A 576,716-nucleotide genomic window follows, 5' to 3' on the forward strand; every position below is an offset into this window, starting at 1 on the left:
ATCGATTACACGAATATCGCACTAGACTAATTTGGAAGTTCTCTGTTGAATGACTCTGTAAAATTCCGTTTGAAATTCGTTTTCTTCACAGCAGGGAACAAAGCAATGCTTCCCACCGACAGTGGGTGTCGCATTACGGATACGATTAGCAGTATTTTTTTGTGCCAACTTTGGATACAAATTGCAAAAACCAAGTTGAAAATATATACCAGAACACCTGATAAAGAGCGTTTTTAGCCCTTAAGAGGGGCAAACTGTATCTCTGATCACTGTGGTAGTGTTAGCATTTGTTTCTTAAATGAGGAAGAGGTTAGTGGTCTATCAGAGGTCAATGACCTTGGTGGAGACATACGGTTACTATTGAGTGTGAATGAACTTTTATAATTTATACCAGTTTTTCGATGCCATGCGTAAGTTATAGGAACTAGTCAGTTTTGAAGTTCCGCATGCATTTAACCACTATAGGAAAATGAGAGAAGAGTACCCTGTTGTAAGATTGCCAAATTGTGATGTAAGAATTACAGAAAGAGAAGTGGTGAAGACAATAAATAAATCCCATTACAAAATCAGGGAGATGCAACTTCTCTTTGCCATAAAACAAGAAGACTGTACTCTTAATTGAACATCTTTTAGTGGCAAGAATAAACGGAAAGACAGTACGCAGGAGTACTCTACCTTAAGTTCCTATACAATCCACAAATGACTAGAGGATATTCTCTTAATGGGATGAATGACATATGTATTACACATCTGATCTCACGTGTTACTTCGCTGACACAGATAGTTTAGCGGTGAGAGGTGTTAATAAGTAAGTCTGTGTGGTGCACTTCGCTCTGCTGGAGTACTGGCTACTCTTCACGTTTTAACGGCCCTGCTACTACATACCGATTAAACGGAAATCGCACTAGACTTATTTTATTTAGGTCCGCTCTATTTAATAACCATGTAAAACTCCGCTTTAAAGTAATTTTATTCGGAATGGGAAGTAAACGGACGCTTTCCGTCGAATCTAGTCATTGCATGAAAGACGTGATCAGCAGTATTTGTTTGGTATGAGACCAGCTGCAAATTGAAAAAAACGAAATTACTAGTATCGACCGAAACACCAAAGAAAATGCACCTGACGACTCTTAAGAGGGACAGCCTGTATTTATGATACCTACAATACTTGGAGCAATATGGAACGTAAACAACAAAAGCCATCTTCCTTAAAGGAAAATTCAGTTCCTGGAGTCAAATGCAGTTGTTTAAGGCAAGTGAGTTTCATAGACAAAACTGTCTCCATGAAAGGTGATGCAACGATAAAAATACCATTTTTCCTACACGCAAAGGTCTGTGTGACAGCGAGGGGGCTACTGAGAAGCACTGGAAAACAATTCTAGAACATATAAAAGCCTATCACAGCCGAAAAAGAATCTGTATGTGTCCATGCAATAAAAAAGATGAGACAGAAGTGATAGTTGTAAAATGAAAGGTTGTGCTTCAAGTGCTACCGATTGTACTGCGTTTAAACAAAGTGTAGTTATCCTCTTTGTGTACACGCACACGATAAGAAGAGAATGCGATTGTGTACACGGTGTGGCAAAGAACACATTGTGATTAACTTGCCATCAAAAAATAATGAGCGATCCCTGCTGATGGGAAAAGTACATGTAACCCCAGAGATGATGACATGTGAGAATCCTCCTCACATGTTTTGTTCCTTTCAAATGAAGTGTGTTACTCTTCCAATCCATTCCTACTACTATACATACCAGTGATCTATGTTTGAGGCTGCAACAGTGATCTATACAGTTTCAAACTTGAGGTAGTTGTAATTTCAGTTTTTTTTTCCAGTCCCTTGCTCTACTAACAGTGAAGTTATACTGCGTCGTCGACCATTGTTCTTAACACACACAAAGGTAAGTTTTTTTTATAATGAAACGTACCTACATAGATAGACTTGGTACACGGCAAGACCGCATTGGTTAAAATAATGCGTTATGTACTTGTTAAACATGAAACCATGGGATATCTGTGTAATTTGTATACAGCAAGAATCTATGATGGTCAGTTGTGTTTTTACAGACATTCTAATTTACACTACATTTAGTTTGCTAATGTCAAGAGGCGTTATTAGATCTAAAAGAGTTATGATACTAGGTGAGCAGTTAAGAGCACAAGGGTCATAAAGTAGTTTCTAAACAGACATGGGAAATCTGTGAACTATATAGGCTGCACCCATATCCCCAGCTGGTAGGATAACGCTTCTTTGAATATCCCACCATTTATACCTCACTCAACTGGACTAGTGACGAAGGGGAGGGGGGGGGGGGGAAGGAGCGTTATGGGAGGAAGGAGGCAGTGACCTTGAATGCGATGTGTACTGTTTACATAAGGAGACCTGGCATCAATGGAGACTGTGTTCGAACTTCCCCTGCCCCACTACCGACGTGAATACGTTACATGGTGTCATTGTGGTCAATAACTGTACACATGAACGTCGTCTACACATAAAATATACTTCCAGGTTTTGTCCTGTTTAGTTGCGCGTGTGATGTAATAGTGAGAAATAGCTAGAAACGTAGGAAAAAACTGTGTCTATTAAGAGCAAAGTAGAATGATAGTGCATCTTACCAGAGAATTAGTGATGCCTCAGAGACGAAATCTTTCTCACAGGTCGTCACTTACTGAGTGCACTCGTTACAGAAGTATACGTATTGAGAGGAAGAAGAAGCTCATACACCCGGAAACTAGGGCCAGTGGGTGTAGGTCGAGTGTCAGCCGTATAAATGAAGGCGTCTTCGCGCCGCCGCCAGTCTGCCGCAAGAATAATTTGCGTGCTGGAGAACAAGTTGTTGAACTGCGGCCAGGAGACGTCTGGCCTCACGGCCATCTCACACACGTCTACAGCTGTCGCGCTGTAAGAAAGCCTCTTCTGCGCCTCAGTTCCACCTGAACATTCGTCCAAAGTGTTTTGTATCACACTCACGTTGAACTCTATAAGAAAATATTTGAACCGACTTCTTCTATCAGTTAGCGTAAATTAATGCGTATTTGCTTTCGACACACAACAGATCCCCACATGTCAAAATAACAGAAGTCTGAGAAAGAGAGGAAAATAAGATTACTTATTAAACTACCGTCGTTTTAGAAGTAGTTAGAGATGGAGTACAAGCCCGAATTCAAAATAGATGAACAAGAAAATCGACCGTGGCCTTTTTGAGCGAAACTTCAGAACACCTAAATGAAGCTGTCCGGAAGATATTTGAACCCAACCCGCTTCCGAGCCCAAGTCTTAACGACAATTCCATCCTGCTCGACAAAAGTTAAAATAGTTTGTACATATCGACCGATTAGGTTAAGTATCGAGCTGGTTGCCCATTCGCGACTCATACCCTCGGACTTTAAACTGTTAAGAATATGAGCATACACCAGGTACTACGCAATACATGGACAAGAGGCGCATATCATCTCTTTCAAAGACAGCACCAAGTGATACAGTGGCAGCAGGATGAATATGAAGCGTCATCTGGCCACAGTAACAAATGAACTTATGCACTGGCAGTGTCCATCTCCGGAACCAATACCCAACAGCCTACGTATGATCCAGCCTTCAGCTGAAGCAATTTTTGCTCTACATGCTTACACTGTTAGAACACTATATCAATTTAGCTGTATCTTTATAATTATATTGCAAAAATTTGTACCATGATCCCTTCGTGATAGAAAACTTTCCGTAGGAAATTCTTTGAGAGGAGAGTCACCTTAAATTGCATAATGATGTCAATCAAGTCGAATGTGATGAGTGCTAGGTAGGGATACAAGACGTGGAGGGAGTCCGTAACGTCTCTCTCTCATCCACACTAATAACAAAAACATAACGCGCGCACATCACAACCAACCGCACTGAACAGATAAATTTCAGATCCCTGACTTGTAAGCCACCAAATCAGAAATGGCTTGCATAAGCTCGTGAGTCACACCGTTTCACAATTATCATTCAATGCTGCCGTCATAATACCGCTGCAAAGAAATATCCTTACTGACCTTTAGATTGAAGTAAATTTTCGTTTCTGCTCTCATTATTTTCCAAAAAAAGGCTCTGAGCACTATGGGACTTAACATCTGAGGTCATCAGTCCCCTAGAACTTAGAACTACTTAAACCTAACTAACCTAAGGACATCACACAAATCCATGTCCGAGGCAAGATTCGAATCTGCGACCGTAGCGGTCGCGCGGTTCCAGACTGTAGCGCCTAGAACCGCTCGGCCACCCAGGCCGGCCATTATTTTTCCATCTTTTATCGTAGTTTACATTGCTCCGTCCTTAGGTATATTTGCGGGGATTAGAATTAAGTAGCCAACAGAAAAGCCTACAACTTTGACTTGAAAATATGTTGTCTATCCCACATGCAATTCTTTTGTGAAACTGTTCGCGATGTATACTCAATACTGAGACAACTAACATGAGTCAAACACACACGGTTTTCAACATAGGAATCACACAGCCAACCGGTTGCAAGTAATTGTTTGTTACATTGACCTAGGTTTCGACACCTCTAAGGATGTCTTCACAAACTGAAATTTTAAGAAACCGTAAAGCTTAATTTTTGACTTGAGCACACCTGCTCGAAATTTTGACCATTGCCTTCTCGCCTTCTAACTTTACGGTTTCTTAAAATGTCATTCTGATGAAGACATCCTTAGAGGTGTCGAAACCTAGCTCACTGTACCAAACAGCCGGTTATCTGTGTGTTTCCTACGTAGAAACGTATACGCGGTTACAGAGAGACAGCCATGTTTAAAACTGTAACAAACGGTTTTTTTCTCCGTTTTGTGTTCACTTTGCAAATGCAAGATTTCCCGGCTTATTAAATTGTGTCATGCGTGAGGCTCGGTAATTAACAAAATATATAGCGCGAGAAGCAAGCTTTTGGACCAAAAGCAAATTTCGTGTCAGAAGCGAGTTGCTCCAAAACATTAGCCAGTATGATATCAAGGATTAAAGGTACAGAAAGCACACCAAATTATGCATATCAAGGTAAACAAGAGTGAAGCTGACTTTAAAGATACATTAAAATTTTGTAGCAGATTCGGAATACGTGTCTGCCATGAAAACTTCCTGCCCGTCATCAGTACCAGAAATGGGACGACTTTCTCTTCACTCGCTATGGTACCATTCAAATTGAGTATAATTTCATTGCTAACAGAGCTAAATACGCACAACACTACTTTCTGTTTGTGCGATTGGCAATACTGATTCTTAGCTGTAAACGAGAAACGGATCTGCCTTAGTACATTATTTATGTGTCCATATCCGGCCACAGCTGTCGAGTACAATCTGTTGTACTACACTGTTGTACAGATGAAACTTCCTACTAGGAAATTTCAGCTCCCCTGCAGAGTGAAAATTCATTTTGGATTATTGTGTAGGGTGATCAGCTGTTAACGCGTAAAATTTCTGGAACCCTCTAAGACACCATCGTTTTCATCCAGATGAAGTGTAATAAAGTCTTCGCCACACTGTGTATAGTCTCATGTCATAGCTATATCAATTACGGAGATACTTCCGCTTTTGGAAACGGAACTGTCGTAAACTGATCACCTAGATTCATACACCAAGTGATCAAAAGTATCCCAACAACTGGCTAAAAATGACTTACAAGTTCGTGGCGTCCTCCATCGGTAATGCTGGAATTCAGTATGGTATTGGCCCACCCTTAGCCCTGATCGCAGCATCCACTTTCGCAAGCATACGTTCAATTAGGTGCTGGAAGGTTTCTTAGGGGATGGCAGCCCACTGTTCACGGAATGCTGCACTGAGGAGAGGTATCGATGTCGGTCGCTGGGCCTGGCACTAAGTCGGGGTTCCAAAACATTCCAAAGGTGTTCTATAGGATTCATGTCATGACTCTGTGCAGGGCAGTCCATTACAGGAAGGTAGAACCCAAGGTTTATCTGTTCTGAACATCAAATCGTTTTTTGTCTTAGGCGAAAATTAGTGTTTTGATGCGGTATTGGTGGTTCCTACTTATGGGACGCTCCCGCCTTAAACAGATAAGAGAGTCTGTTTACAAATTCAACACTAAATTACTAAACCGTCCTAAAAATTATGATTGCAGTAGGCACTAATTTGCTGCTCCCGTCAATCTGGTATTGTCAGTATAGGGTGTAAGACAGGCTATTTTGTACGTATTTTTTGTGTGGCATACCACTGAAGACCTTATAATTGTAATTAACTAGTGCATAAACCTTAAATTATGACACAGTTTGAATAAAATATGGAGTAGAAAAATTTACGATAGCTTAGTAACAGTCTAACATTTCCCCCCTTCCATGTCCTAGCATTAATAACGGTACTAACCATACTTGCCTACTGTTGTTAGACTGGCAGAACAATTACAAGACAAGGAAGAGGTTTCTAAGGATGATTCAGCAGCTAATTCTGGTGATAGTTGCACCCATGTTTTTTCCAGGGCCTCTAAACGAAGACGAATGTTACATATTGAATCGATTTGTGAAACAGGATAATGATGTGTACAGGTTTTAAATAACTACTTGGCTTGAAGAAAGAAAATTGACATAGTTTCATCGGATAAGCAAAGTTGCTAACCGTAATCTCTGTAATTAAAACACCTATGGCAAGAGATTTTACGTCGTTTGCATTTCATCTGGATGTGATTATAATTTAGGCATATCAAATAAAAATTTCTTAAAGTAAAAAACTTTTAATGCTTGGACCGTAATTTTCCTATTAAAATAACTAGTTTCGATTAGTATCTGCAGATATCTTCAGAACTTTCCCACTTGACCTTAAAAAATTTTATCAGTCGACTTTTCGTCCATTTGTTTATAGATCTGCAGATGGCTGCACATAGCAACCGCAACTAGTTATCGTACTTTAATTGTAATAGGAAAATTTTGGCATAGTCATTTTTACTTTAACAAAATTTTTATTTAATGAACCACATTAAGACCGTCGTCTTCTCCCTGACAATGTCAGGCTGCACTAATAATCAAAATCTCCAAACGGTTCCGGAATTATTTGAAATGACCAACGTAGCTGAATAACTTCGTTTATTAGGAGCACAAGTACTGTGAGTGTAGAGCGTTCAAGCTTCCAACAAAGAAAGAACAGACAAAACGCAACTGAGAATGTGAAGGCAACCCTCCGATCGACAACGTTCACAGAGAGTTCGACTTGATTTTACAAATTAAAGTATGACTGAAATGAAGCTGATACTGACGCTGATGTGCTTACCAAACTGTGCATCATTTTCGTCGGCATTTAGATAGAGAATAAGCGGATGGTAACCAAAAGAGGAGAACACCCGGAGAACATTTCCTTTCTAGGTAGATAAAGTCGCGAATAATGTACGCAAAGGTGACTGGTGCACAATTGACGAAGCGGCTACAAACTGCTTTAGAATGGGATGAAACGGAATATGTTAGCGCATAGAACAGTGAAACCGAGAGCGGGCGGTGGGGTGATAATGTAAATGGGAAGCAGTAATGAGAAACCAGGTTCAAAGTGCTGGGAGCTAACCGCTGCTACTGGTTTTGTGCCGCGGAGCCCGCAGCGTGCAATATGGCCGCCCTGTCCTCGTGTTTGCTTCAGGAGTCGGTACAGTTTCTTGTGGCAGCAAACTTTCACGTTACTTCGCAGCTGCTTACAGACACTAAATTGGGCTTCTCCTCTTTCGCGGTATTAGTCCCTCAATGGCATACGATCCACCACCTGCTACTTTCCGTATATCAACTTCGTTTATTTCCGAATGATAACTTTTACTCTGCTCTCTGTCTTTAGATCAAATGATTCTCAGTCACGTACAAGCACAAGTCATGAGAATGTCTATACCTGGATCAAAGTCCACGAACTCTTCAGTTCACATAAGTAGTAATTATTAGGGATTTGCCGCATTATGCTAGTTCACAGTCAGATACGTGATCACGTGTCTACTCAGTTGAGTAGTATTGTAGCCTGGTATTTATAATTTATTTCTCTAGTTTGACGCAGAATTATATTCGAGTGAGCTTTCGGGACGGAAGCAGTGGCAGGCTACATCTACCACTAACCCACCGTACAGGGTATGGCAGAAGGTACTTCTGTCCTATTCCGTTCGCTCATTGAACGAGGGAAAAATTCTTCTCCACGTGTCTAACCTCTAGTATCCTACCCCGTGACCCCTGCGCGATATATACCGTCGTTGCAGCGGAATGGTCGTGTTCTTCGTCGAAATAATTTGAAAAGACGGTGTTATATTGGTTTTGAGAAGATTAATAAATAAAGACTCTTCAGCTTGGCTGTGAAATGTACTCTTCGAAGTTTACAGTATGAAGAGAAATGGTGGAGCTACAACTAATCCCCACCGCTAACACACGACAGACTACTGTTTACTAAAATTTTATCCATTATGGATATTAAACACTGCGACTGTGAAGAATAAAGATTTTAGAAATGACTGCTACCAGTCGCCTTTAGCGAAGGCAGATTTTTTTATTTTCCCTTTATCGATTTTAAGCGGCTTTGCAACTCGTCATCAGATGGTGCAGGTCTTAGTACACATATTGCTTTTCGAGGGCGAGCCACCAACATCCACGACGGAGGCCTTTGTTTGATGTGAAGCATAAGGAATTTATAAACCAGTGCCTCACATATAATGCTCATTAAAAATTTCCTATCTCCTGAAACATCAAATTTCGACCATTGTTTCTCTATCTAAAAAGTATCCCTGTCATGGCCTGGGTGCAATCGCTTTCTTATCTGCCCCCGTCCCGAGTTATTAGTTCCAAACGATGAACAAGAATGATATATTGAAAAGGTTTGTTGAATGATGGGATAAGGCAACAAATGGTGAAAACTCATTTATTAATTGTTTTTGGACAATCTGTTACACTTGAAGCGGGGCTGAGCTGTCACTCAGACGCACGCTCCAGGGAAGGTAGCACGTGGACAAAAGATGCGTAAGCGGTCGGAGCGAGGAACAATGAGCCAGACAGCACTGCAGATCCTGTTACCCCACGAAAATAAATTTTGATTTTAACTGTGTACACGCCATTTTTTGTTCTGAATTCCTTCCTGACTGACGTACTATTTTGCTTGCGCCACGCCAGAATTATTGCCGTTAACACTGAATGATTTCATTTAAGAGCCAGCCATCGATGATATATTACAAGGCACAGTGACTGTTTACGTTTTTTACGGAATGTATGCAGCAGAAAATATTCAGCATTTCACCGTTTTTCTTTTACATACTGAGACAATATATGTGACTATCTGACATTTATTTTCAGTTGAGTGTAGTGCTGATTTCCCTTTTACTTTATTTAGTAACTGCGACATGCAGTGGGGAGAATTGTTTACTCTAAAAACTCGTGCAGAGTACATCATCTGCATCAGCATCAAAACTCGGCAAGCCACTTGACGGCGTGTGACGGAGGCTACTGCTGGTACTACTAACTGATCTCCCCTTCCCTGTTTCACTCGCGAATGCCGCGTGGGAAAAATTATTGTCGGTAAGCCTCTGTATTAGCTTTAATTTCTCGAATTTTCTCATCCTGGTCATTTCGCGAGATGTATGTGGGAGGAATTAATATGTTGTCCGACTGCTCCCCGAATTTCAATCGTAAATGGCTCTGAGCACTATGGGACTTAACTTCTGAGGCCATCAGTCCCCTAGAACTTAGAACTACTCAAACCTAACTAACCTAAGGACATCGCGCGGTTCCAGACTGTAGCGCCTAGAACCGTTCAATCGTAAATGTTCTAATGACAAAACGCGCCGCTCTTCATTGCATCGTCTCTACCTCTTCCATCAGTCCCATATGGTAAGGGTCCCAGATTAATAAACAATACTCAAGAATTTTTCGCACAAGCGCCTTGTAAGCCAGTTGTTTCGTGTCTGATCTACATTTCCTTAAGATTAATCTCAGTCTGACGTCTGCTTTTCATACTATTTCTTTTATGTGGTCATTCCACTTAACTTCACTCTTGATACATACACGTAAATATTTTGCAGCAGATATTGTTTATAGCGATCGGCCTTGCCGCAGTGGTAGCACCGGTTCCAGTCATATCACCGAGATTAAGCGCTGCCGGGCTGGGCTAGCGCTTGAATGCATGACCATCCGGTCTACCGAGCGCTGTTGGCAAGCGGGGTCCACTCAGCTCTAGCGAGGCAAACTGAGGAGCTACTTGACTGAGAAGTAGCGGCTCCGGTCTCGTAAACTGACTTACGGCCAAGAAAGCGGTGTGCTAACCACATGCCCCTACATAGCCTCAGCCAGCGACGCCTATGGGCTGAGGATGACACGGCGTCCGGTCGGTACGGTTGGGCCTTCCAAGGCCTGTTCAGACGGAGTTTAGTTTAGATATTGTTTTTAGCAGTTTGCCATCAATAGTGTAGTTGTACAGTAGTAGATTACTTTTTCTACGTATGCGCAATACGTTACATTTATTTACGTTAAGTGTTAATTTCCAGAGCTTGCAGCATTCATCAACACTCTGTAGGTAATTTTGCAAATCGATACTGACTTACATGGCGTTGCTACTTTCTTATACACAACTGTCTTAAAGAGTTTCCGATGCTTCCTACTAGATCATTTACTACATTGTAAACAGTAACGATCTTACCACACTTCCTTTGGGTACTCTCGAAATTACTTTTACGTTTGTCGACTTCATTCCGTTAAGAGTGACGTGTTGAGGAGGAGGAGGAGATTAGAGTTTAACGTCCCGTACACAACGAGGTCATTAGAGACGAGACACAAGCTCGGATTACGGGAGGATGGGAAAGGAAATCGACCGTTCCCTTTCAAAGGAACTATCCCGGCAGACGCGACGTATTGATTTCTGTCTATAAGGAAGTCATTAATCCAGTCGCATATCTGATTCAAATGGCTCTGAGCACTATGGGACTTAACATCTGAGGTCATCAGTCCCCTAGAACTTAGAACTACTTAAACCTAACTAACCTAAGGACATCACACACATCCATGAACGAGGCAGGATTCGAACCTGCGACCGTAGCGGTCGCGCGGTTCTGGACTGAAGCGCCTAGAACTGCTCGGCCACAGCGGCCGGCGACATATCTGGTCCGATACTCGGTACGCTCGTAGTTTTTTCACTAAACGGCAGCACGAGATGGTATCAATTGCCTTCCTGAAGTCAAGGAAAACAGCACAGACCTGAGGGCCGTTTACTACTGTGCTATGGTTCTGATGGAGGAACAGAGCGAGCAGGGTTTCGGAAGATCTCTGTTCGCGGAATTCATGTTGATTATTATAGAGGAGATTTTTGTTCTCCAAAGACTTCATAATTCTGGAGCAAAAACAATGTTCCATAATTTTACGACTGACCGAAGTCTACGACATAGGCCTATAATTGCGTGCATCCGTCCCACGACCATTCTTTTTTCCAGTCGTTAGGTCCCCTTCGCTACACCAGCGAACTACGATAAACTGCTGCTAGAAGGGGAGCAAGTTCTTTCGCATAACCTTTCTAGAACCTTTCAGGTACCACACTTGGTCCTCATACCCTTCCATTGTTAAGCGATTTTAGTTGCTTTTCTATTCCGCGAGTGGTTATGTCGATACTTACTATTTCGACGGTCGTACGATGGTTGGAAGTGGGGACCGTGTTTCAACCTTTCGCGGTGAAACTATACTGGAAGACTGAGTTCAGTACTTCGGCCTTGTCTCTGTTGTCTTCCGTTTCGATGTCTTTATGATCACTGAGTGATTGAATTAATTATTCTCTACCGCTTACTGATTTTACGTAAGACCAAAACTTCTTATGGTTTTTAATCAGATGGGTTCACAAAATTTTGCTTTAAAACTTATTGAACACTTCTCTCATTGCTCTCCTTGACCTTATTTTCACTTCGCTCAGCTTTTATGTCTCAGCTAGGTTTTCACTTATCCTGAATCTGTGGTAAAGCTCTCTTTGTTTACGTATGAGTTCTCTAACACGGCTATTAAACAACAACGGGTCTTCCCCATCCATTAAGACCTTGCTCCGAACATAATTTTCTAAGGCATATTGAACGATGCTTTTGTATTTTCCATTTCTGCTCCATATCTTCGGCCTCAGCATTAAATGTTTGATGTTGCTAAGGGATAAAATTTTACTACTTTTCATAACGTTCCTTGTAATACTCGTAATCATAGTTGCTATCACAGCCTTATGATCACTGAACTTTCCTCTACGATAACTAATTCAGTAAAGTCATGTCTGTTTATTGATAGGAGGTCTAAGACGTAACCTCCTTGAGTTGATTCCCTGATTATCGCCGGCCGCGTTGGCCGTGCGGTTCTAGGCGCTTCAGTCCGGAACCGTGTGACTGGTGCGGGCGCAGGTTCGAATCCTGCCTCGGGCATGGATGTGTGTGGTGTCCTTAGGTTAGTTAGGTTTAAGTAGTTCTAAGTTCTAGGGGACTAATGACCTGAGAAGTTGAGTCCCATAGTGCTCAGAACCATTTGAACCATTTGCCAACCTGATTATCATCGGACAGGCCATCCAGAATGTCACGCGAATTCCTGCTTGTGGTGCATGTTTTGATAGCTTGACTCCCCCAATCTAAGCCTCGGAAGTGGAAATCATCCCCTATTACAATGGTATGATCAGGGAAATTACTTACGATATTATGCAAGCTTGTTTAAAGCGATCTACCACTACAGTACCTGACAGTGTGTCTATAAAACCATCCGATTATTGTTTTTGACCGACCTTTAATGCTTAAATTCACCCAAATTACCTAAAACTCGTAATCCGTGGTAACTTCGCTAGACAGAATCGAGTTCCTTACTATAATAAATACGCCTATCCTTACGATAAATTCCTATCTAAAATTAGGATTCCATGGGTATTCATTTCCGGTTTCCGGAGGAGGGAGGAGGAGCGAAGGGGGTATTCCTCTTTGCTTTATTAGACAGACGGAGCAGCAAAACTTAATTCTCGTAAGAAGCTGAACCATTAAAACGCAGTCAGATAGCATATATTAGCGCCCAGTATGACTTTTGTACTAGAACACTAGTGATATCAGGGGATTTTTGCATTAAGCCACCCGAAAAAAATACACTTTTACACACTTTTAAATTATTTTACGATACATTCGGGAACTGGTGGTTGGAGCTCTTGCAGTTTTACCCAGTCATTCACTATAATAGTAGACTTACCACATCCTCTGCCATCGGTACAATTGTGACCCTGTACTTTACTTGCACAAAGACATAGACATTTTAAACAACTGATAAATAATTGTCATTTCAAGGACTAAGGCATCATGGCACAACGTGTTCGCCACAGACAGGGCACCTGAAGGATTATGTCATGATGCAGTATACGATGAAGGCCACTGTTTGACGAGCTAAAATGTAACAGCATAGCGTCTTAGCCCAGTGGTATAGAGCCTCACAGAAAGAATAGAGGATCAACTGTGTAGGCTATGAGAAAATCATTTCCTTCATAATACGCCAGTTTCTTCGAAATCAATGATTTCGCGTTATGGAAGAGTAAAGAGTGAACGGCTTGGAATGAAGGAAGGTCAGGAGGAAGATTAGAGTTTACCGTCCTGTCGACGATGAGGCTAACAGAGACGAGGCGGAACCTCAGCTTAAGGAAGAGTGGAGAAGAAAATTGGCCTTGTCCTTTTCAAAGGAGCCATCCTGGAATTTGTCAAAGGGTATTTGGAAAATCCATAGAAAACGTAAATGTGGATGGCGGGCGAAGATTTGAATTGCCGTTCTCCCGAATGCGAGTCCATTGCCTTACCATTGCGCTAATTGGCTTGTTTTAAGTTCTTGGATGAAATAATAAAGCATGATGTCGTGCAGTGAAGTAGTTTTTCGGAAGTCAGCTTCCTAAATATGAAATTACTGTTTGAAAGTGACAAAAAATAACTTATCCCTGCAAATAAGGAGTAGAGGAACATTTGTCGAATCGATATAAAGGTACATGAATGATTCGCTGCGAGGTCCGTTTTTGCAATGTACATTTACTCAGTTGTGTTGCGTTTATGGGGTTGAGTGCTATTATTGGCGCTTCATAATTAGCCCTGAGATTGGAGGTCTGTTTACAGCACAATTCTGCGAATCGCGCACATTTTATCGGTGTGTTTTAACAATTTGTGTGCTGTGTATTTGAGGCGAGGTAGCTTAACTAGCCCGGCATTTGCCTGAATGGGTGTGCGAAGCTGGTTAAGAGACACACTAAAGCTTGCCAGCCTGTTAGGTCAACAGTCGTTAATCCGGCGTACGGATTAGACCCAGGTCTGGCTCATCTCTCTCTCTCTCTCTCTCTCTCTCTCTCTCTCTCTCTCTCTCTCTCGTGAACTAGGGCGCTACGTGATACTCGAGTCAGTTAGCTAAATCTAGTTTAAACTAACCAAACTACATCGGCTATCAGAGAACCGGGCAATTTCAATCAATCCCTGCTTCACTCTGTGCCTAAGGCGTCACTGGAAGCCAGTATTAGAGACGCGTGTGATTAGCACATTGGTCTCGCCGCCGTTAATATCGGAACCGCTAGCTCTCATTTACATCTACACTTGGGCGAGTTTGAGTTGACCCCTTTCCATTAAGCTTTCCGAGCATAAAATAATAAAACCATTGATAACACTGAGGTTTGAACACTTGTCCGCATTGTGGTACAATGGCTGCCCACTCACCAAAGACGCTAAACGATAATAGAGTTCAGACTTTAAATTTCGGAAATATTGTGTATAGACCAACATTTTTCGACAACAGTGCACAGACATTCGGTTGCCTTGCTTCATGGTTAATGTTCGCATGTTTATTTTAATCAGCCACCAAGCGAGGAAACGCAGTGGTTACGACAGTGGATTGCATTCGAGAGGGCCGCAGTTGAAAACTCCATCCAACCATGATGATTTAGGTTTCCTGTGGTTATTCCGAATTGTTTACAACAAATATCGGGATAGTTTCATCGAGAAGGGCACGACCGATTTCTTCTCTTTTCCTTCCCCAATGTGTGTACTGAGTCTCAAATGATGTCGTCGCCGACGGGAGGTAAAACTCTGATCTTACTTGCTCGTTTCCTCTCTATTCGTAGAAGCGCTGGTAGAATTACATTTTTTATTAGATTTGTGTGCTTTATTTAGCTACATTCGACAGTTCGTGAAAACAGAAATGCAGTGGTTTACATGTCACTGTTCGCAGAAGCACATTTAGAAAAAAAAAACTCCTCTCTACGTTCGAATAGGCTTCGAAAGGCTCAACGGTACCGACCGACCGCCGTGCTGATAGGCGTCACGGGATGCGGATATGGACTTGCATGGGGTCACCACAACGGTCTTCCGGCCGTCGTCAGTTCTCGTGCCCGGAGCCGCTACTTCTCAGACAAGTTGCTCCTCAATTGGCCTCATAATGGATGATTGCACTCTGCTTGGCAACAGCGCTCGGTGCAGCCGATCGGTCACCCATCCAAGCTTAACTTTGGTGATATCACCAAACGGGAACGGGTTTTACCAGTGTGGGAAGGCCGTTGTCTTAGAAAAAAATAGGCGAATATTAAACTTGAGCCGAACGAAAATCGGAACAGCGAAGTTTCTCCCTGGTTAGGCTATACTTATGACTGTATGAAGGTGATAACTCGTTGTTTCAGCAGACCTCAGCTTCGCAGTTAACACATTTCTCGACTATCTCACGGAAAGTTTCGCGACAAAGATCAACGGATGCCACATTATAGTTAATAAAGGTAAAACGTTAAAAATAAACGAACATATTCGTGAAACAAATTCCCAACCTGAAAACGTTAAGAGTATGGAGTTTTAGAGAATTCTTTCAGGATAAAATGATTGCCCCTTTACGTACTATCAATCGGCAAAAACATCGTTTAGATGTATTAAACAGTTCGTGAAATATTGGGAGATCAGCTTTCGTATCAAATGTAAACTGACAAAAGCAATATAATTAGCTGAAGAGCATTGGCACTGAGTAATTTTAGAAATTATACTGCGATGTATCGACTATTGAGATCTGGGGTTGCGAGGCTAAGTGCCAAAGGTTTTCATTAACATGTCTCTTCTTCGCCGATACATACTAACTCAGCTTACTAAGTTCATATCCATGGCCCATAAGTTAGTCGGAGCCATTCTGTGACCTCATTGTCGTGCGTGTTCGGTATTAAAGGACCTCGCTTTTGACCAGAGGATACACCCTTTTCGTACACGTTCGTGTGAATGGGCTCGAAACGGCTTTCTAGCACACTTACCTCTTTATCCCCGTAAATTACAGTTATGACGTCGTCCCGTATTGATTACTGGCATACAGTAATGAAATATTCTCCTCGATAAAACGCAGAACTTGACATGAAGTGGATATGACGATAGATTCTTCAACTAACTTTTTGAAAACAATATTCGTATTCAAACTTTCTCGGAGTTTCCAGTGAAGACCACGGTTTGCATTTACACTGCTTTGTTGACTGAAACACTATTGGTACCCAAGTAACTCTCCTCAATCGCCTCAAGCATCACTTCAGCAGCACTGGGCTGCTATCGACCTTATTCTGTCACGTACTTTCTCGATGCAAAAGAAACCAGACTGTAATCGCTACCTAGCAACTGTTTGTCGTGTAGTATTGGTGCGCGGCTATATTTCGACTTTGAATTGTTTCATTGCCCTGTAACACGTTTCATAAAAATCTGTCAGCTGAGTGCTGGTGGTAGAGCAGTTTACTGCCCACGTGTTCTTTGCACTCCGCCGGAAGCAAAAACGCAGCAGCAAATGCTGTGTACGATGTCCGACACTAAGTTATCGAGACTGAATCAGAAAATCTGTGCAATTATCAGATGTGCTTGATTAGTAACGCAGACTTCGAAAACTTCGTGGCATTACACCTCGATATACAGATGATGTGCGTGCTCCGATGTTTACAACGAATGTAATGTCCAGATACTCTTCCGCTCATTGTCGTATTTATAGGTTATACCAAGTTGTATCTGTTGCATTTCTCAGCACGTATAGAAATAATAAATGTAGTGCATCAGATAGTATTGTTATCTAAGAACATGCACTCTTATACCATCCATTTTGCTTTAGATTTTCCGTAGTTTCCCTAAATTACTTCAAATGCCAGATGGTTCCTGCCATAAGGCCACGGTTGACCTCTTGTCCTATCCTTGCCAAACTAGACCTGTAAGTATGCAACTGCTTGTATATAGGACATTATTTTTTATTTTAAACTATGATACCACTACATGTCTAATATGTTTGCGAAAGTGTTCAGCTACTATTGCTGCTATTACTAGCTACTACTTTCCCGTTGACAACTGCAACGACAGCGAATACTTGGAGAGTACTGTTAAGTTACATTGACAAGTCATCTACGTGTACTAGGGCTATCAGCGCCTCTTACACACTTCCTCGGGGCGTATCACACCTTACACCATACATTCGTTTCTGTTGATCATTTACCGGGTAGTATACAGGGCACGACGCTTAAATCCGGACAGCCGGCCGCGGTGGCCGTGCGGTTCTAGGCATTTCAGTCCGGAACCGCGTAACTACTACGGTCGCAGGTTCGAATCCTGCCTCGGGCATGGATGTGTGTGATGTGCTTATGTTAGATAGGTTTAAGTAGGTCTAGGTCTAGGGGACTGATGATCACAGATGTTGAGTCCCATAGTGCTCAGAGCCATTTGAACCATTTTTTTTTTAAATCCGGACAAATATCAATTTGAATTTCCCGCCATATCAAAGTTCCACCGGAGATCGCGACTGGCGTTCTTGAAAGCCATAAGCATCGAGTTAACAGGCCGCCTGCTTAGCTGGGTGGTAACGTGCTCGCCTCCCATGCAAGCGGGCCCGGGTTCGATTCCCTGCCGAGTTGGAAATTTTCTCTGCTCGGGGACTGAGTGTTGTGCTGTCCTCATCATTTAATCCTCATCATCGGCGCGCAAGTCGCCCATGTGGTGTCGTCTGAAATAAGACTTGTACTTGGCGGTCGAAATTCCCCGCATGGGGTCACCCGGCCGAAGATGCCATACGCTAACTTCCATCTAGTTAACAGCCAGAACCTCAAAATAGCTGAGATGTTACGGACAAGTGCGGAGTACAACCGAAGAGCGGAAATTATCGAAAGTCTTCGCGCTGGGCGTTCGCCCTCTGAAACACTTCGATTCTTCAGGCACCCGAGATCAACTATTTACGATATTGCGTCCAAGTATAATGCTTCGGAGAAGTCTGAAGAAGGTTCCGCTAACCTGGCGAGGAAATCCTATTCGACGAAACGCGTATCACGGCCCCAAATTAGCCCGGATTTGAACCCCGTCGATTACTATGTTTGGAGCGTAGTCAAAGAGTTACCAATAAGACGAGGCACCCTAATGTCGCAACTCTACGCACCACTATAGAACCAGCATTCGTAAATATGGACAGCACTGTTTTAAAGAGTGCGCGCGATCGCTCAGGACAAGAGTGGAGGCGGTCATTGCGCCAGACAGGGGTTACATCGACTAATGTTACCCTTGAAAGATACCACTACTTACATGCAAAATGATTTCATTTTTATTTTTAGTTTGTTTTAATAAATTTACTTTTAAAGAAAAGCTTCATTTGTCCGGATTTAAGCGCTGCACCCTGTAATACACTGCATTCTGTCCGTCAAAAATTCTTGGAGTCAGTCACGTATTTGAGAAAATATCCTGTATGGCAGTATATTTAACGGTCGACAGTATGTTTCACTATCGAAGAACCTTTATAGTTTTCCGTATTCTCCTGTGACTGCTATACGGAAGAAGTGTTCGCTGTTTTCCACATGTTTTTACATTTTATGAACGCGTACTGCTTCTGTGAGAGAAGCTCTTTTTTCTCTGGAATTTCAATAGTCCGTAGCTTAAAATATCCTTCAGCGTTCTGCAACAGACAGACGCTAGGAATATTGGTTTGTAAGTTTCCTAATTCGTATGCTTGGGTGTATCAATACGACGGTCATGTCCGTAATATCTATGCAATAAAATTTGAAATCAGTCGATGATAAATACATTTTAACACTTAATTACCCTCGGAATATCCTTTTTTTTTTTTTTTTGTCATCAGTCTACTGACTGGTTTGATGCGGCCCGCCACGAATTCCTTTCCTGTGCTAACCTCTTCATCTCAGAGTAGCATGACCGAGCGAGGTGGCGCAGTGGTTAGACACTGATTCGGGAGGACGACGGTTCAATCCCGCGTCCGGCCATCCTGATTTAGGTTTTCCGTGATTTCCCTAAATCACTCCAGGCAAAATGCCGGGATGGTTCCTTTAAAAGGGCACGGCCGACTTCCTTCCCCGTCCTTCCCCAATCCAATGAGACCGATAACCTCGCTGTCTGATCTCCTCCCTCCAAACCAACCAACCAATCAGAGTAGCACTTGCAACCTACGTCCTCAATTATTTGCTTGACGTATTCCAATCTCTGTCTTCCTCTACAGTTTTTGCCCTCTACAGCTCCCTCTAGTGCCATGGAAGTCATTCTCTCATGTCTTAGCAGATGTCCTATCATCCTGTCCCTTCTCCTTATCAGTGTTTTCCACGTATTCCTTTCCTCTCCGATTCTGCGTAGAACCTCCTCATTCCTTACCTTATCAGTCCACCTAATTTTCAACATTCGTCTATAGCACCACATCTCAAATGCTTCGATTCTCTTCTGTTCTGGTTTTCCCACAGTCCATGTTTCACTACCATACAATGCTGTACTCCAGACGTACATCCTCAGAAATTTCTTCCTCAAATTAAGGCCGGTATTTGATATTAGTAGACTTCTCTTGGCCAGAAATGCCTTTTTTGCCATAGCGAGTCTGCTTTTGATGTCCTCCTTGCTCCGTCCGTCATTGGTTATTTTACTGCCTAGGTAGCAGAATTCCTTAACTTCATTGACTTCGTGACCATCAATCCTGATGTTAAGTTTCTCGCTGTTCTCATTTCTACCACTTCTCATTACCTTCGTCTTTCTCCGATTTACTCTCAAACCATACTGTGTGTTCATTAGACTGTTCATTCCGTTCAGCAGATCATTTAACTCTTCTTCACTTTCACTCAGGATAGCAATGTCATCAGCGAATCGTATTATTGATATCCTTTGACCTTGTATTTTAATTCCACTCCTGAACCTTTCTTTTATTTCTATCATTGCTTCCTCGATGTAGAGATTGAAGAGTAGGGGCGAAAGGCTACAGCCTTGTCTTACACCCTTCTTAATACGAGCACTTCGTTCTTGATCGTCCACTCTTATTATTTCCTCTTGGTTGTTGTAAATATTGTATATGACCCGTCTCTCCCTATAGCTTACCCCTACTTTTTCAGAATCTCTAACAGCTTGCACCATTTTATATTGTCGAACGCTTTTTCCAGGTCGACAAATCCTATGAAAGTGTCTTGATTTTTCTTTAGCCTTGCTTCCATTATTAGCCGTAACGTCAGAATTGCCTCTCTCGTCCCTTTACTTTTCCTAAAGCCGAACTGATCGTCACCTAGTGCATTCTCAATTTTCTTTTCCATTCTTCTGTATATTATTCTTGTAAGCAGCTTCGATGCATGAGCTGTTAAGCTGATTGTGCGATAATTCTCGCACTTGTCAGCTCTTGCCGTCTTCTGAATTGTGTGGATGATGCTTTTCCGAAAGTCAGATGGTATATCGCCAGACTCATATTCTACCCACCAACGTGAATAGTCGTTTTGATGCCACTTCCCCCAATGATTTTAGAAATTCTGATGGAATGTTATCTATCCCTTCTGCCTTATTTGACCGTAAGTCCTCCAAAGTTCTTTTAAATTCCGATTCTAATACTGGATCCCCTATCTCTTCTAAATCGACTCCTGTTTCTACTTCTATCACATCAGACAAATCTTCACACTCATAGAGGCTTTCAATGTATTCTTTCCACCTATCTGCTCTCTCCTCTGCATTTAACAGTGGAATTCCCGTTGCACTCTTAATGTTACCACCGTTGCTTTTAATGTCACCAAAGGTTGTTTTGACTTTCCTGTATGCGTAGTCTGTCCTCCCGACAATCATATATTTCTCGATGTCTTCACATTTTTCCTGCAGCCATTTCGTCTTAGCTTCCCTGCACTTCCTATTTATTTCATTCCTCAGCGACTTTTATTTCTGTATTCCTGATTTTCCCGGAACATGTTTGTACTTCCTCCTTTCATCAATCAACTGAAGTATTTCTTCTGTTACCCATGGTTTCTTCGCAGCTACATTCTTTGTACCTATGTTTTCCTTCCCAACTTCTGTGATGGCCCTTTTTAGAGATGTCCATTCCTCTTCAACTGTACTGCCTACTGCGCTATTCCTTATTGGTGTATCTATAGCGTTAGAGAACTTCAAACTTATCTCGTCATTCCGTAGTACTTCCGTATCCAACTTCTTTGCGTATTGATTCTTTCTGACTAATGTCTTGAACTTCAGCCTACTCTTCATCACTACTATATTGTGATCTGAGTCTATATCTGCTCCTGGGTACGCCTTACAATCCAGTATCTGATTTCGGAATCTCTGTCTGACCATGATGTAATCTAATTGAAATCTTCCCGTATCTCCCGGCCTTTTCCAAGTATACCTCCTCCTCTTGTGATTCTTGAACAGGGTATTCGCTATTACTAGCTGAAACTTGTTACAGAACTCAATTAGTCTTTCTCCTCTTTCATTCCTTGTCCCAAGCTCATATTCCCCTGTAACCTTTTCTTCTACTCCTTCCCCTACAACTGCATTCCAGTCGCCCATGACTGTTAGATTTTCGTCCCCCTTTACATACTGCATTACCCTTTCAATATCCTCATACACTTTCTCTATCTGTTCATCTTCAGCTTGCGACGTCGGCATGTATACCTGAACTATGGTTGTCGGTGTTGGTCTGCTGTCGATTCTGATTAGAACAACCCGCTCACTGAACTGTTCACAGTAACATACCTTCTGCCCTACCTTCCTATTCATAACGAATCCTACACCTGTTATACCATTTTCTGCTGCTGTTGATATTACCCGATAGTCATCTGACCAGAAATCCTTGTCTTCCTTCCACTTCACTTCACTGACCCCTACTATATCTAGATTGAGCCTTTGCATTTCCCTTTTCAGATTTTCTAGTTTCCCTACCACGTTTAAGCTTCTGACATTCCACGCCCCGACTCGTAGAACGTTATCCTTTCGTTGATTATTCATCTTTTTCTCATGGTAACCTCCCCCTTGGCAGTCCCCTCCCGGAGATCCGAATGGGGAACTATTCCGGAATCTTTTGCCAATGGAGATATCATCATGACACTTCTTCAATTACAGGCCACATGTCCCGTGGATACACGTTACGTGTCTTTAATTCAGTGGTTTCCATTGCCTTCTGCATCCTCATATCGTTGATCATTACTGATTCTTCCGCCTTTAGGGGCAATTTCCCACCCGTAGGACAAGAGAGTGCCCTGAACCTCTATCCGCTCCTCCGCCCTCTTTGACAAGGCCGTTGGCAGAATGAGGCTGACTTCTTATGCCGGAAGTCTTCGGCCGCCAATGCTGATTATTTGTCAAAATTTAGGAATTAGCGGGGATCGAACCCGGGACCGAAGACGTTTTGATTATGAATCACAGACGCTACACCTAGACCACGGAATATCCTATAAAGCATTCGTTTCCGCGTAAAACACTAACGCAATCACTGAAAAATTTTGCTCATGCCTTCATCCACTGAGTGTCAAATTATGATAGACAGGAAAAATTTCCGTAGAGCTGCACAACGCTGGTAACCAAACTGAAATAGCTGACAATGTGAAACAAGGAATGATACTACACTCTGAAACAGTATTTGTTGCCAAAAGATTTATCTCGGGCTTTCAGGTCGACCACTCAGAGTTGATGAACACTTGCACTGGGATGCTTTGCTGAGATAAATAGTGGAACATTTGCTCGATGAATTAGGGAGGTCTGCATTTGGTAGATTGGTAGGCTGTGAATAACAGGTCACTACTGAAAAGTGACTCATTGTTGCAGTTAGCTTTCAATGCACTGTGGGTTTTGCATTGGAGACCGATCGCGTGGAATGTTTTCAATTCGTGTCTGGTACGTGCGTCTGAGTGTTCCAGGAAAGGTGCGCCCCATCAAATCAGTTGAGTGGTGCCCCTCATCGGTGGAATAATCATAATAAAAAGGATCTTTTACACTGGGCCAGCTGCGTTGTGAACACTATTTAAAGCAGTACAGTCCATTACAGTCAAACACAAACATAAAACTTTTAGTGGTTAAGACGGTTTCAACACTAAGTAACGGTCTTCGCCGAAGGGTGTGCCACAATATGTCGACAGTTGCCATGAAGCGGTAAAAATACCCTTCCTTAGTCTCTTTCACATAGTGCCTTACTAATCGCGATACCAGTCATACAAAATGAATATGTTACTTCAACCGCTTGCTGATGCTGAGTCACACGAACAAGTGAGGAGTCATTGATGCCTATCCCGTGTAGGTGACTGGGAAAGTTTCTGTGGTGGAAGCGAATGCTTATGGTACACATTAACTGCCCTCTACTGCATGTACCGAGGGAGGTGGTGGAGCGGTAAAACACTGGATTATTATTCGGGAGGGCACTACTTCAAATCCCCGTCCAGCCACTCTGTCGTAAGTACTCTGTGATTCCCGAACCATCTTTAACGTAAATGCCAGAATGATTCCTTTGAAAGGGGCACCAGCGACTTCTTTCGCCATCCTCTCCTCGGTGTGGGACTGTTCTCCAGCTGTTAACATAACGTATGCTGAGAGGTACACAGGAGAGCTCGTTTCAAAGGCACGCGCTTGTCAGAGGGGTGGTGATAGTCCAGCTCTACGTATGGAGCTTACGCACGGATCCTGTCTAGATGCGAGAGGCACTGAAGACGCCCTGATTTACCTGTTGCAAAAATACAGGGATTGGACGAAAGTATGGAAATGCCAAAAACACTCAACATCACCGAGGCTAATACGGTGTAGGAAACCCACTGTCATTCAAAACAGCAGGTCTTTTATGGTTTTCAAGGGCATCTTACACCACTCTTCCTGCAAAACAGTGGCAAGATTAGGTAACGATGATGGAGGCGGATAGCTATCACGCACCCTTCTCACCAAAACAGACCACAAAGATTCCATTATATTGGAATCTCGTAACTGTGATTGCCATGGGTGATGCGAGATCCTTGTTATGCACAAAAAAACAGTCCTTGAAGATTCGAGCTGTGTAAACAGGGGCCATATCGTCTTGGAACACAGATTCAGCACTGAGGAACAAACATTTTACCATGAGAGGGACCTGAGCAGCCAAAATTGTCACATAATCCTTGGCAGTAATCAGGCTTAGCTGAGTAACCTTGGGTGTTACGGAATACCACGATATGGCGGCCCAAATCATCACCTCAATACGTAGGAGTCGAGATCATATGTTATAGCCAATGGCGTCCCAAACTGTTTGCAGTTGACGTTTGTTCGCTATACCTCTCAACCACGCAGGCTGCCCCAATAATTAGCCGACACAATGGCATGTGTACCTCCAGTCCAGGCCCAAATAGAGAGCATCGGGCCGTCGACGAAAATGTGTCCACACCGGGTGCCATGTTCCAGCGTCGAGTCGAGTACTGTGAACGAAGTTGTTCAGACGGTTACCGCCATGTGAACAAGATGGTGGTCATCGCGTGCTGTGGTCACATTGCGTGGTCAGGTATCCATTCGAACTCAATCAAATGCTGATACAGAGCCCTTTGACGTCGACGAGGCATATCAGCACTTGTTTGCATGTTTCAACTTCGTTTGAAGAATCTGAACTTACTGTATGTGGCGTAAAACTGACCTGTCCGGTCACATAAAAGAGAGGTGTCCTGAGCCTATGTGCACACTGTCTCTCTTTATTCTTAATCACCAATTATTGACCCACTGTTCCACACAGCCTCCGATTTTGGAGTGATTCAGAGCATTCCACCTAGGTTTTGAAGCTCTTACAAACAGTGCTGTATAAACAGAACGAAATGGTAGATATAGAATGATGGGCACTGCTTCTGTGGCAAACACTAATATTTTCTGGTGGAGATATTTCAGGATTTATACACATCTGCTCACGGGTGGATTAACGATATTTAGGATCAAAAAGGTGATCTCACGTTACTATAGATGCATATTTATACCTTTTATCGAAATTCTGTAAACGTCTATAGAAATATAGAGCATGAATTCATTAATTAGCCAAATGGAAACCCACAGAAAGTCGCAAGAAAAATATGACACGGGTTTAGAAGCCTTACAACAGACATAAACAAGCCGCCGGGAAAAACAAATATGTGTACTGCTGTAAACATCAAGGTCCAAGAAATCTGTAGCCAGATTCCCAATCCCATAACATATTTATTTTTATTATAGTTGAAGGAAAAGTAGATAATGGTGTTCAGAGTGATGCTGTGTTCCTTTACTGATGTACGGCATTCCGAAGAGTTCCCCACTGTCTCCTAACAAACAAAATTCGAGATTACGGAGTGTGAGACTAGCTTTGTGACTGGCTTCAGGATTTCTCACCGGAGCGAAACACTCAGATGCAAAGATCAATCACGGTTACCCCAAGAGAGTGCTATAGAACCACCACTATTTACGAGTGGACTCCGTGAGGCAGAAAGTGCATGATATAGAAGAGTCAAAACGCCAGATAACTTTTGCGAAATCCTCGACTCATAGCTGACCCTCAGTATCAATAAATGCAAAATATAAACAGTTGGAAAGATCGATTACACTATTGCCTCTGCCAGGCACTTAAATGTGATTTGCAGAGTATCCATGTAGATGTAGATGTAGACGATGAAACACTAGAAACGTTCTGAATGAGTAAACTGGAACGATCGCACAGAACTAGTTGCAGGAAAGACATATACCAGACTGAAATTCAGAGAAAGCAATCTACGGAAATAGTTTACAAAACATTCATCTAGCGATTCTTTAGTGGCCAGCCGAAGTGGTCATGCGGTTCTAGGCACTGCAGTCTGGAACCACGAGACCGCTACGGTCGCAGGTTCGAATCCTGCCTCGGGTATGGATGTGTGTGATGTCCTTAGGTTAGTTAGGTTTAACTAGTTCTAAGTTCTAGGGGGACTAATGACCTCAGCAGTTGAGTCCCATAGTGCTCAGAGCCATTTGATTCTTTAGTGTCACTTGTTATTCTGGGAGCCGTAGTAGATATGATTAATAGAAACAATAGACGATCCAAATAAGGACGGCGAATTTCGTCACAGGTCTTTTAGTAGGTGCGAAAGCGTCATACAGATATCATTCCATTTTCAGAGGCAGACGCTACAAGACGGGTCTTGTGTGACAAGAACAGGCTTACTGTTGGAATTCTGTGGTGTACGTTCCATAAGCAGTCAGGCAACAAATAACTTCTTCCCACGTATGTCTTACGGAAAGACGATTGCGGGAAAATCACAGGAATTAGAGGTCATAGGCAATCTTACCGACGGTACTTCTTCTTTCACACCATTCACGAATGCAGTTCGAATGGAGGGACATTGTAGTGGTCCTAAAACTATTCTCCCTCATACACAGAAAAACTCGTCGTGAAGTATAGATTTAGATACAAATGCATATCAAGATCATAGCCCTTAATGTTGTTTCATCGTTTCACACGGCCTTAGGGTTGATCACTAAACAAATCACTAGTTTTTAATGCACTCAGAACATCCTGAGTAATTCTGCACTGATCCTGTGATACCTAATGAAGAATGACATCTTCAGCTTTTATGAAATAATTCTTTGTGCGTCAACTATACTTAGCTATTTTCATATAACGTTTCGTCGTAATTTACCGCCCGTAACATATGGCTGGTGCCAATGATCGGTAAAAGCCTGTATAGTTCCATAATTACAGTCACCACAACAAATTATGTCATCTACGCTAGAGATACGACCAGACATGTCTACATATGACAGCCTTGTCTTCACGATATCTGACTTCACATCGGTAGCTGCTGCTGTCACGGGATGAGCTAGCACCGAAGCTTGTTGCATCCTCGTTCCAGGTCTGCGGTCGAGGTCAGCGGATATTTTTGGAAGCTGCTGTTTGCGGTGGGCCATGTCGTACAGTAATGACGCTACGTCGTAGAACCTTGGAGTGTTTGTTCCGCAAGTTCTTGCAGCAAAATTAAACTCGGTAAAATTAAACTCTCAAGCAGAGTCCTACAGAGGGAAAAACGAAATCTTTAATTATTCGAAACACGCTAATAGCGACCACTTTGGTCCTACAGCTATCCAAAGTACTTTAGTAATTATTACTCCTCTTTTTAATTCATCAACGCCCAAGAGAATTACGTTACTCGACCTGAGCGTACAGAACTGAATATATTTAGCTCAGTTCACTTACTCCAAAACTGATTTTCATCTTCTCCATTCTGATGAAAACTTCCGCTGGCCAGACATGAAATCGTATATGATGAACGTCACTGTTTTGATTTGCTTATAGCGCAGTAAATATATTTCTAACATCCCAGGACTCAGTTTTGATAGAACTATACGTAAATTTTCTATTCCCTAGCTTTTAAAATGTCGCCACAAATTAGTGACATATTTTTAGACGGACCACAGCTGCGCTGCAGTTGTGTTGCATAAATAAACAAATGACACAGAAAGACGAGAATGTAGAGACTGAAGCGGCTCGTGTAAGCATAAAACATATATTATATTGATAACAGATATTTCTTTAACAAAAATTATGCAAACTTGAAGGGAATTGTAATCAACAGACCTCTCTTTATTAATAAAAATTAAATTTTTTTAACTTTAAGCTATTAGCAACAGCATTTCCTAATACAAAAATTATTTCGGTCATAAACTCCGCTTCGATGTTTGCAGACATCAGATACGATTAAATTCTTAGCACTATTAGTTTTTCTACGATTATATCCCTATCTTGTAACTTTCTCGAGTTCATATGCGTAAACATTGGCCACTTGAATGATTTTCCGACTGTGTACTGGCTTAGTTAATGAATAAATGTTGTAAACACATAACTTAAACTTATTTTCATTCTAGTTTGACACGGAAACAAACTGCCTTGTATCGCAGTATATTAATTTCTTCGTAGTGTTTTAAGCCCTTTTCTTAATAAATTGGTTTTCCAGTTTAATTTTAATAGTTTATTTTCGTATTTAATTGGGGTTGCGTGACAGAAAGGAACGTAATTGCTCCACGGGCAAAATGGCTATGTCGATTACTATATGCACGAACAAACTCCTAAAAGACAATTTGTCTACAAAAACAAGCAACTTTTAATACTTCAGTTAGACCCCTCCTGGTACAGCCTTCGTATCATAATCTTGTTTTTCCTGTCGTGTCTATTGGCTCACGTCGATTATACGTAGTGAAGCATCTTCTAATTAATCAAGTGAATGATAGATCTCAAAACATATTATTGACATAACTCAGAGAGCTAGAATTTCTTTCTATGACCAGCATGAAATATATGTTTACTGCGTCCACTTACGTTTTTCTTAGGACACAGTATTTGTTATTCAGGATCGTTCGGTTATTTCAGATCCAAAAAATGCTAGTGTCACGAATACTGAACCTATTGGGCTGCCGCTGCCTTTGACAGATGAAAATGTCTTAACACATTCTGTTTATAATGCCACTCTAGTGCCTGAGAAGATAATAGATAATACGTTCAATAAAATTATCGTAGAATCCTTACAGGTCAGATGTGGAAAACTTTTTTACGAAAAAAACCAAAATTATCATTACTCATTAAAGTAACAACCGAAAACTGAAATCGGGGATTACAAACGCGACTCTCCCGAATACGAGCGCACTGACTTCACTGCTCCACCTCACTCTGTCAACTTAGGAAAAATATGACGTTCCGTATCTAACAGTTTGTTCTGAAAAAAAGTACTATGCCCATGTGTATCAAAATATAAACCTGTAGCTCCAACGCTCACGATTCAACGATATAGCAGCAATTAATCGTTAAAAAGCCATATGGTTGTCATATATAGCCACAGTCTATATTTGAATTTCATTTTTCGCAAAAATTGTGATTCAAAATGTGAGTCTCGTTGCAGTTACATTCGCAAATTTGCATGAACGCTTCCAGTAGGGACTACGTGAGAAACAAATCATTTACCACAATTACTGGTCTGTGGTTTGAAGGCTAACTACGAAGTAATAGACGGTTACTCATAGCCGATATTTCGAAATCGTTCCTTCGTGAAGTTGTGCGCAAATTCACAATAAATGAACAGATAGGAAAGGCATTTATTTCATGTACACCTTTTGTGATATCACCTAACGGTTTTGCTTTATGCAAAATTCAGAAGAGATTAAAAATTGTTTGTTATAATTTTCCAACTTCCATATATCATGTTCTTGCGTGTCTGTTACTAGCGAGAAATCCTTGCGATAATGCACTGAAGAGCCAAAGAAACTAGTACACCTGGCTAAAATAGTGTAGGGCCCCCATGAGCCCGCGGAGGTGTCGCAACACGACGTGGCATGGACTCGACTAATGTCTGAAGTAGTGCTAGAGGAAGCTGACAACATGAATCTTACAGCGCTGTCCATGAATCCGTAAGAGTACGATGGGGTGGAGATCTTTTCTGAACAGCAAGCTACAAGGCATCGCAGATATTGACATTAATGTTCATCTCAGGGGAGTTTGGTGGCCAGCGGAAGTCTTTAAACTCAGAAGAGTGTTCCTGGAGCCACTCTGTAGCAATTCAGGAGGTGTGGGGTGCCGCATTGTCCTGTTGGAATTGCCTATGTCCGTAGAAATGCACAGTGGACATGAATAGAAGAAGGTGATCAGACAGGATAATTAAGAATGTGTCACCTGTCAGAGTCGTATCTAGACATATCAGGCGTCCCATACCACACCAACTGCAGACGCTACACACCATTACAGAGCCTCCAACAGCTTGAACAGTCCCCTGCTGACATGCAGGGTCCATGGATTCATGAGCTTGTCTCCGTATCCGTACACGTCCATTCGCTCGATACAATCTGAAACGAGAATCGTCCGACCAGGCAACATGTTTCCAGTCATCAACAGTCCATTGTCGGTGTTGACGGGCCCATGCGAGGCGTAAAGCTTTGTGTCGCACAGTCATCAAGGGTACACGAGTGGGGCTTCGACTCCGAAAACCCATATAGATGATGTTTCGTAGAATTGTTCGCACGCATCATTGAAATCTGCAGCAATTTTCGGAAGGGTTGCACTTTTATCACGTTGAACGATTCTCTTCAGACGTCGTTGGTTCCGATCTTACAGAATCTGTTTCCGGCCGCAGTGATGCCGGTGATCTGATGTTTTACTGGATTCGCGATATTCACGATACACTAGTGAAATGGTCGTACGGAAAAATCCCCACTTCATCGCTACGTCGGAGATGCTGTGTCCTGTTGCTCGTGCAACGTTCAAACTCACTTGAATCTTGATAACCTGCCATTGTAGCAGCAGTAACCGATCTAACGACTGCGTCAAACACTTGTTGTATTATATAGCCGTTGCTGAGCGCAACGCCCTATTCTGCCTGTTTACATATTCCCTGTATTTGAATACGCACGCATACACCAGTTTGGCTCAAATGGCTCTGAGCACTATGGGACTTAACTTCTGTGGTCATTAGTCCCCTAGAACTTAGAACTACTTAAACCTAACTAACCTAAGGACATCACACACATCAATGCCCGAGGCAGGATTCGAACCTGCGACCGTAGCGGTCGCGCGGTTCCAGACTGAAGCGCCTAGAACCGCTCGGCCACATCGGCCGGCCATACACCAGTTTCTTTGGCGCTTTAGTGTAAGATATAACGGATAATACGCGTGCTTCACACGCACACCAGTGAAGTCCACTGGGGTAGCGGAACGTGTATGTAAAATAAAAAATCTTGGAAGTGCGTTCCGGTTAATAATTATCTCCAGTAGTGAAATATCTAAAAAAAAATACCTTGCCTTTCTCGCAACTTGTCGAAGATTAAGGTCTAGTAAAATATCACGTGGCGTAGATTTATTTGTCAAGGATTGTAAGTAAAATAGTCGGTAGGCGTTCTCCACAAAAATACGAAATTATCACTCCTGTTTTCTGGAATATAAAAGGTAACCAAAGGTGGTATACTGTTTTTATTTTGACGAGTGACGAAAAATGTTTCTTCTCTTAATATGCCGGTTATGGATGACCATCACATGTATGGTAACGCTCGGTGGCTTCTTAAAGCCCGATTGAATTTAGAGTCTAGCAACTGCTCCATTGTTTATCTAAAGCTACAAATAAGCTCGCCAGCTTTTTTTGAATATACTACTGTAATGCTGAAAGTGTTGAATTGTTGATGAGTTTGATGACTGAAACACTTGTATCCCTTTCTATCTAAAACTGATTAAATTCATTTTTGAGTCATGACAAAATTTCTTCTTAATCTTGGCATTAGTAAGCAAGAAAAGTCATTTTAGAGTCATCACATAATAATTAAGTAACACATTAGTTGTTATCGAAATACGTATTCCGCGTTTCTTCGAAACTTTCATTTCATTCTTAAATACGCTAACGATGGCTGATTTCATACGTTAATTTCTAAAAGAAAATACCTAAATCACAAGGACTTCTCATTAATACATTACATATGTAATTACTGGATCGATATAACACAAGTACGTCGTATTGATAGCTACCTGCTGTACACATGTCACAAATAAATCGTAAGTTAGAGCTGAAGCATCGGTGTAGACGCATGAGGTGGCTGTCAGCGCTGTAGACGAGAGTATCCGAGAGCAGCGAGGCTGGAAACGGAATAAGTAATTCGTCTGGAAGGTGGAAAGTAATTGGCCGCCGGTTCCATTAAGATGTCATCTTGGCAGTGCTCTAACTCGATCTGAGGAAGATGAACAACGTTAATGAGACAGGTCTGGCTCTTGCAAACGGAGGTCCCGCAGAACACGTCTCTCGTAACGTTCCTCACCCTAGCAAAGCAATAATTACGACCAAGAGGGGTCTACGTCGCGGGTTCACGAGATGGTCCCTCTGGCACCCTAGCGCGCTCACTGGGGCGTGGCGCTGTATTTCAGGCATAAATTCCGTTCGTGTGGCTTTACTTCCGGGGGTTCGGTGCGGGAAGGAAAAATAAAGGAAGTTAACGTATAGCTTAATCCCTCGTCGGCAACAAGGTCGTTACAGATGATGCATTAGTTTAGTAGAAACGAAGCGGTCAGAGCCGCTCCTACAGTGATTTAAGGAAACTACTGAAATTTTGTTTGCTGGGTAGGAGATTTCAGCGGCGCATCTGGAGGGTACAAGTCTAATGTGTAATACACTTCGGCACCACGCTCAGTCGCAGGAAAGACAAGACATCAGAACGAGTAATTTGAAAAATATGTCAGATAATCCGACGACAAAAAGTTGCATATCTCAATAAGCCACGAGAAGGTAATTAGAGGGATACAGCTTTATTTCATTATAAATATTTGTCGTTATTATTTCAAACACGATACTATGTAGGCTCTCCCGGTTTAAACACTCACTGTATTATCCTTCGAGTTGACATCGTATCCTGCATTCAGCCAGGTACGTTTAATTCAGTGCTTCGTTGTCTGAAGAATTTCCGTCCATGGTTCAATTTGCTGGTGAGTAGCTAAGAACACAGCACTCGTTCATAAAACATTACCCGAGTCTTAACTATGTATACCGTTACGAAATAATTTAACAGAATAGCTACGACCAGTTCACATTTATACATTTAGTATACTTAGCTTTATGAGCTTTCCTGCACTCGGCCGTTTAACAACATAAATGTGCTCTGTTGTATTTCCAGCTTACATTCTTTCGGTGGAATGTTTCTAAATGACTCTTGTCACAGAATTTCTTGCATAAAATGGCATGTTCCTTTCCATTACTAGAGCCACGGATATTTTAAACACAAGGAATTCGTTATTGTTTTAATACCTCCGGTATGCGTTTCCTATACCTGTACTACTCTGAGCATCTTGCCATAATTTTTGGATATTAGTTTTTGTGGAAAACATTGAATTTCACATTTTCAATAGCAGCCAACACTGAAACATTTATTTCAAAAAGGGGCTCTGAGCACTATGGGACTCAACTGCTGTGGTCATAAGTCCCCTAGAACTTAGAACTACTTAAACCTAACTAACCTATGGGCATCACACACATCCATGCCCGAGGCAGGATTCGAACCTGCGACCGTAGTGGTGGGACGGTTCCAGACTGTAGCGCCTTTAACCGCTCGGCCACTCCGGCCGGCCAAACATTTATTTCAGTAAATGTAATATAACAGGTTAATAAAAGGAAAGAACCACTGAATGTGACACATTAGTACCGAAATGCATTTGCAACTAAAAAAAAAAGAAAGAGCTGTAAAATTCAATGGCGTTTTCATTTATTTTTGGCTGCATTAGTATTATTTCCTCATTTGTAGGTCAAGAAAGGATATGAATCTGACATATAAATGGAAGAGGTCGCTGAGAGTGAATTAAAGTTAAATGTATTCCCTTTATAACTATGCCTCCGAGGAGAGCACACAGAAAATACACATTACTGGATACATACAGACCCAACTGTATTATGAAATGATAATTACTCGACAGCAAAATATTCGAAGTTTAAGGCACGTATCCAGACAAAATTATAGTAATATTAAAACACGGCGGAAACCAATACAGAATGCTAGTGGCAACTCCATCACAGATCTTATTCAGGGTAAAAATCGATGAGGCAATCAGCATAAGAAACTGGTTGTAGCGCACTGGTAACTATTGTAGTTGCAAACAAACTATTCTGCGCGAGTGTAATTCGCAAAGTAATACAGGCAGACAAAAAGCGCATCCCGAATGTAAATAATGTCGGAGCAAGTTGTCATGTTGCTTATGTGTGACAAACAAATTTAAATTATTTAGCTGACTACCGTGTTAGTACATTGTGGAAATACATTGTCGTTAATAGCACTACTGGTCACAACTTCAGAGTAACCCCCGCGTCACTGACACTCAAACGTGAAAGTTTGTCTACTTTTTTTAAATGTTAAAACTGAGCCGTCGCATCGCCTGTCGATTCCACAGAAAATTGGAAATTTGTGGTAAGTTCTATGGGACCAAACTGCGGGGGTCATTGGTCCCTAGGCTTACACTCTACTTAACCTAACTTACGCTAAGGCCAGCCGTTGTGGCCGTGCGGTTCTAGGCGCTTCAGTCTGGAACCGCGTAGCCGCTACGGTCGCAGGTTCGAATCCTGCCTCGGGCATGGATGTGTGTGATGTCCTTAGGTTAGTTAGGTTTAATTAGTTCTAAGTTCTAGGCGACTGATGACCTCATAAATTAAGTTGCATAGTGCTCAGAGCCATTTAACTTACGCTAAGGACAACACACTCACTCACACACACACACACACACACACACACACACACACACATGCCCAAGGGAGGATTCGAACCGTGGCAAGGCACCCTAGACCGCACCGCTATCCCGCGCGGCGATTCCAGAGAGATCTGTGCGCAACACTAGCTGTAACTAGGAGCCTCTGGACCCACAAAACATCTTCAGCAACGCCCACTAGCTGTAACTAGGAGCCTCTGGACCCACAAAACATCTTCAGCAACGCTCACAAGAGAGACTAGAGAGCCCACGGGAGAGACAGAGAGAACGCAAGTGTCCGAAGAATAGAAGGAAAGTAGCCACCGAAGTGAGAGGAAGTAAGCAACGCGGTTCCCACCAAAGTAGCAGCGAGTTTGCATGGCTTGCGGCACGCTGTTCAAGTTTCCCCTGGTTGAGGCGACGCCTGTAGACCAAGGCGGGCGCGGCTGTGGCTGCGGCGTGTTGCCTTCCGTTGCATCCGTTAATAAGTGTGGACAGAATCGAGGAGGAAGATTACGCACGCTAGGTGGTTGGTTGGTTGGTTTGGGGGAAGGGACGAAACAGCGAGGTCATCGGTCCTACCGGATTACCGGATTAGGGAAGGATGGGTAAGGAAGTCGACCGTGCCCTGTCAAAGGAACCATCCCCGCATTTGCCTGAAGCGATTTAGGGAAATCCCGGAAAACCTAAAAGAGGATGGCCGGACGCGGGTTTGAACCGTCGTCCTCCTGATCGCGAATGTAGTGTGCTAACCTCTGCGCCACCTCACGCGGTAGGTAGCTAGTAGACAGTGGCGAATTTCGCTAGTGAGAATCCGATGCCCGCCGAATCGGCGGCTGTCTGAAGTCTCAAACCGATAAGGGTGTTTTGTTGCAGTGGTGCACTGAGCGACGATGGGACACGTTGCACAGCGTTGCAGTGCGTATTGAATCTAAGACACCGTATTTAAGGTTGTTTTGTTGGGGAAAGGCACTGAGTAGTGATGCCACATCTCGGACGGTGTTATAGTGCGTAATCAGTCTGTTCAAAACAACGTGTTCAAATGGTTCAAATGGCTCTGAGCACTATGGGACTTAACCTCTGAGGTCATCAGTCCCCTAGAACTTAGAACTACTTGAACCCAACTAACCTAAGGACATCACACACGCCCATGCCCGAGGCTGAATTCGAACCTGCGACCGTAGCGGTAGCGCGGTTCCAGACTGTAGCGCCTAGAACCGCTCGGCCACCCCGGCCGGCCAAAACAACGTGTTTAAGGGTGTTTTGTTGTAGCAAGGCACCGAACGATGATGATACATGTAAGACGGCGTTGCACTGAATTAGTCAATCTGGTTAAGCCAACGTGTCTGACGTTGCTATAAGTCTGAATTGCTTCCTAACAGACACTTGTACAGACAGTTTTGTTCTTGAAGGTCACCGTGTCGAATTCCTTCTCTAGAGATACTAGTTGAGCTTAAGATAATTCTGTTTAGTTGTCATGCATGACAAGTTCTGCCCTGCTGGATGTAGCTCACTACTGTGAACCTATCCTGGGGTACATTAAGATGATGGGATTCTTACGTATTTCTGGTTATCATGTGTAACAGGTTCTACTGTGCTGGACGAAGTAAATTATTTTTCAACTGTTCTATGGCACATTAACATTAAGAGATAACTTCGTATTTATTACTGTCATGCGTAACAGGTTCTGATCTGTCCGTAGTAGTAACTTACTGTAAGGCTGTTGAGTGGCACATTTAGAGCTAAGCCTTACAGTAAGAGATTTTTGTTATTTCAGAATTATGATAACTGTTGGGTGAACAATAGCTGAACAGAACTAGCCACATATTGTAACTATTTGAATGCTGTTATTATTATATGTTAATGTTACGTCTCATGGCTGTTGGGTTGGGTTAACAAAGCAAAAAAAAGGTCAGAACAAAATGCAACTGTGGCTCACTTCATTAAGGAAAACATTTTGTTGTTGTTGAGTCACGTTACTGGTGTACTTCTGTAACGATTCATCTTATGTACTCTGCAGGCAGGTTAAGAGATTCAGATTTGATTAACTGAACTGAAATTCTGTTGTGAAAATGGTTAACTATATGCCCGGGTTAATGAGCGACTGTTTCTTAAAAAGCTCTACGGGAGGGAAGCATAATTCACTACTGTTTAATACAGATACTTGTTAACTGAGCTGATTAAGAGTGCAGTTGGGAAAGATAAATTGATATCTATTTTGGATAATCTACTCAAACACAGTTGTTTAACGTTTAACATTATTAAGTTAACTGTTAGGCATTCACCAAAAATTAAAATTTGACACTTCATAGTTGACAAGTCTCATAATTAGAAAAAAATTTCAGTCGTTCACTCAAGAGAAACGTCTTCCAGAAACAGTTCTTTACGTGGACAGTCTTCAAATTTGAAAAATTTGTACGCCTACGGCTGAGCTGACATTCCAAGATGCTGACACAATCGTTACTTACCAATATCATACAAAATAGGAATAGACTCGTGTGTTAAACACTTATTAATGCACACCAATCCGTCACGCCATGGGTTTAAGGTTCAAGAGACGCATAGGGGCTGTGCAGTGCAATGTAAACAAATTGCTTGGGTACTTTGTTTACTTTTTGTCTGTTCCGTCCACAGGTGTCTTATTTTGGGACAACTCTTTGCATTTGCGAAGCATTTTATTTGGTGATACATGGGATATCGGAACTATCAGCGTCATCAGTCTGGCATCTTCATACAGGCTGACATCCAAGTGTCAGTTTTAACGGTGTCCTCTCGGTGGCAATATTCCTCTGTGATTTTATTAACAGCAATGTGGAGTTATTCATATGCTACTTCCAAGTTAATTCTGTGAAGACTAGACATAAACAGGATTTATGAATGAATAAAACATACGTAACCATTTTACAATACGCATACTATTCTGCTAACGCTGGTTTCGAAAATATATCATCAGAGACAAATAATGTGAGCAATATACCACATTCTGAATTTAAGGTTAGAAAGCTTATACGTTGTGTGCTCCTTTCATTCTGCACAGAATTCCTTGCAGTAGTTTAGGGTTTGCAACAAAAATGCACACTAACGGCTGTAAAACAGAAACATCCAAAACGAATGCCCCGAATAAACCCACATTCGAAGGGCAGCCTACCATCAACAAGTGATGAAGATTTGCAGAGAAGTAAATCCAGAGGTGAAGTCAATTTTCTTTTGGGCGAAAGGTTAGAGTGAAGTCGAGCTCAGCAAAAGAAGAGCCGTCGAAGTGGAAACGTTTGAAACGGGAAAGCAAGTGCTAGTACGCTCGCCGCGTCAAATGAAACAGGGTTAGCATGAAAATGAGTTAGAACGAATCACAGTGATCTGTCACATCGAAATGTGTTTTTCATACGATGCCAAATCTGTTCGTGCAGGACAGGCAATTATGAGATTGAGGAGCGACTATAATCAGTCGGTAGAGTAGTGTTTACGGGCCTTCAATGCGGCCACAGCGCAGGTCGTGTTCCATTTACGCTCGTAGTACACCACCGTAACGGATCCTCCATCTACATTCCCAGTGTAGGCTCGACGCTGGCGCAGTGCCACGGATGGGACCTGTTTTCGACACCGTCTGTTATCCGCTGGACTGGTCGTTCGCGTGCTATTTCTTTTCTTTATTTTTATTAGCTTTGCTCTTTACAATCATGCAGTCGTCTCCAATACACGAAAAATTGTTCATATTTACTCACATACTGACTGTATCACCAAGAGAGGTGGAGCAGGGGTTAGCACACTGGACTCGCATTCGGGACGACGACGGTTCAAATTCGCTTCCCGCCATACAAACTTAAGTTTTCCGTGATTTCCCTAAATCACTCCTGGCAAATGCCGGGATGGCTTCTTTGAAACGGCACGGTCGATTTCCTTCCCTATCCTTGAAACATTCCGCAATCCGAACTTGTGCTCCGTCTCTAATGCACCCGATGCCGACACGATTTTAATCCATAATCTTATTTGCTTCCTTGTCCATACTCACTGTATCACATGTTCATGTCACACACGTCACTCCATTCAAAAACCGGCACGGCAAGTTTGCATGACATACAAACACGACAAAACAAACAAACTGCAAATGCGTTGACTATCATTGTATAACAGCTAGACATTCCGGCTCTGACGAAGCATTCAGTGCCGACCGGCCGCCGTGTCACCATTTGACATTGGCGTTATTCGGCTGCGGTATGTAGGGTGTGGGATCAGCACCTTGCTCTCTCGGCCGTTTGTCTACTCCCCAGACCTTGGAGCTGCGGGTTATTATACCAGTACTTCCCCAATTCGCTTTATAACAACTTAAATTGGAACAATAATCACACGGAAAACATTGTGGAGAAGGTAAACAAAAGACTGCGGAAATTGTCTAAAAGTGGTTCTATGAAACCTATGCCAAACACTTGAGCTTGAATTGCAGATCATTCACGTAGATGCAGAGGTTGATCATTTTTGTAACACCTAAAACGAGAACATAATAATATTTGACAGTTCTCACAGTTAATGAATTTGTGAGCGAATAAATATATGCTCTGCGTATCTCGTGGAGTTATGAGCGGGATTTCAATAACACCAGGACAAATTTTCCGTAGACGGACTACCTTGTCGAGACCAAAAGACTACGTCTACGTGACACTGTGATTTTCATTACGTGCGAGAAGGATTGGTATCGATTCTGGACGAGTAACGTTAAAAAATTTGTGATGAACTTTTGTCCTTGGATTTTATGTTTACATTGTGTAACGTGCTGAACCGAAGTTTGGATCTATTTAGTTTGCTTTGGCGTTGCGAATGTACTGTGTAGACTGACGAATGCTGATTACCTAGAAATGTGTTTGATGGTGGTTCTGTACACAGTGTATAATACAATTACGTATACATATTTGTAGAGTTATTAGAGGAGGTAGAAAGAAACATGTATACGAATTTGTAGAGTTACGAGAGGAGGTAAAAAATTCTGTCTTTATCTGGCATAAATGACACAGGTACACCGTTTCCCCGCTTGGGTTTGACGATACACTTCCCTTGGGTCAGTGTACACAGTTGTTACATTATTCCTGTTCATGTTATGTTTTGTTTGCATGAAAAGTCGTACTGATGTTTACGGTTTCTTTACGGCTGATTACACACTAATCGAGTTTGCTGACATGTATCTCAAAAATGGTTCAAATGGCTCTAAGCACTATGGGACTTAACATCTCAGGTCATCAGTCCCCTAGACTTAGTACTACTTAAACCTAACTAACCTAAGGGCATCACACACATCCATGCCCGAGACAGGATTCGAACCTGTGACCATAGCAGCAGCGCGGTTCCGGACTGAAGAGCACGGAACCACTCGGCTACAGCGGCCGGCTGACATGTATCTCATTTATGGAGAAGCACGATGCAACAGTCGAGCAGCAAAACAATTTCTATGGGGGAAGTCACCAGCTCAAGTCATATTTCAAGGACTTGATGACTGTCTTCGTGTAATAGATTCCCTTAGACCAGACCGATGGGAAACCGCTGTGTTACAGCGAACTGATGGAGGCCTCAGCACCAACACACACGGTCCACAGCCAAGGAACTACCCTGAAGAGCCAAAAAAAAAAAAGTGGTACACCTGCCTAATATTGTGTAGAGCCCCCGCGAGCACGCAGAAGTGCCGCAACATGACGTGGCATGGACTCGATTAATGTGTGAAGTAGTAATGCAGAGAATGAAGACCATAAATCCTGCAGGGCTGTCCATAAATGCGTAAGGTACGAGTGGATGGAGATCTCTTCTGGAGAGCACGGGCGGCGAAGAGCTGCCGCCCGGTTTGAGGCGCCATGTCACGGAATGCGAGGCCTCTCCCGCCGGTGGTTCGAGTCCTCCCTCAGGCATGGGAGTGTTGTTCTTAGCGTAAGTTCGTTTAAGTAGTGCGTAAGTCTAGGGACCGATGACCTCAGCAGTTTGGTATCTTAGAAATTCACACATATTTAAATATTTTATGAACAGCACGTTGCAAGGCATCACAGTTATGTTCAATAATGTCCATGTCTGGGGGGTTTGGTGGCCAGCGGAAGTGTTTTGTCAGAAGAGTGTTCCTAGAGCCACTCTGTAGCAATTCTGGACCTGTGGGATGTCGCACTGCCCTGCTGGAATTGTCGAAGTCCGTCGGAATCCACACTGGACATGAATAAATAGAGGTGATCAGACAGGATACTTACGTACGTGTCACCTGTCAGAGTCGCATCTAGACATATCAGGGATCCCATACCACTCCAACTGCCTACGCTTCACACCATTAAAGAGCCACCACCAGCTTGAACAGTCCCCTGCTGACATGCAGGGTCCATGGATTCATGAGGTTGTCTCCATATCCGTTCACGTTCATCCGCTCGACAAAATTTGAAACGAGACTCGTCCGACCACGCAACATGTTTCCAGTCATCAACAGTCCAATGTCGCTGTTGACAGGCCAAGGCGAGAAGAAAGCTTTGTGTCGTGCAGTCATCAAGGGCACACGAGTGAGCCTTCGGTTCCGAAAGCCCATATCGATGATGTTTCGTTGAATGGTTCGAACGCTGACACTTGTTGATGGCCCAGCATTGGAATCTGCAGAAATTTGCGGAAGCGTTGCACTTCTGTCACGTCGAACGAGTCTCTTCAGTCGTCGTTGGCCCCGTTCTTGCCGGGTCTTTATCCGGCCGCAGCGATGTCGGAGATCTAATGTTTTACTGGATTCCTGATATTCACCGTACACTCGTGAAATGGTCATACGGGAAAATCCACACTTCATCGCTACCTCGGAGATGCTTTGTTCCATCGCTCATGCGCCGACTATAACACCACGTTCAAACTCACCTAAATCTTGATAACCTGCCACTGTAGCAGCAGTAACTGATCTAACAACTGCGCCAGATACTTGTCTTATATAACCATTGCCGACCGCAGCGCCGCATTCTGCCTGTTTACGCATCTCTGTATTTTAACAGGCATGCCTATACCTGTTTCTTTGGCGCTTAAGTGTAAATGCCTCCAGCACCAATATGTGGAACGTTCTGGAAGAGATGAGCATACGTCCTTAGAGTATCAGAATGTACAAGACCTATCAGGTGATGAAATTCTGACAATGGTATCCACACCAAAAGGTAAACACCCCTAACTTCCAAACGTTTGTTTTGTTCACTGGCGAGAGTGATTTCTCGATGGAAGGAACATTCAGCAGCCACAATAGCCATGTCTGGGAATTTAAAAATCCTAAGGCAACTCATCCGTTGCGCATCAACAGAGGAGAATGTCCCTTTAGCAGTCAGGCAACGATTATGTTGAAACTTCCTGGCAAATTAAAACTGTGTGCTGGACCGAGACTCGAACTCGGGACCTTTGCCTTTCGCGGGCAAGTGCTCTACCATCTGAGCTACCCAAGCACGACTCTCGCCCCGTCCTCACAGCTTTACTTCCGCCAGTACCTCGTCTCCTACGATTATGTTTCCAGTATGACGGAGCTTCATCAAACTATGCCGTTGATGTCACAGAACAGTAAGTAATGTTGTACACAATTGCTGGACTGGCAGAGGGACTCCCGACTTCACTCCTCTGGATCTTTTTGTGGACGAAGATGAAGGGTTTGGTGTATGAGACACCGACAGACACTCCATAAGAGCTGATTGCCCGTTTGGCTAAAGCTTCAGCCATTATTCGTGAGATACCTGATTGTTTTGATCGTGTTATAATGCGTTAAAGTAAATGGAAATTTTCAGCAACATCTCTAAATCAGTATTCATCACGCTGCAGCTTGACAATCGCCTCTGAACATCACTTGTCTCAAAACCTTTATAGAGTGCTATTGAAGAAGGGTAGACATGTGACGTTCTCGTCACATGGAAAGTATTTCTTTTTAACTTCTCTAAACATTCTAAACTTTTGTATACATAGTTTTTATACAAACTGCATGCTTTGAATGCATAATTGCACGTCTTGTTAGCAATGAACCAGGGGAAAAAAACTTGTTGATTGGTATTAGAAAAATGTAAGTATGGTTCCTCTAACAGGGTTTTGCAAACGATAAACTGGTTAACTCTTAAGCATTTCTCTTTTAGTTGAACTAAGAACAGTGAACAATGAGAAAAACTCTACTCTGTTCTATAAATTATCTCTTCAGCGAACATGTAGGTGCACACTAGATAATCATAGATTGAAATTGTTGTACACATTCAAGTACTTCGCCATACATTTTTATATTGAGACTGAATTATTCGAGCAACCAATTAACATTTTATTCATTCTTCTAATTGCATCTGAACTTTAACGGAGACTTTCTTTAGTTATGAAGTAAATGCCGGAACTGAAAAACCTCTCCCAAAAACTCCCAATTAAAAATACTCTGCCATAGACCGCTGGAATTTGCCTGAAAAGACTCGAGAGTTTTACAGAAGCTGGTCCTGTCTACCTAGGTACGGAATTAAATATGCAGCAACGACTAAATAATGACGATACGCGTTGTAGCTGAGCTCTGTGTTGCACATGCTAGCAATGATAATGGGAAGGTAGAGGATGAAACGCTTTGTCTGTTAAACATTTCCTCGTATTGGACAGCACTGCAAAGGTCGCTGCGGTTAGTATTGTCATCCGACGCACAGGTCAACAGCGTCGTGTGTTTTCACTACAGTAGACACTGGAGAGAAATTTAATACCGGCACACAGTCTGGTGACAAGCCATATTCCTTCCTTTAAATACGCTGAGAGGAATTTCATTTACTACCAATATCCAAAACAGGGACATCAAGTTCGAGAGCCATAGAGCTGGTGTGAGCATTGTCCTCGGCTACGGAACAGGTTCTGGAAGTTCAATATGAACGTCAGTGGAAGCTTTGCTGTTACGCGGACAGTGCTGGTTTCCTAGTGATTCGAATGGCTCTTTCTTACTGGGTGCTGCACCTGACCCTTCCACGGAAACTGTGACACGTTTTACGATTTTACCAAAATTCTTCGATGGAAAAGACCTTAGGGGCATACCAATTTCCACATAAAGCGATATATTTATTACCTGTTTTAACTTCTATCTTAAGCCCGTTTTCTTTTCCGTAGATACAGCAATTTCGCCATTTATGCTGTACATATATCATTTAATTGCCCTTGACGACCGAAAGCATTCAGCTACAAAATGGAATTGGGGCTCGACCATATTTTAGTTCATTCGAATGTGTTGTACCAAAGGAACACTGTCCTATGGCTTATTATTCGCTATAAATGATGGAATATTTCAAGTGATCAAAAAATTTCTCACGCATTCCCCATTTTCATATTGTCACAACTTTTACAGTGGTCTATACGCCGCTCGTAATCTTCCGCAAATTTTGAGAACCCGGTGATCAGCCTGGAGAGGTTAAATACTAATATGTGCCTGCCTTTTGATTGATATAACTAGCATTGTTACTAATGACCTCAAAAGAAGCATTTATACCTAACCTGTGTCTCTGCCGTGACACAAAATACTGCAGAGTTTGAGAGGTTTTCACTGATTTCACATTTTCAGGAAGGTGAAATAAAAACGAATGTCCTACGTCTTTTAGCGGCGCGAGGTAGTCGCGCGACTCTCCCGGTCGGAGGTTCGAGTCCTCCCTGGTGCATGGGTGTGTGTGTTGTCTTTAGTGTAAGTTAGTTTAAGTTAGATTAAGTAGTGTGTACGTTTGGGGACCGATGACCTCACCAGTTTGGTCCTATAAGATCTTACCACAATTTACCAATAATTCTACGTCTTTTACCAATCTAGGAATGCAGTGACGAAAAACATTTATCAGCTCAGATTTTCTTTGTTGCCGATAGCTGCTATCATCATCTTGTCGAATTTCGGAATCTCTGTTTTCGTATTTTTTTCTGAGTATGCGAAAAACTTATGGTTTGTGTTCTCTCTCTTCTGTAAAACACAAAGTGTTTTTGCCCGCAGCTCGTGGTCGTGCGGTAGCGTTCTCGCTTCCTACGCCCGGGTTCCCGGGTTCGATTCCCGGCGGGGTCAGGGATTTTCTCTGCCTCGTGATGGCTGGGTGTTGTGTTATGTCCTTAGGTTAGTTAGGTTTAAGTAGTTCTAAGTTCTAGGGGACTGATGACCATAGATGTTACGTCCCATAGTGCTCAGAGCCATTTGAACCATTTTTGAACAAAGTGTTTTTATTTTGTTTTTTACGGATACATATTTCACCAAAGTATGACCCATCGTGATTTTGGGCGCCGGAAATTAACCTGTTGAGACCCACGATACGGAAAACAAAACTAAAAAGGTAAGAGGTTTAGAGGTGAGACAGACAGATTGGACACTACCAGAATATTTAGACTCAACTGACAGGGACACACTTCAATGTTGGAACCACCGGTGTCAGCTCGGAGAGAGATGTAGAGGGGAGTCGGTGTTTAGGAAAACCAAGAACACGCTGAATTGGCATTATGAAGACAACAATGCAGCAGGAGGAAGAACACTGAGCAAGGCCAGTACCAACAAGAGCTATCTTGATAGGAAGATATGGAGGATGATTCTACACAGCACCAGGGGTGTTGGAGCTGATAAATGATGATGTTTCAACACAAATGTGACATTATTATAGACACTATTTTGGGAAAAAATGTTTACAGATTTTCCGGTTTTTATTGTAAGACTACAATCTAATATGTAAGTCTCTATATGATACGCTTGCTCTTCTTGGAGTGAATCATTTAAGATATAGATCTAACAAAGTGGCTACAGTGCATCTTATGACCTGACAGCATGTCATCTGTATAGATGCTCACAAATAATTACTTCTGTACTTTGTAAAATGAAGGAACCGCAGATCAGTTTGCTGAATCAACAATATTTTATTGTATCAAGACCGGTTTCGGAACACTTAAAGATCATTTGGCGTAAACTGTGATAATGTATCATAATATTTTAATTATTACAGTTTACACCAGATGATGAAGCTTCATGTGTTTCGAAACCGGCCATGTATGGAATAAAAGAATGTTGATTCAGCAACTGTTGTGCTGTTTCTTAATTTTATAAAGTGGACTTCTACCGTTGCGGCTACCCAGATAGAAGAGTCCTTACTGCATTTTGTTTTGTATTGGTGATGACCAGTAGTAATGCTAGTGGATACGCGGAAACTTTTTTTCCGTACAGTTTATCCTTTCTGTGTACCTGATGTAGTTTGTCACTTCACTCTTTCATCGTTTCATCAATTTCCAGTGACAAAATCAGTGAATCACAACAGGTTACACACACACACACACACACACACACACACACACACACACACACACACACAGGGAAATGCTGTGTCACTGCTGCTGTTTTCTTACCAGTGTGACGTTAAATGTAAACCATAAAATATAACAGACTACTTTGCTTTACACAACTTGCTGTATTACTAAAATCATTCACTCTATGTAGAACAATCACTTCAGACGCCTATATCGGGTGGTTAAAATTAAAGTGCAGCTATTCTCGGAAGTCTCATGTGGGCTGTAATTATCGTATGCCACCGAAACGTGGTAGATAGTCTAATGCGTTAATGCGGGATCGATTTGTGCAGGAAAACAAATTAGCGCTAATTGTGGCCACCAGGTGCAAATCTGGCGCTGTACACTGTTTGTAGTATGGTATGACATCCAGGCCGTTATTTGACTACCTATAACGTGAGTAAACAGTTTGCCTATCGAGAAGACACACCGTGCCCTCTTTACATTGAAAGAGTATAACTATCTGGAAGGTCTGAGGACAGGCTCAATGTCACCAAATAGTTTCAAGAAGTTAATGAAATTCGACAACTCGGGTGAGCTAGGTGTGGCAAGGTGCCCTCTCCCCGTGGAAATTACTGACAAAGTTGCTGTTGCTGTAACTGACTATGCAGCACGTGCTCTGGTTGGTGCTAGTGCTCATGCAGTCTCACACTGACTGGCCATCCCATAGCCAACAGTACGGAAAGTTTTGCGGTTCGTCCTTTTTACACTGGTACCTGGTAGCTACTGAGGCCGTGCAGCAACTGAAACTTCATGATCCACAGCGACGTTCTGAGTTTGCACTGCGGCTTCCAGCACGGATCAAGGTTGATGACATGTGGTCAGGCAGTATTGTATGGAGCCACGAGGCACATTTTACGCTACAGGGTGCAGTAAATACACAGAATTACCGAATTTGGGGTACTGTTAAACCGCTTGTTGTGCACGAAGATCTGTTGCATAAACTATCGAGACCTCCCTGAACAGAAAGTGATTCCTGCTTTGGAAGAGCACAGCTATGTGGAAATAACTGTTTTCATGCAATATGGGGCAACTTCCCATGTCACTCGCCATGTGAAAGATCTTCCACAAACGTATTACCGCTAGAGGTTTCCCAGATGCATGGCCTGCAAGAACACCTGATCCGAACCCATGTGACTTTTGGCTCTGGGGATACGCGTTGACCAGGGACAGGTTAGCTCTCTACCTGATCTGAAGGCCAGTACACAGGAACACACTGCTAAGATTCCACCGGAACTGCTGCGAGCAACTGTTGATCACATCGTTCACGGATGCCGCATCTCTTCGATGTATCTGGTGCTCATATCGAAAAAACGTGCAAGCAACGGTTAATAATAAAGTCAACTGTATGCTTTTCTCATTTGTGTAACCTTATCTGCCCACGTTCGTTTCTAATCCATTACATATGGGTATATTTCTATACATACGAGGGATATTCGGAAAGTAAGTTCCGATCGGTCAAGAATTGGAAACTACTGTGAAAATCTAATAAAGCTTTTCACATATGTGTTCGAAAGTGTCTTAGTATCCCTGTCGATTGCGTCACTTCGCTCTTTTGAGTTCAGAGCGCATGGTGAATGCATAAAGATGCGTAGAAAGTAGTGTCTTCCGCCAAGTATGAGCTCCTGCTGAGAGATTTCGCCTGATGTTATGCAGCCCACATTACAGAATTGTCATACGGTTCCTACTTCGTGACAGTTCTTGGTCGCAATCTGCAGGGGCAATGAAAATGCTCCTGCAGCGTTTTCGGTGGGAAGTGTTTGATCACCCGCACAACAGCCGGTAATTGGCTCCCTCTGCGTTTCATCTCTGCTCACATTAACTACTCGCTATGAAGACAGCATTTTCGCACAGACAACGAGCTATTGATGAGCGTAGAGAATTGGCGGGAAGCACGGGCGGCTGCCTTCTATGACGAGGGTATTGGAAAGTTCGTATAACGGCGCGACAGATCTCCTAGCTGGAGTGGCGACTATGTAGGGAAAGAGCTGGAAGGTGGAGCCAACTGTCGCAAATAAAACGTTTCTTATTTTCAACGTAGCTTCCATTTCGCGACTGATCGGAACTTACTTTCTGGACAAGCCTTGTATTTCTTGCATTCACTGTGCCAGATTTGCACTTGGTGGCAAAAATAGGAACTAATTTTTTTTTTTTACAACTTAAATCGGTTCCTCATTAACGCATTAGAATATCTACCAAATTTCGCTGGCGTAATGGACCTCTGTGAGGGGCTGCACTTTATTTATACGCACCCAGTACTAGAAGTTCTTCCAATGGCTCTAAGCATTATGGGACTTAACTTCTGAGGTCATCGGTCGCCTGAACTTAGAACTACTTAAACCTAACTAACCTAAGGACATCACACATATCCATGCTCGAGGAAGGATTCGAACCTACGACCGTAGCAGCAGCGCGGTTCCGGACTGAAGCCCCTAGAACCGCTCTGCCACAGCGGCCAGCCTAGAAATTTTTGTATACGTTAGTGGCTAACTAGGTAAGTGCTTAGCTACTAATACAAAGATCAACCATCGGTCACCTCTACCATTTTTTTCTGACACTTATCTTTTCTTTCAACGCAGGGAATGATTTGACAATATGAAAATGCGAAGCTGCGCTGAGAGTCCAAGTTAAACTGTAGGTCTCACTATCAGTGGCTGAGGAAATCAGTTCAAATATCTGAGGGAGGCTAGAGCATAAGAATGATGTGGGTATGTCTAGTAAAGAACTATCCTCTTCCGATCAACCTTAGGGTTAAGAACAGTTTTATTCCATTTTAGGCCTGAAGTAACATAGGAAACGTAGGAAATCGAGTGAGGTGGTGCAGTGTTAACAGACTAGACTCGTATTCGGGAAGAGTAAGGTTAAAATCGCAGTCGAGCACTCGGTGTGAATGTTTACCGTAGTTTCCATGAACCGCTTGAGACTTCAAGAAAAGACGGGATCGATGTCCTTTCCCAAATAGCTTGTGATTCGTCTTTAATGAGCTCATCGTCGACGGAACGCTAAACCATAAACATTCTTTCTTTTACTAACGTATAAAAACCAATCAAACTTTCTAAAGGCCAAATACAAAAGCCATATTTTCGCTATCGTTTTAGCTCACAGTCAAAATCTATGGTCAGACTGAAGAGACCACATCTTCTAAGACAAGTCGCTTCGAATATTCATATAGTCGGCGTGACAGACCGCCAGGTACAACCGCACAGAAATTTCATTAAAAAGAGCAAAAAATTACGCAGTCGCGTAATTATGGAAAATAGTCTTTCATAATGGAGCGAGCATGTGTCTCAAAGGAAAGGAAGGCGTGGGAAAGTAGGTCGACGGTGGACGAGGAAAAGAGGCGAAGGTGCGCGTGTCGCCGTGGTCATCGATCCAGCAGCGCAGCGTGGCGCACGCAGCACGGCTGGCCGCACGCGGAAGCGCCTGCCGCCTGCCGCCTGCCGCCTGCGCCTGTCGCACTAGCACGGATTTTTCCCGCGCCGCGCGCCGCTTACCGCACACCCCCGACGCCAGCGCAACTGTTGCGCAGCGATCACTCCGACGCTTGCGCTGTGACACCACAAAACGCTCTACGAAACGGGCTCGCGACCCTTCTGAGGCAACTGACACAGCGTGTCGAAACCAGAAAATTACGCAAATTTCGTATTTTTGTTTATTTGTATCCAAAAATAGTTGATTTTCAACTGCAAAAATATATTTTATATTTAACTTTGTTCTAAGTATTTAACTTATTTTCCAAATATATTTTGAAATAGATTTTGGGCAACTTGTTCTCCCAAAAAAATCTCTCATTAAAATTTTTGAGGTAATTCCATGTCGCTGTTGTGGTCTTCTTTTCGAAGACTGGTTTGACACAGCTCTCCGCGCTACTCCATTCTGTGCAGGCCTCTTCATCTCCGAACAACTCCTGTAGTAGAAAGGCTGTGAGACTGAAGCGACACAAAATGACTTGAATGCAGTCATTAAACTTCAAGATGATCACGTGAACATCCATGACGTCAGCATACCTCTATCCCCTCTCCCTTTTCCCTAGCGATTCTAGGCGCTTCAGTCCGGAACCGCGCTGCTGCTACGGTCGCAGGTTCAAATCCTGCCTCGGGCATGGATGTGTGCGATCTCCTTAGGTTAATTAGGTTTAAGTAGTTCTAAGTGTAGGGGACTGATGACCTCAGATTTTAAGTCCCATAGTGCTCAGAGCCATTTGAACCTTTTCGCCTCCCCCTCAACTCCCTCACCCACCCTTCCAGCGAATCACAGTGTACTATTAAATTGATACAACCAATCAGAATCCAAGATGGCGTAACTAGCCCAGTTGTACTACTGGCGAAATTAAAAAAAAGACACCCCTTTTTCACCCTTCCCTCCCTCTTTCCAGCCACACACACAAATGTTTACATTAAATACTTTAGCCTCGTCAGAAAATTTCTTTGCTCTTATGATTTACCCTTTCATGAAAGTCTTGAAGTTAGTTCAAGTGTTTTGGGAAGATCATCATCGTAATGTGTCACATTTAATGGTCAGCATTCTACTAAACTGAAGGAACTTTCACATGAAATAAATAAAATTCATATGTTATAGGTTTTTTCATACATTAAATTAGTCATCACCTACACACTAGTCAAACATATGCAATGAAACCGACAACCACCACAATCAAACGTAACGCGTCACTACCTCGGGTGCGGAAGGCCCTGAGTTCGATTCCCGACACCTCTTCAGATTAATCAGAGGTAGGGAGTCTCGAAAGTAGTTGAGTCAACCTCACAATAAAATCAGTCGTCATCATTTTTCAGATCATAGTTATGCCATGCCACCAAATTTTACTTCCGGGAAGTGTCGAAAATTTATCGTCTTGTGCAGATAAGTTCATGCTGTCTAATAGTAGAAACAACATGTTGCTCAGATTGTTCAGCACAGTACTTCACAGTTTCGAATCCAGAACACTACTGGTTCTTCTATAGTATTCTAACACCAGATGCATGTAAGCCACTGGATACTAAATCTTATTGTATCACCAGAATCTGACAGTGGGTGCTAGCGACTGGCTTTTAAGCTAAAACTTTAAATATGAAGCAAATTGATTGAGAAATAGCTTAAAAATTTTCGAATAACTACCTACTTGTAGACTATAATCACAACACTCATACATATTGTTTGATACTCTAATACATTCCGATTATGCTTTCATCGAGCAGGTTCTAAGTCGCTGATACACTGAAGAACTAAAGAAACTTGTACACCTGACTAATATCGTGTAGCATCCCCGCGAGCACGCAGAAGCGCCGCAACACGACGTGGCATTGACTCGACTAATATTTGAAGTCGTGCTGGGAGTTTGGTGGCCAATGTAAGTGTGTTAACTGAGGAGTGTGTTGCTGGAGCCACTCTGTAGCAATCCTGGACGTGTGGGATGTCGCGTTATCCTGCTGGAATTACCCATGTCCGTCGGAATTCTCAATAGACATGAATGTATGCAGGTGATCAGAGAGGATGCTTACGTACGTATCACGTGTCAGAGACGTATCTAGATGTATCAGGGGTACTATATCACTCCAACTGCACACGCTCCACACCATTACAGAGCCTCCACCAGCTTGAACAGTCCTCTACTGGCATGCAGTGTCCATGGATTCACGACGTTTTTTCCATACCCGTACACGACCATTCTCTCTATACAACTGGGACCGAGACTCGTCCGACCAGGCAACATGTTTCCAATGATCAACAGTCCGATGGCGGTGGTGGTGGTAAGTTCCTATGGGACCAAACTGTCATCGGTAACTAGGCTTACACACTACGTAACACACACATCCATGCCCGAGGAAAGAATCGAACGTCCGACGGGAGGAGCCGCGCGAACCGTGGCAAGACGTCCAAGACTGCGCGGCTGCACCGAGCGGCTACCACGCGCGGTCCAATGTCAGTGTTGACGGTCCGAGGCGAGGTGTAAAGCTTTATGTGGTGCAGTCGTCAAGGGTAAAAGAGTGGTTCTTCGGCTCCGAAAGCCCATATCGATTATGTTTCGCTGAATTGTTCGCATGCAGACGCTTTCTGATGGCCCAGCACTGAAATCTGCAGCAGTTTGCGGAAGGGATGCACTTCTGTCACGTTGAACGATTCTCTTCAGGCGTCGTTGATCTTGTTCTTGCACGATCTTTTTTCGGTTTCAGCGATGTCGGAGATTTGATGTTTTACCGGATTCCTGATATTCACGGTACACTCGTGAAATGGTCGTACGGTAAAATTACCACTTCATTGCTACCTCAGAGATGCTATGTTCCATCGCTCGTGGGCCGACTATAACACCATGTTCAAACTCCCCTAAATCTTGATAACATCCATTGTAGCAGCAGTAACTGATCGCACAACTGTGCCAGACACTTGTTGACTAATATAGGCATTGCCGACCGCAGCGCCGTATTCTGCCCGCTGATGTTAACTGATAGTGGACATGAGCGGAATTCTTTGATTTATCACTGCTGAATTAAGTATTATATGGTTCAAATGGCTCTGAGCACTATGTGACTTAACTTCTGAGGTCATCTATCCCCTAGGACTTAGATCTGCTTAAACCTAACTAACCTAAGGACATCACACACATCCATGCCCGAGGTAGGATTCGAAACTGCGATCGTAGCGGTCACACGGTTCCAGAATGTAGGGCTAGAACCGCTCGGCCACTCCGGCCGGCCCCCTTTTACGTATCTCTATTTGAATACGCATGCCTGTACCAGTTTCTTTGGCGCGTCAGTTTAGTTTGTATATGCTCTACCATTTCAAATCTAGGTTAAGTTACATACCGACGACACTGGCGGCTTTCGAACAACTGTGAGCAGCTTTTGCTAACTGGAATTAGTATAGGTACATACATATCAAATATTAGATAGAATTACAGTTACGCATTGGTATTTATCCATGTTTGTTGTTGTAGTTTTCAGTCCAGTGACTGGTTTGATGCAGCTCTCCATGCTGCTCTACCCTGTGCAAAGTTCATCACCCAGTAGCTACTGCGACCTACATCCTTCTGAATCTCTTTAGTGTATTCATCTCTAGGTCTCCCTCTACAATTTTTACCCTCCACGCTGCCCTCTAATACTAAATTGGTGATCCCTTGATGCCTCAGACTATGTCCTACCAAGCGATCCCTTCTTCTAGTCAAGTTGTGCCACAAATTTCTCTTCTCTCCAATTCTATTCAATACCTCCTCATTAGTTATGTGATCTACCCATCTAATCTTCAGCATTCTTCTGTAGCACCACATTTCGAAAGCTTCTATTCTCTTCTTGTCTAAACTATTTATCGTCCACGTTTCACTTCCATACATGGCTACACTCCATACAAATACTTTCAGAAACGATTTCCTGACACTTAAATCTATACTCGATGTTAACAAATTTCCCTTCTTCAGAAACGCTTTCCTTGCCATTGCCAGTCTACATTTTATATCCTCTCTACTTCGACCATCATCAGTTATTTTGCTCCCCAAACAGCAAAACTCATTTACTACTTTTAGCGGTATTTATCCATATACACTACAAATAATATCACATACGTTTGGTAACACCTCAGTTCAAAAATATCAGCTCAACAACCCAGTGCCAACCATTCCCTCTCGCTTCCACAGAGTCTAATTTACTTATCGATCGAAAATTCTCACATAATTATTGCAGCTTGTCTTTGATATTCAGACTATGCCTTATTTAGTCAAAAAATTATGTACTACATCGCAGAACACGTAAGTTACGTAGCATGTCTGTGCAGTATGTGTTGTGCTCTGTATTACTTGAGAAATCTGCTGATAGCTGTCCCTTTAAAGCCTAGTGACAGCCCGTGTCATCTGCTGAGACGTGGCAATTTAAAAACACAACGGTCTGGTGACGGTGTTTCCAGCTTGTCATTCATATTCAGATTACCTTCATTAAGCAAATGACCATTTATTTCTCACTCATGGTTAGTTGAGAAAGTGATACAAATACTATCCATCTTACTAGATTTTATTCATGATATAAAATACATTTTCGAGATTACTTTCACTTTCACATACTAGAAAGATATTTCGCAATGCATTGACGGCAAAATCTATTGATATGGAGACTTTACAATACAATAAAGTCTAGCACAACAACCCAAAATCTCTCTTTTGTTATCTTTGCGTTTATCTCGTCAAAGTTTTATGTCCCTATAACGATCTGCATAAATTAGTGAACGATCTGTTGGATGTTCTAATAAGACTGCATTGTGCTCGATGTTTCTATGAACCTCTTCTTTGCGATTGAGTCACGGTAGTACGAAACACACAGACGTCAACCGGCGGCGGAAACCCTGGGCTCCCTGGAGGGGTGTTTCACACGCTCCATCTTGTCTGGAACTTGTCAGGTCGGTTACACGTGAAGTTTGTGCATTGGAAATCCCAGAACTCTTCAAACTTAAATTCATGACATTTGTTTTCTTTGTATTCAATGTCATTTTATTGTATGTTGACCAATCATAAACTTTTTTGACGGTTTAATTGGCTTTCTCTGCAAGGAGTCCATTTGTTTTCTTAGTGACTATCATAATGCTGTTGTCAGCAAACAGAATTTTTTCCTCTTGGCTAACGCTGATGGGAAAGTCATTAATGTATTTCCGAAACTGTATTGGCCCTAATACGTTACCCTGAAGAACCCCTCTATTTAGGTATTTTGGTTCTGGTAAGTGTTTTAGTAAAAGTTTAGACTTACGTCGGGATGCGTTTCTCTATGTACGCTATCTGCTAGGTATGAATGGAAATAGTAATTAGCTACGCCTTTTATTTCTAATGCTTTTAACTTTTCTAGCAGAATCTTACGGTCATCAGCATGAAATGTTTAGAAAGATCTAAAAATATGTATGTTACACACTCATCTTTGTCAAGAGCATCAGCTATCACTTTTTTTAAAATTCTATAATGGCTGATTCTATACTTCAACCACTTTGGAAAGCAACCCGTGATTCACTTAAAAGGTTGTCTTTATTCAAGTAATTCATTAATCTCCCATTCATAAGCGATTGTATTATTTTTGGAAAGGTGAAAACAGGGAAATAGGCCGGTATGTCATCTGCACTGCTTTTCTTTAGCAAAGGTACAACTGTTGCTTGTTTGAAATACTCAGGAAACCTGTGAATGATTAATACATTATGATAGTTAATAGAACTTGTACACCCTGTACGTATTATTCCAATATGTTATTCAATCATCTGAGCCTACTGAATTTTTGTTTTTTAGATTTTCTACAGTTCTACTGATTTCGTGCTCTGTGGATGTAGATTATTATTTACAGATGGTATATTGGCGTTTGGGACTTTTTTGCTCTAAAGTCTTTGCAATATTCAAAAAAATGTTCATTCACATAGTTCGCTAAATGGTGTGGATCATTTATTACTTCATCCCAGTCCCCTATCGAAATGTTATTATGCCTTTCTTTGTGTCTCTATGTTTTCTTTTATTCTCAGCATTGTATATTATTTGGTTATTAAAGGCATTTTTGCTGCTATCAACACTTTCTAATAAATATTTTTGTACCTATGAGAGGAATTTAAGAACCGTGGCTCATAAAGAGTGTTTTCATGGAATTCAGGTATTTAAGGGTTTGGGAGGACTTCATAACACCTGGTGTTATCCATCTGTTTTTGTCGGATATTGATACTGATTTAGAAACTTTTCGAAATATCTTTCAGAGTCAAATAATGTTGAAGATTTCGAAAATGTCTTACTACACTGATTCCTATATGTGCTTCATCGCAACTTTGGTTTACTACTTCTCTTGAAAAGTGTTTGTATTTTCATATCTGATAAATGTCTTTCGTAGGCATGCAGTTTAGAAGTTTCCTCCTTGCTCGTTTTTTGTTTTATTATTTAACAGAAATGATCTGACAGTCCGAGATCTTTTATAGCTACAACATCCTTTCCCTTTCAACATTTGTAGCCACACGGTCGATTACTGATGTAATAACTGTAGTAACCAATGTTGCACCACTGACCAATAATGATATACCAGAACCTTTAAGGATATTAATATAGGTGCTACTAGTTACATTTGATATTTGTGATTATGTATACCCATTAAATTCTGTTGACTTTTGTGCATGAAGCTTTATCTAGAACTTCTGTTACTTCATTGAAAAAAGTTTCCGCATTACCGCTGGCTGGTCGCTAAAAATACGAAATCATTGAGTCTTTGTTTTGCCAAGCTGTGTTAATTTAGTAGCTGATGTTTCAAAGTGTTTACCTTCACCTACTGTACTGAGTTCATGCCTAGATTTAAACGGTGTCCCTTTTCTTATGTAAATGTATGATCGTCCGCCCTTTGAAGTAGTAAGAGTCCGTCAGTTCACACAATGATAATATTACATATTGGATTTCTGTATCTCTATCCCAGTGTTCAGTGACACAAAATACTGTGCAGTTCAAACACTGGAGCTCAACTTCAAATTGCTGTATTTTATTTTTCATTGATTGGATACATTGATAAGCCAAAACATTATGACCACTGCTCACCGCGAAGTTGTATGCTGCATGTTGACACTGAGGGCACGTGACGGGATAAGAAAGGTATATGAGCGGAGCAGAGACCAACGGGGAATCATTCTAGCAACGATAAGTGGCGCAACTGCCGAAATCCACGACGTAAGCAACTTTTCCAAAAATCAGTTTGTTGTGGCCCAGTGCCTGGGAGCTAGCATCTCGGAAACGGCGAAGCTGGTCGGCTGTTATCGTGCTGCTGTCGTGAGCATCTGTGGAAAGTCGTTGAAGAATGCTGAAACCAGGAGCAGGCGACAAGAAACTGGACGTCCATACATCATCACAGAACATAGGGATCGGAGGCTTGCCCGCTCTTTGAAGCAGGATAGGCGGCAATTTGGGGCATATCCGGCGATAGAGTACAGTGCTGGCGCAAGCACAAGTTTAGCAAACCGTTCAGCGCACAGTGGTGAACATGGTGTTCTGCAGCAGAGGACCCCTACGTGTTCCCATGTTGACCCTACAACATCGTGAATTATGATAACAGTGGGCACGGATAATCGAGATTGGACCGCGGATTAATGGAATCGTGTCACCTGGTCGGATGATTATTGTTAAACCAGGTCGGTGCTCGTGTCCAGATACGCCATCATCCAGGCGAACAGCTGCTCAAAACATGCAGCGCACCACGGACGCAGGCCGGTTGGAGCAATATTATGTTACGGGGGACATTCACCTGGGCTGCCATGGGACCCGCTGTAGAATGCGTGAACGTTGTTAGGACCACCTGTAACCTCTTACGCTTTGTCTTCCTCAACAGCGATGCCATCTTCCATCAGGATAACTGTCGATGACACAAGGCCAAAATCGTGCTGCGGTAGTTTGAGAAGCCTGATAATGAACTCACGTTGATGTCTCGGCCGTTAGATTCAGCTCATCTGAATCCGATGAACCCCAACTGGGACGCTATCGGTCGGCAGCTCTGCGCCCACCAACCAACAACCCGTAAATTACGTGAAGTGTGTGATCTGTGCGTAGGTATCTTGTGCTACAAACCTCTGGAAAACTATGAAGTACTTGTAGAATCCATGACACGAAGACTCACTGCTGAATTGCGTCCCAGAAGTGGACCAACATGTTTTTAAGTAGATGGTCATAACGTTTCTGCTCATCAGTGTTTTTCGATGAATAATTGTTGAGTCTGTGAAATGTACCGTGTTACTTTTGGAATAGTTTATTTTTATATGACTTGTAGTATGAGTGTCATTTGGTATCTTAGACTCTATCATGAGACTGATTATTCCAAATCCCTTAACAAAATCAGATATTATCCCACACTTCCACCAAATTTGGAACCTAGTTAAACTTTAGATTGGAAAAAATTAACGATTATATTTTTAAAGTAAGGAATGATAAATAATAGGTCGGACCATTATGGAATACAGGGTAGCTCACAATTGGTTCACCTCTTACTTTAACAACAGACAACAAAAGGTCGTTATTCACAGCGTTGAAAATGGCTGAGATTTGGCGTCTGTGTGGGGCATGGTCAAAGGGGGGCTGCCCCAGGGATTAGTGCTGAGACCAGTCCTATTCCTTATTTATATAAATGATATGCTCGCCAGTATGATTAAAACTAAAACTAAACTCCATCCGAACAAGCCATAAAGGCCCAATGATACCGACCGGCCGCCGTTTCATGCTCAGCCCACAGGCGTCACTGCATGCGGATATGTAGGGGCATGAGGTCGGCACACCGCTCACCGCCCGTATGTCAGTTTACGAAACCGGAGCCGCTGCTTCTCAGTCAAGTATCTCATCTGTTTAACTCACAAGGGCTGAGTGCACTCCGCTTGCCAACAGCGCTTGGTAGACCTGATGGTCACCCATCCACGTGCTAGCTCAGCCTGACAGCGCTTAACTTCGGTGATCAGACGGGAACCGCTGTTACGAGTAAGGCGATACTGTTGGCCCTCTAGTATTACAGTAATTCTAAAATATTTCTGTTTTCTGATAACACTAGCTTGGTAGTAAAGGATGTTGTGTGCAGCATTGGCTCTGTTTCAAATAGTGCAAATCGTGACATACGTTAACGGGTTGCAGAAAATAATCTAACGCAAAAAAACCTGTAAGACTCAGTTTTTACAGTTTCTAACACACAGTTCAACAAACTCCGACGTTCTAATTTCACAGAATGGGCATATGATTAGTGAAACCGAACAGTTCAAGTTTCTATATGTTGAGATAGTAAACTGTCGTGGAAAGTCCCCGTTTAGGATCTTTTTGAAAGACTTAATGATGCCATCTTTACAATTCGAACAGTATCTGAAGTAAGTGATAGTTCGACACGAAAAGCGTTTTTTCATTCGCTTATGTCGTATGGTATTATACTGTGGGGTAACTCTTCCCATTCTCAAAGGATATTTTTGGCTCAGGAACGGGCAGTTGGCGAACCTCTTGTCGACCCCTGATCACTAGAATGGGCCTCTCAACATATAAATCCTTTACTGTCGTTTATAATACACCGCCATAGGTGGTGTATTATCTGTTTTATTACTATTTTCCTTCTACCCACGACAGTATCGACAGATAATCATTCTACTGAAAGCAATACGTTAAGGCGTAAATGCTTCGATCAGCACCCTCGTCAATACAAAGATATGGTGCTGAGCAGAGCTATGAACCTTTAACGTATTGATATAAGGCACTACAGAAGCTGTCTGACACACCTTTATGTACCATCACTCCTACGGCAAACGATACCACGGGAAAATACTTCTAGAACCATTCTCAGAAATCTGCTACGCAGTGTGCACTGTTGTGGTAAGAGGTGCCATCAGAATTGAAATTATGAAGCCGGCTTCCTGGATGCTCGGTCGGTAAGACCACTATACGCTAAAGGGAAAGATGTGGTTGCGACAGTTTTCATATGTTGAGAAATCTCAGTGACTAGAATTTGTCGCAGCCGTCAAATGCTTCTACAGATGACCGTATATGGTGATTTAAATCCGAATAAGTACGGCTCTCTAGCTGCGAGGAAGTCAGATATTTAACAGATATATCTGAAGACTTCTTCAGCATTTTAGGTCGTCCACGGAGGAGGTGGGATATACTCTTCTCGTCGGTAACGATTCTTGGGTACTCTTTGTCAATCTGGGAACCTTACAAACAGTCTGTTGCAAGAAAAATCGAAAGCAAGATTCGAGTTTCTCCCGTTAACGAGTTACTTGGAGACGCAGCACAAACTGTAATTAATTAAAGATAGGAATCGGCCGTGTTTATCAAAGGAACCACCCCGGAATTTGCTTTACGCGATTTGGAGGAATAACAGGAACCGAACATTTGGGTGACCAGGGGGGGGGGGGGGGGGGGGATATAAGCCCTCGCCGTCCCCAACGCCAGTCCAGTGTCTTACCACTGCACCACACCGCGAGTTTTAAGTTTGTTATAGTCAACATGGAGAGCACACATAATGTATCTGATGGGTAAGTGTTTAAGCCGACCAAACAGCAAAAATCCATCAGTGTATGTCACTGTACGGTTTCGTGAAGATGGCGTACATATTTTCCTTAATTATTTATTTTTTAGACATCTGGTTTCATAGGACCAAAATGAGGCGCATACGTCTATGGTCATCGAACGACTCAGTACATGAAATTAACAGAAGAGAAGTGAATAATAAATAAAGTGAATTTTACACAAATTCCATGGAGACGCAAGCTGATTATATATTAGCATAATCAAAAATATAGCAAAGGAATTTGCTTAAATTTTTCCAGGAACTCCCCAACATAATAGAAGGCGTGAACTATAAGGAAATTTTCAGTTTGGATATGGAAGTGCAAGGATAGTTGCTAAGACTTATTGTGGTAGCTTATTAAAAATGGATGCAGTAGAATACTGTACGCAGTTGTGCACAAGACAAGGATGTGCGATCCAAAAGCAGGGGGGATTTTTGCCCCATGTTAACTGACTGAAAACTGCTTATTGTTTGGAATAAGCTCATACTCTCACCCAAAAACGACATTAACGCAGATATATATTGAAGGGTTGGTATCAGAATTCCCAGACTCTTAAACAGTGGTGGTCGACTTGCGGTTAGCAAACTTAAGCCACTTAATGCTCTAACTGTGCCTTCCTGAGCCGGAAATACCCTTTGTAAGTGCGGAGAGTTATCCCAGAATATAATGGGTTATGTCATAAGCGAATGAAAATGAGCGAAGTGGACTAGTTTTCGTGTTGGACCATCACTTAATGCAGACACTGTTCTGACGGTAAAGACAGCAGCATTTAGTTTTTGAACAGGATCCTGAACATGGATTTCCATGACAGTTTACCACGTATCTGAACACCTAGGAATTCCAGTTCTTCAGTCTCACTGATCATATGCCCATTCTTTGCAATCAGACCGTCAGCTTTAGTTGAACTGTGTGTTATAAACTGTAAAAATTGCCTCTTGTGTGTGTGTGTGTGTGTGTGTGTGTGTGTGTGTGTGTGTGTGGCGCAAGTTGACGAATGTCAGTTTAAGAGATTCTTGAGGCTGGTACAAGTCCCTGTATATAGATTTCTTTTCAATTTGTAATTGAATAAAATGTGGACGAAGTAGAATTCATTCCTTAGTCACGCGGAATTAGTCCTATGAAAACGCTTTTACTCGGACTGTTTCATGAGCGGCACGCACCGCAAGTTCACACAGACAACAATGTTGGATGGCTCGTATTGCGTTCATATGTAACTCCTAACTGCTCATTAGTTACATTCATGCTCCTCACTGACAAAGCCACTTTCAGGCGTGGCTGCATCAACAACGCGTGCGCCTCTGCCGACTATATGACGTAAATACATTACCCACTGTAGAGAAGTATTTTCAGAATTGCTGTTCTGTAAATTCGTGATGTAGTGTGATCGATAATAGGTTAATTGACTATGTTGTTTTACCGACTAGTCTTACTCGCCTCAAATATGGAAACTTCACACATAATGAGATGCATTTTTGTTGAAAGAGATTTATTTAAGCTCAAGATTCTTCCGACAGAGCGGAAAGCCTGCACATTATAAAGGTCAGGTTTACATCGAATATTCCCTGGCCGATAGACTGTTCGGATTAGTCACTAAAAACATCACCGGATTTTACTTCATTACTTTCTTTTTGTGGGAGTTGGGGAGAGGGGACTAGGAACAAAGTTTTCTGACATGAAGCACATATTAATGACAAATTAGTGGTCGCATTACTAACAGTACAAAAGTACGTGCAAAAGAGTCTACAAAAGAAAAAAAATGTGAAAAAGCTGAAAACTAAATAATAATGGATAATAGGATTTTTTGAGTATTTGTTTCACTCTGCCTTAAATTATTCATCTATTATTTCGTCGTCATTTTATTCAATGAGAACTGTGTGTGCCTTTCATGAGTAGCATTCACGCGAATGTAACTGCACAATTCAGAAGAAATTGCAGCGTTCAAACAATGAACACTGTATTCTAAAACTATTTTCCCTTGTACAGAACTATCAAAACTATTGTTCTGTTCTGCACATCCATATTTAATATGATTCAAATGGAACTGAAAATTCCTAGTTATAATACCGAGATTTTCAAATCTCCGTTGAAAGACTTCCTTGTGACATACGCCTTCAATTCCGTACAAGAGTTTCCCGCAGTAGTTTAGGGCCGTTGGCTGTATTACGTTTCGTGTACGAGTATGTACAAATACTTACTATCGTAAACTTCTTTTTCACGTATGTTTCATTTTTTAAAATAATGAACACTCCGTGAGCTCCGTATTTACCAATTTTTCCATTCACCGAGAACCTTTGACTGTTATGATTCAGTGCAATTTCAGAAATATATTAAAAATCAAAATAAAGACAACGTGAACACGGCAACAAATTAAAGGAAAAAGTTATATCATATTCTAATACCTGGAAGTAGTAGTATGAAAATGAAACGTTCATGCGATGAAATTAAGATTGGTAGCAAAACTTGCACTGGGACTCCAAAATTCGTAGCGACAAAATAATATCCACGGCAGAGAATTCCAAACCGAGTTCCTTGAGACAAGGAACCAACAGTCTGGAGTGAGTTGAGTTCTTGTAGAGCATTGATCCCCAGACTGAGGTAATTACCTACTGCGGGGAAAAATGAAACTTTCTGAGGAGTAAAAACCAACGTTTAGATTATGGGTTAGTGACAGGTATAGTTACACTTTAAAAAGTAATGTCTGTTATCACTATTTCTGTAGACAGTAACATTTAACAGATCATTATCATCAATCATTTCACATCCGCACTGTGATCTTCGCATGCTGCTTGTTCATATTTTCTACACTCTTTCAGTCGGTCTTCGTCTCGGAGTTTTCTTATTTCTTAGAATGCATGAATCAATTTTCTTTGGCCATCTCCCAGTCGTCAAGCTAAATGTTTCGCAACCGTCCATTTAGTTTCATCCCAGTCACAAATTCCTTCTACATCCAGAACCATTTGTTTTCCTTTCTCTCTTAGTACATCCATTAGCCTCTGGGTAAACTATTGTTTCTGGATGGTTTCCACAGTAAAATTCTATGTCTTATGGCCGCAAGTCAGACCTGCAAAGTGCTGCCAGAGGTCAAGCTGATTCTGTGAACAAAATTACTTTTTCCCTTGTGATCTAAAGCTTAATTTTTGCCTTTCTAATGCTGGCACTATAGTGCAGTTTGTTACGACTGCTGTATTTTCATTTTTTAACGATGAACTTTGAGCTCCTGTATGCCTAAGTTCTCTTGCTAACCATTGAACAGAACTGTTATCTTATCGGTGCCAGACAGGTCGCTAGATAACGATGAGAATTCGGCGACCAGTCTGAGATAACAATGGAAAGATCGGCAATGAATTATACTGGTATTTGCCGAGAGATTCCAGCCAACAATCTCTAGTAGGTAGCGCCAGAATCATGGCACGCTATTCGTAAATTAGTACCATTTGGCCTCACAGTTCTGAGTCACTGAACTCGTGGTATCTATACTTTCCCATCATACAGCGCGCCATTTTACTTTCTACTTACGACCAGCATAATAAAACATAAGATAAAGTGTGCTATCCGCTGTCTCGTCAACAGGACTTAATAGAAGCCAAATGTCCTCTCACACCTCAAACTTATAAAACGTGTATATTTAACTCTATAGAGTTACCATAATTAATATTACTCGCCTGCCGAATGGGATGTTGCCTGTAAAATCCAGGTAGAAAGACAGCGAACTATGCACAACTGCTGCATGCTTCGTTATTTTCCAATGCAAGTTCTGCTGAGGGGGTTGTGGCGCGCGGTGTGTGCGATCGGATTCAAGCAGATACAGTGTCCAATGCTCTCTTCCTCAAATATTAATTTGCATCCACCTAATCTACATGTGAGAAGTAAATTAGGAAAGATCTTTGCGAATGTGTGTGCACTTTTGTCGTATTTATTTATGTTGGAATTTTTTACACCAGAGGCATAAAGAGTTTCCGTGAAAAATGCTAATGTGTGTCTCAGGTGAGCCAAGCGAATGCAACAGAAGAGTGAAAATAGAAGATAACACGTAAATACTAGCTCTATAGCTGCATAAACATTTCATAATCATTGATTGGAACTGATGACCATGCTGTCTATGTGACAGACTTCGACATTTCGTAGAATTTATTGATGAACACGATCGATTTTGTTTGTGCCACGTCGTTTAATGTTACAGGCCTGCTGAGCCTCCACTGCAGTTTTATGATTTTGGAAATCTCTTCTTTAGAAATTGGATTTCAAATGATCTCATAAAAAGATATCCAGAGGAATAAAACCTGGTGATCTACTATCTCGTTCCACAGTGCTTCCACGACCAATTAATTTATTTCGCAGTAAATGAATAGTTATGTCACGTAAAGCTGCGGCGCAGAACTGAGCGAGAGCCACGTCTTGTTTATATGAGAGGCTGCACTAACATCTTCCAAAAATTACGATAAATAAGTACAAGGGAAACAAAAATATCGTTCTCGTGTTATAGTAGCACATGTTGATCTATGAGGTGGTTTTTTTCCCATGAGGGTTTTCTCTTTGTCATACGAAGACATGAAGTTATTGCATGCAGAATATGCTAAGTGATGTGTTTTATTAGTATTAGTTAAAGTTCCACGACAAACCCAGAAATGGCATTTCTTTCTCTAATTTCAGATTCTCGCTAATGACAACTTTGTCAGGATAACTGCCAGAAATGAAGCTGCATGTAGCAGTAACGCGTGCTGTGTCTGCTCTAGGAAAATGCTTTTCAGGGGCGATTTTTACGAATGTGAGGATAATGTGGACAATCACGAATCAGATAAAGATCGTGAATATGTTTCAGAAAGCAAATACGCTTCAAAAGTTCTTGCAGGTAAGATAAATATGAGTACTTATTTAGGCAAGTAAATAATGTTAAGTACTGTCTCTTACTGTAGTTTACGTGAATGTACATGACAAGATGATGTTAGAAATGTTAAGGTTCATCCTTAACATAGTTCACGTGTTGTAGTAAGGTATTTGCTAAAATAATTTTTTACAGTGCTGAATTATAGATTAATTTTACAAGTTGTTTACTTTATTATTGCAAAAGCTGTTAATGAACCCGTTTAATGTAAGAAAATGAAACAGTTTAGGGGTTTTAAATTTGTATTTTTCTGAGGTTCCGTAATAATGTTTCGTTGGTTCGCCCAGGAAGTAAACAGTGGTAAGTCAATCCTTATCCATGTTAAGTGCACTCGCTTTACAGGTAAAAAATTTTAAGTACCCATTGAGGAACTTGTAAGAATAAAATTTTGGATACGATTTACTATTTTAAAAAAACGTCATTAGTATAAACACATTTGAAAACAATGACCTATCTGAATTATTAGCACTTCACTGTGAAATTTCTCGAAACAACTAACTGTCCCTTACTATTGTTTACAGCCGAGATCTTCATATAGCTTTTTGCAACTTCTGCTATTCCATCCGAAAGTTCATAGTGAGACTGTGGCCGTATTGTGCATCTGCGATAGTTGCCATTGAAGTAACACTACCAAGCGTTTGTTACTCATCATTACTGCAGAGTTATTTGCGACCGGGAGATGCATACCATTTTCTGCCTTGAGCTAGCTAGGTATCCAAACTCCACTCGACACGAGGCTGTACTGTTATCAATGTCGACAAGATGTAGTTCTAAGGTTCTTAAACAGTTTCCATCGCACAAGAATGAAATGAGATTTTGCACATATCTCCCAAACACTGACCAATGGAAGACAGGACTGTAAGTGCACGGCATGTCTTAAGTATCGACGTTCGTCAAAATCCCGTTAAATATGTAACTCATTGTAAATTATTAGCCTCTGGAGGAGAAAACAACTCCGTTGTGCAAAGCAGAATATTTCCCCTCATATTTGACTCACTCTGTACTCTACATGTACATCTACATTTATACTCCGCAAGCCACCCAACGATGTGTCGCGGAGGGCACTTTACGTGCCACTGTCATTACCTCCCTTTCCTGTTCCAGTCGCGTATGGTTCGCGGGAAGAACGACTGCCGGAAAGCCTCCGTGCGAGCTCGAACCTCTCTAATTTTACATTCGTGATCTCCTCGGGAGGTATAAGTAGGGGGAAGAAAAATATTCGATACCTCATCCAGAAACGCACCCTCTCGAAACCTGGACAGCAAGCTACACTGCGATGCAGAGCGCCTCTCTTGAAGAGTCTGCCACTTGAGTTTGTTAAACATCTCCGTAACGCTATCACGCTTACCAAGTAACCCTGTGACGAAAAGCGTCGCTCTTTTTTGGATATTCTTTATCTCCTCTGTCAACCCGACCTGGTACGGATCCCACACTGATGAGAAATACTCAAGTATAGGCCGAACGAGTGTTTTGTAAGCCACCTCCTTTGTTGATGGACTACATTTTCTAAGGACTCTCCCCATGAATCTCAACCTGGCACCCGCCTTACCAACAATTAATTTTATATGATCATTCCACTTCAAATCGTTCCGCACGCATACTCCCAGATATTTTACAGAAGTAACTGCTACCAGTGTTTGTTCCGCTATCATATAATCATACAATAAAGGATCTTTCTTTCTATGTATTCGCAATACATTACATTTGCCTATGTTAAGGGTCAGTTGCCACTCCCTGCACCAAGTGCCTATCCGCTGCAGATCTTCCTGCATTTCGCTGCAATTTTCTAATGCTGCAACTTCTCTGTATACTACAGCATCATCCGCGAAAAGCCGCATGGAACTTCCGACACTATCTACTAGGTCATATATATATATATATATATATATATATATATATATATATATATATATATATATATATATATATATATATATATATACACTCCTGGAAATTGAAATAAGGACACCGTGAATTCATTGTCCCAGGAAGGGGAAACTTTATTGACACATTCCTGGGGTCAGATACATCACATGATCACACTGACAGAACCACAGGCACATAGACACAGGCAACAGAGCATGCACAATGTTGGCACTAGTACAGTGTATATCCACCTTTCGCAGCAATGCAGGCTGCTATTCTCCCATGGAGACGATCGTAGAGATGCTGGATGTAGTCCTGTGGAACGGCTTGCCATGCCATTTCCACCTGGCGCCTCAGTTGGACCAGCGTTCGTGCTGGACGTGCAGACCGCGTGAGACGACGCTTCATCCAGTCCCAAACATGCTCAATGGGGGACAGATCCGGAGATCTTGCTGGCCAGGGTAGTTGACTTACACCTTCTAGAGCACGTTGGGTGGCACGGGATACATGCGGACGTGCATTGTGCTGTTGGAACAGCAAGTTCCCTTGCCGGTCTAGGAATGGTAGAACGATGGGTTCGATGACGGTTTGGATGTACCGTGCACTATTCAGTGTCCCCTCGACGATCACCAGTGGTGTACGGCCAGTGTAGGAGATCGCTCCCCACACCATAATGCCGGGTGTTGGCCCTGTGTGCCTCGGTCGTATGCAGTCCTGATTGTGGCGCTCACCTGCACGGCGCCAAACACGCATACGACCTTCATTGGCACCAAGGCAGAAGCGACTCTCATCGCTGAAGACGACACGTCTCCATTCGTCCCTCCATTCACGCCTGTCGCGACACCACTGGAGGCGGGCTGCACGATGTTGGGGCGTGAGCGGAAGACGGCCTAACGGTGTGCAGGACCGTAGCCCAGCTTCATGGAGAAGGTTGCGAATGGTCCTCCCGATACCCCAAGAGCAACAGTGTCCCTAATTTGCTGGGAAGTGGCGGTGCGGTCCCCTACGGCACTGCGTAGGATCCTACGGTCTTGGCGTGCATCCGTGCGTCGCTGCGGTCCGGTCCCAGGTCGACGGGCACGTGCACCTTCCGCCGACCACTGGCGACAACATCGATGTACTGTGGAGACCTCACGCCCCACGTGTTGAGCAATTCGGAGGTACGTCCACCCGGCCTCCCGCATGCCCACTATACGCCCTCGCTCAAAGTCCGTCAACTGCACATACGGTTCACGTCCACGCTGTCGCGGCATGCTACCAGTGTTAAAGACTGCGATGGAGCTCCGTATGCCACGGCAAACTGGCTGACACTGACGGCGGCGGTGCACAAATGCTGCGCAGCTAGCGCCATTCGACGGCCAACACCGCGGTTCCTGGTGTGTCCGCTGTGCCGTGCGTGTGATCATTGCTTGTACAGCCCTCTCGCAGTGTCCGGAGCAAGTATGGTGGGTCTGACACACCGGTGTCAATGTGTTCTTTTTTCCATTTCCAGGAGTGTATATATATATATTGTGAAAAGCAATGGTCCCATAACACTCTCCTGTGGCACGCCAGAGGTTACTTTAACGTCTGTAGACGTCACTCCATTGAGAACAACATGCTGCTTTCTGTTTGCTAAAAATTCGTACATGCTTCAAAATCCCAAAATAAAGAAAAATACTTACTAAATACACAGCAAAATACTCGTCATTATTTATGGCTACTCATTTAAGCTATGAGAACTACGTATTAGTCAATAAAACAGGAACATCCATAGTCGCATAAATATTAAGGACTTACAGAGTAACACTTCCCACATTCTACTAGAGGATGCTATTGTCGGTGAAACTGAGTGGAAATACATGTTTTGTAAGCGAGAATCCATATTTTAGCTGCATATTCAATAATGAATAATCATATATTGAAAAGTTGTACATATTTTAGATTTATTTCATAAAATCTCAATTTTTATTTTTATTTTCTCCACTGTTTCAGAAGCAATGTCGTTATTGCAATATGTACGAGAGTTAGCCCTAAAGCAGCAATTATCTCCTGGATAAGTATATTCACATAATTAATTTTTTGTTTATGTGCAGGTACGTGTCCACCGTCTTGATACACATAGAAATCCCCGGGGTACAGTACCGCAGCACGCTGCTAGAGATATCAAAACATTATGGTGCACACCATTCATAAATGTGAGGAATCTTACGGCAATTTGTTTCCTGCGTTGGAAGGGGAACAACACTACAACGATCCTTAGTGAGTTGATGAAAATGTATGGTAACAACGCACCGTATATGAGACAGCATTTAAGTAGTACCCATGCTTCCCGTCAAAATAATCCGATTGACGAAGGACAAAGTGGTAGACCATTTCTTTGTGAAGAACTGGGAATAACAAGAGAATTGGAGTTCTTGGCGCTCGGAGACCGGCGTTTCGTAATCGAGGTGATAGTGAAAAAGGTGAAAATCAGCCGTCGTTATGTTTCCAACTTCTTGCAAGAAATTTTGAACACAACAAATATCGCCACCCGGTGGGTCCCAAGGTTGCATCTCCCTCGCAATCCAAACAACCTGCCGATCGAAGCATCAGCGGAAGTGTCGTTGCGAACAATGGAAGCATGTGGATTCACCTCCGCCGAAAAAGATGAAGGACCACCCATCATCGGGCAAGTGTTGCTGAGTACCTTTTGGCACAGCTATCATGTGGTACTAACACGCCGTAAGTGTAAAGAGCAAATCGTTATAGGAACATATTGTCACATTTTCTGAAGAGCTTATGGGAATACGTCAAGATGAAGGGTTGTGGGGAAGCTGTTCCAGGGCGCGTTTCTGCTCCACGACAACGCTACAGCTCATGACGCACAGAACGCAGTGGCACGTGCTAAAATACACACTTCTACAATGAAGATCCCGGGAAAATCATTCACAACTTCTAATAATTTCCGGGTATGCACCTGGGCTCTTCAGTAGTTGTGTACTCACCTGATGATGGCCGGACGTCTCTGGGCCGAAATATCGTGGCAGAATGTCGACGGGATCCGGCTGCATACCCGGAAATTTTTAGAAGAAGAAATACGCCGGGAAAATTTCAGAAGTCACATCATTCACAACTGATAAAAATTTTTCGCACCGAAGGGTGAAAATGTAAATGACTAATAGCATCACCAGGATTCATGGTCGCAGCTTGACTTTTTCGAAATGATAATTTCTCGTGAAACAACTAACTCTTTATTCTCACGAAGTAATGAGTGTTGTCGAGAAGGGATGCTGAATCGATTCCCTGTTTTTGGATTTCCAAAAGGCCCTTGATAACATTCCTCAAAAGCGACTTCTAATTAAACTGCGTGCCTACGGAGTTTAGTCTCAGTTGTGCAACTGGATTCCTGATTTCCTGTCAGGAAGGTCACAGCCCATAATAATTGACGGGAAGTCATCGTAAACAGAAATAATATCTGGCGTTCCCCCAGGAAGTCTTATGGGCGTTCTGCTGTTCCTGGTCTGTTTAAACGATTTAGGAGACAATCTGAGCACCCCTGTTAGATTATTTGCAGGTACTGCTGTCATTTAACGTCTTGTAAGGCCATCAGACAAGATATCTGTGTGCAAAATTGGCAATTGACTTTCGATTATGAATAGTGTGAAGTCATCCACATGAGTAGTAAAAGGAATCCTCTAAATTTCAATTACACGATAAATCACACAAATCTAAAGGCCATGCATTTAACTTAGTACTTAGGGATTACAATTACGAATAATTTAAAATAGAACGATCACATAGATAATATTGTGGAGAAAGCGAACCAGAGACTGCGATTTAATGACAGAATACTAGAAAGTGTAACAGATCAACTAAAGAGACTGCTTACGCTACGCTTGTCTCTCCTCTTCTGGAGAGTTGCTGCGCGGCGTGGGATTTGCATCAGACAGGATTCAAGAACATCGAAAGCTTTCAAAAAAGGTCAGCTCTTTTTGCATTATCGAGAAGTAGGAGAGACAGTGCCACGGATACAATACGTGACCTGGGATGGAAACCATTGGAACAAAGACGTCTTTCGTAGCGACAGGATCTCGTAACAAAATTTCAGCCACAGAATGCGAAAATACTCTGTTGGCGCCCATCTACACAGGGAGAAATGGTCATCATATTAAAATCAGAGAAATCAGATTTCGCACAGAAAGATTTAAGTGTTCGTTTTTCTCACGTGCTGTTCGAGAGTGGAAAGGTAGAGAAATACAGTAGTTCGAAGGTGCTTCGATGATCTCTCTGTCAGTCACTTAATTGTGAATTGCATAGTTATCATGTAGATGTAGACAGTTAAAACTTTGTGCCTACCTTTAATACGTGGAGTCAGCCTAAAAAAATACTATTCACCACGTGTTTCAAGTAACGTACACTGTCGGCGAAAACTTCACTTTATTTCTCGTTTCAAATTGTTTTTTATAAATTCATTTTTATATGATCATTCGATATAGTGGTCATAAATTAACCTAATACAATATTTGCTCGTCACGTCTTCTCCACCCGGTTCTCTCCTCCTTGTGTTCCGGTCTGCGACGCGCTGATTGTCTGTTACCGCCATACGGCAGCGCTTGTATTAGCTGCTGGGGTAATGATTAATCATCCTGTTGAGCTGTACCTTTTACAACGTATCATCAGACCAACTACAGCACTACATACATTTGGGAGAGCTGTATGAAACAGATAGGTAAAATTTTTGTACAACCTCTGGTTGATCTGTGCGTCGCGTGTGAAGTGTTTAAATCTATGCCTGACCGTCCATATGAGTTCATTGCCATCCGAAATCACTCTAGTACAGGTAATATTACTAAGCGAACATATATTTTTTTCTTTTTAGTGTGAACATGTATTTTGAGTTGAAAGACGATCGCGCGTGCAGCTTCTATGTAGCTTCGCTGCCACGTGACGTTAGCAGGTGCTGTCTCAGAACTTGCAGTCTCCTCTGCCATTTGAGTAATTACTTTTTGGTGGAAGAAAATGAGATTTCATGCATGTTAAGAGTAGCTTGGATAAAGGATTACCTTCAATTTCCCCCGCGTATCCAGGCAAACCCCCACCCCCCTTCCCCTTTTCTTCTCATCACAAGGTTCATCAGCTTGTTTCATTTGCAATTAACTTCCATCTCTGACAAAATTTTACATTAAGAGACTATCTTTTTATTTCATGTCCAGTTATATCTGTTTCCTCTAAGGATTAGGCTGTGCCCCAGACAATAAATTTTTAAATCAATGATATTCGACTACAGAAAGTAATTTCACTCCATGTTATTTCGTTTTCCTCCTGCAGAAAGCATCTTCGCATGCAAAGAATAATGGAATGGCCAGTGAGAGGTAGTACTATATATTCGCGTGATGAAAAGTAATGCCTCGGAATTTTTTATTTGTAAACTTTTAAAATTTTTTAACTAAAGCAAACGTTATTAACATTCTACATCTTTATTCCTCATATCTACATATCTGCTGCCCTCTCCCGCTAGAGGGCTTCGAATTGTTGCGCGTAACTGGCGGTAAGTGACGTAACTATATTGATGCCTAAGAAACAACGTGCTGTAATCGAGTTTGGAATTCGAAGTATTCGTTGACACATGGAGCACCACCTCCTTCAGTATGAAAATGCCAGACCACACACGAGCGCTGCGATATACAGTCATGGAAATAAATATTCACACAGTAGGTGGTGACAAACTACAATGGTGTGTTGGGATAGTAAATCACCCACAGTGCCGATACGAATAAGTACGATGATGTAGCGTCAGATAAGCATGTTCTTGGTAATGAAGCTTCCCGTATGCCACAAATCTATTCTGGGAAAATAAAAAATGTTACACTCAGCACGGTCTACGACAGGGCAAAATGTATTAATACAGCGGACTACTTTCAACCAAGCAAACGGCTGACGCAGCCCCGGAGTGCATGCCACACTTGTGTAGTCGTGTGGCAGCCGTGAAGCAACAGCACGTCGGACGTGGGTACCGTGGAACAGCAGAATGGGCCGCAAGGGGAAGGAAACGACCATTGAGGGACGAAACATCATTGTCGCCCAATATCTTCAACACAAGTCGTATGCCGAAATTGTGAACATCATAGGACGAAGCCAGAGCGACTGTGCAATCTGTCATTAAGCGATATAAGGACAGATATGTAGTAACAAACAGTGAACGACACGGTCGTCCACAGAAGCTTACAACAAGAGAGACCAGAATTCTACTAAGAATCATCAAGAAAAACCCGAAAACGACAGCGTCGGCACTATCCGCATATGTACATGACCACTTCCGAAATGACATCACTCCAAGGGTAGTTCGTACCATTCTCAATCGTTCGGGCTACAGAGCCAGGTTCCCGAGACGAAAGCCCTACATCAGCAAAAAGAACAGGAAGTGGCGGATGGAATTCGCGAAACAGCATGTATCCAAGACAGCAGACTTCTGGGATACTGTATTGTCTCGTGATGAAAGCAAATTTAATATCGTGCACAATGATGGTAGGATCTTGGTCTGGAGAAGACCGAGTACAGACCTCGACCGAAACAACATTCAACCCACGGTGAAGCACAGAGGTGGTGGAGTGATTGTATGGGGCTGTATGCCAGCCTCCAGAGTCGGAAAGTTAGTGTTTGTGGAAGGTACCATGGACAGATTTGTGTATATGAACATTCTCAAACAGAACTTACAACAGAGTGTTGACGCCTTGGGTCTTTCTAGAAATTATTACTTCCAACAGGACAATGATCCCAAACATACGGCGCAAATTGTCCGGTTGTGGTTGCTCTACAACACTCCACACACTCTTAAAACACCAGCTCAGAGTCCGGACCCGAATCCCATCGAACACTTGTGCAGTGAGCTGGAAACACGAGTGGGAAAACACGACATCCGTAGTAAGGCCTCTTTGAAAGAGGCTCTTCTTTGAGAATGGGAAGGTATCACGTCGGAAACTTCAAGAAAATTGGTCCATTCCATGCCACAGAGGTTGCGAAAAGTAATACATCGGAAAGGTATGCATACGAAGTATTAAACATGTTCTGGCTTTGTTAGACGTGTCATTTTCTGTTGGTGTATGAATACTTCATTTCCAGCGCAGTAAGGAACTTGGCAGACGTTTTTGTATTTTGTTTTGTAAAGGCTTGTTCATTCTCGTTCTATATACCAGCATAGCTGCATTGGCGACAGGCCAATGTGTTCAGTGCATATCCAATTAGTGTTTTTGGTTTCGTATTGTCAATAAAGGCAGTTTACTTTTCCACGCTCCAGTGCATGAATACTTATTTCCATTACTGTATGCAGCAATCCAACGCCTTGGGTTCACTGTTACCCCATTATCCTCCTCACATTGATGAGCCAAAACATTATGACCACCTGCTTAATAGCTTGTTTGTCGGTCTTTCGAACGAAATACATCACTGATTCTGCGTATCAGGGATCCAACAGTTTATTGGTAGGTTTGTGGAGGTACTCGTATGTGGCATTAGATGTCTATTCACAGGTCATGTAATTCGCGTAAATACCGGGCCGCTGGTTTGCGTACGCGGTGATGGCGTCCGATAGCGATCCAGATGGGTTCCATAGGATTTACATCAGGTCAACGTGGTCGTCGAGGCATCAACGTGGTTTCACTATAATGTTCCTCAAACCACTGTAGCACGGATATAGCTCAGAGACATGGATAATTATACTACTGAAAGATGACATCGCCGTCGAGGAAGACATGAAGCATGACGGGATGCAGATGGTCCGAGGCTGTCAGCTTCGCTAGGGGATTCCCTGTCCGTGTCTGCTCTGATACATAGTTTTTTACCGCGTCACGGGCCCGCAAAGCCACAATGGCGGCATTCAACGTCGGGGTGGGCAGTGGTCATAATGTTTTGACTTATCAGTGTACATTCCCGACTTATCTCCAGCCGATTTTCATCTCTTTACAAAACTTAGAGAACACCTTCGAGGTCTTCACTTTGATGGTAATTAAGCGTTGAAAGCGGTGGTGAGGTTTTGGCTCCGTCAACAAAGTCAAACATTCTACAACGACGATATCAACAAACTGGACCCTAATATATTTTAAGGAGGTGGTGGCCCGCGGATCTTATATACTTCAAAAATATCGTACTACCATATTGAGCTGCTGGTAAAATACAAGGGTTGGGACTTAAATAGTGGAAACTGTTTATTCACAACCGATACAAAAGAGTTACATGTTTGCACCTGTTACTGTCCTTCAAAGTAGTCACCAGCGTTGTGTAGAACCCGTTGCCAGCGATGTGGAAGGCGTAGTATACTGTTAGCAGAGCCTGTTCTGTTGATGGTGCGAATGGAACGGCCTATTGCCTGTCGAAACTCTGTAACAGTTCTGAAGCGAATGCCACGAAGTGGTTCTTTCATCTTGGGAATCAAATCAATGTCACAAGGACTTAAGTCCGGGGAGTATGGTGGATGGTACAGTACTTCCCAGTCCCATCGAACGAACAGAGCAGCCACAGCTTGCGCCGTATGCGCCCGCGCATTGTCGTGCAAAATGATGAGCGGGTTGCGCAGAAAGTGCCACCGCTTCTTTCGCAAAGCTGGTCGAAGGTGATGTTCCAAAAAAAAGCTTTGCGAAAGAAGCGGTGACACTTTCTGCGCAACACTCATGAAATGAATAACAGAAAAAATGATACACTCTTACATACAGACACAAAGCAACACACCAAATAGCATATATACTAAAGAAACAGGGATTACAAATAGCTTACAGAACAAGAAACACACTCCAATCACATTTACAAACAACTGGAAAACCAGATAAACACAAGGAGCAGGGATATACCAGCTATTCAAAAATGGTTCAAATGGCTCTGAGCACTATGGGACTTCACATCTGAGGTCATCAGTCCCCTAGAACTTACTACTACTTAAACCTAACTAACCTAAGGACATCACACACATCCATGCCCGAGACAGGATTCGAACCTGCGACCGTAGCAATCGCGCGGTTCCGGACTGAAGCGCCTAGAACCGCTCGGCCACCGCGGCCGGCATACCAGCTATACTGCCAAGAATGTAAATCAGCATATCTGGGGATGACAAGCAAGGACTTTACAACTAGATATAAAGTACATATAAGAAACATGGACATGAACCGTCCAACATGGAATGTGACATGACAGTTATCAGAGTGAATAATCACAACAAAAAGCTCCTGACATTGCAAGAAAACTTTCACATACAAAGAGCCATTGCAATGGAAAAGAAGGTACTCAACGACCAAATCTATATAAACAATAACTCTCTGATCACGATAGCTACCAAAACAATAACAAACCGAAATGTAACCAGGATAAAGAAATAATGATTCTCCTTCTCCTCTTCTCTCTCTCTCTCTCTCTCTCTCTCTCGCCCCCCCCCCCACCCACATACAGAAACATGAACTCATATTTATTTTAAAAATTTAAAAATAATAATACATTTGTACACAGTAATTTACACACACAGAAACTGATAGTATTTATATAAAAAAATTCATTTGCACACAGGAAATTACACACACACACAAACTCATATTTATTTAATAAAAAATAATAATAATAATACATTTGCACTCGGCAAATTACACACACACAAGCTCATATTAAAAAAAAAAAAAAAAAAAAAGAACAGCAAAATACGCACACGCGCGCTCGTGCACAACACACACACACACACACACAAAACAAATGAGAAACATCAAACACAACAGAAACAAAAAACAGACAAACACACAACAACAGTTGGCAACACTACGCACCGAAAACACACATATGTTCATCACCAAATGGAGGTGAACGTGAAACATGCAATGTGACGAATGTGTATGAAACAACGCCAGAAATCGGCCAGCTGGAGTATAAAGGCTAACAAATACATCTCCAGGGATACACTCATGTGTTTACAACGCTGGAAATCGTAACAACCGAACGATACATTCGCAATACCGAACCTGTGCTACAAAAGTTGCATCCAACCTAAAAAGCAAGAGGAAAACACGACAAAATGTAATATAGCAGCATTTTATATCCATCACATAATAAGTTTATTGTATGTATAAAAAGAAACATCTATTTCAGGCCACTGATGATGCTTAGCAAATAAATGGAGCGAAACGGGTATGGCAACAATCCAACTGCCTTCATTTAGTTGCATAGATTGTACATACCTCCACGAATTGATGACGTTATTTATATTACGCCATGATAACAGTGTATTATTCATGGTTTTATCGTCTGACGATAATGATTTTTACTTCGCCTAACATGAGGCTGTGAATACCTTTATGAACCTGATGATGGTCACGCGACTGAAACTAGTTGTATAAATAAAGTACTGTACAAGCAGCTCAGGGCGGTAATATGACATTTTTTTCAAACTGGTCTCACATTGGGCAAATGTTCGTCCTCAGGGTGACTACTTTGAGAAACAAATACATAGAAATGAAGAATAACGATGTACAATTTTAATAACGTTTGTTTTATTTAAAAAGCTTTAAGAATTTTCACATGAAAATGGGAAGCATTACATTTCAGCACGCCCTCGTATTTTCAAAGATGCTCAGTTTCTCAATCAATTTACTCCAGCCCATGTGTAGCCGGTTCGACACGAAGAAACGATGCCGTTGCACATAATTCTAAATCAAGGACGCATTTTTAATCTCTCATTCCGATCGACTGACTATAAATGCAGAGAAAGGACCGACAACTCTCACCGTCACCGTTGAACTACACTACGAATAATCACGCTGCTGGGCAGATGGCAGCAGTCCGGGATAGATGTGCAACAGTATGAACTCTAGCCAATCACCAAGCTGCTGCTACTGTTAGAGTAATGTAAGTACAGACAATTCGGGGACCGTTGCAGGAAATGCACATTCGTCTGTGCAGTTCAATAAAGGTACCCAAACTGACACGTGCACATCATGTGGCGAGACTGCACTTTCCTATACAGCGTGTGCAGCAGGGTATGGATTGTTGGTGTCAACTACTCTTCACAGATGAGTCATGATTCTTGAGGAAGGGCTATGATGACAAGATCCGTGTTAGGAATTGCGATGTGGAGACGAGAAATCATCCCGACGTCATTTCCCTGTGGTATGCATTCGGAGGCACACATGAGACGATTTAAGTAGGCATCAGGCTACACAGGAAAAGGCCCCTCGTCGTCGTGCCCCCTCCAGTAATGAACACCCACCACTACTGGGAGGAGATAGTGGAACCCTACCTCATTCCAGAGGCTGTAGCATTTGGACGGCGCTTCACAGAGATGCAGAACAACACTGGGCAACACATTGTCCAGGTTGTCCGAGACTGTCTCAATGCAGTGGCCAGGTCAGTGATGTAATGGCTTTCCAACAACCCTGGCTTAAACCCAGTTGAGCATGTGTGAGATTTCGAGGGTCGAAAACTAAGGCACATCCTTCCACGGCCAGGAACAGTTGAGTAACAGTCCCATACATTACAAAACATCAGGAACAACATTCACCAGGACTGCATTAATTCCTTGATCTACAGTTGTAGTCACCGATGCCAGGCTGTCATTCATGATAGAGGTAGTGCTATCTGTTACTGAAAATTCCTTCACACCATACGATAATCATTAAAATCAGAAAGTGCCCCTTTCGTTGCCCTGAAAATGATTTGATTGGACACGAAAACAAAACATCTGAGTGGCACCTCGCCACTGCACATGTGCTGGTCGTCTGCGAAATCAAATGTTGCCGAAAGGATTGCCTGTACCGCTGGCGCCTAGTGTTTGATGAATGGATGTATCTGTATAAGGACGTTTTTAAAGTGCCCAACAAATCTGCATGGGTGTGTCAAGAGTATTGTTGATCTAGGGGTACCATGCAAACGCCACAAGAGGGCCATAAAAAGGAGGATTGGAAAGCATAAAAACTATTTTGTTATTCGGATCGCGTTCATATCTCGTCGGATGGTTGTGGAAGGTCTCTAGTAATTCCACCCCGTATACCAGAGAAAAAGCTACAGTCATGTTCAATGGTATTGTAGCCCTCGCTATTCCATAGAGAAGGTTTGAATCGTCATGGAGCTATCAGAAGCGTCAAAGATTGTCAACATCGTCGTCCTGTTGCTCATCGTACTGCGAACTGTCGCTTTGGACTGTGTAGTGTTGGAGCATCAATGACTCAAGGGAAAGGATGGTTTCATTGACGCCCTTTATGGCACCTCGTGAGACGTTATCGCGTCAATTCCGAGCAGCGGTGTGTCAAATGTTTTCTCGACCACCCATACTAAAACTGCGTGATTTAAACGCTGGGGTCGCGGTTCTGACCTCAGTCGCAGAGGCGTCGAGAGCTGGGATGATATCTAAGGAAGAGAAGGTGTGACGACCTTACCACTGTACGACCGTCCAGGGTGGAGTTGGGCAGAACTGTGGTGAAATGTGGTACCCATGTGACGTCATGAACCCACCTTACACCTCATATGAACTCTGACGTCTGGTTTTTGTTACGCGCGTTTCGACCAGTTGCCGTCTGAAGCGTCGCTGAGTCAGACGGTGACGTCGTAGGACGCCACGCTTTTGTACCGTAACAAAGAAAGGTTGTAGGCACTTCAGAGCCAAATTTCGAACTTTCATCTCGATATGGGAGAAAATGACAGGGTTTTTTTTTTTAAATTGTTCCTTTACATCAACACTTACATCTAAACTTCACAAGCCACCTTACTGTGTATGGTGGAACGGATTTTGTGCGCCAGTGTCACTTCCTGTTCCAGTCGTGTATGGTTCGCGGGAACAACGATTGTTGCGTACCCTCAGTGAGGGTTTAAACCTCTCTGATTTTATCCACATGGTCTTAGCGCGAGATATACGTAGGGGGAAGCAATATACTGGTTGCCTCTTCTATTAACCTACGCTCTCAGAACTTTACCAATAGACTGTACCGTAATGTGGAATGCCTCTGTTGCAGCGTCTGCGACTGGAAATGGCTGAGCACCTCCGTGACGCTTTCGCGCTTACTAAATGAAACTAACGAAATGTCCTGCTCTTCTTTGTATTTTCTATATTTCCTCTACCAACCCCAGCTGGTACGGACCTCACGAGCAGTATTCATGTCTTGGTCGAACAAGGGTTTTTTAAGCTGCTTCCTTTGTTGGTGAACTACATTTCCTGAGAACTCTTCCAATCAATCTTAGTTCGGCATCTGCCTTACCCACGATTAATTTTATGTGGTTGTTCCACATCGAATTGCTCCGGACGCATACTCTTAGATATTTTATGGAAGTACACTGAGGTAATAAGTCATGGGATACCTCCTCATATGGCATTGGACCACCTTTTGCCCGGTGTACTGCAGTAGCTCAATGTGACATGGAGTTAACAAGTCGTTGGAGTCCTGCAGAAATATTGAGGCATGCTACCTCTATAGCCGTCCATAATTGTGAAAGTGTTGCCGGTGCAGAATTTTTGCACCAACTGACCTCTCGATTATGTCCCATAAATGTTCCATGGGATTCAACTCGGACGATCTGAGTAGCCAAATTATTCGCTCGAAATGCTCAGGACATTCTTCAAACAAAAAAATTGGACTATAATTTTAGAATACGAAATCCCATAATGTCTGCAAATGGTCTCCAAGTAGCCAAACATTACCATCTCCAATCAATGATCGGTTCAGTTGGACCAGAGGACCCAGTCCATTCCATGTCTGCGCCACACTCGAACCCTACCATCAGCTCTTACGACATGAAATCTGGGCTGATCTGACGAAGCCACGGTTTTCCAGTCGCCTATGGTCCAACCGATATGGTCGCAAGCCCAGGATAGGCGCTGCAGGCGATGCCATGCTGTTAGCAAAGGCATTCGCGTCGGTCGTCTGCTGCCACTGCCCATTAACGCCAAATTTCGCTGTACTGTCCTGACGGATACGTTCGTCGTACGTCCCACGTTGATTTCTACCGCTTTTTCACTCAGTGTTGGTTTTGTGTTATCACTGACAACTCTACAGAAACGCTGCTGCTCTCGGTCGTTAAGTGAAGATCATCGGCCACTGCTGTGTCCCTGGTGAGAAATAATGCCTGAAATGTGGTATTCTCGGCACACACTTGATATTGTGGTTCTCGAAAGACTGAATTTCCAAACTATTTCCGAAACTGAATTCCCATTCATGTAGCTCCAAGTACCATTCCGCATTCAAAATCTGTTAGTTCCCGACGTGCGGCCATAATAACGTCGGAAACGTTTTTGCATGAATACAAATGACAGCTCCGCTAATGTACTGCGCTTTTATACCCTGTATATGCGATACTACCGCCATTTGCATACCTCTATCCCATGACTTTTGTAACCTCAGTGTAATTACTTCTAGTGACCGTTCTTCAATCGTTGTAATCATACAATAAAGGTCTTTCTGTCTATGTATTCACACTACAGTACATTTATTTATGTTGAAAAGAAATTGCCACTTCCTGCACCTTGGTTCGATCTTCTGCAGGTCTTCCTGACGTTGCGACTTCTCTGTATACAACATCATCATCCACGAAAAGCCTCATGAAACCTCCAACGTTATCCACTCACGTTCGAATTCTGTTCATTAAGAGGCTGAGCGGAGATGTATCGATGGCCTTCCGGAAACCAAGGAACATGACATCTACCTGGCTGCCTGTATATAGTCCTAATGTTTTGTTCGTCTGTTTGACGACCCTACTTGAAAACAAGAACTATCTGTGCTTTTTTCAGTAACTGGGGACGCATCACTCCTCTGGAGACCTACAGTACTCCGCTGCTAGAAGACGAGCAAGTTCTTTCGCATGCTCTGAGTAGACTCGAATAGGTATTCCGTCGGGTTCAGCGGGCTTTCCTCTGTTGAGCAATTTCAGTTGCTTTTCTATCCTTTTGTTACTTATTTCGATATGTCATTTTGTCGTTAGTGACGCGACATAGAGGAGGAACTACGGTGTACTCGTCCTCTTTGAAACAATTTTGGAAGAAGACGTTCAGAATTTCCGCGTTTCCTGGTTCAATCTCTGTTTCAGTGCCATTATGGTCACAGACTACACAGATGGCTCCGATCTGTTTACTGGTATACAAAAAGACCAGAACTTCTTTGGATTTTCTGTCAATTTGGTAGATAGAGTTTAGAGTTTCACACTGAGCCCTCCTTAGACTCCTGCAGGTAACTGGTAGAATATTAGTATTTTCTTTCTCGGATCTGCTACGACTAGTGGTATTCTGCCTGGGCTCAGAATGTACCTTATTAGGCCTGTGGAGGGATTTCTCTACACTAAAAACCCAAATGTGCACGTCACATGTTCTCCAATACACTTCTACCCATTTCCAGCGTGTGGTGCATGGCGAACCTATTAAGAGGCAGAGGGCGGGGGGGGGGGGGGGGAGTCTTACATTTCTCCATCCGATAACGGAGCTCGAGAAATCCCCATCCAATATCTTCACAGAATCGTCCGAGCCTTAAATTTTGTACTCAGCTCCAAACCAGAGGACCGCGACGGGTTCTGAGAACGATGTTACAGAATGATAGCTCTGCTTCGATACCGTGATCGAAGCTAGCTGTCTATAACAAATCAGCCAGCCATCTGTGGGAAGCGGAGACGGCCTCAGCCAGGAGGTATGCATCATTCGTGCCGACATGAGTCACTATTTGCAACTGGATGTACCCAGTGCGCTCAATCGCTGTAAGCAAAGGCCCAAAACATCTTGGACGAGATCCCCTGTCCTCAGCAAGCCAACAGTGGACTGTGGCCTTCTTTCTCGATCTGTCTGAGAGGCTCCATCACCAGCCTAACATTGGGGTTCCCAATAACGAGCAGTCCCACCCTGTGGACGTGTCTAGATCTATCAGGAGGATTGGCCACAGTCTCAACAAGCGAGGCGTCCCGTGCTGGCTCAGATGTACTTTTAACAGTGGGCAATACCTCAGACCTGGTTTTGAGGCGTAAAGGGGCAGCTGATACACACTTTCGCCTTCCGCCTAGAGATTCGCGCACTCGCCTTTGCTCACCACTCACGGTCAGGAAAGTGTCTGCCGGCCAGGACGGGAGAATCGGAAGGTGTACCGACATCCGTGATCCCAGGCGAAGTTATAGGCTAAAGAACTGCAAAGCATCCGACTCAGGTGTCCAACGCCACCGCAGCCTTGGGAAGCAGCCTGAAGCCTGTTGACTGTCGTCAACGCAGTTTCCAGCTGCTTGCAGACATTGACCGTTTCCCCATGCATCGACACACAATAGGTCTACGTCACAAGTAATGTAACACTAACTCGAGAAGTTGCTGGTTACAATCTAAGTTTCGCTGCTTCGCTACTGCTAGTTTATGCTATACTTGAAAGTCAGCTCACACACAGAATGCACTGTAATATTCGCAAAAACGTAGATTAAGATTGTTATCTATAGCGTACATAATATGGTACACAGATACCATACAATTATTTGCAGAAGTCGATGAGAAACAGAAACTAAACTAAACTAAATTATTGTGTATTAGACGAACTGCCACCACTCGGCTCTGTGAAACCCGCTACACTGACTGTCGAAATACTGTATCCAACGGCTATGAGAGTCAAACTTAGACACTCGGCTGTGGAGTTCTTTGTGGCCGAAAACTACAATATCAAGTCACATTACGCGAAGCTAATGTTTAATTTTGTTACGCCGTTTATATCTATATTAATATCTCGATGCCTCTCAATAAGGAAGCTTACAATCAGTATATATAATTAGTTTTGTTAAAAGCCAGTGAAATATGTACTTTGATGCGACTGCAATTCAAAAACTGCACCGAACGAGGTGGAGCATTGGTTTACATACTATCCTCGCAATCGGGAGGGGCCACTGAAATTCCGTCCGACCATCCAGATTAAAGTTTTCCATCGTTTCCCAAAATCACTTAAGATAAATGACGGTATGGTACTGTTGAAACGGATGGGTCCGATATCCGCTCCAACCCGAGGTTAAGCTCTGTCTCTAACGACGATATATAGGTGGCGATATACAGGGTGAGTCACCTAACGTTACCGCTGGATATATTTCGTAAACCACATCAAATACTGACGAACCGACTCCACAGACCGAACGTGAGGAGAGGGGCTAGTGTAATTGTTTAATACAAACCACACAAAAATTGCACGGAAGTATGTTTTTTAACACAAACCTACGGTTTTTAAATGGGACCACGTTAGTTTTGTTAGCACATCCGAATATATAAACAAATACGTAATCAGTGCCGTTTGTTGCATTGTAAAATGTTAATTACATCCGGAGATATTGTAACCGAAAGTTGTCGCTTGAAACCTCGGACGTTCAGTTGCGTGTTGTAACAAACACGGGCCGGGGTCGGCGAGCAGCATCTGCAGAGACATGTTTACGATGACGACCGTGTTTACGAGTGGGGGGGTAGTGCACTGTCGTGATTTGGTCTAGCTGTCGCAGTGTCCGCATGTAGCGCTTGGTGTTATTGTTATTCTGCATACGTCTACGCACGCAGACCAACTGCAGTACACCGTGTTACCAGACGTCTGTGATAGTGTAGTGTTGTAGGAACTGTGACGATGGTGTATTCGAACTCTGAAAAGGCGGAGATGATACTCATCTATGGCGAGTGTCGACGAAATGCAGCTGAAGCCTGCAGGGTGTATGCAGAACGGTACCCGGACAGAGAGCATCCAACGTGCCGCACATTGCAAAACATCTACCGCCAACTGTATGCAACAGATATGGTGGTATCACGCAAACGCGTCCGTAACATGCCCGTCACAGGAGAAGCGGGTGCAGTTGGTGTGTTGGCTGCTGTGTCATGAACCCACACATGAGTACACGGGACAATGCGAGAGCCGGTGGACTGAGTCAAAGTAGTGTCATGCACATACTGCATCGTCACCGCTTTCACCCGTTTCATGTGTCGCTACATCAGCAATTACATGGTGATGACTTTAATCATAGAATGCAATTCTGTCAATGGGCATTAACAGAGAATGCGTTGCAGTTCCACCTGTTTACCGATGAAGCGGGTTTCACAAACCACGGGGCAGTGAATCTACGGAACATGCATTACTAGTCCGTGGACAATCCTCGTTGGCTCAGACAGGTAGAGCGACAGCGACCGTGGACTGTACATGTACGGTGCGGAATCATTGGCGACCACCTCATTGGTCCTCACTTCATTGCAGGGGCCCAAACAGCTGCAACATACATCGCGTTTCTACAGAATGATCTGCCAACGTTGCTCGAAAATGTCCCACTGGAAACGCGTCGACGTATGTGGTATCAGCATGATGGTGCACCTGCACATTCTGCAATTAGCACTAGGCTGACCCTTGACAGGATGTTCGACGGGCGTTTCAAAGGACGTGGAGGACGCATAAATTGGCCAGACCGTTCTCCTGATCTTACACCTCTGGACTTCTTTCTGTGGGGTACGTTAAAGGAGAATGTGTACCGTGATGTGCCTACAACGCCAGAGGATATGAAACAACGTATTGTGGCAGCCTGCGGCGACATTACACCAGATGTACTGCGCCGTGTACGACATTCATTACGCCAGAGATTGCAATTGTGTGCAGCAAATGATGGCCACCACATTGAACATCTATTGACCTGACATGTCGGGACACACTCTATTCCACTCCGTAATAGAAAACGGAAACCACGTGTGTACGTGTACCTCACCCCTCGTGGTAATGTACATGTACGTCAGTGAAAAAGACCAATAAAGAGGTGTTAGCATGTGGACGTAATGTGCTGTTCCAGTCTCTTCTGTACCTAAGGTCCATCACCGTCGTGATTTGGTCTAGCAGTCCCCTTTGGATCCCTACGTAATTCGGTGCTCTCCGATACACACAATCGAACAGCGGAGGAGTGGTACTCAAGCGTCGACTTTAGGTTACAATATCTCCGGGTGTAATTAACATTTTACAATGCAACAAACGGCACTGATTACGTATTTGTTTGTATGTTCAGCTGTGCTAACAAAACTAACGGGGTTCCATTTAAAAAAACGTAGGTTTGTGTTAAAAAACATACTTCCGTGCATTTTTTTATGGTTTGTATTAACCAATTACACTAGCCCCTCTCCTCGCGTTCGGTCTGTGGAATCGATTCGTCAGTATTTGATGTGGTTTACGAAATATATCCAGCGGTAATGTTAGGTGACTCACCCTGTATATGTTGGCAGTAGCTAGGAGACCAGAGAACAAATAAATGAATCGAGGGACAAAATGGAGGCTGTACTTCGCCAGATTCCTAGTAATAAGGAAAGACTGGGAGGTCGACGGAACAGTATGTGTGTCTGTGTGTTTGTGTGTGTGTGTGTGTGTGTGTGTGTGTGTGTGTGTGTATGTGTGTGTGTGTGTGTGTGTGTGTGTGCGTGTGCGCCCAGCGCGAGGGAGAGAGAGAGAGAGAGAGAGAGAGAGAGAGAGAGAGAGAGAGAGAGAGTCAGGCAGTGTAAGCTATTACCAAAAAATATTTCAGGACTCTTTTACGATATCGGAACAAAATTTTGACAAATGCGCAAAGAGAAGTGCACTTAGTGGTTTGGTCAGTACTTGGACTCTTTGAGATTTAATTTTTAGAAAGCAGCTGAAAAAAGGCGCACAGTGAAATGAGGCTTGTTATCGGTTCCATTAGAGACTGGAAATGTGTTACATATAGAGGCAATGATTGACAGATGAAACGCAGCTTCTACCTCGTAATCCGATTTTCACTGGTAACAAAGTAACCAGAAATGCACTGTGCCGCACTCTCGGCCTTCGTAGTTAGGACATTCCCTGGATATACGTATGATGAATTTCACTGGTAACCATTAAAGCTACAGGGTCGCTACACTGCTCTTTCCAATGGCCCTTTAACGCCGTCAAAGCAAAACAAAAAAATATGAAGTTGTAGTTTCCATTTTCATGTTTTGTGAAACTGAACATAGCCTGTAATAGCCGAAAAGGGTTAAGATCACTTATATACCCTCCCATTACTGAGACTGAAATAACTAGTTATTAAGCACGGCAAAAAAATTATCAAAGGTTGCAAAAAAGTCTCGTAGGTTGCAAATTTGAAGACGGTGAACAGGCAGAAGGTACTTGTATCTTTATCACCTAATAGTTGGCGGGAAATATTAACTTCTGATCTTCGCAATTTCCGTTAAAATTTGGGGATCAGATCTTGTGTGACTCACCATTTAAAGTATACTGTTATTCTCAGAATTCTTGAATTATTTTCAGTCTTTTTGGTTCTTCTACGGCTTTCCAGTCGTTATTAATTATGTGTCTAAGATGTTTATATAAATTGAAATCATAAAAAATGTTTATATTAGCTGTTGCCATGCTGAGAAAACTTAATTAGCTCTCGGTTACAAGCTACCTACGTAGTAATGAACAAAATACAGCGGTGTGCAAAACCTAAAGACGAATCAGCACTTTTATTCAAAGACAATAATTACACTGAATTCATCGCGATTGATGACGGTTTCCAGGGATTTTCAAAAGATGGGAAATGGTTCTTAATAGGTTGCGTGATCACCATGGACAACAATGCGTGATATGCAACGTGCTGCCAATCTCGCCACAAGTTTGCTGGGGAGTTCCAGTTGTATTGCGTACCATTCCTCAAACAGTGCAACTGACAACTGCTAAATAGTCGTTGGCGCCTGTGGACGTGCTAAAATACGTCTGCTCACCACAGCCCACACGTACTCGATGGCATTTAATTCGGAAGAACGAGCAGGCCAGTCCATTCGCCGAATGTCCTCTCGTTCAAAGAGCTCCTCCACATGTGCTGTTCGACGCGGTTGCGCATTGCCTTTCAGAAAAATGAAGTCTTGTCCGAATGAACCCCTGAAAGAACGCATATAGGAAAGGAGCACAGTGTCACAATAACGTTGACGGTGAGTGTAACCTTTTGTCCCCTCATACCCTCCCCCCCAAACCCTACACCCTACCCCTATCCCCCATCCATCACATCATAACACATAGACCACCAAAACGATTAAGTTCAACAATGTTCCTTGGAGCATTACATGGTCCTATCTCCCATCATATGAAAGTATGTCCAGAATCACTACTCAAAGTCTGGTCTCATCCGAGAAAAGCACTGGTCCAGTCCCTATGCTACTGGCACCATCACAGACGGTGCCGCCATGTGCGGCTATCAACGGAACACATCGGACTGGCCGTTGGGAAAAGAGACCACCGCCATACAGGCGCCATGCCACTGTATGTGCGTGCCTTGCAGTCCTATGGTTGCACTTGCACCCATTGTTTGATGTGCTCCCGTCCTGTTTGTTGCACAATGTAGTGATGGTCTTCTGTTGCGGTTGACCGTGATCAGCCACTTCCTCCCCCTTGGCTATTCTCGTCACACTTCGTCCTTCTTCCAGTTTCCCGGTAGTTCTCCATCCAAATGTTGTGTTTGTGCCATGCTGTAAGAAAGAACACCACCAAAGTGCACCGTAATTGATCGCTGATTGACACACACTGTCTTTCCCCATTCCTTCAACTCCCTCGTGTTACGGGGCCCGCTCCATTTGGGGCTGTGTCATGCTGATCTCACGCGCTGTGACGTCTAACTCTTCTGTGCACGACTGAGACCTCTGGCAGCATGCTCCCCCACTTACATTAATATTCACTGAGTATCCAACATATTCTCCGCCCGGTTAGCCGGGCGTGTTAACGCGACTGCTTCCTGAACAGGGAGGTATGCCAGGCTCGGGTCGAATTCGCCTGGCGGTTAACGATAGGGGTTAGTGTGCCGGCCAGCCTTGGTGTGGTTTTTGGGTGGTTTCACACATCCTTGTAGTTGAATACCGGGTTAGTTCGCATGTTCTGCCTCAGAAAATGGTTCAAATGGTTCTGAGCACTATGGGACTCAACTTCTGAGGTCATCAGTCCCCTAGAACTTAGAACTACGTAAACCTAACTAACCTAAGGACATCACACACATCCATGCCCGAGGCAGGATTCGAACCTGCGACCGTAGTGGTCGCGCGGTTCCAGACTGTAGCGCCTAGAACCGCTCGGTCACCCCAGCCGGCTGCCTCAGAAACACTCTGTGCATACATTTAGAACACTTTCTCAGATTTGCTAACAGAATTTACTCCACACAGACGGATAGGGTACACTGATTCTGTCCTGTGTGTAAATAGAAAACTGATGACCATAGAGCCGGCCGGAGTGGCCGTGCGGTTCTGGGCGCTACAGTCTGGAGCCGAGCGACCGCTACGGTCGCAGGTTCGAATCCTGCCTCGGGCATGAATGTGTGTGATGTCCTTAGGTTAGTTAGGTTTAATTAGTTCTAAGTTCTAGGCGACTGATGACCTCAGAAGTTAAGTCGCATAGTGCTCAGAACCATTTGAACCATTTGATGACCATAGGTGTCAGGTCTCGTTAAACACTTACTCAGCATCAGCAGTTCATGTATTACGTTACGTTGTCTATCTCGACGTTCACTCCTGCAGAGCGGTGTATAACAGTACTCTGTGGAATTTTACATAGAATAATTCTGTAAATGATTCATGGTCAGTCCCCGTGGAACCTAACGATCAAATGCTATAAGGCTTTCCCTTTGTGAAACTGCACTTACTGTAGGAAATACCTTGAGATAAACGTACGGTTGTCGTGTCTGGCTGTTACCGAGGGTTGTATTATGTTTCTGATGTGATCTGTTTCTCTGAACAACAAGGTATTTGTTGTGGCTGCAGTGTGCCACAGGAAATTTCAAAATATCAAAGCATCTAGCCTCTGCCGTAAAACTCTGCGCTTTTACGGCGTTATTTACGAATTTATGGCCCTTTCGACGGCACATAAACCGACAACAAATCGTGAGGCTGAGCGAATTTGTGTAACGAAGAGAACTATCAACTGTGGTAGAAAACAAGTATCAGGGTTCTCCCAGAAATCAGGAACCTGCTATTTTAGACATGGCTATGATAATAATTTGTCAGAAGCAAGTAACTTTCACAGTTAAAGCTAAGAAACAATGAAAACCCACTCATTAACATTTAAAGTCCACAATTATTTATCATCTTCAAAATCTACTACTTTAATTCGTTTCAAAGTGAATGTAGCCACAAGCAACTAGTTTCTTGTAAATAAACGTTCACTTTGCGAATCGCTTCAAAACGACATTCATATTATTTGTAAGAGAAAGGCAGTTGCAGGAGCTGTCTAGAATAAGGTATATGTCTGTTCAATAATGCTCAGAATTTAAGCACCTCAAAAAAGTTTCGAATATTGTGATATTTATCACGTTATGCTTTCAGGCGGAAGTATTTCCAAAGCAAACGATAAGGCACATAACACTATTACTTGTTTAGGTTACAACAATTTCCTGACGTACCGAGCGAGGGAAGATCGATCGAAGATAATAATGACACGTCAAAATCGACATATCCTCCAAAGAGCCCACAGGAGTAGAACATTGACAGCTCACCAGCTATAGGATGACTGCCTGAGGACAAATGGGATTGGTTCATTTGATCAAACTTTACTTAATTGGATGCTTAGTACCCAACTACAGTCCAAACGATCGGTGGTTGTCATTCTGAGACCTTTTCACGCTGGATCAATAGAAGAGATGGAGACCATACATAGAAGAACGGCACGTTTTGCGGTGGGTTCGTTCGGCAGACACGCGGACATTACAGACTCTCCGATCGCTGGAGCTACAAGAGAGCCACTGTGCATTATGTGTAGGGAATGATTGTTGTTAAAATCTAAAGAGAAGACATTCCTAAATCGGGTACATGTCATTAGATACTTGAAGAGATTCCATCTGGTTGATTCTTGTCTCATAAACAAAGGTATTTACGCGGTCGGTGGGCATGTTGCACAGGCCTCAAATTACTCTCGATAACGACAAATATCGCCCGTCAGTAAAGGAACCGTACCAGATAAGATAGAGTAAATAAAGAATATCCAAAGAAGAGCAGCACCTTTCGTTACTCGAGCATTTAGTAAGCGCGTGAGCGCCTCTGAGACCCTCAGCCAACTTGTAACAAAACGAGCAGGTTGGCCAGTCTGCTTCGCGATGTGTAGGGGCGACTAGCTTGTTGCTGTTTATGGCCTGGCAAGATGAGAGGAAGGTTGGACGCGCCGCAGCGTGAGCGAGGCGTCAGGGGGCCGGCAAGTATGAGGACAGAGCGCGGCACTGGGAAAAACTCAAGGCTGACGCCTGGCGAGAATGGGGTGAAGGCCAAGATGGCCTGGCCTGGTGATTAAAATAGTCAAAAATGGCTACAGCTGAGATACAGAGAATATGAGAACATATTTAGAATCAAGAACTCAATAAAATTGGCACAAATTTGTACAACGTCTTGTTTAGAAGTTACTCAATTTTAAATGTTCGTTTATTTATAACAAAGTCATAAGATTGGGATACATGTTATTAATACTTACTACACACCAATGAATAGGTCATTATTTCAGCTACATGATGAGCAAGTTTGGTTGTGCAATATGTATGAAACTAAATTGTTAACCAAATTATTTATAATACTTAATACAGCGTTGATAAATCAAAGAATTCCGCTCATGTGCACTATCAGTTAACTTCAGCATGGTGACATTACACTAGAGACTACAATTTAGTAATTTATGTAAATAGAATTTGTTAATTTTGTATGATTTAAAAACTGTGCTTTGGATCACATAGTATCACAAAGGCGGGTAGAATACGGACATGCACTTGACTAGGTTCTGAGACTTCCTCTAAGAACAAACGTAAAAACAATAAATTAAAATGGTGAAACATAGATATGAGTCCCATAGTGCTCAGAGCCATTTTTTGAAACATAGATATATTTGGGGCAAGATGTAAATATAAGTAGATTTAAGAAAATATTTTTTAAATACGTATAATGTATAGGAATCAGTGTAAAGTGTTTTGTTTCGATAAGGTGCCGAGTGTGGTCATGTGAGCATGCTCTGGAGTAAGCAAGCAGAAGGGGGCTTCGTGGTCTTTTGTCAGTGTGATCTACGTCGGGGAGACTGATGAAAGATAGGTCGTCGAGCTGTACGTGTTAACGTAACAGGACTTAGCGCGATTCCAGAAGACCGCATTGGGACTTTGTAGTGAGCAGCAGAACTGATAGCAGTATCTGAGTCAACTTGATCTTTTAACGATTTTTAGAGGAATTTTTGCGAACATTGTAAATTATTGAAACTGTGATATATGTGCTATGAGCTGTGAGATTAGTTATCGTCCGGAACTCCCGTTTGTCGCTCTGCTTTCTCGCTCTGCTGTGTCGATCGATTTATTTTAATATCTGCAGTAAATCAATTAGAATTGTATGGTGGCCTTTTCGCGTGTGATACTTACTCTCTTGCTAGTAATAAAGTTACATAGTTATTCTTCAGGATAATGTTTAATTGTTATGTGTGCCATAAGGCAACAGTACGCAACCGACCCTTACATATAGTTGTGTCTAAACTGTTGTAGGTTGTGTGCTTATTTTTCTTAACAGGACCTCAGTGGGTATTCAGTTGGCTTGCTCGTCCAAAAAATAACCTAGTGCACTTGCAAACTCCAGTGGTAGACGCTTCATGAGAGGCGTTCTGCGTAACAGTGTGCTTTACTGTTAAAGTTCCGTGAAGAGTCAACCGATATATTGCTTCCAACTAAGTATATGTTGCGAAAAGATCACGAACGTAAATTCAAAGAGATTCGAGCTGACACGGAGATTTACCAGCAATCGTTCTTCCCGTGAACCATTCGCGACTGGAACGGTGAAAGGGGAAAATTACTGTGATACAAAAAGTACCCTCCACCACACACCATAAAGTGACTTTGGAGTGTAGGTATGGACGTCGACGTGTGGGCGTATGACATGCGTACATGATGCTGGTCAAAAACACGACTCACCCACTTCCCAGGCGAACCCTTGGGATCACATGTCCGAACCTTACGCGGCCGCCTCAATACTATTCTATGATGATCGTCTGGAGCCAGACATAAGCGGCTCTCGTCGGTGAAGAGAACTAAACGCTGCTGAACCAGATTAACTTCCAAGTGTTCCCCTACACATCACCCTCGTGTGTCAGGGCACGTTATTGTTTGTACTGCAGTTCGTAATGGACGCCTGAAGGTCACATTGATCATTTGGCGGCAGTTGCATACTATCTGGGTCGATACAAGCAGACAGAAAGCGCTCAGCGCTATTGCAGTCTCCTCAGGATACATACGAGTCTACGTTTACAGGTATCGGTCATCTTTTTGTGTCGGGTGACCACTGCAAAACCAGTTTAATGTTCAGGTGAAGTCAACTTGCAGGACAACTTCTCGTACTGAAAACCCTGCTTGCAGCAATGTTACACCACGTGTATGGTCGATGTTTGAAGTGACCCTCGGAGTCCTGATGATAAACGAATCGTGGACCCATGCTGCGTTACCTCATTCACGACTGGAAATACTAACGAAGTACAATGAGTCTGCAGGTTTATCTTCCGTGAATTAGTACAGGTGGCAGCACGTAGCATGTTCCTGTGGAGGAAATAATATTGACAGAAAGGTTTCCGATAAAAAAAGAAACACACGATATATGCAAGTCATGTGGGTGATGCAAACTGTATCTGAACAGTTTATGCACCACGTTTGATGGATTTGCTCTAGCCGTTCCAGAGAAATTTAGAAATATACTCACACTCCTTCCTTCCCAATTCCTCCTCCCGCACACACACGTACACGCAAATTTTTGGACTTTATTGTATGATGTTGTCACTAAAGAGTAGTCTTCCATAATACCACCTCTGCATCTAGACTATATGATCAAAAGTATCCGGACACCTGGCTGAAAAAGACTTACAAGTTCGTGGCGCCCTCTGTTGGCAATGCTGGAATTCAATATGATGTTGGCCCACCGTCGGCCTAGATGACAGCTTCCACTGACGCAGGCATACGGTCAATCAGGTGCTGGAAGGTTTCTTGGGGAATGGCAGCCCATTCTTCACGAAGTGCTGCACTGAGGCGAGGTATCGATGTCGGGCGGTGAGGCCTGGCACTAAGACGGCGTTCCAAAATATCCCAGACGTGTTCTGTAGGATTCAGGTCAAGACTCTGTGCAGACCAGTTCATTACATGGATGTTATTGTCGTGTAACCGCAACATGTCGTGCATTATAAACAGATGCTCGATCGTGTTGAAAAATGCAATCGCCATCCCCGAACTGCTCTTCAACAGTTGGAAGCAAGAAGGTGCTTCAAACATCAATGTAGGCCCGTGCTGTGACAGTGCCACGCAAAACAACAAGGTGTGCAAGCCCCTTCCATGACACCATAACACTACCGCCTCTGAATCTTACTGTTGGCACTACACACGCTGGCAGATGACGTCTTCACTGGGCATTCACCATACCCACACCCTGCCATCGGATCGCCACATTGTGTACCGTGATTCGTCACTCCACATAACGTGTTTCCACTGTTCAATCGTCCAATGTTTACGTTCCTTACACCAAGCGAGGCGTCGTTTGGCATTTACCGGCGTGATGGCCGCTCGACCGTGGAATCACGTCCCACCTAAATGTCATAGTACTTGCAGTGGATCCTGATGCAGTTTGGAATTCCTGTGAGACGATCTTGATAAATGTCTGCCTATTAAACATTACGATCCTCTTCAACTGTCGGCGGTCTCTGTAAGTCAACAGACGAAGTCGGCCTGTAAGATTTTGTGCTGTACTTGTCCCTTCACGTTTCCACTTCACTATCACATCGGAAACAGTGGACCTAGGGATGTTTAGGAGTGTTGAAATCTAACGTACAGACGTATGAAACAAGTGACACCCAATCACCTGACCACGTCCGAAGTCCGTGAGATCCGCGGAGCGCCCCATTCTGCTTTCTCAAGATGTCTAATGTCTACTGAGGTGGCTGATATGGAGTACCAGGCAGTAGGTGGCAGTACAAGCACCTAATATGAAAAACGTATGTTCTGGGGCGTGTCCGGATACTTTTGGTCACATAGTGTATAACCATTTCCTCCTGAAGCAATCTGTATTACAACCCTTAATTAATCTCGAATGATGGTTCAGTGGGGTCTTAAATTCCAGTTTTCTTCTTCCATACAATTGTGGCACCCTTGATAATTTGTGATTATGTAGTGGTCTTGGAACTGGTTCCAAAAATGGAGGAAGGGATACTGCAAGATAGCAGCATAGAATCTATCTGTGAAGCCTGCGCACGTAGATCAGCTGCTAAAACATTTTCAGCGAAACAAAGAACTGCACGGTGTGGCTTCCGTGACTTCGGGCAGTGTTGATACCTTGTAAATTTGAGAACTGTGAAATTAATTCTGCGTTGATCATCTGTGTGTGCGTTTTATGCGTGCCAATAATTTCTACGTGACCTACATAGCTAGCTGATTTTAAAAGTTTACAGAAAAGCAACCATAAAAAGCTATAAACGTATATCTTAGCATCTGAAGTACTAAGTTCGCTAAACTTTATATAACTTAATGTCGCTTGTCATTAATATTGTTTAAAGGGAGCGCATCTTCGTACATAGACACAATGTGGTGGCGCCTTAAAGTGGTTTATCCTTTTTTATTCTAAATCACAGATATATGCGGCACATACACTACTTCTTCGCATATATCAATTTTCATTCTCTGCAGCATTCAAAGATAATAATAATTTTTTAAAAATAGCACAAGACGGACCAATAAATCACCTAGACGTTTTCTCTTATTTTCTTCATTTCACGTTTCCCTCATCCTAGTTGTATCCGTCAACTTGCTCTAAAATATAGCATTCGCAACTGACAAGGACTATTTATTATGGTGTTGTCATCGATGAGATATATCAGACAGAGAAGGCCAGCTCCAGCATTTCAAGAAGAAGTCTATAAAGTATTCTATTAAGGAACTGCCTGAACATTACTTATGGAATACGGATCGAAGTAAATATTTCCAGACACTTTAACGACCTCCTCTGTTACGCAGAATTGAATGGCCGTTAATTGTGATAAATGTTCATGGAGTAAAATATTGGTGACTGGGTCTAGTGGTAATTGTGAAGAAAAAATGCTCATCTTGTTTTCTAAGGAACTCCTTCAATCCGTTGCTTGAATTTCATCTGTCTGGAAACCAGGTTCACTTACAGGTTGGAAACTCTATAGGTTGACGTGTTTCTTCAAATAACGTAGAAGACAAACTCATTCGTATGTAATTTTCATTTTTAATAATCCTAGATGCTTTGCTGCCATCAATTTATAATGTTAACTCAGCGAAATACATTCCATCTGTACGCAACTCCGGAAAACCTTACATTTCTCCTTCCTTCCTTCCCGCCACACACACGTGCAATCCAAGCGCACCCAGTTAACATCGTTCCAAAGTACATCTGTAAAGATATAGTCATACTAAGATCGAAACATAAAACATTAAATCGAAAATAATTTACAAAAAAAATGATATTTACTCAACAGCACAATAAAACAAATTATGATAACATATATTCACATAAAAATATATCTTTTTGTAGTACAGTAAATTTATGAAATTTGATTTTTTTTAAATCACACGGGTTAATTGTGTTAGCACGACATGTACTACTATACAGTTGGAGTTTAAAATATTTCTAATAAGATCGAAAAAAGGATAAGATCTTAAATTCAAGAATATACGTGGTGCAAACGGCTTATTGTACGTTACAACATGCAGATTTTATTGCAAGCCAAAGTTACTCACACTGCAGTTATCCCTAATAATCTTTCGATAGTATAATCTGCAACTGCCAATTTTTTTCTATAATACAGCTTGGTACGAAACTTGTTCTTTTAGGGGCTATACCTTTTCCGCAGAATTATTTCGGTATATATTAATTTTGCATAATGATTTAAACAATGCTTCTGCATTAGGCATATGATATAATGTAAGATTTGACAATGGTGTGTGTTATATATTTTTCAATTAACATTAAATTTTGTAACTCATAACCTCTGCTCTTGCTTCCACATATCGTTTTGGACCGTCGATTTCCGGAGTCATCGAAAATGTTACGTTGTAGGTAACAGTGCCTGAGTCGCAATCTCCATAATGCAGTAAGCCGAGGCATAAACCTACTGGAACGCCGATCATATGTTTAAGTGAAATTACACCGTTTTCCACACTTCTTTCAACTAATTTGTTAATCTATTAATTTTTTGGTAACATAGCACGCAGATATGTAAAACACAATGAAAGCCCAGACTCATTGCTGTAGGACACAAACACAGTGAGATTCAAATTTTAAAATGTAGCTCCAGACGAATGCCAGAATGACTTCGCCAACAAGACCACAACAATACCCCTGTTACTTTCTGGCTCGTTAGTGAAACCTCTTGGTGGATAGATAGTGAAAAATGACATATTTGTATTTTTCTTTTTATGAGAGTACAGACACAGCGAGATACTTCTTGAGACCAAGTACAACTTTTCTTCTCCCATCCAGTGAATGTCAGAAGATACCACTGGGTCTTCGTCATAGAGAGAAATTTGCTGTTTCCTAAAATATGGATCTGAATTACACCTCGTCAGCAACTGAATTAGAGATAACAAATTTATTGTAGTGTGGTCTTTATTGTCGCTGCAGTGAAATGAATAGTTTGGGGCGCGTAGTGGCTTGTATATAGTCAGAGACTGTACCTTTCCATCAGACTGACAATAGAGATGTCGCTGCACAACAGGCCCCGTATCAACACAGATGTGCGCGGTCAGATCGTAGTTGCCCAACACATCGGACATTTCATCTTCGTTTTGTGCAGGTACTGGAATTTTCACGTGCCACCGTGTCAAGAGTGTATCAGGAGTACATAGATTCACGAGGAAACGTCGCCAGACTCGCCTTGCATTTTATATTGTTGGCGGCCACACTATTAATAAAATGAACAACTCTGGCGAAAGTTGGAATCAAGTTATTGTCTCTACATTTCAGTAAAAAATTTAGTGAACACAGCAACCTGGCTCTTTTCTCACGCAATTTATCCAACAATATAAAACGCAAGGCGAGTCCGGCTTTAGTAAGAGAACGAATCCGTTTTACGCGTCGTGAGTTAGACGCTGTCGCCAGGAATTTATATTATTTACATCTGAAGATTGCAGCAAGATGTTCTTCCCTTAGTTGTGACTGGATTGACGGTGTATCCCGGGCCAAGGCAGACTGGGCTCACAGGGACAGTACGAACAGGCAAAGTGCGAAGTTTAGCCAACTCGTAACACGAAAGCCGCAAGAAGCTATCTCTGAACGATCCGTGGTGAACCTCACGGAGAAATCTTTTGACGATGCGACGATGTCAGTGCTTGCGAAAGGTTTAAACTTCGCTCCTACACCTGTCTCACTGCCTTTAACGGATTTCATCAGTTCCATTGAGGAAGCCATTAGACGTCTCCCTGTGGATTCTGCAGACGAAATTCGACGTGAATCTTGCCGAACGTTGTTGAAATGTGCGCCACAACGGAGTAACATCTCGCCAGCTGAAAGAGCTCCTCTCCGCAGCCTGAGAGAAGATACTAGCACAGTAGTACTGCCTGCGGATAAGGGTAACGCCACAGTTCTTCTGACAAGAGAAGCCTACAACGAGAAGATATATTGTCAGCTACATGATTCTACGTACCGTAGAATTGAAAATGACCCAACAAGCCGAATATCAAGGAAAACTACTACCCTTTTGAACGACTGTTCTCTGCCTGAACAAGTTATCAAGAGATTGAGACCACACAATGCAGTACCACCAAGACTCTACGGTCTTCCGAAGATACACAAGGATGGTGCCCCACTACGATTAATAGTGAGTAATATTGGTGCTGCGACCTATTCTAGAGCAAAATATCTGGCCTCATTACTAAAGCCGTATGTGGGTAAGTGTTGCCACCATATACGTAATTCCGAGGATTTTGTCAGTAGCTTGAAGGAAGTTAAGCTTAGCAGCTCGGATTTATTAGTCAGCTTTGATGTGGTCTCACTTTTTACCAAAGTGCCTTTAATGGAATCATTACATCTTATTGGTAACTTATTCAGTGCAGAAATGACGGCCTTGTTTGAAAATATACTCTCCTCAACGTACTTTTTATTCAATGACGAATTCTTTGAACAAACAGACGGCGTCGCCATGGGGAGCCCTTTGTCGCCTGTGGTAGCTAATCTCTTTATGGAGGACTTTGAGGAGAAAGCACTTGAGTCTCCTGTTTTAAAGCCTACGGTCTTCTGGCGGTACGTAGATGATACTTTTCCTGTATGGCCTCATGGCAGACAGGAACTGGAGAAATTCCTTCATCACTTAAACTCATTACATGAGAACATCAAATTTACGATGCAGATTGAAAAAGAGGGCACTTTACCATTTCTAGACGTGCTAGTACGCCGTAAAAATGATGGGTCATTAGGACATTCTGTGTACAGGAAACCGACTCACACAGATCTGTATCTCCAGGCGTCAAGCTGCCATCACCCAGCACAAACAGCCGGTGTTCTCAGTACCTTAATACATCAAGCGCATATAATATCGGATGATGAAAACCTCCACGCAGAATTAGAACACTTGGAGAAGTTTTTCAAAGAGAATGGCTACACTTCTCGCCAAATAAGGAAGGCCATGCGCAACTATCACAACAAGAAGCAACGCACTGAGGACGCAGATGACGACTTTAAATCAACTGCGTTCCTTCCATACGCCGGGAATGTGTCTTCGAAAATAGGCCGATTACCGAAGAAAAATAAAATCAAGGTTATCTTCCGTCCACCAGCAAAGAACCGGGCCCTGGTTGGATCCGTTAAAGACGATTTACAACTGAAGAAAGCAGGCGTCTACAAAATTCCCTGTGAATGTGGCTCTGCATATATTGGCCAGACAACAAGAACTGTCCATGAACGATGTATAGAACATGAAAGATACACCCGTCTGCGGCAACCGTCAAAATCGGCAGTAGCAGAGCACTGTATTTCATTGGGACATTCAATGAAATACAATGGAACAAAAATTTTAGCCCCGGTTTCCGGTTTTTGGGATTCCGTAATCAAGGAATCAGTGGAAATACGTCTTGCCAATGATCTTATAAATCGTGACAACGGCTTTCAGCTGGATAAAAATTGGAATCCTGTTATTAAAATTATACAATCACAGCGGAATCGACAGTGACATTCGATATTCAATGACTAGATGAACCTTTATTTTCACCACCGAGGGCAGCACGTACAACTCGGCTATGCTGCGCATGTCAACACCTGACGCATGCGCTGTAGGATGCCAGTACATTTCGCATGCGCGAGATTCAGCATAAATACCGCGACTGCACCTGGGCTCTTCAGTAGTTGTGTACTCACCTGATGATGGCCGGACGTCTCTGGGCCGAAATATCGTGGCAGAATGTCGACGGGATCCGGCCGCATACCCGGAAATTATTAGAAGACAATTTTATAATTTACACTACCCAAAAGGGGAGGATGAATCGAAATGAAACTACACGGATTGAGAATATGTGCGATGTTATTTCATTAATAACAATAACGAGTCAAATTTACAAATAACTCGTCCGTATGAGCCCAGTTCCTAGCATGACGTTGCACCTCATGTGTCCTAGATGCATGCACTGATTCGGTTAGGTTCGGTGTCATAATGCCATTGTATTCTCTCCGCGGGTAAGGTGACCAACAACTGTTGTAACTGAATCTTGATATCCTGAATACTGGGACTCGAACGGGTTGACGTATGAGCTGATCCAACACAGCTTCTATCGTGTACAGATTTGGGTAACTTACTGGACACGGGGATACCTCTGCATCACGCAGACTGTTCACAGCTATGCGTGCCATGTGTGGACAAGCATTGTCTTATTGTAAAATGGTACCACGAAAGTGTCGCACGTGAGCTAACACATGAGGTAGCAAAATATATGTGAAGTAGCACTGTGCCGTCAGAGCTCCGTCTATCCTACCAGCTGTGACCTGAAGTAATTCTCGATGGTTTCAGACACAATTACGCCAGGAGTAACACCGCTATACCTCTCCAAAACACTGGAAGAGAGGGACCTCTACCTATGTCGCCACCATGTTCGCCGGTGATGGTCATCCGGGGTAATGCAGAACTGCAATTCATGGCTAAACAGAATACGGTGCAATTCATCAGCAACCCATGCTTGCCGGTCAAGGCACCACTCCAAACGCAACAGTTTGTGTTGTGGTATTATCAGCTGGCTACGCATAGCACGATAATTCTGGCTGTTTATAGTCTCCGATTAATGGTGTGAGATGAAACAGAATATTTCAGGGAGTCCATTTCTTGTTCTCGCATAGCAAGCGAAGATGTAAAGGGGTATAGTGTGCTTGGTGCACAGTATGGCGATCCTCCCTAGTGTTGGTCAGACGTTGTCGACAGGAACATTGAAACGAATATGCCTGCCCTTTCCCATGCAGTCAAAAATCTGGGCATGGGCCACAAATCTGGATATTGCACAATTCGACCATTCGGTCAAATGGCGATTCAACGTAACGTCCCTTTCAAATTCAGTTAGGTGGTGATAACGCTGTTTCACACGAGTGTGCCACATCCACGCGTCCTTCACATTCATCATTCAACATCTGACACTATTCATGCACCTTACATACCATGCCAGGCCTAGTAATAAAACTAATGCACCCTGGCGGCCGTTCCACCTCTCTCAGAGAATTCCAGCTGTTGTCATTTCCATACCCACCATCCGTATGTACGTTACGAAGTTACATTGACATCCGGCCAAGTCTTCTAGGGCATCACTTTCTTTGTCGGTCAGTATATGAGCAGATAGATAGGCAACAGAGTTGAAAAATCACACGCCAGTTCAGGGCTTGATATCAACAACTGGAATGCAGCCTACTATCCAGAACCATACGCCTCATTTCGGGTAAAGACATACCCGTCCACACGAGCACATTTCCTCACCAAATGCCACAGGGCAAAGATATTAGTTTTGTTGTGGAACCTCAACTCACCAACGCAAGCTCAAAGCATAGAATATGGTCGCCTTGAATGCAGAGTCGTGGTACATATTAGTTCAGGCTTATGACAGGGTACGATCATGCCGGAAACGAAGAGCGATGATAACTCCAAGTTGCCGACAGGGCACCTTTCAGGCAAGTTGTCCAGCTATTCTCGTGAACAGGATGTCTACATTGCATTAAATGGGGTCCCTGCTATTGTTTCTTGCCAATGAACGAGACGAGAATCTACTGCCAGAGCATTTGCACCTATTTGTTCCTCTTCAGCATTCTTGTATCTTCAGCAGGACAATACAACACCAAAGAGCTTATAAATGGTATCACTGACTGGGAATATCACCTCAGGAGCAGCCGCAGGTCACACAAACAGTATCATTACAGGTTTAGACTTCTTAGCAAGTAATAATCAAAAGTATTATCCCAGTTTAAACTTCAAGAAACTTTGCGCGGTGCTCAGGCTTGGCTGGCCAAGAACTTACTTTCTGAAGTTGGGAGTCCTACACACAACTAGGTAGGTGTCTCTAATACAGGTGCTCTCGTGTTTGCAGTCTCACTAACTCGTCCAGTGACTGTGACGCTGTTTCATAACCTGTTAACCCTGCCACATTAACGCCTCTTTACTTATACTAAATATTTTCGGTACGTAAAATGTACATGTAGAACTTTAAATGGATTATATTTATGACATATTACAATTAAAAGCTTATTACTGGTTCGAAGCTTTTAATACAAGAATGCGTATCGTACAAAAGTGGTTTTCAAACAATGCACTACAATGCAACGTGTGTTCACACTGTTGTATGAAAACGAGGAACAAATTGTGTACAAATTGTCATTTGCATATGAAATGACTTGGTAATGGAAATCACAGTTTGCATATATAAAGATGAAATTAGACGCGGCAGCACTATGTGCAATCGACACATAGCTTTTTCGGATGTTCACCGCGTTTTGCTTGTCACAAGCTGCACAGTAACCTGTTGTCATGCGTTCCTTGGAGTAGCTGCAGTAAGAACAGTACTTCCTCAGGCCATGTTGTGGAAGACGTCCTTGTTCTTCTTGCACATTCGTTTGTGATTCTCTTTTTATTAAAGGCTTTAGTTCCTGTCTCAGATCTGGCATAGAGTCTCGTTGGATGATGCAATTCTAGCATCCTAAATACCCAACTAATGCACAAAACCCTTAACACCCACTTTCTATAAACACTAACCATTCGTAAATTTGGCGTTGCGAACTTGCCTTTCCACTCCGTTGCTACCATTCTAATGATTAGCCGCGTCCGTTCTCGCTGGAGCCGGCCGAAGTGGCCGTGCGGTTCTAGGAACCGCGAGACCGCTACGGTCGCAGGTTCGAATCCTGGCTCGGGCATGGATGTGTGTGATGTCCTTAGGTTAGTTAGGTTTAACTAGTTCTAAGTTCTAGGGGACTAATGACCCCAGAAGTTGAGTCCCATAGTGCTCAGAGCCATTTGAAACATTTTTTTCTCGCTGGACTTCACTTCCTTTCTGCTTGCTTGAAGCACTTTCTGCGACCCACTCATACAATGCGGACGGTTATAAAACTGACTTGTAATGTACCACTATACGTGCGTAATACGTATCGTTAATGTTCTAGGGTTAGTAAGATTTGAATTCCACAAATCGACATAGCAATGAGCTATGCTTCATGTTTGTGTTTACAAGGGGAGCTGAGAGGTGGCGGCCACGGGTGCGCTTGCGTCACTCAGCGGCTCACTGGCTCTGCCGTCTCTAGACCGCCCCATTGTTTCGTAACCATTTGTTCGGCAAGCTGCCGCCATGAGCGTGCTGGCTGGCCTCCTAATTGAATCGAGCTATGAAAGAAAAATGATCTGAAACAGTCCTACCGGGTCCAAGAAGGCGAAGTCTCAGAAAGATAGCATCAGAACACACGTTCCACACTGTTATATATTGGGCTGTAGCCATCTACTGTCTTACATCATTGTAGACATACGCAATTTATTGGCAAGGAGACGGCACGACCGTGGGGTCGGGGATTTGTCCGCAATTTTGTGTGGTGAAAGTGGACCCCTAACACTTCACGTGGTTAAAATATTAGGACGCACTACTCGGAAAATCCCGAGAAAAATCGATCCAAAGTTACTTAGGTGCCTTATGAGTGTAAAATGTTAGTCTATTGCCGAGTCGCCGTCTGGCCTACATCGTTAGCGTTCGGACCGTTACGCGAAAGGTCCCGGGTTCGATTCTTCCTTTGGCACTTTTTTTTTTCTTCTGTTGCTTGCAAAATTGCAGCGCATTGTTACAGCAGAATCGTGAAATTAATTCCCGGGAAGACTGTATAAAAATTCATTCTATAATTCACCATCAATTATCGTCACCAATATTCCGAGACATGACTCAATATGCCTGGTTTGCCTCAAAATTGTCAGAAACTCGAAACATTTTCGTAAATGTTAATGGGGCATATTTTTGTACAGATGTATTGCAAACGCCCTATGATTGTAAAAAATCCGCTTTTATATGTTGCGCAAGATGCAAAAATTATTGCTTTGTTTGTTTTTACGATAATTACCACTGCGGTTCTTGTTTATAATTAGTATATGTATAAAAATTGAATGTTTTCCAATCGACTTTGTTATTCTGATTAAAAAGGCAATGTTTCTCCTCATATACTTTACAATGAAAAATGGAAAACCCACCGCCATGAATTGTGTTGTTGGACAAAAAGAAAATAATTTTTATTCAATAATGAAACTAATTTGTTAAAGATAATGTAGGTTTGGGAAACTTTCTGAATAATTGGTGGAATAACGAAATTTCCCGGGTAATGCGTCATAATACACTCCTGGAAATTGAAATAAGAACACCGTGAATTCATTGTCCCAGGAAGGGGAAACTTTATTGACACATTCCTGGGGTCAGATACATCACATGATCACACTGACAGAACCACAGGCACATAGACACAGGCAACAGAGCATGCACAAGGTCGGCACTAGTACAGTGTATATCCACCTTTCGCAGCAATGCAGGCTGCTATTCTCCCATGGAGACGATCGTAGAGATGCTGGATGTAGTCCTGTGGAACGGCTTGCCATGCCATTTCCACCTGGCGCCTCAGTTGGACCAGCGTTCGTGCTGGACGTGCAGACCGCGTGAGACGACGCTTCATCCAGTCCCAAACATGCTCAATGGGGGACAGATCCGGAGATCTTGCTGGCCAGGGTAGTTGACTTACACCTTCTAGAGCACGTTGGGTGGCACGGGATACATGCGGACGTGCATTGTCCTGTTGGAACAGCAAGTTCCCTTGCCGGTCTAGGAATGGTAGAACGATGGGTTCGATGACGGTTTGGATGTACCGTGCACTATTCAGTGTCCCCTCGACGATCACCAGTGGTGTACGGCCAGTGTAGGAGATCGCTCCCCACACCTTGATGCCGGGTGTTGGCCCTGTGTGCCTCGGTCGTATGCAGTCCTGATTGTGGCGCTCACCTGCACGGCGCCAAACACGCATACGACCATCATTGGCACCAAGGCAGAAGCGACTCTCATCGCTGAAGACGACACGTCTCCATTCGTCCCTCCATTCACGCCTGTCGCGACACCACTGGTGGCGGGCTGCACGATGTTGGGGCGCGAGCGGAAGACGGCCTAACGGTGTGCGGGACCGTAGCCCAGCTTCATGGAGACGGTTGCGAATGGTCCTCGCCGATACCCCAGGAGCATCAGTGTCCCTAATTTGCTGGGAAGTGGCGGTGCGGTCCCCTACGGCACTGCGTAGGATCCTACGGTCTTGGCGTGCATCCGTGCGTCGCTGCGGTCCGGTCCCAGGTCGACGGGCACGTGCACCTTCCGCCGACCACTGGCGACAACATCGATGTACTGTAGAGACCTCACCCCCCACGTGTTGAGCAATTCGGCGGTACGTCCACCCGGACTCCCGCATGCCCACTATACGCCCTCGCTCAAAGTCCGTCAACTGCACATACGGTTCACGTCCACGCTGTCGCGGCATGCTACCAGTGTTAAAGACTGCGATGGAGCTCCGTATGCCACGGCAAACTGGCTGTCACTGACGGCGGCGGTGCACAAATGCTGCGCAGCTAGCGCCATTCGACGGCCAACACCGCGGTTCCTGGTGTGTCCGCTGTGCCGTGCGTGTGATCATTGCTTGTACAGCCCTCTCGCAGTGTCCGGAGCAGGTATGGTGGGTCTGACACACCGGTGTCAATGTGTTCTTTTTTCCATTTCCAGGAGTGTATTTTAACCACGTGAGGTGTTAGGGGCCCTCTTTCACTACACAAAATTGCGGACAAATCCCTGACCCCACGGTCGTGCCGTCTCCTTGTTAGATAAATTATTTTTAGTACAATTATGATATATTGAGACAATGGGTAAAGAGACTTTAACCAATGAAATTCGTAAATAATAGTACTCTTTGCTGATGATCAACTTCTTATTGTTGATAGTCATAACAGCCTCGAAAAGCTATTTATAACTTCTACACAACTTCCAAGACCCAAAACGTAACTATTTCGACTAAAAAAAATTATAGGTTTTAAAGTTCACGCCAAGTCGTAATAAGCGAAATTTTTATACAACAACGGCAGTTCTATGTGTACTGATGTCCATTATAAATGGATATGAGCGCAGAACGCAAAGGAGCAGCTGACGGTAGTCTATTAGACAAAATAAGGAACAGCATGTTATCTGATGCTCCGCTTCTATACAAGGGTTGCCTTAAAAGATTTTTTTATGGGTATTGTTCTGGTCTGGGTGGACGTCACACATCCATTCCCGTTCGTTGACGAATATTGCACTTAGTTTTTTTCTTTTATTACTGAGGGCTACACACTAAGCTACTATGCCGGCAGCCGTCTCGTCCATCAGACCCAGAAGAAGGCCGCTGCAATCGTGGCCGAAACGTTGGTTTTTCTCCAGCAGCAGTAGTTTTTACATTATGACTCGGTACCAAACCCAGAAAACTGTTATGTCGACTGACTCTGGCCGCGGAAGCCAACGCAATTATACTACTCAGATGAGTCCCGCAAGGCTTCAGCCGAGTGAGTGCATCCGTACAGAACATATCATTTCGCCATCAAGGTTCGTATCGGTATTAATTCATTAATTATACTGGGATAGAAGAAAACAATGAACCATGTGAAATGGAGAGGCATAATAAGAGTACGGAACATGCAAAATGCTAACACATGAGGATGGTTCAAATGGCTCTGAGCACTATGGGACTTAACATCTGTGGTCATCAGTCCCCTAGAACTTAGAACTACTTAAACCTAACTAACCTGAGGACATCACACACATCCATGCCCGAGGCAGGATTCGAACCTGCGACAGTAGCGGTCACGCGGTTCCAGACTGAAGTGTCTAGAACCGCACGGCCACACCGGCCGGCTAACACATGAGGAAATGGATCATTAGACAATGAAACAGTCAATAGAAAATTGTTCCATATTAGTTGGCTCTGGCTCTGAGCTCTATGACCGAGCGAGGTGGCGCAGTGGTTAGCACACTGGACTCGCATTCGGGAGGACGACGGTTCAATCCCGTCTCCACCCATCCTGATTTAGGTTTTCCGTGATTTCCCTAAATCGTTTCAGGCAAATGCCGGGATGGTTCCTTCGAAAGGGCACGGCCGATTTCCTTCCCAATCCTTCCCTCACCCGAGCTTGCGCTCCGTCTCTAATTACCTCGTTGTCGACGGGACGTTAAACACTAACCACCACCAAATCTGAGCTCTATGGGACTTAACATCTGTGGTCATCAGTCTCCCAGTACTTAGAACTACTTAAACCTAACTAACCTAAGGACATCACACACATACACGCACGAGGCAGGAGTCGAACCTGCGACCGTAGCAGTCACGCGATTCCAGACTGAAGCGCCTAGAACCGCACGGCCACAACGGTCACGAAATACTAATGTAAAAGATGATTCTTAAACAAACTGAAAACGGCAGCCACTGTCAGACAGAGCATTTTTTTTAAAAAATGGTTCCGTTTTTAGTTTCGAATTGACCGGGTCATAGTCGGCGATCGTTAAATTTTATCTTCTGCCATTTGCGTAGCGCTAAGGAGATGTCATCTGCTTACACCTGTGGTGATTGTTTCTGCGGATGGAAGTTCCGTCGAAAACCCTTTGTTGTTTTCGTTGTGTCATCTGTAACGCTCATCGGGAGGGGGTTTCCAAAGGAATTATTGAAAGCGTTTGAGACCAGCTCCAAACACGGAGGGTCCGGGAACTAAAGCCTCCAGGAAGCTTGACAGCGCCGCCTCTATTTGCAATTTCAGAGGGGTGGCAGTCTGTGTTCAGCGGTGTTACTCGCGATCTGCGGACCCTACTACGGAGAGAGTGTGTCATAACGTGTTATCGGATAAGCACTGGCAGAACTTCCACACTCCAGAACACGTGATAAGACATTTGACGACGGGGAGGAGTGTATTTATGCTATTTGTGTCATCCCGCCAACAGGTAGCGACGTATCCTAGTTCTAATTTGTTTCGTGAGGGCTTCCTAACAAGCAGACTGGGCTTGGACTTTATTCTTTCTTCTGTGTTGTCCACGCTGGAGGTTCGTATTTTTGGTCTCGTTTACAAGTGTCTTTTACTGATTCACCATGGCTGTACAATCACCGGAGACATATTTGGCTCAAGTCCTTCTGTTACATGGGTCACAGATTCAAAATCTACTGCTCAGTTCACTCAGGTACTGACTAAATCGGCTGCACTAAAACAAGCCGCTCCCGCATCTGCAGCAAAGTTAGAGAATTTGACGGCCAGAGACTATGCCGAATGCCGTTCACAGCTGGGGGCGCACTACACACAATACAGCATTCAAGATACGCAGCAAAGAGTTCACTTTATTGCAGATGAAGGTGCAAAAATCCTTCGCTTATGTCTGAAGTGATTCCACGACTCTCCTCCGGAGGGAATAGACTACGGACCATTGCTGGAGCGGTTAGATACACATTTTGAAGCACAAGTGCACGTCGCGGCTGCCGGATTTAAGTTCAAAAAAATGGTTCAAATGGCTCTGAGCACTATGGGACTCAACTGCTGAGGTCATTAGTCCCCTAGAACTTAGAACTAGTTAAACCTAACTAACCTAAGGACATCACAAACATCCATGCCCGAGGCAGGATTCGAACCTGCGACCGTAGCGGTCTTGCGGTTCCAGACTGCAGCGCCTTTAACCGCACGGCCACTTCGGCCGGCGATTTAAGTTCATTTGGTTGAAGAAGCGGCCGGGCCAAACAAACAAACATTGGTTATCCGATACGCTGTGTCTTACTAAACACTGTAAATTCTAGACTTCTTGTAGATTTTCATAAACTCATGCTATGCTCCGTGATGCCATTACTCAAGATGCGTAAGACGCACGCCATTCGCATTGCAATTTTAAAGCAGCCCGATTCCATTCTTCAAACTGTCCTGTCAATAATAGACTCGCAAGACATTTAGATGTTGTCAAAATAGACCCAGTATCTGACTATTTCAGTGGTTGAAAGTGCGTAACGTAGTCGGGCCGTCAATCAGGTGACGCGCGTCAGCCGAAGTAAATGCATCTATTCACAAAAAAGTCACTTTATTCTTTAAATACTACTCCATATTATTAACTGCACTTTGGTATCAGTGAAATTGTATTAGCCATATTTTGACGTGCCTCCTGTACTCTAAATACAAGGGTCATTCGGAGCTGGCCGCTGTGGCCGAGCGGTTCTAGGCGCTTCAGTCCGGAACCGCGCTGCTGTTACGGTCGCAGGTTCAAATCCTACCTCGGGCATGGATGTGTGTAATGTGCTTAGGTTAGTTAGGTTTAAGTAGTTCTAAGTCTAGGGGACTGATGACCTCCAATGTTAAGTCCCATAGTGCTTACAACCATTTGAACCATTTTTGTTATTCGGAAAGTAAGGAACGATTGGCCGCGAAATGGAAACCACAGTGAAAATCCGATGAAGTTTTGCCCAGGTGTGTTGGGCAGTGTCTCCAGTATGCCCATCGATCGCGTTCCGTCGTTCTTTTTAGTCCTGAGCACACAGGGAGCACATAAAGATACATAGAACAACAGTGTCTCCCGCCAAATACAATGACCTGCTAAGAAATTTCGCCTGAAGCTATACAGCCAACATTACACAACTGTTGTGCATTTCCTTCTTCAAGACAATTCTCAACCGCTTTCTGCAGGGGCAATTGGAAATGTTTGGTTACCCACAATATAGCCCGTAATTGTCCCCCTCTGGCTTTCATCTCTGCTCACATGATCCGCTGCCCATGAAGACACCATTTTGGCACTGACAACGCGCTGTAGGCCAGCGTAGAGAATTGGCGGAAAGCACTGGCGGCTGCCTTTTATAACGAGGGCATTGGAAATTTGGTACAACGCTACAACAAACGTCTAAGTCGGATCGGCGAGTATGGAGATAAGTAACTGGAAGTTGTTGCTAACTGTGGCAAATAAAACATTTTTGATTTTCACTGTGGTTTCCATTTCGTGACCTATTGTTACTTTCCTACTAGCCCTCGTAAAATGATTAGCGTATTTGTGAGACGAATAAATCAGAACTCACAAAGTCCCGTTACAATAACCGTCGCCTGTGGCCAAGCCGCTTGAGCACTGCTTTCCCGGCTAATGACTGAAAGTCTTGCCCACAGTGTTTTAAAGAGTATGATTGCCATTAGTAGCACCACCATAACATCAACGGCATGTGGCTAAGCTCTCACGTAAATAAAAGCACAGTTCCGAGGTAGTTGTTGTCGCGCAGGGTGCGAAGCAATCGGAAGTGGTTCAACGACAGTCAAACAAACTCAGTATACAGCATTTGCATGTGGCTTAGTGTACCGTTAGTATGCAGTTAGATGCAAGTGATTCGGTTACACCACTGAAAGACATACTTATTAAGCTGCCCGTAGTTGCAGCCGCAGAGGCCCTATACCACGCTGTCAGCATGTAATGATAATTATTTTCCAGTCTTAGGTGTTCGCAGCCTGCCAGCAACGTTGCGTAATATGACGAGAACGGTGTTTCTTGAAGTGTTGTCTTGGGACAGATCGAATATTTTTGGAATTGATTCCTTGGACCTGTTTAGTCTTTAAATACACGACAGTCTGCTGGAAGCGAATTCTACAGTGCCTCAAATCAGTGTAATCCACATGTGTTACAAGTAATGACAGTTGTTTCAGGAAGATCTTGGTAAAGTCAGTGTTTTCCAGGCTCGTATTACTCTAAAGGATAATGCTCAGTCAAGATTTTTAGTGCTAGGCCTGTCCCACATGAAATTCACAATCAAGTCACACGGGAGCTGCAATGTTGGCAGGGTATTGGTGTCGTTGAACCTGATTCAGCAAGTCAGTGGGTATCCCCCCTCGCCCATATCAAAAACACGTGATGAGAATTACGTGTCTGCGTGGATTTCAAGTCTACAGTCAATCCTCAGATTGTGGTAGGCTCCTTTCCTCTTCCTCAGCCCTAGGAACTCATGGAAGAGTTGGGACAGGAACAGTACTTTCCAAAAATGAATTTGCAGGAAACGTATCGGCAGTTACAGTTGGTAGAGCAGTACAAACGTTTTCTTGTTGTCAATACTCAGATTAGGCTATTCGCGTTTCGACGCCTACCGTTCTGCAGTGCCTCTGCGACGGCCATTATACAACTTTTTCTGGAACAACAATAAAAGGTCCGCTCGTGTTCAAACTACCTTGATGATACTGCAGTTTCTAGTCGCACGCCCGCAGAATATTTTTCAACCTCGGAGTGTCTCTTCAAGGTGCTTTAGGGTGCGGGCCTCAGGTGTAACAAGGAAAAGTGTTCATTTTTTTTTTCAAACGGAAATTGAGTATTTAGGTCATGTCACTAATGGTCAGAGCATTCACCTCGCCCAGGCGCATTTGTCGGCTATTAGAGATTTACCAGCACCTTGCAATTTTGGAGAGCTGCAAATAGTGATGGGCGAGATTACATAATAGATAAAATTCATCTTTAATGCAGTGCAGATTACTGCTCCTCTGCCCCTGATGTGCCGCAAGAATGTTGCTTTGTATGGTCCGCGGACTGTCAGCATGTTTCCCATCGTCTCAGGGATGCCCTTCTCAGTGATCGATGTCTCATTCATTTTGATCCAAACAAGCCTGTTATACTAGCGGTGGATGCATTATTGTATAGGCTTGAAGCAGTGCTCTCACTCCGAAATGGGTCTACAGACAGATCCACTGCCTTTGCTTCTAAGCCTCTGAACAAACCTCAGTGAAATTAATCAGAGAAAGAGGCACTAGCCATTTTTTTACGGGATAACCATGTTTCATCAATACTTGTATGGGCCAAAAATTTTGTCACAGGCAACGTGCTACTGACGGCTTTTTAAAGTCCTTCCAAGCCCGTTCCGCCGAAGTCAGCGCAGAAGTAGCAACGGTGGGCTCTTGTTTTGACCAGTTATCGGTGTGGCCTTGTGTACAGGCCCATAGCCCAGCACTCCAACGTTGACTTGTTGTCTGATTTACTCGTGGGTACGATTTCAATCGTTGACACCTCACACGGTTCCTGTTTTCAGGTAGATGCTCAGGATCTCGACACGGTTCATATTTTTTTTTGTCGACTGTCGGCGATTGTCTCAAGTAGCTGCTTTTGACTCAGCTCTCTATGTGTTATTGAATTATGTTTGCAGTAGGTGACCTCGTACTCTGAAAGACATACGCAATACTCTGGCGCGCCGTTATTTTGCGCAACGATAAGCTCTTTCTGCCGATCTTCGTGTTATCCTAGCTTACAAGGATAACGACAGTGCACGGGCTCTGGTTTTTCAGCCCCTCCAGCGGGAAGTGCTGCAATTGCTCCACAAGGATCAATGAGGCAATGTTCGTGCGAAACAATTATCTTGGCGCCCCTGTATGGGTATGGCTGCACAAATCGAACAATTGACCGCCAACTGAACAGCATATGTGGGACATCAGTCTACTCCGCTTCAACGTTTCTTTAACTGGACACCGCCAAGTGGCCGTCGGCAACGTCTTCATGTTGATTTTGCAGGACCATTAAGGAATACTCGTTGGTTGCTGATTGTTGATGCACACAGTAAGTTTCTTTTTGCTATTGCAGTGCATTCCACGCGGCTGCAAGTACGGTGTCTGCCCTCACCTTGGTGTTTTGTATAGAACAGGAATGGGAAAATGGGCAATACGTCACGAGTGCCCTTGAATACCCACACTGTTCGCCCGCGGTCGGAGTCAGCCAGCAGTTGACCCTCCACCTCTCTGTTAACTTCATTCGTTTGTTGCCGGTGAAGGTGCGGCAAGAAGGAAGTGTTTACTTCGTGTCGTTAGTGTTTTCGGTGTCGAAGTCTCTTTGGCGTTCGTGGTAGGACAGAATTAGTGAGAGAAAAATCGCTGACGAGAAGATACGACCCTTAAAACGAAAATCGGTCGAATCTCTACTCTTCATCCCCCAGTGGGAAGAAGATTACTTTTTTTATTGAAACACAAGCTGGTACTCAGTGTCTGTTTTGTAATGCTATTTTATCGGCGTCGAAGAAATGCAGTGTGAAGCGACATTTTCAATTCCTTTATCATAAAATCGTGATCACTTTCCATACTGAGGAAAGGATGGCCAACTTCTCGTGTTAAAACAGAAAAGAAAGAAAGAACAAAGTTCATATAGATATCTATCATTTCCTGAAAATGTTAATATTATTTATAAATCATTATGTGCTTTTGCTCTTGATTTTACTCCTTCCTTGTAACGTATCTACAGGAAGAAAACCATATCGTCTGTTATGATGGTACTGAGATTGAGCTACCCATAGCTCTTAAAATAGCCAAAACAGTGTGTCCCTTCAACAATGGACAAGTTATGTCGCGATAACCCTCCGGCTTTAGGAATAGTTGCGCTTTCACGGAGAACAGTCTGCAGACCCACCGAAGAAATGGCAACCGACGTGGAAAGACAACTGAAAGATGACACCATGGATTTCGCTTTTCTCTCTTTGGCTTTGGATGAAAGCATAGATGTAAAGGATGCTGCTCATATTGCTGTATGTATAGGAAGTGTTGAAGCTGAGTTCAGTTTGAGAGAGGCACTCGTACATTTAGTGCCTGTGCACGATTCAATTACGGCCAACGACATATTTTCTTGCTTGAGAAACATTACTGGCAAATATGACCTTTATTGGGAAAAACTATCGTTGACTGCAACAAATGGAGCTCCAGTAATGATCGGTCAAAAGTCTGGTATTGTTGCTTTGACACGGACAAGGTTAAAATAGAACTTAACACTTCTCAGTAAGTGTTAAGGTAATACATGTTTGTTGATAAAAAATGCCGTTTCTCTGTATTCTGCTGATATATTAACGCGTGTACCTGCCTTTTGTTTTTTCGAACGAAGCCTGCACGTATATTCACGATCAGTAAAAAGTGGAACATGAAGTACGAGCTGGTCGCACAGGGAAAAAAATCAAAAACACAGTTTGACTCACAGACGAAGATAGAAAAAGAACATGGCCGTTTTACAACCTACTAATTGACATGCAAAGTCTTATGTGACGAGATGGCGCATGAACGCAGGCGCACTACCTTAAATCTATTTCCAGTTCTTCACGACAGAATTGTTATAAGTTATTATCATTCTTTCATTCGATGGCACTTTTGAGTAACACAAGATTGGTCTTTAAGGCCACACTTACGCTAATACTACGCACGTGTTACATTGTGTGCTACCGGTAAGTATTCATTGCATTGTGATACTGCAATAATTAGACAATGCAAGAATAGGAATGTGTCTACAAACTCGAGCGTAAGCTGCCGGTAGTGTATTATCGGCAGTCTTCAGTCCCGTTCGCGAGTAAAAGAACGCGAGCTGCGCATGACGATACAGATGCCCACAGCGCCCGCGGGCAGCCTCGCCAGCTCCGGTATAGACGGACTGAGCGAAATCATTGTTTCCGACAAAGGTTCTCAGTTCCCGTCAGCTGACTTCCGCCAGTTTTGCCAAGCCAAAGGTATTCAGCACGACACGATGGCGCTGTTTCGCCCACAATCCAATGGGGAGGCAGATCGTTTAGTGCGTACATTCAACACTCAGATGGCCAAGCTGCACTCCACCCACACACGTGACGGCAAGTCATCGGCGGAACTTCTACATGGCCACCGGCATGGTACCGGCCTGTCCTGTACCCAGCGTAGAGATCCTACGTTCCGTCACGCCTTAGTTCATCCCCGAGACAACGTGTTTCACAGCGTGTTCACCGAGGGTCGTCATTGGGAGCATGCGTCGTCAGGAATGTGTTAGGTAGGTCGTCTTATACAGCACAAGGATCGTCACCGGTGGCATCAGAACCAAATGTGTCACTCTTGGCTGCGCGATTCTGCCGCGGATTTGTTGTTCGCAGACGCAGTGTCCCGCAAAGTTTCGTAGCAGAGGGCGTCTTCGCCTTCTCCTAGCCCAGCACAGTTGGCGCCTCTATTATCCATTTCATAATGACTAACCCCTGACTTTGAGCTCATATTCTGGTCGCATCGTGTGACGCACTTCGATGTATTATACCTGAAAATCGTGAAAATGTCTAATTTTATTTGCTGCATGAATATTACATTTTAGTCGAAAAGGGGACGTCATACGCGTTAATATTCAAGAGGGAGCGTGTTTTTTCGAGCATTTCTTGGCGAGTGTCAAATTTGAGGAGTCATAGAAGTCAGACTGCAATTAAGAGAAAATTTCCTTTGCACAGTTTAAAGATGCAACCATACTCAACTTCCAGACGGATTGTCGTTGTTTTCCAGTTAGTCATTTTGTCCTAACAATGGTGGACGTAAACTGTTGCAATTCGCCTAATGATAATACATTTTAACGAGACGAAAAGTGTAAATGCAAGCTCTGTTGTTGCCTTTCGCAGCTGCTACATTTTTATGCAAGTAAATCTACATAAAGCGCTAATACCGCATCCTTAATTTATTTGCTTTTGCGTTAATATGCGCCGTGTCCTCGCGTGTGCTATATTGCCGGACCTCTGAACAGTTGCAGTGTTTACATCGCGGCTTCCTGTCAAACAGGAACCAACGTGCTCCCACTCACTGTTGTGTATTCGAGTGAGACAGTGCTCGTAACGTAAACAGTTGCCTTGTACTTTTGTGAAACCACGCATCATTTACGGTGTGGTGTCACCGCCAGACACCACACTTGCTAGGTGGTAGTCTTTAAATCGGCCGCGGTCCGTTAGTATACGTCGGACCCGCGTGTCTCCACTATCAGTGATTGCAGACCGAGCGCCGCCACACGGCAGGTCTAGAGAGACTTCCTAGCACTCGCCCCAGTTGTACAGCCGACTTTGCTAGCGATGGTTCACTGACCAATTACGCTCTCATTTGCCGAGACGATAGTTAGCATAGCCTTCAGCTACGTCATTTGCTACGACCTAGCAAGGCGCCATTACCAGTTACTATTGATGCTGCAGAACATGTACCGTCAAGAGCGATGTTCACCAATTATGGATTAAAGTTAAGTATTCCAGCAGCTACGTAATTTTTTTGTTAGTCTCATTTCCTTGACCTGTTCCAGACCTCACGCCAGCCTGCGTGAGCTAAAACGCGTGCCTTTCGGCTTCCTCTCATAGTGGGTTGGCTGTCTTGCCAATCCACAACATACGGAGTTGTGAAAAGTGTATGGTGATCAGTGCGTATGCTTACTTTGAGGCCGAAAAAGAACAGGGAGTGAGCAGTTCCGTATCACAGCCAGTAGAGAGAATTTCTGAATGTCCCAGTATTAATGAAAGTACAGCGAAGCGAGTTTCTAGAGAATATAGAGGAACTTCATGTCTTGTATCACCAAACAAGAGTTCTGGCAGGATACAGATGTTTGTACTGGATGGGTTTACGCAGGGAGTCATAAGAAGAAAAATCCACGACTTCTATATGGAAAGCCGGTTTTCAACAGTGGCAGCTGTGTTGGGAAAGTTGAAGCCCGGAATGGAAGATTTTCCTGATATCAGTGAAAAAAAACCTTCAGCGTGCTATTCGAAAATTGAGCTTCAGATACAAAAAGTTCAACAAAAAACCTGTGGTGATGGAAAATAACCAAGTAGCAGGAAAGAGAGACGAGTTCTTGCGGGAAATAAGACACTTGGCGAAACACTGGATGGGCCATTTATTACACTGATGAGAGGTGATGATATCATTCCAGACAGTTTGATTGGCAGGAACAAAAAATACCTTATGCATCAGAAAATATATATGATTACCACAGAGGAAGTGTCCAAGAGTGGAGTGACTGTGTGAGCGTGTGGGTGCTATTCCGTCCTTCTGCGCAATGGATTAATCTGATATGTACCCTTTACCGTGTGGCCCCTGCAAGATGCAATTTCCACCCCTACACTACTACAGAAGTCAGACTAACGCTCCTAACGTTCTAAAGAGAAATGCCTGAAAAACTTCCAGCAATAAATATCTTCTGGAGTCGTCCGCTGTAAGGAAATGACACCAAAATTCACAAAATTTCTTACGTAACTAGTGTGATACTTGGGTACTGGAGTAGTGCTTGTTAGTGTAAGAAAAACATGAAACTGACGAAAATTATTATTTATTTTGCTAAAATTCTGAGAAATCACAATGGCACTTCTAGTTATGAACTGAACACGCTATTTCCGGGTTCTTTTCGGAATGTGAAGTTACCTCTTAAGGATAGGATTCGCTAATGAAATTTCTGTACAAACTTTAAGATTGTTATTGACTTGGCAGAATGGCTGACAGCCGCGCCTACTCAACTTGTATAATTATCCGTTACAATGTTGCTAGGTACGGTCGAGGCTGTCGCATGTGAAATGCAGTGAATTGTATTGCTGTGGAGGAAATATGGGGCTCGCAAGAGCTGTAGCGCACAATACCATAAGCTGCGATTACTGCTGTCTGCGCCGCTCGCTGCTGACAAATAAGATAACTCTCGTTCTATCTGGATTGACCTTCGCCAATCAAACTCTCCCTACGCCTTGATGAAGTCAAGGACCCCTATTCGCCCCTAGTCTAACTATTGGCGTGGTACACTGGTCAGATAACCAGTCCACCGCGATGCCCCTAAAAAATTCGCTCGCGGGCGTTTAAGTATAACTCTGTCCGTTCACACCGCACAAGAAGTGTGGCGGCCAACACAGTGAACAACGCTTAATCGCAAGAACTCACTATAGAGTAGCACTCCGATTCGCTCTCGACAGAGGTGCTCTCCCAGTGAAGTACTGAGGAGAGACTTGTTCCTCGCTCTTTGAGTACACGTACGAGTGCGTACGCTATCGTTACGCGTTCTCGCTCCAAGAGCGACAACGGAACGGCCCCTCTCCACGCCAGACATGAAGGGGTATATCTTTCAGTCTCTTCCAATATTCCTTCAGCTCAAGGCGTCAGGAATATCATCTGCCAATCAGCATTGCTCTTCTAAAACGGGAGAATGACATTTCGTTTAAGACGACCATTCCGGAAATCTGTAGCATCGGCGTTTGGCGTTTGCTGTCTCCCTGTGAAAATCTCTAAAACTGCGTGCTATGTTTGTAAATAATGCGTAGATTGGGCGCTCCCACACAATGTAGCAGAATTTGCTTTTAAGCTGAACGCTGGGTCGTTCCCCCTTTCACTCGGGCACACGCTGTCCACTCCACAGGCGGCCGCCGGCCGACGTAGATAGCTCCCTGTGGAAACCTCTGAAGGGACCAGCGTCATGGCGTGCGGTGTTTGCCTCTTCCGAACTAAAAGCTCCTGTGACCGTCGTGTCTGAAATGTATGTGTATACGCCAGCCTCGAGTATTTCAACCACGGTTATTTGCATGTCGTTTACATGAATTCATACAACATCGACTTTATCTTAACGAGTTTGGGTTCGAATGAAGCGTCTTGATGTGTGGAATATGATTGTGAGGGCGGAATATGTAAGCAATGAAGGTCAGGAGACCACAATGTCTTAAAACTGGAAAGTAGGAATCGAAACACCGTCCAGTTCTGGGAAAAGGATTATAACGTGCCATATTGGAAACGGAGATAGGTTCGTGCAAAATGCTGGCTTATGTTTCATTGGGCAAAAAGGAGGTGAGATTATCATTCTAAAACGAATGGCAGACATTACGAAGAGCGATTTAGGAGCGTTCTGGAAAAATTACCAACCAAATCTGCGATTTTTTTAGATCAGGCTCCGTATCACATGATGATAAATCCAGTAGCACAAAATCCATCTTGGAAATGAAGAAAGGATTCTACTATTGAATGGATGGAAAGCAATAACGTAGAGCTTCCATCTAATGCCATATCATATGGGTAATTTACTAAAGCTGGCCTACTGGAACACGCACGACCGCACTTCAGAGCGCAGGAATACATTTTGGAAAGTGTATTGCGATCAAAGGACAAGGAAATTAAGCTTCTGTGGTTGCCTGTTGCGCATTGAGAATTGAACGCCATTGAACTTCATTGGGCATCTGACAAGAACAAGATAGCAAAAGAGAACAAAAATTTTAAAATAAATGACACTTTACAGTTGTTTCGCTCCGATCTGGAAAATGTTTACCAAAGTGTCTAGAGGAATTCAGTGAGCGTGTACACAAACTTGGAAACAGTTATGCTCAAAGAGCCCACTATCTTTACATAGCAATAGATCCGTTGCTGTTCCAAGCAGACGACTGCAGTAGCAACAGCGAGACCCCAGCCAGCAGCGAAAGCGATTAACGTAGCTTTTATTTCAGTCATCATTCTTCACTGCAAAATTTATTCGAGCTAATCGACTTTTGAATTTACTGTTGAAACCTGCTATACAAATAATAATTTATTGTGAGATGCGCGGTTAAAGGCGCTTCAGTCTGGAACCGCGTGACCGCTACGGTCGCAGGTTCGGATCCTGCCTCGGGCATGGATGTATGTGATGTCCTTAGGTTAGTTAGGTTTAATTAGTTCTAAGTTCTAGGCGACTGATGACCTCAGAAGTTAAGTCGCATAGTGCTCAGAGCCATTTTTTATTGTGAGATGCGTGCGTATCGAGCATTTATCTGCAATTTTCCGTCTTATTTCCCTGTACTCGCAACAAAAACTAAACGCGGAAATGCTGTGCTGGAATGCGACTACGAAGTTACCATTCTTCGCTGATGAAAAGGCGCATTACAACAGTGGCGTCGCGCTGGTGCGACAACTGAACTCCAGCACAGCCACGCATATATTGCAGCTACTGACACAACTGCTTCACAGACTCTTAATTAACAAGCACGAAGAGTATTCTTAGTAAAGACATACGATGTAACCAACAAAAGTTAAAGCATAACACCAGTGCCTTCTCCGTCGCAATAGCTACAATGATACGGTTAATCGCAGTGTCTTGCCTTTGACATTACAGCGATGAAACGAGTAATCAAAAAATAACGAAAATGTGCCTGTAAATACAACAAGTTTGTATCTTTAAACTGTGCAAAAGGAAATTTTTCTCCTAATTATGGTCTGAGTTTCATGCGACTTTAAACTTGACTCTCGCCGAAGAAAAGCTAGAAAAAGCACGGTTTCTCTGAAATGTTACAGCCAACGTCTCCCCCATTTCAACTAAAATAATGTTATATATATACTAAGGTGGTATCTGTTCTTTCGGACATGTCCGAAAGAGTAGATACCATCTTAGTATATATATAGTTAAGGCTCACCGGCCACTTGACCATCTTCTTCTTCTGTGCGAATGCACAAACAGTGCCCGAACTCTTACGGGAATCGGCAACGCGCCACGAATAATGAGTATAATGGGCGGGGGCACTACGAATGTAGTGCGGGACAATACGTTGAGAATGTAGGTTTCGCGGGAGGCGTGCCAGAGATAAATCCCTGCAGTCGCGCTATCCTCTGTGTTCTCGGTGGCTCAGATGGATAGAACGTCTGCCATGTAAGCAGGAGATCCCGGGTTCGAGTCCCGGTCGGGGCACACATTTTCATCGGCCCCCGTTGACGTATGTCAACGCCTGTAAGCAGCTAAGGGTGTTCATTTCATTGCAATTTAAATAATATTCACACACTAAATAAAAGTAGACATTTCGGCGATTCGAGCAAGGTATAACATAGCGATGTTCGTCATGCAATGTGACCAGAATATGAGGGGTCAATCATTACGCAATGGATAATGGCCGAGGCAGCCACCGGCGCCGCATCGAAGCCCGACTGCCACTTCAGCTGAGTCCGAGTCCTTGGAGGCACGCGTGCATCTTGTGCGTGTTTTTCGGCCGGTGTTCGCGACCACTCTCTAGGTGTATATCGAGGAGCGGACAGGAGTCTGCCATCGGCCACCGTGACAGATCCTGTCCCCTCATCAACTCCTGCGTCCAGAGCTTTCCCCCGCCGTCGGTACATGCCTCAGAAGTATGCAACAACGGGGGGAAGGTTTGCCGGGGTTGGTGGGGGGTGGGGGGGAGGGGGAGAAACTTGGTGCCATCTGTAATATGCATCAGAGATTACATAGTTGGCACCATCAAAGGAAATACTAAGAGCCCCATCCACGGCGGGTCTTGGGGCTAACGTCTCCAAGAAACCTGACAACACCATCGTTACCACCACCAGTCGCTATTTGCTTGAGCTCTGCATTTCCTGAGGGGTCGTGGCAGTCTGTCCTCAGCGTTGTGCGATCCTCAGAGCGTACTACAGAGAGTTTGTCACAACGTGTTACCTGACACACCTGAAAGCCCTAACCAAATGAACGTTCGTGCACAAACAAGACTAAACAGTGTCAACGAGTCTATACGCCAAAGATGTTACGACACAGATATGAGTATCACATTAAAAAGTCTGTGAGATGTATATGATCCAGTTTGTTACTGTTGGGCATTAATAATTTGTTTCCCCAGTAGTGACATCCATCACACGTGGAACATGAACACGAGACATTAATTCTAGACGAACTTCATTGTTACACGGACTGCGTTAAATCATGTGTGTGAATTCCTAAGGGACCAAACTGCTGAGATCATCTGTCCCTAGACTTACACACTACTTAAACTACCTTATGCTAAGAACAACACACACAACCTTGCCCGAGGGAGGACTCGAACCTCCGGCGGGAGGAGCCGCGCAATCCGTGACATGGCGCCTCTAACCGGGCGGCCTCTCCGCGCGGCATTAATTCATGACTGCAGCAAGGTACAGCATGCTTCCAGCGTACATTCCTAAACGTAAGTGATGCGTGTCATTGTGGAAGCTGACGACAGCGTTTCGCTCCTTGCTCGCGCGGTAAATTTGCTTCTGCTGTTTTGCTGAGAGCTGCTGCATACAGCTTTCTTTATATCACTGCCGAGGCTCGCTTCTACGCTGAATTGTTTCAAGCATCTTACAATAATTATGTATTTTTGTCGAGCCTGATTGTGGTAATGGAGCCATTCATACTTCATACAACAGCAAACAGTATTTTTCCACTTCCTCCGTGGTACCAACAATCGGAATAACTTTCACGTTAAAGTGTTAGTTGTCTATGTCAATCAAAAAACTAAATATTCGTTTCCGACCCTTACTTCCTAATGTCAAAGTAACCAGAAATCCACTACCGTGTGCATAATTTCGATCTTGACAAGCCGTAGAACGCACATAATGCTCTACGAGTCGTGAATGGCAGCAAGAACCCTGAAAATATATTAACGGTCGCATCGGACGGTGTAATCACCTTGCTCTTCTCGATATTGGCCTGTTACGGAGAGTCCGCAGCTCGTGGTCGTGCGGTAGCATTCTCGCTTCCCACGCCCGAGTTCCCGGGTTCGATTCCCGGCGGGGTCAGGGATTTTCTCTGCCTCGTGGTGACTGGGTGTTGTGTGATGTCCTTAGGTTAGTTAGGTTTAAGTAGTTCTAAGTTCAAGGGGACTGATGACCATAGATGTTAAGTCCCGTAGTGCTCAGAGCCTGTTACGGAGAGGTTCAATTTTCACAAGCTTTGAGGCATACTGTTACGTGGGCTCGGATTGCGCAGTACCAGCAAAAAGGCGGAATTCATGTGTCACCGCAGAATATTGTAGCGGCCAGAAAGCTTACACCATCACATCGAGGCTGGCCAATTACTGGCGGGGAAAATTTGACCCACCAGCAGGAATGAAATGGGCTGCCCCGAGATCATGAACCATGCGCAAGTGTGAGGCAGCGACCTCTGAGGCGGCCAGTTTCTATAGAACCTATATTTTATTAACGCTTTTATGAATCCGATATTTATATATTACACTTCAATAATAAGACTCTATACAGAAAGAGGGAACTTCAAAGAAAGATATTTTTATTTCTAAAAGACCGTTCGAAAGAAGGACTTTATTTAATACAATAGAGCAACTTCGATCTATAGCATATTAGCAACAGTACCAACAATATAACTACCCGAAACGGAACGTAAGTCAACAATATAAAACTGTCTTCAGCCGAACTAGATGTAATGTCTCTAAAAATTCATTGCTAGATTACTTACCAAAAGCAACTACCAATGACGAGATGACATGTATCGGAATGAACAGCCAGAAACAACACATATTGGATATGTACATATATATAATTGAAGAGCAAAAGAAACTGGTATACCTGCCTAATATCGTGTAGGCCCCCGCGAGCACGCAGAAGTGTCGCAACACAACATGGTAGGGACTTGGTTAATGTCTGAAGTACGCTGTAGGGAATTGACACCATGAATACTGCAGGACTGACCATAAATCCGTAAGAGTACGAGGGGGTGAAGACCTCTTCTGAACAGTACATTGCAAGACATCCCATTGGCTCAACAATGTTCACCTCTGCGTAGTTTGGTTGCCAGTGAAAGAGTTCAAACTCTGAAGACTGTTCCTGGAGCCACTACTTAGCGATTCCGGACGTGTGTGTTGTCGCATTGTCCTGCTGGAATTGCTCAAGTCCGTCGAAATGCACAATGGACATGAATGGATGCAGGTGATCAGACAGTATGAACACGTGCCACCTGTCGGAGTCATATGTAGAGGCATCAGAGGTCCCATATCACTACAGCTGCACATGCCCCACACCATTAGAGTGCCTCCACCAGCTTGAACAGTCCCGTGCTGACATGCAGGATCCATGGATTCATGAGGTTGTCTCCATACCCGTACATGTCTATCCACTGGATACAATTTGAAACGACACTCATCCGACCATGCAACATGTTTCCAGTCATCAGCAGTCCAAAGTCGTTGTTGACGGGCCCAGACGAGGCGCAAAGCCTTCGGCTGCGAAAGCCAATATCGATGATGTTTCGTCGAATGGTTCGCACGCTGACACTTGTTGATGGCTCAGCACTGAAATCTGCAGCAATTTGCGGAAGTGTTGCACTTCGGTCACGTTGAACGATTCTCTTCAGTCGTCGTTGGTCCCGTACTTGTAGTATCTTTTCCAGCCGCAGCTACGTCTGGGATTTGATACTTTACCGGATTCATGATATTCATGGTACACTCGTGAAATGGTGCAACGGGAAAAAACCCCACTTCATCGCTACCTCAGAGATGCTGTGTCCCATCGCTCGTGCGCCGACTGTAACACCACGTTCAAACTCACTTACATCTTAATAACCTGCTATTGGAGCAGAAGTAACCGACTGAACAACTGCACGAGACACTTGTCGTTTTATATAGGCGTTGCCGACCTCAGTGTCATATTCAGCCTGTTAACATATATCTTTATTTGAGTACGCATGCTCATACCAGTTTCTTTGGCGCTTCAGTGTTGTGTCCGTTGACGACTATGTCATGTGAATGTGCATCACGTGTGTTATTTGGTATATACACTACTAGCCATTAAAATTACAATAATATGGAGGCAGTATGCAATAAACTTGATTTTGGAGTGAAATGTACTACATGCTGCGATATGCAAATAATCAGTATTTTAGGGCAACCGCAAAACTAGGCAGGAGTACACCTACAATATGCGTATAAGGAAACATTACTCAGCGGGTTTCTCATTCAAAAATCGCAATTGAATTTTGTTAGTTTGTAAGAAGAGCGTGTTACCTCTCCTGAAAGGACAAACGTTTACCGGCATATGTCATATTTCAACAGCGGCATGACTGGTGCATATGGGGGCTGTTGTTTATCGTTGCTCGTTATTTTGCTCGCGCTAGTCGTGATCCTGCAGCTGTCATGCGAATATGGAATCGATGAGTTCAGTATGGTTATACTCGGCGTCATGCAGTGTTTCAACGGACCCCCGTGACTAGCGCCCAAGATGATGCATATAGTCATCGCTCGGCAGTGCAGGATCGTACAGTCCCGTCACATACCTTCATGCAGAAAATGGACTTGGTGGCAGCAAGACAGCTATCCAAGAGGAGAGTGCAAAAACGTCTGTAGCACTACGAGCTGTCAGCACAGTTACCATTCCTGCTTCCACTGCTGTGGTGGTAGATACAGTCGCCGCGGCAGTTGTGCGCCTGACGAATACATTCAATACAAAAGTGGTGCAACGTGTTTCTTTCAGACGAATCTCAGTTCTGCATACATTATTGTGATGGACTTACAACAGTTTGGGGCTCCGCGATAGTGAACGTCACCAGATTGACCTTCGCCATGGTCACACAGGCCTAGCGTTTGATGCAATGAAATGATTTGCCATGTGTTAACTACACGGTCACCTCCGGTTCGTATATCGAGGCAATTTCGCAGCAGTCGTTACATTTCTGCGTTCATCATTTGTTGGCCGTCCTGTTCTGACCTACCTCAGTACAGAGGTTCTTTTGCTGTTGGCTTGGGTATTCAACTGTCAGCCTGGGCAGCACATTCTCAAGATCTCTTATCCAATGAAATCACCTGGTTGTGGGTTACCGAGTAACTGTTTCGCCACCAGTTGCCAGGTACTACGATTGGTGAACTCTGGCATACAGATGAAGTAGCATTGAATGAGCCACCCTCAACTGTTATACCAGCTCGATGCCCACCCAGGATAGACCTACTGTTCTTGCCAGGAATAGCACCCCGTCGTACTCAATTTTGTGTATTTTATGCCACCAAACTATAAGGGGCGATCAAAAAGTTTCCGTTCGAAAGCCGCGCAGTCCAAAATCGGTATGCCAATCAGGCAAGATCGCCTCGAGCATTGAGGAAATCATCCCACCGACGCACCAGGCTGAAGATATCCGTTTGGTGAAACACCGTGTCCTGCTTTGTGAAAAAGTCCTTAATTTCCTGCTACACATCGTCGTCCGACAGGAATTGTCGACCGTTGAAGCCCTTTCTTAAGGGACCGGAGGCGTGATAATCGCATAGGTAGAGATCAGGCCTATAGTGCAGGCGCACGAGTGTCTCCCACTTAAGTTGTAACTTGAGCGTTACAACATTTGCGATATGGGGACATGAGTAATCACGAAGCAGCAGCACCCCTTGACGCACCATTCCACAACACAACACATGAGGTCCCATACACATTCTTCATTCTGCGATGGATTTCTAAAGGTGTCTGTCCTGCGACAGCCAAGAAAAGAATAACAGTAGCACCCCCTGACGCACCATTCCACAACACAACACATGTGGCCCCATACACATTCTTCATTCTGCGATGGATTTCTAAAGGTGTCTGTCCTTCGGCAGCCAAGAAAAGAATAACAGCACGTTGGTCCTGTATGGACAAATGGTTCAAATGACTCTGAGCACTATGGGACTTAACATCTGAGGTCATCAGTCCCCTAGAACTTAGAACTACTTAAACCTAACTAACTTAATGACATCACACACATCCATGCCCGAGGCAGGATTCGAACCTGCGACCGTAGCGGCCGCACGGTTCCAGACTGAAGCGCCTGGAACCGCTCGGCCACACCGGCCGGCCCTGTATGGACGCATTTGGTCGTAACGTCGCTATAGTTCACTTTTCTGCATTTACCGCACGCACGTTGGAAAGACACGATTGCCACACTAATCACTTGTCTACATGTCGGTGCTTATATACCCGCATCGGAGTAGCGCTACGTTACATATATGCTCCAACAATGTCTAGAAACGGAAATTTTTCGGTCTCCCCTTGTACTTACAGAGTAAATCATTTATTCTTTGTATTATACTGCATACTCAAAATAGGCAAAATTTCGTTACTTCATTTCTTCCTGGTATTTCACTTTTTTAATGACCATTTTAACTGACAAGCTGATGGAAATGGTGACGCCCCTCTTTAAATTCGTCGAGGATCTGATATCCATCAACAAGATAGTGGGAAGTTCACGAAAACAGAGTAACATATCCGTAAAAAATGACGTATGAAACGACGAAATTTTGGAATCTTTTGCAGAAAGAATTTGGTATGTGAAGGTTTTGTGGTGCCATTTTTAACATACAGCGTAAAGTTTTGGGAGAGAGGGAGATACGCCAGATGCGGAAGGAATGAGCCACCTGTAATAAAGACAGTTTATCTGGTGTACTGTTTAGCTTGAGTGAGAATTTCAGTTGATCTTTCTGGGATCTGTGGGTTGGTTGATATTGAGCTGGTCCCGAGTTTGCGTTCAATCTATGCTTCGTCCACAAAACCGACTGGACTTTATGGCTTAATATTTCTTCCTCCATTGAGACACAAAATAAGAACAATTTACGCAGACAAACAGGATTATTGACAACACTCTCCCTCCCTGGGAAAACTGATGTCTGTGGAAAAAATAGAACAAACAAAGATATTTCGGCATACATGACATTTTATCCAATGTAATCCATGTACCCGTTGATAGTACAGGAGGTATTCTATACGTATACTCATCCTTTAGCCGCCATTTTCAAGAATCACGAAGTTGCGTGAACACACTTGGTTAACCTTCGGATTTGGTAGCATGAAAGTTCCTGTAATGTGTGCATATCATCGGTAGGCGTGTCATATACCACAGCCCTTACTTAGCTAGAAATCTAGAGGTCAGATGAATGGGACGAAATGCTGCTGGACCCTCGCATCCAATTCCACCACACATTTAAAGTTTGGGTTAGATGCTGTCGTACAAGGGATAGTGCCATGCTGTGCACAAATCAACACCGTCATTATCCTGCAAGCATAGCGTTTCCTCTGGCATGGCTTACTTACTGTGAAGAAACTGATGGTGAACAGACTCTGTCAGTTTGTCGGTAAAAGATTGTTATCAACGATTCCGACACACACATAGATAATAAAGGAAACGTAATGACTTCTCGAGGATTTGCATCTGTCAGCATGTGGTTTTTCTGCTAATTTATGATTCTACTGTGCGTGAGACCAACCACAGTCTACCAAGCCTGTTACCAACTGTAAACACGAACAACTCTAATGTACTCTGATGGTCTGTTCTACGTGTCACAAGGAAATGCAACTCTAACCACATTCATGCCCGCCGGTGAGTTACACTGACATCCAACCATGTCTTCTGGGTGCTTAATCTCTTTTCAGGATGTGTAGTTGCATGTGGTCATTCCCTTTTACGTCGCTGTGGTTGCAGACACCTAGAAGTTTTGAGTCTTTTACTATTTCCAGTGGTGATCGCCTATCATTTAATGAAACAAAAATGGTCCGATCAAACGTTGTTGTTGTGGTCTTCAGTAAAGAGACTGGTTTGATGCAGCTCTCCATGCTACTGCCGCCCGCTGTGACCGAGCGGTTCTAGGCGCTTCAGTCTGGAGCCGCGCCATCGCTACGGTCGCAGGTTCGAATCCTGCCTCGGGCGTGGATGTGTGTAATGTCCTTAGGTTAGTTAGGTTTAAGTAGTTCTAAGTTCTAGGGGACTGATGACCTCAGATGTTAGTCCCATAGTGCTCAGAGCCATTTGAACCATTTTCATGCTACTCTATCCTGTACAAGCCTCATCATCTCCAAGCAACTACTGCAACCAACATCCTTCTGAATCTGCTTGTGGTACTCATCTCTTGGTCCCCCTCGAAGATTTTTACCCCCAACGCTTCCCTCCAATACTAAATTGGTGATCCCTTCATGCCTCAGAACTTGTCCTACCAACCGATCCCTTCTACTAGTCAAGTTTTGCCACAAATTTCTCTTCTCCCCAATTCTATTTAGTACCTCCTCATTGGTTACGTGATATACCCATCTAATCTTCAGCATTCTTCTGTGGCACTACATTTCGAAAGCTTCTATTCTCTTCTTGTCTAAACTGTTTATCGTCCATGTTTCACGTCCATACATGGTACACTCAGAAAGGACTTCCTGACACTTAAATCTATACTCGATGTTAACAAATTTAGATCAAATACATTTACTTACTTACCAAATCTACAAAGAAATGAGCATCTGACTTTAACTGGAAGGCAGTGTATATGACTTAGTGCTGAATAGTCTCAACGTATATCTCAAAAGGTATTTGTTTCAGGACATAATTTTATGAGACCTTTTTTTCTAGCTTTGACCGATACAGTTCCCTTTATTAAATTTTGGACGCGATTCTGTAAATACTCTGTAAAAGAATAATGAGCACAGCTTTCGCATATGACTCCTCATCTGATGATAATCGTAGGACGAGGTGCACTGTGTCCGACGAAGTTTACAGTTGTTGTACAAAGATACAGAAACACCGAGAGAAACACGTGCTTGAACATAACTGTACATTACAGCCAAGCTTGCATGTTGCAGTGTTGTATCTGTCCACGAACAGACCCTGTGCATTGTCCTCACGCGTTCCATGTCTCATTAGTGACAATATCAGTGTTTTTTGTAGCTGCGAGTGCATTATGTCGGACCTAAATCAACTCGAACGTTGGCAAACTGTTGGTGCTCCTATGGTGGCTGCTTCCGTAATCAAGGTAGCCAAAGGGTTTCGTGCTTCAAGAGGCACCATATCGAAGTTCTATATCGCATTCAGGGAAAGCTGAAAGACATCATCTGGTAATCTACAACTCGGACGAAAGTGTGTGTTGAGCGATCGTGACGGACGGTCATGTAACAGGACTGCGACGAAAAATAAGTGGACGACAACTGCAAAAGTCACCGCAAAACTGCATGGTGCCATTTGAATGCTATGTGAAACATAAACAAAACAAATCTAACATAAAACTTCCTGGCAGATTAAAACTGTGTGCCGGACCGAGACTCGAACTCGGGACCTTGCCTTCGCGGGTAAGTGCCGTCCGGCACACAGTTTTAATCTGCCAGGAAGTTTCATATCAGCGCACACTCCGCTGCACAGTGAAAATCTCATTCTGTAAATCTAACATAATTTATAGTAGCATCTGACTAAGACGCAACGAACCTTCTGTAGTAACAAAATGAATTAGTTGTACCCTTGTAAGTTACGAAGAACACTGAATTTTTCAAAATATGTGGAAGACTCACCTAAAACACAAGAATCTAAGCTAATATACTTCACCAAATAATGATTCATTTTGTAGAAAAATGACACAGACGCTAACCCAATCATAACATTACTGATTTATGATTCCAGCCGATTTGATGTATTATGCATGAAAATATTGGATATTGACTCATTCTACATGTGTAAAAAAAAGTGAAATGAATTACTATTTAGTTCTGCTTAACAAATGTCCTTCGTGTCAGCAGTACCACGCCCGAGCACAGATCAACATACTGGAGTATTGCACAAAAGTCGTCAGCCGAATTTTCATAGTATTTAGCACCGTTTCAAAAATCATGCAGATTGTATTAGCTATAAAACTGTCTCGATTGCTCGAGTTCCTAAGCAAATCGCGTTTCGCATATAAAACATAGAAATCTGCGTCCAACAGCTATGGACGGTACGAAACAGATGCATACATACATACATAAATTGATAAGCCAAACTGCTCACCACGAGACTGAATGCTGTCAGGTGGCACTGTGGTGTGTCACGCTGTAAGGAAAGTGTGCAAGCGGAATAGAGACGAATGGGGACTCGTTATAGCGGCGCTACGGGCCCCAAATTGGGAAATCCACTGAAATTAGCGACTTTTACACAGGTAAAATCATTATCGCCCGCCGCCTGGGAACGAGCAACTTGGAAAGGGCCAAGCTGGTCGGCTGTTGGTGTGCTACTGTCGTGAGCGTTTATGAAAAGTTGTTGGAAGACGATGAAACCACGAATAGGAAAAAAATTGTTGGACGTTCGCGCCTCATCACAGAACGTGAAGATACAAGGCTTTCCCGCTCTGGAAAGCAAACTAAATAGCGATTTGTGACAGATCTAACGACAAACTACAGCGCTGGTGCTGGCAGCAGTGTTTCGGAGCACAGTGTTCAGGATGTATTGTTAAACATGTGGTATCGCACCGAACGCCAGTGGGCAAGCCAAACAGGTACTCGTCAGAGTTCAGCTTCTTCTTTCTTCTAGTTGAAAAAACAAAGGGCTTATCTGGAACCAAAGTACCATAACGGACCTTATCAGATAGTCCTGTACTCTCAATTATACTCCAGGTCTTCCAAGCAAGAACATTTGCATCAGCGATAGCTTCAAGGCCACCATAATCTCCATGATTCCCCCATACAACAGCCAAGGTCAACCATGTACTACCTCCAAACACGGCTGAAACATCACAGGTGAACTGCATTCTCAGTCCACGAGAGACATTTGGACCACCAATAAGCTGTTGCTTATCGAATTGGCCAGCAAGGTCAGTGTCTATTCCATGCTGACCTAATGACGTCGCCAACTTCGGCTGCAGTGGGCTCGGGATCATCGACTTTGAATTGGTTGGTTGGTTGTTTGTTTCGGAGGAGGGGACTAAATAGCGTAGTCATCGGTCCCATCGGATTAGGGAAGGATACGAAAGGAAGTCGGCCGTGCCCTTTCGAAGGAACCATGCCGACATTTGCCAGAAGCGATTTAGAGAAATCACGGTAAACCTAACTCAGGATGACCATCATCTTCCGGATACGAGTCCAGTGTGCTAATCACTGCGCCACGTCGCTCGGTATATCGACTTTGAACTGTGGCTCAGTGGAAACGTGTCGCCTAGTCACATAAACCACATTTATTGTTACACCAGGTCGATGGTCGTCGCTGGATACGCACTCATACAGGCGAAAGGCTGCTGGAAACAAACATCACGCTACGGACGCAGACCAGCGGGTTCAGTGTTATGCTGTGGGAGACATTCACCTGGACTTCCATGGGACCTGTGGCAGTAATCTAAGGCGCCATGGTAGCTGTGGACTACGTGAACGTTATTGCGGATCACTTGCATCTCTTCCTGATCGATGTATTATTCGATGGCGACGGCATCTTGAAGCAAGCAAGGTAACTGCCAGTGTCATAAGGCCATAAGTCTGCTACAGTCGTTTTGAGGTGCATGGCAATAAACTCATGTTGATGTCTAGGGCACCAGATTCACCTTATTTGAGCTCGGTGAAACACATCTGGCACGCTATCGGGAGCCAGCTATGTGCCCACACTACGCAGACCCGCGGTTTACGAGAACTGCATGCGAGGAGCTCTGGTTCCACATGCAGGGTGACAGTCATTGAACTATATGGAAAAAAACGTAAATTAGATACAAGCTACGGCGTGCACACACTTTATTCAACATGTAAAAGCCACTAAAGATATTCGGATTTAGGTTATGACATGCTCGATATGCCTGCCATCAATGGCGATGATTTGGCGCATACGAATAGCGAAATTCTGCATGACCCGCTGAAGTGTCGGAACATCAATGCTACCGATAACCTCCTAAATGGCTACTTTCAGCTCAGCAATTGGCTTGAGGTTATTGCTGTACATCTTGTCTTTAGTACAAGCCCACAAAAAGGAGTCGCATGTGTTCAGATCCGGAGAATATGGCGGCCAATCATGCATGTGGCCTCTGCGTACCCCAGAACCAGAATGCGGTCCCAAAGTGCTCCTCCAGGATATAAAACACTGTCCTGCTTCGATGGAGTCGATCTCCGTCTTGCACGAACCACATATTGTCGAAATCAGGGTCAGTTTGGATAATGGGGATGAAATCACCTTCCAAAACCCTCACGTACTATTCGATAGTCACTGTGTCATCAAAGAATATCACACCGTTTATTCCGTGACTGGACATTGCACACCACACAGTCACCCGTTGAGGGTGAAGAGACTTGTTGACCCTGAAATGCGCATTCTCAGTCCACCAAATTGGCCTGTTTTGGTTGTTGACGAACCCATCCAATGAAAGTGGGCTTCGTCGTTAAATATGCATACTAATTCCCATTGTGCCCCGTGACCAACCGTGTAGTTTGAACGTCCTAACGCAAACCGTTCAGAAATTATGAGGATTTTATTTCATATAGTTCAATAATTGTCACACGGTACCTCCGGAAAACTACCAAAGGCCTGTCGAATCCATGCTACGTAGAATTGCTCATGTATTGAGTTCAAAAGTGGACAGCAAAAGGTGGTGATATTATTTTGGTTCTTCGTATATAATCCGAAAGCCGCTGTAAAGTATGTACGGAAGGGTACTGCATACAAATATTTGCGAATTTCTGTCCTATCCCATTTTAGTACTGAGCGAGGGAAAAATAATAGTTGATATATATCTGCATGCACGGTAATCCGTCTTATTTTATTCACATGATATGTAAGCGAGATATGGAAAATAGTGGTAGAAGAATCTTTGTACAGCCTTTGCGTGATCTACTTCTCTAAATTTACCAAGCGAGGTTTAGCGAGACCGTCATCTTCTCTCCGGACAGTCCCATTAAACCTCTTTCACACATTCGTATGTGTTATACCAACCTGCATCTATCCTATTAGCGCGTCCCTGAATTCCTTTGATGTCTTCTGTCTGCCTTGATAAGGACTTCTACCTCTAGTGCAATACTCTGGGAATATGTCGGATTAGTGTCTTTTATGCGATTTCCTTTGCACTTTCACAGAACTTCGCAACAAATTTAAGATAAGTTTCATCTTCCCGCCCACAGATACTACCTGTTCGTTCCTCTTCGTATCGCTTCTTAGTACTCCTTCTAAATATTTAAAGAACGTAACGTGATCTAGATCTTCATAAATAGTCCTGTAATCGGATATTAACAGGTTTCTCTCTTTCTTATCGACATGATATTACTTTTACCGACATTTCAAACGAGCTGTTAATCCTTTCATCAAATTTGAATGTTGGTCAACTCTTTATAGATTTGCTTACAACCGCCAATATCACCCTATAGACAACAGCATTGTGTGATGGTGATGCTGATCTAATGTGATAATTTTTTTATGTATATTGACAGTATTAGAGATGCTTTTACGCTTCGTTGTCGCCACCCGATGTTACTTTCGTATCCACGGAACATTGTTCGTCCAGTATAATATATTTATTTCTGTTAGGCAAATATTCACAAAGCCAGTCACACATCTGTGACGATAGACTATATGATCGCATCTTTCTTTTAGTCAACCATGTAGTAAAGTGGCGAACGACTTTCAGAAAAACAGGAAGGTGAATGTATCTCTTTACCTGCATCTGCTATCTGAAAGATATCGTGCGTGAGTAACACACGAATAGATTTTTTATGTACCAGTTATGATTAGATGAGAGAAGCTTCTCCTCTTCCAAAACCGTTAAAATTTTAAATTCGAATCAGGCTATAAAAACCTGCATCATACAAGAACTGAAAAGAATAGCAAAAACATTATGGCACTGCTTCCGTCTATTTGAAAATTTAAATTCGACTGCTTCACGAAGTTGTGTTTCGAAATAGCTGACACAAATCGTGTAAGGAACCTGCAGCAAACGGTTCTCTTCGATTATTAGAGACGCCTGTTTAGCCACTAACTGAAAATTACTGTAGCCAACGAAACAGATACAATAAAAAGGAGGAAGAAGGAGATGTGGATTGTACGAGTGTAATTACTCATTAAACACTTGAATCATAAGAGCCAAAATACTCGAAAATTAATAACTGACTTTCGCTAACAAATACGAAACATAATTGAATTGGCGCTTTGTCCAGCATCATCTTTTTTTCCGCGACGCTACGAAGTGAGGAGAAATACAATTGAATTAAAACTCACCGACAGAATATTTTTTTGTTTGATTGATGAGTAAACACGTGGCCTTCTAGGTTCAGTCATTTAACCGCCAGCCCTCAAAACCATTAAGCTGTATGCTGATTGACGTTAGTGTAAAACGAGGGACGAAAAATATAAAACACACTTGTACTTCAGGCAGGAACGCCAGTACAGGCCGTGGCGCTAATTGACGCTGTCTATCATGACCCAGCAGGAAGCATTCCGAGCTATCCGCTGACATCGCTCTTATCGTACTAATACGCTGCCCCACTAGGGAATGGCGAGAAAAGGGGAGGAGAAAATTGTTCTTGTTACACGGAGGGAGAACTCTCGCGTGCAGCGCTTACTCTGCCCATTCGTAGCCTTTCAGAACACTTCCTGAAGTCTCTAGAGGAGCTAAAGACACTTCTTACTTCGAATATTTTGAATGTTTAGTTGACAGTCAGCCTGCCGCAACACTCTATGTGACTGTAACTGGTACTGGCAACCATATATCTCTCTGTATGAATGCATCAAAAAAATGGTTCAAATGGCTCTGAGCACTATGGGACTTAACATCTGTGATCATCAGTCCCCTAGAACTTAGAACTACTTAAACCTAACCAACCTAAGGACATCACACACCTCCATGCCCGAGGCAGGATTCGAACCTGCGACCGTAGCAGTCGCGCGGTTCCGGACTGAGCGCCTAGAACCACTAGACCACCGCGGCCGGCTTGAATGCATCATCACGCGGTGATACGACAATGTCTTGCCGGACTTCCAGACACGTTAAGTGTTTGTACATCCACGAGCTATAGACCGAGATGTAGGTATAAAAAGATGATTTGACCTTGTCTTGACGTCCTCGTCCGCAGAAAACCCAATGGGTGTCTCAGCCCCCACCACCCGACCCAAGAAAAGACGTCGGTACGTTGAGCGAAAGTCGACCTTGATATCGTTGCCACAAAATATGAATCACCAACGAAATTTCTTGTGTGGGAATAGCTACAACAATCAACAAACACATCTGAGAAAGAGAATAAAAAACTTCTGTTTGTCACAATGTTTTTCAGTGATGGGGAACGTTGGCTGATTCCTGAAGAGACATAATTTCAAGTCAGTCTTTATGCCTCATGAGGCCTCTGAAAGATTATGACAGTCTCAAAGCTGGAAGCGTTTACAATATAGATTGCTAATGTGGAACATGTTACACAGGGCAGGCCATTAACATGGTGTAACCAAGTCGTTCCCCACACGAGAGGTATATGTGACTACGCTTTCCAGAGAAACTGCACACCTCTATCATAACGAGGGCTAATGGTTTTTTGGGATAGCTAAACCCGATATTTGAATCATATGGGCTGCCGCAGTTGGTAGTCATGTGTGCGTGAGGTGTGCTTGCTTGTGTCTATGAATAGTGTGTGTTTCTCTGTTTCTCTTTTGCGCCTGAAGGCTCTGGGTGAAAGCTTTGTGTAAAGGTTTTTAATTGTGCCTGTCTGCAACTCTACGTGTCTTCTTTACGTTAAGTAGCAACGTAGCTTTTCCTACATTGTTGATTTTCCTTAGCGCTGATCTATATGTTTTTCCACTAACCCACAGGGTAAGCCGAGCGCGTTAACGCGCTGCTTCTGGGATTAGGGAACAGGAGCCCGCCTCGGATCGAATCCGCTCACGGATTAACGATAGCAGCTGGTGAGCAGGCCAGGCTAAATGTGGCTTTTGGACCGTTTCCTGCACCCATCTTGGTAAATGCCGGCCGGTACCTATGTCATGCATCAGATACAGGCTACGCAAACATTCAGAAAACGTTCTCGCACTTGAAAATGAGATTTTTCCCGGGACACGACAAATGGGGTACACAGACCCTCTCCCAAGGGAGTGAGGGCGTCGGGAAGCGCATTCGCTGTCGACTGCGTGTAACAGTGCTCCATCTCATATAGCCATGCCGACCCCGAGCGGATAGGAGGAAAGGGGAAGAAAAATAAGACATGTTCTCTCCGAGTCACTGCATTGAATTTAGCGTGTGCGATAAATTATACTGCATTTTTCTATCGTAGAAACGATATGACCGATAAGCAAGGAAAACATGATAGTCAAAGGCGCAAACATGTACTACATAAAAAATGGGATATTAACCTCGAATGAGGGTAAGCTCAAAGTTGAGCTAGCAAATTCGTGCTTCTCAGACTGGGAAATATTCTGAGAGGGAGAGAATATTACGAGGGAAAGGAAGTTCCAAGTTGGGTGGTATTTATTATGAGAGTAGAAGAAAAAAACCCGTGCGTCAAGTTGCAGCAGAGTCCATACAACCAGGCCTGCGAAAAGCGCCGCCGCAAAACATTTGCAGGCGCGCTCAATTAGACTAAAAGCGAATGATTTATCGTATTTTCTAAACAAAAGCAGTTTGTCAGTTATGTACTGTGTTTATTGCTTCGCATTGAAAACAACAAACACTCATCTTCCTGTCGTTAATAATTCAGAAAGAAGAACAACAGAAGCCGTTAACTGAGCAGCGTACAGAAATTTGAATAGCGCTGTTCTTCCGTCATGCAACTCTGAAATTCTATAGAAGTCGCACTCTGCCGTAACTACCCCTCAGATAACAAATATTTGCAATTACAATATAATTTTATTTATATAATCTCAAGATAAATATTTTGTTCAATTGAGACATATTAATCATCTATTATAGTAATGAGCAAGATGCAAGATTGATAAAAGGTTATCCACAACAAGAAAGGAAAGTTAATTCATGTTTATGGCTATCGTGACACAATGATAAAAAGCCACTAGGAATGCCAATATCACATTTACTGATCTCCTCGCCCTGTTTAAACTTCTTTTACTAACTTTCCGCTTCCTCTTAATGCTCTTAAAGAATGTAAGTACTTAGAAACATTTTGCTCATAATATTCTTCCGAATGCAAGCCACCCAGATAGCCCCGCCCGTTAGCACGCCGTTTCCGAGATCGGGCAAGCGCGCCGGCATCGAATCGAATCCGCCCGGGGCATCGACGGCGAGGATCGGAGTGCCGGGGAGCCTGTATGCGCTATTGTGGTCCATAGGCGGTTTCGCACAACCGACTAGGTGAATAACGGCCCGGTACTCTTTTCCTTCTCATTTACACGATTCGCAAACATTTAGAAAACGTTCGCTCAATCTCACATTGATAGCATGCAGACAGTTGGGTCACACAAATTCCGTCTGGGGGTTGAGGAGTACTTTTGACTCTAAGAATTTCTTTTTTTGGGATGGGGAGGAACTGAAGGGAGTAAACTTGGGTTTCTGAGCTACTGAGATGGTGATTTTGTTTTATCTTCCCTGAGACATACAGGTACGAATTCATCTCGTTTTACTTGCCTCATGTGTAACACGCAAAAGGGAAGGGGAAGGAAATCGACAGTGGCCGTATTGAAGAAATCATCCAGACTTTCGACTGAAAAAAACTGTAATCAGGCTGCCTAGATGGAGATTGGGAATCCCTTACTAAACAAAACGAAGAAAGAATAGAGTTGAACGTAGTCCGGAAGTCAAGGCCTGTAATGACAGAGTACAAACTCGGGTTAAGATGGATGGGGCAGCAAACTGGCTGATTTTATCCCGCTGCTTGACTAGATACAAGTTCAGGACTTCAAGTGCTGCACCATTTCGTTCACAGTTTCACATGAAATCGAAACGGTAATATGATAACCCAAACGACTGCTTAAGATACTATTGGACATAATGGATGACTGGAGGCCCCCAATCTCTTACCTACAGAAGGTACGTGTATGGAACAGTTTCACCATATCTTAACCCGTTTAACAGAGTTTTGAGGTTGCTTAATGTTAAAGCATATGTTTCATCAAACAACAGTAAAGATAAAATGAGTTCGGGAACAACGAAGAGAGCCTAATGAAAGTGGCTGGCAATTTTGAGGTTAATTTAGTATTATGTGTAACCATTGCATTTACAAAGGCGCTGAATCTTAGTTTTTGGTGACAAAAAAAAGTTATTATGACTTGGATAACTCGTGATCACTCTTCAATTCACTTTCAGGACACAGTACAAAGTTTTTGTGGCTATCAGTTTCGCTTTCCTAGAGAACCATCTTCTGATTTATGTGCAAGAAATAAAATAACATTGCAATCTATATTAAAACTCAGGTACATGCAGAAAAAGCATCGAAAATATACATACCAAATAATTCCCTCCACTGCTATAGTAGTTTGTCTGCTCAGTGAAAAACATACCATACGACAGGCTTAACGAATAGGCAAACTGCTCTGTTTGTGGAAGGAATGAACTGCTATGTATAGTTTTATTACTTTGACTGTATTGAGTTCAAAAGAAAATTTTCGTGGCAATTTTTATTTATTTTCCACATCGAGCTTATAACTGTTTGCTGAGATTAACCGAAACTGGGTATCGTCAGTTATTTTTGAATAAATACACCATTAAAATGAAGGGTGATCACAAGTTATCCCAGACACAATATCGTTGTATCACAAAAACTATGCTCCTATAACGGTTGTACTCTGTCTCACACGGGACCAGAACGACCACAAGATAACTCGAACGACAGTTTAAGTTCATATTAGACATAATGGATGGCCGGCTTCCCCACACATTCACCAACGGAAGCCAGCTGGATGTGAAAGTTTCACTGTCTCTTCGCTTATTTAACAGAATTTCCAGTTTGTTTTGCCGTGAAGCGGATGTTTGAGTTAACAACAGCAAAGGCAAAGACTCGCCAAGATGAATTGGGAAGAACCAAGGAGGCGTAAAAGAATTAATGTACAATTATGAGATCGATTTTGTGCTAACTATTTCATTATTATCCCCAATCTTTTAGGTGAATGTTCGTAAAATATGCTGTCAACTTTTCTAATAAAACACACACATATATCCGCGCTACGGCAAGTTCAGTTCCAAATACTGAACTGTATTGCGAGGCGTTCCACGTACCTGTCCTACCGTGGAACTGTTATTGCGTTCGAAAGATTGGCCTTTAGCCTTCCACGAGTTCAGTACCGCAGCCGCGAACTGCAACCTAATACCGGGATAAAGGATTTGGTGTATAATGTTACGTTCAAGCAGAGCCACAGTCTGTCTGCGTAAACAGGGAGCAACGCTTTATTTATAGCTGTACACAATGCAGGAATAACGGTTAACAGGCCGCCGTGGAGAGAAGTTTACTTCATTTTCCTGTCGTTAATTTCGAACGCAGTCCGTCTTCTTCTTTTTTTGTATTCTTATCTTACCGTCCACCATCTTCGTCCATTTGAAATCCATTGTGGCACATCGAGCTCGTCTAGTCTTTCTCACGTACTCTAGTTTTCATCTTCATGAATCCATGTTTCTACCGTATGTTTTATATCATCCACCCATTTTCCATAAGAACATCCTTTGGCCTTTTCTTTTCTCTTGGAATTCCTTTGCCTACTTACCATCCATTCGCATGTCCGCCCCCGGTAGCTGAGTGGTCAGCGCGCCAGACTGTCAATCCAAACGGCCCGGGTTCGATTCCCGGCTGGGTCGGAGATTTTCTCCGCTCAGGGACTGGGTGTTGTGTTGTCCTAATCATCATCATTTCATCCCCATCGACGCGCAAGTCGCCCAAGTGGCGTCAAATCGAAAGACTTGCACCAGGCGAACGGTCTACCCGACGGGAGGCCCTCGTCACACGACATTTCATTTCATCTATTCGCATGGCTACATGCTCTACCCACCTCCACTGATTTTCATAACAGTCATAGTTACGTTTTTCACTAAATTCCTGTTCCAAGTCCATTTTTATTTTACAACCATTCCTAATATTTTTCAGCATACATCCCTCCATAGCTCGCTGAGAAACCCTCGGTTCTTTTAATGGCTTTTTCACTGAAAGACCCTGTTTCTCTGGCGTACGTCAAAACTGGTAATACGGACTGCCTGTAAACTTCCCTTTTCAGACACATCGACAACTTAGTTTAGAATACCCTATTTACATTCCCGCAAGGACTCCAGACCATGTCCACTTTTCTGTTTATTTATTTTATTGCCCATCTAGTTTTTCTCGTCATCTATACATGTTACTAAATTGAAGCCCCAACTGTGTTTGTTGTGTCTATAAGTGAAGGCTAATCTCAGGAACTACTGTAGGGATTCTGATACGGTGTTCACTAATAGACAGACTGATTAATGATGAAGGTTTGTGGAAACAATTTACCAGCGAAACCGACAATGATTTGCAGTTGCTAAATGCAGTATGTATGGGAACTGGATCTACGTCCTCAACTCCTCGCCCCCCCCACCCCCCAACACTTTTTCTCTGCTCATCTCATCATGCCCCTCTCTTTGTCCATCTCCTCCTCCCCCTCCCACTATCTGTCCTCTTACCCCTCTCTTTGACCATGAGCCTTGTATACTGTTATTACGAACCAAACATTCATTGGGAACTCATGTCGCTTAAAATGAATGGGCAAATAGGTTGGGATCATAAGTATACAGGTTACGTGAGGGACCTCTCCATCTGGTGTATCTGTGAAGATCGAATGGACGGATTACAAAGTTTGCAAGCCTCGGATTCTATCGTTGTATTCTAACCATAAGCTGATTAGCCATAAATATAGCTTTCCTTTCATCTGTAAACGAAATGGCGAGGAAGAAAGCAAATCAGTACATTTTTTTGCACACATAATTTTTAAGAGAAAGAATATTATGAGAGAAACAATTCGTCCAACGGTTTAAATGCCCTCCTATCCCAGTTGAAACTGACTGCCAGGAAGAAATCAAAATCGCACATTTTCACCGCGTAACACAGCGTTTTCTTCGTCGTAGTCAGCTTTAACAGAAAATCTGAATGTTGTCACTTAAAAAAGTATACAGCTTATGTTCTTCCGAATGGTACTGGAGTACTGTGTAAAATTTTGAAGTAAATCGGTCAAGATCTTTCCGAGATTTTTGGTAACGTTTTTCCCCTATATAACGTCCACCCGAATGCTCATTAGCGTAGCGTAACATATTAACATACGAAGTAAATCGGCGAAGAACTTTTCGAGTTTTTTGGTAACAATCTTTCCTCTTTACACATCACATATATATTTCTGTAGTTTATATATTAAAAAAATTAAACAGCCTTTGTCCAACTGAACGTTCATTAGAGAATCGTCTAAAAATATGAAGCAAAATAGTCAAGAGCTTTTCAAGATTTTTGCTAAAAACTTTTCCCCTTTATGCAGAATATGTATACTTATGTACCACATATATTAAAAAAGTATAGTCTTGGTCCGTCCGAACGTTTATTAGAGGATCGTGCAAAAATTTGAAGTAAATAGGTGAAGTATTTTCCAGATTTTTGGTAACAATGTTAAACAACGACTTGTCTTTATATACACTCCTGGAAATGGAAAAAAGAACACATTGACACCGGTGTGTCAGACCCACCATACTTGCTCCGGACACTGCGAGAGGGCTGTACAAGCAATGATCACACGCACGGCACAGCGGACACACCAGGAACCGCGGTGTTGGCCGTCGAATGGCGCTAGCTGCGCAGCATTTGTGCACCGACGCCGTCAGTGTCAGCCAGTTTGCCGTGGCATACGGAGCTCCATCGCAGTCTTTAACACTGGTAGCATGCCGCGACAGCGTGGACGTGAACCGTATGTGCAGTTGACGGACTTTGAGCGAGGGCGTATAGTGGGCATGCGGGAGGCCGGGTGGACGTACCGCCGAATTGCTCAACACGTGGGGCGTGAGGTCTCCACAGTACATCGATGTTGTCGCCAGTGGTCGGCGGAAGGTGCACGTGCCCGTCGACCTGGGACCGGACCGCAGCGACGCACGGATGCACGCCAAGACCGTAGGATCCTACGCAGTGCCGTAGGGGACCGCACCGCCACTTCCCAGCGAATTAGGGACACTGTTGCTCCTGGGGTATCGGCGAGGACCATTCGCAACCGTCTCCATGAAGCTGGGCTACGGTCCCGCACACCGTTAGGCCGTCTTCCGCTCACGCCCCAACATCGTGCAGCCCGCCTCCAGTGGTGTCGCGACAGGCGTGAATGGAGGGACGAATGGAGACGTGTCGTCTTCAGCGATGAGAGTCGCTTCTGCCTTGGTGCCAATGATGGTCGTATGCGTGTTTGGCGCCGTGCAGGTGAGCGCCACAATCAGGACTGCATACGACCGAGGCACACAGGGCCAATACCCGGCATCATGGTGTGGGGAGCGATCTCCTACACTGGCCGTACACCACTGGTGATCGTCGAGGGGACACTGAATAGTGCACGGTACATCCAAACCGTCATCGAACCCATCGTTCTACCATTCCTAGACCGGCAAGGGAACTTGCTGTTCCAACAGGACAATGCACGTCCGCATGTATCCCGTGCCACCCAACGTGCTCTAGAAGGTGTAAGTCAACTACCCTGGCCAGCAAGATCTCCGGATCTGGCGTGAGGTCACCGTGACTATAGCACCAACACGAGGCAGCTGAATGAGCTGGAAAAGACTGTGTCTGTCAATTCAGCGAGCAGCTACGGTGCACTGTGGTGGTTTTCTTCATTACAACATGACCGAGACAACATCAGGATGTTTCGTACTGGAAACAATCATGGGGAAGCTGGAAGAGGGACGTAGTGTAACGAATGCAGTCCAGGAGTTTTATATTGCTCACAGCATTGTTTCACGTGCGTGGGGAGCATTCAGAACCAGTCACTGCTGCCCGAAGGAGAAGGAATGGTCGGCCCGACGATCAGTACGTTGTGTTGCGTTGAGACCCACACATCGGCGGCACCGGCCGCGATTATGCCAAGAGCATAGGACTGGATCAACGCGTGGGGTCCTCTTTTAGGATGAGAGTAAATTCAGTCTGAGTAGTGACTAAAGACGCACACTCATATGTCGAGGGGTGGGATCACGTAACACACCCAGGAACAATGTCTAACGTGATCGTTTTGGTGGTCCAGGTGGTATGGTGTATATAGGCACAATGTTGCATCACAGAGACCTATTAAGAACCATTTACCGCCTCATTTAATGTCCTGGGAACTACAATAAATCGCAGTGACTTTAGTGTAATTATCGTCTTTGAATAAAAAACGTCATTTCTGTTTCTTTGCGTATTTCTTTCAGTTACCTTCTGTACAGTACTATAGCAGATCATCCTATGTATGGTCCAAATTCCAGAGAACTATGTTGCTTGGGATTAATACATCAAGTGATACTTACTTTCGTCTTCAAATATTGCAAAAAAGTGTATTATCCACTTATGTCAGTGCTTTTTCCAGTTACCAAATGGTTCAAATGGCTCTAAGCACTATGGGCCTTAACAGCTGAGGTCATCAGTCCCCCAGAACTTAGAACTTCTTAAACCTAAGTAACCTAAGGGCATCACACACATCCATGCCCGAGGCAGGATTCGAACCTGCGACTGTAGAGGTCGCATGGCTCCAGACTGAAGCGGATAGAACCGTTCGGCCACCACGGCCGGCTCCAATCCACAAAAACGTCTTCAGCTCGATATATGGGATAGACTGTAGCTCCCTCAGCTATGCGTTTTCAATCTCATGTGTGTTTGTAAAACTACCACCATTTATGGTTTTTTTAGTTTTTAAGAACACAAGAAAGCCATATGAGACCATATCTGGCGAATACAGAGGCTAGGGCTTCATCACAGTATTATTTCTGGCCAAAAATCCACAAACAAGCAACGACGTTTGAGCAAGTGCCTTATCGTGAAACAAGAGCCATGAACACGTTTGACCATCTATCCGGGCGTTTCTTTCGGATTGCTTCGTGCAAACTGCATTGACCTTGAAAGTAGTACTCCTTATTGATCATTCCACTTCATGGTAAGATCTAATGGTGCACCAGTCGTTAAAATGGAAGAACATGGTGAGCATAACCTTCACATCTGACCGCACTTGCCGAGCTTTATGCGGCCTTGGCGATCCAGAAAGCTTGCAATGGGATGATTGAGCCTCAGATTCAATGTCATATCCACAAATGGCCACCTGTTATGAGACGTTTTAGTAGTTCTGCATAGTTGCTTACTTTAACTAGCACCTCAGAAACATCTTGCAATCGCCGATGTTTGGAACAAATTGGGCTGTCACACGTTTCATACGCAAAATATGCGTAAACATTCCATGGAACGTGCCATTTGATATCTATATACATATTCCGGAACTCACCGTGTGGTGCTTGACAAGATGGTACAATGTACTGTCACTATTCATACACCAGCATCATCAATGACTGCTCTGATTATGGTTCTGTGATCGTCCATAATCATTTCTTTCACTTTTTCCACAATTTTGTCGGCTGATTATCTGGTGGGGCGTCGAGAGTGCTCGTCAACTGTAACGATTCACAGCCTTATTAGAAACGAAAATTTAATACAAATTCTCTGATCCATTTTATACAAAATAAATAATCGCCGATACTACCTAAACACAGGTAACTTGTTCGACAGCTAACTACAGAATAAACATCAGATATGGCTAAAACTGAACAGAAAGATTTTAAACATATTTTACAAGACAAATGAAAAATCGCACGTATCAAACTAATGCAACACCAGAAGAAGTAAAATTGCAGTTAGGTTCTGAACACAGATCATACAGTACGAGTATATTAATCTCTATCTCAATTTGATCGACGACAGCTTGTAATATCCCGGAGGTTCGGCACGAGCATTTCGGAAACTAAACGACTTGTCGGGTGTTCGAGAAGTGCTGTGGTGAGTGTCTCCAATACGTGGCAAAACCAAGGTGAAACCACGTCCAGACGTCATGGGGTTGGGCGGTCACCCCTCACTACAGATGTCGGACGTTCTAGGCTGGTCAGACTGGTAAAACAGGACAGGCAGCGAACAATGGCCGAACTGTGATTTGAGACTTTCTCGGCGTATTCCATTCGTGAAATCTTCTCGGGTGATCAGCCGAGTAAAGGCGTCGTCTTCTCGCAACGTTTCGAAGGGTTTCGTACCCATCATCTTCAAGCGAAGATGATGGGTACGAAACCCTTCGAAACGTTGCGAGAAGACGACGCCTTTACTCGGCTGATCACCCGAGAAGATTTCACGAATGGCCGAACTAACATCGGATTTAAATCCGGGCAGAGTACAAGTGTATCTGAGCACACAGTGCACCGAACACTCCTAATGATGGGCCTCCGCAGCCGACGTGAACTACGACTAAAATGGTCACGTAACCATCGGCACTGGACGTTAGCGCAGTGTCAGAGTGTTGCATGGTCTGATGAATCCCGACACCTTCTTCATCATGCCGATGGGAGGGCGCGAATCCGTCGCCTTCCAGGAGAACAATTCCTTGAAAACTGTACAAATACTGCGGGACGGAGACAAGCTTCAAGTGGCTTCATTACGCTCTGGGGAACATTCACTTGGACATCCACATGTCCAGTGGAGCTCGTGCAAGGCACCATTACGGCCAAGGAGTATCGTACACTGGTTGCAAACCACGTACACCCCATTATGACGATCATGTTTCTTGACGGATGTGGTATTTTTTAACAAGATAATGCGCCATGTCACAAGGCCAGGAGTGTGATGGAGTGGTTCGAGTAACACAGTGGTGAGTTCCAGTTGATGTGCTGGCCCCCCAACTCGCCAGATCTTAAACCAATCCAACAAATATGGAATGTGATTGAACGTGGCGTCAGAGCTCATTGCCGCCCTCCACCGAATTTACGGGAATTAGGCGATTAGTGTGCGCAGATGTGGTGCCAACTCTCTCCAGCGACCTACCAAGGCTTCATTGCTTCCATGCTACGACGCGTCGCCGCTGTTATACGTGCCAAAGGTGGACATACCGACTACTACGTAGGTTGGGCTGATAAGTGTACTAATGCAAGTTGAATCAGTGTCTTGTTTCCCCAAGATCTTTCGGTATATGCTTCGTTGGAACTGAGTCAAAAGCTTTCTCAAACTCTATGAACCACAGAAAAGGATGGATTTCTTTTTCATTGCTGCGTTTCATAATTTCGTTCATGACCGTTGTATTATATCTGCCAACTAGTTTACTGAGATAGAATTTTTTCTGTGCACTTGGTGATAGCTATTTATGACTTACTAATGAAGTATTACGTTGTCATTTAGTCTCTTTTCCTTCTTATATACTCATTATAGACCTCTAGGAGTTTCTTCAGAATTTTCAGTTCCTCATATGTGAAGCAGTAGATGCAATATCACACTCGTCAAGTTTCTCTGTGTTGTTGTTCAGGTGTTTGCAGAGCTTATTAGCGAACTAGGGCAGCTAGCTTTTCATCAAATGCGTCCCGCAAGGATCTCTTTTCACATGCTCTTCTCCAAAAGCTCCGCATAAGGTGCTGATAATATCTGCCTGCAGTAGATAGTACTAAGTTCAACTGGTTTTTGATACCATAAATCTTTTTGTGTATTAAGGATTGCGACAATAATTAAAGACCATCGGTAGTAATGATTGGTATTGTCACTGCTAATAACATCGCTTCACTGTTGTTGCGAACGTACCATTAATATCGGCACTCGTATATTTAAACAAGTCACTGGATTTTCGAATTAATTGCAGATCTACATTCAGGTAAATATGGGAACATTCACTCACTCACTCACACACGCGCGCACACACACACACACACACACACACACACACACACACACACACACACACACAGAGTATGTATTTAAATTTGCATTTGAGCACATCTGTACTGCTTGACACGTGTTTGATAGATATGAATGTATTGTTAGTAGCCGGCCGGTGTGGCCGAGCGGTTCTAGGCGCTACAGTCTGGAACCGCGCGACCGCTACGGTCGCAGGTTCGAATCCTGCCTCGGGCATGGATGTGTGTGATGTCCTTAGGTTAGTTAGGTTTCAGTAGTTCTAAGTTCTAGGGGACTGATGACCTCAGAAGTTAAGTGCCATAGTGCTCAGATCCATTTGAACCATTATTTTCAGTATATTACACTGATATGAATTTCTCTCTTTCCTCATCCCAAGCTGCGAGTTGGTTCGCTACAAGGTAGAGCAGATCATCCTTACTAAAAGACGTGTACCTCTGAATTCTGCTATTACTCTGACACTGCTGTGGAATACACTGCTGACAACGAATTCTGTCAGTCAGTAAATTTACTGCATGTTTTTAGGTTATATACATGTGTGAAGCTCACTCCTTATTCATTTTTTGAAAAACTGGAATCTCTGAGTCGTCTGTTACCTCATGGATACGGTCGTATACACACATTACGAAAAATAAAATTAGAAATTAAGAAACATCGCAACACGAAGAAATTACAATATTAGAAAAATCAGATGTCAATAGAAAGAGCTTCAAACATCGAGAAAGTCAATAACGCTTTGGCCCAATTCTGTGTCTTATGCATAGTTATTCCGTTTACCATTGATTGGTAGTGTTGTTGGATGTTCTCTTGTGAAATACCGAGCCAACGTCTGCCTAATTACCGCGTTAGATCGTCAAAATACCGAGCTGGTTGGAGGATCTTACCCATAATGCTCCAAAAGTTCTCAGTTGGCGAGGGATCCGGCGACCTTACTGGCCAAGGTAGGGTTTGGCAACCACGAAGACAAACAGTAGCAAATCTCGCCATGTACGGGCAGGCATTACCTTGCAGAAATGTAAGGCCTGGATGGCTTGGCATGAAGGGCAAGAAAACGAGGAGGGGTGCTACAGATGACAACCAAAGGAGTCCTGATATGAAATGAAATGGCACCCCAGACCATCACACGGTTATCGGACCGTATGACGGCTGACAGTCTGGATGGTATCCCATCACTGTCCACACACGTCTCCGCTGGGCTCATTTCGAAGCGCGATTCGTCAATAAAGACAATTCTACTCCGGTCAATGAGATTCCATGCCGAAGACGTGTTTAGAGACGCTCAACAGCGCGATGGAATACCAACCTGACTGTTGCCAGCCATACGGCTCGACAACCGTGGGTAATGGTCTGGGGTGCTATTTTATTTCATATCAGGACCCCTTTGGTTGTCATCCGTGGTACCCTTATAACACAACGGTACGTCGACGATATTTTACTCCTCTTTTTCTTGCCCTTCATGGCGAGCCATGCTGGTCTTACATTTCTGCAATATTGTGCCCGCCCGCACACCGCGAAAGTTACTTCTGCTTGTCTTCGGGCTTTACAAACCCTACTTTCTCAAACAAGGTCGCCGTATCTCTCTCCAACTGAGAACGTTTGGAGCACTATGGGCAGGGACCTACAACCATATTGGGATTCTGACATATAACGCGCCAATTGGACAGGATTTGACACGATATCCCTCAGGAGGACATCCTACAACTCTATCAATCAATGCCAAGCCGAACAACTGCTTGCATAAGATGACTGTTGATTGTATACAACCGGATAAGCTGTATATTTTCACTGGATAAGCAGTGCACTTCCAGAGTTGAAATCAAGCCCATTATTGGGCATACCAGTCAATAACATAACTCAGCAACATAATTTACAATTTTTCTTCTGTTCATGTTACTACATCCGCCTTAAAAGCATTACTTCAAGGAACTCAATTCATCTTATTGCATGTCTGAAATAAAACAGTTGATCGTTCACAGAAGACGAGCAAAACACAGACACTTCAACTGAACGTTATGGAGCGCCCTTTTTAGGGTTCCGTACTTCAGTTGGTAACAACGGAATTCTTATAGCATCACTGTCTGTCTGTGTGTCTGTCCGACTGTTAAGAACTCTTTCTCCGAGGAATGGACGGACTATCAAGTTGCGATTTATGTCACATTTTAAGGTCTACGGTCCCCTGGCGGTGTAAAAAATTGAAGCCTGTATGTCAATGCGATCAAAAGATACGTCCATTTATGATACATATATAGATACTCACAAACTTACTCATCAAAACATATAGGGTACTTCCCGCTGACCTAAAATCATGAAATTTGGTAAGAAGCGAAGTTTCACAGCAGAAATAAAGGAAAAAAATCCGAAAATTGCTAATGTGTGATTATATCACACGAGAAATACATTTTTAATGTGTTTTCCTACTGTCTGTTCTTCCGTTAAGATCCCCTTTCTTCAGCAATGGGCAGGCGTATATCTTGTCTTTATCGGTATCGGTAATAGACAAAAATCGTAGAGATTCTTGATTCCCGGGATCGATAAACTATCTACATGCATAATTAAGTCTGTATGGGGCGCTCGGTGTACGAGTCCGATGAGCACTTATCCGACTTTTTTTAATTCTTCTCGTACAGACTGATGTTGTGTGCGTCTGACGCGTAGACCGACAAAAAAACACCTCAACTTACGTTTAATTAAGACAATTAATTATGGAGATAATTCTAGTCAACAGCAAATTGTCTCGATCGTCTTAGCATTACGGTGTGTCCTTCATTCGGATCAACAGCTGGCAATTATAAATAACTCAGTAATCTTCTGAAGGATCATTGTTGCGAGCGAGCCTCGCTAGATTTTTAAAATTCATAACTATGGTCCACTTAGCTGATTATCATTGAAACCAGGTTTTTAGAGCTCATGTATAAATTTCTTTATCTTGATCCAAATAAGATATACATAAAATGATATGAATTTGTATTATCTGTATCATCTGAAGCAAGACCTGGGTTGTTAAAGAACGTAGCATGAAGTAACTGACTACAGCCTCTTACAAATTTGTTTGTGTCAGTGCTGTTGTTGTACTGTCTTCTGTATGTGCTAGAAATAAATGTATCAGAAGACTCGTACATTTCACAAACACTCCAGTAAAAGCAAAGAAGCACATGTTTACTGATACATTGTAGACACTATTCGCCTTTTCTCATATACTGTCTTACAAGTAACACGATAACAGCCTTGCTTTGAGCGGACTATTTTCCTGCACCGTATACACGTTGAAGTATCATACGCTTCTATCGTGCGTATGAATATGTAATGACTAAGAACACTGGGTCCTTATGGTGCTCCTCGTGTTCGTGTTTGTATGCGGTAACAAAAATGGTTCAAATGGCTCTGAGCACTATGGGACTTAACATCTGAGGTCATCAGTCCCCTAGAACTTAGAACTACTTAAACCTAACTAGCCTAAGGACAACTCACACACCCATGCCCGAGGCAGGATTCGAACCTGCGACCGTAGCAGTCGCGCGGTTCCAGACTGAACGCCTAGAACCGCTCGGCCACCGCGGCCGGCTATGCAGTAACACGCTGGCCTGATTTTATATCACATCATATTCAAAGACATTATTAGTACACTTAACGTGGTTTAATCGGTTGCACGACTGAGGCGTACATCATTCTCTCGAGGAAACTTCTCTTCTCGGTGCAGGATTTAACTGAATCCAGTTTTCAGGACAGAGTAACGTGAAAGAGCGATTAGGAGTCAGCTAAAGGAACTGACGGGTTTTATTCGGTAAATCAGATCGTTCTATAGTTTAACGTAAGAAGTATTTAAGATCCCGGTCTGGAAAGACATGAATAATGCAAGCGAATGGAGCAAAAAGACATTCGTGCTGAGCTACATCTAAGGTACCCACCCATACCACTACCAGAATAAAACTTTAATGAGCGCTTAACGTGCGAAATCCCAACACATAATCAACTACAACTGGCTGTACAAAATTTTACTCCCCACGGTGCAATTTTGGCTTGTTACATCGCTAGATTGTTGATACCGCGTAAACATTATACTATGTTGGCGCGTTTACATATTCGGTATCTACCAAGTCATTATGAAAACACAATTTAACACTCGCATTTCATGGAAAATATAATTTAGCCGGACGATGACCCATAGTGATCGATTGATGATCTGCATAACATACAGTCTATGAGGAAGAAAGGTAAATTTTAAGTAAATTTCGACATTTTGGTTACTTGAGACGTAGCAGAAGTTGGAATTTGACAACTATGGAAAAGAAGTAGAGTGTATCTATGGCTACTATGAACCACTTTGTCCGACATTAAACTATAGTAACGCCGTATGTGGTATTATCCCATGAATGCATGATGCCATCAATGACCTTGACATGTGCACGCCTGGCGTCATCAATGAGTTTGGGTACATGATGTCATCTAGATGGCGGACGGTGAGAACCTTAAAAATTAAAGTTGGGGGATGCTGCTAATTTAAATATATGCAAAGTGTCACTGGTCAGGAAATTTTGTGCAGCCATTAAAATGACACAGCCAGTGTAAATGCTTAAAAACGCAAGACGACGCTGACAGGAAAATTATCTTTATAATGAAACTGCCAATCACAGAACAGCATTCATTTACCAAAGGACCTCCACAATGTAGCCATCTAGGTTATGCTCAAAACTATCAAAAATCTCATGCGTCACATTGAAAAACATTAACATACACTACTGGCCATTAAAACTGCTACACCAAGAAGAAATGCAGATGATAAACGGGTACTCATTGGACAAATCGATTATACTAGAACTGACATGTGATTACATTTTCACGCAATCTGGGTGCATAGATCCTGAGAAATCAGTACCCAGAACAAACACCTCTGGCCGTAATAACGGCCTTGATACGCCTGGGCATTGAGTCAAACAGAGCTTGGATGGCGTGTACAGGTACAGCTGCCCATGCAGCTTCAACACGATACGACAGTTCATCAAGTGCAGTGACTGGCGTATTGTGACGAGCCAGTTGCTCGGCCACAATTGACCAGACGTTTTCAATTGGTGAGAGATCTGGAGAATGTGCTGGCCAGGGCAGCAGTCGAACATTTTCTGTATCCAGAAAGGCCCGTACAGGACCTGCAACATGCGGTCGTGCATTATCCTGCTGAAATGTAGGGTTTCGCAAGGATGGAATGAAGGGTAGAGCCACGGGTCGTAACACATCTGAAATGTAACGTCCACTGTTCAAAGTGCCGTCAATGGGAACAATAGGTGACCGAGACGTGTAACCAATGGCACCCCATACCATCACGCTGGGTGATACGCCAGTATGGCGATGACAAATACACGCTTCCAATGTGCGTTCACCGCGATGTCGCCAAACACGGATGCGACCATCATGATGCTGTAAACAGAACCTGGATCATCCGAAAAAATGACGTTTTGCCATTCGTGCATCCAGGTTCCTCGTTGAGTACACCATCGCAGGAGCTCCTGTCTGCGATGCAGCGTCAAGGGTAACCGCAGCCATGGTCTTCGAGCTGATAGTCCATGCTGCTGCAAACGTCGTCGAACTGTTCGTGCAGATGGTTGTTGTCTTGCACACGTCCCCATCTGTTGCCTCAGGGATCGAGACGTGGCTGCACAGCAGCACGGTGTTCGGTATTACCTCCTGAACCCACCGATTCCATATTCTGCTAACAATCATTGGATCTCAACCAACACGAGCAGCAATGTCGCGATACGATAAACCGCAGTCGCGATAGGCTACAATCCGACCTTTATCAAAGTCGGAAACGTGATGGTACGCATTTCTCCTCCTTCCACGAGGCATCACAACAACGTTTCACCAGGCAACGCCGGTCAACTGCTGTTTGTGTATGAGAAATCGGTTGGAAACTTTGCTCATGTGAGCCGGCCGGAGTGACCGAGCGGTTCTAGCCGCTACAGTCTGGAACCGCGAGGCCGCTACGGTCGCAGGTTCGAATCCTGCCTCGGGCACGGATGTGTGTGATGTCCTTAGGCTAGTTAGGTTTAAGTAGTTCTAAGTTCTAGGGGACTGATGGCCTCAGAAGTTAAGTCCCATGGCTAGGACTGCCCATCCGGACTGATCTTAACTAGAATTGTTTATCACCAGGATAACACATTTCGGGAAATGATTCCGATTTTCAAGTGTTTCTCGTGTATTCCTCTTGATATTTTCGGAAAATATAGCAGAGTACGAGAAATTATAAGAAAGCAATTGCACTCAAAATTATTAGTAAATAATACGATGCAATTGGAGCTCTAAATATATCACTACTTACTAAGATACGCTGTAACAGGTTTTTTCGCTCTCAGTTAGGGACCACCGTTGCCAGTTTCTAAACTCACTGAGAATTTTCTACCATGAATGAGTTTCACTAAGGTCCGCCCACTCCACATGTGTAGGAAATGAGAAGTCGAAAAAAGTGACACAAAGAGTGACATTATTACTGAAGGACCACCAACATTTTTATATTTATTTTCAGCTTTCATTGTTCTTATTTTTTTTCTTCATAGAGAATTATGTTAGGTAACGAGATATGACAACACCTTTTAGGAACCAACATGAGGACGTGTCTTGCACAATGACATGTGGCACACAATCAGAGCGTCATTAGACAGCTCATTAGATACACTGAACATGGTTTAGCACTATATACATAAACAAAAGTCAAATTTATTGATTTCGTCATAGTTGTTAATTGTGGTCAGGCTTTCACATTGAAACAACTTATTGTAAAGTTGTCATAGCTAATATGCCTGAACATTTTTTTTCGTACATTTCACTAAAATCGTTACTGTAAAGTAGAACTTCGCCAGCAGCATTAGTACGTCAAGACGACTGAATGTAAATATTGAATAAGTACTGGAAATAGCCTGCCGGTCTTACCGCGGCTGGAGGTGGGACTGTTAGCTCTCTGACGTGTGTGAACACCGGTCAACGACTGGGAGGACTCGGTGTCTCATATGTGAAGTAGAGAGGCGCTGGCCTCATATTCACGGATTTGGTGGTATCTCAGCATGGCTCGATCTCTCTCTCCAGCGAGAAGTAGCTCACCCTGTCACACGTTGTTACCATGTGTGCGAGGCAGCGGGGGCAGCAGTCAGCTCTCCACCAGCTACCTGGAGAGTTGTGCGTGACTGTGTGGGGATGATTACATGCAGAACTTCACCTCACACTTTTAGTTTGTTTTAAATAAAGTGCGTGTCTATCCTATTCTGATCCTATGTCCGGTGGTAGTGGTAACAGCACTAGTGCAGACAATGGTTTACATTGTAGTTTTTAACAATGTCTTGTCTGCAGAAACGTTCATACAACATTTTGGCGCAGTTATTTACAAATCAACTGTAATCTTATAGTGTCAGACTCCTATAATGCAGCATGATAGTAACAGCATTGTTTTTAACTCACTAATAACGCAGGGATAAGTTCCCTACAGTGAAACATAGACTCGGTATGTAGCAACAGCATATTTTTTTGCAATGTGCTAATTGTTTAACGTGGGACATCAGTGTATTTGTTAAAAGGTCACGCTTTCCTAATTGTCTAACATGGGATATCTGTGTATTTGTTAAAAAAATTGCACCTTGTTAATTGTTTAACGTGGAACATCGGTGTATTTGTTACATCACAGACTACCAATTGAGAAACATGGAATATCGGCTTAATACATGATCTGATCTCATTGTTACTTCGTACACTTACACACGACTGGCGGATACTTACTCGATTAGAGTTGTAACAGATAAAATGGCCACCAGAGTACACAAGTGGCTTTCATGTTTAGTGGTGGTACCAGGCTTCGTAGGGCCTGTAAGGAGCGTGAGCAGTGTCAGATGGTGAGTGGTCATTGTGAATGGCTCAGACACACTGCATACTCGTGTGAAACAGCACTATCAGTGTTGTGTACGATTTCATAGGCAATGGTAAAGAAAGGTGGGCTACAGAGTGGTGCAACAACTGTCTTCGTAAGAAAGCTGGACAGGAGCAGACATGATTAGCGAACAAGTTAGTACACAGAAGGTTTACTTAACTTGTATTTCTCCAAGTGTATGAAGACTCATTCCAAATAACGCAGCATGAGACAGAGTCCATCTCATACAACAGCAACAAGGAGGAGAGTCTCTGAACTAAAGCACGAATGATGGAGTTGGAGCCATAACGAGGCAGTGTCTGCATAATGCGTCGTAGGGAGGAGGCTCGAAGTGCGAGTGGACTGAGGGCTGCCACCGACCACCTTCTATTGCAGCGGCAGGGGGCGCTCATGTACGGAGCTGATGGAGGTGTGGCTTAGTGGGCGTGCTCCATTGGGTCTTCCGGATCACGCACGATCTCTATCGGCGTCTGACGGAAATTTGCAATTCTGTTGCCAGCTTAAAGATCCCGTGGGGTGGTATCGACACGTGATATCACAAGCAGCACATAACATACTTCAAAAGGGGCCTCATTGTCAGGCTCCATTAGACTGACTGGAAAATCGTTCATTATCCAGATTTGTGGGGCATTCGAATGTAACAGTGGCCCGATGTCGAAATGCATAGGAATTTGAAGGCAGGTATATTCGTCGTCAAGGTTCCGGTCGACCACATCTGACCACCACAAGGGAGGATCGCTATATTGTGCATCACGCACATCCAACCCCTTCATATCTGCGCCACACTTCTAAGAACAAGTTATAGACTCCCCGAAACAGTTTGTTTTATCCAGCACCACTGGCTGTAGACTAGCAGCAGCTGAAACATGGAATTACCGTCGTATGTGTAGGGTTCCATTAACATCGCAACACAGGCGGCTGCATTTGGAGTGGCACCGTGACCGGAAAGCATGGACTGCTGATGAATGACGTCACACAGTATTCAGCTGTGAATCTTAGTTCTGCATTACTCTGGACGAACATCTCCAGTAAATATGGCGGCGACATGGGGAGAGGTCCCATTTTTCCAACGTTTTGGAGAGGCTCAGCGATGTTGCTGATGGCATCATGGTATGGGGAGCCGTCGGGTACAGCTTAAAGTTTCGGCTGGTTGTGATTGAGAGTACGTCACAGACATCCTGCGTCTTTATGTGTTACCTCTGATGAGACACTAAATTTTCAACAAGATAATGCTCGTCCTACATGGCACTTGTCTTTATGAACTGCCTGCGTGATGCTGAGGTCCTCTTGTGGCCAGCAAGATCCCCAGACTTGTCCCCTGATAGCTGGGACGAGCTCGTACCTGAACACAGTCCCAGCTAGCCTCAGGAAAGGACAGAACGGATTTATCACACTCTTCTCAACCGAATCATTTCATGCATCCACGCCAAAGAGCGTTCAATGTCATGCTGACAAATGGGCCGATGCTGCTAAATTCTTTGTAATTATGACTCCGTTTTGTAATCACTGAAATAGAATCTAATAGCCTCTCAACCCGTGAATTTTCGCTTAGTTTCCTCCTCCCCTTCTGGGTGCTTCACTTTTCTCGTCAAGCAGTGAAACTCGTGAGGTGTGCAGAAGAACCATTCCTGTGTCGATGTGAAGCGATTTAAGGAAACAACAGAAAACAAAATGTGGTTGGCGGAACGAGTATTTGATCGTCGCACCTCCTCAATAAGACTACTGTGTTCCTACATACTGAGCTACCTAACTCTGTGCTGCACTGACACATGGTGAGGGACTAAACAGCTCTCCATGACTGCACGTTGCACGCCAAACGTTCGCTAATTCTCAGTTTTTAATCCATATTTATTTCAGGATCTAGTGGCTATCTAGTGATATCAACATTAAACAACTGAAAATAGCAATTGTGTGATGACAGTATTGTAAATACAATTCTTTTGACTGAAGGGAAGTTTCCCTAAGTTTTAAATCTAAGCTGTGGATAATGTTGCAGCTTTCTGCCGCGTTGGATCTGAGCGGGCTGTGAAATAATAGCAAGAGAAGAGATGCTACCTCGGTGTCATTTAGCTACGAGTGCCAAACACAGTTAGAAACAGCTTAGCGTGGTGAGCAAAGTATATGAAAGGTTTAGGAGAAATTCTGTGGGCGTATATGAGGGGAAACAGGAACGTCAAGCCACTACCGCACTGAGCTGGGGCAAAAAGGATTGAGACTGAGACAGTTACACGGAGTAACACTTGTGCCGAGAGGGAAATGGGTTGACATTGGGTTGACATTTCTGCGGAGCCGAAAATATTTCAAGTAGTGGACTTGGGAACAAATGTCGCAGAAGTAGGATACGCCGGCCTGTGCACTGCTGCCTGCGATTTACTACTGAGAAAGGCCACTTCGAGCAAGCAGTTTAGGCGGTTGATTATAACTCACTCCACTTACAAGTTGTTGAGGTGAAACAAACACTATTCCAGTTATCTACTTTGCTATCGAACAAAGCACGAGAAAGATATAATAGTGTTTTTCTTTTCTTTTTTATTTATTTTTTGTTTTGTTTAAGAAAACCTTCGAAATTGCTAAGGTCCTACCAGCCAGCAGTTTCTTTCCTGAAACAGAGACTATGGATTGCAATCATCATTTTAATCAATGTTTATGGAAATAAGTTCAGTACATCGGCCTGGTTCATGTCTGTAAGGAAAACTAAAACATACACTGTCACTCAAGAATGTGTTCAGCTGTAGTACATCTTCCCTTGGAAACATTAGATAATGGTTGGTTGTGTATTCAGGAGAGCACACCTGAAAAAAAACCGTAAGATTTTCTACGACTATTTTGTATACCGGTGGCTCGATAACGTGCATATGCCAAGAGATATGGGGAATTGCAGCGAAAGGCGCCATCACACTAATAAATTCTCTGTAGGATGGAACCGAATGATAAATATATTAACATCAAAAGTTCATCCAGATGTTTTCTCATAAGTAAAAAATCTTAGAGAAGACGCAGAGTACAACGGCCACCGTTTTGACCGATTAGCCGCGCGGGATTAGCCGAGCGCTCTTTGGCGCTGCAGTCACGGACTGTGCGGCTGGTCCCGGCGGAGGTTCGAGTCCTCCCTCGGGCATGGGTGTGGTGTGTGTTTGTCCTTAGGATAATTTAGGTTAAGTAGTGTGTAAGCTTAGGGACTGATGACCTTAGCAGTTAAGTCCCATAAGATTTCACACAATTTGAACTTTTTTTTTTTTTTTGACCGATTAAATTTAAATTACGATGGGATAAGAAGAAAGAAATCAGCAGTTAAGACCGACGAGACAATTTCAAACGCTTTAAAAAGCCTCCACATTGAAGGCAACCTAAAATCATGTGTGGGACCTACACACAGAAGTTACACTGAAGCAGAAAATGTCACAACCATCTGAAATTATGTAAATATTGCAACAACCATTTGTTATTATGCAAATATTGAAAATAAGTTGAATGCACGTCATACTCGTTGACAATCTTGTAAATATTGTAAATAAGTTGAATGGAGGACGGAAATGTACTATCTCCTCGTTGTGTTCCCTGCAAAAGACATTAAGATGGCCAAATGCGTCTGCAATTTGCAAATTATTCGCCAATAAAGGCTACAAGACTATCACAAAGACCACGCTTTCTCTAGAGAATCATAGTGGCATACTCCTCGAATGATTTTTGGAACCAAATTCTGTAAGTGTGTGCACAGAATTCTAAATTGTTGCAGCGGAAACGCAGGCAAATGACATACAACTACATCCATCCCTCTTATAAATACAGCTTGTTGTAGCAAATAAAACACGTATATTAAACATTATTTTATCCATGTTGGCAATATTTCGGCACATATTAAAACAAATTCTTAGTAACACATGTCGTACACAACAGCACGCTGTGCTATGCTGATAGACAGGAAACAAATTCTTGTTGATCCCTTATGTACCTGCGAAAATCCGCTTACTCCAGCAAGAACTGTAGCTACGAAAGCTTTCCGACCGTAATTTTTCCGACCGATTTCTAGGTGCCGCAGTTCCGTGGTGTCCGTGGGACTTCCGAAGAATCAGTTTTAAGGGGTTAGTTTTTGTCCGCCCCGAGACAGACGTGTAGATTAAGAAACGAATATATAGCTGGAGGTACGAGCCAACGGAGAAAAGACAGAGCCTGTTTCTCAGATTTTTGTGAAGGAATTTCAAGATTTGAAAGATAAAAGTTTAGATTTCGTCGCAAACATGCCAAATTGTAAGAATTCCGAGACTGAGTTGTACAAACCAAGAATGGAAGCTACTGGAACGACCCAGAACCTCGACACTTGTTCGGAGATTCAACTGAGCAAAGACAGTCCGAAATTGAAGGTAAAGTGGTTTTTTGGAAACTGACGGTGGATCTGTTTCTGGCAAGAGCCCTGGTGTTTGATGGTGAAGAAGCACAGAAAATCCTGTGTTAGAATGGAACTGTTCATATGGATAGAACATTTGACAGTTGTTCGAAACAATTCGAACAATTTTTCACCATAGAGGTTGACATCGGGAGCATAGAAGAAGACACGAATGCCTATTTCATTTGCTCTTCTCCCAGACGAAAATCAAAACACATATGAAAGACTTTTCCTGGATTGAAGAGTAAAATTTCCTGGGTGGTCACTGAAAACTGTAATGCTAGACTCTGAAATGGCTACATTTAAAGCTATGAAAACAATATTCCCCGTTACATCCCTTTCCGGTTGCAATTTTCATTTTAACCAATGTTCGTGGAAGAAAATACAAGAACTGGGGTTAACGGAGGAATACAGGGATAGACAAAGAATCCGATTGTATTGATGCATGTGTGCTGCAGTGGCTCATTTTCCACCAAACATTGTTGACGAACCGTGGATGGTAGCAATGGAGGAAACGGCCAGTGGAAAAAGCCTTGACATTCGCAGACTATCAGCAATCAGTGGATGGAAGATCTTTGTACACCAACTGACACGCGGAAAGTTTTTACCCGTCGGCACAGGACCACCCCAATGCTATTGAAGGTTATCGTAGGATACTAAACTTCCTAACAATTCAAAAGCACCCGAAAGTATACTTTCTGATAAATAAGCTGTAATATAGGAAGTAGTAAATGCTATACCTGAATTAAAGAAGATTCCATTCACCTCTCTCTTAAAAAAAAAAAGATGGAAAATATACATAGATCTTGACGAAAGGTAAAAGACATTGTAAGAATGTGTAATGACTCGGGGAATTTAAGAATCTGTTTAAAATCTCTGGCTTTCCTTATAAAACACTGAATGAGAAATTAAAATTCGTAAAGAAAGATAAAAAGTTTAATCATTTGCTGCAGTAATGTTGCCGAAATACAAAAATAAAACCAGAAATAAAAAATCATTTAAATTTGGCTATGTACTATATGCGCAGCCAGTTCTAACCCTGGATAAAATTTAAGAGATATTATTATACAACGCTCGGCAGAGCCTCTAAAACTGTTGCGGCTTCCTTTGAAGATCAGAAAACCTACGGCTAAAATACTTTTGGTCTGCAACACCATTCTGACTTGACGAGCCGCAAAGCCCACCGTCGGAAAACCCACGACACCATAGCCCCAGATTCTGCAGAAATGTCTCTCCATATAAGTGTTCCAGGATTAGCCACTGGTGGCTCAAGTACAGCGGCGCAACCAAAGGCGACAAGCAATACCACTGCGACACGTACAAAACAGAACCAAACTTATGTTTCCAATTCACCAACAGAGAATTCGGAATTCTGCTCACATACACATAATACGCGCGAAAAAGTACCACGGCATGCAAATTTAGGAAGTTCTTTACCTTTATCCCACATCCATTACGCAAAAGTAAAAAGAAACGTGCAGAATTCTTGTGTAAATGTACAGCTATAGTTTTAAGTTAAAGAAATGGTACAGACGGAATCGATTATCCGTAATGCTATACATCACATTTTCTCCATTATTTCTTGTAGTTTCTTATACTATTTACGAAAGACTAGCTTAACGATGTTCGAAACTATTAATTTAACACATGTAAGAAATAACTGAATATTTATACATTGACCAGCCAGTACATTATGATCACCGAACTACTATCGATACCTGGGTCACCTGGTTAGGAATGACTGCTAGTCAGACCCACACACGGTGCATGTAGTATCAGTGACGTGCTGTCCGTGTGTTGAATGGGGAAGGCGCGCGGTCTATCTTTGTTTGACCGAGGGCAAATTGTGATAGTCCGGAGGCTCGGCACGAGATTTCCGATACTGCAAGACTTGTCGGGTGTTCGAGGAGTCCCGTGGTGAATGTCTTCAACACGTGGCGAACCCACGCCCACATGGGATTGGGTTGCCACCTCTATTTACAAATGTTGTGACGTCGTAGGGTGGGCACACTGGTAAACCAGGACATGTGGCGAACAGTGGCGGACCTAAAGTCAGACTTTAATGCTGGGCAGAGTACAAGTGTGCCTGAACACAGAGTGCACCGAACACGTCTAACGATGGGCCTCCGCAACCGACGATCCATGCATGTACCAATGTTACCATCACAACATCGACAAATTAGAATGAAATGGGCACGTGACCATCGGCGCTGGACGTAGGCCCAGTGGCAGTGCGTTCCATGGTATGGTGAATCCCGATACCTTCTTCATCATGCCGGTGAGAGGGAGTTAATCCGTCGTCTTTCAGGAAAACAGCTCCTTGACAACTGTACAAATACTCTGGAGGCAGCTACATTATTCTCTTGGGGATATTCACGTGGGCATCAATGGGCCCAGTGGAGCTTGTGCAAGGCACCATGACGGCTGGGCAATATCGTACATTGGTTGCAGACCACGTACACCCCTTCATAACGATCATGATTCAAGACGGCAGTGGCATTTTTCAACAAGATAATGCTCCATGTTACAAGGTGGGGAGTGTAATGAAGTGGTTCGAGGAACACAGTGGCGAGTTCCAATTCATGTGCTGCCCCCCCCCCCCCCCAAACTCGCCAGATCTGAACCCGATCGGACACATCTGGGATATAATTGAACGTGGCGTCGGAGTTTATCGCCCACTAACCGGAATTTACGGGAATTATGTGGCTAGTGTGCGCAGATGTGGTGCTAACTCCCTCCAACGACCTACCAAGGCCCCACTGCTCCCACGCCACGACGCGTCGCCGCTGTTACCCGTGCCGAAGGTGGACATACAGGCTATTAGGTGGGTGATCATAATGTTCTGGCTGGTCAGAGTACGTTGCGTAACATAAATTAACGATTCATGTAGAACGCCATTTACAGAAATCAGGCAATAGCCTCGTAAACTGTAAATTTTATTTAGTATTAAAATACGTCACTAGTGACGGCAAGAGATCAGGAACGGGGCCACTATGAGTCTATGTTCGGGATGCGTACTTCACGAATCAAGGCGCCGCTGTTATATGATTGTTGTCGGGCTTCCTTCGTTCCCGCTGTAGTCTGAGAACTGTGGTGCCGAGGTCGCTTCATACTCGTCATCGTATCCTGTAGATGCGTGAGGCTAGTCGTGAATTATCGTTACTGCGGAAGGTTAGTGCATGATCTTGCTGCTGAAAAGTAGCATTGACAAGGCGAAATGACCGATTGTCGGGATTAGTTGGCCTTTAACGTAGTTGTCTGTTGTGAGACCGTGGAGAGTGTAAGAAGAAAATTAATTTATGCAAAGTGCGCAGCTGCAAATGTAACCCATTAGGGCAGGAATGATATCTGGAATAAATTTCACGCTATAGTCTGCGCTTCAGACGTAAAACGTAGAAATTGCGACCAATGCAAAAAATTGTTGTAATCTTGTTTATTCCACCTCCACTATCACTATAAGAAAACATAAGTGTTGCGTCAAACGAAAACTTAAGACAGAGCAACGTCACTGTTATATCCCTGCGAAGAGAAAGCGCGCTAATTCCGTATTTATTTGGTGATGGTAACTTGCGTTTGTGGACTAACACGAGTTGTGTAGCTTATCATTCATTTCTGTAATTTATTTTAATAATTAACTACCATTTAGATATTGCGCTTCACGCTCATGTCATGTTCTCTGGTATTGTCTTTACAGACTCGGTAAAACCTCGAAAGCGCGTATATGTAAACGTAATTGTTAGACATTCTCTGTATAAATATTAAATATTAAAAGAAATTTACAGCAGTTCGAAAATATCTATAGACATGTATGTATGGACAGAAAAATTTTCACTGCTAACCGATCAGTCGATATATTGTTATATAACTTGCTTCTGTCATTTAGATAGGTCGGACATCACGTGATATTTCATCTTGGACTTTAGAATGGCTATAAAGCCGAAATCATGTTTGTGTGAAATAACTGAATAGTAATTTACAGTTGAATGGCGGAAATTCCTTTCAAAGCCGTTGTGTATGTAGATGGAATGCCGCGAGTCCACGGTTATACTTGTCAACTCGTTACTCCTTCTCCTTTCTGAGCGAGTCGAGTCCACTTGTGTTCGACAACATACAAGGGTGATGAGTGGTACTCACGAGCCGAGTCTACAGGTACACGGAGACGATGAGTTCAGAGGTGATGTCCAGGACTCGCTGGCGAGTTCAAAGAGAGTATAAAGCTGCATATAGTGGAAAGAAAATATGCCGAACAGTGGAATAAAGCTATACTCTGCACTACACATAAGAAACATGACAAAGTTGACTGTGCAAATTACAGAGGAGTTGCAGTGTTCTGTATAGTACATAAAGTATTAGGAAAGATAATGGCGGGGCGAATCAGTACATATGCAGGAGAGTATCTAGGAGACTACCAGTGTGGTTTCAGAACTAATAGATTCACTACGGATCAGATTTTTACCATGAAACAGATCTTTGAAAAATGCTGTAACACCGATATCTACGTGCTGTTCATTGATTTCAAACAAGCTTATGATAGTATAAAAAGGTATCAACTCTGGAAGGCACTGCAAAATAGAGGAGTACCCAACAGACTAGTAAGACTGGTCCAAATGTCTTTGAGAAGAACAGTATGTAAAGTAAAGGCTGAGGGCACTTTATCAGAGCCATTTGAAGTTAGCCAAGGATTGCGACAGGGTGATGTGCTCTCCACTATTCTGTTTAATGTCGCCTTGGAGAGGGTAATGTGAAAGACACAAAGCGGAAACCCTGGAGGAACACTTTAATAGAATGACGCAGGATCTTGCATATGCAGATGGTACTGATTTGTTATCCAGAAGGAAACAGAACCTGGAAGAAAAGCTTGGAAAATTAGAAACATATGGAGCCAAGATCGAGCTGACAATTAATCAGTTAAAGACCAAGTATATGTTAACATATAAGAAAAGGTATAGAGAAGGAGAAAGAAGCATGACTTTGAATGGGAAAGAATTTAGACGCTGAGAGGGGTTTTAATATCTTGGTCACTGGTAACTGAGAATAATGGTATGAGAGAAGAAATACATGCAAGGATTACAGCTGGTAACAGACTCTACTTCGCGCTGATTAAAGTATTTAAAGCAAAAAGCCTTAGTAGTAATCTGAAGCTGGCAGTGTATCGTACAGTAGTGAGACCTGTGGTGATGTATGGTTCAGAGACTCTGACAATGACGCAAAATGATGAGGAGTTGTTGCAGAGATGGGCAAGGAAGATACTTAGGAAAATCTTGGGACCAGCGAATGATAGGGAGTTTGGAGAATCAGCAAAAATGAGTTGCACAACAACTGACAGAAATAGAGAGTAATAGACTACGATGGTTGGAACATGTAGAAAGAATGGTGGAGGGAAACACAATCAAAGTTTTCAAAGGAGAACCAGGTTGACGCCGTATAAGGGAGACCGAGGACCATATGGCTAGACAACGTGGAGGAGGACATGAGAGGAATCAGAGTTAGAAGATGGAGAGTCAAGGCAGCCAGTAGAGAAGAGTGGGCGTAGATTGTCCAGAAGGTCAAGGCCATACACGGGCTGTAGCGCCATGGAGTAAGCGTAAGAGTATACAGCTGCAGATTCGAAATAATTTTGCGACAGAAACCAATGTAGGAATCGGATGTTGTCACAAAGCATTTTCTTTTATGAACCCTGCTGTTTTCGTCTGGCGTCGTCATAAAATAAGTAATAAGAGTAGGAAATGAACTTGGTGACTCATTTAGTGGGATCATAGTAAATCACTGTGTCCACTGGCTGCTGCTTGCGTTGCCGCCTTAACAGCTTTTAGCCGCAAAAGACTTCCGTTTCTCTATATAAATATTTTGATATGAAACGATAAACAAGAGCATCGTCTAGTTTAATCAGTCATATGCACACCAGCTACTTAAATTCATTTTATGCTGCATGTAACAGACTCTACAACTAAACTTGATAAACGTTAATTTATAAAGGGAACTGTTTTGAAACAGTTCGCGATTGGCTCCTCAGCAGTTATTTTCGTAACAAAAGACATTATTTCGAAACCCATCGTGAGCTCAATTATTGCACCCAGAGTTGCAAATGAATTTGTAATTTATTTATTAACCGTGGTGGTTTTTAAACGTCACACGTTCCGTAGTGCCCCTTATTCCTAGAACTGGAAGGCTCAAAACGTGGCTGACACTGTTGAGTCATTAAGCAGTCAGTGTCATAACCGAGTCAAAAGATTGGCGCGAACCACGTAGTCTATGTTGTAAAGATATAGATATTGATCCTATACTTGACGGATCTAATCTACCTTTACGCTTCTTTGCTACAGAGCAGCAGCATTGCTGACGGAGATGCCCCACAGTTCTAGAAGACTTGCAGATCATTAGGCGCGAGAGGAGTGAGGCAGTCGCTCCAGAGCTATCAGTCGAGTAGAAACGCAATCGCGGCTAAAATAATTTTGAAAAACATTATTAATTTCGTATCGGGGGAATTGTTACATAATTAAATGACAACCGTACTGTAAGTAATCGGCAATGGTGAACTCATATAGAAGGTTGTGATAAATAAGTGACTGCAATTGCAGTATGTGGGAGATCAGAGCAAGTAGGGATTTAATACTTGAACGTAAAGTGAAATATTAGCTGAGTCGTACAAATGTACTTACATATTGTAACCTCTTCATTACTATTAGAATATTTTGAAGGGACTGGAGTTACAGAAATGTGTAGAAGTAGTAGATAGGACAAGCGACGTACCCACACTGTCAGAACTTCATTTATCGTTGCATGTACCTTGGAAGTAAATCCGTCCTCCAAAACAGGCTACTTATGAAAGCCCGACGTCTAATTTTCCAACCAACCAGACTCAGTTCATTTCAGTTTAATTCAAATAATTGCTACAAATTTTAGACCTGTTATCTGGAAACTCTAACAGGTCGTACATGTTCATTAATCATGGTGACATACGATGTTTTATATTAGGTATGTAGTAGTTAGTAGATCATGTTAATAGCAACCATTAATGTAGAAATAAAACAGAACATTTGAAAAATAAGAATCGATTGAAAAAATAACATAAAATGAAGGGAATTAACTCAAGTTCCAAACAAACAACTTTCATATTGCGTTGTTAGATATATTACTGGCAGCCTCGAAATAACTCGAGCTTTGCCGTCTAACTACAACGATACCTACTTGCTACACCATTCTACATCACCGACACTGATCTGTGCGTGCCTCGGCAATCCACGAGTCTACGCATACACGTGTGAGTGACCATAGCATTCTTTCTATATATACACTCATGCTCATAAATTAAAGATAATGTTGATACATGGTGAAACAACGCTCTTGTGGGCGGCTTGCGGTTTTAAACCACCTCGTGGTGTGACCATGCGGTGCATTTGACCTGCGGTCGTCGCACGGTGGCGCTGGCAGCAGTCCACATACGCAGAGGTGTGTTGGTGCATGTCAGAGTCTGGTGCAGCGAGCGAGTGTGCAGACGTTTTCAGACGTGCTAATGGTGACTGCGTGTTGAAAATGGCTCAAAGAACACATACTGATGACGTTATGAGGGGTAGAATACTAGGGAGACTGGAGGCTGGTCAAACACAGCAGGTCGTAGCACCTGTGCCACAAAGTGTACTCTCAAGATTATGGCAACCATTCCAGCAGCAGCCGCTACAGTACGGGACGTCCACAGTGTACAACACCACAAGAAGACCGACATCTCACCATCAGTGACCGCAGACGGACACGGAGTACTGCAGGTAGCCTTGCTCGGGACCTTACCGCCGCCACTGCAACAGTTGTCTCCAGACACACATTCTACAGACGACTGAACAGACATGGTTTATTCTCCCGGAGACCTGCAAGGTGCATTCCACTGACCCCTGGTCACAGGATAGCCCGCCGGTCGCGGTGGTCTCGCGGTTCTAGGCGCGCAGTCCGGAACCGTGGGACTGCTACGGTCGCAGGTTCGAATCATGCCTCGGGCATGGATGTGTGTGATGTCCTTAGGTTAGTTAGGTATAAGTAGTTCTGAGTTCTAGGGGACTGATGACCACAGCTGTTAAGTCCTATAGTGCTCAGAGCCATTTGAACCATTTGAACAGGATAGCCAGTAAAGCTTGGTGTCAAGAACACAGTACATGGTCATGGGAACAGTGGTCCCAGGTTATGTTCACGGACGAGTCTAGATACAGTCTGAGCAGTGATTCTCGCCGGGTTTTCAGATACCAACCACTTAATGTCCTTGAAAGGGACTTGTATGGAGGTCATGGTTTGATGGTGTGGGGTGGGATTATGATTGGTGCACGTACACCCCTGCATGTCTTTGACAGAGAAACTGTAACAGGTCAGGTGTATCGGGACGTCATTTTGCACTAGTATTTCCGCCTTTTCAGGGTTGCAGTGGGTCCCACCTTCCTCCTGCTGAATGATAACGCACAGCCCCGAGGTGCCATCGTGGAGGAGTACCTTGAAACAGAATATATCAGGCGAAGGGAGTGGCCTGTCTGTTCTCCACACCTAAACCCCATCGAGCACGTCTGGGATGCTCTCGGTCGACGTATAGCTGCACGTCTTCAAACACTTACGACACTCCAGGAGCTCCGACAGGCACTGGTGCAAGAATGGCAGGTTATACCCCAGCAGCTGCTCGACCACTTGATCCAGAGTAGCAGTGTGGGATTAGCCAAGTGGTCTATGGCGCTGCAGTCATGGACTGTTCAAATGGTTCAAATGGCTCTGAGCACTATGGGACTCAACTGCTGAGGTCATTAGTCCCCTAGAACTTAGAACTAGTTAAACCGTAACTAACCTAAGGACATCACACACATCCATGCCCGAGGCAGGATTCGAACCTGCGACCGTAGCGGTCTCGCGGTTCCAGACTGCAGCGCCAGAACCGCGCGGCCACTTCGGCCGGCGTCATGGACTGTGCGGCTGGTCCCGGCGGAGGTTCGAGTCCTCCCTCGGGCATGGGTGTGTTAAATAGTGTGTAAGCTTAGGGACTGATGACCTTAGTAGTTAAGTCCCATAAGATTTCACACACATTTGAACATTTGATCCAGAGTATGCCAACCCGTTGTGCGGCCTGTGTACGTATGCATGGTGACCATATCCCATATTTATGTCGGGGTACATGCGCAGGAAACAGTGGGGTTTTGTAGCACATGGGTTTCGGGACGGTTTTCTCAATTTATCACCAATACCGTGGACTTACAGATCTGTGTCATGTGTGTTCCCTATGTACCTATGCTATTAGAGCCAGTTTTGTGTCGTGTCACGTTGTGTGGCACCACATTCTGCAATTATCCTTAATTTATGAGCATGAATGTATATTTCTCTTAATTAAATTTGTATGTGCCCATCATTACTTATAATTTCAGAAATGCCTATTGTGGCGTGTTGACATTATTTTTATACTGAGAGCGTCCACTTTATCTTACGGACTGAAACTTAAGCAGTTGCGTTTTAGGTATCCGATGTGCTATCGTATTGACTTCAGTCCACAAGCTTTCGTCACTTACAATTTTTTGCAAAACGCAGCCTAATTTTCTGAAGTTTCTCTCTACCTGAGAAAAAGGGCATCTGAGAACCACACCATTAGCGGAACCTTCCTCTCCACATTCACAGACTGGTGTGTTACTACATCGCACTCGACGCGGATGTTTGGGATATGGACCGTGACCTGTTAATAGGTGCAACATACCAGACTAGCGCTTGTAATAATAAAGTACTCTATAAATCAACAAATAATACGGAGTGACGCCTTACAGCTTAAACCAAGACCGACTCTATGACGACAGCCGACAACACAGCAGAGAGCCTAACAATGACGTGCTCCCGACTGAGAAATAATACCAGAATCGTCTTACACGACAAGACATGCTCTAATAGGGTTCCTAAATGAATTCTCAAATTCAGATGGTTGTAATAGCTGTATCCAGTAGTCGGGAAACTATGGTTTCAATAGCGAAATACGAATTCTCGATCCTCTCTCCAGTCTGTGTAGTTATTTCCCACAGAGGGCTAACGACCATCTCGACGTGACGTATTTCCGAAACACCTAGACGTGCTGCTGCCGATGGCGAAACTATGAACCGTACACGTGATACTGTCTTCACTCTCACAGTTCGTCTCCATATCGCTGGAGTACGGGATAATAGTGCTAATCCCGACTGGTTACTGCTTCTGCTAATATTATCATTCAATAAGGCCAGAGTTTAACGTGCCAGTCACACCGAAGTCTTTAGAGATGGAGACTCAGCTCGCAATGGACAATGATAAAGAATTAGCTACGGTCTTTTGAATGAATGATGCTAGGATGCGACTGCTTTGATTTAAGAGAACAACCGATAACCTAAATCAGAATGAGTGAAAGAAGTTTTGAAGCCCATGCCTTCAACGGTTTGTCTAAAGTGATGCTGATATTGGACAATACAGTGATACTGAATGAGCACTGACCTCCATATTGTGGACAGGCTTCTACGGGGTTGTGTGAAAGACGACTGTAATGTTTTCAATGAAAATTATTCCATTTTGCAGCTAATATACAGCCCGACACACAGCTGAAACCGCGGGGACATGGTTAACACGGGCAGGGCCTGTTCGAAAGTCGAGGTCCTACAACGAAATTGAAGTGACTAGTGATAGACAGGCCAATTTCCATGAAATTCGCTGCGCTGACCACAGGCACGACGAGAAATCGCGGATAAGCGATGAGGTGCGCTTGTCCATCAGTGTCAGCCGGCCAACAGATTACCCCCACCCCCAGGCCCCAGCAGCCGTGAGCGGCTGCGCGTTACTGCTAGCCGACTCTTCCTAATGAAAGAGCTCGCTTTACACCGATTTTACTGCAGGTGAACGACGACTATACCGCTTCATCTCTGACTCTGATATATGATCACTACTGTTCAGAATGCGTAATAAACATGCTGACTTATTCCGTAGGGCAGTACAGGATAATATTCCTCTAATTATAGTCCCACAGCGAATATATCGTTATATCCAATAACAAACATCAATTCAGATATTTTAACGTGTTTTTGCTTTTTATATTCGCTCACTTGCCGCTTGCAGTGAAATATCTTGACGTAAAATGGTTTTCAAAATCTTATAAAATAAAAGGAATATCCCGATTCTGTCGATAAAATGTAAATTATAAACATGAAATTTATGAATTTCGCTGTGTTCAAACTTTCAAAAAATGAATGATAAAACAACAAATGTTCGTTAAGAATCGATATCGAAAGTTCTGACTGAAACGAACTATTAAAAAGAAAACATCGAATCAGCAGTGCAACAGTAGTGTTTAGAAATCCGTGATACGTGAGATGTTACAAATTAATTGCTTTCATCTTCGTTTTATGATCTGAGGAGCAGACGACATAAAAACCCAATCCCTTTCTATCAAATTTATTCGGATATTTGAATGCAGTTTCCTTTTTTTATACTATGATAACATCAAACGTCTTAAGTGCAACATTTTAATTACTGCAACAGACACGCAGAATATCGCAACAGATTGTTTGATACACACGCAACATAGCATACGCTTTATGAAAGAAGTAAGGTACCTTAGGGTTTGCAGTTCGTCGACGCTGTCTTTAGGGACAGAGAACACTCTCGGATTGGAGAATGTAACCCACTGAATCGTTTTGAGAGGAACCATCCCGTCAATTTCTGTTAGTAATTTAGAGCAACGCTAAAGGCTTTATTTACTTATTTATTAATCAGATTTCGAGGGATCTTGGGTTCTACAGCTACATGAACGTAGAACGATTCAGCACCTAGATTACAGGTCGCTAATTATACAATTTATTAAAAAAATAATTAAAGAATGAATAGGATATGGATAATTGTTATAATGTATCTGAATAAACAACACATTGCAGAGAAAATTTCCAAAAACTGCAAGGAACTCGTGCAGCAGGAGTATGCCACACGGAAACTTTCAATCTGAATTTGAATAATTAGAGTCCATCATTCATGTTTTTAGTTCTGCTGGAAGCCTGATGAAAATTAAACCTGATGAATAGAGCATACTTTCTGCACAGTGCTTAAGAAAGTATTATCCATGTCTATATTCGTTTTTTCGTCTCGTGTTTTCTCAATGAACGCAGCAGTTTCTTCTACATGAGTCAATATTGTTAGCAACAAATCTTGTGAGGGAAGTGAATCAACTGCCTCTACCGACGTCGTTTTATGCAACTCATATCGTTATTCTGGACTTCATGATTTCCATATTCTCTCGCTTGCCATGCGCGAACTATTATTCCTACAGAAAAAATGTAGTTTTTGTAGTACATTTTTGTAGTAAATTTAATGTAGCTAAATTTTGTACTGAGATACGTTTTCGCTGTAGTCCACGGTTTTAGAATCATTCAAGAAAAACATACAAAAGCGACATTCCAACGCATCACCACTCCCACGCTCACCCATCACCAATCAGTATTTCTAGTCTGTTGTTTGTGGCGCTCCCTGCTAACACTGTACAAATTTTCGAACTACACGAACTGCTCCCGATATCTCACCTTTCTTGGCCACCAACATAGTTAGCTATTTCGTTAGCGTAATTAATTTAAACGTGCTCATGAGAGTAATTATCCAAGCTTAAACGTTACATGTACAGTAGTTTCGTAGACAGAAGGCCTGACGAATAGTTGCTTATAATTGTTGTTTTACGTTGTTAAAATTCACAAAAGCGTTATGTAAAATTTACAGAAATCTCAATTTTACAATTTGGAAGCGGCGTAATAAAGCGAGTCAGTGAAGGCCAAAAAGGTCGGATGTAGGAAGTAATACGTGCAATCGCAATTTTCTGTGCAGTGGTAGGGCGGAAAGCTATGAACAATATACGAGAAATCCCGACTGGTAGGGGCTGACTGTGAGAGTGGGGGTGCGTTTGAAATTTACATTTGTACGTTTTTCTTGAATAGCTCGAAAAGTACGGTTTCAAGCGAAAACATATCCCAGCACAAGATAACTTAATTAAACTCCATACAGAAAGGTCTTCATTACTTCTCTCTGTAGGACTACTAGCTTGCGCCTAGCGCGCGAAATAATATGAAAATCACGCTCGTGGCTTATGAAGGTCAGATATAACATTGAGGATTGCATAAAATGACATAAGCATGAACAGGTGACTTACCCTGTATGTACAGCGAGGGGAGAGTTAGAATTCCGAAACACCTGAACAATTGTCTATTTTAAGTTCCCGAATCATTTTGACCACCCTTTTCTGGTCAAAGAATGTTTTGTTAGTGCACAGTGTTGCCCCGAATATGACGCCATACCAGATAACAAAGTGAAAATATTTTGCATTTCAAATTCATCGAGGAGACAAGTGAGCTCATGGTTGAATGAAAGCTTGTGGACGTACCGTATAGCGATAGGAATTACTGTTACCATTTCCATCAGGATAATGGTTGAAGAGCATCGTCACTGCAGACGTCAGAGCAAGGGCCATTAAAAAAAATTTAAAAAAAAAACAGGAATTTATATTATTCTCTATTTTTATCGGTTTTTAAGTGATTTATTACTATGAACCGTAGTTTCTCTCCAAAACGGCTTCCACGACAAGATAGATAGCCTTGACTGAAAGGCTCAGGATATCCAATCCGGAAGGAATGCTACACCCAACCGTGGTAAACGATTTTCATTGCTACACTGCAATATTTTGGAACCCCCAGTCCCTGAGCCCGCACATCAAATTTTATTACTGGAAAGATTAACCTGTGTATTTTCATACAATCAGCAGTTGTCATTGTAACCTGTCATTGCACTCATCTGCACTGGAGTCCAAAATTAAAGCAACAAACTGAAATTATGCAAGGTTGCGTTTATTTTGCCACAAAACAGTGTAAACAGGTGATAGTACAGTAGAAACAATGTAAAGAATACAGAACGTAAATAAGTGCGACATGCATAACGGAAGACAAAAATGTTCTTCGTTTTTTCCAACTTAACGGATTTGCACAGACTTCCCGACAACTGGTTAATGTGCTCAGTATGGGGTGTGACCACCTCTGGCAGTAATACAGGCCTGACAACGACGGGGCATGCTGTGTATGACGTCATCAGTCTCGTGTTGAAGCAGAAACGTCCGTCCATCCTGTATATCTGCTCGAAAGTCTTGGAGAGTGGTGGGTGGGTGCTGACGTAATGCAGCCCCGTCTACCTAGTGCATCTCAGACATGCTCTATGAGATTCAAATCGTGAGAACGACCAGGCCACGCAATGCTTGCAGTATCTTTCGTTTCCAAGAAAACATCAACCACGCGTGCTCCATGGGCTCGAGTATTATCGTATATCACTACGAAGTTTTGTCCCACAGTACCTCGCGACAGCCTCACATGAGGTCCCAAGATCTCGTCACGATACGTGACAACAGGTAAACCTCGCCGATTCACCTGTACAATTTCATGGAGAGATGTTCGAGTGGTCAACATAACCCCTGCCCTAACCATAAGGGACCCTTCTCGATATCAGTCTCTGTCCACAATGTTTAGGTCCCAAGATCGTGTTCCACATTCCCTCCAGAGACGAATCCGTCGAGAATCACTCTCCAGACCAAATCGGGACTTATCTGTGAAAAGAGCATTGGCCCACTGTTCGACCGTCCTGGAGGCATATTATCGACTACATTCCAGACGTTCCCTTCTGTGTAGACGCGTCAGAGGTACACACACAGGAAGTCTCTAACAATAAAGGCAACTTGCCGAAACATTTTGTGCCCCGTTTTCCTCGGCACAACACGTTCAGTGGATGCTGCCACGTCAGATACCAGTATTCGTGCAGTACTAAGGCCGTACCGACGTGCCCCTACAGTCAAATAGCGATCCTCTCTTTCCGATGTCGCACGTGGTCGATCATACCCTGGCCTTCGCGATACAGATTCGTTCTCATAAACTGTCACCACATCCGAGAAACAACAGAACGATTCACATTAAGTCATCGGGCCATATCACTTTGCGACTCACCTGCTTCCATTCTTCCTATGGCCCTCCACCGCAGATAGTCTGGTAGTCTTGTTATCTGTGCCATGTGTCCTGTCTGCGACTGTGTTCACAGTGTCTGTCAATGTGGGACTACCCGGCAAACATTACCCCGTTTAACAGAGGGCCTTACGTCATCGCTGGCGAGATTGTCCGTTGGCCGGAAGACGATCGCACAGACATCTGTTGACAGTTTGTGTGATTATATCATGAAGTAGACACAGGATGGGGAAATAGAGGATTGTTTATTTAATTTTGGATACCAGTGTACTTTGCAATCACTCTGTATCTGTTTCCATGTGCTTCAAATGAGTCAAAACACGTGGTGCGCATTGCTAATTTGTTTTTTTGCCGCAGTAAAATTTTATAACAGTGAAACAAACGCGTGTATGTGTAAATACAAACTACAACATGAATATGAGTCAAATGATAAAAACTGTAAAAACAAATGTTCGAGTGCGGACATTTCACGTAATTTGCTTTCTGTAGCGCAGCCGCCATTATTAAAAGTAAAGCAGTCATCTGTCTGAAGATTGTTTTGAGCAGCACAGTGCTTTAATAAACATGATCCTCTTGGAAGAGGTATGCTTTTGCTTTCCTCCGGCCTTTGAACTGACTTAGTCAGTTAATATGGATTCGGACAACGGTGCAACTTGGCATTTTTTCAAGTCAACAAACACTGCAGGAGGTGAAACATGTAATGAAAGATTTAAGGAGTAACCGGGCTGTCACACTGTCATAAACTGTGCTTTGTTGTTCCACCTGGAGCAAATCACCTTTAACGCAATGAAAATTTCTTTTTGCGAGAGCATGGAAGCCGTCTGAAAATGAATTGTATGGTTGCTCCTGTACGCCATCAATAATTTATTAATTAATGTCTATTTAAGGGCTTTTCGTTAGATAAAGTGATGTCTACAGCAGCTGTGTAGGGAAATTAGCTTTCGGTACTTTGCTATAAAGAGATTTCTTTATTTCATTAGAATTCTTTGTAGCAAGAACAAACTGATAGAATGTTTCTGATCCTTAAAGTCGTGCTCCATAGCCTCCAAATATTTATTGAAAGACGTCTTCTGTAAAAAGCATCAATGCTTGTTTCTAGGTTTACCTCCGTAGCGGAGTGGTCAGTGCAGTTAACAGCCAAGCGACGGACCTGGGTTCGATTCCCGCTACTCCTAGGGACTTTTTTCCCTGGTGGAAGGACGGGTACGGAGTGCAGTCAGATTCGTGAGACCAAATGAGGAACTACTCGACCGATTAGTAGCGGTTCAAAGGCCAACAAAAACGAAAACGACCGAGGAGATCAGTGTGCTGACTTCATTCATGCCCCTCCATACCGTATCTTATGTCACTATTGGCAGAGGACGACATGGTGGTCTACCGGGAACGACTGGTCCGTCTAGGGCTAGAACGCGGAAATTTAAATTTAGTTCTGGACCAGATTCGGCCAGTTGACCATTTTTTGTAGTAGACAAACTTAAAAAAACCTGAATACAGTAGCCGCTTAAATATAGTCAAATGAAGCCTAGTTTATTACGACTACACCTACGGGATGCCTGTATGTAAATCAGTATTTTTTATCTTTTTTGGTTTAATACTTTAGCGTACAGCAGAGACGATCTTTCTGTATGCTGATTACCTAAACGTTGAAACTGGTCATAGCTGTACAGTTTGTAACAGAGACTGAAAATAAAATCATTCTACAGGAAATGAAAAACGCTGATGCCCCGCCATCATATGGTTAATTTCAATTACACTAGTACACACTAAAAAAGGATTCTTCCAAAAAGACAACATGATATGGTTTCTGATGCAAGGTATCTATTTCTCAAATATGACAATAATTTTCTTCTTGTGAGCCTTCCATTATAGTTAAACGTCAGGTTCGTAGTAGGGAAGGAGAATTCTCAACTTCTTTTTATTGGGAGAATTCTGGGACTGTGTAGCTCGTAAAGGAGACGGAGTATACAACGCTAGTGCGAGGAATTGCTTAGTGCTGTTCGAATGTTTGGGATCCCCATTATCTTGGATTAAAGGAAGACATGGACGCAGTTCAGAGGTATGCTACTAATATTGTTACCACTATGTTCGATCAGAAATCAAATGGGAAACCCTGGAGGGAAGATGACCCTCTTTCCGCGAGGCACTACTGCGGAAATTTGGAGAACCAGAATGTCAGGACGACAGCTGAAGTATTCTACGGCCGTGAATGTACATTCGCGTAAAGACCACGAAGATAAGATGTGGGAAACTACAGATCGTACGGAGGCTTTTACAAAGTAGTTCTTCCCTCGCTCTGTTTGCGAGAGGAACAGGAAAGGAAATAACTAGTGGTTGGCTCAAATGGCTCTGAGCACTATGGGACTTAACATCTGAGGTCATCAGTCCCATAGAACTTAGAAATACTTAAACCTAACTAACCTTAGGACATCACACACATCCATGCCCGAGGCAGGATTCGAACCTGCGACCGTAGCGGTCGCGTGGGTCCAGACTGTAGCGCCTAGAACCGCTCGGCCAGTCCGGCCAGCCAACTAGTGGTGGTACGTGGCACCCTCCACCATGCACCGTACGGCGGCTTGCGGGGTATGTATGTAGGTGTAGCTGTAGATGTACACAGCCAATTTTAAAAATATTTGCTATATGTAGGCTGTCGAGTATCATCAAACAAAGCTACCATATGACGTGTTGCTAACGTCATTCATCGTGTAAAGGACGTAATACTTACCATCTTAATACCTACACAGTCCTTCCCAAACTGTTATGGAAGAAACAATTTTCTTTTAGAAAGGGGTATTTGTTGGCTTTTCCTTCTTTAACATTTACATTCACCTCGTTCTCGGACTTTTCCTGTTCCGTTCACAAATTTTGCGTGGCAACGACGACTCGTGGTAAGATTCTGATTTTTCGTCCCCGTTATTTAACGATGTACACTCGTGTGTGGATTAAAGTAACACGATACCTGACTCTTTGTGAAACACGTGTTCTCGGAAATTCAACAGTTCATTTTTTTCGCGACGACGTCTCTTGTTCCATCCCGCTTTCTGAGAACCGAATGGAAAGAGCGGAAGTGGTGGCCACCCGATTGCACGCGCGGCCGGATACAGCACGCCGAGTGGCTGCATATGAATACGTGGGCGCAAAGCTCTGTCCCGAGCCCGGACACGCCGGACGAGCAGCGTGAAATGCAAATCGGTTGTATGCGTGGCGGCGAGAGAGGCAGCACGCGCCACAATGGCTGCCGCGGGGCTATTTCTGCAGGTGTGCCTGGCGGCCAGCCACCGCAGGTGAAGAATGCCGCCGGCCGTTTCATATTCTGCAGCCAGCACTCGATTCCGGCAACTTTATTGTCGCTAGCTTCATTTCAGTTCTGGTGAAGTGCGACAGCTGCACTTCCGCCCATCCTGCCAGCAGAACCACTTTGTCTTCTTCCAGAGTCTTCTGCCTTTCCTATCGGCTTTACAAATCATGCAGTGCCATTGTGGACGTTCTTTTAATTCAAAATTGGCGGGTTACTTCGGTCAGTTCACGAAATGTTGTTCACTTTCCAATTAGATTCGCTAAAATGATACGAAAGGATGACGGGGCTGTAACTGATAAAGATAGAACAACATAAATGTCAGCGACAACCGTTCAGAATTACTGAACTCGAAACTTATTACATCGTAACTAATGAAAATTTCTGTTAGTTAAAACATATTTATTACATTGAGGAATCAGCTTTTCTGACTAATTGCACTGATATGATTTCGTTTCACTGTATTGTCGTCGGAACCGTGTCAAACAAGTACCTAGGCTACAACACCGACGGTCATGAGATCATTTTATAACTAAAGCACAACAAGATATCAATCGGAGGCAAGCGTTCGCCTGTAAACTAATGAAACACTTGATGGAGGAAGAGGTCACATTACGTAATAGTACGTTGGATTCGGTCGCAGTATAAGAACTGCAAGTAATTAGAAAAAGTATGAAAAACAGGAAATCATATGGACATATGGTATTAATAGGGATCTTTTAAAATATGCCGGTCCCTTTTGTGATTTCAGATTATTACATTCATTTAAATCAATGTTGGCAATGGTGTAAAATCCCAGACTCTTGGAAAATACTGGAAGTGGTGTCAGTTTTTATAAAAGGTCAAATGAAAAATCGTGAAAATTATAGAGGAATTAGCTTCCTAAAATCAAACTGTAAAATATTTGCGAAAATACTCAACTGTCGTATGAGAACCATAACAAGACTCTTCTATTAGAAGAACAAAGTGGATTCCTGAAACGCCGTTCATGCAGAGATAATATGTTTATCATAAAAAGAATTTTAGAGAAAGGATGAGAAGTCAATGTAGAGAGATACATAGCTTTTGTTAACTTCGAAAATGCTTTAGACAGTGTGAAGACAAAATGACTAGAGCTTGATATCCTATACATCTTAATGAAGCTATGAAAAGTTTATATAGGGACACTGGAAAAACACTAAAAGTTGGCAATGATAAAATTGAAGAAATCGCTACCAATAAGGGACTTAAACAAGGCTGTTGCCTGTCACCAACATTATTTAGTGTATATATAAATATGATTAAGAACTGAAGACAGGACGTAAGTATGGGTACACATATTCATAGAATTAAGTATGTTAATATCCTTATGCATACAGATGATGTTACAGTTTTGGAAGAAAGTGAAGATGAGAAACAAAAACACAGCACAAACTATATAAGTTTAGAAAAGAGACTATTACCTTCGAATATCAACAAGGAAAACTGAAAGTCATGGTCCACCATGGGAAATAACCTACCAGCTCAAAAATAATAATGGATAATACTCCACTTGAATTCCACTGAGATTTCCCTGGCTCATGACGAAGATGGAGTACTACACATTGACAGAGAGGATATGAAACGCAACATGCTTAACGTGGAACATCTGGATGAAACGATTAAGGAGCAATTGGAAAGAAAATGGGAATAAGTGAAAATAAAATACGTACGCTGCAGTGCAGGATAGATCTTGTGGACTGATACCAGTATCAACATTAAAATAACGGAAACAGAGAGAAGTAGTAGCAGCGATGGAATGAAGAGATATTGGGAAGAAAAATGTACTGAACGAGTCACCAATGATACATCATTATCTCACAAACTTTTATGCATCTCTAACCACAAGTCTGAGGAACAAAAAACTGATTTGCATGTAAGGTGATCTCATTATAACGACTGAATGGAGCTGCTTCTTCTGAACGTGGCATACTGCTCGCAAAATACATGAAAAGCTTCGATAGTGAACTAAGTGAATATGGATCGCAACTTTGGAAACGTCGTACTTCTTCCTGGACTGGCTGGTAGCTCAATTTGAAGAATGGCCTCAAACGAATCTGCCGCACGTTCTCAACACGAGCCAGAAAGTCTGCGTGGGGCGCCCTGTCCGAGCCACAGGCTGTTTCCAATGACCCTTCCTGTAAACGAAAACCTTCGACGTTAACCTTAAAAAACACGCAGACCAAACACAAAAACCGAAATGGAATTTTCATTTGCCAGTTATTTGTACGTTCCGCATTCAGCATTTCCGGACGTATCGAAAACTAACCCAAAAAATCTCTTGTGGCAGAGGAACCCCAATGCTGTTCTTTCTACGTACTGCGAGGGAGGATCTGTGGTAATAGTGTCGAGAATCACATATGGAAAAACCACTGAGAATGAAAGCTTGAATCAGGCCTGGGCTGTGCTTAGATGCCCAACGATTAAGGTGAATACTAATGAAAAGTATTATACATAGTTTCCAATCCTGGTCGGTGACAAATTTTCATTAGTCGTGACATATTCATTTTCTTGCCATGTTGTTAGTAGGTCGCTTTCTTGTCTGTCTGTTTGTACAGTACAAATTTTCCAGTTGACATTTAACAAAATTGAAGATGTGCTCGAGTCCTAGAATTTTAAACATAGCGTAGAAAGTTTAGAACTGAATGATAATGCATTATTAACTCCCTTTCTTGTCTGTCTGATCGGCAGGGATGGGGGTGATGATGGAAATGTTTGGTAACGCCTGACAACTAGGATGCTCTGCATGGGCGGCATGTTGTATGGGTAGTAACGGAATGCATTTCAGGGGGTGTAGTTGCGAACGGGCATGGTGAGCAGAGAGAGAGGGGGAGGGGCGATGATGTGGATAGTGTGAGGCCAGAGGGTGGGGTAGGCAGAGACAGTGGGGGGGGGGGGGGAGGAGATGGACTGATAGAGGTTAAATAGAGGTTAAAGGTGGTGATGCACAGGGCGAGGAGGGGAGGAGCAGATAATCAGAGAGAGGAGGGAGCAGAGTTGAACAGAAAGAGGGGGACGACGAGTTGACGAAGAGAACAGAGAGACGAGGAGTTGTATATAGAGAGTCACTAACTGTTTCTAACTATTTCTCGAATATTATCTTCGTGGTCTTTAAGCGCAGTGTATGTTGGCAGCAGTGTAATCATTGGGCAGTCAGCTTCAAATGCCGGTTCTCTAAATTTTCTCAATAGTGTTTCTCGAAAAGGACGTCGCCTTCCCATCAGGGATGCCCATTTAAGTTCCCGAAGCATATCCGTAACACTAATGTGTTGTTCGAACTTACCGGTAACAAATCTATCAGCCTGCCTCTGAATTGCTTCGATGTCTTCCTTCAATCCGACATGGTACGGATGCCAAACATTCGAGCAGTACTCAAGAACAGATCGCAGCAGCGTCCTGTATGCGATCTCCTTTACAGCTGAACTAGTCTTTCCTGAAGTTCTCCCAATAAACCGAAGTCTGCCATTCGTCTTTCCTACTACAGTTCTCAGCTGCTCGTTTCATTTCATATCGCATTGCAACGTTACGCCCACATATTTAAACGACTTGACTGTGTCAAGCAGGACGCCAGTAATACAATAGTTGTGACCTTTTGAGAAATCCAAGAATCACAAAGCAGTATACACTTCTAGTTATTTGGAAAATTGTTATTAATAACACACGAAAAGGGATTTTGAATCGTCTGTTGGCATTTTCCCATTTGTGCTACGCCCAATACGTGTGTTTGGTAGAGGATTGTCTTCTATAAACTTTTTAACTTTCTGACTGAAGTTTTTTCCTGAAGACAGATATACAGTTCTTTATTAGGTGTTCACTCATTGAAAGTCTAACATCTATTGTATAGCTATGAGTTGTATTGTGTACAGAGTGGACCAAGGCAACTGTTGATTTTCCCCATTTCCTTAGATAGTGTCGCACCGAAAGTTAGTTCATGATTAAATCCAATCTGATCAGCGTTTCAAATGCAGTGTGGCTGTACCTAGAAACTTCCAATTTTCTGGTTTACTTTTTCGACAATATGGGCTCCAGACTTGCGAATATCTTGGTTTTCCTGTACATCTCTGGCTGTCATGAAAGCAGTGACGTGTTTACGGCACATTCTATATTGTTTCTTTAAATGTGCTATGAAAGCTGCAAAGCATATAAACTTCTTGTACCAAATTTCTCTAGCTTGTTGCACTATCCCGCATTCAGAAATGCACACATTTTCCTTCTTTCGTTGCTTGGTGAAACTGGCATAGCATGTGTAGTTTTGTTTCCAATTCTTTGATTGCCTTGCTTCCTCGAAATGGGTATTCGTTACGTCTTTTTCCCTCCACATAATCAAATATTACTTTCACGTTCGATGTGCTTTTTATAGACCGATGTGTCTTCAATAACGAACTGTAGGTCGTAGCTTTACGTGGAAGTGTATAATAATCATAAATAGGTTCAAAAAGTTCATATTTTTTAAAAATATTAACAGTACTGGATTTCTTTTCTGGTGAAGTTCCATAGTCACCAGAACTGTTATCTTCTATCTGAGAAGAACATTTCCACCACTGCCACTAACAGTACAATCCTAAACATTATTAAATGCGTTATAGTCTATAAAGTGGTTTCATTCATCCACTATCCTACCAGTGTAACATCAGTTGAGCAGTCAAGTGTATATTCATGTATCTGAGTCATCAGATCCATCAAAAATATTGCGAAAGTGCCATCAGTCTACCCTACATCGTCTGCCGTTGCGTAACGCCGTAACTACACGTAACAATATTTAAAACATTCCAAACATACACTACTGGCCATTAAAATTGCTACACCAAGAAGATATGCAGATGATAAACGGGTATTCATTGGACAAATATATTATACTAGAACTGACATGTAATTACATTTTCACGTAATTTGGGTGCATAGATCCTGAGAAATCAGTACCCCGAACAACCAACTCTGGCCGTAATAACGGCCTTGATACGCGTGTGCATTGAGTCAAACAGAGCTTGGATGGCGTGTACAGGTACAGCTGCCCATGCAGCTTCAACACGATACCACAGTTCATCAAAAGTAGAGCCCGGCGTATTGCTCGGCCACCATTGACCAGACGTTTTCAATTGGTGGGAGATCTGGAGAATGTGCTGGCCAGGGCAGCAGTCGAACACTTTCTGTATCCAGAAAGGCCCGTACAGGAGCTGCAACATGCGGTCGTGCATTATCCTGCTGAAATGTCGGTTTTCGCAGGGATCGAATGAAGGGTAGAGCCACGGGTCGTTACACATCTGAAATATAACGTCCACTGTTCAAAGTGCCGTCAATGTCAACAAGAGGTGACCGAGACGTGTAACCAATGGCACCCTAGACCATCACGCCGGGTGATAAGCCAGTATGGCGATGACGAATACATGCTTCCAATGTGCGTTCACCGCAACGTCGCCAAACACGGATGCGACCATCATGATGCTGTAAACAGAACCTGGATTCATCCAAAAAAATGACGTTTTGCCATTCGTGCACCCAGGTTCGTCGTTGAGCACACAATCGCAGGCGGTCCTGTCTGTGATGCAGCATCAAGGGTAACCGCAGCCATGGTCTCCGAGCTGATAGTCCATGCTGCTGCAAACGTCGTGGCACTGTTCGTGCAGATGGTTGTTGTCTTGTAAACGTCCCCATCTGTTGTCTCAAGGATCGAGACGTGGCTACACGATCCGTTACAGCCATGCGGATAAGATGCCTTCCCTAAGATGCGTTCCGTATTACCCTCTTGAACCCACCGACTCAATTTTCTGCTAACAGTCATTGGGTCTCGACGAACGCGAGCAGCAATGTCGCCATACGATAAACCGCAACCGCGATAGCCTACCTTCCGACCGTTATCAATGTTGGAAACGTGATGGTACTCTTTTCTCCTCCTTACACGAGGCATCACAACAACGTTTCACCAGGCAACGCCGGTCAACTGCTGTTTGTGTATGAGAAATCGGTTGGAAACTTTCCTCATGTCAGCACGTTGTAGGTGTAGCCACCGGCGCCAACCTTGTGTGAATGCTCTGAAAAGCTAATCATTTGCATATCACAGCATCTTCTTCCTGTCGGTTAAATTTCGCGTCTGTAGCACGTCATCTTCGTGGTGTAGCAGTTTTAATGGCCAGTAGTGTAAATGTGTTTCGTTCATTTCTGCTGTTTGTGTTCGACATTACTGACACACGTACATTAAACATTTCAACTACTTGCTAAAATAACTGACTGACTGGCGTATTTAACCCTCACCTCCTTAGCCCCCCCGCCCCATCACCCCCTCGCCCCTACCTCCACGAAGACTGAAAGCGCTGCTGTGTACAGACCAGGAGCAACACAATCACACGCCGCTCCAGGCATGGTTAGAAATGTGCGGTGGTTCTGTGTACAAATGTTTAACTACAAATTCCTGTTCGAGCAGAGAGACGTCCCTTGCAAGCACGATTTTTTAGAGGCGGAACGATTTTCGTATGTTACCTCTCTCTCACTTACTTCGTGTCTCTTACAACTGAGCGATATTTCGATATAGGGCACGTAAGCATTTTATAAAATATCTCTTTCGTAGACAACCCGTATTGTACAAGTACCCAGACAATGAATGGAAGCTCGTCCATCTCCGTCGCTGGAGTCGTCAATACACACTAGTGTGAAGGGTATTTCCCGAATGCAACGCAAATGCTGAAATATATGAAATGCAGAAATTTTGAATAACAAGTCTGTCTTGCGAAAATCTACTTACTACATTCCAAGAAGCGGTATTCAGAGGGGCAATTACGCAGTCACTCACATATTGCTCCCGTGTAGACGTAATTAGTCTAAATAACAGTTCGATGAAGCTTTCTTCCTATTATGTAGCCGTGAAAGGAACAAGAAATAAATTTACTGTCGGCACAGAATTGATGCATGAGGTCTGAACTAAAGGAAACGAGACTGCTCGCGCTACAGAGGAATTTTTTCCGTGGCTGTTTTTCGACCTCGAAGATGCAAGGCGTATTTTTGAGCTCCTGCGGATAATGTAAAAGAGTGCTGACATAATGAGTTTGACGTTGCAGATTTGTGCGGTTAGCAAATATGTTTAATTAGTAGTGTTTCACATTCAAAATAGGAACCGTCTGAGTCTACATACGTCTCCAATCCTCAAAGCATTTATGAAGGTCTTTTCCGCTTGTCGTTAAGCAGGAGCCTTTCTGTTTCTGTCGCCGGCCGGAGTGGCCGTGCGGTTCTAGGAGTTACAGTCTGGAACCGAGCGACCGGTACGGTCGCAGGTTGGAAACCTGCCTCGGGCATGGATGTGTGTGCTGTCCTTAGGTTAGTTAGGTTTCATTAGTTCTAAGTTCTAGGCGACTGATGACCTCAGAAGTTAAGTCGCATAGTGCTCAGAGCCATTTGAACCATTTCTGTTTCTGTCTTCCTGCGGAGCGCAACAACACACCAGCATCAAACCGCTCATCCATTGACCCTCCCCCGTTGCTCAGGTAGCTACAGCCTTGGCGGTAACCTAGACGCTTGAAATCCGGTGGTAGTCGAAAATTCGACAGTAAGCGGTGTTATCTGTGTAAAGCTGTACGTAGTCATTATCTGTTTTTCAGTCTGTATAGGGCGTAGAGTATACTAGAAACAAGATAATAGCCTCCAGTGAGCTCATTTCCCGCTTACTGCGAGTATAGAATACTCCTCGCACGAATTAAGAGCATGTGGTGATATTTATGATAATTTGTCCGTCGGTTGGGGAAGTTACGTGCAGCAGTCCCCTTGCTGTCATTGGGTAGGAGAGAATAACGTGCTTGCACTGGTTTCACCCTCTCCATTCTCTCACCATTATACAAAACAAACATGACACCACACCGTACACACAGCCTTTAAAGTTATCTACACTTAAGGTACAGCTGCCGCACACCACGAGGAAAGAGGCCATCGCGCGCGGAGAAAGAAAAGCCTGGCTCTTCCATTCGCACTCAGCTGACCGATCGAGATGATGATTAGAGAGCAAGGACACAGTCAAGGCCGAAACAGTCGTGCACTAACATGTTGCGATCTTTAGTGTCTTAGTAACGAGATTGAAACGTCCCCTTAGAAAAATTTATGAAAGACTGTGCTGATAAACCTCTTACATTATTTGCTTTTCAAACAGCTGAGCAAAACTGAACGTACTCAGACATTACTCTCTTTACTTATTCTGATCAACACTAAACTGACACACAATATATTTAGCGCAACGCAATCTGACTTTCAGTAATCCCTACAAAAGAATGGCCCTGACTAACACTAACCTATACCTTTCATGAATCACTTACTTCACAAAAATCTTCGTTATTCGAACTACTGCAATACCGTGACAGCCAATACTGCCAGCTAAATAAAAATTCTAACTACTGAAGGCACTAACTACTGAGAGGCATAGTTAGCAAATGAAAGATTTTGATAGAGAACAAACAATGTATTTACCTTAATAGTGTTCAAAAGTCATTATATATATAATATCAGTTCATGACATCCAGTCTTACAAATTTTACTCTCTCTGATGGACACACGTCCAGATCGTCCGCTCTCAAAACTCCGCCTCACTCTACACATCCACCACTGCTGGCGGCTCACCTCCAACTGTGCAACGGTACGCGCTGTTAACAGCCAACTGCCCAACACTACAATAGCAAATTCCAACAATGTAAACCAGCCACAGACTGCACATAGCACAATCAGTGATTTTCATGTAGAGCGCTACATGGCGTTACCAACATTGTGGTGTGCGTACTGTAAGACCTTCGGTACACACACCATCAGATTATTTGACTTGTCGCTCTAACGAAGTAGGCGAGTGTCAGCAATATGTCTCGTGGTCTTATCGTGGCGTGTTTATCTTCTGCCGTTATGTCAGACGATAGAAATGCCACTTGTACGCTTAGAGTAGCAGATTGACAGTGACCAACTTTAAACAGAACTTGATTAATTTTTACACATATGTATTAAAATAATAAAAATCATAGATATTACGTAACTTGATTCTGGTTGCTATTTACAATTGACAATCTGAAGTTCCTTTGGTCTTGATACTTGACAAAGTGTCTATACATTTCTCTTCATGGCTATGTACAGGAATATGGTAATCTTATTAGGCGCAGACTGAAACTTGACTACAGATTAATGCAGACTAACGCAGACTGATGCAGACTGACTCATCGGAGGTCCGTACACTCGTTATAATACCTCTCGCGTTCAAGTATCACTGCGCGAGTGTGATCCGCGAGGAACATTAGCAGCAATCTCATTGGCTGCGTTACATGTTAATACGCGGATCGGCGGAAGCAGAATTTGGTCCGTCTCTAAGACAGCGCCATCTCGTAGTGCGGAGATGGACGAGCGCTGCGCCTGCGCTGTTGTGCTTAGTGGGGCGCGCTCTAGTGGGAAAGTTGTGTACGCGCTGACTACGCGGAACTATGTACACAACAAACATAAAAACCTAAACAGCCTACTTACAAGATTAGTGTCATCCGTTTGACACACCCATATATTTAGATGTACTACAAACATTTAACCCAAGTTACGGAAGTGTAAGTTTAGCAAGATTCATTTTAAAATGTTGCACGTTTCAGTGTTCATATTGTAGACAGGGAAATAATTATAAAGGAAGAAGAAAGTTGTTGAGGAATACGTGGTCAGTGTATATGTCCGCTAACAAGTAATCGCTGTTTTGTGAGAGAAAAGGGATAAAATAAAGTTAAAACAGAATTTTTGGGCTAATATGTCATTCATTCTACCATTCCAATGACGCACCATTTAGAGAAGAGTGTAATATTTGTACTAAATGACCGAATGACGTGGTGGTGGTTGGCACATTGGACTCGCATTCGAGAGGACGACAGTCCAAACCCGCTTCCGGCCATCCAGATATAGGTTTTCCTTGATCTCCGTAAATCGCTCTGGGCAAATGCCGAGAAGGTTCCTTTGAAAGGGTACGGCCAATTTCCTTCCCCATCCTTGACACAATCCGAGCTTGTGCTCCGTCTCTAAGGACCACGGTGTCGACGGGCCGCTAAATCCAATCTTCCTTCCTAAAAGTTGCTAAAATATTATGTCCGTATAATTGTCACTATATGCCGGCCGCAGTGGTCGCGCGGTTCTAGGCGCTGCAGTCTGGAACCGCGAGACCGCTACGGTCGCAGGTTCGAATCCTGCCTCGGGCATGGATGTGTGTGATGTCCTTAGGTTAGTTAGGTTTAACTAGTTCTAAGTTCTAGGGGCCTAATGACCTCAGAAGTTGAGTCCCATAGTGCTCAGAGCCATTTGAACCATTTTTTTTTTTTGAACCGTCACTATAGACGCTGGGCGTGGTGACACATTGGTCTCAAATTCAGGTGGAATGGCAAGCAAACCTGCATCCGGCATTATGATCTAGATTCCTTTGTTGGGTCCGGAAATTCAGACGACTGACGGGAGGAAGCAAAAGAAGTATGGGTGTAAGTAAAACTACTCGTGGGAAACAGCTCGCTTTGTTAACAGACGATATCTTTAAAGCTAAAAATTCAGCAAAAAGACTGATAAGGTCACACTATATTTACGAAAAATGTTCAGCACTGTACCACAATATAGCCAAAATACAAAAAATTGGAAATTTGTGGTAAGTTCAATGGGACCAAACTGCAGAGGTCATCGGTTCCTAGGTCTACACTCTACTTAATCTAAATTAAACTATTTTACACTAAGGACAACACACACACCCGTTCCCAAGGGAGGACTCGAACCTCCGACAGGGGAAGCCGCGCGAACCGTGGCAAGGCGCCCTAGATCGCACGGCAACCACGCGCGGCTGCCAAAATACAAATACACGGAGAATCTTCATTGATTTGTGATTAATTTCACGAGTTTCTAGTGACAGAATGCAACGCGTTGTACTGAATGGCGAATCAACAGAAATAAAACTGAAATCTGGTGTGCCCCAACAAAACATAATAGAGCTATTAATATTCTCAACGCACACAAACTGATTATTAGATTAATTAATGGCAATGCTGTTTTCTAAAGCAGTTTCGTCGTTGGCCGATCGTCAGAAAATGCATAAAGACTATGACAGAATTTCAGCTTGAATCAGACTAAGAACAGCCGACCAGTTGCAAAGGATAAAGTAATCTTTACCTAGGTTTCAATAGATATAAATCTATCTTCTTCAGAAGACGGCCTGGGGACAATGAACATCGTAATATATATTAAGGTATGAAACATGAGTCAAGATTTTTTTTTTTTTTACTTTATTGTAATTTTGATACCTGAACAACCAGGTAGGCTGGCAGCAGCACAATACGCCGCTCTTCAGCCGAAGAGAGTACATGGAGATAAACAAAGAAGAGACATTACATAGAAAAACGGCGGGAAAAAATAGGAGACACAAGAATATAAAAGCACAAGAAGCCGTTCACACTGGAGGACAATCCACACTATGAACTGGAGACCCGACACACAAACACTGAAGAAGACGATGTCACTGGTGAACAATGGAGCGTGACGGCGAAACTGAACACTAAACATGACGGCACACACGATACACTGATGGCGGTGATCTCCGGCGCGCGAATGTCCACTGAGCGTGTGCGAGTCCGGGGACCTGCCAAGAGGGGAACAGGGGTGAGGTGGGGGAGAGGGGAGAAAAGGATGCCAATGGCGGAGGAGACGGGGGCAGGAAGGAGAGGGACAGGGGAGGGGAGGCCCGGGGGAGGAGGGGAGAGAAAAGGAGGAGGGAGGGAAAAAGGGAGAGAAGGGAGGGAGGGTGCCCTGAGGAGCAAGCACAGGAGGAGGGCGGGAGGATCAAAGTTGGTAGGAGGGGTAGATGGAGGGGAGGAGGGCATCATCAGGGAGGGGGAGCCGGCGGAAGCCACCTTGGGAGAGGGTAAGGAGGGTGGAGAGATGGAGACCGGGTGGGACATGGGAGTACAGGCGCGGCAGCGGGCGGGGGTGGGAGAGGATCGGGGAGACGAGCGGGTGAGGTGGATCGAGTTTACGGGAGGTGTATAGGATTCGTATCCTTTCGAGGAAGAGGAGGAGGTGGGGGAAGGGGATAAGGTCATACAGGATCCGCGTGGGGGAAGGGAGACGGATGCGATAGGCAAGGCGGAGAGCATGGCGTTCAAAGATTTGGAGGGATTTATAAAAGGAAGGGGGGGCGGAGATCCAGGCTGGATGGGCGTAACAGAGGATAGGGCGGATGAGGGACTTATAGGTGTGGAGGATGGTGGAGGGGTCCAGACCCCACGTTCGGCCGGAAAGGAGCTTGAGGAGACGGAGTCGGGAACGTGCCTTGGCTTGGATTGTCTGGAGATGGGGAGTCCAGGAGAGGCGACGGTCGAGGGTGACGCCAAGGTACTTAAGGGTGGGGGTGAGAGCGATGGGACGGCCATAAACGGTGAGATAGAAATCAAATGAGTCAAGAATAAAGTTTAACATATATTAGGAAAATATTGTATTACAAGATGTGAGAAAGATTCTTGGTACTTACAGTATTATAACAACATGAAGTGATATGTCCTTATCGTTTAGGCAAACATCTGCATAGTTACATTAATCATATAAAATATAGCCCTGACAACAGGGTTTGTCAAACAAATAAAATAGGTACATAGAAGTTGCAGAGCTCCTAAGCGACTGAGTAAAATCGGCCAGCGTAGTAGCACAGCGGCCAGGGCAGGTGGCGCTCATGTCGCGAACTATGTGCCGATAGGCGTACTGAAGTAACATTTGAAACATCAATATTAAATGCGTTCTTAAATAGAGTGATAATAAATAAATTGGCAAGCATTTAACACTCCCGTTATGACGTTGCGGGAGGTATAGGAACAATAACGTAGATACATACGTCAAAAAGACAGGTGGCGCTTCCGCCGTGAGTTACATGCAGTGGTCTATATAGCCAAAATATAAAGTTATATTACCATATTAGTGAAGCCCGTAGAACGTATCACCCGATCCGCCCTATAGTGAATGGTATAGGCAGTCCACATCACACACTTGCTAGGCGCCTCCATTTTAAAATTAAAGATGCTTTCACTTTTGAAAATAATTTTTCTGTAAAAAACAGTAAGGAATTAATTAACAATATTCAATCTATAAGTTGTACACCTGACACTAGACTGGTGTCCTTTGACATCGTCAGCCTTTACACAAATGTTCCGGTTGATGAAACCATAGACCTTGTAAAAGAGAATCTTCTTAAACATAAAAAATTAAGTGAAACTCAGATTGCCGAACTCATTGGTTTGCTCAAGGTCATTTTAAAATACAATTACTTCACATTTAACGGGAAAATGTATGTACAACCAGATGGTCTAGCAATGGGTAGCCCCCTCGCCGGTATTCTAGCAGAGGTTTTCATAAACGCCCTGGAAACAACGTTCTTCAATTCAAGTTCAGAATTACGCCACAAAATCCGCTATTATGCACGGTATGTTGATGACATTTTCATTGCTTTTGATGGCACTGATCATGAGTTAGAGCATCTCTTTAACACTTTCAACGGTTTACATGAAAAAATTTCCTTCACAAAAGAACTTCAAAATGATAAACGTGAACTTAATTTTCTCGATTTAACAATTTCTATAGAAGATAATTCCTTCCATTTCAATATCTTCCGCAAGGAAACATATTCTGATAATGTCATTCCTGCTGACTCAACCCATCCAAAAGCTCATAAATTGGCATTTTTTCATTCCGCCATTCACCGAATGGTAACCACTCCTTTATCACCTGCGGATCAAAAAAAGGAATTGAATGTCATCAAAGCGATTGCGGTTAATAATGGGTATAACCAGAATATGATCGATTACCTGCTCAATAAGAAAATCTCCCAAAAATGTTCGACTTTGAGAAATATTCTCCCCACGGATACCACAGAAACTAAAAAATTTATTTCCATCCCTTTCCTGGGTAACTTATCGTATAGGATTAAACGTCTTCTAAATAAAAAATATAACTGTAACGTCTCCTTTTCTACAGATAACAGTTTAAAAAGAAATCTTGTACAGTCAGTAGAGATTGCCAGCGATTGGTTTTCTAATTCAGGTATTTACAAGCTAACCTGTAATAACTGCCCCTCTTATTATATTGGTCAAACCGGCAGAGCTGTGAAAACACGATATAAAGAACATCTGTTAGGTAAAAAAGGAACGAATATTCGCAACTCTACCTTTGCTGAACACCTCTTGATAACCGGCCATACGCCTAAACAGTTAGAAGACACGGTTATCCTACATAGACAGGTCAAAGGACGGAGACTAGATCTGTGGGAAGAACTATTTATTTTTAAACATCTAGAGCTCAAAGACGGCAATATTCTGAATGATCAGTTGAACCTTGCCTGTAAACAATTTTTCGAAGGCTTTAAACCCGTACTGTGTAATATATAACATTAATGCTAGTAACCTCAGTAGTCTATTTCCTCAGGAAGCTATAATGCACTTTCAAATCTTCCAGTTTACTATCGTTTATATAACGTGTTCTTTTCACGATGTATGGCTGCCACTACAGCGGCCCTCATGTAATTTTCTCTTATTCTATATTACGTAGTAACTGGATTGTAGACCAGGTCTCGTAATTTTCTTAAAAGCCATTACTGATTGTTCTTGATGTTTTGACTTATATACGTTCTATGGGCTTCACTAATATGGTAATATAACTTTATATTTTGGCTATATAGACCACTGCATGTAACTCACGGCGGAAGCGCCACCTGTCTTTTTGACGTATGTATCTACGTTATTGTTCCTATACCTCCCACAATGTCATAACGGGAGTGTTAAATGCTTGCCAATTTATTTATTATCACTCTATTTAAGAACACATTTAATATTGATGTTTCAAATGTTACTTCAGTACGCCTATCGGCACATAGTTCGCGACATGAGCGCCACCTGCCCTGGCCGCTGTGCTACTACGCTGGACGATTTTACTCAGTCGCTTAGGCGCTCTGCAACTTCTATGTACCTATTTTATTTGTTTGACAAACCCTGTTGTCAGGGCTATATTTTATATGATTAATGTAACTATGCAGATGTTTGCCTCAACGATAAGGACATATCACTTCATGTTGTTATAATACTGTAAGTACCAAGAATCTTTCTCACATCTTGTAATACAGTATTTTCCTAATATATGTTAAACTTTATTCTTGACTCATGTTGCCCTCTTGGCAGGTCCCCGGACTCGCACACGCTCAGTGGACATTCGCGCGCCGGAGATCACCGCCATCAGTGTATCGTGTGTGCCGTCATGTTTAGTGTTCAGTGTTTACCGTCACACTCCATCGTTCACCAGTGCCATCGTCTCCTTCAGTGTTTGTGCGTCGTCTCAACAGTTTGCAGTGTGGCTTATCGTCGAGTGTGAACGGCTCCGTGTTTGTTTCTCTGTGTCTCCTGTTTTATTGCCCACCATTTTGTAACTTTTATGTTTTTCTCCTGTTTTTGCTGATTGTACCTTCTATGGCTGAAGAGCAGCGTAGTATGCTGCTGACAGCCTGCCTGCTGTACAGGCTTTAAAATAACAATAAAGTAAAATAAAAAAAAAAAAAAAAATCTTGACTCATGTTTCATACCTTAATATATATTACGATGTTCATTGTCCCCAGGCCGTCTTCTGAAGAAGATAGATTTATATCTATTGAAACCTAGGTAAAGATTACTTTATCCTTTGCAACTGGTCGGCTGTTCTTAGTCTGATTTACGTGGAACCATTGCTGTAGCGCAGCTATGTTTAAAGTACTGAATTTCAGCTTGGTGTAATAAATGGCGGCTTTTTAAATATGGATAAATGATGCAACGTAAAAGCCCTGACAAAGAGAAAGATTTCGATGAAAACATTAGAGGTTAATTTCTGGAGTTAGTATGATCGATAAAGTTTCCTCTGTGATTTCTTAGGGTTCGATCTGAGATACAGGTCCACGGAACAAACAGATTAACTTTATTTCACATAAATAGCTCACTACGACGTGTATAATTTTCAGAATGGAAGTGAAATTACCTTTGCAAAGTGAACGTAGTTTGCCGAAGTAAGACTTCTGAACCCGCGCTCATCGATAGAAGTACGTGTATTGAAGCGAACGCAATTCGGTGCATGTTTGCAAGTAGTCGGAAGACAGCCTTACAAGGCGTCTCTCAGGCTCTTTTGGCCTGGAGGCAGCTTTTGAACGACGCTCCCAAAGAAGCGGAGACGAGCCGACGGAATTCAATGGGACAGCTGACCTCTGTCTGTGCTGATGTGGCCCGAGCAGAACGCCGATACGTCAAGGAGCTACGCCAGCCAGCTCTCGCTAGAGGATTCACGTCAAGCTCCCGTCACGTTCTTCCTGAACGGCAGCAAAATTTCATTTTTGTGTAAGTACTTATTATATGTATCGCAGTGCAGCTAGCTTTCTTTTTATGTTGTAACTGGTGAAGTAAAACACACTACATTTTTTCTGCACTAATCGCACTTGATGACCCTTCTAGTCACTTTGATCTCCCAGTAATCGTGAAATATTTAGTGTGCTAACCTTTGTGATTTCGGAGAGTAGACGCTGTCACGTAAGCCGAATCAATGGATCTGAGTCGCCGTGTACATCAGTAAATTAAATGTGTCGTTACTGCTTCTTTTCTAAATAGTTAAAATATAATTCATACAGCTCACTGGATACAAACTTTATATACACAGAGTTCTACAAATACATTGGCATGTAATTCGTAGTATCTAGGCTGTATCTGTAATGTTGATACAAACTTTCAGGGACTTGGGAGAAAATAATTTTAAAACCAGGGCAGCCACAACTTAAGAAGTTATACATAATTGATAGATCAATTCATACAGTATAACGGGTTTTTAGATGTAGGTACTGAAACTATTCAAATATAAAATTGACTAAAAAGTGCACTTGTCCACTATAACTGCATTTTTTTAAGTCTATTAGAGACTCACAACATGTCCCGTAAGTTTTGAGTTGCATCTTCTAGTGTCTATCTCTATAGAAAATTTTATAAATTAATACTTTGATAACGGGGATATGAAGTTATCTCACATATCTTAAAGTACTGAGCGAATATATGTAAACAAGGAAGAAAATATTATGCATCAAGTTAGGAGACTAGGTGTGGTTCACATACGCTCCACAAAGAACGCGCGTATCCGTATTTAATAAATAATTGATTTTTATTTTTTTATTCCCAGTTCTGTTCCTCCGCTTTTTCATTACTCATGAAGGTTTTTATCACTTGAGGAAGGATGAGAACTTTTCCCAACCACGCAGACTGTTACTAAACTCACTATAGATTTGTAAATTACCTCATTTTGGTATGAAATTACAAGTCTTGTTTATTAAATAAGTGTAGGCCCGTTCTTTGTGGGGCGCATGTGGTCCACACCTTCTTTCCTAAGTAGATGCGTAATATTTTCTACCTTGTCTAAGTCTACTCACTCAGTACTTTAAGATATCTGAGATAACTTCATTTCCCCATTACCAAGGTATTAATTTATAAAATTTCTACTACAGATATGCACCAGAAGAAGCAACTTAAAAGTTGTGAAACCGGTTGAGTAGGTCTCTAATCGACTTAAATTAATACAGCTACAACGGGATATTGGTCTTTTCGTCCAGTTATATATTATAATAGTTTTAAAACCTGTATGTAAACACCCGTTATACCGTATGACTTGTGAGAAGGCTACATTACCAATGTGAGATACGGAACCCCGGCAGGCAAATGACTGAATCGAAGACTATAAGTGAAAATGAGAATTTCCAATTTATCCTTGTTCTGCTGACCATAAAAACCCAAACACACTTACTTTATTAGTACTGTTTATCGGGAAAAGTTGTACACGGTACTGTATTTACAACTACTCAAAAACGGAACTCAACAGTTTCTGTACAAGAGGCTGACTAAACAGGACGTCCTCTTCCTGCCCACCTCGAGAGGGTGACTGAGCCGGTTGTTCACGAGAAAAATGAGCAAAGTGATCTGTGGCGCCACCATGTTTGAAACATACAGGTGTTTGGTGACCTTCCGGTAACGTGGGAATATATCTCTCAGAAATACAATGTACCCTGGGGCACTTAAGAAGGGAAGAACGACATACGGGCTTTTTAACCAATCACCGATTATGTAATGGCAAATCTATGACTATGACTCTTCACAATTATCACGCTAGAATTCTTAACGGCAGTTGTGTCACAACACATTTGGCCTGGTTTCAGGACCAGGCTTCTTCACTTAATATTGCTGCATTTGCCCTTCTGCATCATCTTGCATGCTTGTATGCTTGTGACAATATTGACTGGAATACTCTCTTCCAAATTCTGAAGGTGTCAGGTGTCAAATACAGGGAGCGAAAGGCTATTTACAATTTGTGCAGAAACGGGATGGCTGTTATAAGAGTCGAGGGACATGAAAGGGAAGCAGTTCAAATGGTTCAAATGGCTCTGAGCACTATGCGACTTAACTTCTGAGATCATCAGTCGCGTAGAACTTAGAACTAATTAAACCTAACTAACCTAAGGACATCACACACATCCATGCCCGAGGCAGGATTCGAACCTGCGACCGTAGCGGTCGCTCGGCTCCAGACTGTAGCGCCTAGAAAAAGGGAAGCAGTGATTGGGAAGGGAGTGAGACAGGGTTGTAGCCTATCCCCGATGCTATTCAATCTGTAAAGGAAACAAAAGAAAAATTTGGAGTAGGAATTAAAATCCATGGAGAAGATATAAAAAATTTGAGGTTTCCTGATGATATTGTAATTCTGTCAGAGACAGCAAAGGACCTGGAAGAGCAGTTGAACAGAATGGACGGTGCCTTGAAAGGACGATATAAGATGAACATCATCAAAGGTAAAACGAGGATAATGAAATGCAGTCTAATTAAATCAGGTGATGCTGAGGGAATTAGATTAAGAAATGAGACACTTAAAGTAGTAGATGAGTTTAGCTATTTGGGGAGCAAAATAACTAATGATGGTCGAAGTAGAGAGGATATAAAATGTAGACTGGCAATGGCAAGAAAGGCGTTTCTGAAGAAGAGAAATTTGTTTACATCGAGTATAGATTTAAGTGTCAGGAAGTCTTTTATAAAAGTATGAGGGTCATTAAGAAAGTAAGAAATGATCGATCGCGAAATGGAAACCATGGTGAAAATGCGATGAAGTTTTGCAAAGGTGTGTTGGGCAGTGTCTCTAGTATGCCTGTCGATCGCATTGCGTCGTTATTTTTAGTTCTGAGCACACAGGGAGCACATAAAGATAACTAGAACAATAGTTTCTCCCGCCAAGTACGAGGGCCTGGTGAGAAATTTCGCCTGAAGCTATGCAGCCTACAATACATAACTGTCGTGCGTTTTCTTCTTCAAGACAATTGTCAGCCGCATTCTGTAGGGGCAATGAAGATGCTCCTGCATCATTTTCAATTGGAAATATTTGATTACCCACAATACAGCCCGTAATTGTCTCCCTCTGTGTTTCATCTCTGCTCACATGAACCGCTTGCTATGAAGACAACATTTTGGCACAGACAACGAGCTGTAGGCCAGCGTAGAGAATTGGCGGAAAGCACTGGCGGCTGCCTTCCATAATGAGGGTATTGGAAAGTTAGTACAACGCTACGACAAACGTCGAATTCGGATCGGCGACTATGGAGATAAGTAGCTGGAAGTTGTAACTAACTGTTGCAAATAATGCAGTTTTGATTTTCACTGTGGTTTCCATTACGCGACCTATCGTTCCTTACTTTCCGATTAGCCCTCGTATTTGTATGGAGTGTAGCCATGTATGGATGTGAAACATGGACAATAAAAAGTTTAGAAAAGAAGAGAATATAAGCTTTCGAAATGTGGTGCCACAGAGGAATGCTGAAGCTTAGATGGGTAGATCACGTATCTAATGAGGAGGTAATGAATAAAACTGGGGAGAAGAGGAATTTATGGCACAACTTGAGTAGAAGAAGGGATCGGTTGGTAGATGTTCTGAGGCATCAGGGATCACCAGTTTAGTATTGGAGGATAGCGTGGAGGGTAACAATCGTAGAGAGAGACCAAGAGATGAATGCACTAAGCAGATTCAGAAGAATGTAGAGTGTAGTAGTTACTTGGAGATGAAGAAGCTTTCACAGGATAGAGTAGCATGGAGAGCTGCATCAAACCAGTTTCTGTACTGAAGACCACGACAACAACAACAACTTTTAAGAAATGTTACGGATACACAAAATAAAAACTGAAGGTAGACATAATGGTTTTCCTAGGACACTGACTTACCGTTGAATTCAGAGGCGATTTGTCACATCGCTCGACAGTGATTCTGAATAAGAGTGCATAGCCTGCATGATTAAGAAATGCTGCTAGCTCCTGATATCTAGGCAAGATAATTTCAACATGGCACTTCACAGTATTCGTGTGTTCATTCTTCTGCCTACTGCACGCGCGAGGTCAAGTAACTAACGAACATTTTCCAGAAGGTAATGTGCAATGAATATTTAACATCTTATCCACAGTTGGCATGGATATTAGATATTATGAAAATTCTGCAGCACGATTCTGTCCTTAATCACCGTGCTATAGCACGATTTAGAATATCACCGTCTTGGTAGAAATGAAACACAGGTTCGCAGATCCCCGCTGTTTCAGAGCTTCCCGCCGCTTGATTAATTGCACTAGGGACAGAATGTTTCCTTATCGCATTTTTTTTTTTTTACAATTTTCAAGGAAAGTTTGTCGGACGCTCCGTCACTTGCAAAACAAAGTTTTTGCATTTAGTAACTGAGTTTGTAATTTTATGTTGGCGAGAGGCCCGTAGAAGCTAGTTTAACAAACGATGAATAATTCAGAGGCTCGCTTGTCTGATTCAGATTCATAGAATGTAGTTTTTCATACAGTACGTAATAATCAATAATGATGTTCGGCAAGAAACTACTTATCCTGAGTCGTGTATACATACGAGGCGATAAAAAGTTTCCGTTTGATGGCATTGCAGCAGCGTATATGCAACACAGGGCGACGTCGATGCGGGCATGTAAGCACCGACATATACGAAAGTGATGAGTGTGGCACTCGTGTCTTTCAGACGTGCGAGCGGTAAATGCGGAAACGTGAACTATGGTGGCATTTTTACCAAATGCGTCCAAACAGAACCAGCGTGCTGTTATTCTTTTCCATAGGACAATGAAGAACGCGTATGGGGCATCGTGCCTGTGGAAAAACATCTGCGACAAGGGATGCTGCTGCTTCATGATAACGGACGTCCCTTATCTTAAATGACGTAACGCAGAAGTTACGCCAACTGAACTGGGAGACACTCGAGCACCTGCCCTATGGTCCTCATCTCGCCCCATGCGATTATCACGCTTTCGGTCCCTTAAAAAAGGCGTTGAAGGGTCAACGATTCCTGTTGGAAGATGACGTGCAGCAGGACATAGTGTTTTACCAAACGGGTATCTTCAACCTGATGCATAGGTGGGCTGATTGTCTCAATGCTCACAGCGACTTTGCCTGATTGCCACGCGGATTATTGACTGTGTGGTCTTCGAAATGAAACATTTTGATCGCCTATTATAATACAGAATATGAGTCAAACACCAACACAGCGGTCCCAAAAACATATCAGTGTTTAAAAAATTATAATCACTTCGTAAAGGTTTCGTCTGAAAGTGAACAAAATTGAACATTTTACTGAGTTATGTACGATAGATATATAAAAAACTGGTAACACGAAGAGGTGAATGAAACTTATTAGTGGAATATAAGGGAAACATAGACTCATACATAATAACTAAGTAAATAATTATCTTTTCTTTTGATGGATTAAAAGTCATGTAATATTTTGTGAAGGAGAATATTTTCCCCTTTGTTAACTCTACTTCCAGTCATCACGATCGTGCGGAAATTGTTCAGTAAATAATGCCTTCTTTTTGCAGCCGTTAACATATAGAGAGGAACGTCCATGTAGGTGATTCAAATTTGATATTTCTTCTGGACGTGTGCGAGGTTCCCGACAGGTCGCAGAGCCGTAGTGAGCCATCAAAATGGCGTCTACGCAAGACACTCGTTACAAGCAGCTTGCTGTAATTAAATTATTGGTAGCGAAAAAGGAAACCATAGTCAACATCTGTAGAAATTGTGTGCTGTATATGGGAATGATGCAGTCTGTAGGAGTACTGCGTTAGGCGACGGGTAAAGAGAGTTAAAGGGTCAGAAGTGAAACAACTGTGTTCCATGACATGGCACGTTCGGGACGTTCTGTCACAGCCACTGCTCCGGACATGGTGAATCCCACAGATCTCATTATTCGTGCTGACCGGCGTATCACAACTCAACTGGCTCTACAGCTATCGGTTAGCGTTGGAAACGTGTGTGCAGTTACTGAGACACTTGAATATTCAAATGAATGCTCAAGACGGAGCCTACGAATGCCTACTTCATCTGTGCAGCTGGAGCATTTTGAGGCTAATGGAGAGGCTTTTCTATCACGGATCATTACACTGACGAAACCCGGTGCATCAATTTGAGCCGGAAACAAAAATGCATTCACTGGAGTGGCACCACCCACAATCGCGAAGCAACGAGGATGTTACGGTAGCTTCCTCTACTGGGAAAGTCATGAAGACAGGCTTTTGAGACAGCGATGAATTCTGGTGGATGAGTTGCCAAAAGGGTCAACCATTAATTCAGAGGCATTTGTGAAGACCCTGAACATACTCAAAACCATTTCCGACGTCTTCCGTCTCTCAAGAATCCGACACGACAATGTAACCCGCACAGACGTCTCACAACCTGGGAAAACATCGCCCAAACGTAACGCGCTCGGACTTCCATCTGTTTGAACAACTTAACTATTCTCTACGTGGAACATACTTTGAAGATGTTGAGACCTTAATTCACGCAGTCAGAACATAGCTACGAATATAGGACTACAGCTTTTAACAAGAGCAACACACGTCCTTACACAATGCTGTCGTATGGCCACAAAAAGTGATCGAGACTATGTAGTATAAATGCAGTATAAATGTTGACTTGATATTGTCACCAAATTCTAACTCTTAAGATTAAATATGTCCTGAGAGAAAAATACGGGCACTATTTATTGCAGGCCCTTGTATTTTCGACCGCAGGGTCATTTACATGTGGACTTTTCGTGGGAACATGTCAAACAGGGTTCACTGTGATGTAATACTCTTTTTTTACAAATCACTTCGTTGCAGTTTTGACCATGAGATCATTTTGGAAAGGAAATGTTAGTGCTAATGCACATATCAAACAGATGACAGTCGCTGTTATAATATTAATGTTTGTATAACAATTCACTATTTTCTAAAATCTGTACAGATGCAGCAGAACAGTTATTAGAGACAAACTATGATCTCCATGGCATAAAATGTTTGTATATGCCAAAGGAAGGGTTTTTTACGTGTTATTAAACATGAAATTTTCTATGTGGAAATGACGATACTGTCAAACTTGCAGTCAATGTGATTCAGAATAAAGATAACAGTGAAAGGCGGAAACATTGTCTTTGAAAAAGTAAGTAAATATTTCGGTCTAGCGCTGGGAAAAAAATGAACTATATATTGAATTCTGTAAGATAGAAAAAGGTAAAACGATAAAAATTCAGACGAGTAAAACTCAACATCTAAGGCAGTAATTAAGTATAGCAATCAGTGCAGTATGCGACTGTGCCAAAATTGCAAAACGGAGAAAAATTCATCTTATTTTACATGTTATTGAAATTGCGATCAATAGTGATGCAGTGTACGCTCAGGTTAGTACGGAGGAGGCAAACGAATCGGCTGTGGAAATGCTGAACGATTCGGCATTCGTTTCGAAGGACCCACACTGTTGCCCTAGACGGCACTTGCTCACTGGAAACGAATTTTAAGTCGAGAGTACGCAAAGGAAACGAGATATCATGACTGTTGATGCCAATATAATGTATTAAGTCATGTACCAGACAGTGTGAGTAGCCCCGTCAGATGATTTACTGGCTGAAATAACGAAATGAAATTCTCTGTTTATAAACTGCATATTTACATGCAGTGTGCTTATGTTGATACATATCCCTGCATTCACGTGAAGTGGTTTGTGTGAAATCAACGAGAACCAAAATCAGTATGACAGGAAGAGACACTGATCTCTTTATAACACAAAGAAGTGTAATAATTATTACAATATTTTAATAAATGGAAGGAAAAACTAAAATGAAAAATAATAAAATTATTTAGAGACGTTATTTGCGCAACTACGATGTTAATGGCATTTATGTGATTTAACAGCGTAAACTGAGCTAAAATTTCTGTTGCAATGAAAGTTTGCCAGAAAACTGTTATGTCATCAAAATCCAATGGGGCGTTATTACAAGGATCAGCACCTAGTTATTGACTAATTTGTTTTTATTTTTCTGTCGTAACTGCATTAAAACTCTAATTATTTTATCTTTTATAATGTCAACAGAACTATTAAAATGGGACATTCTTGTTTTCAGAAGAACAGATATCACTAACAAAATGTGTCTACAGTTTACGTCTTCCTAGGACAAGGTGGTTCTGCAAGAAAATATATTCTGATCATTTTGGAAAGAAACTCCGCCTTATGCAAGACATAGTTTATTTATTTTGGCGATTATTAGACATGTTACAGCACTTTCTGTGCTATCTTCAGCGGGTTTTTATTTATTATTGCGTCTCGCATGATGCTGCTAATTATTTTGTGCAGGTAACAAAAAACGCCGAAGACGGAAAAGATTGGAATATGTTTGGGTAAAGCAAAACAAAACAAACGGTGTCTTGCATATTGAGGAATTCGTCTCCAATTTTCTTTGCAAGCACGGAGACTAAGAAGACCTATAACATCCGAAAGGCAATTATTCGATTATTTTATCGCACTTGTCAAATTGACATTACGGAGAGAAGTTCATTTCCGTTTTTATTCCTTGAAATAGTTCTAGCTTTGAATGTAGCTGAATTCATCAAATCCCTCGGAACTTCATCTGTTCGAGAAGTGCTGCATTGAGAAGTGATATCCGCTCTGCTGCAGTCTGTGGTCATGTGAGTGAGTACAGAGTAGTTCATAAAGCTAAATGAATGAAATGTATAAAGGCGAACTGTTCCTAACTTTCCTATTAGATTACTTCATGACGGGCCATACGATTAAGATTCAGTTAATGGTTTGAGTTGGAATATTGTGTTCGAAACCATTCACCAATAAATTTGAGTGTTAACCCTACTACGACCGAAAATAAAAACAGTGAAAATCTGTCTTTTAAAAGGTGCACGTCAGACGACTAAACCTGAGTTAAGTGAATATTGGATAGGTCTTTGGCTGTTGCATGTGCACTAAAGGTCATGAGCGTGTTCACTGCGGTTCAAACGACGCTGCTATGTTTCCACGCGTGAGCGTTAATTTTTTTATTTTTATTGGTATTTACACAGAGGCTTTATTTGCTTTCAGGAAATGAGCAGCCCAGCGCTGCATTACAGGCCGCGCTCGCCTTTGTCGTGGAAACTTTTTCGATCTATCGAACGAGGTGGCGCATTCGCAAGGCCTCTGGCCATCGCCTGCAGACCCTGTCACACAGTCCGCGTCTCCGGCTATTACTTAAAGAACGGGTGGTGAAAAATGGTATAATTACTTACTGTTGCTGGTCCAGCTTTATGTTACACATTTTCGTTATTTAAAAATACGTTTAGACGCAATAGCGATACCCTCAGTGGCGGTTCAACGTGTAATGACGTTTATTATTGTGTAAAATGTTGCCGAGGCACACTATTGTGGCACTATTCAGATTTTTTGGGCTCACGGCACTTAATTTGCAGAAGTTATTTGGTGGCTTCTTGGAGTGAAAACGACTATTTCTAAATAACTGTGTTGCACCGTCGTTAAGCGTTTGCTTCTTTATAGTTCAAGCTGAAAACAGGCACAGAAATACGTAACTGCACAATTAATTCAGAAGCACTATTCATCACTTGAAATAGCCCCAGTACACCTGAAAACGACTGTGATCCAAAAAAATCCGAGAACAAGACAGATTGTACGCCCTTGTAACAAATGTTAATTAATGAGGATGTTGCCGTAGCATATAAATGTGTAAGAGACATTAAAATGCAACTAATTCAATTTCGCAAAGTGAACGTCCATCAAAATAACTCTATTCAGCAAATGCGACACTGGAACATCTAAGATATCAGGCCGACAAAACTTAAGAAACGCTTCGCTTCTCCTATAGCAGGTGTGTGTGAAATCTTATGGGACTTGACTGCAAAGGTCATCAGTCCCTAATCTTACATACTACTTAACCTAAATTATCCTAAGGACAAACACACACACCCATGCCCGAAGGAGGACTCGAACCTAAGCCGGGACCAGCCGCACAGTCCAGGACCTATAGCAGATAAAAGTGTTTAAATTGTTTAGTAGATTATACAAATTAAACAGCACGTGCACAACGTATGTTACATATGATATCCCATGCATTCCTCTAATATTTCGCCGGCCGATGTGGCCAAGCGGTTAAGGGCGCTTCAGTCTGAAACCGCGCGACCGATACGGTCGCAGGTTCGAATCCTGCCTCGGGCATGGATGTGTGTGATGTCCTTAGGTTAGTTAGGTTTAAGTAGTTCTAAGTTCTAGGGGACTGATGACCTCAGATGTTAAGTCCCATAGTGCTCAGAGTCATTTGAACCAACCTCTAATATTTCATGGTCTGCTCCAGGCATGTATATGCTGCTTACGGCTACTGAACGTGTGCACTGGAGTGAGGGACTTTTATCTTTATGTTAAGGGAATAGAGGGTTAGTGCGGGCCAGAGGGTACAGGTGGTACAGCTAGGATGACCCGGCCCCTAACAGTGTTCTGCAGTGTTGCTGTACAAATGACCGCTGCCGACTGGTGGGCGTTGTCTTGGTGTGTGTCAGGATGGGCTTCACTCCCACTTGGCACGCCCTGGTTTCTTTAGATGGGTTGGCATGACGTAGTAAGAAGCTGCATACAAACAAATGGTTACCATAAACAGTTCTTTATTAATCCATTAAACTTGAACAATCATTCGGAGATGTCCTTATTTTTGGCATGGTTTCGCATCGGCTCGTAATATTTCTTCACTTAGCAGTGGGCGGGGAAGACGAAGCAAACAGCCTGCGGGATACATGCGCTGCTCGGGAGGCGGCGCACTGACTCGGCGAATTTGGCACGATAGACTGTGAGTCAGCGGTGGCGGCCACGCAAGGAACACAGCTTTACTGAGCACGGAGCAGCCACTGGCGTCTTCTACTTTTCGGCAGGTCGCATCACAGCACAGTCTGACCCTGACTGGAGAGCAGTGGCGGGCAACTGGCGGATACCGACAGCACAGATGTGGGTAGCAGGCCATAGTGCTCCGACCGTGAGATGGCAGCAGGATCCAGGTGACGAAGTCGCGTGATGGCGACAGAATGCAGAGCAGCTAAGTGCTGTAACGGTTAGACAGGTTCGGAGTCCGTCGTCGGCGTTAACGGATGCGACATAGTTAAGAAGTGGCTTCAAAGTTGCAACTGACACAGGTCGGGCGCAGCAACATTCTCCAGCTGATCGACCACGACATGCACTTGGGGTTTAAAGGCAGCTCCTCTGAGCTGACTTTGTGGAATGGCTGTGTGTCACGCAGAAATGTCTGGAGAGAGGCCAGTGACTGAGGTCCGGCTGTTGTCACGTGCTAGATGGTAAAACTACAGAAGTTTATGAAGGCTGGACCACTCCCAGGTAGTTGACGAGTGAAAGTGGTGATATGGAAGTAACTAGATGCTGCTGAGTTGCTGAAGTGGCAGGGCGTCATCCGACGGTGGTGAACGCCCAGGTCCTGGCGCTCTGTTGTTGGCTCTGGGCACTACTATGGTCTGTCCTGTTACGGTATTTTTATGTGGCAACAGTTGAATATAATTGTTTTGTGGGCCAAGCTGCTACGTGTTTATTTTGTCTTTCTGTCCGCAAGCTGTTTTCTTTGGATGCTTTTTGTAGCTAACTGTTCGGAAACAGGAGGGAAATAATAAAAATTTGAAGATACTTACCTATCAGTAGTTAGCTCTATAGTTAGAGAGAGATTATAAAATTTAATTTCATTTGTCTTGATATGGCACCATTCTTTTCTTTAAGGCCTCAGTCGGGTGTTATGGCCTATATATGGTGAGGCCTAGATTTAAGAAGAAGCCAGAACAAGAAGGCCATGGGGAACGGTGTGAATGGTCTGAAGAGGGAGTCAAATTAGCCTTTCAAGGTGTTTAAGAGCACGCGGTCTCTTCGCTCGCCGGCCGCGGTGGTCTAGTGGTTCTCGGCGCGCAGTCCGGAACCGCGGGACTGCTACGGTCGCAGGTTCGAATCCTGCCTCGGGCATGGATGTGTGTGATGTCCTTAGGTTAGTTAGTTTTAAGTAGTTCTAAGTTCTAGGGGACTGATGACCACAGATGTTAAATCCCATAGTGCTCAGAGCCATTTGAACCGTTTGAATCTCTTCGCTCTTTAGCAAAATGGTAGAACGTACCAAGGGCTAAGTTGCCTAGCAAAACTGTTAGTGGACATGAGACTTCAACTATTTTACTTCGAAGTAAATTTTCAGAATATATTTGAGAGTTAACTAGAAGAAAAGACAAAAAATTTGGTAGCGATGCAAAAGAAATACACTGATGAGCCAAAACATTACGACCACCTACTTACTAGCTTGTTTGTCCGTCTTTGGAATAAACTACATCACTGATTCTGCGTATCTGGGATACGACAGTTTGTTGGTAGGTTTGTGGAGGTATGTCGTATTAGATGACTACGCACAAATCATTGTAATTCGCGTGAATAACGGGCCGCTGATTTGAGTACGCAGTGTTGGCGTCCGATAGCGATCCAAATGCGTTCCATAGGATTTACATCAGGCAAATTTGGTCTCCAACACATCAACGTGAGTTGACTATAATGTTCTTGAAACCTCTGTTTCACGGTTCTAGCTCTAAGATACGGACAATTATACTGCTGAAAGATGACATCGCCGTCGGGGAAACATCAAGCATGAAGGGATGCGAAGGGTTCGCAGCTGAGAGAGTGTCTTCGATTACTGCTACAGGTCCCATTCAAGCGTAGGAGAATGTCTCCCATAACATAATACTGTTCGCACCAGCCTGCGTCCGTGGCGTGCTGCACGTTTCTAGCCGCCGTTCATCCCGATGGCGGCGTTTGTGGAGACAACCATGGACCTAGTGCAGTTAAAATGAGATTCACCCTAAGAGCCGACACGTTTCCATTGGTCGACGGTCGAATCCCGATGGTCCCGTGCCCACTGCAATCGTAACTGACGATGCCGTTAGGTCAACATATGAACATGTAAGGGTGATCTACTGCAGAGCTCCGTGTTCAACAATGCACGATGAACGGCGTGCTCCGAAATACTTGTGGGTGCACCAGCATTGTGCTTCTTCGGCAGAAATACCACAGTCCACCATCTATCCTACTTTACAGAGCAGGCAAGCCTTCCAACCCCACGTTCTGTGAAGAGTTGTTGACGTTCAACCATTCAGCACCAAGCGGTAGTTTCACTGTCCTTCTACCTCTTTCTGTAGGTGCTCATAACAGTAGCAGCCGCGCGGGATTAGCCGAGCGGCCTAGGGTGCTGCAGTCATGGACTGTGTGGCTGGTCCCGGCGGAGGTTCGAGTCCACCCTCGGGCATGGATGTGTGTGTTTGTCCTTAGGATAATTTAGGTTACGTAGTGTGTAAGCTTAGGGGCTGCAGTTAAGTCCCATAAGATTTCACACACATTTGAACATTTTTTTAACAGTAGCACGTGAGCATCCAACCATCTTCGCCCTATTCTAGATACTCGTTCACAGGCCTTGCGTAATAATAATCAGCCCTTTGTCAAAGTCGTTTACGTAAAGGTTCAAATGGTTCAAATGGCTCTAAGCACTATGGGACTTAACATCTGAGGTCATCAGTCTCCTAGACTTAGAACTACTAACTAACTAACCTAAGGACATCACACACATCCATGCTCGAGGCAGGATTCGAACCTACGACCGCAGCAGCAGCGCGGTTCCGGACTGAAGCACCTAGAACCACTCGGCCACCGCGGCCGGCTTTACGTAAAGGATTTCCCCATTTGCAGCCCATATCTTCGCTAGGGTCAGCTTCTTTTCCTCTTACATAGTTTTGTTTATCGCGCCATGTGCCCGCAACACCACCAGGTGGCATCCAACGTCGCGATGGGAAGTGGCCACAATGTTTTGGCTGATCAGTGTAATTTGTCTTGGTGGTGGTGGTTAGTGTTTAACGTCCCGTCGACAACGAGGTCATTAGAGACGGAGCGCAAGCTCGGGTTAGGGAAGGATTGGGAAGGAAATCGGCCGTGCCCTTTCAAAGGAACCATCCCGGCATTTGCCTGAAACGATTTAGGGAAATCACGGAAAACCTAAATCAGGATGGCTGGAGACGGGATTGAACCGTCGTCCTCCCGAATGCGAGTCTAGTGTGCTAACCACTGCGCCACCTCGCTCGGTAAATTTGTCTTGCATGTTTATGATCTGCAGAAAGATAAGAAAAATCTACGGTATTTGCACATTAAAAGGTAACTCCCGGAAAAGATTTTTACTCAAGTATTTATGAAAAACGCCTAGAGTTAAGCTGTAAGAAACCGAAATCTTGCGGCTTAAGGTGATCAGTAGGCCAGTTCATAAACGTTTCATCAAGTCTATTATTCCAAATATAATAAAGCACTTAATTTTCCTTCTGATGGGAATCAAATACTAGTACAAACGTGGAAGCGTTATTGGTGGTACGAGTTTTGAGGATAACATCATTCAATGTTGTGTATGTGAAGGCTGGTTGCATGAAGTTTCAGCGGACCTGACGATTTTCTTGTTATTGTCATAATTGTAGATTTGTGAATTAAAAGCTAATGTAAAATTGTCGAAAACACTAAATTTAACCGCTAGCTGCTACGAATTAAACTATCTTGTATCTGATAAAGGAAAACCTATTTCTTTGAATATTTTTGTGCTTTTGGAAAGGGCCATATTACTAGACAGAAAAAATCAACATCAATCGAGAGATAACTTTGAAGTGTTCTAAATTGTTCTTAATTAATTTTCCATTTGAATGCAGGACAACTTAATCATATTAAATAGTTTTCCTTTCATTTTGTAGCTCATTCTTTCCATTGTTTGAATTTTTATGCTACGATTTGCTTAAATTGGCATACTGTTCACATCTCCACAAACATTTGTTGTTTTTTATGTACAGAGGTATTGAACCAACGACAGGTTTCGCAAATGGAATGATGTACGTATCTGAACAGATTTCAGTAACTCGAGAATAAAAACGTACAGTGATATAACACTTGTGATTACTGAAAGATCCCTGGAATATCTGGTTGATTTTTATGTGATATTTTAGTAGTTGTTCAAGTAGAATGTACATTTTGGCATGTGCAAGCAGAGAGAGGGCTTTCCAGTATGGTACACAGCCATTTATTTCTCGCTAGTACTCTGGCCTCGTACGATCAAAGATGCTACGTTGCCTGTTTTTCAGTAAGTCAAATGACTGTCGAGCTGAGCGCAATCTGTGTCCATCGGTCCTGTGGTATATTTTAGGTAAAGGACAAGTTTTCACAAGTGCTGGCAGCCATGTGTGAGGAACAAACATAAAACCACACCAGAATATTAGAGATAAAAAACAGTGTTAAAACTTTGTCCTAAACTGGAAGTTCAGAGTTTTCAGTACTGAAGGTCGTGTATTCGTCGAGTTGGCGGAAATGGGTGTACAAAGGCTGGTCGACAGTCTCATGTTTAATTACTGGAATCAACTGAGAACAATTTCACTCAGGAAATTGATAATTACTATATATACATACGTGTGTGTGTCAGAATACACGAGATGAGATAGTGGAGTTGACTGTCTTTATAATTACATGTAATTACATGTTAAATTAAAGGGCTTTCCTGATAACATTATCAAAGGGACGATACTTCAGAATTCTCGTTGCCTATAACGCTGATCGAACAGCACCACGGATGTTAAAATGGATACAAAAAACATTTCTTTCGACGATGTCATGCCTGCATTGATCGATTGGAGTGAATGTAGCACTTTCTGCAAATCATTACAAAAATATGAGCTTGGAGTCTCGTCACCAGTAGCAGACCAACAGCAAATTTGCAGTTTTCTCATTTTCGCTTACAGCTTTCAATTTAGTTTGCTGATGCGTGGCTCTGGACGGTAACCTCAACAAGGAGGAAACGAGTAAGATGGCACAGTTATTAAGACATTCCACACAGCGGAGGATAGAGTTTCTTTGTAAACTTCTCTTCAGGTGAACATCTGCATGATTACTTCAGCAAAACCTTCAGCGGGGTCCGTCACTCACTCCCGCTCAAATGACCCGATTCTCCGTGCGTAGCAATGCTGTGTTGGAGAAATATTCGACAGCAACTTGCTCTCGTGCGAACACTTAACGTTCCTTTCCTGTCTATTGACGCTTATGTCTGTTGTCGATTTCTAAATCGATGAAATACCAGATAAAATGGGACTGAAATTGTTTCTTGAGAGCTGAAGACAATTCCGGTTGGTTCTCGAATTAGACATAAAATTAGAATTTCAGCCCTGTTAGTTGAGCACGGCACGTATTACGTAAGGATTGAGGTTAATGAAAAATTTTCTTAGGAAACCACGATAAACAAAATTAATACAAAAAGTTTAATTTATCCCTCATTAACTGAATTTGTCAGTCACATTTTTGTAGTACTTTTCGCAGACATTATCCACATAAGTCACTGAATGTATCCGCAAAAAAAATCATTGTACGACACATAGTTGAGAAGATATGACGTCATGAAGATGAAATGCGTGGGAAACTACAGAATCAAGCATGACGTTTTAATTTATTCTTAACTACTAATTCTATTTGCAACACATTTCGGATGCAGAATCCAAATATAACACGGAATGTACCTGCAAAATGGTATTATTGTACAGCACTAGTTAAGGAGATATGAAATCATAAAAACTGAGCTGCCTGAAAACGAAACTGCAGGGCGAAATTCGCTAGAGATACAGGTGAAACATGTGTACAAATACGTGTGAAATATGTTAAATACATTTGAAGTATATATTAAGTATGCATACACAGACACAGCCACAGTTAAAAACCTCATTCTAAACCCCTGGAACCATTTCAGCCACGTTTGGTACACATGTTAGTTAGAACCTGGAAAGAAATACTGTGGGGGTAAGAATCACAAGCCGCCTTTTTGGATACGCGTGATAACGTGGAGAGAGAACTGGGATAAGGTGGGTAGATATCGAGGGGAGATGAGGAGACCGATAGAGAAAGTGGGAGGAAGAGATAGGCTGAGAGGGGAAAGATGAGATGAACAGACAGAGTAGGAGGAGGAGGAGAAGGAGTATGAGATGGACAGAGAGGTAGGAGGAGAAACTGGGCAGAAGGGGAAAGATCAGGGAGGTTAAAGAGAGGTTCAACAGAAGGAGGGGCAGGAGGAGATGGACATAGTGGGTGGTGCAGGTGGTGGACAAAGAGAGGGGGTAGGACTAATAGAAACGAAACTGAAACTTCTTGGCATATTAAACCCGCGTGCCAGACTGAGACTCGAACTCGGGATCTTTGCTGTATTTCATTCCGGAATAATAGAAGATTGGAATAAATATATATCCGTGCAATATTAGGTTCTCAGCTAGTTGTGAATAAATACCTTTACATTTCAATCATTCCACAGCATTTTATGTGTTCTAGAGTGTTCACCCATCTCGTTACACCGACGAACATAATCCATTTCCGTCTATGACGATGGGACTAGTGACTACATGGATTCACTGTAGAAGATTCGACATCCCTACATATTGAACTAATCAATATTTCATTCAGTGTCAGCGAAGCTGATTGAAATATTTCTTTTCTATAAACAGCCAGGCACAGAAAACGCCTGTATATCATTTTTGCATTGTTCCTATCTTTTTTATATCTATTCTTGAAGTGATTTAAATTTTATGTGAAATAGCAACTTCTGGAGAACAACCACTCACAGCTCTTAGGGCCTATTGATTTTCAGAGCCAAGAAATCCAAGCTTTGCTAGCAAGCATTACCAAACTGGAGGAAGCACAGTAAGCCAGGCCGACTGTAGCAGAGAATTTCGGCGGCCAGATGCCACCTCCTCCCTTCCACTTTTTTGATGAAAACCAAGAGCAATGGAAGGAGTACCGCATACAGCTCGAGCAGCACTTCGCAGCTTAGAAATTACAAACGACATTTTTTCTTGAGTAAGAGTGCACATTTTTAATGTATGTAGGAAATTGTTCCCTCAAGTAGAGTCCCAAACCCTACCCTTATGAGGAAGTCGTTCTGACGTTAGATGAATTTTTTGAAGCTCCGATTCTTGTAGATGCTGACCGTTTCAAATTTTTTCGTACGCATCGTCATATTAATCACTCTTACAAGGAAAGAATCGCTCAACTCGAGGGCATGACTAGGAAATTTAAACTTAGCTGCACTTGTGTAGCTTCTTTCCAAGATGAAACGGTTCGCGATGCTATTATTCTCAACCTTGCAGACAACGGAATACAGCGTAAGATTGTAAAGCATCGTAATCCTTGCCTCAGTGATATACTTCAAGTAATCGAAGCTGAAGTAGTAAGAGACTTCGCGGAACTTGACTTTATCGTGCCTGTTGTTGCAACACCGTGGCTAATTCTAAGAGGGCTCTGCCGCGCGTAGTTCGTGTTGACAACAGCTGCAAGCCACGGCGTAAGCTGTGAATGAGGCGCCCAGCCACTTACACGGCACATTCACGCGCTCCGACATTTTGTGTAAAATGTAATGTCACGCATGATCGCAAACACTACTTATTCTGCCAACTGGAATGCTGCCACTGTCTCAAGTCAGGATACATACATAAATTGTGCCTGCAAAAGAAGCGCAAAGCAAATTCTATTTCACTTCAATTTAGACTTGAGCAAATGGAGATTTGTATGGTTCAAATGGCTCTGAGCACTATGAGACTTAACATCTGAGGTCATCAGTCCCCTAGAACTTAGAACTACTTAAACCTAACTAACCTAAGGACATCACACACATCCATGCCCGAGGCAGGATTCGAACCTGCGACCGTAGCGGTCGCTCAGCTCCAGACTGTAGCGCCTAGAACCGCACGGCCACTCTGGACGGCAGATTTGTATGATCTCACAGTCTAAATAAGTGGCGAGGCGTGAGGTATTCTGAACTATAATCGCTTTTTAAAAAATGTTAAAAGTAGCAGTGTTGTTGCTATTATTATTATTATTATTATTATTGCCATTGTTATTCGTACTATGCCGCGCGGGGTAACAACGAATAAAAGAATTTAATAGAGCAGGTTTGGATGCAGGCCTGAAAACCAGATACAAAGACTAAAATCATGTTTAACCGACATAGCGAAAGAAAATAGTACAAATTAGCTACGACGTAGATGAGTTCTTATATTTATGGCAGTTGAGGACAACGATTAGATGGACAGGACTAGAACGATACAGAAGAGTAACAGTGGCCGTAATTGCTTTTAGGATTTTCAAAGCTATCTTTCAGATACATCTAAAACGTAAAGCGTTGAGTGTTGGTTGCCGGTTATAGCAGTGAGACAAAGGGTTTTTAATTCGAAAATGATTCAGAACTGAGGACTGGTGATTGCTCAGTGGAGAGACTGATGTTGAGGAATTACTAGTGTAAGGAAGATAAAAAAATTTGTTTTGTGATGAATATGAAATGGAGGTGGGCAGGGTATTACGGATGGACGACTTGTTGAGGTAGCGGTAATGGATTATACAGGGTGAACCAGAGCTCCACTGACTAACTTTCAGAGGTGGTAGTATTGACCAATGCAAGAAAAAAGTGTCTGAAAAACATAGGCTCTAAAATGCAAACCTTAAGAGCTATAAGCTGTTGTTCATCTTCGCTACTTCGAGATATATCTTCTCTACTCTTTGCTTTCCATATTTTGAGAAGTGGTAGTATGGACCGAAATGAGATAAAAAAGGTCCATTACAGATGGACTCTAAAGTGCATACTTTGAAAGCTATGAGCACTTGTTCATCTTCGCCCTTGTGAAGCACATCTCTTCTACTGAACTAGGACTCATAAGTTTTAACGTACGCATTTTAGACATTTTTTCTCGTTTTGGTCTATACTATAACCTCTGAAAGTTTGTGTCAGGAATTATCCTTCACCCTGTATACACCAACGTTACTAATGAATATATATTAGTGACAACCATATCAAAATCCCAACAATAGTTCCTGGGATTAGCCGTAACATAGAGAAACGTGGCAAGAGACTTTCTGTATAATGCACGACACTCGTCTTCCTCAATTTTTAAGGGGACTTGTAGCATCGTTGGTTTAAGACAGCTGTGAACAATGAAATGTTCATTTTATCTGGTAAAACGTTAGCATAAAACTGTTATGCAAATGACACTTACTAACTTGAAAACATTTTCCCGATACTTGGTAGTACTGAATTCTCGTACGAGTGTCTTCTAGATTCCGTTATCTATGAATGGATAGCCAAGAGGATTACTATCTGACAGTATTAGATTGGATAATCATCTGAAACAAACTTTGATCTACTGAGAGACCAAAACAGAGGACTAAAGTACCACGGAAGCATAGGGTACTTGGGCCACTGCCATTTCCCTGTCAAGTGTATTAGACAGACTTTGTGGCATGCAAGCGAGTAGTAACCGTACAAGATTACTCTCTTCGGCGCATATATTTCGAATGGTAACGAAATATAAAATTTTGGGATACATTAAACATACAACTCTGAACACACACACAAAAAGTCGTTTTATCGGATCAGTGGCCGATTGCATTAAAAAAAAAATAGTGAGGTTCAGTGGACAAAAGTCTGAATATTGGATAAAACGAAATTAGTGTTCTCGTTTCCTTCGTTATGTCTGAAATACATAATTTTGACATAAAAGTAAGTAATCATTGTAGAATGTTCACTCTCTAAAGCTTTTGGGGATGTTTGTGTGCTATTCTTTCAAACTACCACATTACCATAAATGAACCGACATTCATTTGAAACTTCATGACGGCAAAAGTTTTGCCTCTCGGCGCCTAAGTAAGTAGACAGACTAAAGCCTAATGTTTACGCACTGTTGTCGTGATCTGTTTTGCAATCGAAAAACAATACTTTGCTTCGCCTATCATAATTTAAGTAAATGTTTCCGCGATATTACAGTAAACAGAATTCATTCAGTAGTATAATTGCACGCATCAGAAGCACCTGGCGGCGACCGTTCGTGAAAATACTGAAAAGGCGCGTTTCATCAGTGGAAAGGGTTATGCAGAAACCATTGACGGTGATGGAGCTCAAATACACCAGGTCACACAGTCCCTACAATAGATAACGGATGGGTAAGTCTGAATGGCGTTAGGGAACACGTCAGCTCGGTGCAGTTCAATATACTCAGTCCACACAAAGCTTTACGGTGTATTACGCTATCAGCACACGAACAATCCGAAAGGTTTTTGTGTTTACAGTCCAGGCAAAACACGAAGACCACAGTAAAATGAAATACGATATTCAGAAAGAGATACGTTTCTGTAGAGAAATTACTAAATTATTTTCGCAGAACATGCCACAGAACAGTTTCCAAATATATTTTTCTGTCCTCTTTAAGCTATTAACTGTTAGGTGCTAATGGCAAGAGAAATTAAACTGATTGTGGTGTAGTAAAGATAATTCTTTGGAATACGCTCTCTTTGTAAAATACGTTGAAATTAAAAACACCGTGTAGTGTACCTCAGGCACACATTAAACAGCTATTTGTCAAACGGTTGAAGTTCACATTGAGCCTAGCCATTTATTTTTTGACTGCTCACACTTTTTTTTCATTGTTGCCAGTTCGAAGCCATTGTGAGAAGAACCACCCAGTTAGCTTTCACGACAGCATTTGACTTGCCACAATCAGAAATCTAAGACAATATTATGTAACTGAAGACACGAGTGAATTTAAAAAGCAATGCAAGTGATTTCAAAATAAAAAGTAAATATTTGATAAGATTTGTGTTTTAATATTTTCAGCCATTCTTCCTCACTTGCTTGGGTTAATGATGTTTCTTTTGTAGATAAGAATAACTATTACCTACCTTTTCCAACTGAATTTTATGTATATTTCTTACCTAAACAAGTTTCCACTAATTCTTTTAAGCGTCTTTAATTGCCTATATATAAATTATGATTGAATTAATTATTTGCTTATCTATAAATGCTTGGTTATGAGTCATTTAGTTTACCTCTATACAGTTCTATAGCAAAGGTTTTAGGTTAACTAATCACTTACATTAATCATAAGTACAATATATAAATTCCGATCTCCTATGTGTGTCCATTGGATCTTCTGTTAGTACTTTTGTACTCAAATTAAGAAACATCCGTGTATAATAGTCCAGAACTGGTAAGAAAAGAGGTAATGAATACACCTATATAAATATGAGATATAATGGTAAGTGCTTAGTTTTCACACTTTGCTTATAACGGATGTAAACAATGTGTTAATCTGAAAATTCTTGAATGCAACATTAAATACCTAAGCTAGACGATTCATGACAGACAAAGCATTGATAGTCAAGCAAATAATTTCTGGAATAAACGTTTCATTTTAGTCAAGCAAATAATTTCTGGAATAAACGTTTCATTTGTAGAAAACAGAATATTCCTCAAGCAATTAAGTAAAACACATTTGATTCAGCAAGAACAGGTTGTTTGCACGAGACAGTTAAGAATTATTCTCATCTACAAAATGAACAGTTTTTGATGAGATATTACCATAGATAATTTAGGTAGAATCATTCCTTTCAAAATTAGTCCATTTTCAGTTCGCTTTGGGGTCATCTTAGTTACTCATAGATGACGTGAAGAAAAAATTCCGAATATGCGTCTATCATGTTGCTGGTATCCAAAGACAGACTCAATTTCGCTGGGAAACGACGCATATAAATCTGAACCGTTGTTAATGATGGTTTTAAAAAATTCTTCAAGAGAAAGTAGTTCAGTTTCACAAACACGAGCTACAAAAAGGAAAACGGTCACGTAACTCCGTTTGCAAGGCAGAATACAGAGGTTCGGTGATGTACGAACTCAATGACTAGAAGGAAGGAAGGGGAAGGAAGAAAGGAAGAAAGGAAGAAAGAAAGAAAGATTAGCGTTTAACGTCTCGTCGATAACGAGATCATTAGATATGGAGTACAAGCTCAGATTGTTTTGTTAAGGATGAGGAAGGAAATCAACCGCGCCCTTTCAAAAGAACTGTCGCTGTATTTGCCTGGAGTGATTTAGGGAAATCACGGAAAGCCTAAATCTGGATGGCCGGAGGTGAATTTGAACCGTTGTTCTCCATAATGAGAGTACATTGTGCTAATCATTGTGCCCCCTCGCTCGTTCAACGACCGTAGAGGCCAGGGAAAAGGGGCTATAGCACATTCATGCTCATTATAACAGTTTTCAACATTTTCTGTCCCACGAAATACCTTCTGTCACATGAGTATTACCATGTTGGAAAGTGTAGTTCTGTTTTAGTAGCAACTCCAGAGCCAGTGAAGAAATAGAAGGGACTGAATCAAACAGAAACTTTCCAAAAGAACCATGGCACAAGCTACACTGCACAAACTTTTACTCTGAATGAGTGTGTATCGTATAGGGTTAAGTCTATTATTACAAAAACTCGAAGACTGAGAGAAGGCACCTTCAGTTCTACTGCAAAAGCATTGTCTTAATTAAATGAGTCATTATGTATATATAGTGTAAACAAATTTTCATTATTTACTGTTCAGAAAAAATTCTTGTATACTTAGGTGCTTGCAAAACGCAGTATTACGAAATACTCTGATAGAAAAAAATTAGTACACCTGGAAAGGCTACGTCGATTTTGATCCGATGATCATGTTTCCCGTGGTTTCTCTAAATCAATTTAGGTAAACGCTGGTGTGGTTCTTTTGCACAGGGCACTGTCGATTTCCTTCACTGTATTTCTGTTCTGCGAGCTTGAACTCCATCTCTACTGATTATGTCGTCGACGAGTCGTTAATCCCAACCTTCATTCCTTTCACTGTGTAGAGTACTCTTTATCAAATTCTCCCTTAAAACGTCCAGATACCATCCATAATTCAATGTATCACCAGTAAAAGTTACCGGCACTACTCTAAATGTCAATGATAGAACTATCATCTTTGATATTGCAAGTCTATTGTTGCGGATTAAAGGCGATATTTGTTTGAATTTGGTCCCTTCACTCAGCTACTTCGTCGGTCACGGTATGCTCATTTAAAGATTTGAGTGTCTTTCTGTAGATGCTACGCGACTGATGCTGTGATCCTTCGTCTTATTTACACGTGTCTGAGAATCACAACTCGGATATTCCCGCGTTCAGCTGTTTAAGCATCGGATCCGGGCAGGACGTAGTCAGATGCTGAGTAAGGAAAATTTTTTGGCATGGCAGACTTGCTATTCTGCCACAGTTGGCTCTGTCTCTCTCTCTCTCTCTCTCTCTCTCTCCCTCCCCCCCCCCCCCCTCCCTCTCTCTCTCTCTCTCTCTCTCTCTCTTTTTCCTATTGAAGATCGATGTTCCTGAGTGGTTTACCAAACTTAAGCTGTTGTAACTGGCGCTGGGGCTGCCATCTCTAAGTTATTCAGCCAAAAATACCATATTATTCTGCACAACATACTTTTGCCATCAATATTTATTAGTCAGAGATCATTTTCGAGACGCCTAGACTGTCACAGGAGGACAGGCAATATCATACACTAAAAATAAACTTATTGTGTCATGTGTGACAATTACAGGAAAAGTATCTACTAGATGCAAAGTATAAAGTATTTGCTAAATTTCTGAACAACAGACTGAGTGCCATATCCGGCTACTAACTGGACGACGAGCAAAGAGAATTCAGAAGAAGACGAGCAACAAAGGATGCTGTTTTGGCGATAAAGGAAGCAACTGAATAGAATAGAATTTAAAAGAGAAACTCATGTAGCATACACTGAAATTGAGAAAGCCTTTGATAGTGTTACCGGCGCGTCGTTGCCATTCGCAACGTAAGTAATTCCGTGAATTTCTCTGTAGTCTCTCGACGTCTAGAGCCACATTCCCTATAGCGTTAAATTGTATCAGATATTGCTCTTAAAGTTACTGATCTCTACGGCGTCTTTGATGACGGTGTCCTAACATTTCGATACGTGAGACAATCTTTTTACTAGAAATGTTTCTGACAAGAACCTCTTGGACTGGAGGACTGAAAGCCTAAAGTATGTGTTCTGAAAGGATGACTAAAGCGATCAGGTTATCAAGTTCTTTTCAGCCAAGAAACGTAAACGTGATGCTCAGCATGCACAATATGCTCCACCTATTGCGCTACTTCCTTTCTGCGGAGATACGTGCAGACAAAGCATAAGGCCAATTTGCCCTCTGCCTAAGAAGATGAAAGAGATGCAGCGCCCACCTAAGGACAGTCTTGCCCCCAGTTTTGATATCTATAACATGATATACGAGAGGGGAAGCAACTATGTCGATCATTTCATTCGTATAGCTTACGGGTTTAGAATACCAATAGTTCATTCAAAAATATGAATTTCGAAAAACTGGTACTTATTGAGCACAGCCTCACGAATAAAAGTAACATATTGTCTGATGAAACAGAAGTTTTGTTCCACACGTCAAGCTGTTGGAATTCTGTCATCAAAGAGGAGGCAAAGATTAGCACGAACAACTACTACTTTAAGCAGGACAATGGCTATAATCTTAATGGTGCCTCGAAGCGATCTCTCGACGCTCAGATACTACAGAGAAATTCATCCAGGTGTTTACATTTCAATAGAAGCGGTAGCAGCAATAGCATCCCTCTCTCAGACATTGACAACAAGATCTCTGACGGCATAATGTCACGGCAGAACAGTCATAGGCGATTATTTGTTATATGAGGTCACCACAGCGTCATTCACGACACTCACTCCTGGAGAAGACACTAGAGACAATCTGAATTGTAAACGTGATGTACCAATAAAATTTAAATTTTTATAAAAATTTAACAGTATTTACGGAACTGTCATCTTTACCTTTAATAAGGAATATAAATATTAGCAACCAGAAGGAGAAGACTAAGAGTAATACTACCACAATATATGACCTCAACTTTATGATATGACATTTATACAGATCAAAAATGTTTTGCTTCATCCCGGTTCCCAGAACTCCTGAAGACAGGCGTTGACTGTGGATATTGTATCACAGACACAGTTCTTTTGACTATTCAGATACGTCACTAAACCCACCCAAAGATGTAAACAACCATGCATGAGCAGTGCCTATTAGACGGAGGGGTTCGACAGCCGATCAGTTCCAGTCAGTCCACCAGGAAGGAGGTACATGGCTCGTGTTGTCTGTAGTCCAACCATGCCTAGACGGTCAATACCGCGGTTCGATGGTGACCGCATTGTTACTTTGTTCCAGGAAGTGCTCTCAACAAGGGAAGTGTCCAGACGTCCCGGACTTAACCAAAGCGATGTTGTTCGGACATGGAGGAGATACAGAGAAACAGAAACTGTCGATGGCAGGCCACCCAAGGGCTACTACTGCAGTGGATGACCGCTACCTACGGATTATGGCTCGGAGGAACCCTGACAGCAACGCCACCATATTGAATAATGCTTGTCGTGCAGCCACAAGACGTCGTGTTACGATTCAAACTGTGCACAATAGGCTGCATGATACGCAACTTCACTCCAGACGTCCATGGCGAGGTCCATCTTTGCAACCACAACACCATGCAGCGCGGTACGGATGGGCCCAACAACATGCCGAATGGACCGCTCAGGACTGGCATCACATTTTCTTCACCGATGAGTGTCGCATATGCCTTCAACCAGAGAGTAGTCGAAGACGTGTTTGGAGGCAACCCGGTCAGACTGAAAGCCTTAGTCACACTGCCCAACGAGTGCAGCAGGGTGGAGGTTCCCTGCTGTTTTGGGGTGGCATTATATGGGGACGACGTACGCCGCTGGTGGTCATGGAAAGCGCCATAGCCGCTGTGCGATGCGTGAATGCTATCCTCCGACCGATAATGCAACCACATCGGCAGCATATTGGCGAGGCATTCGTCGTCGTGGATGACAATTCGCGCCCCCATCATGCACATCTTCTGAATTACTTCCTTCAGGATAACGACATCGCTCGACTAGAGTGGTCAGCATGTTCTCCAGATATGAACCGTATCGAAAATGCCTGGGATATATTGAAAAGGGCTGTTTATGGACGACGTGACCAAACAGCCACTCTGAGGGATCTACGCGGAATCGCCGTTGAGGAGTGAGACAATCTGAATCTGGAACAACAGTGCCTTGATGAACTTGTGGATAGTGTGCCACGACGAATACAGGCATGCATCAATGCAAGAGGACGTGCTACTGGGTATAAGAGGTACCGGTGTGTACAGCAATCTGGACCACCACCTCTGAAGGTCTCGCTGTATGGTGGTACGACATGCGATTTGTGGTTTTCATGAGCAATAAAAAAGGGTGGAAATGATGTTTATGTTGATCTCTATTCAAATTTTCTGTACAGGTTCCCGAACTCTCGTAACAGAGGTGATGCAAAACTTTTTTGATGTGTGTAGTAGGGTTATGAACAATGGGAACATCAGAGGAGGCTAACAAAAGCCGTATATCTATTGGTAAATTGTCACACCATAGTGTTAAGTCCCATAGTGCTCAGAGCCAGTCACACCATAGTGATGAGACAATTATTGGACAGGAAGAAAGTTTAAATAACTGTAAATGCGAACATTTTAGGTCTAGCTTTACTGTGACTGTTTTGTCATAAAATTGAACAACACGTTTACTGCTACCAGTCACTGTTTAGGCATTTTCTGTTGAAAATATGCTGTGTCGTCACTGAGAGCTTTTGTACGTTATTTTTGTACTCGAAAATAGCCTTGATTGTCTGACTGGGCAGTGAGTGGTGACACTACACTTGTTGTTTCATTTAATTTAAATAACAGACTGAAAAACGTAAAGCTCTCAGAAGACGTGATCGAATGTCAACATAACTTCATACACTTACACACCATCGGAAGATATGTGAGTGATTAGAGTTGCAATTCTCTGTGACAGGTATACCGGCCAAAAAGTGCATTAATGTTCTTTCTGGGCCTTGTAAATTGTGTAAGGGGCGTGAACTGCTCCAGATGCTGAGTGATCACTGCGAAATACACGGAGATGCCGAATGATGGTGTGAGACATAGTTATCGGTACCTGATGGAGTTCGAAAGAGGGCTCATTGTTGGTCTCCACTTGGCCAGATGGTCGAATCGCGCATTTGCCTGATTTGTAGGGCATTCAGGTGTGACAGTGGCCCATTTTTGGACTGCATGGGAACGTGAGGGCAGGCATACTCATCATAAAGGTTCTGGTCGATCTCGTCTGACCACCACAAATGAGGATGGCCCTGTTGGGCAGAAAGGATACCACAATCCGTTCACTTCTGCCCCTGTCATCCGGCAAATAGTAATGGACTTCCTGCAACATTGTCGAATTATGCACCACTGATCGGAAATAGCACCATCCAGACTAGGGAATTAGCGTCCCAGGCATAGGCTGCAGTTAAAAACAACACGAACTGCTGCGTTTGGAGTGACTGGCCAGTGGCGTCGCATTGTGCTGAGCGATAAATCGCGGTTCTTCACTACATCGGATGACCATTCTTGGCGAGTATGGCGATGACCTGTGGGAGAGGTCATATTCTTTCACGTTTTGGCGAGGCACAGCGGTGTTACAACTGGTATCATTGTGTATGAGCCATCTGGTTAGACTACAGGTAATTGTATTAATTGAGGCAACTCTGACATCGTCCACACGTGGCACCTGTGTCTACAAACCGTCTAATATTGAGGTAGTGCCGTGGCAAGCAAGATGGCTGTATCAGAGTTCGATAGAATATGTGTGGGAGCAGTTTGGACGTCAACTTCGTCCTAGTGTCAGTACCTAAGATATCAAATACCACTTACAAAAGTTGTGGGCTAGCTTGCCTCAGGAGAGGATAAAACAGCTTCATGACACCCTTCACAACTGAATCAGTGGGCACATCCAGAGGAGGCCCATACTGCCTTGTTCTTTGTAAATATTTTGTAATCATTGAAATGTAATCGCGTACCTTCTCTTTCTGGATGCTTCACGTTTTTCTCAGGCAGTGTATTTAGTGGTGCCGTTCATAAAAGTTGACAGTGAAGTACGGAAATTAAACTGGGGTTGGATTCCATTAGGAATCGTTGGGTTCAATGACTGCGAAATTATTATAATCAGGGATGAACACAGCAACAGTCACGTATCGATCTGTATTTTATTTCAGGCCTAACAAGGATTCAGCTACGGTATAGCCATCATCAGTGCTAAAGGAATAAGAAAACCTAAGAATCAGACACTTCAAAGCGTCTATATACACATGTTCTGAACATGAGAACAAGTTCGCCGATGAGAAATGTTTTCCTCTTACTCTCGAAACGGCTTCAGCTACAGAGTAAATAAAGTTAAACTAAGCCTTTTCTTATTAAATCTCTTAGAATGCGCTTTAGCATATGTCATATTATCTCAGTAGCCAGGACACCCCATCAGTTCGTATTATTTCTCATTAAGCAGATAGCGCTGTATTACATAGACTTCGTATCTGTTTTACAGTATTTCAGCCTGAAAGTGTTTACTCAATTTAGTTTAAGATTTTAAATTGTATTTTATTTTAAGTTTTATCTGGAACTGATATAAATTGCAATTTTCAACCATAAGGTAACTAGCATTGGGGGCGCTTTTTGCTATATCTGACTGCATTCTGGCCGGCCGCGGTGGTCTAGCGGTTCTAGGCGCTCAGTCAGGAACCGCGCGACTGCTACGGTCGCAGGTTCGAATCCTGCCTCGGGCATGGATGTGTGTGATGTCCTTAGGTTAGTTAGGTTTAAGTAGTTCTAAGTTCTAGGAGACTTATGACGACAGATGTTGAGTCCCATAGTGCTCAGAGCCATTTGAACCATTTTTTGACTGCATTCTGGATGTCTGTGTAGGCTTGTAAACAGCAGCCTCAGTGTGAAATTAGCTACGGATAGTTTAAGGTAGTTTCAACATCTGTACATATATACACGAAACGGTATGTTTGCCTTACCATGTGATCTTCAGTCTGTACTACTGCTAAATGTTTCTTGATATAATCAGCTCAAGTGTTATACTGCAGCTGAAATCTAGCTAGATCTACAATAAAATACAGACTGATACGCTACTGTTTGACAAAATAGACAAATGAAAATGTGGCTGAATTTCTTTTGGTTGGATAAGAATATCTCAAATCAAAACGTAGAAATTGTGGATTTGCTAATGGTTGTCTCTGTCGTGTGCCATGGATCAAATTGATTAATTTTCCGCTGACCACAAGGAAGAGTTAGCTCAAAACGGAAGGAACTGGGCTTGAAATCCAAAAAAATAACGCGACAAATATTTGTTATTCCCTGTTTTCTTTATTTCTGCTTTAGTTGCCAGCAAGCTATTTGTTAGCGTTTCCTTCGCTGTGCATTATGTTTTCTACGAATTACACTGTGGATCTAAATAATTTTGTGAGTGTGCGTATATCGTCATTATTCCATCACTATTTTCGTTTTATTGATAGGTCGGTGGGTGCTTCAACAAGTAAATAGGGTGCTGATAACCATGTCGTTAAGGGCCCATAAGCTCCAAAAGCACACAGTCATCGATCTTGAGACTGTAGTATATATATATGCTCCAGACATCTATTGACATTACGGTGAACCAGTTTTATCTATATCTGTAGCCTCACACTTTATACACTCCTGGAAATGGAAAAAAGAACACATTGACACCGGTGTGTCAGACCCACCATACTTGCTCCGGACACTGCGAGAGGGCTGTACAAGCAATGATCACACGCACGGCACAGCGGACACACCAGGAACCGCGGTGTTGGCCGTCGAATGGCGCTAGCTGCGCAGCATTTGTGCACCGCCGCCGTCAGTGTCAGCCAGTTTGCCGTGGCATACGGAGCTCCATCGCAGTCTTTAACACTGGTAGCATGCCGCGACAGCGTGGACGTGAACCGTATGTGCAGTTGACGGACTTTGAGCGAGGGCGTATAGTGGGCATGCGGGAGGTCGGGTGGACGTACCGCCGAATTGCTCAACACGTGGGGCGTGAGGTCTCCACAGTACATCGATGTTGTCGCCAGTGGTCGGCGGAAGGTGCACGTGCCCGTCGACCTGGGACCGGACCGCAGCGACGCACGGATGCACGCCAAGACCGTAGGATCCTACGCAGTGCCGTAGGGGACCGCACCGCCACTTCCCAGCAAATTAGGAACACTGTTGCTCCTGGGGTATCGGCGAGGACCATTCGCAACCGTCTCCATGAAGCTGGGCTACGGTCCCGCACACCGTTAGGCCGTCTTCCGCTCACGCCCCAACATCGTGCAGCCCGTCTCCAGTGGCGTCGCGACAGGCGTGAATGGAGGGACGCATGGAGACGTGTCGTCTTCAGCGATGAGAGTCGCTTCTGCCTTGGTGCGAATGATGGTCGTATGCGTGTTTGGCGCCGTGCAGGTGAGCGCCACAATCAGGACTGCATACGACCGAGGCACACAGGGCCAACACCCGGCATCATGGTGTGGGGAGCGATCTCCTACACTAGCCGTACACCACTGGTGATCGTCGAGGGGACACTGAATAGTGCACGGTACATCCAAACCGTCATCGAACCCATCGTTCTACCATTCCTAGACCGGCAAGGGAACTTGCTGTTCCAACAGGACAATGCACGTCCGCATGTATCCCGTGCCACCCAACGTGCTCTAGAAGGTGTAAGTCAACTACCATGGCCAGCAAGCTCTCCGGATCTGTCCCCCATTGAGCATGTTTGGGACTGGATGAAGCGTCGTCTCACGCGGTCTGCACGTCCAGCACGAACGCTGGTCCAACTGAGGCGCCAGGTGGAAATGGCATGGCAAGCCGTTCCACAGGACTACATCCAGCATCTCTACGATCGTCTCCATGGGAGAATAGCAACCTGCATTGCTGCGAAAGGTGGATATACACTGTACTAGTGCCGACATTGTGCATGCTCTGTTGCCTGTGTCTATGTGCCTGTGGTTCTGTCAGTGTGATCGTGTGATGTATCTGACCCCAGGAATGTGTCAATAAAGTTTGCCCTTCCTGGGACAATGAATTCACGGTGTTCTTATTTCAATTTCCAGGAGTGTATATGAATATTCACTAAAAGCTGTCTCAGATAACCATTTCCATTAGGGCCCAAAACACAGTTTTGTAGCTCTGCACCACTCAGTTGTTATGTAGGGTGGACAACATAATTTAGTCTCTACATCATGTACGTAGTAATAATACTTTGTAACCAGAGCTGTATCGGCAGTTTTATCTGAGCCGCAAGCCTATGGATGTGTTTAATGACTATGATGATAGCAGGGACCACGAAGTTGTGGAATAGGTCATAGTTCTATTGAGTGGATCCGGAACCGGTTGACTTCCACGTTAGAAATCATTTCCTATAATTCTTCATAGCACACGAATCATAGATAATACACAAGAAAAGAACGTACCAACATACCACATGAAACTTCAGTTGTGAAAAAAATAAATAACTTACAAGAATGTTTGATAAACCACTGACTGCAGTGTATCTTCAAATTTCATCTACAAATGTTCATTGTGGATACTTGTTGTAACACGACAAATGTCACATCTGTAAACAATTTCCAGCCGAATCGTATTAAGCAAGTCTTGATGAATGGTGTGTTCGTGTTATCCGTTGTCGCAGCTCTTCGACATCATTTCCCGGAAGCGGAGGAACAAACACTCTGTCTTTAATGTACCCCGTTCACAGAAGTCCACTGGCGTCAAACCAAGTGGTCGTGGTGGGCAGGGTATTGTTCTACCACGTTCTGTCCAAGCAGGCACATTGCTACGCAGATACGCGACAAGTTCACGACATAAGCTTCTCTTAAAGCTTGCAACTATTCCAATTTGTAAGATTTAAATGACAGGCGTTCCCGTAATACCTATCACATTGTAACGCTAAGCATATTCAACTATAAGCTGGCACGTCTCGTTGATTTACCCGGACTACAAACCTAAGACTGCCGAAGTTGTTCAAAAATGGCTCTGAGCACTATGGGACTTAACTTCTAAGATCATCAGTCCCCTAGAACTTAGAACTACTTAAACCTAACTAACCTAAGAACATCACACACATCCATGCCCGGGAAAGGATTCGAACCTGCAACCGTAGCGGTCGCGCGGTTCCAGACTGTAGCGCCTAGAACCGCTCGGCCACTCCGGCCGGCGAACTTGTTCAATTGCTGCGTCCGAGACTGCTGGCAGATCCTGACCCAGAGACCTACATGATACGCTGTCAGTTCCGGTGAAACGATTGTACCTGTTAGTAACAGTTGTCTTAGAGGTGATTGCTTGCAATGTTTAGCCTTGAATTCTTTCTGAAATGTACTAACGGATTTGGATTCACGAACTGCGCACTCTCTGCACCCTTATGCGATTCCATGACTGTTGGAATAACTCATTCGCCGATTACTACCTATCGGGAATATCGGGAACTAACAGTACTGAGTGGGAATAAAGGTTGGTATACTGCATTCATCTTTTTTAATTTGAAATAAAAACATTTGCTGCTTCCTCCTTCACCTTATTAATCACAAAGTAGGCTATACGTTCGGATGGTTTTGATTTGTTGAGGAGTTTAATTCCGTGCAGCAATCTTCGGCAGCATTCCTGGTCCTCCACGCTTCAACAACGATGTTTGGCGGAAGATGTGCCGCTGCACCACACATGCCCCAAAACAGTCGGGCTTCTCTCCTACGCGGGTTTGCAGGAGAGCTTCTGTAAAGTTTGGAAGGTATGAGACGAGGTACTGGCAGGAGTGAAGCTGTGAGGACAGGGCGTGAGTCGTGATTGGGTAGCTCAGATGGTAGAGCACTTGCTCGCGAAAGGCAAAGGTCCCGAGTTGGAGTCTCGGTCCGGCACACAGTTTTAATCTACCAGGAAGTTTCATATCAGCGCACACTCCGCTGCAGAGTAAAAATCTCATTCTGGTAACCGCCAAGCATGGCTACTCTGTAGTCGTGAAAGAGTTGACTGGGGAGTGGAATCGCGCCCTCTTGTCTTCAGTGTTGAGATTAGGTTCAGAGTGGGTTGTGTATACAAGCGAGTGGTTCGTACACGTGTATGGCGTAGACCTGGTGAGCTGCCTAATCCAGAGTGCATTCGCCCACGACACACAGGTCCCATCCAGACTTCACACTGTGGTAGGCCATCAGTTACAACTCGCGGTCATATCTGGGATCTCTGTAGGATAAACTAATCAGTGCCCGCTAAATTTCACAGGCTGTTATCCCGGTGCCACTGCTGTTTCCTTGACAGGAAGGTGATGTGCTTTTTTCAGGAGGACACCGCACCTTACATACGGCTGCTGCGATGGCGTGTTCATCGTGGTGTACAACTACCCTGGCCAGCAAGATCACGAGATCTCTCGTTAATTGAGTAAGTGTGGAACATGATGAAGCGGGTACTTACTCGTTCTCAAGTGACTGAAAGAACCATTGCCGAATTGCAACAAAAAGGGCAAGATTGTTGGGACAGTCTATCGCAGGATGCCACTCGCGACCCTTATGCTAATTTTCGTGTGAGTATACACTCCTGCTGTGTCGCCAGAGAGGGGTACACGGTATATTGATGCCACTTTTTGGCCGCCTTTTACTGAGACATGTTTCATTTGGTCTGAATTTATTATCATCTACTGTTACAATGATGAACTACCTGCCATCTCATTTCTTAATTAAATTACCTTGTCCTTGAAGGTGCTGCATTTTTTTATCCAGCACTATACTTCGGTGGAGCGTGAAGAGGTGTCGCGTAGATTAGGGTGGCACCATGACATACACTCACCAGTCAAAACATTGTGAATACCAGCTTAACAGTGTACTAGTCTAGCTTTCGAACACAACAATACAGCGATTCTGCGTGGCTTCGATTCGTTGAGTCTTTGGTTCATTTCAGAAGGCACTCTCACCAGATGTCTATGAACAGGTCCGTCATTTCTCGCTACTGTGTGACGGTGGTTGTTGAGCCCGGAGCTGGTGCCCGTCTGCTTACCAAATGTATTCCATTGGGTTCAGATCAGGCGAATTTTGTGACTAAGACATCAACGTGCATTCGTCATCATGCTCCTCAACCACTATGTCACGATTATGGCCCTGTGACACGGACAGTTTTCTTGCTGTAAGATGCCATCGTTGTTGGGGAAGACATCAAGCTTGAAGGAGTACAGGTGATCAGCAATAATGTTCTAGTAGTCCACAGCTATCTTGGTGACTCGCGATGCATGCATCGAGAAACCGTTCGGCTGGATAATGGCATACCCGGACATCAGACCATCGACCTAGTGCAACAAGGAACGTGACTTATCCAACAAGGAAACATGTTTCAATTGATACACTGTCCGATCTCGGTGATCCCGTCCTCACTGTGACCGTAACTGACGACATCTTTGAGTCAGCATGACAGTCCGTAGGGGTAGTTTGTTGTGGAGTCCCGTTTTCAACAATGTGCGCTGAACGACGTGCTCCCAACTACTTGTGCTTGCACCAGCATTGTAGCACGTTGTCACATCTGCCACAGGTGGCAGTATATCCTGCTTTACAGAGTGAGCAATCTTCCAATCTCCACGTTCTTAATGAGATGTCGACGTCCAATGTTTTGCCTACTCGTGATTTCACCGACCCTTATCCTCTTTCCACAGATACTTACGAGGATACCACGCTAACAGCTGACCAGCTTCGCCGTTTCCGAAGTGTTCGTTCCAAGCCGAGAGGTCATAGTAATCTGCCCTTTGTCAGAACCGCTTATATCAATGGATTTCCACATTTTCGGCCCGGGTCGTCGCTAAAACGAATCCCCCATTTTTCTTTTCTGCGCCTGTACAAGAAATTGCTCAAATAACAACAAAGAACTGAGGATGTAAACAGTTCCGTCTCTTGCGTGCACATGCAGCGTGTCCCAGGATGTTGGTCAGTATTAATGGATGTGACTGAAACGATGATTCGCAGCAAAAATCAGTATTAAAATGGGCTCCAAAATGTATACCTTAAGAGTTATGAGCACTTGGTCATCTTCGATACCGTGTAACCGACCTCTTCTACTGCAAGCTCTTTGCTTTCCCTTTTATGGAAGGAGGTAGTATGGACCAAAATAAGAAAACAATGGCCAGTAAACATGGGCTCTAAAGGGTCGGCCGGCCGGTGTGGCCGTGCGGTTCTAGGCGCTTCAGTTTGGAACCGCGTGACCGCTACGGTCGCAGGTTCGAATCCTGCCTCGGGCAAGGATGTGTGTGATGTCCTTAGGTTAGTTAGGTTTAAGTAGTTCTAAGTTCTAGGGGACTGATGACCTCAGATGTTGAGTCCCATAGTGCTCAGAGCCATTTGAACCATTTTTTTTCTAAAGGGCCTACCATAAGAGCTATGAGCATTTGTTTATCTCCGATATTGTGGAGCACATCTTTTCTCACAGCACTTAAGGTATGCATTTTAGACCCCACGGTTACTCGACAATTTTTTCTTGTCTTGGTCCATACTACCTCCTCCCAGAATATTGAAAGCATAGAGCTTGTAGTCGCAATTTATTTAGTCATCTCTGTGTCCAGCTGATCATGTACGTTCGCTGAAATGCTATTAAGTTTACATTTTCTGTTGTCTCAACGAATATATGGTTACATGCTAACCTTGTACGTAAGTGACTGATTTCTTTAATCTAAAAATACATACAAATATACTAAATATAACTCAACTACATACAAATTTCTATCTTTTGAGAAATTCATTTATCGAGCAGGAGGATTTGTTAAACGGAAATGCTTTCAGTTTTTAAAATTGTTTTCTGTCCGGCAACTCTTTCAGTACAGTCGAATGTTTTTATGGCTCCATACTGTCGTTCTTCGTGTGAAAGAGTGAGGTTAAGTTGGGGATAAAATAGGCTCTTTTTCTTCCTAGCGTTGTATTTAGGAATGTTATTACTGTATTAGTTTCAAACTGTGACGTGTTCTTTATTACATATTTCATACGAGAATAAATGCACTGCGAGACTGTTACTGGTACGCCTAGTTTTCTTTATTAAACAACTGCCTCCAATAGGTTCGAGGTTCAATACCAGATATAATCCTTACTACATGTCGCTTCCCAATGTACAATTGTGTCTCAGTATGAAAATGATAACTAAATTGCTCCTGAAGAAGTTTTGAATGCAATTTTCTAAAATACAGGGCGTATAAAAAAGAATCATCCGATTTAAAAAATCGTAACTATTACATTATTTCAGTTGTGCGTGAACAACGTACTGTTGGAAAGAGCAAACTGTCGAGTTTTACATGGTTCCCGCCAGGTAGCGAAAGTGTTCGCCCACTTCAGCTCTAGTAAAAATGGTGTCGGGTCAACAGAAAGCGTTTTGTGTTCTACGTTCTGCTCAGTGTGGGTCAGTAATAACTGTTCAGCGAGACTTTTGTACTAGATATGGTCTGGATCTGCCTACAGCACACAGCATTAGACAATGGCATGAACAATTCCGAGAAACAGGTTGTTTGTGTAAACGCAAACCCCCGGGCCATCCCCGAGTGTCTGACACAGACTTCGAACGAATCCGCCACAGTTTCACAAGGAGTCCGCAGAAATACGTTTGCAATGCAGCTCGACAGCCTCAGCATCCCCCGATGTCCGCCTGGCGTGTATTTCGTTGACGTTCACACATGAAAACATACAAAATTCAGCTAATGCAAGCTCTTCGTGAAGGTGACAAACAACAACATGTGGAGTTCTGTTCAAATGGTTCAAAGCACTATGGGACTTAACATCTATGGTCATCAGTCCCCTAGAACTTAGAACTACTTAAACCTAACTAACCTAAGGACATCACACAACACCCAGCCATCACGAGGCAGAGAAAATCCCTGACACCGCCGGGAATCGAACCCGGGAACCCGGGCGTGGGAACCGAGAACGCTACCGCACGACCACGAGATGCGGGCGGAGTTTTGTAATTTCGTTCTTGGCAAGATGGCGGATGACAGTTTTTTCCACGCTTAGTGTTTAGTGACGAGACAACATTCCATTTAAATGGAAAGGTGAACCATCATAATGTGAGAATATGAGACATCGCATAACAGAAGCTTTGGAAGATGTAACTCAAGACATGGTAGTTGCAGTAAGGGAACAATTTGAATACCGCATTGACGAATGCTGTGCATTAAACACCTATGAAAAGGGATGAGTTTTTGAGTTTCCCGTTCACCAAAAAACAAAATTCATTATATATGTTTATTAGTTCCAGTAATATAGACGTGCCAAATCGGACGATTCTTTTTGATACACCCTATATCACAAGTTTCTGCTACTTTCAAAATAAAATTATACGATGGGCAAATGTTGCAGAACTTTGACTTTTGAAAAGTTATGTAATACGTGATTTCCAATTGAAGTTCTCCTCAAAATGCGATTCCATGAATTTTTAACATTCAGTTTTACACCTTCTCTTTTCCCCATGTCCCGATGTTACTGAATATCATATATTCTGTCTGTCCAGAATTGAAAAAAAATGTATTTTTTAATGTTATCTGACAGACCATTTACTGAAAACGATTGAGTAGTTTTTTAATATTTCCTTCTGTTGCTGAATTTTTGTTAGACTTGATTACGACGCTTGTATCATCAGCAAGGAATACTCGTTTATCATAATAAGATGGAAATTTTACTTATTTATTTATTTATTTTTCTTCAAGAGTTGGTTTGGTAATCTTGTGAAAGACCAGTAGGAATATTTTAAAATTTAGAATAACATTTATCATAAAAAACAACACGAGTTATTTAAGCTCGCCCTTTGTTTCCCATCCCTTAAATATTAATTGTCGTTTCCAGTAATGTATGGGAACACTTTACTGGCGCTAATGAGAGACAGTATAGAGTTCAAGTGTCACGTGGAAGATTATAATTAATTTGATCGCAAGCGAGATATCTGTGCTACTCTCACAGACTGCTGAGACGCGGAAGATGTGGGACGCCTCACTAATTAGAACGCTAGGGAGTCTCAGTTCAGCCTAGCACGCAGTTTTTATCCGCTACTAATGGTTGATTTTAGAGCCCACTCCGCTACTGAGTAAACCTCATTTCATTAAGTTCTCGCGTTTCCTTTTTTTCTTCAGTAAAGCGCTAGACTTGTCAAGTTCCAGCAGATATTTCCTCTAATTACCTCGACGTCTACGGGACGATGAAGTCTGCATCCGTCCTCTGTTCTTTTTTTTTTTTTTTTTTTTTTTTTTTTTTTAAAGAAACTTCGCTAATTCTTACTTTGGAGAACGATGTAACTAGAATAGCTCGGCTTTACGGGTGACTGAGTTCTCTTATGTTACAGCTATAGCTTCTCCGATTTCGTCCCGTTGTACTGCTTGTATTTCTAAGTAAATTTCGCGCCATAAATAGAGAAACTATTTAAAAACTTCCTAAGAAAAGGAACAATATTTTTATGTCAAAGAATGGTTTTTGATGGCATGGTGATCCGCACATCAGTCAATACTGATTCCCGCTCACATCACCACTTCAGCTTCCAGTGAGAGTGATCGTGCACAGAATTGGAGCTATTTGAAGCTCCGTGGTCTGGTCTCACCATATGTAAACGACTGTCATAAGGTTCAACACTTCGTTGTGTCTTGCCAAAGAACAAAGCGAGACACCGTTCTATGGTGTCGTGTTGGTAACGAGATACAAATGGGACCGTGTGCCCAGGGACCAACGTCTCGAACACACATGCGGATACTGGGTCGATATTCTGCGTCTTGCAGGCTGCAGGTACATTAGTACTACGAGGGTGTGCTGAAAAGTAATGCCTCTGAATTTCTTGTGTGAAAACTCTTAAAGCTTTTTAAACAAAGTAAAAGTTATTAAAATTCTACATCTTTATTCTTCATGTCTACATATTTATTTCTCAATATAGCCACTCTGGCGGCGTACACATATCTCCCAACCAGAGACTAGTTTCTTGGGACCGTCATGTAGACTGTTTGACTTTGTTGGCGGTTCCACCACCTCACCTCCGCATGCACCTCTCCATAGGGTATGAAAGTGAAGATCTCGAATGTGTTCTTTAAGTTTAGGAAACAGATGAAAATCGGATGGGACCTAGTCGGGACTGCAGGAGGGTGATTGATGACAGTGAACGCAAGGCATCGGATCGTTGCAGATGTCGCAGCACTCGTGTGTTATGCTGAAGGAGAGCGTGCTCCATGTGTGGACGAAAACTTCAAATTCTAAACTGGATTATAGTGCTTGGTGTCGCACGCACCAACATATTTAAGTTACACACCGCCATGTTACACGCTTCAGTTCGAAGCTCTCTAGCGGTAGAAGGCTGCAAATACGAGTAGACATGAAGATAAAGATGTGCAATGTTAATAACGTTTGTTTTATTGAAAAAGATTTAAGAGTTTTCACACAAAAAGTTTGGAAGCATTACCTCCCATCACGCCATCGTACATCGCTTACGATGACGGGCAATGAACGTCGGAGTGCAGCTGCAGCTTTAAGCCCTGTCTTGACCTTCCTCAGGTTCCTCCAGTTATTTGAAAAATAGTTTAAATGGAGATATTCTTTGTTTTGGATAATCAGTGATATTTACTGTGGCTGGCTATCCTACCTCTGGCTTGCCGTGTCTCAAATGCCATAAAATCCCATTTCGTAGGCAAAGAATCGTGTTGAATCTTGGCAAGCCCTGTGTTTAGATGAGTTAGGTGAGCGGGAGGAAAGCTTTCGCCTTCCTTGTGTGACACTGAGAGGTTGTACTACAGTAAACTAATAGCTATTTGAAACTTCCTGTCAGATTAAAACTGTATGCCAGACCCAGACTCGAAGTCGGGACCTCTGCCTCTCGCGGGAAAGATAGTGGCGAAAGTAAAGCTACGAGGTCGGGTCGTGAGTCGTGCTTGGATAGCTCAGTCGCTAGAGCACTTGCCCGCGAAATGCAAAGGTCGGAGTCTCGGTCTGGCACAAAGTTGTAATCTGCCAGGAAGTTTCATATCAGCGCACACTCCGCTGCATAATGATAATTTCATTTTGGTAATAGCTATTTCGTTACAGTTTTCGATAAATTCGATGTTTGCAAGAAACGGTAAACGTATTAAGTAATCCCCAGTCATTCACATACATATACACTTATTTAAGTTTAGTTATCCAATCCTCCATTCACGATGAAATAATTTAAGTGCAGGCTGGGTTTTTTAAAAGACATGTGTGGAATGAACCGTCGTAGTTTTTGGACGAGGTTGACTTCTCCACTACTGAAATGGTTGGTTGTGATGACGTAATTCGAGGCTAATTTTACAGCTTTCTATGATCAAAATATTTTGATGTTAAATAGACAGAACACGAATTCAAAAGAATTAGTAAGAATATTGTTGCCTTTCGTGTGGAAACTACGGTTTTTATTCGGATAAAGTGTTTATCTAGGTATGCTAAATGGAGGGCAATTACGAGAAATACAAAAAGGTGTTAATTGCGGACTGTGTTTCCTTTAGGAGCCACTGATTAAATTCTCGGCCTCAAGATTGTGAGCTAACGTGTATGTTACTGTTAATGCAAAGGATATGATGTCCCTAGCTACGCAGTGCGTTATACTGTTGCATTATTACAGTAGTCCTGTTGTGTATCGGAGTGATACGGTTCGATACTAAGTTGATTAAATACGACTGGGATTTTTCTCTCGATAGCAGGAAAAATTACATCGACTCCCATTAATAATTAAAGGCTCGCTGCAACATTTTCCTAAATGTGCAAATGGCGTCAATTAATTCTGAATCACGTTTTGGACAGAAGAATTTTACTAAACTTAAAAATCTTCGTAAACTCACTGACGATACAGAATGTATTAATTTTGTTTCGAAAAGATTATTGAAGCTTTTGCTGGCAGAACAACGTTAATTAGATTATCGGCAGCATTTTGCATCGGTCGAGAACCTTTAATACCGAGTTCCAAATTGTCAAATGTTACCCATATTGAGCTATAGACGGAAAGCTTCGTTTTGCTTACATGTTAACGCCATGCAACAACATTTTCACCGAGCGAGGTGGTGCATTGGTAGCACGCTGGACTCGCATTCGGGAGGACGACGGTTCCATCCCGCGTCCGGCCATCCTGATTTAGGTTTTCCGTGATTTCCCTAAATCGCTCCAGGCAAACGCTGGGATGGTTCCTTTCAAAGGGCACGGCCGACTTCCTTCCCTAATCCGATGAGACCGATGACCTCACTGTGTGGTCTCTTCCCCCCAAAACAACCCAACCCAACCCAACATTTTCAGTACCACCATGAGCAAATTAAGTTTAACCTCGAATAATTTGGCCAGATCTCTGAACATAACACACCTTCTCGTCTAAGCTCTGCACATTGATGACATATGCAGATATACACGTGTCGCTGTACTCGCATTTACAGAAAAAAAACGTACCTTTGAGCAATACTGGAGGTAGCAGGTACTCGATCAGTAACGCGTTCTATAGTTACCTTCCATTTTAACAGTTCTGTTGAGTATTCTCATGATGTGCTCCCAGCAGGAAAAAATTGTCAACGACTAGCAATATTACTACCCCCCGCTGCGATATAATCATTAACGTATTCATAGGGTCAATTAAAAATTAATACTCGTTGCGCCAGAACTATTTTACCAAACACAAGACTCTAAAAAATACGTCTGGCCACACAGAATAGAATATCTCTGTCCCCCAAAACTATTGCAGCTTTGCCCACAGAACAACGTAAAATGAAATGACAAAAGTCGTGGGATTTCTGTATGTACTTGTACATAACCAGTTAGCTATTGTATCGCGTACACAAGATATAAAAGGGCAACACATTGGCGGAGGTGTCATTTGTATTCAATTGATTCGTGTTAAAAGGTTTCCAGCGTCATTACGGCCGCACGACGGTAATTAACAGATTCTGAACGCGGAATGGTAGTTGGAGGAAGACGCGTGGGGCATTCCATTTTGGAAATCGTTAGGGAATTCGATATTCCGCGATCCACAGTGTCACGAGTATGCCGAGAACACCACATTTCAGGAATTAAATCTCACCACGGACAACGCAGTGACCGGCGGCCTTCAATTGACGACCGAGAACAGCAGTGTTTGCATAGAGTTGGCAGTGCTAAGAGAAGCAGAACTGCATGAAATAACCGCAGAAATCAATGTGAGACGAACGACGAACATATCCGTTAGAACAGTGAGTTGAAATTTGGCATTAATGAGCTATGGCAGCAGACGACCGACGCGAATGCCGTTGCTAACAGCAGGACATCGACTGCAGCGCCTCTCCTGGTCTCGTGGCCATATCGGTTGGACCCTAGGCGAGAGGAAAACAGTGGCCCGGTCAGATGAGTCTCGCTTTCAGTTGGTAAGAACTGATGTTAAGGTTCGAGTGTGGCGCAGACACCACGAAGCCATGGACCAAGTTGTCAAACCGCACTGTGCAAACTGGGGGTGGCTCCACATGGTATGGGCTGCGTTTACATGGAATGGACTGGATCCTCTAGTCCAACTAAACCGATCATTGACTAAAAATGGTTATTTTCTGATACTTACAGACCATTTGGAGCCATTCATGGAGTTCTTGTTCAAAAACAACGATTTCATGTCACCGGGCCACAATTTCTCGCCACTGGTCTGAAGAACATTGAGGACAATTCGTGTGAATGATTTGGGTATCCAGATCACGTGACATGAATGCGATCGTACGATTTATGGGACATAATCGAGAGGTCAGTTCGTGCACGACGTCCTTCCCAGGCAAAACTTTCCCAGTTATGGACGGTTCTAGAAGCAGAATGGCTCAGTATTTGTGGAGAGAACTTTCGTCGACTTGTTGAGTCCATGCCACGTCGAAATGCTGCACTACACCGGGAAAACGGTGGTCTGACAATGCGTTAGGATGTATCCCAGGACGTTCGTCACCTGATTGGAAATGGGAGACTATTAGCTGGAGTTTAACCAATTGGCGAACCTTATCAAGTCAGTTTCCCCCTTGTTAAGTACCGTTTGTTTAGCTTGATAGAGCTGCAGACATTAAAATTCATTATTCTTTTACGTTAAACCCGTAGCAGACGATTTTTGGTAATAATCACACTGCGCACTACGGCCTAGAGCCTGAATACTTGTGCCCAGTTAGACTGGGACTTAATCGAGAAATTTACATTTCAAATGCTTTTGTACTAATTTAGATAATGTTTCATAGTGCAGTCATTGGCTGCTCGTGACGACACATTTGCAATTATCTCTAAAACGGCTGGTTTACTGACACACATTCACTGGGACGTCTTTGCTTCTGTAATCGTATAATTTCATTGATGGTAGTTTTAGCTTTTAATTATGATATCGCTGTAGAAAAATCATGACATCTCGACGAAAGTAATACTCATCGTGGTCCTGCGAAAAATCTGCAGATGTCCTGCTGTGGGAAAGTTGTGTCGAGGCGGGGCTGAAGCCAGAGATATTTGTTTCCGTGAGCATTGTTTACATGTTGACCACTGCTGGGCGCCTACTTGTTGTGCAGCTACTGACGACGGATTCCACGCCGAACTAAACTGATAGCCCTAATCTCTGTTGAAGAAATTGCCTTGAATCTTTATTTATATCGACTCCTTTCTCAAAAACTGGCAGAATCGTTGACTCTACAGGTATTTTCTTGATCGAGGCAGTGCTCTGCTGTCGCTGATCTGTTTTTCTGCCCCAGATGAACACCCACATAACCAGAGTACGATGGAGCCCGGCGCCTCTAGGGGACGGAGCAGGAGACCTTCAGGTGTAAATGGGAGGACAGCCATAGATAAGTAGTCAGATGACGATGATGAGTATGATACTTGTATAAGCCTAGTGTTTTTCAACACTGGCTTCTCGCTGTAAAATCTAGACCATTTCACGGTACTACGGGCTATACGTTTGGAAAATCCAAATCGTGGCATATTTGGTAAAATTGTGAGCTGCCTGCGTGTACAAGTTGATCCATTGATAGTGATCGGGCCAAATATCTCACTAAATAAGCATCAAACGAAAAAACTACAAAGAACGAAACTCGTCTAGCTTGAAGGGGGAAACCAGATGGCGCTAGGTTGGCCCGCTAGATGGCGCTGCCATAGGTCAAACGGATATCGACTGCGTTTTATTAAAAAATAGGAACCCCCATTTTTTATTATATATTCGTGTAGTACGTAAAGAAATATGAATGTTTTAGTTGGACCACTTTTTTCGCTTTGTGACAGATGGCACTATAACAGTCACAAACGTATAAGTACGTGGTATCACGTAACATTCCGCCAGTGCGGACGGTATTTGCTTCGTGTTAAAATGGATCGTTTACCAATTGCGGAAATGATGTATGGCTATTGTGATCAAAATGCCCAACGGGCGTGTGCAATGTATGCTGCTCAGTATTCTGGACGACATCATCCAAGTGTCCGTACTGTTCGCCGGATAGTTACGTTATTTAAGGAAACAGGAAGTGTTCAGCCACATGTGCAACGTCAACCACGACCTGCAACAAATGATGATGCCCAAGTAGGTGTTTTAGCTGCTGTCGCGGCTAATCCGCACACCAGTAGCAGACAAATTGCGCGAGAATCGAGAATCTCAAGAACGTCGGTGTTGAGAATGCTACATCAACATCGATTGCCCCAGGAATTGCATGGCGACGACTTTGAACGTCGTGTACAGTTCTGCCACTGGGCACAAGAGAAATTACGGGACGATGACAGATTTTTTGCACGCGTTCTATTTACCGACGAAGCGTCATTCACCAACAGCGGTAACGTAAACCGGCGTAATATGCACTATTGGCCAACGGAAAATCCACGATGGCTGCGACAAGTGGAACATCAGCGACCTTGGCGGTTTAATGTATGGTGCGGCATTATGGGAGAAAGGATAATTGGCCCGCCTTTTATCGATGGCAATCTAAATGGTGCAATGTATGCTGATTTGCTACGTAATATTCTACAAGATGTTTCACTGCATGACAGAATGGCGATGTACTTCCAACATGATGGATGTCCGGCACATAGCTCGCGTGCGGTTGAAGCGGTATTGAATAGCATATTTCATGACAGGTGGATTGGTCTTCGAAGCGCCATATTATGGCCCGCACGTTCACCGGATCTGACGTCCCCGGATTTCTTTCAGTGAGGAAAGTTGAAGGATATTTGCTATCGTGATCCACCGTAAACTGACAACATGTGTCAGCGCATTGTCAATGCATGTGCGAACATCACGGAAGGCGAACTACTCGCTGTTGAGAGGAATGTCGTTACACGTATTGCCAAATGCACTGAAGTTGACGGACATCATTTTGAGCATTTATTGCATTAATGTGGTATTTACAGGTAATCACGCTGTAACAGCATGGGTTCTCAGAAATGATAAGTTCACAAAGGTACATGTATCACATTGGAACAACCGAAATAAAAGGTTCAAACGTACCTACGTTCTGTATTTTAATTTAAGAAACCTATCTGTTACCAACTGTTCGGCTAAAATTGTGAGCCATATGTTTGACTATTACAGCGCCATCTATCACAAAGCGAAAAAAGTGGTCCAACAAAAACATTCATATTTCTTTACGTACTACACGAATATGTAATAAAAATGGGGTTCCTATTTAAGAAAACGCAGTTGATATCCGTTTGACCTATGGCAGCGCCATCTAGCGGGCCAACCATGGCGCCATCTGGTTCCCCCTTCAAGCTAGACAAGTTCTTTGTAGTTTTTTCGTTTGACGCTTATTTCGTGAGATATTTGGCCCGGTCACGATCAATGGACCACCCTGCATATAGAATGGAAACAAGAGACACTCACCGGTCCTGACGAGCTTGAAGGTGACGGCGTTGTGCGCCTTGAGCGCCTCGTTGAGCGCGGGGTGCGTCAGCTCGCGCAGCGACGCCTCGCCCCCACCCGCCATCGCGATGCTATCCTTGTGCCGTTTCGTCTTTCTCTTCTCTTTCTTCGTCTGCTGCGTCTTGTTCTTCGGTCGCTGCTCTTGTGGTTGCGGTGGTGGCGGTAGTTGTTGTTGCTTGTGGCCCGGTCCGGTTGACTCCGTCCCAGGATCTGTGAACAACAGAATGTTTTTTTTTTTAAATGACGGGACGCTATCGCTTATTAGCACTGGCTTTTGCTGTCGACCAGGTCGCACGGTTTTGCCGATCCTGAGGAAGATCTTATCATATCACTGCAACTGCTTTCGGGAGTGGTGTCTCAGATGTGAACATCGACTAATGTGGTGGTATGAACGAAATAAGGCAGTCGGAGTGACCGAAACTGAACTAATAACCGAATGTAACGAATACAGTTAGTGTCCTTCACATTTATTCATTCATTCGTTCCCTCCTCCGTGTTACCACAGATAACAAAAAACGGCCGGCCGGAGTGGCCGTGCGGTTCTGGGCGCTACAGGCTGGAACCGAGCGACCGCTACGGTCGCAGGTTCGAATCCTGCCACGGGCATGGATGTGTGTGATGTCCTTAGGTTAGTTAGGTTTAATTAGTTCTAAGTTCTAGCGGACTGATGACCTCAGAAGTTAAGTCGCATAGTGCTCAGAGCCATTTACACCATTTGAACAAAAAATGGCTGTGAGCACTATGAGACTTAACTTCTGAGGTCATCAGTGCCCTAGAACTTAGAACTACTTAAACCTAACTAACCTAAGGACATCACACACATCCATGCCCGAGGCAGGATTCGAATCTGCGACCGTAGCGGTCGCGCGGTTCTAGACTGTAGCGCCTAGAACCGCTCAGCCACCCCGGCCGGCACCGCCGATAACATGTAACTGTTACCATTTGTACTGAAAAAGCAGGACATACGAGAGACGTACACAGTGAGGTTGCAAAAGTCATGGGATAGCGATATGCACATGTACAGATGGCGGCAGTATCGCATAAACGAGGTATAAGAAGGCAGAGCGTTGGCGGAGCTGTCATTTGTACTCAGGTGATTCATGTGAAAACGTTTCCGACAGACAAGCAACACTGCATGAAATAATCGCAGAAATCAATGTCAGAGGTACGACGAACGTATCCGTAAGAGCAGTACGGTGAAATTTGGTGTTAATGAGCTATGGCAGCATACGATCAACGCGAATACCTTAGCCAACAGTGCGACATCGCCTGCGCCGCCTCTACTGGTCTCGTGATCATATCGGTTGGAACCACGACGACTGGAAAACCGAGGCTCAGTCAAGTGAGTTCCGATTTCAGTTGGTAAGAACTGATGGTAGGGTTCGAGTGTGGCGCAGACTCCACGATGCCATGGACCCAAGTTGTCAACAAGGCACCGTGCAAGCTGGTCGTGGCTCCATAATAGTGTGGGTCATATTTAAATGGAATGGTCTGGATCCTCTGGTCCAACTGAACAGATCATTGATTGCCTACTTTGAAACAATTTGCAGCCATTCATGGACTTCATGGCTCTGAGCACTATGGGACTTAACATCTGAGGTCATCAGTCCCCTAGAACTTAGAACTACTTAAACCTAACTAACCTAAGGACATCACACACATTCACGCCCGAGGCAAGATTCGAACCTGCGACCGTATCGGTCGCGCGGTTCCGGACTGTAGCGCCTAGAACCGCTCAGCCACACCAGCCGGCATGGACTTCATGTTCCCAAACAGCGCTGTAATTTCCATGCATCACAGTGCGCTATGTCACCGGGCAACAGTTGGTCGCGACTGCTTTGAAGAACATTCTGGGCAGTGAATGATTTGACCATCCAGATCACCCGACTTGAATCTCATCGAACAAATATGGGACATAATCGTGAAGTCAGTTCGCGCACAAAACCCTGTAAAGGCAACACTTTCGCAATTATGAAAGGCAATAGAGGCAGAATGGCTTCCAACAAAATGTTGAGTCGATTCCACGTCGAGTTGCAGCACTACTACTTCTTCTTCTTCTTCTTCTTCTTCTTCTTCTTCTATGTGATCACGCCCAGTGGCACTACGCCGGGCAAAGGGATGTCCGACACGATATTAGGAGGTATCCCATGACTTTTGTCACGTCAGTGTATGTATCCTACAGTATCAAAGCAGAATAATGAGATTCTGTAATGGTTCACCCACCCGACGTCTTCTAAAGATGTCCTTATCCCTGCGCAGAGTTGCGGAGAGGTCGTCAGTCCGCTGCTCTTGAGGTGAAGTGTAAGAAGCTAATTAGGTGGATCTTAATCGTGCGGCTCACTACACAAACTGTACCGTACAGTACCCAACTGACTTACAAGGCAGCATTCCCAAGTGTCAATAAACAATCTTGGTGAAACTTGACGAGTGTGTGAAGGGGGCCAAATAGTGCAATACTTTTATTGATCCCAATTTCAGTTTTAAGGGATAAAACACACTCCGGAAGGTAATTTAACATGTTAGGTTCAGAGCGAACATCTTCGACACGATGATATATAGAAAACATTTTCCATATAAAAATTGATGTGTAATTAGCTTTCTTGAAAACTGTATAATCAACTTTCGTAATAATATGAAATTTTGCAAAATATCCCACCACCATCAGTTAATTTTAGAAAATGAAGACTTTTGCTACAACATAAATTAAAGAAACATTCAAATCACATACATCCCTTTAAATAAAGTTGGTTTCTGAAATAACATTTTTGGAAAATAAGTTGTACACATTGTACTGTCCGAGTATTTACAACATGTAAACGTAAACTCCGTCCACAGGCCCTGGCAGACCCAGTGGTATCGACAGACCTCCGTGTCATCCTCAGACCACAGATGTCATCGGATGCGGATACGGAGGGGCATATGGTCAGCACACCGCTCTCCCGGTCGTATGCCAGTTTCCGAGACCAGGGCCGCTACTTCTCAATCAAGTAGCTCCTCAGTTTGCCTCACAAGGGCTGAGTGCACCCTGCTTGCCAACAGCGCTCGGCAGACCGGATGGTCACCCATCCAAGTGCTAACCCAGCCCGACAGCGCTTAACTTCGGTGATACGACGGAAGCCGGTGTTACCACTGCGACAAGGCCAGGTTTCTTTTCCATTTTTTAGTTTACCGTTTCACACAAGTGTATTTTGTTAATTGAAAATAATAAATAATTTATTATTATGATAGAAAATAATTAGAATAATGATAATCTGTAAGGAAACACTTAAAACATTGCTTTTTTACACCATGTACATAAAATGAACGAAATTTCTTCAGGTAATATACACGACGGAGAAAACAATGTAAAACAAACTTCATCAGAATTTCAAATGATCACGGGTGATCCTCTGAATATCCCGATTTGTATCAGGCATATTTCAGTATATTGGTAAGCCTTGGCGAAGAGAACTGATTATGTACTAGTGATAGCATTTTGATTGGTTGGTTGGTTGGTTTGTGAGGTGGAAGGGACCAGACTGCTACGGTCATCGGTCCCAGCATTTTGATTGTATTGTTTGTCATGTGGAGATTGATATCATAATCACTCAACAGAACTATATCTAAAAATCTTCTCACAAAGCTCTTCAAACAATGAAAGCTACATACGCCCCACGGCTCTACCTGTGCCGTCGAGACCGTTGGGATTACCAAATGAACGAGTTCCTTCTCCTCAAGTACGATGTTCTAAACCGTTCTTTCGCACTGACCACCGCAAAATTCTAGCAATAGTACTGGTATTTCTCCCTCACTGGGGAAGAAAAAATCTTTCAAATATCTTTTAACCTGGTCAGACGTTTGCTAACCAGATTTCGAGGCTGTCACAAGGATATTTGGGGCTTCAAAAAGAACTTCTCAAATTCGCGGTTCAAAATCACTATTAGTTACTTTTAAAACTGTGAAAAGGCGTGCGGTCAACGTGAAAAAATCCGTTTTGACCATCGTGCCCGAGGACAAGAAACATATGGTGGTCCCAAAGGCCTCCATAGCACAAGTACAGCCGTGGAAAGGATTTGGCTTTGGAAGAACTTTATTCAAAGAATTTCAGATCTACTTCTCTTGAATGGTTATGATGTCGATCTCAACCTGAGAAACAGTACAATCAAGCTGCAGTCACTTGTACATAATCAATTCTCTTCGGCAAGGTTTACCAATGCGCTGAAACATGCCTGATGCAAATCAGGATGTTCAGAGGATCACCCATAACAATTTGAAATCCTGCTGAATTTTGTTTTACGTTGGCTTCTCCGTCGTGTATATTACCTGAAGAAATTCTGTTATTCTACGTGCATGGTGTAAAATTTTTTTTAAGAATTTCCTTACAAATTATCATTACTGTAATTATTTTCTATCATAATAATGGGTTACTTATTATTTTCAACTAACAAAACACACATAAGTGAAACGGTGAACTAAAAAACTAAATACCCTGAATGTAAAACTTGAGTTAACAATTTAAAACATAAAACAAATGTAAGTAAAATAATTAATTATAATAGTTATAAATTATTAGATATTTTCCTTAGGTACGTTGCAAATACTCTGACAGCACATCGTGTACAGCTTGTTTTCTAAAAATTGTATTTCAGAAACCAACTTCATTACACAGAGATGTATGTGGTTTGAACGCTTCTTTAATTTATGTTGTAACAAAAGTTTTCGTTTTCTAAGATTAATCAATGGTGGCAGGGTATCCTGCAAAATTTCAAATTATTTCGATAGCTGATTATACAGTTTTCAAGAACATTAATTAGATACTAACTTTTATATGAAGAATGATTTTTTATATACCATCGTGTCGAAGATATTCATTCTAAACCTAAAATGCGAAATTACGTTCTGGGGTGTGTTTCACCTGAAAAAAAGGTATTGCACTATTTTTGCTCCCCTACACATCCGCCAAGTTTATCACGATCGTTTACTGACACTTGGGAATGTTCCCTTATTAATCAGCCCAAATCATTTCGCTCGACTCGCACTTTTGGTGGGAGCCAAAGATGCACCGAGTGCTTCATGTAAATATTGATATTCTAATGTTAATAAAAATTATTACACAAAGAAGAATTCTGAAGTAAGTGGATGATACCGTAGTATTGAGACTATATTCAGCATGCTGGACAAAATGTTAAAACGTTTTATAAAATGTTGATAAATGAAAATTAGAGATTTAGTATGCTGGTTCATGTTGCGGCAGCCAGGCAAATTATCCTCCTCATAAATTGGAGCAATTTCTCATGGAACTGGTTCCCATTGTACTATCTATCTACCTCTCTCTGCACTTCTTAAGTCACTCAGCAGCTAATGCAGTCTCAACCAAACTGTCGAGTGAAGCTTGGTGGAACGTTAAACATCCTTTCCCGTGTGAGGTTTCCAAAACTGGAATGTCTGTACAGTCAACAGACAATTTTGAAATAACTTGTGCTTGGAAAAAGGAACAAAAATGAACAAAAGCCAACGACCTCTCAATAGTAGTTTTATCATTGATATTCTATCTCAACCTATTCCCGAAATTAATTTATACAGTTTTTGAGTTCTCTGAACACTATTTGAAAATATTAATCAAAACAGTTAATTAACACATGTAATACATTAGCAAATACTCATTTTAATTAATTAACGAATCATGAACGTGTTGTTGCCTAAGGAAGTAGTCCTTCAAACTAGCTTTTTAAGCATTTTATTACAACTGGAGCAAATCATTTTTGTTCATTATCATTACAATTTCTAATTTCTATAACTCAACACTCTAGTGCGAAGTATAAAAAGAACTTTAAAGGCTGTGGTACATTATGAAGCAGTTCATTTACACTACAAAATCTTAACACTAAAATTTTATTCAATGTTTTTCTGCTGGAATTGTACATAATCAGTCCTATAATCACATTGAAATTATGATTTAATACTTTCCTATGCATTTCCAACATGAAGTCGGGACAAGACAGCAACTTGGATAATATAAATTCTGTATCGTAGTTCCGTCACAGTTGCGTTTTATTATGTTGGCGACAAGTTTCGAACTACCGCGTTCTTTTTTCAACCAAAGCCTATTAGCACTAATACTGTTCGGACAGGTGACAATTCATGCATTCACAATGTAGATCTATTCTTGAAGTGTAACTGAACGAACTACTTTTCTACTGGGATTGTGCGAGAGCAGTCCGTAATCACATTGCAGAACCATTGTTTCACACTATCATCTCGTCGTAGAGATGTTCTCTTCTACATCTACATCTACATCCATACTCCGCAAGCCACCTGACGGTGTGTGGCGGAGGGTACTTTGTGTACCTCTATCGGTTCTCCCTTCTATTCCAGTCTAGTATCGTTCGTGGAAAGAAAGATTGTCGGTATGCCTCTGTGTGGGCTCTAATCTCTCTGATTTTATCCTCATGGTCTCTTCGCGAGATATACATAGGAGGGAGTAATGTACTGCTTGACTCCTCGGTGAAAGTATGTTCTCGAAATTTCAACAAAAGCCCGTACCGAGTTACTGAGCGTCTCTCCTGCAAACTCTTCCACTGGAGTTTATCTATCATCTCCGTAACGCTTTCGCGATTACTAAATGATCCTGTAACGAAGCGCGTTGCTCTCCGTTGGTTCTTCTCTATCTCTTCTATCAACCCATCTGGTACGGATCCCACACTGCTGAGCAATATTCAAGCAATGGCTGAACAAGTGTACTGTAACCTACTTCCTTTGTTCTCGGATTGCATTTCCTTAGGATTCTTCCAATGAATCGCAGTCTGGCATCTGCTTTACCGACGATCAACTTCATATGATCATTCCATTTTAAATCACTCCTAATGCCTACTCCCAGATATTTTATGGAATTAACTACTTCCAGTTGCTGACCTGCTATACTGTAGCTAAATGATAAAGGATCTTTCTTTCTATGTGTTCGCAGCACATTGCACATGTCTACATTGATATTCAGTTGCCATTCCCTGCACCATGCGTCAACTCGTGGCATCCTCCTGCATTTCAGTACAACTTTCCATTGTTAGAACCTCTCGATATACTACAGCATCATTCGCAAAAAGCCTCAGTGAACTTCCGATGTTATCCACAAGGTCATTTATGTATATTGTGAATAGCAACGGTCCTACGACGCTCCCCTGCGGCACACCTGAAATCACTCTTACTTCGGAAGACTCCTCTCCATGGAGAATGACATGCTGCGTTCTGTTATCTAGGAACTCTTCAATCCAATCACACAATTGGTCTGATAGTCCATATGCTCTTACTTTGTTCATTAAACGACTGTGGGGAACTGTATCGACTGCCTTGCGGAAGTCAAGAAACACGGCATCCAACTGGGAACCCGTGTCTATGGCCCTCTGAGTCTCGTGGACGAATAGCGTGAGCTGGGTTTCACACGATCGTCTTTTTCGAAACCCATGCTGATTCCTACAGAGTAAATTTCTACTCTCCAGAGAAGTCATTATACTCTAACATAATACGTGTTCCAAAATTCTAGAACAAATCGACGTTAGACATATAGGTCTATAGTTCTGCACATCTGTTCGACGTCCCTTCTTGAAAACGGGCATGACCTGAACCCTTTTCCAGTCCTTTGGAACGCTGCGCTCTACCTACGCTACACCGCTGCAAGAAGGGGAGCAAGTTCCTTCGCGTACTCTGTGTAAAATCGAACTGGTATCCCATCAGGTCCAGCGGCCTTTCCCCTTTCGAGCGATTTTAATTGTTTCTCTATCCCTCTGTCCTCTATTTCGATATCTACCATTTTGTCATCTGTGAGACAATCTAGAGAAGGAACTACAGTGCTGTTTTCCTCTGTTTTTGTAAAACACTACACTTAAACTGTTTATAAGGGCTTTAAACATATGCCTCTGACTTTCTTCTTTCAACAAATGTTACACTTAACCCCTTTTCATAGTTGTGCAGACGAAGGATTTCTTTAACTCATACAGCTAGTGGGGACTTGCGTAGTTGTGCCAGCGGCAGCGACTCTGCATGTAACTGCGTCATCTGTAGTGTTAGCTTACGTTGCATGACATCAGACAGCCCTATGTTACAGCCAGTGATAATTCTGTCTCTCTCCTCTTATGTCCAACGATACCATAGAGGATTTGTACTTAATTACATGCAAGACTCGAAAGCTAACATCAACTAGTAGCTTAAATTACATACATTTTAACAATACTCATTGCTCATCGAGAGTTCCATAAATATGTGTTATGTCGTAGAAATCATTACAACGTATTTCTGTTATTTAGTTCACAACTACAATATGAAATCGTTGTTTAAATGTTTGTTGTACTCCCTGAGTTTAAAGCACGTAGCCTGGTCGGAGTATGCCTGTGTATCAGCGAACAGCTGACGCTAATGGCTTTGGCTCCATGAGTCATGGGTGTACACTGGTCTGCCTTCTCATCGCGTCTGCTTTAAATTCGTCTTAACGGCCTGCCACATTGCCTGCTTTACGTTACGCAGTGTCACTTGGCTGCTCCAGTCATCTCATGCGTGAAGATAAAATGTTAATATTTGTATCTAATTACATAAACTTTACCATAAATACAGAATGTCACATTTAGCTGTGACTTTCAGTTTTACAGGATTTTTTACACATAGCCTGTATATATTTTACTTTGACATTAGCAGGTAGTCTTACGAATTAAGTAGACGCGCAAAAATGATTCATAGCTATTTTGAAATAACACTTCGGTCTGTAAGTCAAATAATTTCTGACGGTATGCTTTCATAAGGTGATAAAAAATTAGTCAGTTACCAGTATAATATGTTGTTGCTTTCACTCGACAGTTAGAGGTTCATTCTTATTGCTGTAGTGTTACCTGTGGTATAGATTCATTTTCTCAAACATATGACGTAATTATTTTATTACTTTTATTTCAGAAATCACGGAACGGTGTTTGTGAATCAATGTGTTTTTATGTCTGTACATAGATCAACGTCTCAGAATATTCCTCTTCGCTATGTTATTGACTCAACTGCAATAACACGTTTTCGTAAGAAAAACGCGATACATCTCGTGAGGATAAGAAGGTAATCAGTCGCCGAGTTAATCTTTTGTGTCATTTAAATGTGACCTTTATTAAATGTACGACTTCCGTACATTTACTGCACATGGTGGCATTCTTATCAATGTCTTTTATGTACTATATCTTGTCTCATTTACGGCAATTGTACTGCTAAGCTGTATCTCGTAGTTACCACCTATATATACCTTCTCCCTAACACTTCGTTAATCATTGGCAGAAACCACATCGCCTTGTTCCCAACATTTCCAGAAAAGTCTCAAGTTTTATAGTGGGCAGTCGGATATTAGGTGGTAGAACAACTGAAGGTCGTAGCAGGTTGTTTATCGCTCATGGTAGTGTGGGTCATGGAATTCGTAAGGCTCCTCTCTATTCCCGGTGACGTGCATATAATAGAACGCTTGGCTGCGTTTATGTATTTGAACATATCAGCAGCATAATCAGCGTCATCGAGAAGTTCGTGTATTTTGTTATCAAGATCTGTTAGCGTACATAATAGCTCCTGCAATCGATCTTTGGAATATTCATAATCTTCAATGGTAGTTGTGTCATTAAAGTTGTGTACTTCATTCAAAATATTTGTAGTATTAGCTCTTGCTCTAACCCGTACTCTTTTTCAAGCTTTGTAACGGATAGTTGCTATCGGCGTTTTCCGTGGCAGACATCGTGAAGCGATCGCAATCGTCTAAGCGGATCAAGATAGTACGTAGTTTGATAAACAACCAACAGATGACAGCACCAGTCATAAACAGTCTACAGGCGTAGCGTAAAATTTGATAATCCGTTGGAATGCCAGTCGAACAGCTACAGTAGCAGTATAGAGGGGCAATAATGTAATTAGTTGCCTTTATAAATGGCACTACAAAATATGTGGCATGATAATTCAGTTGAACTTAACTATGTATGCAGGCGGTTGCCGTCGGAGAGTTTGTTTCGTGGCGTGACAAATCAGTGCAGCGAGCTGCTCGTGGTATTGCCGAATGAAGTACGTTAAAAATCGTGTTGCCACAGCAGCAGTCGTGGAAATATCCCTGGTTTTCAGCACCAGTTTCTTATGTCATGAATCAAAGAAGTAAGCAGCGATTTGCAGTCTTAACGAAACACTCTATTTAACAGTCACAGGACATCCATATAACAAAGAGCTTATAACATGTTATGTCTCACAAAGAGTATCATTAATCAGAGATATAGATGTTCCGACGAATTCAATTCCCAACACTGACACAATGTTAGTGTACTGACTTTCATTATTTGCAACATAAGTACACTGACCTCAATTGGCGTCTGAACTGCTCACTGTGTTTGAATTACATTTGTTTAGTCATTACTAAGTAATTCTACGTTAGTAATTCTAGTGTTCATTTCACGTTGTCCCATGAGTACTAAATCAAGTAAGAGAGATTCTTCGAAGAATTTTGCACAGCATAGAAACCATACTTACAGGTGTGTGAAACTCTAGAATTTATTTAACTTATAAAAAAAATGAAAGAACTGTTACATTTTAAACTTCAAGTTCAGAAAACACTCAAATTTTATAGTTAATTATCTCAATTTTTAACACAGTTTTTAATAGATTTGGAAAATTCTATAGTTTCATACACCTGGATGTACGGCTTGTATGCTGTGCAAAATTCATCGAAGTATCTCTCTTGCTTATGAAGAAAAGTGTACCTATAGCAAAAAATGCAGCCAACAGTAAGTGAAAAAATTGTGAAAGTTTACATTAAAAATATTTTACTATGTTTCTGAACTTCAACTGCTATGAGTGTGAATCCTGAATCCTTCCTGGTCCTGCTGACAAAGTTTTATGAATTTATTTGTAAAAGTATAGAGAGTGGAAATTTAAATTTCTTGTTGTGCCTCTCCGGCTCCATGTCGTCCCGTTTGACGTCCTACCCCCCTTAATGCCTTGAAGCTACTGTTAACGTCACGTTGCCCTGCTTATAGCTCTTGACTAAATTCTTTTTTAACTTCCCTACTCCATTTTTCAATTTGTCTTTAAATCTCTCTTTCCCTGCTAATAATAATCTTAACATAGACATCAGTGATTGATCCTAATTTTGGGTATGATCTGCAACACTACCCTTCTTATTTGCCATCCTTCGAGGTAAAATAAAAAAATTACAGAACACTTACATATCTTTCTTAACACAATAATTATTACAGCATACACCCTAACGATTCCCAGTTAACACAGTTCCGCCTACCAGCCACTATACAGAGTGGTCACAAACAGTCTGCAAAGCTTGTAAGGGTGTTGCAGAATAGGCTGAGCTGAGAAATAATTGTTCAGAAAAAAATTCGATACGTTGCGCCATTTCTGAGTTAATTGACGTTGAAGTTATCCAGTCAGGCCGTTGTGTGCGCAAATTCAAGTGGCCCACCCGAGACGATGTCGCCGAACTCTTTGGTTTCGTAAAAGCGAACAAGAGAGAGGTACAAAACTTGGACATGGGACGGTAGTGAAATTCGAACCCGAGGCAAAAGCTGAGCATAATCGTGCACTGTCATCTACGCCATGAGATCAAGTGACTCTACTTGTATCCCGTGTGCCCTTTCAATTTGCGCGCACAAAGGCCTGATCGGCTAACTTCAGTTCTAATTAACTCGGAAACGGGGCAACGTATAGAATTTCTTCCTTATCAGTTATTTCTCAGCACAACCGATTCTGCAATACCCTTACAAGCTTTTCACACTGTTTGTAATCATTCTGTATACATTAATCTATGCCATGCAAGCTTAACAATTACTCTAATCTGCTTGATCTGTGTAATGCCACCGATACGTTCTCTCTCTGCTGCTGGCTGCTGAAACTGGCATGACATACTGTTCAGAGAACTGCGGAAACACCCGGTTCGGCTTCGCTGCGCTGCTAATGTCTCTCCCAGCTGCCTTTTCTGGCTCCACTGTGCGGTCCCGCGATGCATAGTCTCATAGCACGATGAAATCGTCTTAGCATCAGCATTTACATAATCCATGGACCGCGCTCACGAGTATTGCTCTATCATAGCTTCTTATGGCTTTAGCCTCTTTTCATACACTGAACCCAAGACGACGTGCGATCAGTTACTCTTAGCAGTAGTTCAAACACGATTTAAGCACAGTCCAAATACAGTACAATCACAGTTCGGACACCATTCTAACATATTTCAAACATAGTTCTCTTTTGCCATTTCTACTGTTCACTGTCCTCACTAATAATTTTGAAAGAAATGTACACGCAAAATACGAAAGTGATTAGAATTCAGCTGGACAATTTATTGGTGACATATGAAAATTTGTGCGAGAGTGTGATCAAGCCTGGATTTCCCCTTTTATCGCGAACGGTTGACACCACTTCGGCTATCCGTGCACGCCTTCAGGTCCGAAACAAACCTGCATACATCACCATGTCCGGGAGGCGAGCACGCATGGCTTAAGTGTTTAAAGCGACCGCTCGCGATAAACGGGATATCCGTTCAAAAATGGCTCAAATGGCTCTGAGCACTATGCGACTTAACTTCTGAGGTCATCAGTCGCCTAGAACTTAGAACTAATTAAACCTAACTAACCTAAGGACATCACACACATCCATGCCCGAGGCAGGATTCGAACCTGCGACCGTAGCGGTCGCTCGGCTCCAGACTGTAGCGTCTAGAACCGCACGGCCACACCGGCCGACCGGGATATCCGTGTTCGAGTCAAGGACCAACACGAATTTTCATGTGTCACCAATAATTTGTAGAGCTCATGTCTAATGATATTCGCAATTTGCGAGTACATTTCTTCAATTACAGACAGCCGCAGATCGTCTGCAGTGTCTGCTCCTTCGGGTACTGCAAAATTGTAATAATTTTAAGCCTCACGTCCTCAAAGAACCCCACTTCAAACATCTTCGCACAATGGACGCCATGTACTTCGATACAGTATGAATGAAATATGGCAGACCAAATGACCGAAACTAAACTAACTCTCGAATGTGATGAATGCAGTTAATAGCTAGAATTAATGTTAATAGCACTTACAATCGTGGTAAATTCAGTACAATGTAGATGTTTCATTCTCAAAATAAGTCACATATCTTCTATTCCGTTCTTCTCTGCCTTCCCCGTATACTCGCGGTTATTTAAGATCATTCTATACGGCGCGCAACTCAGATCGTAATTGTATGGTCCTTATCACGAACTGTACCGCACAGCCCCACGTAAGCGACTGACTTAGTCAACCTGAATCATTTCGCAGTGCTCGTTCTTTTGGTGGGAGCCAAAGATGCACGAAGTGCTCCATCTGAATATCGTTATTTTAATGTTAATAATAATTATTATAAAAGAGATTCCTGAAGTAAGTGGATGGTAGATTACTACTGAGAGAGTATTTAGCATGCTAGACAATAAGGTGTTTACTTTATAAGATATTAATAATTGAAAATTAGAGGTTTGGCACGCTAGTTCCTGTTATGGCAGAAAATCAAATTATTCTGCTATTAAATTGACACAATTTCTTACGGAATTGGTTCCCACTGGGTCACCTATCGCCTACCTCTCACTCCACTTCTTATGTCACGCAACATCTAATGTAATCTGAGCCAAACTACTAAGTGAAGCTTGGTGTAGGATATTATGACACCAGAAGCCAGAAATGTCGCATCATATTTGTTACCTTCTTATGTTTTACAACAAAAAGTGTCGCACTATCCATAAAAACAATATTGAGTCGTCTTTGATGCATCCACTTTGGAGTTCATGTATTGTTCATAATTGGGTGTCGAGAGTGGAATCTTAATCGTTACAGAAACATTGACATATGCAGTTAACGTATCTTGAACAGAATTTAGTATCCAGAAATGGGGTTGTAGAAAAATATCCGCTAGCAGTCACAATAAAAGGTTGTTTATTCGTCACACGACCGGTTTCGGGCTTGCGCCCATCTTCAAGTGTTTCATCAGGTGTTCGACAGCATCCACCGTGGATAAAATTCATTTAGTATCCAGAAAGCTGAACGAAGGTACACAGTTAGGTTTAACTTAGTATAATTTAACGAGATGATTCTGGAATCGTATGGGAGATGATTCATCAATAATTACGTTTCAGTTTACCCGTGAAATGCACACGTCAAACTATCTACATAAAGAAAAGTGGTGGTGCCGCTACACCCCTATTAATAAACAATGTGTGTAAACAATAGGTTCAAATTATTTAGTTCAGTTCTGTCACTGGAGTCTCACCTTCTGTGGTGAAACAATTTCGGAACACCGAATTCAGCATTTCTTGTGGGCAAGGTCCGTGGAACGAATGTGGTTACAGATTTTTTTAAAAATTCCACGTTATTCTGCCAACGTGCAGTGTTAAAGTAATTCCTAGCAAATGAACTCCGCTGGTGGAGCATTGTTGTTGTTGTGGTCTTCAGTCCTGAGACTGGTTTGATGCAGCTCTCCATGCTACTCTATCCTGTGCAAGCTTCTTCATCTCCCAGTACCTACTGCAGCCTACATCCTGCTGAATCTGCTTAGTGTATTCATCTCTTGGTCTCCCTATACGATTTTTACCCTCCACGCTGCCCTCCAATACTAAATTGGTGATCCCTTGATGCCTCAGAACATGTCCTACCAACCGATCCCTTCTTCTAGTCAAGTTGTGCCACAAATTTCTCTTCTCCCCAATTCTATTCAATACCTCCTCATTAGTTATATGGTCTACCCATCTAATCTTCAGCATTCTTCTGTAGCACCACATTTCGAAAGCTTCTATTCTCTTCTAGTTCAAACTATTTATCGTCCATGTTTCAATTCTATACATGGCTATACTCCACATAAATACTTTCAGAAACGACTTCCTGACATTTAAATCTATACCCGATGTTAAGAAATTTCTCTTCTTCAGAAATCCTTTCATTGCCATTGCCAGTCTACATTTTATATCCTCTCTACTACGACCATCATCAATTATGTTGTTCCCCAAACAGCAAAATTCATTTACTACTGTAAGTGTCTCATTTCCTAATCTGACTCCCTCAGCATCACCTGAATTGATTCGACTACATTCCATTATCCTAGTTTTGCTTTTGTTGATGTTCATCTTATATGCTCCTTTCAAGATACGGTCCATACCGTTCAACTGCTCTTTCAGGTCCTTTGCTGTCTCTGACAGAATTGCAATGTCATTGGCAAACCTAAAATTTTTATTTACATCTCCATGGATTTTAATTCCTACTTCTAATTTTTCTTTTGTTTCCTTTACGGATTGAATAACGTCGAGGATAAGCTGCAACGCTGTCTCACTCCCTTTCCAACCACTGCTTCCCTTTCATGCCCCTCGACTCTTAAAACCGCCATCTGGTTGCTGTACAAATTGTAAATAGCTTTTCGCTCCCTGTATTGTACCCCTGACACCTTCAGAATTTGAAACAGAGTATTCCTGTCAACATTGTCAAAAGCTTTTTCTAAGTCTACATATGCTAGAAACGTAGGTTTGCCTTTCCTTAATCTAGCTTCTAAGATAATTCGTAGGGTCAGCATTGCCTCACGTGTCACAACATTTCTACGAAATCCAAACTGATCTTCCCCGAGGTCGGCTTCTACCAGTTTTTCCATTCGTCTGTGAAGACTTCGTGCTATTATTTTGCATCCATGACTTATTAAACTGATAGTTCGGTAATTTTCACATCTGTTAGCACCTGCTTTCTTCGGGATTAGAATTATTATATTCTTCTTTGTCTTATACATCTTGCTCACCAGATGGTGGAGTCTTGTGAGGGGTGGCTCTCTCAAGGCCGTCAGTAGTAATAATGGAATGTTGTCTACCCCCGGGGCCTTGTTTGGACTTAGGTCTTTCAGTGCTCTGCCAGACTCTTCACGCAATATCATATCTCCCTTTTCACCTTCATCTACATGCTCTTCCATTTCCATAATATTGTCCTCAAGTGCATCGCACTTGTATAGACCCTCTGTATACTGCTTCCACCTTTCTGCTTTCCCTTCTTTGCTTAGAACTGGGTTTCCATCTGAGCTCTTGATATTGATACAAGTGGTTCTCTTTTCTCCAAAGGTCTCCTTAATTTTCCTGTAGGCAGTACCTATCTTACCCCTAGTGATATATGCCTCTACACCCTTACATTTGTCCTCTAGCCATCCCTGCTTAGCCATTTTGCACTTCCTGTCGATCTCATTTTTCAGACGTTTGTATTCCTTTTTGCCTGCTTCATTTACTGCATTCTTATATTTCCTCCTTTCATCAATTAAATTCAATATCTCTTCTGTTACCCAAGGATTTCTACTAGCCCTCGACTTTTACCTACTTGACCCTCTACTGCTTTCACTATTTCATCTCTCAAAGCTACCCATTCTTCATCTACCGTATTTCTTTCCCCCATTCTTGTCAATCGATCCCTAATGCTCTCCCTCAAACTCTCCATAACCTCTGGGTCCGTCAGTTTATCCAGGTCCCATCTCCTTAAATTCCCACCTTTTTGCAGTTTCTTCACTTTTAATCTACAGTTCATAACCAATACATTGTGGTCAGAATCCACATCTGCCCCTGGAAATGTCTTACAATTTAAAATCCGGTTCCTAAATCTGTCTCACCATTGTATACTCTATCTGAAACCTTCCAGTATCTCCAGGCCTCTTCCATGTATACAACCTTCTTTCATGAGTCTTGAACCAAGTGTTAGCTATGATTAAGTTATGCTCTCTGCAAAATTCTACTAGGTGGCTTCCTCTCTCATTCCTTACCCCCATTCCATATTCACCTACTACGTTTCCTTCTCTTCCTTTTCCTACTATCAAATTCCAGTCACCAATGACTATTAAATTTTCGTCTCTCTTTACTATCTGAATCTTTTGTCTCATCATACATTTCATCAATCATTAAGTCATCTGCGAAGCTAGTTGGCATATAAACTTGTACTACTATGGTAGGCGTCGGCTTCGTGTCTGTCTTGGCCACAATAATGCGTTCACTATGCTGTTTGTAGTAGCTTACCCGCACTCCTATTTTTTAAATTAATTATTAAACCTACTCCTGCAACCCCTATTTGATTTTGTAGTTATAACCCTGTAGTCACCTGACCAGAAGTCTTGTTCCTCTTACCACCGAACTTCACTAATTCCCATTATATCTAACTTTAACCTAGCCATTTCCCGTTTTAAATTTTCTAACCTACCTGCCCGATTATGGGATCTGACATTCCACGCTCCGATCCTTAGAACTCCCGTTTTCTTTATCCTGATAACGACTTCCTCCTGAGTAGACCCCGCCCGAAGATGCGAATGCGGGACTATTGTACCTCCGGAATATTTTACCCAAGAGGATGCCACCGTGATTTAACCATACAGTAAAGCTGCATGCCCTCGGGAAAAATTACGGTTGTAGTTTCCCCTTGCTTTCAGCCGTTTGCAGTACCAGCACAGCGAGGCCGTTTTGGTCAGTGTTACAAGGCCAGATCAGTCAATCATCCAAACTGTTGGCCCTACAACCACTGCCGGCCGCGGTGGCCGTGCGGTTCTAGGCGCTCCAGTCCGGAACCACGCGACTGCTACGGTCGCAGGTTCGAATCCTGCCTCGGGCATGGATGTGTGTGATGTCCTTAGGTTAGTTAGGTTTAAGTAGTTCTAAGTTCTACGGGACTGATGACCTCAGATGTTAAGTCTCATAGTGCTCAGAGCCATTTGAACCATTTGAACCTACAACTACTGAAAAGGCTGCTGACCCTCTTGAGGAACCACACGTTTGTCTGGCCTCTCAACAGATACCCCTCCCTTGTGGTTGCACCTACGGTACTGCTATCTGTATCGCTGAGGCACGCAAGCCCCTCCACCAACGGCAAGGTTCATAGTTCATGGGGGGGAGGGGGGATCCATTAATTATTATATCAATAAGGAGGCCACTGGGAAAGGTCGCACAGGTTTTGTCAATGTTTATGTCATCATCATTTACGAGTGTTCTATCTTGCTCAACATAAATGCCGTAGTGTGAAATAAATGATGGGTAATGTTGATCGTACCGTGTTAAGAAACACAGAACTTAACAAAAGACAACCCTTGGAAAAATAATTGTGTGCACTGTACCGAAATGTAGTTAAGTATTTCCCTGCTGTTCCCACTGTTATAGCGTCATTTCCAAGTTAGACCACTACCAAGCATATCTACTGCAGCGAGAGTGACATCTTTACAAGAGGCGAGATGATTGCGCTACAGTACAAGTCGGTATCTGCATGGTCGCTCGAACTGCTCGGTGCATGTATAATCCAGTCATCTTAAGAATAAACTGATGGAAACAAACACAAACGCGAAGATTGGTCAAAAGCCGTAGCACACGTACACTGGTGTTGTTACGCTCTTGGAAGTAGGCCCTACTTATGTATTAGATACCTTATTTCTAAGTTGCGTTCAATGAAGCTTTAAGATATTAAAAAGTATTAACAGCTATCAAAGTTTTTCCTAATCACGCTTTAGCTGCGTAGTTTTTATTTGAAAAATCGTGTACAGTCACAGCCTCTGCAGCGTTGTGCTCTGATTATCGCGCTGTTAATGCGCAGTATGAAAATGGCTGTGGCTGCTTGCTGTTCCGTAGTGAAGCATGCGCGTGGAACACGGTTAAAAAGTGCTGAGAAATATATGCTGTTCTTACTGTCCCTCATAAATTTACGGAGATAATCGGCTTTGAAATTTTCCCGCGCTTGTATACAATACAGTTGATCTGAGTATAAACATTGAATCTGTAGCGCAGTTGGTAGCGTAATGATCTGTGAGCCACAAGCGACCATGCGTGCGTTGGTTCGAATTTCCTCACAACGATTTTTTTCTCGTTCAATTTGAAATACCTACAACTCGTAATTATAAAACTGACCATCATTTTTACTGAATAATGCTCGTCTTCTTCTTTCTAATTACATATTGGACGCCAAATTCCTGTTTCCATTTCACATAGAAATTCTGTTTTATGAAAGACTGTAAACGCAAGTTGTTTAAATTAAGAAACCATAACAATTTAATTTTTAAGGCAAAAATGAAAAATCAAACCCTCTTTATTTGGACTACGTCCATCGTTTTATACCCCAGAGGAAGATAAGTATCGTAGAAACATGAAAAACAATCATTTTCACGGCATCGAGCCCATCATACAAATGCTGCATTTTTACCTTTGCTACTGTACCATTACAATATGAACAAAACAGAACTGATCTGGAGCCAAGCTGCGGAATTTGGCCCGAGAAGTAACAAGACCGTTAAGCTGATAGACGTACTGGAACTAACGCACGCAGCTTTTTCACACGTCACTGCCGACCGCTGGCGGCATGAAAAACGGCTCGTGATAAAAGAAGATGAGAAAATGCTGCGCCTGGTTGGCTTCGTGGATTCTGTTGTTGATGGGCTTGTTATCCACGTAGCAGGCGATATTTCCAGAATTGAAATGTATTTCTCGGATTCGGATAAGGAAGGAGCTAAGAGATTACCAGACGACTGACTGTAAGTAATACCTTCAGTGGCTTCAATATTTAACTATACGGCGAGATCCTTGAATTGTCTCTTACACTGCACACAGCTTATACAGAAAAATTACCTTGTGCTTAAGTCAGGAATTTTTATCATTCTTATTTTTAATTCAAATAGTACGTTAGGTGAAAACGATAACGTGTTGCTGTTTTCGTCTAGTCGTCTAAGGAGCGTATTGTGGGAGATCTGCAGTGTATTATTTAATTCTGATTAAAAATTAAATGCCATGCGAACTGTATTGCTCCTCTGCTCGTCTCGTTTTACGTTTGAACTGCAGCTGACACGTCACTGCAGGCTAGCTGTACCAACTGACCGGCCAGTGCTATACAAGTTAAATGCGCCGGTAAAGCTGTTGTGCCGTATTATCGTTAAGTCGATGTGCGCATGACGCATAGCACAAAACGTACCTTTATTATCGTACTTGACAGTACTCGAGACAGCTTGGCTGCAACGAAATTAGAATTATATTAATACCGTCAGCTGCGCACGGGCGTTGATAGAGATCAACGGGGACAGGTGAAAATGTGTGTCCCGACCGGGACCCGAACCCGGTATCTCCTGCTTACTTGGCGGACGCTATATCCATCTGAGCCACCGATGGCACAGATGATAGTGCGACTGCAGGGAGTATCTCTCACACGCCTCCCGCGAGACTCACATTCTCACCTTGTATTCGTAGTGTCCCAAAAATATGGCTCTGAGCACTATGGGACTTAACTTCTATGGTCATCAGTCCCCTAGAACTTAGAACTACTTAAACCTAACTAACCTAAGGACATCACACACATCCACGCCCGAGGCAGGATTCGAACCTGCGACCGGAGCGGTCGCGCGGTTCCAAACTGAAGCGCCTAGAACCAATCGGCCACATCGCCCGGCGGGAAGAATACATAGTGAAATGTTTACATCAGGTTTATTCTTATGATGAACATATTATAGTTCCCCGATGGTCGACTAGATGTCAATACCACTGCTTTGCACCCAGAGAGTAATTGCACTCGACTTTATCCATGCTCGTTCGAGCATCTCACTCAGCCGTCTACTCTAATTACTCGTTCGCCACTCTGTCGCCCTTGCAGGATCATGGCTTATGAAGAGAGACGAAGTATAACGTGTAAACGAAACTTGATTCGAAAAAATATATCCCGATTGCGTAATACATTGGTCATAGCAGAGTTTGGAAGATATTTTTATTAGTGACTGATAAGGAAGGAAATCATCTGTCTCACAGATCCACCGTCACACATCTGGAGGCGCTTTCTGAAGATCACGACAAAGTAGAAATTCTGAAACATTATCAGCTTCAGTGGAAGGTATGGTACCTAAAAGGAGCGTAGAAGTTAATGCCAGAGAGCTTTGACCATTTAAATCCATATCAAGTAGTGGTTTTCGCATTTTATCTTAAGAATTTTAAGTGAAGGCTTAGAAATGAGACACGTGACTGTCTCCAACATTTTGCTTCATTCTACATCAGCAACACGAATCACTGAAAGACCAGTCGATGAAAAAGAGCAAGTATAATGCCCATCTTTGTTCACGGCGTAGGCGTGAATGCATGTGGGTATAGAGTGGACCGACATATATCGTAAACACTATTACTGTGGTGTCACCGCCAGACACCACACTTGCTAGGTGGTAGCCTTTAAATCGGCCGCGGTCCGGTAGTATACGTCGGACCCGCGTGTCGCCACTATCAGTGATTGCAGACCGAGCGCCGCCACACGGCAGGTCTAGAGAGACGTCCTGGCACTCGCCCCAGTTGTACAGTCGACTTTGCTAGCGATGGTTCACTGACAAATTACGCTCTCATTTGCCGAGACGATAGTTAGCATAGCCTTCAGCTACGTCATTTGCTACGACCTAGCAAGGCGCCATTATCATTTGCTATTTATCTTGTGATGCATGTACCGTCAGACCGATGTTTACCAATTATGGATTAAAGTTAAGTATTCCAGAAGCTACGTACTTTTTTTACTAGACTCAACTCCTTTAACTGTTCCAGACCTCACGCCAGCCTGCGTGAGCTTAAACACGTGCCTTTCGGCTTTCTCATAGTGGCTTGGCTGTCTTGCCAAGTCACAACAATTACCTATATATTACTGCGCCCTTTATCATGATTCGGCACTGTGAAATATGGTATTGCTAATGGTATTGCTAACAACACACTTTGCTGACGCGAAAGCATCTGGAGAATTTTTAACAACTAATGTGAGGAAACATTATTTAACTTTGGAGTAAATCCCCAGCATCTAAACAGGATTTCATTTATCACTGATAGAGGCGCTAATATATGCAAGGTTCAAAAATGCCTATGAGCACTATGGGACTTAACTTCTTTGGTCATCCGTCCCCTAGAACTTAGAACTACTTAAACCTAACTAACCTAGGACATTACACACATCCATGCCCGAGGCAGGATTCGAACCTGCGACCGTAGCGGTCGCGCGGTTCCAGACTGTAGCGCCTAGAACCGCTCGGCCACTTCGGCCGGCAATATACGCAAGGTATTGCAATCCTTCAGCATTATGTATACGTTATACATGTTTTGAAAACTGTCCTGGAACCAAATTTCCGATGACGAATATTTGAAAAATGAGATTTCAGTGGTTCATTTCACGGCTTTCCCGGCGACGATAATGTTCGTTTTACGAAGAAAACTGGTGACATGAATTCGATGCAGACAAACTTGAAGCAAGAAACGGAGACTAGGTGGTACAGCTTGTTTATAATGTTAGATTGTAGATATCCAGTACGATAACATCATGGAAATGCTTACTTACGGGACACAATTTTGTTTCTGTTTGACTTCTAATTTCTTAGATGGTAAAATCCAGACATGTAAATTTGAATCAATAAAGCAGATAGCGCTATAAAAAACAGCAACGTGTTTGTATTGCGGGAACGACTATCATTATATGAGTTGGTAGATACTTAGTTTTCATTCGAAAGTTTAAATTGTTCCCAAATTTTCATTGTTGTATAAAGCAGACAGTTTTCCGTTATGGATCATAATAATGTCGCTAATAGCCACTACCATCCAGGAATATACATATACAGTTAGAGTTGCGCTCGTCCAAAACTACGGTTCGGTAGTTTTAGTACACTTCATAAATGACTTAGTAAATCGTATGATTATAGGTGGTGTACTTACAAGGGAACCTCCCCATCGCACCCCCTTCAGATTTAGTTATAAGTTGGCATAGTGGATAGGCCTTGAATAACGGAACACAGATCAATCGAGAAAACAGGAAGAAGTTGTGTGGAACTATGAAAAAAGTAAGCAAAATATACAAACTGAGTAGTCCTTGTGCAAGATACGGAACATCAAGGAGAGTACGTGCTAAGGAGCGCCGTGGTCCTGTGGTTAGAGTGAGCGGCTGCGGAACGAGAGGTCCTTGGTTCAAGTCCTCTCTCTCGGGTGAAATGTTTACTTGTTTTATCTTCGCAGAGTTATGATCTGTCCGTTCGTTCATTGATGTCCTTATTCACTGTAATAAGTTTAGTGTCTGTGTTTTGCGACCGCACCGCAAAACCGTGCGATTAGTAGACGGAAGACCTGCCTCTCCAATGGGAACTGAAAACATTTGATCGCAAGGACATAGGTCAACCGATTCCTCCACAGGAAAACACGTCTATAAGACACTGGTGATGTCATGTGCGTCACATGACAGGAATATATTGTTGACCCACCTAACTTGTACACTTGGCGAATGGGTAAAAAGATTCTTCTACCTTGCCCTATTTAGGTTTTCTTGTGGATGTGATAATCACTCCCACAAAAGGGATGAAAACATAACGGACGGACAGATAATAATTGTCTGAAAATAAAAAATTAAAACTTATCACTCGAGGAAAGACTTGAACCGAGGACCTCTCATTCCGCAGCCACTCACGCTAACTACTGGACCACGACGCTCTTAGCGCACACTCTCCTATATGTTGTGTATCTTGCACATGGACTACTCAGTTTGTATATTTTGCTTATTTTTTTCATAGTTTCACACAACTTCTTCCTGTTTTCTCGATTGATCTGTGTTCCGTTTTACAAGGCCTATCCACTGTGGCAATTTATATCTAAATCTGAGGGGGGTGCGATGGGGAGGTTCCCTTGTTAGCACTGGTAGGGAAAGAAACGTAAATGAATGTGTGTGAGAGAAACTAGGGACCGGCGACTTCTCTTTGTATTTTGCTTGTTTGTTAGGCACATAATTAGAACCGCACAGCGTTCAGTGTTAGTCTGTTGTGTATTTTATGTCCTTACAAAATATGAATTATAATTTATAATAAATAAAAATTAGCTGATCGCTTAACTTCTGCGCTTTTATATAACCACAGCAATTACTTTTGATGAAAACACAGTTTACATGTACAAATATAAAAAATCTGTATAATTATTGCTGTTATTCTGTACTCAATAAGACGTTCTTCATCACGATGAAATACAAGAAAGAGTTTTCTAATTATTGATAAGTGAGGAAGTTGTTTATAAATATCAGAAACATGATTTATGTAAGCTCGACAAGGTGTTGAAATGATATTTCATATATTTCTGTTTCGCGTTTTATATACTAGCTTCTTTGTGAGAAAATCGCTTTTTCTTGCGCTAACTGGTAAATCTCTATTTTTTTTCCTACAACATCCCTGTGTTTCACGTTACAGATCAACAAGTTTCTGATAAAACCTGAGTTAAACATTGACAGTTTCAATTTTGCTGTAAATACTGTTTATTTTTAAGTAAGAGACAAGCGGATAACCATGCAGACCAAAAATGTTCCATAGGTTTACGCAGCCCTTTTTATACTGTCACTCAGTTTCTAGACAGTTCACCGTTTCTAGTTTCGAGGGGAATCTAGTAAGACACTGATCGCTTACGCAAACAAAACGGTCGGAATGAGGTAACTAGGTATGCAACACAAATAACTTATTCGTAACGCGATTACGATCTTAGCTGACCAAGGATACTAGGAAAGCTACGGAAGTCTACGATAGCCCACGGTAGATTTACAACTCTTTCCACAGCATTACTAAATTGATTGATCCATCAGCAGATAGGAGTATGCTAGAAGCAAGACCAGCTTGCACACACACACACACACACACACACACACACACACACACACACACACACACACAGTGGCGTTCCCACGGTGTCTCTTTCAGCCACAGCTTGCCGGCTCCGACCTTTCATACCTCCGCACGCCATACCCTAAAGCCGTCGGCACACGGACCGTGTTGTCGAACGTTAACGTTGAGCGTGCCAAGTTCGACGTGCTGCCGAACGCTCAGCAAGGATACGACTTGTGCATACGGTACGTGGGCTCCAATGTAGTATACCCGATCGCGACACACTCCGGTGGCAGTTGAGGGATGTTTAAAGTTCGTAAATCACACTGTTTACTCAACGGGCGCGCGCAAAATTCCCACGTTAGCTCTATCGAAACGCACATTTCCTCCATCGTCCCCGAAAAGAAAAGTACCGTGTGCAATCAATAAGGACACGAGCTTATAAAAGTTCCATTACAAACAGTGCGGTACAAATTTGGAATACTTCTACGCACAAGATAAACATTATTTCATCATTCCCACATTTTAGTAAAATCTCGAGGTCAGTCTTACTCGATGACTGTTCCTACCCAATAGCAGAATCTTTGCAACACGTGAATTACGAAGCGTAAAATGAAAAGGAGCAAAATATCTTTATACAAGTAGCGCAAGCTGTCCTGTTGATTAAGCCAATCGAACGTAGTCACCTCTCAAAAAAAGAGGTGAACTTATATTTACATAACATCAAATATAGTATATACTTATATTAAACTAATAATAAAGTATCGGAACCTAATACAAACGCTGATGTTAGGAAAAATGTTTGGAAGTGTCAAAACACGATCCACCGCCCTAATAGACATTAGAGGACAGGACAGTAATGCTACTCATTACGCTAAACCAACAACGCAGAACAGGTGATTAAACATAATATATTACTCCTTGCTAAAAATCTTATCGTATATACGTTACTAATTCAAATTTAACTATTTTTTATTATTTTTAACTATGACAACTTGACAAAGAACAATGCGTTTTGGGTGGATCTTCAGTGTGTCGCTGCCTTCAAATAGCCTACTCTCATAAAACGCAAGTTACAATAATTCTTTTGCCACGAATATGAACTTTCACATTATTTTATTGGAACGAATCAAACAGTTAACAACGGATTTTCCAGTGATTCTCAATTTGCTGGTGCTCAGAAACGGCATATATACATATACGCTTGACATGAATGCCAATATGGCGCCTTACAACTCTGTGGCGTCACCTCATTGGTCAACGCTCAGACGCACGCTCATAATATCTGACATGCCAGATATTGCTCTGCACGTTCGGAAAGACTCCCGAACGTGCCATTCCAAGCTATGACGTCAGAAACTCGGCACGCTCAACGCTCAACGTTCGAATGCACGGTCCGTGTGCCGACGGCTTAACGCAATATCCTCGAGCGATTAGGAGCGAGCAAAATGCCCAATTTTCATATCTGTACTCTACAGAGAAATACCGTGAGATGAGCCTGACGTAGTTCATTTCCACCCAACGACAGCTCTTGCTTGTATTGCTAATTTGTTACCACTAGACATCGTTTCACGCCATTCTACCGAGTGGAATGTGTCGAACTCTTTTTGTCTACGTAGGAAGTTTTCAACACGGCCATTAAACCACGGTGGATCTTTGCCATCCCTTAAAACCTTGCTCGGAAAAAGCTTGTATAAAGCGTACTGAACGAGGCTTTTGAATATTTTCCATTTGTGCTGCACATCTTGGTTCTCAGCACTGATGTTAGATGTTGACTACTCAGATACTCTGCAGTTTATCCTGTTACTCCTGCTAAACAAGAAAATTTTCATCAATTTCTCAGCAGTCTTCACAACCCCCATACTTCATCACAGCCATACGATAATTGATGCACTGTTCTAAGTTAATTGATTCGAAAAGTTCAGGTCTGTTTGTCGCTAGGATGCTACCCACACGAATTGGTTCTCTAATATCTACTCGAAGTACTGTTCGGACAATAGATACTGAATAACGCCACACGATCCCCTGCTTCTAGCACCAGTTTTGATCGAATTACTCTCACATTCTACAGCTGGTAAGCTGAAGTCTCCCCCTATTACTACAGCGTGGTAAGTAACATTGGAACGGAAGCCCATCATCTGTGGACAGTCCAAACTTTTACTCGTTCTGACTTCGTGTTGAACGAGTGGTACTGCAGTCATGTATGGGCAATCACCACAGTCCTATACAGGGTGTTACAAAAAGGTACGGCCAAACTTTCAGGAAACATTCCTCACACACAAAGAAAGAAAATATGTTATGTGGACATGTGTCCGGAAACGCTTACTTTCCATATTAGAGCTCATTTTATTACTTCTCTTCAAATCACATTAATCATGGAATGGAAACACACAGCAACAGAACGTACCAGCGTGACTTCAAACACTTTGTTACAGGAAATGTTCAAAATGTCCTCCGTTAGCGAGGATACGTGCATCCGCCCTCCGTCGCATGGAATCCCTGATGCGCTGATGCAGCCCTGGAGAATGGCGTATTGTATCACAGCCGTTCACAATACGAGCACGAAGAGTCTCTACATTTGGTACCGGGGTTGCGTAGACAAGAGCTTTCAAATGCCCCCATAAATGAAAGTCAAGAGGGTTGAGGTCAGGAGAGCGTGGAGGCCATGGAATTGGTCCGCCTCTACCAATCCATCGGTCACCGAATCTGTTGTTGAGAAGCGTACGAACACTTCGACTGAAATGTGCAGGAGCTCCATCGTGGATGAATCACATGTTGTGTCGTACTTGTAAAGGCACATGTTCTAGCAGCACAGGTAGATTGTCCCGTATGGAATCATGATAACGTGCTCCATTGAGCGTAGGTGGACGAAACTAAAATGAGCTCTAACATGGAAATTAAACGTTTCCGCACACATGTTCACATAACATCTTTTCTTTATTTATGTGTGAGGAATGTTTCCTGAAAGTTTGGCCGTACCTTTTTGTAACACCCTGTATATTCAAGTTTCTCGAATAAGGTTTCCTTCACCAGAGATGGAGATCTCAATAGTCGCAATAGTCATGAATGGTCTCTTGAAAATCTTCACCCTACGATTGCTAATTGTTATCGACAAAGATCTGCAGCGAAGGTTATAACCGCAGCACGCACCTACCGGAGCCAAAACAACGTGGCACAATTCAGTGAGGAATTGGGGTTATCGTTCGGTAACGGGTTTTTTGTATCTGATGGGGAACAATCGATGTTGAGATGGTGAAACTGCACGGCAGCAATGTGCCATCACACACTGTTGAGCCAAGAATGTGCATCAAAGTGCCCACTGAAAATAATGTCAACTAAACATGATATCAACCATCAAGTAGATCACAGTACAACGTGCCCTTAATCCATTAAAGAAGTTTAGTATTTCGTCTTTGTCCCGCATCGGCACAGGGTGGGCATAGTTAATAACAGATTTGTCCACAGTAATCTTGCCGTTCGGCCAACATGCAAACACGTGATTTCGTCTGCTGCAGAGCCCTATGTTCAACAATGCGCTCCAAAACACCTGTACCTGCACATGCTTTGTACCCCGTCGCAAGATCTGCCACAAATCCCAGCTAACGTTCAGTGTCGATTCTATTCAGTGTACGACGACAGGATTTGGTGAACATTCTTTCATGCCCCCAAGGCTGCCGACAAAGGGAATACTCCAGCATCTGTGCGGTTCAGAAAGCCGTCTCAACGAACGCAGCTGTCTGACGCCGAAAACTTAAGCACAGATCATTACAGTGAAGTGACGGAAGTCATCGGATACGTACAAATATCGTGACAGACTTCCTTTTTCCCGGCATAGTGCAGCAACTCGACCTGAAATCGACTCAATTAATCGTTGGAATTCTCCTGTAGAAATATTGAGCCATTCCGCGCCGCGCGGGATTAGCCGAGCGGTCTCGCGCGCTGCAGTCATGGACTGTGCGGCTGGTCCCGGCGGAGGTTCGAGTCCTCCCTCGGGCATGGGTATGTGTGTTTGTCCTTAGGATAATTTAGGTTAAGTAGTGTGTAAGTTTAGGGACTGATGACCTTAGCAGTTAAGTGCCATAAGATTTCACACACATTTGAACTTTTTTTTTTGAGCCATTCTGCGTCTATAGCCGTCCATAACTGCGAAAGGGTTGCCGATGCAGGATGTTGTGCACGAACTGACCTCTCGATGTCCCATAATTGTTCGATAGGATTCATGTCGTTCGATATGGTTGGCTAAACCATTCGCTCGAATTGTCCTGAATGTTCTTCAAACCAATCACGAACAATTGTGTCCCAGTGACATGACATCGTTGTTTGGAAATGCCCATGAATGTTTGCAAATGGACTCCAAGTAGCTGAACATAACCATTTCCAGTCAATGATCAGTTCAGTCTGACCAGGGAATCCAGTCCAATCGACGTAATCACAGCCCACACCATTATGGAGCCACAACGAGCTTGACCGAGCGAGGTGGCGCCCTAGTTAGCACCCATCCTGACTTAGGTTTTCCGTGATTTCCTTAAATCGCTCCAGGCAAATGCTGGGATGGTTCCTTTGAAAGGACACTGCCGACTTCCTTCCCCGTCCTTCCCTAATCCGATGAGACCGATGACCTCGCTGTTTAGACTCCTCCCCCAAACAACCCAAACTCCAACAACAGCCACTTTTCACAGTGCCGTGTTGACAACTTGGGTCCATTGCTTCGTGGGGTTCACGCTACATTCGAACCCTACCGTCACATTTGGAAATTGAAATCTGGGCTCACCCGACCCGGCAATGAAACAGATATGATCATGAGCCTAGGAGAGATGTTGCAGGCGATGTCGTGCTGTTAGCAAAGGCACAGTCGTCGGTCGTCTGCTGCCAAAGCCCATTAAAGGGAGGCATACGCCGAGCACAATGATCTTCTCTCTTGCTACTGCTAGGTGACTCAGGAGGCCGCCCTTCTTGTGACTGTTGACAGTCGTGGCCACCGCTGCGAGCAGTCATATGCAGTGGCTACGTTTCTGCAATTACCACAGGAGCGAAATCCAGCTTCTCGTAGTCCTATTACACGACCTCATTAAAACTGAGCGAGGTGTTGATAATAGCTTCATTGTCGCCTTAAGAGCATTCTTGACCAACATCAAATTATCATGCTCAATCTCAAAGGTATTTAACGGTCAAGACCGTTATAGCGTGTATTCAGAGAAAATCTGATTTGCATCCTCATAGAGCGGCACCGTTACCCGACTGGCGCAAAATTCGAATAGACATCATCTTGCAGATGTAGAAACATGCCCACTAACTTTCGTTTATGTCGCACAGCTCCTTCTTTTTTTTTTTTTTTTTCGTCTGTGCATTTCTCTTCACGTGTCCTTTTCCCAATCGGGATATCTTTAAGTGGACGAATAGAACTTCCACGTTTCAGTTTGATGACATGGATCTAGAGAGGTGATATCTTCGAATACAGAATGATGATTACAATGTGCAATTTTGCAGTGTTCGTCCATACAGGCTTCTATTCGATGATGACTACCATCAGCCGCAAATAAATGAGCGCATTGGGTTACTTGTCCAATCTCCTGACCTGAGATCCATAGAATATGTTTGGTAATTTTCTTGGAACTGTATGTATGCCCTCCATCTACATCGCTGCCTTTCTGAAAGCAGCTTCACGAGGACACATCCATTAATAGAATCTCACAACGAATGTTTACGCCGTACTGCTCGTACTGCTGGTCAGAGTAATCACAATCTGATTTGACGTTAACAGTTTTATACCAAACTAATGTATCTAATTGGTACTATTCATGTGTGATCTAATTTACAAAAGTAATTTTTCGAGTTGCTCTACCCTATCCCTACTATGTCATATGAAAAAAGTGCGAGTTAGGTTTCACATAATCAATGTTTTGGAAACCCGTGCTGGTTGGCCGGGAGGAGGTCATTCTTTTCGAGGTACCTCATTTTTTTTAGGCAACATAGTTGTATGGAGATAAAAAGCGATTAATTTACTTATAATCAATTATTCAAAATGACAGTCACAAACGCATTATTTATTTTGCCGCCAACCGGTTTCAACCCGCGATGGGGTCATCTTCAGGGCAATGTGCACCATTTGGTCATTCGCTGGAGTCGTCACTCTGCCTGTGCACGGTTGGTAAATATGCCATAGTTCAATCGAGCCACTGTCACAAATTATGATGGTGATGATGAAATGATGAGGACAACACAACCAGCCAGTCCCCGGGCAGAGAAAATCTCCTACCCGGCCGGGAATGGGGGGGATAGGGCTAGACTGCAGGTACAATAGGAATCAGGTCTGTGGATTCTTTCCCAGTGTGAGAGACAGATTTCAAATAAAGTATATCCAACCCTCTAGGGGTATAACCCGTTTTCTTAGAGCTTACCCCACGAATCTGAACGAAATAGGACAACGACTTAATTGTAACAGTGACTATGGAAAAACTGGAGCGCTGCGCCATGTTCTTCAGAGATGTCACCGAATGTGAAAGAGCTGAAATAGAGTATGGGACAGTGTACAACACTGCACAGGAAGGATCTTTGTGACATTAGTTAAACAAAACAGCCAAGAAAGTTTCAGTGAGAGAGCTGGGGGTATACGTGCAAGGAAAAGAGAGGATATTGTCTGAGTCACCGTGAAAAACTAATTACATAAATAAATATAGAAAAGATGTGGGTTGAGCTGATGTGCTGATATGCTTTGTGGAGTGCCAGGAGTTATATCTTCTGTGACCGCGGAGATACCCTACACGACATGTTGCAGTTCAGCGGCCGAGGACGCGAGAGGAAGGGTCGCTCGCCTTCGCGTAGCATGTGTGGTTTTCGGACGCATAGAGGCAAACTTCGTGCCAGAGGACGAATGACGCTGATGGCAGCACAAAATGAGGCTCTTAGAATGTAAAACAAGTCCGTGACTGTTGCAAGTCAAGAAAACAAGTAAGTAAATGTTGAAGTTACTAGGTATTGACTCTTCCGGATTCAGCAAAACTATTACGAAAACAAAGAGAGGTTTATCATAGATTTAAGCGAAGCCAAAGTCTAGTTCACCAGCAAAATCTCAATGAAGCCAAGTTCATTGTAAAAAAGTAACACGAGAAACGAACAGTGAGGTCGAAAGTAAAAATTTGGCAACCGGTCCTACTAAAAATCTTAATAATTTCTTGTCTTATGTAAAGTCAGCAATAAAAGGAAAAGAAATCATCTATTCAGTCGCTCAGTGACCATAACGGCACCGAATCAGATGACGGAGAAAAAGTCGAAATTTTTTGTTCCGTAATCTAAACTTATTTCACAGGTAGAAGTGAGTGATACCGTTACTCCTTTCAGTCATCGCACGAGCGCCGAAAATCAACTAAAATCTCTCAATAGTGGAAAGGAATCTGAACCGGTTGAGGTACCTGAAAGGTTCTACGGAGATCAGACGAAAGAGCTTGCTCTCCTTCTAGCAGCAGTGTATCGTAGGTCGTTCGAATAACGAAGGGTACCAAGCGATTGGAGAAAAGCTCATGTCATTCCCGTTTCAAATAGGGTGGTTGAAATGATGGATATAATTATGCAGGATTATTAGCTGAGTATCCGATGTTGCTCTGGTATGTGTTTATTCCAGTCTTCTATCAGTCCATATCCTCCTTCAGCCCCCTCCTCCACGCTCTCTCTCGGTCCCCTCTCTTCTTCCATCTGCTCCTCCCACCGCTGTCCCTCTGCTCCATCCCCCTCTGACAGTCTCCGCCTCCCCCTCTCCTTGTCCACCCCTCATCGCACCCTTCCTCTGCCCATCTCCTCCTCGCCCTCTCTCAGTTCATATCCTCCTCCCCTCTACCTCTGTCCATCTCCTCCTATTCCCTTACTTCCTATCAATATCCTCCTCCCCCTTCTCTCTCCACGTTATCACGGTTCACTCCAATAGGGGGCAGAAGGTACTTACCTTATAGCATTTCCTTCCAGATCGTACCAGTAACTAACATGTGTACCAAATTAGATTCAGTCGTTCCACGGGTCTAGATCTTGCTTTTTACCCGTGGCTTTCCCCGAGTATGCTCGTATCAAATGTATTTCACATATATTTCACACGTATTTGTACACATATTTCACCTATATCTCTAGCAAATTTCACCCTGCAGTTCATTCTGATGTAGCTCTATGTGTATGATGTCGTATGTCTTGAACTATGTGTTACATGATGATATAATTTTTTGCAGGTACATCCATTGGTATATCTGCCTATGATCTGCGACGTATGTTGTGAACAGAATTAGATCTAAAGTAGTAATAAAAGAACGTGTCGTGCATGATGTGGCAGTTTTTCTCGCAACTCAGTGTTTTTGACATCATATCTCCTGAACTGTGTGGCATTATGTGGCATAACATGATATATTTTTGTAGGTACATGCAGTGGTATATGTGCAAACTGCCTGCAAAGCATGTTGCGAACAGAGTTAGTGATAAAGTATTTGTAAAATTTGTTGCAACTCACTAAGTGCTCCCACTCTGAAATATTGGACGACCAAGTTGGGAATTCGTACGTCGTGGGCTACAGTGCTTATCCACCCACAGCACCAGCCCACCGCTTTGATAGGTACACTATGTGACCAGAAGTATCCGGACATCCCCCTAACATACGTTTTTCATATTAGGGGCATTGTGCTGCCACCTACTTCCAGGTACTCCGTAACAGCGACCTCAGTAGTCATTAAACGTCGTGAGAGATCAGAATGGGGCGCTCCGCGGAACTCATGGACTTCGAAGGTGGTAGGGGATTGGGTGTCACTTGTGTCATACGTCTACACGCGAGATTTCCACACTCCAAAACATACCTAGGTCCACTGTTTCCGATTTGCTAGTGAAGTGGAAACGTGAAGGGACGGGTGTAGCACAAAAGAGTACAGGCCAAACTCATCTGTTGACTGACAGAGACCGCCGACTGTTGAAGAGGGCACGTAATGTGTAATAGGCAGACATCTATCCAGATCATCACACAGGAATTCCAAAATGCATCAGGATCCACTGCAAATACTATGACAGTTAGGCGGGATGGTTGGGTTGTTTGGAGGAAGAGACCAAACATCGAGGTCATCGGTCTCATCGGATTAGGGAAGGACGGGAAGGGAAATCGGCCGTGCCCATTCAGAGGAACCATCCCGGCATTTGCCTGGAGCGATTTAGGGAAATCACGGGAAACCTAAATCAGGATGGCTGGACGCGGGATTGAACCGTCGTTCTCCCGAATGCAGTTAGGCGGGAGATGAGAAAACTTGGATGTCATGCTCGAGCGGCTGCTCATAAGCAACACATCGCGCTGGTAAATGCCAAACAACGCCTTGCTTGGTGTAAGGGGCATAAACATTGGACGACTGAACAGTGGGAAAACGTTCTGTGGAGTCACAAATCACGGTACACAATGTGGCGATCCGATGGCAGGGTGTGGGTTTGGCGAATGCCCGGTGAACATCATCTGCCAGCGTGTGTAGTGCCAACAGTAAAATTCTGAGGCGGTGGTGTTATGGTGTGGTCGTGTTTTTCGTGGAGGTGGTATGCGCCTCTTGTTGTTTTGTGTGGCACTATCACAGCACAGGCCTACATTGATGTTTTAAGCACCTTCTTGCTTCCCACTACTGAAGGCCAATTCGGGCATGGCGATTTCATCTTTTAGCACGAACGAGCACCTGTTCATAATGCACAGCCTATGACTGAGTGGTTACACGACAATAACATCGCTGTAATGGACTGGCCTGCACAGCGTCATGACCTGAGTCCTATAGAACACCTTTGGGATGTTTTGGAACGCCGACTTCGTGTCAGGCCTTACCTCTCCTCAGTGCAGAACTCGGTGAATAACGGGCTGCTATTCCCCAAGAAAATCTTCCAGCAGCTGATTGAACGTATGCCTGCGAGAGTGGATGCTTTGATCAAGGCTAAGGCTGGGTCAACACCGTATTGAATTCCACCATTACCGATGGAGGGCGCCACGAACTTGTAAGTCATTTTCAGCCAGGTGTCCGGATACTTTTGATCACATAGTGTAGGTATTTGTTACCCCCACAGCGGTTCTTTCCAGACAATGTGTGATGTGTGTACGAAGTTTGGTTTAGAAGGAGGTGTGGAACATACACACATGATATTCATTTTAACTGAAGCCATTGAAATAGCTTGAAATCTACTCATCGGATCAAAAAATGTTATAATTCGAGTTTTTTTTTGTCTCGGACGGGTAGACCCAACGATAAAACACTCCTCCCGCCACCCCAATCCGTGCGTGAGTGGTGGGGGGCAGCTTTGTAGTCTTCAATGAGAATCCCCGTTTTTTACTGCAGATTACGATTTTATGGCAAAATCTGCATACGTTATATCTGAAGCATTTTCTTCGCTTCGTCGCAGATGGCTCTGGAATCGGAGGAACAGAGATGGGTACACAATCGCAATTTACGAGATGCTACTCAATGGCCCTTGAATATCCAATGGCAAGTGCGACACCACCTCCATGCTGCGAGGGTAGGACAGGCGAGTAATTCGATACATCTGTTTGGAAACCCCATTCGCAACGTTGTATTCCTCCGACATGTCGAACAGGGCGCTCGACGCGCCACCGTGGCCGTGTAGGAAACTACGAGGTATCATAACGGGTGGTACACTGCGACTGGAGCTCACATTCGTGCAGACGCAGAACAGATAGCGGCTCTGAACATTACAATGCTTGAGCAGTGTTTACTGCTTGTAAACCTACCTATCATTTAGAGAACAGACGTGCAACCACAGAGAAATAAATTGAAATGATAATGATTTACTGAGAATGCATGAGAAATGTTGAGGCTGCCATTACTTTTTACGCCGAGCGTTTTCCAGAGAAAGCTTGCTCTCGTTATTTATTTTACAAGGTTGTGAGTGCCTTTATGTCTGATGGCAGCGTAAAGACCGGCAAAAGGAAACAAAGCAAACGTGTTACAGGAGAAGCTAATGAAATAGGTGTACTAGCAGCAGCGCGCCACAACCCACGGATAAGCGCACGGCAGCTAAACCGCGATTACGGTATGTCCGCAGGTAGTACTGTCACAGTACTGCTTCGTCATAAGTATCATCCATACCACGTGTCACTGCATCAAGAACTTCATGGTGCTGATTTCCATAAACGGGTCGCGTTTTGTGAACGGGTACGTCAACAAATGCAAACAACCGCCACGTTATTTGCAGAGGTACTGTTTTCCGATTAGTCTAAATTCATAAACCACGATAGCGTTAACCGACATAACATGCATTACTGGACTGTGCACAATCCCTACTGCTGGTTTCGGCAAGCTGACCATCAACATCCCTGTCAATGTCAATGAAATTCACCAACAGTCGTGTAACTTAAGATGTTATTTTATTTGATTTTGAAGGCTACCAGTTTCGGCATTTGACTATGCCATCTTCAGCCCCCACATGCATCCCTCCAAATAAACTAAAATGTTATATAGAGCCGTAAATCTCTAGATGTTGTGAGTTTAATCGTTACACTAGTGCTTCATTCGAATACTTGATAGCATAGTGAAATGCTGAAACTGGTGGCCTCAAAATAAAATAAAATAACGGCTGTTGGTGAATTTCATTGACATTGACAATAACTTAACCAGTTGATGTCCATTGTCCATGATGGCCCAACACAGATCAACGTCCTTGGTCGGTTAACGTATGCCATCACGGAGAAGAAACTCATTGGTCCATATTTTATACAAGGCACTTTGAATGGACACAAATATCGAACGTTTTTGGAACATAAAATATCGGTACTACCGCAGGATGTTGGCCTGGAGGTCGACCACATACGTGGTTTGAGCATGACGGTTGCCCAGTGTTGTGTACATATTTCCGCGTAGTCAGCGCTTACACAAATTTCCCACTAGAGCGCGCCCCACTAAGCACAACAGCGCAGGCGCAGCGCTCGTCCGTCTCCGCTCTACGAGATGGCGCTTCCATAAAGACGGACCAAATTCTGCTTCCGCCGATCCGCGTATTAATGTGTAACGCAGCCAATGAGATTGCTGCTAACGTAGAACCTTTTCTCCTCGCGGATCACACTCGCGCAGTGATACATGAATGCGCGAGGTATTATAACGAGTGTACAGACCTCCGATTAGTCGGTCTGCATTAGTCTGCATTAGTCTATAGTCAAGTTTCAGTCTGCGCCTAATAAGATTATCATATTCCTGTAGATAGCCATGAAGAGAAATGCATAGACACTTTGTCAAGTATCAGAGATATGTGAGAATAAGATTAACGTACCAAGACCAAAGGAACTTCAGATTGTCAATTGTAAATAGCATCCAGAACCAAGTTAAGTTATTTATATGCTTGTTATTATTTTAATAAATGTGTGTGGAAATAAATCAAGTTCTGTTTAAAGTTGGTCACCGTCAATCTGCTACTCTAAGCGTGCAAGTGGCATTTCTATTGTCTGACCTAATGGCAGAAGATAAACACGCCATGATAAGATCACGAGACATACTGCTGACACTCGCCTACTTCAAAAAAAAATGGCTCTGAGCACTATGGGACTTAACTTCTAAGGTCATCAGTCCCCTAGAACTTAGAACTACTTAAACCTAACTAACCTAAGGACATCACACAACACCCAGCCATCACGAGGCAGAGAAAATCCCTGACCCCGCAGGGAATCGAACCCGGGAACCCGGGCGTGGGAAGCGAGAACGCTGCCGCACGACCACGAGATGCGGGCTCGCCTACTTCGTTAGAGAGACAAGTCAAATAATCTGATGGTGTATGTACGGAAGGTCTTACAGTACGCACACCACACCCAGCGCATTACGCAATTGGAGCACATGAGGTACTAGACAGTGTTTACACTGGTCGGTGGATCGGCAGAGGTGGTCCTATTAATTGGCCTGCTATGTCGCTGGATTTGACGTCGCTGGATTTCTTTCTATGGTGATATCTAAGAGATTAGTGTACCAGCAAGTGCCAACAGGCCTTGAAGACATAGGCGGCAGCATCAGAAACGCCTGTGATGACATTCCCGCAGATATGCTTCTGCCAAGTGTACGGTCAGTTGGAAAGTGGATAACTAAGCGTACTGGAGTTAGCGATACAACATTTGAACACATACTCTAACTGAAAAAGTAGAGTAGCTTTCACCTCAAGCCACGGCCACAGTGGCGTTCGAGTAGTCACCTGTTCGATATGTCGGAGGAATACAAGGTTGCGAATGTTATGAAATACTGGCCTGTCCTACCCTCGCAATATGGATGTGGGATCCCACGTGCCTTTGGGTATTCGATGGCCATTGGGTAGCATGTCATAAATTATGATTGTGTACAGATTTCTATTCCTCCAATTACAGCGCCATCTGTGCTGAAACGAAGAAGTTTATTTACACAAAGAGTATATAAATTTTTCCATTGAATCGTAATCTGCAATAAAAAACTGGGGTTCACACTGAAGATTTCATAGTTGCCTCCCGCTACCCAAGCGCAGGATGGGGTGGGGGTCAAGTGCGGTATCATCGGATGTCTCCCTCCGAGATAAACAAATAGGAAGTATAACATTTTTTTGATCCGACGTGTAGTTTTCGAGATATTAGAATGTCTGCAGTTAAAATGAACACCCTGTACTTTTACATCTATTTTTATAATATCTAAGGATTCATAAGTACCTCCGGGACTTCAGAAGACAACTACACGAAAGCTACAAGACATACAGAAAACAGAAACGTATCTGTGAATGGAGCATTTCTCCAAATTTTTATTCACAGTACGGGTGCTCAATATTGGCACTGTTGGTGACACGCCAAACGGCAATAGGTGCGTGCAACTCTCTTGAGTGCGCAGTGACAACAGCCCGCTTTGATAATCTGTGCACTGGGCTGCCTATTACCAGACGCAAATTTATTCGATGTGACAATACGAAGCGGATGATATGCCTATATTTTCTGATACGTCTGCCCTCTAGTGCTGCGCTTTGCAACTAGGTAAGGGCTTGTGTTACGAATCGAAACCAGGACAGGTGTTCTAGCCACACGTATGTGTCATTTTCCTGTGTGTCTTGTAGTTATCGCGCATTCATCTTCTGAAACCCTGGAGGTACTTAGGAATAACCCTGCAGGCTTATATCACTGACGTCAGTCTCTTACGAATTGTGGAACATGTTTTGTTTTCGTGCATTATGACATTTTCGGCGAACTAATATCTCCTATATAAAAGCCAACGTACTTTCCGTAAACAGAGATCTTATGGAAAACAGCTTGCTTTGTTCGTCCATAATATCCAGAACACAGTGTACAAAGGCACCCAAGTTTAAACCGTCTTCCTTGACTTCCAGAAGACATTCTATGTAGTTCAACTCTGTCGTTCAGTGAACACAATACGATCTTACGGAGTATCGAATCAGATTGGCAACGATATCCTAAAATATAGAACTCAATACGTTACTTTTTACGGGATGAAATAGAGAACTCAATACATTAGTCTTTACGGGATGAAGTCGATAGATGCAAAGGTAGTTTCTGGAATACCAAAATGGAGTGTTATAAGGCCATTACTCTTTGGAGTATGCAGGGTGTGCCAAAAGAACAGTGACATGCTTTAGGGGCAAGTTCCTTACACCAAAACAAGACAAAAATATCGAGTAAACGGCTATAAGTGCATATCGTAAGAGCTATGAGCACTTGATCATCTTCGATGTTAGGAAACAGATCTCTCCTGCTGCAATATCTTTGCTTCCTAATTTTGGGAGGACGTAATATGGACCAAAGCAAAAAAAAAGTCCAGTAAACATGGTTTCTTTAATGTATATCTTAAGAGCTTCGAGCACTCGTTCAAATTTGCTAGTGTGAAACACATCTATTCTACTGGACAAGGGCTCGTAGCTCGTAGGGTATGCATTTTACAGCCCATGTTTACTAGACACTTTTTTTCTTATTTTGGTGTAAGGAAACTGTCCCTGAAGCTTCTCGGTATTATTTTTTTTTTTGTGGTGGTGAGGGGTGGGGGGGAGGGCGACACTGACGTCAATGTGCAATAACCACTCACAGACTGCAGATGGCAGTACTAGCAGTGGACGGTAAGTAAAGCGTGTTAGGGGGAGCAGTCGTTGTCGTAATGCGGAATCATAGCGATATAGCTGACGTCCGAAGGGGTATGATCATTGGCTTTCGGGCCAAGGGTGGAAGCATTTCCGGAAGGACTAAGTTCGTAAACTGTTCGCGTGCCTCCACGGATAAAGTATACCGTACGAGGCAAACTGGCATTTTCAGTACGAGTGAAAAGACGTGTAACTGTTGAGCAACTGACAGCTCAGATAAACCAACGGCTACGATCGGTATCTCCTCAACGACCGTTCATCGAACGTTGCCGCGTATGGACCTCCACAGCAGGTGCCTGGTACATCCATACTGACTGCAGTTTATCGGCGACGCAGACTGGAAATGGCACGCCAGTACTGCAACTCGACGTGCACTGAGTGGCGACAGGTGGCCTTTTCGGATTAATCAGGTTTTATGCTCCGTCGGACAAACGGCCGTTGGCTTGTACGTCAAACGTCGGCAAGCAAACAATCATCGGAAGGATCCAGGCAGGAGCAGGGAGCGTTATGATGTGGGGAATGTTTTCGAGGCGTTCCATAGGAGACCTCGTCATTCTGGAAGGCACAATGGATCAACACAAGTATGCATCTATCCTTGGGGACCATGTTCACCACTACATGCAGTCTGTTTCTCCTCGGCACGATGGCGAGACCTGTCACACAGATAGCAGTCTACGTCCATGGTTCGAAGAGCATCAGAATGAGTTTACCGTACTCCCCTGGCCATCAACTCCCAGGATTTAAACCTAATCGAGAATCTGTGGGACCACCTCGATCGGGCTGTTCGCGCCATGGATCGTCAACCAAGAAACCTAGCGTAGCTGGCCATTGCTCCACATCCATGTAGGTACATTCCCTGAAATCCACTGACTCTCTTCTCGCAGCGGGCCGCGCCGCAAAAAGTGGTCATTACAGCTTTTAACTGGTGGTCACATTAATGTGACTGCACAGTGCATACACGATGCAGTGCATAACGTCGTAAGCTCTACGAGGTTTTTGCCGAGGATGCTGTTGACAATAGGAAGACTGCAGCACCAGAAGACTGTAGAGAAATGTACACTGATCTGCAGAGAATTGATGATTGGTGCATGGACCGGCAGTTCACCCTGAACGTAAGTAAGTGTAACATATTGGTCATAAACAGGCGAAGAGATCCGTCCGATTACGCTGTTGATGAAAAGCCATTGGAGTCTGTAACAACCGTTACGTAAGTAAGAGTAACCGTCCGGCTCGATCTGAATTGACAGCACATACAGGTAACCGTAGGAAAACTGCACTACTGGCCATTAAAATTGCTACACCACGAAGGTGACGTGATACAGACGCGAAATTTAACCGACAGGAAGAAGATGCTGTGATATGCAAATGATTAGCTTTTCAGAGCATTCACACAAGGTTGGAGCCGGTGGCGACACCTACAACGTGCTGACATGGGGAAATTTTCAAACCGATTTCTCATACACAAACAGCAGTTGATCGCCGTTGCCTCGTGAAAACGTTGTTGTGATGCCTCGTGTAAGGAGGGGAAATGCGTACCATCACGTTTCCGACTTTAATAAAGGTCGGATTGTAGGCTATCGCGATTGCGGTTTATCGTATCGCGAATTTGCTGCTCGCGTTCGTCGAGATCCAATGACTGTTAGCAGAATATGGAATCGGTGGGATCAGGAGGCTAATACGGAATGCCATGCTGGATCCCAACGGCCTCGTATCACTAGCAGTCGAGACGACAGGCATCTTATCCGCATGGCTGTAACGGATCGTGCAGCCACGTCTCGATCCCTGAGTCAACAGATGCGGCCGTTTGCAAGACAACAACCATCTGCACGAACAGTGCGGCTACGTTTGCAGCAGCATGGACTATCAGCTCGGAGACCATGGCTGCGGTTACCCTTGACGCTGCATCACAGACAGGAGCGCCTGCGATGGTGTACTCGACGACGAACCTGGGTGCACGAATGACAAAACGTCATATTTTTTCAGATTAATCCAGGTTCTGTTTACAGCATCATGATGGTCGCATCCGTGTTTGGCGACATCGCGGTGAACGCACGTTGGAAGCGTTTATTCGTCATCGCCATACTGGCGTATCACCCGCCGTGTTGGTACGGGGTGCCATTGGTTACACGTCTCGGTCACCTCTTGTTCGAATTGACGGCACTTTGAACAGTGGACGTTACATTTCAGATGTGTTACGACCCGTGGCTCTACCCTTCATTCGATCCCTGCGAAACCCTACATTTCAGCAGGATAACGCACGACCGTATGTTGCAGCTCCTGTACGGGCCTTTCTGGATACAGAAAATGTTAGACTGCTGCCCTGGCCAGCACATTCTCCAGAACTCTCACCAATTGAAAACGTCTTTTCAATGGTGGCCGAGCAATTGGCTCGTCACAATACGCCAGTCACTACTCTTGATGAGCTGTGGTATCGTGTTGAAGCTGCAGGGCAGCTGTACCTGTACACGCCATCCAAGCTCTGTTTGATTCAATGCCCAGGCGTATCAAGGCCGTTATTACGGTCAGAGGTGGTTGTTCTGGGTACTGTTTTCTCAGGATCTATGCACCCAAATTACGTGAAAATGTAATCACTGGTGTAGCAATTTTAATGACCAGTAGTGTAGATGACAGTTTGCCGTTCACAGGAAGAATATTTAGGAAATGTAATTAATCCACGAAGGAAGTGGCCTACAAAATGCTTGTTGGGCCGATTCTTGAGTGTTATTCACCAGTTTGGAACCATTACCAAGTCGGATTAATAGCAGATGTAGATAAGATCCAATGAAGAGCTGCAAGGTTAGTCATGGATATCGTTTAGTAAGCGGAAGAGCGTTACGGTGATACTCAGCAAACTCCACTGGCAGGCGCTACAAGACAGTCGTTGAGTATCATGGAGAAAATGGTTCAAATGGCTCTGAGCACTATGGGACTTAACTTCTGAGGTCATCAGTCCCTTAGAACTTAGAACTACTTAAACCTAACTAACCTAAGGACAGCACACACATCCATGCCCGAGGCAGGATTCGAACCTGCGATCGTAGCGGTCGCGCGGTTCCAGACTGTAGCGCCTAGAACCGCTTGGTCACCCCGGCCGGCAGTATCATGGAGAAGTTGGATGCTTAAATCCCGAGAGCGTACATTCGAAGAAGAATCGTAAAGCATATTACTTCCTGGAAAATATGTCTCGCGAAATGACCATGACGGAAAAATCAGAAGACTTACTGCTCATTCGGAAGGTTATCGACAGTCGTTCTTCCCAAGCACCATTCACTAATGGAACGGAAAAGGGGGAAAATGATTGTGCTACCAGAAGTACCCTTGCCACAAACAGAACAGTGCTTGCGGAGTATAGATGTAGATGTAGAAACGTTATGCTACTGCTGGACGTCACAAACCTAGCGGCTATCTGTTTTCAAGTACAGTCCAGTTGACACATGAAACTCATTATACACAAGACAAGAACAATATTTATTATTATAATACATGTAGTCGTTTGTACTAGGACAGAAGCAAAATGAAAGGACCGTGAATTACGAAGTAGTTGAGGTCGATGAAGTTAAATTAGTAAATGTTAGTAAACAGTGTTGCCGTAGTAATTCGGGAATTAGATGGAAAATGTTACTCCTCTGGAAATCAGTACTAAATAAAATTAAACAATAATAGGTAAAATAACATTGGAAAGTTACGGCATACAGCAGTGTGTGAGTAGCAGCAACAAATTAAAAAAATACACACATCAAAAAAAGTTTTGCAACACCCCGATTCCCAGAACTCCTAAAGATAGACGTTAACTGTGAATATTGTATCACAGACACAGTCCCTTTGACTGTTCAGGGATGTCACTAAACCCGCCCAAAGGTGTAAACAACCGTGAAAGAACAGTGCCTATTAGACGGAGGGAGTTCAAATGGTTCAAATGGCTCTGAGCACTATGGGACGTAACATCTATGGTCATCAGTCCCCTAGAACTTAGAACTACTTAAACATAACTAACCTAAGGACATCACACAACACCCAGTCATCACGAGGCAGAGAAAATCCCTGACCCCGCCGGGAATCGAACCCGGGAACCCGGGCGCGGGAAGACGGAGGGAGTCCGACAGCCGATCAGTTCCAGTCATTCCACCAGGAAGGAGGTACACGGCTCGTGTTTTCTGTAGTTCAACCATGCCTAGGCGCTCAGTACTGCGGTTCGATCGTGTCCGCATTGTTACTTTGTGCCTGGAAGGGCTCTCAACGAGAGAAGTGTCCAGGCGTCTCGTAGTGAACCAAAGCGATGTTGTTCGGATATGGAGGAGATACAGAGAGCAAGGAACTGCCGATGACATGCCTCGCTCATACCGCCCAAGGGCTACTACTGCAGTGGATGACCGCTACCTACGGATTATGGCTCGGAGGAACCCTGACAGCAACGCCACCATGTTCAATAATGCTTTTCGTGCAGCCACAGGATATCGTGTTACGACTCAAACGCCGGCCGGAGTTACCGAGCGGTTCTATGTGCTACAGTCTGGAACCGCGCGACCGCTACGGTCGCAGGTTCGAATCCTGCCTCGGGCATGGATGTATGTGATGTCCTTAGGTTAGTTATGTTTATGTAGTTCTACGTTCTAGGGGACTGATGACCTCAGAAGTTGTCCCATAGTGCTCAGAGCCATTTGAATCTTTTGAACCACTCAGACTGTGCGCAGTAGGCTGCATGATGCGCAATTTCACTCCCGACGTCCATGGCGAGGTCCATCTTTGCAACCATGACAACATGCAGCGCAGTACAGATGGACCCAACAACATGACGAATGGACCGCTCAGGATTGGCATCACGTTCTCTTCACCGATGAGTGTTGAATATGCCTTCAACCAGACAATCGTCGGAGACCTGTCTGAAGGCAATCCGGTAAGGCTGAACGCCTTAGTCACACTGTTCAGCGAGTGCAGCAAGGTGGATGTTCTCTGCTATTTTGGGGTGGCATTACGTGGGGCCGACGTACGCTGCTAGTGGTCATGGAAGGCGCCGTAAAGGCTGTACGATACGTGAATGCCATCCTCCGACCGATAGTGCAACCATATCGGCAGCATATTGGCGAGGCATTCGTCTTCATGGACGACAATTCACGCCCCCCATCGTGCACATCTTGTGAATGACTTCCTTCAGGATAACGGCATCGCTCCTCTAGAGTGGCCAGCATGTTCTACAGACATGAACCATACCGAACATGCCTGGGATAGGTTAAGAAAGGGTGTTTATGGACGACGTGACCCACCAACCACTCTAAGGGATCTATGCCGAATCGCCGTTTAGGAGTGGGACAATTTGGACCAACAGTGCCTTGATGAACTTGTGGATAGTATGCCACGATGAATACAGGCATGCATCAATGCAAGAGGACGTGCTACTGGGTATTAGAGGTACCGGTGCGTACAGCAATCTGGACCACCACCTCTGAAGGTCTCGCTGTATGGAGGTACAACATGCGATGTGTGGTTTTCGTGAGCAATAAAAAGGGCGGTGTGGTGTGCGTACTGTAAGACCTTCGGTACACGCACCATCAGATTATTTGACTTGTCTCTCTAACGAAGTAGGCGAGTGTCAGCAATATGTCTCTTGGTCTTATCATGGCGTGTTTATCTTCTGCCATTAGGTCAGACAATAGAAATGCCACTTGCACGCTTAGAGTAGCAGATTGACGGTGACCACTTTAAACAGAACTTGATTAATTTTCACACACATTTATTAAAATAATAAAAAGCGTAGACACTACGTAACTTGATTCTGGATGCTGTTTATGATTGACAATCTGAAGTTCCTTTGGTCTTGGTACGTTAATCTTATTCTCACATATCTCTGATACTTGACAAAAGTGTCTATACATTTCTCTTCATGGCTATCTACAGGAATATGATAGTCTTCTTAGGTGCAGACTGAAACTTGACTATAGACTGGTACAGACTAATGCAGACTGGTACAGACTAATGCAGACTGGTACAGACTGGTGCAGACAAATGCAGACTGACTAATCGGAGGTCTGTACACTCGTTATAATACCTCGCGGGTTCAGGTATCACGGCGGGAGTGTGATCCGCGAGGAGAAAAGGTTCTACGTTAGCTGCAATCTCATTGGCTGCGTTACATATTAATACGCGGATCGGCGGAAGCAGAAGTTGGTTCGTCTCTAAGGCAGCGCCATTTAGTGCGGAGACAGACGAGCGCTGCGCCTGTGCTGTTGTGCTTAGCGGGGCGCGTTCTAGTGGGAAAGTTGTGTACGCGCTGACTGCTCAGAACTATGCACCCAAATGGTTCAAATGGCTCTGAGCACTATGGGACTTAACTTCTGTGGTCATCAGTCCCCTAGAACTTAGAACTACTTAAACCTAACTAACCTAAGGACATCACACACATCCATGTCCGAGGCAGGATTCGCACCTGCGACCGTAACAGCCCCACGGTTCCGGACTGCGCGCCTAGAACCACTAGGCCACCGTGGCCGGCTATGTACACAACAGGCGGAAATTATGTTTATGTTGATCTCTTTTCCAATTTTTTATATAGGTTCCGGAAGTCTCGGAACCGAGGTGATGCAAAACTTTTGTTGATGTGTTTAAGAGGGAGGGGACGGGGACGACGTGCGAAGGATTCACGCAGAAAATACGGCGGTCTAGGAAAACTCAAACTTTTGAGTGGACTGCGAGCTGAGAACTCTATGAGTCAGGAAAATACTCCGACGTCTTACGTGTGCTCGTTCAGCCTCTGATGGACACTTCTACCCGTGTGGCTTGAGCGTTTTGCTGAAGTCACGGGTAACAAAATCAATAATACGAATATTTACATTTATTTGGAGAGCTCTGGGAAAGTGAAGTGCACATTCTGAGGCACTACTATAGCCTTCGGTGTTTTTATGGAATCATCTTGACGAAAAAGGTCGCAGAAACCGAGAGAAATGCTTCTGGGGTGCTAACTGACCGGTACGGAAGTGTGAAAGAAGTTTTTAGAATCCCATTCTCATTTTCTTAGCTGTGTGAATGTCATAGCAGCACGTCCGTGCCGTTGTCGAAGCATCCCTGGCCTTTACCAGGCACACAGTTCTGATCACCCCTCTACCTGACTATGTTGATGAAACAGTATGTTATAAGCGTGCAAGCCTTGATTTGCCTTGATTTGCCCCTGCGGAACCGCTTAAACTGATCATTCCCCTGAAGCAATCCGACTGTTACAACCTCTATACTGAAAATGTTTGAATTCCAACTAACTTCTTGCAGCGTCCTCAATAATCCAATAATCTTAGCAGACACAAAGCGTCAGGATAATTTTGAAAAGTCTGAACTTCAGGAAGTCATACCAAAATCAAACTCATCATTTATCACGGAAACAGTATGGTATATGCACACTTTAACCCCGCCAGGACCCGTTCTTTGATTAGCATCTCCTCCAATTCTCCATTTCGAAAAAGACTGACGGCAAATAATAACGGCCGCCTGGGCTAAAAAACTGTGCCACTGGCTCCAAAAGTGGCAACTGTTGATCTGCCAGAAATACAGCACACTGCCTTCGTAAAAGCAAGCATCCCTGCACTACATTGTCAAAGACGCTCTGAACTGCTAATAGCACGTTGCGTCCTGATTACCAACATCGACCATTTTCCATCCACAAAGGCTCATGTTCTGATTTTATTTAGTTCAGAAAAGCTCTAGAAATATTTCGGAAATTCGAGGTGTTTTCGCCTACCGGTGCTGTGGGTGCCAAATGATTAATTTTTTCCCATTCAGTGGCATTATCAATGGTTCAGCCTCCTCTGCAGCTAAAACCAACCCTGAATTCGGTACTGCCGCCTGGAAAAACAGCTCGTAATTCCATTTGGAAACAAAATACCAGAAATATTCATTTGACGTCACGGGAAAAATACTAAACTCCTGATTATTTAGCGGCGTGTTTACCGCTTTATTTAATGCTATTACGAATGCCACATTAAGCTCAGAATTTTGTTTAGCCAGTCCAAGGTTGCCAAAACATGGAGTATCCCAGACCCCTTCCGATTTAGAATGTCTTCCAAAATGAAAGTAGATGCTTGTGTTTATATTTGTGACTAATTAATGCCCATAGAACCACTGTCTGGATTAAAATGTGGATCGACTAATTACTCTTGTAATAACACATTCTGACAGATGCATCACAAGATGTTCAGTAAACTCGTTGAACGGAACCGACATTCTTCTCGTGAAATCTGTTAGGTACATGTTTATGAAATTGCCTATCGAGATAGACTGACAAATAATTCTACTGGCTCCATCGCATATATCGCCGAAGGACCATGGTAACTAGATGAGAGAAATACGCGGTCATACGCTGGAATGAATACCGCCATTCGTCCCTGTATCCACAAGTGACTGGTGCAAGATAAAAATACTTAACATTGGTAATAAGGATGGGGGTTATACAAAGGTATGGAAACACCGTGTGAAATGCGTGCTTGAATACAAATATAAATGCTAGCCAAACGTGCAGGTTGCGCTTTGGTATCTGACCACGAGCGGCACCTGTGCAATGTCCTCCACAAGTTGCAAATGTCAGTGGTGGTCTGAACAGTGTTCTGTGTAGCCAATCGTCGTACGAGCGTCGAAATGGCAGATTTTGAGATAACCGATCGCGGAATAGAAAAACAACTGCAATCGCTTAGTAGTGGAAAGGCGTCAGGGCCAGATCAGATACCTATAAGGTTCTATAAAGATTATGTGAAAGAACTTGCTCTCCTTATAGCATTAATTTATCGTAGATAGCTTGAGCAACGAAGCGTACCTAGCGACCGGAAGAAAGTGCAAGTCATTCCCTTTTAAGAAGTGCCGTAGGAACACTTGCACACAATTACAGACCTATATCGTTGACGTCAGTCTGTTGTAGAATTATGGAAGATGTTATATGCTCAAGAATTATGACATTTTTGGACAATGAAAATCTCCTCTATAAAAATCAACATGGATTCCGCAAACAGAGATCCTGCGAAAGTCAGCTCGCTCTGTTCCTCCATGAGATCCACAGCGCCGTAGACAACGGCTCTCAGGTTGATGCCGTATTCCTTGACTTCAGGAAGGCATTTGACACCGTCCTGTACAGCCGTTTAGTGGAAAGAAAAAACGAGCTTATCGAGTGTCGGAACATATTTCCGACTGGATTCAAGATTTCCTTGCAGATAGAACTCAACAAGTCGCTCTTAACGGAACAAAATCGACAGATGTAAAAGTAATTTCCGGAGTACTCCAAGGAAGTGTGATACAACCGTTACTTTTTACAGTATATATAAATGACCAAGTGGAAAGCGTCGGATGCTGTTTAAGGCTGATCGCAGATGATGCGACTGTCTGTAACATAGTAGCAATGCCAGAAGATAGTAATGATTTGCAGAATGACCTCCAGAGAATTGATGATTAGTACAGTGTCTGACAGTTGACTCTGAACGTAAATAAATGTAACATATTTCGCAAACATAGGAAAAGAAATCCACTACTGTACAGCTACGCTGCTGATGACAATCCGCTGGAAACATTATCTACTCTAAAATATCCAGGAGTAACTATCCAGAGCGACCTTAAGTGGAATGACAATATAAAACAAACAGTGGGAAAAGCAGATGCCAGACTCAGATTCATAGGAAGAATCTTAAGGAAATGTAACTCATCCAAGAAGGAAGTGGCTTACAGGCGTTTGTTCTACCGGTTCTTGAATATTGTTCATCTGTCTGGGATCGGTACCAGGTAGGACTGATAGAAGAGACAGAGAGGATCCAACGAAGAGCGGCATTTTTCGTTACGGGATCATTTAGTCGGCGCGAGATCATTACCTAAATGTTCAACAAACTTCATTGGCGTTACAAGAGAGACGTTGTGCATCACGGAGAGATTTGTTTTTGAAATTCCGAGACAGCGTTTTCCGGGAAGAGTAGGACAACATATTACTTATCCCCACATACGTGTCGCGTAATGACCACGAGGAGAAACTTCGAGAAATTAGGGCCAATACAGAGACTTACCGGCAATCATATTTCCCATTCGATATTCGCTTGTAGAACAATGTTGGAGGACTCAGTTAATGGACAAAAATACCCTCCGCCACACACCATTAGGTGGCTTGCGATGTATGATGTAGATGTAGTTGTCAGTGCGTTATGTAAAAGCAAAGTGATTTCGAACGTGGGCAACTTGTTGGCTCTCGTATGGTGGATGTTACCGTAACCAAAGTATCCGAAGTGTTTGGTGCTTCTATGTGGAAGGCTTATACCATATACATAGAAAGCGGAGAAATAGCATCCACTAACTCACAACGCTGTCGAAAATTGTGTTGAGTGATCGTGACAGACGGTCATTGAAGACGATCGTGACGAAAAATAGGAGAACGACAGTGGTAAAAATCACTACAGACCTGAACGTCAAACTCGCGAGCCTTGTCAGCACAGAGACAATACGAAGGTGGGTAGCTCCATAAGCTGGGAATTATAGGGCGAACTGAAAATCCAAAACCACCCATCAGTGATGCAAATGCTCGTAACAGCAAAACGTGGTGCCGAAATCATAAAACCTGGACTATGGAGCAATCGAAGAATGTAAATTGGTGGGCTTAGTCTGGTTTCAAGCTGTTTCTAACTTCTAGCCTAATTTTTGTCCCAAGAGTGAAACATGGTAAGGATTCGATGATGACCTGGGCAGCCATTCGTTGAATTCCACGGGCTCCATGGGTACTCCACAAGGTCGCATTACTGTCTACATCTACATCTACATTTATACTCCGCAAGCCACCCAACAGTATGTGGCGGAGGGTACTCTAGGTGCCACTGTCATTACCTCCCTTTCCTGTTCCAGTCGCGTATGGTTCGCGGGAAGAACGACTGCCGGAAAGCCTCCGCGCGCCCTCGAATATCTCTAATTTTACATTCGTGATCTCCTCGGGAGGTATAAGTAGGGGGAAGCAATATATTCGATGCCTCATCCAGAAACGCACCCTCTCGAAACCTGGACAGCAAGCTACACCGCGATGCAGAGCGCCTCTCTTGCAGAGTCTGCCACTTGAGTTTGCTAAACATCTCCGTAACGCTATCACGCTTACCAAATAACCCTGTGACGAAACGCGCCGCTCTTCTTTGGATCTTCTCTATCTCCTCCGTCAACCAGACCTGATACGAATCCCACACTGATGACAAATACTCAAGTATAGGTCGAATGAGTGTTTTGTAAGCCACCTCCTTTGTTGATGGACTACATTTTCTAAGAACTCTCCCAATGAATCTCAACCTGGCACCCGCCTTACCAACAAATAATTTTATATGATCATTTCACTTCAAATCGTTCGGTACGCATACTCCCAGATATTTTACAGAAGTAACTGCTACCAGTGTTTGTTCCGCTATCATATAATCATACAATAAAGGATCCTTCTTCCTATGTATTCGCAATACATTACATTTGTCTATGTAAAGGGTCAGTTGCCACTCCCTGCACCGAGTGCCTATCCGCTGCAGATCTTCCTCCATTTCGCTGCAATTTTCTAATGCTGCAACTTCTCTGTATACTACAGCATCATCCGCGAAAAACCGCATGGAACTTTCGACCACTGTCAAGGAGTATGTGATCATTGCGGCTGATCAGATCCATCGTATGGTACAATGTTTGTTCTCCAATTGTGATTCTGTGTTTCAAGAAGCTCACACATATGTGTGTTCCAAAATCTTCTCGAACTGTTCACTCAAGTCGCATCGTCGAGGACTTGTTTTGTGAGCTGCAGGATGAACTGTCGCTTGTGCCTGGCCATCAGTCACCAGACCTCAATGTAATTGAGCCGTCGTGGTCTAGGGATGGGCACGTGATCGTTATCCACCTCTATAATAGTTACCTTAATAGAATAGTATAAGATTCCCTAGAAAACTATACAAGATCTCTGTTTATCCAATGCAGTCCGAGACCTACCGCGAGATTGAATGCCGTCTGGCGGCGTTTCGGGCACGAGAGGCGCAAGAAAAGAACACAGGACGCTACGGTCGCAGGTTCGAATCCTGCCTCGGGCATGAATGTGTGTGATGTCCTTAGGTTTAATTAGTTATAAGATCTAGGGGACTGATGACCTCAGAAGTTAAGTCGCATAGTGCTCAGAGCCATTTGAACCATTTTTGAAAATTGTTCTGATACCTCTGACAGCGGATCTCTTCTACTGCAAGCTCTGTGCTATCCGTATTTTGGAAGGAAGTGGTATGGACCAAAAGGAGGAAAAATTGTCTACTAAATGTGGGATCTAAAATGCATTTAAGAGCTATAAGCACTTGTTTAGTAGAAGAGGTGTTTTTCATAGTAACAAAGATGAACAGTGCCCATAGCTCTTAAGGTAAGCACTTCAGAGGCCATGTTTACTGGCCAATTTTCATGTTTCGGTCCATACTACCTCCTTCAAAACTATGGAAAGGAAAGGGCTTGAAATAGAAATCAGAGGTATCAGAACGATTTTTGCTTATAATTTTCGGCTCGTCCGTTTCCGGACCAGTGTCCCTTACCTCAAATTGATACATTTATAGCAATTTTCTTGAAATAAAAAAATCGATAAACTTTCTGGTTCTCACAATAACCAACAATAGCTACAAACACATTTTTGAAATCTACAGACGGCCGGTGTGACCGAACGGTTCTAGGCGCTTCAGTCTGGAACCGCGCTACCGCTACGGTCGCAGGTTCGAATCCTGCCTCGGGCATGGCTGTGTGTGATGTCCTTAGGTTAGTTAGGTTAAAGTAGTTCTAAGTTCTAGGGGACTAAGGGCGTCAGATGTTAAGTCCCTGAGTGCTTAGAGCCATTTGATCCATTTTGAAATCTACAGAAAACAAACCACTACAGATGGAATGTAAAGTAATGAACCACATCCAAAATCCCACAAAAATGCATTCTTTCATTCCATAATTAAAAGAATCCTAAATCTGCCACTCTAATAGGAGACCATACGTAAAGAAATAATTGCACTACTGTACATTGCATACAAGAACAATTGTAACCCTAATCCAGTTCTATAGGTATAAAAGAAACAACACACCCTAAAAATGATCCCATGAATGATAAAATAACACTAACGATAGAAACTACATTAAAAAAGAAACCCATCTACATAAGAACAATCAATATGAGGAAATGATCCGATAAAATAAAAGCCCTACTAAAAATTACAAATGTGAAATTAACCTTCAAAACAACAAATAATATTAGCACAAAACTACGTTCACCAAAAGGTTCACTCCCGAAACACTTAAACTCTCGAAGTTACGAAATTAACTGCAATAACTGCACAAAATTTTGTATAGGACAGAAGGAAGAAATTTCATAGTCTGCTTGAGAGAAGACACAAGAGAAGTAAATAACAACCAATCCACCTGTTTACATATCTCAAAAATGAAAAATACGAAGTTAACAAGGTTTAAAACGTACTACAGATGCTGCACAAAATCCCAAAAGGTCCAGTCACGAATATTTTGGAGGAATTTGAAAGTGATGCAGATTAAAAAAATATATTGAGGAATAACAGGTAACCAAAACACTAGAGATTAGAAACACATCAGTAACAGTTCCGTAGATACACGACACGTAACAATATAAACAACTAGGTATCAAACTTCAAAGTTGACTTATGTCCGTCTACGACGTCAGTACATATAAATAAATGCAATTGTTTGCGAATGTACTGTTTAAGGCAATAAAGCCGAAATAAGCTTATTTACAAAATCAAATATCAAGCAGCATCCTGTCTATTAATTCTCTACATGACACATTCATCCTTCTGCATCATTCCTGAAAGTTTGTAACATCATCACGGAATCATCCTGTGTAATCGGAGCAAAAACGAATAGAGAATCGTTCTGTCGACGATAAGAGCCTTAAACGTGGGAATCCGATGGCATAAACGCTTTTGGCGAAGGACGTATTGTTAGGGCCAACCGCCTGGGGACAAATACATCGGGATCAGCTAAACTAGTCTGTGTTCAGTTGAAACTGTTGTATCAATGGAAAACGGTTAAGGGCGGTGAAGCCACGATTGGGCATCAAGGTTTTGGATGTCCACGTTTCATCACGGAACGTGATGGCAGGAGACTATCCCGCTCCGTAAAACAAGATAAACAGCGATCTGTGACAGATCTAACGACAGAGTACAGTACTGGTTCAGGCAGAAGGATTTCGGAGCACACTGTTCTATACACCGTGTTGAACATGGCGCTCACCAGTAGCCGACTCCTACGTGTTCCCATTCTGACCCAACGAAACTGTCAATTAAGATTCCGGTGGGCAAAAGAATTATCAAGATAGGGTAGTGGAACACTGGAAATGTGTCGTCTGGTCGGAAGAATTACATTTTTAGTTTCACCAGGTCGATGGTCGTGTCCAGATAAGCCATCATCCAGACTCTTCGAAACATATACCGCGCCACGAATGTAGGCCGGTGGGTGCAGTATTTTGCGATGGGAGACATTTATCTGGGCATCCGCGAGATCTGTGATAGTCTTCGTCGACGGCGATGCATCTTCCAGCAGGGCAGCTGTCCGTGTCGTAAGACCAAAGGATTAGCCGAGCGGTCTAGGGCGCTGAAGTCATAGACTGTGTGGCTGGTCCCGGCGGAGGTTCGAGTCGTCCCTCGGGCATGGGTGTGTGTGTTTGTCCTTAGAATAATTTAGGTTAAGTAGTGTGTAAGCTTAGGGACTGATGACCTTAGCAGTTAAGTCCCATAAGATTTCACACACATTTAAACATTTGAACAAGACCAAATTCTTTGTTCAGAGGTCTGAGGGCCATGATAGTGAACTCACGTTGGAGTCTTGGCCATCAAATTCGCCTGAACTCACTCCAATGGAACGCATCTGGGACGCTTCGGTTGCCAGCTCCGCGTCCATAATCAACATTCCATAAATTACGGGAATTGCGTGACCATTCGGTAGACATCTAGAGCCACATATTTCCGGAAACCCAGCAAGGATCCACGCCACACCGAAACGATGCTGTATAGCGTTCCAAAAGTGGACCTACGGGCTGCTGATAAAGGGCTCATAATGTTCAGGCTCTTCAGTGGTTTGAGGCATTTAACAGTATTACGTCCGTGTGCGGACCGAGACTCGTACTTGGGACTTCGCCTTTCGCGAGTAAGCGCTCTACCGTCGAAGACACCCAAGCGCGAATCACTACCCGTCTTCACAGCTTTACTTCCACCGGCACCTCATCTCCTACCTTCAAAACTTCACAGAAGTTCTCCTGCGAACCTACAGGACTAGCACTCCTAGAAGAAAGGAAATTGCTGCAGAAACGTGGCTTAGCCACAGCGTGCGATCTGTTCCCAGAATAAAATTTTCACCATCCAGCTGAGTGTGCGTTTCTGTGAAACTTTTTTTTTCTGCATCAAACTCACCAAGCCACCTACTGGTGTGTGGCAGAGGGTACTTTCTGTACCACTATCTGATACCTCCAACCCTGTTCCACTCGCGAATATTGCTTGGGAAGAATGATTGTGGTAAGCCTGGCAGAAGAACTTCTACGAAGTTTGGAAAGTAGGAGATAAGGTATTGGCGGAAGCAAATCTGTGAGAGGAAGTCCTGAGTCGTGCTCCAGTAGCTCAGTCGGGCGGTCGGTCTTACACCGTCGGCACACGGACCGTGCATTCGAACGTTGAACCTTGAGTGTGCCGAGTTTCTGACGTCGTAACATGTTAAACGCACATTGGAGAGTCTTTCTACACGTGCAGAGCAATATCTATTAAGTCGGTATTCTCACCGTGCGTTTGAACGTAAACCAGTGGGATGGGAGGACGCCACCTACGTTACATGACGCCACCTCTTTTCAGTACAGAGTCGCGAGACGTCATATTGGCTTTCACTTGAAGTCCATATGTATACATGTTATATACATTATATACCATTTCTAAGCACCAACAAATTGAGGATCTCTCGAAAATCAGTTTAGAATTGTACGATTTCTTGTAATAAAATGACACCAACTGTCATATTGTTGGTTAAAGAAAGTATTGTAACTTGCATATTATGAAAGTATGCCATTTCAAAGCAACAGCACATTGAGGATCCATAAAAACGCAGTGTTGTTGGTACAGTTTATTATAATGATTCGTCAGTTAGTAACATGTCTACTATTAAAGCTTTTAGAAGAAGGCAAGATCCAAGATATTATCGCATACCAGGAATGGTTGGTATAGTGTGCGCAGTAGAGGCGCAGAATTGTAAAGTGGAGTACGTGATGTGTTGCTGGTCCGCTCACCACGGGATCCGATTTTTTTTTTTTTTTACTCAACTTCACGTTTTCTAGTAGGTTCTGATACTTTATTATTTGTTTTATAGAAATATATGCTTAACATAAGTATAGTCTATAATATTCTATGTTATGTAAATATAAGTGAGCTCTCTCGGAGGTGCGAGTCTGTTCGATTGGCTTTATCCACGGGACATATTACACTATTTGCACTTAGGTATTTTGCAATTTCTTGTTTCAAGTTTCATATTTCCCATGCTGTAAAGATTCTGCTATTGAATAAGAACAATGATCAAATAAGAGTGAGATTAGAGTTTTATTAAAATGTGAAAATGATTAAATAGTTTTTATATTATGTGGAGGACTATTGTAAATTTTTATCGCAGTATTTGTAATGAACTTTCATGAGCGGATGTCCTTATTGACTGGATATGGTACTTTCCTTTTTGCCTTATAACGTGTTCATGGATATTGAAGCTTTTATTTATGTTTACTATAGACAGAACAGCACGACTAGCATTTGGACAAGGGCGGAAATGTGTGTTTTAATACAGCTAACATAGGAATGTTACGTCCGTCCGTTTCGTAAAAAGTGTGATGTGCGAGCCAGACACTGCAGACGGTTGCCGCTGCGACCACGTGTACCACGTTGAGGCACCCGTACCGTATTCACAAGTCGCGTCGCTTCTGAGCGTTCAGCAGCATGTTAACCTCGGCACGCTCAACGTTCACGTTCGAAGGCACATCGTGAGATCCAACTATTAGATAACTAACATGTTGACGGAGGTGACAGTAGAACAGCATTTACACCCCCGTAAAGGTCCATAGTTAAGGGATACTATGCAGGCTGAAGACATGGATATTGTTTTCCTTCAAGAGGTGCAACATGACGTAAAATTAGAATTTTTCTCATCCTACGAGAAGACGGGCTTGACAATCCGCATGCTCTGCTGTTGTAGGGTTTTCTTTACCTAGTTAGTATGGTCTTGTAATTATTAAAAAAGAACATTTCTATCTCCACCTTCGATCCTTGTTCCAGATCGGTGTGTGGGGCGACACAGAGGCCAGACCCGGGGTGACGACCCATGTCCTCCCTGCCGCCATGCTCCATACCCAAAAGGGTTTAATGAAGAAAAAAAGTTGGTAGAGCGCTTGTCCACGAAGGCAAAGGTCCTGAGTTCGATTCTCGGTCCTACACCCGGTTTTCATCTGTCGGGAAGTTTCATATTAGCGCACACTCCGCTGCGGAGTGAAAACTTTTTTCTGAAATATTAGTTCCGCTTATAAATTTGTCATAAAATACGTAGCCACACTTCTTTGTTAACGTAGCAAACATTCGGAATGCTTTCTTAGAGACAGCTTACGAAACATGCATTTCGGCTAGAGAAAAGTGACTTCCTACTGCATTTACGACCAGATCCAATATGTCGCACTAGTCAATTTTCGTTGTCCTAAATGCAATACAGGGCTATTTATAAGTTCTTCAAGTGCTTCAGAAGACGACATACAGAAAAATACTTATGGGCAGCTGTTTCATGGATAGAGAAAGCCTCTCAAGGCTTTATGAGTCTCGTGGCGACCATACCACAACATGTCTGCTCTGTTGTAAGCGGAAAATGGTTGCTGCCCCCTATGTGGCAGTGTCCAGTTTAACTGCCATCCATTGCATTTGGGCGGTGGATGTAAGCCAGGCAAATTTTCTAAAGAGATAGGCAGCTCTCATCCCTTTAGCATCCAGAAGCTCAGACAGGTCTTCAATTGCACTCGTAGCCTCCGAACCTTCGGATTACGTCTTGCGCCACTGATCATACACCACTGCCAGTGATGTTCAGAGTGAATTAGCTGGTAACTTAAATTATGTGCGGGACTGGTGCTCTAATCCGGAACCTTGCCCTTAGCGCACATTGCTGTTACAGACTGAGCTACCGATACGACTCGACCCCTTCCCCCACTCCCAGCTTCATTTTTGCCAGTACCCCCCCCCCCCCCACTACTTCCTTAAGTTCACAGAAGCTACATGTGGCCTAACCACAGCTTAAAGGCTTGTTTCAACAATGAAGTGTTAGCTGAAGAGTGAAAGATTCATCTTGGAATTAACTGTTTTCGGTACTGTATGAACTGAAAACGAAAATTAATTTGATCGGTGAGAATCGAGATTTATGCGCTGTTGAAAATGACACCTTTGCTGTAGCAATGTAGGTTGTGATCCCACTGGTTGAACGTTTTCACAGAGATATGTTGTCGTAGTATTCCCAGTTGCACAATAAAAATTAACGGCTTCGCAGGAGTTTCCTCATTTCTGGAGAGTTGTTTCCGTAGTACGTTGTATGATGGATTTCTTACGATCAGCACAAAGGCAGGCTACCCAATTCTTTCGCGCAGAAGGAGAATATGCTTCACAAATTTATCGCAATGTGAAAGAGATGTACGCAGAGCAGTTTCTCGTGCGGTGCACAATATTCTAGTGGTTTCAACTTTATGAGGCGGGATGTGTGGCCAAGAAGAACCTTCGAGCTCCTTCAAAAATTTCAATGGGAGATCCTGGAACGTCACCTTTACAGCCCCGATAGCTCCCTAAGTGACTCGCATATCTTCGATCCCAGGACACCATGGAAAACTGGATCCCTTAGCAACATAGGAGTTTATACACTGAAGCCGTCCACTCCCTTCAGACGCACTGAAATCAGTGTATCAGTATCAATGGCAGTAATGTAAATTTGCGTTGTTCCACATGAGCTGTAATAATAATATGCTGCCGGCCGGTGTGGTCGTGCGGTTCTAGGCGCTTCAGTCTGGAACCGCGTGACCGCTACGGTCGCAGGTTCGAATCCTGCCTCGGGCATGGATGTGTGTGATGTCCTTAGGTTAGTTAGGTTTACGTAGTTTTAAGTTCTAGGGTACTGATGACCACAGATGTTAAGTCCCATAGTGCTCAGAGCCATTTGAACCATTTTTTAATAATATGCTACTAAAATTTCCTTACATGTAACTGAACTCTTCTTTCAGTTTCGGCACACCTTACACACTGTCAATTTTATGATGAAAAATCTCTTTTTTACATTAAACACATTTTCATAATTGGAAGAATTAATTGTTTTGCCGGAACTACGTTTTCCTGTTTTATGTAGGGGAAAGTGTTGTAGGAACACACGATGTTTTGTGGCCACTAATTTAATATAGTTACTGATCTTAGAATCACATGAAACAATGCGAACTAAACAATGTAATAAGTAGTTCCCGCCATTTTCTACAGTTTTTGCTGTTGTGAGACGTGAGGAAGTACGAGGGCAGTTCAATAAGTAATGCAACACTTTTTTTTCTGAAACAGGGGTCGCTTTATTCAGCATTGAAATACACCAGGTTACTCCCCAATCTTTTAGCTACACAACACTATTTTTCAACGTAATCTCCATTCAATGCTACGGCCTTACGCCACCTTGAAATGAGGTCCTGTATGCCTGCACGGTACCATTCCACTGGTCGATGTCGGAGCCAACGTCGTACTGCATCAATAACTTCTTCATCATCCGCGTAGTGCCTCCCACGGTTTGCGTCCTTCATTGGGCCAAACATATGGAAATCCGACGGTGCGAGATCGGGGCTGTAGGGTGCATGAGGAAGAACAGTCCACTGAAGTTTTGTGAGCTCATCTCGGGTGCAAAGACTTGTGTGAGGTCTTGCGTTGTCATGAAGAAGGAGAAGTTCGTTCAGATTTTTGTGCCTACGAACACGCTGAAGTCGTTTCTTCAATTTCTGAAGAGTAGCACAATACACTTCAGAGTTGATCGTTTGACCATGGGGAAGGGCATCGAACAGAATAACCCCTTCAGCATCCCAGAAGACTGTAACCATGACTTTACCGGCTGAGGGTATGGCTTTAAACTTTTTCTTGGTAGGGGAGTGGGTGTGGCGCCACTCCATTGATTGCCGTTTTGTTTCAGGTTCGAAGTGATGAACCCATGTTTCATCGCCTGTAACAATCTTTGACAAGAAATTGTCACCCGCAGCCACATGACGAGCAAGCAATTCCGCACAGATGGTTCTCCTTTGGTCTTTATGGTGTTCGGTTAGACAACGAGGGACCTAGCGGGAACAGACCTTTGAATATCCCAACTGGTGAACAATTGTGACAGCACTACCAACAGAGATGTCAAGTTGAGCACTGAGTTGTTTGATGGTGATCCGTCGATCATTTCGAACGAGTGTGTTCGCACGCTCCGCCATTGCAGGAGTCAGCTGTGCACGGCCGGCCCGCACGCGGGAGATCAGACAGTCTTGCTTGACCTTGCGGCGATGATGACACACGCTTTGCCCAACGACTCACCGTGCTTTTGTCCACTGCCAGATCACCGTAGACAGTCTGAAAGCGCCTATGAATGTCTGAGGTGCCCTGGTTTTCCGCCAAAAGAAACTCGATCACTGGCCGTTGTTTGCAACGCACATCCGTTACAGACGCCATTTTAACAGCTCCGTACAGCGCTGCCACCTGTCGGAAGTCAATGAAACTATACGAGACGAAGCGGGAATGTTTGAAAATATTCCACAAGAAATTTCTGGTTTTTTCAACCAAAATTGGCCGAGAAAAAAAATGTGTTGCATTACTTATTGAACTGCCCTCGTAAATATTGTAAATGTTTCGCGATCTAAACATTTAATTGCTGTATAATATATTAGACCTTTCGGAATATATGGTTAATTCTTCAGGTACATAATTTTATGGTGGTTAGGTAAAAGTAAAGTTCCACGTTCTGTCCCTAGATGAGCCAATATTTCCCGGCCGACTGCCGCGTCGTCCTCTGTCATTGGCTTCACCAGATGCAGCGTGGAGGTGCATACGGTCATCACACCGCTCTCTCGGTCGTTGTCGGGTTTCTTGACCTTGGAACCGTTACTGATCGGCTGAGTAGCTTTTCAGTTGGCCTTACGAGGCCGAGTCCACCCCACACTACTTCTCACACCAAGCAAAAATCCCTGGCAGTACCAGGAATCGAACCCGCATCTTCTACATTAGCAGCCAGCCGCACTGATCACTCAGTTACGGAGGCGGAGTTACCGTAGGTAAAATTACATATATTTTTCGAACTATTCATATAACACGTGGACAGTTAAGTCTCACTTCGTCTGTCGTGTACCAGCCTGTATCTTGAAACAGGAGAAGGTCTCTTACCATGGAACACGTGATACTTGTGAATGAACAGAGTTTCTATATTAATTTAACAGTTTTATCTGCCTTGAAAATAGAAATCTGTGTTAATTTTCAGTAGCTTCTACTTCAAAATGCATTTATCTTGTAAGCGTTTCTTGATAATACTTCTGTTTCACTTACTGATTGTTTGTGAGTATTGGAGTAATAATGTAAGAGACAAACTATTAAAAGTATTGAAAAGATTTTCTTGACTGCAACGCTCTTCTATTTCAGTCGAATATTTGTTCCTATGAACATGACCATGTTGTGCCTTCTGACATGTTTTCACATTTGAAAATCATTTTCCGGATTAAGTTTGTTAATTCCAGTAAAAACCTTCAGCACACAAAATGTGAATTCCATCATTTAATAATAGAAAAGGAAAATATATTATTACAGGGTTTGCTAGACGCAAAAGTCTGAGAAGTGTCCAAAGATACAGCGCTCTTCCCTGTTGTGTGTCGTGTCATGTGCTATAGAATATGTTTCGCTACATTCGAGACATAATTTATTTTATTGAAAATTTCATAGTTTTTCCTTAACTGTGGAAACCAGTCTCTTTTCATCTCGCAACCCAACAATTTACTTTGGCACAGGACGGCACAGATGCCACTCTCTCACGATCTTCAGCCTAACAGTACTGCTACGAATCCAGTAAGTTAAACTGAATGAAAAAATGTTAAAGACAAACATATCTGACTTTGTGTTTCCTGTGCAGTAATAGCGACGTTGTCGACTGGAATCGACATTCTCGTTGTTTACCGGTAAGAATTTCGCAAGTAAACAACATGAGAAAATTTCTCACTAGAGAAACTACTGCGAGAGTTAGTTTTTTCCGTTAGCAACAGGCAACTCCCACTGTGGCAACAAATACGTGAGTAGCGATGTCGCACTCACAGATGTATTATGCATCGCGCGCGTGAGTCGTCCTCGAAGGAAGTGGATGAATAAATGAGGAGTGCGCGGCAATCCGACAGGCCGCTAGAGCCCCGTGCTCCTCTCAGTACCCTTGTTGTTATCCATCTGTAAACAGCTCGGAGCGGCCGAGTGAGACACAGGACTCGCAGTCGGGGAAACGTGGTTCACATAACCGCTCAGGCAGTCGTGATCTGTTTTTGCCTCATTCCCCTCAAAAATGTTCAAATGTGTGTGAAATCTTATGGAACTTAACTGCTAAGGTCATCAGTCCCTAAGCTTACACACCACTTAACCTAAATTATCCTAAGGACAAACACACACACCCATGCCTGAGGGAGGACTCGAACCTCCGCCGGGACCAGCCGCACAGTCCATGACTGCAGCGCCTGAGACCGCTCAGCTAATCCCGCGCCTCATTCCCCTAAACAGCTTAAAAGCCAGATACGGGGTAGTTCCTTCGAAAAGATAATGACTAATTTTCTAAGCCTCCCATTGAAGACTGATGCTCAGTCTCTAATATATCTACCCCACTGCTTCTTATGAAAATTGCTACAGGAAGGAGGATAGCAAAAAGCGAAATTATACGCGTACCGCTTCTGCATGTACACCGTAGCAGGAAGAATACACGATTAATTTTGCAGGTAATTTGAGGACGCCCTGGTGCGAATTTAGTACATAGAGTTGCCGCCAGTGGCAGCAACAATGACTCCAACGCAGCTAAGCATCGAGTTTGGATAATAGATACGGGTATGTCATTCCATGGTACTTCAGCTCTATGCCAGTTTCTCGGAAATTCCGTGACCGGCATTTTCAACGGGTCAGAAATCTGGAGAACGTGCTGGCCTGGACATCATCCGAAGGTGGCCTGTATCAAGGGAGGTCAGAACAGCATGGGCACCATGCAGTCTTGAGTTATGTTGTTGAAAGATAATGTCACGGAGATCTCAAAGACAGGATACAGCTACCGGCCTCAACAAGTTAGAAATGAATGAGATTTTCACTCTGCAGTGGAGCGTGCGCTGATATGAAACTTCCTGGCAGATTAAAACTGTGTGCCGGACCGAGACTCGAACTCGGGACCTTTGCCTTTCGCGGGCAAGTGCTCTACCAACTGAGCTACCCAAGCACGACTCACGCCCCGTCCTCACAGCTTTACTTCCGCCAGTACCTCGTCTCCTACCTTCCAAACTTTACAGACGCTCTCCTGCGAACCTTGCAGGACTAGTACTCCTGAAAGAAAGGATATTGCGGAGACATGGCTTAGCCACAGCCTGGGGGATGTTTCCAGAATGAGATTTTCACTCTGCAGCGGAGTGTGCGCTGATATGAAACTTACTGGCAGATTAAAACTGTGTGCCGGACCGAGACTCGAACTCGGGACCGTTGCCTTTCGTGGGCAAGTGCTCTACCAACTGAGCTACCCAAGCACGACTCACGCCCCGTCCTCAGGAGTGCTAGTCCTGCAAGGTTCGCAGGAGAGCTTCTGTAAAGTTTGGCAGGTAGGAGAAGAGGTACTGACGGAAGTAAAGCTGTGAGTAAATTACTCGCTGCGTAGTATTCGCTTGCATAGATACTGCAGGTGGTGGTACTCCTGCCTACTTTGTTATGAAGTGCTAATCATTTGCATATCCAAACATGCAGTACACTTCTTGCCAATTTGACGTTAGCTGCATGCCGTCTTCGCTGTTTTGCAATTTTAATACCCACCAGTGTACACTCCTGCCATCCAATTTCCGATTTCCAGGATTTTCCTAAACTGCTACTGCAAATGCCTTGACAGTTACACGACACGGCCAGTTTTCTTCCCAAATTCGACCATTTTCTTCGTCTCCAGTTACCTCAGACCTCACGGAACGAAAACATTAGTTTTGCTTCCATTTTTCTCCCTAATGTTCTTTTCGTTGACGAAACGGTAAGCCCTACCTTCCTTCAACCACCGACGTGCCTCGTATCTCATCTCCTTTCCCCTCTCCCATCCATTTCATTGCATACTTTTAAGAGAACCTTCCGGACGTGACGCCCACAACGCTTTGCATATGACGCATGTCATGTGGTAGGCACTGAGTGAATAATGAGAGAAAGATGAACATTTTCAGACTTCCAAGGAAACTTTTATGTCGTAACAGATATAAGCCTTTTTGCTGTAATCACCAAGTGTAAACTATGCGAATATACGACGGCCAACCCAAAACCTGTACCTGGAGAGGCGATGAAGGCCACCTGAGATCTGAGTGTCTTCAGTGGCGCATCACCCAACTGCCGCCCGCTACCCTCTGACTCTGACAACCGTTTGATCGACCACCTACACATCGGCGCTCTCTTCTCCTCCCGCCGACCGTCGTCTGTCGGACTATATACCAGTGTGCCTTCGAGCTGTCACGGATATCTCCAGGGCCGATGCGGCACGCTCACAACCTGAAGCTACATCGACGCCACTAACAACAGTAACGACTGCCGATCCTCTCCCGGCTGATGATGTGGACATTACTTCGCTTATCGTCCCCGCGACGCCCTTCCTCCCCTGACCGCCGTGACTCCTTCTCATCTTCCGATATGGAAGGATGGACACCCAAACAATGTTCACCTAAACCGCGAAAAAGGAGGGGTCGTATGGTCGCGGAACGATACAACTCACCTCCCCCTGAGACTCCAGAGGCAGTCTGGCTCGACAAGCCCTCGGAGAACCTGCACGACGACAAGAGTGACGACAACGTAACTCTAGATCTGGCTGCGCCAGTACCTATTCCTTCGGCTCGCCCCGGTACACCTGAAGCGATACTCCACCTTTACGACTGTCACCGAGACGTCCTCCCCGGAGCACATGAAAGACACAACGACAAGCGCCCTCCATGGAGTGGAGTTACGACATTGACGGTGACCCGAACCACTATCTATGATCGGAGCTGCTACGCTGACGACCCGAACCACTCCCTACGATCGGAGCTACCCCAGACGGAGACCTAGTTACCCCGACGCCAACATCGACAGTGCCGTACGCACGTCTCGCCGCTGCCTCGGCGCTCTTCGCATCCCAATGATGAAATTCCCCTCCACGACGCGGCACGACTCCAAACGTACTGAACAGCAACCATCAACAATAACAAAATTAACTGCAGAGTGAAAATTCAACTGCTGCTGAAGATGATCTGGACACTGAACGTCGACATCGCCTTACTACAGGAAGTATACTTGGCCACACTTCCGGACATCGCGGGCCATAACACTTATCCCTCCCCTGCTGACCACCTGGGACGTCGCGTAGTCATCTGCGTCCATGAGAGATGTCACATACCTTCTGTCAGCCAGACGCATCGTGATAATCATCATGGAGACACGTATTGTATACATTTCTTCTCTGTCAGACTCCACACATAGACACGACAGAGCACACTTCTACTCAGAAGAAAAATTACCTTTATTTGTTAGGCCCTGTTACCATTACTTACTTGGGGGTGATTTTAACTGTATCCTGCACCCTAATAATCAAATGCGGCATTACAAAACCTGTCAAAAACTGCGCCTTGTCATCTGTAATCCATTGCTCCGCGACACTTGTCAAGTTCTTCACGGTGACGCACCTGGACATACTTACCAGATTGGTCACTTTGCGAGCCTCCTTGACAGGATGTACGTCTCTCAGGAGCTCACATCTGCCCTTCAAGGTGCAGAACGTTGGCCTTTGGCCCTACCGGACCACTGTGTCTACATCTGCAATATTCTCCTCCCGCAACAAGTGGTCTGGTGCAGTCGTTCATCGTGGACTTTAAATACCTCTCACCTCCACGATCCCGAATGTTTTCAAGGCGTTACCAAGACGTGGGCCATCTGTGAACTTCGTTTGCCTACGCAACGTTGACTTGGGGCTGGAATATGCCAACCTTCCATTCGACGTACCTTGATTCAGTACGGCAAGGAAGTAGCAGCGTGGTGCCAGCACACTACCGATTATTTCTACGCCGCCCACCTCTGAAACCCAGAGGGAATGCAGTAGGATTAAGGCAAAAATCGTGACGTTGACACGCCGTAGGCTGCAGCGAGAGCCGATGAGGACCGGATGTCAAGATTCGGCGTAACAGAAACACTTCACCATGCGTCATATTGCCTCCGTTGGGAAACAACTACGACAACGACTCGTCACCGAGATCTGTACCAGTAGCGCTCAGCACGTCACTGCCTTTGTAGACCACTACTGCACAGTGCATCAGGAAGAGCCTACCAGAACCCGTGCTGAGGAGGTTGTGTTACCGCAGATCACACGCACCCTCGCCAGCGACGAGGCGCACGAGCTGACGGAGGCCGTCACGTGCGACGAGGTCAGCAAATGTGCTTTGAAAAAGTTACCTGGCGTCGACAGATTGCAGACAGAATTTTATGGCGCCTTCTTTACGCTAATGGCGTCACGGTGGATGACTATGCTCCATGAACTGTTGACGACGGACAACCCCGTACCGCCAACCTTTGTCACGGGAATTATTATACCCGTCCGCAAACCGACACCGGGAGCGACTACAGCGTATCAACGACCCCTAACTCAGCTTAATGTAGACTGTATTCTATCGCCAGAACCGACAGCTCCACTGTATTCTATCGCCAGAACCGACAACTCCTCGTGGCTCAATTCATATACAAACGGCCACAGGGGATTTAATCGCACTGGCAGCGGCGTGAACACTCCGCGCCGCGGTGGTTGTCATTGATTTTGACTGCGCATTCGATAGAAAATTCTCCATAATAAGCCGAACGGGTTTTCCATCCCTCTTTATTGCTGTTATCCGGTGCATGTACGGCAGTGCGAATCCCTCATTCAGTTCAGCGGCTGTCTGGCCATAGGCGGCTTCATAACTCAAGGTTGCCCGCTTCCGACACTACTCTTTGCCGTATCCCTGGAGCCACACATCGGGAGCCTGAACACCCACCTTTCTGGTCTCACTTTGCGACAGCACACTTTTCGTTGTCGTTCATATGCGGATGGCCTCGTCCTCTTAGTCCGCTCGCGGACTAAAGCACAGACAGTATTCAATGTGCCATCAACGCATGAAACTGCAGCCATGAATGTGGCTAAATCCTCGGCGAAACCCATTAGACGCGACCTCTCACACGACGACTTGCCATTTCCCCCCGTGTGTACAGAACCTACGATACTTTGGTATCATTTTCGTCCCCACCGCGTGCCGCTCCGCTGTCATCAATTTGCGGCGTACTACAACTTATCCGCACGGTAGTGCGCCAAAATCTCCTCGATTCCTTAAAACGTATCGAATGCCTCAATCAACATGTGACGCCGAATATGGTCCACATCGCACAGGTGCTCCCACTGCCAACAACTATCGTACGCTGCCTCCAGGCCACGTTTCGATACTTTCTTACGGCCTGTTACGAAACGCTCACCCTCCATTCGTGAGCGGGGGGCCTTGACCTTGTCAATGTTCGACTCCGAGCTGTGTCTTTGAACATCGTCACCATGCACAAGCATTGGAACTGGGGCGCCTCCCTTATGTGCACCTTGTTGGACATGGCCGCGACCATATCTCCGCCAGTGCCAGTAGGCCACATTACCTGCCATCTGGCGCATATTTCTGATTGCATCGTTAACTTCAGTTACGCTCACACCCACTTACCGAACACGCGCCTTTTACGAACTCAAGATTTCTACACCCCACTACTTCGTTGTATACCCCGGAACAACATCCATCGACACGGTGGCCCACGGTTAGGCGTCATGTCCACCAGCCTTTGCCTTCGTCAAACGTCTGGCAACATGGTACCATGTTGCTTGTGGAAAATTCGCCACAAATCAACGTCTTCACGCAGTCAGATTATTGGACACTCCGCTCTGTATAGTTCGTCACCTCATGGACGAAGATACCCACCACCTGACTTGTGCTGCCACCAGTGCCGTCTGGAAACTGGGTCGACAGTTCATCGCCTCTGCTACTTCTGCATTCAGTTAGACTCTATTGACCCATAGAGTTTTATCTGTCCTGAGGATACTGATTTCCGCGTCACCAAAAAGCATGTCATTGTTTGGATCAAGGGATGGACGATGCCTTAGCTGTATACTGACGGCGATAAATCACGCCTTGACTTCTGGCAGTACTTAGAAACTGCCAACAATGAAATCGTGATCCGACCTCGCCACATCACCTTCTTCACCAATTACCTTCGCGCGATCTTAACGTCACTCTCGCCGGATGGTGCGAACGGCCGGACAGCCCTCCCGCTCCCCTCCACGCACCTTCTCCCCCCCCCCCCCCCCCGCTCCCCTGCTGACGTCTCTGATATCTATATCCTAACCCACAGCGGGATAGGCGCATGGACACGCGCCGCTTGGCGGGCCGGAGTGGCCGAGCGGTTCTAGGCGCGTCAGACTGGATCCGCGCGACTGCTACGTCGCAGGTTCGAATCCTGCCTCGGGCATGGATATGTGTGATGTCCTTGGGTTAGTTAGGTTTAAGTAGATTTAATTTATAGGGGACTGATGACCTCAGATCTTAAGTCCCATAGTGCTCAGAGCCATTTGAACCAACACGCGCCTCTTGCTTTTATGCACTATACCTGACCAAGCTGGTCATTCTTCGAACACTACTGTCTCCTCCTTGGCTTCCGCCCTCCTTTCGTGTGGTTCTGCCCAGTAGTGGTTCCGAGGACACCGTGGCCAAGCCTCGCATGTTGAACCCTACCCACTCTACTACCCTCATGGCCCATATGCTAAGCGAGAGGATGCCTGCAAGTCTTACCATGCCTCCACCCCTTCCTCCCTCTCCGTCTACGGTGTCACACCTCTTAACATAGTTTCAGTTCTTTTTTTCCACAACGTTTTCATAAAGACTTTGCACGCCTTCAAAAATGGTTCAAATGGCTCTGAGCACTATGGGACTTAACATCTGTGGTCATCAGTCCCCAAGAACTTAGAACTACTTAAACCTAACTAACCTAAGGACATCACACAACACCCAGTCATCACGAGGCAGGGAAAATCCCTGGCCCCGCCGGGAATCGAACCCGGGAACCCCGGCGCGGGAAGCTAGAACGCTACCGCACGACCACGAGCTGCGGACCTTTGCACGCCTTGTTCGTGCGCACAGTTTATTTATTTTTGTATTTATTCTTGTACAAGTAAAGGAGTTTTGTGTAACTGCTTCCTGCCCCCCCCCCCAAAAAAAAAAGGGTGCTACGCAGATGGCTTCGGCTCGATTCCTGGCTCCGCTCCGGGACAGCCTGTTGTGTTGTTCTCCTTATCGTTTCTTCATCATCGATACGCAATCTGCCCAATGTGGCGTCAACTCGGCAACCGAACTTCCCCAGGAGCCAGGAGGGGGTGGGGGGAAGGGGTGGGGGCGGGGCGGCCATCAGTGCCATACGATCATGTCATTTTTAAAGAAGAGAGTGGATGTTCCTACAGTTAATGCTGCAGATATTTTCAGATGACATAATGCCTGGGCACAGTAATGGGCAGTTGCATTGTCCTGGAGAAACGCGATCCTTTTTTTTTTTTTTTTTTTTTGAAATCCAGTCTCCTTTTGACGTATCTCTCATCTAGCCTATCAACTTGCAATTATTGCTAACTCTTCTTAGAATAATCCTTTCTCTGTCCCATGAAAACGCCAACCATAACATTTGCAGTAGGCGTACCCACCGACTTACTCCGACTGCTTTGAGTGACATTTCGTTTATGGTTACAAGTGGTGGACCCACGTCTCTACTAAATCAACAAATTGGCGCACAGAATCAGTACGATTCTTTGTAAAAGAATTCAGACGTAGACAAAAACTTGTAACTGCATTTGCTTTAGCTACATATAAAACAAGAGGCACTCATTTAAAAAAATAGTTTTCTCCTAGTTAATTCTCCGAGCAAAATGTTCCGTGCTCTTCCTTGTCATGAGCTTATGCTGTCAGAATTGCATACCTTTTAATCGCCGATCGTTCATTACCAAAATTTGCACATTTTACAATTTTTAGTCGTTCTTATCTCATAGAAAAAATTAAATTCACCCACTCATTACATAACTGTTAAAACTGAAAGAACAGGTCCCTTAGCACTAACTTGGAATGACTTCTGTTGGTGATAAATCTTCCAAATCATATAATTTTATGACTCCATAGTATTCCAAGTGTTTTGTTTGAACTAAACGCATATTGTGTGTTTGTGTGTATGGACTGCTAGAAGAAATGATCTTTCGCAGCACAAGTTGACATTTGACTAACGTTATTGTGCTACGTATAAGCTACCAACATAACAAAAGCTAATTTTCACTGGCATGCACGTTATCTCTATGCCCCTCACTCATATTTATATATGTGGACTGACACTGTATGTACACGTGTGTGGGGGGAATTATGCCACGAATAGTGTTTGTTCCTTTTGCCGAGTTCTTGTATGTGCGTACGTCAGATATTCAGAAAGCACAAGGATTCTTGGTTTTGACAAAATAAGCATACCGCGTCTGAAGATAATTTCCAACCTCATACTGTTGTTACCTAGCTTAGAAAAATTGGCTCGAACATACCTCCCCACAGTCTGGAGAACAGTTCAACTAATAACCCCCCATTAATCTACTAACAACCGCAACCTTCTCCAAAACCATGTCATCAATTCTCTATGGACATAATGGAGAAATTTCTCAAGTGCCTTATCCTAAATGCCATTACCAGGTCCCCCAGCAACATTATCACTCTCGAGCACTTTAACAGCTAGGACAGAGTACCACACCGTGTGCCAATGCTTTGCGGTTCTTCAACGGGGTGTAGCGAGTTGCCTTTCTGGACATAAAACGTGCTTCTGGTAAGGACTAGCATGCAATCCGTCCCTGCTGGACATTCCAGGCCACACAATTCACGTAACTGTTCGATCCACACCTCTGTGAGGGGTAGCAAGTGAAACAGCACCGCCAAGGAATTTATGTCAACGCTGAGCGCCAAGTGTGTTTTAAAAACATTTGCAACCTTTCTATGATAACCAGGAAACTACTTGCTGATTCTGAGAGTGAGCACTCGCGTCTGCCCACGCTCTTTCTCGCGAGCAGACCAGCTGTGGCCTGGTGGGGAGTGGTGGAAATGCGCCCACACCATTTAGTCGCGACAACAAGTGAGAAGAGCTAACTGCAAAATAGGAGAGGGTCACTTTCGACAGCGGTGTAATGTAAGAGCGGAAATCACGAGTCAGCATTATGTAACACCGACAGTGTCTTTGCATTTCAATCCGCAGTGAGAGGAATCTTATTCTTTATACAAAATATTGGGTACGCAAAATGTTTAGTGTATAATAAGATACTGAATACTGTCATAAAATTCAATTTAGAAAGGCACTACGTGCTTCACCACGTCGAATAATAAGGAAGCGATAGATATGAACACCCTTAGCGTGGACATAAGCTTTAAAACTTAAAAGGAAGATCTCTGAGAAGGAGGAAGAAGAGGAAGACAAATCCAATGAGTATGCCGTTCGGATGAGCTACAAACCTGTACTACTTTAGCAAACTCCATGCACACTTTTACTAATGGTGACTTAATAAAATAGCAGTTGGTAATTACACCTCAATAATTATGTTCACTTCAGGTAGATCAGTTTCGCGGGGTGTCATTATCAAAATGACAAGCGTGCGCCTACACAGGCTATGGAACACGACGTTCAGAACCAGCTCCCAAAATATATGTATAGAGCTTGTTACATACACTACTGGCCATTAAAATTGCTACACCACGAAGATGACGTACTACAGACGCGAAATTTAACCAACAGGAAGAAGATGCTGCGATATGCAAAAGATTAGCTTTTCAGAGCATTCACACAAGGTTGGCGCCGGTGGCGACACCTACAATGTGCTGACATTAGGAAAGTTTCCAACCGATTTCTCATACACAAACAGCAGTTGACCGGCGTTGCCTGGTGAAAAGTTGTTGGGATGCCTCGTGTAAGGTGGATAAATGCGTACCATCACGTTTCCGACTTTCATAAAGGTCGGATTGCAGCCTATCGCGATTGCGGTTTATCGTATCGCGACAATGCTGCTCGCGGTTGTCGAGATCCAATGACTGTTACCAGAATATGGAATCGGTGGGTTCAGGACGGTAATTGTGAACGCCGTGCTGAATCCCAACGGCCTCGTATCACTAGCAGTCGAGACGACAGGAATCTTATCCGTACGGCTATAACGGATTGTGCAGCCACGTCTCGATCCCTGAGTCAACAGATGTGGACGTTTGCAAGACAACAACCATCTGCGCGGACAGTTCGACGACGTTTGCAGCAGCATGCACTATCAGCTCGGAGACCATGGCTGCGGTTACCCTTGACGCTGCATCACAGACAGGAGCGCTTGCGATGGTGTACTCAGAGACGAACTTGGGTGCATGAATGGTAAAACGTCATTTTTTCGGATGAATCCAGGTTCTGTTTACAGCATCATGATGGTCGCATCCGTGTTTGGCGACATCGCGGTGAACGCACATTGGAAGCGTGTATTCGTCATCGCCATACTGGCGTATCACACGGCGTGATGGTATGGGGTGCCACTGGTTACACGTCTCGGTCACCTCTTATTCGCATTGACGGCACTTTGAACAGTGGACGTTACATTTCAGATGTGTTACGACCCGTGGCTCTACCCATCATTTGATCCCTGCGAAACGCCACATTTCAGCAGGATAATTCACGACCGCATGTTGCAGGTCCTGTACGGGCCTTTCTGGATACAGAAAATGTTCGACTGCTGCCCTGGCCAGCACATTCTCCAGATCTCTCACCAATTGAAAACGTCTGGTCAATGGTGGCCGAGCAACTGGCTCGTCACAATACGCCAGTCACTGCTCTTGATGAACTGTCGTATCGTGTTGAAGCTGAATGGGCAGCTGTACCTGTACACGCCATCCAAACTATGACTCAATGCCCAGACGTATCAAGGTCGTTAATACGGCCAGAGGTGGTTGTTCTGGGTACTGATTTCTCAGGATCTATGCACCCAAATTGCGTGAAAATGTAATCACATGTCAGTTCCAGTATAATACATTTGTCCAATGAATACCCGTTTATCATGTGCATTTCTTCTTGGTGTAGCAATTTTAATGGCCAGTAGTGTATTATTTAGCGCTTGACGAAAATGCATGTATCACAGGCACACAGCTAGATGTAACATTCTTAGCAGCGTTGAAGAAAGTGGAAAAAAAGAGATTGTCATGGACTTTATTAATTTATGTGTCTACGGAGGGAGCGCCAGGCGCGTAGGAAAATAAACCAGGATTCGTACCGCAACTGAATGGGAAAATGGAAAGGCTTCCGGCACCCAATTCGCGCTGATCTACAGGTTAAACTAATTGAGCTGCAATGTGACAGGGAATATAACGACTGTCGAGTTTCCTCCACGTATTTCCCTCAGGAACAGCTTCCTTGTTTCCGTAAGTCTCCACACGGCTCCCCACTCTCTTCCCTCTGACGGCGGAAGAGGTACAGCACCCACTGCTCGCAGGCCTGCGTTCACCGTCTGGCTGCTCGCGGAACACGCTGACTGCGAAGCCCTGCTAGTTTTATCAACGCTTCAGCAATCAATCAATGCTAATTCTGGAAAATAGAAGTTAGCACTGACTAAAAACTTGCTGCGCTCATCATTTTGGGTCCCTTCAACGCTGCACCCCCCCCCCCCCCACCCACCCACACACACACACACACACACACCCCAACACATCCAAGGTCCGTCGAATGTCTGTCAATTAGGCAATTTCCCAACTTGGACTAGAATCCCTGATGTTTATTTACACCTGTAATTAAACAGAAGAATAACTCTTTGCATGCGTTTTAACAGAGCTCGTGATAAAAGATACACCTTTCTCACATGATATCAGGACTGGATGGTAACAGGAAGGAAGAAGGAAAGATTAGGATTTAACATACTGTTGGCGATGAGCACAAGCTCCAGTTCGGGAAGTAAATCGGTCGTGTTCTTTCGAAAGGAAACATCTCGACAATGGCCTTCAAGCGATTTAAACACACGTCTGAACTGAACCGCGCCCATTGTTTTACCACTACGCCATTTCAATAGCTGGCTGCTCTTAAGGGATAATTTACAGGCTGTTGAAGTGTTATAGTAGTTTTTTATTTTAGGAGAAACTAGTATCGAGTAGTATAACGCACCCTTTCGTTATAAATGTCTATTCTGTGTGTGGTAAGCCAAGTATGGTAAGACTGCTGTTATCTGTCTGTTAAATGTTAATGTTTGTGTGCAACAGCCGGCCGGAGTGGCCGAGCGGTTCTAGGCACTGCAGTCTGTGACCGTGCGACCGCTACGATCGCAGGTTCGAATCCTGCCTCGGGCTTGGACGTGTGTGATGTCCTTAGGTTAGTTAGGTTTAAGTAGTTCTAAGTTCTAGGGGACTGATGACCTCCGATGTTAAGTCCCATAGTGCTCAGAGTCATTTGAACCATTTGTGTGCAACAAAATTTATATGTCTATCAATATTATTGAATCTGAGTACGTTCATGAACGGAATCCTACTGCAAGATGGGTTATTTAGAGATTCTGTGACATGTAAACAACAATGACGTTCCCTAGTCTTGTCTTAAAATGTGTCTTCTTTTTATCTGAAGAACCATACTACAACTCCGGAAACAAAAATGCGTTTACCTTCACATGAGGTTGAGATGTGGTGGAGTGATCTTTTCCTAAGGTAAATTTGTAATCAGATTATGATTGAAATACGAGAGACCTAAAGCCACTCCTGCATTATCATTTATTACGAGGGCGTATTGAAAAGTAATGCCTCCGAAATTTTTATGTGAAAACTCTTCAAGCTTTCTAAATAAAGAAAAAGATATTAACATTCTACATCTTTATTCTTCAAGCCTACATATTTGCAGCCCTTCACCTCTAGAGGATTCTGAACTGTAACGAGTAACATGGCGGTGTATAACGTAACTACGTCAGTGCACGAGAAACACCTTGTTGTAATCGAGTTTCTAGTTCAACGAGTTCGTCCACACATGGAGCACCCTGTTCTTAAGCATGACAATGCCAGACCACAAACGAGCGCTGCGACATCTGCAACAGTCCGACGTTTTGTGTTAACCGTAATCGATCATCCTCCAAACAGTCCCGACTTGGCCCCATCCGATTTCCATCAGTGACTTCATTTTGATAGTGATGATGGGATGCAAGCGGAGATGAGGTTGTGGCTTCGTCAACAAAGTCAAACATTGTACAGTGACGGTATCAGCAAACTGATCTTTTGTTGGGAAAAATGTGTTCATCACCAAGGTGACTACGTTCGGAAATGAATACCTAAGCATGAAGAGTAAAGATGCAGAATCTTATTAAAGTTCATTTTATTTAAAATATCAGCCGGCCGAAGTGGCCGCGCGGTTCTGGCGCTGCAGTCTGGAACCGCGAGACCGCTACGGTCGCAGGTTCGATTCCTGCCTCGGGCATGGATGTGTGTGATGTCCTTAGGTTAGATAGGTTTAACTAGTTCTAAGTTCTAGGGGACTAATGACCTCAGCAGTTGAGTCCCATAGTGCTCAGAGCCATTTGAACCATTTAAAATATTTAAGAGTTTTCGTATGAAATATTTGGAGGCATTATTTTTCAGCGCGCTCTCGTAATTCCACTGTTATATTGTGGCACAAACTCTTACCATTTACGCTTATTACCTACTGCATCACGCGTTTTCATTATGCTGTACTTTGTAAAAACTGAGCTTGTATTTTTACATTCTTCCTCTTCTTCTTCTTCTTGCGTTACGGCCTCTGTAGGACCACGGGTAGCCCCTTAGTGGACTGAATTTTCCTCTTCTTCTCCCAGAACCTATTCATTCTTTCTCTTCTTCTCTCCCGCTCTTTTTCCGAGATCTTCAGTTTCCGTTTCTCCTGGCGGCTCCACTGGTCACATTCTAATCTTTCCCTGTACTCTTCTCTGTCATTGATCTCCGGCATATTTGTCGGTGTATATTTGTTCCTCCAATTTTCCTTTCCTTCGGCCTTGATCCCCAATTCCAACCAGTCCTTCTGAAGTTCAACAATCCACTTGGTTCCTGTCTTTCCCCTTGTCCTCCCTGTTGTTTCCTACACTCTCTTCGTCATTCTGTCCACACTCATCCTAACTACATGCTCAGCAAACCTTGCCCTTTTGAGTCTGATTTCCCCGGATATCGTTCTCATGTTCCGGTACAATTCTTCCCTAGGTCTTCACATCCACCTCTCTCCACCTCTTTTGGGACCTAGTATTTTTCTCAGTATTTTTCCCTCTTCTTTCTCTAGTTGTTCTGCCCCATTTCTTCCTAGTGTCATCGTCTCAGCAGCATATAATACTGCATTTCTCACTGTTTCCTTGTAGTGGCTTATCTTTACCTCTGTGGATATATTCTTTTGTATTTTTACATTGAATATTCAGCACTATCTTCCGGCCTCAGTGATACTATATCTCAGTATATCTTGGCATAAGCCCGCCCGGCTAGCCGCGCAGTCTAACGCGCTGCTTCCCGATCGGGAAGGCGTGCCGGTCGCCAGCACGAATCCGCCTGGCGGATTATTGTCGAGGTCCGGTGTGCTGGCCAGCCTGTGGAAGGTTTGTAAAGCGGATTTCCATCTGCCTCGGTGAATGCGGACTGGTTGCCCTTACTCCGCCTCAGTTACACTATGTCGGCGATTGCTGCGTAAACACTGTCTCCACGTACGCCTACACCATAATTACTCTACCACGCAAACATTGCGGTTACACTCATCTGGTACGAGACTTTTCCCGGTGTTATGGGGTTGTGAGACACTGAGGGCTATGGCGGGATGAAGCCTCTTTGTCGCTCAATACACAATAGATACACACAATATCTTGGCATAATTCGACCTGACACTCCAAGATTCACTGTCGAAGTCCAGCAGCAGTCTGTTCTCTTCCCATGTCTGGCCCCAACTCTTTCCATCCCGCACTGCCCCTGGCAACCCCCTCCAGAGGCATATCTTCTTGGCTGACGACAGTGGGTGGATTTCATGCGTCATATATGATGATATCCACTTACTGCAAGATATGTCTTCATGTGATTTCACGATTAATGCAATACTTTTCAATAATTTCTTTTTTTGGTTCAAATGGCTCTGAGCACTATGGGACTTAACTTCTAAGGTCATCAGGCCCCTAGAACTTAGAACTACTTAAGCCTAACTAACATAAGGACATCACACACATCCATGCCCGAGGCAGGATTCGAACCTGCGACAGTAGCGGTCGCGTGATTCCAGACTGTAGCTCCTAGAACCGCTCGGCCACCCGGTCGGCAATTTCTTTGTTTGAATGATTCTTTATTCTAACCAAACTGCTACAAAACCGAGGTTTGAGTTCAGAGTTAATTTACATGTCACTTTACATATACAATGTTTAATTGTCTGACACTGAATTCATGTAAGGTAACATCGGATTTTTTCGCAGATATGGTCCCCTAAAAGTAGTAAGTACTATTGGAATAGTCGTCCTCTGGTAGGAAAAGAAATGCAACGGCAGAAGATGTTCCATAAAACACAACTTAACTGTATAGCCATTACATTCTCAATTTTTTAGTCTTATTTAAAATCATAGGTACATTTTAACAAGCTAAATGATACCCTGAACATAAATACTAACGTGAGTGAAGTAGATAATACGACGTGTGCATAGAGCAACAAACTACAGGACGAAACGTGATTGAAGCTCTCATTAAAGCTGTGAGAACACTGTCAGTGCTGCAAATTCGAGGCAGAATCATAAGTTTTGGTTTCCGAAAAATTCTGTATAGGTTTCAGCGACGCACGTTGTACGTTGAAAAATGAATATTTATTTATACTCGTTGGCTGCGGCTGCTAAGAGCCATGGATGTGAGTGCAAGCGATCCTCCAAAATACGAGCAGCCGCTGAGAGACAGCTGTTGATGCAGTACTGAAATGTGCGTACAACATGGAAGCGTGAGTGACGGTCAGGGGATAGAGGCAGTCAGTCGTTGCACGTCTAATCAGGAAATTTTAATTCTCAAAAACTGATGGACCGATCCAAGACAGTGGGAAACCTCAAAGGTACAAGATCACACCGAATAATGAAAAACAGCCGGAGAGAAAAATTCGTGTACCCTCCATATTTTCACAATAATGTTCCTCACTAACAAATGCAACATGGTTGATTTCTTCTCCTTTTGTTGCATGCTATAATGCGCTCTGATGGTGCCGTAAGCTCACATTCTCAACTTGGAAATCGCTATCATAAATCTTGGCGGAAAGCGTTTTACTCAAAAATTTTTGTATTAGATGTTGCTGTTGCAGTCTTCAGTCCAAAGACAGGTTTGGTTCAGCTCTCCCCTGTAGGCTATCCTGCGCTAGCATCTTCATCTCTGCATAACCACTGCAACCTACATTCATTTCAACTTGCTTATGGTTGTCACACCTAGGTCTCTAAACATTCTACCCCCTACACCCCCCTGTATTCCCAAAATAATGACTGCTTGATGCCTGAGACCTAACAACCAGTCCCTACATTTTTACCAGGTTGTACCATAAATTCCTTTTTTTCCTATTTCGAATCAGTACCTTCTCATTAGTTATTTGATCTACCCATGTAACCTTCAGTATTCTTCTGTAGAACCACATTTCAAAAGTTTCTATTCTATTATTGTCAGAACTGCTTATCGGATACATTTCAGCTCCGTACAAGGTTACAGTTCAGACAGATACATTCAGAAAGATTTCCTGAACTTAAATTTATATTCTATGTTAACAAATTCCTCTTTTCCAGAAATGTTTTTTATTATTATTGCTAGTCCGGTCATCATCAGTTATTTTGCTGTCCAAATAGCAAAACTCATCTACTACTTTTAGTGTCTAGTTTCCTCATCTAATTCCTTCCGTATCTAATTCGACTACATTTCATTACCTTTCCTTATTTTCGCTAATGCTCATCTCCTAACAACTTTTCAAACACTATCCACTCAGTTCGACAACTCCTCCAAGTCCTTTGCTGTCTCTCAATGATTCTGTGCCTGCTTCAGTCATAATTGACGACGTCATTGGGTCAACATGGGAATAAGTAGGGCTCGTCTTCTGAGGAGCTCGCACCTGCATACAGGATGGTTACAATTAAGCTTTCGCTACTGATCCAATGTAGACGCAAAACTATGTACCATATGGTTAGCAAACTGTATAAGAATGATGTTCAGATTGTGCATTGTTAGTAGTGTTAGTGCCAAGAGTTGCAGACAGGCGCCGGTACTGGTACGGCGACGTAGGGTTGAAACACAAACATCGGTGTGAATTACAGCTGCGGTCAACATGGGCTTGGACAAGGTGAGCATGGCCTTAGTCGCAAAGTTGTAAAAAAAATGGCTCTGAGCACTATGGGACTTAACTTCTGAGGTCATCAGTCCCCTAGAACTTAGAACTACTTAAACCTAACTAACCTAAGAACATCACACACATCCATGCCCGAGGCAGGATTCGAACCTGCGACCGTAGCGGTCGCGCGGTTCCAGACTGTAGCGCCTAGAACCGCTTGGCCACCCTGGCCGGCGCAAAGTTGTAACAACAGCAATAGTGCTCCGGCTCTTCACGAGCATCGACACATGAAAGGAATACGTAGAGATCCCCTTCCCGGACTGAGGTTGAAGAACATGATTCTGAAGTTCGATTTAGCTGGCGGTTTGGGAATTGCTCCTGGGACAGGCCGACGGGCAATTGTACCACAAATTGTTGAAGAACCTATTTTTGCCATGGCTGAGAATCCTGGACGCAATGTGCGACCTCCAAGCAGTGCAGGACCTGTGTCACGACAGCTGAACATTACATGGTCCACAGTTCGAAAGTGCTGCGAACTATTGTGAAATAGTATTTATCTTGTGGGATCAGGCTGTCGTGGTCGTCACATCGAGCAACGTTTGTAACCTTGAACGTAAACATGGTGCGCAATTAACAAATGTTACCCTCTAGTATGGAAACCGAAATGAGTTTCTCTCAATGGTTGATTCGTTGTTTTTCTCTCGAATGTCCTTACAAATTTTTTTCACAAATCTTTATTGTCCTACGAGCACTCGTCTCTCCTCGGGGCCCTCTTAAGTGGCGGAAGTTTAATTTCAACCACCCTGTGTTTTTCTTATGTGCCCACAACGACACCAGCCAACATTTAGCCTCGCAGTGACCAGTTTTCATAAGGTTTTATCTCATCAATGTATGAGACGACATAAATAAAACATTAGCCTGTTGTTCTACACACATAAATCTTTCATTTAGATATACATTCCTTAAGCCACGGTGCAGTTAATGGCGGATGGTACTTCCTGCCAATATTACAAATTTTCTGTCTTGCTCCGTTCACTTATCAACCGAGGTCTACAGGATCGTCATACGTCTTTGCACGATCCCTAATCTCTCTCCCCTTATTCACACTATCGCTGCGAGGGATTCCTCGAAAACAGTTTCCTTAAATTTACTCAACAGTGCTTCATGAGAGCAACACCACCTTTCTTCCACACATTTCAACTTAATTGCCCTAAACATCTGTTTGTTTTTCAGTAGGCGACAGCATCGAACATGAACAATCTGGTAGTGCTGCTGATACTGTCTGATAAATCATTTACGTATTCTGAGAACATTAGTGAACCTATCACACATTCTTAGGGCCTTCCATTATTACTTTCTTTTTTGTCGAATATTCGTCATCCATTGTAGCGGACTGAATTTATTACACAAATGTTCATCGAGCCAGTCGCATATTTCTTAGTGTAGTCCTCTTAATTATTAGCGTTATTAGCCTAGAATGTGGTCTGGTGTCTAATGCCTTTGAGATATCTGGGAAGAACGAATCAGCCTGTTCACCTGCATCTACCCTTTCTATTATCGGTCTGATACAAGGGTTTCTTCTCTTGAGCCCTACGCGAGATGTAAGTCGGTGGCAGGCGAATCGTTGGACAGTTTTTCTCGAATGCCGGTGTTAGAAATTAATCAATAGAGTTGACAATGAAAACATTACCCTTCTTCCACAAATTTTCATTCAAGTCTCCGAAGCATCACTGTTACACTTTCATATGTACTATACTGACCTGTTACGAACTTGGTAGCGCATTTTTGAATTACTTATATGTTTTTCATCATTGCTACTTCACATGGTCCCTAAGTATTGAGGTAGAACTTTATAATATGAAACAATACCACCTCGTATGTGATTTTCTTTACATATGCACTAACTTTTCCAAAACCCGAACAACAAATCTAGTATTTGTCATGTAGCTGCTTATTATTACCATTATTGTATTCCAATCGACAGAATGAACCAACCACTGCACACACCGAATTCGTTGTTGCAGATAATTGTCCACGGACGAACAATGATTGAGCATTGTCACTTAATACCATAAAATAATAGCCCACTAAGGCGACGCAGGGTTGTACGCAAACAGTAGCAATGTTCTCTCTATAAACTTGCTGAGTGTCTGTACGACTTAGACAGACACGACAGAGCGATGCGCCCACCCCAAACACGTATTATGAGGTCGTGAGGTAGTCTTGTGTGGCATGTTTTACGGGTGATGAAAAGTTTTGGTTTTTAATCGAATCCAAACATGTCCGTGTCATTTCTCAAGTTAAATTGGGATTCATCCGTCATCCATTGATCTGCAGACCATCATACATGTTGGCGGAAAACGAACGCTGGTTGCTACACATCAGATGAGACGCCTAGAACACAGACTATTCTGATTAAGCCTTATACCCACAGCTGTGGATTGTATCACCCTTCCAGTTGAGCAGCAAATCGTCACCATTATTGCGACAGGTTTCCGGTCCTATTCTGTGTCAGTGACTTCAAATACCAGTCATTGGCCCCCTTCATAGCCTCTAGCTGTCTTTGCTTGAATATTCTGTATTGCAAATCCATGGTGAGAAATGGTAGCCCTAGACTGTCAATAAGGGAAGGATGAACAGTTAACTACGTGGTGACCTGTGATGTTTGATTGATTAGTCTCCAATGGCCATCCATGTAATTTCATCCGCTGAACGATGCGACGAAGTCATTCGGTCAAGTTGACTGGTTACCTCACCCGTTCTCTCATTCCATCATCTGCTATTCTGTTCTGAAACGTGCAGTTTTCTACTACGTAATGATTACGCAAGTAATCCGAAGAGCTGCTGATCTGCATTTAATAGATTTGTACATTATTTCTGTGCTGATAATATACTAGAAAGGAAGGACGTCTGAGACTTAATAGTTTAGTTGCAACAGAGTCCACAGCCAAAATAAATTTTCTGTGTGAAAGTAGTCTGTCGCACTGGCTGTTGTTACTTGCATGAAAATATTCTTTTATTTTGTATCGATCGCTACTGTAAAGTTTCCACTGTGTAGCCATTTTCAAGTGTATGACATAACCCTTCAAACAGACGTATTTAGGATACACTCAGAATTGACGTTGGTCGTTCATTGTAGTGAGACATGCTACCCAGGCCCCTCGAAGGGCTGAACGTCCCGCTGACGACGAGATTATAATGGATACGTAAGTCAAGCTCAGGTAGTTTACGACTGGGGAAAGAGCTGGCCGAGTCTTTTTTTTTTTAAGCTAACAACACGACACTTCGCTTCGATTTACAGAAACGACGAGAAACCTGAATCGAGTTAGCGAGACGGGAATTAGAAACCCACTCCTCTAAACTGCGAGTACTGTGTAATCGTCTTTAATGGTAAGCAAGTGCCTGACGAACATAAAGGCTGCAATACGCGGACAACAGTATCATATGCCTTTAAGCCATAAAACAATGTAGAACAGTATTGCAACAGCACTTGAAACTTGCGGCCGTTTCAACCTGAGTTACTATATTGGAGGAAATATTCACTGATGAGCCTAAACATTGCTGCTGCCCCCACCGCCACACTTTACGTTGCCTGTTGGCATGAAGTGGTAAGAGAAGTATACGAGTGGAGTAGAGACGAGTGTGAATTATTCTAGAGACGATATGGTTCGAAAGTGTTTAAAATCCGCTGGCCTGAGCGACTTTGACAAACGACGGATCTTTACCACCTGCTGTCTGGTGACGAGCATCTCGTTAACGGCGAAGCTGGCAAGAAATTGCTATCGTCAAAAGCATCTATTGAAAATTGTTGAAAGACAGTGAAGCCACGAGTAGGCGACAAGGTGTTTGACATTCACATCTCATCACAGAACGTGGAGTTCGCTGTGTGAAGTAGGATAGGCGGCGAACTGTGGCAGATCTAACGACAGAATGCAGTGCTGGTGCAGCCACAAGTGTTTCGGAATACATCTACATCTACACCTACATCCATACTCCGCAAGCCACCCGACTGTGTGTGGCGGAGGGGACTTTGAGTGCCTCTATCGGTTCTCCCTTCTATTCCAGTCTCGTCTTGTTCGTGGAAAGAAAGACTGTCGGTATGCCTCTGTGTGGGCTCTAATCCCCCTAATTTTATTCTCATGGTCTCTTCGCGAGATATACGTAGGAGGGAGCAGTATACTGCTTGACTCCTCGATGAAGGTATGTTCTCGAAACTTCAACAAAAGCCCGTACCGAGCGAGGTGGCGCGGTGGTTAGCACACTGGACTCGCATTCGGCAGGACGAGGTTCAATCCCGCGTCCGGCCATCCTAATTTAGGTTTTCCGTGATTTCCCAGGCACATGCCGGGATGGTTCCTTAGAAAGGGCACGGCCGAATTCCTTCCCCATACTTTCCAAATCCGATGAGACCGATGACCTCGATGTTTGGTCTCTTCCCCCAAATAGCCCAACCCAACCCCAAAAGCCCCTACCGAGCTACTGAGCGTCTCTCCTGGAGAGTCTTCCACTGGAGTTTATCTATCATCTCCGTAACGCTTTCACGATTACTAAATGATCCTGTAACGAAGTGCGCCGCTCTCCGTTGGATCTTCTCTATCTCTTCCATCAATCCTATCTGGTACGGATCCCACACTGGTGAGCAATATTCATTTGTGGGCGAACATGTGTACTGTAACCTACTTTCTAGGCCGGCCGCGGTGGTCTAGCGGTTCTGGCGCTGCAGTCAGGAACCGCGGGATTGCTACGGTCGCAGGTTCGAATCCTGCCTCGGGCATGGGTGTGTGTGATGTCCTTAGGTTAGTTAGGTTTAAGTAGTTCTAAGTTCTAGGGGACTTATGACCTAAGATGTTGAGTTTCATAGTGCTCAGAGCCATTTGAACCGTTTGAACCTACTTCCTTTGTTTTCTGATTGCATTTCCTTAGGATTCTTCCAATGACTCTCAGTCTGGCATCTGCTTTACCGACGATCAACTTTATATGATCATTCCATTTTAAATCACCCCTAATGCCTACTCACAGATAATTTAGGAAATTAACTGCTTCCAGTTGCTGACCTGCTATATTGTAGCTAAATGATAAAGGATCTTTCTTTCTACGTATTCGCAGCACGTTACACTTGTCTACATTGAGATTCAATTGCCATTCCCTGCACCATGCGTCAATTCGTTGCAGATCTTCCTGCATTTCAGTACAATTTTCCATTGTTACAACCTCTTGATATTCTACAGCATCATCCGCAAAAAGCCTCAGTGAACTTCCGATGTTATCCACACGGTCATTTATGTATATTGTGAATAGCAACGGTCCTGCAACACTCCCCTGTGGCACACCTGAAATCACTCTTACTTCGGAAGACTTTCCTCCATTGAGAATGACTTGCTGCGTTCTGTTATCTAGGAACTTTTCAATCCAATCACACAATTGGTCTGATAGTCCATATGCTCTTACTTTGTTCATTAAACGACTGTGGGGAACTGTATAGAACGCCTTGCGGAAGTGAAGAAACACGGCATCTACCTGGGAACCCGTGTCTATGGCCCTCTGAGTCTCGTGGACGAATAGCGTGAGCTGGGTTTCACACGATCGTCTTTCTCGAAACCCATGCTGATTACTACAGAGTAGATTTCTAGCCTCCTAGAACGCTGGTGAACATGGGGCTCCGCAGCTGAAGGCCCTTGCGTGTTCTCATAATGACTCGAAGACATCGTCAGTTAGGATTGCAATGTTCGCAGGATCATAGAGGCCGGATGGTGAATCAGTGGAAATGTATCCGCTGGTTGGATGAATCGCGACACCAGGTCAGTGGTCGTGTCCAGATGCGCCATCATCCTGGCAAACGGCTGGTCGAAAAAATCGCTGCGCCACGGATGCAACTTGATGGAGGCAGTATTATGTTAAGATTGACATTACCCGGCCTTCCAACGAATTGGTGGTAGTAATCGAAGACATCGTGACAAGTGTACGCTGTTGTTGTGGTCTTCAGTCCTGAGACTGGTTTGATGCAGCTCTCCATGCTACTCTATCCTGTGCAAGCTTCTTCATCTCCCAGTACCTACTGCAGCCTACATCCTTCTGAATCTGCTTAGTGTATTCATCTCTTGGTCTACCTCTACGATTTTTACCCTCCACGCTGCCCTCCAGTACTAAATTTGTGATACCTTGCTACCTCAAAAGATGTCCTACCAACAGATCCCTTCTTCTAGTCAAGTTGTGCCACAAACTCCTCTTCTCCCCAATTCTATTCAATACCTTCTCATTAGTTATGTGATCTACCCATCTAATCTTCAGCATTCTTCTGTAGCACCACATTTCGAAAGCTTGTATTCTCTTCTTGTCTAAACTATTTATCGTCCATGTTTCACTTCCACACATGGCTACACTCCATACAAATACTTTCAGAAATGCCTTCCTGACACTTAAATCAATACTCGACGTTAACAAATTTCTCTTCTTCAGAATCGCTTTCCTTGCCATTGCCAGTCTACATTTTATATCCTCTCTACTTCGACAATCATCAGTTATTTTGCTCCCCAAATAGCAAAACTCCTTTACTACTTTAAGCGTCTCATTTCCTAATCTAATTCCCTCAGCATCACTCGACTTAATTCGACTATATTCCATTGTCCTCGTTTTGCTTTTGTTGATGTTCATCTTATATCCTCCCTTCAAGACACTGTCCATTCCGTTCAACTGCTCTTCCAAGCCCTTTGCTGTCTCTGACAGAATTATAATGTCATCGGCGAAACCTCAAAGTTTTTATTTCTTCTCCCTGGATTTTAATACCTACTCCGAATTTTTCTTTTGTTTCCTTTACTGCTTTCTCAATATACAGATTGAATAACATCGGGGAGAGGCTACAACCCTGTCTCACTCCCTTGCCAACCAATGCTTCCCTTTTATGCCCCTCGACTCTTATAACTGCCATCTGCTTTCTGTACAAATTGTAAATGGCCTTTCGCTCCCTGTATTTTACCCCTGCCACCTTTAGAATTTGAAATAGAATATTCTAGTCAACATTGTCAAAAGCTTTCTCTAAGTCTACAAATGCTAGAAACGTAGGTTTGCCTTTCCTTAATCTAGCTTCTAAGATAAGTCGTAGGGTCAGTATTGCCTCACGTGTTCCAACATTTCTACGGAATCCAAACTGATCTTCCCCGAGGTCGGCTTCCACCAGTTTTTCCATTCGTCTGTAAATAATTCGCGTTAGTATTTTGCAGCTGTGACTTATTAAACTGATAGTTCGGTAATTTTCACATCTGTCAACACCTGCTTTCTTTGGGATTGGAATTATTATATTCTTCTTGAAGTCTGAGGGTATTTCGCCTGTCTCATTCATCTTGCTCCCCAGATGGTAGAGTTTTGTCAGGACTGGCTCTCCCAAAGCTGTCAGTAGTTCTGATGGAATGTTGTCTACTCCCGGGGCCTTGTTTCGACTTAGGTGAAGACTATGTGAACATTAATGAGGACCAGTGTATCTCTTTATGCTTGATGTCTTGTTTGTAGACGATGACATCATCTAGCAGGATAACTGTCAGTGTCACAGGCTATAATAGTGCTTCAGTGGGACAGGAGCATGATACTGAACGCACGTTGATATCTTGGCCGAAAAATTTGTCTGGTTTGAATGGAATGAAACACATCAGAGATGCTATCGCTCGCCAGCTCAGCGCCCACAAACCAATGGGGAGTTTCATTGGAACTACGTGACCTGTCCCTAGATAAATGGTGCCACATACCTCCACTAACCTACCAAGGACGCAGAATCGTTGCTGTAAGGCGTTTCATATACGAAAACATGCTATTATGTAAATCGTCACAATGTTTTGGCTCATCAATGCTACAGAAATTTGGAAAATTCGTAACTAAAAACAGAGAAAGGTGAGCAGTTTCAACACTATCAAAACTATCCCGAGTTTATCTAGGGGAACGTTTCTGATTTTTACGTTGATAATAAGAAGAGGGAATACGTGTTGATGGAACATAAGTGAAACACTTCCAGTTTGCTCACATCACTGATCCCTTTGCCTATAAATCAGGCAAAATTCAAGAACTAATAGAAGAGTTCCATGCAGGACATGTGGCGCTCCAAATTTGGTGAACAGCGCCGTCCTTATTTTCCGCTTGAGCGACATCAGGTAAGCCATACACTGAGGTGACGAAGGTCATGGGACAGCAATATGCACATATACAGATGGTTGTATTATCGCGTACACAAGCTATAAAAGGGCAGTGAATTGAGGGAGCTGTCACTTCTACTCAGGTGCTTCATCTGAAAATGCTTCCGACGTGATTATGGCCGCACAATGGGAATTAACAAACTTTCAACTCGGAGTGGTAGTTGGAGATAGACGCATAGAACATCATTTGGGAATTCAAAATTCCGAGATCTACAGTGTCAAAAGCGAGCCGAAATACAAAATTTCTGGCATTACCTCTCACCACGAACAACGCAGTGGCCGACGGCCTTCACATAACGACCGAGGGTAGCGGCGTATCCGTACAGTTGTCAGTGCCAACAGAAAAGCAATACAGCGTGAAAGAACGGCAGAAATCAGTGTGGGAAGTACGACGAGAGTATCCGTTGGGACAGTGCGGCGAAATTTTGTGTTAATGGGCTAAGGCAACAGATGACCGACTCGAGTGCCTTTGCTAACAGGACGACATCGCCTGCAGGCTTCTCCTGGGATCGTGACCATTTCGGTTGGACCTGAGACGCCTGGAAACCGTGGCCTGGTCAAATAAGTTCCGATTTCAGTTGGTAAGAGCTGACGGTAGGGTTCGAGTGTGTTGCAGACCGCATGAAGCCATGGACCGAGTTGTCAGCAAGGTACTGCGCAAGCTGGTGGTGACTGCGTAATGGTGTGGGCTACGTTTACATGGATTGGACTGGTTCCTCTGGTGCAACTGAACCGGTCATTGACCGAAATGGCTATGTTCGGCTACTTGAAGAACATTTAAAACCATTAATGGACTTTATGACGATGTTTGGTTTGTGGGGCGCTCAACTGCGTGGATATCAACGCCTGTATAAAGTCCCAATTTTTACACAGTCCATTTTCTTTCCACAATACAATCTAGTCACTCTCACAAATGATGGTGAAATGATGAAGACAACACAAACACCCGGTCCACGGGACCCCGTGATCCAGAGGAAGCAACGCTAGCCCCTAGACCACGAGCTGCGGACTTCAACGGACTTCATGTTCCCAAACAACTATATCATGTCACAAGGCGATAATTGTTTACCATTGGTTTAAAGAACATTCTGGACAATTCAAGGGAATTTATGGCACATAACCGAGAGTTCAGTTCGTGCACAACATTGTGCATCTGCAACACTTTTGTAATTATGGACGGCTATAGAGGCTGCATGGCTCAGTATTTCCGCAGGCGACCTCCAACGACCTCTCCAATCCATGTCACGTCACAGGGCAAAAGGAGATCCGACATATTAGAAGGTATCCCATGACTTCTGTCATCTCAGTGTAATTGTATATCATTTAATCATGTAAAGTTATGTATATAATATGTGTACTGAAATGTTGGTGTTTTTTGTCTGTTTTATGTCACACGGAGGACATCCCTGCAGATGAGTCATCGTTGTTCCATCGACACAGCAAATCGGTAGTGTGGGTCACTAACCACTAGAGCGTTGACGGTCTGCGCCGGCGAGGACATCGGGTCACCATTGTCAGTATCATATTTTTACATTGTTAAAAATTGATGTTTGAAATGGATACGTGAAAATACATCGGTTCTGCATTATGTTATTGAAAGGAGTCTTGGAAGGCATTTTTGATACTTCTGAATAAAGAGTACAACGTTTTATCTTAACCTGACTACATTGGCTTGGTTGTGTCAATGATCGAAGACAGAGAGTCCTTTAATTATTAAGATTATATTAAGGAGAGAACACACTACCAGTGGAAGAGAGTATCACAGCTAGTAAAGGGACTGGCCATTTCAGAGAGTATCTTTTCAATACGCTTGAAATCAATTATCATAAGAATAAAGTAATTTATAATCGATGAGTCAGGAATAGTGGCTGATGTTTCCATAGTTTCAATAGTGGCTGAATTTTTATATTTATCGCAGTTGAACTCAACGACTGAATGAAAGGTAAAAGAAATAAGCAGAAGAGGAAAATTGGCCTAGTGTACTTTCGGTAAACTAAACAGATTTTTCGAACGAAAAATACCGATGTGCCTGAAAAGTTTACAGTCTAGGTGTATTACCTGTTTTGGCAATGGTACATGAATTTTTAATGCGAAAACGATCCAAAAAATTAGTTGCAAGAGACAAGGCACATCTTGGGGAGAAAAACTGACGAATGGATCAGGGGACAAATCACAATGGTAACGGAATTATGTCTGCAATTGAAGTAAAATGTAAGTGAACACGACCCATAACTACATAAATGGGCGGCAGATGGAGCAAGGAGATTCTTTTCTGGAAATACGTCTAGTAGATGTGGGTCGATGTCATTTTAAATTTGCTGAATTACTTTTAATTCATATCATTGAAGACTGTAGTGCACAAAAAAGTGAAACGAAAGCTTTCATTCCACAATGGATGGGAAACGGATGATTATAACACTGATGCAATGTCTGGTAGGCAGGAACTTTGTGCCCTAGCATCTTGCCTCCTTGCCTGTCAGATGGCGATGATGAATATTTCTTCCACCAGTAGGAGTCGACCCAACTACCTCTATCAACAGCGCTAGGAACCGTTCAGTGGATCTCTAATAAGAGATCTCTAATAAGAAAACGCCTATAATTAAACTGGTCATCAATATATTGCCACGCGGCAGCATTTAGCTCTGACTATAGATTTTTCAGTGTTTTCGACTTTTTTTTATCATTAGTAGAAAGCTTGCATGTAGTTTCATGCAGCTATCGCTGTTGAAATATTGTACAGACTTCAAGAGTTGGGTATGTATTTTGTTCGTATGACCCGTTTTATTTAAGCAGTGTACGTGCAGAAATATAATCAGTATGAGTAAAATACTATTAATGTACAACACTGTGCAATTATCCGTAATGTAGACCAAATAAAAATGGGACCGACACTTAATGTATCAAATAATACAAATGAACATGTGTAATGATATTTTAATGTGCCTGTTTCTTTTTAAGTGTCGTCTATGCTGGTTTTTAATACGAATATATGCAGCTGATTTGCAGGATCAATATGTAGAGTTGCCTATATGGAACTAGAGCTGAATGTATTTCGGTAATATAGTATCAAAACTGAAATTGATTAACATGCATGTTCTCTATATTGTTGATTGTTGTTCGTTTTCAGAAACAAACTGATTAACATCTTTTGGTAGATGTATAAATCTACGACGCAATAACAATTCAAAGCGGAAATAGCGTAATTGCGTGAAGTCTGAATTCTGCCGTATGCTGTTTCATGAGAGGGATGACACTTACAAATTGCAGTAGGAGTTACCGTGCCGTTTTTACGTATTCTTGCTAGACTATAAAATTTAAATTCCTTATCACAAAGAAGGCAACAAGTTATCTAAAAATCAGAAACAAGAATCTCACCTTTAAATATATATTCCCTAGTACATTGCCATATAATGCTGTGTATACTAGTATCGTGCGACGTGTGTACAGTGTTTTATTCAATATCATATTGACACCAAATAATTCTGGTCGGAAAAACGCCTACAACCACTATGAATAACACTTATTCGCAAAATGAATGTTCTGTAAAAAAAGGATGAAGAAAAATTCATTGAACTCATTTCAAGTTAAATATCAGTGAATGAAGCTGTTTAAACCTCTGTTTAATGATTCCTTGTAATGCTGTGACTGACAAATATGTTCAGTGACGAGAGCACTGTGATATTTAACAGACACATTAAACTTCTGTGAGATACGATTCCCTCACCGTGTTAGTTAACAGTCAGAATAGCTGCATATGCGCTATCATGCTTCAAAGTATCCGAATGATCTGAGTTGCGTTCCGCTGGATTTGCTTGCAGCCCATGTAATGTAACAATCTTGCAGGTCCTCTAACCTCTTTTCGGCATAGTCGTTTGATTGTACAAAATGGATACCACATGAGAATACCAGAGAACACTGCTCTGCATGGGAAACAATGCGGGTAGAAATTAATGCCACCATACTACAAATATCATAAACATGTTATCAGAGGTGAGACAATATGAAACGCTTGTAAACTCAAATTTATCACAGTAAGTGACATTTCAAAAAGCAAGTCTGAACCTAAATTACTTGACAAACATCAATGTACTGGACCGGTACTTAGGACACATAACCAGCAACTATTGTCCCCATTAACTACACACAAACGATCTTAAATAAGGCTTCAGTCACAAATAACACAGTGTGTTTAACTTGAAATGACGTGTGGTAACATTTTGTGTTGCACGGGGATTCGAACTCAGCACCTAAGCGAATTTTTAACTAAGCACAGCCAAATATTAGATATCGAATTTTTTTGTCACAAGCTAGACGTGCGGATGTTGGAACAAGAGATATGTGTTGAAAAGGTCTATATTGACTGGGAGTCAAACCAAAGCATATGATCATTGTTGACTACACACGACGTCACGTAAATATCTATTGCTATTTGACCAGTAGCTAGGAGTGGCATACTTGAGTCTGCAATCATGTAAAGAGAAGTTCTGTGTGTAACTACGAATCTAAACCGCTGCGTTTCATTATTGCTGACAACCCACGACGAAACGTCAACAATTTTTCAGAAATAGTTTGTTGTACACATGCTAGAGCCTGAAATGATATTATACGAATATTTGCGCCTTTCGTAGAGATCTTGTATGTTTGGAATCTTGGGGAAATAACGAAATCGGGAAACTCTATCATTCCAAAGGGGTCACATCACGCGAAAGGAGAGATTTGAGTACAGATGCCAGTCCAGCACCAATATTTTCATCTCATGTTCAAATGAAATAAGGAAAAAATGTTCCATAACACTCTGTGCCGATTGGGAAATTAAATAAATTAAAATTTCTAGTGTAAGGGATCTCAATGGCGACAGAAAGAAGGAAAGCAACCAAGGAGACTGCATCAAGTGTTGCTACTGTGCGAGGACGCCCATTTCACTCCGCTTATTTCAGACTAGAACTTATCCAGGAGCTCGGCTGGAAATAAATCCCTACTGCACTTATTATTCTGATCTAGCACCGTCAAACGTTTACAGTTCCCGCCACTCGTAGAACACCTAACAAGAAAACTTCTTTGTGAACGAAAGTTCACTTTAAACTTGGATTGATAACGTCTTTATATCTCTCTTATGTTCCTCTGTCATATTCTCCTCTGAGAGTTCCTACCCTAAAATCTAGGCGACAACAGTACCGACACATGTACTCCATTTTCAGAGGTATGAGGACGATTTTCACTTATAATCTTCGACTCGGTCGTTTTTGGACCAGGGCTCTTACCTCAAATTGATGCATTAATCCTTCTTCCCCATTCCTGAAAGTCTGTAACGTCATCACGGTATCACCCTGTATAGTCTTCAGTCGCTATCCAATGCATGGCATGCACATCGTAGCGATATTAGCGATATTCTGTGCTTTTCCATTAGCTTATTGAATTAGGCAAATATGGCTGTCTACTTGCTTCTGTACGCACCCTAATCTCTCATGATCCCTTTGCAAGATGTACAGCAATGGCAGGAGAATGGTCCCACAGTCTTCCTCAGACATCGCTTCTCCAAATTCACCCAGCAAACTTTCGCCAGAACTACGTCGCTTTCTTCCAAGGTTTTTCCAGTTAAATTAGCGCACATTATTTACTTTTTCGTATTAGTTTCGCTGTCCTTTCAAGATCCTAGTAGTATGTCTCTTAATACGTCCGAGGCCTATTGTGATGCCTACTTGCGAAGGCTCCAAATGTTGGAACAGTATTTTAGAATCGGTATCATGAAAGTTTTGAATGCCATTTAGTTTATAGATGCACTGCACTTCCCAAAGCCTTTCCTTCGAATGCAAGTCTTCCATTCCCCCTACCCTATAATGGTTTTACGACATTGTGCTATTTCATATCGCTTCTTGGTTTTACCTTCAAATGCTTTTACGATGTGAAGTGCTCAATATGATACACTATTAATTTTTTAGTCCCTTGGTACTAAGATTATCTTTCGTCTATCCACATTTTACAAGAGCTGCGTCGTATAAATTCCTGCCACATTTTACATGTGCAGTAGTGCGTGCAGTGACGTTTACGAAACGGAGTTTGCTATGGAGGATAGTATCGAATCTAGTTAGCGACGTGCGTCTAGACAGAAGCATCTGTTTGTTGTTCGCCGTATATCAAGTGGTTATTAGTTTAGTGTGCTTCGTAACACTATTCCTCACTTCTTGAACATCCATACTTATCTTCTTTCGGCAAATTCGATGGAATTATCCCATTTTTTGTAATGATTTGAATCAAAGATTATAATAAATACAAATGAAACAAGAACAAAAGAAATTTTAATAAGTAAAGAAACTCAACGAGGATGCTGAAAATCAACCACTAATCCTAGCATTTATTTTAACGGTAAAAAGGGAAAGTTGCTCGTTATGGCCCGACACGGACCTACTGGTCCCGACCGACCGCCGTGTCATCCACTGCCAATGGCGTTACCGGATGTGGTCATAAGGGCTATGTTCATCACACCGCACTCCCGGTGGTTATCGAGTTTCTTGACGTTGGACCGCCACTAAGCGGTATAGTTGCTCCTCATTTCATCTCACGAGGTTGAGTGCGCCCCGTACCAGTCGTCCCACCAAGGAAAAGTCACTGGCAGTACCGGGAATCGAACCCACGTCCTTCACATGGCAGTCAGCAGCGATGACCACACAGCTACGGAGACGGACTTGGTAATTTAGAGACATTATGCTAAACTGGAGACCAATCACACAAAAAACTATTAAAATGTCAAAAGGTATTATGCTAAATGTTTTACGTTATGTACATGATGCCCTCATATTACAGGAATTGGAAATTTGTGGTAAGGACTATGGGGCCAAACTGCTGAGGACATCGGTCCCTAGGCTTACGCACTATTTAATCTAACTCAAACTAGCTTGCGCTAAGGAGAACACACACACCCATGACCGAGGAAGGACTCGAACCTCCGACGGGGGGAGCCGCGCGAACCGTGCGAGACGCCCCAGACCGCACGGCTGCACCGCGCGCTATATTACAGGAAAAAGAAGACAACATACAACGTGCATTGAACCACCTGAATTACCTTTGCAAAAAACAATGCGACGTTGAGGTTTCTAAAGCCAATCCTAAAGTGATGGTTTTCTAGGACGAAGATCCGGTTCGACCGAGAGTCATGTTGGATAATATGATTTTAGGACACGTGTCATCTTTTACTATTTGATTGTCAAATTCGCCTAGACAGTAATAAAGGTCTTGACTTAGAAAAGGGTGTTCTTGGAAACATATGGCACCATTCATAGTCTATTTAAGAATAAGACCAGACAAGATACGAGAGTAAAATTTTACAAAACTATGATTGTTCCAGCAGTTCTTCATGGGCGTGAATACTGGATAGACAATTTTTTAAGGCAGAGCAGGCTAAGTGCCCAACCAATGAAGGGTCAAGAAGAAGAAGACTGATTTTTACGAAATTATTGTTTTAATTCTTTTTTACGCGGACTGATTGAAGAGGCAACAAGCCTCCAGTCACGACGGGCCCTTTCCTCTCAACCGTTATGTTCGTGAACATTCTTCCGGTTTTTGCGGACAGTCTCATTACAGGTCGCACTGTATAGTCTTCTTAATGTGCCTAACCGTGAACATCTGTTCACTCCTCCATTTCTGTATGTTACTTCTGCTGCGCAAGTCACGCTTTGTGTATCCACACTTGGGGCACATCTGCCAATGTCACGTAATAGATTATAAGTGCTTAGCAGATCCACGAGGGAACCACCAAGTGCGAAGCTCCTAAGGTATGGCTCACTACAGTACGATTGCAATTAATTGAATTCCGGTTAGTTTATGTTATCAATAAGCGCTAATTGAATGAAAAATCTGCGTAGTAGCGGTAAAGCTTTGGAGACTCAACTCACATTGACTTTTACTCATGGGTTTGCCAACACTTACGTGCAATTACTTGCCTGGATGTAAGGGGCAATGAAGCTTAAATCATAACGTTATCAAGATGGTGGGTTGCGAGAAATTCGAAACTCAAGATGGTGGATGGCGGGAAATTTAAGAGTGCAAGATGGGACTCTCGGGGAGATTAAAAAAATGCAAGATGAGGAGAAAGAAAATTAGAAATTCGGAAGTCCAGAAGGTTGGAACTAGCCTTTGATGCACTCAAAAGCATCCAAACGTTCTGAAAGTTTTGCGCCACGTTCATATGTATTTATCCAGAAAATACGTATAGGCTGTAATCTGCAGATTTCCACATCTAAAATACGTCAGCAAAAGAAGAAAAAGAAACAAATTTTTGTGAGTCATACTGTAGCCTCATTAGTAAATTTAACTGCTTTTCTAATTTACTCTTTCAGAGAAAACCTTTAACTGTGTGAGGTTCGTTTGACGTGTGTTAGCTCTAGTGTTTCGGAATGGATGATTATTTTATGAACATTATAATTTGTCGCATTAATGTTCGGCTCCCTATTAAACTAAAGGACCTTGAGATGAAATAATTAAAATTGGTGTATTATATTTTTTTTATTTTTCACACAATAAATCAGTTAAAAATCACATTTAATAACTTTACACTTTCACGCGTACACAATACTCACAAGTAACTTGACGTATTTATACATACACGACAAAATCACTCATCATCATCAATATGATAGCAACACTCAGGTGAGGTATCTTTATCTGGATGTATAAAATGTTTATATTTTGTGCTGATAAACGTAGCTTTTGTTGTTTATCTTTAGAAACTACGTGGTAGTTGTATTGAGTAACGTACATGCGCACATAGCATGGCAGAAAGTGGTTTAATGAAATGAGAAACACGTTGCATAGAAATAAATTGTCGGGCGCAAATTTATATTTTATCATGTTAACTAGTCCTACTTTACGCTATGCTACTGCTTAATTAGCTATTAGGGACACAGCAGTGGCCCTATGCAACAGTGCTATGTTTATCATCTACTATGAAACCCTTATCTTCAGGTGAAAAGAAAATTTTTATGAGTAATAGTGTGTTTGGTAAAACTATACAAATTGAACGAAAAATAAGACAATAAAAGAAGCGTCATTATGGGAATGTAGATACTGATCAGCTATATTGGTTACTAAACCCTATTGCCGGCCGCGGTGGTCTCGCGGTTCTAGGCGCGCAGTCCGGAACCGTGCGACTGCTACGGTCGCAGGTTCGAATCCTGCCTCGGGCATGGATGTGTGTGATATCCTTAGGTTAGTTAGGTTTAAGTAGTTCTAAGTTCTAGGGGACTGATGACCACAGCAGTTGACTCCCATAGTGCTCAGAGCCATTTGAACCATTCTTTTGAACTAAACCCTATTAGTTTAAAGGTTGGCACAGGAGAAGAATTTGTGATCAGCCGCATCCAAACGGACCTAATGTAGTGTTTGATAAGCTAATAACACTAGGAGTGGCTACTTTAGACGTATGAAGGACCAATCTAATAAACTTTCGTTATGGATGCATACTAAACAGGTTTCCAGAAAGGGTATAGAACTTGGTTACAAGGATATTAAGTAATTTGGTACTTCAAGTTACCCTGAGAATAATAAATATAACAATCCGATTATAAATAAATGTGAGGATGAGTTACCGAAAGACGAAATGAATGGTCAATCTATTACTGAGTCGGTCAGCCTATGAACTGAAATGTATGAACTCGTTACTGAATCAGGATTCATAAGGCACAGAGCAAGGAATGTGAAACTGTCTTCCGTTTAGGAGTTAACCACTGATAACAATCAGTAAGACGTTTTGCTCTCTGATGTCAAAACAACTGTACATTATCTTATTGAAACCCGTCTTGATTCGCTGTTATGACAACACATATTCGACTTTTAAAAACTGAACCCACACAAACCCATTCTAGCCAATCATCATTCTTTTTAACGTGTTTCATGGATGGTTCACTGATTAATTGTTTATAATTATATAGCAACCCTCGTCTTCACCAACATATTGCACAATGAAGATGTTACAGTTATCTTACAACTCTTCTTCTTCATCAATAAATTGCAAAATAGAGATTTCACTGTATTCTGATGTGCAAAAGCTCTTGAGGACACATGTACAGAGGACCGAATTATCTAATTACTAACTTCTATTAGTGCTTGCCCCACCTTATTACGTATCTTTCCGCATTGTAAGGGAGTCAATACTTTCGCAATCTCCAAGCCTGTAATACGTCGCCCACTCGACAAAAATGGATCTGTGCCTTTCTTAGGCAAGCCAGAAATATCTGCGGTTTGTCAATGAGTTCAGACTTATCAGTGCCTGCCTGCCTGGCAATAAATTGACATGTGTGTCACATTGCGCCAAATCAAATCAGATGCATTTCTGGGAGTCATGAAGCGACTAATGAAATTGCTAGTACCTTCCAGAATGGTTTATAGAAACAGCAAGCATTACTGTGTTATGCATCAGTTATATCATGAACCTACATCCATATGTATTACGACTGCTGGTTATGAGAAACAATTAAGCGTTATGAAAGCACCCAAAGAAACGTTTGGATACTTTAGAATATGACGCCAATTTATGCAATGTTCAGATCGTTTGGATACTTTTGCTCATGACGCAAATTTACGTAAAATTCAAGTTGTAAAAATAACGCTCCTTTATAAACTTGTTTTTGCAACCACTGTATCTGCACCGTATCTCGTATCTCCCCAGGATGTCACTAATTCGGTTTTTCTCACGTTTAATTTTACCTGACACACTGTTTTTCAACAGTATTAAAACCTTCTTTTTGTCTAAAGATGATAAGCGTTTCATACTAGATATAAATTGAGCACATTTATGAAAGACATTACCACCATTTGGCTCTAAACCGTGATTTTGGCTTTATAGTAATTCTCACATGTATATTGAAATGTAAAAATATATCTGACCCATCTGCGACGTGTTATTGTCGAAAAAACGTATCTCTGGTCTTGTAGAACAGTTTTTGTACTATAGGATATGAGTACATATTGAAGTTACTATGGCTGACATTGTTCACAATGAATAATGTGTAACACACAGGATGGCGTGTTTAGTAACCAAAGGATAAATCATTAAACTGAGAACTTACTTATTTAGACGGCAAGTTCCGTAGGACCAAATTGAGGAGCAAATCTCCAAGGCCATGGGACGTGTCAGTACATAAAATTACGACATAAAAGTAATAACAGATAAAAATAAAATGTTCATGAACGTAAAAAAAGTCAAGCCATAAGTTCAAGTAAAGGCAGTTAACAATATAACATAACAGTCAGCATAAGTTTTTAAGGTACTCCTCAACAGACTAGAAGGAGTGACCGTGAGGAAACACTTCAGTTTGAATTTGAAAGCGCGTGGATTACTGCTAAGATTTTTGAGTTCTTGTGGTGGCTTACTGAAAACGAACGCAGCAGTTTACTGCACACCTTTCTCTACAAGAGTTAAGGAAGTCCGATCCAGATGCAAGTTGGATTTCTGCCGAGTATTAACTGAGTGAAAGCTGCTTATTCTTGGGAATACGCTGATATTGTTAACAAGGAACGACAGCAAAGAATATATATACCGAGAGGCCAACGTTAAAATACCCAGATTAGCAAAGGGGAGACAAGTGGCTCGCGAGCTTAAACCACTTATTAGCCGAACCGCCCGTTTCTGAGCCAAAAATATCCTTTTAGAATGGGAAGAGTTACCCCAAAATATGATACCATACGACATAAGCGAATGAAAATAAGCAAAGTAGATTAATTTTCGTGTCGAACGATCACTCACTTCAGATACCATTTGAATAGTAAAGATGGCAGCAATTGTGAACAATTGATTGGGAGGTCGTTCCAAGGCGTGGCAGGCAGCGAAAGACGTCCCTGGAGGCTGATCAGAAAGCCTCCCCGGTGCGTCTGACAAACAGGTTTCAGGCACTGTCTCTGGCTGAGCCAGATGCAGCTGCCTGCCCTGTTTCAGAGGATGATTCTCAGTCTTCAAGGTCCGGGCAATCACAGAGGGTGGGCTAATTGGTAGTTGGGAGCTCCAATGTTAGACGCGTAATGGGGCCCCTTAGGAATATGGCGGCTAAGGAGGGGAAGAAATCCAGTGTGCACTCCGTGTGCATTCCGGGTGGAGTCATTCCTGATGTGGAAAGGGTCCTTCCGGATGCCATGAAGAGCACTGGGTGCAGGTGGTGGCACATGTCGGCACTAATGACGTGTGTCGCTTTGGATCTGAGGAAATTCTCTCTGGATTCCAGCGGCTATCTGATTTGGTGAAGGCTGCCGGTCTTGCTTAAGAGATGAAGGCAAGGCTCACCATCTGCAGCATCGTTGACAGAACCGACTGCGGACCTTTGGTGCAGAGCCGGGTGGAGGGTCTGAATCAGAGGCTCAGACGGTTTTGCGACCGTGTTGGCTGCAGATTCCTTGACTTGCGCCATAGGGTGGTGGGGTTTCGGGTTCCGCTGAATAGGTCAGGAGTTTACTACACTCAGCTGGCGGCTACACGGGTAGCGGAGGCTGTGTGGCGTGGACTGGAAGGTTTTTTAGGGTAGAAGGCCTCGGGAAAGTACGGGGTGGGCTGCAATCTCAAAGGGTGCACGGCAAATACAGGACGTGCTTGGATCAAGGAACAGTCGGAATTGTAGTTGTAAATTGTTGTAGTTGTGCTGGGAAAGTCCCTGAGCTTCAAGCGCTAATAGAAAGCATAGAAGCTGAAATAGTTATAGGTACAGAAAGCTGGCTAAAGCCTGAAATAAGTTCTGCAGAAAATTTTACGAAGTCTCAGACGGTGTTCAGGGAATATAGATTAGTCAGAATTGGTGGTGGAGTGTTTGTGTCTGTCAGTAGTGGTTTATCTTGCAGTGAAGTCGAAGTAGATACTCCGTGCGAATTGCTATGGGTGGAGGTTATACTTAACAGCCGAACTAAGTTAATAATTGGCTCCTTCTACCGACCACCAGACTCCTACGATATAGTTGCTGAACAGTTCAGAGAAAATTTGAGTCTCGTAACAAATAAACACCCCACTCATACGATTATAGTAGGTGGGGACTTCAACCTTCCCTCGATATGTTGGCAAAAATACTTGTTCAAAACCGGTGGTAGGCAGAAAACATCTTCCGCGATTGTCCTAAATGCTTTCTCCGAAAATTATTTCGAGCAGTTAGTCCACGAACCCACGCGAATTGTAAATGGTTGCGAAAACACACTTGACTTCTTAGCCACAAACAATCCAGAGCTAATAGAGAGCATCATGACTGATACAGGGATTAGGGATCACAAGGTCGTTGTAGCTAGGCTCAGTATCGTTTCTTCCAAATCCACCAGAAACAAACGCAAAATAATTTTATTTAAAAAAGCGGATAAAGTGTCACTAGAAGCCTTCCTAAGAGACAATCTCCATTCCTTCCGAACTGACTATGCAAATGTAGACGAGATGTGGCTCAAATTCAGAGATATAGTAGCAACAGCAATTGAGAGATTCATACCTCATAAACTGGTAAGAGATGGAACTGATCCCCCATGGTACACAAAACAGGTCCGAATGCTGTTGCAGAGGCAACGGAAAAAGCATGCGAAGCTCAGAAGAACGCGAAATCCCGAAGATTGGCTAAAATTTACAGACGCGCGAAATTTGGCACGGACTTCAATGCGAGATGCCTTTAATAGGTTCCACAACGAAACATTGTCTCGAAACTTGGTAGAAAATCCGAAGAAATTCTGGTCGTATGTAAAGTACACAAGCGGCAAGACGCAGTCAATACCTTCGCTGCGCAGTGCCGATGGTATTGTTACCGACGACTGTGCCGCTAAAGCGGAGTTATTGAACGCAGTTTTCCGAAATTCCTTCACCAGGGAAGATGAATGGAATATTCCAGAATTTGAAACACGAACAGCTGCTAGCATGAGTTTCTTAGAAGTAGATACCTTAGGGGTTGCGAAGCAACTCAAATCGCTTGATACGGGCAAGTCTTCAGGTCGAGATTGTATACCGATTAGGTTCCTTTCAGATTACGCTGATACAATAGCTCCCTACTTAGCACTCATATACAACCGCTCGCTCACCGATAGATCTGTACCTACAGATTGGAAAATTGCGCAGGTCGGACCAGTGTTTAAGAAGGGTAGTAGAAGTAATCCATCTAACTACAGACCTATATCACTGACGTCGGTTTGCAGTAGGGTTTTGGACCATATACTGTATTCAAACATTATGAATCACCTCGAAGGGAACGATCTATTGATACGTAATCAGCATGGTTTCAGGAAACATCGTTCTTGTGCAACGCAGCTAGCTCTTTATTCGCACGAAGTAAAGGCCGTTATCGACAGGGGATCTCAAGTTGATTCCGTATTTCTAGATTTCCGGAAAGCTTTTGACACCGTTCCTCACAAGCGACTTCTAATCAAGCTGCGGGCCTATGGGGTATCGTCTCAGTTGTGCGACTGGATTCGTGATTTCCTGTCAGGAAGGTCGCAGTTCGTAGTAATAGACGGCAAATCATCGAGTAAAACTGAAGTGATATCAGGTGTTCCCCAGGGAAGCGTCCTGAGACCTCTGCTGTTCCTGATCTATATAAATGACCTGGGTAACGGTCTGAGCAGTTCTCTTAGGTTGTTCGCAGATGATGCTGTAATTTACCGTCTAGTAAGGTCATCCGAAGACCAGTATCAGTTGCAGAGCGATTTAGAAAAGATTGCTGTATGGTGTGGCAGGTGGCAGTTGGCGCTAAATAACGAAAACTGTGAGGCGATCCACATGAGTTCCAAAAGAAATCCGTTGGAATTCGATTACTCGATAATAGTACAATTCTCAAGGCTGCCAATTCAACTAAGTACCTGGATGTTAAAATTACGAACAACTTCAGTTGGAAAGACCACATAGATAATATTGTGGGGAAATCGAGCGAAAGGTTGCGTTTCATTGGCAGGACACTTAGAAGATGCAACAAGTCCACTAAAGAGACAGCTTACACTACACTCGTTCGTCCTCTGTTAGAATATTGCTGCGCGGTGTGGGATCCTTACCAGGTGGGATTGACGGAGGACATCGAAAGGGTGCAAAAAAGGGCAGCTCGTTTTGTATTATCACGTAGCAGGGGCGAGATTGTGGCAGATATGATACGCGAATTGGGATGGAAGTCATTAAAGCAAAGACGTTTTTCGTCGCGGCGAGATCTATTTACGAAATTTCAGTCACCAACTTTCTCTTCCGAATGCCAAAATATTTTGTTGAGCCCAACCTACATAGGTAGGAATGATCATCAAAATAAAATAAGAGAAATCAGAGCTCGAACAGAAAGGTTTAGGTGTTCGTTTTTCCCGCGCGCAGTTCGGGAGTGGAATGGTAGAGAGACAGTATGATTGTGGTTCGACGAACCCTCTGCCAAGCACTTAAATGTGAATTGCAGAGTAGTCATGTAGATGTAGATGTAGATGTAGATGCAGAAGTCTTTGAACAAGATCCTGAGTGTGGCCTTTCCACGACAGTTTACTATATATCTGAACACCTAGAAATTTGAAATGTTCAGTTTCACTAATCAGATGCCCATTCGGTGAAATTCAAACGTCTGGTTTTGTTGAATTGTGTGTTTGAAACTGTGAAAACTAAATCTTATTGTGATTTAGCGTTACTTTATTTCCTACAAGCCATGAACTTATGTCATGAACTGCACTATTTGAGACCGCGTCAATGTTGCACACAAGATCCTTCACTACCAAACTAGTATCACCAGCAAACAGAAATGTTTTTAGATGTACCGTAGTACTAGTGCGTATATCAATTAAATAAATAAGATACTGGATTGAACTCAACACTGATCCCTGGGACAACCCCCATTTGACCGTACCCCACTCAGAACCCACATCACAACCATTCTCAGCACTGTGAATAATGACCTTTTTCTGTCTGTAGCTAAAGTAAGAGGTGAACCAAGAGTGAGCTACTGCCCGTATTCCGTAACGGTTCAACTTCTGGAGCAATATTTCGTGATCAACACAATCAAACGCATTAGTTAAATCAACAAATATGCTTAGCGTTCGGAATCTTTGTTGAACCCATCCAGTACCACACAGAGAGAAGAGGATGTAGTATTTTCAGTTTTTAAACGACTTCTGAAGCCGAACTGTACATTTGACAGCAAATTATATGATATAAAATGATTAATTATCCTTACTGGCACAACCTTTTCAATAACTTTAGCAAACACTGATGGCCATAGAAACAGGTCTAAAAGTGTCTATATTATTGCTGTTTCCCTGTTTATAAAGCGGCTTTACTACTGATTACTTTCATCGTTCAGGAAATTCACAATTCCTAAAGGAAAAATTACAAATATGACTAAGTACAGGGCTAACATGTGCAGCACAGTACTTCATTATTCTGCTAGGCACTCCATCATATCCATGAGAGTCTTTAGTCTTCAGTGATTTAATTATTTGATTTAATTATTGACTCATCTCCCTCTTGTCTGTATCACAAATGGCTCAAATGGCTCTGAGCACTATGGGACTTAACATCTATGGTCATCAGTCCCCTAGAACTTAGAACTACTTAAACCTAACTAACCTAATGACATCACACACATCCATGCCCGAGGCAGGATTCGAACCTGCGACCGTAGCAGTCGCGCGGTTCCGGACTGAGCGCCTAGAACCGCTAGACCATCGCGGCCGGCTGTCTGTATCACAGAGGAGTATTTCACACATCAATCTCGGAAAGGCATTTGCCAAGAAAGTTATATCATTCCCTCTAGAAACTAAATTTTTATTTAATTCACCAGCAATGCCCAGAAAATGGTTGTTAAATACTGTTCAAATGGCTCTGAGCACTATGGATCGTAACTTCTGAGGTCATCAGTCCCCTAGAAATCAGAACTACTTAAACCTAACTAACCTAAGGACATCACACACATCCATGCCCGAGGCAGGATCCGAACCTGCGACCGTAGCGGTCGCGCGGTTCCAGACTGTAGCGCCTAAAACCGCTCGGCCACCCCGGCCGGAGTGAAATACTGTACATATGTCTGATTTATCAGTAACAGAAATATTTTTACTACGAACTGACTTTACATCGTCGACCTTGTGCTGCTGACCAGACACTTCCTTCACAACTGACCATAGGGTTTTAATTTTATCCTGTGAAATAGCTATTGTCTTTGCATATCGCATAGTCTTTGCCTTCCTAATAACGTTTTTAAGCACCTTACAATACTGTTTATAATTGGCTACTGTAGCTTGTTTGTGACTACTACTAACATTTTGATATAATTTGCGCTTTGTTGTACATGACATTCTTATCGCAGTAGTCAGCCACCCAGGCTTCCTTTTACTGCTAGTACCCCGTGCAGAACGTTATAATGGAAAGCAACTCTCAAAGAGCATGAGAAATGTGTTAACGAAAGCATTATATTTATCATCTACGTTATTGGCACTATAAACATTCTGCCACTCATGTTCCTTGACGACGTTTAAAAAACTCTCTGTTACTGGTGGATTAAATTTCATACATAGTTTGTAATTATATGTGACATTTGTTTGAGTACAAAAGCCTTTTAGTGTTAAAATTTGTGCATCATGGTCTGAAAGGCCACTCACCCTTTTGCTAACAGATAGCATCTATTAATGAAGAATGAATAAAAATATTGTCTACGGCTGTGCTACTATTCCCTTGCACCCTAGTTGGAAAAAAAACTCAGTCTGCATCAGATCATATGAATTTATGAGATCTACCCACATCCTTTTTCTTGCAAAATCATATACAAATTTAATACTGAAGTGATCACATGTAACTAATTTCTGGTACTTCCTATAAAGTGAATCAAGAACCCTCTCTAGCTTGAGCAGATATGCTCTGAAGTCAGAGTTAGGGGTCCTATAAAAACAGCAACAATTACAAGTTTAGTTTCACTAAATTCAACTGCCCCTGCACAGCATTCAAACATCTGTTCAGTGCAGTGCCTTGATACGTCTATGGAGTCAAACGCAATATTGTTTTTTACGTACATGGCCACTCCCCCACTCCGCAAGCAACTCCTTGAAAAATAGCCAGCTAATCTGTATCCTAATAAAGGAAGCCTAAGAATTGTCAAATTATTTAAGTGGTGCTCCGATATACCAATAACTTCAGAGTCAACATTTATAAGCAGTTCACTAACTTCATCTCTTACCTCTTATATTTTGATAAAATATTCTAATTACTTCTCTGCTCGGAAACATGACGTCCTCTGAAGGTTATTCGTTAGTTGAAGCGACTGCCTTTAAGCAGGTATACCTATCAGCTGATCTCAATCTAAGAAAGGTGCAGCTCAAACATCAACTACTACAGGAATTTTCCCATGTGTGATCCCACTACCACCCACTACACTGTCACTTATAAGCTTTGGCAGCCTCCCCTTCCCATACCTATTGAGGTGCAGGCCATGACTAGTGATACCCGATCTACTCAACTGGCAGCACTGCAATGTTACCCATGCCCTCTGCCACCAGTGCCTTCTCCAGCCCCAAGTTAACACGCCTAACAGCCGCGTTAAGATGAGGTCGATCATGACGCTGAAACAGTTGCACGAAATGCACATTAGTACCACCAGTTTGAGTAGCTGTCTTTATCATATTCCCCGTCCTTATCGAGACTGTTCCCTGCTCCACCCACTATCACTATCTGATCCTCCTTCGTAAAATTCCTACGTAACTCCCCTCTGCTGTCAGTCACCTGAGCCAACTCTGCTCTAGGCTTCACAATGCTGGTGACCTTTTTCTCACTCCCCAACACCTCCTGCAACTGCTGGCTCACACCTCTACCATGTTAACTATCTAGCGGCAGAACCTTCTTTTGTATTTGGTCACTGCTGTGTGTGAAACAGTTGAACTAGTGGTAGCATGCTGTAATGTAATAATAAGTTTTCATGTTACAGTACGTTTGCACTCTATAATTTATTTCATTTCTTGATGAACAGAAGTTACGAATGCGGGTCACAGGAATACATTGGCTGTTTAGCATGCCATACTATGTGTTAATGGTTATTCACTGCGCATGTTATCAGCCATATTACGTACCTTTGACAGGTACCCATATCATGTAATAGAAAAGTGGTCTGTAAAGACCAGAAATATATTTTTTCGACGGTAACATATGACAGATAGGGCAGATACTTTTTCAACTTTCAACGTGCAATTGAGAATGGCTACAAAAGTCGAAATCATGTTTGTGTAAAATAAATGAACAATTTACAGTAAAGTAGCGGTATTTTGCTTAAAAACTTCTACATCACTTTTGTCCCCCACGAAGAAAATATCATTAAATTGACCAGTGTTGCAGAAATTCATTGCTGTGAGTGAAACGGTTGAGTTAGCAGTAGCGTACTGTAATGCAATACAAGCGTACATATTACAGCAGAGTTGTACATTATAATTTTTTCTGTACAACGTCTTTCGCATGCCATTAAATCACATTCTCGTATGCTGTGTTTGCATATACGTTACTCAACCCTTGCACCATACGAGGTGCGGCTAGAAAAAAACCGGACTGATGCTGGAAAAAACATTTATTTACAATTATTTACAATTTCATGTTATCTCCTTCAATGTACTCTCCTCCTCGGTCTCTACACCGCTCCATACGAATTTTCCACTGTTCATAGCAATGCTGCAGATCATTTTCGGTAAGTCCATACATTACTTCCGTCGCTTTTTCTTTTACTGCTTCAACAGTCTCAAATCTAGTTCCTTTCAAAGCCGACTTGACTTTAGGTAAAAGAAAAAAGTCACAGGGGGCCAAATCAGGTGAGTAGGGTGGATGATCTAAGATGGGAATGTTGTGTTTTGCCAAAAACGTCTTCACTGACAACGCACTGTGAGCTGGGGCATTGTCTTGGTGAGGGATCCATGACTTTTTTCTTCACAAATCGTTCCGTTTTCTCCGTACTCGCTCACGTAGGGTAGCCAGGACGCTAATGTAGTAATGCTGATTCACTGTTTGTCCCTCTGGTACCCAATCAATGTGCACAATCCCTTCGATCTCAAAAAAAACAATCATCATTGCCTTGAATTTCGATTTTGACATTCGTTTTTTTTTTTTTTTTTTTTGTCGTGGAGATCCAAGAGGTTTCCAATGCATCGATTGACGTTTAGTTTCGGGATCATAAGTAAAAAACCACGATTCATCGCAAGTAATAATATTTTGTAAGAAGGTGGGATCACTTTCAATGTTTTCAGGATGTCAGAACAAATCATTCTTCGGTGTTCCTTCTGTTCAATTGTGAGACACTTTGGAACCATTTTTGAACACACTTTGTTCATGTTGAAACTTTCATGAAGATTCTGCCTAACTCTTTCCTTGTCAACTCCTGTTAACTCAGACACTGCTCTGATTGTTAAACGGCGATCTTGTCGAACAAGTTTACCGATTTTTTCAATGTTTGCATCGGTTTTTGCTGACAATGGTCTCCCAGAGCGAGTGTCATCACTGGTGTTTTCGCGGCGATCTTTAAATCGTTTAAACCACTCAAACACTTGTGTTCGCGATAAACAATCATCGCCGTACACTTGTTGTGACATTACAAACGTTTCACTTGCAGATTTTCCTAGTTTGAAACAAAATTTGATGTTAACACGCTGTTCTTTCTGTACACTCAACATTTTCCGACGCACTGACAAAACGTCAACTACTTAAAACAGACGCCACGGGCAGACTGAGTGCAGGAGGCAGATGAAACTCGAGCAGTAGGCGGAGCGAGAGTCACGTGACAGGCCACGCGACTTTCAGCCTTATTGCATTCGTTTTATTGTTTCACCAGTACTAGTCCGGTTTTTTTCTAGCCACACCTCGTATGGTTCCTATTGTTGTACATCACAAGGCACAAGTTAGGTTTCTCAGCACAAGATGATAAGTGTTTTACACTTCTAGATAATGTAAATAGTTAGTTGGGGTTTACTGCCGCTTGGCAGATAGTGACTCATTTCATTGGAAGGAAATAAATGTAGAGATAGTGACTCATTTTATTGGAAGGAAGGAAATTAGAGTTTAATACCCTGTCTGTAATGAGGCCATTAGAAATGGAGCACAAGTTCGGATTAAGGAGGGATGGGGAAGGAAATCGACCATCCCCTTTCAAAAGAACCATTCCTACATCTGCTTGAAGCAAATCACAGAAAACGTAAATCATGCTGACCAGAAGCGGATCTGATCATAGTCCTCGCAAATGCGAGTCCTGTGTGCTAACCACTGCTCTCCCCCATACGGTGACTGATTTTCTTGTGCATATATGAAATTTGTACTGCAAGAGAAAGATAAATACGATTTGTAACTGATTTATTGTGTGAAAAATACAAAACATTTAATACATTGCTTTTATTTATCTCGTATGAAAATTGCTTCAGTTTAATAGGAGGCTGACCTCTGACCTCACACATCATAATGTTTATAAAAAAGTCATCCATTCTGAAACACTCGAACTGACCTGTATGAAATGTACTACACACATTTATAGCAAATAATAAAAGCAGTGAAATTTACTGATGAGGTTGCAGTATTTGACATAAACATTTGTGCGTGTGCTGACAAATTTCAGACGTGGAAATACTGCAAGTTACACCCATAAGTTGCACGCTTTACATAATTTCTTGGACAAATACTTTTGAATGTGATGCAACAAAAAATCAGGTCGTTCGGGTACTTTTGAGCACAGCCTAGATGACAGGCCTGGGGGTACAATGCGGTTGGCTGCTTAATTTTAATGGCCACTTAAATAATATGCTACCACTGCCAGTTTTGTTTCTATGGCAGTTAAAATACTGAAATCTGGTGCTAGGAGAGGTGAGGGGCAGGGATTGCAAATCACAGTTGGGCTAGTTCCGCCATCTTCGACTTTTTACTTGTTGTACTTCCCACCATCATGCATTTCTGAATTTTCTGCCTGAGCCGTATTACTTTTGTCTTCTTTCCTTTTAATTTCCCCATCATCCGCCTTCTTGGAGTTTTGAATTTTACACTATCTGCTATCTTGATAATGTTATGTGCTCAAGGTCATTCATGCCCTAAATTCTCCTGACATGTAATCAATCCCCTGTCCTTGGTTTAGGGAACCTGACAGGAAAAGTTTAAAGGGAGCTATAGTCACCGTATCTATACTACTGGAAGTTAAGTTCAAAATGGTTCAAATGGCTCTGAGCACTATGGGACTCAACAGCTGTGGTCATCAGTCCCCTAGAACTTAGAACTACTTAAACCTAACTAACCTAAGGCCATCACACACATCCACGCCCGAGGCAGGATTCGAACCTGCGACTGTTGCAGTAGCGCGGTTCCGGACTGCGCGCCTAGAACCGCGAGACCACCGCGGCCGGCGGAAGTTAAGTATATGATCATTTTCCGTAAGCCATTACCAATTACAAATCACGATATTTTCTATATTCAAATTATCTCACAAGAAAATTAACTGAATTTTGGATAAGGATCGCGCAACGTAAAGCGTTAGCACAGGTTCACGTAATAATGAATCACATGGTGACCAACAGCGTCACAACATTCCTAATCGAAATTAAATTATTTTATTCATCAAATGAATTAAATTATTTAATTCATTATTACGTGCACCTGTGCTAGCGCTTTACGTTGCGCGATCCTTATCCAAAATTCTAGTCCTCGTTCCGTTATACAATTTTCCATACAGAAGGCAACAGGCCTTTTTATCATTTTTAAAGAATAAAAAGCGGCTCACTTTGTAATGACCGCCTTCCAATTCTCATAGCTGTAAAGGACTGCACAGCTTTGTCCGTAGACTTTGATCCTACAGTTGAGCACTACAACAGGTGTTGAGCTTCTCCATCGACTGTTCGACTCCATCTGCGTTGGTGGCAGGTAGGAGTGTATTATACGCCGACATCGTCTAGAAACCACAAACAACTCAGACTGCAGGGGAAATGTGCTCGTAATAGCTACCATATTGAAAGTCAACTTGTCCTACATTGATGACTGCATTCTTTTTAGACCCTACCATGGCACTGCTCATTGCTAAATACTACAACCAATAAACCCCAAGTGTGATGGTTTGAGAACCAACGCATACAAAACGTGATCTCGCCCCTTACGTATTAAGGTCAGTGTGAGCAATAATCGCCACATCAGAGAAATTTTATAGCTCGAGGTACTACCTCATATGTCGTAGTTCACCGTATGTGGCGAGGAAGGCGCAAACCATTTGTCGTAGTACGAGTGCGCTATTGTCAGCTTGCACGTTTGCCCGACACGTCACTCATTGAACAAGCGCGAGAGGTAGATGGTCAGTAATAGTACTCCAGCATGCCACGACGTTTAGAGAGACGTTGTTACACTGGAGACCATCAATAAAACATCATCCTCACAGCCAAAGTCCATGTACATTTCTCTAATATTGTTTATTTTCAAATAGTTTATGAGTCGTACTAAGTTCACTTCAGTTGTATGCTTCACTCTTGATGCATAAGTTTGAATAAACGTTAAGAACCATTAACAGAAACCAGTTATGAATTTACTTTTGGTAACTGTCAGAACCTTTCAAAATAAAAACATATGATAGACAAGCAACACTCTCCACATAGTCACGCATTTCTTGGGAAAGATAATCGGTACAACACTGTGAATCAATAACACTGTCACAAAATGCGCGTAAATTATACTGTCTCATTTTGGTGAGGTGCAAGATAATTCAATTAGGTAGAAGTGTCGAGAGGAAAAGAAGAAAAGAATGGACTGTAAATACTACTTTTTACAGGAAAAGTTATATACCGAGTTCTGAAAGTGATTGTAAATAAAGTGACATTAAAGGATCGTGTAATATTCCGGCGCCAATTATCAGTGAAAATGCATCGCTGAATGAAAGGGCAAAGAAATATTAAGATATCATTGCTACTAGTCACAAGTGTGATAAGGCTAAGTCCAATCCATACGACGTATTTGGCAGATGAGGCACTAGCCATGGAAGGATCTCACAAACAGAAAAGAAAACAGATTTCTCTAAAGAAAAATCTGATAACAGTAAATCAGATAAATTCTATCTAAGACCTAAAGAACAGTCACGTAGAAATTCGGTGAAATTTTCGACTACTTTAAGACTAAGAAGCGTAGTTTTCTACAGTCACGTTTCAAGACCAAAAATGCCGATGAAGGTAAGTTAAAAGAGAGAGATGAACACAAGTACCACGAAGTAAAAGAGTGTATAGTTCTTAGAAGGATTTGTAATGTAAGAGTAAAAGACAGACAATGTTTAAACAAAAATACCAGGTTTAAATTATCCAGATAAAGAAAACGGGTGAGATACAAAAGACGTACACAGAAGAAGAAGTGCCGAAGTGACCCCAGGTGAAAATGTACAGCAAAAACGTAATAATTTCTCACATGATTGGTTAATATTCGTTATGTTTCAAAACGTACGAATTTTATAAGTCTTTCCAACTGCCCTTTCTCCGTTCCTTATTCTCGCAACTGACATATATGTACCAAATAAATTAGTAAGAGACGTTACTGATCCCCCAGATCCCCCTTGGCGCACTATACAGGTCAGAACACAGTTGCAGAAGCAACGAAAAGAAGCATGCTACATTTAAAAGAACGCAAAATCACAAGATTGGCGAGGTGTTACAGAAGCTCGATCCTTAGCGCAAAATTCAGCACGAAATGCTTTTAATAGTTTCCATAACGAAATTGTGTCTCGAAATCTAGCAGCAAATACAAAGAGATGTTGGTCGTATGTAAAGTATACCAGCGGCAAGACGCAATCAATACCTTGACTGTGCGATAACAATGGTAATGTTACTGATGATAGTGCCACTAAGATAGTTATTAGACAGGGTGTCCCGAAATTCCTTCACCGAGGAAGAAGAAGAAGTAAATAGACCCGAATTCGAATCAAGAATAACTGCCAACACGAGTAACTTAAGACGTAGATATCCTCGGTGTAGCGAAGCAGCTTTAATCCATATACAGGGTGGTCGGAAATTCCCGTTACAGACTTCTAGGACTTGTAGAGGGGAGTGAGCACATCATATTTTGAATAGGAACCCATGTCCGGAAACATCAACCAACGAGACTACAGTGCGTCAAAGTTATAGGCGCGGGCGTCTGTAAATGTACGTATACACGGGGTGATTCCGTCATGATGTTACAGACTTTCTAGAATGCTGGAGAACGATAAATGTATTAATTTTACGTAAGGATCCCTGTACCGGAAACGAACGAGTCGGAAGTTATAAACGAAAACCGTTCTGATACTTTTGACAGTTGAATACATATACCGGTTCTTCTGTTGCGAAGAGTGAAGGGCTGGTAACTTTCAGTGGTGGTAGTATGGGCAAAAACGAGAAAAAATGTCCAATAAACGAGGGCTCTGAATTGCATACCTGAGGAGCTATGACCATTCGTTCATCTTCGATAATGTGAAAAACATCTCCTCTACTGAGCAAGTGTTCATAGCTGTTAAGGTACGCACTTCAGAGCCCACGTTTGCAGGACATTTTTTCTCGTTTTTGTCCACACTACCACCACTGAAAGTTACCAACCCTACACTCTTCGCAACACAAGAACCGGTACATGTATTCAACTGTCAAAGGTATCAGAACGGTTTTCGTTTATAACTTTCGACTCGTTCGTTTCCGGCACAGGGATCCTTACGTCAAATTAATACATTCACCCCGTGTATACATACATTTACAGACGCCCGCGCCTATAACTTTGACGTTCTGTAGTCTAGTTGGATGACGTATGTAGTTATAAAAATGGAGTATGTGTGTTTGAATGTGTGTATGTTCCCCATTTGCTCCTAAATCAGAGGACTGATTTCAACAAAACTTGGTACACATATCCCTCACTATCAGGCAACAACAGCTGTGGGAGTGAAAATCACGTACCTTTCACAGTTCAGGACGTACGACGTGATAAACAATGAGATACGTGAAAAACTACCGCATCATGCATGTCGTTTAAATTTATTACTTCTTTGCTACAAACTCTATTCGGAGTCATAAACACTAAGATGCGTGAAAAAATGGCGCATCATGCATGAATTTTAAATACATTTATTCTTTACTACTAAGACATTCCCACAGTCGAGTCAACTTAAACAAATCCCTGACACCTGGAAACGCTTTTGATAGCTTTCAGATGCGAAACGCAAATGGTTCAAAGTGAAAACAATAGCTGTTTGTAGAGCTATAAAAAGGCGTTGTAGTCATGCAAAGCAGCTGTGTCAGCGTGCAGGAACTGTCTGGCATACCGTACTTCTACATTTGTACATTATGCGTATTTTGTACAACTGTTTCATAATTAAAAAGGTGTTCACACGAATACATGGAAATGAAATTTTTTTTCGATATTACACTACAAATACTGTTCATTTCTTTTTTCGTTTCTAATAGAAAATTAGCAAAATGATTATCCGGGCAGTGTCGGGTTTGTTAACTAGTCACTTATTAAAAGCAAGGCCTCCGGTCTGAATTGTATACCAGTTAGATTCGTTTCAGAGTACGCTGACACGATTCCTCCATACTTAGCAAACACATGCAACCGCTCGCTCCTTGAAAGATTCGTACCTGAGGACTAGAAATTTGCACAGGTCACACCAATACTCGAGAAACGGAATAGGAGTAATCCGCTGAATTACAGACCCATATCACTAACGCGATTTTCAGTAGATTTTGGAACATATACTGTGATCGAGCATTATGAATTACCTCGACGAAAATCGTATACTAACAAATAGCTAATAATGATTTAGAAAATACCGTTCTTGTGAAACACAAGCAGCTCTTTATTCTCACGAGATAATGAGTGATCTCGACAGGGGATGTGAAATTTTTTCCAAATGTTCAGAATTCCAGAAGGATTCCGACACCGTTCCTCTCAAGCAACTTCTAATCAAATTGCGTGCCTACGGAGTATCGTCTCACTTCTGCGGCTGTATTCGTGATTTCCTGTCAGAAAGGTCGCAGTTCGTAGTAACTGGCGGAAAGTCATCGAGTCAAACAGAAGTAATATCTGGCCTTCCCTAACGAAGTGTATTAGGCCCTCTCCTGTTTCTGATACACATAAACGATGTAGGAGACAATTTGAGCAGCGCCTTTAGATGCGTACAGATGATGCTGTCATTTAACGTGTTGTAGAGTCATCAGATGATCGTAACCATCAGAAAAATGATTCAGACGCCATATCTGTATGGTGAAAAAAATGTGGCTATTGACTCTAAATAATAAAAAGTGTGAAGTCATCCAGATTTTAACGACAAATCACTCAAGTCTAAATGTTGCGAATTCAACTAAATACTTAGAAATTACAATTACGAATAACTTAAATTGTAGCGATCACAAAGACTATTCTGTGGGGAAAGCGAACAAAAAACTGCTATTAATTGGCAAAACACTTAGAAGACACAACAGATCTACTAAAGAGACTGCGTGCACTGCTCTTGTCTGTCCTCTTCTTGAGTATTTCTATGCAGTATGGGATCCGCATAAGATGGGATAGACGGAGGTTATCGAAAAAGTGCAAAGAAGGGTAGCTTGTTTTGTATTATTGCGAAATAGAGGAGAGAGTGCCGTGGACATAATTCGATAATTGGTCTGGCAAGCATTAAAGCAAAGGAGTCTTTCCTTGCGGAAGGATCTTTTCACGAAATTGCAATCACCAACTTTCTCCTCCAGATACGAAAATATTTTGTTGACGCCCACCTATATAGAAAGGAATGATCATCATAATAAAATAGGAGAAATCAAAGCTGGCAGCGAAAGATTTAAGTGTTCGTTTTTCCCTCGCGCTGTTCGAGAGTGGAACGGTGTAGAGAAATAACTTGAAAGTGGTTCGATGAACCCTCTGTAAGGCACTTAAGTGTAAATTCTAGAGTAATCACATATATGTAATGTCGTTTTACAACGTTTATTACAACAAATCGTCCTACTTTCCTTTTGCGTGTTCCTAAAGTTCGGTAGCAATACATAAAATTTCATTTGATTGATTTATTCCTAATTCTGTTTTTATTTCAGAGCTCGTATTCCTAAGACGTATGTTCAGCAATGCTTATCTGGTACTCTTCTCACAAGCTCATATTCCTCACATGTCCCTATTTATCCTTTTTTTTTGTTTTTTTCGTCCGTTTGTTAGTTCTGTATGCAAATAACATCATAGCCTTTATGTTGTAAAACATTTCTTTTACCTTTTTTCTGTTTGCTGTCGTTAAAACCCCGTTCATAGCGCTATGCTTTACTGCTTTGCGCATACTCCTCTACAACATACTTTAACAACTTCAATACTAAAAATAAGAACTTGTTCTTTGTATTTGTTAATCACTAAAATTTCCAGTCGACATACTTATTATTTTTCCGCTTTCGTACACGATATTTGAAAATTGTACCTCACAGCAAAATGTCCGAGCAGTGTTACGTTACAATAGAAATGCTAGAATAAGATCGTAAGTGGTTCCGGTATAATCCGTAGACGTTTTGATTTGTCGCCCAACGAACCATTTCTACACAATTTACGTTTTCTTCCGTCACGCTAAAGTGGCACAGTAGGTAATTTATTGAATGCCGAAAAGGCGAGTATTACATTTTCAGGAGTATGCTGCATGTACGTCAGGGATATATCTCAGTAACGGGTATGATGTGACAAAATATGGATTTATTTCGCTCGGAAATATCCAGCGATTTTCGTCGTCTTCTGTTCCCCAAATTTGGCTAAGAGAGGTGTGTATTCTACCGACTCACCACCAAGAAAAAATTGTACGGTACTACATTATGTGCTTGCAGCTGTTAACGATCCTTTACATGAACAGCAGGCGTAAGATTTGCACAGTGCAGAATATCTGTGACAGTTTTCCATTTTTACTTCCATTAGCTGATTTGCTTTTCCACAGCCAGCCTACTGCTCGAGGGAGCAAATATTTATAGCTTATTGTCGCGTGTCACGTCCTTCCAGAGATGTTGCTCATAAAACTTGCCTTTTCCGCTCTCTAATTCCTGAACGACGAAATCCCCAGTGCCCATGTACACACTCCGCTCCTGTTGTAAGCACTTTGATGCCCCACTCTGGATCCCCTCGTTCCTCCTTACGTGACAAAATCGAACGCCACCGTCTCACCGAAGATAATGCGCTAGTAGATGGCAATTTTCGTCATGTTTATCCAGAGCTTTCGTCCAATTACAGAGTAATACCCATCACGTTTCCAAAAGGCCTTACACTACGTTTACTAGCTCCTGAAATTTTCGGAAGGACCTATAACAACCACGATTCCCCAAATTGAAAATGTAATCTGCACAGTATTACTGCCTACCGTTGTGGATTTAATGTATTTTATCTCATAGTTATTAATTGGTTTTTGCAGCCATCTAATGGAGAACATTATCTTTTGTTTCATTTGCTGCATAGGCCAATACAAAGTTTCCTATTATCGTGCATATGTGTATTGCAACAAGATGAAGATTTCTTACATGAAAATACTTTTGTTTGCTTTCTCATGTACAAGTTTTCCGGAAAAGTAGAGAACTCGAGCAATATATGAAGAATACCTACCTACGCCTAAAATTTCGCTTTTGATTGAGACTGTGTTGCCCGTGACTGCCTAATCGCGTAAATAGTATGAATAAAAGCAGGAGTTCGAATAACGTTTCAAGAAACTTTTACACTCTGCTTCGTAATTTACATTACGAATCTAGCAATGACTCCGAGAAATGCTACTTCTTGTATCGATATATCAATATTCTTGCCTGTAAAGGTGGATTTACATAATATGCTCCAAAAAGTTATTGCAAATTGTTTGATCCTTCTGAAATGGAATCGTTATATATTATTTAGATAGTTGCATAAGTAAACGACTCCGACAGATACTATGCCTTGTACGAACACAACAGAGTAATTGAAACTTCCCGACATATTAAAATTGTGTGCCGGAACAGGACACGAATCTGATCTGGAACATAGTTTTAATTTTTAAGGAAGTTCCAAAACAGCCTAAACTCCGCTTCAAAGTGAAATTTTCATTCTCAAAACTGATTTACATAATATGATCGAACATCCTGTTTCACCATCTTTACACATTTCTTTGTTCCTCTCAGGTTAAATCATGATGTATTAAGAAAATGAGATGGTCATACTATCTCAGAATTTTAAACTTAAGAGTACTGTAGGCTTGCTTTTGTAATTTGTGAGTTAAGTAGGTTATTATGGACCACATATAAACTCTCTTCGTCTGGAAAGATAATAAGCATTATGTCAACACACTAACATGGTGCTATACTCACACCATTTCGAATGTTCGTCCGATGACACACAAAATAGCCGATGTCGGCAACCGACTACTTTATTGAAATTGCTGAAGACTGTATCGTGTTCAAGGACTGTAATTCTTCATACTTGCATATTAGTTTAAAATAGCCTCCTTTGAACAACAACTGAATTACAGGTAGTTCCTTCTACCACGGCGAATGGAGCAGTTCAGTGAGATGTCGTAAAAGTGGCCGTCGGAATGACAATACAGCGGCGCACAGTGGGCAATACGTTTGACATAATTGCACATAATCGTTGGAACACTCCACATGCGAGATTGTGCAGGTGCAAGGTTCACATACCACCGAGTCGAGACTGTATTAGTAAAAATAACCCTCACCAGACTCCAACACCGTGGAGAAGAACACATTGTTGATTGCGTCAAAGTCGAATCTCGCTGATGATAAAAGCAATACAGGGGCCAGAATGCAACATGTAACGCGGAAGTTCAGCCGTGTAGGACTAGAGCTGGTGAACAACCACATCATTTCTGTGGAGTACAGGAGCCGTTCCGTGCACACGGAACTTCTGGTATCACAGCCATTAACATAGGGCCAACAAGAACGCCGCTGTATCCTCAACACTATAGATAAAGTTCACCTGAACCGATCATTCGTGGAACACTTTAGTACCTGCCATGGGCAAAGTACAAGTACGTCAAAGTCTACAGGTAAGGCATGAATCCGCGGTGCAAAAACAGCACCGTTCATTTGAGTATTGATTACCAAGTATATCTTCCGTCGTATCTCACCAGCGAAAGATGCAGGAACTACCGTCTGATCGTATGCATGAGTTTGTTCGCTTACAGCACCATGGACGATCAGCACTGACAATGTGTCATCTCATCACCCTCACATGTATCACAATGACTTTTAAGGAACAGCACACATATATGAGTGTCTTATGTGGAGCCCCAAGTCTCCCGACGTCGGTCCTCTTCTTGAATATTTGTGTCGATACGTAGTAAGCGGATATTCAGTGTACGTAGAGCTGGATCAACTTCATCGAATTCGGTGTCACGTGGAGTCCGTGCCACGATGCGTGGCCACCATAATCAGAATTGCTACATGCATATTATCTCAAAATCTCTCTGACACTGCGTATCGCTGAACAAAACACTTTCCCTTCCTTTGAAGCCCTCAGGCACATCACGTTTGAAACTGCCACATAATTCTCAGAAGAATCACAGAAATGAAATAGTCTAGATTTACACCAATACGACTGCGAAGCGTATGGAAAAGGGTTATCGTATGATAATTCCACTTCATTTCCCCAAAAATTGTTACATACTGGTGTTTTCAACTGCAATTCACCGACACTGTAGTCATACGATACCACGTTTTTGCATTTTGTGAAGTGCACCATTTTAAATTTCTGAATATTTAAAGCAAGTGATCAATCTTTGCGCCACTTCGAACTCTCATCGAGATCTTCATCTACATCTACATACATACTCCGCAATCCACCATACGGTGCGTGGCGGAGGGTATCTCGTAACACAACTAGCATCTTCCCTCCCTGTTGCACTCCCAAACAGAACGAGGGAAAAATGGCTGCCTATATGCCTCTGTACGAGCCCTAATCTCTCTTATCTTATCTTTGTGGTCTTTCCGCGAAATATAAGTTGGCGGCAGTAAAATTGTACTGCAGTCAGCCTCAAATGCTGGTTCTCTAAATTTCCTCAGTAGCGATTCACGAAAAGAACGCCTCCTTTCCTCCAGAGACTCCCACCCGAGTTCGTGAAGCATTTCCGTAACACTCACGTGATGATCAAACCTGCCAGTAACAAATCTAACAGCCCGCCTCTGAATTGCTTCTATGTCCGCCCTCAATTCGACCTGATTGGGGTCCCAAACGCTCGAGCAGTACTCAAGAATAGGTCGCACTAGTGTTTTATAAGCGGTCTCCTTTACAGATGAACCACATCTTCCCAAAATTCTACCAATGAACCGAAGACGACTATCCGCCTTCCCCACAACTGCCATTACATGTTTGTCCCACTTCATATCACTCTGCAATGTTACGCCCAAATATTTAATCGACGTGACTGTGTCAAGCGCAACACTACTAATGGAGTATTCAAACATTACGGGGTTCTTTTTCCTATTCATTCGCACTAATTTACGTTTATCTATATTTAGAGTTAGCTGCCATTCTTTACACCAATCACAAATCATGTCCAAGTCTTCTTGTATCCTCCTACAGTCACACAACAACGACACCTTCCCGTACACCACAGTATCGTCAACAAACAGCCGCACATTGCTATCCACCCTATCCAAAAGATCATTTATGTAGATAGAAGCCGGCCGCGGTGGCCGAACGGTTCTAGGCGCGTCAGTCCGGAACCGCGCGACTGCTACGGTCTCAGGTTCGAATCCTGCTTCGGTCATGGATGTGTGTGATGTCCTTAGGTTAGTTAGGTTTAAGTAAATCTAAGTTCTAGGGGACTGATGACCTCAGATGGTAAGTCCCATAGTGCTCAGAACCATTTGAACCATTTTGTAGATAGAAAACAACAGCGGACATACCACACTTCCCTGGGGCACTCCAGATGATACCCTCACCTCCGATGAACACTCACCGTCGAGGACAACGTACTGGGTTCTATTACTTAAGAAGTTTTCGAGCCACTCAAATATTTGGGAACCAATCCCATATGCTCGTACCTTAGTTCGGAGTCTGCAGTGGGGCACTGAGTCAAACACCTTCCGGAAGTCAAGAAATATGGCATCCGTCTGATACCCTTCATCCATGGTTCGCAAGATATCATGTGAAAAAAGGGCTAGTTGCGTTTCGCAGGAGCGATGCTTTCTAAAGCCGTGCTGATGCATGGACAGCAACTTCTCTGTCTCAAGGAAATTCATTATATTCGAACTGAGAATATGTTCGAGAATCCTGCAACAAACCGATGTTAAGGATATTGGTCTGTAATTTTGAGGATCCGTCCTTCTACCCCTCTCATATACAGGCGTCACCTGCACTTTTTTCCAGTCGCTCGGGACTTTACGTTGGGCAAGAGATTCGCGATAAATGCAAGCTAAGTAAGGAGCCAATGCAGTAGAGTACTCTCTGTAAAACCAAATTGGAATCCCATCAGAACCTGGCGATTTATTTGTTTTCAACCCATTCAGCTGCTTCACAATCCCAGGGATGTGTATCACTATGTCCTCCATACGGGAATCTGTACAAGACTCAAACGGCGGTATGTTTGTACGATCCCCCTGCGTCAAAGATTTCTCAAATGCAAAATTTAAAATTTCAGCTTTCATTTTGCTGTCTTCCGTTGCCAGGCCAGACTGATCAGTGAGTGACTGGATGGAAGCCTTCGACCCGCTTACCGATTTTACGTAAGACCAGAATTTCCTTGGGTTTTCAGCAAGATCTGCCTGTATATTTGTGCAGGTTTTTTTCTGTTAATACTTCATTAAAGAAACTGTATCATCTGCAAAAAGTCTGTTACCTTAATATTGCCTGCTAGGCCATTAATATACAAGACGAACAGCAAGATTCACAACCCATTTCCCTGAGGCATACCTGAAATTACCTCTACGTCTGTCGAAGACTCTGCATCCAAGAAAATATGCTGCGTCGTCCTTAGCAACGAGTCCTCCATCCAGTCATAAATTTTGTTCGATATCCAGTAGATATCCAGTATGATTGTACGTTCTTAATAAGCTGTGAAGTTATACTGAATGAAATGCGTTTCGGAACTCGAGAAATGCAGCTTCCGCCTGATTTCCTGTATCAAGGGAGAAAAGCACTTACTGGGTTTCGCATTGCCGATGGCTTTTTTCGTAATGTATGTTGGGTGTCATATCGGTAATTTTGTTCGAGAGACCTCACTAAGTTGAGAACAGAAGACCAGAATGTATCCTAATATCTCAGTGGTATTAAACAGTAATTACGTGTATCACTTTTACTACCCTCGTTGTAGATGAGTGTGACTTATTGTTTCTTCTAACCACTGGTCACCGTTGTTTGTTCAAAGAATCTGCACTACATACACTGACGAAAAAAAATCCCAACACCAAAAAATAGTTAACGTAGAGTAATGAAATTTCGGAAATGCATTTGTCTAGGTAATATATTTAAGTGATTCACGTCGCAAGACCACAGGTTAGTACAAGCGCGAGAAAAGCCATTGCAAATGTGAAATGCTGGTACCTTAATAACCGATGTAACCGCCAGAATGCTGAATGCCGGCAAGCAGATGCCGATGCGTTGTGCTGTTCTGGTGCCGGATATCAGTCTGTGGGATGGAGTTGCATGCAGCGTTCCAGCTGTCAAATTACACGCGCTTACAGTGTCCATTTCGCTGGCTCGCCTACGCTTCTGATGCTTCAGATTCCATCAAGTTGTTCCTATAATTGCGTCTACACATTATAACAAGCGTCCGTCATTTGGTTTCATGCCTATTATGTTACACCGTTGTCAGGCTGGAGTCGGGTACAATACGTTCGCGGCCAATCTGATGAAGCTCAAGTTTCTTCTCGATTCTGGAGTCCGTTAACAAGACAGTGAATTATGCACATTTGCGTATGGAAGAAAAAAGCTGATAGAATTTAACATTTATAAAACAGCAGCAATCGATTACCGTTCTTTCCTCCATAGCATATATTCGACGACCGCTGCGCACAAGGGGGACATATGGTTTTCAATCTGATTTAACATTTATCTTCGGCATACTTAGGTAGAAAAACAGCTAAACAGACGCTATCCTAAAATCAATGAGACGGTGCAGTGGTTAAAACAATCAACTCGTGTTCTGAGATAGCAGAATTCAAATTTACGTCCAGATGTCCTCCTTTAGATTCTCCACAGATCATTCCGAGTGCGATTCTATCAGACCATCCTTGACCTTTCTTGTGTTAGAATGTCTATATATGGCGCTCCCCTGCTTCACAGCCGGCCGGTGTGGCCGAGCGGTTCTAGGCCCTTCAGTCTGGAACTGCGTGACCCCTACGGTCGCAGGTTCGAATCCTGCCTCGGGCAAGGATGTGTGTGATATCCTAAGGTTAGTTAGGTTTAAGTAGTTGTAAGTTCTAGGGGACTGATGACCACAGATGTTAAGTCCCACAGTGCTCAGAGCCATTTGAACGATTTTTGAACCTGCTTCACAAACATCACACAGCTCTCCTCTGTTATTTTCTAGACTAGCACTCCAGAAAAAAGATTAGGAAAATGTCATACTCGAAGCCTGAGGGTTATTTCCAGGGTACGGTTTCGTGTGCTGTATCGGCATACAATTTTAATGGCAGCAAGTTTCTCAACAATTAACAACTCAAATTAGTGAGACGCTTAATTTACATGGCATATTCTGTCATATGTGGCAGGTGTTTATCTCTACATCCCGATTTCGATTTCCAGAAGACTATGCTAGATTTTCCCGGTGTTGTCTGTATTGAGGCACCTCCTGCTTCACAAATATCACTTGGACCCTCCTGCGTCATTCACCGGACTAGTATCCCAGAAAGGGGATGCCATCTTTCGTAATGTGTTGTATGAATTTCAAGCATTTCCTGTAGTTCCATCACGTAGATGTTATTAAAGCGCGCCGCGTCATGACACGAACCTACAACTTTTTTGTGTTTAGCTTACGGAGATTCGCACGCAAACATGGAAAACTATGAACAGTTCAAAGGACAAGGTAACACCTTTATCGTTATAACAGTGGAAAGACGGTTGCTCGTAATAATTCCAAACGTTCTTACATCACACATTGAAGTTTCTAATACATGTTTCAGTAGAAACATTCCATGATTCCATTGGAGTAACACTAGCAAATTTAGTGGGAAAGTGAAGGAAGCTCATTTCTAGACAACGTTTCGTAGAACTGATATTCCGGAATGTAAGGATGGAAGATGAGAATTTAATGTCTGAGACCGAAGTGAATTTAGAGAGAACCCTGTTTTTTGTCGGAGGATAACGATTTGAGGACAGCCCTAAAACACTGAAACAGGAGGGTCGTGCGAAAACTTGAACCGCGTTCTTCACTAATACGAATCCAGTGTCTTTAATTGTACGTTAAGCGATCAGTTTGAGTGTTCACGTGGCTCAGCTGACACAATGTTTCTTGCGAAAGGCAAATATCACAGACCGAGTCCTGAACCAAGCACACAATATTCATCATCAAACGAGCTTCATTTTACCGCACATTGCTACATAGTGAAAGATTTATTTTGTATTTGAACGAAATAAAGTCCATTATGTTCAAATTCGTATACTGAATAGATGAAGCACAGTCGGCTCCCAAACTGTTTTACTGTTTGCCTCAAACAGCCCAGAAGGACATGCAAGCTTTGTCGTATTTACTTGTCCGATTCGTTTCGACTTCTGATTTCTGACTGCCATAGCGCTCCCATCTCATCTAGGATAACGGTGCGCAGACGGTCACAGCTGACTCAATGGGTTAAATGTTTCTGCTGCAACGACAGCAGTTTATCATTATATTCTCACGGTTGTATCGTTTTAATGCCATTCACGATTGTGATAGCAGTGTAATGAGAAGTTGCGATAAGTACCAGTCATTATTTACTTGATTCGATGTTTAATATTAGCTGAACAGCACTGAAACCAGATGTTTAAAAATTGCATATCAAATCAATAACAAAGTAATACTAAAATTAAAAGTAACTAAAATGACTCAGGCCACTCAAGCAGTAGCTGTTAGCAAATAGAAAGTGTATAGACCGGTAGAAAATAGATGATTATGTAATAATAATGTGTGAACTAATCGAGCCAGCAAGAAATTTAGTCGACAGTTGTCCACACAGAAACATGAAAATAACTAGGTCTTTGCGATTGAAAAAGTATGCGTGAAATACGTTAAGAAGAACTTGAGTATCTGAAGCCTTGCCTATTATCGTTTGATCATGGCTAGAAATGCGAATGTTATGTTGCATACTGCACAATAGCTGCATGAAATCATTGAATTTACTCTACGTGCTAGAAGCCAAGTTTCCGCGTTACGCATCAAAGGGAACGAGAACATTCACTTTACTGTTCAATGGTGTAGTGAAGAATAAAATAGTTAATATTCACGAGGGCCATGGCAGTGATTCCTCGTGGACTATCAGTACCCTGTCAATCCAGTAACGAGAGATCTGTATACCAAATGACGGCAATTATTCATGAAGCAATAAGACTTCTGTCCCATAAAGGTAGCGTGTAGATTTCAGTTGTTCGGTTAAAGGAACTAAACAATGCATTTATAAACAGTTGTTCTGCTATAAAAGAAGTTAACGACTAGATTATTCAAGAGCCTTCTACTTCACTGTTAATGAAGTTATTTCTTAAAAAGAGAGAGAGAAAGCGAGAGAGAGAGACACACAGAGAGGAACATATAAAGGAGCTGCGATAAGTAATAGTACACATAAACATTATTCACACATGAGACCCTTATTAATTTCCTAGGTAGCTTTCAGTTCAACTTTTTTTTTATTACGAGCTTAATGAACTCGGTACAGATAACATGTTACACCCTAACCTTCCATGCATTTTTTTTTATTTCGATAAAAGTCAATGATCAGTTCTATGCTATTCTCAGGCAGTCAGTTCGCAATGTTCTTTCTAAAACTGACGCGGTTAAGAGGGTGCAGTGGTTAAGTTAATGGTCTCGTATACGGGGAGGCCGTCCTTCATATCCTAGTCCAGCCGTACTGCTTTTGGTTCTCCGTGCATTCTCTAAATATCTTCGGGTGGAATCTGGGATGTGTCCTTATGCAATCACAGATTCATTTCCTTCCACGTCCTTGACTAATTCAAATGATCCCGATCTTGACGGGACCTTAAACGTTTCACGCCTCCAACTTCAGTGCACACATATAATTTCCTTTATTTCTCTTTTTGAAAGGAATGATCAACCTACACGCCTCTCACCGAACGGAGTAGCAATACGTTCGGCTCGCGTTCGGGAGGAAGGCGGTTCAAACCCCATCTGGAGACACGGATCAATGTTTTTCCCATCCTACCCTAGTCAGAGCTTGTGTTCCATCTCTAATGACCTCATCGTCGACTGAACGTTAAACCTCAATCTTTCTTTACAGTGCTCTCTGCAACCGTTATACGAGAATATACTTGACCTTGACGTATATTAATGTTTTGTTTATGTCTTTGAGGCGTAATTGGGAACTCGATCGGAACACTATTGCCTCTTAGAGGATTGTTAACGTGAACGTCCACGTTCAAATCGTCACGTACTATAGACACAGAAATAGAGAATTCATTCGTTTCTGTTGCTAATCATTCGTTTACTAGTGTATTTATTGTCACGTTCGCCGCTGCCGGCTCCACATTCTCTATTTCTGGTTTCCCCCTCGATTATGATGTTACACAAGTATCATTTAAGCTGTCAAAATACCTCTGGCTGTCCCTGTAAGGCCATAGTTCGCCGTTCAGCTCCTGCGCACTCTCGCCTTCATTTTGTATATTGTCAGAGAAGACAATGACGCCTCCAACATCAATGCTGGAACCCACGTACGTGATGTGTGAAGCGCCTTTTGCCTTGGATGGCGACTTGGCTTTCATTGCAAAATTTAGAATTAACGACATCTATTTAAATCTACTTATAGGCGCGAAACGCAAAATAATGATCTTAACGAATCCTGAGCAACAATATGAAAGAACAGATTAATAATATAAGTAATGTACGTCAGTTTAAGTTAAACCTTGATCGATATAAGTTTTTAAAATATTTTGATTGCTTTGGTTCTATTTTTATGCTTCACACCCATTTAAGTAAAATCAGAAACGAAATGAGCTTCAGAGAGTCTTCCATTTTATTTTGTACTATAGTTGTCAAAGGAAAAGTATCCTTGCCTTATTCTTCCTACCGAAGAGTTCTGTTCCGATATTCGCTGAGTGAAATGGATAGAAGGAAGACAACGTACTTACCAAATAGTTCATGCGATTGGCTCTGTCATTATCCTCTGTAGCCGCTATAATTACTGCAGATCTGTTTTTAGTGCTATATGTCCTTTACTATACGCTAAAATCAACTACCAAAGAAACTAGATAACTATCATGTCCTTTTCATCTGTCTGTATTCCTTGATGTGCAAACGAAAAAATAGAGGCACATTTCCATTGTTATTTCATGTGGTATATACTGAAATGAATCAGAACATTTACCCCTTATGGAAGGGTAAACGCACTTTTTTTTTATATCCATTAAAAGACGCAGACAAAATTGGATCAATATATCAAACTTGTCCTGAAATATTTTGAATGGTTTCGTGATGCCTTCAGCTGCTGTTCTCTTTATTCCATGTACGATTGTACAATTTCGGCCTTAGGCCATTTTCAAGTGTTTTATAGAAGATTCTTTTGTGGTATATTATGCAGTGTACGTCCTTGCTGTGATGACTGCATGTAAATGTCATAAAATAAATTAGAAAAAGTTTTTCGCTATTTTGTAATTTATTTTATGACAGTTACATGTAGTCATAGGAGCAAGGACGCACATGGTATAATACACCAGTAAAGAATCGTCCATAAAATACTTGAAAATACTCTTAGGCCGAAATTATACAATTGAACATGAAATAAAGAGAATGACAGCTGAAGGCATTACAAAATCATTAAAAAAAAGTTCTTCGCAGCTTCAGACTGAAAAGTTATTGTCCTGAAATGCTTTCCAGAACTGTGAAGGGTATAAGACAAAGAGAAAGCATATAGAAATCATACCGTTTAATGATTCTGCTGTTGACAGTTCCTCAGTGACGTAACAGAAAATTAAGTTTTTGATTTGAAATTGCAAAATTATTTAACCGTCAAATTTCATGTAGCAAGTGCCCTTTGAACGGTAGTGGCATGAGTAGAAAGTGACAACTGTGTGCAGTTTGAACATCTGGAAATCCTTTATTGTTTTTTTTTTTATGTTTAGTAGCGTTCGGAAACTAATTTTAATGGGAATTCTTGATAACAGTCGCAAAATCCTTTCACTGATGCGGTGAAAAATCCTGAATTTGTATCACGTATTCTTTCCTTTACCTTTCACTTTTCTGTGGCTGGTGAAAATGATTTCTAAGAGGTCTACAGATAGTTTAATAAAATTGTTTACACTGAAAGATTCCATCAAACCGACAACGAAGTCATTAGAGACTGAGCACAAACTCACACTGGGCAAGAAAACGACCGCATCCCTTTTCAAAGAAACTTCATGAAATTCGCCACGGGAAACCAAAACATGAATGGCCGAAAGCAGGTCCACTGCCTTAACTACTGCGCCACCTCGTTTAAACAGATCTGAATGACAGAACTGTTCTTCGGAATAAAGGTGGTATGCAAAGCGTACTCCCTGACGAGGTCGTTAAAGATGGAGTAGAACCTCAGCTAGGGAAGAATAGGGAGGAAATTCACACTTCTGCAATGGGCTGCATAGTTTTGTGGTTTATTTACTAACTGTAGTAAAGTTTTAACCGGTGCAAGAGAAAATTTCGCCTCCAATTAGCACAAACTAGACGGTAACTTGAACACCCATTCGAGTCCAGCAGTTCAAACTGCATAGCATCTCTCAATGAACCCGTTCTTATAATATGGAACTGATGAAGACACGGATGGACATTGTAGACCAAGATTTCTAGAGTATTTAAGCGAATAAAAAGTATCTAATAAAAACTAACCACAATTTTACGATACATGCGTAGTTAACACTATATTCTACGCATTTCATTAATTGTCTGGGACAGTAATTATGTGTCATTAATGTTTGATTAATCTGTAGTACACTTCCTTCTCGACAAGTTTATAACTGTCAGTTTTGAAGCAATAGCTTTATCATCTACTACATACACACATCAACAGAAAATTGAATTTCATTTAATGTACTGTACGTGCTTGATAGATTTTCTCAATTTATTTCGATAATGTTACAGACTCAAGAAAGATATATGTTTCTTTTTCTTCATTGTGTCTGTTTCCTACTCCTCCTAAAGACACGGTGAGGAACAAGTCTGCATGAAAAGGCGCAAACTCAAAAACTGTATATGTACACTAGGCAGTGAGAACTACAGAAAAGGGAATAATCGTCGTAGTTTATTTATTTATGGTGATACCGTATTTCACTATTTCATAGCCGCACCATCATATTTTGCCAGCAAGGTAGTATGAAACAACTGACATATCCCTTTCATCTGTCCGCATTCCACATCATTCAATCGAAGAAAGATAACATTTTCTCAATGACCAGTTCTCCTGTTCTCAGCAGTACAGGAAAATGAAAGTATAGCTGGAAAATGGAAATTTTTAATCCTAACAGAAAGTATAAAACCTATTGTTTATGTTCGATAAAGAAACACAGGAGGAAGAGCAGTCCTAACACATATATCATTCACTGAATAGATTCTAGCAGTACGTCCGACACACTGAAAGTTTTAGGTAACTCAAAACAGTAGATTAATGTTTCGTTACGAGCACCTCATATTAGTCATCGAGAAAATTTAGCTTTCAATTAAGCTGCCAATGTTACACGAGAGATGTTGCTTGAAAGTAATAAAAGAAGCGGATAGAAGGTCGAAGTTCATGAATATAACACACTTATAGTATTTGGAAACCGCTATAGCGTATTTACTGTCGCCTACTTTGCGGTAGACGTCGTTACGCGCTGCAGACGAACGTCTTCCATCAGTCACGCTTCCGTCTCACTGCAAGATTCGTTCGTTGTTTTATAATTTCGTTCCTACTCGGTAGCCACGATTGCACTTGCATGCATCAGTATTAACAAAAGGTAGTTAGTTTTCAGTGTGGCTCGCAAGTGAAGAGGAAGTTATAAATAGTACCCCAGCTCCCACTGGGCCACGCAAATAATCAGCTTACACACACACACACACACACACACACACACATATATATATATATATATACACACACACAACACTATCAAAAACTCCATTGTTTAAACTGCATTGCAATCTGCGTACCTGCGGTTCCCTATTGTTTCCTTCGAAACGCGGAGCCGGAGAATATATACCAGGGCCAGGTAATTTTTTTCCCTCTTTTTCGCCCGCGAGCGTCAGCAATACTTGGGCGCCGTACAACAGTGGCGGGTCACACGTGCCAACTAGCAGCTCACCGGCGCCAAGAAGCAAGCGTCGCACTTGTGGAGCAACTGACCGCGATAGCGCCCCAGCGCCACATTCTCTACCTCATTACTTTACAGAAATTCAGTGATTACTCCCACGTACCAATATTATTGTATGGATGGAACAAATGTAAACGACATATATACTCGATTTATTCCACGCGAGTTTACGTATTGCTCTACATTCCCCGTGGCCGTTAACGCAATAACAATAAAATTTTTGCTGTCACATTTTTACGTACAGTGTCTGACTCTCAAAATTGAAGCTAAATTGTGTCCCTCTTCTACGAGACAGGTGAAAGTTCATTTGTAAATTATCAGGATAAAATAAGGTACGACAATTCAGTACCTCCGCTGGAATTACTACGGTTTAGTCCGCACTGTATTGACAGTGAAGCTCTCAGAGCGAGAAAATGTTACTTGCGCCAACCCGCAAGTTTCAGTAGTGTAACACTAAGTTTGGTGAAGCAAAAAATTGCAAAAATGGGAAAAGGTGAAGATAAATGCTAAGAGAAAAGAAAAGTGTAGACGAAATGGTTCACCTGTGAGAAGGTTTCGGTGGTGCGGGCAGAGCAGCCCGTGGTGGCGCGGTTCGGTGACGATGCCGAGCGTGAGATCCACGACTTCTTCAGCCGGGAAGATGACGTACATTCTCCGGGCGCTGCACCATGGTGGCGGTGTGTGGCCGCCTGCGCCGCCGCCTGCCTTCTGGCTGCGCACGTGCCCGCCCGCCGGCGCCCCCCACCGCCGCGACGCCACCCCCTCCTCCGCCGCCGCCGCCCCCCACCGCTGCGACGCCGCCCCCTCCGCCGCCGCTGGCGGCCCCCACCGCCGCGACGCCGCCCCCACCACAGCGGCGCGCCGCCTCCCGCTGCCGACGCCGACGCAACCGCCGCCGAGCCACTCACTCCGGAAGAGCTGACATGTGACCGACACCAGTAGTCAGCGGAGAACGTTTCCTTTCTACCCTACACATTGGTGTCAACGGACTGTGACATCCACGTCTTAAGTGGACAATATGTAAGGGACCGATGGCATTTGTAGTCTGGTCCCTTCAACCCCCACAAACCAACCAACCGACAAGATGTAAACAAATGATGTACACGGCTGTAAGCGACAGCTCTGAGTCCCACCTATAGCTTGGCACACACTGTTAGAATCATTCTGACGCAAAATAGTAAAGCGAATGCATTTATTTACTTTAGTAGCAAACAGGGTCCACAGCAGAAAAATATTTTTGAACGACAAAATCTGCCTCAGAGGCTGTCGTACCTTTGATTAGGATATCCTTATATTTTTCTTTTTCACTGCTGTACAGATTAGACTGTGAATCAATTTTCAGTTGGATGGTATAAATCATCAGAGGGACAAATTTGGGTGACAGAGCTTGCACTGGACATGTTGTTGTGGTCTTCAGTCTGAAGACTGGTTTGATGCAGCTCTCCACGCTACACTATCTTGTGCGAGCCTCATCTCCGAATAACTGCTGCAACCTAGATCCATTTGAAACCTCTGACTGCATTCGTCTGTTGGTCTCCTACAATTTTTACCCGACACACTTCCCTCTAAGGTTACTTCGAAAGGGCACGGTCGATTTCATTTCCCCATCTTTCCCTAATTCGATGGGGTCGATGACCTCGCTGTTTGGTCCCTCCCCCAAACGAATCAACCAACAACAACCAGCCAATTCCAAATTGAAAATTCCTTGAGGTCTCAGAATGTGTCCTATCAGCCAATCTGTTCTTTTAATCAAGTTATGCCATAAATTACTTTTCTCTCAATTTCTATTGAATCCTTCCTCTTTAGCTATGCGATCTTCCGATCTAACTCGGCATTCCTATGTAACACAAAGTTTCATAGGCTTCTATTTTTTTTTTTTTGTGTAACTGCTTATCATCCACGTTTCGCTTCCTCAGAAGGCTACTTTCCAGACAAATCCCTTCAGAGGAAACAACCTAACAATTAAGTTTATATTCGACGTGAACTAATTTCACTTCATCAGCAAGGTTTATCGTGCCATTCCCTGTCTACATTTCATATCGTCTCTACTTTGGCCATCATAAAATATTCAAATGTGTGTGAAATCTTATGGGACTTAACTGCCAAGGTCATCAATCCCTAAGCATTCACACTACTTGACCTAAATTATCCTAAGGACAAACACACACACCCATGCCCGAGGCAGGACTCGAACCTCCGCCGGGACCAGCCGCGCAGTCCATGACTGCAGTGCCTAGACCACTCGGCTAATCCCACGCGGCTTGGCCATCATATGTTATTTTACTGCCCAAATAGCAGAAATCAATTAATAATGTTAGTTTTTGTATATCCATCATTCTGATTGGCCAACGGCCTTGCGGCAGTGGTAACACCGGTTCCCGTCAGATCACCGAAGTTAAGCGCTGTCGGGCTTGGTAACCATCCCGTCTGCCGAGCGCTGTTGGCAAGCGGGGTGCACTCAGCCCTTGTGAGGCAAACTGAGGAGCTACTTGATTGAGAAGTAGCGGCTCTGTTCTCGGAAACTGGCATACGGCCGGGAGAGCGGTGTGCTGACCGCATGCCCCTCCATATCCACATCCAGTGACGCCTGTGGACTAAGGATGACACGGCAGCCGGTCGGTACCTTTGGGCCTTCATGGCCTGTGTGGGAGGAGTTAGTTAGTTAGTTAGTTAGTCAATCCTTCTGATTGAAGATCTGAGGGAATTCGGCCGTTCACGTTTGTAAGCCGTCCTTTCGATGTTATTCGTTATGTAGATACGAGTTTTGATGATTCAATACACCATCTTCGGGCCTTAACTGAGGCCGAGGAGATAACTACATCGCACACGCGATTCCATCAGAGGTCAACATCTATGAACTGGTTTCCGTAGACTGTAACATCGATATTGTGTCTCCAACCATCGACTACCAACTCGCTAATATTAATGTTGCATTTACTAATTCTCTCGGAGCCACCTGATTTCATTCGACTGCATTCCGCTTTCCTTGTTTTCTTGACGTTCATCTTGTATCCTCCTCTCAAGACACGATCCATTCCGTTCAACTGCGCTTGCAAGTCCTTTACTTTCTCTGACAGAATTGCAATGTTATCGTTTCTTCCCCCTGTACTTTAATTTGGGTTCCAGCTTTTTCTTTAGTTTCCTTTACTGCTTGCTCAATGTAGACGCTGAATAAGATCAGGGATAGGATATAATCCTATCTCACTCCCTTCTCAACTATTGCTTCTTTTTCGTATCCTTTGTTCAAAATCCAGATGGCAGTTTTAAGGCACAATTTCTAAGAGTTTATCCTAGTCAACACGTTCAAAGGCTTTCTCTAAGTCTACAAATGCTATAAATGTAGGTTTTCCTTCTATTAACCTATCTTCTATGATAAGTCGTGGAGTCTGTATTGCCTTGCATATTCGTTCATTTCACCGGAACCAAAACTGATCTTCTCAGAAATAGGCTTCTACCAGTTTTTCCAGTCCTCTGTAAATGATTCGTGGCACTATTTTGCGGACATGTCCTATTAAACTGATAGGGCGTTAATATTGACACATGTCAGTACCTGCTTTCATTCGGAATTTGAATTATTACATTTTTCTTTAAGTCTGAGAATAATTCGCGTGCATACCAGGTGAAATAGTTTTTTATGACTGGCTTCTCCAAGGGTATAAGTAGTTCTGAGGGTCAACTGTCATATATTGTTAACATGAAATTGGGTGGCCAGACTTAAAAAAAGATCATGCCATTCAGTGCTACTTATATGGTTTTGATGTAAAAACTACTTGCAGTATAACTGTGTACTGTCCATTAAGATCTGACGGTAACGCAAATACGTTCCTTTGACAGTTAACTTGATGCACTTGAAAATAGCTACACAGGCAAACTGTACGGCAGAGAACAAGTAAATTCTAATGTAAGATACAGCAGCCAAAATCGGAGAATATATTTGATCAACAAAAATCCGATCAGTTAGAAAATTAGTGGCGAAACATAAGTTTTTACCATTTACAAATTATTTACTCCAGTGACATGTTTTACAAAGCATGTCATTATTTACATTAACAAAGCAGTGAAGGAAACCAAGGAGAGACTGGGAAAGGACATTAAATTTCACGGAGAAGAAATTAAAAATTTCAGGTTTTCCGATGACATCATAATTCTAGCAGAGACGACAAAGGACTTGGAAGATCAGATGAACGGAGAAGATCGCATCCTTAAAAGGGATTATGAGATGAATATCAACAAAATTAAAATAAAAGGAGCGGGACGTAGTCGAATTAAATCGGGTGATGCAGAGGGAATTAGAGTACGAAGTAAGACAGTAAAAGTAGTGTATGGGTTTTGCTGAATGGGCAGAAAAATAACTGACGAAGTCAGAACTAAAGAGGATATAAAATGTAGACTAAAATTAACAAGAAAATATTTTCTTTATTTGAAATATGTTAATATCGAGTACAAAATGAAGTGTTAGGGAGTGTTTTGAAGTTATTTCTCTGAAATTTAGTCTTGTGCAAAAGTGAAACGTGGACAATAAATAGTTCAGATAAGAAGATAATTGAAACTTTTTATATGTGGTGCTACAGAAGAAGGGTGAAGATTAGAGTGGCAGACTGGGTAACTAACGAAAAGGTGCTGAACTAAATTGTGGGAAAATGGAAACTATGGCACAGCTTGAATAAAGGAATAATCGGGTGAGCGAACACATCCGGTAGCTTCAAGGCATTGTCAATTTTGTAATAGAAGTACGTTTATGTGTGTATGTGAGTGACGGGGTGGGGGCGGGAGGGGGGGGCAGTCAAAATTGCAGAGGAGGAGGCCAAGTCTTGACTATGTTAAGTAATTTCAAATAGATGTAGGTTGCAGTACTTACGCAGACATGAAAAGGCTTGGCAGCATACTCTGGTGTGCAGAGCTGCATCAAATCTCTCTTTGAAATGAAGACCAAGACAAAATTATTATGGTGGCATAGCTTACAATAGTTTTGACCCAAGGTCCTTTTTCAGACTGTGTTTATCTAATTACAAGATTAAATTTTTCAACAGAAGTTGTCTTTTTCTACGTATTTTGTCTGCGAACAATGTTTCTTGTTGTCTTCTGTTACTCAATATGCACTTAACATATTTTAAAATATAAGAATATTGTTATTAAAACATGATATGGGTTTTGGTTGTGAATCAGTTACATGCCAGATAACGATCTAATCTCAAGGTTACGGTGTAAGCTGATACCACACACACGTCTCTAGGCCAATTGTGTGTAGTAAATCCTATATAAGTATGTAACCTGATATTCGTCACGTGTCAAGATAAGATTCTCCCTTCCGCCAACCACACCTGTAGATCAATTTTATCACATAATAATGGCGGGAAAATGAAGTTCACCCGTCCTCTGTACTGGTACAGGACCTAAAATCAAGGTCACCCTTTCCCCACTGATTTAGGTCAATAGGATGACTTACAAATAGTGAGAAAACAAGTTCCCCTGTCCCAATCCCTCTCACCCCTTTCCTCTTTAGAACAGATTTGTGAGCCTCGTCATTCTAGGTCTGTGCACCGTTGTAATCATGAAGCACCAGCAGAAATCAGACTCTGGACAGAATAAAAACAATAAGAAAAGGGCCACATTCGAATGTAAGAAATATTACATCCATCTTTCTCATTATTATTCATTGATTAATATATTTTATGTGATTTTACTTATGAGTCTTTTTTTATTTTAAGAGCGCAGCGCCTCCGTAGTGTTGTGTAGCGGGAATCAGCACTATCTGTTACGTTGGAGCAGGAATTGTACGTGTTCGAGTTTCTATTTTCCACACTACCGCAGCATCCCCCTATTTATCGAATCAGGCGCTCGAGTATCCTACACCACAGCAGCGGCAGCACAAAACTGAATTGTGGGCTGAAAAAACGAAGCCAGTGTATAGACTCCAGCAGCAACGGGTTAACAGAATTTTCTCAACACGCTGAGCAGCAGTTAAGTGGCTCCAGGTTACTGCTCTTCGTCAATACTTGTCATGTGACTATCAAGACTGTGCCAAGGTGTATACACCAGTTCCCTTTAGGTCACTGAAGATATGCGTCGTTGGTTGAGGGCAGGACATGGAGCAAGTCAGGGTACACAATCCACTGTAGTCAATTTTCCCGTTGCCTTTAAGGCAGAGGGGATAGGAGGGGTGGTGGCGTAAAGACCCAAATAACCAGCCTTTGTGCCAATGTTTTATTTATTTATTTATTTATACGTCAAGTTCCATAGGACTAAATTGAGGAGCAAATCTCCAATGTCATGGAAAGCGTCACTACTTGAAATTACAACATAAAAGTAATAACAGATAATAATAAATGTTTATGAACGCGAAAAAAGTCTGTCCATAAGTTTAAGTAAACGCAGTCAGCAATACCACAAGAATCAGCTTAATTTTTCAAGGAACGCCTCGACAGAATAGAATGCGGGAGGCCAGGTGGATGTACCGCCGAATTGCTCAACACGTGGGGCGTGAGGTCTCCACAGTACATCGATGTTGTCGCCAGTGGTCGGCGGAAGGTGCACGTGCCCGTCGACCTGGGACCGGACCGCAGCGACGCACGGATGCACGCCAAGACCGTAGGATCCTACGCAGTGCCGTAGGGGACCGCACCGCCACTTCCCAGCAAATTAGGGACACTGTTGCTCCTGGGGTATCGGCGAGGACCATTCGCAACCGTCTCCATGAAGCTGGGCTACGGTCCCGCACACCGTTAGGCCGTCTTCCGCTCACGCCCCAACATCGTGCAGCCCGCCTCCAGTGGTGTCGCGACAGGCGTGAATGGAGGGACGAATGGAGACGTGTCGTCTTCAGCGATGAGAGTCGCTTCTGCCTTGGTGCCAATGATGGTCGTATGCGTGTTTGGCGCCGTGCAGGTGAGCGCCACAATCAAGACTGCATACGACCGAGGCACACAGGGCCAACACCCAGCATCATGGTGTGGGGAGCGATCTCCTACACTGGCCGTACACCACTGGTGGTCGTCGAGGGGACCCTGAATAGTGCACGGTACATCCAAACCGTCATCGAACCCATCGTTCTATATTCCAAGACCGGCAAGGGAACTTGCTGTTCCAACAGGACAATGCACGTCCGCATGTATCCCGTGCCACCCAACGTGCTCTAGAAGGTGTAAGTCAACTACCCTGGCCAGCAAGATCTCCGGATCTGTCCCCCATTGAGCATGTTTGGGACTGGATGAAGCGTCGTCTCACGCGGTCTGCACGTCCAGCACGAACGCTGGTCCAACTGAGGCGCCAGGTGGAAATGGCATGGCAAGCCGTTCCACAGGACTACATCCAGCATCTCTACGATCGTCTCCATGGGAGAATAGCAGCCTGCATTGCTGCGAAAGGTGGATATACACTGTACTAGTGCCGACATTGTGCATGCTCTGTTGCCTGTGTCTATGTGCCTGTGGTTCTGTCAGTGTGATCATGTGATGTATCTGACCCCAGGAATGTGTCAATAAAGTTTCCCCTTCCTGGGACAATGAATTCACGGTGTTCTTATTTCAATTTCCAGGAGTGTATATTGAGAGGTGATTGTCAAAATACCCAGACTCGTGAACAGGGGTCGACAAGAGGTTCGTGAAATTACACCACTCATTGCTCGAAGCGCCCGTTTCTGAGCCAGAAACATTATTTTAGAACAGGAAGAGTTACCCAAAAATATAATGCCATACGACATAACCGAATGGAAATAAGGAAAGTAGACTAATTTTCATGTCGAACAATCGCTCACTTCAGATACCGATGGAACAGTAAAAATGGCAGCATTAAGTCTTTGAAGATCCTGAACGTGGGCTTCCCACGACAGCTTACCATCTACCTCAACACCTAGAAATTTGAACTGTTCAGTTTCACTAATTATATGCCCATATTGTGAAATTAAAACGACAGGTTTTTTGAGTTGTGTGTTAGAAACTGAAAAAACTGGGTCTTACTGTGATTTAGTGTTAGTTTATTTTATACAAGCCATGAACTTAGGTCATGAACTGCACTATTTGAAACCGAGCCAATATTTCACACAACGTCCTTTATTACCAAACTAGTGTCATCAGCAAACATAAATATTTTAGAGTTACCTGTAATACAAGAGGGCATATCATTTATATAAGAAAGGAACAGGAGTGGTCCCAACACTGATCCCTGGGGCCACCCCCCTCCTCCTCGACCGTAACCCACTCAGACTCCACATCACAGCCATTCTCAACGTTGTGAATAATGACCTTTTGCTGTCCGTTGTTAAAGTAAGAGGTGAACCAATTGTGAGCTACTCCTCGTTTTCTGTAATGGTCCAACTTCAAGAGCAATATTTTGTGATCAACACAATCAAAGGCCTTAGTTAAATCAAAAAATATGCCTAGCGGTCGAAAACTTTTGTTCAACCCATCCTGTACCTCACAGAGAAAAGAGAATATAGCATTTTCAGTTGTTAAACGACTTATAAAACCGAACTGTACATTTGATAGCAAATCGTGTGATATAAAATGATCAATTATCCTTACATACACAGCCTTTTCAATAACTTTAGCAAACACTGATGGCATAGAAACATTTCTAGAATTACCTATATTATTCCTTTCTCCCTTTCTGTAAAGCGGCTTTACTATTGAGTACTTTCATCGTTCAGAAAATTGACCATTCCTAAAGGAAAAATTACAAATATGGCTAAGTACAAGGCTAACATGTGCAGCACAGTACTTCAGTATTCTGGTAGGCACTCCATCATATCCGTGAGAGTTATTAGTCTTCAGTGATTTAATTATTGACTCAATCTCCCTCTTATCTGTATCACGGAGGAGTATTTCAGACATCAATCTCGGAAAGGCATCTGCCAAGACAGTTATATGATTCCCTGTAGAAACTAAATTTTTATTTAATTCAACAGCAATGCTCAGAAAATGATTGTTAAATACTGTACATGTATCTGATTTATAAGTAACAGAAATATTTTTACTGCTAACTGACTTTATATTGTCGACCTTGTGCTGCTGACCAGACACTTCCTTCACAACTGACCATATGGTTTTATTTTTATCCTGAGAATTAGCTATTGCATTTGCGTATCACATACTCTTTGCCTTCCTAATAACATTTTTAAGTACCTTACAATACTATTTATAATGGGTTACTGTAGCCTGATTGTGGCTGCATCTAACATTTTTATATAATTCCTGCTTTGTTGTACATGATATCCTTATCCCACTAGTCAGCCATCCGGGCAACCTGTTGCTGCTAGTACCACGTTTAGAACGTTCTAATGGAAAGCAATTATCAAAGAGCATGAGAAATGTGTTAAAGCAAGGGTTATATTTGTCATGTGTGATATCGGCACTATAAACATCCTGCAACTCTTGTTCCTTGGCGAGGTTTAAAAAACTCTCTATTACCGTTGGATTAACTTTCCTACGCAGTTTGTAATTATATGTGGCATTTGTTTGAGTACAAAAGCTTTTTAATGTTAAAATTTGTGCATCATGGTCTGAAAGGCCACTCACTCTTTTACTAACAGATGCACATATAGTAACGACGGATGAATAAAAATATTGTCTATGGCTGTGCTACTATTTCGCTGCACCCTAGTTGGAAAAAACACAGTCTGCATCAGATCATATGAATTTATTATATCTACCAACATCCTTTTTCTTGCACACTCATATACAAATTTAATATTGAAGTGACCACATATAACTAATTTCTGGTACTTCCTATAAAGTGAATCAAGAACCCTCTCTAACGTGAGCAGGAATGCTCTGGAGTCAGAGTTAGGGGACCTATAAACAACAATAATTAGAAGTTTAGTTTCACTAAAGTCAGCTGCCCCTGCACAACATCCAAATATCTGTTCAGTGTAGTGCCGCGATACGACTATGGGCGCTAATGAAATACTGTTCTTTACGTCTGGATTAAATTCCAACCCTTGTGTCTTACGAAATCAGGTCGTGTGAGACTGGTGAATTTGGTTGGCTCAGCGACCCCATTGGTGCTCTTCGAGAGGGGTAGGCCATGTGCTCGCACAGGGTTTCAGCCTCTGCCTTCTCTCATCATCCCCTCCATGAACACATACATCCATTACAGTCACGATTACCCACGCAGCTCTCATTCTTCACGAAGGAAAGGTGACTGTTGGTGTGAAGGATAGGGAAAATATTTACAATTAAGTAACTGAACTTGCTGCTCAAGATCTCCCAGCCAGTCATGCAACTTTATGCCATTTAATCACGTGAGTGCCAGCATATCGATGCGAGTGAATGTAGACTTAGCACCTAACGTAGACTTGAAAGTTATAGTAAAGTATAGCCAAAGTCCAATATACGTCGTTTGAGTGGGACTACCGACGTAGCATGATGGAGTACATCCAGGAGAAGTTGACGACCGTGTACAGCAACTATCATATTCCTATCAACATCTGCTACTTTGGAGGGAAGAAGTCTGTCATCGATGTGTATGGAGTACTAACGCTGTAATTGAGATTCGTGCAGTTACACTACTGGCCATTAAAATTGCTACACTAAGAAGAAATAGAGATGATAAACGGGTATTCATTAGACAAATATATTATACTAGAACTGACATGTGATTACATTTTCACGCAATTTGGGTGCATAGATCCTGAGAAATCAGTACATAGAACAACCACCTCTCTCCGTAATAACGGCCTTGATACGCCTGGGTATTGAGCCAAACAGAGCTTGGATGGCGTGTACAGGTACAGCTGCCCATGCAGCTTCAACACGATACCACAGTTCATCAAGAGTAGTGACTGGCGTATTGTGGCAACCCAGTTGCTCGGCCACCATTGACCAGACGCTTCCAATTGATGAGAGATCTGGAGAATGTGCTGAGCAGGGCAGCAGGCGAACATTTTCTGTATCCAGAAAGGCCCGTACAGGACCTGCAACATGCGGTCGTGCATTATCCTTCTGCAATGCAGGGTTTCGCAGAGATCGAATGAAGAGTAGAGCCACGGGTCGTAACACATCTGAAATGTAACGTCCACTGTTCAAAGTGCCGTCAGTGCGAATAAGAGGTGACCGAGACATGTAATCAATGGCACCCCGTACGATCACGCTGGGTGATACGCTAGTATGGCGATGACGAATACACGCTTCCAATGTGTGTTCACCGCGATGTCGCCAAACACGGATGCGACCATCATGATGCTGTAAACAGAACCTGGATTCATCCGAAAAAATTACGTTTTGCCATGCGTGCACCCAGGTTCGTCGTTGAGTACGTCATCACAGACGCTTCTGTCTCTGGTGCAGCGTCAGGGGTAACCGCGGCCATGGTCTCCGAGCTGATAGTCCATGCTGCTGCAAACGTCGTCGAACTATTCGTGCAGATGGTTGTTGTCTTGCAGACGTCCCCATCAGTTGCCTCAGGGATCGAGACGTGGCTGCACAGCAGCACGGCGTTCGGTATTACTCTCCTGAACCCACCGATTCCATATTCTGCTAAAAGTCATTGGATCTCGACCAACGAGAGCAGCAATGTCGCGATACGATAAACCGCAATCGCGATAGGTTACAATCCGACCTTTATCAAAGTCGGAAACGTGATGGTACGCATTTCTTCTCCTTACACGAGGCATCACAACAACGCTTTACCAGGCAACGACGGTCAACTGCTGTTTGTGTATGAGAAATCAGTTGGAAACTTTCCTCATGTCAGCACGTTGTAGGTGTCGCCACCGGCGCCAACCTTGTGTGAATGCTCCGAAAATCTAATCATTTGCGTATCACAGCATCTTCATCCTGTCGGTTAAATTTCGCGTCTGTAGCACGTCATCTTCGTGGTGTAGCAATTTTAATGGCCAGTAGTGTACATGACACACTCGAATACTGCGAACTTTCGTGACCTATGCAATGCAGCGAGCTTGATTTGCTGACCGGCAGATGTCCAAGCAATATTCTATGTCTTTGTAAGCTATCTACGTGCGCACAGAATGTGTCTGAGTGAGTTAGAACAATGTATAAATTCGACTGTTCATGCAGTATCTGCGTATGCCGCTACTGCTCCCATAAGTATGGAATCCGCGGACGGAATACCTATGTATTTTGTTGCTCCTATAGGGTTGAATGACACTACAGGGTTAATTTAAGGTGTACAGTAAACTATTATCTGGCAAATATTGCAAAACAGAATGACTGCATTTTTTAAAAGAATATTGAAAATGTATATTAGTACATATGTAGTAAAATAATATGTACTGCAAAACTGATCTCTCTGTAGAGAGATCAAGCCGTCCACATCAACTGCCCCCCTAGCTTCCTCCAGAAGCGTCTCACATAATTGATAGATGAGAGCGAGAGAGAAGTGGAGAATGGCCGCTGTTTGTCACATGGGCTAAAGATAAGAGTCCTGCCAATTGGAATTTATCGTGGTTACCTCTTCCCGAGAGTTGACCGATACACACACACACACACACACACACACACACATCTGAGGGACGCAAATCGCACCTCCTTCTACGGCAGCAGCAGCCTCGATGTTACCGACAGGTCATTACCTATCTAAAAGTCAGGATTCATTTATTCACAACATCCTGTCGTTCAAATGTGAATTAAAAGTTAGTAAAATACCCATAGTCACTCTGTCTCAGTGAGTAAGGTGAAAGAGACATAGTACAGTCACTTATAATCCAGCCAAGTTACTAAGCTACAATGACTACACATATTACTATTATTTTTAAGAAAGAAGAAAAAAATAATAAATTGATTAATGATTTTATTTGTTCCTTTTTACAACCATCACCGTGCAGATTAACGGGAGGAGGTCCATCAGTTTGACACTGTGCATCCAGAATATAGTTTCTAATCGTACAGCAAGGTTCTTACTTAGACATAAGCCCGTCAGTCAGAAGCATTTGAGGTAGCCAGAGAAATCAATGTGAAATATCGCATAAGAATGGTACAATTTGCTTAGGATACAAATATCAGTCAATTGCATTCGAACTATGTTGCCTTCCTGTAAGTTCCCTATAAATGTCTAAAAGCAGCTTACACACATTTTGTATCTTAGACACTCGAATACGTAATAAGCATTAGCAATTTTCTCTTCTTCTCATCGAATCCTTAGATCTCCACTTCCCGCGTCATGACATATTTGGGAATAATTAGGTCCATAATATTTAGAATATCTGGGCTTGTTATATTTCTTGAATACATTAGTGTCATGCTGTCATCAAGGTTCTTTAAAAGTGAGTTAAATGGGTGTTTTCGATGTACAGGCTGAACGAGCAGTATACATTTATTATCCTTTCTTAAATTAACAAAAAAAAAAATCGTTCAAATGGCTCTGAGCACTATGGGACTTAACATCTGAAGTCATCAGTCCCCTAGAACTTAGAACTACTTAAACCTAACTAACCTATGGACATCACACACATCCATGCCCGAGGCAGGATTCGAACCTGCGACCGTAGCAGTCGTGCATTTCCGGACTGAGCGCCTAGAACCGCATGGTCACCACGGTCGGCCTTAAATTAACAGCTATTGCTCTGCATTTTTCAGGGTTTTGTCATAACTTTTTTTATTTTTTCCACAATATCTGCTCGAGTGATGGCAATGAACCGACTGTAGGGCTCATTCTATTTTTTCTTTTATACCTGAAAAAGCGAATATGATGTAAGTTTTGTTTCATATTTCAAACACTGCTGTTAATGTTTGAATAGTACAACAGTTGAAAAAACATTCGCCCAGTTCCATAACAACTCTCGAAGGGCGAACATGTCAAAATGTGTAGCACATATACTTGAAGAATTCTGGTAGTTTTGGTACAGCCTCTTCGTTAAAAATATCGGGAGCTCTGTTTTCTGCCTCCCTCAGTATGACGTAACCCGTTTCTGCATTTCTTGTCAACTCACATTTTTGCATATTGTCTAAGGATTCTGTCTGAAAAAGTCTCTATAGTTTCATGTTCCTTTTCTGTCAACCCTCTCAACTTTTCTCTGAAAAACCTTGCACTATTCTGCCTATGGTAAGTCCGATGCGAACATTACACTGATTGTTCAAATGTACTTGTCTTGCTTAGCGTTTCGTGATACATTACGTATTGCTTGGCTTCACCCATCAGGTGTAAATTGGCCATTTACAGATTAGTTCCATCTGACAAATTACTCATTCCGCCTGTATAACATTTTGCTGGAGAAAGGTGTGACTAGGTTAGCTATTGAAGATTCTACTGAAAAGTGGTTCAAATGGTTCAAATGGCTCTGAGCGCTATGGGACTTAACATCTGAGGTCATCAGTCCCCTAGAACTTAGAACTACTTAAACCTAACTAACCTAAGGACATCACACACATCCATGCCCGAGGCAGGATTCGAACCTGCGACCGTAGCGGTCGCGCTGTTCCAGACTGAGGCGCCTAGAACCGCTCGGCCACTCAGGCCGGCACTGAAAAGTGGGACATTGCTCCTGGCGACTTAAATTCACTCGAATCCATCTGTGACTCATGCACAGCCGGAAGAGATTCTGATTGACCCATCAAATCATCATGGCGTATCTTCTGTTGAGCATCCTCCTCTACCGGTTGCCACACTTGCTCCATTAGAGTGGCTATACTATCACTAGTAGTAGCTGGCCTTGTAGTTAGCATTTTTGTGCACTTTATCACTACCTCATTAATACTGAAAATATTTGCGTCACACAGAGAACCATATCCCAAACAAGGAAAACACGACTGACAGTGGACGTAACTAGACTCAACTACTTCTTTTGCCTGATCATCGTGTAATGACACTCAATACACTCGTATGCTGAACGACCATAGCTTCTACAAGTAGAACAAGTTACTGGAACAAACTTAGAACATGTTCCACCATGACCCACTAAATTATAAGTAGTAAGTGTCACTGGTGCCAAATATGTTTCTCTGCAATTTTCTTTGAATTCTGACAATAATTAAGTTCTGTAGGTTTCACAAAATATTCTTTGGACATATCACACCCATCAGCGCAACTTAAACTATGCCATATCACAAGCAACGGAAACAGAAAGGCTTTTGTACTAACCACATTGCAGTTACAGATGCAATGTTTGAATCTCATAAATGAAAACCACTCCTCCAAATTCCAGGCATTGGTTTCGAACACTCCCAATGCCAAATCATCTTATGTCTGTGTTGGAGTGAACACTTCTGCACGAATTGACAGAAGGGCCGAGCGGAGACACTGCTGCATGAAGTCGGGATAGTTGCTGGGAACCCATGAAGCATCTTCGACGCTAGTAATACATTATTAGAGTTAAATTATTTATTCACAATGTTTAGAAGTCATCACCCGCCAGGGTAGCCGAGAGCGCTAACGCGCTGCTTCCTGGACTCGGGTAGGCGCGCCGGCCCAGGATCGAATCCGCACGGCGGATTAACGGCGAGGGCCGGTGTGCCAGCCAGCCAGCCTGGATGTGGTTTTTAGGTGGTTTTCCACATCCCACTAGGTGAATACCGGGCTGGTCCCCATGTTCCGCCTCAGTTACACGGCTCGCAGACATCTGAACACTTTCACACTTCGTAATCCTACACTCGACGCAGACAGTTGGGGTACACTACTTCCGTCCCAGGGGGGTACGGGGTGGCGGCAGGAAGGGCATCCAGCCACCCCTTAACCATTAACATGCCAAATCCGATTAACAATGGCTGACCCTGCGTAACTGCGGGACAAGGCTCAAGCGATAGATAGTGTTTAGAAGTCATCATTCTTCTACACGAGCTTTGTCTGATGCTTCATTCGACTGAATGCTGGATTCTAGCTGACGTCTGTCCAGTCAGCTCGGTATCTGCATGCCCGAGAGAAGATGTTAATGACTCTGATGTTAGTGGCCCCACGTCGGGTTGAAAGCAAGCAGGCGACGCCGTTGCTCATCGCTAGGTGGTCTCTTGCTGGCTCTTGGAGTGTCCTTTGCCCCACTTAGAACACTACTACTATCTTCGATTATCCATTCACAGTGTTCCTGATGTCGGTATTTGTGTGGCTGGTCGATCTCCTCTCTACATGTCTGATAGATTTCAGCAGCTGCTTGCACCTGGATGTTGCACAGGAACATGGACCCCAAGAGGCCCTGTTGCTGGCTTCCATTTCGAAATTCAGTGCTGGCAGCAACCTGTGATGTTGAATTGTCAGAAAACAGTCAGTTTCTTCATCAGTAGATGGTAGGCAGCGTGTAGCAATAAGTTCATTAGGTGAAGACTACCATCTTGATGACACCTTCAGCTAGTTCATAGACGTTGCTGGAGCATCTAGGACACAGATTCACTACAGCATAGTAATCATGTATTTGCTTGCAATTACTGCGAATGACATCGATCCCAATTATCAACTCATGATAAGAACTGGAAAGAAGAAGTATTAAAAAGGGAGCTAGCATTAGGCTATGGCACAAGAATCAGTTTGTACTGACCGCATGTGTCCTCATTATTCAATTATAATCACTTAACAGGCTGTTAACAGCTGTCTCAGTTCCCCACTACATAATCTTGTGTAAGAGATAGAGTTTGTTGCACCATATCTTACGAGCTAACGGATATGCCTGCCTCACGTCCTTTGATTTTCTCTTTCAGTCCTCTTTCTGCTGAATGTGTATTCTCATTCAGCAGATGCTGTCATAATGTGTCACTGACCTGACCCCCTTGCTTCACACCAGTTCGCTTCCTGCTTCCATCTCTGTGTCATGCATGAGTTAATTTTGCCTGTGGCAAACTTAATGAATTTTAATAAAAGTCTGTAATTGCCTACCCCTTGCTATTCTGTGAGGTAACCGCACAGGATCACCACTAAACGAACATACAGTAGAAATTACTTTCAAAATTTTTAAAACTAGTAACAGCCTGTACCAAAAATTAACAACAGTCGAAAACTATCACATCCAAAAATCAGTAGCGCAAGGAAAGTAAGTTCTAAATAAACACATATCACTGTGCAATAAATTTTTGCCACAATGGAAAACCTATACAAACAGCCCCGACAGCAAAATTGCATACGATCACCCTCTGAAATTAAATTTCCCTACCCCATACTTCACCCCATCACTCTACCTATCTGTCTATAACTCCCTCACCCCCCACCCTCTCTCCCTCTCTTTCTTTGTCTTGGACACACACACACACACACACACACACGAGCATGAAAGAGCCGGCCGCGGTGGCCAGGCGGTTCTAGGCGCTACAGTCCGGAACCGCGGGACTGCTACGGTCGCAGGTTCGAATCCTGCCTCGGGCATGGATGTGTGTGACGTCCTTAGGTTAGTTAGGTTCAAGTAGTTCTAAGTTCTAGGGGACTGATGACCTAAGATGTTAAGTCCCATAGTGCTCAGAGCCATTTGAACCATTTTTTTGAGCATGAAAGAAATGAGCACCATACAGGAATAACAACACGTAACGGCGGCGGAAACTCTATGCTTGGCGAACAAATTTGAGAAAATCCATATGTAAAGACAACAGCTAAAGAAATTAGCGTGTTATCTCGACACAAACAAAGTAAGAAACATCACAACATCAGACACTGTATGTAACATGCAAAATAACCCGATAAACAATGATTTTCAGTCGGACATGCATAATAAATTTAAAAATAAAATAAATAAAAATTTGTTGTTTGCAGATGACAAGCTGTAGATTGTGTAGTAGATCTAAAGCTACCAGCATTTTGAACCAACCGCTTCATATGAGTAATGTCAAGGAATGTATATATCCACTTCATTCTCAAATTTACTATGAAACTAAAACTTTTAGACACATAGTAAATAAACAATACCGTAACTGAGTGATACATGCCTGAACTCTGTATTGTATACAAATTAATGTAAAATATTTGACAGTAATCGCTCATTTTACGAAGTTAAATTTTTTGTACCAGTAGTTTCTTCAGAGATTAACATGTTCAAACAATTTTGCAGAAACAAAATAAAAAAATAAACCCACCGAAATATAGCACAAAAAGTGTTGTCAAATCTTTGGGTGAAATCAAAACTACAAAACGGTGTCTTGCATAACGCAGAATTCCTCTCTAATCATTCATATATACTGTGAACAGTAATGGTACTGTACCACTCCCTTTGGTTACTATCGAAGCTGATTGTGTCCTGTTTGCTAGTAGCTCATCAGTCCAATCACAAAGTTGGTCTGATATTGCGTCCGCTCATACTTTTGTTAATTATGTGATACTATGGAACTTTTGTTAACTATGTAATACTACGGAACTTTTTCCGATAGCCAAGTTTCACGGTGACAACCTGGGTGCCAATGTCTACTGCTATCTCGGTCTCATGAACGAACAGAGCAAATTGTGTTTCACAAGATCTTAGTTTGCGGAATCTATGTCACAATCCTAGAGAGGACATTTTCGGCCTCGATAAAGGTCGCAACACACGAGAGTAATACGTGTTCCAAACTTCTACAAGAGACTGACGTCGGTGGGATAGGTTTCTTGCCTAATTGTATGTATCCGTTCGACGACGAATCTTAAGATTCTTTAAAACGGAAATAAAACGTATATTTTTCTATTCATTTGGAACAAAATGTTTGCTATGACGCTCCAACTTAGTTTAGAAATTGTAAAAGTGTCTTCGTGAGGAATGACATAAACTTCTATAAACCACTGCTCAGTATTCAATATACACTACTGGTCATTAAAATTGCTACACCACGAAGATGACGTGCTACAGACGCGAAATTTAACCGACAGGAAGAAGATGCTGTGATATGCAAATGATTAGCTTTTCAGAGCATTCACACAAGGTTGGCGCCGGTGGCGACACCTACAACGTGCTGACATGAAGAAAGTTTCCAACCGATTTCTCATACCCAAACAGCAGTTGACCGGCGTTGGCTGGTGAAACGTTGTTGTGATGCCTCGTGTAAGGAGGAGAAATGCGTACCATCACGTTTCCGGATTGTAGCCTTTCGCGATTGCGGTTTATCGTATCGCAACATTGCTGCACGCGTTGGTCGAGATCCAAGGACTGTTAGCAGAATACGGAATCGGTGGGTTCAGGAGGGTAATACGGAACGCCGTGCTGGATCCCAAATGCCTCGTATCACTAGCAGTCGAGATGACAGGCATCTTATCCGGATGGCTGTAACAGATCGTGCAGCCATGTGTCGATCCCTGAGTCAACAGATGGGGTTGTTTGCAAGACAACAACCATCTGCATGAACAGTTCGACGACGTTTGCTGCAGCATGGACTATCAGCTCAGAGACCATGGCTGCGGTTACCCTTGACGCTGCATCACAGACAGGAGCGCCTGCGATGGTGTACTCAACGACGAACCTGGGTGCACGAATGGCAAAACGTGATTTTTTCGGATGAATCCAGGATCTGTTTACAGCATCATGATGGTCGCATCCGTGTTTGGCGACATAGTGGTGAACGCACATTGGAAGCGTGTATTCGTCATCGCCATACTAGCGTATCACCCGGGGTGATGGTAGGGGGTGCCATTGGTTACACGTCTCAATCACCTCTTGTTCGCACTGACGGCACTTTGAACAGTGGACGTTACATTACAGATGTGTTACGACCCGTGGCTCTACCCTTTATTCGATCCCTGCGAAACCCTACATTTCAGTAGGATAATGCACGACCGCATGTTGCAGGTCCTGTACGGGCCTTTCTGGATACAGAAAATGTTCGACTGCTGCCTTGGACAGCACATTCTCCAGATCTCTCAACAATTGGAAGCGTCTGGTCAATGGTGGGCGAGCAACTGGCTCGTCACAATACGCCAGTCACTACTCTTGATGAGCTGTGGTATCGGGTTGAAGCTGCATGGGCAGCTGTACCTGTACACGCCATCCAAGCTCTGTTTGACTCAATGCCCAGGCGTATCAAGGTCGTTATTACGGCCAGAGGTGGTTGTTCTGGGTACTGATTTCTCAGTATCTATGCACCGAAATTGCGTGAAAATGTAATCACATGTCAGTTCTACTATAATATATTTGTCCAATGAATACCCGTTTATCATCTGCATTTCTTCTTAGTGTAGCATTTTTAATGGCAAGTAGTGTATTTGGAAGATAATGTGTTCGTATTACGTTGTTCATCCACTGCGACTTCCCACCAAGGAGCCACAGCATTCTGTATTTGTAGGTGTATAATGTATTACTTTTACACCATAAACACTTAGTAGAGTACAAGTACTCCGCCTGATAAAAAAGTTAGGCATCCAAAAGCGTAGTAGGGAACGAAATGAAACTTCACTGGTTGAGGGGATATGTGACGGTAATACAGTGATTACGAATTCCAGTCAAATTTACGAAGAACTTGTCTGTTTGAGCCCACTTATGTGTATGACGTTGCACCCCCTCTGGATGCGTGCACTAATTCGGTAGTGAAGTTTATCATGAAACTGTTACACCATCTCGTGAGGCGTGCTGGTCAACAGCTGTTGTCACTGGCCCTTGATGTTTGGATACGTAACTGCAACGAAGTTAACGTCTAAGTTGGTCCCACACATATTCTATCGAGGATAGATTTGAGGATCTAGAGATACATGCCATATATGGGGGAGTGTTGTCCTGTTGAAAAATGGCACCAGGATAGCCACACGAGAGTGCATGAGAGCTAACATGTGCCATATAGGGAGGAGTGTTGTCTTGTTGGAAAATGGCACCAGGATAGACGCACGTGAGTGCATGAGAGCCAACATGTGCGGACGCGGATATACGTGACATACCATTGTGCCGTCAGAGTTCACTCAATCACTGTCAGCCGTGACCTGTTGTCATATTAGTTGGCTCCCACACCATGACGCCAGTAGAAACCCCCCTGTGCCCTTCCAAAACAGTGGAAGAATGGTACCTGTGCGCTCTCCACCTTACTTGCCGACGATGGCCGTGCGGATTAATGTAGAAACGCGATTCAAAGCTGAACACAGTACGGCGACATCCATCAACAGTGCACGCTTGCCAGTCGCATCGCCACACCAAACGCAGCTGTTTGTGTTGGGGCAGCCTACGCATGGGACGCTAATTCGTAAGTCCAGCTGCTGCTTGTCTCCGACGACAGGTGCAGGACAACACATAGCGTTGCATGCTGTCCATTACTTCTTCTCGGTAGACAGGCGCAGATGTGAAGGGGTTACGATGTGCTTGGTGCACATTCGGCGATCCTCCTTTGCGGTGCTCAAACATGATCGACAGGAACTTTGACGACGAGTATGCCTGCCCTGACGTTCCCATGCAGTCCAAGATGGATCCACTGAATACCCATAAAATCTGGATATTGCACGGTTCGACTATTATGTCAAGTGGAGACCTACTGTGACACACCTTTCAAACTCTGTCAGGTGCCGACATAGCTGTGTGACACGAGTACGCGGCATCTCCACGTGCTTCACACTGATCTCTCAACATCTGATGCTGTCAACGACGCCTCTTATGCATCCTACAACGATTGGTAACAACGCTAAAGACAAACAACACTAATGCTGTCTGGTGGTCTTCCTCCTCCCACAGAGAATTGCGACTCTAATCATTTATATACCCGCCGATGGTGCGTACGTGTACGTAGTTTCAGTGACATCCGTAATAACAGAAAATGATACAGAAATTAAGTGTTAAAGCGATGTATTCCTATCGGGACATCCATAGTATAAAATGTTACTCTCCTAGTTCGGAATTTACGCATCAGTTACCAACTGCTCACGTACATCTGTAATGTGGCAAGACTGGTGCGTGCTACTTTGAGAACTACACTGAAGTGCCAAAGAAACTGGTGTAGCCATGCGTATTCAAATACAGGTAGAATACAGCGCTGCGGTGGATAACGTCTATAGAAGACAACAAGGGTCTGGCGCAGTTGTTGGACCTGTTACTGCCGATCAAGATTTAAGTGAGTTTGAACGTGACCCACAAGCGATGGGACACAGCGTCTCTGAGGTAGCGATGTAATGGAGATTTTCCCGTACGACCATTTCACGAGTGTACTGTGGATATCAGGAATCCGGTAGAACATCAAATCTTTGGCCGGAAAAAGGTCCTGCAAGAAAGGGACCAACGATGACTGAACAGAATCGTTCAACTTCACACAAGTGCAACCCTTCCGCAAATTGGTTGCCTGGTTGTACGAGTCTTGTTTCAAATTGTATCTAGCGGAGGGACGTGTACGGGTTTGGAGACAGCCCCATGAATCCATGGACCCTGAATGTCAGCGAGGCTCTGTAATGGTTTACGGCGTGTGCAGTTGGAGTGATATGAGACCCCTGATACTCATAGATACGACTCCGACAGGTGACACGTACGTAAGCATCCTGTCTGATCACCTGCATCCATCCGTGTGCATTGTAGGTTCCGACGGACTTGGGCAATTCGAGCAGGACAGTGCGATACCCCGCAAGTCCAGAGTTCCTACAGAGTGGCTCCAGAAACACTCTTCTGAGATTAAACACTTCCGCTGGCCACCAAACCCCCCAGACATCAACATTATTGAGCATATCTGGGGTGCCTTGCAACGTGCTGTTCAGAAGAGATCTCCACCCTGTCGTGCTCTTACGGATTTATGGACAGCCCAGCAGGATTCATGATGTCAGTTCCCTCCAGCACTACTTCATAAGCCAGCCGCTGTGGCCGAGCGGTTCTAGGTGCTTCAGTCCGGGACCTTGCGGACAATATTAATGGTAACTTCATACTTTTTGCGGATGCTGCAGTTATCTATAATGAAATACTGCTGGAAAAGCGGTACGAATATTCAGTCGTGAGTTTTGTAGGATTTCAAAGTGATACGAAGATTGACAACTTGAATTAAATGTGTAGAAATGTAAAATTGTGCACTTCATAAAACGAAGAATCGTAAAAATTTGTAGAGATATGAAACGGAATGGTCATACAGGCAAAGTCGTAGGCAAAGCGTGTGGCAGACTTCGGTCCATTGGGAAAAGTCATCAGTCTACAAAGTAGACTGCTTACAAATCACTCGTAACACTTTCTAGAATATTGCTCAGGTGTTTGGGACCCATACCAAATAACACTAACAGGGGATATTGAACTCGCACTTATAAGAGTAGCATTAATTGCCGTAAATGTATTTCATCCATGGGAGAATGTCACGGACATACTGCAGAAACTGAATTGGCAGCCACTTGGATATGGATGCAAAAGATGGCAAGAAAGTTGACTTGCAACGTTTCAAGAATCAGCTATAAGTAGGGAATCTAGAAATCTAATACAGTCCGCTACATAGCGCTCCCTATGGACCGCCAAGACAAGAGTAGACTAATTATAGCGAGCGCAGAGGCGTCTAAGCAGGCGTTCTTCCCGCTGTTGATACGCGATGCCCTAATAACTGGACTAATTTTGCATAAGTAGATGAAGATATGATATTCACGAAAAGTCCTCTGTAGCAGACGAATTAGCATAATTCACTTATAGGCTACTGAGTGTTTAGCCTGACATCATACAGAGCGCGTTTAGTAAGGTTTTCGGAGAATTTCGAAACAAAAGAATATCAGGGATTAATAAGCCGTCAAAGATGATATAGTCCGGATGGCGTTCATGCTTAAAAGTAACGGAGATGGGGACGTTTTCAACAGAACTAAATCGACATTTCATTTAAGTGGTTTAGGGTTCGATGGAAAAATTAAGTATTGGTCTGTTGACTGGTGTTTTAAACCCACTCATCCTAGGTGCGAGGGCATTATTTACACCTACACCTATACCCTGCGGATCACTGTGAAGGAGCAAGGCGAAGATTGTGTCCCACTGAACCAGTTATTAGGGCCTTTACCCGTTCCGTTCATGTGTGGAGCGCTGGAGGAATGTTTAAATACTTCTGTGGGTGCTGTAATTAATTATGTCCTCATAATCCCTCTGGGTGCGATATGTAGGAGTCTGTATTATATTCTTAGATTCATAATTTAAAACCGCCTCTTCAAACTTTCTTTGTTCACTTTCTCTGGATAGTTTACGTCTATATTAAAGAGTGTGCCAGTTCAGTTCTTTCAACATCTCTGTGACGCACATTATGAAACCTGTGACCATTCTTGCTGCTCTTCTCCGTGTACGTTCAATATCTCCTGCTAGTCCTCTTTGATACAGGTCCCAAATATCTTAGCCCTATACTAGGATGGGTCGCACGAGTGATTTGTAAACCATCTCCTTTGCAGACTGATTGCATTTCCCTAGTATTCTACCAATAAACCGAAGTCAACTACCTGCTGCATCCGCGACTGAGTTTATCTTATCCTTCCATAGCATGTCCCTACTAAGTGTTCCGCCCAGGCATTTGTATCAATTTACCGATTCCAACTGTGATTCGCTGATATTATGATCACAGGATACTATGCTTTCTCATTTTGTGAAGTGCACAATTTTACGTTTCTGAACATTTTAATTAAGTTTCCAATCTGTGCACCCCTTGGAAATCTTACCATTGCTTGACTGAATATTTGTGCAGCTTCGTTCAGACTGTACTTTACTGTAGATAACTGCTTCATCCGTGAAAAATCTAACATTAAAAGTAATGTTGTCCGCAAGAACATTAACATTCAACATGAACAGCAAGGGATCCAACACGTTTCCCTGTGGAACATATAAAAATACGTCATCTTTCAAGATAACAAACCGCATACATCCTAACAAGAAATCCCCAATCCAGTCGCAAATTTCGCCTGATATCCCTTACGATCGTGCTTTTGATAAGACGCGTTTGAGTCACACACTTTTCGGAAATCGAGAAGTACTGCGTTCACTTGACTGCCTTGATTCATGGCTTTCAGTATGTCACGTGAGAAAAGTGGGAGATGGGTTTCACATAATCTATGATATCGAAATCCATGCTGGTTGACTTGGAAGAGGTCTTCCTTTTCGAAGTGCATAATTACATTTGAGCTCAGAATACGTCCAGGATACTGAATGGTAGTTTTGTGGATGACTTCTGCTATTCCTCTTGTAGACAGGTATGACCAGTGCTTTCTTCCAGCTACTGGGACTGTTTATTGTTCGAGGGATCTGCGACAGATTATATTTAATAGAGGAGCTAACGCAACCACAAATGAAAATGTAATGGGCGTGTGGCATTGTTGGGCGGGAGGCCCCATCTGGGGAAGTTCGGCCGCCGAGTGCAAGTCTTATTTCAGTCGACGTCACAATGGGAGACTTGTGCGCGGGTGGTGAGGAGGAAATGATGATGAGGACAACACAACACCCAGTCCGCGAGCGGAGAAAATCTCCATTCCAGCAGGGAATCGAACCCGGGCCCGCTGCAAGGTAGGCAAGCACGTTACCACGCAGCTAAACAGGCGAGCTCAACAGCAAATTGTGCATAGAATTTGATAGTAATTCCATCGGGTCCTGGAGCTTTGTTCAGTTTTAAAGATTTCAACTGTTCCTCGACTCCACTGACACTAATATCTCTTTCACTCAGCTTTTCGCCGGTACGAGAATTAAATTGGAGAAATACTCGTATTGCTAGTTTTTGCTTTGTCAAGGTACATTTGAAAACAGAGCTAAGCATTCCTGATTTTGGTTTGCTACTCTTAATTCCAGTTCCTGTATTGTCCATGAGTGACTGAATACTAACTTCGGTGCCACTAACAGCCTTTACATACTACCAGAACTTAGTTGGGTTTTGTGAAAGATCTTTCGACAATATTCAGATATGGTAGTCACTAATGGTTTCACACAGTGCTGTCTCGACTGCCAACAGCATTTCAATCAGCGTCTGTCTATTTATAGCCCTATGCTTTGCCTTATACCTATAATGCAGCATTCTCTGTTTCCTCAGAAGCTTCTTTGGAATGACCGTATACCATGGATAATCTCTTCCATGATGAACTGTTCTACTGGCATATCTATCCAGTGCATGGTAAAATGTTCTTTTAAATTTGAGCCATAGTTCCTCTACATGCTCCTAACCTGTGCTGAAAGGTTCAAATTCCGCACTGAGATATGATATTAGCATTTGTTTACCTATATTGCTGAACATACAATTCTTTCTACTTGTTTTACTAGTCCTTTGTACTCCGGTACTCATTGTTGCTATAACTGCCTCATGGGCAGTGATACCGGTTTCAATGTGGACATCCTCAGAGAAGTCAGGTCTATTTGTTGCCCTTAGATCTAATATATTTCCAGCGTTAGTGGGGATTCCGAACTATCTGTCCTGAGCAGTTTTCAGAGAAGGCACTTAGTAATGTTTCATGGTATGTCTTGTCACGCCCACCACTAACAAAACTGTAATTTTCCCAAATGAGTGTTGGATCCTCATAGTCTCCTCCAATGATTACATTATGGTTAGGGAACTTACGTAACAGCGACTGAGATTTTCTATTAAGTTTTCAGTTAGATAAGGAGGTGAGTCTGGCGGTCGATAGAACGACCCTGTCATAATTTTATGCCCACCGTTGATACTGAGTCTTGCCCAAAAAATCTCACATGTAGCTTCAATTTCTATCTCGGTGAATTTGAGTATCTTGTCAATTGCGACAAATACACCACCTCCATTTCCCATTTCCCTATCCCTTCTGTATACGCTTAACTTATCCCCAAAGGTCTCACTACTATCAACTTCAGGTTTTAACCAGCTTTCTTAACACTTAGTAGCGAGTGCTTCGGCAGTTGCCCACTAGGAGATTAATACTTTCACCTGCGAGAGGAATTTCTTTGGATTTTACACTGATATTTCTGGGTTTGCTATAGTTATCGTTATCTGGTATTGATGTAGAGTCGCCTAAACTAAAAAAAAAAAAAAACGATCTTATAATTGAGTATGCTTCCGCGGCCAGTCAGTTGACGTAAAAGTTTTCTGGGTATGAAACTGCGTCACAATGCGAAAGAATGTAAAAAAAAAAATTATTGGGGAAACCAACGTTTTGGCCAGGGTTACAGTAGCTTTCTTCTGGCGCTACATACCCTTGTGCGTATTTCACACATAAAGTCAGCTACTCAGGTATCTGTCTCTATGTGTAGTGCACACTTGACCCATTTAGGGGGATCCTACAAATGTCAACACTACGACGCAAGTCTAGGGAGTCACAGCCTAGCTTGCCACATAATTCTCGGAATCTCTGGTTCAGGCTTTAAGTAAGTGGTCATTAAGTTTTGGCTCACCAGTGAGAGCACTGGAGAACGTGCAAAGTCCTCCTCTTCCTGCAACCTGATAAGCTACCCACACAGACCTATCAGCCTCATATCAGTTATCAGCACAATCTTTGAAACCATTCCTGCCCAACGAATCCACCAGTACCTTACAACCCACCCACCCATTCCCAACAGCCACTGTGGCTTTCGTCCCAACTATTCCATTCACGATCAACTTCTTAACCTTATCCACCTTATGTCCTATCAACTAAATAAACGGAAGTTCGTCTTATTTGTCTCTCTTGATCTCCAAAAAGCCTTTGACTGAGTATAGCATTCTGAATTGCTCTTCAAGCTACAAACCTATGCACTCTCAGTCAACTACGTCCGCCTTATAGCATCCTTCCTTCACTTCCGGTCTACATACAGATATGTGAGAATCACCCATGCCTGCTCCTGCATATTCCACGCTACTGCAGGTGTGCCTCAACGCTCTGTCCTTTCACCCCTCCCTTACATCCTGTACACAGCAGACAGTCTCAAACCGCCATCCCCAACATGTCTCCTGCAATATGTTGACGGCAGCGCCTACGTAGCCAATCACCACCCCCTTCAACCCTAACCCTCCCATGCCTCCGTCCAGCACCACCTGAATCTCCTGGCCGAGTGGTGTGACTTCAGGTAAATCCACATAAAAGCATAAACTTCCCATACCTTCTCTTCATCTAGAATCTTCGGATCCGATACATTAATAGCAAAACCTAGGCCCGCCCCTCGATTCAGCAACTTAGCATTGGTCCAGTTACCCTGCTGCGCCACTACAGCTATATTCACCTTCCATGCTCCTTCATGCCATCCATCTTCTCCCGCCCGAATTTCCACCAACTCCCACTGCCCAGCGGTGAAATCCTTCCTGAAATACACTTCTCCTTCCAGCCGCAGTCAATACACTCCACCTCACACCATTTCATTTTCTTCCGTCCCACTTCCTCCACCTTGCTGATTTTTAGTCGCTTCCGCACTTCCACAGCGTGCCATAGTTATACTCATCCTTTCGTCTTCGTCATAACCACGACCATTTTCATACATTACCAGCGTCACCCATACACCAGAGCATCATCCCCATTATCATCAGTGATTGTATTTTAAATGTAATATGAAATCATTAATTTTTTTAAAATCTTCAATATTGTCCACCAGTGTGTTTCTTTTTTCTTAATATTGTCATCTGCATTTCTGCAAAAAACGTAAATATTTTCCAACACTGTGTTCTTAAAAAGTCTTCGCTTACTGTCATCTGTTTTTATGTATTTTAAACCATCTTTACAATCCGTATAGCCTACGGATTAAGAGCGGTTTTATCTGCTGTCAGTTCATTCCTTTCGTGGGAAATTGAAATAACGATACATAGAGGACAAATTATTATATACATAAAACATATATATTACAGGCCACTCAAGATGCTTCACAAGTAAAAGAAACGAAAGGTGTACGGCTCAAAACAAACTGCCTTTCATTTAGTTGCAAAGACGCTATACATTTCCACGAATTTATTGGATTCAATTTAGTATTTGTAAGGACGACTTTGACTGCCTTACGCATCTATGTTAGGGTTTTTTCATTGTGCACTTCTGAATTTCTTGAGTAGAATGAATAGTCACAAGCCAGGTTTAATGGCAACAACTTGCAATTCGTTGGAATTATTGGGAGTTTCTTTGATATGGTGTACTCTTCTAGCGACTTTCTTTGCCGACTGTAACGAGTTGTCGTACTGCATTCGCAGAGCATCCGTATAAAAGCCTTCTGATGACACGATCCTTCGCTGAGAGAATTATGTCAAGCAATTTTTTAAATGACATCATGGTCGCCATTGACTATGGAAATTATTTATTTCTCTATCGCCATTTCGGCCTTTGTCTGACATATGCTGAAGCAAAATCGTTTCCAGTACCATCCGATAATGGCTCAAACGCCGCAACTGCAATAGTGAAATGAATGATTTCTAGCGTCAACGGCGAACATAATATCGTTAAAAAAATTCTACATGACTGTGAACCCCAACCGTGAGAAGTTAACCATATGTCAAGAAAGTTTGTTAAGAACCCACCCCTCAGAGGAACCATATTATTAAGATGACTTGCTTTGTTAAAAGACTACTGATGGCGGGGAAAGAACATCTTATTGATAATAAATGTCCTCTTTCGTGGTGTTTAAATCGTTAGCCTTTTGTCCCACGTACATTCCACCACTATACACCACCTCCTGTGATTATTGACGCTATCTGTCCTAAATTTCTGTTAAATTGCTGAATGAAATTTATTTCCTGTCAGTTGTTATGAAGTCGCGTAGTTATATTCCATTGTGCATCGCAAGTAAATCGCTGGGTCGAATAACAGAAAATTTCTTTGTGACTTCAGAAATGTTCAAATGTGTGTGAAATCTTATGGGACTTAACTGCTAAGGTCATCAGTCCCTAAGCTTACACACTACTTAACCTGAATTATCCTAAGGACAAACACACACACCCATGGCCGAGGGAGGATTCGAACCTCCGCCGGGACCAGCCTCACAGTCCATGACTGCAACGCCCGAGACCTCTCGGCTAACCCCGCGCGGCTGTGACTTCAGAAGACATTGCACACAGTGGAACGCGTATACTGGGTGTAAACGGAATAAGACGCCAAAATTATACAGATGGCACATCTCGCAATGCTTGACAAAAACAGTTCGTCTCAGGATAATGGTTTTTGAAAAGTAGATACTTGGCCGTGCACGTACGTAAGCAATCGGTTCCTGTTATTGCCCGCTGCGCGTATTGACATCGCGAACCTAAATCGTAAACACATAGGCAACTGCGGCCTAAGTGGCTGCGTCATTGTAATACACCGAGCGACCACAGTAGGCGAGTAACCTGTGCAGGTGTTATTGCAACTCTGTTAACTGTTAGGATGGAAAGGAGATTTACTATAGCTGAACTATGCGATATGCATTTAATTTATGGCGAGGCAAAAGGTGTTGCGAAGTCAGTTGTACGAATTTATCGAGAACGCTTCCCACAACGACGAATTCCTGCACGAAAGACATTTGCTGCTGTGCACCAAAGACTTGTGTCATTGTAATTCTCTACTTGTAAGCGATTATTATGCATTTACAACTTAATAAACTACAGTAGTTATCTGCACCTTTGTAAATTTTCGTCCGTATGCGAAACGTATCTTCTCTCCTGATATGATTTCCGTTTTTGTTACATCATGACAGAATACAATTTAATTTCCTTACATTGAGAGATACTGGCTCTTTACTGCCCCGCGCAGAAGGCAGAGGCCCACAACGCGCCGATCGTACATAGGAAGCTGAGGAAAGAATGCTGGACCGCATCCAGGAGGATCCTTCTCAGAGTACTAGAAGCATCGCCCGCCACGTGGGTATATCGCAAACTGTCGTTCATCACACTTTGGAAGAGGAGCGTCTGCGGCCTTACCACATTCAACGCGTAAAAGCACTGAAAGAACAAGATTTCCCTCCACGACGAGAATTCTCAGAGTGGTTTTTGTTAACAGTGCGCAGCATGATTTTGTCAACAAAATACTCGTCACAGATGAAGCGTGTTTCACTCGCGACGGAATAACTAATTTCCATAACATGCACACGTGGCGTGTACACAATCCTCGCCACGTAGTGGCAACACATTTTCAGCGACGATTTTCCGTAAATGTGTGGGCACGTATGCTCGATAATTACATTATTGGGCCCTATGTTTTACCTGCACGTTTGACTGGTAACTATTACCGAACGTTTCTAGAGGAAACATTGTTTCCAACGTTGTTAGAAGACATTCCGTTAGGCATACGTCATAACATGTGGATCCTCCACGATGGTGCTCCACCCCACATTGGTCACAGAGTACGCAGATTTTTGGATAGTCGATTTCCTGGACGATGGATCGGGCGTTCGGCTCCACGTCAATGCCCAGCACGCAACCCTGATTTAAATCCACAGGATTTTTACTTTTGGGGCCATATGAAGGAACTTGTTTATGCTGAGCCAGTAAATAATGTGGACGAATTGGCGCAGAACATTTTAGATGCTGCCAATACCATAAAGGCCAATGTGCATGTGTGTGAACGAGTGCAACGAAACTGGGTTCGCCGTAATGAAGCATGTGTAGAAGCGAATGGTGGTCATTTCGAACATTTATTGTAGTATTGGAGTAAGAGGAAACGAAGTAATGGGTTTTCTTTCTGTTACGATGTTGTTGTACAGAAGGAAAATAATGTGAATTAGTGTTCGTTATGGCATTGCCGTAAAAAGGTGAAACAGTTGATTGTAATTAATGCACAACTATCTACTTGGTGATTGATTGAATTTGTACTAATGGAAATACATTGTGTTTGATATTAGCTTGTCATTACTACTTCAAATGGTTCAAATGGCTCTGAGCACTATGGAACTTAACTTCTGAGGTCATCAGTCCCCTAGAACTTAGAACTACTTAAACCCAACTAACCTATGGACATCACACACATCCATGGTCGAGGCAGGATTCGAACCTGCGACCGCAGCGGTCGCGCGGGTCCAGACTGTAGCGCCTAGAGCCGCTCGGCCACTCCGGCCAGCGTCATTACTACTACGACCTTCGTTATCGATTTGTTGAGAAACAGACTGGTTGTATTCAATTCACGTAAAGCGAATTACACATTCTTGACAGCCCAAAAACCGGTTACATTCCTTTTTTCGGTACCACCTGATTATCACACCGCGTCGTTGTACACGTCCAATGATTTCAATCCTCTGGTCGGCTCGTTGCCTTTCTCTGGCCGCCCCGTCATTGTAGGCAATAAGCTCGGTACTCCGTGTACTGTCGGTTGACTACGTAAACAGAAATGTGTATACTATCTATCCTATTTTTTTTTCTTTATTGTGATTTTGATCACCTTACACAAGGCGGGCTGTTAGCAGCAGAGTACGCCGCTCTTCAGCCTTGAGTTTTACAATAAGTAATACCTAGAGGTGGCACAGAGAATACAATCAAAACGGTGGGCAAAAAAGGTAGACACTTAAAAAACAAAAAACATGGAGCTGTTCACGCTGGACGAGAAACATCACTAACACTAGTTGACACGGCGCACATAACATGGATGATGGCGACGGTACACGTGAACAGTGGTGGCGTGACGGCGAACAAACACTAAACACAAACGAAGGCACACACACGAGACACTGATGGCGATGATATCCGGCGCGCAAATGTCTACTGAGCGTGTACGAGTCCGGGGACCTGCCAAGAGAGGAGGAGGGGGGGGTGTGGGAGAGGGAGATGGGAGAGTAGAGATGCCATGGGCAGAGGAGAGAGGAGGAAAGGAGGAAGGGGGAGGGGAAGCCGGGGGATGGATGGAGGAAGAGGGATGGGGGGAAAAGGAGAGAGAAGGGAGGGAGGGTGCCGAAGGGAAACGACACCGGAAGTGAGGGGGGGGGGCAGGATCAAAGTTGATAGGAGGGGTAGATGGAGGGGAGGAGGAAATCATCAGGGAGGGGGAGCTGGCGGAAACCACCTTGGGAGAGGGTAAGGAGGGTAGAGAGATGGAGACCGGGTGGGACGTGGGAATACAGGTGCGGCAGCAGGCGGGGGTGGGAGAGGATGGGTGAGACAAGTGGGTGAGGAGGATCCAGTTTGCGGGAGGTGTACAGGATCCGTATCCTTTCAAGGAAAAGGAGGAGGTGGGGGAACGGAATGAGATCGTACAGGATCCGTGTGGGGGAGGGGAGACGGATGCGATAGGCGAGGCGGAGAGCATGGCGTTCAAGGATTTGAAGGGATTTATAAAAGGTAGGGGGGGCGGAGATCCAGGCTGGATGGGCATAACAAAGGATAAGGCGGATGAGGGATTTATAGGTGTGGAGGATGATGGAGGGGTCCAGATCCCACGTACGGCCGGAAAGGAGCTTGAGGAGACGGAGTCGGGAGCGTGCCTTGGCTTGGATTGTCAGGAGATGGGGAGTCCTGGAGAGGCGACGGTCGAGGGTGAAGCCAAAGCACTTAAGGGTGGGAGTGAGGGCGATTGGACGGCCATAGATGGTGAGATAGAAATCAAGGAGGCGGAAGGAAGGGGTGGTTTTGCCTACAATAATCGCCTGGGTTTTGGAGGGATTGACCTTGAGCAACCACTGGTTGCACCAAGTGGTGAACCGGTCAAGATGGGATTGGAGAAGGTGTTGGGAGCGCTGCAGGGTGGGGGCAATGGCAAGGAAGGCGGTGTCATCGGCAAACTGGAGAAGGTCGACGGGGAGGTGACGGCGGCGGCATGTCCGCCGTGTACAAAAGGTACAGAAGGGGGAAGAGGACGGAGCCTTGGGGCACACCGGCGGAGGGGAAAAAGGTGTAGAAATCCGTGTTATGGATGGGGATGTAGGAAGGACGGTGGGAGAGAAAGGAACAGATCAGACGGACGTAGTTAATGGGAAGAGCGAAGGTTTGGAGCTTGAAGAGGAGACCGGAATGCCATACACAGTCATAAGCACGTTCGAGGACAGGACTACATGGTAGAGCCTAACCAGAGTGGAAGAGAAAGAGACAGGAGCTTCATGAAGGTGACGGTAGGTGACACGATTGTGACCAGGAGCGGTGTTGCGGTTTGTGCGGAGTGTAGCAATGAGATCCTGTGTAGTGATAGGGGCATTGAGTTCCGTGTGTGCAATGTTGTCCAAGTACTGGAAACCAGGTGCGAGGGGAGGGATGGAGGTGTCAGTTCGATCGCGGACATCTGGAAAGAGGGAGTAATCGAACTGGGGATCATCGGGGATAAAAAACACATTGGAGAGGTAGGAGGCAAAGTGATTGGCCTTACTAAGGGTGTCAGGGAAGGGGTGATCGTCATGGAGAAGAGGATAGTTGGGGGAGGGTTTAGTTCCGGTAAGGCGACGGAAGGCTGACCAGAACTTGGACGAGTTGAGAGGTAGGGTAGCATTTAAACGGGTGCATGTCTGTTGCCAGTCCCGGCATTTCTTAGCCGCGAGCAAATTACGAATGTGTCGCTGGAGTTGCCGGTGGCGTCGTAGTGTGTCCGGGTCACGCGTGCGGAGGAAGGCACGGTAGAGACGGCGGGATTCTTGGAGGAGGAGGACGGCCTGTGGGGGTAAGGTAGGATGGTGGGGATGGATGGCGACAGTAGGGACGTGGGCCTCCACGGCCTCAGACAAGGTCTGCTGGAGAAAGAGGTGGCATGGGTTACATCGTCAGTGTGGTGGTAGGTGAAGGGGTGCCTATTGACCTGGGTTGAGAGGGTATCCCGGTAGGCATTCCAGTTGGCACAGGAATAGTCATGGACGTACTTAGGGGAAGGGTCATTACAAGGGTCGGGGCGGGGGCGACGACCGTCTGAAATGGTGAGGAGGACAGGGAGATGGTCGCTACCAATAGGACATTCACCGTTATGCGGCCCAGGAGGTTGGGGGGGGGGGGGGGGGTAAAGGATAACATTGGGAGTGGAGTTGGATTCGGGACAGGTGTGCTGGGGAATGGGGATGAGGTCGCCTTGAAGGGAGAAGAGGAACCGATGCCACCGCCGCAACTGGGCGGCAGAACGACTATGGATGTTGAGGTCGGCGGCGATCACGTAGGAGGAGAAGGTACGGTCAGTGTGGGAGAGGAAGTCGAAGGGAATAGGGGCGTTAGGGCGGACATAGATGGTAGCGCAGGTAACGGTAAGGCCGGGGAAGAAGAGACTAAGGATCAGGTGTTCGGTGGGGTCGGGAAGGAGAGGTTGGAGCCGAACGGGGATCTGGTGGTGGTGACCAATCGCAACTCCGCCACGCGCAATCGGGAGGGGATTATCAGAGCGGTGGAGGAGATAGGGCGAAGTGTGGACGGTGTAGTGGGGTTGGAGGAAGGTTTCATTGAGGAGGAAGGCATCCACGTGGTGGGTGGCAAGGGTGTGCAGGAAGAGGTTCTTGTTGGTGGGAAGGGAGCGGATATTGTTGAAAAGGTACGGTGCTTTCACGCCATGTCAGGGAGTTAGACAAGGGTGTCAAGACGGGAGAAGGTGAAATGGGCCTGGTTGTTGGAGTAGGTGGCATACATTTTAAGTTGGAAAATGGAACGGGCGGCGAGGGATATCTGTTGGAGAGTGTGGGGGCGCTGGAAAGGATGAACATTCTGAAGGACGATGGTGAGGAATCTGATGATGTCCTCAGCGGTAGGGGGTGGGCGAAGGGAATTGCCAGGAGGGGTGGGGGCGTCCAGAGGACGGAAAGGGATGGTGAGTTCAGGAGTGGTCAGAGGGGGTCGGGCTTAACACTTTTGGGAGTAGGTGGGATGGGGGAGATTGCAGGTATTGCAGGAGGGAGGGGATTGAAGGTTAGGGCACTGCCGGAGGAAGTGCACCTGCCTACAGTGCAGGCAGGTGGGGGCCTTGTGGCACTCGGCTGTTGGGTGCGCGTTTTAGCGCAGACACCTCTGGCAGCGCATGGATTGAGGAGGGGAATGGGAGGGGTCGACCTTGTAGCGCTGGTTGAAGAGGAGGGCACCCTCCTTCAGGAGACGGTCAATGGAGGGGGCATCTTCGGAGAAAACCCGCATAAGGCGGGTGGGGCTGGCCGAGTTGAAAATGCGGCGGACCGCCCACACCTCCAGCGTGGGATGCGCCTTGAGCTCTGCCAATACCTCCTCCTCCGTGATCGTCGGACTAAGCCGAGTGATCACGGCGGTGAGGGTCGGTGGGCGACACGGGGGTTGGGGTTGGTGGGTAGGGGACGGAGAAGGAGCAGGGGTGATGGAGGCATTGGGGCCAAAACGGGTGATGGGGAGGCGGGAGAGGATGTCAGTAGGGAGGGTTGGGCTGGGGGAGGAGATGAGAACGGAATCCCGTCTGGGAGTGAGGAGAGAGATGGGGGCACCAGGGAAGTGTTGGCGGAGGAGGAAGGAGAGATTCCGGGCCTCAAGAAGGGAAGGATCGGGACAGGAGAGGAGGTATTTGTATAAAGAGGGGGGAGGAGGAGGAGGAGAAGGCGGTGGGAGCAGGGCCTGGTGGGGAGACATCCATGGCATCCTGGGGTGGGAAGGAGGACAGGGCGGGGACTTTTTGGGAGCGGAGAAGGTGGTGGTGCCACTAGGGCGTTTAACGGCGGCAGAAGGGTGGGTGATGATATGAGGGACGGGAGCTATAGGGAGGTGACGGGAAGGGGCAGGTCCCAGCGTGGACGCAGCAGCTGGCGCCAGAGATGGTGACGGTGAAGGCGACGGCGACGGTGGTGGCGGTGATGGCGAAGGCGATGGGGAGAATTGGGCATGGGCAGTGGCCCGACGGGCCACCACCCTAGCTGGAGCTGCAATGACAGGCCGGGGGAGTGGGGGGAAAGGATCAGAGGGAGAGGAGCGGGAGGAAGAAGCTGGAGAGGGGGCGACAAAGAGCGAGGGCGAAGGGAGAGTGAGAAGAGGTGGGATGGAAAGAGGGAGGTGTGACTGGGCACACCATGTTATGGTGATGGTGGCGGCGGAGGGGGAAGTATAAACGATGGCTGTGGTGGTAGTGGTGGAGGGGGCTGACATGACGACAGGGAGAAACAAAAACGCACAGTACGAAAAAGAAAGGACAAAAACTGGGGACAGACGAAGACGAAGACGGAGGAAGACGAAGACGAAGACGGAGGAAGACGAAGACGGACGAAGACCAGAGTCCCACGCTGCTGGCGCTGGCGCTGACGGCGACGGCGACGGCGACGGCGACAAGGGTGGCAGGAAAGCCGCAGCTGCTGCTGCTGCTGCCGCTGCTGCTGCTGCCGCGGACGGGGCCGGGGCTGCTGCTGCTGCTGCTGCTGAGCTGGCTGGCTGGACCGCCGCTACTGCTGCTGCTGCTGCTGCAGGAGGACTGGCTGGCTGCTGCCGGCTGGACTGCTGCTGCTGGCCGGGACCGCTGCTGCTGGCCGGGACCGGGACCGGGACCGCTGCTGCTGCTGCTGCTCGGCTGGACCGCTGCTGCTCGGCTGGCTGGCTGGCTGGCTGGCTGGCTGGCACCTGGAAAACCTAGCACTTCGATTAGTGCTGGAATGGCACAATCGAAGGGCGGTAACCTTGCGGAGTACCGCCAGAGATCCCTATCTATCCTACGAACATTAGGTTTTAATAATACAAAAATAAAGTACATGATACAAGAAAATGTCATTAGACTTTTTTGTCAAGCACACCAAGATGTACCATCTGTATAATTTTGGCGCCTTATACTGTTTACACCCTGTATACGAGTAGATAGACCTTGCCTACTCATGGTAAAAATCACATTGGATTCATGAATTGTCTGGTATACAACGAAAGATTTATCCCGTACTTTAATAAAAATCAAAATTCAAAGTCAGATAGTAATCAAACGATAAATCGCATTAACGAATAAAGTAAATAAAATAGAAGAACAATAGGAATCTTTTACGTTGACCTTCCATAATAGCGAAATTACCGATTGGTCAAATTTTATATCGCTTATTAATATTATCTCTAAATATTTAAACGATCTTACGTGCTCCAGATGTTTGCCACAAATCTTCTAATGGGATCCCACCTGACTTTATTATCTTGTTACAAGCATTGTGTTCAATTTTTCACATTTAAAGAGAACTACCATTCATTATAACAAGTGGATATTTTGTCCAAGTCCCTCTGCATTTCATTACGATCATCCGATGACGATACCTTAGGTAGGACTCGTTTTTAATTTCCCGTCCAGCCATCTAGATTTGTTTCTTGTCGTTTGCCTAAATCATTGAAAGTGAATTCCGGGATGGTTCCTTTCCCCAGGACAAGGAAATTTCCATGACATCCTTCCCAAATTCTAGCTTTTGCACTCTTCTCATTCTAACAACAGATGAGGTTTTGATGAAAGTGATAGGAGCAGTGGTGATTAGACTAGAGTTAGTGTAGTAGACTCTGAATATTTCGGAGAAGAAATACGCTTTACTTCAGATACTGAGATGTTTCTAACCAGTGCCTGATATTTTCTTCGGTGAAATGTTGCTGTACTTTGACACTGGCACACTATAAAGCTGCTGTGCTATGAAGCGTTAGTGGGCGGTAGGCTTGTAATCCTGAGAACGCTGTGCTGGGGGTCACGCACGTGTGCTGCCTCGCGCATCAGGGGCTCCCAAGTTATGTCACAGCACGTGGGCCAAGTTCGCGCGATTAACCATTCGTTAAAAGTCTTACAAAATTTTAATTACACTTAAATTTCGGTGTCTCTCCGTGGCTTAGTGGTAGCTTTCAAGTTTTAAGAGGAGTGATTATGAGTTCCCGGTGGGGCACCAAATTAGATGGTCGCAAGGAGCGCTGAGGTGTTCTCACGTTGCTCCTGCCGCTTATATAATCGTCGCTAGCAGCATCTTTTTTAGTTGGTGTTTTTGGAGTGGAAGAACATGGTTGGTGATTCAACGTTCCACGGGAACAGAAGCAAATGGATTTCATATCAGGAACAGGGAGGCAAAAAAAGGTGTTTAATTCTCTCCTGAAAATAAAAAAGTTATTGGAATATTGTGTGACTCCTAAACCCGTAGCGGTTACGTTCGTCAGCATCTAGAATTTTAAGCAGCACTGTCAGAACACAAAGCTGAAAGTGGTTGCCAGAAATTCCAGTGGAACACAACAGGAGACTGTGAGGACTCCAGCACTGTTTAGCTGAATGCGTATGTCCCATGTGCTACAGATCTCAGGAGACCAAAGCAGTAGCTCTAGCAATCAACGATACAGTCCACGTCATTACATGCTGTCTTCGGCCCACATATTTGCAAAAACCATAATGACTCTCTGCAACTATCCCTCTTCCTCCTTCTCCTCCTCCTCCTTTTCCTCCTCCAGTCATTCTCACTGAATGGTCATTAGCGCAGCAATGTATTTTCGCCATCTGTCCCTGTCTTGGGCTATTTCCTTCCATTCACTTTCAATACCTAGGCTCCTCAAATCAGCCTTCACATTATCCCCCCATCTAGGCCTCGGTCTCCCCACAGAACGTTTTCCCTCTAAGTGCCCTACCAGTACTCTGCGTGCTGCCGTGCCCTCATCCATTCGAGCTACGTGACCCGCCCATCGCAACCTACGTGATTTAATAATACTGATTATGTCAGGGCTTGAATAGAGTTCGTGAACCTTTTCGTTATGCAGTTTTCACCACTGTCCGCTAATGTCATCCCTTTTTGCTCCGAAAATTTTCCTCAAAATTTTGTTTTCAAATACTCGAAACGGCTTTTCGTTTTGCACAGTGAGAGACCAAGTCTCACACCCATACAGCATAACTGGTAGAATAATAGTTTTGTATATTCTAACCTAAGAGAATTAATTTCCATAAAAGGGAATATCAAAGCAACTATCTCTTACGTTCATTCTCTGTTTAGTCACTAGCAAACACGTTCTTGGTTGAGGCCTGAAAAGAGTTTTCTTAAGACTGCTGATACACTCACAGCACCACCACAGCAAACGTGGCGTGCTAGAAACCAGAATATACCTGAAGAAGGACTCCATCATGGCCCCAAAGAAGAATGCTCTACCTGGAAGTCACTCGACTGCATCCATTCTTGTGTCGCAAGGGCCAAAATAAATTTCCAGAGATGATATCTCAACGTGCAGGGTGCGTTTTGTGAATAAGGTCTTGAGCAGACCTCAGTCCACTTCCTGTAATATCTCAACTGCCGAGGTCTCGTGCACTATAGAGGACTGAACAAAAGTTACGATCAGTGCATTTAAATTGCCCAGTTCCTGTTTTACAGTTGTTTCAGTTTTGTAGTGTCTATATTTCGCCCATTTTTTGTATGTTGTTTGTTTCAGACACGATAAATAAATAAATCATTAGCATAAACATCAACATTGTTGTTTTCAGTAACGTCTGGCAAGTTTACGGATGGGTTGAAACAAAGGACTGTAACATTTGCCCCCGTGCAGGACACATATATTCATAAGCTATGCAACTCAGAGATGTAAACTATAAGACAGACTTCACTATTCATTTTGCGAAGAAAGACTCAACAGGGTACTCCATATGTTTGGGTCAGCTTAACAAATTCCGAGACAAAATTTCTGACGCAGTGTCCAGGAAAGCTTGAGTGCAAGAGATGTTGAAACAACAGTGGTACTGATTAATGTGGTTTGCGCCTGTGCAACGACGGAGCCCTCCATGCAGGAGTGATCCGCTACGTTACGTGACAACAGTTCACATCGGACTGGCTACGTTCCAATAGATCAGCAGTATGTACCCGCAACCAGGAAGCCCAGAAGACAAAGGTGCAAATAAACACTAGTGTACTTGAATTTATCCATGTTGTGTGGAATTTTTTGAGGTCAGCGATTGTATTACAATACTTATAAAATAATTTTTCGGCTTCAGACACTTTTATTTAACGATATTTATTAGCACGACCCGTTTCAGTAGCATTCTGCCGTCATCAGCTGCTTCACAGTTAATTGCACATTAATTTTTGTTTTAGAGGCCTTTGAAATATGATGAGGTCTATTTGCTTGGTGTGTTAGTGAGGTTACGTACCGGAATCACTCTTTCTGGACGAGGATAAAATTCGGTATGGAAGTAATTAAAGACATACAAGACCTATAGATCGCCTATAATTAAATTTTCCTTGAGACGTATGAGTTTCAGCTTTATCTACGATAATGGTAGAAGCTGAAGAAATGAATTAAAATTTGTCCCGCGGTGGGGCATTGAACCCAGGTCTTCTGTTTACTAGGCAGATGATTAATAGCTAACATATCTAACTAGTAAGCAGAAGACCCGGATTCAAGTCCCGTTCGTGGCACAAATTTTAAATCATTTATTCAGCTTCTATCATTATTGTACATTCAGCGTCAATACAAGCTCTGCCGTTATGTCACCACTGACATTTCCTATGGCATCTTGTGCTTAAACCCTACTTGCACATGAGAATCCCAAAATTTACATCCTGTTCCATCCCGGTTCCCTGAGCCGTTTACGTAGAGGATCGTCGCCTGTGAATATTTAGCCCGTAGCTCGCGCAATGCGTAGTTTAAAATTCTTGAATAAACTGGCAGATCAAATCCGACATCAGGATTAACAACAGTACAGAAGTAACTTTGTTCAAACATGAGAAGTTGTCGTGCTGTCTCTACAAATTCCCCTTCTAGTGGAGGTAGCTTCTTAAACAACTAATTATTAGACAAAGGCATATTGCAGAAAGGCTCTCAATTCAGGACAACTAGGCGCCCTCTGAACAATTGAGCGTTTTTAATTAGGCATTTTATGGCTAAATGTTCGCGCTGCAAATGTAGGGGTGGTTCATTACTTTCAATGATTCAAATGGCTCTGAGCACTATGCGACTTAACTTCTGAGGTCATCAGTCCCCCAGAACGTAGAACTACTTAAACCTAACTAACCTAAGGACATCACACACATCCATGCCCGAGGCAGGATTCGAACTTGCGACCGTAGAGGCGGCGCGGTTCCAGACTGTAGCGCCTAGAACCGCTCGGCTACTCCGGCCGGCTTCATTACTTTCCACAAGTAACGCATTTGTTGGGGTTGACTTCATGGCACAATAACGTAGTCTAAGCACTTTGTATTGTACGTTATTAAATGGTAGTAGTAATACGTCCGTCGCCGAGTCGTAGTCCAAATGTGACCATACTAGGCCACGATGCGTGTTCATGCAGGCTTTGTAGTCTGCACTCTGTGTTACGTCTACCACTACTCTTAACAAGTTAATGTTTCACTCTTGTGTTGGCCAGTTGCTTGTGCAGTGCCCTGGTCTCCGTAAACTTTGATTATGCATTTGTTAAAGTAAGCCACTCTTTCGTGGCTGCCGTGATGGATCGTATGACCTTCTCTGCCACCTTTACCCACGTGACTATGTGCATTGTTCTTGGTGCCTTGTCGTGTGTGATGGTTAATGCAAGGGTGGAAGGACACATCCCAACTCATGTTCCATCCGACAGTGCTGTCCCATCTCAATCATCCTCTATGCAATAGCGACTGAGCCGCTTCTGTGTAGGCTGAAACAACATCTTTCGAGGATCATGCTGAGAGGACACAGTTTCCAATGCCGCACTTACACCGATGACCTAGCCTTTTCTGAATGTTCTGAAGGGGAGATCTAGATGGCGCTAGAATGTATCCAGATGTATGGGAACGCAGTAGGCAGTAACATGAACATGGTGAAGTCATGTGCCACGCAAATCTGCAGAGGGCTCCAGTCTGAGAGTGTGGTCACTGTGGATAGTGGATACACCTCGTTGTTGGGCATTGCACTTATGAGAGATGACCGCTGTACGATAGTGCTGAATTATAAACGCGTTTTACAAGCTACCTGCACAGATGTCCAAGCCACCTTCTCCTAGTGTTAGATGTGGTACAAAGGGTCGCCTTCATTAGCACCCACATGGTGTCCCGAATATCTCACCAGATGCAGATCTTACTGATGATTCTGGTGATGGCACAACGGATCCAAGTGGCCTTTGAATACTTCCTCATGTGAAGGAATTGCCCTCAAGGCACAATATTGTCGCAGAAGAAGTTGAGTAGCTCCGTGGTGTAGTGGTTATGATACTAAACTGTTGCATGGAGGGTCGTGAGTTCAAAACTTACCCGGACTGTACAACTTTAATTTCTATGTTTGGTTCGAGTATATTTAGAAGTATCCACTAATGTCAAGAATCATTTTACTGGAATGTTCTATAGCCGTATATATAGCGTATGTGTTCTGGCCGGAGGCAGTTCGCTCCGCGCTCTTGTATGTGCAAGTGGTGAATAAACCTTCGTTAAGTGAAGTTAAGTGTTCGTCATTCATCTAATCACACATTCTTCTACGTGACATTATTCTGGTGGAGACGCTGGGTACTGGAACGTGTGATAGCTCACATTATCGACGACACAGTGGCTCCCATCAGGCCACGCCAGAGCCACCGTTTACGTGGCGAGAAACCCGACTTCGAGCCATACTCAAGAGATCGCAATCTATCGGAGACAGAAGAAGAAGAAGAGAACGTTACGATGACAACAACTGTGTGCCACCACATGAGACATCCTTCCAGGTTCTATGGTGACGATGGCCATGATCCAAACAAGTGGTTGAAGATATATGAGCGTATAGCTAAATTTAACAAATGGGATGACACAGTGTACACGTTTGGCTAACATATTTTTCTACTTGGAGGGTACTGCCAAGCAATGGTATGAGAACATCGAGGAGAGGACACAAGCTGGGAAATATTCCAGGTGGAACTGCGCAAGTATTTCGGAGACACACAACGACAGAAGTGCAAGGCTGAAGATAAATTAAAGCGCAGGGCACAGCGCCCAGGAGAAACTACAGCATACTACGTTCAAGACGTCTTGGAGCCGTGTAAAATAGTGGATCCTAAAATGAAGGAGAAAAATAAGGTTGCACATCTCATGAAGGGTGTTCCTGAGGACATGTATCAAGCCCTACTCCTGAAGGAGGTTTCGACAGCAGACGAATTCATAAAATGGTGCCAGTATATCGAGACAATGGATCAAAAAAGAATTACATGCAAGAAGTTTGAACGGTTTTCAAACGTCGTATCGATGTCTGTGATAGAGGAAGGAACTGATTTCACAAGTGTTCTTCGTCAGATAGTGAGAGAGGAAGTTCAGAAGGCACTTGGATTGCAATGTGAGCAAAAAACCGACACTCTTCAAGAGGTCATAAGGGAGGAAGTGGAACAGACATTGAACCCAATCTCTCGTCCTTCATTTCCCCTTAAAACGGTGAAAAAGTCGAGACCCAGGCGAAGTTACGTTCCTACAATGCCGCATGAGGAACCTGTTTGGGCACCAAGGAAGGCTGACCTCTGGAGGACCCAGAATAAGTAACCAGTATGTTTCCACTGCGGACGACCGGGACATGTAGTGCGCTATCGTCGAGAAAGGCGGCGGATATTTGATGACGCCCGCGCCAGAAGACGGCAGACCGATCTTAGCCGACGCCAACTCCGGGACGACGAAGACGAACAAGAAGATGTGGGTGCAGGACGACGTAGGTCACCATAGCCGCAAGCTAACCGCTGGAGAGGACGCTCCCCCCACACACCGATCAAGGTCTCCATCGCCGTTTAGAAGCTCCAGCCGATCACCTAGCCGCCGCAACATGGAAAACTAAAGGGTGCGACCTTCCTTGGAGGTGAGGCCGCAGAAGAGAAAAATCCTCCGCCGTCGATCACTACAAAAATGATAGGAAACTACGTCGATATCCTCATAGACTGCCGACCAGCCCAAGCTTCTGTGGACTCTCGAGCATCATATTCAGTCATTTCGGAGAAGTACCGTCGCCAGTTGCAAAAAACCGTATTCGTCGACAGCAAAACATCTCTGCTCAAGGTAGCTAAAGAGAAATATGTAAAACCCACAGGAAGATGTGTCATTCGTGTCTGTATAAGTGGCCACACACAGCCCTTAGAATTCATCGTCTTACAAGCGTGTAGTCATGACGTCTTTCTCAGATGGGACTTTTTGAAAGCTTCTCAGGCAATTATAGATTGTGGTCGCTCGAAGATTATGCTAGACGAGATGACATACTGTCGACAGGAAGTGTGTGGAGACTATGTGTGCTGGATGAAGTGATCATTCCTGCAGTCAGCGCTAGATAGGTAACTGCCACGTGTCATGCCATGCATTAACCCATGGATCTCGTAGTGGAATGTAAGAGAAGCATACCACTGGAGAATAACTTGGTTGGTTCAAATGGCTCTGAGCACTATGGGACTTAACATCTGTGCTCATCAGTCCCCTAGAACTTAGAACTACTTAAACCCAACTAACCTAAGGACATCACACACATCCATGCCCGAGACAGGATTCGAACCTGCGACCGTAGCGGTCACGCGGTTCCAGACGGAAGCGCCTAGAACCGCACGGCCACATAACTTGGTCATCCCAGCCTCTGTCGTCTCGTTTAAGAACGGATCCCGTGAATTGTGGATAGTTAACTGTCGCCGAGAACCGCAGATCCTTCCAAGACGCATGTGTGTAGCAACCTTTGAGCCGTTAATTGAAGAACAGCTGAGCGTCATAGAAACCTCCCATGCCGAGTCTGTGGGCGAAATTAGTGCTACCACTACGAGACAAGATCTTCTAGCTCGACTATCACCAGATCTCACCAAGGACCAACAGAAGAAGGTACTTGCCATTCTTCAAGACTTCTCTCAATGCTTCAATCCACAGGTGAATAGCGAATTAGACAAATCGACGGTGAAGCACCGGTTTAGCACTGGAGACCATGAACCAGAAGCCAGAAGCATACCATGTGTCAGTAACGGAACGTCGAATAATTCGCGGCGAGGTAGAAAAAATGATGAAGAATGACATCATTCAGCCTTCGCAGAGCTCATCGTCGTCACCAGTGGTTCTCGTCAGGAAGAAGGATGGTAGTTGGCGCTTTTGTGTTGATTACAGGAAGCTTAATAAGATAACTAAAAAGGATGTTTACCCCCTTCCACGAATTGACGATACACTAGATTGTCTGAAGGGGGCTACGTTTTTGTCAACCATGGATATGTACTCGGGATACTGGCAAATCGAAGTAGATGAGGTTGATCGTGAGAAAACTGCATTCATCACCCCTGAGGGCCTGTATGAGTTTAAGGTAATGCCGTTTGGTTTGTGTAATGCACCAGCAACTTTTGAACGTATGATGGATAATCTTCTAAGTCACCCGAAGTGGACGATGTGTCTTTGTTATTTAGATGACATTATAGTTTTCTCAGAGACATTTGATGAACACCTAAAAAGACTGAGGGCCGTTTTTAAGTGTCTCCAGAAAGGCGGACTGAAACTTTATCCAAGAAAGTGTCTCTTTGGAGCAAAAGAAATCAAAATACTTGGACACCTTGTATCGAGCGAAGGTGTGCGCCCAGACTCAGAAAAGGGCAGCTATAACGGAATTTCCTATTCCTAAAAGTATTAGAGATGTGAGAAGCTTCCTCGGATTATGTTCTTACTACCGTCGTTTTATCAAAGGCTTTTGTATCAAAGCCGGGCAACTCCAAAAGTTGTTAAAAGCCGATGCTAAATTTATCTGGGGTGGTGCTCAACAAGATTCTTTCGATGTACTGCGAAAAGATCTGACGACTGACCCTGTACTTGGTCTGTATGATGAGAGAGTACCTACAGAACTACACACAGATGCCAGTGGGTATGGGATAGGTGCTGTTCTGGTGCAAATTCCGGATGGAAAAGAGAAGGTTATAGCCTATGCTTCTAGGACACTTACAAAAGCCGAGAGAAACTACTCAACTACAGAAAGAGAACGTCTTGCTGTGATCTGTGCCAAGTGCAAATTTCGACAGTATCTGTATGGAAGGTCATTCACAGTTGTTACAGACCATCATTCACTTTGTTGGTTGACAGGTCTTAAGGATCCAAAAGGACGACTCGCCAGGTGGGCACTACGTCTTCAAGAGTATGACAATACCATTGTGTACAAAAGTGGAAGAAAACACCAAGATGCCGACTGTCTCTCAAGAAACCCTGTGCAAGACCATCAACACTTTGATGAAGATAGTGACTGTCTCGCTGCACTCCAGGATCTCTCTGCTGAGCAGAAGAAGGACGCCAAGATATCTCAAATTATGCTTGCCTTAAATCGGTCAGAGGATGTGAAAGGACAATTTACGGTAGCTAATGGATTACTTTGCAAGAAAAACTTTGATCCGTTTGGAAAGAGGTGACTACCAGTGATTCCTAAACACATGCCCTTAGATGTTCTACAGAAATTCCATGACACATCTGAGGCCGGACATTTAGGATTTATTAAGACATACGATAGGATACACAAGAGATATTTCTGGCCAGGTTTATTTAGGAGTGTCCGTCACTATGTGTCGCACTGTCGAGAATGGCAGAGGAGAAAGGCAGTTCCTCAGAAACCACCTGGCTGACTCATACCAATTCCACCAGCCGAAACGTCTTTCCAGCGTGTTGGGATTGACCTCCTCGGACGGTTTCCAACGTCTGCTACTGGCAATAGATGGATTACTGTTTGCACTGATTATCTGACACGCTGTGCAATTACAAAAGCAGTGAAAACAGCCGAAGCATTCGAGGCAGCCAAATTCATCGTGGAAGACATTGTATTAAAACATGGTGCCCCAAGGTCGCTAATTACGGATCGTGGGAAAGTTTTTCAATCGAATCTTGTGAGATAGACAAACAGTCGGTGCAACATTACTCATCACATGAAGACTTCCTACCATACGCAAAGTAACGGGCTTACTGAACGCCTTAATAAGACCTTGGCCGACATGCTATCAATGTTCGTCAGTGTTGAGCAGAGCAACTGGGACGAGGTGCTACCTCTCGTGACGTTTGCCTACTACGCAGCCAAACAAGACACCACAGGTTTTACGCCATTTTTCCCGGTGCATGGGCGTGAGCGACTACGACGATGGGCACTATGTTCCCGTTGCATCCTGATGACGTGGACGACTACTACATCGGGCAGGTGTTAACCAGAGCTGAGGAAGCACTACAGTTAGCTCGACTCCGCACGCTGCAGTCTCAAGAAGCCGATCACCGAAGGTATGACGCGAGCCACCGCCCTGTTGTCTACCAGCCTGGTGACCTCGTCTGGATCTTCACTCCTGTTCGGAAGGTTGGTCTCTCTTAGAAGCTCCTCAGGCGCTACTTCGGACCTTGTAAGGTTGTAAGACAGTTGCCTGAGGTTACTTATGAAGCTGAAGATTTCGACCACGACACGAGACGACAAAAGATCAGAGATACGGTCCACGTCCTTCGAATGAAGCCATGTAAGGAGCCTGCAACCCAGGGTGAATTCGAAGCTCCAGCGACAGGGAACGCGCGAAGAGCGTAGCGGCAAAAGAAGTTCTAAGAAGATCACCACCAGGGCGAGAATCAGTCATCGGGGGGCGAAGTATGCAGGACCGATGGCTCGTTCCCGGAATAGAACGACGTAACACCGAGACGCTGTTCACTTAAGGAGAGAGCAATGTCACAGGAGAAGATGAGTAGCACTGTGGTGTAGTGGTTATGATACTACACTCTTGCGTGGAGGATCGTGAGTTCAAAATTCACTTAGATTGTACAATTTTAATTTCTATATTCAGTTCGAGTACATTCTAGAAGTATCGACAAATGTCAAGAATCATTGTACTGGAATGTTCTGTAGCTATATATGTACTGTATGTGTTCTGGCCGGAGGCAGTTCGTTCCGCGCTCTTGTATGTGCAAGTGCTGAATAAACCTTCATTAAATGAAGTTAGTGTTCGTCATTCATCTAATCACACCTTATTCTACGTCACAATATAATACCATCACACTCACGCTTCTCAGCGGAGGACTGGACCTTTTCAATGTTCTTGCGCTAGTGGCGGCCCTTTATACCATGCTTAAGATGTGGACCTGTCCTCGGCATAGTTTCACTGGTCTCCTTATCGATGAAGTGGCGCCTGCTTGCCCCCTGTTCCAGTCGCTCACATCGCGCCTGCGATCACCCACATCAAATATTCTTCCTCGATTATAGAAATTTGCAGACGAATTTCCGCTATACCAAGGCCCTATGGCGCATGATGTTTACGGCTGAAGTTGCGCGCTGCCTGGTACCTCCTAGTTACCGAAGAGTTTCCGACGAGATGTAGATAGCACATTTCTCTGGCCGAATCCGTACTCTGCATGCGGTGTTATGCAGTCGACACAGATGAACATTACCTGGCTAGCTCGGCTGGATCTGAGCACTATGGGACTTAACATCTGAGGTCATCAGTCCCCGAGAACTTAGAACTACTTAAACCTAACTAACCTAAGGACATCACACACATCCATGCCCGAGGCAGGATTCGAACCTGCGACGGTAGCGGTCGCGCGGTTCCAGCCTGAAGCGCCTAGAACCGCTCGGCCACACCGGCCGGCATAACCTGGAATTCGGTCCTTCAGCGTACGTGTGGTTTCTAATTCTGACGATACTTCCCTTCTATCTACGAGTGCCAACCCACATGGTCGCTCCCGGAATGCCCCATCGGGCGGTTGAGACCCAATTTCCGCAGTCAAAGACACATGCGATAAACTGGTCAAAGGACTTCCTGTGTACTAACTTTTATGGGATGGTCTCAAAGATGTGCTTCACTTTTGGACTTTCTCACAAGAAAGACACGATGAATTGCAGTACTCTTCCAAATATCGTCAGATGTTGGGTAATTACTTAGGGAGTGTATTCAAGTATTTCCCCCTACCACCCCCCTCCCCACCTCTCCCCCGCCAGCCACGGTGGCCGCGCGGTTCTAGGCGCTGCAGTCCGGAACCGCGGTACTGCTACGGTCGCAGGTTCGAATCCTGCCTCGGGCATGGATGTGTGTAATGTCCTTAGGTTAGTTTGGTTTAACTAGTTCTAAGTTCTAGGGGACTGATGACCTAAGATGTTAAGTCCCATAGTGCTCAGAGCCATACCTCCTCCCCCCCCCCCCCCAATAGCTGGGTTGCACCGGAAGCCATCTAGCAATTCGTGATTTACATCTCGTAATGGACCCTTGAACAAGAATGTGCTCTGAAAAGGCGTACCCGGGTCCCCACTGTGGCGAGTTGGGACCAGATGGTGTTTAGCCTCTGATGTTTCGATTGGTCGTGCTCTCATGTTGTACTACTGAAAAGGTATCCTCAGTTTGGTTGTATTCTGTTTTATACTGTTTCCTAATGAAATACAACGCTGTCACGCAGGTTTCATTGTGTATTTTAATTTTATTGTATTCACTAGGGCCTTGTGAGTCCCATGGCCATAAAAAAAGGTTTAGCGTAGCAAGAGGAAAATTACCTTTTTGAAATCGTATAGCACATTTTCGACCTTATCATTATTGTGAAATTTTTGTAGTTGTGATATTTGTAAATAAAAAAAGAAAAAAATGGTTAAGGCGACCACTCGCGACAAGTGACACATACGGGTTCGAGTCCCAGTCCGGTACAAGTTTTCATTGGTTCTGAAACATCCTACAGCTGATACAGAACCATAATGGCAATTTTTAAGCATTTCGTAATTGAAATACAGCTGTTGCTCGGCAACGTAGTGTTTGTTCCTTTGAACATGACGCTCTGGCTCTGAGCAGTATGGGACTTAACATCTATGGTCATCAGTCCCCTAGAACTTAGACCTACTTAAACTTAACTAACCTAAGGAGAGCACACAACACCCAGCCATCACGAGGCAGAGAAAATCCCTGACCCCGCCGGGAATCGAACCCGGGAACCCGGGCGTGGGAAGCGAGAACGCTACCGCACGACCACGAGATGCGGGCTGAACATGACGCATCTCCGAAGGAACATTACTTCGACCAATACAGTGAAGTGACAAAAGTCATGGGATGCCTCCTAGTATCCTGTCGAACTTCCCTTTGGGCCGGCGTGGTATAGCAAGTCTACGTGACATTGACTCATCAAGTCACCTGCAGAAATACTGACTCATTCTGACACTATAGCCATCCATAACTGCGATAGTGTTGCCGATGCAGGATGTTGTGTACGATATGACCTCTCAGTTATGTCCCATAATTATTCGATGGGATTCATGTTTGGCAATCTGGGTCGTCAAACTGTCCTCTCGATTTGTGCAGAATGTTCTTAAAACCTGTTGCAGACAATTGTGGCCCGGTGACGTGACATCGCTGTTTGGGAAAATGAAGTCCATTAATGGCTGCAAAGTGCCTCCAGGTAGCCGAACATAACCATTTACAGTCAATGATCAGTTCAGTTGGACCAAAGCACCCAGTCTGTTCCATGTACACACACCCCGCAGCATTATGGAACCACCACTAGCTTGCATGGCGTCTTGTTGACAACTTGGACCCATGGTTTCTTGGTGTCTGCGTCGTACTCGAACCCTGCCATCAGCTCTTGCCAACTGAAATCGGGACTCATCTGATCAGGCCATGGTTTTACAGTCGTCTAGGATCTAACCGTTACGACCACCAGCCCAGGAGACTCGCTGCAGGCGATGTCGTGCTGTTAGCAAAGGCACTCGCGTCGGCCGTCTATTGCCACAGTCCATTAACACCAAATGTAGCCGCACTATCCTAACGGATACGTTCGTCGTACGTCCCACGTTGATTTCTGCGGCTATTTCAAGCAGTGTTGCTTGTCTGTTAACATTGACAACTCTACGCAATCGTCGCTGCTCTCGGTCGTCAAGTGACGGTCATCGGCCACTGCATTGTCCGTGGTGAGAGGTAATGCCCGAAATGTGGTATTCTCGGAATACTCTTGACGCTCTGGATCTCGGAATATTGAATTACCTAACGATTTTCGAAATGGAACGTCCCATGCGTCTGACTCCAACCACCATTCCGCATTCAAAGTCAGTTACTTCCCGTCGTGCGGCCATAACCACGTCGGAAACCTTTTCAAAGGAATCACCTGCATACAAATGACAGGTTCAACAATTCACTGCCCATTTATGCCTTGTGTACGTGATACTACCGCCATTACAGTCTGGAACCGCGCGACCGCTACGGTCGCAGGTTCGAATCCTGCCTCGGGCATGGATGTGTGTGTTGTCCTTAGGTTAGTTAGGTTTAAGTAGTTCTAAGTTCTAGGGGCTTATGACCTCAGCAGTTGAGTCCCATAGTGCTCAGAGCCATTTGAACCATTTGAACTACCGCCATTTCTATACATATACACTCCTGGAAATGGAAAAAAGAACACATTGACACCGGTGTGTCAGACCCACCATACTTGCTCCGGACACTGCGAGAGGGCTGTACAAGCAATGATCACACGCACGGCACAGCGGACACACCAGGAACCGCGGTGTTGGCCGTCGAATGGCGCTAGCTGCGCAGCATTTGTGCACCGCCGCCGTCAGTGTCAGCCAGTTTGCCGTGGCATACGGAGCTCCATCGCAGTCTTTAACACTGGTAGCATGCCGCGACAGCGTGGACGTGAACCGTATGTGCAGTTGACGGACTTTGAGCGAGGGCGTATAGTGGGCATGCGGGAGGCCGGGTGGACGTACCGCCGAATTGCTCAACACGTGGGGCGTGAGGTCTCCACAGTACATCGATGTTGTCGCCAGTGGTCGGCGGAAGGTGCACGTGCCCGTCGACCTGGGACCGGACCGCAGCGACGCACGGATGCACGCCAAGACCGTAGGATCCTACGCAGTGCCGTAGGGGACCGCACCGCCACTTCCCAGCAAATTAGGGACACTGTTGCTCCTGGGGTATCGGCGAGGACCATTCGCAACCGTCTCCATGAAGCTGGGCTACGGTCCCGCACACCGTTACGCCGTCTTCCGCTCACGCCCCAACATCGTGCAGCCCGCCTCCAGTGGTGTCGCGACAGGCGTGAATGGAGGGACGAATGGAGACGTGTCGTCTTCAGCGATGAGAGTCGCTTCTGCCTTGGTGCCAATGATGGTCGTATGCGTGTTTGGCGCCGTGCAGGTGAGCGCCACAATCAGGACTGCATACGACCGAGGCACACAGGGCCAACACCCGGCATCATGGTGTGGGGAGCGATCTCCTACACTGGCCGTACACCACTGGTGATCGTCGAGGGGACACTGAATAGTGCACGGTACATCCAAACCGTCATCGAACCCATCGTTCTACCATTCCTAGACCGGCAAGGGAACTTGCTGTTCCAACAGGACAATGCACGTCCGCATGTATCCCGTGCCACCCAACGTGCTCTAGAAAGTGTAAGTCAACTACCCTGGCCAGCAAGATCTCCGGATCTGTCCCCCATTGAGCATGTTTGGGACTGGATGAAGCGTCGTCTCACGCGGTCTGCACGTCCAGCACGAACGCTGGTCCAACTGAGGCGCCAGGTGGAAATGGCATGGCAAGCCGTTCCACAGGACTACATCCAGCATCTCTACGATCGTCTCCATGGGAGAATAGCAGCCTGCATTGCTGCGAAAGGTGGATATACACTGTACTAGTGCCGACATTGTGCATGCTCTGTTGCCTGTGTCTATGTGCCTGTGGTTCTGTCAGTGTGATCATGTGATGTATCTGACCCCAGGAATGTGTCAATAAAGTTTCCCCTTCCTGGGACAATGAATTCACGGTGTTCTTATTTCAATTTCCAGGAGTGTATATCGGTAACCTACGACTTTTGTCACCTCAGTGTATAGTACTACACAGGCACTGAGCTACAGTACAGATATTAATGTACTTTTCTGTTGTCCTTTGCCTATGGTATAATTTCATTCTAGCATTACTCCACCGTGTTTTTACATTTTTCGTCCCACCAATTTGGCGGTTTCTTTGCTCTTGCAACAGTCGATTTATTCTGTGGAATGAACATCATCGTTGCTTCTTCATTTTTTAAAATCATTGATATTAATGTGATCCATTGCTGGGTTTCCTCTAACATCGAATCGGTTCAGTACAGATGCTATGACCGTTATATATTGGCTCTAGTCAGCCTTGCATAGGTTCCAGCTGTAGCTGTAATATATACAGTCGATCTATCAGAACGTTTTGGTATAAATATGTGGATTATCGGAAAATAGTTCGAGGTTAGTGAATCGACAGGTAGCTGACATTTGAAAGTTCTGCCCTGGATGGGACATAAAACACAGGTGGGCTCCTTTTATCTGCTTTTTTAGACAACAGATTATCATTTGTCATCCGTCATTAGTTTAGGTTAGATATAATTTTCTTCCCAAACTACCTTAGCGATGAGATCTTCCAGGATGTAGAACACGTCAGAGAACAAGAATCCACATTAAATTTTCAAAAAGAAAAACGGACATGCAAATGTACTCTCAAGCTTAAGGGAAGGGGGCGGGGGGGGGGGGGGGGGGGGGTGAATGTAACGGAAAATGTAAACATTTATTGAAATAATCATTACAGCCATATTTATTAAAGTACAAATCTAAAATTTTGTGTATGTTTTAACGGAAAAAAAACAATAAAATATGCAGAATTAATACTTTACCAGAAATTTGACGTTTTAATTTTTTATTGTATTTTTTATAAAAAGCCCTAACTCAAATTCGATTCATGCAATTAATCTGAAAATTTTATAGTAGTGTCCCGTGTCCTGAGAGGGTTACAAGACCACTGAACTAAAATTATTAATTTATGGCGCAAACTCTATCATTACCAGAGTTTTTAATTTTCCGCATCCAAAATTAACGTTTTTTTCTACATACAATCATCTAAAAATCAGAATTTAATCGCAGGATATCGAATTTTTTAGTTCCCGGCAGACAGCAACACGTTGCGAACAGTTCCTGAAAATTTCATAACATTAGCGCATTTACTTTTTGAGAAAAGGTTTTTAATAACGTAAAAAATGTAAAACAGAGAAAATGAGGTTAAAAGATTTTCTTCTCATGCTTCTACATGTAATACGCTTACTTCAGTTTTAAAATCCTCCATACTGACACACCTCATCCTCCAGGTTTCTTTTCTCTCCTCTTCGAATCTGCCTGGCCTGTATTTGCAGGTAAAAAAATTGTTCAAATGGCTCTGAGCGCTATGGGACTTAACTGCTGAGGTCATCAGTCCCCTAGAACTTAGAACTACTTAAACCTAACTAACCTAAGAACATCGCACACATCCATCCCCGAGGCAGGATTCGAACCTGCGACCGTAGCGGTCGCGCGGCTCCAGACTCAGGCGCCTAGAACCTCTCGGCCAGACCGCCGGGCTATTTGCAGGTAAGACACTGATCTGCTAGCTTGACCCTGCTTGACCCTGCTTTCGTCGATGGTGTAAAATGCTTTTGTTGTAAATACACCAGGATCTATACCAACTTCAGCACTTCAATTCTGTCATTATTTCCGTTACTGTAACATAAAACTGCATCATAGATACCTATTTGGAGTACTTAAAGTCCACAGAATGTCCTTTTTGAGCATCTAATCCAGACTGAATTATTGAAGCTTTCATTTGCATTTTGTGTATTTCTGTGAAGACACTTCCTCAGTAAGTCAGGGTTTGCGAGAAACCTGGATGTGGGATTATCTGCATTGATAGCAGGTTCTGGTAACGACTATTTATGTGAATACATCTCATTTCTGTTGTTGAACATACTCCAATCGTCTTTCGTACACAGACTGTGCATTGGTGTTTGGTCAGTGGATAGTTTGTGGAAAAAAATTGCCCACACAGCACGCCTCATTGCCTCTAAATTAGGTGTGTTTTCCCTGATAGCTCTCCCATAAAATAACTGAAGAGAATTAATTTCTTTCAGAGCAAGCCTGCCTTTTCCTCCTAGTGGTTTTCCATCCTCAAGTACATCAAAGTACATTTTTAGAGCATCTTACTGCATTTTATTGCCACAGTTTCTCACTTTCTTCATGGTTGGACATTTTCCTTGTTGCACACTGGTGGCAGAATTTAGACATAATTTCTACATCTAAACCTTCACCTAAGTCAATACCAATAACAGATGCAACTCCATACAGAGATGTGTGATCCATTTTCATCCAGGTCCCGTCTACAGACACACGCGGGTCAGTAACATTTGTAGGAGATGCATTTTCTTGAATATCTACCCCAGGATCTATTTCTTTCTGGTTTATCTCCACCAATTCCTCCACTGCTTTTTTCGTAGAAAGTTTGGCAGTATCACATAAAGCGTCAGACTTTTCTCAATTTATTTTTGCAAACCTTGCACAAGGTGGAGGCACGTTCAAAAAACCACACAATAAATTACCTCCTTCTTTGCCCTTTCCAAGGCATCTCAGAGCATATGCTAACCTAAAATTGTTTTCATACGTACCAGTGACAGTTTTTTTTTGGAGGATGAAAATGTCAATTGATAGCCACACGAATTATAGATTAATTTAAAATCACAAGCTATTCCCACTCTTCTTTCTTCAACAACAATCATGCATTCCATATTTTTACAGCCAACACACGAACATGATAACTTTATAGCCTGGCAGAGAAGCTCTAAATCAATAAGTCTGAATCCAGTGGAATCCGTATCAACATGATTCACGCACCTTTACAATTCTCCTGTCCCAAGTTTCGATGCTGGAGAGATTATGTTCTTCATTTCGAGCTGCTTCCCCTCTTTTGTTGGTAAACCGATTCCCATGAAACCTCCGTTTCCTAAACACAGTTTTCCCACCATCCATTATGCATAAATTTTGACTTCCACGTAGAGGTTTGCGAATTCAACCTTCCACCTACTAATATGTGTTACTATCGTCAAAACGTAAATAAACCACATGCAAGAAAGTTTTCAAGCAAAGATACAGATGTTAGCCAGAGATATAGATTCAGTCAAAGATATCGAAAGAAAATAGCCTTCACACTGACAAAAATTCCGCTGAAGCAAGCAGTTTCCCAAATGTTGGAAAAGGTGGGAGTGGCCGCCAGTGCATAGTTGATCAGTTTAATAATTTAAAGGCATTTCTAAAGCTGCTATCACGATAAAATTCACACACAACATACATCAAGAAAATAATATTTTTGAAAAATCTATTTTTTGGGCCAAAATCCATTACATCCCCCTTTAAAATTACACAAACAACCAGAATTGAGTTTTACCTCATTTGTATGTAACACACATAACGTAACTGTCTTGCGGGTTCTTTGCTCTCTTTTCAGTACAGTCCTTTGACTACATAAAATAGTTACTATAAGAGGCCGCGAGAGATGACTGCTCCGTACGGTTATCAATCCAGAGGCAAATTAGTATCAGGATAATGCAGATATCAGCAACACGTTATAGTAAATGACATTTCCAAAAAGCAAATTTCAACTGGAAATTACCTTCCTAACATTTTTGTTCTGGACTGGGACCTGGTAATCCAATCCAGTTCCTGTTAACTAACCACGAAAAATATTAAATATGGTTTCAGTCACAAGTAACAATGTGTGCGCAGCTTTATACTTGAAATGACGTGGCATGAAGTTTTGTGTTGGACGGTGTTCGAACCAAGCACCTAATCGGGTTGTTAACTAAACACCATCAGATGTTAGAAATCGTAATTTTCACCAATAGCGCGATGAATGATTGTAGAGATAATGCATTTGTTGGGTTAGTGTAGGGAATTGCATCAAACCAATCTTCGGACTAGAGACCACAAGTGCAACAACAAATGCATAATTCTCTAATGAAGCGGATTTTATTCTGTTGTGGCCTTCTAAACGATTTGATACAGCTAGTCGCGACTTCCTCTCCTATGCCAACCTTTCCTTTTGTGCTAAATGTTTTCTATCATATAACGCACGTATTTCGATATCTGTCTTCCTCTACAGCTTTCGTCCTCTACGGCTCTCTCTAGTGCCATGGATATCTTCTCCTGCTGTCTTAACACTTGTGCTGCCATCCTGGCATAATTAACATTTTCCAAGTATTCCTTTCCTCGTCGTTTCTACAGCAAAGTTCCTCATTTATTAACTTATTAGACAACTAATTTTCAACATTATTCTGTGAAACGACTCATCAAACGGAACGACTCTCTTCTTTTCCGGTTTACAAACGAAAATATATCACGAAAATTGTCAAAGGTGAAAGTTCCTGTGTGTAAGTTTAAGAATAAGCCATTCGAATAGTTAGAATGCATTAAGCATTTGTCTAGTATGATAAAACATTGAGAAGCAACCAGTATCTCGGCTTTCGGCAGTTGTTTTGAGCTTTTGTAAAGTGGTGCTGACTTGTGAAGTCGAGGAACTGCATCGCAAGTGAGAGGTAGACGGAATGAGTCTACAAAAACGTGTTATACTCTTGGGAACGTTCATGCAGGACATACTAATTTTCGGGAAAGTTCTGAACTTTGAAAGATAGGTGGCAGCAAACTGATTATTTATCAGATGGTAACACACAGAACTTCTGCAGTGACCATCATTTCGGTTGTGTACCAGGCGATTAGATTAGTTATTCATAACATCTATGGAATTAACAGACCCGGTTTTAGTCTCAAGCGACACAAGCCGCTGCTTAGTGACGCCAAGCTGAGAGTGAGGGACCACAACTGTAAGATTTCTATACAGGACATATCACAATCAGCAGCGGCTACTACCGGCGCCCCTGACGCCCAAATGCAAGTTGTATACTGTGCGTCTCCCAATTAGTTGCGAAAATTGATACGGGAGAGAATATACGAAGGTAAAGTAGACAGAGGATAGAGAGAGAGAGAGAGAGAGAGAGGGGGGGGGGAGGGGGGGGAGGGGGGGGGGACGCCAGCTTAGCACGTCGCTAAATGATAAGTCGTTTTTGTAGAAAAATGTTCTCCAGCCGGCTATGGGAATTAAAACACTAACTGTAGCAAGCAACGAATTACGGTAGTGAGCAATAAGGTGCTGGAGAAGAGATAGTCATCTGCAACAATGAAGACTTTGGCGTATGTCTGCAATCAGTTATCATTGTCAGTCGATACAGCATTGTCTTTGAGATTTCACAAGGCAGGCAACTCTACTTTCAGAGCAGTTCGGACTTAATCTGCATGTCAGAAGACGAAATTAGAATAAAATTAGGGTCACCGTCCGAGTCATGTTCAAATGTGTGTGAATTCCTAAGGGCTCAAACTGCAGAGGTCCTCGGTCCCTAGACTTACACACTACTTAAGCTAACTTTTGGTAAGAACAACACACACACACACGCCCGAGGGAGAACTCGAACCTTCGGCGGGAGGGGCCGCGCAGTCTGTGACATGGCGCCTCAAACCGCGCGGCCATTCCGCGCGGCGTCCGAGTCAGATTCAGCCACAAGTAGAGTACTATTTAACGTAGTAATCTGTTTTAACAATTACAGTATGTTAATTCTCATATGAAGTTTGTGATAACCTAGACCTAGAGGCTTCGCTACGATGAAAAATCAGGAACTAATGGGGGCAGTCAAAAGAAAAACGAACACCCACCACAGCGAGACAGTGGAATGGTCAGAAGTAATCACCACGCGCGTTAAGACATTTATCCCATGGGAGACGAGACGATCAATTCCTGTGTCGTAAACGCGGTCGGCCCCTGAAGGATCCACGACCGCACCTTCTCTTGCACCTCCTTGTCCGACTGAAACCGACGTCCACGGATGTCTTACTTCACATCACCAAAAATGTTAAACTCATGGGGTGGAAGATCTGGGCTGTACAGAGGATTCCGTGTGTTTCCCAACCAAATCGATGAAGCGTAACCTTCGTCCTATTGTAGTCGCACGCCCGAGGAGCTAGTTTCCCTTTGATCGCTGGAGTCCATGTAGGGGACGGGTGAGGAATGCCGGCCACGTCTGCTACACAACTGTCTGAAGGATAATGGTTCAAATGGCTCTGAGCACTATGGGACTCAACTGCTGTGGACATAAGTCCCCTAGAACTTAGAACTACTTAAACCTAACTAACCTAAGGACATCACACACATCCATTCCCGAGGCAGGATTCGAACCTGCGACCGTAGCGGTCGTGCGGTTCCAGACTGTAGCGCCTTTAACCGCTCGGCCACTCCGGCCGGCTGTCTGAAGGATAGTCGGATCGTAGGAGCTAACCGTACGATACTATGAAAGCTGGACGCCCACAATAGACCAGCCCGCCAACAACTAAGTTCATAACCCAACAGCTGCCTGCACGTGTGATGTGACGCTACGCCGTTCCTCTACCACAGCGGTGTCAGCATCGAAACGTAACAACAGTGGGGCCACCTGCCACGCAGATTGTGGGCTATGACTTGTGATCGGTTTTCATTTGACTGCCCCATATAATTGTAAAGCAAACATAGCCAATTGCGTAAGCGGCTACGAATTTCACCCCCCTGCCCCACTCAGTTTGATGGACCTCTTACTGATAGTTTGTTTCTCTCCGTTTCAAGTGCACTGCCTGTTGACGCGGCCATTCATCAGACGCATATCGCTTTCACTGACAAAGCAATATCAACAATTATATAGTAATCACAACACGCACATTATACTGTCCGTTATTTTGTTTATTGCAGAATGAGTGATGGTATCGCTTAGTGAAGACATGTTTTAGACAATACCGCTAGCATGTTACGTTCCTTTTTACATGTGCTTATAACAGCCGCTTCTCCGTTCGTGTTAGCAGAAGCACGAATCGGATATCCCCTGCACACACTCGCCGCCTACATTTCTTTTCACTTCCTTGATTTGAAAACTTACGCTAAAGAAAGTATTCTTAAGAACAATTGTTTATCAGTTCACAATGATCAAAGAATAAAAAGTGTGATCTCATAATTTTTTCAGGATAACCATGGGTGATGCTGTAAAATAAAGAAAAGTGAATCGCATCTGGCGAATGAGTTTCTCAGTTCGACGGAAAAAGGAATGACGACAGCGACTGAAGAGTACGGCTATCTAAATAATTCCGCCTGCTCTTTATTTATGATGTTTGAATTACAGCTCGTGTGTCTGGATATTATTCATAATTACGAATAAGATCAAAATCATTTCGGCTGCCTGTAACGCAGTAGTACCCGGCGTTGTCACGTCTTCGTAAGACGAGCTTCCAAAGTGATACCCGGCTTAACACGTCATCTGAGTGAACGTATTCCCCTTGTCGCTAGCCTAATGGACAAATGGCAACATTGTAGAATATGTTTGGCAACTACGTGACAGTCGATTTACTTCCCGGTGTGGTGCAGAAGAGTCCTCCAAAATTCTCTTGATATGTCGTTCTCATTTCCGACAAATAATCTGAATGATTCTCACTTAAGGTGTAATACTGGGGTATCAAATTTATTATTCGATTCCGGGAAGGTCATTTCACACAGAATATATAAAAGGGGGGGGGGGGGGGCTCTGAGCACTATGGGACTCAACTTCTGAGGTCATTAGTCCCCTAGAACTTAGAACTAGTTAAACCTAACTAACCTAAGGACATCACAAACATCCATGCCCGAGGCAGGATTCGAACCTGCGACCGTAGCGGTCTCGCGGTTCCAGACTGCCGCGCCTAGAACCGCACGGCCACTTCGGCCGGCTCAGAATATATAACTAATCTCATATTTAAGATTGCTAATTATCTCTGTTAATCAACAACACCGAGGTGAGAGCATCTTCCTAGCAATACCATCTCATTAGTTAAGTGGAAATGCGGCCGCTTTGTGCCCGAGCTGTAAGCCTCCAGACCGAAAACCATTAACGAAATCTTAGTTTCACTATCTTAAGTCTCCTCACATTTTCACTTTAGTACCCTCTAGATAAAAGACGAAAAATTTAAGAAATTGTGACGTTGCATCTTCGTTGGTGGTTTGCCCTTAAAGAGCGCAGTTAGAATGAACTACATGGCCAATTTCTTCTGCTGCCTTCCTTGCTGCCCAAACTTCCTTCATTCGCTCGCTATGTTTGTTTCCGGTCCTCTGTCCATGCTTCTTGTTGGCTTCGTGTCTTCGGCTTCATCTTGGTTGCATTTTTGGGTGCCCATATTTCTTTCATCTTCCGGCTGTGATCTTGTTTGCGTTTTTCGGTCCATTTTACACCTGTTCGTTTGTCACAGTTATCTCATGTATTTTACTTTTCTTAATGATGTTTCTGAATTTCATTCTGCCGTTTATTGTGTCTGTGTGATGTTGAGTTGGTTCAGGTCGTTTTTTACCTCTGCCACCCATTTGTTGTTTCTAGAGGTTACCCAGTCAAAGATCTGTTTTGTCAGTCTGTGTGATGGCATTCTGTATAGGTGTCCATAGAATTGTAGTTTGCGTTTTCTTATCTTTTCTGTGATTGTCTCCGTATGTTTGGATATTTCCTCTGTAGGTTTCTTGATCCATATTCCATTGTTGTTAGTTGGGCCAAATATTTTCCTAAGTATTTTCCGTTCTACTTTTTCTAGTTGTCTGATACATGTATGCCATAGGATTAGTGTGGTCTCTGCTGCATACAGTGCTTCGGGGAGCACCACCGTGTCGTAGTGGAGTAATTTGCCTTTTTGTGGGATAGACTTCTTGTTGTAGTGATTTCACACTGCTTTGTATGTTTTGTCCAGTTTAGTTTTTCTTTCTTCGTTTGAGTCCCTGTTATGCCCACTCATTTGTAATGTTTTACCGAAGTATTTGAAGTTTGCCGTTTTGTAAATCCTGCCGTACTTTGGGTTCAGAGATGGGAGTTTCTTTGTGCTCATAAACTGTGTTTTTTCGTAAGAGAACTGTAGTCCAGTTTTGGAAGCGATTTGCCAAATCGTCTGCAAAAGCCAGCTATCTAATCTGTAGGTTTCCTAAGGTTATCCCCTGTTGTGATATTTCCCATTCTTTTATTGCCTTATCTAACACCAGATTGAAACGGAGATGTGAGAGGCCAACGCCTTGTCTGACACCTGTGCGAATCTCAAAGGGCTCTGATAGTTCTCCACAGAACTTTACTTTGGAGGTCGTGTTGGTCAAGGTTTGCTCTATGATAGTCCGTGTTTTGTTGTCTTCCGGCCGAAGTGGCCCTGCGGTTAAAGGCGCTGCAGTTCGGAACCGCAAGACCGCTACGGTCGCAGGTTCGAATCCTGCCTCGGGCATGGATGTTTGTGATGTCCTTAGGTTAGTTAGGTTTAACTAGTTCTAAGTTCTAGGGGACTAATGACCTCAGCAGTTGAGTCCCATAGTGCTCAGAGCCATTTTTTTTTTTTTTGTCTACTTTGTATTCAGCTAGAATTTTGAAGAGAGTTGTCCGGTCGATAGTCATACGCCTTTTTGAAGTCGACAAAGGTAATGATCAGGTTCTGTTTGTGTTGTAAAATCATTTTCAGGTTCCACATTTGTTCCGCACAAGATCGCCCTTTACGGAAGTCTGCTTGGTATTCCCCAATCAAGTGGTCGGTCTGTAGTTGTTCGGGACAGTCTTGTCACCTTTTTTGTGTAGTGGGTGTATCAGGGCAGTTTTCCAGTTGTCAGGAATTTTCATGGTTTCCCAGATATCTTCCAAGATCCTGTGAATGTCTTTGGTGAATTCTGGGTCTTGTAATTTCCAGATTTCCGCGATGATGCCGTCTTCTCCTGGTGGTCTACGATTCTTGAGTAACTTGATTATTTCTTTAACTTCTTTTAGAGTTGGAGGTTCACTATCTGGATTGTACGTGCTCTTTTCTGTCATCAGCTCTTCCATGGGGGGGGGGGGGGGGAGATTCGTGTTGAGGAGTTTTTCAAAGTACTTGCCAGAATGTCACAATTATTTTTGGTGTTGGTTTCTAGAGTTCAATCCTGTCTTCTGAATCTCAGGTTGGGTGGCTGATATCCAGTCATAATTTCTCTGAACGTTCTGTAGAAGTTTCTTGTATTGTTCATCGAGAAGTCCGATTCGATCTCCGTCAGTCGCCGTTTATCATACTGTCGTTTATCACGACAAATGATTTTGCTTGATTGTTTCTGCGTTTTCAGGAAGTTCATCCAATCCTCTGAGGATTTATGGCTACTAAATTTTTTCCATACACTGATTCGTTGGTCAATAGCTTGGTCACATGTGTGGTTTCAACGGTGTTTCCTTGTGCGTGGTGCTTGTGGCAGTTTCGTGGCCTCTCGGATTCTTCCTGAAAGTTGTGCCCAGTCTGTCGTTTTCTCCATTTTAATTTTGTCTAATATTTGTGTCTGGTTTAAAGTAAGGTATTCTGGATCTGGTCTAACAATTTTGTTCTTCTGGAGCTTTTTCTTGGGCAAAAGACGACCCTGATCCTTAGTAGGTGGTGGTCTGAGTCGAAGTAACCTTTACGTGTGTCTATGTTCAAAATTTCTTTTTGTGAGTCTTTCTGGACTGTTATGTGGTCGATTTGTAGTTTTCGTAAGTTTCTTTTTCGAACCACTCTCGGTGCGACGTTTATATACTTTCGTGGTAATCCAGAAATGCTTCTGTGTAGGGCAAGAGACTTCACCTACACACAGACCACGTTGTTGTTGTCTTCAGTCTTGAGACTGGTTTGATGCAGCTCTCCATGCAAGCTATCCTGTGCAAGCTTGTTCATCTCCCAGTGCCTACTGCAACCTACATCTTTCTGAATTTGTTTAGTGTATTCATATCTTGGTCTCCCTCTACGATTTTTACCCTCCACGCTGCCCTCCAATACTAAATTGGTGATCCCTTGATGCCTCAGAACATGTCCTACCAACCGATCCCTTCTTCTAGTCAAGTTGTGCCACAATCTTCTCTTCTCCCCAATCCTATTCAATACCTCCTCATTGGTTATATGACCTAATCTTCAGCATTCTTCTGTAGCACCACATTTCGAAAGCATCTATTCTCTTCTTGTCTAAACTATTTATCGTCCATGTTTCACTTCCATACATGGCTACACTCCATACAAATACTTTCAGAAACGACTTCCTGACGCTTAAATCTATACTCGGTGTTAACAAATTTCTCTTCTTCAGAAATGCTTTCCTTTCCATTGCCAGTCTACAGTTGATATCCTCTCTACTTCGACCATCATCAGTTATTTTGCTCCCCAAATAGCAAAACTCCTTTACTACTTTTAGTGTCTCATTTCCTAATCTAATTCCCTCAGCATCACCAGACTTAATTCGACTACATTCCATTATCCTCGTTTTGCTTCTGTTGATGTTCATCTTATACCCTCCTTTCATGACACTGTCCATTCCGTTCAACTGCTCTTCCAAGTCCTTTGCTGTCTCTGACAGAATTACAATGTCATCGGCGAACTCAAAGTTTTTATTTCTTCTCCATAGATTTTAATACCTACTCCGAATTTTTCTTTTGTTTCCTTCACTGCTTGCTCAATATACAGATTGAATAACATCGGGGAGAGGCTACAACCCGGTCTCACTCCCTTCCCAACCATTGCTTCCCTTTCATGCCCCTCGACTCTTATAACTGCCATCTGGTTTCTGTACAAATTGTAAATAGCCTTTCGCTTCCTGTATTTGACCCCTGCCACCTTCAGAATTTGGAAGAGAGTATTCCAGTCAACATTGTCAAAAGCTTTCTCTAAGTCTACAAATGCTAGAAACGTAGATTTGCCTTTCCTTAATCTAGCTTCTAATATAAGTCGTAGGGTCAGTATTGCCTCACGTCTTCCATTATTTCTACGGAATCCAAACTGATCTTCCCCGAGATCGGCTTCTACTAGTTTTTCCATTCGTCTGTAAAGAATTCGCGTTAGTATTTTGCATCCGTGACTTATTAAACTGATTGTTCGGTAATTTTCGCATCTGTCAGCACCTGCTTTCTTTGGGATTGGAATTATTATGTTCTTCTTGAAGTCATAGGGTATTTCGCCTGTCTCATACATCTTGCTCACCAGAAGGTAGAGTTTTGTCAGGACTGGCTCTCCCAAGACCGTCAGTAGTTCTAATGGAATGTTGTCTACTTCCGGGGTCTTGTTTCGACTCAGGTCTTTCAGTGCTCTGTCAAACTCTTCACGCAGTATCGTATCTTCCATTTCCATAATATTGTCCTCAAGTACATTGCCCTTGTATAGACCCTCTATATACTCCTTCCACCTTTCTGCTTTCCCTTGTTTGCTTAAGACTTGGTTTCCATTTGAGCTCTTAATATTGATACAAGTGGTTCTCTTTTCTCCAAAGGTCTGTTTAATTTTCCTGTAGGCAGTATCTATCTTACCCCTAGTGAGATAAGCATCTACATCCTTACATTTGTCCTCTAGCCATCCCTGCTTAGCCATTTTCCACTTCCTGTCGATCTCATTTTTGAGACGTTTGTATTCCTTTTTGCCTGCTTCATTGACTGAATTTTTATATTTTCTCCTTTCATCAATTAAATTCAATATTTCTTCTGTTACCCAAGAATTTCTACTAGCCGTCGTCTTTTTACCTACTAGATCCTCTGCTGCCTTCACTACTTCATCTCTTAACCCTTTTAGGGAAAGTGGTTCCATTTGAAACCACCTACAATTTTCTCATTTTGTGGCAAAAGGGCAGTGGCTACATTTGGGACACCATTCAGCAGCCTAGTTGGTGCTGCCCTCTAGTGGCTGTCACTGGAACCGTTTCAAAATATATAAATTATAGCAAGTAGTGAGGCGAGTTGGATAGCCATTTTCGTACGCTGTGCGCGAACGTCTTTGTTCTCAAATTGTGACTGTATTCTTCTGTATTAGGTAACTTTTATGCATGTATTAAATGCAGAATACTGTTCTGTTTACATAAATACTATATGTACTGCAACAATAACCAAAATAATGCTTTATTTCCGTGAATTTTGTGGTGGTTCCATTTGAAACCACTGTTACTGTAACGGCAGCATTAGTAGGTGTGACGATTTCTTTTCCAGTTTCATGTGATGTATTCTCACAGACTAAAGGATGAGAAAATTCTGGAGTGCCTTTTCGCAGATATTCCTTCAGATCCCGACTCAAAGATTGACACTAGCAGTGACAGTGAAAGTGATGTGCTAACTGAAGACAGTGATGTGGATTTGCGAATGAAAACACCTGTTTTATCTCAAATAATTTCGGAAAGTGAGAGTGAGGACCATTTTGACAATGACAGTGATGATAGTTTCAGCACTAATGACGATTTGCCACTGTCTCCCACTGCGAATTTTTCATGGAGAAAGGACGTCAGTGCAGTGAACTTTGCCGCCAATTTTTCAGAGGAAGGAGGTGCGCGAGGAAAACTTAAAAATGACAGTGAAGGTATGCAACCAGTAAATTTTTTTAGGTCTGTATTGTGACACTATGTTAGAACACATAGTTTTCCAGTCTAACCTGTACGCAACACAGAAAGGTGGCAATTTCAGGCCTCTTTCTAAAGCAGAACTAAAAGTATTTTTGGCTATAAACATTCTAATGGGAATCAAGAAACCTTTTTATTATCGTGATTGCTGGTCATCCCATAAGGAACTTCGAGATGAGTACATTTCCTCACTAATTTCGGTAAAAAGGTTCAGCTAAATTTTGACACATATTCACATCAATGACAACGCTGTTATGCCTTCAAGGGAGAGCAGAAATTATGACAAATTATATAAAATCCGTCCACTATTCAATCAGATACTGATAAACTTCAAAGACTTCTATGCACCTACTGACGAGCAAGCTGTAAATGAATGCATGGTGAAGTTCAAAGGACAAGTCGCATTCAAACAATATATGCCCCAAAAGCCAATCAAGATGGGATACAAAATCTGGGTCAGAGCTGGGAAGCTTGGATATATTTGTGATTTTCAGATATATACTGGAAAAGTTGAAGGCATAGTGGACAAATCCTTAGGAGAGAGAATTGTGAGAGATATGTCTAAAGGCTTGGATGGAAAGGGATGCCACATATACTTGACAATTTTTGTACCAGTGTCTCACTTTTACAGAAGCTAAAAGATGACGGACTTTTTGCCTGTGGAACAATTAGATCACACAGAAAAGGACTGCCTACGCTAAAAACAGACAAAGAGTTGCAAAGAGGAGAGTTTGACTGGTCAGTTCGTTCTGATGTCATTGCCTCCATCAAATGGAAAGACAAACGTGTAGTCATATTGCTGTCTACAATTGATTCACCTGTATGTGTTGAAGAAGTCAGCCGTAAAGGAAACGATGGAAAAATCACAAAGGTCTCTTGCCCAAAAATAGTGAAATCATATAATGCAAATATGGGATGTGTCGACAAGGCAGATATGATGAACAGTTTTTATGCAATAGACAGGAAATCACGAAGGTGGTGGCTAATATTATTTTGGTATATAGTTGATATTTCTATTGGAAATGCATTTATTCTGTTTCGATTATGTAATCCAACAGCGAAGCAAGTGCTAAAGGATTTTCGAAGACGTGTTGCCACAGGCCTGGTAGGCAGTAATGTCTTCAAAGATAGCCGTGGCCACCCAGTACACTGTCAGAACCATCTGCAAAAAAACTCAGAACTGTTGTTCCCCATGAGAAACGTATATCGGAAGCATAACATCTGCCAAAACATGGAACCTCAAGGCGCTGTGTGCACCGCAGCACAAAGAAAGGACCCCACAGAAGCAGATGGACATGTAGTCACTGCCAGGTAGCCTTATGCTTACCTGCAGAAAGGAACTGCTTTTTACTGTATCATCAAAAGTGATGACATTTAGCGGGCAGTGGCTCCATTTGAAACCACCCTGTATGTGTTCAGTTTATGTATATTTAATTTAATTTTTACATTTTTCTGTCTCACTGTATGAAAATTAATACAATAAAAACAAGGAAAAATTAAAAATTAATTTTTTTTATTTTGCCCCTGAAAGGGTTAAAGCTACCCATTCTTCTTCTACTGTATTTCTTTCCCCCATTCCTGTCAATTATTCCCTTATGCTCTCCCTGAAACTATGTACAACCTCTTGTTTAGTCAGTTTATCCAGGTCCCATCTCCTTAAATTCTCACACAGACCACATCGGGCTCAAAAGTGCGTAATATCTTGCTGATACTTCATGTTTCGGGCAGGCAGGTGTTACAGATCGTATTTGGCATCCTGGTAAACTGTAATTAATTTACATGAGCACAGAGCAAATTTTTATAGCTTTTTCGTTGAGTTATTGAATATAACAGAACAACATAAGAGAGAAATTAGTCATCAGCAATGTGCACTATGTGATCAAAAGTATCCGGATATCTCAAAAACATACATTTTTCATACTAGATGCAGTGTGCTACCACCTATTGCCAGGTGCTCCATATCAGCGATCTCAGTAGTCATTAGACATCGTGAGAGAGCAGAATGGGACGCTCCTCGGAACTCACGGACTTCGAACATGGTCAGGTGATTGGGTGTCACTTGTGTCATACGCCTGTACGCGAGATTTCCACACTCCTAAACATCCCTAGGTCCACTGTTTCCGATGTGATAGTGCAGTGGAAAAAGCGTACAGGACGACCTCGTCTGTTGACTGTTAGAGACCGCCGACAGATGAAGAGGGTCGTAATGTGTAATATGCAGACAGCTATCCAGACCATCCCACAGGAATTCCAAGTTGCATCAAGATCCACTGCAAGTACTATGACAGTTAAGCAGGAGGTGAGAAAACGTGGCTTTCATGGTCGAGCGGTTGCTCGAAAGCCACACATCATGCCGGTAAATGACAAACGCTTGGTGTAAGGAGCGTAGATATTGGACGATTGAACAGTGTAAAAACCTTGTGTTGAGTGATGAATCACAGTACACAATGTGGCGGTCCGATGGCAGGGTGTGAGTATGGCGAATGCCCTGTGAAGCTCATCTGCCAGCGTGTGAAGTGCCAACAGTAAAAGTCGGAGGCGGTGGTGTTATGGTGTGGTCGTGTTTTTCATGGAGGGGGCTTGCACCCCTTTCTGTTTTGCGGGACACTATCATAGCACAGGCCTACATTGATGTTTTAAGTATCTTCTTGCTTCCCACTGTTGAAGAGCAATTCGGGGATAGCGATTGCATCTATCAACACGATCGAGTGCCTGTTCATAATGTACGGCCTGTGGTGGAGTTATTACACGACAATAACATTCCTGTAATGGATTGGCCTGCACAGAGGCCCGACCAGAATCCTATAGAACACCTTTGGGATGTTTTGGAACGCTGACTTCGTGCCAGACCTGACCGATCGACATCGATACGTCTCCGCAGAGCAGCATTCCAAGAAGAATGGGCTGCCATTCCCCAAGAAACCTTCCAGCACCTGACTGAACGCATGCCTGCGGGAGTGGAAGCTGTCATCAAGGCTAAGGGTAGGTCAAGACCATATAGAATTCCAGCATTACCGATGGAGGTCGCCACGAACTTGTAAGTCATTTTCAGCCAGGTGTCCGGATACTTTTGATTACATAATGTGTCCCTCATTACTAATACAGTCTGATGGTAGTCAGGCAGTTTTTTGGATTACACGTCTGTGTAAAGCTAATTGTTTGGAGATAGAGCTGTCGTCAGTCCAAGCTTAAAGTGCATTTTCATCCACAAAGAAATTTTCGTGATAGTTGTTTGATACGGAGCGACAAATATAACATTTGAAGGCGCTAGTGCAGAAGAAGTACGATAGGGACGGATTTCGGCCAAGGTCCTGGATGTGTTATTTTGTGAAATCAGCAGAGTGTAGGCAGGCGTACACGAACAGTAGCAATACTAGTTGCAGTTACCTTGGTCGCTTTTAGTGTGCTGCGACCTCAAGGTCCCTCAGTCGTTAAAACGGATGCCAAGTGCCACAGACACATATCTGGGATGCTGTTCTTAACACAAAATATCTTTGTGCCACTAAATACATAAAGTTACGCATTGAGGATTTACACTGATCTATAGTTCTATTTTGTCTTTTAGCTAGGGCCAAACATTGTTTTCTGTTTATTGAGTTAACAAAAATGGTTCAAATGGCTCTGAGCACTATGGGACTTAACGTCTGAGGTCATCAGTCCACTAGAACTTAGAACTACTTAAACCTAACTAACCTAAGGACATCACACACATCCATGCCCGATGCAGGATTCGAACCTGCGACCGTAGCGGTCGCTCGGCTCCAGACTGTGGCGACAAGAACCGCACGGCCACTCTGGTCGGCTATTGAGTTAACACACAATGGTTCTAATCCCCTTCTGATTTAGGTTTTCCGATACTTCCTTAAATCGATATTTTTGTCATTTGTCTTTCGTATGTGTGTTTGTCCGTCTCATTCCCGCCAACATCTTCTAATATTGACATCACTCCTATTTCAACGTCGAGCGATTCACCATTTATTCCAACCAGCCTCTTTGAGCCCAACTACACTTTGTCTATCATATTCTGACATCTGCGTATATTGTTCATCGCCTGTCTACGAGGCATAGTTACTGTCGATCTGAGTAAACGGAATGAAATTCGCAAAGACTTTATGCCCTAGCGCTGACATGTCGCCTGTTTACTATCCGTACCAACTGCACAGTGAAATTGCGCTGCGGCGTCACACATTCACTCATCGTCCGCCAGATTTTACAATTTTGGATTTTCCGTCAATACCTGTATGAACATCAATTCTGTGACCAATTCGCAGAACTCCTTAGTTTATCTTAGAGAGTATATTTTTAATGGCAAATTTCATTAAGGAGTAACTATATTGGGAAGCAGTAGTTATCTCTAGTTCCCAAACCAGAAATCTTGAGGGCGTTGTTGAGTTCACATTACAGATAATTCTTACTGCACGTTTTTGGCCTCTGAAAACTTTAGCTTTGTTTGATGAGTTACCCCAAAAAATATCCTCGATGGTATTATGAAAGAAAGTACGCATATTATAATGTTTTCCTATTTTCCTATTACCTGTGATGACAACATTAGCATTGCAAACAGAGATTTGTTTACGAGCTTCAGCAGGCTTGTGGTATGATTGTCCGAGCTAAATTTATTATCAAGTTGTAATCCCAAGCCGGCTGGTGTGGCCGAGCTGTTCTAGGCGCTTCAGTCCGGAACCGCGCTGCTGCTACGGTCGCAGGCTCGAATCCTGCTTCGGGCATGGATATGTGTGATGTCGTAGGTTAGTTAGGTTTAAGTAGTTCTAAGTCTAGGGGACTGATGACCTCAGATGTTAAGTCCCATAGTGCTCAGAGACATTTGAACCGTTTGTAATCCCAAGACTTCAACGGTGTCAACATTTTATATCTGCTTCTCGTCATATTTTAGTTGTATACTGGCGCGATACTTCTTACAAGTTCTGAACAGCATGTAGTGTGTTTCTGCAGAGTTTGGTAACAAAGAATTCGATACGAATCCTTTATTAACGCCTATGTAAATGTCATTAACCGACATATCCAAGATTGCACCTTATTTGCTATTTGATGCAATGTTTGTATCATCTGCAAACAAAACAAACTTGGCATCTGGCAGTGTTTCTCATGGCAAGTCGTTGATACGCACAAGGAAAAATAAGGACCATAAGATGGAACCTAGTGAGATACCACTCGTAATTAGTTGCCAGTTCGATGGTAGTTTAATACACATCTTTTTCCTGTTGACACCCTTTATTTCTTGTCAGAGATAGGATTTGAATCATTTTACAACATTTCCTGTTACACCATAATATTCTAATTTGCTTAAAAGTATATTATGATTTACACAGCCAAATGTCTTTGACAGATTAGGAAATATACCAGTAGCCTGTAATTCATTGGCTAACACAGTAAGTACATTTTCGCTGTGTGTGTTGATAGCATTCTCTTCACCGGAACCCTTTATAAATCTGAATTGTGACTTTGTCAATACAGTGTTTGTTGTCAGATGAATAAGAATCCTATTGTATATTACCTTTTCTAAAATTTTCGAAAATGCTGGCAAAAGTGAAACCTGACGGAAGTTTGATGGCGTTTGTTTAGCTTCTTTCTTAAACAAAGGGTTAAGCTTAACTTCAGCATATTTCAACCGCTCAGGAAATGTTCGACTGGTAAATGGCTGGTTACGCAGATAACTTGATACGTTACTAATCTCATAAGAACACTCTTTAAGACTTTATCGAGGGCATTACGTCTGCTGGTATAGCGAGGGTCATATTCGTATTACTGAAGTTATTTGTAATGAATGGTCTGAGATATTCCATGGCAGCACCTATTGAACCTGAAAACCCCAGATCTTCAGTGACAGCTACGAAATGCTTGTTAATTTGTACAACGCTGCACGGATCTGTTAATCCGCCTCCATAGCTCATTGGTCCGCGTGGCTTGCTGTTATGCGGAGTACCTGCTTTCGATTTCCGGTATTACCAGAGATTTTTCCTAAGCGGAAAGAGTGGAACAGGGTACACTCAGCCTTGCGATGCTAAGTGAGGAGCTACTTGCGTGAGAAGTAGCGGCTCCAACACGAAAAAAGCCGACAACGGCTGAGAGAACGGTATGTTGACGTCTCGCCCCTCCATAACGCATCCTATGACGACAGCAGTATAGGACGACACAGCGGTCGGTTGGTCCCGATTGACCCACCAGGGCTAGAATGTGCTTATCTTTTGCACATCTGTTATCAATATGTCATTTATTCTTAATATTATATCATCTCCTTCATGTCCAGTTCTGTCTGTCTGCCGGCCGCGGTGGTCTCGCTGTTCTAGGCGCTCAGTCCGGAACCGCGCGACTGCTACGGTCGCAGGTTCGAATCCTGCCTCGGGCATGGATGTGTGTGATGTCCTTAGGTTAGTTAGGTTTAAGTAGTTCTAAGTTCTAGGGGACTGATGACCACAGCAGTTAAGTCCCATAGTGCTCAGGGCCATTTCTGTCTGTCTCCTTCTTCATTATATCCCATACCGTCATTATTTTGTTATCTGACGTTATTATCTTTTTCTCGTAATGTGTTTGCTTTTATGCCTATATTATTATCTTTAAAATTTTGCAATGTGCCAAGTAAAGAGCTAAAGCATCAAGATGACAACTGTTTCTGACTGAAGGACACAGTTTCCTTTTTGTCTTGTAAAGGTATCTTTGTTCGTTGAGTAATCTATGACTGCTGTGTAGACAGTATTCGGATAAGGTAAGAAGTTCTATTAATAAACTGATCTTCGTGTCGTGTCATGAACACTATATAATTCACTACAGTTCATGTCTTTGAGGAATGTTCTAAAATAATCAGTGTTTGGCTTACTCACTACACTCTTGAATTTTCAAACTACGTAATTTCAGCCCTGCAGCCGGTAGATGTTCAGTACAGTTCAAGATTTTTGAACTGAGCAACTGCCTGTTATCCTCAGCTGAGCCATCGAAGACTGACGAAGATGTCCTAGAGTTGCCCTCTATCAAATCTACTATTCGGTAGTTTTGGTACAGTACACAAATGACGTAAAATGGTAGGATTAGCAGTAACATTGTTAGAGGAAGAAACGAAAATGAATGTGTGAGGGGGAAACTGAGAGCTGATGCCTTCTCTTTGTTTCTTTTTTTTAATCTGTACGTAATTAGAGCTGCACATCGTTCATTGTTAGTCCTTTGTGTATTTCATATCCCTAAAAAATATAAATTCTGTTTTATAAGTAATAAAAATTGGTTGATCGCTTAACTTCCGCGCTTTTATATAACCAAAATTATTACTTTTGATTCAAACATAAATATAAAAATGTATGTAATTACTGTTGTTATTTTGTACTCAATAGTACGTTCTTCATCACGGAAGGCAAGAGTTCCCTGTTATCAGTGATCAGTGCGAAAGTTGTTTTGAATAACATAAAAAGTTTTATATGAGCTTGACGAAGCAACGCTTGATTTTTAATATTACATTTTTTGAGAAAATAGCGTTTTCTAACGCTATACGATAACTTTCATTTTTTTAATTACAGCATTCCTCTATTTCACGTCAAAAACCAACAATTCGCGAATAAAAACAGAATTAAACACTGACAGTTTTACTCTTGTTATTAATACTGTTTATTTTTAAGTAACAGACGGGAGGAGAACCATGTAGAATAAAAATGTTTCTTAGGATACGCGGCCCTTTATATATGCTCACTCAGTTTTTAGACAGTTCACCACTTCCAGTTTCTAGGGGAATCTAGTAGGACAGCAGTCACACGCAAATAAAAAAGACCAAAATGGGGTAACGTCCGATAGGTATGCAGCACACCTAAAGTGCAGGTGACGCTGTTGCTACCTCAATTGACCAGGGATATAGGAAAACTACAGCAGTCTACGCCTGCTTATGATAGTCAACGGAGCCTACGGTTGTTTCAAGACTCTACGTCCTCCGTTCCGCAATATATAGCACGATGAGTATACCACGCATCCATCAAAATCATGTTGACAGACAGACAACACTAGCTGGCCGTAACGCCCCCACTGATAGAACCGCGAAACTCAGTGTCCTCTGCATTACCGCTCGGCCCGGCCGTCGGAGCACTCTGTCGTCTTCTATTAGAGGAGATCGTGGAGGTAATGGGGTACTGCATCCTGATCAACTCGTAGCCTCTATCATGGTTTGTAAGATTTTCCGCAAGGCTTATTTCCACTGGTTCTCTAATAATGGAGTCCCAGAAAGGTGTTCCTGTAGTCAGGATCATTGTTTTATCAAACTCCATTGAGTGTCCAGTGGGAATACAACGTTTGACAATAGCGGTATTGCTTGGTTCCAAAAAACGAGTGTAGTGGTGTTGAATTTTGAAATTCACACACTCTTGAACTCATATATAGTGGATTTTGTATCCTGTTCAGTATTAATATTTACCAGGAGGAACTGCATTTCATGATCTACTGATTTTGTAATATAATTTTGGTCATTAGATCATTCTATAGAGATGTTATCAATAGCTGTCTTTGAGTTATTAGCTACTCTAGCTGGGAAGTTTTCAGTAGGAATTATGTTAAATGATAGTGTCACTAACTGTAATAAATCCTTTCTGGAAGAGTTTTTAAGAAAATTTGCATTTAAATTACCAGTAACCCCCACATATTTATTTATTTATTTATTGCTGTTAAATACGCCAATAGAGAGTCAAGGTGATTTATGAACAGATTAAAATTACCTACAGGTGCTCACTATACACTTACTGTTATGAAGGATTTATTATGAAATACTGACTGCTTCCGTTGCACATACTTTCACATACTGTTCCAGTCAAAATTTATGAATGACTGTGTTTTAATTTTATGACAGTTCCTGGTGAATGTAACAACTCCTCCATCCTCCACTTCCGCTCTAAAACAGTAAGATGCTAACCGAAGTCCTGTTACCCTTAACATAATTATACCAATGGTCACGTGATGTTCAGAGAGGCAGACTATGTCAGTTGGGTTTGATGACTAATTCAGCAATGCAGAGAATTAGTTCATCAGTTTTACTCTTTAGTTCAAATGGTTCAAATGGCTCTGAGCACTATGGGACTTAACTTCTGAGGTCATCAGTCCCCTAGACTTAGAGCTACTTAAACCTAAGGACATCACACACATCCATGCCCGAGGCAGGATTCGAACCTGCGACCGTAGCAGCAGCGCGGTTCCGGACTGAAGCGTCTAGAACCGCTCGGCCACACCGGCCGGCCACTTGGAGGGGCATATCCGTCTGACCGCTATCTGTCCTCTAGACCTGCCTCTCACGCAGGATGTTGTGCATCAAAGTCGCCCGTTATTAATTGTGGGTTAGTACTGGAATTAATGAGAGTACACAGATGTTAATTATTTATATCGTTATTTGGTGCTCTGTAGTTACGTTAACATTTGCGGTACCTGGGAAAATGACGACATATGTGTATTGAAATTCTGCGTGATTAATCTCTGAGTTTAAAATTTCGTATGGAATCCCACACTTAATTTAAAGCACTCTTCATCCATACCCTTCCTCTCTATCACTGCCTACATTGTGAAAACTGGATATGAGAGTATCAGTCAGTCGAGCAACTCACGTCTCACTTACTTCTCTAATTGCTATATGCTGCTTCTTTGGAAATTAAAATGAACATTTTAATTACTTCTTATAGAGTGCGCGTTCCACAGCATTATAATGGAAGGTAAAACGGCCTTTTACTATTTATTTGCCAATAGCTACTAAGACAGAAGATGTCAAATTGTGAATAAGAGCTTTGAAGCTATTAGTTTGCATCCAATCGCTGATTTTTGTTGTGCTTGACGTATCTCTTAGAGTAGTAATAATATTTTGCATTATACTGTTCACCAGATCCCAGAATTCGAATCAAGGACAACTGCCAACTCGAGAAACTCAGAAGCAGATATCCTCGGTGCAGCGAAGCATTTTTTGCGGGGGGGGGGGGGGGGGGGGGGGGTGGGAGGGGGTGTGTCATCATCCTCTCCTGTGCTAACCTCTTCACCTCAGAGTAGAACTTGTTACCTACGTCCTCAATTATTTGCTGGATGTATTCCAGTCTCTGTCTTCCTCTACAGTTTTTGCCTTCTACAGCTCCCTCTAGTACCATGGAAGTCATTCCCTCATGTCTTAACAGATGTCCTATCATCCTGTCCCTTCTCCTTATCAGTGTCTTCCACATATTCCTTTCCTCTCCGATTCTGCACAGAACCTCCTCATTCCTTACCTTATCAGTCCACCTAATTTTCAACATTCACCTGTAGTATCACATCTTAAATACTTCGATTATCTTCTGTTCCTGTTTTCCCACAGTCCATGCTTTACTACCATACAATGCTGTACTCCAGATGTACATTCTCAGAAATGTCTTCCTCAAATTAAGGCCGATATTTGATATTAGTAGACTTCTCTTGGCCAGGAATGCCCTTTGTGCCATTGCTCCTTTTGATGTCCTCCTTGCCCCGTCCGTCACTCGTTATTTTACTGCCTAGGTAGCAGAATTCCTTAACTTCATCTACTTCGTGACCATCGATCCTGATAATAAGTTTCTCGCTATTGTCGTTTCTACTACTTCTCGTTACTTTCGTCTTTCTTCGATTTACTCTCAACCCATACTCTGTACTCATTAGATTGTTCATTCCATTCAGCAGATCATGTAATTCTTCTTCACTTTCACTCAGGATAGCAATGTCATCAGCGAATCGTATCACTGATTTCCTTTCACCTTGATCTTAATTCTACTCCTGAACCTTCCTATTATTTCCATACTTGCTTCCTCGATGTACAGATTGAACAGTATGAGCGAAAGACTACATCCTTGTCTTACACCCTTTTTAATACGAGCACTTCGTTCCTGGTCGTCCAATCTTATTATTCCCTCTTTGCTGTTGTACATATTTTATATGACCCGTCTCTCCCTATAGCTTACCCTCATTTTTCTCAAATTTCGAACATCTTGCACCATTTTACATGGTCAAAAGCTTTTTTCAGGTTGACAAATTCTATGAACGTGTCTTGATTTTTCTTTAGTCTTGCTTCCATTATTAACCGCAATGTCAGAATTGCCTCTCTCGTGCGTTTACCTGACTCGTCACAATACACCAGTCACTACTCTTGATGAACTGTGGTATCGTGTTGAAGCTACATGGGCAGCTGTACCTGTACACGCCATCCCAGCTCTGTTTGACTCAATTCCCAGGCGTATCAAGGCCGTTATTACGGCCAGAGGTGGTTGTTCTGGGTACTGATTTCTCAGGATCTATGCACCTAAAGTGCGTGAAAATGTAATCACATGTCAGTTCTAGTATAATATATTTGTCCAATGAATGCCCGTTTATCATCTGCATTTCTTCTTGGTGTAGCAATTTTAATGGCCAGTAGTGTAAATTCTGATTCTAATACTGGGTCCCCTATCTCTTCTAAATCGACTCCTGTTTCTTCTTCTATCACATCACACAAATCTTCCCCCTCATAGAGGCATTCAATATATTCTTTTTTCATGCAGCCATTTCGTCTTAGCTTCCCTGCACTTCCTATTTATTTCATTCCTCAGCGATTTGTGTTTCTGAGTCTCCCAGTACATTTTTTTTTACTTCCTCTTTTCATCGATCAAATGAAGTATTTCTTCTGTTACCCATGGTTTCTTCGCAGTTACCTTCTTTGTATCTATGTTTTCCTTCCCAACTTCGATTATCGCCGTTTTTAGGGATGTCCATTCCTTTTCAACTGTACTGCCTAGTGAGCTATTCCCTATTGCTGTAATTATAGCCTTAGAGAATTTCAAGCGTACCTCATCATTCCTTAGTACTTCCATATCCCACTTCTTTGCGTGTTGATTCTTCCTGACTAATGTCTTAAACTTCAGCCTATTCCTCATCACCATTATGTTATGATTTGAGTCTATATCTGCTCCTGGTATGCCTTACAATCCAGTATCTGATTTCGGAATCTCTGTCTCACCACGATGTAATCTAACTAATATCTTCCCGTAGCTCCTGGCCTTTTCCAAGTACGCCTCCTCCTCTTGTGATTCCTGAATAGAGTATTCGCTATTACTAGCCGAAGTTTATTACAGAACTCAATTAGTATATCTCCTCTCTCATTACTTGTCCCAAGTCCATATTCTCCTGTAACCTTTTATTTTACTCCTTCCCCTACAATTGCATCTTAAAAGACTTAATAAAGGCGAGGCCTCCGTTCCTGACTATATACCAGTTAGATTACTTTCAGAGTATGATAATACAATAGCTCCATATTCAGCAATCATACACAACCACTAGCTGGTCAAAGATTCATACCTAAAAACTGAAAAGTTGCATAGGTCTCGCCAATACACAAGAAAGGTCATAGGACTACTCCACTGAATTACAAACGCATATCACTAACATCAATTTGCAACAAGAATTTGGAACATATACTGTGTTCATACATTATGAATTACCCCAAAGAAAACGATTTATTGACAAACAGCCAACATGGATTCAGAAAATATCGTTCTTCTGAAACACAACTAGTTCTTTATTCTCATGAGTGCTATCGACAGGGGATGTCAAATTAATTCCATATTTTTAGATTTCCAGAACGCTTTTGACACCGTTCCTTCGTAAGTGACTTCTAATCAAATTGCGTGCTTGTCGCTTATCGTCTTAGTTGCGCGACTGGATTCGTGATTTCCTGTTGAAACATGTCAATGTATATTTAAGGATGATAATAAAACTAAAGTACTAGCCGTTTTAATTAAGCGAGCGCCAATTAGAATGCAGCTGGATGGCAGGCAGACGGACAGCCAGAGCTGAGGTAGCGTGCCGAAGGGTTACGAGAAGAGCCAAGTCGGGCGCGGTAGGCCTGCACGGTGGCTTGCAAGAACGTGAAAGCGGAATGACACAGAAAAGCCAGGGGTAGCTTAGAAATACGACGCAGCATCCACAGGCGAACACCCCTTGGGAAAGGATCAGGTGGACTTGTCCGACCAGAGGCTGCCGAAGGGTAAAAAAGTAGTTCGTGTGACAAAACTTTAAATTAGAGCAGATGGCCAGATTAAAATTTGCAGAAGAGTGTAAATGAAAAGTATATTTGCGTAAAAGCAACAGGGAAAGTATAAGGTAAAATGTATCTGGTTTAAGGGCCGAGATGGTGGCTGACGTCACAAGCGGTTTAGTGGGGGGAGAAGGAGCGCACAGCTCGCCATTGTTGAGAACTATAGAGATGGGTCGAACTCGTTCGTTCCAGTGAACTACTTCATTCATTTCACTCTTTGCCGTGAAGCGTTCAAATGAAGTTCATTCATGAAGTACGGAAGCCTGGCGAAGTTGCCCAATTCGCCGCTCAGCCGCGACTACGCTCGCTTCGCCTCGCTCGCACAATAAAGCTTCGTAATACTTCACAATTTTACCAACAGATGGCCGAACTATGCAGTAACGTGCACGCAACGTTTTACGCTCTTACAGCGCCTCAGTTAACTTAAATAGAGCATGGTCGAAGGGGACAAAGGAAAGATAAACAGAGAAGCCTGTCACATATAAAGAAGGTATTACATTTAATCTTGCTCGGCATTTTCTCATGGAGCGCCCAAAAAAGTCTTTATCTGCCAAATGAAACATTATTTGTTGTATTCATGGACTGAAATCTAGGGCTACCAACGAAATGCAGTCCAATTTTATGTTCCTTTTAAAATTTAATCCAAAATAGAATGAGTATGTTTACCACTATCACAAAGTCTATATACCTACGTTAAGTAATTATTCAGAAGTTTTCCTGTAGATTTTATTTTTGTTGAGAATAATAACCCTCCAGATTCAAAACGTAAACTGTCACCTGTAGTCATTGGTACGATTTCAGGTAAAATCCCTCTTTCAGTGTTATTAAGTATCTTTAATATTCATTTGTCTGCAAGCGCTGCCAACAGTACGCTATCCGTAGACGCGAAGTGTAACTGCACAAATAGTCACGGGTAATGATGTCAGCACTGCAGGAAGCAACTGACGCTGCTTTCCCCTCGCCCCTCCCCACCGCAAACCATCGCAAACCTATCGTTTTCCTCAAATACCGCGCGATTCGTCGACAGGCAGTAGAGGGAGGACTGAAGTGAAGGGAGAATGAGTGACGTAGCGCCGATGTAGTGGGAGAGGGAGAGGGGAAGAGAGAGAGTGTACGAACTAGAAAAAAGTGTGGAGTGTGCTATCTGTGAAGAGTTTGAAGTACCAGATCATTGAAATTGAGTGGTTAGTTCACACTTCACTGGAGTGAAGCGTTCATTTGAACGACTCATTCACGAGCTCCCCATCACTAGAGGACTAGCGGTTAGACGGGGAGCAGTACGGGTGGCCGGCAGTTGCGCTCCCGCAAGATTAACAACTAAACTTTGCTTTTTGGTTAAATCTGCATAAGACCACGACAAAGCAACGTTCGCGTAGGTGGTGAAGTTATTTTGACTATGAATTAATGTTTATCTTCATATTTGACAGTTACTGAGGTCTAGATGCAAATAGTTGGTCGAGCAAAGCTTAGTGCGTGCTACAACACGACAGTCATTGAACACGGTAAGTCAGCTGCTGTGCTCGCTCCTGCTGTTGCAATTCTGTTTTTGTTTTCTGCCAATGATCATTGTGATCAATTGGTTATGATCATGCTTATTTTTATGTGGGGTATCAAATGTAAGTAAAGACTGAGTTCCGTGGCATCTGGTAATACAATATCCTGGCCTTGTGCACTAAAAGACACGGGTGGCAGCTGAGTGAAGGGTATTAAAACGATCAAAATTGGGATTAGCCTGATTGAGACAACAACCAAAGGCAATCGGTATCCGATAGTGGTCTTAAACCTACTTGGAGGGGTTCAAATGGTTCAAATGGCTCTGAGCACTACGGGACTTAACATCTGAGGTCATCAGTCCCCTACACTTAGAGCTACTTAAACCTAAGGACATCACATACATCCATGCCCGAGGCAGGATTCGAACCTGCGACCGTAGCAGCAGCGCCGTTCCGGACTGAAGCGTCTAGAACCGCTCGGTCACACCGGCCGGCCACTTGGGGGGGCATATCCGTCTGACCGCTATCTGGCTGGATTCTGAAGAGCAAACTACGATTTTGCAACTTCTTTGTAATAAATTGTATCAAAGGATTTTGAAGCCAACGAGTCTCTAGAATATAACAGCTTTTATCAGAGCTGAGTTGCATTATTTAGAAGCACAGGAATTCCTCTCCAAAACCTTATTTCCACGTATTTACTAAGTCCAGAATCCACAGGGTACCGAACAACCTACAAGTGGCTGAACTGCAGTTACGGGAAGGTAAGATTACAGGTCGAGAAAGTGCGGAGGCTGACTATGCCGCCACTGTGCAGGTAAGTCACAAAGAGGACCTGCCACGCACCTCTGTAAGTCTACCGCTTACCGTACCAGACAATCCAAGGGGTCCAGTACGTTATAAGTCAGGGTTTATCATTCCACAGAGGGGATGTTACAAAGTGGTACATCGGCTAAGGGAGTGTACACTCTCAGAAAGGTAACAAACAGCTCGCAATAATTAAATGAAAGTCGTTGAATATAGCAGAATTAATAAAACTACGCTTGTCCATGCTTTTCTGTATTAATGCTGTGCGGTAAGGGATCCGCATCAGATAGGAATGACGGGGGACATCGAGAAAGTTGAAAAAAGGGGAGGTCGTTTTGTATTAACACGAAATAGGGGATAGAGAGCAACGGATATGATAAGCGAATTCGAGTGGCAATCATTAAAACAAAGGCGTTTTTTGTAGCGACAGGATTTTCTCATGAAATTAAAATCACCAAATTTCTCCTCCAAATGGAAAAATATTTTGTTGGTGATCATCATAAAAAAATAAAAGAATTCAGAGCTCACAAGGAAAGATTTAAGTGTTCGTTTTTCCCGCGCGCAATTCGAAAGTGGGACGGTAGAGAAATAGCATGAAGATTGTTCGATGAACCCCCTGCCAGGCATTTATAAACGCATATATTTAAAAAATCATTCTTCTTTTCTATGTCGTAATAGATTGTTTTATAAAGTATGTTTGACCTACGAAAAACTTTTTGAGTCGTACAGAGAGCACACATACTTGCCAAAACGTTGTCTAGTCACTGTCGAGTTTCAGTTTCACTTCTGAACCTCCGTGAGTAAGCTTATGGTTGATCTTTCGATGGGAAGTGGCAAGGTGAAACGTAGCTAGTAGCATGCGCATTTGCGCCTTTGGAGGCACCAGCTCAAAAGCGAGTCGGATTCTGACGGAAACGCAAGAATTGACTAGAACCGTAAGGCTGTAGCCCACAACCGTAATAGAGTGATTTTCTTACAGTCACTTAACAATTATTTATTGTTCTTCAGTGTTCATACACATGTTCCTCTGTTTTTGGAGTTAGTTTTCAAAGAGGAATGATCGGCGTTCAATATCTCTATTTCAATCTTGGAAGAGAAGTGTGAAAGAAAGAAGACTGGTAGGCCGATGCCTCGGCTAGAATTAAAACAAGTGAAAACAAGCCAAGGTAATACATTCTGCAGATGTTTTCATGTAAATGTTTATAAAAGAAATACTTGGATGTTCCACTGCATTTCTACAAATAAACTATCTTGTTTCCTGTGCTTACTGCTTGCTAAGGGTAAACATACATGCTGGACATGCACGGGCATGTCAGTTCTAAGTCATCTAAAGCCGAAAGTTAAGAAGCACAAAAAATTTATTGCACATAAGAATGCTTGTTTAGATTTATCATTCCTTGGGAAAAAGAGAATTAAGACAACAGCTTAGCTCATATTTCAGACAGAACGTAGAAAGACACAGTGACAATGTAGGGAAAAGTCTTCTTTCTAAATTAATGGACTGTACTAAATTCTGCGGTGAGTTTGAACTTGCCTTATATGGACATGATGAAACAGCAGACTCTAACAATCCTGGAATATTTAGAATGCTAATAAATTCCACTTCTGCCCTAGATGCAGTTGTAAAAGAGCACATGAACAATGCTGCAGTCCTTAAGGTTCAAATGGTTCAAATGGCTCTAAGCACAATAGGACTTAACATCTGAGGTCATCAGTCCCCTAGACTTAGAACTACTTAAACCTAACTAACCTAAGGACATCACACGCTTCCATGCCTGTGGTAGGATTCGAACCTGTGACCGTAGCAGCAGCGCGGTTCCGGACTGAAGCGCCTAGAACTGCTCGGCCACAACGGCCGGTAGTCCTTAAGGGTACATCCAAGGACGTACAGAATGATATCCTGAAGTATATACTACGGGTGTGCCATGAGAAAATTAACGCAGAAATAACTAAGGCAGAATGTGTGTCTGTGATAGCAGATGAAGCCTCTGATGTATTTTCTCAATTTCAGCTGGTTGTAGCAGTTCGTTATTTGTTAACAACTTCAGATCCTGTTGAAAGATTTTGGATATTTTTAAATCCATCTGCTAACGATGCTTCCTTCTTAGCAGCTTGCGTTATAAATGTCCTCGCCGATGATATCCAAGAACAGAAAGAAAAAGTAACGTCCCAAATTTATGATGGTACTAGTGTCATCATGTAGGGGTCCAAATACTCGTAATTGTAAGAGAAGAGTTTCATTTCCTGTATTATGTACACTATTATGCACATCGACTGAACTTACTTTTTGTCCAAGTTACAAATCAAAATGAACAAGGGAAACTGTTTTTAGTACTATTACAGAGGTACCAATATTCTCCTCTCTTTCATCTCGATGTGTGGCTATTCTAGATGCAATTGTGAAACAGATAACGAAGAATACCTCATGGATAAGCCACAGCATGGAACTTCAATTTGAGAACAGTCCTTACAGTTCATGAGTATAATGAGTCCGTTCTAGAATATCTCCAAAGCATTGAAGTCGACAACTGTGAAACAAGCATTTGGTCTAAGCTGGAAAAGCAACAGACAAAATTGTCCTTTAATTAGAAGTGTGTTACAGACTAATTCCCCAAATGGCTATCTTGTACTGCCAATTACAAAAGTGTACCTCTGATGCCGGCTCAATAAAGCAATAGCATCATCCGAAAATAAAATTTTGAAAATTAGAAACTACGTGGATAATGTCATAATAGGGGAAGAACCAAATACAGCAAAAAAAATACAGGACATTTATGAGTATTTAAGAAGCAATGTAGCAGCAAAGGAAGTATGTGACATAACAATTCATCGGAGAAAACAAAGCTTTGATTTCACCCGCCACTCATTGGCCTCTAATTTACTTGACCAACACTTCTTCTCTTTACTGTAAATTAAATTTCCTGAAAAATTTTTTTCTCCTATTGCACAGACCTATCCATTTTGAAATAAAGTTAAATGCAGAACTACAAATCATTTATTCTCGGAATGGTTTTCAAGAAATGAAAAGTGAAATAGTTCTTCTGAAGTTTTTAATTGAAAACAACCTGCAAGAACCTTTTGGTGATGTTATGAAATTGTTGAAATTAGTACCTACTAACCCAATGACAACGTGTGAGCAGAGAAGTGTTTCCCCACTTTGTTGCTGATCAATCTACAATGTTAAAGTACTGAGAGGAGGCTCAGACAACTACTTACTTAAAATTAAAATCACATTTACTTCATTAAAGATGAAGACTGGAAGAACCAATAAAACAAGAAGGAAGTAGGACCCACATCAGCTAATTAAAAATGATAAATATCAACAAATAACACAAACCAGTAAAGTAATAGATGATCTAGAAGAACGAGTACAAAGTTTCAAGAAAAAAGCCGAGAATCTATCTTCCCTCAACCCATGAAGAAAGACACTAACCATGGTAAAAGTTTCAAACACACAAAACAGAGGAAAATGCCATCACCCTCAAAAATGAAAGGAAAAGAAGATCAAAAACAACTTAGGAGAACTAAGAGAAGGTTCCATAAAGATTTAATAGACTCTACAAAAGATAATTGCCACAAAACCAATTCCAGGGACTACTACAAAATCTTTGGTAAACAACTACAACAGTGGGAGCCCCATACGCTAGTACTGGAAGATAATGAGGGAAGAATGGCACTCAGCAACAAAAAAATGCTAAAATCATGGCAAAAGGATTTACTAAGCTTTTGAATTGTGAAGAACCCAAAGAACTATTACAAATCGACGTAAATACCCCAATTAAAACCGAACATAAGAAATTTGGCTCTCCCGCCCCTCCCGGCCCCCCCCCCCCCCCACCCTTCCAACTTTCCAAGAAGTAGAAAGAGTCCTCAAAATACAAGAAAAATATAAGGCATGTGCAGAAGACCAGGTATTTGTTAAATGTGGAAATATTCAAATGACACCATCAAGACCTCCTTATACAAGGATCTCACAAAAATTTGGATAACAGAAAAATTCCCTAGACATTGGACCCCAGCCATCATCCACCAACTACCCAAGAAGGGCGATAAGAGCAGTATGGACAAGTAAGGAGGAATATCTCTCCTAGATTGCACAGACAAGATTTTATCCCAAATCTTGTATGGAAGAATCAAGGAACAAGTAGAACAAGAGTTAGGGGAATACCAGGCAGGTTTCAGACCATGACAAAGCTGTGCAGAGCAGATTATTAGTCTAGGATTGATTATGGGATACTACAGGAAACGGAGCAAACCTGTGACAGCAACATTTGTAGATTTTAAGAAGGGATATGTCGTCTCCATAGATCTTCAGTACTAAAAATTTTAAGAAATCTGGGACTCAGTCCAAGACCAATTAAACTAACAGGACTTACTCTAACACCAAATCGAAAAGGAAGAGGATTTCTCAACCATTCTTTAAAAAAGAGGCTTAAGACAAGCCGTACTGTTCGCTTGTGCACTGGAATATGTAATGGTAGAATGGTACAAGGATACTCCAAAGAACATAGGAATTGGAAGTGCTAAAAATGATATAACTTTGAACTGCTTGGGAATTGCTGATGATCTTGCTCTCCAAGCCATCAATGTTCTAGAAACCAGGTAACAAGTTAAATCACTACAAGAGATAGCACAGGGAACTGGCACTAGAACATCATTTGAAAAAACAGAGATTATGCTAATTCACCCACTACTTGGAAACAAAATTGCAGTAGGGAAAAAGAAATCATAGTCATTGATAAATGTAAATACTTAGGTGGAATCATAGCTTACAATCTAAATAAGAAACCAGCTTGGCAACGCAAAATAAAAAACTGAACAAAGTAAATTACATTACCTACAACACATACAACAAAACGCCTACCCATAGATGCAAAATTGAAACATTATAAAAAAAGTTAGAAAACCAGAAATAAGTTATGCAGCTGAAACCATCTTCAGAACAACTAATACAGTACAAATTGACAAAATAGTAAAGACAGAAAGAATAATAATTAGAACTTACGTAAATAAACAATATCAAATTAATGGGCATTGGAAATAGCTTCAAATGATATAATATACAAGAAAACAGAACCAGTAATGAGCACAATCATGAAGAAACGTGTATTATTCATTGGAAATCTGATGAGAACACTAGAAAACAGAATTAATAAGGGAATAATAGAAAAATTGTGGAATAGTAAGAGCAACATTAAATGGATCACAGAAATTAGGGAAGGTATAAGAAAAATCAAAGTTATAGGAGAAACCTAAAAAACGAAACAGAGAAAACCAGAATATTGAATGACACAGAAGCCAGACTACAAATGAAGATCAATAAAAGGGCTACAGGAAGAGTGATCTCAACGAAGTAGAAATGAAAATATCAGAAAGAATGAAGAAGTACTGGGCAGCTAGTAGAGCGTAAATTATAATAATATTTGTATAATCACTGTACTATTGAACTGTGTTATTGAATTATTATTGAACTCTATTTTTGTATAAAATAACAACAATTTTTATAAACCTTTGTTCAGCTAACTAGAGTGGTCCATTGAAATCCGTAAAATAATAATAAATAAATAAATACTCCTCTACAGGAGATTCAACCACATGAACGTCGTCAGGCTCATTTTTGGCAAATTTTAGAACCACAGAAATATTTTAAACAATTTAGACAAATACATTGTTTGGAAGATAAATCGCACAGTGAAGTAGAAGTAGTGAACACCAGTCATTTTAGGCACCAGCAGTCAATGCTGTTGTCATAATGAACCACTTTGCAATGTAGGCACAGCTTGTCGCTCATGGCTTGCAGTCTGCTGAGTTAAAACATGGGTCGCCTGTGGCTCAGATGGGGAGGACTCAGTAGGCACGACCGAGCGACAGGCTCCGGCATCTACACTCATGCTCATAAATTAAGGATAATGCTGATACATGGTGAAACAACGCTCTGGTGGGCAGTTTGCGGGTTTAAATCACCTCGGGGTATGGCCATGTGGTGCATTTGACATGCGGTCGACGCATGGTGGCGCTGGCAGCAGTCCACATATGCAGAGGTGTGTTGGTGCATGTCAGAGTACGGTGCAGCGAGTAAGTGTGCAGACGTTTTCAGACGTGTTAATGGTGACTGTGTGTTGAAAATGGCTCAAAGAACACACATTGATGACGTTACGAGGTCTAGAATACTAGGGCGACTGGAGGGCGATCAAACACAACAGGTCATAGCACGGGCCCTCTGTGTGCCACAAAGTGATTATGGCAACGATTCTAGCAGACAGGAAACGTGTCCAGGCGATACAGTTCAAAAATGGTTCAAATGGCTCTGAGCACTATGGGACTTAATATCTGAGGTCATCAGTCCCCTAGAACTTAGAACTACTTAAACCTAACTAACCTAAAGACATCACACACATCCATGCCCAAGGCAGGATTCGAACCTGCAACCATAGCAGTCGCACAGTTCCAGACTGAAGCGCCTAGAAGGCGCTACAGTACGGGATGGCCAAAGTGTACAACACCACAAGAAGACCGATATCTTACCATCAGTGCCCTCAGACGGCCACGGATTACTGCAGGTACCCTTGCTCGGGACCTTACCGCACCCACTGGAATAGCTGTCTCCAGACACATAGTCTACAGACGACTGAACAGACAGGGTTTATTTGCCCGGAGACCTGCAAGATACATTCCACTGGCCCCTAGTCACAGGAGAGCCTGTAAAGCCTGGTGCCAAGAACACAGTACATGGTCATTGGAATAGTGGTCCCAGGTTATGTTCATGGATGAGTCCAGATATAGTCTCAACAGTGATTCTCGCCGGGTCTTCATCTGGCGTGAACCAGGAACCAAATACTAACCCCTTAATGTCCTTGAAATGGACCTGAATGGAGGTCGTGATGCGATGGTGTGGGGTGGGATTATGATTGGTGCACGTACACCCCTGCATGTCTTTGACAGAGGAACTGTAACAAGTCAGGTGTATCGGGACATCATTTTGAACCTGTATGTCTGCCTTTTCAGGGGTGCAGTGGGTCCTACCTTCCTCCTGATGGATGATAATGCACGGCCCCACCGAGCTGCCATCGTGAAGGAGTACCTTGAAACAGAAGATATCAGGCGAATGGAGTGGCCTGCCTGTTCTCCAGACCTAAAACCTATCTAGCACGTCTGGGATGCTCTCAGTCGACGTATTGCTGCACTTCTTCAAACCCCTAAGACACTTCAGGAGCTCTGACAGGCACTGGTGCAAGAATGGGAGGCTATACCCCAGCAGCTGCTCGACCACCTGATCCAGAGTATACCAACCTGTTGTGCGGCCTGTGTACATGTGCATGGTGATCATATTTCATATTGATGTCGTTGTATATGCGCAGGAAACAGTGGCGTTTTGTAGCACATGTGTTTCGGGACGGTTTTCTCAACGAATACCGTGGACTTACAGATCTGTGTCGTGTGTGTTCCTTATGTGCCTATGCTATTAGTGCCAGTTTTGTGTAGTGCCACGTTGTATGGCACCACATTCTGCAATTATCCTTAATTTATGAGCATGAGTGTAGCTAAACGTATACGTCATGTGACTAGGGCCTCTCGTCGGGTAGACCATTCGCCGGATGCAAGTCTTTCGACTTGACGCCATTTCGGGGACTTGCGCGTCGATGGGGATGAAATGATGATAATTAGGACAACACAACACCCAGCCCTGAGCGGAGAAAATCTCCAACCCAGCCGGGATTCGAACCCGGGCCCCTAGGATTGATATTCTGTCGCGCTGACCACTCAGCTACCGGGGACGGCATCTAGCTTGCTGGCTGTTTCAGCGAGCGAAGGGGTAGGCGATAAAAGTGATGGTAGTGTGGCTGAGCCTTCCGCTGCTATTGTACTATGAACGACGGACACTGGTTGGGGATGAATCACCTCCGAAAATTGTACCTGGATGTAAAGCTGGTGGATTAACATCAGAACTATAGACGGATGTAATGTAGATCGATCCACCTCCGAACACTACAGAGTGCAACCCCTGCCCCCGCTCCTCCTCCGACCTCCCCCACCTCCCCCACCACTGCAACACGGACTGGCAACTGCTCCGAACATAAATCTGTGTAACTACTGTACATAAATAGGCACAGAAATTAACTGCTGTTCAGTTACACTATCATTTTAAACACGAGCCGCTGGAAAATAGGAAAATAATTAGGAGTTTTATGTGGAGTGACCTAAAGTAGGATGTATAAATTACAATGAATCTGTCGAGCTCAGATTCATTAACAGGAATGTCAAGGGTGCGAAAGAAATTGGTTGCAAAAGACTTGTTAGTCAGATATCTTTTGCTGTTGCTCCTCAGTCTACTAAGAAAGCGCTGGGACGAGATTGTTAACACAGATGAAATGGTTCAAATGGCTCTGAGCACTATGGAACTTAACTTCTTAGGTCATCAGTCCCCTAGAACTTAGAACTACTTAAACCTAACTAACCTAAGGAGATCACACACATCCACGCCGGAGGCAGGATTCGAACCTGCGACCGTAGCGGTCGCGCAGTTCCAGACTGCAGCGCCTAGAACCGCTCGGCCACTCTGGCCCGCTATTAAATCTGGAGGAACATATTCATTTCTCAATTCAGGACCTTTTCAAAGCGATACACCGTGCTTCGAAATTCTACAGTATCCAGTCACATTAATGTGACGACCTGTCAAAAGCCTGAATAAATACCTTTTGTAGAGTGGACCGCTGAAAAACGTACAAAAAGAGCTTCTGTGAGGTTCTGGAAGGTGCTGACAAGGATGTGGAGTCATGCCATGGCACGAATAGCCCGACCAAGGTGGTCGCACAGATTCTCGAATGGATTTCAGTGCGGGACGTCTGGTGGCCGGCGGAGTATGGTAAGCTGATCCTGGTGCTCTTCTAACCATACACATACACTGCGAGCTGTGTAACACGTTCCATTGTGAAGGTGGCAGATGCCATCATGCTGAGGGGAGACAGACTGCACGTAGGGGTGAACGTGGATAGATGCGTACTTGTACTGACCCACTGTACCTTCCAGGATGACGAGATCGCCCAAGGAATACCACGAAAACATCCTCCAGACCATGACGCTTCCTCCTCCGGCCTGGACTCTTCCGACGATTGTTGCCCGGTGTTTACTTTCAGACGTTTCACGCCGTACGCGCCAACGGGCACCTGTCTCATGGAGCATAAACGTGATTTATCTGAAAAGGCCACCTGTCGTTACTCAGTGAACGTCCAGTTGCGGTATTGATGTGCAAATTGCTACCTCCGTCGCTCAAAATGTTCAAATGTGTGTGAAATCTTATGGGACTTAACTGTTAAGGTCATCAGTCCCTAAGCTTACCCACTACTTAACCTAAATTATCCTCAGGACAAACACACACACCCATGCCCGAGGGAGGACTCGAACCTCCGCCGGAACCCCTTCGTCGCTGATGAACAGCAGTCAGCATAGGTGTATCAACCAGGTACCTGCTGCAAAGGCCCATACGCAGTACCGTTCGCTAAACGGTCGTTGAGGGGACACTGCTGGTAGCCCGTTGGTTCATCTGGGTGGTCAATTGCTCAACAGTTGCACGTCTATTCGACCGTACACACATCTGCAGCCATCTTTAGTGTACTATATTCTATGGCCTTGGTGCACCACAGTTGTCTTGGCGCCGTTTTTGGATAGCGCCATTTTGCGATACATTGTGTACTTTAACCACAGTGGTAGAAATGATCAGGCCCTTTTGGACGTCAGATAAATCACTCCATTTCAACATTACGACAACGACTGCACTGTTATCCTTGGCCCATCCCCACCCCCTCTCCTGCCCCCCTCCTCCAACAAGCTTTATACACTCTGTGGTATTGATAGCTACGATGCCACAACGTAGGTGCACGCTCGTAGGTTGGCACTACGAGAGCGGACGAACAACGCCGACCACAGCTCCCTCTGGTCGATGCTGTGGAGCTCCACGAACGCCGCTCCAGATTCAGCCTATCTGATCAAGAGCAGACGGCCTAGCAACTTAGCTTCTACTTGTAGGGGGCTAGCCACTATAAACTTTGCCTTTGTAACTTCTAGTAACTGTTAGCTTCGATACATGAACGGTTTCGTACCTACGTGCTCATCTGTACCAGAAGTTAAGTAATGTGTTTGTATCTGTTTATACACCAGTAAAGGTGCTTTAACTTTACTTGCAGTACCGAAGTACTTCACCTTTTCCTGTTCCTACTAGCGTCCTTCACTCTTGGCCTATTTTACAGAAGCAGTTCACAGGAGCAGATCCAAGCGCCGCCTATCCAGGCGGGATACAAAACACTCTCCACTCCTGTTGCTGCCACCTTCCGTCTATGAGTGGTTATTGCACGTCGAAGTTGAACATAGACAGGCAGTGTTCACAATAAGTTGACTGGACCGTGTATACTGAGGTGGATTATACCTAAAAGAACCGACGTGTCGAGCAGACTTTAACCATTGCCTGTTAAAGATTTCGAGTGTAAAGCATGCATGTAGCACTTCTGTCTCGCTGCAATGGAGTTTTTTTTAACCACGTGGAAGACCGTCTACATCGACAAACAGTGGTAATGTACGATAATTCTACGTACCTTACTTCAGATAATATCGCTCTATGTCACTGGTTATGACTGACCTGCGAAGCAGCTGCATCCAATGACTGCTGCAACTGTATTAGGTCAGTATGTACTAATAGAAAGAAGCTCTGGTAAAAGACGACGTGTTTCTTACGAAACACAAGGCAGAGTGAAGGAAATCAATAATACTGTTACGATGTACCCTCCGCCATGCACTGTACAGACGCTTGCGGGATATTTCTTAGTTATAGATGTAGGATGTTTGCAGATGATGCTTTTGTCTATAAAAAGGCAGTAACGAATTGCAGTAAGACCTATGGAGGATAGAGGTTTGGCGCTTCGCGGGCTGGCAGTTGACCCGAATGTAAATAACTGCTATTACTGCCCATAAGTGGCCTAGAAATACTCTGCTATATAATTACACTATCGCCGGAAACATTGTTGTTGTTGTTGTGGTCTTCGGTCCTGAGACTGGTTTGATGCAGCTCTCCATGCTACTCTATCCTGTGAAAGCTTCTTCATCTCCCAGTACCTACTGCAACCTACATCTCTCTGAATCTGTTTAGTGTATTCATCTCTTGGTCTCCCTCAACGATTTTTGCCCTCCACGCTGCCCTCCAATACTAAATTGGTGATCCCTTGATGCCTCAGAACATGTCCTACCAACTGATCCCTTCTTCTAGTCAAGTTGTGCCACAAACTTCTCTTCTCCCCAATCCTATTCAATACCTCCTCATTAGTTATATGATCTACCCATCTAATCTTCAGCATTCTTCTGTAGCACCACATTTCGAAAGCTTCTATTCTCTTCTTGTCCAAACTATTTATCGTCCACGTTTCACTTGGCTGGCTCTGAGCACTATGGGACTTAACATCTATGGTCATCAGTCCCCTAGAACTTAGAACTACTTAAACCTAACCTAAGGACAGCACACAACACCCAGCCATCACGAGGCAGAGAAAATCCCTGACCCCGCCGCCGGCCAGTGTGGCCACGCGGTTAAAGGCGCTTCAGTCTGGAACCGCGCGACCGCTTCGGTCGCAGGGTCGAATCCTGCCTCGGGCATGGATGTGTGTGATGTCCTTAGGTTAGTTCGGTTTAAGTAGTTCTAAGTTCTAGGGGACTGATGACCTCAGATGTTAAGTCCCATAGTGCTCAGAGCCATTTGAACCATTTTTGAACCTGACCCCGCCGGGAATCGAACCCGGGAACCCGGGCGTGGGAAGCGAGAACGCTACCGACGTTTCACTTCCATACATGGCTACACTCCATACAAATACTTTCAGAAACGACTTCCTGACACTTAAATCTATACTTGATGTTAACAAATTCCTCTTCTTCAGAAACGCTTTACTTGCCATTGCCAGTCTACAGTTGATATCCTCTCTACTTCGACCATCATCAGTTATTATGCTCCCCAAATAGCAAAACTCCTTTACTACTTCAAGTGTCTCATTTCCTAATCTAATTCCCTCAGCATCACCCGACTTAATTCGACTACATTCCATTATCCTCGTTTTGCTTTTGTTTGTGTTCATCTTATATCCTCCTTTCAAGACACTGTCCATTCCACTCAACTGCTCTTCCAAGTCCTTTGCTGTCTCTGACAGAATTACAATGTCATCGGCGAACCTCAAAGTTTTTATTTCTTCTCCATGGATTTTAATACCTACTCCGAATTTTTCTTTCATTTCCTTTACTGCTTGCTCAATATACAGATTGAACAACATCGGGGATAGGCTACAACACTGTCTCACTCCCTTCCCAACCACTGCTTCCCTTTCATGCCCATCGACTCTTATAACAGCCATCTGGTTTCTGTACAAATTGTAAATAGCCTTTCGCTCCCTGTATTTCACCCTGCCACCTTCAGAATTTGGAAGAGAGTATTCCAGTCAACATTGTCAAAAGATTTCTCTAAGTCTACAAATGCTAGAAACGTAGGTTTGCCTTTCCTTAAACTAGCTTCTAGGATAAGTCGTAAGGTCAGTATTGCCTCATGTGTTCCAATATTTCTACGGAATCCAAACTGATCTTCCCCGAGGTCCGCTTCTACCAGTTTTTCCATTCGTTTGTAAAGAATTCGCGTTAGTATTTTGCATCCGTGACTTATTGAACTGATTGTTCGGTAATTTTCACATCTGTCAGCACCTGCTTTCTTTGGGATTGGAATTGTTATATTCTTCTTGAAGTCGGAGGCTATTTCGCCTGTCTCATACATCTTGCTCACCAGATGGTAGAGTTTTGTCAGGACTGGCTCTCCCAAGGCAGTCAGTAGTTCTAATGGAATGTTGTCTACTCCCGGGGCCTTGTTTCGACTCAGGTCTTTCAGTGCTCAGTCAAACTCTTCACGCAGTATCGTATCTCCCATTTCATCTTCATCTACATCCTCTTCCATTTCCATAATATTGTCCTCAAGTACACTGCCCTTGTATAGACCCTCTATATACTCCTTCCACCTTTCTGCTTTCCCTTCTTTGCTTAGAACTGGGTTTCCATCAGAGCTCTTGATATTCATACAAGTGGTTCTCTTTTCTCCAAAGGTCTGTTTAATTTTCCTGTAGGCAGTATCTATCTTACCTCTAGTGAGATAAGCCTCTACATCCTTACATTTGTCCTCTAGCCATGCCTGCTTAGCCATTTTGCACTTCCTGTCGATATCATTTCTGAGACGTTTGTATCCGTAAACGTTAAACCACCGTAAAATAACTAGCAGTAGGGATCTGGAGTGACCTAAATTAGAATGCGTAAAGCAAAAGCATATTTCCGATTAAGATTCATTTTTAGAAATCTTAAGGGAATATTAGGGACTGGCTGTTTATGTAGTCCTCATCACTTCATCATCATCACCATTTGGGACACTGGCTATATTGGACTGTGTAAAAAAATTGGACTGTGTAAAAATTGGGACTTTGTACGGGCGCCGATGACCGCGCAGCTGAGCGCCATACAAATCACATGTCATCATCATTAAGGAAATGTAATCCACCCATGAAAGAAGTAGGTTACAAAACAGTTGTTTTTTACGAGCTTTTGCTTGATATCCTACGGAGAAAACGCTATAAGCTATGCTCTGTTTGTCTACTGCTTCAAGTATATACCTATCAACTAGGAGGGGATTGGTAATACAGTAAGTTGCCACTTACTCTAGTAAGGGTGCAAAAAATTTAGTTAGCAGTCAAATCTTTCAGAATATTATCGTGGCGGCTTATATTAATTTTTTAGTGATGACAAGACAGCGTATCAACCAAGTTATAGACGTTACATTGTCTGAAGAAAAACATTTTGTAAGTTGTCGTGTGTAGTGTACCGATAGTAAAAGTGAAACGTTACAACAAACCTACTACAGTAAGAGCGAATATTTCCTAAACGCCTATCCGTGTACATTTAACAACAGTGAAATCCCACAAAATACTAGACTAGGTTTCTATCTACGGAGTAAGATGCCGGGTGAAGACATTAGTACCATTCATCTTTCAATGCATGAAATGTTTGAAATTTAGATACGTAAGTAATTAGTGTCATAGCAAGCTTAAATGTTACCACTGTGTAGGGTCTCGCAAGGGTCTGAATGTGACCGAGATAAAGACACTTGCGCGGAGCACATCACAAGTTTACGGTTTTGTAGGAAAGACTATTATTCTGTTATATATTTTTATACATTGCTAATATAAATTGTGGAAAATAAAGCACTATCATTAAATTACAGTAATTCTTTCTCTTCCTACATCAACCACACTTACATCAATTCTTGACGTGATTTTAACACGTTCTTCGAAAACCCGATTAGCATTAAACATTAATGATTTTAGGGTAAAAACGGAGAATCGACTTACAATTGACAGTTTTCCACAGGGTTAAAAAAATTATTTTTTCCTCGCAGAGTGTTACTGTTAACACATTGGGTCTATACTACACAGTTCTGTACGATCTGTTAACAAGTACTTCGTGGTGTTGGGATCAGAGGCAGCTTCTACTGTACACACCGCTAAACTAGGAACGACTTGATGCCGTGTCGGGATGTATTGCATGGAACACATCTAACTCCGTTACATAACAATTACTAATCGTAGGCTACAGTGACTTATAGCTACACTTAGAAAAAATCGTTACCCAGTGGAATTGCAGCAGACACTAGAAGCACTATATATACGAGAGAGATGACAACCCATGTGCGTGCTTTAATAGACGGAAACATGGTAGAGACGTGGTGTCACTACGAAACTACGAGGGTTGTTTTTTAAGTAAGGGTCGTTTTTATTTTTCAAAAAAGATACAAATACTTTTGTAAAAAATCTTTTATTTTCTGATTATACATACTTTTACCTATTTTTCTACATAGTTGCCTTGTTTATTTAAGCACTTGTCATACCGTACAATTAAGTTTTTAATTCCCTCTTCAAAGAATTCGGCCGCCTGCTCCGAGAGCCAAGAGTTCACGGCCGCTTTCACTTCATCGTCGTCATTGAAGCGCTGCCCGCCAAGATGGTGTTTCAGGTACCGGAAAAGGTGAAAATCGCTGGGAGCAAGGTCGGGGCTGTATGGTGCATGGTCCAAAACTTCCCAGCCAAAAGAATCAATCAAATCCCGAGTCTTTTGAGAGGTGTGAGGCCTAGCGTTATCGTGCAGGAGCAAAACTCCTTTTGTCAGCATGTCGCGCCTTTTGTTTTGAATTGCTCTGCGGAGCTTCTTTAGAGTTGCACAGTGGGCATCTGAGTTGATTGTCGTTCTCCGTGACATAAAGTCCACTAGCAAAACATCGCGCCGGTCCCAGAACACAGTTGCCATAATCTTGCGTATTTGACAGCGTCTGTTTGGCTTTGACCTTGACGGGTGAGGTTGTGTGTCGCCATTCCATCGATTGTCGCTTGCTTTCGGGAGTGATATGGGATACCCATGTTTCATCTCCAGTGACAATTTGACTCAACATGTCATCCCCTTCTTCCTCGTAACGAATCAAAAAGTCCAATGAAGTGGCAAATCTCTTCCCTTTGTGGTCCTCTGTGAGGAGTCTGGGTACCCACCGAGGACGCAGTTTCTTAAAGTTTAGGTTTTCAGACACAATTTTGTACAAAACCGATCTTGAAACTTGTGGAAATTCCAAAGAAAGAGTGGAAATTGTCAATCTTCTGTCCTCACGAATCTTTGTTTCGACTGCAGCCACCATATCGTCAGGGATCACAGAGGGCCGGCCTGAGCGTTCTTCGTCATGGACGTTTTGACGGCCATTTTTAAACTCTCTAACCCATTGACGCACTTTACCTTCACTCATTGCATTCAAGCCATAAACTTCTGTTAACTGACGATGAATTTATGCAGCTGATAGGCTTCTCGCGGTCAAAAAACGTATCACTGACCGTATCTCACACGCGACGGGCGATTCAATAATCGTAAACGTTATAAAGTAGCACAACGATGCGTACACGTCAGCTACAGCGCTGCAACTTGCACCAGTGTGAACGGGAAGGATGCCGGCAAGTGGCGCGGTGGCTTGTTGCGGTGTCCGCGCGAACTACGGGACTATACGCGCGAACGGCCCTTACTTAAAAAACAACCCTCGTAGCATTTCTCCTACAGGGGAGCAATACTCCAGCAGCAAGAGCCATACTGGGGCAAACTGGCAAGGGCGCATTGAAGACCATTTCGATGAAATATTATAAATCCGTATTCAGAGTGATTGTTATTAACGTCTAAAAATATGCTAAGTGACGTAGCCGACGCTAAGACACGTAATTTAATATAAGACACATGGGGTCACAGTTGTCGGGAAATTCCTCAAAAGTGGATGAAAATGTTGGACGTGGGACGTCACGAGATAATGTAACTCGCCACACGTGCAGCTGTTGAGGCTATCGGACTGTCGCACCTGACCATCTCCAGTCAAGTCAGGTATACACGTTGGTGTGGCTGTGGGTCCACGTGGGTGGGATTAGCGCATGGAGCATTCACACAAGGTTGGCGCCGGTGGCGACACCTACAACGTGCTGACATGAGGAAAGTTTCCAACCGATTTCTCATACACAAACAGCAGTTGACCGGCGTTACCTGGTGAAACGTTGTTGTGATGCCTCGTGTAAGGAGGAGAAATGCGTACCATCACGTTTTCGACTTCGATAAAGGTCGGATTGTAGCCTATCGCGAGTGCGGTTTATCGTATCGCGACATTGCTGCTCGTGTTGTCGAGATCCAATGACTGTTAGCAGCCCAGGCGTATCAAGGCCGTTATTATGGCCAGTGGTGGTTGTTCTGGGTACTGATTTCTCAGGATCTATGCACCCAAATTGCGTGAAAATGTAATCACATGTCAGTTCTAGTATAATACATTTGTCCAGTGAATACCCGTTTATCATCTGCATTTCTTCTTGGTGTAGCAATTTTAATGTCCAGTAGTGTATATTATTTACCGGTCTCGGTGTTTCAGTAGGTTTACTGCAAAGTACAGCACAATGAAAACCTACCGTACTACATCACAAGGAGACGAGTATAAGCTTCCGATTTTCGTCGTTACCAGTAGATAACCTGCGTTTTTTTTTTACTAAATATCTGTAAACAAAAAAGAAGGGACAAAAAGAAAGATACACAAAATAAGAACAACTTTTACTTGTTTACAACGAAGACAATGATTTTGTAACTTCTACGTTCAAATTAGATCACATTTACAAAAGGTACTCGGAACTGGCATCGAAAGCTCGTATGCAAGTACTGCATCGCCTATTCATCCTTTCACGCCAGCCCCAACCGTTTCACGTGCGGCGAGGCACTTCATCTGGTGTCGTCACCTGTTCAGCATTTCTCATCTATTTTTGGGATATTTCCTGACATTTGCGACCCCACGTGTCTTATATTAAATTATTTCTCTCTGCGTCATCTACGTCACTTAGGGCGTATTTAAACGTTAATAAGAATCGCCCTGTATAATGGAAATGGCTGACATTAAAATAAAGGACTACTGCAAGAACTTCACGTACATGGCTTTAGCTTACGCATTTGGATATAATGCATGATTTTATAAGGATTTGTAACAAAATGGATATGTTTAACTATCTAACATGGAACCATGACTTCTGCGTGCAAGAAGAAGACAACAGGGAACGGTAATGTTATTGTAAACAACATTAAGGCTGTTTAACCTGGGAAAGCTATGAATGTAGCGTAAAGATGTGTATGAAAGTCATATGTCAAATAAGAAGCCCATGGGTGTTGCAGTTATGGCAAGTAGCCTACTACGAAACGAGAGGCGGTGTTTTCGAAAACAAAACAAACATAAAACTGAAACACTTAAAATTGACGATCTAGGTGTCAAAAGCCAACATACGAAATAATCTATTTATTCTGACAGTGCAATGGCGTCAGAAATGTATAGTTCGCTGGAAGATTGTGGGTGGTAATCGTGACACAAACACTGAAGACATAAATTCTTATTGTACTGGGGAAAAAATAACGTCGATAAAGATGTAAACGAAAGAAGGATTATAATTAAAACCGAAATTCAGTCACAAAGGAATAGGATTAATGAACGCAGTAGCACGGACGAAAATATAAGATGTTAAAACAAACAAAATGAAATCGACGTTAATATATAAAAACAGTAAAATCATGTAAACAAAGATCGCAAATGAAAAAAGAATGAGAGGAGGTAACAATTAGACCAAATGAAAATGTTCGTACGATGATTACAACGACGTGACACAGGAATAGAAATAAAAAATTGTATTTAAGTCACGTAACTTAATAAACATGATGATGAAAGTAATTTCAATGAAGATTCAAAAATAATAAATGTTAAAGCACCCAACAAAATTCGAACCCTCAGCGAGCTGCACGTGAGCAATAGCTTCTGCCTAGTCCGTTACGACAGCAGTCGACATAATACAATCCTGTTTAAGGCTCCAACATATAACTCGAAATTCCGATGGTTTCAAAACGGGGAGCCCACCCCTGCAGCCAGAAATGTAACAAAAACAGGGAACAATAATGATAATGATGAAGCAATAAATACGATGTTTTCTCATGTCGTTCATGTAAGAACAAAATAATCAAGAATGGAAAGTAACAATAAGTATTCACAACAGAAGATCAAATTGTCGTCTTGAAATCTGAAAACATGTAATATAACGCTGTGTAATGGAGTCCACAAGTATTACAAAATCAAAGGTTTCTGTAATTTCATCAAAGGCTAAGATTATCCTCGCAAGAAGCTCTTCGACGGTGTCTACTGGTATATCGTAGACACTTTTTTCCACATCCCCCACAGATAAAAATCTAAAGGAGTAAGATCCGTCGAACTAGCTGGCCAGGGAACTGGACTACCTAGGCCACTCCACCACTGTGAATACAACGCATCTAACAGCCAAGTGCGGCGGTGCACCGTCATGTTCGTACCACTTTACCTGATCGAGCGCCAGAGGAACGTTTTCTAAATACAAGGACGTCTGCATGGAACCCAGAATGCTTGCTACCGTTTAAATGGGGAGGAAGTGGTAATAGACTCAACAAATAGTTGACTACGACACTTGGCCACGTACTTCACATATATGTCATGAATATTTTCGCCATTCCAACTGTGGCTGTTTCTAGAGTTGAATGACCCTTCTCTGGTGAAACATGCCTCGTCTGTCTGAACCAATCTCCTTTAGAAAGTTGGAATTTCGGTGCAGTGATTTTAGTACCTTAGGGAATACTGATTCTGAGAAGGAGAATCCTCTTCACCAAATCTTGCACTTTCTGTAACCGATACGTAAATAGGGTTTCGTCATGTAGGACGTCCAATACTACAGCGTGTGAAACCTGAAGCGACAAACAAATGGATACATTTTACCACGCTCAGTTTCAGGCATAAATTAAGAAAATCGGATTAACTTTACTTACTCCCGGCGAGTTGTCACTGGCCGTCGAGCTGGTAGTAAGTTTTGCAACAACTATATCAAGAACATTTTCTTAAAAACGATGGGATTTCATGCAACCCCGTCCAGAGTCAACTTTCTTCACGTGGAAACTTCCAGTTTCCCTTATTCGCCTGTCAACCACTGTAGACGTATCCGCGCATGGAATAACGTGGTTCAAAAATCTTGCTTTATAAATTGTGTCGCCTCCAGTACATTTTGATCTGTAGTGTCGTATGCCAAATGTATATCGGCGTGTTCGTCGAAGGAATACCGATGACGCGCCATGGTACCACAGCCTTCACTGCTGTGGAAGTGTGTGTCACCTCTGCCTCCATGGTTGTCCCAACGCACCTCTTTCCGTGTACAATCGGTAAACGAACACTTCTGAGAAGGATCGATTGCATCAATACGATTTTAAAAGATGATCGAACGACTTGCTTGGAAGTCTGATACACAAGCAGATATCAGTAATGCCAGGTGTCCTCATAGTGTGGATGATAATACAAGAGACCCCAGAGCTGTTGGCTCGGGGTCGATCGCTGCTACCGTTAATTCTTTTCACCACAATGTATCTTTATACATAATCAGGAAAAGAATGTTCTACATAGATACCTGCAGTATCTCCTTTTCGAGGGTGCTTGCCTGTCACGGCAGAGGCATCAGACTGGATCTTCATCTGTGCTGCTGTGGTCGGCGGTTTTGATGCTACAGGTAACAGGTCTCGGGCTAGGGATGGCTTTCCACGCCGAAGCATGCTTGTATGAAAACAGGTAACAGCCGGATTATTTGATGAATTTGAAGCAGTAAGAAAAAAATAACAGGTCTTTCCCTTGAAGTGGTTGTAGGAGATGCTGTCTTAACACGCTTCTGCTGGTTTTCTGAGACAATAGTTTTATATTTCTGTGCAGGTATGTGCCTTCGATCACGTAGGTGGTTCATCGACTGATCAAAGTGAAAAGGAAATTTTTCCGACGTTTTACCGGATCGTAGGGCAGTGTGGCTGCTATGGGAAAATGCCCATGGGATCACCGCTTGTCTCGTGCGCACCTGTCGGAGATATTTTTTATGGTCGGTGTTGGCTCCAGGGAATCACGCCGAATGCAGCTGTGTACGGCTTTTGGTGACTACACGAAGCACTCTGGCGCTATCATACGGTATCTTATGGCTTTAAGCTACACCGACTTCACCTTCAAGTCTCTCCAGATCATGAGCATGCAGAGTTATAGCTACCTGATAGAATGCTTACAGCAGCTTAATATTAGCTAAACCCCACCAGAATTCCCATTCAAACCTAGATTCGCGTGATGGTACCTAATAGTGGATGTGAGTAACTTAATATTTATTTCTATGTGATATTGTAAATGCTATTTGATGATTTAGTGTCCATTCGTATATTGTAAATCATACGAGGAAGAATAGTGGCACTTCGCAGATTCGTAAAATACAATTTGCTACCGCGTTTTTATATGGTCTGTAGGCTGTGATTAGACACTTACAGTGCCTCGTTTCCTTTTTATTTACTGTAAGGGGCCACTGTTACGACGCTTAGCGCCAGCGCCATCCGGTATGTTCAAATGGCTCTGAGCACTATGGGACTTAACATCTAAGATCATCAGTCCCCTATAACGTAGAACTACTTAAGTCTAACTAACCTAAGGACATCACACACATCCATACCCGAGGCAGGATTCGAACCTGAGACCGTAGCGGTCGCGCGGTTCCGGACTGAAGCGCCTCGAATCGCTCGGCCACACCGGCCGGCAGCCGATATGTCTCCGAGTGGTAGACACGCATACAAAATACAGTTCTCTTCAGGAATATGCACAGGAACTGAAGCATAAAACAAAGAAGGAATGAATAAACAAATTTCGCTGTAAAACAGACAATTGTAAATACTCAGCTTATACATTGATGATCTGCACATGGTGTAGTACCAAGTCCTTTGTCTACTGACAGTGTTGACATGCGCAATTGTAAGTCTCTGTACAGTACTTCTGTTGCGTCTGAGTGAAGTCAGAGTTCGACAAATATGATTTAATGAAGTTTTTTTTTTTTTTCACTGCAAGGTCAGGATATGATTGATATCTATGATGATGACAATACTCGTATATTGGAGGGCACACTAAGATGTAAGTACATGATAATAACACTGTCTTCGACTTCACATCACTAATTTGCCTCTGAGGGTTTCGTGCAAACTTTGTTCATCTATAGTTTTTGATGATCGTGTTTGCAAGTGCCAAAACATATATGTCATAAATGGTTGTATCTTTATCGTCACATTAACTTATAAGCTTATTTTGTCGTAAATTTAAATTTTATACTTATATCCTTTCCCAAGAACAGATGTACAGACAGAACTACTATGTGGAACCCCAAAAAGTGTTATGTAGTTTATTATTAATACAGTTTCTTATATTACAGCACACGCTGTACGCACAAGGGACGGTGGCCCCGCAGTTATTGGTTATCACGTTTGTTGTTGCTGCGTAAGAATTTTGAGTGTAAACTATGACGCAGGAGGCTGCCAGTGCTGATGCTGTCTATCATTTTTGGATCTACGGTATGTTTTATCACGGAATGGAAGTGTTGAGTACTATTATACTCGATGCGAGTGCTACTGCTGCACATACATGTGAAATTTAACCGACAGCTACACAACATATGACTGCTACTACTATACAGAACTGACTGAATTTATAGGCGTAGTAATAGTGGTTGCTTGAAAGAGAGAGAGAGAAGGAAGTCCTTTTTTAACATAGAAAATTAAATAAAAAAGATATTTTAAAATTAACTGGTACTGATTTCTCCTTTAATATAAAAAAGCTTATTAATTCACAACACACACACACACACACACACACACACACACACATACACACATTATGCAACTCTTATAATAATTGATGTAGACACCATTTAAACGCAGCTTTTCACTAAACAGCTAAGCTTGAACTGGTGCAACTGCATCTCAGATGTGATAGAAGATATCTACATCAGTGTCCCAGTTGAGAAAAGGCAAGATTTTTTATTATTTATGCACACCTGAAATGATAATGAAACAGGTAAAATCGCGTTAACGGGAATTTATATTAATAATTACGTCCATCTTAGATCACTACTCATCTGTGGTGAGAATAAACTCATTGACAAGGACTATAAAAATGTGCTAGATTATACCAACATTACAGTACTGCAACTGATGGTAAAAGATTCAGGCGAAGTCATACGTAGAAAACTGGCTATAATCATTTAAGTTGTAATCACAGCATCCACACGTTCTTAATACAACATTTTCAATACTTAAATTAGCTGCTTATCACATTGTTCAGAGTTCAATTAATAACAAGTAAAATATCATAATTTTGACTATTTTGAAAACCAATTATAATTGGGTAACCCTTTGAGTCCCAATAACATGAAAAAAATATTTTCAAATTTTTTCGCAAAATTAACATTTATTATCACAGTAAGCAAGCAATACAAGTAGAAAATGAAAAAACAAAAACAATTAATTTTTTTAAAGAAGTTGTTTCACTTTGTAACCAGTGGGAAATACAGTTTTCAATCATCCATAATATTATTTGATAGCTTTGAAAGCAATTTCGCTTTTTTTCCTGCACAGAATCCCGCATATCGGAACTGCCATTGACTCATAAGGCCTAAATGAAATTATAGTCCTAAATAACAAATAAGAAAGGGCCTAAAGCTTAATAAATTTATATCAAAAGCACATACTTTCGTAGTGATTTCATTTCGAAACCCCTCATTAAGGCAGTAGTAGTAAAAATTCAAATTTACATTAGGATAACTTAAGACATACTTACTTTCAATGACCTCCTCAACATAACCACTACAAACTAAACCACAATCACCTACAATCACGTAGCACCGTCTCTGCGCCAATTGTTGCCTTGAATGGTGTAAATACATTATATTTGTAGAAATGCCTCATATACCACTAAATGTCCCTGTCTTAAAATTTAACCAGTAGTTTCATGTGAAAGACGTTGGTACTTCAAAACAAATTTAAAATAGTGGTTTGAGGTACAAAACCACTGGTACTCAAATGGGTAAGTTTTAATGGGTACATAAATTCGGAATACATTCATCTCAATTACTTAAAATAGCAGCTTACATTATTATTCAGCGTGTACCTAATTATAAGTCAAACATCATAATTTTAACCATCCTCTATATTCGCATTAGTTTACATGATTCTGAAAACACAGTTATTATAGAATGTGAGTCGTTGTTTTGGGTATTCTACATCGCATTATGGATAACACTTTGTAGTTAATGGCTGGTGGTTATATCACATCATACGTAGCAGCAGATCTGTATGGTACGCCACAGCTGCTGTCGCACCTGACTCGCTAACCACATCACGGAGGAGGCACTATCTATCAGCGAATGACTGCCTGAGTCATCGTGGTTTAACTACAGTGACAGTGCAACAAATATATTGAGATAAGAACACATGAAAACTGGTCTGCGTAGAGGTGCATTTTTTTAAGACAATGACGGCATAGGAAAGTTTATTTACAATACTATGTAAGCATACATTGTCATTGTTCTTCTGGATATCCTACGTAAGCATATCACATGTCAAAACATTAATATGCTAGAAAAACATATTTTCTCTCAATCCAGGATTTTTCTAAGCGACTGGTTTGGAGGACAGGACAGCTAACGAACACTCGAGAGAGGGAGAGAGAAGTCCGGAGATGCTGTCAGCGTCATCGTTAATATGTGGTGGGTTATGCCCATCACTGTTACATTGACGAGATCTCTCAGCAGCTCTTTCTGCCAGCCTGCGAACTCATAGTCACTTGGTTTTTTTAATGTTTAAAATTTTACTGATTTGCATTATTATTTTGTAAAATAAGCAAATACACTTTTGCTATAAAGTGCACCTGGGCGAGGTTAAAACGATTTTCCTCAATTAACATGGGTTTTGGTGCGTTGAGTAAGACCATGCATATCCCTCTGGTCCTGGGGTATCCACGTTGCAGCATACACAAAGCAGTGTAAATCGGTTGCAAATACGATCAAATTTTAGAAGGTTTGATCAGAAAATCAAGTGACTGGAAGTGTTATCTTCATGATATTTACCCGGATGTTTTTGAGTGAATAATGTAATCAGCTAAAAACATTTGCTGTTGGTACATATTCTGATCATATTGATATACTAATAGACATTCCATTGTTTGCCCTACACTTATGCAAGTACTATGACAAACTTATGTTGGATCTAAGCTAGCAGCTTCCAGAGAATCAAAGTAAATACGGTTGATCATGTCGTGGTATACACATACCGGGTAATCAGGACTATAATTGATTATAAAACTATGCCTTGTATGTCTATAGTTTTGATTATTTAACGTGTAAATACACAAACAAGTGGTTGTCCTACACACACAAAGAAGACTCAGTTAATACCAATCTGATAGACACAAAAATAGTAAGTAAATAGTAAGAACCAACGATATTTTGTGTCTCACTCGCGATCTCGTCGACGCAGCTCCAAATGATCCTCTCCTTGTATCTTTGCTTCTTCAACTGTTCGTTCTGATACCACCTGGTTCAAATGCATGATTTGAGTATTGATTTTATTCATTGGAGAGGTGTGCGGAGACGACTATATATGCACTTAAAATTTAAATCAATTGTTATTTCTCTACCATTTCCTACCCTTTGCCATTTGTGGTCGAAATTGTTTACAGAGTACTTTGTAGCAATGCAGGGAGGATTTTTACTTTGTGAGTGTTGTCACAGTACATTATTTCTAAATGCAAATACAGCTTTTTGCTACAGTGTGGAACTACCTATCGTTAAAATGGATCGACTGCTGAAACAATATGTAGTGCTAATGCCAACTTGTAGTCGTAAAACACCTGTCATGATCGACCTCCATCCCTCACATAACACATTCCCGATTTTAGTGGCGTGGTACGTATGGCAAAAAGTAGGTAATTGCTGGAAAACCTTAAACACATACCGGGTTCGATTAATTGTTGTGGCTTATATTTGTAATAGAAACTAGGGGTATCGTCGTTCTTCGATGGAAGCCTATTTTATAATATTGACGACAGGCCAGTCCAGTGTTCACGTATGTACGTTTCCAAACTAATATCACACGAACGTTTATGCTCACATGTTGTAGATTATCGTGTTATTCAATGTTGCTCCAAACTGTAGGTCTCTGTATGCTTATAGGTTGGTCAAGTGATCAAGACGTCTCAACCTAAATTTTTAGTGCACACGTACTCCGCAAACCACAGTATGGCACCTCCTGCCACTCGCAAAAATAGATCGACAGATAAAAGGACTGTCTATATGTATATGTACCACTCCTAATTTCATAAAACGACTGTCTATATGACTCTGTACGAGTTTTTATTTTTTCTGTTGTCTTACGCAAAATCTATGACGGATAGTTATGTCAGTTCTCAACAGTGTTCCCGCCAATAAGACATTGTGCAATTTGAGTCCACGTGTTGATCTAACCTACTGACAGCAAATTTAGTAGTACATGACTGATTTAGAGAAAGCCTTCTACAAAGTTGTAAATGAAAGTGTTACAGCATTTCCGCACGCAGCGAAGGATTTAATGCTACGAAGTACTTCCACCACCCTTACAAACTGAGAAGTAACAAGTTTACAACAGCGGGTCTTACCGGAATAAAAAACATTGATGTATTAACGCATATGGACATCAAAACGTTTCCAGCATTCAGCATAAAAACAGTGTCATTGCTTCGTCTGGGTATTAGAGGCATTTGTAATAAAGAATATGCTTGTTCAATACAGCTTTATTGCAGTGACTTAAACTGACTCTGTACTGTCCGTTTATACAGCTCATACTTCCAGCGATTACAGGTGCGCCGGCCGCAGTGGCCGAGCGGTTCTAGGCGCTGCAGTCTGGAACCGCGCGATCGCTATGGTCGCAGGTTCGAACGTTGCCTCTGGCATGGATGTGTGTGACGTCCTTTGGTTAGTTAGGTTTAAGTAGTTCTAAGTTCTAGGGGACTGATGACCTCAGATGTTAGGTCCCATAGTGCTCAGAGCCATTTGAACAATTTTTTGATTACAGATGCCAGAGGCATGTGGGAGTACTGGCGTTTCTGTCCGTTTGGTGCTTCTAGAAAGCGGACGGTGCCTGGAGAGGAAGACTTTTGGGAGTTACCGTTCTCTCATTGCCCGGGCGTTACTGCTAGTCATTGAGCACTCGTGGTGTCCGCAGTTTGAATACTGTCGGTTGCGTATATGGGTGTGTTGGTAGTTCCTCGGGCTAGTGCGTTCATAAAGAGGTGTGTTCAGCTCGTTGCGGCTTTGATGCTGTTCTCCAGTCTGCCTGAGGATCCACTGTGGTGATGGCAGCGGCTTCGGCAATGGGGGCGGCTGGAGGTGGCATCGGAGGCGGGCGTGGGCGGCGTCGGTAGCACCTGCCGTTGCTCCTGCAGAGACACCCAGCTCCTTGTCCGTAATTGTTCGGTTCTTTATTTTATACTGGTGTCTTTGTAATGTGGTTGGGTGAGAATCGATAAAATTGTAATTCGTTTCGGCTTATTGACAGACGCGTTTACTATACAGCGGCAGAGGTGGCTAATGGGCGCAAAGAGTCAGTGATTGGTAAGCAAAAATATCTCAGTTTTGCTGCACTATGGCCGTTGCTCAGTCTCATTTCGGCGGTTTTAACATTTATATGCTTCTGATTTTTTCCCTAGTTGTTTACGAGTCTTATAGTAACGTCGCAGTTATTAATAAAATTGCAGAGCTTATTTCTTTGTTGTTGTTGTTGTGGTCGTCAGTCCTGAGACTGGTTTGATGCAGCTCTCCATGCTACTCTATCCTGTGCAAGCTTCTTCATCTCCCAGTACCTACTGCAACCTACATCCTTCTGAATCTGCTTAGTGTATTCATCTCTTGGTCTCCATCTACGATTTTTACCCTCCACGCTGCCCTCCAATACTAAATTGGTGATCCCTTGATGCCTCAGAACATGTCCTGCCAACCGATCCCGTCTTCTAGTCAAGTTGTGCCACAAATTTCTCTTCTCCCCAGTTCTATTCAGTACCTCGTCATTAGTTATGTGATCCACCCATCTGACCTTCAGCATTCTTCTGTAGCACCACATTTCGAAAGCTTCTATTCTCTTCTTGTCCCAACTGTTTATCATCCATGTTTCACTTCCAGACGTGCCTGCACTCCATACAAATACTTTCAGAAAAGACTTCCTGACACTTAAATCTATACTCGATGTTAACAAACGCTTCCCTTGCCATTGCCAGTCTACATTTTATATCCTCTCTACTTCGACCATCATCAGTTATTTTGCTCCTCAAACAGCAAAACTCATTTACTACTTTAAGTATCTCATTTCCTAATGTAATTCCCTCAGCATCATCTGATTTAATTCGACTACAGTCCATTATCCTCGTATTTCTTTTATTGATGTTCATCTTATATCCTCCTTTCAAGACACTGTATATTCCGTTCAACTGCTCTTCCAGGTCCTTTGCTGTCTCTGACAGAATTACAATGTCATCGGCGAGCCTCAAAGTTTTTATTTCTTCTCCATACATTTTAATTCCTACTCCGAATTTTTCTTTTGTTTCCTTTACTGCTTGTTCAATATACAGATTGAATAATATCGGCCCGCCGTTGTGGCCGAGTGGTTCTAGGCGCTTCAGTCCGGACCCACGCTGCTTCTACGGTCGCAGGTTCGAATCCTGCTTCGGGCATGGATGTGTGTGATGTCCTTAGGATAGTTAGGTTTAAGTAGTTCTGAGTCTAGGGTACTGATGACCTCAGATGTTAAGTCCTATAGTGCTCAGAGCCATTTTGAATAACATCAAGGATAGGCTACAACCCTGTCTCACTCCCTTCCCAACCACTGCTTTCCTTTCATGCCCCTCGACTCTTATAACTGCCATCTGTTTTCTGCACAAATTGTAAATAGCCTTTCACTCCCTGTATTTTACCCCTTCCACCTTTAGAATTTGAAAGAGAATATTCCAGTCAACATTTTCAAAAGGTTTCTCTAAGCCTGCAAATGCTAGAAACGTAGGTTTGCCATTCCTTAATCTATCTTCTAAGATAAGTTGTAGGGTCAGTATTGCCTCATGTGTTCCGGTATTTCTACGGAATCCAAACTGATCTTCACCGAGGTCGGCTTCTACAAGTTTTTCCATTCGTCTGTAAAGAATTCGCGTTAGTATTTTGCAGAAGTGGCTTATTAAACTGATAGTTCGGTAATTTTCACATTTTCTCCCAAAGAAAGCAGGTGTTGATAGATGTGAAAATTACTCTATTTGCTTAAGTTTCGTAATTGTAATTACGTATCTTCACACCATGTTGGAACACTGGCCGACCAAGACTGGAATAGTCCATACATTTTCTATATTATTAATTAGCAGGATGGTTGGGGAGCTTAATTCTGATTGGTCCAGAGAGAAAGGAGAGGAATTTCTTGCGCTTATGTGCATGACCATTCACATATTTCTCCCGGCACGTTACGTCCTATTTGCTTTCAGCGAAGTGGTCCTCCCTAAGTTCTCAGTTACGTAACTTCGGAGACAATTACACCTAAATTAACGCAAATTTCTTGTCCCTTGCTGTGTTGTCGGTAGAGTAGAGTTCGCGGTCGCAGCCATACTCCGCGCCTTCGTGTTCGAAGTTTGATCTTCACCAACAGGCACCATTTTGTCCTTGGGTCGCAAAGCTGTACCACTGCATAGATCTGTCAGCACTGGCTGGAGATACTGGTCAGTTGTCTAGGAGCGTACTTTGTAGTGATGTGCTATTCTTCTACACACATGACATGTTTTTGGTCAACCATCTTGGAAATCGGTAATCCTCAGAATATTACTATGGCGTCATAAATTTACCATGACGTCATTATTTCAAAATCCGCGCTCGTTTTAAGACATACACAAGCTGGTGATGTAGGTGTGACTTAACAACATTTATTTTGGAATTTGTTTAACACTTAAAGTCTCTGCAACACCGAATTTATCATTAAACACTTCGTTGCAATAAGAGCGTATATACTTCTGTACATTTACATACAGACTATACGTAAAAATGTGGGATAATACGAAGAATTGTAAAAACGTGGAAAAATACGCAAAATTGAGGAAAATACGGAAAAATGTGGAAAAATTAGAGTACTTACACATCTCCGTGAGTGTGGTGCCTGCTGGTACCTGGAGTGACGAAAATCGCATGGCGTAATCACGTAACTTAACGCAATTACAATAAAAAGAATGTGTTATTAACAAATAGCCACACCCTGATCCTCTCCCTATGATGTACAGCTCAAAAAGGAGCCACCTGCTCAAGTGCTTTCATTGTAGGCGACTGGGGGTGACCTTGAATATAACTAGCACCTAACACCGCAGGTGACCTTCGTACAAGATAGTTATTTGAGATTTAGTGTCCACTGATAACCTACTGACGATATTACATGTAAAATACTAAATGACGTATATTCAACAACTGATGAATGGCCTACAATAGTAAAGCTCAAGTGGCTTACAGCACCCATTCATTTCCTCAGTTTCATGATTTTATTTTTTCCACTTCTCATCAGTATGTTACTGACTGGTAAGCTCTTCTAATCAGCATTATCACGTAACAGTCACAGAGAGTGTATGAATACAATGATAAAACTACCTGTTAAAGTAAACCAAGATTGAAATGAGGTGTTTTCATTCAGCATAAGTTTAGAACGCCGTTGATTTATTGTTGTTCTGTTCCGCTGTCTTTACTCAACCACTTACAGTCTCCACAGGGAAGAACGTACAGAAACAAAATGTCAACCAACAGTTCTCTATGGCAAAGAATCGTGTACTGAGATGGCTTCTAGTCATCGCTAAATGGGAAAGGTTTTCTAAAGACCCAATAGAAAGGCACTTTTCCTTTGAGAAACGTGAATATTGTGCCTTACGTGCTGCTCTTTCGTCTCGATGCTGTGATGAAAGCGATGGAATTGTACTGTCGTGGGTGTGTTATTGATATTGATGAGAGACACAGCCTACTCACATCACACAGCACCAAAGGGCCTGCTGATTCTAACGTTTGCATTCGACTGACGTATTCACACTCTTCTCGATTCACTGTGTAGGGGTTTGGAATTTAACCAAATACAGTGGCTTACTCTAGCCTTACCAGCAATACGTTGGTGATAAAATCGAGGAATCGTTGACATCTACGAGAACATACAGGTATTAAGCTAAGGTGACAATGTGTAGGCTACATTCTGTTGGGACAAGACGGTACAGTATGACATAGATAAGACAACAGCACGAGCCAGTTTAATGCGTCTTCAATAATTCGTTTGGGCTGAGGGCTTGTACGCATTAGCTCTGATTACGTGTGCGCTTGACTCACGATGTACGGAAGAAAGATTACTGTTTAACGTCCGGTCGAGATCGATCTCAATACAGACGGAACACAAGCTCGGACTGCTTCAAGGATGAGCAAGAAATCGGCCACAGCCTTTCAAAGGAAACATTCCGGCATTTGCTTGGAGCGATTTAAGGAAATCAAGGAAAACCTAAATCTGGATGGTCGGAGCGGATTTGAACTGTCGTCCTTCCGAATGTGAGTCCAATGTGCTAAGCTCTGTACTGCCTCAGTCGACGACATACGGTATAGTAGAGCAGTTTGGAAACTCAATGCCACATGCATTACTGGTTTGATCATCACAGTGTCTTACTCGGCGTGCTACTGTTGGATGTGGTACACGCTTGCCTTTTTGAGAGAAGAGTACCGACTCATAGCATTCTGTGCGTAATACATGTAGTCTTTAGAAACGACGACTCTCGAAGTATTTGTAATCAGAGGCTCAAAAATGGAAATAAAATTACTGCTTGGTTAATATTCTGTCTTTATTTACCAAACTATTGAAGTAACATTTGACCTAGTTTCATTAAGGGGGTAGGACGTCAAACTGGCCGACTTGAAGCAGGAGAGGCACCACAGGACATTTTAATTTCCACTATCTATACTTTTACAAATAAATTCGTAAAACTTTAACAGCATGACCAGGAAGGATTCAGGATTCATACTCATCGCAGTGGAAGCTCAAAAACGTAACAAAACACATTTGTTTACACGTGAAATTTCATCATTTTTTTCACTTACTACTGGCTGCATTTGTTGCTATAGGTACAATTTTCTTCCTACGTAAGAGAGATTCTTCGATGACTTTTGCACAGCATACAAACCATAGTTACAGGTGTATGAAACTCTAGAAGTTATTTAATTTATGAAAAAATGAATGAACTGTTACATTTTAAACTTCATGTTTAGAAAAAACTCAAGTTTTATAGTTAATTATCTCAATTTTTTCCACAGTTTTTTAACAGATTTGGAAAATTCTAGAGTTTCATACGCCTGCAACTACTGTTTGTATGCTATGAAAAATTCATCGAAGTATCTCTCTTACTTAGGAAGAAAAGTGTACCTATAGCAACAAATGCAGTCAGTAATAACTAAAAAAATGATGAAATTTCACATGTAAAAAAAGGTATTTTGCTACGTTTTTGAACTTTCACTGCAATGAGTGTGAGTCCTCAATTCTTCCTGGTCATGGTGACAAAGTTTTATGAATTTATTTGTAAAAGTATAGACAGTAGAAATTAAAATGTCCTGTGGTGACTTTCCTGCTCCAAGTCGGCCCGTTTGACGTCCTACCCCCTTTAAAGGAATCTACTATTTCATTTTTTCTTTTTAAAATCGATAATATAAAGTTTTTCAAAAGCAAAGTTTTGTGATATAAAGCTAGACAATCTTTGCAGAGAAACTTTTTCGCTAAACGACACGGGAAATGCTCTATACTTGACGGGCCAGTCTACAAGGACACTGCAGTCTCGTCTATGTTGCCACGCGAACGTAGACTAACGCCACAGGAAGAAAGCTAAGCCGGAAATCTTGACATTAACATGTAACTCACTTCTCGTTTCTTTTATAGAAATTTATGTTGCTGTTATTAACAAACGTTAACGCCTCTTCTCCTTTCAAGAGTCGTAGCCTGTTTAGAAGGAAGCAAATCGTTCCCCTAAAAAAATGTAGTTCCTGCAGTATCTTTGTGAATAAAAATAGACATGAGTTTTAATGACACATAAAAACACTTGTTCCTTTGCTTATCATAATATGAATTCGTGATTTTGTTTCTTGAAACCAAACGAGTTGAGGCAGTGATAAGATACTTGACTCGTATGCGGAAGCAAGATCGCTCAAATTCCAGTCCGCCCATCAATATTTACGTTTCCTGTAGTTTCCGTAATCCAGTTAAGGCAAATGGCGGGATGGTTTCCCTGCTAAGGACACAGTCGATATCCCCTCGCACCCTTGTGCTCTATCTCTGCTGAATTCCTCGTCGATGACAATTTAAAGCCTCATCTTCCCTCCTTCCGTCTTTTCTCGAATTGTTTGTGGAAATATTAGGAAGACATCCCCTCTGTGAATTGCAGAAACTCAAAACTGGCGTTCTCCTGTCTGAGTTTACACTCATAAATGAGGCCTTTTCCATTTTAATGACACCCTCTTCTACCTTGCCGTCGAACCAACACCTGATTACTGAGGCATTTCCTCGAATTATGGAAAAAATATCAGTTAGACTCTCAGAACCCATGTACCGAAACATCTGGTACAATTTGCTGTCTGCATTTATAAATTATAAATCACAATGAAAGAAATTTGGAGGTAATAAAAAGCAGAGAGCAGACTCACCATGCCGCGCGCTGGCGCGCCTGCAGCTCACTAGTGTTCGGTACTGGCGGACCCGCAACACTCCGCAATGCGTATCTCACGCATGCCGCCTCGCAGGGAGCTCGTCAGATTTGGCACGTACCCCAGCGAATATGCACGAAAGTTTTCGCACTTGGTCGGGCTCAAATGCCTCTTCTTACGTCAAATGAGACAAAACACCACACGATCCATTCCCCCTGCTTTGTAACTCATGCTTATTACTTGTGAATATATGACAGTCACAGCTTCGATGTAATGAAGTTGATTACCGGTTTAAGCCCCTACAGGCTATCTTCAAATACAGAAAAATGAGACATAAATTAACAAGTCTACAAAAAGTACTAAGACACCCTACTGCATGATTAAATATATACAATCATTTGAAGCATAATACGTAAAAAGTACATTTTATGCTTAGTTACAGAGTAACATGTCATCTACGTCACCGTGCGTGCCTGTCTCAGCATTTAAAAACTGAATCAGAGAGGTGATGGGGGAAGGGGGGGTGGAGGGGGAGGTTACACTCTCCCAACTTACCACGCACAGCTTAGCTTGATGCCTTTAAAGGTACTTCCCGGGATATTTTGCCCCGCCACGATATTTTAATGATGAGATAACCATATACTGCTAGGCTGTTGACGCGTTAGACTGTAAACAAACTGGCTGAAACGATTTTACGTACTTACACATACAGTACGATACCTTGGCGTTTTCTGTATATTTTTAATTTTTGTTACATTTTTGTAGATCAGAAGATGGACCCTTACGGTCGAAATCGACGACAAAATGTGTTACACTGCAGATTTGGCTGTAAAAAATAATCAGTCTTACTTTTCCCACGCTTGCTGCCTCTCTCGATAGACATAACATTTGCTCTTGTACATGACAACTATCAACACATCGACTAATACACTTATTAAACAGCTTAACTGTATTGAAAATGTTCACATGTTGGTAGTTTTCATTGAATTTCTATGCCTTGCAATGGGAGTGATTTCCATTTAACTTTTGTTTCTATTAGCATCAGTTGCGATCAGAATAAACTGAAACGTTATGGATCATGAAAAAAGCTCAACAATAGCTCACTTCATATCTGGAAAGCAAGTAGCAGAATGTAATCCTCCAGTGTCAACAAACAGGCAAAAGATTTGGATCTGACTGGTTTAGGACCGCTCTGTCGAATGGGCACGTAAAATTCCTCTCTGAAAACCATTTTCTTTGTAATGGAAAACAAACCGATGCTTCCCGTCGACATTGCTTGTTGCTTGAAGGACATGATGAGCAGTATTTCTTTGGCCTGACTCCAGCGACACATTGCAAAATCGAAATTGGAAATCTCTGACATTTCTGTACATTTATTACACTACGGGATTATCTGTTGACAATGTTAACTCATTCTGTAAATTTCCATAGTATACAACATCTGTATAACGTATATTACTTCAGTTTGAACTTCATTCACGCTCACATTCAGAACGTCATTCCACTTAATAAGAAATCAGTGCTTCATAGCGCCACTATGCATCACATTTTTGTACGTATCTAACCATTCACGTAAAATACACAATGAGATACAGGGAAAAAATCATTTGTAAATTTAAGTTTCTGTATACTAACACTTTTACAACTAGTACAACACTTTTCTAAAAATACAAAACAGTCACTGTTGCAAGCGTTTTATTAATAATGATGAGTTTTGTACAGTTAACACATCTTCAGATTATCTGTAATTAGTAACAAGAATTTAGTTACACAACAGTTTATTGGCGAACCTATCTAGCATCGATCAGTTTGATAGCTGAGGTAAAGGTACGAAGTAAAGTGATTCACTTGCCTTGATTATATATAGTCTGCATTATACAGATCGCAAATTGGTTAACTTGAAATACATCGCCCAATCCAAACAGGTAGTGAGGTAACAATATGGTTTCGAGACTACCTTCTAACTAAAAAGAGGGGCTGTAAACTATAACCCTTCTTTATCTGAACATCTTACGGCTAGTGGCCTTTGTGAACCGATGCTCAATTCTCCCCTATTCTAAATGTAATACCTAAAGAGAAAAAGTTAACAGTTTTTGAACAGTTCAAGATAACAAAATTTCTCAAGCGCCCGAAAATCTTAAGCCTTAATGATCAGCTGGTCACTAAAAACCAAACTTTCTATGATACCATGACGTCAGCTTTGTCAAAATTTAGGTAGTTTCATTTCTTCCTTTTTCGTGACTCGTGGCTCTATCACTATGGTTTCATGTTCGGTTTTCTCACTATACCACATTTTTTAAGCCTTGTACAGTTTCTGTGGTATTAGCTTATGCATCTCTTAAATACCACAGAGTGATCTCGTTGGCATAAGACTACTTATAAACCTTTTTAAGATCCTGATAACAATACAGTCCTTAAATCTTTCCTGTGTTGGGGAAGCAGAATAGGTATCCATTGTGTTTAGAATTCTCATGATAATGTATGGACCTTTGTACAAAAGCTCCCATTTCTTTGGTCTTTTATTCACCAAAAGTGACTTCAGATGATTGTTTATCAATAATTTGTCTCCAACTTGAAAGTACCTTGACTGCATGATGTTCTTGTCATAAAACGTCTTCCACTGATCAACCTTGGCACTGAAGTTAATTTATGCTTATCTAATTTTGACCTCACATGATCAGATTGCTCTGGTTAGCTTTTAAATGTGTCCTCACTATGTGTTGTGCGTCGTTTTTTGCGAAATGCTGCTGTGGCCTGTAACCATAGCCATCCATACGGAGGGTGGGGGCAAGGAAGGAAACTTGCCTCGCTCCCCTGGAATCTGGAACATGAAATTTATATTCATCACAAAATTTTTATTCATTTCCGAAAGAGAGGCAACAACCATGTCTTCTTGGTTATTGTAAGTTTTCTGTGTTACCTATAAAAACTTAGTTCTTGTCACATGAAATATCTCAAATCTGGCCAACTCATTTCAATCATAAATCAAGTTTGGAGACTTTCTCCCCCTCCCACACTCCCCATGATTAATTTCTGCAGATGTGCATGTCTATAACCACTCGTAATTTGTTCCAGTTAATTCAAAGTGTGTAGATAATTTATTCATAAGCTCTGGTATCGAGCAATATGTTCAGATAAATCTGTTCAGCTCTCTAAAAACACATACAGCAGGATTCGCTTCTGGATGACTTTTTTAAATGAGTGTCTGATGGATATCATTTTAGTACAGATAAGAGTTCCATATGTTACAACAGAATTGCGAATCCATTATCTCTCGACATAGCATAAGTTTTGCCAATATTGATTTAGTAGTCATCATGCATATGCCTAATAACTGGCAAGCCGACAGCTTTCTTCGATGCATACACGTTCACATACTTTGTGAAAATATTGAAAATCTCAAAGTACATACTTCCTCTTGCTCTAAGAAAATGCCCATATACACTATGTGATGTAAAGTATCCGGAAACCTAGCTGAAATTAACTTACACGCTCGTGGTGCCCTCCGTCGGTAATGCTGGAATTCAATATGGTATCGGCCCACCCTTACCCTTGATGACAGCTTCCACTCTCGCAGGCATACGTTGGGTTTTATGGCACTTCATTTCTGATACAAATTTTCTTGCCCCACTTTTGTAAGTCTTTTATGCTGACCGCTCTGCATTCAAGGCAGTCACATTTCTTTTCAATTTGGCAACATTTTGCCTTTAGCCATTTCAGTATAGGGTTTCACATATTTTACAACAATTTTTAGAATCTGAAACTTACAAGAAAGTATCAACAATTTTACATAGATACCAATATTTTCATAAAGACATAAATTACAGTTAAATACAGTGCAGTAACTTCATAGGATAGGTATATTTCATTTACAGTATAATATACATTTTTATTTGGGTATAATTTCTGAATATACTTTATTTGCTCATTCCTAGGGACATACGGTTTGAGATCGACTATGTTACAGACACCACAGGGCTTCTTGGGCTTTGGATAGATCAAATAGTAAGCATTGTTGTGAGGTATATCTTATATTATGGATAACCCATTGTGTATATAGTTAAATTTTGAAATTTCGTGGTTAAGTTAACTTGATTTTTCATGGGTCTTCAGAAGAACGTAGTCTTCGATCTTGAACCTGGAAGACTTCCGGTTAAGATCTCGCTTCTGCCTTCTGCTTTGTTCTCTCTTTTAGCTATTCTTTCTTCTGGGCTAACCCCAAATCTATACACGGTTGGAACTCTAGTTTTTCCTCAATTAAACATTTGCTCTTATTATTGAGCAGGATTTCCACTGGTGTGGACCCAGTCGGGATTGTGGTCTGTTTGGTGGTTACATTATTGTCATTATTTTGTTCCTCCCGCAATAGATCTTGGTCGACCATAATGTCGCTCCAAGACATGTCTTCCTCCTTCAAATCACCTATATCAGGTGGCTTCTTCGATTCCTGAACTCTTCGTTGAAGTGGTACCATATCATCAGGTAGTTCTATCCTTCTTTGTTTAGTAATGAAGTCAGGATTTTGTTTGGAAACATCGTCATTAGTTGGTACCACATTGCAGTTAGTTGCACCTTCATTGGTTTCAGGTATAACGAAATTTTCGTCATCCGAGAAGCCTTCCGAACCCGCGACCGGGAGAGTTTCCTCTTCCTCTGCCCCTACCTCTACATCTTTGAAACACATTGACGTGATAGCCATCACCATCATTTTGTTCGTCATGATTACGATTTTTTTTTTAGTATAATTCTGACGGTTATCCCTGTTTATCGCCAGTGAACTTCTCTTCCACCCTTTCTGAGAACGCTAATTAGCTTCAGTGGTTGCTTCTTATGTATCTTTCGGAATCTTCTGGGAGCTTTTTCCATAGTTCCTAGGTAATTTCGGATTCTTATTGTCTATTTCTTAAGTGTGTCGACTTCCGGTACCAATATTCGCAGAAATGAGAATGAAATTTTCACTCTGCAAAGGAGTTTGCGCTGATATGCGAAAGGCAAAGCTCCTGAGTTCGAGTCTCGGTCCGGCACACAGTTTTAATCTTCCAGGGAGTTTCATATGCAGAAATCTTTTAAAGAATTCCTGTCCCTATTATCATGGAGTTTAGCATGATAAACTCCAGCCACAAGCAATTCTGCTTTTGTTCAAACCAGTATTCGTTTGTGAAGTTTTGTTTAAATTCATCAAAAGTCATTTGCTCAGTATTCAGGTTATGTCCCCAGCGCTTGGCATCACCTGCCAAGACGCTAATCATAGCATTTATCTTTTTATGATCAGATAAATTACCAGGAAAAATTCTTTCGCAATTCTTTACGAAATGTATCGGATGCCATCCATTACGTTTCTTGGCGGGATCGAAACTTTCCTTGCCTTCCAACAACTTGTTAAGTGGTGTTCCGGTACTAATAACATCAGGCTTGCCTCGTATTTTACATTCAAGGTTAGCAATTTTTCCTTGAATTTGCGAAGTGTTTTGATCACACTTTTGATCACATTCAACAACTTGTTTACTTGATATTTTTCAGTATCTGAAGCTGTTCTTTTCAAAATGTGAGATTTCGTTCTTGCACTCGCCTGCTATTTCAGTTTCCAGACCAAACGTTTTCTTTCGTCCACTTTTGTCACTACCGAAGGTCCTATTTTTCCTGGATATTATTGATTTCAGTATCAACCTTTCATTAATATAATTTATTTGTCCCTCTCCGCCCCTGGTAGCTGAATTGTAGAAAAAAAAATGGTCATCGCGACGGAATGTCATGCCTAACGGCCCGGGTTCGATTCCCGGCTGGGTCGGAGATTTTCTCCGCTCACGGACTGGGTGTTGTGTTGTCCTTACATCATCATTTCATCCCCATCGACACGCAAGTCGCCGAAGTGGTGTCCACTCGAAAGACTTGCACCAGGCGAACGGTCTACCCGACGGGAGACCCTAGCCACACGGCATTTTTCCCTGCATATTAAACATGTTTTCATTTATGGAACTAATTTCATTTTTCAATTTAGTGACAGTAGAACTTAAAGTACCTACTTTTTGGTCTTCCTGTTCAATCTGTTGACGTATTTTTGTATTATGAAACTTCATTTGACTTTTGAGACCGTTAACCTGTGTTTTTACTATTTCAAGATTGCTACCTTGGGTTTTAAGCTGGCTTTCAAGATTGTTGCCTTGGGCTGCAATTCTGTTGTGAAGATCACTGATTTGTGTTTTCAATTGGTCAGACAACATTTTCAAATAGTCAGTCACATCCAACGGTTGTCTAATTTCTTGTTCTACCGAATTTTCTTGCTCTGACTCTACCTCATGTGCTTCTTTCAGTTCTTTATTTGTGGCGAATCAAATATGCCAACTGAGTTGTTCACATAGCCGCTATCGCCTACAAAGTGCTCATCATTTGCGTCCTCTATTTTTTCTTGTTTGATTTGGGACGGTCTCAACATCTCGATCTGTTCATTTACGTGTTCGTGACGTTGCATGTAGGCTAGCTGCCTGTCACTAGTGCCATCTGTTATCCACTCGCGTAAACTACTACATCTGCCGGCAGCATTTCCCATGGCGCCCGACTTGGCGTTCACTCGGTGTAGTTACTGCATTCTCACCTTTGTCCATTCTGAATGTATATTGCAATTTACTTTTGTGTTCAGCGTCTACTGTTATTCACTCTACAGGACTTGATACCACCCTCGCGCCACTGAACATGTTGTGACTGTGAGATAATCTAATGGAAACGGAACAATCAAACTGAGATTCGTTTCCGAAAGACTCCAGCAGACTATAAATAACGGTAAACAAGTAGGTTAGGGAACAGACGTTCTCCCGGCACAAAAGCAGGTTATGGCATTACATACTAATTAGGCATTCTTTTGTCAAGCAATATAATAAAACAAAAGGCAGTGCTAGGGCTAACCTAATCTTCCATGACACACACGCTAAACTCTTTCTTTATACTCATTTCACACTACAACACAGTAACTTAACCGTGCAAATAAATGTACTACTGACCTGGAAGTCAGGCAAACAAATGGCCAATGAAATAGCAAATAGTAACATATGCCTCTCAACACCACGTACCTTAAATGAACTAGATGCAACAGTTTATGGAACCAGTCACCAAAACTAAACAGGGAAGAGCATGAAATGATGCTGATTTAAATCAGGGGGTCTGTTAATGATCATACTCTGTAACTTCATTGCTTAGGGTCTCTATGCCTGTGCATTAACCAACTTACATTAGAATAGCTAACACAGTAAATATTTCTTTCTTAAACTCGGTTTGAAGCAATTGAACGGATTGCAAATCTAACTACACTGGCTCTGAAGGAGCCTTTGTATTACTTCATAAACTAACTAGACTAGTACATGAGGGCCCCTAAACGTTCACGGTTTGAAGGACTTCAATAATAGCGCCCACAATGATCCGCTACTGCTAGCGAGATGTAACCAAAGCACCGCTCAGCTCAGTCTGCTTACACGTAACAAAGGACAAGTTGGCACTTGACCACCAACCACACCTTTTCCACTCCTCCAGGCTACTTCGGTAGCTGTGTAGCTTCCCCATATCTTTTACAATCAACCCCACTTTCTCTAACTATGGACAAAGTCATTTACAATACATTATATAACAATCATTTCAGTAGTTATTTAAATCCACAAGCATAATTTAAACAACAGTGTTCAAAAGTTCACATAACTGAAATATTTATGCATAGTCAAAGAATTTCCATGATAGGTACAACACTCTACATAAGCAACACTACAAACTGACATAGAAATATCGATACAGATACATAAATAGGTCGAAAATAGGTGTTACACCCTGCTGACATGCAGGGTCCATGGATTCATGAGGTTGTCTCCATACCAGTACACGTCCATCCGCTCGATGCAATTTGAAACGAGAGTCGTCCGACCAGGCAACATGTTTCCAGTTATCAACAGTCCAATGTCTGTGTTGACGGACCCAGGCAAGGTGTAAAGCTTTGTGTCGTGCAGTCATCAAGGGTACACGAGTGGGTCTTAGGCTCCGAAACCCCAAATCGATGATGTTTCGTTGAATGGTATGCACGCTGACACTTGTTAAGGGCCCAGCATTGGAATCTGCAGCAATTTGCGCAAGGGTTGCACTCCTGTCACGCTGAACGATTCTCTTCAGTCGTCGTTGATCTCGTTCTTGGAGGATCTTATTCCGGCCTTAGCGATGTCGGAGATTTGATGTTTTGCCGGATTCCTGATATTCACGGTACACTCGTGAAATGGTCGTACAGGAAAATCCCTAATTCATCACTACAGATCCTGTGCCCCTTCACTCGTACGCCAACTAACACCACGTCCAAGCACACTTCAATCTTGATAACCTCAATTGTAGCAGCACTAGCCGGTATAACAAATGCGCCAGACACTTCTTGTCTTATATAGGCGTTGTTGATCGCAGCGCCGAATTCTGCTTGTTTACATATTCTGTATTTGAATACGAATGCCTATACCAGTTTCTTTGGCACTTCACTGTATTTGTTATAGGTTCCACACACTTGAACGATGACCTATAATTGGTCGCATCTGTGTTGGTAACCGGTCTCCCACTACCCTATTACGAACCAAAGTTTTCACCTGCCTTACTGCGATTGACCCTATGTTGTCACAGCATTTCACAACCCTACAAGTTGTTACACTCAGTCATTTGTACAAGTAGATTCAAATTGTGAATTATCGTAACTGTAGTCGTAGGATACTACTACGTTTGTATTATTTATGAAGTACATAAGTTCACATTTTTGAACATTTAAAGCAACCTGTCAGTATTCGCACCACTCTGAAATCTTATCCGATCTGACTGGATATTGGGTCAGATTTTACAAGACACTTCTTCATTATAGGTAACTACATCGATTATCATTGTCTGCCAGGAAATTGATATAGAACAGACAGCTTCGCTACGGCACGCCTGAGGTTATTTCTACGTCTGTCGATCATGTTTTGTGCAAGATAACATACTGTATCCTACTAATAAAGAAATCCTCAATCCAATTAAAAATTACGCTACTGGCTATTAAAATTGCTACACCACGAATATGACGAGCTACAGACACGAAATTTAACCGACAGGAAGAAGATGCTGTGATATGCAAATGATTAGCTTTCCAGAGCATTCACACAAGGTTGGCGCCGGTGGCGTCACCTACAACGTGCTGACATGAGGAAGGTTTCCAACCGATTTCTCATACTCAAACAGCAGTTGACTGGCGTTGCCTGGTGAAACGTTGTTCTGATGCCTCGTGTAAGGAGGAGAAATGCGTACCATCACGTTTCAGACTTTGATAAAGGTCGGATTGTAGCCTATCGCGATTGCGGCTTATCGTATCGCGACATTGCTGCTCGCTTTGTTCGAGATCCAATGACTGTTAGCAGAATGTGGAATTGGTGGGTTCAGGAGGGCAATACGGAACGCCGTGCTGGATCCCAACGGCCTCGTATCACTAGCAGTCGAGATGACAGGTATCTTATCAGCATGGTTGTAACGGATCGTGCAGCCACGTCTCGATCCCCGAGTCAACAGATGTGGACGTTTGCAAGACAACAACCATCTGCACGAACAGTTCGAAGATGTTTGCAGCAGCATGGACTATCAGCTCAGAGACCATGGCTGCGGTTACCCTTGACGTTGCATCACAGAAAGGAGCGCCTACGATGGTGTACTCAACGACGAACCTGGGTGCAAGAATGGTAAAACGTCATTTTTCGGATGAATCTAGGTTCATTTTACAGCATCATGATGGTCGCATCCGTGTTTGGCGACACCGCGGTGAACCCACATTGGAAGCGTGTATTCGTCATCGCCATGCTGGCGTATCACCCGGCGTGATGGTATGGGGTACCATTGGTTACACGTCTCGGCCACCTCATGTTCGTATTGACGGCACATTGAACAGTGGACGTTACATTTCAGATGTGTTACGACCCGTGGTTGTACCCTGCATTCGATCCCTTCGAAACCCTACATTTCAGCAGGATAATACACGACCGCATGTTGGAGGTCATATACGGGCATTTCTGGATACAGAAAATGTTCGACTGCTGCCCTGGCCAGCACATTCTCCAGATCTCTCAGCAATTGAAAACGTCTGGTCAATGGTGGCCGAGCAACTGGCTCGTCACAATACGCCAGTCACTACTCTTGATGAACTGTGGTATCGTGTTGAAGCTGCATATGCAGCTGTTCCTATACATGCCATTCAAGCTCTGTTTGACTCAATGCCCAGTCGTATCAAGGTATTTATTACGGCCGGATGTGGTTGTTCTGGGTACTGATTTCTCAGGATCTATGCACCCAAATTGCGTGAAAATGTAATTCTATGTCAGTTCTAGTATGATATATTTGTCCAATGAATACCCGTTTATCATCTGCATTTCTTCTTGGTGTAGCAATTGTAATGGCCAGTAGTGTACGTTTGATAGCTCGCTTGATCGTACTTTTGTTAATAAACGCTGCGGCAGTACTGTGTTAAAAGCCTCTCGGAAGTCAATAAACACAACATTCACCTGACTGCATTAATCGAAAGCTTCCAAGATGTAACATGAGAAGAGCGCTGGGGATTGTCGATATACGAGCATCATAGCCGAGCAGCGCTGCCGCTGGCTGTTGCTCGCGTGACTGCAAGAGTAATGCTTTTATATTATGTTGGGCAGGAGGTACAAACACTAACAACGTAACCGGACAGAAAATACAATTTGCTGAAATTTCCTGGAGTTCCGACCAAACTTTGGGCCGCTTGGGGACTGCCTGGCAGAGCCGCCCCCGCGCCATAACACGTAATGCGGCACAGCTACTGCAAAGTTACAATGGTAGGCCGAAAACAGATATCACGTGTCGAGAAATACTTTGATTTCAGATGTGGTTAGGCGCAGGTGAAGCTTTACTTCAACTAACGACCGATTTCCAACGATGTTTCAGCAATAATACCAAATTAATAGCAGTATATATCAGTGTCAAGAATACCTACAGTAATGCATCTATACACATTTTAACAGTTAAATTAATTACACAAGGAGAAAGTGATCGACGTGGCAATAGCATACACGTCTCCTACCTAACCGGCAATTACTGACGAAAAGTGCTACCAAAACATATTCCGGAGGACATGTTCACGTGTTGCCTGCTGCCTTCCCTCTCGAGACCTTCGTCCGACGTTTGTCCAACGATTTTGTGATGTTTCACAGCACGAGTGACTGGCAGTACCAATAATTCGTCCTCCATTGCTGGTGGCGGACTGGAGTCGAAACCGTGACCTGAGATTACATGATATCTCCGAGATAAAGTCTGTGGAAGGGGAAGGGTCTGTGGAAGGGGAGGGGGACGTTTCTCTGGTCATTATTGCAGCAGCTCCTCGATTGCTACTTTCAACGGTCTTTCGTTGCAGAACGAACATCCAGGATACGTTTATCTTGATGCTTTCTTCTTTATTGCTAAAACTGTTCTTACTTTTATAAAATTCAATGTCATCATTGACCAACTGAATGTGGTAGTTCTTCTCCGCCGTGAGAACATGCGTGTTGGCCAATGCGCATGCTCCGCTACGGTAGTTTCTCCACCTGTTTCAACCTGCAATACTGTTTATGGTTGATTATCCTGGAACTTAATGAGAGCCCTGTCATTACAAGATATACAGTGTGATTCCACGATGTTACAAACTTTCAGGGACGATGGAGAAGGGTAAAAGTATCAGTTTGAGGTAAGAAACCATGATCTGCAAACGACCGAGCTGAAAGTTACATGCGAAAATCGTCCTTACACGCCTGACAGTGGAATATATGCACCGATATTGTTGTTGTGAAGGCAACTTTCAGAGGTGGTCTGTGGACCAAATCAAGAAAAATATTTGTAGTAAACTTGGGCTCTAAAATGCATGTCTCAAGAACTACAAGCACTTGTTCATCTACTCTACTTTGAAATACATGTCCTCTACTGGACAAGTGCCCATAGTTCTTAAGGTATGCACTTTAGAGTCCATATTTACAAGACAATTTTTATTGTTTTGGTTTATACTACCATCTGTGGAAGTTGACTATCCTACAGTTTAGCAACAACAGTACCGGTACGTGCATTCCAGTGTCAGAAATATCAGAAAGATTTTGGCTTATAACTTTCGATCAGGTCGTCTTCGGGCCAGTTTCCCTTGCCTCAAATTGATACACTTACTCTTCTCGATCATACGTGCAAGTCTGTAACAACATCACGGAATCATCCTGTACCTTTCCGCATGGGGTATATTCCCGACATTGTGAGCGGGCCCCTTCCGTCCTTTGCGAATCTGATACATTCTTTGATCTTCTTGGTCGGTTCGTATATATTCATTATGCCACATATGCGCCATGTATGGTCGATCCCGTCCGCATCCTGGCATTGTGTGGCAGAAAGGCCGTAACCCACTATTCTTCTTGTGAAGTGTCACTTCACTGGGTGTTAGGTTTCGTGTCACTTCTTATATAACTGGTGGAATACCCATTGACCCCTAAAACCCACTCCAAGCGTTTTGACTCACGACCGAGATTCTCTGGCCTACATATACGTTTTGCGAGCGCTACAAGCGAATTAATTATACCTTTTTTTCCGCTCGCTTGCTGATCTGAAAATTTGTGCAGGTATCGGTCTCTTAGAGTTGCGCTCTACCAAAGCTTTGGTTCCGTAGTTTTGGTAAAGTACATACACTGTGTGATCAAAAGTATCCGGACGCCTGACTGAAAATAACTTGCAAGTTCGTGGAGCCTTCCATCGGTCATGCTGGAATTCAATGTGGTGTTGGCACACCCTTAGCCTTGATGACAGCTTCCACTCTCGCAGGCATACGTTCAGTGAGGTGCTGGAAGGTTTCTTGGGGAATGGCAGTCCATTCTTCACGGAGTGCTGCACTGAGGAGAGGTATCGATGTCGGTCGGTGAGGCCTGGCACGAAGTCGCCGTTCCAAAACATCCCAAAGGTGTTCTATAGCATTCAGGTTAGGACTCTGTGCAGGCCAGTTCATTACAGGGATGTTATTGTCGTGTAACCACTCCGCCACAGGCCGTGCATTATGAACGGGTGCTCGATCTTGTTGAAAGATGCAATCGCCATCCCCGAATTGCTCTTCAACAGTGGGAAGCAAGAAGCTGCTTAAAACATCAAAGCAGGCCTGTGCTGTGATAGTGTCACGCAAAACAACAAGGGGTGCAAGCCACCTCCATGAAAAACACGACCACACCATAACACCACTGCCTCCTAATTTTACTGTTGGCACTACACACGCTGGCAGATAACGTCCACCGGGCATTCGCCATACCCACACCCTGCCATCGGAACGCCACATTGTGTACCGTGATTCGTCACTCCATACAACCTTTTTCCACTGTTCAATCGTCCAATGTTTACGCTTCTTCCACCAACTGAGGCGTCGTTCGTCATTTACCGGCGTGATAAGTGGCATATGAGCAGCCACTCGACCATGAAAACCAAGTTTTCTCACCTCCCGCCTAACTGTCATAGTATTTGCAGTGGATTCTGATGCAGTTTGGAATTCCTGTGTGATGGTCTGGATACATGTCTGCCTATTACACATTACGATCCTCTTCAAATGTCGGCGGTCTCTGTCAGTCAACAGATGAGGTGGGCCTGTACGCTTTTGTGCTGTACGTATCCCTTCACCTTTTCACTTCACTATCATATCGGAAACAGTGGACCTATGGATGTTTAAGAGTGTGGAAATCTCGCGTACAGACGTATGACACCAATGACACCCAAACACCTGACCACGTTCGAAGTCCGTGAGTTGCGCGCAGCGCCCCATTCTGCTCTCTCGCCATTTCTGATGACGGCTGAGGTCGCTGATATGGAGTACGTAGCAGCAGGTGGCAGTGCAATGCACCTAATGTGAAAAACGTATGTGTTTGGCGGTGTCGGGATACTTTTGATCATGCAGTGTAAATGACGTAATAAATAATGTGATTACCGGTAGTACTGGTAGCATTGGCAGGGGAAGAAACATAAATGTGTTAGAAAGAAACTGGTGGCCGACGACTTCTCTTGGTTGTTTGTTTGTGGCACTTACTGAATTACATGAAAAAACGCAAATTAGTTACAATCTACGCCGTGCACACACTTTATTCAACATATAAACGTCACTAAAGATAACATGTTCGATATGCCTGTCACCATTGCCGATGATGTGCCGCAGACGAATAGCGAAATTCTGCATGACCTGCTGAACTGTCAGAACATCGACGAACTCCTGAATGGCTGTTTTCAACTCAGCAAGTGTTTTCGGGTCATTGCTGTACACCGTGTCTTTAATACAGCCCCGTAAGAAGGAGTTGCATGTGTTCAGATCCGGAGTGGCCTCTGGGTACCCCAGAGTCAGAATGCAGTCCCCAAAGTACTCCTACAGAACATCATTCTCCTGCTTCGAGGAGACAAGCCCTGTCTTGCATGAACCACATCTTGTCGAAATCAGGGTCACTTTGGATAATGCTGATGAAATCATCTTACAAAACCTTCACGTACCGTTTGGTAGTCACCGTGCCATCATGAAAGATCGCACCGATTATTCCTGACTGGACATTGCACACCACACAGACACCGTTGAGGGTGAAGAGACTTCTCGATCGCGCAACGGGGATTCTCAGTCTCCCAGATGCTGCAATATTGCTTACTGACGAACCCATCCAAATGAAAGTGGACTTCGTCGCTAAACCGAACCATACAGCGCATACTAATTCCCATCATGCCCTGCGGCTAACCGTGCAGTTTGAACGTCCTAACGCAAACCATTCAGAAGGTATGACGATTTCATTTCATATAGTTCAATAACTGTCACCCTGTATATCCCTACAAAATATAAATTCCACTTTGTAAGTAATAAAAATTACTTGATCACTTACATTCTGCGCTTTATGTAACCAAAGCAATTACTTTTGATGAAAGTACAGTTTATATGCACAAACATAAAAAATGCAAGTAATTATTGATATTTTGTACTGAATTGTAAGTTCATCATCGTGTAGTAGTAGTAGTAGAGGGGTGTTGTGGGCGCACGACAGCAAGATCTTCAGCGCCCGTGCAGTATCATAGTGAGGCGGCTGTCAAGAAAAAAAAAAACCTCAGAACATTGACATAAAACGGAACATAAAACACGGGGAACAATCATTGAAAAAATGTGCTCACCCACACCGAAGCGTGGGATGAAGCAGGGCGTCAGCAGTAAAACATGGACAACACAGGAAGAAAATGGTAGAGGGAGCTAAAACAATGTAGCAGATGGAAGTGCTGGCTGACCACAAGGAAAAAAGGGAGGAGTCAGCCACTCTGCAACACACTAAAACCTCCAGCCTAAAAGTTTAGACCAGAGTCCAGACACATCACAAAACTTAAAAACCCTAGACACACACGCCTCATCGTTAGCTAAAACACAAGGCGGAAGTTTCTGGTTATTATTGATAAGTGCGAAAGTTGTTTATGAATAACAGAAACATGTTTTATGTAAGCTCGATGAAGTACTGAAGCAACGTTTCACATTTTTTGTAGTTTTATAATACAACTTTTTTTATCAAATTGCGTTTTGTATCGCTATGTGATAATCAGATTTCATATTCTTCGTTATTCCTACAACATCCCTCTGTTTCAGGTTACAAATTAACAGTCTGCAAATAAAACCAGATTTAAACATCGAAAAATTCAATTTTGTTAGAAACATTGTTTATTTCTAAGTAACACGCAGGACGAAAACTATGCAGGACAAAAATGATTCCTTATTTAAGCTGCCCGTCATGTATCCTCACTCAGCGTCTAGACGGTTCAGCACTTCCAGTTTTTAGCAGAATCTACTAAGACACTGATCACATACTCTAAAAAACAGATATAAATGAGGCAACGCCTGATACGTATGCAACATACATAACATACAGGTAACATGGTTCCGACCGTAACTGACCAAGGCTAGTAGGAAACTGTCGTAGTCTATGGTTACTTATGATAGTCTTCAGCAGCCGACAGCGGTTTTACAACTCTGCGGTGTGTGTACGTCTGGTTTTCGATATACGGGGTGGCCCAAGTTCTCATCATTCATCCACACGATGAATATGTCGTTGTGTACCTGCACCACGCCTTAGATTTACAAGGTGACAAAATAGTGGTGACTGGTTAAGAATTTCTGCATGGAGCATTCAATTCACTATGGAGCTAGAAAACCATCAACAGCTATCCTCTGCAGATGTGCAGATGACATTCCCTTTAACTCATCCGGATTTCGATTTACTTGGTTTCCATAATTCGCTTAAGAACAGTCAGAGATTGGATTCCGTTTCTACTGACAGCGTCAGATCAAAATATGGCAAAATGTGAACTAAAGCTTCGAGAGTCGGTCAACATATTGTTTTCTTTCACATACGTCTCGCAAAATGATCACAGGTTGAAAATTATTAGAGCTAATTCGGAGGTTCACCGCGAATCGTCATACCCTCGCCCCATTCGCGAATGGAACAAGTAAAGGGGATCAGATAATGATACGAGATGTGCCCTCCACCAACACTATGAGATGGCTTGCGGACTGTAATTGTAGATGAAATGCCCTGTTCCCTAGGAGCAGGAGCAAACTTTAGTCATTGAAGCTGGAAATCACCTAACTTCATTCCACAAATACTTTACTAGAAAAGGTAAATACTGTAGGACCAACACTTTCTAGTTATGTATGCTATCAAAACCTAGTCTTTATAATTAACGACGCAGCGAGTAGTTCTATGCAAAGGAAGAAAAAAGTACTACACTTGTAAGTAGGCTGTTTATGTTTTCTTATTGGTAACGCCACGTAGCGCTCTGTATGAAAATCACTGGCTGTGCTGTGTGCAGTCTGTGGCTAGTTTGCATTGTTGTCTGCCATTGTAGTGTTGGGCAGCTGGATGTTAACAGCGCGTAGCGTTGCGCAGTTGGAGGTGAGCCGCCAGCAGTGGTGGATGTGGGGAGAGAGATGGCGGAGTTTTGAAATTTGTAAGACTGGATGTCATGAACTGCTATATATATTATGACTATTAAGGTAAATACATTGTTTGTTCTCTATTAAAATCTTTCATTTGCTAACTATGCCTATCAGCAGTTAGTGCCTTCCGTAGTTTGAATCTTTTATTTAGCTGACAGTAGTGGCGCTCGCTGTATTGCACTAGTTCGAGTAACGAAGATTGTTGTGAGGTAAGTGATTAGTGAAAGGTATAGGTTAATGTTAGTCAGGGCCATTCTTTTGTAGGGATTATTGAAAGTCAGATTGCGTTGCGCTAAAAAATATTGTGTGTCAGTAATTTTTTTAAGGGGACGTTTCACACTCAGAGAAGAAAAGACATAATAGTTTGGTGGAACGCCGAATGCTCAAAACGATAGCAGGATGGAACGACACATATAATAAACATATGAAATTATGTGCTATACAAAAGAGAAAACTCAGAATGAAAAACTGTGAAAGGAGTACATGAAATATTTGTGAATTACTTACTCTAAGTCTCTAACGACACGAATATTTCAAAAATATCGAGAAAAGTAGAGTGGTAGAACGAATTCTCAGGCAGAATGTCATCCCCATCAATAGAAAATGTTCCTACTGAACAAGTAATACAACTAGAATAACACGGGGTCATTTCCTCATTTTCATGAGAACTGGGGCAAGCCCCAGAGATACATAACATAGGCATCCAGTTTTGATTAATTCGACTACCCCATGTTCGAACGTATGCTGAATAATTATACTGCTAAGAGAAATAGCAGCAAACAGTTTAAAGGACCATCCTGTTCATTTAGTTTGTATACCTGGTCTCTCATTCAACGAGTTGAAGAGATTGTGACGGCATTCAACGAGGGAAAAGGGTACAAAAACTGTAGTTCAAGTACACATTTCAACAAACAATGCATGTCTGGGCTCCGAAATCAGATTTGAATCATTCCAGCGATAGGCAAAGGTTGAGGAGACGTTGATCACAGAACTGGTCGTGGCGCCTTGGTTCTGAGTCGAGTTGAAGTCTTGAACCAGAGACATCGAAGGATTTGTGATAAGTGAGAGTGCGGCTTGCACCATAGACTTGAGAACTGTAGGAACCACTAAATGCCTTTAGTGGTGCACTACACGTAGCTGATAGTCAATGGGGAATACACGAGGGGACCTCAGAAAGTAAGTTACACATTATAATGCAGGTCATGTAATGTAAATTTAATGCTGCACTATACTTCAAAGTGGCACAGATGCATTCAGTTGGCCTTTCACCATAGTCACAAAATCTCTCAAATCTCTGTAAAGAGCTGTCGTGAAGCTACATCAATCGTTCAATTCCTCGACGACAGAAATCCGCTACTTAGTCACTGGGCTTCTCGAGAACCGCTGTGTGGACATCCTCATAGCTGGAAAATCCCCTTCCCCCCACCCACCGATATTCTTCCAGCTTGCCGCAGAGATGTAAATCGCATGGTGCAAGATCTGTACTGTATAGAGAATCAGAATATCCAATGTCTGTGCGGGATTGGTGAAATTTTTTGTACCATTTCACTACTGCCGGACGCGACATTACATTTGGTCCATACACCGTAAGAATTTCATGTGAAAACTGTGTGCAATTTAAATGTTTTGCTTACAAGAATCGTACTGTTCCGCGTACTTCAACTTTGGTGTAGGTTTCCTGTTGCCGCGACTTTCACCCTCACACTGTGATACATGTACTATGTACTACTACATGTGTTACTTTCTGAAGTTCCTGCGTAGAAGACCTCTGTCAGGTTAGGCGATTCTCCATCCACTCCAAAACTTATAACTAGGTTCTTATGTCGACCACCTGCTTCAGCCCCAGATATAACCGAATTTTTAACAGGAAACCTAAGCTCGTTATTAAATAAATATCCATATCTAACAATCGACTGCGATTACTACAATTTTAGATATGGTGCGGGTGACAAGACATTCTGCGAAACAATACGAAATATCTGCTCTGAAAACTACGTAGAGTAGACAATTCGGTAAGCCACTCGTGAAAGAAATACGAGTATTACACCCAACGGCGTCAAATAGACCTGACTTCATTGAGGAAGGCCACACTGAAACTTCCCAGTTTCAGTGACCATGAGGTAGTTGTAACAACAATTAATTCCAAAATAGAAATGGATTCTAAAGCAGCTAACAAGTCTTAAATGATCAGCAAACTTGATAAAGAGGCATTACTGTCATATCTCAAGAAAGAACTCGAAACTTTCAACTCACAGTATCAGGACGTAAATGAACTGTGGCTCAAGTTTAGAAAAATAGTTAGCTAAACCCTGGAAAGATAATTACCTAGTAGAACAGCTCATAGTGGAAAGACGCACCGTAAGCTAAGATCTCTGTAAAACAACTTCTAAGAAATAGCGACTACTGCACAATAGGTGTAAATCAAAGCATAGGGCTATGAATAGAGAGATTTTAAATGAAACACGTTTCGCTGTCAGAAGGGCAGTGCGTGATTCAGTTACCGACTGCCGTAACAGAATCTAATCGAAAGACTTCTAAAAAAGTCCTAAGAAACGCTGATCATATCTCATGGTCATCAGTAACATTCATGGGTAACAAATGGACAGAAACTGAGGGTAACAAATGAAAAGTCGAAAGGCCTTAATCTCTTTTCAAATGTTCTTTACAAAGGAATTTTCAGAGGTACTACACAAGTTTAATTCTCGCATCACTCCAGATATTAGAAGTATAGATCTTAGTGTGACTGACGATGACACAAGACTAAATACGCTAAAACTGAACAATATCCGATGTAATTTCTGTCTGATTCCATACAGAATTTGCAGATGAGTTATCACTTTGGAAGGGAGCAGTCAATTCAGCTTTCATGTGATTTTATAATATTATTAACTTCTGTAGGATGTGTTTTCTCTGCCTGCTTTTTGTCAGATCAGGGAGAAAGTTTACGTTGGTAACAGATATGGTTGATTTTTATTTCCTTTTTTATGCCTGATATTTAGCATCCCAAGTATCTTTCTCTAACTTCCTTAAACATGGATGGTTGTATGAATGTGAATGTAAAAAAATGGTTCAAATGGCTCTGAGCACTATGGGACTTCGTGATGTAGTTCCACTTTGCAGCCGGCCGCGGTGGTCTAGCGGTTCTAGGCGCTCAGTCCGGAACCGCGCGACTGCTACGGTCGCAGGTTCGAGTCCTGCCTCGGGCATGGATGTGTGTGATGTCCTTAGGTTAGTTAGGTTTAAGTAGTTCTAAGTTCTAGGGGACTGATGACCACAGATGTTAAGTCCCATAGTGCTCAGAGCCATACACTTTGCATCGCAAGAGAGGTTGCACAACTCGAACTGCTCTAGAGATGGTGAACTACGCCTTCCTCCATTTTTGGGTTTCTGAATTTTTCTTGGACTTAATTTTTCATATTGCGTTCTTCATATCCGGTCCCCAGATGCGTGCGACTGACTTAGTGGTCTCTAAACTAGTAAGACGTTCAAGATAACTCCTGCTAGCCTGTTGGTGAGTATGACTAGCTAGCGATCGCGACATCGACGGCCGGGAGATTGCATCGTCGATCGACCAGAGCATGCGGAGTACGCGGTTGATGGGCCCGAGCACAGCGAACCCTTCGTTGACGGAACAGGGTGGACGGTTCTAAACTTCCTGCAAGGAAGAAGAAACGACAAAATTAATAAATATCTTATTTGTAACGATTTAGAAACAATAATCATATGCAAGTGTCAATTATAAGATCTGGTATTTACTTCAAAATTCGTTAGCGTCCGTATTCTTAAATATGGATCTCATTTCAATATAAATTGGAGTCTTGCCTCGTAACATTGCATCTAGATCAAAGTTCTCCTCCACCGCGATGTCGTTATCGATTACATCTAGGGAAAAAATCTCACAAGCATTGTTTTCAAGTGTTAATTGCTGTAGAAGAAGAGTGAATTACTACTGATGATGATGTCCTCCTCGCCGTGTCCGGCGACAGCGACTCCGTCAGTCTTCTCTGTCCTTGTTGTGGTAGGCTCGGATGTGGCTCGCGAATCCGAATTTCGCTTTGAATATCCTGTTGCATGAAGCACAGGGAAGTTGACCAGCAGAGTTGTAAGTATACGTGTAGACTGGCTTGAGCTGAGATTTTCGGAGCTCTCTTTTAGCATCCAGGTTCATTAGACGCTTTTGCTCGAATTGTTCGATGCTCTTATGTACAGTTGAGCGCCACTCCGATCGGCGCAATGCTAGCTCCTCCCAACGGTTGCTTGGAATGCCACAGGCTGCAAGGTGGCGTTTAATGGTGTCTTTATATCGCAGGTGTTGACCACCTTTCCCCCTCTTCCCGCACGAGAGCTTTGAGTGGAACACCGCTTTAGGTAGCCTACTGTCATCCATGCGTTCTATGTGACCACTCCATCTCAGTTGATGTTTCATTATTAAAGCTTCAATACCAGCCAGTTTCACGCGGCGCAAAATCTCCGTGTTTGGGACACGGTCTTCCCATTTGATGCGCAGAATTGATCTCAGACATCGAAGATGAAATTTATCTAGCTTCTTAATGTCAGCTTTGTAACAGCACCAGGTTTCCGAGGCATAGAGTAAGGTGGATAATACTACTGCTTTGTAGACTGCAATTTTTGTTTGTAGTTTGAGATCATGTGATTTCCATACTCGGTCATTAAGCTTACCCAAGACTGAGGCTGCACTGGCTATACGCGCTGCGATTTCCGTTGTCAGGCTGTTGTCACTTCTAATTTGGCTTCCCAGGTATTTGAAATTTGACACATTTTGCAAGGGTTTGTTATTTATCTCAATACTGGAGTCATCTGCATTAAGACCTCTAAAAAAGTGGCTGTTTGAGAACTTGCGTCTTAGTGATGCTAATGGCTAAGCCAAATCTTCTGCAGGAGGCATTTAGCACATTTATGTAAGTCTGAAGAGTTTCGCAAGAACTAGCCATCATGCATACATCATCCGTGTAGAGAATCTCTAAGGTGGATAGTTTGGTTACGCGACTTTTTGTTCTCAGGCGAGAGATGTTGAAGACACTTTTGTCTGTCCTTGTGTCGAGACTAATTTGATTACTACAGGCTTTGGTCGCGTCTCTCATAACAACTGCGAAGTAAAGTGAGAAGAGTGTGGGAGCCAGAACACAGCCTTGTTTTATACTACATGTCACGGGAAACTGTTCTGAGAGCTTGTCCTCATGGCGGATTTTTGCCATCATGTTTTCATGAAACTACCGAATCAAACTGACAATTTTGTCAGGGCACCCAGTTTTCTTTAGTATGATCCACAGAGCTTCCCGTAGGACACGATCAAAAGCTTTTTCCAGGTCTACAAAGCACATGAACAAAGGCCGATGTTGCTCTAAACTTTTCTCTTGCATTTGTTTGACAACAAATATGGCATCCACTGTGCCTCTGTTTGGGCGAAAGCCACATTGGGTCTCTGGTAGTAGTTTTTCTGCAAAGTGTGTTAACCGGGTGTCAATTATGTGGGCAAGGACTTTTCCCGCTGCTGAGAGAAGAGAAATGCCCCTGTGGGAGCTGCAGTCTGATATGTCACCCTTGCCTTTATAGATCTTGGAAATACAAGCATCTTTCCAGTCTTGTGGAATCATTTCATACTCCCAAATCCTTAAGATCAGAGCAAACAATGGTTTCTTGATGTTTGGCCCCCCATATTTATATAGCTCTGATGGCAAGTTATCTAATCCTGCTGTTTTGTCATTTTTCAGCTTAGCCAGTGCTGAAATGAATTCATCGTAGGAAGGGGCATCCGCAAGTTGTTCCTCAACTGGCAGGTCTTCAAGTGCTTCTATGTATGGAATATCGGTTGTCTGATGGTCGGGATTAAGAACGTCATTAAAATGTTCCGCCCACCGAGACAGGATGTCACTCTGTTGCGTCAGCCGACAACTTTTATCTTTGTTATAGACTGGTGCTATCTTCCCAACTCTTGGACCAAAGATAGTTTTCAGGGACTCAAAGAATCTGCCCGTTTGGTGTGTGTCGGCATATAACTGTATTTCATTTGCTTTATTTGCCCACCAACTGTCTTTGAGAGCACGTACCTTCACTTTCAGATTGTAATGCGCTGCTCTACGCTTGTTATCGTCAGGGGTGCGAAGAGAGGTTCTGAAATCATTAATTAGCTTTCTGATCTCTGTATCTGAGTCGTCAAACCAGTCCTGGTGCTTCTTCTGAGGCTTTCCCAAGACTTCTGAAGCACAGCCACGCAGTCTGCTAGCGTATGCACTCCACTGTTCATCTACAGGGGCAGATTCAGATATCAAAAGGCCATCGACACCAAATTTTTCATCCAATTTTGCTCTCATAGTCTGATCATTGGCCAAGATTTTGCAGGACAATTTTGTTGGTATTTTGTGTGAAGCTCGGTGTGGTGCCTTCAAAGTTATCCTTAATTTGGACCTCATGAGTCGATGGTCTGTCCATCCCTGAGCGCCCTGTCCATACTACTACTATGCGTGTATTTGTCTATCTATGATGGGAGTCCATCTCTGTCTGCTCATGGAGGAAAAAGGTGTCATGACCTGTGATAAATGAATAGATGGTTCATTCCGCTCGATCTCCACGGCTGTGGCGTCAGATAACTTCCCCATCGTTTTATGGTTTTCAATATCACCCAGAAGAAGTAGCATCCTTACCTGAGGTAATGCAGCAACTCCACATATAAACGGGCATTGTTGCTCACAGTGCAAGACCCGGAAAGAGCGCGATAAGTGGATGTTCATTTAAAATGCTGTTTAGTTTTTTTGGAAGGATTACTGCTTGAAAGGTAGCTCAAGCGAGAACGGAGATTCGAGGTAATAGCGACGCTCTTTTCGTGAGGTACTGTTGCGGAAGTTCAGAGAACCAGCATTTGAGGTTAACTGCACAACGATTCTACTGCCGCCAGCGTACATTTCGCCTAACGACCACGAAAATATGATGAGAGAAATTAGGACCGCCGATGGAGTGGCCGCTCGGTTTAGGGCGCCACATTACGGATTGCGCGGACCCTCCCGCCGGAGGTTCGAATCCTCCCTCGGGCATGGGCGTGTGTGTTGTTCTTAGCAAAAGTTAGTTTAAGTAGTGTGAAGTCTAGGGACCGATGACCTTAGCAGTTTGGTCCCTTAGGAATTCATACACATTTGTAGGGCCCGTACGGAGGCTTTTAGACGGTCGTCCTTCCACTCCTCTATTTGTAAATGGAACAGGAAAGGAAATGACTTGTACTGATACATGGTACCCACTGTCATGCACCTTACTGTTACTTGCAGAGTATGTATGTAGATGTACATGTAAGCACAAATGGACGAGCCGATGGGCTAAGAATTATAGAGTGAATGTGGGGTGCCGGCCGCTGGTGGCCGAGCGGTTCTGGCGCTACAGTCTGGAACCGCGCGACCGCTACGGTCGCAGGTTCGAATCCTGCCTCGGGCATGGATGTGTGTGTTGTCCTTAGGATAGTTAGGTTTAAGTAATTCTAAGTTCTAGGGGACTTATGACCTCAGCAGTTGAGTCCCATAGTGCTCAGAGGCATTTGAACCATTTTTTTGAATGTGGGGCTTCTGAGCTTTGTTGTTTAGTATAAGAAGCAAATTGTAAATAACCAATATCGTAAATTTCTATGTGGAGTCTCCTGTTGCAGACCTATCAGGGTCTCTGACCTAAGGTCCAGGTCTTCTCAAAGAGGGAGGTATGTAACGCCATGGCTAATTTTCGGCGCTACTGCGTTATTAGCAGCTCCATTGCAGCCGTGTGAGAGGCAAGTAGGCACAGAGGCGCTGATATGTGTGAGGGATGTTCAATAAATAACACAACAATTTTTTTTTCTGGCCCAATTTCGGTTGAAAAAATGCGGAATTTGTTGTACATCGTGGAATAAACGTATCCCTCAAAATGGCGTCTGTAACGGAGTTGCACTCCAAGCGGATAGCTGTCATTGAGTTTATTTTGGAGGAAAACCAGAGATCATAGATATTCACAGCCGCTTGCAGAGTGTCTACGGAGATCTAGCAGGGAACAAAAGTACGGAGAGTCGTTGCACGAGGCATCTACCAAAATCGCAACAAGGTCACGCAAACCTGTTCGAACTCCCGGCCGGCCGCACGGAGCTGTGACACCTGCAATGTTGGAATGTGCGGACATTCCCATTTGAGGTGATCGACGGAGCACAACCGGATACCTCGCTGCACAACCAGACGTCGCTCTAGGTAGTGTGACACACTCGTCCACCAACTGCAGTATTCGGATGTGTGCCTGCTGTGTTCTTCACCGCTTGCCAGAAGACCATAAAGAGCAACGAAGGACCATCTGTACTGAAATGTTTGCGCCTTACGAGGCTGATCGGGACAATTGTTTGGCGAATATCGTCACAGGTGATGAAACATGGATTCATGATTTCGAAATAGGACCAAAACGGCAATTCATGGAATGACGCCACACCATCTCTTGGTGGTAACTTCCTATGGGACCAAACTGCTAAGGTCATCGGTCCCTAGGCTTACACACTACTTAATCGAACTTCAGCTAACTTACGCTAAGGATAACACACCCACCCATGCCCGAGGGAGGACTCGAACCTCCGACGAAGGTAGCCGCGCGAACCGTCACAAGTCGCCCCAGACCTTGTAACCTCCCCCTCACTTTTCGACCTTAATGACAGTGAAAAATTAAACCGCGTGTACCTAATGGAAATTTGGGAAAAGCAATCGTCACCGAAGTTAATCTGTCGGTAAAGAGGGAAGAAAGTGTTACATCTAAATGAAAGGAAAAATGCAAATGAAACTGGTGGAAATTAATTTTGAAAAGGGGTAAAATTAATAATGAAAGTAAATGTGCGGTCGTCACGTTAACAATTAATTGGCGCTAATTAGATATTTGAGATTTGGGGGAAATTACGATCGCCAGTCCTAAGGACAATTACTATAGTAACTGAAAAAGAAAGTTTATTACACATATAATTAGCACTAGAAGCGTGGCAACTGAGGGTTGACACGTGTAGTGTGAAAACTGAAAGTTTGTCAGAAGTAATAAATTTCACTACACTCTGACTTAATTTAGTAAAAGAATTAATAAAACCGGAAAATCGAAAGTTAATTTAATGACTAAATTTAATAGTGAGCTTTCTTTCTGAAGCACATCAAAATTCAGTAAGATACGGTTAGTCTTGGACTACCTCAACAATCATTTCAAAAGCTAATTGAATCTACGCAATTTAGAAATAAGAGATTTAACTTTGAACTTGAATTTAATGGTTCTGAACAATTAACAATAGTAAAATTTAGTACGTACCAAGCTGAGCTGCAGTCACAGGTAAGCTAAAATACGGTAACAAAACTCGCACTCTTAATTTGTGCTTGTGTAATCTAAATATTGTAGCCAGCTATGAATACCTTAACTGAACTTTGAAATTAAAGCAGTGAAATCGAATGATGCTGGCGTATGAATTTCAACGACACTCGGGTTCATTCCGGAAAAGGAAGGGACCCTGCTTGGTAATGCAATTGGGACAATGAGCAACAAAGGTTCTTGCTACGTTGCTGTAATTTTGTGATTTGAACAGTTTGAAAAGCTGAGGTCTGCCATACAGTTCTAAAACTTTACGTGCTTCCAGTCTTCCTTGTTGGTCAATTGAAGGTTTGAAGCCGTCGATCGAGGAGGTGGCGACAGTCACTCATTGTCGGCCGTCGCTGTTGCAGAAGCTGGATGTTGGCGCGCCTCCTTCTCGACACGGTCACCAGGCGAAACGGGCCCTTGATGTGCGCCAGCTAATGCTTCCCGTCCGCGACACCGTGTCAGAAACTATCATAGCAAGTCGAGCGCAATTACATGCTGCCAAACCCCGAAAGCGCGGCAACTCGCGGGAGCGTCACACAATACACCTGCTCCACTCGCTACTCCAGGCAGACTTCTCTTCCCGCGCTCCACGCGACAGAGTTAACACTACCAAAGATCCTAAACACTTTGGTTCTCCACACGACCTATCGATGTATTCGTTCGATAGCATAGTGTTGCCTACGCCAGACCCAGCGTATAAATACAAATAATATTCACAAAACAAATCAACATAAATGCATAAATATATATATATACAAACAGTAAAACAATTACAATATATAAAGACACAGAAATGTCATATCTTCAGGTAACAAAATAAGGAAAAAAAATTTATAGTGCAGCAGATGGAAATAGGAGGATATGCATTTCCGGCGTTACAACCTCACGGCTACCCCGCGCGGCTACACCATCTCTCCTCCAAAGAAGAAGTTCGAAGTCGCACCCTCAGCTGGTAAAGTTATGACACGGTGTTCTGGGACTGATTGGGTTATTCTGTTTGATACCCTCCCTCATGTAGCAACGATCAGATCTGAAGTGTATTGTGCTGCCCCTAAGGAAATTGAAGAAATGATTTCGGCGTGTTCATCGCTATAAAAATGCAAATGAACTTCTTCTTTTACAAGTCTTCACACTCGAGAGGATCCCATAAAACTGCACTGAACTCTTCTTAATCATCTACGCGACAGTCCAGATCTCTCTCCTTCCGACTTACATCTGTCTGGCCGCGGGATACAGTACGTGGATGATGGGGAGGTTACTAATGCAGCAAAACGTTGGCTCCGACGTGGTCCAGTAGAGAGATACCATGCGAGCAAAGAGGTCCTCCCAGTAAGGTTGCGTAAGGCCGTCACACTGAATGGAATCTATGTTGAAAAATATGGTTTTGTACCGAAAGAGTAGGGAGTAGTATGGTGTACTCGAATCCTGAATAAAACCAACTTGCTTTCAGGAAAAAAATGTGTTGCGTTAATTATTGAACGCCCCTCGGAATTTGACAAACAATCCTGTCATTACACTGCAAGGCGGCACGGCCAAGCCGTGCGATCGTAATGACGCTGCAGGACGGTCATGTAACTACGACACGGCTTGTAGAGCATTTGCACACCATCGAGACACGAAGATGTCGATCTGGACGTTCCTAGAAGCAGCTTATCGTCACAACAAGTGTGTTATTAATCCCTATAAATACCTTCTGATTGTATCACAGTTAAGCGCAGTCCGGCAGTACCCTGCACGACATCGGGTCCACGCAAGTCTTCATCACGCTATGGGCCAGACAGCAGCTGATCAGGGTCTGGGCAGGCAGCTCCACCAGACCAGCTCACAGATCTAAGTCTGCACTTACGGCGCGCTATATTGAGTGGTGAAAACAGTGTCAGCAAAGCACGACACGGACGCCAAACGGCCGTCCCGCCACCGGGATTTTCCGACGTCAACGGCACCTCCGGTGGACCACGCACCCTGCAGAGGGCGTATCCGGGGCCGTTGCAGCACTTCGGCGTTATAGCTCAGGACTAAGTAAAATATTTTGTATCTTGCAGTGGAGCTTTCCTAGCCACACTTTTCCACCACCACCGCCTTCACAAACCGCCAATCTACCATCTCTACGTAATAGCAGCCCCACCTACCCTGGGCCGGTACACAAGGAAAAATCACTAAAAAATGGTTCAAATGGCTCTGAGCACTATGGGACTTAACATCTATGGTCATCAGTCCCCTAGAACTTAGAACTACTTAAACCTAACTAACCTAAGGACATCACACAACACCCAGCCATCACGAGGCAGAGAAAATCCCTGACCCCGCCGGGAATCGAACCCGGGTACTCGGGCGTGGGAAGCGAGAACGCTACCGCACGACTACGAGATGCGGGCGAAAAATCACTCTTCAGGCAAGTAAATAAATACCATTCCATGACTTGTGTCACTTCACAATAAGAAAATTTCCCCGGCAGTGTCAGTCTCATTAAAATCCTTCCGAATGTACCGCTCCGTCATCTTATAAAGTACTAAAACTGTTAATGTACTAAAGTAACCGATATTTCGGTTGTGTTGCAGCAACCTTAAGGGCATGCTCTGCATCAGGGGGCCCGCTGAAAAACAGTCGAAACGTCGTTAATTTTACTATTTTAACATTTTACTATTTCATAAGATGACACTGCAGTACACGCAGAATAATTTTAACGAGAAAAAGTAAATTGTGACCCTGCTCAAAGTAGTTCAAATGGCTCTAAGCACTATGGAACTTAACATCTTAGGTCATCAATCCCCTAGACTTAGAACTACTTAAACCTAACTAACCGAAGGATATCACACACATCCATGTCCGAGGCTGGATTCGAACCTGCGACCTAGCAGCAGCGCGGTTCCGGACTGAAGCGCCTAGAACCATTCGGCCACAGAGGCCGGCTGTTAATCCGGCTGAAGTGGCTTCGCAGTGAAGTATCTGATCATGGAGGTAAAGGCTATCTCGATTACAATCGGGTAATTCCAAGTCCGTTATGCTCGTCAGCCACGATGCTGCGTCAGCCGGTTACCTGCACTTATCTGCACCCTAACTGGGCTAGTTAAGCGATTCTGCCGCAGTTACACCGTACACAAACGGGAAGAGTGAAAAACTCGTCTTCACTGAAACATTAATCATAGAAGGATTTCAGTACTCGAGCATCCACATCATCCTGTTTAAATATACAGGGTTTCCCACGATGAATGGTCAATATTCAGGGATATGACAGGAATGATCATTCAAGATAAAAAGTCCAGTAAATAGGTGCTCTAAAATACATACCTCAAGAGCTACGAACACTTTTTCACCTCCGCTACTGTGAAAAAAATCTCTTCTGCTACAAGCGCTTTGCTTTCCATATTTTGGGAGGAGGTAGTATAGGCCAAAACAAGAAAAACTTTTCTGGTAAACAGGGGTTCTAAAATATATACCTTAATAGCTGTGGTTCAAATGGTTCAAATGGCTCTGAGCACTATGGGACTCAACTGCTGAGGTCATAAGTCCCCTAGAACTTAGAACTATTTAAATCTAACTAACCTAAGGACGTCACAAACATCCATGCCCGAGGCAGGATTCGACCGTAGCGGTTCCACACTGTAGCGCCTAGAACCGCTCGGCCACCCCGGCCGGCAATATCTGTGGGTTCTTCTTCAGTAGAAGAGATGTGTTTCGGAGTAGTGGATATGAACAAGTGCTAATAGCTCCTCAGGCATGCATTTTAGAGCCCATGTTTACTGAACTTCTTTGCTTCGAATGATCGTTCGCGGCATATTGTTCATTCCACTTGGGAGAACCTGTATATAGAACGGCATTTGATTTCAGCTCGTGCGCCGTGCCCGGGCACGAGTGGCCAAGTACTCAGCCTCGCTTCAGATTTCCCCCGCCGCCAAACACGCTGTCTGAGGTTGAGGAGGGGAAGAGCAAAAAACTGCAAACGCATTGCATTTAAATGGCACTGCATGCTATTTGGTTTTATATGTCACATTTCTCAACAACACAGATCATTAACAAGACGAATTTTCAGAATTATTTAATTAGTATTGAAGCATTGATGTCATAATATAATATAATTTTTATCTGGTACAGACTGTGGGCATACGAACAAATATAGACAATTTCACAGAGTTTCGCACGTAATCGTGACTTACTTTGTTTCACATTCGAAAAAAGTCTTTCACACAGGTATGTCGATCGAAATTTTGTAGCACTTTTGAAACCTCATTATGGGGACTTGGAAACTCTACCTGAGGAAAAGCAATGAAGACGTTATAGACAGTTTTAACGTAAAAGCATTGTCATTAAAACTGGAATTACCTTGCACGCCAATCAGTTACATCTGCACATGCACTGGGGCGCTTTCAACTAAAACGGCAAAAGGACTCGAAAACAGCTCGGAAACCGATGTAAGATTGACAGTGCCCTCAAAATCTTTAAAAAAACTATCCTCGTAATTCTTTCATAACCACAATGAATTCTTCAAGCCTCACTTTTTTTAACGTCAGTGAATTTAGGGAATTGGACTGTCTTTGTCATAATGTATCCCTTCTACAGTGCGATTTTCTTTTTAAATGCATCCCCAGCAAATCAGAAAGAAGTTACATTGCAATGTCTTAGCGTAGGCAGTGTGCAGTCAAGTCCATTAAAAATGCGAAGTCTGCAATCCATTCTCGATGTTCTAATTTAAGTTCCCGCACTTCTTAAATTTTCATAACTTCAGCAATAACGAATTTTAAATTTAAAACTCGTTCCAGGTATGCCTCTTTATTCTTTATTTAACCAACGTACTTCGCAGTAGTATATGAACTCTCCATACTCTTCGTTCAGTTCCAATGAAAACTTTTTCAACTGACAACGGAATAATGCGTCCGACTATTCGAACCACCAGTTTCAGAGTATGTATGCAGTACCTGTCTGCGATGCGAATTGAGAATTCTCATCCCTCTCTTCTATGATCCCCACTCATTTTAAAGGACTGCGACGATAGAAAGCTAGACTGCCTCTTTTTGTGCAAACAGCCACTGGAACTGTGAACATCCTTCATACCACGAACAAATGACGGAGATTGAACAGCGCTGACGGCACAGTTTTTCGGAACTTAGAGGGTTGCGTCGACAGAAAAATGCCACACCGCAACACTAAATGAAATGTCGTGATGTTGCATGGACTTCCGAGAAAGAACGAACAAAGCCGAGTGACAGGCCGACCCATAGTTTGCAAGTGGCCCACACACCCTGCACGCGTGAAACTTGACACGCCGTGGCCGGCCCTGATACAGAGGAATAAATTATCTGACAAAAGTATCCAGACACCATTATGTAAAGCTGAATTGACCACTAGGTACCACGAGACCTGAACCCGCCAGTATAAAAGGAAACAGGGAATACTGCGTTGTCCGTCCGGGGTGGGCGAGCGGTTCTAGGCGCTACAGTCTGGAACCGCGCGACCACTACGGTCGCAGGTTCGAATGCTGCCTCGGGCATGGCTGTATGTGATGTCCTTAGGTTAGTTAGGTTTAAGTAGTTCTAACTTCTAGGCGACTGATGACCTCAGAAGTTAAGTCCCATAGTGCTCAGAGCCATTTGAGCCAATACTGTGTTGTCAGTAGAGAAGCAGTAATAGCCAAATGGGCTTAGTGACTTCTAACGTTGAATACTCATTGGTCGTCACCTGAGTAACCAATCCGTTAGGGATGTTTCAATTCTTCTACATCTGACTAAGTTGACTGAGGGTGATTTGACTGTGAAATGGAAATGTGAAGAAACAGCCAGAGCTGAACTAAGACCCGGTAGACCTCATGTACTGACGAAAAGAGACCGCCGAGCATTGCGGAAGGTGGTTGCAAAAATCACATGAAATCAGAGGAAGAAAGCATTCGTGATTTCCAAGGTGCTAGCAGCAGTCCAGCTATTGCAGTGACTTTGAGTAATCAGTTAAAATGTTCGAGCAATTCCTCATAAACCACACAATACTGAAGCCAGTGCTAAGTGATGCGTGAGCTGGTGTAAAGAGTGTAGCCACTGGATAGTGGTTGACAGAATACGCTAGGGGAATACTATTCAAAGGTCTAAGTTTAGCAAATGCCTGGAGAACGTTATCTGCCACTACGTGTGGTAGTAACAGTGAAGTATGTAGGAGTGGTGTTAGGGATGGGGTTTTTTTCGAGATTAGGCTGTGATCCCCTTATTGTGGTTAAGAAAAAACTAAATTTGGAAGCATATGAACACATTTTATTACGTAGTGTACTGCATACTGAATGCTGTGCTCGGACAGACGAATTTAGTGAAACTATACTTTCAATTATAGTTATCTATAGGTCCCCTAACTCTGATTGCACGACGTTCAAGCTAGAGAGAGTTCATTGTTCACTTTACAGACAGCAGCAAAAATTAGCTGCATGTGGTGACTTAAATATGTATTTTAAAAGTGATTGTACAACGAATAGAATATTGTAAGATCTCCTGAATTCATATGACCTGTTTCAGACCGTATTCTTTCCACCCAGAGTTCAAGGCAACAGTAGCTCAACCAAACACAACATTTTTGTTCAATCGTCATTACTAGAGGGATATTCTGTTAGTAAAAAGATAAATGACCTTTCAGACCATAATGCACAAATTCCAACACTAAATGGATTTTGTGCACACACATGTTAAACATAATTATGAACTGTTTAGAAATGTTAATCCAGTGGCAACAGAGTCCTTTTTAAATCTCATTAAACAGCAAGGGTGGCACGAAGTTCATAGCACAGTTAACACAGACGATAAATTTAATTCTTTCTTCAACACATCACTCATATTCTTTGAAAGTTTCTTTCAATTAAAACGTTTAAAACAGAAACTTCCAGGCAGATTAAAACCGTGTGCCGGACAGAGACTCGAACTCGGGACCTTTGCCTTTCGCGAGCAAGTGCTCTACCAAGAGGTCCCGAGTTCGAGTCTCGGTCCGGCACACAGTTTTAATCTGCCAGGAAGTTTCGTATCAGTGCACACTCCACTGCAGAGTGAAAATCTCATTCTTCAAACATTCCCCAAGCTGTGGCTAAGCCATGTCTCCGCAATATCCTTTCTTTCAGGAGTGCTAGTTCTGCAAGGTTCGCAGGGGAGCTTCTGTAAAGTTTGGAAGGTAGGAGACGAGGTCCTGGCAGAAGTACAGCTGTGAGGACGGGGCCTGAGTCGTGCTTGGGTAGCTCAGTTGGTAGAGCACTTGCCCGCGAAAGGCAAAGGTCCCGAGTTCGCGTCTCGGTCCGGCACACAGTTTTAATATGCCAAGAAGTTTCATATCAGCGCACACTCCGGTGCAGAGTAAAAATCTCATTCTGCCACGTTTAAAACAGGTTAATAACGCTAACAGGTAACCTGGATGGCTGACTAATGGAATAAGGATATCATGTAGAACAAAGTGAGATTTACATCAAAGCATTAGGGATAGTAACAATTGATCTGCAACAGCACTTTACAGACACTACTGTAAGTTGTTTAAAAATTTCGTTAGGGAGGCAAAAAGCATGTGGTACGCAAATAGAATAGCTAATTCTCATCATAAAATTAAAACCATGTGATCAGCTGCGGAGGAAGTGTCTGGCCAACAGCACAAGGTTGAGGACATAAAGGCGATACGTAGTAAAGATGTTTGTTACCAATAAGTCTGATATCTGTACTGTATTTATCAGTCATTTTCTGAATATAGAACGTTAATTAAATAACAACTTAGTTTCTACAGCGAGTCATATAACTCACTTAGAAAATAGCTTTCCAATACATCTCCGTGATACAGACCAGGGGAAGATTAAGTCAATAATTAAGTCTATGGTGCCTAAAGACTGTCATGGATAGGGTGGGGTACCGAGCACGATACTAAAGCACTGTTTTGCATAATTTTGTTTATCTGATACTTAGTGACGTTTTTAAATTTTTCTTTAGGAATGGACAGTTTCCTGAACGATAAAAGCACTCAGTAGTAAAAGTGTTTTATGAAAAAGGAGAAAGGGATAATGTAAGCAATTTTAGACCTGTTTCTATGCCAAAAATGTTTGCAAAAGTTATTGAAAAGACAGTTCATATAAGGGTAATTGGTCACGTCAGTTCACATAGTTTGCTGTCAGACGTACAGCTTCGTTTCACAAGAGGTTTAACAACTGAAACCGCTGTATTCTTATTTCTCGGTGAGGCACTGGACGAAAGAAAAAAGTTGCGGACACTACGCATCTTTGAGTTAACTAAGTCGTTTGATTGTGTACCTCACAAAAAATGGGTCATGGTTAAGCGGGTGAGGAGCGGGGAGGGGGGAGGGTGGGACTTAGGGATTAGCACTGGGACTGCTACTGTTTCTTATACGTATACCTTCTAATATGGCAGGTGATTCTAAAATATTTCTGTTTAATGATGACACTGGAGTAAAATGTAAATGTCGTGTGACAAGGGCCTTCCGTTGCCGGGTGCAAGCCTTTCTATTTGACGCCCCTTCGCCGACTTGCGCGTCGATGGGGATGAAATGATGATGATTAGGACAACACAACAACCAGTCCCTGCGCGGAGAAAATCTCCGACCCCGCCACGAATCGAACCCGGGCTCTTAGGATGGACGTGCTGTCGCGCTGACCACTCAGCTATCGGTGGCGGACACCTCCGGACTGATAGTGAAGAATGCTGAGTGCAACACAGACAACGCATCAAATACTGCAGTTCAAGACATAAGTGAGCCGTGCGTCGAATCCTATAGCATGCACCCTCCGAGTTGAGCACCGCCTTTGCCGGTTAGAGGGTCTTTGGTTTTCTCTCTCTGGTGGAAGACAGGAAGAGAGCGAGCACTCGCAACACGACGGTTACGAGTGGGTGGTGTGTCCTGTGGATAGTAGAGGCTTCCTGGAGAACAACTGATGAACATTGCAGGAGCACCGTTTTTCTGGTGTGAGCGTTGGCCTTCGGCGTTCTCCAGGCACAGCGGAGCGGCTGTTGCGCTGTGCTGGGACGGCCTAGTTTCCTCGCGCAGTACTCTGTTTCCTTCCATAAAATTTGGCGCTATTCGGCGAAACCCACCAGCCGTGTACCCCTCCCCACCAGACGAGCTGAACGTCTTCACCGCAGGATTTTGCTGGACACTGAGTCAACACCCTCTTCCGGTTGCTTGGTCGTGGAAAGAGCCCGGGTCTGGTTCCTTAAGATTATGGTAAGCGTCATTTGTATGTTCTCCAGTAACTTGTTTCCATTGCCCACTGTCGGCTGTGTTTCAAACAGCTTGGCACTGGCCTTCCACTTGGTTTTTCAATTTTTGTTGTGCAGCACTCCCCCATTTTCATTTAATGATATTTTGATAGGATTTGCGGCACGTGCTCAACTCTCTCCCGTGGGGAAATTGACTTAAGTTTAGAACAAATATTTTTAAAAATTTTTTGGCACCCAGTTTTAAGTAAAGTGCAGGCTGCTGTTTTAGTGATTTAGGCGCTTCAGTCAGGAACCGCGCGACTGCTACGCTCGCAGGTTCGAATCCTGCCTCGGGCATTGATGTGTGTGATGTCCTTAGGTTACTTAGGTTTAAGTAGTTCTAAGTTCTAGGGGACTGATGACCTCGGATGTTAAGTCCCATAGTGCCCAGAGCCATTTAGTGATTTAATTTTAAGGCTCAGAGGCGTGTTGCTAATTCTAAATCACATCTTGTCACTACGTTGACCTTTAGAAAAGAGATCCGCTTTATTCAGTAGCACTAAGTTGTTTCTTGCAGTCAGTAAATTTTTTTCCATTAGATACCACAACAACCTTTAAGAAAGATAAGTGGACGATGCTTGCCTCTGTTAAATTATATGTGAACTGTGCTAAAGACAACCTTTAAGAAAGATAAGTGGAACTTTTTAAACGATGCTTTCCTCTGTTAAATTATATGTGAACTGTGCTAAAAATAATTCCATGAGGACAGCTGAAGTTCATATGAACCTCTCATTACATCATTAAGGTAATAACAGACCACTGGTATATCTTTGGTTATGGATGCTAGTTTGAAAGCTACTTCTGCATTTATTAGTACTGTCGGGAAATTGGTTCTACATTTAACATACTAGTAATTTTGATCCTTGGCCGGTAGCGTCTGTGGATTTGTGCCGTGACATGACGTGAGACCGCTCTATTACTTTATTAATGTTCAGACTATAGTGTGCCACCGGCATGACTTTCAATGTAAATTATTAATTTTTAATATTTTGATGAAATGTAATTCTTATGAAAAACTATAAGGAATATCTAAATTGTTTCGCTTCTGGTTTTTTACATTTAATGCCTTTTTTATGAATGAAAGCCAAACTTTAACGTGTTTTTAGTTGAGCCTTGTATTTTTGGTTAATAAATTGCTGTAAATAGTACTTGTATTGTATTGTATTTTGTGTTAACCGAGGGCCTAGAAGCGACGGAGAGGCTCCTTCCCCGCCGCAGCCGCAGTGGTCCACAACCCCACGACTACTACCGCAGTCCACTTCACCCCTCCGCCGCCCCACACCGAACAACTCTTTCAGGGTTATTGTACAGTTCGCCCCCCGGTGGACTCCCCCCCCCCCCCCCCCCTCTCAAGGGAACATCTCACACCAGACGAGTGTAACCCCTATGTTTGCGTGGTAGAGTAATGGTGGTGTATGCGTATGTGGAGATAATGTAGCGGAGACGGAATAAGGAGAACCAGCACGCATTCGCCGAGACAGATGGAAAACCGCCTAAAAACCATCCACAGACTGGCTGCCTCACCGGACCTCGACACAAGTCCGCCGGGCGGATTCGTGCCAGGGACCAGGTGCTCCTTGCCAATCCGGAAATCCATGCGTTAGACCGCATGGGTAACCGGGCGGGCAAAGAGTGCTTAGTAACAAATGATATTCAATAGTTCAACCAGCCCTTCGTCTAGGACCTTTAGGTTGGTATCCTCCTAAGATATAAACTCTTGTTGTCCGTGTCAATAAGCTCGTGGCCTGTCGAAAATAAACCGATGCTATGTCACAATAAGACTTACTCTTTACAGTTTGTAACACACAGCTTAGCTGAACCCGACTTTTGATTACACAAAATGGGCATATGAGTAGTGAGCCTGGAGAGTTCAAATTTGTAGGTGCTCAGACGGACAGTAGACTATCTCATGTAAAGCCCATGTTCTGTGCCGGCCGGTGTGGCCGTGCGGTTCTAAGCGCGTCAGTTTGGAACCGCGTGACCGCTACGGTCGCAGGTTCGAATCCTGCCTCGGGCATGGAAGTGTGTGATGTCCTTAGGTTAGTTAGGTTTAAGTAGTTCTAAGTTCTAGGGGGCTGATGACCTCAGTAGTTAAGTCCCATAGTGCTCATAGCCATTTTGAACCATGTTATGGATCTTGTTCAAAAACTGAATGTTGCTATATTTACCATTAGAACAGTATCTGCAGTAAGTGAGGGTTCAACAGAAGGGCGCTCATACAACAATTTGTTGTTAAGGGTGGGTGGCTAGATCTGGACGTGTGGAGAATTTTTAGTATTTTAGTAGGCGAAAGGACGCTTGTAAGTAGCCACAAAAAGTTCAATTCCATCCCCGTTAAAACCTCCGTAATACCGACATTTAAATCATTTTCTTGAAAGAAAAGCACTTGGCTGCACTATATTTTTCCCCTTCACTAAGAGCTAGAGAGTGCCCCCTTGCCCCTAGGTGTGGCCCATCTTGGTTCAAGACGAAAAATAGTCTACGTTGCTTATTTTCATTCGCTTATGACATACGGCATTATATTCTGGGGTAACTCTTCCCATTCACAAAGGGTATTTTTGTCTCAGTTCGAGGGATTTCACTAACCTCCTGTCGACCACCCTCCAGGAGTTTCGGAATTCTGACATTGGCCTCTCAACATATGTTTGCTTTACTGTACTTTGTTGTTAACAATATGAGTTTACTCCCAAGAATTAGCAGCTTGCACTCCATTACTACTGGGCAGAAATCCAGTCTACATTTGGGTCACACCTGCTTGATCCTTGTGCAGAAAGGTGCGCAGTATTCTGCTGCATCCATTTTCAATAATCTACCACGAAAAAAAAATTTAGCAGTAATTCTCACACATCAAGTCAAAACAGAAGAATTTCCTTATGGATCACTCCTTCTATTCTGTCGGGAAATTCCTCGGAAAAAATGAAGATAACTCCTGTGTTACATTGTTTGATTACGGTAACATATACTCGCTGCTTACCATGCAGTTTTTCTCCTTAATTTTGTCCTACATAATGAGTCGTAAAAAATTTAAAAAAAATTTAAAAGGCAGCATGTTAATGCACCTTGTCATAGAACAGCATCTGTGAGACAATTGTTTGTCAGCCGCGCGGGATTAGCCGAGCGGTCTTCGGCGCTGCAGTCATAGACTGTGCGGCTGGTCCTGGCGGAGGTTCGAGTCCTCCCTCGGGCATGGGTGTGTGTGTGTTTGTCCTTAGGATAATTTAAGTTAAATAGTGTGTAAGCTTAGGGACTGACGACCTTAGCAGTTAAGTCCCATAAGATTTCACACACATTTGACCTTTGAACATTTTTGCAATTGTTTGTCAACAATAACGTTCTTGAAATGCAGTGGCCCTTCCACAGTCCAGACCTTAATGTAGCGAAACACCTTTGGGATGAGTTACAAAGTCGGATTGAATCCAGACCCCAGCATTCAATATCACTACTTTATCTGGGTTCGGTTCTTGAGGAAGAATGGGCTGCCATTCATGCACAGACATTCGGACATCTCACTGAAAGTGGCCCCAATAGATTTCACCCCATTTTAATGTCCACTAATGGGCGTTCGGATACTATTGATCAGATAATACACGTAAAACTATGGATGTCTGCAATTATGTCATGAGTGTCTCTGATACGTTATGAAACTTGTCATCACTCCTCCAAATATTTTCCAGAAATTTACATTAAAAATATTACAGACATATAATAATGAAACCTACATGTCATTTTTATGACAACCAATATCAAATGAAAAGTCATGATAATTACTCAGACGACAGGCTCTTGCCACTTTCTCAGGCAAAGAGAGTAAATAGATTAACCTTAATACACAAGTTCGCACATTTTTCCAAGCAGAAGCAGAATGTCAAACTGCCACACAAAGGATAGTAACCTCCCATCCTGGTTCAACTGTGCTGACAGTCAAACGAAAAATTATTATCGTTCGTGTTAATAATATGCTACCATAATTACTGTGATATCTGTTTCTGACGTGCAACTCTTTAACAGAAACGAAACTACATTTTACAGAGGCATGAAAAAACATATTTTGTGACTTCAAAAGACCCTCAGTACATTCCCTTGACTTCAAAGCTGTACAGGAGTTATTACTTTCTAAATATTGCAAATTTATTCGGCACCATTAACCAGTTTTGTAAAAGAGCTCCATCCATATACAGTGATGAGCCAAAACGTGACCATTGGCACCGTGAGGCTGAATGTCATCTGGTGGAGCTGCGGGAACGTGACTCGCTAAGGATATTATATAAGCGGAGCAGAGACGAATGGGGTATCATTCCAGTGCGATATGGGACGACAAAGATGAAATCCACTGCATAAACGACTTCGACAAAGGAGTAATTGTTAGGGCCGTGCACATGAGTACAAGTGTCTCGCAAACGGATACGCTGGCCGGTTGTTCGCGTGCTACTGTCGTGAGCTTGTGTAGAAAGAGTATGAAGGGCGGTGAAACCACGGGTAGGCGACAAGATGTCTGACGTACATGCATCATCACAGAACTTGGAGGTACGAGGCTTGGCTGTTCTTATAGCAAGACAGCTGTGTTGTGTGACAAATGTGACGGAAGAGTGCAATGCTGGTGCAGCCAAAAGTGTTTCGGAGCACATCGTCCAGCGCACAGTATTGAACAGGAGCCCCCACAGCAGATGACCACTAGGTGTTCTCATGTATGCCCAACCACATCGGCAATTAAGATTACAGTTACGGCAGGATCATCGAGATTGTACCCTGTATCAATGGAATCAAGTAGCCTGGTCGGATAACTCACTTGTTTGTTTCACCAGGTTGATATTCGGGTCCGAAAACGCTGTAATCCAGGCGAACGGCTGCTCGAAAGACATTCACCTGGCCTTCCATTGGACACGCGGTGGTAACCGAAGGCACTGTGGACTACTTAAACATCATTACGATAAGTTGCATCCCATCACATTTAATGTCTTCCCCAATGACAATGACATCTTCCAGTATGATAACTGTCCGTATCAAAATACCGGAATCATACTAAGTAGGTTTAAGAGCTTGGTAATGAATTCTGGTTGCTGTCTTGGCCACTAAAATAATTTGATCAATATTCGATGGAACAAGTTTTGAACGCTATTAGGCTACAGCTCCACGGCCCCAAACCACCGGCCGGTAACTTACGGGAATTGCATGGCCTGTGCATAGATATCTGATGCAACATATCTCTGAAAATCTAGAAAAGATTTGTCGAATCAGTGCCAATCAGAATCGCTGTCGTATTGCATGCAAGTGTGGACCAATATACTATTAAGAAGGTGCCGGCCGCGGTGGTCTAGCGGTTCTAGGCGCGCAGTCCGGAACCGCGCGACTGCTACGGTCGCAGGTTCGAATCCTGCCTCGGGCATGGATGTGTGTGATGTCCTTAGGTTAGTTAGGTTTAAGTAGTTCTAAGTTCTAGGGGACTGATGACCACAGATGTTAAGTCCCATAGTGCTCAGAGCCATATATTAAGAAGGTGGTCCTAATCTTTAGGCTCAACAGTGTTGTTGTAAGAACGGAATTTTTTTTACCAGGTTTAAGCTGTTACATATCGTAACTGTGGTGTGCTTAGTTGACACCTTGTGGCTTAAAACTTTACAAACATTTAATACATGAGTAAAACAGCAATATATTTATTTACCCTATATACACATAAAGTAAATTACACTATACGACAAAAGAAACGATGCACCACTAAGACATTAGTCTAATCGGTAGATATGATGTACTCGTACAGACAAACAAATGATTACAGTTTCAGAAAAAGTGGATGATTTGTTCAAGACAAAGAGCTCCACTAACTGAGAATGTGAGTAATACGTTGGACTACCTCTGGAGTTTATGCAAGCTGTTATTCGGCTTGGCATTGATTGATAGAGGTATTGGATGTCCTCTTGGAAATTCTGTGGCCGGGCAATACTTTGCTGAAATGTAAGCCCGGGATGACTTGTTATGAAGAGCAACAAAATGGGGCGTAGAACATCCTCGACGTACAGCTGTTCTGTAAAGGGGCCGGGTATAGCAACCATCGGGATCCAGCTGTGAACAGAAATGGCACCAAAGACCATCGCTCAGAGTTGTCAGGCCGTATGACGGACGATAGTCAGGTTGGTATACTACCGCTCTCCAGAGCGCCTCCAGGCTCATCTGCGGCCTGGAATCTCATTGACTGGAGTAGAATTGTGTTCAGTGCTGAGTCCAGGTTCGAAGTGAGCCCCAATAACCAGCGACAACGTGTCTGGAGCCGCCCCAGACAGAAATTCATACCAACCTGACTCTGTCGCTCACCGTACGGGCTAACAACCGGTTCAAAATTGGCTCTAAGCACTATATGGGATTTAACATCTGAGATCATCAGTCCCCAAGACTTAGAACTACTTAAACCTAACCAACCTAAGGACATCACACACATCCATGCCCGAGGCCGGACTCGAACCTGCGACCGTAGCAGCAGCGCGCTAACAACCGGGATTGATGGTCTGGGGTGCCACGTCTTTTCATGGAAGGACCACTTTAGTTGTCAGCAGCCGCATCGTTACAGCACAGCGGTACGTAGACGATATTCTACTCCCCGTCTTGTTGCCCGTCATCCTGGGATTACATTTCAGCAAGATAGCGCCCGCCTGTACACGGCGAGAGTTTCTCCCCAATTTAGAATGTTTGGAGCGTTATGGGCAGAGCCCTCCAACAAGCTCGAGATTTTGACGTTATACGGTGCCAGTTGGACAGAATTTGGCACGATTTCCGTCAGGAGGACAGTCAATGGCAAGCGAATAACTGCTTTCCCATGGGCCAGAAGTGGTCCAGTGCGTTACTGACGTTCTCACTTTCTCCTGAATAAATCATCCACTATTTCTGAAATTGTAATCATTTGTTTGTCTCTGTGTTACATGACATCTACCGATTTCCGTCCCATTCGAAAAATTCCTTCATGGTGCGTCTATTTTTATTTAACTTTTTATTTATTTTTTTAGTGTATGTTGTGCATATTGTACATACTAAGATATCTTAGCTGTCTATTCCACACTAGTTCTCACTTATCATTCACTGAATTGTCTGTAAAATAGCGGTGAGCACATGCTGACAGTCACTGAATATCAGTAGCGTCGTGCTAGTATGTAAATGTCTCGCTGCGAGTCTTCCGAAATCTAGTGCGTAGCTCAGTGTGCTGTGTCTTAAAAAGACGTGCGGACAGGTGTATTTCCACGCAGTGTAAGCGAGTAAGAGCGAAGAAGGCGTATTCTGGTGGCGTCCGTAGCGGCCTCCGCAGGAATTCGGGGACCCCTGTAGTAAGCGGCTTGTGTTGTGTTTCTGTTCTTCATCTTCTGCTGAGATGTGGGCGACACGTGGCGTAATGTTTGCTGTCGAATTAAGGCTGTATCGACACCGTGCTCCTATTCCTTCCCGCCGGCCGAAGTGGCCGAGCGGTTCTAGGCGCTTCAGCCTGGAACCGCGCGACAGTTACGGTCGCAGGTTGGAATCCTGCCTCGGGCATGGATGTGTGTGATGTCCTTAGGTTAGTCAGGTTTAAGTAGTTCTAAGTTCTCGGGGACTGATGACCTCAGATGTTAAGTCCCATAGAGCCCAGAGCCATTTTGAGCCTATTCCTTCTCCCCCACATCCTGCCCCAAAAAAATTGTCACCGTCCTTGCATAGTGTGGGTGCGGGCGACGATATGACGAAGGTCTACACCGTGGTGCAGTTGATGGTGTTAGATGTAGCTCGGTGGCAGTGACTAACCTCGAACTGAACAACGATGGACGCGGTGGCTGAGGCCGCGGCTGTGTGGGTGAGTGTTCAACGTCATGCACCGGCAAAGGCTGCTCAGCGGCAGTACTCTAGGTTGCAAGCAACCTCTCTGAAAAATGAGAGTCTACAGCATGATCACAAAAATCACGAAAACGAAGCTAGTTTGGTGTCGTCAACGAATCCCTGATTTGGTTCAAATGGTTCAAATGGCTCTGACCACTATGGGACTCAACTTCTGTTCAAATGGCTCTGACCACTATGGGACTCAACTTCTGAGGTCATTAGTCCCCTAGAACTTAGAACTAGTTAAACCTAACTAACCTAAGGACATCACAAACATCCATGCCCGAGGCAGGATTCGAACCTGCGACCGTAGCGGTCTTGCGGTTCCAGACTGCAGCGCCTTTAACCGCACGGCCACTTCGGCCGGCCGCCTGATTTGGTGCAAATGGTGTAATGAGCTCGGCCAGTCGTCTGAGTGACGATGCCGGATTCCAGTTTTGAGGCTTGTTATAGACAATTTGTCCTTCGTGCGGGAAATCGTTACGAAGCTGACCTCTAAAGCTGGATGTCATAACTCTGCTGTCGAAGTGATGTGAAAAAGCAGAGCGTGACAGGTGCTAAGAAACAACAACAAAGCATTTTCCTTCGAGTGTGAAGCACGAAGTTTGGACATCTGAGTCTTGAAAGTACAAACGAAACGTTCTACCTCACCATTTGATTGAGCAGAGAATGGAATTCACATTTTTTCAGTTAACCTGTTCAAATTCTAACGAGGGAAACTGCGGGTCATCCTCCAAAACGATAGTTTGTGGCAAGGCTTGTAAACAAAAGTGTTAACGTTAGTTGTGCAATTCATCGGAATAACAAAAAGATATCTGCCGTATGTATCAATGATAATTAATCACCGTGTCTTCCAGAGAGGACCAGCAAACTCAATAAGGACGCGTTGCCAAAGACCATCAGGTCGAGGCCACTTTAAAAGTTCCTAGCGCGGTGATGCCTGATTGTCCACGCATCTGTGGCAGTGGACAATCATCTTTTCAACCTACTTATCAAGGCCGAGTCACATATAACGTTTGCGCACCAGCTGCTTGGTTTTGACTCTTCCCCAGGGTCATCTACGTAAAGGTTTCAGAACATTTTGCTGCAAAGATGACGGAAACAGGTCTCGCCTTTATTCGTTAAGAGTATGCAGTAAAATCACACCATTCTGAAGAGAAGACTGTTACGTTGGGAGTGGTATTTGTGTGATAATGCTTCTGAAATTGATTTCAGATTACGAGGCCAACCTCTCCAGATGTAGTAACTGAACAATCACAGTGACCGATACTATTCAGTGGCTTCTGTGATCCGTTGAAAATCTATGGGGAAAGCTTCAAGTCTTTGCGAATCTGATTGATCCGATTCTCTCTGGTCTCAGGCGGATATCTGAGTTGGCGAAGACTGCCAGTCCCGCTAGCGAGATGAAGGCAGAGCTCACCATCTGCAGCATCGTCGACAGGACCGATTGCGCACCTTTGGCACAGAGCCGAGTGGAGGGTCTGAATCAGAGGCTCAGACGGTTCTGCGACTGCGTAGGCTGCAGATTCCTCGACTTGCGCCATGTGGTGGTGGGGTTTAGGGTTCCGCTAAATAGGTCAGGTGTCCACTACACACAGGAGGCGGCTACACGGGTAGCAGGGGCTGTGTGGCGTGGACTGGGCGTTTTTTTTTTTAGGTTAGACAGTCTTGGGAAAGATCAAAAAGGGCTCAAGGCTCAAAGGGTACAGGGCAAACAAACGACGAGAATCGACCAAGCAACAGTCGGTATTGTAGTTGTAAATTGTAGTAGCTGTATTAGAAAAGTACAAGAGCTTCAAGCACTGATAGAAAACAGTGAAGCTGAAATCATTATAGGAACAGAAAGCTGGCTAAAGCCGGAGATAACTTCTGCCGAAATTTTTACACAGGCGCAAACCGTGTTCAGAAAGGATAGATTAAGTAAAGAAGGTGGTGATGTGTTTGTGTCTGTTGGTAGTAGTTTATCTTGTAGTGAAGTTGAAATAGATAGTTCCTGCGAATTACTATGGGTAGAGGTTATACTCAAGAGCCGTACCAAAATAATAATTGGCCCCTTCTACCGACCCCCTGACTCAGATGATATAATAGCTGAACGGTTCAAAGAAAACTTGAATCTCATTGCAAATAAGTACCCCACTCATACAGTTATAACTGGTGGAGACCTCAATCTACTCTCGATTTGTTGGCAAAAATACATGTTCAAAGCTGGTGGTAGACAGAAAACATTTTCCGAAATTGTACTAAATGCTTTCTCTGAGAATTACTTTAAACAATTAGTTCATGAGCCCACATGAATTGTAAATGGTTGCGAAAACACACTTGATCTCTTAGCCACAAATAATCTTGATCTAATAGAGAGCGTCATGACGGATACAGGGATTAGTGAGCACAAGGTCATTGTAGCGAGGCTCAAAACCATATCAACCAGAATCACTAAAAATAACCGCAAAATATATATATATTTAAAACAGCAGATAAAAATTCGCTTGATGCCTTCCTAAGAGAGAGTCTCCATTCCTTCCAAGCTAATTATGTAAGTGTAGACCAGATACGGCTCAAATTCAAAGATACAGTATCGACAGCAACAGATAGATTCATACCGCAAAGTTAATAAGAGTCGGGACTGATCCACCATGGTACACAAAACACGTCAGAACACTGTTGCAGAAGCAACGAAAAAAGTATTCCAAATTTAGAAGAACGCAAAATCCCCAAGACTGGCTATGTTTCGCGGAAGCTCGAAATTTAGTGCGGACGTCAATGCGAGATGCTTTTAATAGTTTCCACAATGAAATATTGCCTCAAAATATGGTAGAAAACCCAAAGAGATTCTGGTCGTATGTAAAGTACACCAGTGGCAAAAAACAGTCAATACCGTCACTGCGCAATAGCCATGGAAATGTTGCCGATGATGGTGCCGCTAAAGCGGAGTTACTAAATACAGTTTTCCGTAATTCCTTCACGAAAGAAGACGAAGTAAATATTCCAAAATTCGAAACCAGAACAACTGTTAGCATGAGTGTCATAAAAGTAGATATTTTAGGTGTTGCAAAACAACTCAAAAAACTTAAAAATGGCAAGTCTTCCGGTCGAGATGGTATACCAATCAGGTTCCTCTCAGAGTATGCAGACACAAAAGCGCCTTTCTTAGCAATCATATACAACCGCACACTTGACCAAAGGTCTGTTCCTAAAGACTGGAAAGTAGCACAGGTCACACCAATATTCGAGAAGGCAAATAGGAGTAACCCATTGAATTACGGACCCATATCATTGACCTCAATTTGCATTATGAATCACCTTGAAGAAAATGACTTACTGATACATAACCAACATGGATTCAGAAAATATCGTTCTTGTGCAACACAGCTAGCACTTTATTCCCATGAAGTAATGAGTGCTGTCGACAAGGGATCTCTGATCGATCCCATATTCCTAGATTTCCAGAAGGCTTTTGACACCGTTCCTCAAAAGCGACTATTAATCTAACTGCGTGAATTTGGAGTATCGTCTCAGTTGTGTGACTGGATTCGTGATTTCCTCTCAGAGAGGTCACAGTTCGTTGTGATAGACGGCAAATCATCGAGTAGAACAGAAGTGATATCTGGTGTTCCACAAGGTAGTGTCATAGGCCCTCTGCAGTTCCTGATTTATGTAAATGATCTAGGTGATAATTTGAGGAGCCCCCTTACATGGTACTAAAAGCAATCCGATAAATTTTGGGTATACGATAAATCGCACAAATCTAAGGGCTGTCAATTCGACTAAATAGGTGTTCTTTTTTCCCACGCGCCATTCGAGAGTGGAATGGTAGAGTAGTAGTATGAAAATGGTTCGATGAACCCTCTGCCAGGCACTTAAGTGTGAATCGCAGAGTAACCATATACTTGCAGATGTAGATACAGATCAATTTTGAAGACAAGAGGCTTCGGATTCATCGACTTCCGAATCTCTTCCTATAGGATAGGGAGACGTGTCTGTGTTTGTCCGTTATGCCGTAGGGCGGTAAAGAATTTCGTACCAGTTATGACCAACGTGACAGCTTCTGTACTGTACGATCAGGCACATCTTTCGTCGGATGAAACAGAGCGGTCAGTCGCTTATGATGAATCACGAGAAAAAATTTCCTACCATTCAAGTATTGTTGGAATTTCGTGACATCATAAGGCTTCCTTTTCCAACTGACTGTAGTTGACTTGGGTCTTATTCAACATCCTAGACCCGAATGTTATGAGGCTGTATCAACTGCAAACACTACCGATTTCTGCGGAGCTTAATGAATAAGATGTAGTCGACTAAGTAATGCATTTTTCGAGCTTTGAAATGACTGTCCGTGTTCTTCAGTCAATTGGAAAGAACATTTTTACGCCGGAGATGATGCAACGGAGTAGCAATTTGCGCTTTGTTTGGAATGAATTTAATGTAGTAGGTATGTTTTCCAAGAACTGCTTGTAGTTCCCGTACTTTTTAGGAGACTGTAATATTCATATTGGCTCTAAATCTCTCGTTGAGGAAAGAGTGCCGTGGCCGTCAATGAGATGTCACAAGTTTTCAGTTTTAGCGTTGAAAAATCAATATTTCTGCTGATTGCAGTTGCGTTTTGCATCGATTAAAACTCGAAAAATATATTAAAAATCTTTCAGATGCTGTTTCGGTGTTTTTTTAGACTAAATTATCTCATCCAAATAATTTTAACAGGATCGAACTCTCGACGTCAGTTCGAGAAAGCATTGAAACAACGAAGGAGCAGATGCACTACCGAAGAGTATGCGGTGGTATTGATACAAATCGACGTGCGCTGTGACCACCATAAATTTTTAGTTTCCTCATCCAAGAAAAGCTAAAAGTAAGCATTTACTAAATCAGTTCAGGAAAAGAATCGTCCACGTACTAGGTGATCTATAAGTTCCTCGATACGTGGAAGCAGTAAAGAATCAATAACTGTCAGAGCGTTAACTGTAGATTAAAAATCTGCGCAATGTCTGAGTTTCCCGTTAGGTTTCCTTGTGATAACTAGAAGAGATATCTGTTGGCTTCCATAACTGGGTTTCGAAACTCCGTGAGTTACCGGACGTCGGAAGTAAGAATTTGGTTGCCCATTGTCCTTGAGCGTAAAGAGAACCTGAAAAGTATTTGCTCGCCTTAATGTTCCAGCGAACAAATGACGATATTTTTCACACGATTGATGAATGATAGTATGAGGAACTTGAGTATCAGTAGCGTGCACATTGACTTGAATATCCAAACCAAAAAAAATAAAATGAATCCATGCCAAAACTAATGGGGCACGAGCGCTATTGAACTACCGTGAATGGCACTAATGTAGTCGTATTTCGATATTTTGCTCTCCAAATGTAAGTCCCGAGAATAGAATTTTTCTAGCTGATGCACCAGTGTCTAACTGAAACGGTATGAACAGTTTTATTCCTCTGAATATGACTGACAGTTCTGACGTTCTAAGACATCCCTCCAGAGCTTTGCGATTCTTGCTCTTGGGTTCACGGTTCCGGTGAGTGTTGCCAGGAGAGGCGGGTGAGGATTCAGAATGTGAGATCACATTTGTTTCCATTTTCTAGATTTTATATTTATGTAGAACAGAGTATACTTTGCTGGTCTTTATCAGGCACACGTGCTGTGTGTATCCTACCTTTGGCCCTAACGGCTTTCTGCTTGACGGATAAATCAGTGTTTATGGTTATGTGTGTTCAAATGTTCAAATGTGTGTGCCGGCCGGGGTGGCCGAGCGGTTCTAGGCGCTACAGTCTGGAACCCCGCGACCGTTACGGTCGCAGGTTCGAATCCTGCCTCGGGCATGGATGTGTGTGATGTCCTTAGGTTAGTTAGGTTTAAGTAGTTCTAAGTTCTAGGGGACTGATGACCTCAGAAGTTAAGTCCCATAGTGCTCACAGCCATTTGAACCATTTTTCAAATGTGTGTGAAATCTTATGGGACTTAAATTCAAAAATGGTTCAAATGGCTCTGAGCACTATGCGACTTAACTTCTGAGGTCATCAGTCGCCTAGAACTTAGAACTAATTAAACCTAATTAACCTAAGGACATCATACACATCCATGCTCGAGGCAGAATTCGAACCTGCGACCGTAGCGGTCGCTCGGTTCCAGACTGTAGCGCCTAGAACCGATCGGCCACACCGGCCGGCGGGACTTAATTGCTAAGGTTATCAGTCCCTAAGCATACACACTACTTAACCTAAATTATCCTAGGGACAAACACACATACCCATGCCCGAGGGAGGACTCGAACTTCCGCCGGGATCAGCCGCACAGTCCATGAGTGCAGCGCCGTAGACCGCTCGGGTAATCCCAGGCAGCGGTTATGTGTGACATAGCACTTAAAACAAGACTCCGGGGCAAGCGAACTTGGTGCGAAACTGGCTGGGCGCTTCGTGTACTGGTTGCGCCGTTGATTGCAGCTGCCATCAAGATGTGCCACACCTGGACTGAGCCCACTTAGAACAGGCCGCGATCAGCTCTTCCTGATATTCAGTCACTTTAAGTACTCTAGTGAGAGTAGGATTGCGATGCTTCGAAATCTCAGCCAGTATTCTACACTGAGGTGACAAAAGTTATATGATTCCTCCTAATATCGTGTCAGATCTCCTTTTGCGCGGCGTAGTGCAGCAGCTTGACGTGGTGTGGACTCAGATAAGTCGTAGGAAGTCCACTGCAAAAATATTCAGCTATGCGGCTTCTAAATCCATCTATAATATCAGAAGTGTTGCTGGTGCAGGATTTTGTGAACATACTGGCCTCTCGATTATGTCCCATGAATGTTCGATGGGATCAATGTCGGGCGATCTGGGTGGTCAAATCATTCGATAGAATTATGCAGAACGTTCTTCAAACCAATCGCAGACAACTGTACCCCAGTGACATGATGCATTGTTATCGATAAGAATTCCATCGTTGTTTGGAAGCATGAAGTCCATGAATGGCTACAAATGGTCTCCAAGTAGCCGAACATAACTACTTCCAATCAATGATCTGTCCAGTTGGACCAGAGGATCCAGTCCATTCCATTTAAATATGGGTCACTCTATTATTAAGCCACCACCAGCTTGCACAGTGCAATGTTGACAACTTGGGTCCATGGCTTAGTGGGATCTGCGGCGCTCTAGAATCTTGCCACCAGCTCTCACCAATTGAAATCGGGACTCATCTGACCAGGTCATGGTTTTCCGGTCGTCTAGGGTCCAACCGAAATGGTCACGAGCCCAGGAGACTCGCTGTAGGCGATGTCGTGCTGTTACCAAAGGTACTCGCGTCGGTCGTCTGTTGCCATAGCCCATTAACGAAAAAATTTAGCCGCAATCCCCTGAAGGATACGTTCGGCCTACGTCCCACGTTGATTTCTGCCGTTATTTCACGCAGTGTTGCTTGTCTGTTAGCACTAAGAACTCTACCCAAACGCTGCTGCTCTCGTTTTTTTGCCACTGCATTGTTCGTGGTGAGAGGTAATGCCTGAAATTTGGTATTCTCGGCACACTTGACACTGTTGATCTCGAAATATTGAGTTCCCTAATGATGACCGAAGTGGAAGGTCTCATGCATCTAGTTCCAACTACCACTCCACGTTATAAGTCTGTTAATTATCGTCGTACGGCATTAATCGCGTAGGGAACTTGTAACCTCCCCCTCACTTATCGACCTTAATGACAGTGAAAAATTAAACAGCGTGCACCTAATGGAAATTTGGGAAAAGCAACCGTCACCGAAGTTAATTTGTCGGTAAAGAGGGAGGAAAGGGTTACATCTAAATGAAAGGAAAAATGCAAATGAAATTGGTAGAAATTAATTTTGAGAAAAGGGTAAAATTAACAAAGAAAGTAAATGTGCGGTCGTTACGTTAGCAAATAATTGGCGTTAATTAGATGTTTGAGATTTGAGGAAAATTACGGTAGCCAGTCCTATGGACAATTACTAAAATAACTGAAAATGAAAGATTAATGCACATATAATTAGCACTAAAAGCGTGGCAACTGAAGGTTGACACGTGTGTGAAAACTGAATGTTTGTCAGAAGTAATCAATTTCGCTACACTCTGACTTAATTTAGCAAAAGAATTAATAAAACCGGAAAATTGAAAAAGTTAATTTAGTGACTGAAATTAATAGTGAGCTTTGTTTCTGAAGCACTACGAAATTCAGTAAAATAAGGTTAGTCTTGGGCAACCTCAACAATCATTTCAAAAGCTACTTGAAGCTACGAAATTTCGAAATAAGAGACTTAACTTTGAACTTGAATGAAATGATTCTGAACAATTAACAATAGTAAAATTTAGTACGTACCAAGCTGAGCTGCAGTCACAGGTAAGCTAAAATATGGTAACAAAACTAGCTCTCTTTATTTGTGCTTGTGTAATCTAAATATTGTAGCCAGCTTTGAATACCTTAACTGAACTTTGAAATTAAAGCAGTGAAATCGAATGATATTAGTTTAATGCTGGCGTATGAATTTCAACGACACTCGGGTTCATTCCAGAAAAGGAAGGGACCTCGCTTGGTAATGCAATTGGGACAATGAGCAAGAAAGATTCATGCTAAATTGCTGTCTTTTTTTTTTTTTTTTAAATGCAACAGTTTGAAAAGCTGAGGTCTGCCATACAGTTCTAAAACTTTACGTGCTTTTAGTCTTCCTTGTTGGCTGATTGAAGGTTTGCAGTCGTCAATCGGGGAGGTAGCGGCAGTCACTCATTGTCGGCCTTAGCTGTTGCAGAATCTGGATGTCGGCGCGCCTTCTTCTCGACACTGTCACCAGGCGAAACGGGCTCTTGATGTGCACCAGCTAATGCTTCCAGTCCGCGACACCGTGTCAGAAACTATCATAGCAAGTCGAGCGCAATTACATGCTGCCAAACCCCGAAAGCGCGGCAACTCGCGGGAGCGTCACTCAACACACCTGTTCCACCGCCCTCCTCCAGCCCGACTCTGCTCTGCCCGCGCTCTTCGCGGCAGAGTTAACACTACCAAAGATCATAAACACTTTGGTTCTCCACACGGCCTATCGATGTAGTCGTTCGATAGCATAGTTTTCCCTAGGCCAGACCCAGCGTAAAAATACAAATAATATTTACAAAACAAACCAATTATACATCGATATAAATGCATATATATATATATATATATATATATATATATATATATATATATATATATATATCTACATATAGTAAAACAATTACAATATATAAAGACACAGAAATGTCGTATCTTAAGGTAAAAAAATAAGGAAAAATAAATTTATAGTACAAAAGATGGAAATAGGAGGATATGCATTTCCGGCATTACAAACTTTTTCACATGAATAACCTGAGTGCAAATGACAGACAGCTCCTCCAATGCACTGCCCTTTAAACCCTGTGTACGTGACTGTGTATGTACCTATCGCTATCCCATAACTTTTTGTGATCTCAGTGTACTGTCAGTAAAGTTCCGAATAATTCCATTGCGAAGCATTTCGTCTTGAAATGAAGGTTCACAAGTGCAGTTAAATTTACAATACCTATTGAGTTCAGTGATCCATTCTTTATAAGACTGATTACTATGGCAAAGCGTATATTTGAAACAAACAGCAGATACGTGAATCCGAATTTGAGAAAAATCGGCGAGTTTCCTAAATTACTTCCACCCAAGGTAGTGTTTGTGGTTCTACTACGGCGAACAGTTTTCCACATAAACACACTACTTCAACTCCCACAAACGAAAAAAACAAAGAACTTAATGAGCGGCCGGCGATTTTTTAGACTGTGAAATGCTGTTCCATCTGCAATTTGTACTCCATACAGTTCTTGTGTTCAGTTAGCGTCGAAGAAACGGAAGGGAGGAGGCGGCACGTGGCTGCCAGAATTCTGTGCTTCAGTCGCAGTTGGCAGCAGCGTTTGTCGTGCTTTCAGCAGTCCGATAATACTCGACAGTAAGATTTGTCTTTGTTGACCCTGAAACTGAGTAAGTGCAGTGAGTGATGGCTCTCCCGTGGTTGCGATTTTATACAAAAAATAAACGCACTGCAGTATACTCGTAATATAACAGATTTAAGTTAGTTGCTGACCCTGGCCGTGCGGGATTAGCCGAGCAGTCTGAGGCGCTGCAGTCAAGGACTGTGCGGCTGGTCCCGGCGGAGGTTCGAGTCCTCCCTCGGGCATGGGTGTGTGTGTTTGTCCTTAAGATAATTTAGGTTGAGTAGTGTGTAAGCTTAGGGACTGATGACCTTAGCAGTTAAGTCCCATATGATTCCACACACATTTGAACTTTTTTTTTTTTTTGCTGACCCTGATCTACATAACCACCTTCGTTGCCAGAAATGACTGTTGTGTCCGTAACTGATACAAGGTGACACAGACCACTGCAAACTTTTAACAAATAACTAAGACATCAATATATTTATTTAAAATATATACAATGTAACGTATGTTATGCATATCTTAAATGTCTTGGTTGCCTGTATTACACTGGTTCACGTACCACAACACTGATTGTCTGTACAGTAATGTTGATCACTTCCTAGCAAAAAAATGGTTCAAATGGCTCTGAGCACTATGGGACTTAACTTCTACCGAGCGAGGTGGCGCAGTGGTTCGACACTGGACTCGCATTCGGGAGGACGACGGTTCAATCCCGCGTCCGGCCTTCCTGATTTAGGTTTTCCGTGATTTCCCTAAATCGCTTCAGGCAAATGCCGGGATGGTTCCTTTCAAAGGGCACGGCCGACTTCCTTCCCCATCCTTCCCTAATCCGATGAGACCGATGACCTCGATGTCTGGTCTCCTTCCCCAAACAACCAACCAACCAACCAACTTAACTTCTGAGGTCATCAGTCCCCTAGAACTTAGAACTACTTAAACCTAACTAACCCAAGGACATCACACACATCCATGCCCGAGGCAGCATTCGAACCTGCGACCGTAGCGGTCACGCGGTTCCAGACTGTAGCGCCTAGAACCGCACGGCCACTCCGGCCGGCTCACTTGCTACCAGTTTTTGTCACTGACTAGCAGTAGTGTCGTGCTAATCGTGGTTGTCTCACTACGAGTCATTCAGGATCTGGTGGTAGCTCGATGTGCGGCGTCTTAGAAAGATGAGCGGACGGGTACATTTATAACCACAGAGGCGTTGAGGGCGTATTCTGGTGGCGTCCTCTGTAGGAATAGGATGAGCCCTGCAGCAAGCGGCTCGCAGAGAAGCTTGATGGCGGAGTGTTTAAATGACGCATCTTCTGCTGACAAGGGGGTGGGGGGCCGTTACAGGACGCTCTCTGACAGTCGGAACATCGCTTGGGGAAAGAAGGATGAAAATAAAAGGGCACCTATTTTGTCTCATGTGCCTACGCTCAATAATTTCCGATAAAGTTACAGTAAAAGTTTTGATGCTACTTCACCACATGGCGCTCTTGTAGTCAAAGGGTCGAGACGCGCACGTCTGCTTTCATCCCCGCAACTACGAGGGTTATTCCAAAAGTAAGGTCCGATCGGTCGCGGAATAGAAACGACTATGAAAATCCGATAAAGCTTTGCACAGATGTGTTGGGTAGTGTCTCTAGTATAACCCCAGTTAGCATCACGTCGCTCTTCTCATTTCTGAGCTCGCAGTGAGTGCGTAAAGATGTCTAGAAAATAGTGTCTGCCGCCAAGTACGAGGGCCTGGTGAGAAATTTCGCCTGAAGCTATGCAGCCAACATTACATAACTGTCGTGCTGTTTCGTCTTCACGACAATTCTCAGCCGCATTCTGCAGGGGCAATGAAGATGCTCCTGCATCGTTTTCAAATGGAAATGTTAGATTACCCACAATACAGTCCGCAATTGTCTCCGCCTGAGTTTCATCTCTGGTCACATGAACCGCTGTCTTTGAAGACAACATTTTGACACAGACAACGAGGTGTAGGCCAGCGTGGAGAATTGGCGGAAAGCACTGGCGGCTGCCTTCTATGATGAGGCTATTGAAAAGTTGGTACAACGCTATGACAAAAGTCTAAGTCAGAACGGCGACTACGTAGAGAAGTAGCTGAAAGGTGTAGCTAATTGTTACAAGTAAAACATTTCTGATGTTCACTGTGGTTTCAATTTGGCAATCAATCGGACCTTACTTTTGGAATAACCCTCGTAATTCGCTGCTAAAGATCTTAATTATGACCTCACGTCTTTAAACTGCTGTTCATGCTGCACAGCTTCTTTATTTATTTGTGATTCAAACTGTTCTCTATTTTTGAGCATCTCCTTTTCACATTCTGCTATTCTTACGGACAAATAGTCAACAGGCTTATTGATCACGTCCTCAAACGCACCTTTCCTCAGAACAAAATTCTTTGCCTCGCCACCTTGTTCGTAATGTACCTTTTCCAACATGTCCCCAAATTCTTTTCCTACAGTGTCGACTCTGGTGTTAACCAAAAATGTTCAAATGTGTGTGAAATCTTATGGGACTTAACTGCTGAGGTCATCAGTCCCTAAGCTTACACACTACTTAACGTAAATAATCCTAAGGACAAACACACACACCCATGCCCAAGGGAGGACTCAAACCACCACCGGTACCAGCTGCACAGTCCATGATTGCAACACCTCGGACCGCTCGGCTAATCCCGCGCGGCTGGTGTTAACCAGGCCAATTTCCTCAGAAATTTTATCTACATCTGCCATTATAGCTTCTAATTTTGAATCGATCATTCTTTCTATATGAGATTTAATTTACTCCACTCCGCTTTTACTGTTTCTCCTACGCCTGTCTCTACTGAACCTATCTTTGTTTATACTGAAACTATCACCGTACCCAGTATACCCATTTTAGAGTTCAAATTCGCAAAAATGTCTTTTAACCATGCCATTGAATCATATGTAATTACATATTCCTTCCCTGATTTCGAACTGGCTACCCCACTAATATCGTCTCTATCAACACTACCACGTTCAGATTTTATTACCTAAACTACACACTCTACGTGATCGCTTAATCATTGGAAGCCCTATTACTGACGATGACTCCGAGGTTTCACACTTATTAACTCTATCGGAGCAAGTACTTGACTTTTCGGTCGTGCTGGCTGCTTCTGCTATACTGCTGCTGCCCGAAGTGTCGATGCTGATGAAAAATTCGCCGCCGATGGCCCGAGTTGCCGTTGCCGCCAGTGCCGCTATGCCGCCGTCGAGGAGTTCACTGCTGCTGACTTCAACTCAGCACACCTCTACGTAGCTTCTTCTCCTTCCTTGAAGTTCCGCGGCGAACTTCAACACGCCTAGCGTTTGCTACCGATTCTCAAACACGCAACAGCTGCAAAATCTTGTGCTCAGAGCCCCCGCGCAACCTGCCTATCATGCAATAGTTTTGGGACCAGGATCACAGATTATTGTAACGTCTTGGAATTACAACTTCAATTCTTAATAGATTAGGCTCATATCCCGAATGAGAAAATACCAATTGCGACAGTATTTAATGGTTATTGCTGCTGATTTGCTCTCCCAAACAGCATCCCATACGAGCAAACCAGCTGCGCCTTTATCTGAGGTTACTTGTACCTCAGGTTCTTGGGTATGCATGGCTTTGTTTAAAAAACTGTATCCCGATGTAATCATGGGGTTGAGCCGTGCACACGTCTGCTTTCATGCCCACAACTAATTCGCTGCAAATAATAACCTGTAGCTGTGATCCTGTAATCAAATAGTCATGCATTGGCTAGAATTGCGAATTAATGAATTACATAGAAATTTAAAATAAAAGATAAATAATTAATTTAAAAACAAAAGTTCTATTCTAACGTCTGTGATTGATTTAGACCACAGAGAATTATGGTGAATAATGTTTATTCAAAAAAGGACATCTCAAAAAAACTGGAAGTTGTCATACGATATGCAGTTAAAAAATATTCATCATCTCAAAACAGTTCAGAGTTCAACACGATGATTCACATATTGACAAACGCAAGACAAAGAATAGTAACTCATACTCAGTCTCTACTCAGTTCCGTAATACAAGCGGAAAAAATCAGAATCCTCTTCTGAAGCACATTCAGACCTATCCAAATATAACGTCCCTTCAGACATGGTATGACAGCGGCTGTTCACTGCCCAGAATCAAACATCTATACGACAGAATCAAGCAAGTTGCCTCAGGCAGGTCTGCCTTGTTCAAGTATTCGACATAAAGTGTCCAGAATCGCTCCCTTGAGGTCTTAACTCGAGAAGTCCCAGTCTCCACTTGACTCCTGTTGTGTTCCGCTACTGCCAGCTCTTCCATTGGCTGAAGGCCATCCCCACCAAAAACACATCGTCCTTCAGCTCTACAGACGTGATTTGATTCAAGCTGATCACTTCCCGGTTTAAACTAATACATTACAACAATATTTAAATAAAGAAATGTCTTCAACATTCGGTTACACTCAGAAGTAATAGTTGGTCCATAAGTAAATAAGCTAGTATTGCACAAGTGCGCCCACGTCAACCGAAACCGAGTTGTCGTTAAATATTATTTAAATAATTATTTATGACTTCTTGACAGAAGTGTTTTTTGGCACTCTTTTCAATTGTGGTGTCCTCTAACACATGTGTCTGACCACTTTTAAGTTAGCATAGCCTTTTATAGCACTTGCAATCAACATTTAAATAAACTTACTGGAGAAATAGAAAACTGTTAATTAAATAAAAACATAAGTATGACAAAGTATGTGGTACTGATTCTGCGTTCATTTGCTGGGTAAATGTGGCGAATATGATGTTCTGACAGACATGTGCATAATGAAAAAGATAACAAAGTCGTAAATCGATAAATAAAATAGATACAGATACATAGCTTTCAGGGGTGATAGCTATAGTGCAATGCTACCATCTGAGATATTGTTTGTAGAAATCACACGAAGCGATTAAATGCTATTAATTCAGAGGTTCATTGTGTAAATGTTTATTCACTGTGAAATAATAAATTTTGTAGCTTTTAAGATATTGAAATATTGTTATGTATTGGATGCACCTCATTTTTCTGAGATAGCAAATATACATCAAATTTCCATTAACATTTGATGTGAGTTATTGTCGAGTCTCCGAGAGCTGTATCTTCACCATCTTTAAGATTGTGTGATTCTCCGCCATTTCTTGAAGCATCTCCTGCATAAAGACTATGCGAGTAAGTGCCATCTAAGTTCCCAGCTTAGGGATTTTCCACATTTCTGGCGACGCTGCTAGTCTGTGTAAGTGGACTCGCTCGTACCGGTAGCCTAGCCGGTGGTCGGGACTGCCTTGACGAACCCTGAGTCCTGGTCCGCTATCGTTCAGCTGTACGTCGAATTCACTCGCTTGAATATGCGTAACGTTACAATAGCGAAGTGGCTACGAACACAGTTACCAATATTTGCTCTCCGTGTTCAAATTCTATCATAGGTTTTTTCTTTTGTTATCATGGAATTGTGTAACATCAATGACATCAATATTTTTATGATATGGAGAAATAAATGGGATTATTGATAAAAGAAATAAGCATTTTAGATATTATTAAAACATATTTTTACTGTCGCTTATCTTATATAAACCTGTACAATTAACAGTAATTGAAACTTAAAAACATATAAATTCTAGTATTTCATTGTTTGGTTTGATTTCCTACTTTTACACTTTCAAAGAACCACTGCATTCACCAGTGTGATATATCATAAAAACATTCAAAGCATAAAAATTCAGAGCACCATGACGAACGTATGAAGGCATATATGACACACTCGCATAAGGAGTAATAGCTTCGCTCATCCCATGAATCAATAATGTACACAAGGGTCCCATTTTTACATTAAGGTCCCAAAACTTTGACACGTCTTTGGCTTGAAATCTCATTGACTAGAGTACAGTGTCTTCAGCGATGAGTCCAGCTTCAAAATGGACCGCGATGACCAACGAAGCGGTGGGATACCGCCATACGGCCCGACAGCCAGGAGTGGTGGTCTTGGGTGTGCCCTTCATGGCCAGTCGTCCTAGGCTTACATTTCAGCAAAATAATGCCGGCCCGAACACGACTACAGTTTCTAGTGCTTGTCTTCGTGCTGGCGAAATCCCATCTTGGCCAGAAAATTCCCCGGGGCTTTCCCCAACTGAGAAAGGACGGAGCATTATCGGAAGGGTCCTCCAACCAGCTAGGATTTCTGACGGTCTAACGCGCCAGCTGGACGGAATTACGCACGACATCCCTCAGGAGGACATCCAACAACTCAGTCAATTGAACCCCGAATAACTACTTTCATCAGGGCCAGAGGAGGACCAGTGCATTATTGACTTCCCCATTTCCTGGTGCTCTTTCTCTTGAATAAACCATTCTACTTTTCTGAAATTGTAGTTATTTTGTGGCTGTAAATGAAATGTTGAACATCACCTCTTCCGATTTCCGCCCCATTCTGATAATTCCTTCGTGATGCCTCATATTCTTTTTTTTAGTGTAAATATAGTGTAGTATATTGTAAATTTTATTTACATAACGCATATTGTTTCCTACTATCGAGATTTCTTGTTACATTATACAATGACAGGATCTAGGATGCTACAGCTTCTCTGTATTCCATGCTGAGGTGACTGCAATATTATAGAGCTTCCTGTCCGTATTGACAGACACCTCTCTTCGCTCGTTTCTGTGTAAGTATATTGGACAAGGAGTATGCTTCCGTAAATGAATGTTCAGCGTAGATGGTTTCCACGTCGAAGAACCGAGTTAGATTCCCGGTACTGCCAAGAATTTTTACTTGATGGGAGGACTGGTAAGGCGTGCACTCAGCCTCGTGATGCCAACTGAGGAACTACTTGACTGAGCCGTAGTGTCTCACGGTCTGGAAAACTTGCGAAACGGCAGGGAGAACGGCGTGTTGACCATCTGCAGGACGCCACAAGGCTGAAGAAGCGACGGCCAGTAGACATCTATTGGGCCTTCTAATGCCCCCCCCCCCCTTGGCTACTGGAGAAATTATTAAGTATACGTGATGAGAGCAAAAAGAAAAAGCAGACAGACAGCCTCGAAACTTTCTGCTGCAAAATTAATTGTAACTACTTTTCCCTACTCTTATCAGGTCCTCTTTCCTTCCTACCATTAAATGATTTAAATAAATTTGTCCTTTGGTGTTATTTTTTAATTTGGAAATTGAAATTGACGTTTTCATCAAAAGTAAAATATTTAGTGCTGTGGACCTTAATTGCTGTCTTCTTGGCTAAAAAATAGTAAATTACACTACTGGCCATTAAAACTGCTACACCAAGAAGAAATGCAAATGATAAACGGGTATTCATTGAACAAATATATTATACTACAACTGACATGTGATTACATTTTCACGCAATTTGGGTGCATAGATCCTAAGAAACCAGTACCCAGAACAACCACCTCTGGCCGTAATAACGGCCTTGATACGCCTGGGCATTGAGTCAAACAGAGCTTGGATGGCGTGTACAGGTACAGCTGCCCATGCAGCTTCAACACGATACCACAGTCCATCAAGAGTAGTGACTGGCGTATTGTGAAGAGCCAGGTCTCGGCCACCATTGACCAGACGTTTTCAACTGGTGAGAGATCTGGAGAATGTGCTGGCTAGGGCAGCAGTCGAACATTTTCTGTATCCAGAAAGGCCCGTACAGGATCTGCAACATGCGGTCGTGCATTATCCTGCCGGAATGTAGGGTTTCGCAGGGATCGAATGAAGGGTAGAGCCACGGATCGTAACACACCTGAAATGTAACGTCCACTGTTCAAAGTGCCGTCAATGAGAACAACAGGTGACCGAGACGTGTAACCAATGGCACCCCATATCATCACGCCGGGTGATACGCCAGTATGGCGATGACGAATACACGCTTCCAATATGCGTTCGCCGCGATGTCGCCAAACACGGATGCGACCATCATGATGCTGTAAACAGAACCTGGATTCATCTGAAAAAATGACGTTTGGCCATTCGTGCACCTATGTTCGTCGTTGAGTACACCATCACAGGCGCTCCCGTCTGTGATGCAGCGTCAAGGGTAAGCGCAGCCATGGTCTCCGAGCTGATAGTCCATGCTGTTGCAAACGTCGTCGAACTGTTCGTGCAGATGGTTGTTGTCTTGCAAACGTCCCCATCTATTGACTCAGGGATCGAGATGTGGCTGCACGATCCGTTACAGCCATGCGGATAAGATGCCTGTCATCTCGACTGTTAGTGATACGAGGCCGTTGGGATCCAGCACGGCGTTCCGTAGTACCCTCCTGAACCCACCGATTCCATATTCCGCTAACAGTCATTGGATCTCGACCAACGCGAGCAGCAATGTCGCAATTCGATAAACTGCAATCGCGATAGGCTACAATGTGACCTTTATCAAAGTCGGAAACGTGATGGTACGCATTTCTCCTCCTTACACGATGCATCGCAACAACGTTTCACCAGGCAACGCCGGTCAACTGCTGTTTGTGTATGAGAAATCGGTTGGAAACTTTCCTCATGTCAGCACGTTGTAGGTGTCGCCACCGGCGCCAACCTTGTGTGAATGACAAGTATAAGGAATCGTATGCTGAGGAAACGATCCGGGATATGATTATTCGTGGTGCACCAGACAGAGACTTCCAGCATGACGCCCTACAACTTGAGGATCCCTCGTTGACAAAGTATTAGAACTGGCTCAAATGTTCGAAGTCTCGCGCGCTGCAGGCCAAAAATTGGAGATTTGGGCAGAGATTTGAGCCGTCCATGCCCCTCGCCCCGTCATCCTGAGAATCTCTGTACACCCACTGGCAACGCGGAAGTTGCCGCCGTTCACCCCGACCGGCGTCCTGCACACCTGTCCCTATCTCAGCAGGAGCCCGGCCGCTTTTCTCGCTAGTGGACCCTGCACCATCTTCCGTTTTGTCCGGGGTGCTACAAATAACATGCCAGGGACGAATGCCCAGATCTTTGGAACTATTACTCTCTCTGGACCTTACAAGGTCATTTGGCGTCGGTGTGTCGTTCTGCTAAATCCAGGTCCAAGAAAGACTCTTGTAACCATCCGATGGACGTTAATCAGATTTACAATATTGAGGTCCAGGATACTTCCAATAAATTGTTCCTGGACGTCTCCATTCACAACAAGCCACTAAAATTACAGGTCGACACCGGAGCAGCAGCTAGCTTGATCAATTATGCAAGTTATGTATATCTTGGAGAACTCCCCTTCTAGACTCCCTATCGCTGGTTAGTGGCCTACAACAAACTCAGCATTCCTCTCCTGGGCCAGGTCGATCTTCCTACAACTTATCGTGGTGTAACACGGATGATCTCATACTTGGTAGTCATCAGCGGTACTACCACCAACCTTTTTCGTCTTGACGTCTTTCGTGCCTTTGGATTTTCCATCAAGATCGCTGTCAATCTGATTTCTAACAAGGTTCCTTATGCTGACCTTGAAGAGCTTTTTCACGAATACCAAGATATCTTCCGCATGGGATTGGGTAAAGCACGCAATTTTCTGGAACATGTTTCCCTGACGCCTGGTGTACGTCCTCGGTATTTTGGCGCCCCTGTTCTCGCCTGTGGGAACGTCTACACCTTGATTTCGCTGGCCTGTTTTTTGATGAAATGTACCTCATCGTGGTCGATGCTTATTCCCACTTCCCATATGTCTTCCATAGTCCTTCCAGGACCACATCGATTACTGTGTCTGCCTTAGAATGTATCTTCGCCATTGAAGGTATCCCTGAAGTGCTGGTCACTGACAATGGCCCTCAATTCTGCAGCTAGGAATTTCTCACCTTCTGCCTTCACCACGGCATCCTCCATGTTCCTACACCTCTCATCATCCATAGTCCAATGGCAAAGCATAACGCATGGTGCGGATTTTCAAGACTCAACTGCAGAAATATCTCCAGGATCATTCCATGGCTAACGAACTCTCATAATTTTTCAGCTCTTACAGGTCTACTCCGATTGGTAACAAGAGCCCCCTCGAGACCTTGCATGGTCGACAGCCTAGGACGCTCCTCACTCTTCTGTTCCTAGTGCCCAGGTCGGCGCCACCTCTGTCGGCGCCGCGCTTCTGTCTCGGAGCAGCTGTTGGGGCTCAAGGCTTCGGTCACCAACCAAAGTGGCTGCTGGGTGTGATCCTCCAACAGTGGGGCCACAAGGTTTTCTGTGTCAAGATCCGGGACAGGGTCATGCTCCGGCACGCTAATCAGCTCTGTCCCCAGTCGGCACAGCAACCATGAACCACCTGACAGCCAGATCCTCACCGATGGCTGGATTGCAGGCCTATCAGCTGGATTTTCCTCCACCTGCTACGGACCTGCTGGTTCCAGCAGGTGACATCACAACCATTCCACCGCCTAGGGTCACTGTCCAGTAACTGTCTCCTCACCCTAAGGGTAGTTCAGCCATGCCCAACATCTGGGGCCCATCTGGACCTCAGCTGTTTTCACTGGGAGCACAACCTTAGGTTTCAGACATCGTCCCTGCGCCACAACGCTGTGGCTGGACATGGGGGCCAGATGAGGTGATGCCTCTACAGCTGCCTCCACCACATCAGCCCCAGAAAGGCTTCCAGCCTCGCTATCTCCGCCATCACTGGCGACATTTTCGGACTTACTGCACCACAATCCGCATGAATCCGAACACACAAATTCCAAGCTGTCGCTGTTGGTACCAATAGCAGAACATTGATCCATAATGTACAAAAGGAGACCATCATGCCATCATGAACGTCTGTGAAGTAATGGCAGTTCCTGTGCTATCCTATGAAAGCGAGAGCTGAATTTAAAAAAAAGAATAAAAAATATTCAAACAGCACACATGAGGTTCCTAAGAAAGATAAAGACCTGCACAAGAAGATACATGATAAGAAAGGAAGATATTAGAACATAATTAAATATTTTGAACATGAATTAAAAAATTAAATAATGTAGGGATTGGAAACAACACTTCATGAGAATGCCAGATCACAGAACTCCCCAGAAGCTCCTAAACTACAAGTCGAATGGGGAAAGATATATTCCAAGACCTCGAAAAGATGGGTATGATATTGTTTGTGAATTCGGAACAGGCAACAGCCAAATCCTTGAAAGGAAGATGATGATGATGTATTATGATGATCATTTCTCCCTATGTCGGTCTTTCTGAGGTCCTATACCACCAACGCAATAAGTGTAAATCCACTCTTTTTGTCACCTGAGCATTAAAAAGCCTGTAGTTGTCCAAGACATCTTGATCTCCTTTTTACATCCCAGAGCCACGCACCTCCACTTAAGCATTCCCGCCTTGTGATATTCTTCTTATCTAATTATCCACCTTATGTAAACATCAACTGCCAAAATCCCCATATCTTTCAACTACTGAATGTACAGCCCCTCCTTTACACTTATCTTACAACTGAACCACTTCGTCCTGTCATTATCCTGAAATACGCTGGTAACACAGCTTTCCGAGACCAAAATCTATCTTCCAGGAAGCCCACAAATCGCCAGCTCAATCTCAACTAATTGTAAGGGTGAATATATCGATCCTGTACTGGGAAGGTCGAATCTACACTTCGCTATTTTGTTACAGCGCAGCAGCATCGCTGACTGGGATGCCCTCTAGTTCTAGAAATCTCAGCAAGCCGGCAGGGCAGGTCCAGGGATCTCGTGCTTCGCGCATCGTGGCATAAAACTATAAATTATTTTTGTGATATTGCGGAATATTGTTAGTAGAGCCGGAGCATGACTGCAGAGCATATTCCATATGTACAAAAGAGGCATTTTTGAGGTCTGATTCAAATTTCGAATCGAGAGAACTTTTACATAATAAAAAGCCGATAATACAGTAAGGAACCAGCAATGGTAAACTCATAGAGACTCGTGACAAATGAGTGAGTGCAATCAGAACCATTAGAGAGGTATTATATGAATTTAAAGTGGAATAATATTAACTGCGTCATACAAAGGTATCCTCATATTACAATTTCTTCATTATTAATAGAAAATTTTGGAAGGGAAGAATCATAGAACAGCGTGGGAGAATAGATGGGGCATGCGTCGTAGGCTCACTGTCAGAACTTTAATAATCGGCGCATGTACCTCGACAGTAAGTTTGGTATCTGTGTTTGGCTATTTATAAATCTCCAATACCTACTTTTTCTAACCAGTAAGATTTTAGAAAGTAATAATTCAGTACATTCATCCATAAAAAGCCATAAAATAGCAGGGAGGCTTACATTTTGTGACGCGTGACACCACTGACCTGTTTAAATCTTCAGCTGCAGGCATGGAGAGAAAAATAAGACGATAAAATATATTTTTCGGCAGGTGAAAAAACCAATTTGTTCAATCTTACGAGACGATCGTACGAAGAGTGGAACAAGTACAAGAACAGTTTTCAAACATTTGCATGCAAAAGAAAAACTACAAAATGAAGGACTCAGACCAGAGAACGAGACAAAGGATCAAGCAGATGCCACATCACGACGAACAGCAGCCAGCACCACCAGAAAATACAAAACGTCAGTATCGCACGTTGCTGTGGGCCAGTAACAAAAATTATTGACGTAAAAATAGTTTAATTGTGCAGCATAGGCAAGGAAATGATTAAAACTGCGTGTGACGAAAATTGATATTTCAGAGATTTTAATATAAATAGAAATCCCGCAATATTCAGGAAACATCATACTATGTTGAAAGTTGAAAAAATGGAGCCAGAGTTGCCGGTAAATAAGATCACAAAAGAAAATGTCTCAGATGAGAAACATTACTAGTCGAATGTAGAGCAAGAAGAAAAACTTTCACCAGGAAATGAAATCAGATAGGAAGAAGAGAGTAGTGAGGAGGAAGACATGAGCGGTGACCTGAATGAATTTTCCTTTGAGAATAGCATAGCACAGGAAAACGCGGGAATCTTAGCCATACCCCAAACGATGAACGTGGAAACGTGAACACACTCAGGGCACAAAGGAGCGAAACAGTAGTGGCGTGCAAAGACAGTGGGTATGACTCGTTCGTAGAAACTCCCAAACCAAGGATAGGTAGCGGCTTCGATCTCGAAATATTAATGGAAGCGCTGAGAAGAACTCGAAAGGAAGATATTAGTGAAATGACCCAGAAACGAGAGGAAGTGTTGGGGGAAATGTGGAAGGAACAAAAGCAAGATATTAAGGAAATTACAGTGTCAATAATAAAGAATATGGATAAATGAATGACAAAAGGAGAATTTTAAGAAAACATTGAAAACTTGGGAGGAAAGGATGGATGAAATAATGTTTAACGAGGAAAAAACGGAAATTAACGCAAGTCTGGAACAACAGTCAAACAAGACAGTCAAAAAAGTAACTCATGTGGAACAAGAAGCAGAGAACAAAATTTTCATTACTGACCATTAAAACTGCTACACCAAGAAGGTATGCAGATGATAAACGGGTATTCATTGGACAAATATATTATACTAGAACTGTCATGTGATTACATTTTCACGCAAATTGGCTGCATAGATCTTGAGAAATCAGTACCCAGAACAACCACCTCTGGCCGTAATAACGGCATTGATACGCCCAGGCATTGAGTCAAACAAAGCTTGGATGGTGTGTACAGGTACAGCTACCCATGCAGATTCAACACGATACCACAGTTCATCAAGAGTAGTGACTGCCGTATTGTGACGAGTCAGTTGCTCGGCCACCATTGACCATACGTTTTCAATTGTGGAGAGATCTGGAGAATGTGCTGGCCAGGGCAGCAGTCGAGCACTTTCTCTATCCAGTAAGGCCCGTACAGGACCTGCAACATGCGGTTGTGCATTATCCTGCTAAAATGTAGGGTTTCGCAGGGATCGAATGAAGGGTAGAGCCACGGGTCGTAACACATCTGAAATGTAACGTCCACTGTTCAAAGTGCCGTCAGTGCGAACAAGAGGTGACCGAGTCGTGTAACCAATGGCGCCCCATACCATCACGCCGGGTGATACGCCAGTATGGTGATGACAAATACATGCTTCTAATGTGCGTTCAGCGCGATTTCGCCAAACACGGATGCGACCATCAAGACGCTGTAAACAGAACCTGGATTCATCCGAAAAAATGACGTTTTGCCATTCGAGCACCCAGGTTCTCGTTGAGTACACCATCGCAGGCGCTCCTGTCTGTGATGCAGCGTCAAGGGTAACCGCAGCCATGGTCTCTGAGCTGATAGTCCATGCTGCTGCAAACGTCGTCGAACTGTTCGTGCAGATGGTGGTTGTCTTGCAAACGTCCCCATCTGTTGACTCAGTTATCGAGACGTGGCTGCACGATCCTTTGCAGCCATGCGGATAAGATGCCTGTCATCTCGACTGCTAGTGATACGAGGCCTTTGGGATCCAGCACGGCGTTCCGTATTACCCTCCTGAACCCACCTATTCCATATTCTGCTAACAGTCATTGGATCTCGACCAACGCGAGCAGCAATGTCGCGATACGATAAACCGCAATCGCGATAGGCTACAATCCGACCTTTATCAAAGTCTGAAACGTGATGGTACGCATTTCTCCTCCTTACACGAGGCATCACAACAACGTTTCACCAGGCAATGCCGGTCAACTGCTGTTTGTGTATGAGAAATCGGTTGGAAACTTTCCTTACAGGTATGTTAGCACGTTGTATGGGTCGCCACCGGCGCCAACCTTGTGTGAATGCTCTGAAAAGCTAATCATTTGCATATCACAGCATCTTCATGTCGGTTAAATTTCGCCTCTGTAGCACGTCATCTTCGTGGTGTAGCAATTTAATGTCCAGTAGTGTAGAAATAATCATACTTAAATTTAAGATAACCTCAGAAATTGAGAAATTTCATGAATTGTATGAGGGGCCATACAAAATAATTAGGATACCACACCCCAACGCTGTGAATGTAGCTAACGCAAAAACGGGAGTAAGCAAAGGACTCTACAGTATTTTAGACATCAAAAAATACTTTTAACATCAGTAATACTCAGGGGGCAATAGCGGTCTTTGCATTGCTAGGAAGATGACGACTACCAGGTACTCGACTTAACTAACAGCATTACTTCATTTCCTTTCATGCTGTTCGTTCTTCCTCGTCTTTCATTCTGAGCTGTATTCTGTCTTCTTTAACATTCTTCTCTATCCACGGCTATGACAAAAATTTGAGACGAACTGTGAGAACAAACCCAGTTATGGAGAGCATAGTAACCCAGCGGGATAAACATCTGCATTGCACGGGTGAAAAACAGGAGTTGACGGAATATATGCGAACAGGAAGTTTTATAACACGAAAGCATAGGATCACAGATGCACAAGCAAGAGAACACGGTTTTACGTTGCATTAAGAAACACCAGAATAGCTTTAAATGACATTTGAAACATCTATAACAAAGTACACAGTGGAACGATTCATTTTTGAATTTTAGAGAACCAGCAAGAATAATATTACGCATTATGTTTGAAAAATCTGACAATAGTAGCAGATAAGTGAAACATGGGCTTTAATTATATCAGACATGAAATAGAATAAGTTTTCTAAAGATCAGCTAGCAGTCGCAGAAGAAGGGGACGACGCCAAACCAGGTAAGTGAATATGACGAAAATTACGAAAGAATAAGATTTGGTGGCAGAAAACCAGGTCAGGAGATTACTAGTGCAAAGTTTGTGTTAATCTTGTATGGTGACTCTTACTGTTGAGTGACGCAACGTTTCTGGTAGCCGAAATTATCTTTAAGATATTTATTCTGAAATGTTCTCTCAATATCTGTGAATCGCAACTCTGTGCCTATTAATGATTAAGAAACTGTTGAAGTAACAATTAAAATGAGAATGTATTAACAAAATGTAGATATAACATTAAAGAATATGAGAGGTGTAGCAGTTAATAAGCCTGCGTAGCGAAACGCGCAGAGCCGTCTGCTAGATTTAAGGCGCACGACAACAGCTGACGTCTGTATGAATCGGCGAGTACTTAACGTGTTGTGAATGGACACTGACCTTACGTTGCTACGGGCAACACCCTAGCCATATGTTAGCAGTCACTGTTTACAAACAGTGGCACTGCATGTAAACAAAGAATAATGTTTACTTTTTGAGTCTATTTAGGTACATATTCATTGTATGGTATAAACAAAATTTTATTTCAGGGTTTATTTAAGTTCTATTAGAAATCTAATGTAAGGCATTTTGTATTGTTACATGAATTGTACTGGTCCTGTACGCTAGAGTTGGGGACTGAGAATGGACAGTCACTTGTCAAACCCAGCATCAATTGAGACTGAACTACGCAATGTAAGACCATGGCATGGACAACGGAATTTCAAGTTGCTGATGTGGATCACATGTGTTTGTTCCTGTTATGGTGAGAGTGAAGTGCTATTTCAAAGTGTACGTCAAATAGTGAATTGGAGTTCTATCTTTTCATTCTTTGTATTCCTAAAGTGGACATCAGTTTGACGAAGTGTTAATAAAGTGTCCTTTAAAAGACGGCAATGAGCCGATAATAATATACACTACTGGCCATTAAAATTGCTACACCACGAAGATGACGTGCTACAGACGCGAAATATAACCGACAGGAAGAAGATGCTGTGATACGCAAATGATTAGCTTTTCAGAGCATTCACACAAGGTTGGCGCCGGTGGCCACACCTACAACGTGCTGACATGAGGAAAGTTTCCAACCGATTTCTCATACACAAACAGCAGTTGACCGGCGTTGCCTGGTGAAACGTTGTTGTGATGCCTCGTGTAAGGAAGAGAAATGCGTACCATGACGTTTCCGACTTTGATAAAGGTCGGATTGTAGCCTATCGCGATTGCGGTTTATCGTATCGCGACATTGCTGCTCGCGTTGATCGAGATCCAATGACTGTTAGCAGAATATGGAATCGGTGAGTTCAGGAGGGTAATACGGAACGCCGTGCTGGATCCCAACGGCCTCGTATCACTAGCACTCGAGATGACAGACATCTTATCCGCATGGCTGCAACGGATCGTGCAGCCACGTCTCGATCCCTGAGTCAACAGATAGGGGCCGGCCGGCGTGGCCGTGCGGTTCTAGGCGCTGCAGTCTGGAACCGAGCGACCGCTAAGGTCGCAGGTTCGAATCCTGCCTCGGGCATGGATGTGTGTGGTGTCCTTAGGTTAGATATGTTTAATTAGTTCTAAGTTCTAGGTGACAGATGACCTCAGAAGTTAAGTCGCATAGTGCTCAGAGCCATTTTTGAGCAGATAGGGACATTTGCACGACAACCATCTGCACGAACAGTTCGACGACGTTCGCAGCAGCATGGACTATCAGCTCAGAGACCATGGCTGCGGTTACCCTAGACGCTGCATCACAGACAGGAGCGCCTGCGATGGTGTACTCAACGACGAACCTGGGTGCACGAATGGCAAAACGTCATTGTTTCGAATGAATCCAGGTTCTGTTTACAGCATCATGATGGTCACATCCGTGTTTGGCGACATCGCGGTGAACGCACATTTGAAGCGTGTATTCGTCATCGCTATACTGGCGTATCACCCGGCGTCATGGTATGGGGTGCCATTGGTTACACGTCTCGGTTACCTCTTGTTCGCATTGACGGCACTTCGAACAGTGGATGTTACATTTCAGAAGTGTTACGACCCGTGGTTCTACCCTTCATTCGATCCCTGCGAAACGCTACATTTCAGCAGGATAATGCACGACCGCATGTTGCAGGTCCTGTACGGGCCTTTCTGGATACAGAAAATGTTCGACTGCTGCCCTGGCCAGCACATTCGCCAGATCTCTCCACAATTGAAAACGTAAGGTTAATGGTGGCCGAGCAACTGGCTCGCCACAATACGCCAGTCACTACTCTTGATGAACTGTGGTATCGTGTTGAAGCTGCATGGGCAGCTGTGCCTGTACACGCCATCCAAGCTCTGTTTGACTCAATGCCCAGGTGTATAAAGGCCGTTATTACGGCCAGAGGTGGTTGTTCTGGATACTGATTTCTCAAGATCTATGCACCCAAATTGCATGAAAATGTAATCGCACGTGAGTTCTAGTATAATATATTTGTCCAATGAATACCCGTTTATCGTCTGCATTTCTTCCTGGTGTAGCAATTTTAATGGCCAGTAGTGTATATATTTAAATTTTTATGTAATTTATCTAACCGTGTAATTTTCTGTGTGTCTCTTAAAGGACGGCACTGAGCCGATAATAGGTGATTAATTTTTGAGGTGCTATGTGTTTAGGTAACTTCATAACTTTCTTTGGTGATATCTTCTGGTAAACCTTCCGGGATGTAAGGTCGTGGTCCATGAAACTCTTCAGCTCCTAACGCTTCGTCCAGAGCTGCGCTGGACATCTTCAGAGGGGTGTTTCTCCTCCGGTGAGTCTTGCTGTTAAGTCCCATAGTGCTCAGAGCCATTTCTCTGATTAGTTAGGAAGGACGCTGCAGAGCGACGTCCTGTGAAGTTTTCTGAGACAGCGTCAGCACGTTCAGAGGCCGTGCGCTGCATTGTCGCTGGTTTGAGCCATTTGAACAATTTGAACCACTCTGGATTAGGCAGTCGAGAAGAAAAGACATGTTGCCTGTCGTAGGACGTGTTTCCAATTTTTATTTAAGTTCCTGTTCGTCACTCTGGATTAGGCAGTCGAGATGTACAGTCATGTCGTCTGTGGCAGGATGTGTTTGCCAGTATTCAGTATTAAAAGATTCACTCTGGTAGTGGCTTGGTTCAAATGGCTCTGAGCACTATAGGACTTAACTTCTGAGATCATTATTCCTCTAGAACTTAGAACTACTTAAACCTAACTAGCCTAAGGACATCACACACATCCATGCCCGAGGCAGGATTCGAAACTGCGACTGTAGCAGTTGCGCGGTTCCAGACTGTAGCGCCTAGAACCGCTCGGCCACACCGGCCGGCTCACTCTGGTAGTCATGAGGCACAGACACGTGCCACAAATAGTGTAAAGATACATTTTCGTAAACATTGTGTTTGATAATGTACTTTTCTGTATCAGAAGGTGTTGTATTAAGATCATATAGTTTTCTCGTGTGGCTATATTAAAATACGCGAGTGGCATCCCAAAGAAGTGATACATTATTTCAGAACAGAACCTCGCTAGAAGTCAGTTTCGACCTCAAGATACAGAACCTACGACCTGCGTGTTGTTTTCTGCGCTGGGGACATCAACTTCAAGACAGCAGGTTAGTGAACTATAACAGAACCTTCGTATTCTACACAGTGCAGTGGAAGCAACTAGGCGCCTCACGTGTACTGCATGCACAGAACAAATGTGCTCAGAGATAGTCATGTGCAGTAATGCAGAGGAGGTGATGGAGGATGATCGTTATTAACACCAACAATCAATTCATTCTTCCTTTCTTGCCGTAAATGCAAGCGAAGAAATTTGTGGAGTCCCATGTGTGTATTAATCACAAACGCTTGCTGTGACTGTTCATCTAATAGAATCTGTAGGTAGGTACCGTGCAAATCGATCTTGGAGAAATAGAGACCCACTGCTAAGCAGTCCAAAATCTCATGTCACAGCAGTGGGTATGAATCAACTATTATGAGAGGTTTCATTATCGCTTGAAATTCTGCGCAAATTCTCAATTTCTTTGAAGGTTTATTCATGAAAAGTCACAGGGATGCCCACAAAGTGGCTGTGATGGGTGCAAATGACGTCTTTTCCCTGCCACTGTGCAAGTTCCTTTGCAAAATGTTCACTGAGAACGTATGGTACCACGCGAGCTCTGCACAAGCGGGGCTATGCATTGTCTTTCACCGTCAAATGAGGAACAAAATTGGTAGCTTTACCTAAGTCGTCAACAAACAAATCTTTGAATTCGTCACACAACTGACCAACACTGTCTCTAGAGTCAAACGAAGTAACCGTTAGTGCATTGTTTCCAATACGCAATCCAAACAAGTCAAACAAATCAAGGCCAAAAATATTAGCACCTTCCCGTGACCGCAAAACCTGAAATGACGCAGTTTTTTGCAAATTTTGATAGACAAAGGAAGGCTACACGATACTAATATTTGAAAATCCTGTCCACTATACGCCGTTGGCGTAGTTTCTGATTTCTGTAACTTGGGTTTGACAAGTAGATCATTGAAACTTCCTGGCAGATTAAAACTGTGTGCCGGACCGAGACTCGAACTCGGGACCTTTGCCTTTCGCGGGCAAGTGCTCCACCAACTGAGCTACCCAAGCACGAGTCACGCCCCGTCCTCACAGCCCTACTTCTGCCAGTACCTCGTCTCCTACCTAACAAACTTTACAGAAGTTCTCCTGCGAACCTTGCAGAACTAGCACTCCTGAAAGAAAGGATATTGCGGAGACATGGCTTAGCCACAGCGTGGGGGATGTTTCCAGAATGAGATTTTCACTCTGCAGCGGAGTTCGAGTCTCGGTCCGGCACACAGTTTTAATCTGCCAGGAAGTTTCATATCAGCGCACACTCCGCTGCAGAGTTAAAATCTCATTCTGGAAGTATATCATTAATACTGCGATTTAGCGATGACACTGAGCCGGCCAGTGTGGCCGAGCGGTTCTAGGCGCTTCAGTCTGGAACTGCGCGACCGCTACGGCCGCAGGTTCGAATCCTGCCTCGGGCCTGGATGCGTGTGATGTCCTTAGGTTAGTTAAGTTTAAGTAGTTCTAAGTTCTAGAGGACTGATGACCTCAGATGTTAAGTCCCATAGTGCTCAGAGCCATTTAAACCATTTGATGACACTGAAGCAGCCGTGTCTAACTGAAACTGAACACTTTGGCCAGCAATAACAAGGTCCACAAAAAGTTTGTTGGAGAGGAGTTGCACTGAAGAAACTACTGATTCTTTGTACTGCACAGTTTCACTGTTTTGTTCTACGCCAGCATCACAACTTGGCTCAGAATGAATATGCACTTGAAAGTTCGAGTTATACGGACGCTTGTTCTGAGCGGAAGTCTTTGCCACCTGCAGACAAACTCTTGAACGTGCCCGTTATTACCGCATGCAATCCAAAACGCGAAGGGCACCGGTAACGTTTATGAAATTTGAAACAGCACGGGCAAGTTTTCACGCTGGTAGATTTCCGGTCAAGTTGTTTACGTGGCGAGCTGTGGCGTACCCGGTTGGGCCGCTGTGTGTTTGCCTTCGAAGTGGGCTGCTTACGTTGCCGTGAAATGTTATCTCTTGGGGGGCTACGGCACAAATGTTCCCTGCTTAAAAACTATCAACTGCCCACTCACACGAATGTTGGAAGTCAATAATCTGGAAAACCTGTTGCAACATGGGGTCAGGGTATTTTAAGATTTGTTCACGGATTCCACTGTCTGCCACGTTTTGAGTAACAGCCTCACGAATAATCAAGTCACTATAGTATTTTCCACATTCACACTTAAATTTGCACTGTCTTGTGAGGCCCTGTAAATCTGTCACTCATTTGCCTGTACGTCTGACCGGGTTGTTTTTTGAGCCTAAAGAATTTAAAACTGACATCCTCCACATTGATCTTATCGTCGTAATATTTGTTCAGTGTTTGAATAAATCCTCTTAACTAGTTCTGGCTTCATAATAGGGAATAATTTCGCACAAATATGGTAAACGGCGACACCAGTGGTGGACAGAAAGAGGAACTGCTTCACAGTACCTTGAATTTGGTGCTTCAAATTGTGGCAAATATCCAGACCAGTCTTCCTTTCCTTCTTCAAATTGTCGAAATGGAGGCAGCAGCGAAGGTTGTGTTAGTTGTAGCGGTGCGGCTCGTGACAGAGCCTGACTCCGTTGCTGCCATCTGAGTTTGGATGAACCCCTTCATCAGTGCCGCAAGCTGGACCATTGACTGCATCTGTAACTGAAGAAAGTGATTTAGATCGAGCGGTGGTGCCGCAAGCGTTTGTGTTTGTGGCGCCGCTGACTGACGCAGACAAATGAAGGGTTTGGAACGGTGGGTTTGACTTGGTAAACAAATGCTAATACAAACACACAATAAATCCTGAAGCTAACTTATGATCTACGGCAGTACAGCAAGTAAATAGCAAAAACGAAGAGCATCAATTTGTAACAGAAAATTTCCACAAGCACAAAAATTTAACCAACAAGCAAGCAAGGAATAGCGAAATGTAAATGACGCAGCACCGCGAGCTCGGGAATTCTCGTCGGCAGATAACGTGTACGGGTCGCCCGGGTAGAACAGCTCACTTACGTCATATTAGGTTTAGGTGCTCCTAGGAGGACGGAGAACTGTGACAATGCAAACAAGTTAGTGACACTGAAATATACACTTTATTGCGCTGTGATACTTGAATTGTACAGCAACTCGTTGGATGTGCTTGAGGACAGATAAAACTAGGTAGTGGTCTGTTAAGGCGTGCGTTGCTGAATACAGTGTCAATAAGGCTATGTCCGTCCTGGGCTCCACACTGTCAATCGCTGTAGAAAACACTTGTCCCAGCGGGCACACAGCTTTGAGTTCCCCAACTGGTAGACGAGGGTGTGAGCACTACAAACGGAGGCGTCCATTTGCGCAGCAAGGTGTTTGATAGTGATCCGTCTGCCACGTCGAATGAGAGTGTCCGCACTTTCCAACAGTGCAGTAGTCACAGCTGTGTGCGGCCATCCGGCACACGAGAGATCGGATAGGTTTACGAGACCTTGTTGCGATGATGACGAACACCTCGCCCAACGATTTACAATGCTTTTGTTCACTGCCAGGTCTCCGTAGACATTCTGCAAGCGCCTATGAATATCTATGTTTCGGTTTTGCGCCAAAAGAAACTCAATGATATCTCTCTGCTTCTAACGTACCTCCATTACAGACGCCATTTTGAAGGTCACATATAATGGCGCCACCTATCGGAATTCCATGAAACTATAGCGGCTGAAGTGGGACTATTCCACGATGTCCCATAACAAATTCTGCATTTCTTTAGCCGATACTGACCTAGAAGAATTGTGTGTCGCGTAACTTATTGAAAGCTCTTCTCATTTCTCAGAATCGAATACATGATGTCATCTCCTACTGTGATTTCCGAAAGCTGTGACTCACTGAAAAACTCTGAGAGAAGTGGTCGGAACTGACTGAGGCAGCTTCTTTTATTATGGTGGCTTGTTTTGTCATTCTCATGCCGTCATCTAAAACCTACGTCAGAATTACTGAATAAAATTATCAATTGTATAATTTCATATGACAGTGAATGCCAATTTCGTGTAGATTCAGTGGATCAAAATAGAATTCCGACACCCTCGCAGACTGTCGGTTCTTTTCGCATGCAAATCGTGTTTATATCATACTAGTTGAATCTGACTGACATGGAAATGGAAGAGCTAAAATTATGTAAAAAGAATGTCATTACAACATTAAACAGAATGTAGCCGATGTATAAAGGGCAGTCGAATGAAAACGAGACAGATGGAAGAAACTAACTAAGTTGTTTATTATTTCAAAATCAATCGTCATAACTATTCATACATTTATCCTAGTGTGACAAAAGACAGTAAATGCCTTCACGGAAAAATGTTTGCGGTTGCCTACGGAACCATGATTGTACCCTGGTGTGTACCTCTTCATCGTCTGAAGCAAATCGGCGCCCACATGTTGGAAAGATTGTTTCGACTACGCTGCAGAAGTTTCTCTGGGAAGCTCTTACACATCCTCCATACAATCCCGATCCCTCTCCGTGCGGTTTCCGGGTTTAAGAAGCCCTGAAGGAAGACATTTATGGTCGTCGACTTGCTTTGAACGAATAGGTCGTATCTGGGAACAATAATGGTTCCCTAGGCAACCGCAAACATTTTTCCCCGGAGGCATTATCCGTCTTGTCTCCGGTTGGGTAAGTGTATTAACAGTTATGGCGATTACCTTAGAGATAATAAAGAGTTTACATACTTTCTTCCACCTCTCTCGTTTTCATTTGACTGACCCTTATATGTAATGATTGCATTTGATTCATAGGTCGCAAATGTGAATGTGGATTTCGTAAGTTGTCGATGCTCTTTGTTAATGTTTAATTAATTGATATCCATTAAATCATCATCTTTCGATTGAAACAAATTACCTGTGTTGGGGTGTTTTGACCTCACACTTCAAATATGATATCTTAATTGTCTCAGAAAGCTTTTTAAGGAAATTTTTGAATAGTAACTTGAGGAATCCCCTCATACCACGGTTTGTAGTATAAATTCATGGAAACCATCCCACAGAAAACCTGTTATGCTACTGTGTTTAAGAGATGTTCCTGACTAACAATTAATGTTGTTAATGCTGAGTATAGTTTCTTAAAGGGAAATGAAATGCATAAAATATGAATCAATCTAACAAGGAGACCACACGGCAGTCCGATTTTTTTATTCCTTTACATTTATGATAAGTGAAGTTCAGAATTCAAATATCAATCGCACAAAACCATTCGATGTAACTCTTAAAAATTCTGGAGAAAATAGGCTTATGCTCCTTTGCCACATGTGTGGCCTGGATTCGGCACTCAGTCATGGTAAAATTTCAAGCAAATGTACATTTCCGTGAAGTGAAGCGTAAAATACATACGGATGAAAACAATTTAATTTTAATGTTCTATTTTAATTTTAAGAATCACTTATAAAAGGTCCGTAACGAAAAGGAGATTTCGTATGTGGTATGTAATTAGCAATATGAAAACGTCCATTTTTATAAAAATGACAGTTATATGTCAGTTAATTAACATATATTTCATGAATTTTGTATTTAAATGGCGTAGGTATTCCAACTGAACGGAAAAAACGAAAAAACTAATGGCCGAAACGAGACTCGAACCAGCGGTTACCGGTGTCGGGTGCTATTGAGTTTTTCCATTTTTATCTATTTCACACTTCACGTAAATGCTACTAGAACATGGACCTCTGCTTAAAAATTTGCCTCATTCAGGATTTGAACTGTCGTCAGCATTTCACTCAGGTTGGTTTTTCTCCTTCTTCATCTATAAGAGTGTCGAACATAGCCCGCATCTCGTGGTCGTGCGGTTGCGTTCTCGCTTCCCACGCCCGGGTTCCCGGGTTCGATTCCCGGCGGGGTCAGGGATTTTCTCTGCCTTGTGATGGCTGGGTGTTGTGTGCTGTCCTTAGGTTAGTTAGGTTTAAGTAGTTCCAAGTTCTAAGGGACTGATGACCGTCGATGTTAAGTCCCATAGTGCTCAGAGCCATTTGAACCATTTTTTTTGTCGAACATAATATAGATGCATCCAGTGGATATGACTGCAAAAAATGGTTCAAATAGCTCTGAGCACTATTGGACTTAACATCTGTGGTTTAAAAATGGTTCAAATGGCTCTGAGCACTATGGGACTTAACATCTATGGTCATCAGTCCCCTAGAACTTAGAACTACTTAAACCTAACTAACCTAAGGACAGCACACAACACCCAGTCCATCTGTGGTCATCAGTCCCCTAGAACTTAGAATTACTTAAACCTAACTAACCTAAGGACATCACACACATCCATGCCCGAGGTAGGATTCGAACCTGCGACCGTAGCGGTAACGCGGTTCCAGACTGAAGCGCCGGGAACCGCACGGCCACACCGGCCGGCGATATGACTGGAAACCCCTTGATACTGAATGGACGGAAGTGTGAGAGTATTCAAGAAAAAACCCTTGGAGTTGTTTACCCACGACAGGTAGCTTGCAGTTATAAACAAAGTGCCTTTCACAATTTCTCTGTTGTTAAAGTGTAGGACAATGCTGGGCTGTTGTTGTTTTACACCTTCTGTAGAAGGTGGGAAACACTTCGGACAACCATTTCGAGAGTTCCAAAATTACACACAAATGCAGATTAGTCTGAAGATTTATACACAAATAACTCTATACAACGCTTCCAGCGACTACAGAGCCACACTGCCTGACCAAAAAAATCGTTCTCATTTTAACGTACTACAGACGGTCGGAGTACTTTGTAGTCGATTGTCTCAAGAACTGTTGAGAGTTGCAATTAAGGGCTTTGTGGATTAATATGTGAGTACTGAAAAGTCGTCTTCTTTTAAGATATTTCGTAAAGACAACTTAAGTAAAAATATTAATACGAGACAGACAATTTCAAACCATTTTATGTTCTAGCTGAAAGTGTCAACTATGTTACATAAGAGCCAACTTGTACTACATGAAAATTTACGTTATTATGAACAAAGGATTCTCCTTGTAAAACAAGCTATTGGGTATAGTCCGAGTGCTTGCGGTTTATATTTGACTTACAAAAAGAGCGGGTAGCTTAACAGATTTATATCACAACATGCAATTCACCAAAATATTTGTTGTTGATTAGATGGATTTGTGTGATAGGAACAGCTGTATTCACTTAGTGAGTTCTACATAGAAGAATGCCCTAAATGTTGGAAGTATGTCCCAGACTTTTCCCGAAAAATGTATGTTATCCTGCAGTGTACATTTACGATGGGATTACGAAAGGATTGTAGATGGCCTATACGAAGCCAAAAACTTTGAAGTTATAACTTTCCTCTTGTCAAAATCCTATTCACCGGAGGAATACCTTAGGACTATAAAAAAAAGAACTCCTTCAAGATATATTGTTTTTGTATAAGAACTGCCATTGTTATCCATTTCTGTCAATTGATACGAGATTTCCCTCATCATTTGCGGCACATGCAGAAGTAGTTTCTAATGGTAACCCATGTCCATGATCATTCGTAATCAATATCCATTATAAGACGTGAAATTTCATCTCATGCAGCCAAATTGTTACTATTAAATTACTGTACTTATTTTTTACATATACAATAATTATTCATATATTTTATGAACGTCTTTTATTATCGTGTGACATTATTACACAGGACCTATGACATTAAAAGTCAAATAACGAAAAGACTATAAAGGTTCAAACCAGGACGAACACTTTAGATCAGTCCAAGCCGCAAGAAAGAAATACACAACTAACGAGTGTTTTTGTCAATCCAAATATTCGGAATCGAAGGCGTTTCCCCTATCATGCGGAGCTTCTAGATCACATTACTGTAATATTTCGTCTTTGGATAACAGACAGCAAAGCTTGTGGTAGACGTCTAGACGAATCATTCCCGACCACGAACTTAGCGATTCCCTTCAAGCGCAAAGCCTTTCAAATGCGTCTAGGTGGGATTAAGCTGCCTTGCTTGAGACCGGCAGTCAACTCTTCCGCTGTTATGTTTTTCTAGCGGGACAAAGAAAACTTGATTCGGACACCAACTGAGTCTGCAGTTGTGAATTCTGTTTGCCGAAACTGAGCTACAGCAGGTAATACTTCACTCATTTTTTAAAAATTCTTAGTTAAAGAAATTAATCTCTTTATGAATCCTGGAATTCTAAAGCTGATATTCTAGGACATACTCAATGCCTTCAATGAAACGAACATACACTTGCTGAGAAACATTTCTTCTTGTTTCCAATTGCATGGGAATTCTTCCATTACAATCCACACACCACATGACACAGTCTCGCTCTCTCAGACGTAGTAGCAATGAAACAAGAGTGATAAAGTAAGAGATATTAGTCAGACGTAGGTCCGTTCAAAGAATACCAGAACTTTGTCTACAAAACTTTTCTATGCTCACCTTTTACTTATTCTGCATGGTCTCCTTCGAAATACTCTCCTCCACAATTGATACACCGTTATGAAAGCCATTTCCACTTCCGGAAGTAGTCTTAGTATGCCCCTTGCTGGATCGCGCGAAGCGCAATATGAGAATTTCCTTTTACCTTGTCTATCGTTGCAAATCTTCGTCCTTTCAACAGGTTTTTCAAATTTTTAAGTAAAAAAGTCCACAGAGGGCAGGCCTGGAGTGAGAGTGATTTTGTTTTTCGTGCAATAGTCAAGCACAAACAGGGATGAATAAGCGGGTGCGCTATTATGATCCAAGAGCTATGAATTATCTCGCCATATTTCAGGCCGTTTCATTCTCACGTTTTATTGCGGGCTTCGCAACACGTCCCGATAGTACCATCGATTAACAGCTTGTCCCTGTGGCTCGAATTCGTGATGAACTAATCCTTCAAAGTCAAAGAAAATTATCAGCATGGCTTTCACATTTGACCTGACCTGACGAGCTCTTTTTGGTCTTGGAGAACCTTTCCCGACCCATTGTGAAGACTGAACCTCGGTCTCAACATCGTAACCGTAGATTCACTTCTCATCAGCAGTTATGACTCTCTTAAGGAACATCTCGTTCTCATTTACGCGATCCAAAAGCTCTTCGCAGACAGCGAGGCGAATGTCTTGACTCATGAGCCGTGGAACACAATGCTTTCCAAGATATGGTGTCAGGATCCAACTAACATGTTACATTCTTCTGCAATCTCTCGGACAGTCGGTCTTCGACTATCACACACAATTTCGTTGACGTTCCTGACAAGAGAGTCATCGGTAGACGTCGAAGTGCGTTCTGAACGAGGGTCATCCTTAACCGCCGTCCGGCCATTTTTAAACTGTGTGAACCATTCGTAACACCGAGTACGGCTTAGTCACTCTTCACCGTAGGCTTCCTGCATGATTTGGTGTGTCGCTGTAAAGGTTTTTTCGAGTTTCACGCAACATTTAATGCAGACGCGTTGCTCTTCCAACTCTGCCATCTCGAAATTCGCAAACTGTGCGACACAACATTCTACTCAATACAGCACTGAAAATAACTAACAGACTTACAACCATGAAACTTCCAACAGTACACATCAAATACACTTGTGTGCAGGAATGCCAACCGCATTTCGCTCCAACACACCACTGGCGCGAAATTACAAGTGTTCCGGAGTTTTTTGAACGGACCTCGTACATGGCCCCATCAAAAAGTTTCCGGAATCGGAATGCCAATCAGGCAAATTGCCGTGAGCATTGAAAAAATCATCTCACTAACATCCTCGCTCAGTTTTTCACCAACAAGTGTAACCGGATATTTTGTTCTGTTGTAGCTATAACTGCATTTACTATTTATACGCTATTGTGCATTAAAATTGCTACACCAAGAAGAAATGCAGACGATAAACGGGTATTCATTGGACAAATATATTACACTAGAACTCACATGTGATTACATTTTCACGCAAATTGGCTGCATAGATCTTGAGAAATCAGTACCCAGAACAACCACCTCTGGCCGTAATAACGGCCTTTATACACCTGGGCATTGAGTCAAACAGAGCTTGGATGGCGTGTACAGGCACAGCTGCCCATGCAGCTTCAACACGATACCACAGTTCATCAAGAGTAGTGACTGGCGTATTGTCACGAGCCAGTTGCTCGGCCACCATTAACCAGACGTTTTCAATTGTGGAGAGATCTGGAGAATGTGCTGGCCAGGGTAGCAGTCGACCATTTTCTGTATCCAGAAAGGCCCGTACAGGACCTGCAATATGCGGTCGTGCATTATCATGCTGAAATGTAGGGTTTCGCAGGGATCGAATGAATGGTAGAGCCACGGGTCGTAACACACCTGAAATGTAACGTCCACTGTTCAAGGTGCCGTCAATGCGAACAAGAGGTGACCGAGACGTGTAACCAGTGGCACCTCATACCATCACGCCGTGTGATACGCTAGCATGGCGATGACGAATACACGCTTCCAATGTGCGTTCAGCGCGATGTCGCCAAACACGGATGCGACCATCATGATGCTGTAAACAGAACCTGGATTCATCCGAAAAAATGACGTTTTGCCATTCGTGCCACCAGGTTCGTCGTTGAGTACACCATCGCAGGCGCTCCTGTCTGTGATGCAGCGTCAAGGGTAACCGCAGCCATGGTCTCCGAGCTGATAATCCATGCTGCTGCAAACGTCGTCGAACGGTTCGTGCAGATGGTTGTTGTCTTGGAAGCGTCCCCATCTGTTGACTCAGGGATCGAGACGTGGCTGCACGATCCGTTACAGCCATGCGGATAAGATGCCTGTCATCTCGACTGCTAGTGATACGAGGCCGTTGGGATCCGGCACTGTGTTCGTATTACCCTCCTGAACCCACCGATTCCATATTTTGCTAATAGTCATTGGCTCTCGACCAACGCGAACAGCAATATCGCGATACGATAAGACGCAATCGCAATAGGCTACAATCCGACCTTTATCAAAGTCGGAAACGTGATGGCACGCATTTCTCCTCCTTACACGAGGCATCACAACAACGTTCCATCAGGCAACGCCGGTCAACTGCGGTTTGCGTATGAAAAATCGGTTGGAAACTTTCCGCATGTCAGCACGTTGTAGGTGTCGCCACCAGCGCCAACCTTGTGTGAATGCTCTGAAAAGCTAATCATTTGCAGATCACAGCATCTACTTCCTGTCGGTTAAATTTCGCGTCTGTAGCACGTCATCTTCGTGGTGTAGCAATTTTAATGGCCAGTAGTGTATCATAACTATTTCGAAGTGTTGAATTACAAACTAAAGATAAGATGGCTTATAACATTTTTATCATGTTGATTATAATATAAATACTGGAGATTGTCTGATTAGATGTTAAAGAGGGCCAAATGATGCTAATCCTATCAGCCACCTTCTACATAAACTACTACTTCAAAACAGTTTTTTGGATTAGAATATTGTGAATTAAAGAGTAAAGTCTATTTACTACTTCATCTTCTAAGAGTGCAAATAAATCTTGCCGTATTGTGGAATATATATTAATTCAAAGAATAAACGTAGTGATATCAGTTTTTCACCACGTGTACGCCAAATAATCTGATCATTCACCTTTTTGCAATACATGTACTCGAACTCGGGACCTTTGCCATTCGCGAACAAGTGCTCTACCAACTGAGCTACCCAAGCACGACTCACTCCCCGTCCTCACAGCTTTTGAAGAAAATTATAATGCAAATTTTCCATTGTAATTTTCTTAAAAACCATTATTTGTAAGAAAAAAGCGTTTATTTTGTAAGAACTTCAAAATATTGTTATTAGATTTCCATGAAAGTAGACGGTAATGTGTATTTTTCTCACAATTTACAGTACTCTGAATTTTTACTAAATACACGTATTATTTTGAGCTCCTTAGCCATGCTTCTTAATTGAACTGCTTCAATTACATTACTAATATTCATGCTACATACTTGTAAGGAAAAAAATATATACAATAAAAATAGTTCTCTTCGTTTCTCAGCAATTTGTTAAAAATAATTTTTCCCACATATCTCTTACTCATTTCCTGTCCATATATAACACTAAATTTGAATGAATTATTGAACTTAGGTATTCCCTGCTACAGGCAACTAGGAAAATATTATAGCATTTTTCGTCTGGCATAAATTACTTCTCTAAAAAATTTTAAGTTTTAAAAACTGTTCCCATTCTTTCACACATTTCTTTAATTGTTGTACATCAATATTGTGGTTAATGTTTAAACAGCCTGGGATTTTTCCTGTTAAATATTTATGTTGGACTGACTTTTCCTGACGCTATTTATTGTACAGTGAGTATGATTTTTCAGTTCACTTCACGTTTACCTACAGCTTGAAAAACGACAACTTCTCAGCGAATATCGCATTTCTAAAACCATTATTTACGATCATTGGTCTTTTTAAGCAGAATTATCGTCATCTGATCTCAGTATAGGTTAATACATATGCCCAGTTCGAGCTACAAATGTGCTCCGTATTTTAATTAGCCAGTCAGTTGATGTAAGATGCACTGGCATGTCAATGTTAAAACTAGTATGTACATATGTTCAAAGTTAAAATCAGTCTTTACAAAATGCTTCATCAAGTGCATCTGTCCCATACTGCAGATCACAGAGTACATCACTGATGCAAGAGCCCCACCGAACTGACCAGTTAGCTGAATTGAGCTGAGCTGAAGCTGACCACTTCAGTGACACTCGTGCATCAGTGATGTACTTTGTGATCTGCAGTATGGGACAGATTCACTTGGCGACACATTTTATAAATACTGCTTTGAACTTTGAATATAATACACATACAGCTTTTAACTTTGATATGCCAGTCTATCTTATGTCAACTATCGAGCTAGTTAAGATATGGAGTACATTTTTTGCTCAGATTTGGCACATGTATTAACCTGTAGCGAGATCAGATGATAGTAACTGTGTTTACCAAAAGTGACCATCACAAATAAAGATTTTTACAAATGTCATCTTGGCTGAGAAGTCGTCTTCTTCAAGTTGAACATTTACAGATCACCCCTAATTACTCATCATGAACAAGTTAACTACCTCATTTATCTGTTCGAATCATAATGAGTTTTCACATTTGTTTCTTACAATATTGTATACTGCATTTTTAGCAAGATAACAATAATTTCTATCTTGATTACAAGTACCATAATTATCTCCCATCTTACTAAACTATCACAATTTTCACAATGACCCACTATATTACCTTCATTATCACTAACTTCTGATACTCTCTGTCCTTCTGTGTTTAGTCAGTATTTACACATACTTCACAAACAGATCTTAATTTACCCAGTTCTCACAGAATAAGAACTGTCTTTTTCTTCAGTACATTTAGTAGATGTTTCCACTGTTATTTAGACAAAGAAAAATTTGAACTGAAAATCATATTTAACAAAACGCTTAAAAACAAAAAACAAAATTTTTAAATCCGTATTTTTGTTCTTATAAACACACAGCACGAATGTTTCAAATGTGATGGAAGTTGGCCAATTAAGAAAATTAGCTACATTGATAGAAATAAATATTACAGAATTCATGCAGGAGAATTAATTGAAAATGCTGCTATATATCATCATGATTGTAGACAAAGAACAAGAAGTATTTTTTTAAAGTCTGGCCATTTCGTCGTGCAAATATACAAGATGAATTTTATTATCAGAAGAAAATTATTTCAACAATATAGTTCCATCTTCTAAAAATGTGTTTTAGAAGCCTTAAAGAAGAAATACAAACACTACCAGATCTCAGATTTTTTCTCTCTTCTGCTGATTGTGATTCATCTGAGGTAACTGTAGAACGTCTGTGGGCTTAGTATGTACTGAAGGTTAGTAATAGTTTACTCTGTGACTCTGATTCTCTAATGAAAACTGGGAGACACATGTGAAAGCGTTGTGGCCTAAAGTCAATCGCCGGCACGGCAGTCGGGAATGATAGAGCAGAAAAGGCTGGGAAAAGAAGTCAGCCAATCGCACACTGACCGGATCTCCCTCCAGGACGACAACGTGACAGCAGCCGCCCCTATGTGAAGAGGACGTAAGCGCCACTACCGACTGGTGATGCCCCAGCTCGGTAGCAGCTTCAAGATCAGTAACTTCTATAGCAGCGCCAGTGCTTCATCATTTCACTTGCACTCTCTACGTAACACAGTCGTGGGAGTGTGCGCTGATATGAAACTTCCTGGCAGATTAAAACTGTGTGCCGGACCGAGACTCGAACTCGGGACCTTTGCCTTTCGCGGGCAACTTTACAGAAGTTCTCCTGCTTCATTCTGGAAACATCCCCCAGGCTGTGGCTAAGCCATGTCCCCGCAATATCCTTTCTTTCAGGAATTCTAGGTCTGCAAGTTTCGCAGGAGAGCCTCTGTAAAGTTTTGGAAGGTAGGAGACGAGGTACTGGCAGAAGTAAAGCTGTGTGGAAGAGGCGTGAGTCGTGCTTGGGTAGCTCAGTTGGTAGAGCACTTGCCCGCGAAAGGCAAAGGTCCCGAGTTCGAGTCTCGGTCCGGCACACAGTTTTAATCCGCCAGGAAGTTTCGTATCAGCGCACACTCCGCTGCAGAGTGAAAATCTCATCCTGGAAACATCCCCCAGGCTGTGGCTAAGCCATGTATCCGCAATATCCTTTCTTTCAGAAGTGCTAGTTCTGCAAGTTTCGCAGGAGAGCTTCTGTAATGTTTGGAAGGTAGGAGACGCGGTGCTAGCAGAAGAAAAGCTGTGTGGAAGGGGCGTGAGTCGTGCTTATGTAGCTCAGTTGGTAGAGCACTTGCCCGCGAAAGGCGAAGGTTCCGAGTTCGAGTCTCGGTCCGGCACACAGTGTTAATCTGCCAGGAAGTTTCAGTCTTGGGATTGTTGACACAGAAGAAGATTGCTTATTTTTGTATGGCGCCCTATGCTTGCGACACATCTGTGTAATTGTAAAAGTTAAGTATTGTATTTTTTATTGTAATAAAACTCCTTAATACGACTTGTTTGAATGTTTGTCTAACGAACCGAGTAAGCGGACTTCCTAGAAACCATATATTTGGCGACGAGAAGGTGAACGAATCCCACAGCGACATCCCAGAGCCTGACTGCCACTGTTTTTAGTTTTTTTGTGGGCTTTTGAGTTTCTACCTCGTCTTTTCTTTACAGGGGTGTAATTACATGCTGTAACAGTGTCTCTTATAGCGTTTTTTTCTATCCAGTGTTTTCAGGTGGGCATTACAGAAATGTTCTTTGCTTGTGTGCTTATTTTTATTGCTTGCGTTGTCTGTTTATTGCCCTTGCCTGTTCCGAAATGAAAAACCCATCTCTCCCATCCCTTGCCCAGGCGCCTCAGCTGCAAGCGATAGATGCATCGGAGCTAACACAGATGTTTCAGTTTCAGACGCAGCAGATAGCAACTCTACTAAACACAGCAGCCCCTAAAAAACCAACCTACGAATGCTGCACCACAGGCAGCAACTGCAGGTCCAAGTGCCATACCGCCTTTTCGCCAGTTTAACGAGGAAGAAGAGGAATGGCTCGAGTGGTTGCAACAGTATGAAGCCCACATAACTGCGCACAACGTGTCAATGGTAGGAAGTGCGGTCTTTCGCCTCATTCAGAAATTGTTCCCTGACGCCACTCCGAGTGAACTTTCCTATGATCAGGTTGTAGATTCGCTAAGTAACTATTGTAACCAACAAGTGAATGTGGTGGCCGCTAGGTACCAATTCTTTTATCTCAAGAAAAGATCAGAACAAACTTATTGCGAGTGGGTAACAGATTTGCAGGGTATGGCGAGTAAATGAAAATTCAAATGTGCTTGTGGTGCTTTATAGTCCGATGAAACGTTGCGTGGTGTGATCGTGTACAATGTAACTGATGTCATACTTAAAGAACAGATATTGCAAGAGTCAGATCCGTCATTTCATCACATAGTGCAAATTCTAGATCACTGTGATTCAAGTGGCGTTTCGGCTAACAAATTTGAGTAGCCACCAATCTGACGGTTTGCTTCGTCCCTGCTCAAGGCCGATCCAGTAGGCAGTATGTGAGCTTTCAAAAAAATGTGATCCTCAACTACGTATCACCAGACTCAGAGTTGAAATATTAAAAGTTTTGGCTGGTTTCGTTGTCTAGGGGCTGGGATACGCAGTTGCCGCATTACGAGCCAAATACTGCTGAGTCTACAGTATACAATATGAACATACACATGAATCGAATGGTCGAAGGTTCCTTCGGCAACTGTGAATTTTGAAGGTAACATAGAAATTTATAAATGAGAGATTGCAATTAATTAAAATCTTCTGGTACTGTTTTAACGACTTTAAATGATGAGTACGATAAAAGAAGTACTTTTAAGAATGTCATTTATTACTGCAAAACACTTATTGGTGTCGATTGTCCAGCAATTAAATAAAATATAAGTTGAATAACAGGGAAGCAATAGATTCCTACTTCACGTAATTAGTTATAAGCAACAACATAGCTCGCAAGATATTCACTTCTAAACGCATACCAGCAGACCGCTGTGGCCAAGCGGCTCTAGACGCTTTAGTCCGGAACCTCACTGCTGCTATGGTCGCAGGTTCGAATCCTGCCTCTAGCATGGATGTGTGTGATGTCCTTAGGTTAGCTAGGTTTACGTAGTTCTAAGTCTAGGGGACTGATGACCTCAGATGTTAAGTCCCATAGTGCTTAGGGCCATTTGAACCATTTAAACGCATACTGCTTCTTCACTGCAGAAGCCACGGAAATCTCGCACATGCACAAGTCGGCACTACGAAATATTTCCCCATGACTACACGTAAACTGACGTATTTCCTGCGACCATCTATCGCGCCTTCCCACCCACACTCTTCGTCTCCTGCGTTCACCCAATCCTCCTATCCCAGTTCCATACAGTGGCTACATTGATTTCGTAAGTCGTCTACCACAGCAACGAGGGCTGTGATTGACTAGAACGCTCCCGCCATGTCTCCAAGCCAATGCACACTCACAAACATATTGAAACACATAAAAAATACTGGATTTACATTTAAATAACTCTAAATTAAATAAATATTCCTACTCCAGGACCATAAACACGCTCCAACACACATTATTAAATACATAAACAGATTAAATAAACATATATCAAAGGAACAAAAACAAAAGCAGTCCAGTAGCCTATTGCCTCTGTGATTTCTAAAACACAGTAAATATTAGACCAATTTCTTCATGAATAGTATATATCTGATATAAATAAAGACATAGACGAAAAATACATTTGTAAACATGCTGCTACAGGTTCTTTTCATGTAACTGTGGAATACTTATGGGCCGACGCGATCAATAGTAATCGGCCACTTTGACCTCCAATAACTCATTCAAGTTACATGCTTGTAATTCATACCAATTTAGGTTCACACTAATAGCTTGCTAAGACACGTTGATCGACTAAATCGGATGAGCAGTTTACATTTTGGAAATTCGTTGCAGGGTGTTACTTGTATAATTTACAGTCACATACTAAACTTTAAATTAATAAAGATATTGAAAATATGATTACACCATCAGAATCGTCGTACAAATAATAGTAATGTACATGTTTCTTTTTAAGATATCATGATTCCTCCGGCTATTATTAATTTCTACATGAACTGTGAAATGTCTGCCATTATGCTTTCACAAAGTCCTCCATTTTTGGCACTCCCAGCATACAAATCTCCTTCATCGACACGAAGCATAGTCCTCAACACTGTGCCAACATGGAATTCTCAGCCACGTGGTCGGCCTGGACCACGTGCTGCGGCTACCCCTCTTGCTCCGGCTAATGTTCGGCAGCACGCGGTTGCTGACGAAAATATTTTCAGGGCGCCACATCTCATCCGTTACCTCACAGCGTGTAGTGATAAAAATATGTTTTAAGGTACGGGAAGTAAATTTGTGTCATACTACAATATTCTACCTGTTGTTTATAGTCACGAGAAATTGCTGTAAATTTGAGTTCAAAAATGGCTCTGAGCACTATGGGACTTAAAATCTGAGGTCATCAGTCCCCTCGAACTTAGAACTACTTAAACCTAACTAACCTAAGGACATCACACACACATCCATGCCCGAGGCAGGATTCGAACCTGCGACCGTAGCGGTCACGCGGTTCCAGACTGAAGCGCCTACAACCGCACGGCTACACCGGCCGGCTGTAAATCTGAGTGTTATGGCCATAGTCACGTAGTAGTGTATCATACTGCACTGCAAAAAAATTCATAATGGTTTGCATATTTTTTTGAAACTTACAAAATTATGTAAATCTGCGCTATAGGACACATTGTGACGCTGCAAAAGTGATTTAAAGAGTTCTAGGAGCCACTGACAATGGTGAGGGTCAAAGTGAGTCACAGGAAGACCTTCCTATATCATATACCAACTGAGGAAGATGCACCAGGATTTAATTGGTCCTGACTTTTTTTGAGGTTTCCCTACAGCTGATGAAATAACAAGCAACCAGAAAATAGAAAGTGGATAATCAGTTGCATTAAAACAGATAAACAATTTAAAAAAGTGTTTGAAGGTAATTCAAGACCGTAGGTGGTGAAACAAGAAAAGAAAATGAAAACAAACAAGAGGAATCTGTTTTCCAATTAATATGCCTTGCCTGGAACAATGAAAGATAAAAATGTGGCCCTCTAGATTAATCAGACAAAGAAAATATTAAAAATCAAAATGAGGGAAAGAAGAAAACCTTAAGTCAGCTGTTCAAGATGATTATGTTTTAGTAGGTTTCCCTGGCAAGAACTCATACTAATATATTAGTGAAACGATCAGGAATAAAGATGATGATGGTGACTATGAAGAGATGTTCCTTCATAGGGAGACTGAAAATCCTTAGACAGCTTATACACCATATGTGTCCGAATAAAGTGCAGCAATGGTTTCTTTTATAATATTGTGAACTATTATTCCGTGGTCAGATGAATTTTTTCTTGTTGGTTTCCATCAAGAAATTCATCCAAAAACTGCACAGTAGCCTGCAATATGTTAATAAGTGTGACACTTATGGCTGTTAAAGTTCATACTTCAGCAGTAATTTTACCGAAACATGTTTGATTGGGGAAAACCAAAATGCATAAAGGATGCCTGAAATATCATGTCAATCTAACTTTTTAATGTGCAATGATTATTGTAAAAAAATGGTATTCATATTGTTTTGAAGTATTACATTCATCTAACGTTCAATTTTTGATTGTATTATGAAATAGTTGAA

At 43.1% G+C, this 576,716-nt stretch overlaps 1 protein-coding gene across 1 annotated transcript; it reads right to left on the reverse strand.

The window, feature by feature from the left end:
• Positions 1 to 95,502: 95,502 nt before the first annotated feature.
• Positions 95,503 to 370,759, reverse strand: LOC124722183. Its single transcript, XM_047247382.1, has 3 exons — positions 370,602 to 370,759; positions 240,227 to 240,475; positions 95,503 to 95,627 (listed from the first exon to the last, which is right to left on the reverse strand). The coding sequence occupies exons 1-3, from the start codon at positions 370,708 to 370,710 to the stop codon at positions 95,503 to 95,505; spliced, it is 483 nt and encodes a 160-aa protein (XP_047103338.1). The 5' UTR covers positions 370,711 to 370,759.
• Between the last annotated feature and the right edge of the window lie 205,957 nt (positions 370,760 to 576,716).

This window comes from Schistocerca piceifrons, chromosome X (genome assembly GCF_021461385.2).
Source record: "Schistocerca piceifrons isolate TAMUIC-IGC-003096 chromosome X, iqSchPice1.1, whole genome shotgun sequence".
NCBI classification, from domain to species: domain Eukaryota; kingdom Metazoa; phylum Arthropoda; class Insecta; order Orthoptera; family Acrididae; genus Schistocerca; species Schistocerca piceifrons.

What these genes read in the sequence shown, in the direction of transcription:
- LOC124722183 (XM_047247382.1), bottom strand. Translation starts at nt 370,710, where the DNA reads ATGTACGTCATCTTCCCGGCTGAAGAAGTCGTGGATCTCACGCTCGGC. An exon ending in CCACCGAAACCTTCTCACAG is followed by an intron (nt 240,476 to 370,601) that starts GTGAACCATTTC and finishes TGTTGTTCACAG; the next exon opens with ATCCTGGGACGGAGTCAACC. An exon ending in CTTCAAGCTCGTCAGGACCG is followed by an intron (nt 95,628 to 240,226) that starts GTGAGTGTCTCT and finishes ATATCTTTACAG; the next exon opens with ATGTACTTTGGAACGATGTT.